This window comes from Vipera berus, assembly GCF_964194415.1.
Source record: "Vipera berus genome assembly, chromosome: 1".
In the NCBI taxonomy this organism is placed as follows: Eukaryota; Metazoa; Chordata; class Lepidosauria; order Squamata; family Viperidae; genus Vipera; species Vipera berus.
In genome coordinates this window covers 344,453,973-344,984,663 of record NC_138202.1, presented here as the reverse complement: position 1 = coordinate 344,984,663, position 530,691 = coordinate 344,453,973, and the positions used below count along the sequence as shown (strand labels likewise).

General features: G+C 40.8%; 3 protein-coding genes and 1 long non-coding RNA gene across 9 annotated transcripts; 1 reads left to right on the top strand and 3 right to left on the bottom strand.

Annotated features, from left to right (window-relative positions):
• Positions 1-1,128: 1,128 nt before the first annotated feature.
• Positions 1,129-14,204, bottom strand: PRKRIP1 (PRKR interacting protein 1). 4 transcript variants are annotated; one of them, XM_081313624.1, is made up of 7 exons: positions 14,045-14,204; positions 12,815-12,893; positions 11,202-11,302; positions 10,237-10,322; positions 6,223-6,301; positions 4,504-4,567; positions 1,129-2,309 (listed from the first exon to the last, which is right to left on the bottom strand). In XM_081313624.1, the coding sequence occupies exons 1-7, from the start codon at positions 14,159-14,161 to the stop codon at positions 2,203-2,205; spliced, it is 633 nt and encodes a 210-aa protein (XP_081169750.1). In that variant the 5' UTR covers positions 14,162-14,204; the 3' UTR covers positions 1,129-2,202. The 4 variants fall into 4 exon arrangements, 3 of the variants coding, with proteins under 3 accessions (XP_081169750.1, XP_081169752.1, XP_081169751.1); XM_081313626.1 differs by having other exon boundaries at positions 4,504-4,571; positions 6,244-6,301; XR_014024589.1 differs by having other exon boundaries at positions 2,272-2,309; positions 6,219-6,301.
• Positions 14,205-24,307: 10,103 nt separating this feature from the next.
• SH2B2 (SH2B adaptor protein 2) lies at positions 24,308-97,988 on the bottom strand. Of its 2 annotated transcripts, none has more exons than XM_081319379.1 (10): positions 97,799-97,988; positions 88,247-88,392; positions 67,075-67,948; positions 53,373-53,474; positions 48,690-48,781; positions 43,162-43,334; positions 42,585-42,764; positions 38,022-38,215; positions 30,096-30,267; positions 24,308-27,514 (listed from the first exon to the last, which is right to left on the bottom strand). In XM_081319379.1, the coding sequence occupies exons 3-10, from the start codon at positions 67,930-67,932 to the stop codon at positions 27,198-27,200; spliced, it is 2,088 nt and encodes a 695-aa protein (XP_081175505.1). In that variant the 5' UTR covers positions 67,933-67,948; positions 88,247-88,392; positions 97,799-97,988; the 3' UTR covers positions 24,308-27,197. The 2 variants fall into 2 exon arrangements, with proteins under 2 accessions (XP_081175505.1, XP_081175506.1); XM_081319380.1 differs by having other exon boundaries at positions 43,162-43,256.
• A 17,278-nt stretch (positions 97,989-115,266) lies between these two features.
• On the top strand, positions 115,267-116,825 carry LOC308660611. The gene is made up of 3 exons (XR_014024759.1): positions 115,267-115,330; positions 115,758-115,890; positions 116,725-116,825. It is a non-coding gene; the product is annotated as an uncharacterized lncRNA (long non-coding RNA).
• Positions 116,826-133,621: 16,796 nt separating this feature from the next.
• On the bottom strand, positions 133,622-480,609 carry CUX1 (cut like homeobox 1). Of its 2 annotated transcripts, XM_081318569.1 has the most exons (24): positions 480,096-480,609; positions 402,598-402,708; positions 332,403-332,450; positions 319,780-319,858; positions 300,025-300,162; positions 298,059-298,182; positions 296,275-296,351; positions 294,433-294,499; positions 266,682-266,730; positions 262,346-262,450; positions 259,513-259,701; positions 257,002-257,060; positions 251,499-251,547; positions 249,460-249,559; positions 247,636-248,307; positions 243,190-243,255; positions 236,289-236,390; positions 233,740-234,566; positions 230,596-230,761; positions 228,181-228,237; positions 196,130-196,432; positions 185,141-185,329; positions 178,497-178,761; positions 172,701-175,183 (listed from the first exon to the last, which is right to left on the bottom strand). In XM_081318569.1, exons 1-24 carry the CDS (start codon positions 480,156-480,158, stop codon positions 174,475-174,477), a joined length of 4,614 nt encoding a protein of 1,537 aa, XP_081174695.1. In that variant the 5' UTR covers positions 480,159-480,609; the 3' UTR covers positions 172,701-174,474. The 2 variants fall into 2 exon arrangements, with proteins under 2 accessions (XP_081174694.1, XP_081174695.1); XM_081318568.1 differs by lacking the exons at positions 172,701-175,183; positions 178,497-178,761; positions 185,141-185,329; ... (5 more) ...; positions 243,190-243,255; positions 247,636-248,307 and adding exons at positions 133,622-134,699; positions 135,443-135,507; positions 139,961-140,041; ... (4 more) ...; positions 147,183-147,249; positions 147,651-147,787 and having other exon boundaries at positions 480,096-480,608.
• Between the last annotated feature and the right edge of the window lie 50,082 nt (positions 480,610-530,691).

Below are 530,691 nucleotides of genomic sequence, written 5' to 3'. Positions count from 1 at the left end.
GCCAAGCCTCACTTTTTGCATCGTGGCGGACAGAGTCTACCATCCGCTCTTACCTATTTTTTTATGCATTTATGAATATGCGAATATGCAAAGTAGGCACCCACCTCCACCAGCCCTCCCGCCGACTTACCCCATGGACGATGGGCGGCGGCGGCGGCGGCAGCTGCAGGAACGCCAGTGCCGTCGCCTGCGGTGCTGCCAAGGCAACGCCAAGGCCTTGTCACGTGACCTCACGATAGTAGCAAACATGTGACGAAGGGACCGCTGGCTTTTCTTTCTCCGTCTGACTTTCTCCCGCTGGACCGTTTCGGGGGACTGAGATGGCGGAGGTGCCCCCACGCTCTGCTGCATTGCAAATATTTCCTTTTAACTGGGAAAGGAGTTCGTTTTGAGCCGGTTCTTTTTCCCAGCTGGACCTGAATATTTTGAGTTTTTCAGAAATATTTTATTAGCTTATAGTATAAAATGCAAAAGCAAGCATTTTGAGTTTTTCGAGTATCTGTCCCTTTTCTCAGTGAACAGACTGGCACTTCCTCACTGCCTTAACCAGCAGATCCTCCATCCCTTTTTCTCAGAAAAGTAGGGGTTTGCCACTTGCTTTCTAAGGAAATGTGCTTATATTAATCTGAGTATGTGGAGAATGCGTCTCCTTTTGAATTTAGAATATTTTTTTTTACTATCTAAAATTAGCCATGGAATAATAACTCTCCCCTAACTAATCAGTCAAGATTTATTTAATCCAGTTTCAACAACACCAAGTCTTATTTTTCTGGAGCTTGGCACAGCTATTCTAAAATTGGCATGAATTGGTCCCCAAAGATCTCTGGTCCCAAGTAATACCATTTATTTTGCTTTTCCCCAGAACCTGTCCCTAAAGGTTTATAGCTTATTCTGTCTCTAAGGAACCCATTTCTGGCTTGAACAGATTTATTTACATACAAACTATATTCAATATTCATCTTCGGCATGGTTGGCTTATAAACTGAGGGCTGCAGAAAGGCATTTGATTTCTCTCTTCATAGAGCTGAAAGGATTAACTTCCTGGTAACCAGTTTCTACATCAACACCCTTCTATATTTGAGTCACAAAATAATTTCATCAGACAGGAATCAGTTATATACTAGGATGTGCTGTGTTGCAAAGTTAAAGTCTTTATTATAAATTATCAGTATCACTTTTTATATTACAATTTTGTAGATGAATCAAGTAAAATGGGAATCACAGAGAAGCGCCTATTTTTGCATAGGCCTCAGCTGCAAAACTCACACATTAGGTGAAAACATCATTTTTTATTTTGGCAGACCATGTATGTAAACACATCTCTCTTCTCAGGAAAACAGAAGAAAGCCGATTGTACCACTCTGTAGGAATGTGGCAACTGTATTTCAAGACGGAAGACCCACTTAAAAGATTATACCAAAATTAAAAACTGAGAATGAAATATTTTATTGAGTATCTTGTTTCCCACACTGATTAGTCAGATAACCCTAGGATACTCATGAATTGGTATTTCCTAACAGTAGGTGCTCAAATGTGTAGTGCAGTGAATATGGAAGATCTATTTATCTTAAATGGCTACATGTTTTTGGCAGGCAAATTCATGGATGAAAAGTCCATATAAAATGCACAGTGTTTATCCTTCAGAGGCAGGAAAACAAAAACACTTGGATATCCTCTTTTTATTCAGAAATGTTTATAATAAAAATGAACCACACACTTCTGAAGTGAAACACTAGATCTTCTTAGTTGTTGGAAAATCTTATCTTGCAGCAGAAATGCAAGGAATAAAGGATAATTTAGTAGAGACTCAAGAAATTATTTTTTCCCCTGCAGGAAATAAGAAACTATTTTCTGCCTCAAAGTCAAGTCCATTTTTCAGTCACATAACTCCATTTTGTATATTTAAGTCTCTCAGGAGATCTACTTTAAAGACGTAAGCTGCTAAAGAAATGTCACTTTGGAGCAATAGCAGAGGAACTAGAGTTACATGATGCTGATGCTTTTCCCTGAAACTCTGCACAGCAGTTATACAAGAAAGTCTGAAATCAACTTTCATTTGATTTGGATCCAGCAAGATATTCTACAGGACTGTCATGGCCATATCAATGCCACAGTCAAGTCCAAAAGAGCAGAAAAACCCTCTTGTTCGATTCAGTTCCTTGATGCTGGCTGGCTATCGACTACAGTAGAGCAGCAAGACCATCATCTCTTCATTACAAAGCTGGGTTCCTTCACATCATCTTTCTCTTCTTCCTCAGAAGTCTCCTCTTCACTGGTCTGCTGTTTAGGGGAATGATCAGAATCTGCAGCTGCAAAACACAAATATAAAAAGGTCTGGTTAAAGTAATGAAAGTTTAGTATACTGGCATTCATTATCATCAGAAGCAAGCCCAATTTTACATTCAGAAGCAGACTGCATCTGAATGAAGAAAAGAAGACTATTCTACCAGTTACCATGGGGGTCTAAGATTATGATGCCACCCTGCGGATGGCAGTGGCTTGAGCGTACTTCCACTACCTCTGAATTTTTTAACTTTAATTTTTAGTTTTAACTTGTAAGTTTTTACTTGTTCTTAACTTTGTTTTTAATCTGTATTTTTATCCACTTGTTTACATAGTTTTACTATGTTGCTGTAAACCATCAAGAATCACTTGAGATGGGAAGGGTAGAAACTGAATAAATAATAATGTAAAAATACTGGAAACCTCTGCAGACGTCTTAGATTTGGTCCCCAGTCTTTATCAAATGGGATTAGTTTTTCTTCCTCAAGTTGGCAGAAATGGATGTAGTCAACTTCTCTCCCCCCATCTGGCAGCCAGAGTTCTGGGAGTTAGTCCCAGCTCTTCCAAGGGCATCAGGTTAGGGAAGGATGAGTTAATAAAGAACTGTTATTTTCCCCCTTGCTATACCCGCAGAAGGACGAAACTATCCTATCTCCCCAGCTCCACCACTGTACAACATTATGTAAGGTATGCTCTTCTTGTGTGAATGAACAGCCTACTTTTCATATTATGGAAAATCTTTTCCTTCCACTGTTTCAAGCCTGTTTACTACTGCTAAGCTTGTAAGCCGCCCTGAGTCTTCGGAGAAGGGCGGGATATAAATGTAATAAAAAAATAAAAAATAAAAATAAATAAAAAATACAAACATGAACTGCACTTCTTACAACCTTAATGGAACTATATTTCCACGATCAATTTGCCTTCTTTCCTTCATTGAGAGAAATGGAAGCAGCTACCATTGTCTGAGAGGCCATTTTGAAAATAGAGGCTTGTTAGGCATATGGTGATAGCCTACATAGTTGGGTTGAAAATATATAAACTATGATGTTGTGACTTTAAGATGTTAATTGGCTGATGGGTAAGTGTTCTCATGGCCATAAGAGGGAGCTAGGAACGTAGCTTCTCTCTCTCTCTGAATTCACTGCTCTCTCTACTATTACTGTTTTGTTGTACTGTTGGTTTACTACTGTGATAAACCTGAACTGTGTATTGACCTCTGGACCGGTATGAAGACTTTGTATTTGGAATACTCCTTGGACTGTTACTATTGTGTATGAGCTGGACTGTTTTCTTTTTGACCGTGCATTTTTGTTTTTACACCACCTCAAAAGTAAAGTACTTTCTGCTTTCACAACTCAGTGAACTCTTGTGGTTACTGTGTGACTCTTACTGCTCTCAGTACCCTTCCTTGTCTGTGCAACTCCTTGGTAGCACAAGGAGACCTCTGCGCAACAATTCCTAACAAAGCTGTTTCCAGAGGTGTACCATGCAGCCTAGTAAGAGAATGTCTTTCACATTACCAAAGCAAAGCAAGCGGTTTTGTTGCTAGGCCGTGGGGTTCAATTCCAGAAGTGGCCCCATTTTCTGAATAGCCACAATTCAGTGCAGTCTCTTGGAAAATGGCAGCTGCTTCTAGGATCACACCATGTGGCTCAACAACATAAAGGCCTGCCCATCTTTCCTTAACCCAATCTCCTGAGCTCAGATCTACAAAAGGCAAGCAAGGAGGAGGATTTGGGACCCAGTGGAGTAGGAAGCAGACCCAAGGCCTGCAGGGACCCAGTGAGGGAGGGGGAGCAGGCTCATGGGCTGTGGAAGAATTGGATCATAGGGTGTCAGGAAGTGGATGAGGCCTTGGGAGCCCCAGACATGCAGACGTGGACCTGTGCTAAGCCTCCCAGCCTCACTCACCCCTGCTCCATTTAGTAACCACATCAGGGAGAGAAGTGCATGGAGTATTAAATGAGGCAATCTTGCTTAACAACTGTCACCACTTGCAACTGTATTGGGCAAGCTCCATTACAATCATGTTGAAGACTATCTGAACAGGGAACCTGGCTGCGGAAGGTCACTCTGAAAGACATCCACACTAATGTATGTGGCACATGTTGTTCCTGCAGACATACACTTTTGTTGAATTGGAAAAGAAATGGAACTTCTGGGATTGAGAAAATATATTTTCTTCTAGGCTGACCTCAAGATTACAATTTTTTGACTTACCTGCATGTTCATTCTTTTGTTCAAGTTTATTTTTCTTTGCCAGCAATTTCTTTTCTTTTAATTTCTGTCTGCAAAGAAAGCAAAGGAGATATTAGTACTGATTAAACAAACAACTCCTCTTTTCAAACTTTGCAGTTTTTAACTCCAATCTTACTAAAGATGTAAACTTTTATACTTCAAACAAATTTATATTTAACAGAAGTAGATGAAAATAGCTCTTAAATGTTTTCTCTTCCATCTCTTTTACTCTTTAGTAATTAGAAAAGCCTTCTCCACCCACTGGTCCAAAATCCAACATAATCGGTTTATCTTATTCATCTTATTCTGTACATGATGCTGGAGTGGGAAAGCTGGGCTATAAATAAACTGCAGTTAGGGAACTGTTTCCAGCAGCTTGCAAAGACCTGTGGCCACCTACAGATAAATATATAAATTGCATCACAGAATTTGTATCACCTCTTTTAAATGACAGTATAATGTGAATTTCAGTCCTTTCAGCCACATATTTTCCCATTGTTCCATCAGTATATTATATCCAAAGTTTTTAGCTCATTTCATCATACATGTTCACTTCTTCCATTTCAATTACATGATCATCTGTACCTACTTCAAATTAAAATTCTGTCTTGTGCTGTTCCAATTCTAAACATCCTTATCTACCTTAAATTTTTCTCTTTAACCGTATATAAAACCATTGAAAAATAAATCCCTCTGTAGTCAATTGATCTTGATTTCATCTTATTTTCACCTTATTCTTGTAACTATTCTTTAGCTCAGATGGCAGGGCCTGGAATGGCTGCGGCTGCATTGGCTCTTGAAGGCGAATAGTTTTGGGAGGGATAGTAAGGACTATAGGCCACATGATCAGGAAGATTTTAATGTGTTTGAGCAACATGGTGGAACTAAGGTAACATACGGTACGACATACGACCGACAATCTTTGCTGGCCTGGCAAGTTTCTAGTTGTTTTGGAACTGTTGGTGAGACTGTTAAAAGTCGTTGGCGCTGTTTGAATTTGTTCTACCAGCAGCAAAATCTGACTCCTGGCCCAGTGATGGATTCTATTGCAAATCAGGGCTGTTTCCAGAGAAGGCAGAGGAGGAGAGGACCTGGAGCTTATGGAGCGAAGGAACTGGATGAGGCTGCCGGCAGGCCCAGAGGAAGAGAGAGAGGCTTTTGGAGGAGTTGGTGGCGGCGGCAGCGTGCTCCAGGGGCGAAAAGAAGCAAGGCCTCTTTAAGGAAAAGGTGGAAGAGTCAGGATCAGAAAAAGGAAAGAAGGCGAGGTTGTCAGAATACAAGCGAATTTGAGGGCTAATCCACATGGAGCCCCATTTCCATCTGTCCTGATTGCCATCGTTCACTCCCTAGAGACTAAAATGAATAATGTGAAATTTGAGCGGGCCACGAACAAGGAGTATACTGTATATCGGAGGTGGTGACCCTTTGAGAGTTGTATGCAACGAAATTTCATTTTGATGTATGCCGATTGGTGTACATTCAAAGTGACAATAAAGTTATCATCATTTAACAACTCTCAGTAGGTTAACTATCTCACTTTGTCAGCTGTTTCCTATAAAATGCTTCTTAGACTGAGACTGATGAAGGCATTTTTGGGCACAATTTAGATTTATATCCAAATTTATATTCTCAACAAGGCACCTCTATTATAGTGATTTTTAAAAACAACATTGAACTTTATTGTATCATAGAAATACATGCCATCAAAACTTTCAGCCATGCCTTTCTCTTTCTCTTTATTCTCTCTTTTTTCTCAGCAGCATCCACTCCTTTATCCAAACTAGGAGAAAGTTTCAAAATACAGTTTCAAATCAGTTCCAATCCTCCTTGTGCCTTTGCATTTTAGAGCACTTTCTATTTAATCCTTGCCTTTTCCCCTTGCCATACAAAGATGTATCTTTCTGCCATTGCTTAAATGGCATATCATTTGTCCAATAGGTATTGTTTAAAACAAATATATCATTCTAAACCATACTCATTTTATCATAGAAATTCTCCACAATTATAACAGTAATTTCTCTCGTTAGCATATCCTTAATTTGACTTTATGTTTTAACATAATTGTTTTGAAATAACATACAATTCATCTTAAACATAATACCCAAATATAGTATTTATAATCCCCTTCATGGATTACTGCCTTGTCGTGGCGAAGGGGCTTGCGTAATTCAATGAAGCTATGAGCTATGCCGTGCAGGGCCACCCAAGACGGAAAGGTCATAGCAGAGAGTTCTGACAAAACGTGATCCACTGGAGAAGGAAATGGCAAACCACTCCAGTATCTTTGCCATGAAAACCCTATGGACAGTACCAAAAGGCAAAACGATATGACGCTGGAAGATGAGCCCCTCAGGTCGGAAGGCGTCCAATATGCTACTGGGGAAGAGCAGAGGGCTAGTACTAGTAGCGCCAGAAAGAATGAAGCGACTGGGCCAAAGCCGAAAGGACGCTCAGCTGTGGATGTGTCTGGTGGTGAAAGGAAAGCCCGATGCTGTAAAGATTTTTTCTCCATAGGAACCTGGAATGTAAGATCCATGAATCAAGGAAAGCTGGACATGGTCAAACAAGAGATGACAAGACTAAACAACGACATCTTAGGTATCAGCGAACTAAAATGGACAGGAATGGGCGAATTTAATTCAGATGACTATCAGGTATACTACTGCGGGCAAGAATCCCTCAGAAGAAATGGAGTAGCCTTCATAGTCAATAAAAAAGTAGGAAAAGCAATACTGGGATACAACCCTCAAAATGACAGAATGATCTCAGTTCGAATCCAAGGCAAACCATTCAACATCACAGTAGTCCAAGTCTATGCCCCAACCACCAGTGCTGAAGAGGATGAAATTGATCAGTTCTATGAAGCCCTACAGCACCTTATAGAACTAACACCCAAAAATGTTGTCCTTATCATCATGGGAGATTGGAATGCTAAAGTAGGAAGCCAAAAGATAACTGGAATAACAGGCAAGTTTGGCCTTGGAGTACAAAATGAAGCAAGGCACAGGCTGATAGAATTTTGTCAAGAGAATACGATGGTCATAGCAAACACTCTTTACCAACAACCCAAGAGACGGCTTTACACATGGACATCACCAGACGGTCAAAACAGAAATCAGATTGACTATATGCTCTGCAGCCAAAGATGGAGAAGCTCTATACAGTCAGTAAAAACAAGACCAGGAGCTGACTGTGGCTCAGACCATGAGCTTCTTGTTGCAAAGTTTAGGCTTAAATTAAAGAAAGTAGGGAAAAGCGCTAGGCCAGTCAGGTATGAATTAAATCATATCCCTGTTCAATATACAGTAGAGGTGACAAATAGATTTAAGGAATTAGATCTGATAGACAGAGTGCCTGAAGAACTATGGACAGAGGTTCGCAACATTGTACAACAGGTAGCAACCAAAACCATCCCAAAGAAAAAGAAATGCAAGAAAACAAAATGGCTGTCTGAGGAAGCTTTGCAAATAGCTGAGGAAAGGAGGGAAGCGAAAGGCAAGGGAGAAAAAGAAAGATATGCCCAATTGAATGCAGAATTCCAGAGAATAGCTAGAAGAGATAAGAATGCCTTCTTAAATGAACAATGCAAAGAAATAGAAAAAAACAATAGAATAGGGAGGACCAGAGATCTTTTCAAGAAAATTGGAGAGATGAAGGGAACATTTCATGCAAAAATGGGCATGATAAAGGACCAAAATGGCAGGGACCTAACAGAGGCAGAAGAGATTAAGAAGAGGTGGCAAAATTACACAGAAGAACTATACAAGAATGAGCTTAATGTCCCTGATAATCACAATGAGTTGGTCACTGACCTCGAGCCAGACATCCTAGAATGTGAAGTGAAGTGGACCTTAGAAAAGCTGAGCAACAACAAAGCTAGTGGAGGTGACAGTATTCCAGCTGAGCTATTCAAAATCTTAAAAGACGATGCAGTAAAAGTGCTACACTCAATTTGCCAGCAAATTTAGAAAACTCAACAGTGGCCACAGGATTGGAAAAGATCAGTTTACATTCCAATTCCAAAGAAAGGCAGTGCCAAAGAATGTTCAAACTATCGCACCATTGCACTCATTTCTCATGCTAGTAAAGTTATGCTTAAAATTCTACAAGCTAGACTCCAGCAGTATGTGGATCGAGAACTACCAGAAGTACAGGCAGGATTTCGAAGAGGCAGAGGAACTAGAGATCAAATTGCTAACATACGCTGGATCATGGAGAAAGCTAGGGAGTTCCAGAAAAACATCTACTTCTGCTTCATTGACTATGCTAAAGCCTTTGATTGTGTGGATAATAACAAACTGTGGCAAGTCCTTAAAGAGATGGGCATACCAGACCATCTTATTTGTCTCTTGAGAAACCTATATGCAGGCCAAGAAGCAACAGTGAGAACTGGACACGGAACCACTGATTGGTTCAAAATTGGGGAAGGAATCCAGCAAGGCTGTATACTGTCGCCTTGCCTATTTAACTTATATGCAGAGCACATCATGAGAAAGGCAGGGCTAGATGAATTAAAAGTTGGAATTAAGATTGCCGGAAGAAACATCAACAACCTAAGATATGCAGATGATACCACTCTAATGGCAGAAAGTGAAGAGGAACTAAAGAGCCTCTTGTTGCGAGTGAAGAAGGAGAGTGCAAAACTTGGGTTGAAACTAAACATTAAGAAAACCAAGATCATGGCATCTGGCCCTCTCAATTCCTGGCAAATAGATGGGGAAGAAATGGAGGTAGTGACAGATTTTATTTTCCTGGGCTCCAAGATCACTGCAGATGGGGACTGTAGCCAAGAAATTAAAAGACGCTTGCTCCTGGGGAGGAAAGCCATGGCAAATCTAGACAGCACACTAAAAAGCAGAGACATCACCCTGTCAACAAAAGTGGGTATAGTCAAGGCTATGGTCTTCCCAGTTGCAATGTATGGCAGTGAAAGCTGGACCATAAGAAAGGCTGAGCGCCAAAGAATTGAAGCCTTTGAACTATGGTGCTGGAGAAGACTCCTGCGAGTCCCTTGGACTGCAAGGCGATCAAACCGGTCAGTCCTAGAGGAGATCAACCCTGACTGCTCTTTAGAAGGCCAGATCCTGAAGCTAAAACTCAAATACTTTGGCCCCCTAATGAGGAGGAAGGACTCACTGGAGAAGAGCCTAATGCTGGGAAAGATTGAGGGCAATAGAAGAAGGGGACGACAGAGAATGAGGTGGCTGGATGGAGTCACTGAAGCAGTAGGCGTGAGCTTAGATGGACTCCAGAAGATGGTAGAGGACAGGAAGGCCTGGAGGAACGTTGTCCATAGGGTCGCGATGGGTCGGACACGACTTCGCAACTAACAACAAATAGTATTTACCTTTTCACAATTTTAAAAACAGTATTTTGATCAATTTTTTTGTTCTCACATTCTCATGGTTTTGTTTTGTTTTTTCCTAACATTTTCATTTTCATTACTAATTTTAAATGAAGGAGATGAGCAATGATTTATTTGGAACTTAAGAAACTCATACCCCTGGTCAAAAATAAAGAAAAGACAAGCATGAAATAAGGCATCTCCCTCAAATTAGGGCAATGCAGAAACTAATGAGAGTACGTGAGATCAAATTTAGTTATTAAATTTATTAAAGGGGAAAATTAAACTGGATTAAAAAATAGTTCTGCTATGGCTAATATAGAAGCCCTTTACAGTTTCTGTATTGGCCACCAAGAACAGCTTGATCTTACCGCTTCTTTCTACGTTTGGCTGTCTGTTCTTCTGCAACCATCTTGTTCTTCTCAAGCTTCTTCTGATATTCTTCATCTAATTTTTGCTAGAAACAAAAGAAATAGATGCAATAAATTAAATCTAAAATTGTAAAAATATATTATTCAGACTACTACTTCATTCTTTTTCTCATTTTTTCTGTCTCTTGCGCTGAAGACAGTCTGTCAGCTACTGCAACAGAGCCAAGAACAGGAGGATGTTATTGATTCATGTCCTGGTTCTGGACTTCCCAGACACATAGCTGGATGCATTGGGAACAGAAGGCCGCACGTGTTATATAACATGGTCATCAAAAAAATAAGGAACTGTATTTTTCTGCACACTCAGAAGATATTGTTGTTGTTGCTGTTAGCTGCGAAGTCATGTCCGACCCATCGCAGCCCTATAGACCATGTTCCTCCAGGCCTTCCTGTCCTCTACCATCTTCTGGAGTCCATCTAAGCTCACGCCTACTGCTTCAGTGACTCCATCCAGCCACCTCATTCTCTGTCGTCCCCTTCTTCTATTGCCCTCAATCTTTCCCAGCATTAGGCTCTTCTTCAGTGAGTCCTTCCTTCTCATTAGGTGGCCAAAGTATTTGAGTTTCAACTTCAGGATCTGGCCTTCTAAAGAGCAGTCAGGGTTGATCTCCTCTAGGACTGACCGGTTTGATCGCCCTGCAGTCAGAAGATGAGTATCCAGGAAATAATTAGTTTATAAGTTTAATACATGAAAAGGAAAAAAAATTAGTTAATATGATGGGAAGAAAAGAGCAAACAAAGGAAAATGAAGGAGAAAGAAAGGTACAAGTACCTGCCTGAGCATTGGAGAAGATCAAAGAGGGAAGGGGAGAGATGGGAGAAAGTAGATCTCTTTGTAGTTTTACAGAACAGCAAGGTTTCTCAAGGTAATCAATATCAAAGCTTTTGAGGGAAAGTCACTTTACCTTCTCAGCCATGGCATCCATAAAATCTTGCCTCTGATATTCCCGCCGCCGAAGATGTCGATAGACATGAAATTCCCCACTTCCAGCCCCAGCACTGGAACCTGTCAAAAAAGGAGAGGCAAAAATATATGGGGCTGAAGCATCTCAATCTCCAACTGTTTAAGGGTCCCAAATAGCAGATTTGGGTAAAGTCTATCTTTAAATTTTTGGAAAGTTGTTACCATTTAGAAGAAACAACAAGTAAAGATTTTATTTCAATCCACATAGCTTACCCCAAATCTAACTGCCAAGAAGCAGTGATGCGGTTTAACACCATTTTGACACAGGAAAAATATGAAAATTTCAATATAACCCCAGTATAATAGACCAAATATAATCAAAACTATGAAAGAGCTCAAAATTCAGGAGGAAAAAAAATAAAATCCTGCCTAGGATCACTTGTATGATCACTCTGCTTGCTAGGTCCCACTACCCAATGGTAAATGTTCCCATGTTCAGTACCACCTACAGTAATCCCCATGGCAACTTAAAAAAATAAATTTATTACATTTCATGAATTTGAAATTAGAGACTGAATAAAACAGTCATGTGAATCTTATGACCTTTACACACAAGAGCTTCTATGAAGCATATGCTACTTTATCAAAAATTACAAATGCAAATGCAAATATAAGAGTGATTTTTCATTTTGCTAATACCAGCTCAGTATGAACTTCTGTGCACATTTAGAAAAAACTATTCCCTCCCTTCTCTGCTCTACCCTTCCTATCCCCCTTCTAGCTAGAAAGGGCAAATGTGATCAGTTATGTTCCTTAGTTTGTTATAATAATACTCTTTGCCTTGACAAAAGCTGTCAATATTCCCTAGGACCAATGGAAAACGTTTTAAGTTTTGTCACAAGTAAGAGGACTGTGCATTAAATAATGTAAACTCACACATTTCATAAATTATTTTGATAACTTATCCTACATTTGTTAGGTATGAAGATCAATTACGCGAAGCATTGAAGTAAATCATGCAAAGCAAAGCCCCAGTCACAAAGCCCCAGTCATTTTATTCAGCAAATATCTTTGGTTGTGCAGGCAGCAATGGGGAAAAAGTCCCGATACATTGCACGACATCAGGTGACATCGCAAGTTTGACATGCCTGATCTATGCCATAAAAATTACTTTACCTTTGTTTTAAATAAAGAGCAAGATTTTGAGAAAGCAGCTCCTTGTTAAAACCATACTATAAATTGACATCCCTGGCCACCAAAATCTCAGATTCTCTCTATAATTTCTCACAACACACAGAGGTATAAGTAATTCTTCAAAATTTCTCCATTTATAGTTATAAAATTGAAACATTATTTAAGAATCAGGAGATGCAGAGTTGTAAGTATCTCACTACAATAACATCCATGGATCAGAGAAATTTAGTGAGTCTGAGTTTGTTAAGGCTAATAACAAAGTGCAAAATGGGGCCAAAAACTGCCTCTGAAACAAGTTTCAAACTTTTCCTTGACACCATCAATTTTGCTCTTCAAAACTCCAGTCTGTTTTTCCCCCCTTTTCTCTCAAAGTAATGAAGAAAAACCAAGAAACTACTTTAAAAAACCCCCACAACTTACCCATAACATCTCTGACAAATTCTGGAGGTGGGCGGGGTGCCCATTCATTCAGCTTTTCAGGAATTGGAACCGTCTTATCCTACAGTGAAACATAAGCAACACTCTGATACTTCCGGAGGGAGTAATTATTTAGAGCTATTAAAATGCACAGAGATTTTAACAGTGGAGAGAAATCACGACTAATTTGAACCCATGCAGATATTCCATGCTTAACTAAGCAGGACAAGAAGCAACGGATGGAAACTAGTCAAGGAGAGAAGCAACCTAGAACTAAGGAGAAACTTCCTGACAGAACAATTAACCAGTGGAACAACCTGCCTCCAGAAGTGGTGAATGCTCCAACACTGGAAGTCTTTAAGAAGAGACTGGACAGCCATTTGTCTGAAATGGTATGGTTTCCTGCCTGAGCAGGGGGTTGGACTAGATGACCTCCAAGGTCACTTCCAACTTTATTATTATTATTAATAATAATAATAATAATAATAATAATAATTATTATTATTAATTACACACTTGCGGATCCAAAATATCATAATACTGAGTGTATAAACATCAGACTGCCTGATGGATGGATAAATTATATTCAAAACAAATATGGGACTAAAAAGTTACATTTAGCCTATGAGTAGATTTTAGTGGGATATTGTTATTGGTACGTTGTTTGTAGTTATGTTAAAAGAGAGTTAAAGCGCATTATGAATTTGGTTAATTGTATATTATGCAATTCTTATTTAGAATATGATTATTGTAACTATAATCCTGTATTTAGCTCTGGGAAGTGGGGGGGGGGGAAGTGGGGGAGTTTGGGGTGGGAGGGATTTGGGGATATATTGTAAAATTTTGTTTTTGTAAAACTCTTTAATAAAAAAAAATCAAGACTGCCTTGATAGACCCAATCCTATATTCCACCAACCAGCCGCGAAATGGGCAGAATGTAGTGACACTAATCCTCATGCTGAGGAAGGGAAAGCATTTAACCCTCCCACGCAGGGACCTAACAGAAGTATCTAAAGGAGAGCATACCAAGTCAGAAACTTGAGGAAAAAACCGGGACCGATCAGGATAACGTGGGAGGGAAATCTGGCTCTTCAGCACATGCAGTTCGATGATTATAACAGGGAACCAAGCGCCCTCAGCCGCGGGATTAGAGCAGCCGGGTCTCATTTCTCAACCTGGGGAGAGCCAAGGGGCAGATAGCCACGCCCACCAACACATACCCCGCCCCCTCACCGGATTCCTCATTAGTCTCTCTAGCTTGAGGCGCTGCTCGTCTGCTGCACTCCGGGGAATGACCAGCGGCTGCGGCTCCTTCCGGGGCCGAGGGGGCCGCGTCGGCCCCGCCGCCATCCTACTCCCAAGTTTCAACTCCCCTTGTGCAAAAGGCCGCGGCCCCGACCGATGACGTCACGGAGGGCGACGGTCCCACAGGTTTGGCGTGTGGAGGCGGAAGAGGGCGGGGATAGTAACGTCCCCTCCTCTTCCCCCTACTATACTCTTGCTCCAATAGGAAGAGGGAGTCACGAGGCGTCTTTAATATTAATGAGGGCGGGAAACCTGAAGAGGCCGTGTCTCGCCTGGGGCGAATGGAAAGCGGTGCCGTCGGGAGGGGTTTCCCAGGGTTCCTCACGGCTGCGCTGGTTTCTTGTAATTCTGTTTATTCTGAGCGTCTCATCTTATTTATAGGTGTGACAACGAGAACGCTAATAATTGCATGTTGGGATAATCCAACCAGCTTCTAAACCAGGGGTCTTCAAACTCGGCCCTTTTATGACTCGTGGACTTCAACTCCCAGAATTCCTCAGCCAGCATGCCTGGCTGAGGAATTCTGGGAGTTGAAGTCCACGAGTCATAAAAGGGCCGAGTTTGAAGACCCCTGTTCTAAACATTACCCTGTCTAGTAAACACACTTGTCCACATAGAATTAAGTTATATTTACCGCGCGTCTAATATATATTTTATTCGTGTATTTACTTACTGAATTTGTTCACTTGATAGGAGCTTTGAAATTGGTAAGACAGGATCCTGTAGTTTACAGATATAAGAGAATCATGTTAACATACGTAGCTGCCTACCACAAGGACTGTTGACTTAGAAAAACAGGCGGAAAAAGATTTGGGATTTAAAGTTTAAATCTCTCGAATGAGTGCCTGTGCGTATGCTTTGATTATGGTGAACTGCAGTAGGCAAATATGTGATATCATACTGTCTATGATTTCATTTTTGCCTGCAATAAATTGATTTTTGTGCAGAATAAACCAAACCAATTGTGTAATGTGCAAACTTTGCCACAGAAGTTTTTTTAAAGCTATTTTAGAGTGCTTGTTCCACAATTTGTGTCCAAATAAGCATTCAAAAAGATGTTCTATTCAATTTGTCAGATATTTGGGTGTGAGCCTATCTGTCCCTGTTTATTTTGTTTACAAGTATGGGAATAATGGGAAATTAATAAATACCTGTTTATAAGGAAACTAAATTGGCTATTGTTGCATATGCATCTCTAGAATAAATTGATCAGTGATGGGAAACAATCATTGGAATCTGTCACTTGAATTATCTATGCTGAAATCAGGGCAAGTTCTACTGTATCAATAAATCATTTGCTATTTTGTGCAACTGTCTGTACATTATAGCCAAATCCACAAATCTGTCACATCGTCAGTGTCAAACTGCCGGCCCACGGGCCATATCCTTCACACCAAAACTGCACCCACCCCATGGCCGGCAATGGGAAAAAAGTCACGATACATCATGACACATCATGTTACATCGTGAGTTTGATACCTGTGAAGTAGAGCAACAGTGCATCATACAATTTGCACAATCCAAGAGCTGTTACGTTAATATCAGTTTAGCCCTGAAGGAGAGAATGAATGAAAAAGATGAGGCTGCCTCACTTTGCTTCTCTTGTATAAGAGGAGAGAAAATTTTTGTCAGACCTTCAGATTCTGTTGTTATGCCCTGTAAAGTCCATTTCTGATGTCTGCTTCCTGACCTGGCTCATCTTGAAGGGATGGCATACAAAACAGAAATGTCTAGAACTTACACAGAGTTTAATCTGGTCCTGGTTTGCCTTTGCCTGGTAATGCATTGACTGAGGTAGATGCCAAGGTAGATGTCCTTGTTCCTTTTTGATTTTATCTTAGGATCCCCTTGCCAAACTGTAGAAACTGAAGTTCTGAAAACCACACTAGATTTCCAGTAGGGAGAAAGAGGAACAGATTCTCCTGCAATCCTTTGTAGCCCTCATTATACATCAAATTAGATCTTGTTTTACTTGTGTGGCTTGCATGACTGAGGAATTCTGGAAGTTGAGGTTCATTGCCAAGCTTGCCTGCTATCTTGATGTCTGCTATCTTGCTAAAAACAGGAGTGATTCCACTGTATTGTAAAAGGGGACAGACAGACAGACAGACAGAACAGCTTGCATTATGTCTTTTTATTACAAGCATTAAGGACTGAAAGTACATAATTTATAATCCCATATTCCACCATGAGATGGCACTAGTGCAGTTCTACAATAGTCAGCAGTTAATTATTTTAATTTGGTTGAATATATGTTCTAAAAACTTTCCCTTTATTTTGTGACCATTTAGATCTGAAGAAAAAACATGTGTAAGGCAATCCATTTCTTAATGCAAATGACCCCTTTGCGATAAATGAGTAAAGTGACAGAAAAATCAGGAGTCTGTTAGCAATTTTTCTGATTAACAAATTTTTATTTAAAAACATAAGCTAATTTGTGAATTATCAAAAGAACTACCAGACCCCTTGTGACTTTTTGTTGTCATAGACATCTCCTCCTATAGTAGATAATAAAAGATAGGCTAACTAGAGTAAGTTAAGTCCCACATCAATTTCAGTGCTGACAATGGAGAAACTTTCTTCTCTTAATTTTAGTTAATGAGAAATTATTGTAATATTTTTCCAGTTTTATTAGTTATTGCTTATAAAAACATCTGGAGAAGATGGTAGAATGTGCACAAGTTACGCTGACAATAGCTGCCTTCCTAAATATTTCTAATAATTTCAAAGAAAATTTCATGAAAATTCTGTAACAAATTTACAAAGTTTAATAAGGGTTGTTGTGAATGTGTTCATAGTGTACTGATAATTGTACAATGTTTTTTACCTTCCTAGTATTATAATTACTATTATTCTAAATTAAGCAATGATTAGCTTAGTTTTATAAGTTGTACATTTTTGTAAGAGAATATATTCGCAGTTTAGGGAATTGTGTAGGTTTTATGCCTATGTGTCAATTTTTTCAGAAGACAAGATATTTTTCTTTTTGTGAATAGTAAATTTTAAATATTCTATATTTAGAATATTTAAATACATAAATAACTAATTTAATACAGAATAAATTTAGATATTTTCACCTAAGTTTGCTTTTTAATTCTTAATTTAATTCTTTCTGCATTGATGATATTTCAGTCAGAATCAAGTAAATAAAACTAGGGTTTTAATTTACTACTGTATCTATAAAGTCTACTTTGCTAGGAACCGGAGTTTATATTTCAAAGGCACACTTCTGCTTTTCTATAAATAAATAATCAAAGGCTTACATGAGTGCCTTTCAAAAATTCTGAAAGTAAAACTTTATGCAGTGAAATAATCTCGGATTATAATATATCTGGCTACTTCACCAACCTTGCTCTCAGCACTGTGCAATTTCATGGTTAATTGAACTCTCCAGGCATATACTTTCCCAATTTATACTATTAGCTAGAATAGTATAGAATAGCCCCAGAAAATAAGACACTTTTTTTTCACTTCTCTGTCCATTTTTCTGCCTGCTAACTGCTTTATCTAATGAAGTTTCTTTTGTTGCTGTAGCCATATCAATATGTTGATTCATATTTGATTTGCAATTAACTATTACTCCAGCTGTCTTTCACAAATAATGTTGCTCTATCAATGTTCCCAATTTATACTTGAGCAAATTTGATTTCTGAGCTCTAACTGAAATATATTCAATTATATTCAAAATTGTTATTGCTGTTCTCTTGTGTGTTGTGCAATTAGCTCACAGGGTGTAACAAGATGGTTTGTTGTCACTGTGAGTTGTGGGGACGGGCACGAAGGAAGGCTCAGCCAATCTCAATGTATACATGGTTGTACTTTGACAATAAAGGTTCATTCATTCATTCATATTACTGGTTTCCCCTATTTTCCTCATCTACAAATTTGATTAGCATTTACTCCATCTGCATATATAATTCATTAATAGGCAATACTGAACCCTGGGTGAGCTCTGGCAGACCCTACCTATATCACATTATGGTGTGATGAGACAAGTGTTCATGAAAATTCTGAGTATGATCTTTAAAAATAATATATAATCATTTACTAGATCACTAATTGCATCATGATGCAGCATTTTGTTAAATGTTTTATTAAAGATATATCAGGAATATTTCCATAATATACTACCAGAATTACCTAATAAAAAATATGTGATTAGTTTACCAAGACTTGCTTTTCACAATTTATCTTTAAATCCGATTAGCACCACGTTTCAGTGGTTGCAAAGCAATTGATTTATGAATTCCTCTAGATATTCCTCTAGGCCAGTCAGGTATGAATTAAATCATATCCCTGTTGAATATACAATAGAGGTGACAAATAGATTTAAGGAATTAGATCTGATAGACAGAGTGCCTGAAGAACTATGGACAGAGGTTCGCAACATTGTACAACAGGTAGCAACCAAAACCATCCCAAAGAAAAAGAAATGCAAGAAAGCAAAATGGCTGTCTGAGGAAGCTTTGCAAATAGCTGAGAAAAGGAGGGAAGCGAAAGGCAAGGGAGAAAAAGAAAGATATGCCCAATTAAATGCAGAATTCCAAAGAATAGCTAGAAGAGATAAGAATGCCTTCTTAAATGAACAATGCAAAGAAATAGAAGAAAACAATAGAATAGGGAGGACCAGAGACCTTTTCAAGAAAATTGGAGAGATGAAAGGAACGTTTAATGCAAAAATGGGCATGATAAAGGACCAAAATGGCAGGGACCTAACAGAGGCAGAAGAGATTAAGAAGAGGTGGCAAAATTACACAGAAGAACTATACAAGAATGAGCTTAACGTCCCTGATAATCACAATGAGGTGGTCACTGACCTCGAGCCAGACATCCTAGAATGTGAAGTGAAGTGGGCCTTAGAAAAGCTGAGCAACAACAAAGCTAGTGGAGGTGACAGTATTCCAGCTGAGCTATTCAAAATCTTAAAAGACGATGCAGTAAAAGTGCTACACTCAATTTGCCAGCAAATTTGGAAACAGTGGCCACAGGATTGGAAAAGATCAGTTTACATTCCAATTCCAAAGAAAGGCAGTGCCAAAGAATGTTCAAACTATCGCACCATTGCACTCATTTCTCATGCTAGTAAAGTTATGCTTAAAATTCTACAAGCTAGACTCCAGCAGTATGTGGATCGAGAACTACCAGAAGTACAGGCAGGATTTCGAAGAGGCAGAGGAACTAGAGATCAAATTGCCAACATACGCTGGATCATGGAGAAAGCTAGAGAGTTCCAGAAAAACATCTACTTCTGCTTCATTGACTATGCTAAAGCCTTTGATTGTGTGGATCATAACAAACTCTGGCAAGTCCTTAAAGAGATGGGCATACCAGACCATCTTATTTGTCTCTTGAGAAACCTATATGCGGGCCAAGAAGCAACAGTGAGAACTGGACACGGAACCACTGATTGGTTCAAAATTGGGAAAGGAGTCCGGCAAGGCTGTATACTGTCGCCTTTCCTATTTAACTTATATGCAGAGCACATCATGAGAAAGGCAGGGCTAGATGAATCAAAAGTTGGAATTAAGATTGCCGGAAGAAACATCAACAACCTAAGATATGCAGATGATACCACTCTAATGGCAGAAAGTGAAGAGGAACTAAAGAGCCTCTTGTTGCGAGTGAAGAAGGAGAGTGCAAAACTTGGGTTGAAACTAAACATTAAGAAAACCAAGATCATGGCATCCGGCCCTCTCAATTCCTGGCAAATAGATGGGGAAGAAATGGAGGTAGTGACAGATTTTATTTTCCTGGGCTCCAAGATCACTGCAGATGGGGACTGTAGCCAAGAAATTAAAAGACGCTTGCTCCTTGGGAGGAAAGCCATGGCAAATCTAGACAGCACACTAAAAAGCAGAGACATCACCCTGTCAACAAAAGTGCGTATAGTCAAGGCTATGGTCTTCCCAGTTGCAATGTATGGCAGTGAAAGCTGGACCATAAGAAAGGCTGAGCGCCAAAGAATTGAAGCCTTTGAACTATGGTGCTGGAGAAGACTCCTGCGAGTTCCTTGGACTGCAAGGCGATCAAACCGGTCAGTCCTAGAGGAGATCAACCCTGACTGCTCTTTAGAAGGCAAGATCCTGAAGCTAAAACTCAAATACTTTAGCCACCTAATGAGAAGGAAGGACTCACTGGAGAAGAGCCTAATGCTGGGAAAGATTGAGGGCAATAGAAGAAGGGGACGACAGAGAATGAGGTGGCTGGATGGAGTCACTGAAGCAGTAGGTGTGAGCTTAAATGGACTCCAGAAGATGGTAGAGGACAGGAAGGCCTGGAGGAACATTGTCCATAGGGTCGCGATGGGTCGGACACGACTTCGCAACTAACAACAACAACAACTAGATATTGGCATGGACTGTAGTTCAACATTGGCCATTCTTACATTCCTCTAATCATTTGCTATTCATCACCTCATGGAACACTTTTTAGAGAAGACACGAGATAAAATAGGTGCCAACACTTCTATTTGGAAGAGTTTGCAATTATACTATTGGTTTTTCCTATTTTTAGAAATTCCAACCTAATTCTGAGCTCCTTTTCCTTTTAGATTCTCTTACCGTATGCTCCGAGATATGAGTTATGAAAATCTGCTTTCTTGAAGTCCAGAATATATGTTCAATTGCACTCAGCTTTGGTTTCTCTTAAAATCATGAATTCCAGCACTACTAGATATCTTTCCCCAGTGTTCCTATTATTTCCATTCCTATTCCTTTAATCAATTTTTCTTTTTTGGTTAATGTTAAGTCAAGAATAGCCGATGTTCTTATAATTCCATCTTCTAAAGGAGAAAATGGTAAGCAACACAAGAAAAATTCTGGAATAAATCCTTGGCAGAGTTTGTTATCTAACAGATTTTGAGATGAAATTTCCCAATACCACTTACCGTACCTTATATCTTTTTGAAGGAACTAGAGTTTGCTTTTGCAATATATTAACATTTTCTCTTTGGTGAAGTGGTTGCCCACAAACATCAACACAGTAATATTATCTGTCTTTTTTTAAAATTCATGATTTTTCTTCAGTTTATTGGAGACTTGCCTGATTATTAGGCAGCTACTTCAAGTGATGGATGAAGTGCAGAGCCACATCCTCTTTTTGAGCTAGGAAGTACCGTTTATCATAGATTGAACAATTGCTAATGTGTAAAGAGACAGGCTGTTACCTTCCCACCGTAGTGGTCCCTATTTTTCTACTTGCATTTTTACGTGCTTTCGAACTGCTAGGTTGGCAGAAGCTGGGACGAGTAACAGTCATGCCGGCCACATGACCACGGAGACGTCCTCGGACAAGCGCTGGCTCTTCGGCTTTGAAACGGAGATGAGCACCGGCCCCTAGAGTCGGAAACGACTAGCATGCATGTGCGGGGGAACCTTTACCTTTTTAAAGAGACAGGCAACAAGCATAGTACATACCGTATATACTTGAGTATAAGCCGACTCGAGTATAAGCCGAGACCCCCAATTTCACCCCCAAAAACTGGAAAAAGTTATTGACTCGAGTATAAGCCGATCCGCCGTTCTGCAACCCTCTGCCGCCAGCAGAGGCTCGATCCGCCATTTTGCAAGCCTGAATACACAGGAATACCCTGTGTGTCTCCGTTCCTCCTGCCGACGTTTGGGGAGGTTTGGGCGCCTCCCCAAACCTCGGCAGGTCTCCGTTCCTGCTGCCGACCTTTGGGGAGGTTTGGGCGCCTCCCCAAACCTCCCCAAACCTCGGCAGGTCTCCGTTCCTCCGCACAGACCTGCCGACCTTTGGGGAGGTTTGGGCGCCTCCCCAAACCTCGGCAGGTCTCCGTTCCTCCTGCCGACCTTTGGGGAGGTTTGGGCACCTCCCCAAACCTCGGCAGGTCTCCGTTCCTCCTGCCGACCTTTGGGGAGGTTTGGGCGCCTCCCCAAACCTCCCCAAACCTCGGCAGGTCTCCGTTCCTCCGCGCAGACCTGCCGACCTTTGGGGAGGTTTGGGCGCCTCCCCAAACCTCCCCAAACCTCGGCAGGTCTCCGTTCCTCCTGCCGACCTTTGGGGAGGTTTGGGCGCCTCCCCAAACCTCCCCAAACCTCGGCAGGTCTCCGTTCCTCCGCGCAGACCTGCCGACCTTTGGGGAGGTTTAGGCGCCTCCCCAAACCTCGGCAGGTCTCCGTTCCTCCTGCCGACCTTTGGGGAGGTTTGGGCGCCTCCCCAAACCTCCCCAAACCTCGGCAGGTCTCCATTCCTCCTGCCGACCTTTGGGGAGGTTTGGGCGCCTCCCCAAACCTCGGCAGGTCTCCGTTCCTCCTGCCGACCTTTGGGGAGGTTTGGGCACCTCCCCAAACCTCCCCAAACCTCGGCAGGTCTCCGTTCCTCCTGCCGACCTTTGGGGAGGTTTGGGCGCCTCCCCAAACCTCCCCAAACCTCGGCAGGTCTCCGTTCCTCCTGCCGACCTTTGGGGAGGTTTGGGCGCCTCCCCAAACCTCCCCAAACCTCGGCAGGTCTCCATTCCTCCTGCCGACCTTTGGGGAGGTTTGGGCGCCTCCCCAAACCTCGGCAGGTCTCCGTTCCTCCTGCCGACCTTTGGGGAGGTTTGGGCACCTCCCCAAACCTCCCCAAACCTCGGCAGGTCTCCGTTCCTCCTGCCGACCTTTGGGGAGGTTTGGGCGCCTCCCCAAACCTCCCCAAACCTCGGCAGGTCTCCGTTCCTCCGCACAGACCTGCCGACCTTTGGGGAGGTTTGGGCGCCTCCCCAAACCTCGGCAGGTCTCCGTTCCTCCTGCCGACCTTTGGGGAGGTTTGGGCACCTCCCCAAACCTCGGCAGGTCTCCGTTCCTCCTGCCGACCTTTGGGGAGGTTTGGGCGCCTCCCCAAACCTCCCCAAACCTCGGCAGGTCTCCGTTCCTCCGCGCAGACCTGCCGACCTTTGGGGAGGTTTGGGCGCCTCCCCAAACCTCCCCAAACCTCGGCAGGTCTCCGTTCCTCCTGCCGACCTTTGGGGAGGTTCCTCCTCGGAGGAACGGAGACCTGGGGAGGTTTGGGGAGGCGCGCAGACCTGCCGACGTTTGGGGAGGTTTGGGGAGGCGCCCAAACCTCCCCAAAGGTCGGCAGGAGGAACGGAGACCTGCCGAGGTTTGGGGAGGCGCCCAAACCTCCCCAAACGTCGGCAGGTCTGCGCGGAGGAACGGAGACCTGCCGAGGTTTGGGGAGGTTTGGGGAGGTGCGCGCGCACCTCCCCAAACCTCCCCAAACTTCGGCAGGTCTCCGGATGGTGGTGGCTTGGGAGAGGTGCGCGCGATCCCGGAAGCACCAAAGCCTCGGCCGCGCACAAGTCCTCGGTAAGTTTTTTTGTTGACTGGAGTATAAGCCGAAGTGGAATTTTTCAGCCCAAAAAGTGGGCTGAAAAATTCGGCTTATACTCAAGTATATACGGTACTTCTTAAAGCATTGTGTAAATTATTACACTGGTGTACTCTGATTCATATTGATGCCACTAATGTTTTATTTGAGCATCCAGTTCAATGGGGCAAGAAACAGTCACCAGACCTGGTTATTTGCAAGCAAGCATGATATCCTCAAGTACAATGAAGGACAGCATCCAGTTTAAAGAATCAGATGCTAATGATTGAGATACAGATTTTGTTCCCACAAATTTGCTACTCAAAATTAAATAAAGGTTTACTCAATATTCCCAATGGACAATAGTCTTTCCTACTGTTTTATAGGTTTAATTTGCAAAATGTGCTTATTAGATTAGCTTTATGGCTTAGTGAGTCACAGATATTATCTTGGCCTGTTTCAAGTAGCAAATAATCTTGGCATAGTGCTGCATAAGGTTTTGGATCTGACTCACCTATTTATGCCTAAACTATGGACCACACTTTCATCATTGCCATTAGACATGCTGTGTGAGAATGAGTGTTATTAAACTTGACTTCACAATTCAAAAGAATGTAATAAAACTTTATCAGACTTTTAAAATATTTAAATTTTACAAATAATTTTTCAAAATAGTAAAACTACATTTTTCAAGTAACCATTTTTCAACATATTCTTCAGATCTCAATACTCAATGAACGCATCCTTACCATTGCCTCTCTTGTTCCTACCTACCTACTACTACTGGATTAGTTCCCAAGATTACTGTGTGTCCTGTAATGTCCATTTACATTTTTTAATTGTATCTTTAAAGCATGTGTTTAAAGCCTTTATTTCCAACTCCCAATCCAAAAGGAAAAAAGCCGAACCATTGTTTTTCCAGATCCTTTGCAAGTTTATAAATAAAATTTATTCTACTGCACATTAAAACTTTTTCACAGTTTTTAAAAAATTGTATTTACAAATTAACATTCAGTTTGCAGCTTTTGGAGGTCTTTCCCCCCATTGTTTTCAATTGGCACAGAAAAAATTAAAATCCATAACATTTTTTGTTACCTGGTTAGTACCACCAAATGATTCTTCATTATGGAGAACATAGGTGATTGATACAAGCCTCAATAACATCATTTGTCATGAGATAATTACACAAATGACATGAATTATGAAGTCATGGTATCTAGCAACCATTGATTCTTTTAGTACATATTTATTTAATTAAAAAAGAATCTGAAAATTAAGTCTGCATTCAAAAACTTCCCTTGTGTTATATCATATTCCATGTATGAGTATTTTATACGTTTATAGAGAAAAATATGGATTTTGCTCTAAAAACCATGACAGTATTTTTTCAGTATTGTGATGTTCATGAAACTATTAAGTTTTTTAAAGACACATACACTTAGCCATCTATGCATTCCAACTGCTTTTAGCAAATCATTTTTCCAAATTTTCCTATGAAGGCAAAGACTAAGAAATACAGTAGTGTCAAAAATCAAATAAATTTGGTTTATTTTAGGCCAAAGTTGCAGAACCTGTAGCCTTCCAGATGTTATTGAATTAAAATTCCCAACATCCCTCACTGATTTCATGCCAGGTCCAACAATAAATCTCACTTCTCCAAATAGTTAACTCCATTCTCAGGAACTCGTTTACAACTGAAACTCACAGGGAGAGTGTGCAGTATTAAACCAATATTCAAAAACCCACAACATACATTTTCAGGGCATAAAGTTACTAGCTTTGCAATTAGGTTTGGCAGCCTCAGGCAGTATCTCTTGAATCATAAATCTGTGAACTAACAGTGGCTTAGTCTGCAGTCCAAAAAATATACCATGTTGAATATAGTGCTTAATCAAAATAGACAACATTGCACTAGTTGCGTTCTGAATCGAATAGAGTACTATAATTAGAATTTCAGTGTTAAGCACAAGTCTTAGGGAAGCACAGTGATTTCATTCCCTTTTACCAATTTCTATTCTTTTGCAATTCAAATGGTTGCACAATTTATATGTTGCAACTCAAGTTTTCTGATTTATATATATTTTATAAAGTAACTCCTATTGCATATTAGATTTTGCCTTTCAGCTTTCTCTTCTAGTACCTTAGTGACTTTGACATGGAAATATTATCTTAATACAGAACTGTGTAATCATTTTCATGTAAATCAATCAGGAAAATTCTGTAAAATAGCCAAATACAGATTTATTGGAAAATAGCTACATTTTTCCATCTCTTTGTTACAAGCAAATTTCATTTTGTTAGATTAAGTGATGGAATACATCGGATGTTTCCAAGGTATCTAAAATATCAAATTGGTTTTTTCCTATGGCTTCATAGAATTTCAGAGCTCCATGCCATTACTTATTTTGAGGAATATATTTCAAAATTTTTCATGTAAACTCAGATTTTTTTCCAGTTCAAAAGATATTTAGGGATTCTTCTTTAATTGAAACAATTGCCATGTCATTGAGGAACGAATGATAATGCCACACTAAAATTAAAAGGCAGTATTATGCACTTACTAACATTGCATTTTTTTCAAATCACATGGAAAATACAATAATGAAAGTTATTCAAATTAAGATGGAACTAAATGCTTTCAAAAGCTACAGAGAGGATTTACTAAAGGGAAGTTACATGCCACAAAAGAGAAGCTGCCCATTTTCAATATGATTATAATGAACATTCATTCTTGTAAATCATATTTAATGCAAATGCTAGATTGTTATCAGCAAACAGAAACTTATAAACAACTGTAAGCAACATGTGGCTTTGATCTGTGATCCTCTAATAGACTGTTATTTGTCCAGAAATAACATCTAAACCAATTGTAGAAATAGAAGCCTTCAGATCCTCTTTCTACCAATCAATATTAATTGGAATTAGTTTGGTGGAAAAAGAATTGTGACATGTCTTGTGAAGTACAGTAATGCAAAATAAGAACAGTAAACTATCTGAAGTGGAATCAAGATATTAACTGTTGTCCATCAACCCTGGAAGGCAATAGTGGTGCTGATTTTTGGAAAGGTGTTACTTTGCATATACCCTTGACCTAGAATGGACCTGTGTTCTTACAGCAGGTTAGGCAGCTTCCTATGTATGCAATCTAAATAACTGCATTCCAGACACTTAACATTTTGTTTGCAAAAATGTAAAATATGGAGTGAGTGTACAGTTAAAAAAATGAACAAAGCAAACAATTTACAGGATGTATACAAGAAAATCACTTTTGCTAGTCATTCCAGCATTGGCCTCAAAGTACACACCTTGACATTGCTGATTATGGGGCAATATGAAGTCTTAGCAACAATTAGCTACAAGTGCCCAGCTTCAGTTCACTTTAAATCATGATTTCATGATTCTAATTTTCTGATTTCATCCAAATCAGGTAGCCTAAATAGTAAAAAACAAGTGAAATAACCTGACTTCATGCAGATGTAGATTTTTTTCCATAATTCTGGATTGTGGTCCTGGACCCAAAAAAGTTAAGTAAAAGAGAAAGATTGTGTTTCACTCTGAAGTTTTGTAGCACTGTACCTCCTTGGAAATAGGAAAGACTATCTTTCTATTATGAAAGAATGCAAGAAGGTATTGTACACATATTCACAGGCCTGGAGAAAAGCAATAATAAATGCAATACAGAAGTAGTCAACAAGGAGATGAAGACCTCAACAAGCTTGTCAATTCTTTTCTCCAAAATGAGAGGGATGCACTGAAAACCACTCAATCAGCAAAGTCAGTAGAAAGAATATTGGTTTTCAACTGCTCTGGTTCTGTTGCGTGAACCTTCGCTTTCATGGTAATCTTCTGTGCCAACAGCAGCCGAGTCAAACAACCGCTCTGTGCTGTTACTTTGGCTTCGGGCATTCAGAGTTCCTTCCATCCTATGGTAAAGTGAATGGCTGGCTGAGGAAGAAGAGGAAGAAGTCGTGCCCTCTGATGGAGATGCTGGCTGGAAAGTGACTGGAACAAAGCTGGAAAAGTAATGTTGAGACTGGAGGTCATTTCTGCAAGCAGGCTGCTGGGAAGCCACTGCTGGAGATGGGGTGAGCTCTGAATGGAAGAAGAAAAAGGCTAATGAGTCTAGTCAAAACACCAGCTTTTCTGTTCTATGAATTTTCCAACTACTACATACTTTCCCAACATTTACAAGCTGCTACATTTTCATATGAATTGTTTCATTTATGCGAGATCCAATTTGGGTCGGTCACCGGGACACATATATTTGCCTTCATTCGTGTTTCATTTATTTCTATTAGTTTTGATACTGGTATTATGGTTCCTTTTCTAATGTCACCTTGAATTTATTTATTTACACAGGACTCAATAAATTCCCTACTTCTTAAACTCAATAATCTAATATCAAGTTTAATATAAATTCAACTTAAATTTAAGTGCACTAGCATTCTTTAAACAAGAACACAATTACTTGCTGGCAAAAATTCAAGTAAATAAAGGATGCTATATTAAAAATGATTGCTACTGTTTCTTTGCATCTACAGTCGGATTTCATTATAATATTAAAACTACAAATGAAATAATACATTTGAATTAGATGCTAATAAAAAGTAAAATAGAATTAAATACCAATGAAATACAAAACAATAATCAAGTTCATTAAATTTGGGATAAATTGCCATTGTGTTTTGAGTTTCAGTAGTTTATTATGCTGTAGTATGCAAAATTACTTATCAAGGCTTTTAATGCCTATCAACTTCCCTTTTGCCACTATTTGTAGTAAAACAAATTAAAATTAGTTTTTAAATTGGCCTAGCAGTTAAGATGTTGGGCTGTCAACTGGAAATCTGGCAATTCGAGACCTAAGTACTACAACAGAGTGAGTTCCTGTTCCTGCCCCAGCTCCTGCCAACCTAGCAGTTCAAAAGCATGCAAATGTGAATAGTGAATAGCATGGGAAGGTAGTCATGCCAGCCACATACAAAACACAAAGAAAATAATAAACAATACAATAAATAGATGGCCTTAGGTGCCCATAATGTAATGCACACTGTGGAGCAGTAGAGCTATAAGAGCCTTGCAAAATTCAGACAAGGAAGCTGCCAAAGGATGTCAAGTGAAGAAGCTGCCAAACATACCTGCTGCCTATCCATCCACACTGTACTTCATGCCTTAGCTGGCTGCAGATGTTGGACGGGCAGAATTAATCCTGGCAAAGTGGTGCCTGATATAAAGGTAAAGGTTTCCTCTGTCCAATCGTATCCGACTCTAAGGAGGCGGTGTTGATCTCCATTTCTTTGCTGAGGGAGCCAGCATCGTCTGAAGACACTTCCTTGATCATGTGGCTAACATAACTATACACTGAGGTGCACAGAACACTGTTACCTACCCACCGAAGTGGTACCTATTTACCTACTTGCATTTGCATGCTTTTGAATTACTAGGGGGGCAGGAGGTGGGGCAAGTAATGGGAGCTCACCCCATCATGCATTGCTTGGATCTCGAATCTGGGCTGTCAACTTTCCATCTGACAAGCTCAGTGTCTTTAACTGCTGAGCCATCATGCCCTGATATACTCTGATACTATACTGTAATGTACAGGGTTTTATAGGTGGTAATCAGTAGTTTGAACCAGGCCTAGAAAATAACTAACAACCAATGCAATGACCTTCAAGTTAGCATATTCTGCAATGGAAGAGTTGTTTCACCAGGAGTCAGAAAGCCCCATTCTCTATCAGCTGCAGTTTCCACATTATCTCCAAAGGCAATCCCACAGAGAGTATGTTACAGTAAACCAACCAAGGAGTTATCACAGCGTGTTGATCTTAACTATAAAAATGTTAAAATATGGATGTAGTCTGCTTACAAAGTAATTACATGACTCGTTTAATACATATGTGAAAACTGCATCTGTCCCTGATGATTGAAAGAAGGCAATTATGGTTTTCATTACAAAGGAGAAATGACAAGAGAAATTGCACGTAATTGCAATATGGCATTTGGCAATCAGCTCACATTTATGATCAGGTTCAGCTTCCTGCAGTCATGTAGTTGTGGCTTGTGACCCTTCTGGTCCCAAATCTGGTTATTTTCATCAAGCAATTTCAATTGGGGAAGCCAGATTTGCTTAACAACCATGTGATTCACTTAATAAAAATGATTGTAAAAATGAGTCTGGGCTTTTGATGACATGCTTAATGACTGCATCGTTCAGCAACCAAGATTCCAGTTCCAACTGTGGTTCTAAGTCAAGGACTACATGTATATAAATTGTGTATGAGCATAGAAGATGCAACAATGGTTTGCAAGGACTAAAAGAGTAAAGAGTGAATGATATAGGTTTAGTTTCTTTGTCTCTTATGTTCTGCATTAACTTTTTTTGCCAGATACTTTTCAAGTTTTTTTCTGAATTTTGCATAATGTTTTTTATCCTGAAAGTGAATACTATACTGAATATGAATAGGTGTGTGTATGCATGCATGCTGTGAAATAATTTCAAATAATGGGTAACTCCTTTTGAATATTTCTTAATTCAGTAAAACTTCTATTTTCATCCACTGATCAAGTTTTTATTTTTTACACAAGAATATAAATAAGCCTCAAGTATTTGAGAAGTTTTTATTCTTTCTTTTGCCCAATTACAAGATAAAACTGCAAGTATGAGAACTTGACTCACCCGGCAAAGTGCTCTGGGCCATTACATAGCTGCGGAGGGTTATGTCAGCAGAACCACCTGACTCCAGTGGGATGGGATGCATATGAAAATGCCGCAGCATATCAAAAATACTCTGGAACCAAAGATGTTGGACATGGCACTGACCATTTTCATTTAAGGACAAACGCAGGTGCTGAAAAGAGAATTAATTGTTTTTATTGACTGGTTACCACTGTCCCTGTTTTAAGCATTTGAGAACTATTTTAACACATGAAATACCAGAGATGGATGCCCCCAAATAATCTTTGCAGCAGTTTGATCTGTTTTTTGCCTTACCATTTCCTTTATAATCCTATTTGTATAATAATCATAAAGTTGGACTATTTAGGCAATCAAATTCAACTCCTACTCAGTGCAGGAGTAAAACACTCCACACAGATGGCTATGCAGCCTCTGCTTGAATGTATCCTGAAAAAGGGATACTTCCTCTGTCTCAATAAGTAATTTACTCTTACTTATATGCCCCCCATGGGCAGGGGGGGTGCCCAAGCACAGCTCTCTTTCCTTTCTTGCATTTATTTAGAAATGCAGCATGGCCACACCATAAGTAGAACCCCAAATGCAGTTTAAGTTTTGTTTGGTGATGGTGTTACTGGTAAAACAACATTTGTGAAATGCCACTTGACTGGTGAATTTGAGGAAAAGTATTTAGCTGCTTTGAGAACTGAAGTTTATCCTCTGTGTTCCACACTAATAGAGGCCCAATTACATTTAACGTATGGGACACCGCTGGAGAAAAAATGCTTGGAGGTCTACTGGATGGTTACTACATTCAAGCTCAATGTAACATCATAACGTTCAGTGTAACATCAAGGGTTACATACAAGAACGTACTCCTCTTCTTATTGTTAAAAAATTTAAATGTTAAATAGGAATCTGCCTGCCTATACATTAATGCTTATATTCCATGTTTTGCACTTGGAATGTTAGAGAAGAGATCATGGACTATTCAAGCTATCATATCCCTTTTAACCCTATTTTCTCAAAGCTAGAAATAAACTGAATAGGCTCAATCTCTTACTGTACAATTTAGTTTCCAGTCCTCTGATCACTAGTCTGAATTATTATTAGTACTATGGACACAAATGAGCATAATACAGAAGGTTGCATACGACTAATGGAGCATAAAGTGGCATTATTTATTTGCATGATTAGGAAACAATATCTCTGTTGGTGCAATTTAACTTGCCTTTGTCTTTTTAGTAATCATATCATACTACCAGGGTGGATAATAATCAATTATCTTTTTTTAAAAAAATAAAAGATTTTATTTAAATTGGATTTTTTTGTTTAAATCAGACTTTTTTATTTTTATCAAATTTATTTTAATAAAATGCTTTTGGAGTAAAAAATCTATCTAAAGACAGTTTTCTATTTAAGATACATTAATAATTTAGTTTATTCATCATGAAATGGAGCTTAGTTATGTAGCATGAGACTGTGTATTCTGCAATATATACATTTTTGGCAAACTCATTCAATGAATCCAAGCTCTGCAAGGTGAGATAACATGCACTGTTCAGGAATATTCCTTTATCCCATTGTTTTGCAAATCTATGTACACTACAGACTGTATGATTGTTTGAAGAGAAATGCATCTGTTCCAGGCTGTGTTTTAATTAAATAATTTGAGTAGTTCTCCAACTATGTGTGATTAACCTATTAACCTAAAATCGGTTTTGATATCGCTGTTTTATTAGCCTGACAGTTTATTATTCTAAATAGGAAACCTTCATTTTGTTTGCAAATAATAATATTAAAGATTCTAACTACCAGCCAGAATGAGTCCTTACATTTAAAGAGCACCTGTCATTTCAGATGCATCATGGCAGCACCTGTTAGTGGGCATCCATTCACCTGCTGCCCGCCATGTCCCTCACCTTGTTGTGTCACTGCCGCATCACCAGTCGTCCCATTAAAGTGAATGGGACTGTCGATAAGTCAACGGCGGGTCAGAGGAGGAGCCACTGCGGGACAGAGATGGCAGTTGCTCTTTAAAAATTATGAATAAAATCGAGTTGATTTAAATCAAGTCTTTTTACGAGTGATTTAAATCGACTTGATTTAAATCAAATCCACCCTGCATACTATTGACTTGTATTCAGTTTATCATCAGCTACTAGTCCAGTATCTTTTTTACAAGTATTGCTAAGGCAGATATTCTTTATTCTATACTTGGATTTTGATGGGCATTAGAGGAGGATCTGGAGGCACTACTGTTTGTATAATGTATGTATCTGCACCAACTGCAGATAAGAAGTACCGTATATACTTGAGTATAAGCCGAATTTTTCAGCCCACTTTTTGGGCTGAAAAACTCCACTTCGGCTTATACTCCAGTCAACAAAAAAAAAAGAACTGTCCCTTCGTTCGGAACAGGCTGCTGAGAGAAGCTGCCTCGCCTGCTGCGCCCCAACAACCGCCGCTGCCGCTTTCCCCCCCCATCGCTCACCCGCTGCCCCCGAAAATGCTGCTGCCGCTTTCCCCCCCCATCGCTCACCCGCTGCCCCCAAAAATGCTGCTGCCGCTTTTCCCCCCCCATCGCTCACCCGCTGCTCCCGAAAATGCCGCTGCCGCTTCCCCCCCCCATCGCTCACCCTCTGCTCCCGAAAATGCCGCTGCCGCTTTTCCCCCCCATCGCTCACCCGTGCTTTCCCCCCCCATCGCTCACCCGTGCTTTCCCCCCCCATCGCTCACCCGTGCTTTCTCTCCCCATCGCTCACCCGTGCTTTCTCTCCCCATCGCTCACCCGTGCTTTCCCCCCCCATCGCTCACCCGTGCTTTCCCCCCCCATCGCTCACCCGTGCTTTCCCCCCCCATCGCTCACCCGTGCTTTCTCTCCCCATCGCTCACCCGTGCTTTCTCTCCCCATCGCTCACCCGTGCTTTCCCCCCCCATCGCTCACCCGTGCTTTCTCTCCCCATCGCTCACCCGTGCTTTCTCTCCCCATCGCTCACCCGTGCTTTCCCCCCCCATCGCTCACCCGTGCTTTCTCTCCCCATCGCTCACCCGTGCTTTCCCCCCCAATCGCTCACCCGTGCTTTCTCTCCCCATCGCTCACCCGTGCTTTCCCCCCCCATCGCTCACCCGTGCTTTCTCTCCCCATCGCTCACCCGTGCTTTCCCCCCCATCGCTCACCCGTGCTTTCTCTCCCCATCGCTCACCCGTGCTTTCCCCCCCCATCGCTCACCCGTGCTTTCTCTCCCCATCGCTCACCCGTGCTTTCTCTCCCCATCGCTCACCCGTGCTTTCCCCCCCATCGCTCACCCGTGCTTTCTCTCCCCATCGCTCACCCGTGCTTTCCCCCCCCATCGCTCACCCGTGCTTTCTCTCCCCATCGCTCACCCGTGCTTTCCCCCCCCATCGCTCACCCGTGCTTTCTCTCCCCATCGCTCACCCGTGCTTTCTCTCCCCATCGCTCACCCGTGCTTTCCCCCCAATCGCTCACCCGTGCTTTCTCTCCCCATCGCTCACCCGTGCTTTCCCCCCCCATCGCTCACCCGTGCTTTCTCTCCCCATCGCTCACCCGTGCTTTCTCTCCCCATCGCTCACCCGTGCTTTCCCCCCCCATCGCTCACCCGTGCTTTCTCTCCCCATCGCTCACCCGTGCTTTCTCTCCCCATCGCTCACCCGTGCTTTCCCCCCCCATCGCTCACCCGTGCTTTCTCTCCCCATCGCTCACCCGTGCTTTCTCTCCCCATCGCTCACCCGTGCTTTCTCTCCCCATCGCTCACCCGTGCTTTCTCTCCCCATCGCTCACCCGTGCCGCCCCAAAAATGCCGCTGCCGCTCGCCCGCTTGCTCGCTTCCTCGCCCGGGGACCAGCACCAGCCAGCCAGCCCGCCGGCGAGAAGCCCGGCCCGGAGGTGAGGTGAGGGAGCGGAGTCGCTCACCCGTGCTTTCCCCCCCATCGCTCACCCGTGCTTTCTCTCCCCATCGCTCACCCGTGCTTTCTCTCCCCATTGCTCACCCGTGCTTTCTCTCCCCATCGCTCACCCGTGCTTTCTCTCCCCATCAAAGATCCTTGGAAGTAATGGTTGGAAAAGTTTGCAAGTCTTTGGGAAAGTTCAAGAAGTGAAAGGAATACCCTCCTCTTGAAAGACCAGATAAGGCAGACAGGGAGATGAAAAGTTCAACCGAGTTTCCTCTTTTGTTCAGGCATCTGCACCCGCTGCTTTTAAACTCGCCGGGCGCTGCAACGGCACCCGTTTTCCCCGGCGAGTTTTCCCTACCTGGCCCCTGCAGAATCGCGGCGGCGCCCCCGGAGAAGCCTACCCCGAGGCTGCAGCCGATTTTTCTTTCTCCAAGACTCTGCCGCCCAGAGCGTTGTTTCTCCCCCTCGTGCGTGCGTGGGATGAGGCGAGAAACCAACAGCCTGCGTCCGTCTCTCTTTATGTATATTTCTGTATATATCTTATCTCGGGATCTAGACCTTTCGAAGGAGAAGGGGCGGCTGGAGTTCATGAGTTGCTGTGGGACCCAAGGGTTGGGGGAAGAGAGATGGGAGGGAAAAGGGGAGAAACCTGCCGCTGGCTAGTTCTTTGTCTGATCGGGGGAGCCTGAACAAAAGAGGAAACTCGGTTGAACTCTTCATCTCCCTGTCTGCCTTATCTGGCTTTTTGAAACGCACCACCGGCTGCTCCGTCCAGAAGCCCAGATTCGGGAGGGCTGCTTGGCTTCCACTTGAGCCCATCTATGTCCGCGGGCCCCCCCCCACTACCCCTAGACCTCCGCCGCCGGCGGAGGCTGGATCCGCGCTCCGCAGTGGCAGGGCGCGGATCCAGCCGGCGGCAGAGGCTTGTGGAGCACGGATCCAGCCTCCGCCGGCATGCAGGCAAATCCTGCTAAAGGGCTTTCCCCCCCCACTGGATCCGCGCTCCTTTCTGCAGCGGAAAGAAGCAGGCAGGCAAGGCACGGAGATCCGGAGACCTGCCGACGTTTGGGGAGGTTTGGGGAGGTGCCCAAACCTCCCCAATCATCAGCAGGTCTCCGGATCTCCGTGCCTTGCCTGCCTGCTTCTTTCTGCAGCGGAAATTAGCAGGCAGGCAAGGCACGGAGATCCGGAGACCTGCCGACGTTTGGGGAGGTTTGGGGAGGTGCCCAAACCTCCCCAATCATCAGCAGGTCTCCGGATCTCCGTGCCTTGCCTGCCTGCTTCTTTCTGCAGCGGAAATTAGCAGGCAGGCAAGGCACGGAGATCCGGAGACCTGCCGACGTTTGGGGAGGTTTGGGGAGGTGCCCAAACCTCCCCAATCATCAGCAGGTCTCCGGATCTCCGTGCCTTGCCTGCCTGCTTCTTTCTGCAGCGGAAATTAGCAGGCAGGCAAGGCACGGAGATCCGGAGACCTGCCGACGTTTGGGGAGGTTTGGGGGGGTGCCCAAACCTCCCCAATCATCAGCAGGTCTCCGGATCTCCGTGCCTTGCCTGCCTGCTTCTTTCTGCAGCGGAAATTAGCAGGCAGGCAAGGCACGGAGATCCGGAGACCTGCCGACGTTTGGGGAGGTTTGGGGAGGTGCCCAAACCTCCCCAATCATCAGCAGGTCTCCGGATCTCCGTGCCTTGCCTGCCTGCTTCTTTCTGCAGCGGAAAGAAGCAGGCAGGCAAGGCACGGAGATCCGGAGACCTGCCGACGTTTGGGGAGGTTTGGGGAGGTGCCCAAACCTCCCCAATCATCAGCAGGTCTCCGGATCTCCGTGCCTTGCCTGCCTGCTTCTTTCTGCAGCGGAAATTAGCAGGCAGGCAAGGCACGGAGATCCGGAGACCTGCCGACGTTTGGGGAGGTTTGGGGAGGTGCCCAAACCTCCCCAATCATCAGCAGGTCTCCGGATCTCCGTGCCTTGCCTGCCTGCTTCTTTCTGCAGCGGAAAGAAGCAGGCAGGCAAGGCACGGAGATCCGGAGACCTGCCGACGTTTGGGGAGGTTCCCAAACCTCCCCAATCATCAGCAGGTCTCCGGATCTCCGTGCCTTGCCTGCCTGCTTCTTTCTGCAGCGGAAAGAAGCAGGCAGGCAAGGCACGGAGATCCGGAGACCTGCCGACGTTTGGGGAGGTTTGGGGAGGTGCCCAAACCTCCCCAATCATCAGCAGGTCTCCGGATCTCCGTGCCTTGCCTGCCTGCTTCTTTCTGCAGCGGAAATTAGCAGGCAGGCAAGGCACGGAGATCCGGAGACCTGCTGACGTTTGGGGAGGTTTGGGGAGGTGCGCGCGCACCTCCCCAAATCTCCCCAAACGTCGGCAGGTCTCCAGACGGCGGCGGCTTGGGAGAGGTGCGCGCGATCCTGGAAGCACCGAAGCCTCGGCCGCGCGCAAGTCCTCGGTAAGCTCCGGGCGGTCACTTGCTTCCGTCTCCTGAGGGAAGGGGGGGCGACTGGAGCGGGCGTGTTTCCTCGCCTGCTGGGCGCCGCGATTTGCCCGGGGAACGCGCGGGCCCCGAATGGCAGCGTGGAGCGAGGAAGCGGACAGCCAGGGCTTCCCCGAGAGCCGCGGCCACACAGGGTATTCCTGTGTATTCAGGCTTGCAAAATGGCGGATCGAGCCTCTGCTGGCGGCGGAGGCTTGCAGAACGGCGGATCGGCTTATATTCGAGTCACGAACTTTTTCCAGTTTTTGGGGGTGAAAATGGGGGTCTCGGCTTATACTCGAGTCGGCTTATACTCAAGTATATACGGTAATACTGTTTACTTTCTTCCAATTAGCTCCTATAGGCAAGTGCAACAGGTAAAGATAATTTCTTTTGCTTCTTTGTATTGTACCCAGTTGTGTCAGCACCTTCCAGTCCAGAGATGTGAACAGAATAATGTAGCTATCTGTTGCATCTCTCTGTGCGGTGCACTCAGAGTTGTGACTCAGGTAGTTACAGAGGGGGCAATGATAATTATAAGCTGAAAGTAATTTTTTATAGCATGACAACAGCTTGTTTCCAGTTTTAGCTGGGAGAAATAAAAGGTTTCACAGGAAGCATAAGATTGGCAGATATATATCCAATATGCTGGATTAGAAGAATGAATCTGTTTACAAGCACCAATCAAAGAACAGACACCAAATGTATAAAGGGCTGCTATTTTAAAACATTTTTTAAAATTCCAGATGGCAGCAAAAGAAAAGAACAAGAGAACGCTCTGTCTGTGTTGATCTACTTATCTCATATTTATGGCATATGGATACAAAAATCCAGCACTATATGTTTTGTGCACGCACAAATATACAATCACAAAGAGTTGTTGCCAGAGCACAAACACAAACTCCACTGTGTTTTAAGCCAAATTCTGTCTTTCCTAACATCCCCCCCTTTCCTGTAGAAATGAATAAACCACACACACCTGGTTCCCAGATTAAACTTTTGGCTGGGTTTATAGAGTATCTTAAGCTAAAATCAAACAAACCTTGATATGTGAGCTTAGTATCTTGCCAATTTTCTTTCAATTGGCAATCAGGGAACATTGCACCCAGGTCAAAGTAGTTGGTAGTTTCTAAGGTTTTTTTTTATTGAAAAGTTTTACAGTACATTTTTGAATACAAAACCCCTCCCCTCCCCCTCCCCTCTCCCCAAACCTCCCCAACTCTCCCCTCCCCCCTCCCCGACTTCCCAGAGCTAAATACAGGGTATAAAAATATGAACAAACATAATCTAAAATATGCAAACAACAATAAGATATTAAATTCTATCGCACTTTAACTCTTAATAAAATAACTACAAGGTTTTTTTACTTCTTATTTTATAACTGTATTCAAGCTTGCTGCTATGTTCCACTAAAGTCCTTTGAACAGATGGTTTAATTTTCAAGGTAGTTTAAAAACTAAGGGAAACATGCCCCCATATTTCTTGTGGTTTCACTTTAATTACTAAAAGAAAATATGAATTATCCATTCATAAATAAAGATCACTTGCCTTGGCTTTTCCCTGGAAGTTAAAGGTCAGCACATATTCACCAGGCCGTGTTTCACTCTGCCGAATGACAAATAAGCCATGGCTTTTGACTCCACCAAAGAGTACTAGCTGGGCTGCTTTAACCCGCGATAATGTCCCATGGAACCAAGGAAACTCCAAGAGATTGATTTCTGCTTCCAGCTCATTTTCATCTCCTGTCACAGTAAGGAAACAGGAACAATAAAATACAAAACCTGAATGCCTGACATTCAACACAGCATTACATCCATTGCAGTGCTGTCTGGAGGGAGTACGAGTAGAGCAGGGGTGTCAAACTCAATTTCATTGAGGGCCGCATCAGCATTGTGGTTGCCCTCAGGGGGCCGGGTGGGTATGGCCAGGGTGGGTATGGCCAGGGTGGGCATGGCCTACTGGGTGGGCGTGACTAGAGTGCGTATGGCCTACTGGGTGAGCGTGGCCAGCTCTACATCATTCACATCAAGGGTGCCTATGGGGGCCTGGGCAGGAGTGGGACAGATCTGAGGGTCTCTGGCAGAAGGAGGGTCTCTGGGCCAGGGCCAGGGCAGTGGGGGCCGTTCCCTCACTGTTTCCAGGATGGCTTTGTGGGCCACATGAAACCACTTCGCGGGCCAGATCCGGCCCCCGGGCCTTGTGTTTGACATGTCTGGAGTAGAGGATGCAGGAGAAATTATTGTAGATTTTCCCACTTACGAAGACCAATATATGTTTATACCTGAATGCTCTTTCAGCAAAGAGAGTGCATACCGGTCTTTACTACTTTGCAGATCAAATTATTTAGGGGTACACATAACAACTCTGGAGTATAAATCAGTGCACTATATATCTGGAAGAGCTTGGTTGTGGAATTCAGCAGGAGGAAAGGGGGAAAGCAATAAAAAAAGAACTGCTTTCTTAGGGTATGTGTGTTGCGCTGTGTGGAATGAAAAGATTATCTCCTGCATAATTGGTAATGGCAAAGGTATGTTCAGAGAACTGTTGATACTCATGGTGGATGACTGTGTGAATGCTTCCCGCAAGTCACTCAACAAGTGGAGGCTGCTGCTGCTGCAAGAATATAAGGCAGCTCATTTTTAAATAATGAACAAACAGAAAGCTAGCAGGAATTTGGCCGGGGAGCTTAATAGGGATTTTCCTAACATATTTTTCTTCTAAGTGCTCAGTAGGTATTCAACTAACCGGGGCCTGGAGCAAGAGGAAATAAAGGCCTTTTGTCAAGCACAAGAAAATCAGGAACTCCAGGCCGTTTGAAATGAACATAAAAGTTTATTGCAAGCTCATGCTCTCTACAAGAATCTTAACTACTAACAGTCAAAGTAAATTGGTAATAGATAAGAGTCAAAGGAATTGCAAGGTGGGCTGGACTTAGATCTCTTGTGGACACGAAGGGACTTGACACTGATGATGTGTTTGACCCCTCCCTTGGGCTCAGCTTGGTCATCTACATCTTTCTACCTGTAGACTTTAAAAAACAGAAATGAAGAGAATGGACACACTTCACAATTATGACCTTCATGCCTGAAATGTGTGCCTAAAAACAATGTGTTATACATATGCAGCAAGTATAAACTTGCAGCTGTGCAGAAATAAAAAGGGCAGGGATTGCAGCAGGTAATGGCAACACTTCAGCTCATAAGAAAGGATAAAAATTTATTACAATAAGAATTGACAGAGGAAACATCCCTTTATAAAGAAAAACTGAACAAAGCAGCAAAATGGGAGTAATAATTGGAAATACATAGAAGATATTATGCACCATAAATAACTTGGGAGGTCTTTGCAGAAAACAAACAGGTTTGGAGTCTTCAATACAGAAAAGGTGATGCTATTGATGTTCAGTGTATCTGTGTAACTAGCTTGCAAGAAGACACTGAGAAAAGTCTTTGTACTTGGTAACTTACAACTACATGGAACAAATATGCTGACTGATTTTATAGCTCAAAGAAGGAACTGTCTGTCAGAACCAGAGATTAACTATTATAGAATTATCTTTTAAGTCTTATCAATTCCACTGACAATTATCTTCTCCTGTAACTTGACTCACGAGTTTTCTGAACAAAAAACTACTGGCAGGAGATGGTTATGCCTCATGACGGCTGGGCAGATGGTGTTGGCCAAAGCACATTAAACTTGATTAAGAGGGATTTAAACTGATTCTTGTGGGGATTGAAGATAAAACTCCTGAAATAAGGAACTTGGATAATGATTCTGGCGCTGTAAAAAGAAGTGAGAATATTCCCTATTAGCCCATTTAGTGAAAAATCTCAAGAAGCATTGCATTGGCTTATAAATGTAATCACTTTCAGGGTCTACATACACTGTTACCATATGGGAAATAAACAAGATGAGACTAAACTCATAGCACAGGAAGTCAAAATGATTTAACGTAGATCATTTGTTGCAATGGAATGTGTGGATGACCTTGGGGAATGAGGGGAAGAGATGCTGCCTAGAAAACCATCAGACAAGAGATGCAGGAGCCCCCAGTGGCTTAACGATCAGAGAATGAAATTTAGGAAGGGCCTGCCCTAATGGATCAAGCAGTTAAAAGTAGCAGTGATTTGCAAGATTCTGATAATGTAGATTTACAATAAAGTAGAATTAGATCATCTAATCCTGTTTCCTTTGTAGTGTACCTGGGAGGGCTAATTTTTGTTGATGCAGCAATTGAAGAACAGAGTTATTTAAAAGCAAACAGTATTCTAACTCCCAGTACTAAAAAAACTGCAAATAGATTAGAAAGATGAAACTACTAAACTTGTATTGGAGCTCAGCTTTCTACAGCCTACGGTTATGAAAAATTGTGAGGAGCAGGATCAAAAACTGAGACGGATAAACCTTTGCACATTCTCTCTGAAAAATTATGGAGAATGAGTGAAATGCCAAATGAATAGAGAAGGGCAAATTTTCTATAATTAAAAAGAGAGGGGGAAAAAAAAGAATCCAGGAAACTACAGAGCCCTCAGAAACCTAGGGAAGCACTAGACCAAATACAGGTAGTCCTTGACTTACAACAGTTCATTTAGTGATCAAAGTTATAACATCACTGAAAAAGTGACATGACCATTTTTCACACGACTGTTGCAGCATCCCCATCGTGATCAAAATACAGATGCCTGGCAATTGACTCATGTTTATGACGACTAGTGTCCCACGGTCATCTGATCACCTTTTGCAACCTTTTGACAAGTCAAGAGGGAAGCCAGATTCACTTAACAACCGTGCTACTAATTTAATTGCAGTGATTCACTTAACAACTGTGACAAGAAATGTCATAAAATGGGGCAAAACATGCTTAACAAATGTCTCACTTAGCAACAGAAATTTTGGGCTCAATTGTGGTCGTATGTTGAGGACTACCTGTAATAAAGAATTAAATTCTGAGCACCTATAGAAACAAAGAGGTGCTTACAGAAGACAGCATGGACTTATAAAAAACAAGTCTTATTAAGTTATCTGTATCTTATATTTGCTTAATATACTTGCTTAATATCTCCTACAGGAATGCTATGGACAAAACCTTGATTTCAGGAAGGCACCTGACAATGATATTCAGTTCAATATGGAATGGATGGTATGTCTATAAGATATTTTTGCAGCCAGTTCAAAAACTACAAAGTATCATCAAACTGCCCCAATAGAGTGCCACAAAATTCACTTCTGCAGTTTGTACTCTTCAACATTTTTATTAACGACTAGAATGAAAAGATGGAGAGAATGCTTATCAAATTTGAAAATGACAAAATTGGGTAAGATAAATAATATAACAGAAGACAAAAATAATATTCAAATAAACTTTCTAGCAAATATGAGAAGTTCAATTGTGCCTGAGAGATGATGAAATTCTCTTCGCAGGTTATCATCATATGGACGCTACACAGTTGTCAGGCTTCATGCTGGTATGAAGTTAAATTCCAGGTATTTAACTATATAAGCTACATAAGGATTTACACTCCACGATTTACACACTTGACTTTTTTCCTCCTAATTTCTTGGCTGTTCTCTTGAAAGCCTCGATAGGCACCTAGTCTATGTTGCAAAGTTTCTCTCTAGCCTGAGAATCGTAGTCTACATTACCAACTTTACTCATTACAAAAGCCAATTTGTCAATATGTTTTTATTTCATTTTATATTTCTTTACTGTACAAAGCTGAAGTTGGACTTGAAGGTTTAAATAAGCCTGTCCTACTCTTATGAATATGCCATTCTAGACTATTTGCCTATCTAGGTCATTATTACAACCTACTGTCACTTAGCAGCCACTTCAGGATTTCAAGCTGCTCCTAATCTGTCATACATAATTGGAACAACATTGAAATTGCTAAGAATTTGAGAAAATAATGGGCATTAATAACAAAACATAACTTTAGCAAAATTGTTAATTGTTGACATGCATGATTCAATACTGTGTAACGTACACATTGTTATCAATATATCTACAAAGAAGCAGAAACATACTTTTTGGATGGGAGAATGTACAGCTGATCTTTTCTAAACTATGAAAAACATAAGCTCCAGATCATCTGAGGAACAGAACTACTATACCTGCTGCGTGACTCCTGTTGGCTGGAGACTCCAGTGTCTGCAGGAAATTCTCTAATGGCACATGTGCTCTATATTCCCCTGCAGAGATCCTACCATGTGGTGCTGTTACAATTGTGGTAGCATTTGATATGCTATCTGAGGCAGCTGAGCCAGCACACCTATCCTGGCACCGGGTCACATCTGGAAGATAATTTTATTTTCTTTTTTAAAAAACGGATGCTATTTTTCCAAACCACATTTTCCTATGACAGTGGACTTATAGACTCAAGGCTGCCAATTGCTTCAAATCATCATTTCCTTCACTACATTTTTTTCAAGGTATTCTTTCAGATCCTTGAGATACCTGTTGAACCAGGGATCATAAGACAAAAGAAAAGTTCATGAATGCCCCAGGCTCTTTCATATCACTTGTCTTCTGCTACAGTAAAAATTAATGCCTCCAGTTGGAGACTGGCAAAATTCAGGTATATGAATTCAGGTACCTGAAAATTAAACTTTAAACAAAAGCAGTGTTTAAACAGAATAACAGAGGTCTGAACCAATTTTTAAGACCACCCTTTAAAAAAAATCTTATTACCATCAGCCAGGAACTCACAGCTACAAGATGACACTCTGCTCGGCAGGCAAGCTCCTTGAGTACAGGACGAAAGTTCAATGTCATCCCCACTGTCCCTGGAAAGAAGAGAAGAGTGGGCGTTTGGACAGTGGATGGTGCTGCACCAGTGAGTTTCTGCAGCTGTGTGCTGAACACTGGAAGGAAGGGTAAAGCAGAGGAGGGGGTGCAAAGTTATCATTCACCAACTGGAGAGGATTCCCATAAAACATGTATTTTGTAATCTTACTAAAGGGCCAGAACCTTTTGAATGCTGCTACATCTGTTCAGAGCTGCATATGGGAAAACTCTCCACTCTCTACTTAGTCGTTCACTAACTCACTTTCACCCCATAAATCAGGACTGTGAGAGGGAAGGCTAACCCTTCCCAAATCTGGAGGAATATTATCTTGGTTCATATATATGGTGATGGTTATAATGGCAGGAGGAGTTATAGCTTAACCCGTCTGTGGGGAGACCTGAGCACATAAAAAAGAAGGCAGCAGAGCAATTAAAAAGGTGTTTGTCACTTTTTTACTTCCCTTGCTGACTCTTACAAAAAGTTAAAATATCAAAGCACTCTTCTCCCCTTTGGGAGAAATAGGTCACATGTAGTCATAGGTACAGAGGTTTTATCCTATACTCTGACCCTAACAGTTGGCAACCCAGGACACTGAACTTCTAATCCTTACTATGATGGCTAATAACACTCCTGCCAAATTGGAATAAGTTTGTCATTCTCTCAGAATATTCAATCACATGGCTCCAGGAAAAAAATAGCTTTTACGTCAAGGATGGCCCCCCGAAATTTACTGAATTTTAACTTTTACTGCAGTCTCCTCTGACAATAACTACTGAAAACCAGTGCCACAATTCCCCACTAACTCTGAGACAGCAAACTAAGGAATACTATAGCATGCAGGTACATTTTAAAAGATAGCGTAACTGTGACAAAGAAAACTCCCAATGGGTGCAGACAGAAGGAAAAATATACTATCAGTGTGTTTCCTTTTCCAGTATTTGTTGTTAGCTGCGAAGTCGTGTCCGACCCATCGCGACCCTATGGACAACGTTCCTCCAGGCCTTCCTGTCCTCTACCCTCTTCTGGAGTCCATTTAAGCTCACGCCTACTGCTTCAGTGACTCCATCCAGCCACCTCATTGTCTGTCGTCCCCTTCTTCTATTGCCCTCAATCTTTCTCAGCATTAGGCTCTTCTCCAGTCAGTCCTTCCTTCTCATTAGGTGGCCAAAGTATTTGAGTTTTAGCTTCAGGATCTGGCCTTCTAAAGAGCAGTCGGGGTCGATGTCCTCTAGGACTGACTGGTTTGATCGCCTTGCAGTCCAAGGGACTCGCAGGAATCTTCTCCAGCACCAGAGTTCAAAGGCCTCAATTCTTTGGCGCTCAGCCTTTCTTATGGTCCAACTTTCACTGCCATACATTGCAACTGGGAAGACCACAGCCTTGACTATACGCACTTTTGTTGACAGGGTGATGTCTCTGCTTCTTAGTGTACTGTCTAGATTTGCCATGGCTTTCCTCCCCAGGAGCAAGCGTCTTTTAATTTCTTGGCTACAGTCCCCATCTGCAGTAATCTTGGAGCCCAGGAAAATAAAATCTGTCACTACCTCCATTTCTTCCCCATCTATTTGCCAGGAATTGAGAGGGCCGGATGCCATCATCTTGGTTTTCTTAATGTTAAGTTTCAACCCAAGTTTTGCACACTCCTTCACCCACAACAAGAGGCTCTTTAGTTCTTCTTCACATTAGAGTGGTATCATCTGCATATCATAGGTTGTTGATATTTCTTCCGGCAATCTTAATTCCAACTTTTGATTCATCTAGCCCTGCCTTTCTCATGATGTGCTCTGCATATAAGTTAAATAGGCAGGGCGACAGTATACAGCCTTGCCGGACTCCTTTCCCAATTTTGAACCAATCAGTGGTTCTGTGTCCAGTTCTCACTGTTGCTTCTTGGCTCACATATAGGTTTCTCAAGAGACAAATAAGATGGTCTGGTATGCCCATCTCTTTAAGAACTTGCCACAGTTTGTTATGATCCACACAATCAAAGGCTTTAGCATAGTCAATGAAGCAGAAGTAGATGTTTTTCTGGAACTCTCTAGCTTTCTCCATGATCCAGCGTATGTTGGCAATTTGATCTCTAGTTCCTCTGCCTCTTCGAAATCCTGCCTGTACTTCTGGTAGTTCTCGATCCACATACTGCTGGAGTCTAGCTTGTAGGATTTTAAGCATAACTTTACTAGCATGAGAAATGAGTGCAACGGTGCGATAGTTTGAACATTCTTTGGCATTGCCTTTCTTTGGAATTGGAATGTAAACTGATCTTTTCCAATCCTGTGGCCACTGTTGAGTTTTCCAAATTTGCTGGCAAATTGAGTGTAGCACTTTTACTGCATCGTCTTTTAAGATTTTGAATAGCTCAGCTGGAATACTGTCACCTCCACTAGCTTTGTTGTTGCTCAGCTTTTCTAAGGCCCACTTCACTTCACATTCTACGATGTCTGGCTCGAGGTCAGTGACCACCTCATTGTGATTATCAGGGACGTTAAGCTCATTCTTGTATAGTTCTTCTGTGTAATTTTGCCACCTCTTCTTAATCTCTTCTGCCTCTGTTAGGTCCCTGCCGTTTTGGTCCTTTATCATGCCCATTTTTGAATTAAACGTTCCCTTCGTCTCTCCAATTTTGTTGAAAAGATCTCTGGCCCTCCCTATTCTATTGTTTTCTTCTATTTCTTTGCACTGTTCATTTAAGAAGGCATTCTTATCTCTTCTAGCTATTCTCTGGAATTCTGCATTCAATTGGGCGTATCTTTCTTTTTCTCCCTTGCCTTTCGCTTTCCTCCTTTCCTCAGCTATTTGCAAAGCTTCCTCATACAGCCATTTTGCTTTCTTGCATTTCTTTTTATTTGGGATGGTTTTGGTTGCTACCTGTTGTACAATGTTGCGAACCTATGTCCATAGTTCTTCAGGCACTCTGTCTATCAGATCTAATTCCTTAAATCTATTTGTCACCTCTACTGTATATTCAACCGGGATATGATTTAATTCATACCTGAGTGGCCTAGTGCTTTTCCCTACTTTCTTCATTTTAAGCCTAAACTTTGCAATGAGAAGCTCATGGTCTGAGCTACAGTCAGCTCCTGGTCTTGTTTTTACTGACTGTATAGAGGTTCTCCATCTTTGGCTGCAGAGCACATAGTCAATCTGATTTCTGTGTTGACCGTCTGGTGATGTCCATGTGTAGAGCCGTCTCTTGGGTTGTTGGAAAAGAGTGTTTGCTATGACCATCGTATTCTCTTGACAAAATTCTATCAGCCTGTGCCCTGCTTCATTTTGTACTCCAAGGCCAAACTTGCCTGTTATTCCAGTTATCTTTTGGCTTCCTACTTTAGCATTCTAATCCCCCATGATGATATGGGCATCATTTTTTGGTGTTAGTTCTATAAGGTGCTGTAGGGCTTCATAGAACCGGTCAATTTCATCCTCTTCAGCACCGGTGGTTGGGGCATACACTTGGACTACTGTGATATTGAATGGTTCGCCTTGGATTCGAACTGAGATCATTCTGTCATTTTGAGGATTGTATCCCAGTATTGCTTTTCCTACTCTTTTATTGACTATGAAGGCTACTCCATTTCTTCTGAGGGATTCTTGCCCGCATTAGTATACCTGATGGTCATCTGAATTAAATTCACCCATTCCTGTCCATTTTAGTTCGCTGATACCTAAGATGTTGATGTTCAGTCTTGTCATCTCTTGTTTGACCGTCCAGCTTTCCTTGATTCATGCATCTTACATTCCAGGTTCCTATGGAGAAAAAATCTTTACAGCATTGGACTTTCCTTTCACCACCAGACACATCCACAGCTGAGTGTCCTTTCGGCTTTGGCCCAGTCGCTTCATTCTTTCTGGCGCTACTAGTACTAGCCCTCTGCTCTTCCCCAGTAGCATATTGGACGCCTTCCGACCTGAGTGCCTGTTACTCATCCCAGCGTTCCGTGCGCCTTTGGCATCTAGTCATGCTGGCCACATGACCACGGAGATGTCCTCGGACAAGCGCTGGCTCTTCGGCTTTGAAACGGAGATGAGCACTGGCCCCTAGAGTCGGAAACGACTAGCACGCATGTGCGGGGGAACCTTTACCTTTACCAGATCTAAACTGCAAATTTGGACAATGGCTAAATGGCTGAGAAGTAGTTCTCTGCTGCCTTCTAATGATGGTGCAATTTTTTTCAACAGATACAGTAGCCCTAGTATACCTAACTAGTCCAGAACTGTAGAATTCGCAAAAGGCAGGAGCTTACCAAAAGCCAATCACCCCAACTTTACATAGTTGAAGGAAGCAATAAGTAGTATTCTACTTGCAAAATACAAATTTTGCTGCGGTGATCCTTGTATTTTTGGATTCAATTTTTTTTAAAAATAAATGGGTCTATTTAATTTTTTAAAAGTTAAATGGGTAGCTGGCCAAATAGCCAAGCCAAGTGTCATTGTTTATATAATAATAATAATAATAATAATAATAATAATAATAATAATAATAATAATAATAATAATGATGATGATGATGATGATGATGATGATGATGTTGGAAGGGACCTTGGAGGTCATCTAGTCAAACCCCCTGTTCAGGCAGGAAACCCTATACAATTTCAGACAAATGGCTGTCCATATTTCAAGGAAGTTTCTGAACCTCATAAAGTCTGACAAATCAAAAATTCTAGCTAGCCTTAGCCTAGAGCTTTGTTTCAAAAGCTATCCACCTGCCCGGAGAAAAAGACAAAAATAATATGGCAATGGCAAAAAAGCATAATGGGAGCTAATAAGAATCCTGAGAAGATACCTCAATAAGTTTGCTTTCTCATAAATGAGCATTTTGTGATTGCTACACCCACCAGTGTTCCTTCTTCAAATAAGTAGGTCCTTTCTGAAAGCCATTTTTGATCATACCCATTGCACTCTCAATATTTTAAAATGTGCCTAAATGGCCCAAAATGGTTTCTACTCTTGTTCTGCACATTTACCTTTCCAAAAAGAGCTTTACAAAAGAGAATAAATATTTAAATATTCCCAGCATAATGCAAAATAACACCCATTTAAAACAGTTATCAAAGGGATTGTTTCCTAAATATTCAACCATCACCAAAAGTAAGGTTTTTTCAATCTGGGAGAAAAGTTTACAAAGAAGGAGTTAGAAAAGTCTATTCAACTGAATAAATCCATCAACAGTGACAGCAATGCACAAACAAGACTCAGTCTTTTTTTGATGAATTGGCACTCACTTGCCACATCTTCCAAGGTAATAAACTAAGAGCAATGGCTCTGACGTAGTTCTTAAAATCCAGATAAATGTTAGTAATACAGAAGATAACTTGATAAGTCCTTGGAAAGCAGGCTATTGCTGATCGCTGTAATATTCTCTTTCCCACACAGAGCTATTCTAGCAACACTTGTTAAGTTTGCTCAATATCAGGTCACCATGACGTCTTACCCAGGATCTATGCAGTCTTGTATATCCGCCACCCAGGAATGTTTCTGCAACGAATCTATCGTTTCAAGGATATATTCAGCGCCATTTTCTACCTAGATGGAAAATGTAAATATTTATGAACATGCTGACCTTATAGAAAGCGAATGTTTTAGATAACTTTTAATGCAAAACGCACCATTTCCCCACAATACAACAGCCCAGCTGCAGAAAGATTTGGAGCAGGTCACTGAATTCACACCTATTCCTAAACTAGAAATAAGCAAACCACATTATGTCTAATTATGAAGTGTGAGCCTTTCATAGAAAAAATTGACCTTAAGGAGGTGCAAACAGGAAATTCTGCTACAGAAAGAGTATTTGACAGCTGCTTGGGTGAGGGGAATTTCTGCTGGATTGTGCAGACATCTTGATGGAAAGTAAGAGCACTATTTGTGTGTATTAAAGAGTTGGAGTAGACAAGCAAGCAGCAGAAAGGTAGCATAAAACCAGAATCCTAGCTCCAACTTTTGATCCTGTATCAAAAGTGATTTTTAATGTAGTACCTCCTTTCCATCTAGTCAGGTATAAAATCTATTACCAACTCAACGCTGATAAGAGAACAGGTATAAAATCTGTGCTGAATGGTTCCTGACAATCCTTGGATAACAATAAAGAAGTATTCCAGTATTTCAGGGGCTGCCACAAGAGGGGGTCAAACTATTTTCCAAAGCACCAGAGGGCAGGACAAGAAATAATGGTTGGAAACTGATCAAAGAGAGAAGCAAACTGGAATTAAGGAGAAACTTCCTAACAGGGGACAATTAACTGGTGGAACAACCTGCCTCCGGAAGCTGTGAATGCTCCATCACTGGAGGTTTTTAAGAAGAGACTGGAATGGTCTGAAATGGTATAGTTCTCCTGCTTGAGCAGGGGACTGGACTAGAAGACCTCCAAGGTTCTGTTCTATTCTATTCTATTCTATTCTATTCTATTCTATTCTATTCTATTCTATTCTATTCTATTCTATTCTATTCTATTCTATTCTATGAAATGAAATGAAATGAAATGAAATGAAATGAAATGAAATGAAATAATGAAATGAAATGAAATGAAATAAAATAATGAAATAATGAAATGAAATGAAATGCAGAAAACAGGTAGAAAATTGTCTACTTATTTCCAAAACTTTGTTTTTCACTTCAGAAGCTCTCACTCTCTTTTCAAGAGCACAACAATTGTTTTGCTGGTTGGCCCAATCTTAGCTCAAATACAGAGTCATAGAGGAGATGGGTGGCATAAAATGTAATAAACAAACAAATATAATAAAATAACAATCACATTTCTATTCAGATTTTATTCAAAGTAACACATAACTATCCATGTTCATTGCAAAATGACACTGTGAGGGGGCTGAATTATGAGGTAGGTTACTTATCCTGGATTATTCAATGAGCTTTATTGGATTTGAATCTGGGCTGTCTTTAACAACCACTGTATCTGCCACCTTTTATCCATAGAACAGTATTTCTCAACCTCAGCAACTCAGATGAAGTCTACACATCTTAAAATGGCTGAGATTGAGAAACACTGAGCCATAAGAGATGATAAAATAGCATGTACCATTTTGGATTGCAAATGGAAGAGCACTTGTGAAATCTCCCTGATGCTAGAAATTCTTTGCAAACAGAAAGACAATTAGCAGGCAAAGAAGTATGTTAAATACATGTAGTGCTAACTTTCTTTTTACAAGGTGCTTTTCTATAGACACTTAGAGGATTTACAACTGTACCTGGAAATTTCAGCATAAATAATGTATGGCTAATAGATACAGGCTGCAAAAATACAATCACCAGATGGCAAGAATGGTTATAATTTTAGATACCACTTTGCTTTCTTGCAATGGTCAGATTTTTGCAGCCAGATATGGTAACCAAAGCTAAGAAAAACTAGGAACTATCTATTAACATCTCCATTCAGCATTCTTCTCTTACAGACTTAATCCATTCCTTTCTATTTTATAAACATGCTGTATAAGTGGACAAAACAAAAGATATGAAAAATATTCAGTAGCAATGATGTCCTCAAGTTAATTAATGCATCAGCTCCAGAAGAACTGTTTGCTTGGATCAGTGTCAATGTTAATTAACACTGAGGGCTGAATTAACTGATACTGTTGTCCTTTACAACTCTGCAGAATTAAAAACAAATAAATTGCCAGCACAGGAACTGGATGTGCAGTGAAATCAATGCCTCTTTTCCTACAGTTTGGTTTCCACTCGACTATTTTATGATAATAATACAAACAACTATGTTATGTTTTACTTTGAATTTTAGCAGGCTCAAATTAATCGATAAAAGGAGCACAGGAGGAAAGACTGACTTTTCAGACACCAAAGACTAGTTAGGCTGGTAGGAATTAGGATGGATAGATGTGAAAGATGAAATAAAAATATAATAATAATTTCATTTTCTGCTAGATTAGCCTTTTCTAACCTAATGCACGCTATGTTGCACAACTGTTCCTAAAATTCCTGGCCAGCAAGAAACATGGATTGGGAATTATGGAAAATAAAATTCCAACATATTTGGAGGGCACCAGCTTGGGGAAGGGCTCTGCTTTTTATTCTATGAATTCCAGACAATTCAGACAGACAGCATAACATGTTTTTTTCAGAAGCTCCCAAAACAGAAAATGAAATTAAATCCAGTGCCCAGAGATTTCTGAAGACAAAGCAAACACCAAGGATCTTGATCCTCACAAAAGCCCCTTTTATTTTCCCTGAATTGGGAACTGGAGCTCGGATGGAAGTTTGTTGATTTGTCAGAAAACTGCTCAGGCAGCAGCTAGGCCAGTTGCTATGGCAACAGCCAAGGCCACAGGGCATCCTTTCAGTCCTGTTAGTTCGGGGCTTATAAGGCAATGCTGCAATTTTAATGAAAAGAGAAAAGGAAAGCTCATTAAAATGCATAAACTAGAAGGGCGAGAGCTGGGCAAATGATTGAAAACAGCTCTGCATTTCCTGTTTTTGAAGTTAAGTAGTATTGTGATCTAGGCATAGAGGCTCACAGCCTGAATACATCTCTCTCTCTTACACATGCACACATTCACAGAGGGAGGGAGAGAGACTTTAGTAATAAAAGCCAAGAGTCTTCTGGCAAGTTACGATTGACAAATTTATCACAGCCTATATGCTTTTTGGGGGATACAGTCAACTTCATTCTAAGCATTGTGGATTGGGACACATGGGAAAATTTTCTTTTGTTTTCATAGGCAACCAATAGCACTTCCCCTTCCCAAAGCCATAGCCTTGGAAACTGTTGCAAAGATAAGATGCTCTGAGTTCCTTTGAGTAGAAGTAGCAGAAAACAAAACAAAACAAAATAAAAAATAAAATAAATAAAATAAATGTCCAGAAAAAAGGAAAAATCATCAGACTACATTACACTTGGGAGCCATCTATAGTTTTTCCATATAGAAGCTTATGAACTCTGTGATGTATTCAGTAATTCCATGCAAGTGCAAAAAAGTAGACAATACAAGTGACAAAGACAATCCAGAAACCTCAGAATTCTTTCTAATCCTGTGGTTGAGAAGCATAGGCAATTTTTTCTTTAGGGAGGGGGCTGAAGAGAAGTTCTTATAAGAAGGACATTCCTAAATTAGATTTTTATGCTGAAAGTGGACTACAGTGCCTATTATATATCCATCTTCTGATACACACAGAGCACCCACTCTGAAGAAAACTACTTTTTTCCCCCTCCTTCCATGGGAAAGAAACCTCTTCACAAAAGAAAGTTTGGGGATATTCAAATGTACTTAAATATTCAACCTGAAATGCCAATTGCCAAGATCCATCCAGGGATCTGGGTTTAGGTTCTGCTGAATCATGGCTGATATGAAACAGTTGGGCAGAACTTCCAGAAACCAATGATGTCTTATAGACTCTACATTCTCACATTTCTTCCTCTTTCTTGCAGCCCTTTGGTTTGCTGGAATTGCATATTCAGAATGTCTTTAATTTATAGCCACAATTGGAACCAGAATTTCCTTGGCTAAGGAAATCTGTTGTTAAATGAGTTTTACCCAATCTTACAACTATTTTTGCTGTGGCTGTTAAGCGAATCACTGCAGTTGTTAAATGAATCATGTGGTCGTTAAGCAAATCCAGATCCCCCATTGACTTTGCTTATTGGAAGCTGTTTGGGAAGGTCACAAATAGTGATCATGTGACCCTAGGATGTGCAAATGTAATAAATACATATCGGTTGCTAAGTACCCAAATTTTGATCATGTGACCACAGGGATACTGTGACAGTCGTAAATGCAAGTTGTAAGTCACTAGTCACATTTTTCAGTGCTATTGTAATTTTTAATGGTCACTAAATGAATGATTGTAAGTCGGGGGTTACCTATATTCAGACTCTGTCCAAATCTTGGTGGTTATCAATCCACTCTGCAGGAAGTTGAAAAGCCCATAACTGAAAATCAGCCACCATAGCATTTCCTACGTGAATCATCGGATCTACAGCAACATTATTGCAGTTTATGAAGCTTTTGCAGCTTTTGCACAATACGTTTTAATCCCAACACACCCAAGTCAAACAGGATCTGCATGATGCTCTTAGTATTAATTTGTAGAATGTGTCATTTATAATACATGGAACACACTCATCCGGGATGTTTTTCAGGCCATGCTGCCTTACCTTCAGCACAAAGGTGTTATCCTTGTCTGGCATCTCCAATGGCATAGTTGTGCGCACTTCAATAATAGCTGAGAGAGGGATGCTGACCTTTGCTTTGGAAGCCTGAAAGGCCAAATGGATAGAAAGAGATTTAAAGAAAACCTAATGACAAAAACTAACATTTTGCTCTGAAGCATACCAAAGCAGTTAAAAAGAATGCAAATGTTATACTAGCCTGTGCCATTATTCAAACACATCACTTCCCTTCTGCTTTTCAGTAATTCCAAGTGCTTTTAATTAAAAACATGGTATCCAGTGGGAAATAGAAGTTAATAAATTTAATTTTCATATCTCTGCACCGCGCTGTATTATCAACTTCTTTCTTTCAAAAATAAAAAGAATTTTGATGTGGATAAACCGAATGCAATAACTTTCCATTTCTATTTTAATAATTAAAGCCAGGCAAGCTAAGTAAGAGTCAAAGAAAGCTAAAGTAAATGGGTTTGATAAAAACAAAAAAGCCCGTTATAAATAAAGTGAACCTGACTGCTCAGATGGTATACTTCCCGTTAGAGTATAAGCACAAATGAATTCCACGTCAAGCTCTTCGAATAATATGCTTTTTAAAACAAAAGAAATGTAAATTGCAAGTCCGAGGCACAAAAGGTTGAAGAGATTGGAGCCAAAGAGCCTCAGAAGACACAACCAATTCTTTTATTCTGGCAGAGATTTTCTTAATGGGAAGTCTCCAAAGAGGTACAAATAAAGGCAAAATATTTATCCGGTGTAAAAAGGAAGCAATATTGCCATATTATTCAATATCATAGCGGTAAATTGTAGCCATTAATAATTGTTTATAACAGTTACAATTGCTCACTTAATTGTTTTTCTCTTCTCATGCCCCAAATAATTATGTTTCTTAATGCTGGAAATTGCCAGTTAAGTCAAATCAGCATATCAGTTAACTAGGCCAGAGGTTAAGGCCTAAGGAAAAGGGGACAGCATTCACTAAATGTTATTCTAGTTCAATAATTTCCACCCTTTTGTGCTTTTTAGCTTGAATGAGAAATTCCATAATCCATTATGGCAGAACTGGTACAAGAACTCTGCAAGAACATGAAACTCTAAAATATACCAACACTTCTAAAATGTTGAATTTTTCTCTGTTGTTCCTATTGGAATATGGGGTCTACTACATCATACCTCATGCTATTTCCCCACAGGAAGAATACAACACATCCCATTTCCCAGAAACAAGTGCAGGATCAGATCTTAATCCAGAAACGAGTATGAAGGTAGGTGGCAGCTGCTAGGAAAACAAATTTAACCCAGGAAAACAGTGTGAAGAGAAACTCAAGATTGTCCCTCCTTGATACTCTTTTGTATGAGACAGAGGGAGGGGAAACATGAACAGATTTCAAGATTCTGTTGTTTTTGCCTACATCAGTGTTTCTCAACCTCGGTGACTTGAAGATGTGCTGTCTTCAACTCCCAGAATTCCCCAGCCAGCGTTAATATCAATAAATAATCAATAAAACAGATTTCTAGTACTCCTTGTAATGTTGATTTCTTATCACGGTCTACCTCAAAGGACTGATATAATCTGTGCTAAGTCTTAAATCCTTGAGAGCTAGTGTACTTTTTCGTTAAATATATTCAATCAGTACAATTTGACCATGTATTTTAAACAGGGTCATGCTGCCTTCTTACTAGAGTTACTAGAGAAAAAGTCCCCACATCTTACAAGGGAGAGGTGAGAACTTTTTTGTGGGCAGGAATGATTTTATATTTGACATTGTGTTCAGGACCACAGTGTCCAGCTGTAATGTAATGATATCCCTTTAGTAGGCAAAGACAGGAACTGTTGCCTCCCAACTATTTTCGGCGAATTAAGTCTAATGGAAGCTTAGTATACCTACTGTATTGATTTCCTAGCCAAAAGTGGCAGGAAATTGTGCGCCTTGAATAATAAAATGTAGAGATCAGTTGGCAAGGGTAAGGACAGTGCATCAGAAGAAAAGATTATATGTAATGACAGTTGTTTGTTAGGGAAGAATTTTTGATGGAGTAACTCCTCTGTGATGGTGCCTGTCAGGCACAAGAAATCAGGAGCCAAGATAGAGCTCAAAAACACTACGAGTTTATTCCATGGTACCTCTATCCAAGAATCTGATCTACTAATGGTCAAGTCAAATTGGAGCCAGTAAAGTCAATGGACTTCAGGAAGGGGCTTGACTTACAGTAGCTTTGTTTTGGGGGGGGCTATAGGGACTCCGGTTGAGGGACGGGGTGGCTCAGTGGGTTAGGACGCTGAGCTTGTCGATCAGAAGGTCGGCAGTTTGGCAGGTCAAATCCCGAGTGCCATGTAACAGAGTGAGCGCCTGTTACTCGTCCCAGCTTCTGCCAACCTAGCAGTTCGAAAGCACGTAAAAATGCAAGTAGAAAAATAGGGACCACTACAGTGGGAAGGTAACAGCGTTCCGTGCACCTTTGGCATCTAGTCATGCCAGCCACATGACCACGGAGACGTCCTCGGACAAGCGCTGGCTCTTCGGCTTTGAAACGGAGATGAGCACCGGCCCCTAGAGTTGGAAACAACTAGCACATATGTGTGGGGGAACCTTTACCTTTACTTATAGGGACTCCAGATTATTGATGCATTTGACCCTGCGCTCGGGCTCCGCTTGGTCATCTACAGTGCCCCAGCTTTCAGATTCTCTCCTGAGAGAGAATAGAAATGGCATTGACCTCCTAATCTTTGTGGGAACACTGTTACTTATATATTCACGCATGAAAGCTTGGTTGCTTTCTTGTAGACGTATCATTACTCAAACTAGGTAAAACCCTCAAGTGCTAATAGCCTGCACTAGCACTGATGATGTTTACCTAGTTTAGGTAATGAAATGTCTGCAAGAAAACAACCAAGCTCAGAGAGGAGCTACAAATATTCTCCTTTATTGATTTTCAAAGCAATTTCTTCCTCTTGTTCTGCTGGTTTTAAATTGTCAACTGATCATTGACTTTATTCATGTTTACTATATAATTCTCTAGTATCCATGAAAATGCAGGGCAATGTAAGAACATATTTAAACAGACTTATTTTCTAGGCCAAATTAAAAATTATCCTAAATCTGCCTGAAGAAAACAATCTTTCCAACTACAACTTGGCTTTCCTTGGGGAGTAAGGAAAGACTCAGAAGGGGAGGAATGGAAACAAGATCTCTCGCTTGTTTGGCGCCATAAAAGGAGTTCACCTGAATGGGATTTTCCATGCACTCTTGTCCGGTATGCTCACACTAGCAAATTCCCCTTGGCTCAATTTTCAGAGATCACCACAGCATGATGAAGGCGCTCATGTAAGATTGTTGAGCACAGCATTTCTATCCACTCACCCAGGCTGCAACCCTCAAACTGCTTACGGCCAAGGGTATGTTTTACACTCAGCTGCTCGGACAGCTGGCCTAGCAAGAGTCTTGCAAATCCAAAAAGGAAGCACACTTCACAGCTCAGTGGCATCAAAGCCCTCCAGTTGTAGGGTTGGTTCTTCCTCTACACCCACAGTTGACAAGCACAGGGCAGAAAAGGAACAGAAACAACTCTGGGACATAGGAAATTCTTTCGATCTAGTCATGCTAGCAAGTCAACATTTACTGTCTCCTTTTAACAGCTGCCCTTATAACACTTACGTAACTCAACATTCATTCTAAATCAACTGGCAATATGAGCCTTTCTTGACCTTCCAAGGGCCTTGACCTTGGAAACTGCTTGCATGCAACATTCTGGGTTTCACACTTGTTCATTTGCTTCTAAACAAGAAACACAATCTGATGTGAGACAGTGGTTTATTTGCAGTAAAATTCATGTAGATTTCCAAAAACTCTAGATCAGTGATGGCGAACCTATGGCACGTGTGCCAGAGGTGGCACTCAGAGCCCTCTCTGTGGGCATGTGTGCTGTTGCCCCAGCCCCGCCTCCCCCCGCGCCTCCCTCCTCACCAGCAGTCCCCCTGGAGAGTCACCACTGAGCACGGCCCAGGGAAGGTCCTAGATTCCTGTAAGGCCGATTGAATCCAAGGCTTTTTAAAAATAATGTGATTCCTAATTGTTTAAAGCTCTACATACTAGACCCACATCATTAAGCTATTCTAGTAGTTCAGGGCTTTTCAACCTTTTCACCCATTGTACCACTTTTAGGATAAGGCAATGTCCGAGTACCACCAGTCGCCCAGCAAGATGTCAAAAACCTGACACCCCCACCCCCCAAAAAGGAAAAAAATGATGAAGTACAGGTAGTCCTCGACTTATAACAATTCATTTAGTGACTGTTCAAAGTTACGACGGCACTGAAAAAAGTGACTTATGACCATTTTCACACTTATGACCGTTGCAGCATTCCCAGGGTCATGTGATTTACATTCGGATGCTTGGCAACTGATTCATATTTATGATGGTCACATTGTTCCAGGGTCATGTGATCGCTTTTTGCAACCTTCTGACAAGCAAAGTTAGTGGGGAAACCAGATTCACTTAACAACCATGTTACTAATTTAATTTCTCTCTCCCTCTCTTTCTCTCCCTCTCTCTCTCTTTCTTTCTCTCTCCCCCTCCCTCTCTCCTTCTCTTTTCCTCTTTCTTTCTTTCTCTCCCTCTCTATTTCTCTCTTTCCCTCTCTTTCTCCCTTTTTCTCTCTCTCTTTCTCCCTTTCTCTCTCCCTCTCTCTATTTACCTCCATTTCTTTCTCCTTCTCTCTCCCTTTCTCTCCCTCTCTATTTCTCTCTCTCTCCCTCTGTATTTCTTTTTCTCTCCCTCCCTATTTCTTTCTCCTTCTCTCTCTCCCTCTATTTCTCTTTTCCTCTATTTCTCCCTCTCTCTCCCTCTCTATTACCCTCCCTTTTTCTCCTTCTCTTTTTCTCTCCCTCTCTCTATTTCTCTCTCCCTCTGTATTTTTTCTCTCTCCCTCCATTTCTTTCTCCTTCTCTCTCTCCCTCTATTTCTCTCTCTCCCTCCCTCTCTCCCATTGTTCCTTCCTTCCTTCTTTCCTTCCTTTCTTCCTTCCTTCCCTCTTTGTCCTTTCCTCCTTCCCTCCCATTGTCATTTCCTTCCTTCCTTCCAAATCCATTTTTACCAAGCAACCTGATGCCCACTTAACTCTTTATGAAGCACCAGAGGAAAGTTGGGGAAGATCTATCAATGATACTCGGAGGTTGCCAGGTCATTTAATAAGCTTTATTCCAGCAACAGAAACACGTCGGAGCAGTTGACCGTCCCAGATCACAGCTGCGCTTCCACCTTTCCCAGGGCAGTTCCTGCAGACGGAGCGCAGCGCAGGGCACCAGCATGCCCCACTGCCACAAAAGCAGCCTGCCGGAGCAGCTCCAACTCCTTCCTCCAGACAAGGAACGATTTGGGCAAGTCAACGTCACTCCCAAGGCAACAGGGCGCATGCGCCTCGAGGTCTAGCAATTTAAAAGGTGGTAGAACACGAGCCGGTTTGCGATTGTGTCCACACATAATTCACTGCTCATGGGGCAGAAGGGGAGATGCAGCTTCTCTTTGAGAAGGCGAATGAGCTGCTGAGTCTCCAGGCACTTCAGCAACACGTGCACTAGTGTTTACGAGCCCCACCCCTTTCTGGAGACAAAAGCCTAAGATTTTCCAAGAGCCGAGATCAAGCAAAATAACTTTATGGTAGTGCGCTTGCGGTATCTCAAATGGAGCGAGCACTGCTAACAATGTCCCATTCTAAAATACTGAGCCGGCTCTTCCCACTTGTCCCCGACACAACCACCCACGCTCCTCCACAGCAGCCACCGGAGGAGGAGGGAGAAGGCACTGGGGACACCGGGCTCCCCAGATCCTCCACGCAGACCTGCCTGAGCCGAGAAGAGGTGCCGGCCTCTCAGGGAAAGCCGTCAGAGCGCTGGGATTCTTTTAACGATTCACCTTCCGAGGCGCCAAGCGACTGCAAAGCCGGATGAAGCCAAAGGAGGAGAGGCTCTTTCCAGTAAGGGAAAGCGGCCCCGACTCTCCAGGAGATGCCCAGGTTTCTGCTTCTTGGTTTCTGCTTGCTTACCGTCTCTTTCAAAGGCCTGTTGCTCGCTTGCTCACTTACTTACTGCCCTGTCGCTTCCAAATGCTTCCAAACACCACTTGCTCGTGACCAAGAGGCATTTGGAAGCAACGGGGCAGTAAGTGAGCGAGCGAGCAAGAGGGGGCTAGCCCCAGAGATAGGGGGAAAAATGCAGGCGGAGGCGCTAAACTGGACAAAAGCAGAGCGGGCGGGAAGAAAGTTCACCCTATCCTGCTCGGGACGAGGGGGTGGTGGAAGGAACTGGCTGCAACACCCCCCCAAAACACCCACGATCCTCCCCCCAGGTGCGGCAGGGGCAGTAGGAAATTGCAGAGCCCAGATTGCACGCGCACGTGGCAACCCCCCCCCCTCAGTTGCCTCCTTTGCATTCTGTTTTTGACCCTTTTGGGGGGGGTCGAGAGAGCCCGCTCCGGCTGCGTGCTCTGCGTGGCATCCTGGCTTTGTGCTGCCTAGCCCGCCGAGGCCCTGCTGGCTGGGCGCCTCCGGCCGCGACCACTCATCCATTGCAAGAATTTGATGAAGCCAATTGGCTCCTTGGCGGGCCACAGATCCAAACTAAACATTTTCAGCAGGGAGCGAGCAGAGCGCAAAGGGAGGTCTCTTTCTGTTTCTCGGGGCAGGGCAGGGCAGGGGGAAGGGGCGGTTATGGCCGAAGGGGCTGCCTGCCTCCTACCTGATTCACTCGCTCCGGCCTGGTGTGGCCTCGTGGCTGCTGGCGCTCCACCCCACAGCAGGATTGGTGGCTGCAAGGCATCACCCCCGCAGCTGGTGGCAGTCATCCTTGGAACTGTGGGGGGAGTGCACTGGCTCGGTTGGAAGCCTCCATCCGGCCAGGCCCTCTCTAGTAGCGGGCAGCGCTGGAAGTCAATCCGGTTGCTGCACAGTGACTCCCTGGGGAGGGCGGGGCCTCACTCTGCACCTGCGCTCTTCGTGCAGCCTCGGTAGGGTTCCTGCAGGCCGCCACCAAGCAGCATGTTTTCCGCAAGCGATTTGGGAAGGAGCGAAGTGGGGGGGAGGCGGGGGGAAGGCAATGCCGCGTACCACCAGCCACGTGCTCGCGTACCACCAGTGGTACACGTACCACCAGTTGAAAAGCCCTGATCTAGTTAATAGACTGGCAACCAGGGCAGAATTTTTTTTCACACAAATGCAAGAGATGTAGAGTAAGGTGCTCCAGAAAACAACTTAGCCACAACATTCTGCACCAGTTGTACTTTTTGGCAAAAGCTCAAAAGCAGTACATTAAATAATTTGATCTTGAGGTTACACCAGTGCAGGAATGGCCAAACTAACCATATCCATAAAAAGGCACTGCAGCCTACTTTGAAAGTAAGTGCTTGTGACCACAGGTGATCTGAGCACTCAATAACAATGATGGATCTTGAAGCACCTCCAAACTGAGGGTCTGTTTCTTTAAAGGCAGTGCAGTCTCATGCAGAACAGGCAATTCCTCCAGTTCCTCAATCCAGATACACTACAGATAGTCCTTGACTTATGACAGTTTATTTAGTGACCGTTCAAAGTTACAATGGCACTGAAAAAGTGGCTTGTGACCATTTTTCACACTTACAACCGCTGTAGCATTCCCCCTGGTCACATGATCAAAATTCAGATGCTTGGCAACTGGTATGTATTAACGACGGTTGCAGTGTCCAGGGTCCTATGATCCCCTTTTGTGACCTGACAAGCAGAGTTAATGGGGAAGCCAGATTCACTTAACAACTATGTTACTAACTTATCAACTGCAGGGATTCATTTAACAATTGTGGCAAGAAAGGTTGTAAAATCGGGCAAAACTCATTTAACAACTGTCTCACTTAGCAACAGAAATTTTGGCCTAAATGGGGCTGTACGTTGAGGACCATCTGTACTGGGATTCAGCTTCAGCTTATTCACCATCATCCACTCTACCCCTATATTACTTTAGGTTAGCCCATAGGTCGGCAACCCGCGGCTCCGGAGCCGCATGCGGCTCTTTAAGCCGTCTCCTGCGGCTCCCGGTCGCCCAGTGCGCGCGCACCTCTCCGAACGGGGGGAGGTGCACGCGCACCACTCCAAATGGGAGGAGGTGTGCGCGCACCACTCCAAAGGATTGGAGAGCTGCGCATGCACCTCTCGGAACAGGCGGAGGTGCATGCGCACCACTCCGAATGGGAGGAGGTGCACACGCACCACTCCAAAGGTTTGGAGAGCTGCGTGCGCACCTCTCGGAACGGGCAGCGGCGGTACCTGTTTGGAGACCTGCTGGTGCCGGTTTGGAAAGCTGCCACGGCCCGTTTACAGAGCTACTGCCTTCAGTAGCTCTGTAAACGGGCTGCGGCAGCTTTCTAAACCGGCACGAGCAGGTCTCCAAACCGCACCTCAGCTCGAACACCAGCAGGTCTCGAAAGGTTTGGAGAGCTGAGCGCGCAGGTCTCCAAACGGGTACCGCCGCTGCCCGTTCCGAGAGGTGCGCGCGCAACCTTTGGAGAGGTGCGCGCGCACCTCCAAACGGGTGTTCGGGTGGCAGTTTGGAGGTCCCGGGGGTGGCTCCGGCGGCGCCCGGGCTGAAGGCGGCGCCGCAACCCAGCGCCCGTCACCAGGGAGACCCGTCACCGCTGGCGTACAGGTGCGTCCACATAAAAAAACTGGAACCGCGCGCGTGTATCCACGCACGCACATATGCAAAAAACAAAACATTTTGTGCATGCGCAAAACCAAAACATTTTGCGCATGCGCAAAACATTTTGTTTTATGCGCATGCGTGTGCGTGGATGCACGCGCGGCTCCCACTTTTTTTATGTGTGATGGAACCAGTTCCCAGTGGCTCTTTTGCTTTTTCAGGTTGCCGACCCCTGGGTTAGCCTCTCTTGCTTCAAATATTGGGTGGGCTTTATTGAGAATCATAATTTCTTTTCAGTTGAAATTTTGAATTCATACTGTGTTGTCCATGGCTCCTTTATTTATATTTTTTCTGGAGTGTGGAGTATTTATTAACAGGTTTTTAAATGATATAGTATATATGGTTTATTCAGTTGCCTTCATATATGCACTGAAACATGTATCATCCTTATAAATCCCTTCCTTATACATCTGATTTTTTTCTTTTTTGGGAAGCAGTGGTCCCCTTCCAGTTTTATATACACATATCAAAAAGGTTTAACAAAAATATATCAGAAAAAGAAGCATGGCAGTATTTTAAGTCATTACTTTTTGTAATTCACTAACTTTAGGTTCCCAGGAACCTTCAATCCCAATTTGCTTAGTATCAACTTAAATTGCTAGAACAGGGGTGTCAAACTCAATTTCATTGAGGGCCGCATCAGCATTGCGGTTGCCCTCAGGAGGCCGGGTGGGTATGGCCAGGGTGGGCGTGGCCTACTGGACGGGCGTGTCTAGAGTGTGTATGGCGTACTGGGTAGGCGTGGCCAGCTCTACATCGTTCGCATCAAGGGTGCCTATGGGGGCCTGGGCAGGAGTGGGACAGATCTGAGGGTCTCTGGCAGAAGGAGGGTCTCTGGGCCAGGGCCAAGGCAGTGGGGACCATTCCCTCACTGTTTCCAGGATGGCTTCGTGGGCCACATGAAACCACTTCGCAGGCCGGATTCAGCCCCCGGGCCTTGTGTTTGACATGTCTGTGCCAGAATATATTGTATTTTTTTCCAAGTCTCAGAGCAATACTTGGAGAAAGGGAAAAGTGCCATATATGGTGTATAAAAGAGAACAAATATGAGAGATGCCACAAGCTGAAAAGTGAAGAATAAACAAGCTACTTCATCAATCACTTCCCAAATCTTTAAAAAGAAACAATTCATTAAGAGGGGGGAGTATGTACACAGACATATTGCTATGCAAGAATATAATCATTCATGCCCCCGTCATCTCACAACTGAACTATTGCAATTTGATGTATATAGGGATGTCCCTGAAGGCCTATTAGAAGTTGCAGCCTGGCTCAAAATACAACAGCATGAGCAATAATAGGAACTTCACACTATGGTTATTTGGCACCACAACTATGCAAGCTGTATTGGCTGCCAGTTAACTTCTGGGTGCAATTCAAAGTGCTGGTTGTTACCTATAAAGCTCTTTATGGTGGGGGTCCTCAACCTTGGCAACTTTAAGACTTGTGGACTTCAACTCCCAGAATTCCTCAGCCAGCTGGCTGAGGAATTCTGGGAGTTGAAGTCCACAAGTCTTAAAGTTGCCAAGGTTGAGGGCCCCTGCTTTATGGCATAGAGCTAGGTTATCTGAGGGATCATCCACCTCCAACTGTTTCTGCCCACCTGTATATTTGGACAGAGTCAGTGCATCCCAGGTCACTCAACTGAAGTCTGTCATTCTATGGGACCAAGGAGCATGTATTTACTGTCACAGTATCATCCCAGAGATATGGATGGTGCCCACTTTTTTGGGATTCCAGAAAACACTTAAGACCTGACTCTTTTCCGAAGTCTGACATTAATGTACTTGTGGGGGGCCCTGTGATATTTTTATTGTTAAGGTTGTTTTTGGTCAGGGCTGTCAGATTCTGTTTTATTGTTTATGCTTTTAGCTGTTTAAATGGTGTATTATGATTTCGTAAGCTGCCCAGAGTCAACTGGAGGGGACAGCCATAACAAATTCAAGTTCATTCATAAACAAGGAATGCAAGGAATGCAAACAACAAAATAAGAAAAAAATTCAATAGAAGCACCGCTGAAAGCCAATTTGGTCTAGCGGTTAAGGCACCAGGTTAGAAACCAGGAGATTGTGAATTCTAGTCCTGCCTTAGCATGAGAGCCAGCTGGATGTCTTTGTGTCAATTACTCTCTTGCAACCCAACCCAACTCACAGGGCTATTGTTGTGGGGAAAATAAAAGGAAGGAGTACTGTATGTGTTTTCTGCCTTGAGTTATTTATAAAAATAATAAAGGTGGGATATAAATAAATAAATGATATGCGTAAATCTGGGAAATGGCTGGAATATTTTGCTTTCCTCTACCAGTAGCCACTGCGTAATGAAAAAGGGTCATATTCCACAGGAGAGTTCTTGCTTTGCACATTTAGCTTAATGCTCCTACAGTAAGGATTTCAAGTAGCAAAGCTTAAGAAAATATCTGCTTTATACTTTGGAGTCCTACTAGTATTGCAACAGATATCACTGGGCTGAATGCATCAAATAGTCTGTTCACAAATACATTATCTCAGGTTATTGTAACAAGTGGGAAAGTCCAGGTTTTACATGCAGAAGATCCCAGGTGGCCCACACTAGATATGCCAATGGAAATTATTTAGCTCTGCAATGTTTGTAATTCACTTTTGCCAGAAATAGTCTGGAGAGCACCTAGTCAATATTGCACTTGATGGATCCATAATCTGATTCAGTATATATAATTACATAGATACAAGGAAGATGTATTTGAAAGTAATCAACAATTATTTGATCATCATAGGAATGAGTCAGGGGGAGCCCTGAGCTCGTATATTCTCTAGTCTCCTTTCCTCCTTCCATGTCGCTGCAAAGGAGGTGACCGAACAATTTTGCTTGCAACTTAGGAATTTGCTTTGCTTCGTTTCATTTTGCTCTTGAGAGCTACAGTCATCTTTTCTCCCAACAGATAGCAGACTGTTTAATCTTTTCCAACCTGATGACTTCCGGATGGATTAGTACTACAGCCCCAGAATTTCTAGCAAGCATGATCAAATGCTAATGGGAAATTCCAGATGTTGTCTGGAAAGTACCTGGATGGAGAAGGCTTGTATATACTGGAGTCTCTGTGCTTTTCTGAAAAAAGCTAGCCTTATCAACCAGGTTAAGATTCGGATTCAACATTAAATTATTAATAAGGGAGGCTATCCTATCTGAGCCATATATTTCAAACAAGCTATATAAAGGTAGTCCTCGACTTACAACAGTTACAAAGTTACAACGGCAATGAAAAATGTAACTTATGACCGTTTTTTTCACAGTTTTGATCTTTGCAATATCCCCTGATCATGTGATCAAAATTCAGGTGCTTGGCAATTGATTCATGTTTATGACCACTGCTGTATCCCAAGGTCATGTGTTCACTTTTGCGACCTGACAAACAAAGTCAATGGGGAAGGCAAATTCACTTAACAACCACGTTACTAACTTAACAATTGCAGTGATTCACTTAAAACAACTATGGCAAGAAAGGTCATAAAATGGGGCAAAATTCATTTAACAAATGAGTTACAACAACAGAAATTTTGGGCTCAATTGTGGTGGTAAGCCACCTGTACAACTGTGGTGAAGAATGAGAATAAAGCAGATTCAGAACTGCTACAGAGAAACCGAGGGGGGGGAAAAATAACCACCCCTCCATTTTATCATGAAAGAAGTATTCAGCCATCGTCCACAATCTGCACAAAGTGTCCATATGGCTCACAAAAAAGAAAAAAAAGTCAACATTAATCATCTCATGAAGCTCAAGACCTCTCAGGTTGCACTCTGCACTATTTTTGAACATTGACATCTGGAAGAGCTGCACGCCAAAGCAGCTTGAGAAGGAAGCATCTGACACAGTGCTTGCTAATTTCACCGACAACAAACTGGAAGCTGCCAAGACTATATGGGGCTCCAAAAAGCAAAGTCTGGCATTATCTATCCCAGAATAGTCAAGTCATCCAAGAATCTTACAGGTGCTGAAATAATGAACAACTCAATTATGAGTGCTCAGATGGAGATATAAGATATAGAGTTACTGAAATGGGAGTAGCTACCATATCATCTGACCACATATATCAGGACCTACTTAATTTTAAATATGGAAATAGCAAAACATTTCCCCACAATCTATTTTTTTTAAGCATGGAAGGAAGAAAAACAAGTAGCCAACGTTGCGCCCACATGTTAATATTATATTACAACTCTTATTTTGTAATTTTGTACTTAACTTAGCAGGTGGTTCTCAACTTACAATCATTCGTTTAATGACAGCTTGAAGTTAAAACAGCTATGAAAAAAATGACTTATGATTGTTTTTCACATTTACGACTGTTGCAGCATCCCCATGGTCATGTGATCATAATTCAGACCTTTAGCAACTGGGTCATATTTATGACGGTTACAGTATCCTGGTGTCATGGTAAAATTGTAAAGATTCACATTACTAAGTTAACAGCTGCAGTGATTCACTGTACAGGAAAGGTGATAACATGGAGCAAAACTCACTTAACTGTCTTGCTTAGCAATGGAAAATCTGGGCTCGGTTGTGGTTGTAAGTCAAGGACTGCCTATATTAGGTAGCAGGAACATACTGGATGTTGGGATGCTTTCGAAAAGTTATCCAAAGGGATAAACAATTCGGAACATGTCCCCCAGATGTCGAGCCAGTGTCTCTAAGGTCATAAATGTCATGTAACAGTATATGTCACATCTGTATAACCATAATGTGAGATTCTTTGCCACAGTTCTCAATTTAGGTATGAACAAGTCCTACAAATGCTGAAACAGTAATTTATATTCCTGCAAACACCAGATAAAAAGGAGCACCTGAATTTCACTTGTAAACGGAACTTGACCACATGAAGCAGAGTTTGAATCTCCTCTACCTTTTAATCTGCAGGCTTCTCTATGGCTACCAGCAAACAAATGAATTATTAGGAAAAACTGCATGCAAAAACATCAGTAATGAAGTCTGGTTACCTTGGGAGGAACGTAGAACTCTAGAAGGAACCTTTCCCCCTCTATCTTTACTGCTTTCCTTAGCAGCAAACGGCATTTTTGCCACTGAGAGCTGCCCACACAGTTTGTGTCATCAGCAACCATGTAGCGAAGAGTTCCCTCTCTCTGAATGTCCAATAAATCCACTTTAGAAGATTGCCCCTTTGAAAGCCAGAGTTTGTGGGTCCATTTCTCTCTGGATTCGCTGTGTTCTTTGCTACCAGGAGGACAATGTTCCCGCTCAGACTGTTTGCTTTGCATGGCTTCCGCACCTGGCTCTGGAGAAGACCGCCGATGCCACATCTCCTTCATGCCATCCACCACGCACAAGCTCATGTTCCTCAGAGAAAAACCTTTCTTGAATTTTGTCTTAGAAGAACTGTGCACAGAGACATCTTCTGAGCTTCGGGACTGGCCATAGGAAGAGACTTTTCTTGCCTGAGCCTGTTGGGTTTGGCTTAAGTACCTGCTGGAGGTAAGCGTGTGGTCCATGCTATCTAGAGACTCCACGGAAGTCTGCTCTTTCCTTGGCAAGAGATCCCGTCCATAAGGCATGTGGCAGTTCTGAAGGCCCACAAATGGGACAATGTTATATTTCGTAGGGGAATTGGACACAAACACCCTGTTGACCTCCAGACTGAAGATGTCCAAGAAATTTGCTGCAAAATGATGAGAGAAGGAAGTCTCGGCTCCAGGGGTGTCGTAGTGGGGATTTTCCTTCAGGAACTGGCAGAATTTCTGAGCAAAGTCCACTGCAGCAGCCTGGGCATGGAGCTCGCAGAATTCCCGCCAGTCAGGAAGCTGGGAGGGAGGTTCTTGACAAAGAGCATCACCATTCATGACTGTTCCATTCCACCTACAATCAAGAGAAAGATGGTGAGAGAGAGAGAGAGAGAGAGAGAGAGAGAGAGAGAGAGAGAGAGAGAGAGAGAGAGAGAGAGAGAGAGGCTCTAACTACCTAACTGTTCTCAAATACAATTATGGTAGTCCTTGACTTACAACCATTTATTTAGTGACCATTTAAAATTAAAACAGCACTGAGAAAGTGACTTATGACTGTTTTTCACACTTATGACTGTTGCAGCATCCTCACCGTCACATGATTAAAATTTGGGTGCTTGGCAACTGGCATGTATGAGGGCAATTCGGAAATAAACCTCCATTTGGTTATCAATGACAGACACTCACAGATACAGATCTTTTATTATACACACTAGAAAACTACTACATTACATTACTTTTCGACATAATCGCCATTCAAATTGAGGCATTTGTCATAAAGTCTTACAAGGTTTGAAATTCCTTAGTAGTAGTCGCTCAGCGCCAAATCTGGGCTATGGGGAGCGATCAAAAATATCCCAACGGAACTGCTTCAAAAGTTCTTGGGTGTGTCTAGCGGTGTGCGGGCGAGCATTATCATGAACCAACACCACACCGGAATGGTGCCATAGAAAATCCCACCAAATGTGAAGATGCTAAAGGAGTACTGCTAGTGAAGTTCATGGAGTGTGGTTTGACCATCAGTTCAGAAGTCTACTGTGAAATGTTATGAAAACTTAAGACAAGCCATCCACAACAAGCGTCAGGGCATGCTGACTTCTGATGTGGTGTTGGTTCACAATAATGCTCGCCCGCACACTGCGAGATGCACCCAAGAACTTTTGAAGCAGTTCCGTTGGGATGTTTTGGTTCACCTCCCATAGCCCAGATTTGGCACCGAGTGACTACTAAGGAATTTCAAACCTTGTAAGACCTTATGACAAGTGCCTCAATTTGAATGGCGATTATGTCAAAAAGCAATGTAATGTTCTAGTTTTTTAATATGCATAATAAAGGTTCTGTATCTGCGAGTGTCTGCCATTGATAACCAAATGGAGGTTTGTTTCCGAATTGCCCTCATATTTATGACAGTTGCAGAGTCCCGGGGACATGTGATCACCATTTGTAACCTTTCCAGCCGGCTTCTGACAAGCAAAGTCAATGGGGGAAGCCAGATTCGCTTAATGATCATATGATTCACTTAATAACTACAGTGATTCGCTTAACAACTGTGACAAAAAGATCATAAAATGGGACAAAACTCACTTAACTGTCTTGCTTAGCAATGGAAATTTTGGGCTCAATTAGGGTCGTAAGTCAAGGATTGATTTGCTTGAACTGGACTAATTCAGAAGAGGTGGGACCTGAAGGAGAAAGAGGAGCCCTAACATTCGTAGTGATTAAACCTCTCAACAAATTCAGAAAAAAGTTGCTTTCATGATGTCTAAGATCCATTGCACGGCAAACACCCCCATTCTCTCACAATTTTTAAAATGATATTGGGTTTCAAAATCTTACCTTTTCAGTTTATTTATCCAACCGCAATTGCAAATTGATATAACCAAAGGAAAGGGATGGGGAGATGCATCTCACTGCTCATGTATGTTGGGAGACGTAGGGTCTGCAAAATGGCACTTATCTTACAATTTGTGTCCTCCAAGATCACACTGCTAAAACCTAACCACAAACTCCTGTACTCAACTGCCCAATTTAAAACAGGAAATCAAATAGGTAATAGGTAAACAGCTGCACAGACCTACAAATATTAAAAATATTACTCCCAACTTCTGGGGGGAAAAAGCATGAAAATCTAAGACAAGCATTCTGATCTGTTGCCATGGCAATATTGCTACCTTGTCTCCACGTACGTCTTTCACATAAAAAAGTGATTTTAAAAAGGGTGCCCGAACACTGCCTGCCTTTGATGCATGCACAGAATAATGCACTGACATGAACATTAGATCACCAACTATGCTTTCCTAATGTGGCTTTTATAACCGAAGCACAATGTTGAAAGAGAAGAAAACCTTCTCATCCTTTCAAAGACATTCACACCTAAATTCCCCTCCCTTTCCTGGCTCTGGGGTGGCCTATTTCCTGTGTATTCCTGGAGTACGTGTGCTTCACATAGAGCTTCTATCGCACGGCCTGCCGGTTGCCAAGGCAGGCTGAAGCTGGATCGAGATGACCAATTTCTGCCAAGGCTGTTGGGACAAAACACAACGTCTCCTGGAAGCCTTTTCTCCTTAGATCATGGAAATATTGTGTGAAACACAAGTCCATCTTCCCATAGGAAACCCCCTTGCCTTCTCCACTTCATTATTCTGCCTGCCCATCAGTCTTTCTCCCTTCCACTAATGCGGAAATCAAACATAGGTAGTCCTTGATTTATGACCACAACTGAGTCCAAAATTTCTGTTGCTAAGCAAGACAGTTGTTAAGTGAGTTTTGCCCCATTTTACAGCCTTTCTTGCCATAGTTGTTAAGTGAATCACTATGGCTGTTAAATTAGTAACAAGATTGTTAAGTGAATCTGGCTTCCCCATTGACTTTTCTTGTCAGAAGGTCGCAAAAGGTGATGCTGCAAAGGTCGTAAGTGTGAATAATGGTCATAAGTCACTTTCTTCAGTCCTGCTGTAACTGTCACTAAATGGTTGTAAGTCGAGGACTACCTGTAGGGCCCCTTCCATTTTGGAGGAAGACAGAACATCCTTGGGGCTGTGTATATTCACCAATCATTTGTTTATTTATTTAACAAATAAAGCCACCCATCTCACGTACTTGACTGGGTGACTAAAAATTAAAAACAGAGTAAAAATGGTACAAAAACACAACCAAAATTGTAAATAACATAAAACTGCAGCCAAAAACACCCACAACATCCCATAATCATTATAACCAAGTTTGCTAGCAGCTTGGCAGATCTTAACACAGGTCATAATGATTAGACCAATGACAAAACAGTATCAACAGAGAAAGGGGCTAGTGATGCAACTTCATGTCAAACGTACAGAGCTCTTCTTTGCTTCAAGAAGGAAGAAAGCTCTGAAGGTCACACAGCCCTCATTTCTGGGAATGGAATGGTAGTTTTAGAGAAATGCAATTTCCCCTTTTCCTTCCATGGATTCATGGGCATGGGGCCTCTGGGTGTTTCATTGACGTGGATGAATGTGCTAATATTTGCCTTTAGGAATGAGACTTAACTGTTTGGCAGATTCAAACTCTGCCTGTCATTTGCCTGGTTGGGGTTAGCACAGGGGTTGTTAACTATGGCAACTTTACAATTTGTGGACTTCAACTCCCAGAATTCCTTAGCCAGCCATGCTAAGAAATTGAAGTTGAAGTCCACATGGTGTAAATTTGCCATTGTTGCCCACTTCTGTATTAGTAAGCGGGATTGTGGTTTATTGCCCCTGGTTTATTTGCACTCCATGCAAACCATGGATGAAGTCAGCCAATCTCGAAGCAAGCATTAAACGGACACAGAAGTCATTAAGCAAGCCCATTTTAGCTAATGGGTGGTTTTTGCTGGAAATCAGAAATAAATGCCGGTTTCTAGCAAAAAAAATCACAAATTATAATCACATATCAACTTGGAAGATGAACTCGTTCCAGGCATGTCTGGAGGGGAGTTAATGGCGCCAAACAGCTGTCTGACAGGGATTTGGTTCAAGCACAGCTGCAGCAGGACAGCCTTAGGCTTCAGGTGAAGAAAGCATGCAGCTGCAGCCAGTCAGTGATGAGGAAGAGGAACTGCCTTCTGCACTTGATCCAAGAACAAGTAGGGCAGAGCAAAGGCAGGAGCAGAGAAGGTCAGCCAGATTACTCACAAGGAGAAAGCCTCACCCTTCTTGATGGGCTGCACTGGAATCTGGCTATTTAGCACAACAGACAGATGGAAGCGATGCTGGAAAATGTGCTCGTTTCCTAGCTGTGTGTTTTCTGGTCATTGTGATTCTTCCTTGCTTTGAACTGACACCGTGCCTTGATTTGGATTGTGCCTTGTGAACTCTGGACTTTTCTTGCCTTGTGAACCCTCTTGTACTGTGGATTTAATTTGCCTGGTGGGTTTATTTTATTTATTTATTTTATTTATTTATTTTATTACATTTATATACCGCAATTTTGATTGGGAAACCTTCAAGTGCCTTGTAGACTCACTGGCCATTGTTCCGTGGACTAGCATTGGCCTGGTGTGTGTGTGTGTGTGTGTGTGTGTGTGTGTGTGTGTGTGTGTGTGTGTACGGGACAGCACATGTGTTCAATAAACCATTGTTTAAAAAATTTAGCTCTATCACTGTGAATGTCTCCAATCGCATCTTATTTTTATGTCTACATGTGTAATATATGTTGATAGACTATTATCTACATCCCAAGAATTTGTATTATTCACACAAACTATTGAATATAATTCCTATAGAAATACAATCATTCAAGCTAAAGTTTGGAGAAAAAGTTGGCCAAGAATTTCTGAAGAACTTTTTTTTAAAAATTTTTAATTTTTTGTAGTTGATATGACACCCATTTCAGTGTTGGAGTGACTGGGAGACTTACAGAATGATAAAAGCATAATAAAAACAAAATTAGCAAGAATTAAATAGAGACTAATAAGAAGGTGAATGGTATGGGGGTGGAGCCCTCTCTCTTACCCCATCAATAATTATGGATTCTCATTACCGAGCAGGAGATAAATTAACTGATATACATGCATGATTGTATTACAGAGAGGGACAATCAATCTTCCACTCGCCAGCATTTGTCGTATTTGCATATTTATTGCTGGGCTCTAAATTTTAGCTTCTCTTTTTTTTAAAAAAAAAGCCACTGCCGCTTTGCCTATTACATGGAACAAAAGTTGTGAACAGAATAACATTTAAGGTGTCGACTGTTTTGATGAATTATAGGGGTAGCAGGACCAACCAAATGCCAAGCTTGCAACCGAGAATTGAATTTGGACAAGGTTTGACTACTTTAATTGAAATGAAATTGGGCTTATTAGCATTACTATACTTGCTATTTTACACATAGTACATAGTTTAACGTGGTTTAAACTTTGCATTCTCCCCCCCTCCCCCTCCCCCAACCCAACAAGCAGAAATGACCCTTTCGTGTCAGATATGAAAGTAAGATTCAGAAGGAAGGGAGGAGATGATCAGCTACTGGCGGTTGAAGGGAGATCTGCATACTCCCTCTTTCTTTTGGGGACAATGCTACCTCAAGCATTACAACAACCTACTTTCAGTAGCAGCTTTTTATTGCATGGAATTGTTCAGAAACCTTTTAAACTGCAAAGCTCAACAGGGTCCGGGTGCCAGAGAAGTATTTGTGCTCTGACCGAGGATAACCTTCCAAGCTGACAAGGCATAAAGGTTTATAGAGAAGCTACAAGATGTAAACTGAGGTTAGAGGATGCAGCAGGAAGAGGAGGAGGAGGAGGAGGAGGAGGAGGGGAAAGAGGGAAAGCTTCCATTTAGAGCTTAAGAGGCCCAGCCAAATAGTGGAATCCACCAATATATTGCTGGCACAAGCAACAATCGAGAAGCCGTCGCTACCTTTTTTTAGCTGGCTGGCTCCACCACTCAGACATGTTTGTCAAGTTGCCCAGCCACATTTACGCAGCTGTGAAAAAAGGATCCTGGCTTTGACTAGCTCAGACAAGCCACAGATTTCTATCTGTTTAATTTTTGGATTTCAGTGGGATCCCACAACCCTGCCTGCTGTTGGGCTTCCAGACTGGTATCCAGAGCAGAGCTACCTCCCAGGCAGCCCGGCCCTCTATTTCACTATGATGACTGATTTGCCCATCTCCAGTCCTTGCTGGCCTAGCCAATTATTCAAAGGCCCTTTTGTTTTACTGCTTATTGGATGACATTATTCTCATCTTCTGTCTTTGTGTTCTTTCTTCTCTAACTCTAGCAGCCGTTATGAAGTTAGAACACAAAAGGGGACCTTTATAACTTGGGTTCTCACTGTGCTTTCCTTCGGCACCTGTCACCCACTGGATATTTTTTTATTAAAACAAAAGTCTCTAATGCAAAAAATAAGGGTGTAAAAAGTGCTAGCCTTTCAATTTGATTATCTCCAAGAATGGAAACTGAACGGCTCTTGTAAGCTCTTTTTAAGAAAGTAAATATGAATTCCTCTCCCCTACTGCTTCCTTTAGAAGTATGCTTTCCTAGCAAGAAAAAGAATAAAAGCAAGCAGAGCTAGCAGAGAAACCTTCAGATGAAGTGAGGTATTGGTATTCAGGTAAAATGAATGTTTTACAACAGATGGAGGCCTCATGATAACCATTCTGTGAAGAGATTTTCCCATAAGCCATTTTGCACAACTCCCTACAGTCCCGTATACCCCGCAACAGTCTACAAGCATGCATACCAGCTCATCAAATTTGGGGACCAATGAATCCGTCTGCCGAATAAATGCATGAAGCATCAAAACATCAGCCTCTTCCTGAATCTATCCAGGGACCAGAACTTTTCTAGGTAATCAGAACACCCTGACAACTAAATTCAGCTAGGATCTCCCTTCCAAAAACACAAAATCTCTGTTTCGTGTTCCACTGATCATCAATGAGAAAACCAGTAATGGCAGAAGATCTCCATCCTGATTACATACATCCACAGCTCCAAGCATACTCAAGGATAATGGAATCCAGTCACGTGGTCTGCAGCACATCCATGGACACGTTCCAAAGTCTTCACTTTCAATGGGTGATAAATTTTATTCCTGAGATGCTGGGGTCTGAATAGAGGACCTTTTGCATGCCAAGCATATTCAGTTCCATCACGCTATGGCATCTGACATCTATTCCAGAATACAGTTACAGCTATGACTGGAAATACCTACAACGGAGATGCATACTGCTTATTTCTGTAGTGAACCACAGAGTTGACCTTGAAGAAGGAATGCAAAGACCACCAGCAAAACATGAATTAGCCCCAGAACACAAGACAGCAGGAGAAAGAAACTTAAGACTGCCCCACCCTGGCCCTCTTTGGTTTAAGAGGGAAGGAAGGGGACACACTATCAGCTTTCAAAATTGTTATTATAGCCTATATCAGGGGTAGGCAACCTTGGCTCTTTTATGACTCGTGGACTTCAACTCCCAGAATTCCTGAGCCAGCATGGCTCAGCATGGAAATCTCTCCCTTTCTCCTCAGCATGGCTGGCTCAGGAATTCTGGGAGTTGAAGTCCACGAGTCATAAAAAAGCCAAGGTTGCCTACCTCTGGCCTATATCAATAAAGTTCCAACAATGAGTCCTGGTGGCGCAATGGTTAGAATGCAGTGTTGCGGGTGAACTCTGCCCACAACCTGGAGTTCGATCGTAATGCGGCTCAAGGTTGACTCAGTCTTCCATCCTTCCGAGGTCGGTAAAATGAGGAGCCAGATAGTTGGGGGCAATATGCTAACTCTGTAAACCGCTTAGAGACGGCTGTAAAGCCCTGTGAAGTGATATATAAACTCTTTAAGTTCTATTGCTGTTGCTATTTCATATGGAGTCTGTTGCCTGACATGGCCTTCCTCAAAGGACTGACATCGGTTTTGAATGTCTCGCTAACAACCTTGCCTTTGGTTGTAGTGATGCCAGTTCCCTTCCTTCTCCAAAATAGTCTCAGTGGATTCTTTACCATTTTCTTTCTTTGATACAATGAACGATTAATCAGACTTTTTGGGCGTTGTTTTCTTTTAAAAAAAAAATCTTTAGGACGCTACGTGTGAATCCTGCTTGTTTACTTACAGTCTGACATTTTGGGAAAACATAGAAAATAGGTGAACTCAATGACTCCAAGTAGTCCTTGACTTATGACCGTAATGGAGTTTGCTCACCATAAGACAGGTCGGTGATGATTAAAGCAGCACAGGATTACAAAATAGGGCATAAATAAATTATTACATCCATAGTCTGCCCTCTCTCTGAGATAGCACAGGACTTTCCTAACTCTATGAGATTGGTTGAGCTAAGAGACAGAGTTACTTCATGAGTGTGTAGCCTACACGAGTCTTCCCCCCGCCATAATAATAAAAATAGACACAGCTTCCATCACTGAGTCCATAAGTATATACTTCATCTTCCATTGCTGAACTACCTGCCTCACATGCTCCTATCTTTTATTCCCCCTCCCCCTCCCACGTTTGCCGGAACTAAATAAGAATGACAGCCAAACTCTTCCTTGTCATATTTATTCTCCATCAGATAAGACACAGCTAACTGACCGGGTCATAGGGCTTTGGAAATCCACTGCCTCTTCCAGTGTAATATTGAATATCTTTCCATCCTTCACTGGGTTTTCCCTTCATATCATACAAGAGGAACAGGTTTCCTTGACGGATGGCTTCATCTACTTGAAACTCATCACTCGGATGACTGATCATAGAGCCATGGACTGAAGCATTAAACATATTGTATAGCCATCCACTTCCTGCATGTAAAGAACCAATGCTTTTAGCAAGTCACTATTCCTGCAGGCCGCTTTTAAATAGAACTCTAATAAAGGAGAATATTTGTAGCTGAGAGTTGACATGAGGAGGTCCTTGGTGCTCTCCGAGCTTGCTTGTTTTCTTGCAGAGGTTTCATTACCCAAACTAGGTAACATCACCAGTGCTGGTAAGGAGTCCAGTTAGCTGTCAAGTTTACATTCTGGTGGCTTGCTCTGTCGGTTTTGGTGGGGATGGTCTTAAGAGATTTTTTGGTTGGGCTGTTTACTGTTGGCTTCTGTGGCAGTTTCTTGATTGGGGTGTTGTTTACTTGACTGTTGCTCTGATGTTAATCTTGGAGTTAATCTATGCTGATCTGTGGGCTGATTGTTGGTGGAGAGGTGCTTGGGTCGTTTTGTTCCTTTTTGGGTTGGGCGATTGTCTCTTTTGCATTGTCTATAGCTGTTGTTGATGTCTATGTGTCTATCAATGGCTAATTTGGCGGAGTGCCAGACTTCTAGAAATCCCCTGGCATTTTTGGACTTGGCTTGGTCTAGGATGGTCACATTTTCCCAATTCAAACTATGGTTAAATCTGTCTATATGTTGTGAAATTAAAATAAAATTAAATAGAACTGTGTTTTTTGAGGGTGGGGCAATATAAACAAGAATCAACATTTCTTATCGAGAAAATACACCAGGGTGTGCAGGGAAAGCAGCCTCCTGTGGAAGAGGCAAACTAGTATAGGTAGTTCACAACTTATGGCTGTTATGGAACCTGCCCATTTCAGTCGTAAATCATTATGGTTGCAAAGCAGGTCACCACATGACCAGACCTGATTCAACAGGTCGCTGTTAAGGACATGCGGCAGCCATTAAATATATCCATTGTTTGCGATGGGGTATTTCCCACCAAAATCAGTAGCAAACACCTATTTTGAGCAAAAATTTATAAATTCATGGTCATGTAACTATGGGACCACGCAAACAGCAGTAAATGCAGGCCGGCTTCTGAGCACCCAAAATGCTCAGCTGTCGGAACTTAGGAACCAGGTTGAAAGTAACATTTGTGGGGATCCATCATAACCTGAACCGGTTGTTAGCAACCGGTCGCTATATTGCCAATGAGAATTTTTGCTGACTCAGCTTTTGAGATTTTCCCCATGTATTTTTATTCCAGTCAAGAACCATAAGGACTAGAATTCAGTTTAGGAAGTTTTGATTTATTTTGCTTTGAACGACAAATTCACAAAAGTTGAACCTGACTACAAATTCCTGAAGAGTTAGCATGTCTGGGAGATGGATAGAAAAATTATCTCAAGGGGGAAATGGACGCACATAAGAGTTTTTTTAATTGATCAAAGCAGTGAGTGAACTTCCACATTTTATTAAAAATATGAAAATAATTTAAGATCTGCACTTGCATATTAGTGTTCTTCCCTCAAGCTCTGGTGTGCTAATATCCTGCAAAAAATCACAACTGATTATAGTGGGATACACCATCCAACTCCATCTCCAAAAACTTAAACTGGGAAGAGGAAACACAGATCACAGGTAATATGTGAGACACCCCTGATCCAAACAAACATGAATCCTAACCAGCAACCCATTTTTGGCTAGGAAAATTACAAAGAGAGCAAGTTCATGAGAAGCAAGAATTGCCAGGAGAAAGGTTTTTCAATTTTCAAGAACATCATTTAATTGAGATAATGACATATCTCTTCCCCCAAAGGAAGAAGATTTCAGTTTTTACATAAAAATGGAAGAATGACAAGCAATGAAGAGTCACAATTGGGTTGCTTTTCATTCATGAGTAAGTCAAGGTTTTGTTTCTTTTGAAAGCCAATAAAAGGGAATTGTTGAGACTCAGAGCCTGCCAGTTTACAACTCAGCATTCAGGGAATTTCACAAGAGTTTCAACTATTAAACAGCAGAGAGATACAAGGCGGCACCAAATGGCACCACAAGAAGGTTAGCTCGCCCGCTTCGGTGCAAAGCAGTGCCAGAGAGAAAACTCTAGTGTGAATTTTGTCATTTTTTCCAGCAGTTCCTCAAATACACACCAAGACTGTAGACAATCCATTTCAATAAAAGTCAGAACGCAAGGACTAGCTAAAAGCTTAGCCTTATTTCCTTTTCATTCTGTGGAGTATAAATGTTGCAAAAATTCAGGGCTAAAGTCTCTCTTTCTTCAGGTATAGTTTGGACATTTAGACGAGCAGAATTCTGCTATCTCTGGCTAAATCCCACCTCAGTTTAAGCTTCTGCTTCTGTGTGGACAACTAAAGGGGAAAATGAAGCCTAATTCACCACTCTGCAGTCTCGACTAGCAAGACTGATAAAGGAGAATTTTTGTACCTCAGGTTGTGTGAAAGGTGCTTTTTCAAAAGACAAATGGACTATGTTTTTCCCTCCAGGAAAGAGAAGACGTTTCGCTTCTCATCCAAGAAGCTTCATCAATTCTGGTTGAATGGTGGTGCTGGTGATGGGAATGAAAGAATTAATTCTGAGCTGTCAGAACTAACCCTTCCATCCCTCTCACCATAAGGCAGGGGTAGGCAACCTTGGCTCTTTTATGACTCGTGGACTTCAACTCCCAGAATTCCTAAGCCAGTCGGCTCAGGAATACTGGTAGTTGAAGTCCACGAGTCATAAAAGAGCCAAGTTTGCCTACCCCTGCCATAAGGCAAAAACAAAGCACAGGGGTCATGCTCAGTAGCTTTTTTGTTCATCTGTATTATAAATACTTGCTTTTTATTTTGTTCTGCATGGTTACAAGAAGTCAAAAATGACTCAATAGTACATACAATAATCATCATTACTTTCTTCTTTTGCTGTATCAAATCCCAGAACTAATTCAATAGCCACAGTATTGAAAGACTTCTTGCATGCCAGGTGAAAATTTAGCTGGAAAAATCAAAAGTAAAAAGCCATCAATGAAAAATCAAGTCGTCCTATTTGAACCCATGCCTGTAATTTTGCACTTTGCAAGACATCAGAATGTATTCACAATGCGTCTAGAACTCTCTCAGAATCTAGAAAGAACAATTCTCAGAGAGTACAGGTTTTTAAGCAAACGTACTTGAGAAACATAGAGCATCATGTCTTAGTCCATTTAAAAGACTCAACCACTCTCAATGTTTCCAAAACTATTTTGGCACAACCTGTGGCATTGGATTTCCCAGATTGTCATGGAAAAAAAATTGTTTTTCTGTGTTCAAATCTGCTAATTTTAACAGATGACTCAGACCATAATGAGAGAGGAAGTAAATCTTTTTTCAATCAAATGTTGATACCAAACATCACTGTGTGAATTCTTAGCATGTCTCGTACTTTTCTTTGCCTTTTCTCTAAAATAAATTGAAATATAGAAAAATGGTGGCAGAAAAAAACCTAGTGGTCCATCACATCTGCCCTTTGAGTAGGTTGATTGCTTTCTTTTTAATTTATTCATTATATTTAATTATTATTTTTATATTTTATTTATTTTAATTTTAATTTTTGTTGGATGAGGGACATGAGTTTATTCCAAGCATATTTAAACTCACTTACTGAAGATTGACCACTACTTTCACTGAAAGTTAGTTTGAAGCTTCCATTACTTTTTCTGTGAAGTCATACTTTCTAACATTACTTTTGAACTTCCTGCTTGCCAGATGAGGTTATTTATTTATTTATTTATTTATTTTATTTGTTGAATTTATATACCGCCCTATTCCCGAAGGACTCAGGGCGGTTCACAGGGCAATTAAAAACAGTACAAAAAGAATAAAATAGAATTAAATTAGTAAAGCCCACAATTCCTAATAACAATAAAATTAAAATTTTAAAATTAATTTAATATAATTTAATTAAATACTTTAAAATTTAAAATCCCTCAGTCCAGGCCAGACAGTTCGAACAACCAGGTTTTTAAGTCCCGGCGAAAAGAGCGAAGGTCGGGGGCAGTCCGAAGCTCCATCGGCAGCTCGTTCCAAAGGCCAGGCGCACTCAACAGAGAACGCCCTCCCCCTGGGAATCACCCGCCGGCAATCTCTAACTGGCGGAACCCTAAGGAGGCCCTCCCTGTGGGCGCGCACAGGACGATGGGAAACTGATGCTGGTAGCAGGTGCTCCCTAAGATATGCCCCCCTGTTCTTGATTTTTGCTTAATATTGAAATAGCCTTTCCGTATTGCAATTTTGCCTTCTGTGGAGATCCCAATCCGTAGATGGTTGTGTGTTCCTTTATTTAATCATCTGCTTGCCAAGTTAAGGAAGAAAAACAACTGAAGAGTGAAAAAGAAAACAGAGACAGCAGTGAAGAATTGGGCAAAAAGAATATGAGCTACTAGTGCCTTTCTTAGTAGCCATTTTGGCTGAAGTAAGGGTGGTTACATTATATTTACATTAGTTTTCAAAGAAATTTGCAATATCTGTCTTTTTCCACTTCAGTCTTCTTCTAGACTATCTCTTTACCAAACTGGCATTTCACTTATTAAGTAGATGGGCAGTACCTTTACTGTAATACTTCTCAATGTGGCCTCCTAAAAGAATGATGGCCTTCTGTCACAAAAAGATCCATCAAACTCAATGGGGAGAGCAGATTCATTTAAAAACCATGTTACTAACTTAACAACTGCAGTGATTCACTTAAGTCTGGCAAGAAAGGTCATAAAATGAGGCAAAACTCACTTAACAACCGTCTTGCTTAGCAATGGAAATTTTGGGCTCAATTATGGTTGTAAGTCAAGGACTACTTGTATTGGTTTGATTTAAACTAGCATTTGGATTACAGAAACTGTTCTCTCTGATGCATTCTTTTTAACCTCAAGATTGTTTTTAACATCACTGTGCACATGAGAAGATATATAATCTTCAGAGAAAAAGACAATTAAACAAAATAAAGCCTATATAGATGGAAGGGGAGCGGGAACCATATATATAAAGGTAAATTCAGAGGGGAGAACATTTATCATAATACTGAATAGGGGATTAAAATCACTAAACATTCAGTGTAATAATATAGTCCAATGTTTCTCAACCTTGGCTACTTGGAAGATGAGTGGACTTCAACTCACAGAATTCTGGGAGTTGAAGTCCACACATCTTCAAGTGGCCAAGATTGAGAAACACTGATCTAGTTTATTGCCTATCTCAAACATAGTAAGATATGGCAATAAACAAATAATAATAAAAGGTAACACAGGTTTGTTTGATAAGCCTATAATATTAATGCTACCTATATATTGTGGATTTTATTGTCAAAAGCTGCACCAGGTATTGCTGGTATAAATACTTTAAGTGAACCCTTAATATCTGTTCTAATTTTTAATAGTAATAATTACTCTTCATAGAATGCAGTTTCTAGTTCTTTGAATGTCCTCACTGGCCACCCCTTCATTTAATCCAATTTTTCTGAATCTTTATTCAAGTATGGTAACCAGAACTGGATATAAAAATCAGACTAGGAAATGTTATTAAAAAGAAATTGAAATAGGGTTTAAATTGCATCTTGGGGCAAAAGAAGTGAAGATAGCATTTGACTTTTAATTTAAAAAAATGTTAGTCTCAACCTGGCTCAGAAACAGTAACTTAAGAGTCCTAGTGGATGATCATTTACACATGAGCTAGCAGTGTGCAGCAGCAGCCAAAAAAGCTAATACAATCCTTGGTTGTATAAACAGAGGCATAGAATCAAGATCACATGAAGTATTAGTACTGCTTTATAAAACCCTAGTAAGAACACATCTACAGCCAATTTGGGTCACCATATCACAAAAAAGATGTTGAGAGTTTGAAAAAAATTCAGAGAAGAGCAACTAAGATAATCAAAGGCCTGGAGACTAAAACATATGAAGAACAGCTACGGGACTTGGGTTTGGCTAGTCCAGGGGTAGGCAACCCCTGGACTAGCTATGCTGACAAGCTATGCTGACTCAGGAATTCTGGGAGTTGAAGTCCATGAATCATAAAAGAGCCAAGGTTGCCTACCCCTGGGCTAGTCTAAAGAAAAGAAGAAATAGGAGAGATATGATAGCAATGTTCCAATATCTGAGGGGCTGCCACAAATCAGAGGGGGCCAGGTTGTTCACCAGAGCACCAGAGGGAAGGACGAGAAACAATGGTTGGAAACTGGTCAAGGAGAGAAACAACCTGGAATTAAGGAGAAACTTCCTGACAGTGAGGACAATTAACATTCACAAGCTGTGAATGCTCCATCACTGGAGGTTTTTAAAGAAGAGACTGGAATGGTCTGAAATGGTATAGGTTCTCCTGCTTGAGCAGGGGGCTGGACTAGAAGTCCTCCAAGGTCCCTTCCACCTCTGTTCTATTCTAATCAAGGAGAAAAGCAACCTGGAATTAAGGGGAAACTTCCAAACAGTGAGGACAATTAATCAGTGGAATAGCTTGCCTTCAGAAGTTGTGGGTGCTTCAAAACTAGAGACTGGACAGCCACCTATCTGAAATAGAAGACCTCCAAGCTCCTGTCCTGTCCTGTTCTATCTTATCCTACCCTACCCTATTCTAAACAGGAGCTACCAGATACTTCAGATTTTCTTCCTTTGCTGGAGATCAGTAACAAAATTCTTCCCATTGCCAGGCACAGGAACAGTCTTCAGGCATAATTGTAGGTGTACAGCTACTACTTTACCAAATCACATCACTTAAACTTGTCTCTTTTTATACCATCCTCACCTTCAAATTTACTATTTTTCAACATTTCATAATAGAGGTAGTCCTCGACTTATGATCACAATTGAGCTCAAAATTTCTGTTGCTAAGTGAGAGATTAGGTGAATTTTGCCCCATTTTCCGACCTTGCCACATTTGTTAAGTGAATCACTGCATTTGTTAAGTTAGGAACATGGTTGTTAAGTGAATCTGGCTTCCCCATTGACTTTGCTTGTCACAAGGTCGCAAAAAGGAGATCACATGGCCCCAGGATTAACTGTAACTATCATAAATATGCATCAGTTGCCAAGCATTTGAATATTGATAACATGACCATGGGGATTTTGCAATGGTTATAAGTGTGAAAAATCGTCATCACTTTTTTTAGTGCCACTGTAAGTTCAAATGGTCACTAAACAAACTGTTGTAAGTTGAGGACTAACTGTATTTATGGCTTTCTTTTTATACACTTTGTCAGCATTAACATATATATTGTTCCATTCAATTCCACTCTCTCACATCTTGTTTCCTTAAAAATTATGCCTCCCAGCATTCTCTCACTTATTTCATTATTTTCATTCCATTTGCTCTGCTAGAGGTTTTTTGTTTATTGTCTTCACCCACTTCCCAAATTATCTCTTGTTGCTATGAAAATCACTCTCTATTTTCTATCTTTTAATCTTAATTATGCCTTATTCTTTGACTACATTGTTTGCCAATCTATTTTTCCATACACACATTGTACATCAACTTCCCTTCATTTTCATTTTTTTCAACCAATTATTCTTCAATGTACAATTTATTCCCCCCCCCCACCATCGTCAGCTTCTTTCATTTCACAATTAGATGAGGTGCACATTTGCATGCCTCCTACTACAATTCCAAATATTTCTGTGGGCTCTGTAACATAATGCATTCCACTCTATTCCAAGCAACTTCCACATCCTCCTCCTTCACCTCCACTTTCTGCTCATTTTGTTAAGTGAGGAATCAATTTTCCAACATTCTTTTCTAGGACTCATACCATCTCTTCCTACAGTTGTTCTACTCTCAATATAGTTTAACCACCAAATCAGATTTGTTAGTATGATCAAGGATTAATGTAAGAAGATCAAACCAGAATGATAAAATAAAATGAACCCAGATTGGCAAATTTGTTACATTTGCACGAATTGTTGCCATGTTTTCACTGCAGCCACCCAGGATAATAAATAACAATAGCAGCAGCAGCAGCAACAACAGCAATAATAATAATGTTGGAAGGGACCTTGGAGGTCATCTAGTCCAAACCCCTCCTCAGGTAGGAAACCCTATACCATTTCAGACAAATGGCTCTTCTTAAAAATTTCCAGAGCATTTACAGCTACAGGAGGCAAGTTGTTCTACTGATTAATTGTTCTGTCAGGAAATTTCTCCTTAGTAGGATTTGAGTCCTGGGTTGGTGGTGATAGTATATATGGCTAAATTATAAAAGGAAGATTAATGTAATGCATCTTCCTTAGGAGATGTGCAGCTTTCCCTATAAAATATGTAACAAAATAATGCTTGTTGAATCATTTCTTTTTTCACAAAGTCTCATGAGGAGATGCATTCTGTTAGTGGGGTTTACGTAAAGTAGTAATGTTAACGGAAGCACAATGTGCCTGGCTCTAAAAAAAATCCTTCCCCAACCAGGGGAAGGATAATAGGTAGACAATTTACAAATTGCCAAGTGCCTTTCACTATGAAACACTCTGCTGTGTCATGAGAGGGCACCAAAGTTAATTTGATAGTCTTCACTTATTGACAGCCTCATTTAATGGCCATTCTAATTTACAATGATGTAAAAAAATAATCCAGTTGTATGGCCAATCCTCGTATTTACAGCCACCACCGTGTCTGATGGTCAGATAATCGCCACGGGCACTTCATAATTGACTTCTGACAAGCAGAGACAATAGAGAAGCCAGCAATAAAATTGTTAAGTTGTGGTCACATGATGTCTCGCTTAATGACATGATTTGCTTAATGATCAAATGGGAAGTGATGTTGTATGCCAATCAGACAATCAATCAGAATAGAGCTGGAAGGGACCTCTTCTAGTCCAGCCCCCTACTCAAGCGGGAGATCCTGTACCATCGTGTTCATGTGATTCTCCACTTAGTAACTATAGAGTTTAATGATCCACTTGCCAGTCTCTTTTTCTTTTTTTCATGTCTATATCTTTCCAGGATCCACTCTGTGAAATTTCACGTTCAGAATTTCTCATTAGCCTCCTATCAATCCTAAATTCTTTCTGCCTTTCATTATAAACAATCAGATCAATCACACTTTTCAATTAATTCCTTTTCCATGCAGATATACCAGAAATAAACCATTTTTTTCTGAGAGTTATTCATCAAACCATCACTATTTAGGAAGTCCTACTGTAGGCATTTTTTAAAAAAAATAATAATTTTCATGCACTTTCTTAACACTGTACATTAATATAGAAATTAGACAAAATGGATGAAAAGTGAAGTGGTCAGAAGTTGAAAATACTGTAAGAGAGATGGAACTAGGGACTCGATCTCGATAACCATCGGAAAATAAGAAAGATTTCTTTTGATTTTCTTTGTTTCCATCTAATGGTCATCCAGATTTTTATCATGCAGATGTGGTAAACCTAGACCAGGGTTCCCAACTGGGGGTGCGAGACGATATTCCAGACGGTGCAAAAACTTGCATTTTTAAAATTATAGTGTATATGCATAATTCGTTGCTGTTATTTCAAACTTTTGTAACTTCTGCAAGAATATATCAGAAGCGTTGGGAGCCACTGGCCTAGACACTGTAAAGGTAAAGGTTCCCCCGCACATGCATGCTAGTCGTTTCCGACTCTAGGGGCCGGTGCTCATCTCCGTTTCAAAGCTGAAGAGCCAGCGCTTGTCCGAGGACGTCTCCGTGGTCATGTGGCCGGCATGACTAGACGCCAAAGGCGCACGGAACGCTGTTACCTTCCCACCGTGGTGGTCCCTATTTTTCTACTTGCATTTTTACGTGCTTTCGAACTGCTAGGTTGGAAGAATCTGGGACGAGTAACAGGCGCTCACTCTGTTACGTGGCACTCGGGATTCGACCCACCAAACTGCCGACCTTCTGATCGACAAGCTCAGCGTCCTAACCCACTGAGCCACCGCGTCCCTACAGACACTGTAAGAAGCCATAATTATTTAATAAACCAACATCGCTTGAACTAGAATAGTATATCGTAAGGCAGATCTGGGCAACCCATAGTCTGCTTTCTCCTCTCCACCACCTCCTTTTTAGCCTGCTGATCACCTTTAGATATGGCAGATTCTGGGTGGGGGAGGGGGAATTAGTATATATAAGAGGATTAAAGGGCAAAGTGCATGGCTTAAAACATGCATTTCATCGCACGGAAAATCCCAACTTACAAAAAGAGGGGTAAGTTCTTGTATATTGTGCTTAGGATTTTAACAGAAAAGCAGTGCTTTAAATTTCAACCGCAGATAGGAAATTCTTCTCTGCCATTTGAGGGGTAACTAAGCCCAGGCCCCCAGAAGATGCTGGGTGGCCAAAAAAAATCAAAATGTGATCCCTGAGTACAAAAAAAATCTACCTATACCTGCCCTACTTAATACAGGTAGTCCTCGACTTACAACCACAATTGAGCCCAAAATTTCTGCTGCTAAGCGAGACAGTTGAGTTTTGCTCCATTTTACGACCTTCGTCATAGTTAAGTGACTCACTGCAGTTGTTAAGAACATGGTTGTTAAATGAATCTGGCTTCCCCACTGACTTTGCTTGTCAGAAAGTTGCAAAAGGGGATTACACGACCCAGGACAGTGCAACTGTCATAAATATGAGTCAGCATCTGAATTCTGACCACGCAACCATAGGGATGCCGCAACAGTCACAAGGGTGAATAATGGTCATAAGTCATTTTTTTCAGTGCCCTTGTAACTGAGACCAGTCACTCAATGAACTATTGTTCTAAGATGGCGGCGCCTGGAATGGCTGCGGCTGCATTGGCTCTTGAAGGCGAATAGTTTTGGGAGGGATAGTAAGGGCTATAGGCCACATGATCAGGAAGATTTTAATGTGTTTGAGCAACATGGTGGAACTAAGGTAACATACGACATACGACCGACAATCTTTGCTGGCATGGCGAGTTTCTAGTTGTTTTGGAACTGTTGGTGAGACCGTTAAAAGTCGTTGGTGCTGTTTGAATTTGTTCTACCAGCAACAAGATCTGACTGCTGGCCCAGTGATGGATTGTATTGCAAATCAGGGCTGTTTCCAGAGGAGGCAGAGGAGGAGAGGACCTGGAGCTTATGGAGCGAAGGAACTGGATGAGGCTGTCGGCAGGCCCAGAGGAAGAGAGAGAGGCTTTTGGAGGAGTTGGTGGCGGCAGCAGTGTGCTCCAGGGGCGAAAAGAAGCAAGGCCTCTTTAAGGAAAAGGTGGAAGAGTCGGGATCAGAAAAAGGAAAGAAGACGAGGTTGTCAGAATACAAGCTAACTTGAGCGCTAATCCACATGGAGCCCCATTTCCATCTGTCCTGTTTGCCATTGTTCACTCCCTAGAGACTAAAATGGACAATGTGAAATTTGAGCGGGCCATGAACAAGGAGTATATATCGGAGGTGGTGACCCTTTGAGAGCTGTATGCAACGAAATTTCATTTTGATGTATGCCGATTGGTGTACATTCAAAGTGACAATAAAGTTATCATCATCATCATCATCATTGTAAGTCAAGGACTACCTGTACCCAAACTGCATCAAATATGGAGAAGTATTCTCTATTATCCTGTATGGTCTCTGGAATTTTCTTCATTCTAGTATCCATATGGTGCCTGTTCGTACAACTGTGGGACTCATCCTAAGATTTAGCCATTTAACCATGTCTGCTCTCTGTAAATATTATGGGCCTTTCCCCTTCTCTTCCCCTTCTAATGCATGGGTGTTTACAGTATATTTGTCATTTGACATTTATTTTAATGCCATTGTTGTACTTTGTTTTCATTTTGTAATCAGCTTTGAAACAATTACCTGGAAAGTATCACAACAATATATGAAATGAATAAACCATAACCTGCAAACCACAAAGGCAGTCCATACAACCACTCAGCCCAAACCACATTACTTCAACCTTCCTAACTTGTGTGAGATCAGCCCCAAGCACTGGACTACAGGTCCAGCCTCCCAATTTGTGCTTAGTCTCAGCTTATGTTGTAAAAAACACCAAGCATGCTAAGTGATCTTTATTAATAGCCACTTACTTGGATGGTCACCAGCCTTACTACAGCAGGTTTGATTTCCAAGCATTTATGCTTTGAACTTCAGGTTGAGCAGAATTAAAAATACAAGCGACATTTATCTCTGGCCATGCCATGCCGGATCCTCACATCTCCTTGTTGAGACATAGCTTTAGAAAGAAAAACAAGAAATATGCCTAAGAAACAATTCATAGAATGTAACATAAGCAGGGCATCAGCCTGTTCATATTTATTTGCGTTAAAGGCAGTTAGTTGTTAAGCTCCTGATTTTTCATTCTAGCTTCTTTCACCAAATACACCCCACTGCTTAATGCGAGTATTATGACTTCCCATTCAATTGCTTGCTCCCCCATCTACCCATTAAAATCAAGTTTTGACTTCCTGCCCAGACTGGCTAAAAGGTCCGTCTGTCATTCAAGGTTTAGAAAACATTTGTCCAGAGAAGCAATAAAACCTTCTCAGATTGTTTCTCCACTGCCCTATTAGGAATGGGTCCAGCCACCTAGTAAATAATAATGGTCCCCAAACCAGATAATTTTCTCCTCTTCCTCCCCCCCCAATTAATTTTCCCCCTAGCAGGAGAAAAACGAAAAGCAGCAAAAACTGGAAATTTGCATCCAGCACACACCATCAAACACAATCTGACTTCTGAACAAGAGTATGCAAATTTATTTATAGATGACCATGTTGTTAATGGACTTTCACAGGGCCTAGAAATGTGAAATTTGATACAAAAGAAGCTACAGTGAGATCACCAAACCACGCTAAAAATAAGACCATTTCCCATTTTTGTTCTCCTGGGCTTTTCAAGTCTTCGTTTTTATCCCACTGTTGCCTTTCCGGTGCATTTTAGTTTATTTATGTTGATGCTACAGCTATTTATTTTATCAGAGTGAGCTGTTCAGAAAATAGGTTCCTCTGGATGTCCAATATAAATGCTGTGAAGAAATGTCTAATTTTGTTAGAGAAAAGAGAAGATGTAAACACTCAAACAGATTTTACACTCTCAGCCCACCAAAATGCTAAAGATCACAACATGCATAGACTGAAAATCAATTACTAGAAACAGGCAGACGTTAAGCATGACATTTATCTTCTAACAGGACTGGACTCAGCAGAACAAATTACAACAAAGTCCTTTGTAGGAGGACTGCAGATCTTTTAGGGCTTTGGGAACATTTCATGCAGAAGGGACAGTCTGATTCAACCAATAGAGAGGAACAGGTAATGAATGTTTTACTTCCTGGCAGCTAATATTGTTACATTTAAAAAAAAAAGTTGATAAACTTTCTAAAGTTCCACTCCCTTATAACTACATCAACTATTGCTAAGCACATTGGTTTGTGCTTAAATTGTAAGCCGCCCTGAGTCTTCGGAGAAGGGCGGGATATAAATGGGATTAAAATAAAAATAAAATTAAAATAAACTATAACACTACCTGGTAGTCCTTGACTTACTTGAGCAATTGAGTCTGGAATTACAGTCGTAAGTCATGTTTGTCATTAAGCGGGCCATCACGTGATTGCGCCTGATTTTATGACAATTTTGTGGTAGTCGTTAAGTGAACATGGTAGTTACTAAGTGAACCCATTGTCCACAATGGGTGTTTTTTGCAGGAAACCAGAAGTAAACTGATGGTTTTTGACAAAGTCATAAATCATGATCACATGACTATGGGACGCTGCAAACAGCTGTAAATGCAGGCCGGTGGCTGAGTGTCCGAAATGCAATCGTTTGACCGTGGAGGTAAGGGGCAGCCATTGCAACTTTGAATCCAGGTTGTGAGTAGCCATGGGGAGGTCCACCCAATCTTTGAATGGTTGCTAAGTGACCAGTTGTAAATTGAGGATTACCTGTAATTTAGTTGCATCAGTGCTTGAGGAATTGAATCCATTTGCCCTTTCCTTCAAAACTTAAGGGATAGCCTTACAAAGCCCTGGGTGGGAATACTAGAGATATTTCACCAACACATCTTTCTGAGATAAATGCATCATTTTTGCACAAAACCAGCTTTGCAAGACAGCTTGCAAGGGGGTTTTCTCAGGAACTAGCTACTCTTCAAATTTGAATTGCGTTACCTTGTTGTTTCACAAAGTCTACATATCTTGTAAGATCAATGAAGTACATTTTTTATTCAAATCAGCTTTAGACCCAAGAGAATGTACAGGTGTCTATGGAAGTTGATCCAATTAAATCCACAATAAGGCTAGACCTCCAGTCAAAGAAGTCTAACACATAAAACCAGTATTTAGCAGCACAGCAAATGTAAGTCTATCACCCTGCAGAAAGCATGGCTGGTATCTCCTATTCAGTCCCCACTGTGGGCAGAAACACAAGGGAGAAAGGATCTATGCAACAATGAGAAACTTTAGGCAAATATAATCCTGCTGTTGCATCATGTTACGGCACTGCCTTAATGTAGGAAATTCAGTTACATTAAGCATATAAGAAGCAAGATTGCCATCATTAGTAGCAATATAACAAACAGCAAATTAAACAAGCACATTGTAGGACTTTGAAATATCTCACAGAGCATGCATTTCCAGGGGTATCCCTATTGCAACAATTCACCGATTTAACGCCAACACTGCTCTCCAGTTTGGAAGCTCTTGCAGTAGTTTCTGAAGCATCGTCCCCTTGTGTTATCTTGTCCCTGTTATGAGCTACAAGGCAACCAATAAGATTTTGTTTTCTGAGTGTTCAAAGCAAGGGTGCAAACCTTTGCTCCCTCCAGTAGCTTGCAGATGTTGTCTCTTTGAGGTATTGCTTAATGAGCTGGCAGAGGGAAATTACGAGGTGTATTTAAGTCCCTGGTATTTAATTTTAATTACATGCATACTTCAATTTTTGCACTGCTGACTTCAGACCTCAGCACGTCAATCAAAGTGTGGCTTTGGGTCCCACTGAAGGCTGTTCCAAGATTAAAGGATTCAACATGACATTTAGAATTGATAAATGCATGTGGGTAGTTTGCATCAGTGGTGGGATCCAGCCGGTTTGCACCACTTCGGCAGAATTGGTAGCTAATATTTTGTTGCCCAGGCCCAGAAGGGACATCCGGAAGCAGCATCCACACAGAGAACCGGTTGTTCACATATTTGAATCCCACCACTGGTTTGCATGCATTTCCCCCAGATTCATTTTTGCACCCCCCTTAAATCCTCCAGTATTGTGCTGCTGAAATCTAGGGACATAAGTGTCCCTATTTGGGGTTAGTCTCCTGCTATAACCATACTACTGCCCCATATGCCGTAACTGTTACAGGGTCAGTTTTTAAAATGCTGCTGTACAAAGTTGCATCTAAATGTACTATAATTTTATGACATAATTTTAATAATTTTATAATTTTATGGTTTTTAAACCATAGGTTTTAATAGGTTTGAATAAGGTTCAGAGGGCTGGTTGACAGATACCATTAAGCTTTAATGGGAAGTATTCATATATCATATCATATCATACTAAGCCCATCACATTATGGCTTAGTGTAATAAGCCAATTAGAAATAATCTGCAGTTCAAAGGATATCCTACCAAAGGATAGGATTTTTTTCATGTACTAAGAGGTGGTCTCCCACAGAAGAGATCACCTTTTGCTACTAGTGGTTGTCAGTATCTTCATAGGACTCCAAAAAAACATTATCTGCGTTCACAAAGGAAAATAATCCATGCTAATCAGTTCCTATCAAACAATTGCTATTAGTGCCTCCAATGTAGTCTGGACCACCAGCTCAAAAAAGACCATTGTGCAGCACGAGCAGCATTGATGTATTTCAGAAGACCTTAGCCTTATTTGGCTTAACACAAAAAGTGACCTCTGAATGAATGATATCAAATCATGGTTAGCCTGTGATTCTGTGTTACGTAGTGCTATCTCCAGATCTTTAAGAAATTTGCACATTTTGGATCCCTTCCCTATCACCAATGGAAGCACTCTGTTTCCTACTTGATAGAACCTACTACTAAATTAATAACCCATTCTGAATTACAACCCAAGGTAAGGTTGGTGACTCAGCCTATGCCTGTACGACCTGAGCTGCATAAATCCTTTGAAAATGGGGGGCTTCAGAATGTCAGGAAATGTATCTCTCTTGGGACTTCATGGCTGCTCCAGAAGTGATTTCTTGATGTCCGCACAGGTGATCTGCATACCATGAAGCAGCTACTGAAATAGTTTTAATTATTTTATTAAACAAGTTAGTTTAGTTTTAATTATTTTATTAAACCTTTAAAACTATTATGCTTTAATTATTTGAAAGCAGGTGCTTAAATGCACTTTTAAACAAGCTAAAATTGACAAGTGGTACACATATGTGTCTTAGAAAATGCCTTGGAAGCTAGTTACTCTCCTAAAAATCTTGTGAGGTGCAACTGTCTTGTCTTTAAGCAGTTGATGGAAAGACCAGATCTCACAGAGGTCCAGGGAATTGCTTTGTAATAAATGGCATATAAATTTAATAAATAAAATAATAATTTCAACAGTTAAAGTCGCTGATGACAAAACTAAGTCTGTGTTCAGTTTGATCTTGTTTTTAAAAATGAAATTGACCATTTCTGACTTCCCTCTTCTAGAGCATATTTTGGACCAAAACAAATAGTTAAGAGGTCAGGCTAAGATTCAGGGGATCCTGATTAAAATCCCCATATAGTGATCAGATTCTGACACCATTACTGTCATCCTTCCCTAAAGGCATAATAGGAATTACCCACCCTCTCCAAGCTTCTTGGAAGGAGGAATCACAGATGGGTAACAACATTAAAATGAGTATCAGAAGAATCCTGACACAGAAGTACATAGAATTAAGATCCTTATATTCATGCAGTCATGAAGAGATCTAGTTAGTTGAGGACTATGACTATGTTGTTTCTTCTGTTATTTTTTTCTTTCTTCTGAATGTTCCCCAATGTAATCTAAAATTCTAGACCACTTAACTATCTCTGCTTTTGTTGCTGGCACTGCCAAATCATTAGACTGGTCTAGTATTAATTTAGTGGAAGATTCTATCAAGTAGGAAACAGAAGTCTGCTTCCAGCAATGGTAGGGAAGGGATCCAAATGAGCAAATTTCTTAAAAGTTCTGGAGAGAGCCAGTTTGGTCTAGAGCAGGGGTATCAAACTGCTGGCCCACAGGCTGGACGCGTCACGTGGAAGCCACCCCCACCCCATTACAGTCAATGGCAAAATAGTCCCGATACGTCGCGTGATGTCACATGATGTCACGAGTTTGACATGTCTGGTCCGGAGGTTAAGGCACCAGGCTAAAAAGTGGGAGACTGTGAGTTCAAATCCCACGTTAGCTACGAAAGCCAGCAGGGTGACTTTGGGCCTGTCACTGTCTCTTAGCCCAACCCACCTCCCAGGACTGTTGTGAACAAAATAAGAGAAAGGAGTTGTGTTAGATATGCATATTGCATGTGTTCGCTGCCTTCAAAGGTTGCTTTTTACAAATAAAGGTGGGATACCAAATAAATAAACAAACATAAAATCATCTACTCATTATATGAAGGTAGAAAAAGGGATTTGCCTGATCTGCATTACAGTACCAATGTTTATCCGAGGATGTAGGAACTCTTCCAGCTGCATCAACCTGACACAATGTACAGCAGCCAGGCAGACTCAAGTCCCAAGGAAGTAGCCAGCGATGGCTAACCCTAGCGTCACCCATAGTGGTTCAGGAATTCTGGGGATTGCAGTCTTAATATATGGGGGGAGGGCAGTCTGTGGGGGAAGACTGTGTGGTCTTTTCAATGGTGACACCCTAATTGAGAAATTGGGACAACTAGGGTAAATATTTATGGGGATTCTCGATCATTCCGGTCACGGTTGTCCCAAAGGTGCTTTTTCTAAGAGGCAACTGGACTTTCTTGGCTTTTTCTCTGAAAATGTTTTGCTTCTCATCCAAGAAGCTTCTTCAGTTCTAGTAGGCTTTCAAAGGAAAAAGAAAAAATCCAAGGAAGTCCAGTTGCCTTTTGGAAAAAGCAGCTTTGGGACAACTACACTGTGCATGTTGCAGACCAAGTGAAAACTATTATTGGATTACTGCATTATCCAGTTCAGGGGTAGGCAACCTTGGCTCTTTTATGACTCGTGGACTTCAACTCCCAGAATTCCTGAGCCAGCCATGCTGGCTCAGGAATTCTGGGAGTTGAAGTCCACGAGTCATAAAAGAGCCAAGGTTGCCTACCCCTGATCTAGTTAGTTATAAAGCCTACATTAGCTCTCTTTGTTGCTGCAGGAAATCTAAAGCAAGTTAAGCCCTCAAGTTTTTAGAAAACGGGTTTTCTTGCGTGCTGCTATATCCTTTTTTGTTTCTCACTTTAAGAACGGATGTCATATATAATGTAACTGTTTAATTGATTTATTAAACAAATTTATATAGCCACCCAACTCACATGTAGGTGACTTTATGAGTTTACTGCCATTCTATGAATCACTTTGAGTGTTTTGGCATTACAGACATGCAATTACAGATAATCCTCAACTTACAACCATTCATTTAGTGACTGTTCAAAATGACAAAGGCACTGAAAAAAGTAACTTATGGCCAGTTTTTCACACTTACAACCGTTCCAGCTTCCCTGTGGTGACGTGATGAAAATTCAAGCACCTGGCATGTATTTGTAATAGTTGCCCTGTTCTGGGGTCACATGATCACCACTTATCACCTTTCCAGACAGCTTCCAACAAGCAAAGTCAAATGGGAGGGAAGTCAGGTTCACTTAATGACCAAACGATTCACTTAACTGTGGTGTGGCAAGAAAGGTCATAAAACAGGGCAAAAATAACTTATCTTGCTTAGCACCTGAAATTAGGGCTCGAGTTTAGTCTTTTAAGTTGAGGATTACCTGTAACATATTAATAGAACGCGCACACATCTTTTCCAAATTCTGTTTGGCCCTTTTCTTCCTTTTAAATGTAATACAAAAGGCAAAACCGCTTGCCAACAGGAGTCAATATTTTCTCAAATGATGATCGATGATTCATCCACAATATGCAACATTGATCCAGAAGTCCAATTTTTTTTCCCACCAGGCAATCCCTAGGCTACTATAATTCAGAAAGAGGAGGGCAAGCTGCCCATTCTTAACTTCCCATTGCTGACCCACTGTCTCTCCAGGTTTAAGGGATGGAAAATCCTGGTTTTCTTTCTTTTTTTACACAGAGCAATAAGCGTCTTTCCCTTGAGCAAAAAGGAATTCCCAAATGAAGGATTTATTAATATATCATATTTAGAAATCACCATCTCCCTCACGGAGTGAATACTGTACTTATACCCCACCTCAAGGCAATGAACATACCTAATATTCCTTCCTCCTCCTACTTTTCCTGACAACAACAACCCTGTGAGGTACGTTGGGCTGAGAGAGAGTGACTGGCTCAAGTTCACCCAGCCAGTGTTCATGCCTAAGACAGAACTAGAACTCACGGTCCCAAAAGACAACAGATCTGGGAATCCATCAACAAGATCTAACTCAGTTCTTAAAGCATCTAATTTTACCCCATCCAAGCAGAATCCCTAAATGTTCCTTTTTGTCCTTTAAAAGGGAATCAATATTCATGATTCCTTACTGAGGAGGAAAAGAAATTTCTGTGCACGGACTCAGGATTCCAGCAAAAAGCCAGTGACTTCTACCTTTCATGGGGGATGTTTGCATGCAGAGCACAAAGGAGACACACACAGACACAGACACAGACACACACACAAGGTCTCTATGTACAATGCACCGTCTTGCATAGATCAGCCCATGATATTGACGGCCCTTTTGCTAGTAAATAAATAATGCAGCAAGATGTGGGTTGAAAAGCAGGGAGGTGGGAAGACGAAGCAAAAGATCAGGGGATGCTGTAGTCTCTGAATAAAGGGGTTCCCTGCATCAGATCAGAGCGTAAAACACTCCCCGCACAGCATTTACCGTGTACAATGAGAGGGCCAAGCCATTTTGCTGTTTCAGGCAGAGAAATGAATATTGTCTGTTCCGTAGACAAGATGCAAGGGAAATTATTTTAGCCCCTGAGGCAGAAAAATCCCAGAAGCAACTCCCCGGCAATTAAAATAATCCAATAAAATCAGATAATCCACAGTCTGGTGTCCCTTCGTGACACCCATTACCAGTTGTCTGAAGCAGCCAGCTCACTCCATCTAACCACACCAGCCACAATGTCAGCAGCACAGCACGTGGCTTCGGCGAGTCATTAATAAGGAAGCCCATTGATTAAAAACCTAAGGCGGGTGGAAATGTGGCAGCCCATCCGGAACCATTTACAACCTTCACGCAGCCAAAACAATCATCAAATCAAGTCAGGCAGCCACCCACCGGGATGGGACAAATGCAATTCCTGAAGCCTGGTTCGCATCCAATGCCAGCCCTTGGCACAGGTGTAAGGCAGAGAGAAAGGTCGAAGGGAGATTCCCCCCCCCCCGCCTCCCCGCTCCCTCGAATCTTCGGATATAATTGTGAATGGATAAAGGTATCGCAGGGATCCCTGGTATCATCAAGACAGAGCTTCTCTTGGGAATTGCCCGATTTACAGAACATGGAAAATTATTGGTCTTCTCACCAGGCTCAAGGTTGACTTAGCCTTCCATCCTTCCGAGGTAGGTAAAATGAGGACCCAGATTGTTAGGGGCAATTAAGCTGACTTTGTAATAATGCCGCTTGGGGGGTGTGTGTGTGAAAGCCCTAATAAGCAGGCATATACATAGAATGAAGGCTACTGCTAAGCTTGTAAGCCGCCCTGAGTCTTCGGAGAAGGGCGGGATATAAATGGAATAAAAATAAAAATAAAAATAAAGATGGGAAAAGATTGATCCAGCTCACTGTTCACGCATCCCCAGGTCTGCGCAAGGAATCCTGACGCTGCACGAAAAGGAGGGGGTGCGCATCTTTCTCTCCCCCCCCCTCACGGAGGTAGACACTTGCTATCCAAAAGCATAAAGGGAGGGGGGGGAGGAACTAGCAACAAATCAAAATATGAAAGACCGTATCTTCTCCTCCCCCCCCTCCCCTCCCCTCCCCAATATCCGGCTTAACTGCCACCTACACTCACCAGATCCTTAAGAAAGGAAGAGAAGAAGGCAAATTGGGTAAACCGAAAGGAGGGGAGGAACGTGGAGGCTGTGTGTTTGTGGGGGGGGGGGGAGAGCGTGGGACGCACCCCCCGCTTCAATAGCTCCACAAACCAGCCACGCAACAAACCCCCCCCCCAACTGCCATGTGTGTCGGGGAAGGAAGGCTACGAGGTTTAAAGCCAGGGCGGGAGCGATGCCCCGTCAGCTCTTCCTCGGGCGGAAAGCTTTCACTACGGACGTCGCAATTGAAAAACAGCTCAGCGGGGAAAAAGACAGACCGGGGGGGGGGAAACCCGCTGCTTTCCCAAGTCCGGACACGCGCCCTCGACCACCCGCCCCCCCCTTTTGCAAAACGCGAACTCGAGGCAAAAGCAGAGCGGGATCCTGTCGCTGCACCGAAGGACGGTGTGTGTGTGTGTGTGTGTGTAGGGGGGGCGCGGGTTGGAGAGAGAAAGCGTGGGGCTGGAGAGGACGGGGCGCAGCGCTTACCAGGCTCCGAGAGGCATGGAGCGTGGGCTGGCTGGGGGGTGGGCTCCCGGCTCGGTCCTCCCCCAGCGGAGTCAGGAACGGAATGAACGGAGGAGAGGCGGCCGGAGAGACTGGCGGAGCAGCCGCGCAAAAGGGCTCCGAGCGCCCGGCAGCGCAAAAAGGGAGCACCCCGGCCGCCTTCCAGCCTCCCCTCCGTCTCCTCCCACTCGCTCGGGAGAAAGAGGGTTTAAAAGGGACCGGCGGGCGTGCGAAAGAGAAAGAGATCACGTGACGAGGCCGCCGCAGCTCCCGTTCGGGCCGCCGCGTGCCTCCTCCGTGCAAGCGGGTCCTGTGAACGTCTACACTCAGGCAGAGGGTCTTCAAACTTGGCCCTTTTATGACTTGTGGACTTCAACTCCCAGAATTCCTCAGCCAGCTTTGCTGGCTGAGGAATTCTGGGAGTTGAAGTCCACAAGTCATAAAAGGGCCAAGTTTGAAGACCCCCCTGAGTGCCGGCTCCGTTTAGCCACGTGAGGCCAAGTTCCCATTTTTTTTAAAAAAACAACAACAACAACAACGGCTGGCAACACTTAAGAGGCTTCCTCGCCAGGATTTAAGGCAGGGGTCTTCAAACTTGGCCCTTTTATGACTTGTGGACTTCAACTCCCAGAATTCCTCAGCCAGCTTTGCTGGCTGAGGAATTCTGGGAGTTGAAGTCCACAAGTCATAAAAGGGCCAAGTTTGAAGACCCCTGAATTTTAAGGGGATGGAGGTGCTGCACTAAATCTTGGCGACGCAGACCGCTGTATCTTCCCCCCCTCTGTGTTGTATTTTCCCCCCCCCCTTGCCCTCTGGTGGTTGTCCGGATTTTTGCAGCCTCGATCCGGTAACTTTTATGCCTCAAAAATCCTGGAGGAAGGGTTTATATAGGAGTCTTGACAAATAAATGCGTGTACGATTGCAGGCAAATGGTTTGATTGCCCCCGTGTGAATTGGAGCGATTTTTTTTTCCGGAGGCAACGTGAAAGTTTTAACTCAACCCTCTTAACTGCTTTAGGCCGCAACGGTTGTCTTGGCTTCTTGGAAATGGGCCGGTGCTGCTGTTTCGGGACATCAAGAAGACTCTCCATTGATCCAGAGGATCCTCGGTTTCGCCTCTCTGTTTCACATTTATCGTCATTTCTGACGATTCCTTCCAGCGCCCTTGCTGAGAACTCGAGGAAACCTGATCTACTCTGTTTTAGGAGGCGGAAGTGACCGAGAAAAGCCAAGCTTGTCCAACAGATGGTTTGCTTCCTACACCCACACGTAGGTCGATATTCCATTTTTTGTGACACGGAGATAATTCCCGAAGACATAATAAAGAGGACTGCCAACGGTTGGCCGCGCATCGGCCAACAAATTAAATGTGAAACCAAACTAGCTTAGTACCATACGTGAGTGCAGATGCAAATGTCATGGACCTGGTTGAGCAAACCTGTGTGAACACAGGTGTTAGCTCTCTCCCAGGAACTTAGGTGTGTTGGTTGTACAGCCTTGGGAAGAAATGTGTTGTAGCTTCTTGTTTTGTGATTCACGCTCATGATGCGGACCCTGCTTGGCCAACCTAGTTTGTCCCAAATGTATTGGATGTCAATTCCTAACAGCAAAACTGACCATGATGGCTAGATATTGGGGCAGTTAAATCTAATACAGATAGTCCTTGATTTTGGGACCACGGTTGGGACCAGAATTTCCATTGCTAAGCAATGCACTTGTTAAGTGAGTTGTGCCTAATTTTGCAACCTTTTTCCTACAATTGTTAAAGCAAATGGCTGCAGTTAAGTCAACTACACAATCGTTATATGGATCCAACTTTCCCCATTGACTTTGCTTATTGGATGTTGGCTGGGAGCCCAGGATGCTGCAACCATCATTGTGGTCATATGACTGGGGACGGTGCAATGGTTGTAAGTACAAGGAGTGGTCATATGTAATTTTTTCAATGCCATTGTAACTTCAAATGGTTGCTAAATGAATGGTTGTAAGTCAAGGGCTGCCTGTACATTTGGAGAGCACCATATTTTGGAAGACTGGTTTAGAGGTTCCCAACCCTGTCCCAAAGGATAATAGTGGAATAATAGGATAGACCGGCATAACTGTATGTAAAATAAAAGAATAGATAACTCCAAATTACTTGTAAAAACAATTTTTTCCTAAAATTTAAATGCATAATTACAATTTTAACAGTTGCAACTTCTTTAGCAGGACTGCAACAGCAAAGAGTAGCTGATCATAGTGTAGAAGGGTAGCAATCAGGACAGGGATGGGAGACTGCATTAAAAGCTCTGGTGTAGGATGAAACCTGGGCACTAAAGAGGAATGGACAAGGCAGGCCTTTTGAAAATATCTGGGAGGACCACAGCAGGTTAAGTTAATGGACTAGTGAGGTTATACAAGTGGAGTGCAATACTCAAGGGAAACATTTTGAGAAAGTGGGGGTTGGATTTCCTCTCATTAAAAGCATTGAGTTTTGACAGCACAATGTTGGGGTCAAGGGTTACAATATAATGGTTTGTTGTCCATATTCATCTGATGAGCTCTGGCTTGTTCTACCCCAGGAGCATCCAACCTTAGCCAATTGTTAAGACCTATGCTATGCTGGCTGGGGAATTCTGGAAGTTGAAGTCTACAAGTCTTGAGGTTGCCAAGATAGAATAGAATAGAGCTGGAAGGGACCTTGGAGGTCTTCTAGTCCAGCCCCCCGCTTAAGCAGGAGAACCTATACCATCTCAGACAAGCAACTGTTTAGCCTCTTCTTAAAGATCTCCAGTGATGGAGCGCCCATGATTTCTGGAGGCCAGCTGTTCCACTGGTTAATTGTCCTCACTGTCAGGAAGTTTCTCCTTAATTCTAGGTTGCTTCTTTCTGTGTTCAGTTTCCAACCATTGCTTCTTGTCCTGCCCTCTGGTGCTTTGGAGAATAACGTGATACCCTCATCTTTGTGGCAGCCCCTCAAATACTGGAATACTGCTATCATGTCTCCCCTGTTTCTTCTTTTCTTTAAACGTACTAGCCAAACCCAAGTCCTGCATCCATTCTTCGTATGTTTTAGTCTCCAGGCCTTTGATCATCTTAGTTGCTCTTCTATGATTTTTTTCCACTCTCAACATCTGTTTTGTGATGTGTTGACCAAAACTGGCTGCAGTATTCCATGTTGGACACCCATGCTCTACCCTCTACCCTACACATTGGCTGTGTTCAAGCGATATGCTTAACAAGGTGAGGGTGATCTGAGGCTTCAGATTGTTATTCCTATCGGCCACCCAGGCTGCAATCAAAAACCTACATGCTGAGATTGCCTCTGCCTCTTTAGGATTTTATTAGCATATATTTAGTGCTAAACTTCTATTCCAAACAAGCAAGGAACACTTTAATTGGAAATCAGGAGGCAGAGAAATCAGGAGACATTTTTATATCTGAATCACTTTACAGGTTTTTTTTAATGTCTGAAGAACATGCTACCTTTCTGGAAGAGATATAAATTAGACTTTTTTTGCCAAAAGGAATCATGATATTGTCTCTGCAGAAAACAAACATTTGTCATGTTTTATCCTGCATATTTTGGACCACTTAATCCAAGAGAATCTGGAATTGCTTCCATTTTATGGAAATGCTAGTAATGTAATCTAATGCAGGGCTTTTCAACCTTTTCACCCATTGTACCACTTTTAGGATATGGCAACATTCGAGTACCACCTGTCACCTAGCAAGGTGTCAAAAACTTGATGACCAAAAAAAAAAGGAAAAAAGTGATGAAGTACAGGTAGTCCTCGACTTACAACAGTTTGCTTGGTGACTGTTCGAGGTTACAATGGCACTGAAAAAAGTGCCCCCCGAGCCACAGCCGAGCAAGACACCTGCCTACCTGCCCGGCAGCGCTCTTCTTCCTGTCCGAGGTTTTCATTCTTGTGAGCATTTCTTTTGAGGATTGGCAGCGGGGGTGGTGTGTGTGTGTGTGTTTGGTTTTTATTCCCCCCCATCTTCTGGATGGGTGCAGCAGGTTTTGGTCACTTCACATGACCCTGGGACACTGTGACCGTCATAAATATGAATCAGTTGCCAAGCATCTGAATGTAAATCACAAGACCCTGGAGATGCTGCAACATTCCAGCTGATTGGTGCTTCTTCTGGGCTCAGGTGAAGCTCCAGGATCAGCGCCAAGCTCCAGCTGGAGCCTGGCGCTGATCCTGGCACTTCCGCCAAGCCCTGACAGCCTTGAAGCTCTGATCCTGGCGCTTCCGCTGAGCCCTGACAGCCCTGCAGCTCCAGCCATTTCCTGCTCAGGCTTGTGCGGTGCTGCCACCGGTTCAGCTCATTCCCCTCCCCCGCTACCACTTTTCTAGGATGGCCGCGTACCACCTGCCAGATGCCAATGTACCACAGGTGGTACCTGTACCACTGGTTGAAAAGCCCTGATCTAATGTAATCTAGTTTTGTCTGTTCTGACCTTTCTGCAGAATCTAAAGCAGAGCATTTTCTCTTTTTGATTCCTGTTTCTTTTAACTTGGAGGAACCAAGGATTAGAAGCCAGATCATCCTTACAAATTAGGGATATTGCCAGGGCTTTTTTTCTCATAGAACGCCCAGAATGGAGTTCTGGCACCTTTTTTGGATGGAACCTTGTAGGGTAGGCAAAGCAGGTTGTATGACGTGTGTGAGTTCTGGCACCTTTTTTTTTTCTTTCCAAAAAAAGCACTGGATATGAGTATAGTTAGTCCTCCCTTAACAGTGGAAATTGGGATCAGGAGCTCCATTGCTAAGCGATGTGGTCATCAAAAGCAATATATAATAATAAATAAAAATAAAAATGTAATATAATATAATATATATATAATATAATATAAATAAAATATAATAATAAAATATAATAATAAATAAAAATAAAAATAAAATAAAATAAAATATTATGTGAACACACTGACTTAACAACGGCAGTTGCATCAGCTTCAGTTGCCATTGTTAAGCAAATCTCGTCTGGTTGCAGTGTCCCACACTTAGGTGATAATCTTTTGTGACCTCTTATGGGTTTCCTCAGGGACTTCTCATTTAAGCCCCCAGTGCAGATTGTAAATGATGATCACGTGACCGCAAGGCCTGTGACATCATGACTGCGCGCCAGTTGCCAAACTGCAACTACTGTATGAGGAATGGGTCATAAGCCACCTTGTTCTGGACCGTTGCAGTTTTGAATGATCACTGAACAAGTGGTTGCTAAACCAGGATTACCTGTCCCTTGAACCTGAATGCTGGACCCTAAGCCCTAAATTTGCTTTTCAGAGTTCATAGTCTGATGGTTAGAATTGGTTAGGCAAGAATGTAGATAACCTGGAACAGGTGCTGGTTGTGAATTGTGAGAACTAACCCTAACCCTAACTTTTCTAATTGTTGTAATAGATAAATAGTCATCACCTGAACCAATCAAATCCTTTGTGTAGGTAGTTCTAGACTTACGATCACAATCAAATCCTTTGTATAGGTATTCCTCAATTTACAACCATAATTCAATTAACTTAGTCGTTAAGTGAAGTAGCTGCTAACTGAAACATCATGATTTTATGATCTTACTTCAGCTTTCCTTTGCTTTACCAAACCACAAAGGTCATAGATGTAGGCAGTTGCTAAATGAAGCAGTCGCTAAGTGAGGATTATCTGTATTTCGTGTTGTTATTTCAGAGATATATTTTAGGGATACTCCCACAAATACAATTGTTAGTCTTCTGGGGAATATATTGTTAAAAATTTGCAATATTTGGCATATCAATCCTATATGTCACTTTTTCCGTGCCCTTGTAAGTATTAACGGTTGCTAAATGAATGGATGTAAGTTGAGGACTACGTGTATATTACTTTCAATAAGATTCACCATGGGAGTAAAAAATCAAGGTAGCAGTCATGATTGTGAGATCAAAGCCCTGCCTTTTTTGAACACACAAAAGAATAGGAACTTTGATTGTACAGTTGTTGGGTGCCATCTTTACTTTTTTGACCCATTCTGCCCATTCCCCAATTATTTTCCAAAATTGTTGAGTTTTTTCACATAATCACGTGATAAAAAGTTCCAGTTCTCATTTATATGCAGCAGAAAATGGAGGAAGGATCCTAAGATAAACTGGTGCAAAGAGCAAGCAAATGTGGGCTGCAGAATATTAGCTTCCTGAATTTATCAGACTTCAGTGCTTTCCACGGCCCCACAGAAAGGCAATCAATACAAGGGCAGAAAAATCCTTAATGAAATCTCAGGCTAAGAGCCTATTGATCGCTCAGCTCTTCTCTTTAAAAATGTATATGAATGGGAAAGGAATTCTTGCATGTGGAGGGAGGGAGAAGAGGGCGGTAACTGAGCAGGGAAATTTTGATCAATGGCTCAGCGCAGACAGTACTTTGCTGAGAGGAAGACGCATGATTCAGCAAAATGCGCTCTGTAATAAGGAAAAGCAAAAGCAAAAAGCCATCTAGAATTGTTGCAATAGGCAAACGTGCAAATGTTGGCAAATGAATAAATACAGCCGTGGAATTCCATCACCTTGAACTGTTGTCCTTTTGCAGCAGTTTGAGGTAACTGAAAACGTGAGTATTGGATGTCAGTCATTTGGAAGTGCATTTGATAGACAGAGTGAGCAAGTGCTGCAACCCGTGTTTGCCTTCTAACAGGGCTATTCCTTGTCTAGACTTTGAGGTATCCTGTAGGTACTAATCATGTTTAGACATCCCTCATAAGCTTTGCTAATATATAGGTAAAACCTCCAATAATGTGGAGCACCCACAAATTCTGGAGGCAAGCCGTTCCACTGATTAGTTGTTCTCACTAGCAGGAAATTTCTCCTTAGTTCTAGTTTGGACCTCTCTTTAATGATCTTCCACCTGCTACTTCTTGTCCTGCCCTCTGGTGCTTTGGCAAATAGGTTGACCTTCTCTTCTCTGTGACATATTAAATATATTGTTATCTTTGCAGCAGGAAGATAGTGAATTGATGTCTTTGATGTTAAAATGGGGCCATGGGTCAGTTCAGTATTTCAATACTTGCCTCCAGAAGTTGTGAATGCTCCAACACTGGAAGTTTTTAAGAAGAAATTAGACAACCATTTGTCTGAAATGGTATAGGGTTTCCTGCCTGAGCAGGGGGTTGGACTAGAAAACTCTACTCTACTCTACTCTACTCTACTCTACTCTACTCTACTCTACTCTACTCTACTCTACTTTACTCTACACTACTCTATTCTAAATATGTCTCCTTTGGTTACAGAGCTGGACTACCAATTCCTAGAAGCTGGAGTACTACTTGGAGGTATTTTCTGCTCTCCAAAAATTTACAAATTGGTCACCCTCTCCACCAAGGATACTAGCTGAATATTTCAGGAACCTAGTAGCCACGAGGCTCTAAATTGTTGTTTTAATGCCAACAGATTCACACAGATACCTTCTGACTCACCCATTTTTGGGGGTGGGGGAGAGAACAGGCACACAGAGAGTAATGGTTGCAGGAATCAGGAGAAACGGGGAAGCAAGGTTTTGCGTCAGTGGGGGGGAAAAGCCACCCACAAATGCAGTAGAGTTGCAGCAGAGAACAACTTTGTTCAGTTTCAGATGACCTGCCAGTGACTAAAAGAAAAAAAAGTTATGAAAACTAGATGAAGTCATAAGATCATATCAATCTGGAGCTGGTTCTGGATCAGAATGAAACACTCCAGCTTCTGTTTCTAAGAGTTGAAACTTCTATGAATGAACAAATTTGTTTCTAAGTGGATGAAGCTAATTTCATTCCACACTGAAAGAGTTAACTAAAAAAAAGGGAAGATCTAAAAGGGAAGAACATACTTTCAACATCTATGCAGGATAGTTTTAAAATTACCAAAATCTCACAAAAGAGCCAGCAGACTTTTGAATGCTCTCAAATCAGTTAAGGTGTTTAAAAAGGCTGAGGCTGTCCAGATGTTTTTGACTATGATGATTGCCTTTTAAAGTCAGTCCTACATGGGACAAATAAAATAATGGCTGACCTCTCTCCATTTCTGAAAAAAAAAACAAAAGCTGCTTGTCCTTAACGATTTCTCTCCTCCTATGAGAAAAACCTACAGACTCGCTTACTTGTTTACTAGTTTATGTGCTTTAACCCAGGGGTGTCAAACTCAATTTCATTGAGGGCCGCATCAGCATTGCGGTTGCCCTCAAGGGGCTGGGTGGGTATGGCCAGAGTGGGCGTGGCCTACTGGGTGGGCATGGCTAGAGTGCGTATGGCCTACTGGGTGGGCATGGCCAGCTCTACAACGTTCGCATGAAGGGGGCCTATGGGGGCCTGGGCAGAAGTGGGACATGTTAAGGAATTTGTTGTGCAGAGGTCTCCTTGTGCTACCAAAGAGTTGCACAGACAAGGAAGGGCACTGAGAGCAGTAAAAGTCACACACAGAAATACACTGAGTTCTAAAAGCAAAAAGTATTTTACTTTGAGGTGGTGTAAAAACAAAAATGCACAGTCAAAAATAAACAGTCCAAGTCATACACAATAGCAACAGTCCAAAGAGTAATCCAAACTACAAAGTCTTCTTACCGGTCCAGAGGTCAATACACAGTTCAGGTTACAACAGTAGTAAACCAACAGCAGAGCAAAAACAGTAATAGTAGAGATCAGTGAATTCAGAGAGAGAGAGAAGCTACTTTCCTAGCTTCCTCTTATGGCCATGAGAACACTTACACACCCATTGGCCAATTAACAACTTAAAGACATAGCATTATGGTTAATATATTTTCAACCCAACATTGTAGGCTAACACCATATGCCTAACATTCTCCCCTTTGGGTAGAATAATATATAACTCTTACAATCTTATGCACATTCTTTCACAATTAGCATTGTGTTTCACAGCACTTTGTACCTTCGTAAAATGGTCTGCAATATTTACATCAGATGGACAATACTCTAACTGTATTAATTTATCTTTGACACATTGTCTGACATTTAAATAACGAAGATCAGTATGTTTAGATCTTGTTCTTACTGCAGCATTATTAGCCATCTTTATCGCAGCTTGATTGTCCTCATACACAATAAATGGATCATTTACATTTAAACCCATATCTAACAATAATTGTTTGTACACTAGCAGTTCTGTACATAACACTGATAGACATGAAAATTCAGCCTCCATTGTAGATAAGCTTATGTGTTTTTGTCTAATAGACTTCCATCCAATTAAAGAATCACCCAACATTACAGCCAACCCTGAGGTAGATTTACGACTGTTTGAATCAGAGGCAAAACTCGCATCTGCATATGCAGTAAGGATTAACTCACGATTTGGCTCTAAATATAACGAGTAGTGAATAGTCTGCTTCAAATACCTTAATACTCGTTTAGCTGATTGCCAGTGTCTAACAGTTGGATTATTGTTGTACCTAGCTAATTGATTTACACAGTAAGAAATATCAGGTCTAGTCCAATTACTCAGATACATAAGACTTCCTATCAAAGATTGGTACATAGTCTTATCAAATACAGGACTCTCAACATTAGTGTCCTTAAAATCCATAGCCATCGGAGTTTTTGCTGGTTTACACATTTCCATGTTGTATCTCTTTAATAACTGAGATATTTTACTGGCTTGTGACATCTTAAAACCCCTATTTGTTTTCACAATATCTAACCCCAAATAGTGGCTAATTTCTCCAAGATTTCTAATTGTGAATTTATTTTGCAATCTTGAAATGATAGTTTGTGCTTCTAACTCAGTTTTTGTTATTATTGCAATATCATCTGTGAATAATAAGAGAAAAGATAATGCTCCGTTGTGTTCTCTTCTAAACAAACAAGGATCAGCATTACTGGCTACAAAACCTATTGCACTTAACTCATTAACTAAACATGTATTACACTCATAGCCTGATTGTTTCAATCCATAGAGGCTTTTCTTTAATTCCCAACAATCATGGTCTCTATCACTGGTCAATCCTGGTGGTATTCTTAAATAAATAGTATGTTGCAATGGAGCATGTAAATATGCAGTTTCAACATCTACATGATTAACCATATATTGGTTTTTAGCCGCCCATACTAAAGCTGCTCTTAAAGTAGTTGCCCTTAGACTGGGTGCAAACACTTCGTCATAATCCTCAGTAGTTTGGGCAAAACCTTGTGCAACCAAACGTGCCTTATGGGTTATAGTTCCATCTACACCCTTCTTTATTTTATATATCCATTTACAACCTATAGCTTGCTCACCAGGTGGCAGTTTTGCTTTCTGATAAACCTTAAGATCCCGCAAAGACTTCAACTCCCTGTTCATTGCAGCTTTCCATGATGCCTGTTCCTTTTCAGGATACATCCTGATCTCATCATAGTTAGAAGGCTCTACATTAACTTGACATACTATACTTGCTTCATAGCGATCAGGTGGATGTCTGATACGCGTTGAACGCCAAGGAATTACAGGGCTTTGAATTTCTGACTCCTCTCCTTCTTCTGATTCCTCTTTTATCTCCCCTATCTCCTCTTCATCTTTTATATTTACAGGAGATGTATTATTATTACTAGTTACGTTATCAGAGGAGTCCTCAAACACTAGAGGATCAGTATTAACAGTTACTTGCTCTAACCTATCCCAACCAATGTGCTCAAGGAATTTTGCACTAGCACTGTTATATACATTAGTTGTGCCTCGTTCCCAGAAACGATAGGATCTATGGTTAGCTTCGTAACCTACGAAGTATAATTGCCTAGCCCTATGTTGGCCTTTACTCCTGAGTTGTGCAGGAATGTGGACCCAAGCTGGGGTGCCAAACGTGTGCAGGTAATCAAGGTTTGGTCTTCTACCATGCCATATAGTATATGGTATTTTACCAGTAGAAGTATTAACAACTATATTCAGAACATGGTTTGCACATTTTGCTGCCTCCCCCCACAGTCTATCTGTTAAGCCAGAATCTCTTAACATGGTTCTAATCATGGCTTGTAACGTTTGCCCACGTCTCTCAACAAATGCATTATGTTGAGGCCTATAAGGGGCTGAACGTTTATGCTCAATGCCAGCTGATTGTAGCATATCAACAAAACGCTTGTTTGTAAATTCAGTACCATTATCAGTAATTATGCACTGAACCTTTCTCTTTGTTTTTCTCTCCACGAACTTCAGCCAGTTTGCAAATTGTTGGAAAGTATCTGCCTTTGACTTAAGCAGATAACAAAAACCATATCTAGAGTAGTGGTCCAATATACTTAAAACATAACATGACCCTCCTAAACTTGGTTTCATGGGTCCAATTAAATCAGCAAACACAACTTCCAAAGGTACAGTTGTTTTGAAGCTGTTTATCCTGTTTGCCGGACTTGCCTTACTCTTTTCCTGATTACAGGCATTGCAATTCAAATACTTACTACATGGCTTCAGTTTAACTCCCTCTACTAATTCCACTGTTTTACGTAGTGAGTTAAAGTTTACATGCCCTAACCGCCTATGCAATAAATGTATACATTCATCATGTGGCTTCTTGTTCTCACATATTGAGTTAGCTTTAACTGTACTAACCTGGTTACTTGTGAGAACGAATAAACCATTTTTCAAATTTGCAGTTACACAGGTTCCATTCCTCTCAATAGTGCATTGCTCCCCTCTGAATGTTACCACAAACCCAACCTTAACCAATTCCCTTACAGATAACAAGTTGAATCTTAGCTTAGGTATATATAACATAGGTAACTGTTCATCAATGCATGGACAATAGGAATTACCTTCACCAGAGGCCTTCATCCTCCAACCGTTTGCTAGTGAAACATATTGGTTGCTGTTTTTCATATTAACAAACCTCTTTTTCACTTTAGTAATGCATTGTGAAGCCCCACTATCAACAACCCACAATTCATTATTTCTGGATGTTGATTCACCAGAAATAGCCAAACCAATGCCCTTCTTAGCCTTCCCACTGCTATTCACATTCTGTTTTTTACCCTTTCTACAGAATTTGGCTATATGCCCTCTAGCCCCACAAGAATAACATTTCTTGACGTTGTAAGCAGTGGTGAATTGCTGCTTCTCTCGTGGCTGTGTCTCTCTCAGCTGGTCTCTGTCACGCCTCCTTCTGGACTCTTCCAGCAGTCTCCCAGTAATGTTAGTCAATGTCAGTTCCTCTCTGGTCAGGACTTCCAAAGAAGAAACATATCCATCATAACTCTCATCCAAAGATGACAGAATAATGTAGACCTGATGCAACTCTGAAAAAATCAGCTCCTTTTCATGAAGCTCTTGAAAAGTTGCCTTCATGTAATTTAAATGGGTCAGCATATCTCCATTCTTCTGCAGACGAGCCCTAAACAGCTTACGTGTAAGGTGTATATGTGCACCCACACTGTCACGAACATAAAGCCTTCGCAAAACATCCCAACACCTTGCAGCAGACTCCTCACCACGAATATGGACAAGCTGCTGGTCATTCAGTGTTAGTCCAATAATGCAAAGAGCTTTCTCATTGCTTCTTTTAAAGTCGTCTAACTTCTTTGCATCCTCTTCATCATCTGGATCCCAAGCAGTAGTATCTGGTGGGTTATTTACAACAGCCCATAGTCCTTCCTTGCGCAAAAGCAAGCAGCATTTTGTGGACCAGGAAACATAGTTTGTCCCATCCAACCGGGTTATCCAGGAGATGCCTGACAACAGTTCTTGTGCCATTTTACACCAAATAGCTAACACAAACTCAGCTAGGAATACTGTGTGTACTTACTCTCAGTACAGGCCTGGGCCCATAACCAGTGTTATGGAATTTATTTGCGGAGGTCTCCTTGTGCTACCAAAGAGTTGCACAGACAAGGAAGGGCACTGAGAGCAGTAAAAGTCACACACAGAAATACACTGAGTTCTAAAAGCAAAAAGTATTTTACTTTGAGGTGGTGTAAAAACAAAAATGCACAGTCAAAAATAAACAGTCCAAGTCATACACAATAGCAACAGTCCAAAGAGTAATCCAAACTACAAAGTCTTCTTACCGGTCCAGAGGTCAATACACAGTTCAGGTTACAACAGTAGTAAACCAACAGCAGAGCAAAAACAGTAATAGTAGAGATCAGTGAATTCAGAGAGAGAGAGAAGCTACTTTCCTAGCTTCCTCTTATGGCCATGAGAACACTTACACACCCATTGGCCAATTAACAACTTAAAGACATAGCATTATGGTTAATATATTTTCAACCCAACATTGTAGGCTAACACCATATGCCTAACAGGACAGATCTGAGGGTCTCTGGCAGAAAGAGGGTCTCTGGGCCAGGGCCAAGGCAGCGGGGGCCGTTCCCTCACTGTTTCCAGGATGGCTTCGCGGGCCACATGAAACCACTTTGCGGGCCGGATCCGGCCCCCGGGTCTTGTGTTTGACATGTCTGCTTTAACCCATTTTTTTTCCTAATTTCCTTCCTGTTTCTCTGGCCAGGAAACTTTCATGATGGACTAGTAATAGTTTCAGCCTCAAGCACCTTTCTGCTTTCCTCCAAATTGCAATTTGCTAAACCAAATTGTCAGGCATATTATTGTAAGCAATCTTATGCAAACTGTCCTGCATTTGTAAAATTGAAACAGCAAATGCTCCAGTTTGCTTGTCTAAAATGGGTAGGGAACCTTGGATCTTTTAAGACTTGTGGACTTCAATACCCAGAATTCCTGAATCAGCCAGGCTGGTTCAGGAATTCTGGGAGTTGAAGTCCACAAAGCATAAAAGAGCCAAGGTACCCCTGGTCTAAAACACGTTTTTTTTCCTTTCCTTTTCTTTTGTTTTTTTGGCATAATGCATTCTAATACCTTAGAAATACCAAAAGATAGAGTTCAACAACTCTACAACAGGAGTTGTAGTCAATCTAACTGGAGAACATCAAGGCTAGAAACACCAGCTAGTCCTTGACTTACAACCAGTCATTTTTGTGGCTATTCGAAGTTATGATGGACACACACACACCCAAAGCCTACTTATGGTCTGAACGTTGGATGGCTGGACCACTCCCACAGTCACATAATCACATTTTGAGCGCTTAGCAACTGGCCTGCATTTATGGCCATTTGCAGTTTCCCATGATCGTGATTTACAACATTTTTGTGGGAAAATGGCGTTTACTTCCAGTTTCCAAGAAAAAAAATGCCCGTAGCTAACAATGATTTTAAAATGTTTTTTAATTTTTAACTCCAATTTTAATTTATTCTATTGGGGCTGTTAATTTAATTCTTTTTAACTTTTGTATTGTTGTTAGCCGCCCTGAGTCCTTCGGGAGATAGGGCGGCATATAAGTCCCAATAATAAATAAATAAATAAATGAGTGTGCTTTATGACCACTGCAAAAAAGGTAATAAAAATGGGTCTGATCATGTGGTGACCTGTTTTACAACCATCCCAACTTACAGCCATAATTGCCAGGCTCAATTACAGTCATAAGTCATACCTGTACTCTGAGGAAGCAGCTGAATGCTGAACACAATGTTAGGTAAACATAGGATCAAAACTCCAAAAGGAAAATATAGGGACCAAACCAAGGGTGGAGAGTAGACAGGAGAATCCTTTATAAATTGGTACAGATGCCTGTATCAGAATTTGCCAATATACTGACTCCAAACAAGGAGCCCTTTGCAGGCCTGCTCACTGCAAAGCTCAGTGGTGTCTGATAATCAAGGCTGAACTGTAGATAATTATGGTTTAGTGCGTTACCAGACTGGGAGGAAAGAGCTTTTGCCAAATGTACCCAAATGTCTCACACTCGCCAAGCAGCACAAAGCATGAGGTATATGAGGTATTTCTCAATTTCCGCTTACAAAAGTAAACAGTTTGACATGATCTCGCTGCTCTTTTTTCCCCTTTCCTTTCTTCTTCCTTTTTTTTTTGGCAAACACACAAGATTTAGATTTCAGCTGGGTCACTGTCCCACCCATGATTGTCCTAGGGCAGGGGTAGGCAACCTCAGCTCTTTTATGACTCATGGACTTCTGGGAGTTGAAGTCCATGAGTCATAAAAGAGCCGAGGTTGCCTACCCCTGTCCTAGGGAAAGTTTAGCCACTAGCCAGCTTCTTGCCTAAAATCTGCACTAGATGGGCATTTAACCCTTAACAGCAAAGCCATCACCTCATGTAGATAAAGGCAAAGAAAGGAAGATGAAAGCTGGGACTGAATTACTGGTGGATCTGTGTGCGTTATTGTAGAAGCAGACTTACTCCTTTTTCCTTCCTGATAGAGATGGTGCTTAGTTTTCTGAAACAATCCTCTCTCCTCCCGTAATTTGAACAAAGAGGCAGAGACCAGTCATTTTGATCCAATAGTCCTCAGGTTACAACAGCAATTGGGGCTGGAATTTTCATCATTAAGCAATATGATCATAAAGTACAACATCATGGGACCATGTTGTTTGGCAGTGGAAATTCCAGCAGCGCCAGTTGCTGTCATTAAGCAAGGACTGTGTTAGTTGTTAAAGGAGGAGCTCACATGATCTTGCCAGCTTCTCCCTTGACTTTGCTTGTGGGAAGGCTACAGGGCATGTCTGCAGTTGTGATCCTGTGATTGTGGGGATGTTGTGAGGAGCCATCATAAGTAGCTTTTGTTCAGTGCAGTTGTAACTTTGAACAGTCACTGAACGAATGGTGTAAATCTAGGACTACCTATATACATTTTTGTAGATAATCTTTTTATATTTGGAGAAGAACTAGATGTAGTAGACCACTACATATACCTTGGCCAATGGATCTCAATGGAAGGTGACACAATAAAGGAAATTGAACAGGGTGTTAAACGTGGTTGGCAAGCATTCGGCAAGCTAAGCATATTTTTCAAGAACAACCTCTTCCTATAACTGAAGAGAAAAGTTTTCAATCAGTGTGTGCTACCTCCTCTTAACGTATGACGGTGAAACATGGACACTAGCCTCACAATCGATACAAAAGGTACGGGTGGCGCAAAGAAGCAGGGAAAGATACGTGCTTGGTATTACGAGACCAGATGGAAAAACCTGCATGTGGATTAGAGACCAAAAGAAAGTATATAATATCATCAAGAGAGTAAAAGAATGGAAATGGAAATGGGCTGGTTACGTAGCAAGAGGATCTGATGGCAGGTGGACCAAGGCAGTCAGAATAGATCCCACTTGATAAAAAGCATCCACGAAAGAGATCTAAAACAAGATGGCTCAATTACATCAGCAAGTATTGCGGGCCCAATTGGCAAACGAAAGCTCAGGACCGTATTATTATCATCATGCGGAAGAGGGCCTCATCCTGCAGTGGGTAGGCAATGGCTAAAATGCTGATGATGAGATAATCTAGAGAGAATTACAACAAAAAAGTGCAACACTGAGAGAAATATGGCAAAAGAAAGGCACTCAAAATCCTACAGAGGCCTACATATGTTGTCAACTGGCCCAATAAAAGAAGAAGAAGCAGTTTGGGAAATATTTTTATCTGCTAAAATTGATTAGTAGAGATATTTTAGGCACCGTAACTGTTTCCAGGAGTCTAACTTACTTTAAGGGGACTTAATTTTATTACAGCTTGATAATGATGATTTATTTCTGCCCAGAAAACTGAAGTTAAGGGTGAAAGAACAAGGTCCATTTGCAAACTTGGCTAGCCTGGATATTGATTTCAATGTGATTTATCTGAATCACTTCTTTCAGCTGGACCAGTTTCAGCAGGCTTAGTAAACTGCCACCTAACATAACTATAGTGAAGAAAAACAGACTTTGTAATGATTCTCATCCTAGTGTCTTCCTGATGTCTTTGGCTGACAGTTGCAAATAATGTTATAGGCTTTGCTAAGACAATGTTTAGCATGATAGACGTTAGAATACAGGTCAAGTTTTATTTCTGGCTCCATTCATTCAAGCCAACCACAGCTTTTCCTGCAGATTTTTGCTTGGACAAATAAGCTTAACTCAATTGTAATTGTTATCAGAAAGCAGCTCAATTGTAATTGTTATCAGAAAGCAGGTCCAAAATGGTAGTGTTTCCTTCCTGAGCAGGGGGTTGGACTAGAAGACCTCCAAGGTCCCTTCCAACTCCTATTATTATTATTATTATTATTATTATTATTATTATTATTATTATTATTATTATTATTATTATTATTATTATTATCATCATCATCATCATCATCATCATCATCATCATCATCATCTTTCAAATAATTTAGATACAAGCTTACAATGGGCATTATTTCATTTTTCATTTTCTAAGTCTATACAATTGAAACTCTCAGACTGAACTTTAACTGCATTGAATATCTGCCTTTTTAAAAGATCCAGGCTTTATTACAGTTATTTGTTCTCTTTTCCTTGTTCCTTTTGCCTATGTCCTGTGCAATTTTTTTTTACTTCTTTGCTTGTTCACTGTCTTGCTTTCTGCGTTACAGTAACAGCAGACAGACCTCTATGCTTTTGACACCAAATCAATCAAAACAAATCTGATTTGGAAGGTGTCTCCTTAAGACTGCAATGTGCAGAAGTGATTGCTTTGGAGCTGAGTATCAGCATAATAGAGGCGTGCAGAGTTTGGAAACAGAATGAAAAGGTAATGGCTCAACCGCCAGTTGGCTATAACTATAACTCCAATGGAACAAATGAATAGAAAGTTGCCCAAGGATCTACTTGAGTATGTGGAACATGGGACCTACTAGATGTCTTGACCTACAATTGCTATCATCCCCAACCCCCAATAGTAGTTATAGTCCAATATGTACAGCAGATCTACTGACTTTGGAGCTCCTTATAATGAGGCATAGTTTGTACTCTACACTTTTCTTCAAGTGAGGAGCAGGATAATCAGATGGCAAAACTTTTATTGGATTCTTCCATGCAACTGGAGGAATTATTTACATATTCCCCAGTAGAGAAACACACACGCTTACAGACACATACCACTGCAGGAAAGTTCCTTCTGTAACTAGGGGAAAATGCAGCATCTCTTCTTTTTCTGTTACGAACATTATTTTTTTCAGGAAACCCAGAGCAAGCCCCAAAGATGTGGAATTACCAACAGAAATGTAGAAAGCTGCTTTATAACCCATCATCATGTTTCATCACTGATTTCAGGATTGTCTCTTCGATTATCAATGATGCTCCAAAATCTAGGTACAGTAGATAGCATCCTTCCTACCATCTTAGATTTATTATCTGAGATCGTTTCATCTGATATCCCAGTACTAAAGGTAGTCTTCCACTTATGACCACAATTGAGCCCAAGATTTCTGTTGCTAAACGAGACAGTTATTAAATGAGTTTTGCCCATTTTTACGACTTTTCTTGCCATAGTTAAGTGAATTATAATTAAGTTAAGTGAAATAATAATATGGTGCTTTAGTGAATCTGGCTTCCTCGTTGACTTTGCTTGTCAGAAGGTCGTAAAACGGGATCACATGACCCCAGGACTCTGCAACCGTCATAAAAGTGAGCCAGTTGCTAAGTATCTGAATTTTGATTATTTGACTGTGAGGGTGCTGAAACGTTCATAAGTGTGAAAAAAATGGTCAAGTCACTTTTTTTCAGTGACTAACTTTGGTCACTAAACGAATGATTGTAAGTCGAGGACTACCTGTACCGTGAAGTGTTGTGACTCAGCTGTGTATTTGAAGCCTACAACCTTTGGATTCTCTAAAGACCAAAAAGGCAAGTAGGTCAGCCTTGTGCAACCTTTATTCCTACCCACGATACATACATTGAAAGTCTGATTAACCCTTTTTCTGCTAGGATCAGGGTCGTATTCTTGTTCTTTTGCCATCTCCACTGCATCAGCTGATCGATTTGTGACAATTCTTTAACTGCCATAGGATCATTGTTGTGACCCAGGCTGTTCCCCATGGTCTAAAAAGCCCCTCATGCTGATTTCTGATACCCAATTGTGATGAAGTTTTAGATCACTCTTTTTTACCTCATAAAGCAGTGTTTCTTTAACTTTTTTCCCCTCAGGAACCCTTCCCTCTTTTAAAAAGTATGGAGGACCACAAGAGAGCTTTTGTCTGTATGGGCTATGTTTATCAACCGTTGCCGTATCAAAAATTAAAATGGACATATTCACTGCTGCTACTTCCTTTCATGATCATTCCATGGAATTTTAGTATTGTATAATTTTTAAACATAGTTTGGCAAATAATTTGGATTTCTCAGATCCCTAAGAGGGTCTTGGGAGACCCCTCAGGGGTCCTGAGACGACACTCGGAAACCCGATTATAAAGCACCAAGCTTTGTTGCTCTTTTAGGAGAGTAACAAAGCAGTTTCCTACACTCAGGCTTGTCATCCAGGCCGCAACAATGTAGACTGGGAGGTGTAAAACTCCACTGAGAATTATTCCCAGGGCCAATCTGGATGTCTTCCCTTAATTAAAAGGGTCACTTGTATGGCAAATGACAGTTGCATATAATTGGCTGGCAGTGTTAATGGGAAGCTGGCAAAACAGCCCCCTCCAGTCTGGGAGGGAGAATCAGAAAGAAGGGGGAAAAGACAAATGCACAACAACCCCCAATAGGGAAATATGAGCCGCTGGAACAGTCTACAGATCAATAGCTGCAAATTCTCCCCAATGATACCACCAGATAATTTCGCCTGCTAGCCCTCTTTCAGCAACTGAATAACCAAGACAGCTGATTCTTGCCTGTTATTGTCTGAGCAAGTAAAACACATGGCAAGCTGGTAGAGGGGATAGGGTTCAAGCAGCCTCCTTCCCCCTCCCAAGCAGCAAGACTTTTCAGAAGTGCTTCGCCATTTGCCTCCTTCCTAGGATTGAGAGAAAGTGGCTGACCATAGTTCACCCAGGTAGCTTTGTGCCCAAGGTGGAACTAGAACTCACAGTCTCCCAGCTTCTAGCCTGATGCCTTAACTTCTACATCAGACTGCCTCTCTGAACAGCGACCTCAAGCAAAAAGTCAGCTGTTCACCACCAAGTTACAATTTATGCAGACTTTCCCTGGCCCTTTTTGTTGTCGGTTGTCAAGCACCTGCCATTGCGGCTCCTCCTTGCCACAACTGCACTGAGGTCTCCTACTGTCATGCCGCCATCTTTCTGCGGCCTGTGTGTGGTTTGCTCTGGCTGGCAGGAGTGTGTTTATGGGAACGTAAGAGTTCCAGTTTCCACACTATGTGGTTCGTTTACTCTTAACCGCCTTTACTAGAACAGATTTTTGGGAGCAGCGAAGGAGCTGGGAGAATTGTTCAGTCCTCGCCAAGTTGAAAAATCTGCCAGATCCATCTCCAGGGAAACCTAGTAAATAACAAGCAGAGAAAAACGGTTCCATATGGCAAGGCAGCTTTGACTTTCTGCTTGCCATCCAATGTCAAACCCAACAGGGAAGATGTTATTTTTATGCAGGGAATGCCAGTGGGTGCTTTCCAGGACAGTAGCACATCCTTCCAATTGCAGGCCAAACACAATTTGTTGTGAGGGAATTTTTCCAGACTTTTATTTTTCCTCTTCACAGTTGAGAAGCAGTCCAGAAATCCTATAATTTGAAGTAACTGAGCAAAATTCCCACTTGATATATTCTGTTACGGGCCAGTTGTATGCACACGCTTGTGACAAATTACTGCACTGCAGAAAGTCCTGGGGCCAGCCAAGGTATTCTTTCTGTTTGCCTGTCTTTGGTCCCCTCTCACTCACCATTAGTCAGCAGATCATACCATTGTGTAAAATCCATTGGTTGTTAGTTCAGCCTAATTCGTTTTTTGCAGCAAGAGATTAACATGACTATCCTTTTGAAACCTGGAGGCTTCAGGCATCCCATTCTTTAAATCTGGGGAAAACCTTCTGCAAACTTTGGGGACTTTTATCACCCTTCTTTTACTTGTCTTGCGCATGGCAGTAAGTAGTTTCTTAGACTAGGGAAATTGAAAAAGAATGAGATCCTGATATTCATAGAAATTATAGTCAGTCCAAATTTTTCTAAGCAAGTGATGAACCATGGAACTGTTAAGTCATCATTCAACCGTAGCCTTTCTGGAACCAGCTGAGTTGCTCCTTACATCCTGCATCTGGGAATACTTCACCACCATTTTGATACCATTCTGAGAGCTGAACGCCACCATCTTATTTCATCCCTGAGGATTCCTTTCACTCAGTGCTTACATGTAGTCCCCGATTCACAATGGTAATGGAGCCTGCCTATTATGGTCACAAATTATGATAGTTGTTAAGTGAAGCATCTACATGATTGCCTCCTTTAATGACCCCCACCTTTGCTCTTCCCGATGTGGTCTTTAAGCAATGTGCAGAGCATTAAGTGGACTATGGGATGCCTCAGAGGTGGGGGAGGCCATGAGAGGCCTAGTGCAGGCTCAGGCCTGCCTGACCCAGGTCTCCCAAGTCCTGCTCCACCCCCTTCTTTTTCTGAAAGATTTGCAGCCTCTCCTTATATAAAATAAAAGATTATTTCTCAACCTTGGCAAGTTTAAGACGTGTGGACTTCACCTTGAATTCAAGTTGAATTCTGGGAGTTGAAGTCTACATGTCTTAACTTTGCCAAGGCTGAGAAACTGCATTATAATCATTATATAGGAGGGAGAAGGAGAAAAGTTTTTTTTTCCTTCTTTCCCCTTGACGTCTATTCCATACTATGATTGTGTCAATAGTAATTGCAATTGACAAGAAAAACTGTCTATATATGTAGTTGCTAAGAGTCAACCTCGACTTGATGGCACATAATCAAAACAAAAAAATTCAGTTGAACTATAATCAAATTTGGAAACAGGACCTTTTAGGATTTCCCCAAATCTCATTAACAAAATTAACTGTCTACAGCAGGGATCTTCAAACTTGGACTGTTTATGACTTGTGGGCTTCAACTCCCAGAATTCCTCAGCCAGCGTGCCTGAGGAAGTCCACAAGTCATAAAAGGGCCAAGTTTGAAGACCCCTGGTCTACAGGCCATTGCCCTTTCTCTTCCCTGCTCCTCAAGCGATGCTGGCTAACATAGTCAGCTAAACGGCATTTGGAACACCATAAGTCCCCTAATGATTAATCCAGGGTTTTTCAACCTTTTCACCCATTGTACCACTTTTAGGATATGGCAATATCCGAGTACCACCAGTCTCCTAACAAGGTGTCAAAAACTTGATGACCAAAAAAAGAGGAAAAAAGTGATAAAGTATGAAGTGATCATGGTTTAGCCTCAGTTATGCTGTATTTTTGTTGCTGTTTTTATGTTTGTTGGTTCCTTTTGTTTTTTTTGTTTTAAGTCTATGTTAACTGCCTAGAGTCAGAATTTGGTATCTATGGAAATTGCACAAATAGATAAATATATACATTCTTTTCTAGGGGCATCATGGTGCTAGTGGTTTAAAATTAAGCTGGGTCTTTAACACTTTGCCCCAAAGGTAAAAGGAATCTTCCAATAAACAGAAGAAAAGGGGCAGTCAGTTTTAAAGTTTTAAAAACCTCTTACTGTTCTTCTTGGAATCTAAATGAGATTAATCTGTTAATTCATTAATCTAGTTCATTGCCTTCCAATGAAGGACTCTTCAGTCTTAGCTGTGCAGAGAGGAAGATCTGGAGGTGAGGAACAGCCCTTCCCCGTTGAATTGTCCATTTTGAGTTGTCCTGCAACAACATTGTGGCAGTGAGTTGGCAGAGGCTAGGGGGCTGCCTCCAGCTAGCTGCACCAAACTTGTCCCGTTCCAGGCCCTTCCTGAGGTCCCCTGTTTCCTTTGGACAACAACCAATTCCAGGGTGCCTTAGCTAGACAAGAGAAGAAACAGCACAGACCCCCTTAATGCAAATGAATTAGGTCCAGTAAAGAACCAACAAGAAACCTGAAATGAAATAATTCAACACTGCTAAACCATTCTCTGGTATGCCTGCTTGTGATTTAGGTTTTGTATAATTCTACCCAACTATGTTTCCTTCAGTAAAAGTTGGTTAAAGAGCCATTGAGATATCTGGGTGCATTTTGTCAGCCTTCTAATATTGAACTATATCTCCTAACATCCCTCTCTATTGACCTTTCTAGCTAGGGTACTGGGAGTTGTAGTTCAGCAACAATTGGAATGTAGATGAAGCGCACACAGCCTTCGTCTGGCTCTTTTCTGGCAGGCACAGTGAGACAAAAAGAGTTAAATTCAAGGGCAAAGAATTGACTGAACCATTACTGCCACTTGTGCTTGACCAAAGCTAGAAGTCAGAAAATGGGAAGCTGTTCCTTCATGGAGAAATAAGTAAATCCAAGGAAGTCAGAGGCAAGCTATGTCCATTCAATGAGAATAAATTATTAGATATGATGTCAATGGAAGAAACATATAAGTTGTGCTCTTTTACGGGTGAAAAGCAAGGAAATGGGAAAGAAAAAACAGCTATTAAAGAATTTCATTCTGAGCTGACCAAGGATGGATTTCTAGAAACCAAATATGCTATACTCAGATATAGTTCACCCAACACATGAAATTATAATATGATTTCTTTGGTTTTAATAAAATATTGTATAAATCCCAACAATTCAGGTTTAGAAACCCTGAGTAAATTAGAAAAACTTGAGAAACTAGCTAGTTATAGTTTTTGGTCTTAAACCATGATGAAGCAAACCACAATTTATTACCTTATGTCAGTGGTGGGATTCAGCTGGTTCACACCACTTCGGCAGAAATTGTAGCTAATTTTTTGTTACCCTGGCCCGGAATGGACTTCTGGAAGCGGCATCCACACCGAGAACTGGTCGTTCACATATTTGAATCCTACCATTGCCTTATGTGACCCTAGTCCCATTCTCCCCATATGGGACTTGGTAACTTGTGGGCTGCTTCGGAGTGGAATAAAGGTAACTTTTTTTTGGCTGATAACAAGAACAAAATGATGTCTTAAACGAGTGTATTGAATATGCATGGTGATATCACATTCTTGGAAGAAAACATTAGAACAACCTTATCAGGTCTGATTGGAGAACAATTTCATCTAGCACTTTGTTTCTATGTGACTGTCCAGAACGACCACTCTCTCCTACAGACTGCCCTTACATATTCAGACAGTTTGCTAAAACACACTACATCATATTAAGCTCTGGATCATGATTTATAATGGATATAAACATTATATGATTTAGAATACATCTAAATAATTTTCAAATTGCACTTGTAAGTTTATATAATACATTATGCCTTCATACCTTCCCATGACTGAACCCAGTTTTTCAGCATTTCTGGCTGCCGTTGTTAAGCAAATGCTGTGATCCTTAAGCCAATCAATTTTACCCAATGGACATTTTTGCTGGAAAACCGAAAGTAAACACCGGAAAGCAGCCAAAAAAGTCAAGACTCAGCGTTATGTCACTACAGGGATGCTGCAAATGGCCATAGAGTTGAGCCAGTTGCCAAGCACCCAAAATACGATAATGTGACTGCAGGTATGTGTGTATGTGTGTGGCTATAAAAACTTCAAAATCAGATCATAAATAGCTTTCGGTGGGTCTGTCATAACTCTGAATGGTTGCTTAGTGACTGGTAAGTTGAGGACTATATCTCAAAAGGATGATGATGATGATGTTTAAACAATGTGAAGAAGGATGAACTTAGGGTTAGACCAGACCTGGGCATTTTGCAGCCCACAGGCACATTTGACCCTTTGATGTCCCTGTCTGGCCAGCAGTTGTGTTGGTGTTGGCGGCAACAGATGGGCAGTGGCCCTCAACAAGAGTCCCAGTTTCTCATCTGGCACCTTGGGAAAATTAATTGACCACTCCTGGGTTAGACAGAGCAGCCTTCTTTCACTTGTGAAGCTTGGAAAGCATGGATTGTGCTTCTCCCAGACCCATCAGAAAAACCTCAGACTTTGGTGTCAAAAGACAAGAGGACACACCAAAAAAAAAGGGTTCATTGCTCCTGGGGGATTTTGAAGGAACTCTTCCCCACCCTCAACCTACAATGAGCACCGGAGTGGTGCCATGATTAAAATAGCCCCAGGGCTGGCTGAATGTACAGGCTTCCTCTCCCCACCCCTCCCTCCTCTGAAAAAATGCAGCACAAGTCAGAGTTTTAAATGGGCTCCTAAAGCCACAAATGGATCCACCTGCCAGTCCCAAGGAACTGGAGCGATCAATGGCATTCAACCATAGCTGAATGATACCAGGAGAAGCACTTAAAAAGAGGAGGGCAAAGTCACTTCCACACTGCTGACACTTGCCCGGAAAGACTCTCGACATAAATAGCAGCATCCCAATTGCCAAGGGGGAACAAAAGTCCACCTTTTGAAAGAGATTTATTTGGAGCATCAGGTTGCCTCTTGCTGGTTTGCAGGAACATATTTCTGCAAACCTGAAGCATTTGAGAAGCTGTTTTCCTCCTGTCATCTCTTCCCCTTTTTTTATTTTATTTGCAACTCGCTCTGGGTGTCTGACACTGAATTAAAACTGAAGAACAGCAAAACAAATCAAATTAATTAAAAGAAGAAGAAATGGCAACTGGAATCAATATAACATCTGCCAAGGTCCAGATTAATCCTCCCATCTTACAATCAATAATGAACACCAAATAGACAAATCATCCAATAAAGCTCACCTAATCTCTCTCCTCCCCCACCCTCTTGACCAAAATGCCCATCTAGGTCTTTAGCACTTTGCAAAGGGCCAGCAGGATCAAAGCCATCTGGATCTTTGCCACAGGACAAGGGCTGCAACGTACAACACAGAGCAAGGCTCTGGATCTTACATGCACGCTCAAGGTGACACTTAAAATAGATGCATGCAGCACAAGTGGCATTTCTTTTCTATCCAGGTAATATGAGCTGACACCTGCAGTCTTGTTTTTATGGTCAGTGAAAACAGTGCCTCACTGAGCTTCCAAACAGGAGGGCAGAGGCAATTCTTCTGGTTACAGGAGAGCACTGACCAAAGTTTTTGTCATTTAAAATTAACCCGGTGAATTAGATCAGTTCACTCAGATTGCCGAGTGTTCATTTGACGCATCACTCTGTTGGGTTTTGGAGGCCATCTATGACCTCAAGTCACTCTTTGAGGAACACTTTGTCCAGAGTCACATCTGAAATTTGGTTGATAGCCATCCTGCTGGTAGCTGGAATTAGTCCCACGGAGCATCAAATTGTGCCTGGGCCTGACCCACTGTCAGAAGCGGTAGTTTCTCAACTTCGGCAGCTTTAAGATGTGTGGACTTCAACTACCAGAATTCCCCAGCCAGCATGGGAACATTGATTTGAATATTGGAAAATGAAGCATGGTAGCTAGAATACTTTCCTGCCAGTTGATGGGACTAGTCTGGGGAACCGTGGTATTTGTTAACCCATCTGAAGCAGCTATTCTTGCTGAAAGTTTGGATGAGGCTGATTGGAAAATGTCTGGCCGTAACCAGTCTGATATTGGTTGTGTTGCTTTGGAGTTTCTGGCTTACTGACAGGAGGAACAGGTGAATTCATATTCAATACCACCTGCATAGCCTGGACTGGAGGTGCGTTAACATTAATTTTGCTGCTATGCGAGATCCCAAAGTATCTGAGGCTGAGATGCAGCTGGAAGTGGCAATAATGTTCATCCTTGAACATCGCTTACCCTATGGTTATTGAAGCCTGTGAAACTTACATGTCCTTTGCCTTCTGTGGGCTGATATGTGTCTTATTTGACTATTGCATAACAGCTGCTGCGTTAACAACCACAGTGTTTGCTTCATAATTAACACAAAATGAGGTCTGGTCACAGGGTGACTCGCTTTACAACATGTAACTGTAGTTGCGGGCTAAATTACGGTTGTAACTTGAGGATTACCTATACAATATCCTCTTCCAATTATGTCCTTTGTTAACTAAGAAGTCCTTCCAATGAGGAACTTTTCTGTGATTATTCAAGAGCAAATCCTTCATTACATTGACATTTAATGCCAGACCCCAATCAGCAAGACGAATTTATTTACATTTTCAAGACAGCATAGAATTGAGAATGGGTACACTCCACAATTCAACATGAGATGGGAGGGAGGGAGGGAGGGAGGAAGGGAGCTTTCTAATGCTCCATGCCAGCTTCCCATAAGGAAACTCAGTGGGGAAATCAGCAGAAAGTCCGAAGACCCACTGCTTTCTTGCCAACCCATCTGGGGCATAGATTGTCTAGGTAAAAATAAAAAGGCAGGGAGTGATCTGAAACAGCTTCATTGTGGTCTTCAAGTAAAATAGGAGACAAACAATAGATGTTTTGTAGGAAAACATCAGGATCAGGAGTCTCCATCAGTTTTATAGTTTTAATAAAAAAATAAAATGTAAATAAAAAATAAAAAATAAATAAAATATAAATAAAAAAATAAAAAATAAAAATAAAAATTGCTGTGACAATTTCTTGAACTGGAAGACGGGAAGTAAATTTATTTAGTTACAGAGTTCATTTTGCTCTTTTGCCAGCTTTGACTGTCCTTTGTTTTTAAGACCAATGTTTGTACGCTTTAATTCTGCTGGTTTTATTAGAGTGCCCATCTTTGCACCTGCAATTTATTTCATATGGTTTCTTGGCTCTTCACTTTGCAACCTTATTAAAAGACAGAACTACTAAACCTCTGGCTGAACACAGGACAGTCCAGGGATTCAAGTTCCATCCTTTGAGAAGGGCAAATCCCTTTTTCAGAATTTTGTTTTTCAATCCTTAAGGACTAAATAACCATAAACATCATAATCACCTGCACAGGAATAATATCACTGAAAAAAGATCATTTTTGCTTGGTAAAAATGGAAAGTCAGCTCCAAGTTCCCAATCAATACGTTTATCAAAAAGTTAGAAATGCTAGTTGCAGTTTAAATCTTCCTAAGGCAAAGTGCCTAATTAAAGCGTAACAACCCTAGCTAGCTAAACGTATCAGAACTTTAATCTTTTATTTGTCCTTACTGAGGTTTTCTTGGGGCCGCCCAGCGTGCTCCTATCTTTACTCTTTGTATCCTTCTGAAGACAAAGCAGGTTAGTGGGGTTTCTGGGTGTGAATGTAAGCTTCCAAGAAGGAACATTTAAACTCAGAGAGCACCAAGGACCCCAGATTTCAACCCTGAGCTACAAATATTCTTCATTGGTAACATTTAAACTGACCAGCCAATCTCTTCGATGTGATAGGTCAGGGGTCTTCAAACTTGGCTCTTTTATGACTTGTGGACTTAAACTCCCAGAATTCCTCAGCCAGGCACACTGGCTGAGGAATTCTGGGAGTTCAAATCCACAAGTTATAAAAGGGCCAAGTTTGAAGACCCCTGTGATAGGTGCTGATTTGCTTAGCATAAAACTGAGTCGTTGGAATATCAGCTTTGAATGTATGTAGATTCAAATAGGATGCGGTGTAAACATGATTAGATATGGCTGACTAGGTCAGTTGTCCAGATGTTTAGCCTAACACAGTGTTCCTTAACCTTGACAACTTTAAGATGTGTAGGCTGGAAGTTGAAATCCACATGTCTTAAAGTTGGCAGGGTTGCGAAACACTGGTCCAACAAGTATAGTGTGGTTTCTGGATCTGTCACTGAGGCATAGGAGGCTCCAGTAGCAGGAGATAAATAGTGAGGGCTGGAGAATCCATAAATCTGGCTCTGTCACGTAAATAGATCTAAGGACACTCCTGATCTGCTGATTCATCACAGCTGGAGATATCGCAATAAGGTTTTGCTATTTGGAGTGTAGGTTCCAGGACTGTAAAATGTACTTGGGGAATAAGAATTCCAGTTTCAAGGGCAGCATCTACCCAAAAGGCTGGTTCCAGATGAGGTTGTATTTGGTGTGGGAAGATTTGCTTAGTAGTTTGAAAGTTTAAGATAAGACCAACTGTTATCAAAAATCAACTATAATACCAAGGATGCAAAAAGCATTTATCAGTGAATTTGGAGATGGGCTTCTAGTCTTATTCAGTGCTTTTTTTTGTCATAGAATGCGCCGGAACAGAGTTCTGGCACCTTTTTTCGACAGATTTTTCAAGTTGTAAAAGTAGCTTTTGAAAAAATTGATATTTGGTCCACGTGGACTTGAATCGCCCTGTCGAGCATAGCAGGTCGGCAGCAAAATCATTAAAATGGTGCATGCGGGCTGCTTGTGTGTTGAGTCCGATGCGTGCGTACTTCATCCGCGCTGGTAGTGATGGTGCTGCTCGGCTTGTGATTGGGCGTGTGGTCGCATGCTGAGTGCTTACTGGAGGCAGTGGCCGTTACATTTCATTACACAACTGACGTGTGTGGGTCTGTATACAGTGACTATGTGCGAAAGGTAAATAATTTATTTTAAAAAATCGTTGGTGAATTGAAAATCTTTTTTTAATTTTTAGTGTAAAAGTGTGACCCCCAAATTTAAAAATGAAAAGAAATTACTAATTACTTCTCAACCACCGGTCCTAAGAACTGAATATATAATTTTTTAAATAAAAGATTAACAAGATGTGAGTTCCCCCACCATTTTTCTTACAAAAAAAGCAGTGGTCTTATTTATATAGGATGGCTGGGCATTCTGAGTATGAAGAGCAGCACTTGGAAGGCCCTAGGTTGGAAAAAAAACTGGTCTACATAATTTGGGGTTCAGGTAAATATACAGAAATTTCATAAGCACTACTAGACTGTAGGTGTAGGGCAGGGGTCTTCAAACTTGGCCCTTTTGTGACTTGTGGACTTCAACTCCCAGAATTCCTCGGCCAGCGTGCCTGGCTGAGGAATTCTGGGAGTTGACGTCCACAAGTCATAAAAGGGCCAAGTTTGAAGACCCCTGGTGTAGGAAATGCCAGAAGTTGCAAATAATAACGATTTGCATGATTTCCTCTCCTCTTCAAGTATCTTTTAGAGATGGTATCCATCTAATTTCCTGGCTGGCAACAAAATGTTGCTTCTGAAAACAATGGAAGGTTTTGTGCATGGCATCAGACCATGGGGACCAGAAGGACTAAAATTAGCTTTCATGTTTATCTTAAGACTAGCCACTTCCTGAAGATTACAAAAAGAAGCTCCTGCAAAGACAGCTGACTTCCTATGATGTTGATAGGATCCCAGATTTGGTCTCCAACACTGAACTGTCAGTTGAACTCCTAACTAATGCAAACGTTGCAGCACTAACTTCTCCAAATAAATTGTGCATACTGTGTGTTGGATTTCCCCCCAATTCTGACCGGCTGGTAATTTAGAAGAATAATCATATACATTCTTTTGTTTTGTTTTAGGCTGGGTAAGAGCGTTGCAGCTTTTGAACAATAATCCTTTCCTTGAAATTACTCTTCTTTAGTCATTCATTTGTTGACGATGTTGCAAACTCACTATAGCTGGTCCTTGATGTACGACCACAATTGGGATCCATTGCTAAGCAAGGTGGTGATTAAGGGACTCACGCCTGATTTCACAACTTTTTTTTGCCACAAGTGTTAAGCAAGTCACTTCAGTTGTTAAGTGAATCATGTTGCTGTTAAGCAAATCTGGCTTCACTTATCAGAGGCCAGCTGGTGATCAGAGGACCCTGGAATGCTAAACCATCATAAATACATGCTGGTTCCCAAGTGCCCAAATTTTGATCAAGTGATTGTGAAGATGGTCCATAGTTGTGATGAAGGTCATGTGAGTGTTGGTCATAATGAAAGCAGGACAAGAAGCAACGGATGGAAACTTAAAAAGAGCCTTGGTGGAGCAGTGGGCTAATGCCTCCTTAAGTAACACCAGCTGCCTGCAATTAGTGCAGGTTCGCATCCCACCAGGCTCAAGGTTGACTCAGCCTTCCATCCTTCCGAGGTAGGTAAAATGAGGACCCAGATTGTTGGGGGCAATTAAGCTGACTTTGTAATAATGCCGCTTGGGGTGTGTGTGAAAGCCCTAATAAGCAGGCATATACATAGAATGAAGGCTACTGCTAAGCTTGTAAGCCGCCCTGAGTCTTCGGAGAAGGGCGGGATATAAATGGAATTAAAATAAATAAATAAATAAAATAATCAAGGAGAGAAGCAACCTAGAACTAAGGAGAAACTTCCTGACAGTTAGAACAATTAACCAGTGGAACAACCTGCCTCCAGAGGTGGTGAATGCTCCAACACTGGAGGTTTTTAAGAAGAGACTGGACAGCCATTTGCCTGAAATGGTATAAGGTTTCCTGCCTGAGCAGGGGGTTGGACTAGATGACCTCCAAGGTCCCTTCCAACTTCTTCTTCTTCTTCTTCTTCTTCTTCTTCTTCTTCTTCTTCTTCTTCTTCTTCTTCTTCTTCTTCTTCTTCTTCTTCTTCTTCTTCTTCTTCTTCTTCTTCTTCTTCTTCTTCTTCTTCTTCTTCTTCTTATTATTATTATTATTATTATTATTATTATTATTATTATTATTCATTTTTTTCAATGCGACTGAGCTTTGAACAGTTGCTAAATGAATGTAAGTTGAGGACTACCTGTATATTTTATTATATGCAATCCCACTTTTGGAGACATGTTGGAGTAGAAGAAAGTGGCAGAATGAAATAAGGGAGACAGAGAGAGAGAGAGAGAGAGAGAGAGAGAGAGAGAGAGAGAGAGAGAGAGAGAGAGAGAGAGAGAGAGAGAGAGAACAAAGAAAAGGGTGTCAACAATAAAAGCAGTATTGGAATGGGAAGAAAAGTTTCAACCCATTGTTTTCATGCACCTCACTTGTTCTTTGCTTAGTCTCTGTCCGTTCAATGTCCAATTTGAGAGGCATAAACTATTGGATGCAGACTAATTACCAGCACATCAATTTTATTAATTCCTTCTTATTTTGAGTAGAGAATCACCTATATATTGCTATTTTTAAAAATGCTCAGGAAAAAAAGGCATGGAAAACCACAATCAAACCAGCCTCCAGTAAGAATCATCAAGATTATAATACCAGACTTGCAAAATAGGATTATTGTTTTTAAAAAAATAATCTTAGAAAGGATGGCTTTTACAGTACTGAGCAGATCTACAATAACAGTTGCTGGATAATTTTGAGCAGTTGGAATTTAGCTTCCAGCTGTTGGAGAAAAGCCACAGAAATGAGTTACAGTGTGTGGCAGTCAGAGGTCAGCTTCATAAAATTCATTTTATAGTAGCAAAACGTATATATGCCATTGAGTTCACTCTAGCTGGCCATTATCAGAAGTCCAGTTTGCTAAAAGTCATTTCATTTTTCTCCAAAATCTTGTTAACACTTTTGGGCCAGTTTAACGTCACTGAAGATGTTTAAGAAGTGGTATGGACAGTCATTTGTCCAGAATGGTATAGGCAGGGGTAGGCAACCTTGGCTCTTTTATGACTCGTGGACTTCAACTCCCAGAATTCCTGAGCCAGCATGGCTCAGCTTGGAAACCACTCTCTTTCCCCTCAGCATGGCTGGCTCAGGAATTCTGGGAGTTGAAGTCCTTGACTCATAAAAAAAACCAAGGTTGCCCACCCCTGGTATAGGATCTCCTGCTCAAGCAGAGGGTTGGTCTAGAAGACCTCCAAGTCCCTTCCAATGATGTTATTCTGTATTCTGTAATGCTTAAAGGCTTGGAGAATCCCTCGTGGTTAAGAGACAGGACTTGGATCAGGATAGCAGAGCTGAAGACCCCCCCCCAATTTGGAGTTCACAAGATGACTTTCAGCTAGTCACTCCTTTTAGCCTAGCTTACCTTCAGGGTCATTATTGGGAGGATAAAATTAGACCCTTCTTCCCTTGAAGCTGCTTTGTGCTCTCAAGACAGAAAAAAACAACCCCAGGATATAAACACAATAAATATAATAACAAGTTAATAAAACAGAAAGCCACAGCTCAGACGCTTATTTCCGATAGCCATCTAACGGCTGAGAGACTTGTTGAAAGATTATGCAGAAAGAGGAAACGGGAGGATAAGATGTTTCAGTTAAGAGGAAGATCTTCCCTGGCAATCAATAGCCTGCCTTCTGCTCTGGCATCATCAAGTTTCCAGTCCTGCAGAGACCAGCGCCATTCCTGGGACTGTTTTGCGTCAGTGTAGCTGCTCAAATACGTAATTCCATTTCAAGCAGCTCTTCCAAACCGTGCTAACTTTTGGCTTGCAAGCGGAAGAGCCACAGAGAATTCCCTGTCATTTTTTTTTAAAAAAGGTTTATTTTGGAGGCTGGCCCAAAGTTTGATTTTTGCAGGAGGAGAAGGCACCAGGAGGTGTAAGGAGGGTTTTGCAGTGCAGCCTCCTCATAGTGCGAGTAGTCCTCAACTTACAACAGTCATCTAGTGACCACTCAAAGTTACACTGAAAAAAGCGACTTATGATCAGATTTCACACTTATGACAGTTGGAGCATTGCTAAGGTCACGTGATAAAAATTCGGGCGCTTGGCAACTGGCACGTATATATGACAGTTGCCTTGACCCAAGGTCATGTGATCATCCTTTGTAACCTTCCCAGCCGGCTTCCAACAACTCAGTGGGGGAAGCCAGACTCAATAACTGCATGATTCACCTAACAGCAGCAGTGATTCGCTTAACAACTGTGGCAAAACAGGTTGTAAAATGGAGCACCACTCATTTAACACTTAAATGGGTGTCTGTCTGTTTCTCTCTCACACTCAAACTATATTGCTGCTTCCTAATCTGTGCAATTCTGAGCAGCAAACAAAACATAAAACCAGACTAGAGGTAGAACTCAACGTTATGAGTACAGAATTATGGTGGTGAGTTGTGCTAGTCATTAAATGTATCACCATGTGACCACACCCGACTTTATGACCCTTTTTGGGCAGCAGTTGCCAAGCAAACCCATTGTCTGCATTGTCTGGTCCTAGCCCAGAAGGACATCATGACTGGTATTAAAAGCTGCTGAAAGATTAAGCAGCTTGATTACTTTGTCATCTCCAAGCTTAAGCAATGCTGTCTCAGTTTTATAACCCAGCCTTTATATCTGTTTTTCTATTGCCATGAAGAAGCGGGTTTTTTTGCTTCAAAGTTAATTTCCCCAGCGGTAAATAATATCTGCTTAGATCAGGGGTGGGGAACCTTGGCTCTTTTACGACTTGAGGACTTCATCTCCCAGAATTCTTGAGCCAGCCATGGCTGCCTGAGGAATTCTGGGAGTTGAAGTCCTCAAGTCATAAAAGAGCCAAGGTTCCCCACCCCCGACCTAGATTTATGAATGGAACGAGATCCAAGCTGCAAGCCTTCAGATGACTGATTGATGGCAGTTAGGAGTTTAAAATATCAGCCTCTCATTCCTGCCATCTTCTGGAATGGTGTTTTCCAGGCTTAGCAACTTTAAGCTGGATGGACTTCAACTCCCAGAATTCCCCAACCAGGCATGGAAGAAATTCTGGGAACTGAAGTCCATCTTAAAGTTGCTGAGATTTAGAAACATTGTTCTCAAGGCATCACTTGCTGGAGCAAAAAAATAAAAGTATGCCAGGTTGTTTAACCAGTCCTGTCAATGTTTTGTTTCAATTCTGTCCAAAATGTGGCTGGATTTACACCACCCATTTGAATCTAACCTGGGGATAAAATCTTAACTGCTTCAGCCACAGGCTTACCTATCAATCCAGCTTCTTTACATTGCCTGGCATTCATAAATGATTCAGATATTACAAACCACAGACAAAAAAAAATCAATTTTTCTTTTCAGTTTTTTTCTTTCTTTTGGGGACTGGAAAGAGATTTGCTCTGGAGGAAAAAAAAATCACATTGCATTAAATGCAGGTGAAGCAGTTTATTCATCATTGGAAGAGAAGAGAAAATCAGAGTCTTTTCCAATCAGCACTAAACCCGTCCCCCTTCCCCTTGATTGCAAAATTATTAAACACTAACTGTGAACATTCAGAAATCCCTGGATATTTTTTTTTAGAAGACCAAACATTCGGTGCATCTGGAAACAGACGGCATATCTTAATTCTGCCCAGTGCATTGCTACATTGCCCCACCCTACTGAGTAAGGAAGAGGAAAAGCATTCTGCAACAGAAATTTCCTGCCTCCAAGCAAAAGGAAGAATATTTACTATACCACTTCCAAAGCTGATAAGCCGTCTTTTCTCAATGTTTGTTTTTCCACTTCAGCTGGAGCCTTAAACAAAATGAGTTGTTGTTTTACAGACGCCGCCAGTAGCGTGCGGTGGAGTCACCCAGCTTAGCCCCTTCCTTTTTCTGCGGGTGATTAATGGTTGCATTATTCAGTCCCAAACCGGCCAGAGAGACTGGCTGGGGCTTCCCTAATTGTTCACAATGCGGGGAATCTATAAATCACAACAGAATTAACAAAGAATTGACATGAAGGTTGTATGCTTTTCTGGAGAGCGTTTTCTTCTCTGGTTAAGCAGAAAGCACCTCCACTGTGGCTCCTTTCATTAGAAGAGATTTCTTTATTTAGCTATGCTGGTCGTGGGTGAGGATATTTATTTCAGAATGGCAGAATTTTACACCGGCGGTCAAAGCCGGGAGGAAGCTGTGAAATCTGTTGGAAGAAACTTAGCATACAACAGTGGCCCTGTGTTTTCTGATCTGCTATGCCATCATGAGAAGATGGGGGAAAAAGAGCTGTTCCGAGGCATCCACAGGGGGTCAAATAAGTCAAGATGGAGGCTATGACCTCGCGATCAAAGTCCTGCATCTTGAAATAGGGAGAGGGTTTGATCATGCCGTCTTGACTTTTTCAACACATCCCTGGAGCCCTGCGCACATGCAATTTTTCTTCTCATGTCATATGTCTGGATGATTACAAGATTTCCTTGCTGGATAAAATCCTTTTTTAAAAAAAAAAGGCAGACAGGATGATTTGCACAATAAGCACAAAGCTGGCTATACTCCAGAAGCTTGCCTGGTTCAGAGAAGTCATGCAAACCATGATTTATTTGGGCGCCACAGGGATGGGATTTTAGAAACAGAAACCTGTTCCTTCAAACTGGAAGATCAGGGAGAAGAGAAATGGCAAGAATATTCACAGGTACAATTTGTTCCTACCTTTGAAATAATGATTTAAAGCAGTGTTTCTCAATCTTGGCAACTTTAAGGCGTGTGGACTTCAACTCCCAGAATTCCCCAGCCAGCTGGCTGAGGAATTCTGGGAGTTGAAGTCCACATGTCTTAAAGCTGTCAAGATTGAGAAACACTGAGTGAAAGAATTAGAAATCAAGTTGAATCAATGACATTGCAGGAGATTTGATTCTTTTGACAATCTTAGGAAAAATGCCCTGATGGACAAGTTTTAAGAGATAATTCAGCTTCCCCATTTGAGACAAGCCAAACTCCAACCCCCTGGGTTTTACTCCAATTAGTCACCCTCACAAGTAATTATAATAAGTCTCCCAGGTGATCTAGATACCATTTTCCTCAAGGAGCGCCTGCAGCTGTTCATGTGGGCAATCTGGAAGGTCACAGTTGTAATTGCCGGGTGAAACAAATGTAGTCTCCGAGGCTGAGGTAAAAATCTACCGGGATGTGTGAATCTGTCAGTTGCCCCCCTCTCTCTAAATTATGGGTGGGCAGCTTTATCAGCCAAATATCATGATCCACCCCTAGAGAACAGCAGGGAATGCGGGGGCAACATTGCTAAAAATGGGTGCATTTAACATTTTCTTCATTCAAATGTATGTCCTCAGTTGGCCAGATATTTAATGCTGTTTTGGCTAGGCTAGTGTTTCTCAGCCTTGGTGACTTTAAGATCTGTGGACTGTGCTGGCTGGGGAATTCTGGGAGTTTAGATCCACAGATCTTAAAGTCACCAAGGTTGAGAAACACTGGCCGGGAGGACAAAACATGTGACCACTGAAAAATGAGCAATGTTCTGTCAAACGTTGGTGGTGCCTGCTTGGAAAATACTCGGAGGAAGGGGGCAAGCATGGATTTAGGGGCCATGGGAAGCGAAGGATTTAGCTCTAGTTATTCAATAGTTTTGATTCTATCAACATTTTTGCAGGGGAAGAAGAAGAGGAGGACGAGGGTGAAAGCAGAGCAGCTCTGGGATGGGAACAGGCTTGGTCCAGTCGTGCATGGCTCCATCTTCACTTCCAGATGTTCCCGTTGTCTCCATTCTCATGGAACTTGTGCAGGTGGTCGGCGTACCTGGAAGACACAGGTTCAAATTTGCATCAGCACATTTAGTCCATCGTGTCAGTAAGATTTACAGCATGTTTTCATGGATCCAAGGGAATTAATTCACCCAACTAAGTAACTACGGAGAAGACGGCAAACATGATGCTAACTTGGTACTGCCTTGGGTCCATGGTTCAGGGTTGCTCCGGGGGTGGGGGTGGGGGTTGTCATGACCTCCCTGCACCCTGAGATCCCATAGATCCAAAGCAGAACCCAAGAATAAAGCAGTCTAAGCTTCTGATATTTAGGCTTTATGCCATAAAGGAGGAAACGTAAAAATAAAGAAATTAAGAATGAGAAAGCATCATGCCTGTTAACGGGTCAAGGCTGTGTAGGAAAATAGCAATAGCACTTAGACATATACTACCTCATAGTGCTTTACAGCCCCTCTCTAAGCAGTTTACTGAGTCAGCATACTGCCCCCAACAATCTGGGCCCTCATTTTCTTGACTTTGGAAGGATGGAAGGCTGAGTCAACCTTGAGCTCCTTCAAGATCAAGGAGCAGCCTGCGTGGCTGGCCGACTCAGTGAGGTGCAAGATTGTGGGGAGTTCAGAAAAGCAATTGGGGCATTTGCTCCTTACAAAGTGCCCAGTTAAACTGTGGCACCCCCTTTTTCAAAAGAAAAAGCAGCTTTGGTCAAAGCGGCTGGCTTTAAAAATGTACGCTGTGTGCAGGCTCCAGTTTGCCTGGGACGATTCTTCTGGCACCTACTTTTTAGCACAGTAGGCCGAACAGTCTCTTTCCATGCTCTCGCTCCAAGCTATCTTGTAGAGAACCTGGAGAAGCAAAGGCAGTCCATTAATTGTTTTTGTGATGACTGGGCGTTTTGTGGTTTTCCTACTGGGTCTTCTGATTGGTGCTAATTTAAATGCTGAATTCACTGGGTCTGCATTGCCATGTTAGAACAATATGCCTTTTGTGTCCTCGGCGGCCTTTCCTGGTTGCTGGAGAGAACCTTGTACTTCAGTACTTGGATTAGGAAAAAATAAAAGCAAACTAGTCAAGAATGAAGAAGCAGCATGCACACTTGGACAGCAGCCTTTTAGAAAATGAACCAATTTGGGTATTGTAGATTGCACATCTGTCTACATTTCTTAAATATATAATCTGTCTTTCCTTTGTAACACTTTCTCCCATATAGTCCTCAACTTATAATTTAATTGTAATTTGCAGTTGCAGTAGCACCGGAAAAACTAACTTCATGTTTAGAATTCAGGATTAGATGAGCAGAGGTCTTATAACTCGTCATTGCACTTACAACTGTCACATCATCCACACCATCCACATGATCAAAATTAGGTTGCTTGGCAACTGTCCATGCATTTATGATGGCTGCAGCGTCCCAAGGTCATGTGATCGCCATTTGCAAGCTTCCCAGCCAGTTTCCAACAAGCAAAGTGAATGGCGGAACCAGATAGGTTTAATGACTGCATGATTCGCTTAACAACTTCAGTGATTCATTTAACAACTGTGGCAAAAAAAAATCACATGTGACTCATTTAACAACTACCTTGCTAGCAATGGAGTCAAGGACTACCTGTAGTTCTCTCTCGGTAATGGTCTTGTGAGATAGGTTGTGCTGAGAGCCTGCCTACCTAAGGGTAGACCCAAGCATTTCATCGCTGCAGCACATGGCTTTAACTGGTTGTCTATAAATGGGCAAACAGGAATGTCTCAGGTTTAATGTCCCACATTAAAAAGAAATACCCTCTGCAACAGTTCTTCTAGTAGGCTCATATTTTCCAGAATGGCAGTTTATGTCGCACATCAACCACTCTAGACAACCCATGGGGTGAATTTCCTCTGGCTTGTGCCCTTCATGTGCTAGGTAGGAATGGGAGGTGTAGTCTGGCTGGGATAAAAGAGCTTGACAGCTGGGAGGATGGGAGGCCTCACTTTAGTGTAAAGAAAGATGAAATAAAAGAAGAGAGGGTCAACCCTGGCCTTCAAAATCAGTACAAACAGGTGGTAAAACTGGGTGTAACGTAGCCAGAAAGCCAAATCTCATAATCTCTGTGTCTGCACATGAGATTTTGGCCACGTTTGTTTCTTCAGTTTTATAATATTTCTAATTTTTATAAAAAATACTTTTGGGTGCTCAGAATGTAATATTTATTTGACTTTTTCCCCCTCTAGGAGCTGAAGGGGGCTTAATGAAGATTTTCCTTCATTTTGAGTTGAGCTGAGAGTGCCTAGTCCAAAAGGTTTCGTGGCTAGGGATGGTCCTGAATCTGTCCTAGATGAACTTCATAATTGCTAGACTTCCTGGATCCTTCTATCAAGTGGTTTGCCCCAGAGAGACTGTACTGCACTACTTTAAGACCAGCAGGACCACATTCAAAGGTGGCCAAATATTTTGAACCAGCAGTCACTGCCTTTCACTGAATTGTTGGGAGGATAAAGTTGAGGGGAAGGGAGAGGAGAAGGGGAAGAAAATCAAGTACAGTACCCTGAATTCCTATTTGAAGAAGAAAAAGATAAAAGTGAAAAGACAACAACATTAATACAGAATCAGCAATAAAAAGAAAAATAACCGAGACCAAATCAAACTCAAACAAACTCTTGCAAAGGAGGTCTCATGCCTTATAAGATCCAATGCAACCCTAGGCTGCATTAACGGAGGGATAGAATCAAGATCACGTGAAGTGTTAATACCACTTTACTATGCCTTGATAAGGCCACACTTGAAATATTGCATTCAATTTTGGTTGCCATAAGTTTAAAAAAAAAGATGTTGAGACTAGAAAGAGTGCAGAGAAGAGCAACCAAGTTGATTAGGGGATTGGAGGATAAAACATACAAAGAACAGTCGCAGGAATTGGGTATGCCTAGCTTAATGAAAAGAAGAACTAGGAGTGATACCGTAGCAGTGTTCCAATATATAGGGGGCTGCCACAAAGAAGAGGGGGGTCCAGAGCATCTGAAGGCAGGACAAGAAGCAATGGATGGAAACTAATCAAGGAGTGAACCAACCTAGAACTAAGGAGAAATATCCCAACAGAACAATCCATCAGCGGAACAGCTTGCCTTCAGAAATTGGTGTGCTCTAGTACTGGAGTTTTTTAAGAAGAGGTTGGGCAACCACTTGTCTGAAATGGTAAAGGTCTATAGGATTTCCTGCTTGAGCAGGGGGTTGGACTAGAAGAGCTCCAAGGTCCCTTCCAACTCTGTTATTCTATTAACGTTTCATGATCCTTTTACACTTTGGACTCTGGCCCGTAAACTGTCTGGATCACTTAAGAAGACTGTAATATTCAGGGACATCCACCACGTGGCTGAAGAAGACTCTGTCCAAAGTGATGGCAAGTGGTAGAAAGCCAGCTCTTTGAACTGAACTCTGAAACTGGCCAGCTGCCCACCTGCGCATGGGAAGTGATCTGTTCAACCGTTCAGTCATTTTCACTGAGCAGTCTGGTTCCTGTTATTTAGCCTCAAGGAATGTTTCTATCTTGTAGGGAAGCTCAGCCTTTTCTGGACTGCAAAACAGGGAGAAGGGTCGATTCCTGCAAAATTTGAGGGGCTCTACAAAGATGAGGGAGGTCAAAGTATTTTCCAAAGCACAAAAGGCAAGACAAGAAGCCATGATTGGAGAGAAGCAACCTAAGAACTAAGGAGAAATTTCCTAACAGTGAGAGCAATTAACCCGTGGGAATAGCTTGCCTTCAGAAGTTGTGGGTGCCCCATCATCACTGGAGGCTTTCAAAAAGAGACTGGACAACCATTTGTCTGAAATTACATGGGGTCTCCTGCTTGAGCAGGGGTTTGGACTAGGTGACTACCAAGGTGCCCTCCATCTCTCTTGTTCTATGCTCTCGGTTCTAAATCAGGCATGACCACAAATGACTCTGTGTGGCATGCAGTCTCTTAAAAGAGGTATTCCTCCTCTTCTAAGACAGAAGCTGTTGCAAAGCAAATATACTCCTAAAAACAAATGGAAGAATGCTTCTTGTGTCTGCAGTTGGAATAGGAGAAGGAAGCTCAAGGGAAGCCGGTGGAGACAACAGTATTTTGTTCAACAGCCAAAAACAGAACAGCTCAGGAGAGACGGTGTCTGATATTTTTATCAAGTTACCACTTTGGCAATTGCAGGGATTGATACTGTGCAAATCTTAAAGCCTGGGAGTTTATAGCAGCATTTCTCAACCTCAGCAATTTAAAGATGTATGGACTTCAACCCCCAGAATTTGGCAGGTAGCACACTGGCTGGGGAATTCTGGAGGCTGAAGTCCACAAATCTTAAAGTTGCCAAGATTGAAAAACACTGAATGAAACAGCCCTTTGAGGCCCAGGGCTGTCTGATTCCTATAATTCTGCCTCCTTTTCCAGATCTGACAGAGCAGGCAGGTTCCCAGTCCCCTCCATCAATAATGCCAGCTGACAGCCCTTCTTTGGGTGGGCGGAACAAAAATCTAGATAGCCCCAACCTTCTCCAACCCAGCCTGTTGCCTGAGGAATTCTGGGAGTTGAAATCCACAGATCTTAAAGTGGTTGTGGTTCAGAAATATTGGTTTAGATCGGGTAGGCAACCTTGGCTCTTTTATGACTCATGGACTTCAACTCCCAGAATTCCTGAGCCAGCATGGCTCAGCTTGGAAACCTCTTCCTTTCCCCTCAGCATGGCTGGCTCAGGAATTCTGGGCGTTGAAGTCCAGGAGTCATAAAAGAGCCAAGGTTGCCTACCCCTGGTTTAGAGGACCAGGTATCCCCCTTAAGTAAACCCCAACATTAGTTCCTTTCCTATTGTTAAATATGGTGCCCTTGGAGCAGCAGGAGCAGCTGTGGGGGCGGTAGCCACTATGGTTAATCCTCAACTTACAACCGCTTACTTAGTAACCATTCAGTTCAGTTCTGAAGTTACTTCGGAGCTCACATGATTGCATTCTGGGCACTTGACAAACGGCCTACATTTATGGCTGTTTGCAATATGCTGTGGTCTCATGACCACAATTTACAACTTTTTTTTTCCAGAAACCATCATACACATCTGGTCTCGGGGGGGGGGGGAAACAAACCCATAGTCAACAATTGGTTTGCCTAACAACTGCTGCAAAAAAAGTCATAAAATCAGGTCTGGTCACCCAAAGACTGATTTTACAACTCTCAAAACTTATGATCGTAATTGCCAGGCTCAATTACAGTCATAAGTCAAGAACTACCTGTACCTCAAAAAGGCACTGTTAATGTGTGCGTTTTGTCAAGATTGATCACTGGAGGAAGAGACACACTTACCAGAAAAACAAGGCAATGCAAAAAGAGTGTGTAGAAGAAAGCAATAGTACGAGCCATCTTGTTGGAAAGGACAAGTCTTCCCTGCAGGGACAATAAAAAACATGACAGGAGATTTTAGGGTTATGAATGTCTAGGACCTTTGGAAAAAAACACAAATTCTGCACCAGTTCACTTCCCCATCAATTTATGATGCCCTTGTTAAATCTGGGATTTGTTCTAAGTTTGCTAATGGAGAGAAGTCCTGAATCTTGACTGCCAGTTATTGGGGGGAAAAAAATCTTCCTCTAACCCTTCTGAGATTTCTGGAGATATGAAAGCTTCATAACAACAACAACAACATGTGGATCACCACTTGACACCCTGGTTGTTGACAAAATGACTATCGGTCAATTGCAAAAGGCAGTTTCACTTAGAAAGCTTAAAACCTGTGATACCTTTCACAGTATCAAACAGGTGTTTGGGAAGTACTAGATAGGTGAACATAAATGCCAAATCCAGTTTAACATTTGACTGACTCTGGGGTCAACCGTAATAATTTATTAAATGCATAGGCCATTCAACTCCCAGCAACTGGCATTTTACAATTGTAAAAAAAAATTAATAAAGAACAATACAGAAAGCACAAAAACAGCACAAGACAAAGGGACAACAAAGGGACAACAATGACAGAGGCAATCTGATATGCAAAGTGGATTTAGTGAATTAATGATGGGGATCGGATGCAGGAGGATCTGGCTGAAAGACCAGGGATCCAATTCTAGCAAAGACAGCCATAGAAAAGGTGTACTCGCTGACACTTAGTCCAAACTTCCTGGAGCATCTCTTTCTCCCTTCATCTTTCTTGCTCAGAAAGGGATCCTGCTTTGGGGATCTATGAGGCAAGATCTCCCTGAGAAGCATATTTGATCTGCTGGTCCCCTACACTGTGTGCATACTTGCTCTCCTTCACATGCCTGTGAGCACTGCAACTGCTAAGATGCTAACCAGGACCTTCCAGTCTTGACTGGGTGAGACTGGACAGGTTTTCCCTTTTGTGTGATGAATTTATGGTTGCTTGCAGCCACTACTGGATGCCCTTGTATGCATCCATAGGTGGGACTAAAATAGATCAAACCTTGGCTGCCCTTTTTCAAAAGGTATGAAGGAGATTCACCCAAGCAACCAAGTAAAGAAAGCTTTCCTTGTGGAAAAGGTTGAACTGGGAGTACACACAATGGCAAATTATTATTGCTCTTTAAATGCATTCTACCAAATAGTTCTGAATGGATTTGGTATTTTTGACCACTGAATTCTTCCCAAGGATGTAACAAAGCTAAAGATGTTGCAATATATGCACTGTTCCAAGCAAGGTAACTGCAGCTCCCACTGTGAAGATTGACTAATTGCAGCAACTAGATTTCAGCAGTTGGATTTACCAGGCTAAGGGTGGCTTTATCCCATGGACTGAGACTTTGGTACTTCCTTTGACGTTCCTGAAAATGAAATAAAAAAGTCACATAGCAGAGATAAGACCACTGGTTCTCCCAACGGAGGAGCAGAAAAATCAACAACCCCCAGCTAGTGAATTAATTCTAGTTTTATTCTCTTTAGTGCTGAAATGCAAAAAGATGCCAGTTCAATTCCCTACTAGGCCTATTTCTTTAAATTAATTAATTAAATTAAAAGAGACTCCATCTAGTTGCAATGAAATGCAGGATATCTCAGCCTAAAATACCCATGTAGGTAGTAACATTTCATTTTAAAAATATAAATCATCTTTGTACTTAGTGGCACTAGATCATATCTACAGTCTCAGTTTGCCAACGGTAAAACGAGAAAGTTATTGCCTTCTTTCACAGGATTACTAGTGAAGGCAATAAAGATTATTTTATCAAAGGGACCAAGTCCCACTGAAGAAACAGCTCAAATAAAACACCATGCCATGAAAAATGCTAAAATTATCATTTTAATATGTAGGCCTGCTAGAAGCCATGTTTGGCAATTTCTGGCTGAATCTGGCAGAACCATTTGAGAACAGTGAAGATAAGTCTTTGCTACTACATAAAGCTGGAGAATTATTATTATGATTTTCATCCTACTAAAAATGTCCCTCCCCCCCCCTTTGAAAAGGTCTCCAGAGATCCCTACCTTTCGACTGAAAGAGGTGAATGGATCCAGGCGTTCCTCATATTGGGAAGAGTAACGCGACTCGGTGTCATCACTGCCAGATCCCTGGAAGAGAAACCGTTGGGTTTGTAAGTGATGCTCAGTCTCTGATGACTTGCACAGATGAAAATAGTTCAGAAGTAACACCAAAGTGATTGTCTCCCTTCAAACGTGCTATAAAAGTAACAGTGGAGGGAAGATTAAGGTGTAATGAAGGAGGGGCTAATAAAAAGATTCAGCAAGGCAGCCAACTTCTTCCCCTTAACTCTGTGCCCTTTCTGGAAAAGCAAACCACAAATTAGGGAGAGTTGAGCCTGCATGAAAAAAGAATGAAAGGACCCTCAAAGAGCACCTGTGAAGATACCAGGCCAAAGAAAGAACAAAACTGTTGTACTGAATCACAAAATTCACGACAAAACCGTTGGGTTTGTAAGTGATGCTCAGTCTCCGATGACTTGCACAGATGAAAATAGTCAGTTCAGAAGTAACACCAAAGTGATTGTCCCCCTTCAAACGTGAAAGTTCAGCACGGGAGAAGTGGCGTTGCTTATGTCGCCAAAATGGACTAAATGGATGTCAAGATGAAGCTGAGACTCAACAATGGAATCCATAGAGCTCATTTTGGTTATTGAGTCTAAGCTCCTTTGCATTACAGGAATCCAAATGAAGCATCCCTCACAGGTTGACTATTTAGCCTGGATACGGCCGGTGAAGGTAAGTCCATCACTTCTGTGGACAGTTGGCTGCACCTCTGAATTTATCTCTGGAAGCACTCACTCTCCCAGCAGCAGCAGCATGGGCTCGATTACCATCCTGACCTGTTGGATAGGACACAAGTCAGATTGGCATAAGGAAAACCCCGGTGGGAGTTCTAAGTGGATGATTGGACAAGTAAAAGGTGCTGTGGGACAAGTAGGTAATAAAAGACTTCTCCAGGAACAGCCTTGCAGAAAAAAAAAATAGGAAGGAGCTACTTAATCTTTTTCAATTTAATTGGTCTGTGTGCGCAGAGAGAAGTGATACCGTATAACTGGACTGAATAGGATCAAATTAGTGCTAGTTGGTCAAACCTTTTGCAGACTGAATGTACTCATCAAACATTCCCCCTGGGGGAAAAAACCCCAGCCAATTTTGCACCTTAGAGGTTGCACAAATCATTTCCCCCTGTCTTCTCCAAGGGACATGAAAACTGAGAGTGGCCTTGGTCCATTACTTTGACCAAGGGACACTGACACTCATTCCTGAAACCAACTATCCCAGTATGTCATTCAGAAGATACTTCTCTTCAAAAAAATATATTGGGGGAAAAGCAGATCAAAGCAGATCAGCAAGCTGTTGATATAATGCAGGTAATTCCAGAGGAAAGCATTTTGCTCTCTTCTTTCTTTCTCAGCTGCTCTCTTGACAAGAGATTCTTGGATTTTTACAGCCCACCAGAGTACTTGGGAAGGAGAAGAGCTCTCTCTTCTGGAGGCAAGGGGGACATACAGGAGAGAAGGGAGGTCAAAGACACAGCAGGAGAGTCGGGCTTTATGGGAAATCAAGCTTGCTTTTTGAGACAAATGAATGATTTTGATTCAGACTTACACACCGTCTTCTCTCAGAGGTCCAGGGTTAAATAACAGATCAAAAATGAAATCAGTGTCAAAGAAAATGCTTCCAAGTTGCCTTAATCTACTGATCTCCAGATATATTCTGATTGGGAGATTCTAAGGCCAACACATCTGGAGGGACTTGATGGGAGGAGAATGTGTGTATGGATGTACATATAGCTTTTGGAAATGGGATTTCACTAGATCCTCTTCACTGGAAGTCTTCAAAGAGAGGTTGGCTGTCCAAAGTGTTTATAGAGAGTTTGGATTAGATGATTTACGAAGTTATCTTCCAGTTCTACAGCTTTTTGAATCTAGTGGTCAGGCCAATGTTCAAATGAAAGGAAAAATTATCCCGTACTGAATATTTCTGGAAAACACAGAAACAGGATGTGAAGGCCAAACGCCAACCTTCCATATGATGGTTGACTTTCAGACGTATGATTTGAAAGCCCTTATATCTAGAGGGTACCAAAAACATGGAAGGCTATTAAGTGTATAGATGGCCCACATGGTTTGTCCCCAATAACTGTATTCAGAATTGTACAACCTTTAAATTGGGAAGTTCTCTTTGTAATGGCAGTTAACAATTGTTCAAGATAGAAGAGAAAAGGGTGATTGCCTTTCTCTCACTCTCATTTTGCAAAGCATTTAAACAATACATTGAGCAATGTCAAAAACACATTCCCATAAATGATGGGGAGAAGGGAAAGAAAACGACTCTAAACCAAACTATCCATCCAGCAACTACCGTATTTTCTGGCACATAAGACGACTTTTTAACCCATGAAAATCATCTCAAAAGTTGGGGGGGTCGTCTTATACGCCCAGTCGTCTTATACGCCGGAAAATAGTACATAAATCAATCGAGCGCCCCCGTTCTTGCAAAGCAACTTCAAGCCTCCTTAGTCCAGTTCCCCCCTCCAATGTGACTCTCCCTTCCCACCCCCAAGAGCCTCTCAGCCCCTTCCCCTCCCCCTTGCAAACGCCAGACCCCGGGAGCTCTTGCGTCTATTCCAAAGGGTGGGTGGAAGGAAAAGCCCCTTTCGGCTCTGGCGTGGCTGCAAGTCGATGAGCCCGGGAAGGCACGCCCTCCCCTCTCACTGTGGAGGAAGCAGGGCAGGCTGGCATCTGGCGGGAGCTGGCAGGGCAGTCCTGCACATGCGCGCGCTCCCCGGCTCCTAAGGAGTCCTCGGGGAGCCGTGGCAGGCGCCTCACGCTCTTCCCTCTTGAGGCGGCATCGGCGGAGCCGTCCGGCGTCGGGCGGGAGCCGGCAGGGCAGTCCTGCACACGCGCGCACTCCCCGGCTGCTAAGGAGTGCTTTCATCACTTGAGTGATGAAAGAGAGAACTTCAGCGGGGATTCTAAAGCAGTGCTTCTCAACCACAGCAACTTTAAGATGCGTGACTTCAACTCCCAGAATTCCCCAATCAGCACAGGTCTAAAGGGAGTCACAGCAGGATGCTTGCAAATTTCAAGAGGGAGCGAACTCCAGAGCATGAATTCCACCCCAGAGAAGGCCTCCCCATTGCTAATCCCCAGATGGCACTCTGCCAACCCTGGAACAGGAACAAGTCCACCCTGGTATCACATCCATAACAGCAAAAGTGGCTCAACAGGCACTGTGGCCATGGTTAGGCCTTTCTTTGCCAAAAGTAAGAGATGAGGGACAGCCAGGCAGCTGCTTCAACAGAGACATGTTCAGCAACCGATGACTGCACGCTGCAAGGCCTGCCTCCATAGAAAACAGTAGCTAATCTTCTTTATTCTATCAAAACAGGTCATGGGGATGGAGAGGCAAATCGAAATAGAAGCATAAACCTACCAAAGTGGACTAAACGTATCACATTTTATAGCACATGGAATAATACACAGTGTTCTATAGGTAGTCCACCATTTATGGTGGAACCCCCCCTCCCAAAAAAAAGGTACTTATGACCCAGATTTGAAGTGCTGATGGCCACCCCTACCCCATCGTTATATGTAAAATTGGTCATGTGATGACCTGCTTAATGACTGGCACCATTTTCAACTATAATTCAGGACTCAATTATGCTCATAAGTCGAACTGAACATGGCAAAAAATGAAGGTGGACTGGATCGTTTTGCAAACACAGACCCAGGTTTCTGCTACCAGGTCTTGAAATGGGCAGCCTGCTGTGCTGTCCTTCGGCCTTGTAGACTCACCCGGCCTGGGTAGCTTTGCAAAAACTTAATTTTTTCATAAAGTTTAATGTTGTCGGCTCGCAGGTTGTCCAGCTCGCTCTGCAGTGCTTGCATTGTGTGCTGCATCAGACGGTTCTCCTGATGTAAAAGAGGATAAAGGGATAAAATCAAAGCTGGATGCTCAAAACAGGGCACAGAGGCAGAGCTCCTAATCAAAACATAGGCATTCCATAAAAATCATAGGGAAGAAAAGAAATTACAGCAGTAATTTATATAAGGTTTCTTAATGTTCACTCTGCCTAAATGTTTACAGCCCAACTATCTCGTTTGAAGGCATTTGGCAAGTTCATAGCAACGTTTAGATTTGAATTAAGAACTTTCTTAGCCATTTCACCCTACAAACTTCATTTATGGTCTTCTCCAATTTAAAGGGGGGAAGGTAGCAGGACTTCGAGGCAGATTCAGTGGCCTCTAATTGATAAACCAGTACTGATCTGTCTCAAGTTAAGAGGGCCTCTCTTATTCATTTTACAGATGAGTAGAATCCAGGATGAAGACAAAATTAAAAGGAAGAACTGGGGCTGGCTTATATCAAGGAAGGTACAAGAGAGATTCCTAGCTTATGACAAGTTGCTGCTTGTATGTGGTATCTAATAAAATTGAATCTTTGACCATCTTAATGTTACTATGAATGAATGAACCTTGATTGCCAAAGTACAACCATTGTATACATTGAGATTGGCTGAGCCTCTAGTTTAATATATTACAGTTGACATCTGCAGTTTATTAAGGAAATTTTAACTATAGCTAAATACTATAACTTAGTACACGAATGAACAGGCCAGCATGTTTGTATGAAAAATGACATATAAAAAAAGAATGAATTTGTTGATTCTGGCTTCTGGCGCTTGGATGGGCATCTTATCAAATCTCCCCATCCAGATTTAGGTGGGAGAAAACTCCACTGTGTCTTACCGTTTCCAGATCACGGTTCCGGGCCCGGAAACGCTCCCTCTGGCTAGACATGATAGACAGCAGAGAATCTACTTGACCTTCTGGAAGCTGGGTGCTTGCTGAGGATGGCTGGCCTGGGAAATAGACTGTGGTTAGAGATGGAGAAGATGGAGGTGGAAAAGAAGGGCAGAACCATGGAGTGCTGTAAAAAAATGTTCTCCCTGCAAGATGTATTACAAACCCCGTGGGGTTCAGAGAAGGACCCGCGGCAGATGAAGGTGGATGCTGCCACTTCTCTTTCTGATATTAAATGGTTAAATGTTCTCCAACAATGTGCTTGAGAAGAATTGGAAATAGACGTTTACCATAGAAAAGTGCTGATGCTTCTTTTATGGGCTGAGGAACAGTCTCCAAGTTTTGAATGGCAGCACCCTTTGGAAAACAGAAGAAGGAAAAAAAATGAAGGAGCAGGTAAAGCATTCCTTCTTTGCGGTAAGCTCTCATCACTGCATTGGTGACCAGAAGTTGCAGCTAGTTATCTTTTTCGTTCCTGACTCCTCCGCTAAGCTTTTCTTTTCCCTCTGGCTTTGAAGTGGGTATGACCATCTGCTAGGTCCATCAAGGGAAAGGCTGACGTTCTTGCCAAAGTCTTTCCCCCAGACAAAAATGAAAGGTATTCTGATAATGGGGCAAACCAAGCAGCGAATTTGGATCATTATAGATTATTTCGAAAAAAGCCACTCCCACGCCATTTTACAGATGGCGTCTCATCTACATGGTCCCTTGCTGACTGTCTTTGCTGTCAACCAGCAGGATTTCCTTCAGGGACTCACCTCAGCATCTGGGCGATGCATTGCAGACAGGGACTGGATGGTGCTGAGATCGTGCTCCAGCTTGGCAATCAGATCTTTCTGCTCGGCAACTGCAGAGACGGCTTCAGTGAACTGGATCTGCAAATCGGTACAGCGGCCTGTCGGGGAAGAATGAAATACTTTTATTGTTGCAAATCACCCCAGAGAAGTATTGAGAACATTCCATCTTTTGTTGGCATTTCTGGGCTTCCAAGGGGTAAAACCAGATAAGGCAAGAAGAGGAAGAAAAGTTAAACAAACCTGATAAAATTGACCTCTTGAGACATTACCTTGCTTCCCCCAAAATGGGCAGAGAACCAGAAGTGCTGAATAACCTGACCAACAAACTATTTGTATATATAAACATACTATAGAGTAAGAATGCAAGGGAAGGGACTGGTCCTTTCAAAATGTTCTCTCTGCAATGTAAACTTGTTTTAAAATTTGAAGAGAGCATTAAAAAAACATGTAATTCCTCACCGCAGCAGGAACTGGTATTATCCAGGAGTTGTCTACTCTGACTTCAGTGCTATTACAATTTTGTGTATATACCCTCAACTCAGTCTTGACTCTTGCCAACTGCCTTGAGCTACAGCGACCGACGGGGGTTTCCTTTTGGCAAGATTTCAGAAGTGATTAACCTTTATCTTCTTTCTAGGGCCGAGAGAGAATGACTGGAATTGGGTATGTCTAGTTTAATGAAAAGAAGGACTAGGAGTGACATGATAGCAGTCCAATCTCAGGGGCTGCCACAAGAAGAGGGGGTCAACCTTTTCTCCAAAGCACCTGAAGGCAGGACAAGAAGCAATGGATGGAAACTAATCAAGGAGAGAAACAACCTAGAACTAAGGAGAAATTTCCTGACAGTTAGAACCAGGGCTTTTTTTCTCATAGAACGCTCAGAACGGAGTTTCGGCACCTTTTTTGGATGGAACCTTGTAGGGTAGGCAAGGCGGGTTGTATGACATGTGTGAGTTCCGGCACCTTTTTCTTTTACAAAAAAGCACTGGTTAGAACAATAAATCAGTGGAACAACCTGCCTCCAGAAGTTGTGGATGCTCTAACACTGGAAGTTTTTAAGAAGAGATTGGACAACCATTTGTTTGAAATGGTATAGGGTTTCCTGCATAAGGAGGGGGTTGGACTAGAAGACCTCCAAGGTCCCTTCCAAGTCTGTTATTGTGTTAGTCTGGCTCAAGGTCATCCAGTTGGCTTCATGCCTAAGGCAGGACTAGAACTCACGGTGTCCCAGTTGTTAACCTAGACTTAACCTCTACACTAAGCTGGCTCTCATTATTAGGAAACAGATACATGCATAACAATGATCTGGATTTTTCATAATCTTATTTAACAGCAAGCATTCTGCTGGAATCTTATTTTTATCTATTGCTTATCTTTATTCATTGCTATCATGTCCCTGATACAATCAGAAGTGAGAAGTCTACTCTAAAATATGCTATAAAAGTAACAGTGGAGGGAAGATTAAGGGGTAATGAAGGAGGGGCTAATGAAAAGATTTAGCAAGGCAGCCAACTTCTGCGCCCTTTCTGGAAAAGCAAACAACAAATTAGGGAGAGTTGAGCCTGCATGAAAACAGAATGAAAGGATCCTAAGCACATCCTCAAAGAGCACCTGTGAAGATACCAGGCCAAAGAAAGAACAAAACTGTTGTATTGAATCACAAAATTCACGACAAAACTTAAACGCAAAGCATCACACAAAAAACATATGAATAGATCAGAAATACATGCAAGCAGTATATGACTGGAAATTTTCCAGACTTACAACCCAGGATTGGCCAAGATGGGTCTTAAAATCAAGAGACAATTAGACTCTTCATGTTATTAAGATGATGTTTATTCATGGGAAAAACATATTTAAGAAAAAGCTGAGGAAAATTCTGGTGAGTGTTGCATGATGCACGTCTGCAGAGGTTGCCACCAACCCTGGTTAGGGAAGCACGAGCCTAACAGACAGAGGGGTTCTCTGTCTGAGCACATGCGCAGTACCTTCCCTTTAAGACTGAGCAATTTCAAATGAACTTCAGATTGCATGGCTTTCAGATGATCAGAGATGCAATACAGGTAGTCCTCAACTTACAACCATTCTTTTAGTAATGGTTTTTACGGCGGCACTGAAAAATTGACTTATGACCTTCCTTGTACTTAAACCATTGCAGCAATCCCAGCTGATCAGAATTCAGATGCTTGGTAACTGGCACGTACTCAACAATGGTTGCAGCATCATAAGGTCATGTGATGACCATTTGCAACCTTCCCAGTTGACTTCTAACAAGCAATATTAATGGGGGAAGCTGGATTTTCTTAACAGTCATGTGATTGACTTAACAAATGCAAAATTGTGGCTTCCGGTTCCGGATTTTTGGTGCTCCCAGACACGCGAGGGAATCGCTCCTCGTGTCGCCTGGATTTCTTCATCGGGGGGGCCCTGTAAAGGGGTCGAAAGTCGCCCTCAAAGAGCGATGAGTGGGGGAGAGGTCTCTCCAGTCGGCGGTAGAAGGGCGGTGGCCCTCCCATCAGCTTGGAGCTACTCTCCAAACTGAAGAAGAAAGGATTTGCCACTCCCATGGCCCATCATTTAGCCATTTCCTGCCGAAGCCAAAAGCACAACAAAGCACTTGAAAACTGGGTGAGAATTGCCTTCTTGTTTTCCTAATTGTCTACTTTCCCTGCCAAAAGCTTCTCGAATTTGCTCCCCCCTGTGAGGAGAGAGGGAAGGGATTTTTTTCCCCCACCCTCCTTAAGAGCGGCCTTTGTCTACATTGGGAGAGAAAAGAAAAAGCTTTGTATTAAATTATACTGATTTATTGGACTTACTGCCTTTCTACTTTTGGCCCAAAGTTCCTATATTTACAGAAATGGACTATTCTACTTAGTAGTCTAAAAAGGGGACAAAAAAAGAAATAAATAAAAAGATACTGTCTGAAAAGGTTTTGAAGTACTCTGGGGATATCTAGTGAATACTATTGGCAAACAAGCTTGCTTACATTTTGGACTGACCTTGGCATTAAGATAAAAACCTGAAACAGCTGGAGATGAATTTGGCTTAGACTTGTGGAGATGGACTCTTACTGATTTCTGTTTGAAAAATAGCCTCCACCAAGGATTATTTATAATTATTACAAAATGGAGAAGGATCAGCCACAAACCTCGCTTGACTATAACCTTATACTTGAAACAATCTACAGAGTCACTGAGATGTCTATCTCCAGATTTAATAATTTACATGCCAACCTTAAGTCACAAATTGAAATCCAGATTGCAACTAAAGAATCTACACTTCAGAATATAACAAAATTGGAAGATATCATTATTGAGACAGAGGAATATAAGCAACAACTATACAAAGAACTGACAACTTTAAAAGTACAAGGAACTATCACTATGGCAAATAACCTTAAGGACCAACAACAAACTATGGGAAAATTTAATACTCAACTTTTGACTCCATCAAAAGAGCCTATAACTTTAGAAGTATACTATGTGCAAGATAGTGATGCTAACATAGAGGACGTGGAAGATCAACAAAGACAGTTTCCTGAAACCCTGGATAGCCAAGCATTAATTACAAAATTGGATAAGACTCTCTATTTAAAGCAGATGAACCCAGACGGAAGAGGAATCCAGACCGAACTGAAGATAAAGTTTTTAGAGCAAATACAGAGACTAGAACTAACAGGGCAACAAAATAATGATTACAAATGGTTTGGTTTTTCTGGACCACTGATGGCTAGATGGCCTCCTTCGATTCAAATAATATGTATTGGAGCGAAGGGAGACCTATCTGGCAATTCAAAGGCCTTGGTCTGGAAACCTGTTTGGTTAAAAAAAAAAAGCCAGAGTTAGATTTAAAAAGTGAGTTCTTAGAGAACCATTAAAGGCTATCCTTTTAGTAATCAGTGACCTAGCAGGATCTAAAATAGAAAATGTTTATGAGATAGAACTAGAATGTGTTTATGTATCTATTAGGCTTATTTTAGACATTATAATTTGTGCACTGACATAATGGAAATTTGGTTTATAGATCCCACGTTTGATGTTAAAAGGCGTTTGATTATTCTACTTAAGAATTAAGAATTAGCTAAAATTTAAAACAGAATCTGGTTGTATATAAATAGTTGTAGATTAATAAACGTAGGCTATGGTCCTGTCAGTAACATGTGATGTATTAGGATGTGAAACAGACAATGTTTATTAGGTAGAACATAGCTACTCAGCCACTGTGTACATATTAGATGCTATAGTTTTTGCTGAAATAAGGGAAATTTGGGTTGTGAATATTATTTGGGATGTTAAAGGCTAAATTTGAATAATAAAATTACAATTAAAATTAGGTAAAATTAGGGAGGGCCTTCTTAGGGTGCTGCCGGTAAAAGATTGCTGGCGGATAACACCCAGGGGGAGGGCCTTCTCTGTGGGTGCGCCTGCCCTCTAGAACCAGCTGCCCATGGAGCTTAAGACTGCCCCCAACCTTCGTTCATTTCGCCGGGACCTGAAGACCTGGCTCTTCGAGCTTTCCGGCCCAGGCTGAGGGTTTTAATTGGGGTTTTTATATTTCTTCAGGGATTTAATTTAATCTTTTTTAATTGTTTTAATTTTTGTATTGTTGTTTTAAGTACCCTGTAAACCGCCCTGAGTCCTACGGGAAAGGGCGGTATATAAATTCAATAAAATTCAAATTCAAATTCAAAATAACAGGACATAGATATATCTCAATGAAATTGAATTGACAAATTTTTCAACTGAGCATGCTAATTCTAGAAATTTATTAGTTTAAACTGGTTGTATGAAATGTTAAGGGAAATTGAGAAGGATGTTTTGATAATGTAACCTGAATTATGTACTGAAAACTCTGTTACTGAATCTCTGATTACCTAGTCATCATGATGCTTTCTAAATATGTAGATTTTAACTGAAAAACCAATACAACTTTTTAAAAAAAAACAATTGCAAAATTGTAATTGACTTAAGGTGGCAAAAAATGTGAAATTGGGTTTGACTTACTTTGCAATGGAAATTCTGGTTCCAGCTGTGGTTGTATATTGAAGGCTACCTGTATTCATTTCTCTCTTACTCAGCTTTTCCAGAATTTAAGCAATGCCTCTATGCAAAACACATGGAGAACTGAATTTGCAGCTGTGATCCTTCGGACAGCTAAAACTTCTTCCCCACTACCACATTCCCGAGAGTCCAAGACACAATCTGAGGCCTTGTAGTATTCATGTGGAAGAAATGGCAATGAGATACAGTGGCGTGATCCACTTTTCTCTGGTACCTTAAAAAGTCTTATTCTATACCATCCCATATTGTATTATTTGATTTCCTTTGCATTCCATATTTCTTTTTATTATCCTCTAATAGCCTTGTCTCCTACTGACCTTGATGCTCAGGCACCTGCTGTCCTAGACTTACATTGTTTATCTCAACTTTATTGGTGTAATGAATAGATGTATAACTGTCAAAAGGGAGGATGAGTTGACAGATGCCAAAAAAGACACCTCCTCTGGAATGTTCTTAGCAAGCATGTCTAGATGTTAAATTAGATCACCCTCCTCCGCTTATGAAAAACTATTTAAGCCAAGAGAAGTCTGAGTGAGATTGGATGCCATATTCCAGCTGGCACAAGATAGTGGTTTGTCCGTAGTTTCTTTGGAGTTCCTGACCACCGAAAAGGCATTTGGTATACTTTTCTCTGGTAATTAATATCAGCTCAAAGAACATTTGGGCTCTTTATTCTATGAGTGTGTTTATTGTCCTTAATCCTACTGGCACCCAACTAGCTCTTTCAGTGACAGAACAAGTTTACATATAAGTGTGTGGTTCAGTATAGAATCAAACCACTAGTGGCCTCTGGTTTATAAAAAATACAACGATGACTGTGGGCTTTTGTTCATGGGACCCTTTCTAGAGCATCTTAACCACTGATTTTCCAACCTACATTATCATTTGATACAGGACATTAGTCAGACTTATAGGTTTTCCCTGCGAGCCTTGAAATGTATGTTGTAGGTCTTCCCCTATTGTGACAGTGCGTTACAGGGATAACTTGAGCCCAGGGGTCTCTTGGCCTGCTGCTCTTCTCTCCTTCTTGGTACAGAGTAGTCATCTCTCTTCTAGTTTTCAACTCATGGAAAGAATAGTTCCATTCGGTATTCTACCTTAAGCGCTGCATTTTCTTCTGGTACTCCATATTAAAAAAATAAAATAAGAGAAACTGGGACAGATCAAAAGAAGCGCAAGGACAATGGAATCTAACTCTTATGAGAGAAGACTGGGAAACTGCATGTCATCAGACAGAAAGAACAAGTACAATGTGGAGTTATATTTGAGTAGTACCTTTATTGTTAGTTGCCTACAAACAGAATCTTGCCAGACTAAGCAATTATCTGCAATAACTATAGGTATACTCTGTGAATTATTAGGGAGGGTCCAACTTTGCTCTCTTCCTGCCTCTCAGACATTCCAAGCTTCACTGTCTCTTTGTCCTCTGGGAACCTGTGCCAGACTACATTCTACCACAATGTTTAATAATTACCATAAACAGAAAAAAACCATGGAGGAACCTGATGGCACTTTTCAAATCCATGAAGGGTTGTTACAAAGAAAAGAGTAAAGGCGTGTTTTTCTATAGTCCTAGATAGCATGGCAATAAAGAATATTCTTCAGTTTACAGGAAGGTTTTAAACTGAACGTTATAGGAAAACACAAATTGAAAGTAAGAACTGAGGGAGATAGTGAGCTTCATGGGATGTTTTCACAACTGGATTTGTCATCTATCTTTCAAAGATGCTTTAATTTGGATTCTTGCTCTGCTCTTCGTGGCCTAGGACTGGTAGCCCTTTCCATCTCTAGGATTCTATGATGCGAGCAGGGACCAAAATGAGAGAGACAGCAGTGCCTTGCCTTTGCCCTCCACAAGCCCTCCACGGATTGATTGGGTTTATAGTAGAAGGTCTACTCAACCAGGGACTCCAAGGCCACCTGTAGCTCCTAAAAGTGTCCTGTAGGAAACTCCAAAGTTGTTGCAATCAAAATGGTCATATTTAATGTGAAGAAAGACAGAAATAATTAAATGCATGACCAAAGCATTCCATGTTAATGTACAGTATTCAATGCTTTTTATTTGTTTTTAATTTGAATTACATTTAAAATATAATAGAAGTCAAATCAGTTTTTTTGTCCCTGCCCTGCTTTGAAGCACACCTTGTGTGACATGCTAGGAGTGGAGGAGAGGAGGTCTCAGCCAGGAAAACACTCAGTCCTGTCCTAGAGGAAGAAGGCAAGGGGACAAGCAGGGAGCCTTAGAAGAAATGATAATAGCCCAGGGGTCTTCAAACCTGGCCCTTTTATGACTGGTGGACTTCAACTCCCAGAATTCCTCAGCTAGTGTGCTTGGCTGAGGAATTCTGGGAGTTGAAGTCCACCAGTCATAAAAGGGCCAAGTTTGAAGACCCCTGGGCTAGCCTGAGGGCTCCTGAACCTGCACTTGTCCCATGGAGACATTTCTGAACAGCTTCAAGCTGTGGCAAGTTCTTTTGAGATGGAGCTTGAAAGCAAGCGAGCTAGGAAAAGACTCAAATGGCAGTCCAGTGCCACCCACTCTTTGTTGCCTTGAGATGCTTCAGCCTTGAAATGCCTTCTCCCCTCTCACTTTGGGGAAGATTGTTGAGTAAGGGGAAGGGGGGGGGAACTTAACCACACTGGTTGAGATGGGGATGGGGTGAGGGGAACTCATTGCACCATTTGCTGAGGTGGATGGCTTCTAGCCATATGAGGTTGTCACCACAATGGAAGGGTTAAACCTTTTGGTCTGGGTTTTGTTTTTTTTAAATATATACTTCCAATTTTCGAAGGTAATTTATTGCACATGTTTTGCTCTTCTGTAAGAATTCATGGCATTTTGCTGCTAGATTTTAATGGCATAGTCTGGAAATGTTCTGGACTGCAAAAATAAGGCCAGGAAGACATGTGATACCCATAGCTTGCTTAACCCAATCCTACCATTTCCCCCTTCTTTTTCTATGTGACCCACTCTATTTGAAGAATAGTCTGGTCTAAACCTGATTAAAAAAAAATCAACCATAAGAAGAGAAGCAATGAAGATCATTAAAATTGCCTTCTGTTCTACAATGGCGACACGTATTATAATTCCATTTTACTTGCAGCCATTGTTCCTTCATTTGTATCTTTGCACCTAAATTGCAACTTTTAGGAAAATCGTCTTTTTAACAACAACTGAGCAGCTATAAAATCAGCCCTATTGTCAGCATTTAGCAACAGATGTGAGATTTTGCAAAAGGACTGCTAATCTTTTACAGGCTAGGAAGGGAACATTACTGTATGTTTTGTTTCAGTTATTCAAATAGGTACCAACATTATAATTTGGGAGAGTGACAAGCCGCGAGGTACTGGGGAGCATCCTGTCAATGTAGCCTATGTTAGTATTGCATTTGGGGGCTTTCCCTTGGATAACTTGGACATCCATCTTATTGACTATCTACCACATTTATACATCTTACAGACAAGCAACTGCCCTTAGCATGTGTCAGGCCTCAAGAACAACATGTGAAGTTACTTCTGGGTAATTTCCTTTATTGTTCTTCACATATAGACAGAATCTTTCCAGACTAAAGCAACAATTTGCATAACTGCAGAAATACTCAGGCAACTGCTAAGGAGGAGCCATTCTAATCCTCTTTCTGCTGACCAGACTTTCAAGCTTTGCCACTTCTTGGCCCTCTGGAAAGCAGCCCCTCCCTCCTAGGAATTCAGACTGCATTCCACCACAACATCTGTGGACAGGGCAGTCTATGATAATGCTACAGTGGTCGTGATGGGTTGTCAGATAATGGGCCAAAGCTAGGATTCTCCCCATTTTCCCAACTTAGATATGTATGATGGTGGCCATTTCTTATGAAACTTATGATTTTTCGGTTTCCTACTCAAAATTGCTAAGCACATTGAGTTGTGCTTTAGATTGTAAGCCGCCCTGAGTCTTCGGAGAAGGGTGGGATATAAATGGGATTTTTTTTTAAAAAAATGGCAGGTACGTGAGCTCTCAAAGTTCAACAGTTATGGTAAGGATTGTGCAGCAAAAGAGGTTTGGGGCTTTGAGACTCAAGTTGCCCACCCCTTCCTGAAGTTCCCTCCTATCAAGTCTCAAGGGAGGGGGACTTCCTCTTGTCTGATCAAACTGCCAGATGTTCAGCTCTGTGGTGCAACTTCCCTGCTTCTCTTCCAGATAACATACATGAAGTGCATGAGTTTTGAGGCAGGGCGCGATGCCAAAAAGCGAAGTGGCCTTGCAATGGCCTTACAATCCAGACATCTTTTCTGTTTGCTTTCAAGACATTCCTGAATATTAATATTAATTTAAGGTTTTATAAGATTGGGCTGCATTTTCACCTATTTTTTAACCCAACTGCTGCTTTTAAATCTCTGTGTGTGAGTGCGTGTGTGTCATATTTTGAATTATACTGTTAGGAAGAGACAGGAATGGTGTAGAGTCTCTTGCTTGAGCAAGGGGTTGGACTAAAAGATTTCCAAGGTCCCTTCCAACTCTGTTGTTCTGTTATTCTATTAAATTTGATGGCTACACACGGTCTGGCACTGTAACATAAAAGTGTTTCTATATTTTTAAAAATAGAAAGATGGAATGCCACTTAAATAAACAATTTCCGTTTTGCAGGTCTTGGAAGTTGGAAAATAAGGGTGATAAGAAAATATGTATATTTCCCATCCTGGTTTACATATTTAATTCTGTTCTTTGGTGGATTACCCTTTCCTGAATGACGTAGACATGATAAACCTGGCCAATCCTTGTAATAAAGAATAACGGCTGCTTTAGACAAGCAACAAAGGAATGCTATTGTTTTCACAGCCTTCTCGTGATCTCATGGAGACATTTGGAAGGTGTGGCTCAGTACAGAAGAATGAATGAAATGAAATCTAGTTAAATTTAACAAGATCTTTTGAGCAGGTAGGGTGTGGAAGAGCTTTTCTCAGATATAGCTCTGGTTATGATCCCTATAAATAAATAAAGGGTTTTGCTTCATTTGTGTCTATGGATTTTATTATACTAATGGACCAGAAAGGAAGAAATAATAGGAATTCCGAGAGAACTGTCTCCCCAATCCAGAAGAAAGTTAGTAGGGCATGGGTTCCCTAAGGAAAAAAAATGCAGGGGAACATGAGTCCTTCTTTGGATTAGCTGATCACATAGGCATCATCTTGAGCAAAGTCTGGTCTAGAAAAGCGATTTTTAGGTTTTTATTAGCACTCCCACTGAATTAAAATAAAGATTAGTTTATTGTAAGATACACAGCAAAACCAGCCATTCTGAAGGGAAAAACACTTACGGTTTTCTGATGTATCTCTTGCATATCATCAGTTATCATCTTATAAATGCTCACAGCAGTAATTCTCTTAGGAAAAAGACACACTCTTTACTTCAAACCTAGAAATTAATTTGTATCATGGGTTTAAGTCCATGAGAAGGAAAGAGGGGCTAGGCAGCACTTCAGAGAACCCAGGAGTGGGCAGGCAGTGATACTCAGCAATTTCCAGATCAAATGGGTCCTGGAAGGGCCTCCCTGTGCACTGCAAAAGCAGCTTTTCCCTGTTTAATCCAAAGTGCTATCCGGTCCTACAAATATACAGGTAGTCCTTGATTTACAATCATTCGTTTTAGTGACAGTTTGAAGTTACAATGGCGCTGAAAAAAGTGACTTATGACCAATTCTCACAGTGATTGTCGTCACAGCTTTCCCAAGATCACATGATCAAAATGCACATGATCAAAATGATCACATGATCACATGATCAAAATTGAAGATCACATGTATTTACAATGGGTGCAGCGACCCAGGGTCATGCAATTGCCGTTTGTAAGCTCCCGAGCCAAGCAAAGTCAGTGGGGGAAACTGACTTAACAATCATATGATTCATAAACCAATGCAGTGATTGGCTGAACAACTGGGGTGAACCAGGTCGTAAAATCAGCGATTCTAAACAACCACCTTGCTTAGCAACAGAAATTCTGGTCCCAACTGTGATTGTAAGTCGAGAGCTCCTTGTATTGAGTCAATAGTTTGTCAGGCATCTGCACAGGTAATGAAATTACAGTTAGGGGCTATTTTGGGAAGTTGTCATCTACAGTATTTTCTTTGCAATCATGGCAAATCCTTGGGAAAAACTAGTAGAAAAGATGGACTGCATGCAGTGAGAAATCTTTGGGATTTATTGGGACACAGATTGAGTTTGATCATGAGACTCATAAATATTTAGTTCTTTTGAAAAATTCCTCTTTAAGAATTGGTGTTGAATTGTTCTACTACAAGTTTGACCGGAAGTTGTGATCAGGACTTTAAATCAAGTGTTATGTAAGTGATGGCGGCTTCCAGGATTTCTCCCGATTTCAAACTGAATTTGGTCTTCACAATGGAGCTTCAATTTAAGCAGGTGGCAATGTGTCATGGAGAACACGCTTTTGGTCACCTCAGGCAGCCAAATTGCTCTCTTACCTGATGGAATCCGTGACAGAATTAAAACATATAAAATATCTCTTATCAAAAGTCTAAGAACATTTTTAAAGTAGACATTTCTGGGATATTTCAAACAAGGACTAAAGCACTTGAATGAAGCTTCATCAGTGGTTCATGTCCTTAACAATACTAAAATTGTATCAACAGACCCAAGATTAAAGTTGGTTCTTGAAAATTAAATTAAATTAATAAATTAAAATTCTATTTAGGATGTGCAGAGCTCCCCAGATACGGTATTTAAAAAGACGGACTTTTTATATTGAAGATGAAAAAAAAGTTGAGGATTCACTGATCCATATGATGTGGTCAGATGAACATTGTATTTATTCATACCCTGCCTTCATTATTTTTATAAATAACTCAAGGCAGAGAACATATCTAATACTTCTTCCTCCTCCTTTTCCCCCCACAACAGCAGCCCTGTGAGGTGGGTTGGGGTGATAGAGTAACTGGCCCAAAGTCATCCAGTCAGCTTTCATAACTAAGGCGGGACTAGAACTCACAGTTTCCGGGTTTCTAGCGTGGTGCCTTAAACACTAGACTATCCTGGCTCTCTAGTGTCTTTTTGAGATACTGTATTAATGTATACAGATAATCTTTGATTTATGACAACTGGGACCAGAATTTCTATTGCTTTGCTTAGCAAGGTGATTGTTAATGAAGCCAGGCCTGATTTTACAACCTTTTTTTGTCAGAGTTAAATGAATCACAGCAGTTGTTAAGTGCATCATGCAGTCATTGAGTGAGTCTGGCTTCTCCCATTGACCTTGCTTGTTGAAAGCCAGCAGGAAAAGTCACAAATGTTGATCACAGGACCCCATAATGTGCTGCAACTATTGTAAATGCCTGCCAGTTGCCAAGTGCCTGAATTTTGATCATGTGACCATGGGGATGTTGTGACGATTCGTTAAGTGTGAAGATCACTCATAAATCACTTTAGTTCTGTTGTAACTGTGAACAATGGTTAAATGAATGGTTATAAGTTGAGGACTACCTATATAAGCAGTTTAATAGGAAAATCTTTAAATGAGGAAGACGTTAATGTGATTTTAAACTATATACTAATGCTTTCAAATCTGTTTATCAGGAATTATGACTGTATTGAATATGCATGACAGCTAAAAGAATAATATTGTGAAATTGGAAATGTGATATTATTCCAGAGGTCAAGGAATGGTTGTTGGGAATGTGTAATCTGTTTTGGAAAAGGGAGCATCTTCTACTGCTGCAAAGCAACAGAATGAAGATACCACAAAACGTGTTATTATGGCACAGATTTTGTGACATTTTCCAGTAATATTTGATACTGTAATTATATTACAGTAGTGCATTTATTAGTCAACCAGTGACTATTGGTAAGGATAAAATACAAGGCAATTTTTTCTTTCTTTTCTTTCTTATTTTGCATTTTAGTTGGCTTGGGGTTGTCTCTGTTCTAATCTTTGTTTTTGTTTACAGATGTTTTTGTGGATTGTGTGTATGATGTACACACACACACATATTAGAAAAAAAAGAAAATAAATATTATCTTCATATATATATATATACAATAAAGCCAATTAATTTAACATCCAAACATGTTGATGTTCCAAATATTGCACACCAAAGTTCCCATGAAGAGCATTAGGCAGCGCACAGCATCAAACATCTGAATTAGACTGCAAAACTCTACAAAATTATGAAATCATGGAATTACAATGCGAGCCAGCCCACTGAAGAAATGTTTGCTGCTTTTGAATTCAGCCTGTCCCAAGGAAGACAACCCAGACATCACTGTGTTTGTATAAAAGATATTTACTTCAATTATCACACCTAGGGTGCTAGTGAATAATAATAATAATAATAATTATAATAATACATCATGTGAGTTTCGTACAGTGATATTGCTTCTCCATATCATATAGGGACTGTTGTACAGTGCTGAGAACATACATTGGCTAACCCAGGTTGGGAAGAAAATACCCCGTCCCACCAAGGGAAGGAGTCTCCTCCTGCTCTGTCACTGCCAGCCATATAAAACTTTTCTCTCTCTCTCTTTTTTTTAATAAACTTTTGAACAAGAAATAAAATGTTACAAAATATGAAATCACAGCAACACAACAGGGCAGCTTCTCTCAAAGCTACGTGTACAAAAAAAAGAAAAGAAAGAAAAGAAAGAAGAAAAAAAAAGGCTTTTTTTGGTCAACTGGGTCTTTGTGAGGGTATTTCATTAAAATTGGTGATTCTGAATATAAGAAACGAGCTTCTAAAAACACCTAAGACTTAGTGCGTTACAGGAAAAAAATAATATATATATCTATTTATATATTTATATATATATTTATAAAATACTGCTAAAAATGTTGGACACCACAAGTACACGCGGATAAAATGGAGCTTATCAATATCTTTTTTTTTAAAAGAAAATATTCTCAGGAAAAAAAATACACCTTTTTTGTGTTTCGAAGTTCATTTTTGTGCTGTGTTAGTAGTCAGGGCAAGTCCAAAGATTAGCCCAGTAAAATGGCAAGTAGTTATTGCACAAATGCAAAATAAAAAATAAAAAATAAAATAAAATAAAAACAAATTCTTCAGAGCATAACTAAGTGGCAAAATCTTAGGCACCACCCTCCCCCAATTCAATAGGGTTGGAATATGCAAGACCTTCCAACTGGATTGTGTGTGTGTCTATGTGTCAAAAAAAAATAATGAGCAAGGCTGCCATTTACTTTGGAATTAAAGGTCCAAATCTGCAGATACGACATTCCTCAGAGGTTTGTTCAGAATAGATTACACAGTGCCTGAATTTTTTGGGGGGGAGGACGGGGGAGACGGGAGTTGGGGGGAAAGATCAGCAGAAAACGGCTTTTAAAATTGGAAATGCATAGACTATTCAGAGAGAAATTTAAAAAAACCTTTCACCATAAAATCTTTCTTTCGTAAAAAGCTTCTTTCCTCCATCCCTCATCATTTTCTCCAGGTTCCAACTGCCGGACAGGATGTGGGTGGGGATGATGGGTGAGTGGGTGAGTTTTCCTGTTGGAGAAATGGGAGTGCCAGCATGCCAGAAAGGGCGGCCTAGAGCAGAAGCTCCAGGGCGATCTTGTCCCGAAGACCGAGCACCATTTTATATCTCACTTTCAGAGCCCTGCCCCCTCAGAGCATGGTGGCATCTTAAACAGATCTTTATTATTTATTTATTTTTTAAAAAAAAACCAAGGACTTTTCAACTTTTGTCTTCTATTTTTCCATAAGCTGCTGCCTCTCTTCAGTACATATAGTCCTCGACTTAACAACCACAATTGAGACCAAAATTTCTGTGGCTAAGTGAGAACGTGTTAAGTGAATTTTGCCACCACTCTACGACTTTCCTTGCCACAGTTGTTAGGTAAATCATTGCAATTGTTAAGTTAATGATAAGGTCGTTAAGTGGCTTCTCCATTGACTTGGCTTATCAGAAGGTTGCCAAAAATAATCACATGACCCCAGGATACTGCAAGCGTCATAAATGTGAGTCAGTTGCCAAGCATTTGAATTTTGACCACATGATCATGGGGATGCTGCAAGGGTCGTAAACCGTCAGTTACTTTTTTCGGTGCTGTTGTAACCAGTCACTAAACAAACTGTTGTAAGTAGAGGACTATCTGTATTACCCTCACGCAAAAGAGTTCCACACTGTTCCTTTTCCCCATATGCTGATCAACAATTCATTCTCTTTTCCTTCCAAAAAGTTCTCACCTTCCTCAAACACATCACTGTAAGTGTGCAAAGGATCTTTATGGCCAGCTAATCATTAGGCAGACTGGTGTACCTAATAACCATTAAAGTGTGAAGCATGAAGCTACCATGGTGGGAAGAAAGACATACAAATGGTTGCTTTGAGATCCATTATTATGTCTATTTTTGCTTCTAAGGTTTAAGTCCCGCTACCCTCTCTGACTGCCCCTTTTCTAACAAATCCCAAAACAGGTTGAGATGCAGCTTTGAAGAACATTCAGTCGGCACCTCAGGCCACCTTGGGGACTACGTTGAACATTGCCATGCACAAGGATAGGCAACCACATGCCCTCCTGATGCTCTGGATTTCGATACTCATCAGCCCCGATAGCATAAGCAATGGCAAGCTCCTGTGGGAACTGTAAACTCCAACCCTGGAGAACCCTAGATGGCTTGCCATTGCTGTACCACAGAATCCAGCTCAGCGTCAACTAACAGTGAATGCACTACTCTTAAAACAAAGAGAAGAAAACCAGTAGGAGAGGTCACTCAATGAACACCACTAATGTACGGTAGTATGGTCCATGCTGCCAAGACAACCCCATAGTTAGCATCATGGGGATTCTCAAAAGTCATGCAAAAAAAGACAACTCGCAAACTCAGGGTGGAAACCACACAGAGGTTTAAGAGTAATCTTGGTAGAGGAAAGCTGTCTTTCAGAGGGGAAGGGTTTTTTTTCTTTTCTTCCCAATCTCAATACATTTTGGGAAAGGGGAAAATGCCTGTTCATGGATTCACTCCCTAGGCTCAAGGAGGCTGAGAGCCCTTCAAATGTCTCATAAGTCTGCCTTGGATTCTCATGTGTTCGTGCTTCCATTTTCTTATCCTTTGAAACTCTTCAGCTCAAAATATCTTTAAATAATTTTTGTTTTTAAAAATACATATTTACAAACAACCCAGATATACAAGAGTCTATGGGTCTTGACTGAAGCTCATATCCATAGTTCATTTGTGATTTATGCAGATGAACTCATTCAGATGAGAGTGTCTGCAGACGGTCTGCAGCCAAGAATATTATGGCAAAACAACTTCATGGTCATTATGCTTTACATAGACACATGCTTGTGAGACAGCTGAATAAAAATCAAACCACTTGTAAGTGCTAAATGGGACAAGAAATCCGAGGCATTTGTTTTATTTGAAGAAGTCCCAGTTAAACTGGAATGAGCTTCTCTTGAGTGCTCCAATATGAAAGACCCAGGAGTTGAAGTTAATGCTTTGGTAGACAGAGGTTACTCTCTGGATGTGGATGATTATTAGATTGCTGCCATTGTGTTTTTCTAGCAATACTATTGCAGGATTATCAGGAAAAGGAATTCTGCAATGAGGTACTCCAAAGTGTTTATGTGAGTGGATGAGGGCTAGCAAATTATAATTTGATCACCACCACTCTAAGTGCCTCTCTTGTTTATTGATTGGAGCTCTGTGAAGAGCTTTTCATCCAGAAGTGAAAGAGAATGGATAAAGGTGATTTAGGGAGTGGAAATGAAGTTCTGAGGGGAAAGTAAGCAAGAAGAAAACCCTTCTGGTTTTGTCAAGAATGTCTAACAAAAAAATGTAACATGGAACAGAATGAAACTTGAGGAAGATGTGACAAGCTGAAGGGACAAAAGGAGAAGAGCATAAGAGGGAAACTTTGTGGCAATTGTAAAGCAAAGCATCCTTGCCTCAGAGGTGGACTTGGACATGTGCCCTGACCCAGGTTTTTAATTGTACAGGGCCATATTACACCCTGATGGAAATCAATGCCCAATTTCTAGGAAGCAAAGTCTAAAGCAAAGACCTATGAACACATCATTTTCTCTTAAGGAAACCAATGCTAAGTGGTTATGGCACAATCCTTCTTTTGGCCACCATGTGCCAAACAACAGATGGTTTACACTTTAGCACGCTCAGAATTAACAGTTATTCTCCCTTACTTTTGAAGAACAAGGGGACAAGTTCATTCAATTAACATTTATTCACTTTATAGGCATTTCTATCATTTAAAGTTTTGCAGGTATGAAAACAAGGGATGCTGATTCCAGCTCAGCTCTTCTCGAGTTACACAGAGGACGTAGGATGTATCTTGGCTCTTAATGCTCAATTTAGCCAAAGCAAGCCTTTGATCTCTGGAAAATACAGATTCTTTTCTTTTGAGAGAGAAAGGGATGATCTAGGCCCCCGGTTGCATTACTCTTTTACAAGCAATAAAAGGATAGATGATCTGAGGAATAGGAACAGCTCTTTGGACTCCAATCTTCGTCAAGCCCAAAGAACATGACTGAGATAGAATGCTGAATGATGATGGGCAGCGAGGTACAATATCTGAACAAGGTTCAATTAATATTCCTGCAGTTTTTCTACTGATTATCTAGTATGTCGAATCACCAATAAGTTGCAAGTGTAATTAGAATTATCTAGAACAGCCGTCCAATATCTTTCTGGTTGAAGACTATGGGTGCTCAGCAGAGCAATAGGCTGCTAACATAAGGGAGGTCTAGGAACCAGCAAGACAAACTCACAAAAACATGTGGCTACTTTAAGGGATTACAGAGTGGTCCTGTACTGTGCCCGGAATACATTTCTGCTTTTGAATTCAAGAGCTGCACAGTCAAAAAGAACATTAAAGATTGTCATTGTTCTATCAGATCCTTGAAGGTGTTTTTTTAAGGATAAAGGAAGAGTAGTATCTTTTGATTTAGTCAATATATTAATTTATTACTTAGCACAAGTTATCAATTTATCACATTCTGCCTAAAGTATTAGCTACGTTCAGTGCATTTGGGGAGTTTTTTTTTTTTAAGATTCCAGAACACTTTTGTGGACTACTAGGCTCACTGAGGGCTGAAGAATCAATGCTTTGCCAGGTGCTCTGATCACAAGCTTTCAAATGAACATTTTTGCAGTCTTAAGGTTGATATTGCTGTCTTATTTATGGTTACTTATTAGTTAGCCCTTCTGGTTTCAATGGGGTTTACTCTTGGATAAGTGACACAGCATGATACCTTTAGGTTCCCTTATCCAGATTCTCACCATGGCCAACCAGGTGTGTCCATCCACATGCTAAATGGATCTGCAGTTTATAGGTCTTTACAGCATAGCAAGACCAATAAAGATGTCATGCAAACAAGTAATATACAAAAATCATCTATGATGCAAACAAAAAAACCAAAAATAAATTGCTGTATTAAGACACCCACACCTAGTCCTTTTATATTGTATAAACCAAACCTATTTCCACTGGAGTGAAAATCAAGCTATTGATAAATCTTTTGAAGCTAATTTGCATCCTATTTACAGAGAGACCTCCTGATGCTGTAGATACCATTCCCCCCACCCACCCCAAAAAAAATGAGGCCACAGTCAACCTGTGTCGAGGACCTTATTTTCCCTGGACCTTCTTTGCATTTTGCTTGTGACAAAGAATTGTGGGTTCTCAGAAGAGAGGCAATTTTCAGATGGTTTATTAATTAATCACCAATTAACTGCATGAAAGAGCCTTAGTACCCGGGAATTGTCTCAAAAAGCTTATTGTCATTAAAAAAAAGTGGGTGAGATTTTCAAAATTCACTCTGCCTTACTTCAGGAGATTGTTCCACGCATCTTTTTTTTTTAATTTAAAAAAAAAGAAAACAGAACAAGGGATTAGTGATGGATGCACTACAAAGCAGCAGAAAGAGAGGAAATTGTGAAAAAGAAGAGAAAAACTAATAATAGAAAGAGTTACACTATTCTGCTAGTATAGCAGATAAGAGAGGTAGTCCAAGGAAGCAATCTGCTCCTGATTGGGGCAATTGCTACAATCCAGCTCTGCCAGATATTCAATGCACCTGAGCTTGGGCAACCTCTCACATCCTGAAGCCCTTCAACTTGTGCTGGGATGATCCCTCCTGATGCTTAGAATTGTAGTCCTCAGGCACCATACAGGAACTGCAGGAACGCCAAGTTGGAAAAGGCTGATCTAGGAGCATTCAATAAAGCCTAATGGAACAGAGGGCTCATTTCACAGTCTGAGAAAGTGAAGAGGAAGAAAAAGAATAGCATCTATCTAAAAATGCCTACACTTCAATAATTCAAAGGTTGTAACAGATTTCATGTCCTTGCTTGTTGGAGATTGCTTCTATAAACATTTCACTTTTGAATTTTTCTATTTATAGTGCTCTGTTGTAAAATACAGAATATCTGTTTTGTTAATGGAAGACACCTTTCTACATGGCTCCAACTTAATATGGTTGGCTTTGCTATCTGGAGGAATAGGGCTGAAATATATTCTAGTTTAAAAGATAATTCTCATACCTGGAAGTGTACAATTGAGGAAGGTGGATTCAGACTAAAACAAGTAGGCATGTACAGTGGTACCTTGGTACTCAACAGCTTTTAAATTTGGTACTCGATGCATTTTGACATGATTCCCCCCCCAGTACTCCGTTTGCTTGGTACTCAACACACAAGCTAGAATGTTGTTGGTGTCAGCTGCCTTGTGATTCACTATATAATTCCTTATGGGAAAAATTTGTTTGGTACTCATTGTTTTTGGTACACATACCTCCCAGAATCAATTAACAATGAGTACCGAAGTACCACTGTATGTGTGGAAATCCCATTTTGAAAAAAAAGATGCTTCCATGGCAATGTTTCATAAAGAACCTGAACACAAACAGTCCAGTCCTGAATGAATCTGGCCCCTCCCCCACAGAAGTGACCCTAGATTGTAATCCAACATTACTCATCATTGCCCGCAGCAGGAGCCAAATGTTTAAAACAAGTCTTTAAAAACTTAAACAACTTCAAGAGTTTTTGTAAGGATTTAAGACCCATCTCTCTGATTTTGAAAATGACTGGTACATAAGGGAAAGCAAAACCTACTCATTTTAAGCAGCCTTCTCCAAAGTGGTATCTTCCAGATAGGTTGGAATTGCAGTTATCAGTCCTAACACATCTGGAAGACGCCAAGTTGGGAAATGCTGATCTTAAGTAGCCGAGGCACTTTAACTATGGTATCTGAATTTCTGTTCCTAGAACTGTTTTTCTATGTGGCTTTCTCAGTTCTTATTTGGAGCTGCCCATTTAAGGATTAATTTTAAACTATTCTTACATCCACACACACCACAATGTTTAAAATAACAGTGCTCTGCTACCTGTCAAAACCACAAATTATTGCTTTATTTTAAATGGCAGCATTTCTACATACTGAAATAGCAAACTGAAATTTAATATCAGTAGTTTCTTTTGTAAAAGTTCTTTAACTTGGATGACACTGTGGCATCATTGGCTTTTCAGTCACAGACTAGAAAAGCATAGTTAACTGGACATTTTATACTAAGGCTTCCACACATGGACCACAAAAATCCAGATGACCTCCAGATGGCAGCAGAGATACAAAAGTTCTTATTTATTTTCTAAAGTCACCAATGGCTTCTGTTGTTATCTAGTGGTTGTCTGGAGATTTTGCAGCCAGATTTAATAGTCATAGCTTGTAAGTGAGAATTCCCAACTTAATTTATTTGGATAATTCTGTACAAATAAGATTCCAGCTTTCCAACACTATCCTTCTAGTTCTCCATGATCAAAAATAGGCTGTGCCTGCCCAACATTTACCATAATGTGTGTTTTACAGGATTAATTCAGTTTTGGAGGGTTGCATAACACAGAGAACTATAAATCAAATCCATGGAGTGTTTTCATCAAAATGTGGTTGGCAACTTTCTGCTTCAATGTATCATGAGAACAAAGTCATTGTACGTAATTGTTCTCCTCTGCTAAGCTTAATGATTAAAAGAACAAGCTGAAGTGTCTCCTTGTGAGTCAGTAAGTCAGTCTGGCTTCTCAAGACTGCAAGCTAATTTCCTTCCCTCTTCAGATAAATGCATTTACGTCAACTACTCTCTGACACCAGACTATAGGAAGAACTCAAATGATCCCAAGAGGGGCGCTGATACTCCTGTGCCAATTTAATTGTAACTTCAATTCAATGCAGGTTGCAATTTTCCTATTTCAAATAAACTCTAAGAAATCCAAAGCTGCTGCTGCTGCCTCTGTTGGTTGGAAGGCTGCATTACAATAATCCCTCCTTAAAGGGAAACAGAGCAATGTGGAAATAAAGGAGTTCCTTTCCACAGTACCTATCTCGCTGACAGTGTTGAGAGGAAGGTTGCTCAGTCATTCTCCTTGTTACTTGAAGGCTGAAAGGCAGCTGAAAAAAAATCTCTTTGGAAGAGAAAAGCTGGGGTCCCCTGGCTACTCCGACTGGTGACTGCTCTTCCCCTTGCAGGCAAATTGAAAGATGTACCATCTACTCACAACTGACTGAAACCTTGTGGCTAAATGGGGCTTCAAAAGAGGGCTGTGAAATTAATATAAATCTCTAAAGTGAAATGCGATGAGCAAAGCTCACGAGAAGCAGTTTCCAAACTATCTGTGGCAGAAATACTACTGCATGTCAACCAGCCATGGAATGACAGCATGTTGCTGAGGATTTTGGCTATTTTCTTGGACAGAGCACTGGTTTAAGCTGGGGTGCTAGGCAGGGCTACAGCTTCTACTGAATGGAGCATATATGCACTGAAGGAGAGGTAGATGGGATGAGCTGCTTTTTCAAAAAAAACTGCCTAGCGTTACAGATATTCTCATCACAGTCCTCAGTAAAAGAACAGTTTTCTGGATCAATCTGAAAAACCCTATTTCTTGAGTGTCTGGAAGATAGATGGATACACACCAAGAGCCTTCAAAAATACAGAAAGAGATTGTACATTATGCTGTGCTGTGGGGTGTTTCAAAATGGTTTAACCAACCATCACTGGCTGGGTCTGCACAAAATAAGTCCAAAACAAACAAACAACCCTGTCCCAACTAACCAATCAACATCATAACTTGTGATCCAGGCTGCAGAAAGTCTAGTTAGAAATGCAGTCACCCTATCCACTAGTTGCAAAAGTGTGTATACATGTGGAAGTGAGGAGTGATTTAACTTACAAGTGGACTAACGTGTCAGTGTTCACAGTGGACTGTGGACCAAATGGGCAGTGGGGCTGCAGCGGGCAACAGAGCATGCACCCAAGCCCAAATCCTTCTAACAAGAGAAGACTGAGAAGGGTCTGGCTGATTGCTTTAGGTGGAGTAAATCTTCACCCAATTATTTTAACTGTACTTGTACAATTTCAGGGACAGAATTAGAAAATATACATTTATAGAATGTTGCTCTCTTCTTCATTATAGTTCTCTTGTTCTAGGCATCAAATAGCCTCCCACCATCCAGTGTACTTCAAGAACTCACAGAATTGCCAGCCAATAGCTGAAGACCACCAGGATCAGGAGCTAAATCTTTTCCGAGAGACTCAAAGAAAACTCCCAAATGGCACCCTCCTCCTAAACCTCAGGCAAGCTACCACAACTCGTTGTTCACTCTGTAGGGCAGAAATCTCCAATAGAGCTAAATCTACCCATAGAAAGTAGAGTCCTACCATACTAGGCCTAGAGGGTAGTCAAACTATTAAGACCAACACTGGGATAACTAACGGCATCCTCGTTTATAAGATAATGGATTTTTGAGAAACGTTGGCCCCCCTGATTCTCTCAATTACCGCCTCTCCTTTCAAAACTGAGAACAGAAATGATCAAGAGAACCCAAATATTATTAAAGTGCCAAATTAATTAAATCTCCAGAAACTTCCTGAATCGAATGTGCAGCTATGGGCAGAGCAGTGCCACCTTTTCACTGATCTAGCTGGCTTAAACTCTGCAACCATTACTGGTTGCTATAAGCTGCACGTTCTAGAGCAGGCTTTTCCCTTGGGGAAGAATGAAACGACGCCCCTCTGCTTTTGGCAGGAAGTACTGCCCCAAATTGAAAAGAAAGGGTAAATCTGAATTTGTCATTTCTTTGCTAAAATCCAAGCATATCTGGTTGGGAAATCACATGAAAGACAGGAGAATATTTCTTTTTCCCAAGGCACTTAAATATTGCTTATTAGGGCAAATGGCAGAACCTCAAGTGCTAGGCTGCCCTGTGTCACATTAGTGATAGCTCTCCATGGGTTATGGAGAAGAGGCACCCAGTATATTGATAGAATGAAACTGAGGGAAGAGGGAGGTCTTCACTTCAATGGCTAACTGAACTGAACACACTGAAAGGTACTGAAGAGGAAGACAATAAACCAGAATGGGATAGTGCTCCGTTGCCTAAAGAAATATACAGACACTGGAAGGCTAAAAACAAATCCTTTGCCTGCTGGGAAGCTAAAGTCTAATGGAAGTGAAGAAAGGCAAGTGTTTTTTTAAATGTTGTCAGAGAATGAAGAGCTGCTTCCGGTTTTGCAAAGGGAGTGGGAATTTCTCATTGTACGTGGAAGGCAGGCCTTTAGTTGGAAGCCATGTCACATGCTCTAACTGACTGTACTGGGACCTGATGGGTGGCAGCTATCGCAAGCATTCCAAAGTCCATTTTCTAGGAAGATCCTGCCAAAGCCCAAATGAAACACCCTCAGCAGCAGGCCTTAAGATCTCAAGGTGCTCCAAAACAGTGTTTGTTTCTCAAGCTTGGCGACCTGCAGATGTGTGGACTTCAACTCCCAGAATTCCTTAGCCAGTATGCTGACTGGAGAATTCTGGGAGCTGAAGTCCACGTGTCCTCAAGTTGCCAAGCTTGAGACAAACTGTTCTTAAAGGGAAAGTGTGGCTGTCCCATTATTGATTCTCAAGCCAGAATCTGTCCCTAATCTTGCTTATATTTGTGCAGATTTGCACCTTCAAGTCATAATAAGAGCTCTTTGTGCATCTTAAAGATAATATTTCATATCCCCCAAACAGCCAAGAAACTATAAAATTAATAGCAAAAATTGGGGAAAAACGAACCTGCCTTCCAGCCTCCTGGAGCTTTTGTTCTGGACCATGAAAAGGCATTTTTTTGTTGTTGCTGTTGTTAAAGCTACCGAACTCTTAATTTTGTGAAGACTTGAACTAAGTGCTGCTGTTGCATATTGAAGACATGGTAAAAACCTAATTTGTTTTTTTTTTAAATAAAGAAAAAGAATACACAGGGAAGGTGATTTCACATTTTACAGCACTGTCCCCTCCCCAAAACAGACTTAGTGACCAATTAATACAACTACATTGAGGTGTAATATTGGGAATATATCTTTTAAAGTCAGAATGTCTCTTCCCCATCCCCTCCCACAATATCATAAAAGTAAATATTAATTAGAACATAAGTCATGAATGCACCATTAAAGTGTCATCAAAAGATGTTGACCTAAGCAGTTTTCCATGATACACAATACGGCCCTCCAAAAAAAAATAATAATCTGTCAATAATATACAGTTTGACAACTACATCTTGTAAATTAAACCCAATACTGCCGGCAGTCTATCCCTCTAAAGAATATTTGCCCCTTTCGGCCTTTCCTAGTAATCAGATAATAAAATACAGCACCTATAAATAAGCCAAAAATAATATAATTATATGCATGTATGAGTGTGTGTATGTGTGTGTGTGTATATATATATACACACACATATACACACACATGCATATTCATACCCATACATACACACCAAAATCATCTATTGTTAGTTTTAAAGATATGGCAATAAAGGAATCTAAATCAGCGAATTTGTAGAAGCCATAACTGATAAAACAGCTTATTGAAAAAAGGTGGCAGTAATGCACTCTAAGCGTGCACAAGTACGTAAGAAAATACCAACGTATAAAATTGCACACATGCACACACACACACGCACACTCATTCCTCCATACACTTCTATGCTCACGCATATACACATAGACAACAGGAGGAGCTGGAGACAATTTGGAAAATCGATGCTGTACTTTGATCGGCTCTGTGGCTGTCATAAAACAACAGGAAGAGCTAAATTTTGGGAGAGGAGAACAGTTCCTGTTGTGTGCTTTGGTGAGCCATTCTGTAGTTTGACACTGTGATAATCGAGGGCTACGTACCCTTCCTCTAGGCCCGCTACTCTCTTTTACTAACCAGTATATGCCATGGGACCATGGATAATCATTTAGGAGTGCTTAACGGTACTCCAAAGAGGCTGAAACGGTTACCCTTATTCTCTGGAGTAAGTGAGACCAGAATAGCAGAATGGCTGATGAAATACCAGGCAAGCCCCAGATCGTAATCAGCCCCAGTAATGTTGTCCTGTGAACTATTGCCAGCTCTGGAGGATGGAAACTCATCTGGTTGGGTAAGGCTTCTCAATGCACCACCACACTCTTTTTGAAACCGATGCCAGGTGAACACATTCATCTTTCTTGCCAACCAATCCCCTCTCCGTCAAAAAACCCCCACACAGTGTATTTTGTTTAGCACATTATCCTTATTTCACCCACCTGATTGCCTGGGGTGTGTTAAGGACTGCTTCCAGATGCCCATGTAATTTATTTTTTCTTTCAAAAAGCTGGTGGTTTTTTCCCCCACTTCCAGATCACATAGGTCAATGATTAATGTGGCATGTGCAATCAGATGGGTTGAGGACTAGTAACTTATATGAACTTGTTGGCAAGGCTGGCATAATGCAAATTAATCTGAACCGATCAAGTACATCCCTCTTCCAAGCTGTCTCCCACACCTCCCAGAATGAGGTCTGATCCGCGTGCTCTGTGGTTAGAGGTTAAAAAGCAGATTATAAAATACCTAGATTTCAGAATTTTTCTTCTTTTTTCTGTCCTGATTTGGCCTAAAATGGAGTGTATTAAACAAATTCCAGCCAACAAAGAGACTAGAATCAGTTAAAGCTATGAAACAATGTGCACTACAAGTCAATTTTCTATTCCACTTAACAAGAAAAACACTGAAGTCAGCTACCACAAATTAAGATGTTTTCCTGATGTGTCTATTTTTTTGTCTGTTTAAAAAATACATGGAGTAAATGCGTTTTCTTTTAAACCCCAAGTTTCGAACAATACTCTTTCTTGAAAATATTTAGGAATTCAAACTAGTGTGTTTAGAGTCGGGTTGACTGTGCAATCTCTTAGTGGCAACTGAAGAGCTACAAAACAACTTTTTTTTTAATCTCAAAAATCTCCCCTCCCATCTTTTTGTTTTCCTGGTTAAAGAAGATAATAGTGTATTATTATCGCTCTGTTTAGCCATTAGATGGCTGATAAAAAGCCCCCCTTTTAAATATGTGGGTTTAATTTTTTTTTCTTGTTTGTATATATATTTTTGTTTTAAAGCCCACACCAAAGAGGAGGGCAGAAGGCAAAAGCTGTATGAGTTTTTTTTCTTCCTCAGAAACTGTGGAAATCACTTTAGGGCAATTAATAGAAACACTTCAGGGTACAAAAAGCTGGACAAGTTTCAGTTTTCTTCCTTGAAAACACAAACATAAAACTGGGCTTAAACACTCCTTTTGTTCTCTATATGCACCTTGGCCTATGGCATTTTTTGCCCCGTGGCCTGCAGGGCGGTAAGTGCGGGACACAATAGAAACCGACAAGAGGTCCAAGTTTTAACTTCCCCAGCCCTGTGGAGCTGGGTGAGCTTAATCTCAAAACTCCCATTCAACGGGCTCCTCTCGACTTGCAGCCTTCTCCAAACGGTGGATTATACTGTTCAAATTTGCTGCCTTCTTTTTCCTCAAGGTGTTGTCCCGTGTGTTCTTGGAGCACGCTGCCTCAGAAAAACTGAACAAGCTCTTGAGTGAGTTGGATTTCTGAGAGCTGGCGGTGGCCAGCGTGGAACTGGTACTTGGCACAATGGGCACTTTCTCCACACTTTCTCCCCTGGGCTTGCAGGAGCTCTGCCCTGCAAGGACTGAGGTAGAGGCATCCTCTTCTGGAGCACAGTTGGGCCTGGCCTCCAGAGTTTCTCCTGAATGTTGAGAGCTCAGGGGAGAACCCCGACGTGGTGCTTTGAGCCTTCCCTCGTCATCTGTGTCTTCCAAGCTCTCCATTCCCAACTGGAATGTCTCCGTTTTCTCCGAAGATCCGGCGTCTCGCAGTGCCTCTTCCCTTGCTTCGAAAGCTGACGCTGCTCGCCCTCCCTGAGACTTCATGGTTGCATTGCTGTACTCATCTGCTTCCAGGCTGCCTTGTTTTGTATCAGATGGGCCTTCTGTGTCCACCCCATCACAACTGTCTCCTTCAGAGCTGTGAACTGCCCGGCTGCTTCTAGCTGAAGGAGAGTCACTCGACCCAGCCTGGCTCTGGCCTCCAGCTTGGATTTCTTCAATAAACAGCTCTCGACGAATACGTGACCTGAAAGAAACAGGTGAGAAAGGAGTGTCACCCACTGGTTGCACCTGGCACTTCCCCCAAGGACATCAAATGGGTGTATCTTTGACGATTCCACCATCAGGCTGAGAGGAAGACAGGCAACCTTTCTGGGTGAGGGGGACACAAAAGCTTTTGGGGTAAAGTCAGGATAAAAGCGAAATTGGAATTAACTGGAACTGAATTTATTTAATACAGTTAATAATGTATCTTCTCCGTGTATTTAGTAACTCCCTGATTCTGCCATATTAACATTTACAGTTCAACAGGGGCTACCCGTGCAATCTTGAGGGCAACAAGGCTGTATAGGTAGTCCTCGACGTACGACTACAATTGAGCCCAAAACGTCTTTTGCTAATTGAGACATTTTTAAGTGAGTTTTGCCTCATTTTACAACCTTGCTTACCACAGTTGTTAAGTGAATCTGGCTTCCCCACTGACTCTGCTTGTCAGAAGGTCACAAAACGTGATCACAGGACTCTGGGACGCTGCAACCATCATAAATATGAGACAGTTGCCAAGCGTCTGAATTTTGATCACCTGACTGTGGGGATGCTGCAACGGTCATTGAGTGTGAAAAATAGTTATAAGTCACTTTCTTTAAGTGTCATTGTAACTTTGAATGGTCACTAAACAAACTGTTATAAGTTGGGGACTACCTGTACATCCTGAAGGCAAGAGACTGAATTAAGCAAGACTCCATCCTTGGAGATTCATGCCTTAGTAGAGAATCTGAAATAAAATTTCACTAAGGAAACTTTAGTCCAGAGTTAAATTAATACAGATCATTTATAGAGCAATTTGCCATTCACCTTGGAACATCCAATGTAAGATGTTACAAGGCTATGAAAAATTCAGCATCCTATTCCCTATTCCAAGAATAGGAAAGACATGCTTCAGAGTAGCTTAAGAGAGCACAACGAGCAGTCATTAAGCAGCACAGTCAATAAATGAGGTATCATGCGACTGTACCTGATTTTACCACCTTTTTTACTATGGTTATTAAATGAACTGCTGCAGTCATTAAGTGAGACATCACATGACCACAACCTGTGACCTTCCTTGCCGGCTTCCCCGTTGATTTGGCTTGTCAGAAGCCAGCTGGAAAGGTTGAAATGGGCATCAGGTGATGTTGGGACTATCATAAATGTGCAACAAGCACCCAAATCGTGATCGTGTTAATTGTTGGGACGCTGCAGCGGTCCTATCCGTGCAGGCCGGTCATAAGTCACTTTTTTCAGCACCGTCATAACTTTTGGCTGCTAAATGCAGGGCTTTTTTTCTCATAGAACGCTCAGAACGGAGTTCCGGCACCTTTTTTGAATGGAACCTTGTAGGGTAGGCAAGGAGGGTTGTATGACCTGTGTGAGTTCCGGCACCTTTTTCTTTTACAAAAAAAAGCACTGGCTAAATGAGTAATCATCAGTCAAGGGCTACCTGTATTCACTGTCTCTCCTGGAATATGTCTATCCTCCTTCTACCTAATCATTATTCCCCTTTTCCGAGGGTCTCTTGTTGGAAAAACGTGCCTAGAAGTTTGGTTGGAGGGAAAGAAGAGGATTTCCTGTGATCAGTTTTTCCCCTCCAAAGTCCAATCTTGCTCTCCTTCTGATCGCAGAAGGAGACTTCCAAACTGTCCTATCGTCTTGGCGAGAGCGTCCCAAATACCTGAGTTTTCTGCAGCCTAAGTAAGCATGTTGAGATTTAAATTGCATTTTCTCAGATACAGTCTACCTAATTCATAAATGGCGTATGAGAAAAAAGACCACCTTCTTCAAAGAGGAAATGGTATATAGGGTTTCCTGCCTGAGCAGGAGGTTGGACCCAAAGACCTCCAAGGTCTCTTTCTGTTACTCTTAAACTTTATTTTGGTGATTTCAGCTGCAGTGCAATTAGTTAGAAAGAGATGTTTCTTTCTAACTCGGCAGGACATGCCTCTTCTAGAGGAAGCATTTGCTAGTTGTAGATTTTATAAGTATGCTTTTTCAAACTAAACCTTATTAACTGGGTGCACAAAGCGATTAAGACATTAATTTGATACAGCTATCTAACAGTGAAGTCCTATTATGTACATCGCTACACAGGTAATCCCTGACTTACAATAGCAATTGGGACCAGAATTTCCATCACTAAGCGATGCAGCTGTAAAGCAAAACTGCATCACTTGGTGACAGCAACCCTGCAGTCCCATTTGCCATCATTAACTGAATCTCACGGTCGTTAGGCGAGGCACTTTGCTGCTGGCTTCCCACGACCGGTCAGTTGGGATGCAGCAAGTTGCAAGTCCCAGGCCCAAAGGAAGGGAAGTGGGTGGGGGACGTGAGAGGCACAGCAAGGGTCAGGTGCACGAGGGTGCGTTAAAGGCACGGTGTGTGTTGTGTGTGTGGTGATAGGTGTGGTGTGGATTGGGTGCCTGAGAGGCTTGGAGTAGGTCACAGAGGGCGCAAGGGGATGATCCAAGAGGTGTGATGCGGTATCGATTGGGTGTATGAGGTTGTGCACAAGAGGCACTAGGCAGGTCAGGGAGGGTATACAAGGGAGTGCCTGAGGTGTGGCACAGGGACAATCAGGGAGAGCCTCCAAGCAGTCAGTATAGGTCAGGGGTAGGCAACCTTGGCTCTTTTATGACTCGTGGACTTCAACTCCCAGAATTCCTGAGCTAGCATGGCTCAGCTTGGAAACCTCTCCCTTCCCCCTTAGCATGGCTGGCTCAGGAATTCTGGGAGTTGAAGTCCATGAGTCATAAAAGAGCCAAGGTTGCCTACCCCGACCTATACTGACTGCTTGCAGGCCCTCCCTGATCCTCCCTGTGCCACACCTCAACTGGGCTCAATTGTGGTCGTAAGTCAAGGACTCCCTGTAAAGGGTGATGTCAGAGGAGCTGGGGGAAGAGTGTGAGGGTGGAGGAGAGTTACCCCAGCAAGCTGCAACCTTCCCTGCCATTTTCCTCACTCATTTTTCTGGGTAAGCTGGCAGAGAAGGTTACAAATGGTGATTACGTGATTGTGGGATGCTTGGCAAATGGTTGTAAGTGTGAATGGGTTGCCACAATCACATGACCATGGGAATGCTGTGTTGGTCTGAACTCTGAGGACTGATTATAATCACCATTCATTCTTGGGATGGTCTCTGACTGAATGGTCATAAACTGAGGACGACCTGTACACTGCTTCTCTTGGACACAGGTCGAACTACAAAGCTGAAACTGGTCTGTAATAAAGCAATTGTGAGGAAAAGGGCACAAAGACTGCCGGTTCTGCAGTAGAACAGAAACCTGGAAAAACTTGGAGCTACCTACCTATAATTGTGGAACCAATTAATGACTGTGCTGGTCTTCAAGTTGAGCTGTGTGGCAAGTTCCTCGATAGTTTTTGGTGATGGGTATGGCTTTTGCTGATAGGCTCGTTTCAGAGCTTCTTTCTCTTCTGGAGCCAAGACAACCCGTGGCTTCTTGAGCTGATGCTGTGGTTGTGGGCTGGCCCCCTGGCTGTAATCTATTCCAGTGGAAGATGATTCTGAAGGCTGGCTGTCACTGACTGAGCTGTGCCGCCGTTTCATGTATGCTGGAAAACAAAGGAAGCCATGCTGTCAGCTAGAGACAAAAGCAACGAATGGGAAAGCTGGTTCTTAATGAGAAGGTGCTGCAACTCTGTGGGGCATATGAAATCTACTTAAAATTGCTTTACTTAGCCAAGACATATCTATTAAGATTGACAGTCTCTTCTCATGTTTCATGCACAAGATGTTTCTAGCCATCCTGTAGGGTACTGTGTGGAGTCGGAAATGCGCTCAGAAGCTGATAAACGGGATTGTATCTCATAGATCAAATCAGATGGTAGGTGAGGACCTCCAGGAAAATCTTTTGGTGAATGGCAAAAGACAGCTGTCCCCTAACAGTTTAACATTTGCATTAATACTCCTCTCTTTCCGCATTTAAGTATTGAAACACTGCTTGGCTTAATCAATCCGTACAAAGGGGCTTTGTTTGATTTTTGTTTTAATTAAGGTAAAGGTAAAGGTTCCCCCGCACATGCGTGCTAGTTGTTTCCGACTCTAGGGGCCGGTGCTCATCTCCGTTTCAAAGCCGAAGAGCCAGCGCTTGTCCGAGGACGTCTCCGTGGTCATGTGGCCGGCATGACTAGACGCCAAAGGCGCACGGAACGCTGTTACCTTCCCACCGTAGTGGTCCCTATTTTTCTACTTGCATTTTTACGTGCTTTCGAACTGCTAGGTTGGCAGAAGCTGGGACGAGTAACAGGCGCTCACTCTGCTACGCGGCACTCGGGATTCGACCCACCAAACTGCCGACCTTCTGATCGACAAGCTCAGCGTCCTAACCCACTGAGCCACCGCGTCCCTTTGTTTTAATTACAAACCTTAAAATAAATTTTTGAGTTTAGAATTTGGTACCTATAAGTGCTTATCTTTTGCCTAAGTTTTCAGCAGGGACATATTCCATATTCAGTAATAATATTAACAATCAGTGAACCACCTAGTTAATTGCTGAAAGAAGACTGCACAGACTGAGTTACAAACAATAGTATAACAAAATAGCCACAATAGTACAATGGAATATCTGCAAGAAATATCATTGCCGGCAAATAAGAACTGGTGGGACCACAAAATAGACAAAATAATAGAGAATGAAAACCTAAGGGGCTCTGGGACTTTTATTTATTTAAAACATTTATACAGTATAGCTGCCCATCTTATAACCAGCCCTGGGCAGCTTCTAATCTTCAGAATTCAAACAAACACCTGCCACTAACATCCCAGACTTAAGAACTGATGAAAAGAAAGACAAAAAAAAAATGTCTGGAGAGTGGACACTGGAGTACTTAAAGTCAGCAGAATAGAAGAGAAAGAACTGGGAGAAAATTACAAAATACTAAGATCTGAAAACAGAAGTAGCAAAAGTGGCAAAAGAAAGCAAAGACAGCGCCAATAGTAATAGGCGCCTTTGGTTCCAAAATATCTGGAGTGCCACCTGAACGCCATTGGCACCTACAAAATCACCATCGGACAATTGTAAAAGGCAGCTTTACCTGGAACAGCCTGCATCCTGTGACAATACCTTTAACGCCATCAAAGAACAATATCTCAGGGGCTGCCACAAGGAAGAGGGAGTCAAGCTATTCTCCAAAGCGCCCGAAGGCAGGACAAGATGCAACGCATGGAAACTAATCAAGGAGAGAAGAAACCTAGAACTAAGGAGAAACTTCCTGACAGAACAATTAATCAGTGAAACAACCTGCCTCCAGATGTGGTGAATGCTCCAACACTGGAAGTTTTTAAGAAGAGACTGGACAGCTATTTGTCTGAAATGGTATAGGCCGGTTTCCTGCCGAAGCAGGGGGTTGGACTAGATGACCTCCTCCTCCCCCTCCCCATCATCATCATCATCATTAATAACATCTGCCTATTCCAGGACTCTATAGGCGGATAAAAATACCAAATCCAGTCTAAACAACGGTGTGATGAACTACAATACAAATTTCACCATTCTGAAGTCTGCCTATCTCTGGCTTAGCTCCACAGCAGGCCAGGCAAGTTAACGTTTGACATTTAATGTCTTGACTACTGTGTGAGTTACTGTGTAAGTGATTTCTATACTGAGATTCCAGTCTGAGAGAGCCAACAGCTCATCTGGCATGTCTTAACAGAAATCAGGACACACCAGCCTCCATGAAAATCTTTGTAACTGAACCAGACTTATCTACCTAATGCTTCTGTTTCCTGATTGATGCTTCAGCTTGCAATCCGTAGAGATGCCTCTATCTTTTAATGTCTGCTCCTACCTCTTTCAGTCCTGTTTTGTTACTTTGGAGCTCAGCCTTCACTTGATGTAAATATGGGGTTGGCTCCTGGACCTTTTTCTGCTGATTCAGATGCCTGATTTGCAGGCCATCTCAGGCCACATTTATTGGTCCTGCAGCTAGCCCAAGGTCCTATCTATCCAACCTGAGAAGCTGGAGGTCACACTGGAGGATTTCTGCTGGCAAAGCATCTATTTCTTAATTATAGCTCTCCCTGTAAACATGAGTATCCTTGAACTGCCATTTCTGCCAACCACAAGGAATCTACCTCCTTTCTCTAGCGAGAGAACGGTGGGCCTGCATTTCATTTATATTTACTGTTAAAGACTGAAAAACTCTTTTACAATAGCAGTCATGTCCTGCATAACTATACCTCAAGTAATTTTATATTTCTTAAATTAATTAAAAAGTTAAATCAAATAGCCTAATGATACAAATAATTTAATATCTGTTACCTTTACTAAGGATGGCTACAAACTACACATACTATATCACATACGTACATGAGGCTACCTTGAAGACCACTTAAAAGCTTCAAATTTGTATATATACTTTAGCTTTTAATTTATGTATCTTTTATATCTATTAGCTTTTTGTAATTCTTTATAGATTTTATATATACACATATACACTTACATACCTTGATTTTTTATGCTTCTTTGTAATGGCTGTACCCCATCCCCATACAGGTCTATGATTGTAACAGGCCAATTTGATAAATTGGTTTTGGGTGAATCAGATTATTCCACACTACCCTGGTTGTTCTGCTTGTTCAATATTTTGAACAAGTTGTTTGAAGAGTTATCAGCATTTCAGAGCACAAGAGGGCGCTTGGAGCCTGTGGAATTTGTGATTCTGCTTTCCTGAATTAGTTGGGAGATGACTTTTGATGACTTACAACAATCGGAAACTTATATTCCTGTAGCTGTTATTAATTTCCAATAGTGGTGAAATCATTTATGAAAACTCTATGGCCATCTATTACAGCCTGACCTAATCTAGTATCCTAACATTGGAGACATGATAACCATGAAAAGTGATAAAAATGAGTTTTTCTACTGCTGTATTTTGGTCTTCTCTGGAAATAAAATATTATAAAACGAAGACAATAAAAGATGACAGTTCAGATATGGTGGCCAGATAGCTTTAATTAAGAGAAGAATGAACTAATTCAAAGATGATTAGGTTATTAGTGGCTATTAGTCTTGATGGCTGTTTTCTCTCTTCTGAATCAGAAGCAATATTGGGCAGAGGCCAATCTGGGCTACAAATTCAAATTCAGAATAGAGCTGGAAAGGGACCTTGGAGGTCTTCTAGTCCAACCCCCTGATCAAGCAGGAAATATTTCAGACAAGTGACTGTCCAGTCTCTTCTTAAAAATCTCCAGTGATTGAGCACCCAAAACTTCTGGAGGCAAGTAGTTCCACTGGTTAATTGTCCTCACTCTTAGGAAGTTCCTCCGTAATTCCAGGTTGCTTCTCTCTTTGATTAGTTTCCATCCATTGTTTCTTGTCCTGCCCTCTGCTGCTTTGGAAAATAAGCTGACCCCCTCCCCCTCTTTGTGGCAGCCCCTCAAATACTGGAACACTGCTATCGTGTCACCCCTAGTCCTTATTTTCTCTAAACTAGCCAAACCCGAATCCCGCAACCGTTCTTCTTATGTTTTAGTCTCTAGGCCTTTAATCATCTTAGTTGCTTTTCTTTGCACTTTTCCCAAAGTCTCGACATCTTTTTTTTAAGTAATGTGGTGACCAAAACTGGATGCAGTATTCTAGGTCTGGCCTTGCTAAGGTTGTATAAAGCGGTAGAACTTGATAGGTTATCTGGAACTCATTTTTGACTTGTGAAATCGGAATAAGTGGATAGGGTGCTCTCTTTGGTATGTTTATAGCTGTTTGTGGGATGCATCCATGCCTCCTCAGCTCCTATGTGTAGCTGTGGCGGTAGTGGATGGTAAATAATGAACTGGATCCAGGAAGTTTGCCAGTGCTTATTTGGGAAGAGTTGTGCCTATATATCCTTAAAAGAGGCTGTGGTGCAACATTCCTTAAGAGCCCCTTTATCTATTCTTGACAACCACCTGGTCTCTAACCTTTCCTTTTTAAGGGAGATTATTAACACAATGGTCTACGAGGAACAAATAATATGGAGCTTTTTTCAGTAAGGGTTCAAGGCCTGGACACGTGACAGAGATGAAAGTGGTTTTTATTTATTTATTTGAATTTATTTATTAGCCATACAACTTCAAAGAAATCTTGTTGATGACCCTAGTCAGGATCTTGATCTTCTGAGACCTCTTGGCAGTCTTTTTTCCTTCTGATGGAGGCCCACTGAACATTTCTCCTGCATGGCCTACGAGGATTGGGAATTGAAAGCCCTGCTTTACACTGTTTCTGCTCCTTCCTTAACAGTCAGTTCCAGCTGAGGTACCTCAATAGCTAGATAAACTGACTGTGAGTTCTTTCCTTAGTCTGGCATACAATATCCTCTGTATATTGATCATATCCAATTACGGATCACTACCCCAGATTGCATAGGAGATGCTGTTTGATGCCTTGTCCTAGTACATAAGGCTATTGAGGGTGGATGAGACAAAGTAGGCCGAAGCTATAGTAAAACATAGCAAGGTGAAGTTGCTTCTACATCAAGGCTCTCAGAAGAGTTATTACTATTGGACAATGGGAACACCCGCTGGGTGGGGGTGAGGGAGTCTTATCATTTAACTAAGCACATTTCCGAGCAGCAATCCCAGAGCTGGTTTCGCTTTCTTATGTGCCAAATGTGAATTTTTCAATAAAGTATAATACTCTTGGTAAAATAATGTCCTAGGAGTTTCTTTTTCTGGAAATGCCTACTGGAACAGTTGACATTACTTCAGTACTGTTTCTTAATATGTGTTCTGGCTCTAAAGCAATATGTAAGTAACTCATAGCTATTGCTGCACGGATAAGTGGGGGCCATAGCTACCAGACAGAAGGATATTTCCCCAGTTCTGGCTGGTTTATTAGTTACTGCCCTACTAGAATGGGAAGACATTGTGATAATGACCCCATCACTGTAGGTAGTCCTCAGCTTATGACCATTGGTTTAATGACCATTCAAAGTTATGATGGCATTGAAAAAAGTGACTTATGATCAGTCCTCACACTTATAACCATCATACTCTCCCTGCAATCACATGATCAAAATTTGGGTGCTTGTTAACTGGCATGAATTTACGACAGTTGCAGTGTCCAGGGATTGTGTGATTGCCCATTTGCAATCCACCCGGGGGACCCCTGACGGCAAAATTAATGGAGGAAGCTGGATTCACTTAATGACCATGTGATTTGCTTAACAGCCACAGCAAAAATGTCATAAAATCAAGCATAACTCACTTAATGACCAAATGGCTTAGTGATAGATGTTCTGGTCCCAATTGTGGTTGTAAATTGAGGACTACCTGTATGTGCTTGGATTACTGCATATGGTCTATGTGGGATTACAGTTAAAACAAATTCTGAGCCAGCTAAGTAAACCTGTGGTCACTAAGTGCAATTCAAATGGCAGCTTTAATCTACAAAACCCCTATATAGGTTGGCTGTGAGATATCTACAGAACCATCTTCTCCAACTGGAATTGAAATATCCACTTCGGGCATCCTCCAAACAATCTGAAAGGTGAGGTAAGGCTTGCAAGTTTGGCTTTTTAGTGGATTATTTTTTTCCCCATTTGATTATCAGAATGACATCCCCTCTTTTGCTCAGGAGGGGATCGAACATCTAACTCAGCTTAGATGTTTCTACTATATCACTGGCTGCTGGGTTAGTTTAATTGTATCTACCAATGTGCGTGCTTTTGTCTAATTTTAACCTTCCTAGATCATATTAAACACTTCTTCCCACACGCTAACCTTTTCGGTGCTTTATTTATTTATTTATTTATTTATTTAGGATATCTAAGGCAACCCAACCGAAAACACCAACTCTGGGTGGCCCACAAGCTGTGGGAACTGCATGACTCAGAAGGTTACGCTCTTGGCCAGTGATATTTGAAACATACTGAAAACATTTTCAATTAAATGGAAGAGTCATCCTGGGCTGGATGTCAATCCCCTCCCTTTGACTGCAGAAGGGACAGAAGTTACCTTTCTTCTCCATGCGCTTCATGTCCATCAGCTTTTCCACATTGTTTGGGTCATTGAGCCACAGCTGCATGCGCACAAATGGCTCCCGGCCCTTCAAGCTTAGTTTGTGCCAGGGCTTTGGGCGAGCAAGTAGGTCTGAGACGGAGCCTTGTGTCAGCCCCAGTATCGTTTCCCCAAACAAACGCTGACCTGAAAAAGAAAGGCAAACATCAGATTATTTGTGCTAAACAAAAAAAAGAAAAAAAATACCCAAGTACAAGAGAAACAAGACTTTATAGATCTGGATGCAAATGAAGGAAAAAACGATACACTTGAAAAAAAATCAAAAGATGCTCGATTGTTTGGGCTTTTCTTAACAGGAAGGATACACAATCCCTAAGAACCAGCAAGCAGTTTATAGGGAGATGGCTAATTCTTTTGGCCCTAGAGAGCTACCTGGTGTCTGCACTGAAGAGGAAGACTGATCACAGTCAGTCCCTTAAATGCTTTTCATTTCAAAGGCCTGGAATTTGGCACACAAATCCATTCACAGAGTGGGGTTACAATAAAATGCTTCTGTTTTCTGTGGTGAAAAAAAATTGCTTGCTCCTTAGGTCACGATACAAGGAACACACTTTGATTCAGAAGCTCTTACTCTTGGGAAAATCATTTCGGATTCTGAGTCAGTTCTAGAACACACGAAACAAAGAGGAGGCACTCTAGCAAAGGGTATCGGAATGGTAAACATCTTGCAATAACCAAGAATGTCACGGGGCTACACCTCCAACAGGTAGTCACCCAAACAGGTGACCAGCTCAAACCTTTCTACTTTCCCCTATTAGCCTTCCTGTATTTGAAATTCTGTACAGCGAGAGCCAGCCTGGTGTTAAGGTACCAGACTAGAAACCAGGAGACTGTGAGTTGTTAGGTATAAAACCAAGCTGGGTGACTTACTGTCTCTCAGCCCAAGGAAGCAAGCAGTGGCAAGCCACATCTGAAATCTTTCCAAGGAAATCTTTCCAAGGAACTGCAAGGAAAACGTCCAGGCAGTCACAAGGAGTCAAAACTGACTTGAAGGCATTAAAAAAAAAGTCCCTCTCTAAGGAAGATGGGCAATTTCTAAACATGATAAACAAACAAACAAACAAACAAACAAACAAACAAAACCAAATCCAACAATGATCTAGCATTAGACAGTTACTTTCATACATTTTCTCCTAAAATCTCTTTTATTTAATAAAGTCAAGTGATGATTAACGCTTTTCATTAAAGAGGGCTTGTAAAGTGATCTCATGAAAGCAGACATGCAAATAACAGTAGAAAGTGGGATAGGCTAGCATTATACTGTAATCCAAATTAGATATGATTAAAATCAGAATTAATGACGTGCTTTAAAGACTCCAGCAGCGAAGTGGGATATAAATTCACAATAGATTTTTTTTTTAAAAACAAACAAACACCCAACAACTTTTGATTCTGGAGTTCCCGAAATGATTTATGGAAAAATGAAGCTGAGGGAAGAAATGCATAATGCCTTTTGAGGGTAGAAAGGCCTGTTCTACAATAATTTATGATTGTGCTGTAATAGTTAAGGCCTGGACTGGAACCACAGAGTCCCAGATTTTACTCCTGGAAGCTCCTGTGATGACATGATATGGGGCCAGCCTCTCTCCCTCTCTCTCCCCCCTCCGTCCAACCTCCTTCAAAGGGTTGCTGTTCTGGGGACAGACATGGAGTGCCATGTTTGCAGCCTCCACTGAAAGAAAGGAGGGATGTCAATCTAGTAAGCAGATAAAAACATGTTCATATTTCCTGCCAGTCATAGGAGCTGATGCAGCAGCACATGTGTTTATTTTTATTTTTTATTTTAATTCCATTTATATCCCGCCCTTCTCCGAAGACTCAGGGCGGCTTACAAGCTTAGCAGTAGCTTAGCAGGGCATCTCCTCACGTAATCCCTACCAATCGATTATGGTTATGACCAGTGGCGTAGCGTGGGTTGTCAGCACCCGGGGCAAGCACCCGGCCGCTGCACTGTCCCTCCCCCAGATAGTCCCTCGCTCTCTCTCCGCACCGCACGCCTGGCACCCCCCCCTCTACAGTGGGTGGCGACCCGGCAGCTCGGATCGGATTCGCACAGCCAGCACTGCAGTGAGAGAGAGTGAGTGAGCCAGGCAGGGGCAGAGAGCTGCGAGTGCGAGCGCGCCCCCCCAGATGTTGCGCCCGGTGCGGCCGGCCCCCCCTGCACCCCCCACGCTACGCCACTGGTTATGACAGCTGCAAGACTTCAAGACTGCAGCTTCAAACCAAACGAATCACACTCAAATGCAGGCCCATGAGGGAATGTAAAAGAACTCTTCCCCCCCCCCTCTAATTTCTTTGAAGGTCTCATTATCTGGATAACTTTGTCCTTCCCCCTAGGGTTGCTGTTTTCATGGGCAAAAGGACAAGACTGATTCTCCTAGCTGGGAGGACCTTCCTGCAGTTCAAGGTTGAGGACCTTACAAGGGAGATAATGAAAACAAAGAATAGCAACGGACTGAAACAATTTCCAACCTGTATTTCCTTAGTCAGCTCCTGCCATTCAGGGCGCCAGATGCTCAAACCGTACTGTGGTCAGGCTTCATAAGAGTGCCATTCCATTAAGCTCATCAAAACCATTCAAACAATCAGCCTGGCACACCCTTGCTCCCTACTCAGCCGCTGGCATGCCAAAGCCTTCTGGAGGGCAAGCTGTGGTGTCTTTTTTAAATCCCAAGACCAAATGAACCTTAACTATCAGGACGGGAAGTTTTCGCTTTATCTATTTTTGCCTTCACAGAAACTTTCTTAGTGAATGATTCTGTTCTAAGTCTAATGCTCAGTTCAAATACAATTGCTAAGCACATTGATTTGTGCTTTAAATTGTAAGCCACCCTGAGCCTTCGGAGAAGGGCGGGATATAAATGGGATTTTTTTTAAAAAAAATACACACCTGAATCTGTGGAAACTTAAAAGGACTACAGTACTTCTCCTTCCAATTTGATGTTAATTATACAAATTTGAAATTATACAAATTTCTTAGAATGTTCTGGTTCATCTTTGCAGCAGTGCCTAAAAGGATGGGTGCGAAAATATGTCTGTCTTCCCTGTTCTTCTTCCATCCCGTAAGTGTAATTTATGCAACTTTTTTTGAAACAGAAAATAATTTCCTTGGATTGATTTCATTTTAGCAAGCATTGCCTTACTGGAAACATTTACTAGATAAGACACTGACCAACTCATCATCCTCCAGATACGTTGAGACTATAATTGGGTAAGCATTCTGGAAGTCTAATCCATCTGTAAGGTAAAGGTAAAGGTTCCCCCCGCACATGTGTGCTAGTTGTTTCCGACTCTAGGGGCCGGTGCTCATCTCCGTTTCAAAGCCGAAGAGCCAGCGCTTGTCCGAAGACGTCTCCGTGGTCATGTGGCCGGCATGACTAGACGCCAAAGGCGCACGGAACGCTGTTACCTTCCCACCGTAGTGGTCCCTATTTTTCTACTAGCATTTTTATGTGCTTTCGAACTGCTAGGTTGGCAGAAGCTGGGACGAGTAACAGGCGCTCACTCTGTTACGCGGCACTCGGGATTCGACCCACCAAACTGCCGACCTTCTGATCGACAAGCTCAGCGTCCTAACCCACTCAGGCACCGTGTCCCTATAATCCATCTGGAAGGTGCCAAAATGGGAAGGCAATGTAAACTACTCACCAAAACTCCATTAGAACAACCGAAGCAGAGAACTGAAAGAAGAGGTTAAAGGTCTTAGGCTTTAACCTTTTCTTTAACCAGGAGACTGACCAACTTAAGGCCATTCACTCTGTCTCAACCTTAATGAAGGAGACAATGGGAAACCACTTCCAAGAGTCCATGTAGTTACAAAGAGTCAAGATGGACCTGAAGGCGTAGACACAAAACAAACTCTGGGAGGATTTAAGCTAGCAAGTCCAACCTCCTGCTATCTGCAGGGATCCAAGCCAAACTATCGCCAGTAAGGTGGTTTGATGGTGGGATGGGTAGCACATAAATTTAATAAATAACCTGGCTGTCTAGCCCCTGCTTGAACACATGCAGGAAAGAGAAATCTACTATCTGTGGGTAATTGGCTCCACTTATTTATCTGTTGCATCTAAAAACTATCTCCTATGAAAACCAATCTCAAATCATTTTCCAAAATATAAAATACAATAATAAAATAAGAAATGAAAACAGTACAAACTAGAATTAATTGAAAATGTCCTGCTGGAGAAGAAAATAGAAGCAAAAGACCTTTCCACGCACCATTTATAACAGTGGCCTGTCCTAGGCGGAACAATAAGTCGCCCCCAAAACCGTAAAGGATATAATAAGTGCTGCCACAATAATTTCAGAAAGGTTCAGGGTGTAGGTAATACCATGAAGAAGGCCCTCCTTGGCTAACAAGGCATCGCTGTGTAGTTCTGGTGTCTAGCCACTGACACAAACTATTTACATGCCAAAAGCCAACTCCTGAACTTGGCTCAAAGAGTGATGGGTAAGTGGGATGGTCACTTCATTAGCAAACAAAGTAATATGTGCATGACTGATGCCCAATCCAGTGAGGTGGTTATCACATTCTGGACCGCTAATACAGTTATCAAAAACTTTTCTTGCTACTGGATCTCTGCAACCCGTATTCATTAGCATTCCCTTCTTCCATCTGTGGTCTGGTCCCTGGTTTTAAAACAGATGCTTACCTGCTGTTGGCATTGCTTGGTTTCAATATTTTATATTGGATTTGTATTTATGTATTTATCAATTTACTTTTTATTTAGTCATTAATTTATATTGAATAAAACATTCAATATGCTGTTGCTTCCTACTGTTTAACAGAGGCTCTCACTTTCTTGTTTAAAAGTTTTACTATATAGTTGATTATCATATTGATTGTCTTTATTTTTGTGGCTGGGGAACACTTAAAAATATTCCAAAATCTATTAATTAATCAAGAGAAGCGTATCAACAGATTGATAGAATTAAGCAATATTGATTGTGGGGAAGAAGCCATGATGGTTCAAGAAGAACCTTTCGCTTGGAGGTCCTTTCATCAATGGGTTTTCCCATCCCTTCGTCCTGTGCGCTCCCACAGGGAGGGTCTTCTCAGAGTACCGCCGGTAAAAGATTGCCGGCGGACAATACCCAGGGGGAGGGCCTTCTCTGTGGGTGCGCCTGCCCTTTGGAACCAGCTGCCTGTAGAGCTTAGGACTGCCCCTGACCTTCGCTCATTCTGCCGGGACCTGAAGACCTGGCTCTTTGAGCTTTCTGGCCTGGACTGAGAGTATTAACTGGGGTTTTAATTGTATTTTAATTGTAATAGGGGTTTTTAGTTCAAGGTTAGTGTAATCATTTTAATTGTTTTTAATTTTTGTTAACTTGTATTGTTTTTAAAAAACCTTGCGAACCGCCCTGAGTCCTACAGGAGAAGGGCGGTATATAAATCGAATAAATAAATAAATAAAATCTTGGATACGTAGCAAAAGGAGTTTTCACTGCCAGCTTTCAAACAGTCTCCATAGGGACTGATCTCTCTTCAGACATTTTTTTTTCCAGCTGGCACAGACCTTTCCATTTTGCTAAGCCTTCTGACTTTAGATAAACTGCTTATTCTGGCTAATGCTGCTTTTACAGAAGTGTAATTTTTTTTTAAAAAAGTACAGTATTTTGATGTATTCAGTCTTGTTCTTGAGCTGAACTCTTTTATGTCAGAGTTAAACTTACAATAAGATATATATTGAACAGAAAAGTGGGGGAGTGGGATTATATCAAATATTTCTCTTCATTTTCAAGAGGTTTCTCAGCTTTCTAGGCATCCTTCCTCTTAACCTTGAACTATTTCTTGGATGAAAAGGTCCCTGGACAAAGAAGATGGATGAGGATGAAGGGTGTGAGAGGAAACTTTCTATTTGTCCTATGGAGCTTACGGCATTTTTTTCTTCTACATCTGGGCAGTGGAATGAATACAGAGGGGAATTCAGTGGAGTTTTCTCTAGCTGCAACTGAAGCACAGAGGAGGAGAATTGTCTCAGTGAAGGAAAACAAGAGCTACGGCAAAAGGCTTTAAATTCAAGCAGAGGAATTACATCTCAACATAGAGATTACTATTGCCATAGATCTATAAATGAAATTGAGCATGTGACAAGCCCCCTCCCCCACCCCAAATTTCATGCAAAAATAGGATCTGGAGGTGAATATTTCACCATGGATAACTGCTTGTGTTCAGTCATCTACACAATACACACAATCCAAAGGGACCGTTATTAGCAACTTTTATAGTTGTTTGTGGCTGCAGTTATCTAAAACTATGTCTTCTATTTTTTGTCTTGTCAGAGTACTTTATTCTAACAGGGAGGTCAGCAACCCAGTTCCTGAAGATGCCGGTGTGCACCTTTAGACTTTGACAATCGCCAGGGCTTTTTTTCCTCATAGAACGCTCAGAACGGAGTTCCGGCACCTTTTTTGGATGGAAACTTGTAGGGTAGGCATGGCGGGTTGTATGACATGTGTGAGTTCCGGCACCTTTTTCTTTTACAAAAAAAGCACTGGCAATCGCTATGTAATTTTCTCTTCACACAAGTGATATTTCTGTTGACCTCCATACAGGAAAGAACACCTTCCTCCTCCTCCAAAGTCCTATTACTTCAGGAGTCCTTCTGGTGGAGGTCTTTAGTTCTCCCTCCAGTTGATCCTCAACAAGAGTCTTTTTTCCCCTAAATTCAAGCTGATGGAAAATTTCTCTTGTATTACAGAAGGGAGACTTCTGGCCAGAAAGTGTCCGAAGGGAAGATGGAAACTCATCTCCTTTCAAGACTCCATTGTTACTAAAAGTTATTGAGTTGTTAACACTGGAACTACTTACAGTAGTCACTTTGTTACAGAAAACTTATTAAAAACATGAAATGTACCTTACAATTTTCAGAGGAAATCGAAATGTCTTAGTGACATTAGCCAACCTGTGTACCAGATTTTGTAAAACAATTATACTGTACAAGTTTGACTATTACTGTATTTTTTGTAGTTTAAATAACCACATGTAGCTTTTGGAACCAACATGACAGCTTTTTCTATGTAGGACTGAATTTGGCCGGCTTGGATTTATTAATCATCTTCACTGCTTTTTGTATATCTACCCTCTTACTGTGGACTTAAAACAATTATTGGCATGATCCTAAGCAGAGAAATGGGAAGGTCTGGTGGTTAAGGCACCAGGTTAGAAACTCTGAGACTGTGAATTCTAGTTCTGCCTTATGCATGAAAGCCAACCTGGTGACTTTAGGCCAGTCACTCTCTCTCAGCCCAACCCACCTCACAGGGTTGTTATTGTGGGGAAAATACGAGGAGGAAAGAGTATTAGGTATGCCCATCACCTTGAGTTACTTATAAAATACAGTAAAGGTGAACAGAATGGCATACAAATGTGTGAACCATTACGCTTATTTCAGGATGCAACAAAAAAAGAATGAGGAAAAGAAATTGAGTAGTGTCACTAATCCTTCATGTACACGTGAGGCATCTGAGTGTAAGAAGGCATCTCATCTTGAGCAGGCCCACTGGTCACCAGCTCTGTGGCTGGCAAGGACTGGTAGGGATTCAGCAAAACTACAGCAGCCTTTTGTATCATCACCAGCCTTTGATGTGGAACCTCTGACATAATTTAATATTTTATATTCTGCAGGAATCTCAGCATGGGCCAAATTTGTACTGTGCACACAACAATGGAACAACTATTATTTTTGGGGGGTGGTGGTTGAATCTGATTATTGATGGGAGAACAGGATGCAAATGTCACACAAAGGCTAGAGGAATGAGAGAAAAGGGGAAGGGGGGATTTTGCTACTCAGTGTTACTTAGCATGTAACAAGCTTGCAATTATTTTCATGCTAAAATTCGAAATGCTGGTGACATTGGCTAAGATAGAAACAACCAGAGGCCATGAAAGAGGTTAATTCCACCTCTAGAAAATCTAGAGATTTTGCAAACAGAGAGCATGAAGGAAATGCTGATATATATTGTATAGTTCTACACCTAATGAAAGCTTTGGATACCTTCATTAATGCCAGCCACCTAAAAACAAAAAACATGGCAGGGGCACTAAAGGTTTATGTAAAGCACAGGTGTCAAACTTGCGACATCACGTGACGTGTCACGACGTATCGTGAGTTTTTTCCCATTGCCAGCAATGGGGTGGGCGTGGTTTTGGTGTGACGCATCTGGCCTGCAGGCCGGCAGTTTGACACCCCTGACACAGTGACATTAAGAACAAGTGTCAGTCATAGCACCTATTCATGGTCTTCTTGAACCACAAAAGAAAAAAAAAAGAATCAGGGACCTTGGTTTTTCTGTACATTCTGAAACACACAGAGAAATGTGGCTTCTGTGGGATTTTGGGGAAGCCAAAGATTAATTTTCATTACAAATAAATAATTCTATATTGTAACTTTTTTTTTACAAAATATTATTTAAACATTTCTAGCCTACGTGGACAGAAAGAAAATAAAACCGGAGAAAAAAAAAGAATTACTACAATTGGAAAGATTCTGGACAGTGAAAGGGGAGGGCAGAAATGACCTGTTTTACAACTCCCAGGCACTATCTGTTTGCCCATCAACACTTAAGAGTTCCGCTTTTGTGAATTTCATTTCCTGTAATTTACAATTTGGAGTGCTGTATCTCTTCTACTGTAGATGGCACTGTCTTAAATTGCTATCATACCACCAAATGTTTTAATGACTGCAGCTTAATGACCGTGCAGCTTCAGTCAATTGGATGTAGAGATAGTCTTCGACTTGCAACAGTTCATTCAGTGACCATTCAGAGTTACAATGGCACCTAAAAAGTGACTTATGACCGTTTTTCACACTTATGACCGTTGCAGCATTCCTGTGGTCATATGATCAAAATTCAGATGCTTGGCAAGTGGTTCATATTTATGACGGTTGCAGTGTCTCGGGATCATGTGATCAGCTTTTGCGACCATCTGACAAGCAAAGTCAATGAGGAAGCCAGATTCGCTTAACAAACCATGTTACTAAACAAATGCAATGATTTCACTTAACAACTGTGGCATGAAAAGTCATAAAATGGGACAAACTCACTGAAACAAATGTTTCACTTAGCAACATCAATTTTGGGCTCAACTGTGGTCATAACTCAAGGACTACCCTTATTTGTATAGTTTACTCTGCTGTGACTTTTGGCTTTTCTGATTTCAGAAAAATATACAATAAACTGTGATTGTTCATGAAGTGACAATGCAAGGAAAACTTACAGTCTTTTGTCTATAAGAACGTCTTTTAACTAGGGACCACACAATTTTGCCTACGACATTATGGGAAGCTCAATCAGGTACTAAAAGCAAGCAGTTCTGCCATTCTAGCAGCTTTCCTTGTGCATGCATATTTACACACACACACACACACACACACACACACACACACACACACACACAATTATATTAAAAATGTATGCTGGAAATCAGAAAGCAAAATCTTTGGAGTCAAACTATAAAAGCATTTCACTGTGGAGGAGAAGGCAAGCTTCTAAAATAACCAAACCAAAAAAAAAGGTATCTAAAAAAAGCCCAATTTCTGCATCTAGTCTGGAACAATTGTGAATGATAATGAATTCATTGGACCCAATTTACACCTGCATTTGGCACTCTCTCACCTTATGTTAACAGAATATCTATAAGTAATACGGGTTGGTTAAACAGAGCCTGATATATTCAGAAACACTTAAACACAATTTGTGGAGAGAAAAAATAAATAAATTTAATAGATATAAATTTACTTTGAAACAATTCATACCAAGTTTGTTCCTATCTCTTTGATCTCAGGAACTATATGAATCATGGGGCAGATAACATTAACTGGGAAATTCCCACATTCAGGTTTATTTGCCTTCGAGATGTTTTATTCATGTTTTATTCCTTCTTAATAAATAATGGGAAAATGTTACAGGTCTCTAACTGTTACTGTTTTTCTCTTCATCCTAATGACCCCAACACTGAGGTAGGTTTAATCAGTATGAATTAATCATGATAAATAATGATTTTGTCAAGGAATATTACGTGTTTTCCTAATATCTAATGTTCAGGTTTTAGGATAATATGGTTTGCTTTCTAGAATATTACCAGTTAGAAATCCATTCTGAAGCAATAAGCAATCCATTAATAAGTAAATTATCCTCAGGACCAGAGAAGTTTAATGTATTTATGAATGTTGTTTGTTTATTCTGCACAATAACTTAATATTAGGCTATTCCAATAAAATATGTATGACTGAACAACATGCAATTGCTACTGTAAGAATCTGCTAACATATGAAGGCGTGCCATACACCAGGGGTGTCAAACTGCCAGCCCGTGGGCTGGATGCGTCATGCGGAAGCCACACCCATCCCATTGCCGGCAATGTCAAAACCGTCCCGATACGTTGTGCGATGTCACGTGACATCACGAGTTTGACATGTCTGCCATACACATACCGTACCAATCTAGAGTGCACTGACTGGAAGAAGCAGTGATGAAGCTTGAGAAGCTATAACATCATTTAGTTATCTAATTTTAATGCTGTAACTATTACTAACTGAACAATTGCAATGATTCACTTAACAACTGTGGCAAGAAAAGTCATGAAATGAGGCAAAATTCAACCACTGTCTTACTTAGCAATGGAAATTTTGGACTCAATTGTTGTCATAAGTCGAGGGCTGCTGTATTGTACTCTTGAACATTTCATAATTTTATATTGCTAGGATTGCTCAAATTATTACTTACTATTACTGTCCGTCCGTCCATCCATCCATCCATGCATCCACAAGTAGCCCTTGACATACAACCATTTATTCAGTGGCCATATGAAGTTATGGCCTATTAAGCAGCCCAAGAGGAAAAATGAACATTTAAAAACCCTTTACTGTAACAATAATCAGAAATACACACACACACACACACACAAACACTTTTTTTTTTTACCAAGGTTGTTGTCCGTGAGCACCTCTTTAACCCGCTTGGTGATGCCATAGGTATCGAGTTCTGGTGACATGGCAACCAGTTCCTGAATGCTGAGTGATGAATGGCCGGAGAGAGGCAATGGGGTTGTGCAGTGGGAATCTGAAGTTGATGCTTCGCTTGACTCCTGCAGCTTGCCTTCCTTACTGGTTTCAATGGCCGGACAGGGCTGCTGGACCAGTTCCGTCAAGCTTTTCACAGAGTCGCTGGAACTCATTGGGGAATCAGGAGCAGGACTGCAACTGGCAGACGTCTTTGGGGTGCTTTCTGAAAAATCAGCAGAGGGAAAGAGAAAGGAGAAACGTACTTTTAACAAAACAGTCCCGTATCCGGGTCTTGCTCCCCAGACTCCTTGTTATTTACGTCAAACCAAAAAATTGCTGATGTTTGAAATATACTCTTAATCTCTTCCCCTCTGTCAGAAGCTCGTTCCCTCTTTCTTAAAACAGTCCTCACGTGCTATAATTTATTGTAAGACCTTCTCTTTGAGGTGTTTGAGGTGTATAGCAATAGCAACAAAATTAAACTTTTAAAAAAGACACATGCGGCAATTCATATACAAAAGATTCTTTTTTCAGAGTGAAAAAAAACCCATTTGTCTAGCTAAGGCAGGGGTGTCAAACTCAATTTCATTGAGGGCCGCATCAGCATTGCAGTTGCCCTCAGGGGGCCTGGTGGGTATGGCCAGGGTGGGTGTGGCCTACTGGGTGGGCGTGGCTATAGTGCGTATGGCCTACTGGGTGGGCGTGGCCAGCTCTACATCGTTCACATCAAGGGTGCCTATGGGGGCCTGGGCAGGAGTGGGACAGATCTGAGGGTCTCTGGCAGAAGGAGGGTCTCTGGGCCAGGGCCAAGGCAGTGGGGGCCGTTCCCTCACTTTTTCCAGGATGGCTTCGCGGGCCGCATGAAACCACTTTGCGGGCCGCATCCAGCCCCCGGGCCTTGTGTTTGACATGTCTGAGCTAAGGGCTGCCTATCTGGTCTCAACTTAAAAGTTCCAATATAGACTAGATCTAGAATGCTTTGCATACAAAATTTATAGGCCCATCCCAATAATTTTCCCATGGAAAATATTTCAGGATTGTTCTTTGGTTGAATACAATAGACCCCCAAAGAATACAGGTGGTCCTCGACTTACAACAGTTCATTTAGGGACTGTTCGAAGTTACAACAGCACTGAAAAAAGTTAATCATTTTTCACACAACTACCGCAGCATTCCCGAGGTTACATGATCAAACTTCAGGCACTTGGCAACTGGTTCATATTTAACATGGCTGCGGTGTCCCAGGATCATGTGATCACCTTTTGTGACTTTCTGATAAGCATAGTCAATGGGGAAACCATGTTCACTAAACAACTGTGTTACCAACTTAACAACTGAAGTGATTCACTTAACTGTGGCAAGAAAGGTCATAAAATGGGGCAAAATTCACTTAACACCTCTCTCACTTAGCAACAGAAACTTTGGGCTCCGTTGTGGCTGTAAGGTTTCATATTATCTATGTACCAGATGATCTATAATCTTCTACCACAACAGAAAATGAACGTTCTGCTTTTTTATTCAATAACTTTGATTTAATCTGTTGAAAATATTTTAATATATAACATAAAGGGAAAAACCACGCTGTATTTCATTTTCAGAGATGAAGATGAAAGCCTTTCCAGAGGCCCTCACCAAACAAAGCAAAAGAGTAACTAAAAAAGGGACTTTTTAGTAAGTACCAATGCCCTATTTATGGAAGGGTTCACATGCTCTGCACTTGGTGAAAATTTAATAATAGCCCAGAATATTATTTTGTTGATTTTAGTTGCTGTATATGGCAATTATGATTTCTGAAATGTAGAAAAAAGGTAGTCCTAAACTTACAATCATTTCTTTAGTGACCGTTTGAGGTTACAACAGAACTGAAAAAAGTGACTTATGACCAGTTCTCATACTTACGACTACTGCAGCATCCCCATGGTCATGTGATTAAAATTTAGCCACATGGCAATGGGCATGTATTTATAAAGGCTGCACTGTCCCAAGATCGTGTGATCACCATCTGCGACCTTCCCAGCTGGCTTCTGACAAGCAAAGTCAATGGGGGGAAGCCAGATTTGCTGACTGTAATAACCACGATTCACTTAACAACTGCGGTGATATGCTTGACAATTGTGGCAAAAAGGTCATAAAATAGGGCACGACTCACTAACAACTGTTTTGTTTAGCAACAGAAATGTCGGGCTCAATTGTGGTTGTGAGTCAAAGACTACCTGTATATTGGTTTATATTTTTATAGAGGTTTGTACATTTCCAGGGAATACTAATTGTTGGAACAATTTAGAACAGGGGTCCCCAGCCCTTGGGTCGCAGCCCACTATGGAGCTGTGGCCTATTCGGAATTGGGCCATGTGAGATGTCAAATGTAATTCTCATCAGTTCCAGCCATCATGGTTTCTGGCCACAAACATCTGAAGGGATTTTGGTGAAGGATCCTTGCCTAATATCTAAAGACTGACAGGAAAGGTGCACAAATGTTTCTAGTCTAATTCTGGCTGCATCTTTACTGAAAAAAAGAACAGAGTGTTCATCCACTCCTTTTCTATGCATTGATTTCCTATTGTGCTAACAGGGCTGAGAATATAATTTGTGAGTGGCTTTTGATTCCTTGGTGTTGCAGATTGTAAGTAAAGCTGATAGGAGTGGAGACTGGAGAAAAGACTCTGGATTTCCTTCATATTTCCTATTATTTATTATCCCTCTTACTGGAATGAATGAGCTCCAATAGCAGAGATGCTGCTCTACCTTCTCTATTCTCAGCAGCATATGATGGGATGTGGGCAGGTAACATACCGCAATAAATGACTAAACCTCTGCTTAAGTGTTTGCTTAAACAAAAACTTCTCATAATGGTGCCAAAAGACATAAAGAGTTATTTTGCTAGGGTTTTCTTCTCATTCTTTACCCAACATGTGGAATAATATTTACTTTGGGGAAAATAAATGTGAATGGAGCAGAAACTCCAGATGTAAACTTCAGGAAATTGATGCACATGCCAAGCAAAGTATTGGCCACTAAATACTGACAAGTTAGCTTTGTGCTAACTGCTGGAATTAAAAATCAAAACTGGCTATGTTAATGTTCTATTCTTAAGAGTTGTAGATATGAAACTCCAAAATAGAACCACATATGCACACATATGTATATTCTGGAGTCTCCACATGTGGCAACTGACTTGTGAATTTCACTCTAGTTTTTGAGTTCCATAGAACTTCAATCACAGGATGAACTTTTGAAACCAATGCCTTCAAAATGTGTTGCATGAGCTGACCCTTAGAAAGCTTGCCCATATGTTACTTTTCCAACGAGGAATATGTCTGAACCTCATATTATTTTTAAAGCTGTCTAAAAATAGTGACTATATGGGACAGATGGCTCCCCTCTCCTCATTCTTGGAATTGTAGGTGCAGCAGTAGTTTTTAATGCAGCAGGCAATCAACAGCACTTTCCTCCAATTTGGCACTGTCCTGGTTCTGAGATTTGTGAACCAATACATTAGGCAGCTACAGTCCATGGAAGGTTAGGATACATCCTGAGCAGAAATTGATAAATTGAGTCTCAAGAGTGATGTGGTTTTCAAAATGTTGGTTTACAGCCTTAGAGTTCAGTGGCATAAATATAGTCAAGGAAGGAGTAGAAGCCAACTTGGGCTCCCACCTAGATCTTCAACTTTTTTTTTAACCAAACAAACTTGACTGTGGTCTGGTTGAGGGATGACATTTTCTTATGGGGGGACCTAGTTATCTGCTCTAAAGTGGCACTATCAGTAGGAGATAGACAGTAGGCAAAAAGGGGGCAGACTAGGATGGCCATTAGATGAGAACAAAGAAATTCAGAACATTTCAACTCTTTGCTGCCATCTAGTAGTTATCTGACTCTTCCACCCCAATTATAGTAGGACTAGTATTTAAGCAACTTCCTTCTGCTTTGATATCCTTCTTCTCAAAAGCAGCTTGAATGTGGAACAGAACAACTTTGTTCTCTCAACTGTAGTCACACATTTCAAGTAATGGTGGGCTGGAGGTCCATCTCAGAGCTTTCCCTTGGCACCTAGAGAATGCAACTTACACCCTTGCTAAAATTCCTCCCTGAACTGTCTCCAAGCTAATTTTTAATGTGACTGAATGGGGAAATGATTGAAAATCAGAAATATTCTTAAAACATGTGTTTTGTGCATAGGAAAAAAACATTTTTCCATGGGAATTTGGCTGGACTGATTCTGAGCAGGTCATAGTTAATCAAACTGAAACCTAGAAGCTCTGAATTGCTCTAGGTTTCAGCCTAGATAATTTTTTGCCCAGTCCCTTCTTTTCCTTTCCCTTCCAATTCAAACATGGCATAACATTGCCTGAAAAGCTTGGAACATACATGCTCTGGGTCATGTTTGGAGGAAACGTACAGTTTGGATTGAGCACAATGTTTTGGTCTGGGTACATGGCATGCATACCTTGGCCATTCTGTGCATGGATCGGGTAAAGCACAGAAAGTCTGTATGTTCTTATTAAATAGGCAGAAGGTAATTCCATTTAATCACTTTAATATAATTGTATCTACATTTAATTTAAACTGAGTCCAATTTAATTTTTATCCTGGGAACGCGTTATTTTTGTCCTGGCAGCCTTGCAATATTTTTTTTCCACAGGATGGATGCCTACCACTCTATCCAAAGCTCAATGTTGTCTCTGAAAAAACATTAAGACATTCCAGGTACTTGCAGGTGATGAGGCCAGCCTCAAAACTGGGAGACCAAGCAGGCCAGATCTGCTCTTCCTTTGAGAAAACCCAAAGACTTTTTGTTTTGCCAAAAAGCTGTCCTGTGTTAAAACTAATCATTTATGCTGTATATTGCTGCTATTGCCAAATCTACATAACAGTACTTGCACTGGGGGGAAAAAACCCAATATAAAACATATAACAGCAAAATAAATCAAGAGGAGGAAACCGGCTCCTTTCCTCCCACTTATTACTCCCCTCTAAATTCATGCACAATATCCTTTCATTAGGGAAGGGATGCATGATTTGAGCTTAAAAATGGAATATGCACAACTAACATGATGTGTTAAACATTTTAGAGATGCAACCTATATTTTGGCAAAAACAAAAGGTACCTAGATAAAATTATTCCTGACTCTATTACGAGGTTGACCTCTATGGAGCCCAGCAACCTAACTGAATTTTCAACCTTCAGGAACCCTTCCATCTAAGGATATTTGGTGAGGAACACTTACAAAAGTGCTACTGAACCCAAAAGACCCATGGTGAATATCCTGAAGGAAATAGAGTAATTGTTGACCTACAACCACAACTGAGACCAGAATCTCGGTCACTGAGTGAAATGGTTGTTAAGCGAGGCAGCCATGTGACTGCTTTGCTCAACGACTGCAATCCTGGCTCTCCCAGCTGTAGCTGTTAAGCGGAGAGAGCAAAAGAGCTTCCTGACAAAGGAGGGCCGGGAGCTCCCTTCTGTGCGCTGGAGAAACAAAATGGGGATCATGAGGTTCCAAGTTTCATTTCTCCAGCTGGCTAAGGATCCCCCCTCTCGCGTGTATGGAGGGAGGGGAAATCCTTTGGCAGGTGGCAGCAGCTTGCAACCTTGCCTTTCAGTTTCTCCAAGGACTTTCCTCGGAAGCTGGCAGAGAAGACTCCAAATGGCAATCACATGTTCAAGGGGCGCTTGACCACCTGACCTGGGGGAGGAGAGGTTTACAATGTTTTATGATAGCCAGAGGTGCTTTACAGACCAGGAAGCACCATTTCTGAGCTGTTATAACTTTTAAATGGTCATTAAAAAACCAGTCATAAATCCAGGACTACCTATAAAAAGACTAGAATACATTGCTTCCAGCAGCCAACACTCAGATAAGCAGGGATCAACACCAGACAAACAATCAGGCAGACAACAGTACTCTAGCTGTAAGGTAAAGGTTCCCCCGCACATGCCTGCTAGTTGTTTCCGACTCTAGGGGCCGGTGCTCATCTCCGTTTCAAAGCCGAAGAGCCAGCGCTTGTCCGAGGATGTCTCCGTGTTCATGTGGCCGGCATGACTAGACGCCAATGGTGCACGGAACGCTGTTCCCTTCCCACTGTAGTGGTCCCTATTTTTCTACTTGCATTTTTACGTGCATTCGAACTGCTAGGTTGGCAGAAGCTGGGACGAGTAACAGCCGCTCACTCTGTTATGTGGCACTCGGGATTCGACCTGCCAAACTGCCGACCTTCTGATTAACAAGCTCAGCGTCCTAATCCACTGAGCCTTTTACTCTAGCTGAGGAACCACCAAAGAAACCACATCCCTACCAAAATTGGCAGAGCAAGCTATTATATATAAATAGGCAGCAAAGCCTACAATCATTCACGGTAACCTTCACACTTGGTACTGACCAGACTGCTGACCTTACTCCATGTTCCAGTATCAGAGTTATTGTATTACAAAGGTTGTTGGATAGTGACATCTCTACTGTAAGAGAATTTCAGTACATTTTTCCATCTTCATTTGATCTTCTCTGAATCAGTTACTATCTGTCCACCGATCTCCTTTACAATACCAATTAGAGTTAAAACCTCCTTCTAAGATCTTTTGGAGCACTATCTTTTTTTTCTGAGTCTATTTCCATTCTTAGTGTTTTTACGGATATTGTTATAATACCATGCCTTGTCTCTTCTAAAAGCTCTCTGAAATACTTGTTCAATTCCTTCCTGAAATCTTTCTCTTACACTTCTCTTCTTGGTAATTACTACCATTTGTTCTGACATCCAATTAGTTTTCTTCTCTTCTCTTTTTGGCAGTCCCCCTTCACATTTATTCTTTACATCATTTTTCATTTTGTTCTATAGTTCCTCTGCTTAGCCATCAGCGAGGTTCTCAATGTTATACTGAATATTCTCCTTTAAAATGGAACACATTTTGAGGCTGCACTCAAGATCCTATACGATTTTCTATGTGTTTCACCTGGTTCCATCTGATATTCACATAAATGCAGGCTTTGTTAGGTTGTTTGAATGATGTGTTAAGAACGAAGAAAACAACTGTTTGTCAGAAACTGCTAAGTATTTTTCTGCTTCATTTCTGTTTCCTAGGCCTAGTTAATCTGTACTAATCCCAATTTTGGCATTCCAGTCTCCAATATAAGCAGCACATCCTGCTTGCTTGCATTTTTTGTCTAAAACAGCATAACTGTAACACACATCAGGAGAACTTCAAGAGAAGGAGGATTTAACAGAATAACTCAGTTGAAAGGGACCTTGGAGGTCTTCTAGCCCAACTCCTTATACTATTTCAGACAAATGGTTGACTATCGACTATTTAGATTATATGTGGAGTGAAGAATCTTCTTGCATCTCCAGTGAACCTCTTACTAATCAGCATCATGTTTTGCAATTCCTAGTATTATGAGGAAGGGCAGTGGAGCATAGGGGGGACAGTTACTTCTCTTTAACCATTTTTTTCTAGCATATATACCAAGGTCCAACTTTATTATTTTGTTTCTAAGAGGGTAAGGTTCTTTGCAAATAGTGGGATTAAGACTGTGGTAGGTGAAAAGAGCTGAAAAGTATGGTAATAAATTAAAGCTACTAAAACATTTGCACTAGTCTGAAAATAGAAAATTATATTTAGAAAAGGTGTCTTGACATTCCTGTAAAGGTTATTCTTAACTTTAAAAAAATTGCATTTTTCCTCTACTTTAAATAGCTTATGGAAGATGCAAAAGAGATGCCCCCTTTTTCCCCCCTCAAAGCCACCAAGTCCATATGTAATCTGCAAGACAATAAGAAAGCTACAGATCTAATTTCTTTTCTCTGCTTAGCTTCAATTCACTGGGCAGCTGCATCCAAAGCCCAACAAATGTTATTTCCGATTGGAAGCAGTGAACCAGTGGTACTGTAAATTTGCCTTGATGCACCCATGCGAAGGACCAACTTGGCAGATCATCTATCTTGTTCACTGTACACTGTCAGGGACGGCATGAATTCCATACATGATAAACAGATTTTTTCTTCAGAACCTTGTCCTTTAACCCACTGCAAGGTCAGAACGATGGCTGCCTGGTAAATAAAGCTGCCTGGTTCTGGTTCAGATGTTTCCCATAGTTCCATCCTGTAGTCACAGTTATTTTATACACATATACAGCTGCTATGAATCTTCCCTACTCTTGCCATTACTGAACAGAACCCAAGGAGCAAACAATACTACTAATGATGCTACAGAAATACGAGGAGGAGGACTGGGACATGGAGGAGAGACAGATAAGGAAGATCACAAAGAAAACATCCACCATAATTGCCACTTTTCACTTTGTGTTTGGAACATCCACAGGCAATCCAACCTATTGCTGATTTATTTGCTATAACATTACTTGGGCTTTATTTCATAAAGTCCCTGGATCAGGATGGAATGTCTACATAAAAAAAACCCTTTTTTCCCCTAAAGCAGACATGTCAAACACAAGGCCCGGGGGCCGGATCCGGCCCGCGAAGTGGTCTCATGTGGCCCGCAAAGCCATCCTGGAAACAGTGAGGGAACGGCCCCCACTGCCTTGGCCCTGGCCCAGAGACCCTCCTTCTGCCAGAGACCCTCAGATCTGTCCCACTCCTGCCCAGGCCCCCATAGGCACCCTTGATGCGAACGATGTAGAGCTGGCCACGCCCACCCAGTAGGCCATACGCACTCTAGCCACGCCCACCCAGTAGGCCACGCCCACCCTGGCCATACCCACCCGGCCCCCTGAGGGCAACCGCAATGCTGATGCGGCCCTCAATGAAATTGAGGTTGACATCCCTGCCCTAAAGAATGTAAACATGTTATCTGTTTGGGTAAATACTTATGGACTTTATCCTCTGGGTCAGGGGTAGGCAACCTTGGCTCTTTTATGACTCGTGGACTACAACTCTCAGAATTTCTGAGCCAGCCATGCTGGGAGTTGAAGTCCACGAGTCATAAAAGAGCCAAGGTTGCCTACCCCTGCTCTGGGTGAAGAAAGCGATTGTGAGTTTCAAAGAAGTGGGGGGTGGGGGGACAACTAGAAGCTGAGAACAGTCGCAGGAGCAAACAGAGAAAAAAACATAGTTCAGTCCTAGGCAAGTGAAAAGTCTACTGGAATAAACAAATACCTCTAAGTGATGCTGGAATAACACTGAAGAAAGGAGATGACAGAGCTTGTAAGACCCAGTCAATGAGATGCCAAAGCTCAGGCCTGCAAAAATGTTAACACACTCCATGCTCATTTCACACAATAATAATTATAATAATAAATGGTGCACTGAATCTCAAATCTGAGTGGCAACGTTTCTTACAGGTTTTGATATGGCCAGGTGTTCACAGAAGATGCAGTCTTGAGCTGTGGTGGCGCAGTGGTTAGAATGCAGTATTGCAGGCTAACTTTGTATTCCACTGCCAAGAGTTTGATCCTGACCGGCTCAAGGTTGACTCAGCCTTCCATCCTTCTGAGGTCGGTAAAACGAGGACCCAGATTGTTGGGGGCCATATGCTGACTCTGTAAACTGCTTAGAGAGGGTTGTAAAGCACTATGAAGTGGTATTATAAGTTTAAGTGCTGTTGCTATTGCTATATTTGAAAAGCTCTATTTTGATATAATCCAGGTTCTAACAACAAAGGAAAAATCTATAGGTCTAGTTGGAAAATTTGGTGACCATCCACAGTAGTTACTGGGGAAGGTGGGGTCCTCTGAAGTTCCACAGATGTGAGTTCTTTTTCCCCAGAATCCTTATCTAGAAAGAACGTGGTGAGCACTTTACTGCATATTGAGAAGAGCATATTGGAGCTGTGACTAGGGGGGCCTTTGCCCAGGTTCGCCTGGTGCGCTAGTTGCGACCCTATCTGGACCGGGATGCCTTGTGTACAGACACTCATGCGCTCGTGACCTCTCGTCTAGACTACTGTAATGCTCTCTACATGGGGCTGCCCTTGAAGTCCACTCGGAGGCTTCAACTGGTGCAGAATGCAGCCGCGCGAGTTGTATTGGGAGTTTCCCGATACTCCCATGTTACACCCTTGCTCCGCGAGCTGCATTGGCTGCCGGTTGCCCTCCAGGTGAAATTCAAGGTGTTGGTAATGACTTACAAAGCCCTACATGGCATGGGTCCGGATTACCTATGGCAACACCTGCGGCCGGCGTCAACTTCTCTCCGTCCAGTGCGCTCCCACAGAGAGGGCCTCCTCAGGGTGCCTCCGATCAAAGAATGTCGATTGGTGGCCCCCAGGGGGAGGGCGTTCTCTGTGGGCGCGCCAGACCTGTGGAACCGCTTGCCGGTTGAGCTCCGGATGGCCCCCGACCTTCGCTCCTTCCAGCGCGATCTAAAAACGTATTTATTTGAGCAATCTGACCTGGTCTGATGGGTTAGGGTTGGGGTTTTAAACATGTTCTTAATTATTGTTTTAAATTTTAAATTTGGGCTTTATATTTAATTGTATTTTAACTTTTATATTCTGTTTTTTATATTTATTGCCCTGTACACCGCCCTGAGTCCTTCGGGAGAAGGGCGGTATAAAAATATAATAAATAAATAAATAAATACATACACAGATCAGAACTAAGATCAAGCAAAAAGCAAATTAGATAGATAGATAACCTTTATTGTCATTTTTTACTATAGGCACAATGGCACACATTAAAAATGAAATTTAGTTGCTTGTTCTCAAAGCGTACACATACACAACACACATTTAAACATACTATATGCAACATATGTGTAGACCAACACCCTTACATATAAGTAATTCCCACCCAAATGGTGCTGCAATGTTTAAGATGATGTTTGGATGTATTGGTTCAATCTCTTTAGGGAGCAGTGCCCTAAAAGGATTATTCAAATAAGAAGGCAATCTTTTCTATTATTATCTTTGGAAAATTCTAAGAGATATTTTATTTCCTTGCAAAATCTATCTACTCTGTTGTGGACTTAAATTTGCAGAATTCCTTATCTCCTTTTGGAGATATAATACAGGTCGAATATTTTTTAAAAGCCAGAGTGGTAAGAATTGATTTGCTGCCACTGCATGCTCCCATTCTTGCCATATTCTCTCCGTCCCCCATATCAACTGAACCGTCTTTGCAACCTATTTTCTATAATTTGCCATCTATGAATGCTACAAAAGATATGCAACCATTGTCCCAGCAATTCTAAGTACTTGTTTTACCGACTTCTTGCTTCTCTGTGTTCTACTATGGTTAATTACATAAGAAAAACAAATCAGCTATATTAAGTGACCTGAATCAGTCCAGTTTGCCCTCTCAGGGTCATAAGTAAGATTGCTTAGTGAAATGATCAATAGTTATTTGTTCAGGTTAAAGGCTGCTACAAAAAAGGCAGTACATGAAATGATAAACTATAAATCAAACAAAGCAAAGCAGAGGAAAAACAACAACACCTTGAACATTAAAGACTTGACTGGTTCATTTGAAAGACTACACATAGTCCTCGACTTACGACCACCATTGAGCCCAAAGTTTATGTTAAGTGAAACATTTGTTAAGTGAGTTTGCCCCATGTTACGACTTTTCTTGCCACTGTTAAGTGAATCACTGCAATTGTTTAGTAACACGGTTGTTAAGTGAATCTCCCTTCCCCACTGACTTTGCTTCTCAGAAGGTTGGCAAAAGCTGATCACGTGGCCCCAGGACCCTGCAACCGTCATACATATGAACCAATTGCCAAGCATCTCAATTTTGATATATGTGACCATGGGGATGCTGCAACGGCTGTATGAGAAAAAGTTGCAAGTCATTTTTTTCAGTGCTGTTGTAACTATGAATGGTCACTAAACGAACTGTTGTAAGTCGAGGACTACCTGTATGTGAATTCTGTCCTTACTACTTTCTAGCAATCTGTCTGGGTTTTCTAACAACTCAATTCTGCCAACTTGGCTCCTTGGTTCAGGGACATCCTGGTTCCTAAGAAAGCCCTCCTCTCCTTTGCTTCTATCTATGTTTCTCTTTCCTTCCACCAAGCCAATTTAACTGTTGTCCTTTGAAACATTTCCTAAACTGCCCACTGGATGCAAGAAATAGTAGCTCTGTAGGCCAATCTCCAAAACAACTTGCTTTGTTCATGAGTACTTGAATGCTAAATTAAAATTCTCTAGCAGAATGGATGCTGGATGTTGTTGCATCCCTCTGACATTTTTCAAGTATTCTGGGATACAAAACCATCTGGAGGCAATGCCTAATCTCTAGTTTTAAAGCAATCAATAATTGCTTGATGAAGAGGGCTTCTTTAGATCACCTACCTTCTTCACTTAAATTGTACTGCTAATAATAGATCAGCTTACTCCCACGTACATACAGCTGTTTTACAACATATCTTTATTCTATTTTCATATTTTGTTAATACAAATACACACACACACACACACACCCCTTGCCAATGACATATAGAACCCATGATGGTTATCGGCAGCTTTACGTTGAAAAGTACAGGCAGTCCTTGACTTACAACACTTCATTTAGTGACCGTTCAAAGTTACAACGGCACTGAAAAAAGTGACTTTTCACATTTAAGACCGTTGCAGTACCCCCACGATCATATCATCAAAATTCAGATCCTTTGTAACTGGTTCATTTTTATGACAGGTGCAATGTCCCAGAGACATGTGATCAGCTTTTTCATCCAGAGAACTATTTGTTTTTTAAATAAATCTTAGAACAATTAAAGTGTGATGCATACATCCTCATTACAGGTAGTCCTCAACTTACCCACCACAACTGAGCCCAAAATTTATTTCACTGTGAAACATTGGTTAAGTGAGTTTTGCCCTATTTTATGCTATAGTTATTAAGTGAATCACTGCAGTTAAGTTAGTAACATGGTTGTTAAGTGAATCTGGCTTACCAATAGACTATACTTGTCAGAAGGTGGAAGATATTGCTCATACAGTAATGTATGTATGTATGTATATATGTATGTATGTATTATGTATGTATGTCTTGTGATTCAGGGTCAGCCTGTGGGTTCGGCAGTTGGGTCGGACGACTCAGAGGAGGAGGAGGGGGGTGTTGAAGACCTTGCTGAGGGGGTTGAAGATCTTGCTGATGATAGCCCTCAGGCAGGCCCCTCCCACTTGGTCACCATGGAGACCCAGCTGTGTGAGCCTGACAGTGTGGATGAAGATGACCCACAGCTGGCCCTGTTCAAGGACGCCCGACGCAGGAGGCAGTCAAGTAGGAGTAAACATAGGAAGGCTGTGGGGCTTCTCGGAAGGAGGCAGAGAGAGGCCACGCCCTGAACTCTTTATAAAGGGAATGTGTGGGGAGGGCTGGTTTGCTGAAAGCAACCGCTCAGATAGTGTTTCAAAGCTCCTGTATCTTGTTTGTTTTTTGTAGTAATAAATTTGGCAGACGTAATTCCAGCCTCTTGCCGTTTATAAAGGGGTTGCCTTTTCTGCAGGGCCGGTAGCAGGCTGGTACAGAACAGTATGTATGCATTTTCTATACTCTCCATTTCACTCATACAGCAACTTTGGGCAACCGTATGCAAAGTTATGATTGTTTCATTTAGAAAATCTTGAATACATGTAGGGCGCCATCCACCTCCGAAAACCACAAAAGTCTTTTAAGTATCAAAGAAACATGACCATGTATACATGGGTTGCATGTTCCTCAATTTCAGTTTTGGTTAAACCTCAGCGTTCTCAAAATTCTCTGCTAACAGAGGTGGGAATCTGAAGACAAGACTTGATAACCATGTTCCACCTTCAGAACGTAACAGTTTCAATTACTAGTGCATGTGTCAATATCTTCCTGTAGTTGAGCACATGATAAATAGGTAGAAACTCACTCAACGCAGGCAATTTCCAGTTTAAAAATGGATTAGGGAGATATCTATATAAAAGTTTGGTGCTGTGATATCTCATTCACTCTTGATGTAATCAACAGCATCCCCAAATTATCTTCCTGAGGTTATTTCATTTTCTCTAAGAGTGATTTTAATGAAGGCTCTTTTGGAAACTGTAGCTTGTGTGAGCTGCTGAGAAAGGTATGCTTTAATTTGTTGTGTTACACTCCTTATTTGTGAGATGATTCCAATTCCAGCTACATGGATAGTCATGGGAATAGAATATGAACTAAGTCAGTAGTAGTTCCACCTCTGCTGAAGGCAATGGAAGAGTATAGCTGTGAGATATGCTTCCACCCAGTGGGAAAGGTGATATTAAGGCTTAATTTTAAAGAGTTGCCAAGAAGACAGATGTTTTGCTCTAAACTGTCTTTGGGAAGGGATCTGTAGCCAAGAAAGTAGAGATGTGTTTTATTATGTATTTACCGGAGTTATTTCCCCATTGTGCACCAATGAAGCAAAGCTGTAGACAATCATAAATGTGGCGGATAGCGTGTAGTTATGGACTTAGAAAAAGTCCATAACTGCACGCTAACCTTCACATTAATGATTGTCTACTTTGTCTGCTTTTTTTAAAAAAAATGAAACTATTTCAGGCAATGGCAGTCAAATTGTGCTGCAGTTTAGGCAAAATATATTTCCTTTCCAAGAAGGGATGCCTGAGAATTTTGTCTGTATTTATAAATGAACACAACTAAGCAACATTTTGCTGACTATATGGAAATTAGGACATACAGTAATTATCTTTTTGAGCTTTTTTTTCCTGTCTCAAATCCAGTTCTGGATTCAAAAAGAAAAATATATATAAAGGAAACATGTCTGCAATAACGGGGATGTCAAGAAATTCTGCACCTAAAAATAAATGTGCTATAGTACAATTCTAGCTTTCAGTCCCAGAATATAGCATGCCTGCCGCTCCCCGCCTACTGCCAATAGGAGATAGTTTTTCTCCCCTCTTAATAGAACGGGAATGGGACAACTTGCCACAGCCAACTCACAGGGGCCAATTCGCAACGGGATAACTTGCTGTGGGACAATTTAACAATTTTATTTATTTAAAACAGAGGTGTCAAACTGTGGATGCGTCACGCCAAAACCGCGCCCACCCCATTGCCAGCAATGAAGTTGCGATACGTCGCGACACGTCACATGACATTGCGAGTTTGACACCCGTGATTTAAAATAAATAAAAATTATTTTATTTTTTGCCATTCACATTTGATTTTGTTCCTCCTTTGGCATCCTTTCTTTAATACTTTTATTCTATCCTTTCTTTGATATCCGTTTAACTCTTGTCCTGCAGCGAGTTGTCCTGTGGCGAGATGACTGTGGCGAATTCTCATAGACCCCCACAGAACAGTGTAGAATAAAGTATTCCTAAGTATTTCAAATATAAAATGCTGAGAGAAAAAAGTCTACAAAACCTAGCTCCTCATTCTTCCTTCAAGACAATACAGATAACTGCTATATTCTCTGTGAACTAAAGGAATAAAAGGCAGAGCTACTGTAATTTATCCAAAACCGTCTACAGCTGATACCATCCACTATTTAAATTCTAGTGAACAACACTCGATTTCCAGTAATAACAACCTAAATTCCATTTAGTGTTCATTTGAGCAGTCAGGATAAAGTCATTTCTTATTATCTTCCCACTGTGTAAAAAATAGCTTGAAGGTAGGAAGTCAGCAAGCATTTTCACCAAAAAGTAATTATCAGGAGTGACATTTTTACTGCTGGCGTGCCATAAGGCGAGCCGTGCATTCGGAGGGACAACTTGCTGAAGCAAAATGACAGGCCGTGCCGTGACATTCCAGCAAGCCCCAGACAATATTTTCCTGGCGGTTGGGTCTGACGGACCACTTCTCATTAAGTCCAGGGTCTAGGCTTCAGGTTCATGCCAAACTAGTCAAATCCAAAAATAATGTATAAATTAATACCAGGGGCTGGGAAAGGACCGACTGGAAAGGACAAGCAGATGTTCAGAACTGTACCAGAAAGTTTCTATACCCTGGCTATTGCTTGAGAAAATAAATAAATAAATTGACATATGGGATTGGGCAGTGGTAGCTATCTTGGGTTTGATTGACTCATGGATGCCCCTGACTAAGAAACCAAAGCCAGGCAGGCCAATACTACCTTTAGTATAATAAGGTTATGGTAACAGAATCTTGCAAATCTGAGTATGTCCCCCCTTCCCTCCTTCCCTTTAATTTTGGGAGAAATGGTGTGTGTGTGTGTGTGTGTGTGTGTGTGTGTCTTGTATGAGATGCTTTCTCAGGTTACAGGTCTACTGTATTCAAATTCCTTTGCTCTGACCAGGAAGTAGCTTTTCCTTCTATTCCGCAATGTTATTTCTTCTTCCCATTACAATATCTTAAAGGTAGGGAGAGAAATCTAATCGGCATAGCAATGCTTTGCTGATGTTTTCCTATTTCCCTAGAACTGGAACTCCACTGTATTTGCAAAAATGCGCATGGCATATCCTAACTAGCATATACTCTTTAGAATCCAGGCTTATTACTGTCATATATAATATTGGAGAGTGGAGTCCTAACCTTATCCAATGTGGATGTGTGTGGTAAGGGAAAGACAACAGTGGCAGGTAAGAAAAAGAGTTCCTGCCATTGTTTTGGAAAGTTAAATGAGACAAGGTATGGGAGGGTGAGGGAAGATGGAGAACAAAAATGTGCTATTGTACGTCTGTTTATAAGCATGGAGGGGGAGAGGAAAAGATGATCTATGGGGAAGAATCCAGGACTGTACCCCCATGCTATGTTTTTAAGAATTACTTAACGCGGTGGCTCAGTGGGTTAGGACTCTGAGTTTGTTGATCAGAAGGTTGGCAGTTTGGCGGGTCGAATCCCGAGTGCCGCGTAAGAGTGAGCGCTTGTTACTCGTCCCAGCTTCTGCCAACCTAGCAGTTCGAAAGCATGTAAAAATGCAAGTAGAAAAATAGGGACCACTACGGTGGGAAGGTAACAGCGTTCCGTGCACCTTTGGCGTCTAGTCATGCCGGCCACATGACCACGGAGACGTCCTCGGACAAGTGCTGGCTCTTCGGCTTTGAAACGGAGATGAGCACTGGCCCCTAGAGTTGGAAACGACTAGCACCCATGTGCGGGGGAACCTTTACCTTTAATGCAAAACAACTGGCAGGTATAGTCTCTTGAGTAGAAATGAGAGCTATTCCATCTATTAGGATCTGTTCCATTCACAGATGTTTGACTATTTTCTGAAAATTTCTCTTTCTTTGACTTAAGCTCAGCCAGATAACTAATCTTAGCCTACCTTTACCTCATTGGTTGTTTTGAGAATACAGTATTCAGTCAGCATACAGGCTCATGAAAGAATGGAAAAGACGGTATCACAGAATTGCAGAATTAAAATTCAAAAAGACCCTAGAAATGATGTAGTCCATCCCTTTCGTGTATAAGAAAATCAAATGAACCATCCTTGAGAGGCAACTGCCCAAGCCCTTCTTACAGACCACGAGCTGCATATGGCCCTGGACTGCTAGTCCTGTGGCTCCATAAGATAGTAAACCTATAACATGATTATGTTATTCATATACATTAACTATATTATATATATTTATATGAGGCCCACGACAGTTCCTTTTTGTTCAATGCAGCCCAGGCAAGTCAAAAGGTTGGACACCGATGTTGTAGACTGTTCCAATGCTATACAGATCTTGCTGTAAGGAGGCTTTTCCTTACATTTTAAACAAAATCTAGGTAGCTGCAACTTGTACTCACTATTTTCGGTCCTAGTTTTGGTGCCAAGGGAAAATTATTCCTGATAATCTTCACTTATGTAACCTTCTTTATGTAACTGAACATGGATATTCTTTCTCCCCTCAATATTCAAGGCTGAACATCCTAAGTTCCTTCAACTTATCATCACAGGGCATGTCCTCAAGACCCTCTTATTCTAATCCCTCAATATTCTTCTGAAAATGTGGTGCTCAAAATGGTACATAATTAAACAGGTTTAAAAAAAAAGAAAAAGACCCTTATTCTGACACATTACACTCAGTGTGCATGACGTTAAACATTCATTTTAAAGACCATTTTGGTAGGTAATGACCAGAAACATAATTTTTTCTGTAATTGGGCCAACCTTCTGAAATGTTTGATTGGCTCCAACTTTAGTTGCCTTTGGAAGCAGCTGAAAATGATGCACTTTCAGGGGATTGAAGCCAGACACTGTTTTGATTGTTTTGTATTCTTGATTTTTATTATTAATTATAATGTTCTGTCATAAACTGTGAGCCAAAAGTCTATTCATATGCGGGATATAAATGTGATCAATCAATCAATAAATTTTCCGGTTGCATGTCTTAAGTCAAGTAGAGTATCCCAGCAGTGTTACTCTCATATCTTGCCACACTTTCCATCAAAATAGGCAACACAAACTAGAGAAGAACTTTCTGGCAGGGCTCTATGAATTGGAAAGAGCCACCCAAGGCAACTAGACTAGCACCTGCTTGATAAAAGATCCTAGATTCAGCGTTAGAGATAGGAATGGGACAACTTGCCGTAGCCAACTAGCCTTGAGACAATTCACCACGGTCAATTGGCTGCGGAACAACTTGTTGAGGGACAATTTAACAATTCTTTTTAATTATTTAAAACAAATAAAGATTATTTTATTTTTTTCCATTCACATTTCATTCTGTCTCTCCTTTTGCTTCCTTTCTTTAATGATTCTATTCTACCATTTCTTCGATATTAGTGTAAATCTTGTTCTGCAGCGAGTTGTCCTGCGGCAAGTTGGCCGTGGTGAGTTGGCCACGGCAAACTGTCATAGACAGATGTTTTCAAAGATGGCTGCCTTGTTTCTACTTGGAAAAAAAATCTTTACTAGGCTACTGATTAATTGGTTTCATTATAAAACCATTAAGACATTTCTCTAAAGTTCATCCCAAAACTACTTTCAGGAACTTACACCCATGAAATATAGTCCTTCTCCAGAATGAGTTAGAACAAGATTATACTGCCTTTAGGGTAGAAGCCTATGAGTGGTTAAGTGTAGCTTCTCCCATCCAATTCAATATTCAGATATAAGATCACCCAATAACATTCATAGCTTCCTCTGAACATAGATTTGTCTACTTTCTTTCTAAGGGCATTAATACCAACCAAAGTATTTCTTCAGATTTCAGATTTCTATTCTGCTAAAATCCCATTACTAACTTAGTTATAACTATTGATTTATCTAGTCTAGCATAGTATAATGCCAAAATCTCTCTTACCTATCCATCAGAGAAGTGACTTTAAAATGAAAGGCATTCTCATAAACCTCTTGGTCATCTCAAAACCAAGTAAGTGCAGAACATGGCATGGGAATTTTCCCTTGAGAATTTCCCCCAAATTCTCTTCTTTTCTCAAAAATATAAAGCAGGTTCACCTTATTTAAATGGAGTGAAAACTGTTAAAACTGCACAGTGTAGAGTCTAGCATTCTTTCTTTCTTTCTTTTTTTAAAAAATGCTTTCAAGTTCTTAAGCAGAATCCTTATACCGGGGTCCCCAACCCCCTATTTGCAGCCCAGTGTGGGGCCGCAGCCTGTTTGGAACCGGGGCTGTGGAAGTGGTGGGCGAAGGCATGCACATGAGTGCACAAAGCTGCATTTATGAAAGTGGCACATGCGTGCAGGAAACCATCTCCTCCCGCTGCTACCTCTGCCAATCCACTAAGCCAGAAAGGTTGGAGACCGCTGCTTTATCCAGTCCTGCAATTTGGGATTATTTAACTGGAGATGTTGGGGACTGAATTTGGAATCTGCTGCATTCAAAACAAATGCTCAGCCAGCACAGATACCATTCCTCTCACTTCTGGCTTCATACCCATTTTAGCTGAACTTCTAACACTTCACCGTAGGATGCTGGAGTTAGCTGTCTTTTATAACATTCAATGTTATAAACTTGCCTTCCAGCTTCTGAAACACAGTGTTACTTCCACAGTCCTCCCAACAGCCTAACAGATATATTAAGAGACATTATTTTACACATCCTTAAAGACCCACTAGCCTTGCTTCCCTGAAATTGTAAAAATTGTGATTAAAAAAAATCTGTTAAGAGAGGGTACTTATATGTAGGACAATCAGTAAAAAGTAATTTATCATTTCCCTGCATCAGTAGGCACACTACCAGCCAACTCTCTTTCCACATTCATCATGCAATCACCCTATTATTTGCATATTAATCAGGCAGTGGTCCATGAATGAACAGCATCCCAACCAACTGCTGCACTGTCTCAGGAGGAAGGCTCAGTAATTATCATAGATCAGTGTTATGATGTGGTAATTGATTATAACATCTTTCAGTTTTCCCTGGGGAGTCCCAGTGCTAGCCTAGCTCAGGGCCCAAATTTCTGCATGAATATTCTCTTCTCTCTCTCTCTCCTGCTAAGAATTAGAAAGAAAATTGTTCTTCCTTTGCTTTCCCCTTGCCACTACATTGCCCCCCCTCCCCAACACTGGTAATTAGTGCACATTTTAAACTTTATTTTAAATAAATAAAGGTTGAGAGTGTGGCAGAAAATTTATTTATTTATTTATTTATTTATTTATTTATTTATTTGATTTGTATACCGCCCTTCTCCCCAAGGACTCAGGGCGGTGAACAGTGACATAAATTAATTCTCTCAGAACAGATTATCAAAACATAAAGAGAAATTCTCTATGGAAGATCTGCGCAAATTGCATTGAAACAAATGAGAGGCCAGGCAAGCTGGTTTACATCAGATAACTGTCTGGTAAATCACTGTTTAAAGCTGCTATTTATTATTTAGTAAAGGTAAAGGTTCCCCCGCACATGCGTACTAGTCGTTTCCAACTCTAGGGGACGGTGCTCATCTCCGTTTCAAAGCCAAAGAGCCAGCGCTTGTCCGAGGACGTCTCCGTGGTCATGTGGACGGTATAACTAGACGCCAAAGGCGCACGGAACGCTGTTACCTTCCCACCGTAGTGGTCCCTATTTTTCTACTTGCATTTTTACGTGCTTTCGAACTGCTAGGTTGGCAGAAGCTGGGACGAGTAACAGGCACTCACTCTGTTACGCGGCACTTGGGATTCGACCCGCCAAACTGCCGACCATCAGATCAACAAGCTCAGCGTCCTAACCCACTGAGCCACTGCGTCCCTTATTTATTATTTACATAGTACCTAAAGTTTCCAGGCACCCCAAACAGGTTTGTTGTTTTTTTGGAAAAAAAATTGCTGGCAATTTTATAATCTAATTACAGGTATGAAAGGAAGGGGTGATGGTAGGGGAAGGCAAGACATTAGTGGAGAATATAGAAAGAAATGATATAGGTAGGCCTTTTAGTCTGGATTCCTGTTTCCTATAATAGCTATACCTCCTATGGGACTGTATTTAACACAAAAGTACACAACCCTGAATTTAAGACAGGTCCATCTGCACCCCCCACCCCACAAAACAAGCAAACAAACAAAAAAATTAAGCAGAATTCCTCACCTCTTTACCTTACTATATTCTTACTAACTTTTAAGACAACCTTCTCATTTTAATGTGGGGGGAAATCTATTTTTTTTTTTTTATTAAAAAGTTTTAAAATACAATTGTATTTTTAAATAGTCAATAAACCTTAAAAATGTAACCATTTTGCCAATAGTTTTATCAGCTATTATTTATATTATTGTAATATAAATTATTAAATTATAACATATATGATTATAATGTAAATGATTGTATTATTTATGGCTTTATAAACCTGATATAAACCTATTTATGAATTGATGAAAAATGTTCTTTCAGGGGATCTGATTGTGGATCATCATGTCACATTTTTTTATTTTATTTTATTTATTTATTTTAATTCCATTTATATCCCGCCCTTCTCCGAAGACTCAGGGTGGCTTTACAAACTTAGCAGGAGCCTTCATTCTATGTATATGCCTGCTTATTAGGGCTTTCACACACACCCCTCCCAAGCGGCATTATTACAAAGTCAGCTTAATTGCCCCCAACAATCTGGGTCCTCATTTTACCTACCTCGGAAGGATGGAAGGCTGAGTCAACCTTGAGCCTGGTGGGATGCGAACCTGCACTAATTGCAGGCAGCTGGTGTTACTTAAGGAGGCATTAGCCCACTGCTCCACCAAGGCTCAGGAAGCTCCACCATTTATCACTGTATTGGACAAAGAACTCTTTCATTGGTTTTGATATAATGAGACAGACAATAAGAGTTGTATAATGCAGCAATTGTTTTAACAATAAACCACATATTTTTTTGAGACAATCACTATTTTTAAGGGAACTGATTAGAGCTACCATATCTAATTTAGAAAAAAAAATCATTGGATGGCAGCAAACAGCTGGAAATGTCTGTATCTTTGCTGCCATCTAATGGTCTTTGCTGGGGATGTGGTGGCTCAGTGGGTTAGGACGCTGAGCTTGTCGATCAGAAGGTCGGCAATTTGGCGGGTCAAATCCCAAGTGCCGCGTAACAGAGTGAGCGCCTGTTACTCGTCCCAGCTTCTGCCAAACTAGCAGTTCGAAAGCACCTAAAAATGCAAGTAGAAAAACAGGGACCACTACAGTGGGAAGGTAACAGCATTCCGAGCGCCTTTGGCATCTAGTCATGCCGGCCACATGACCATGGAGACGTCCTTGGACAAGTGCTGGCTCTTTGGCTTTGAAACGGAGATGAGCACCGGCCCCTAGAGTTGGAAACGACTAGCATGCATGTGCGGGGGAACCTTTACCTTTACCTTTAATGGTCATCGAAATTTCTGCAGAACAGATGTGACAGTCCTGTAAAGAGGAAAACTTTCATCCATGAAATTCGACCATTACAGTTTGTTTTTCTAAAAGTAAAAAACCCCAGAAATATTTAATTCATTCTTTTTTTTAGTGTTGTGCAGGCATGTTGATTGGGAATTATGACAGATTTAGTCCAGCACTTTTCAAAATCATCAGGATGAGCAAGGCTAGTTCTAACTGCTGCTTTCCAATTTTTAACAATTTTAAATCCCTTTTTCATTTACATGATGCTTTTGTGGAAACAGATTGATACAATAGCATACCTCACAATTTATATGAAAGAATTGTGTTAATAGTCTTGGCAACCAATAACATGTCAGGTGTTCTTATCTACGGTCTCAATGAAATCAGTGATGATCTTCTACTGGATGTTCATATCTGATTATTCTCCACGTCTCTACATTTGATTACCAAATTTCCCTTTCCTGTCTCTCATAAACCACTACAAGCTCTGAGAATAGTAATTGCAAAGTTTTCGTACAAAAGACAGTTTTCACTGCTTTATTTAGGTACCCAGTGACAGACTAATTCTTGTCCCTTCAGCAAAAGGGCAAATGCAACATCTGCCAGTTGATTGGCACTATTTTTAGGATCCAAGTTCCAAATAGGAAGATGTGGGGGAAGAAGGGGCAGGGGGAGGGGAAAGGGAGGAGAATCAGATATGGAGAAAAAAAAACCAGTCTATAATGATTTACACTGGGAAGAACAATGGTAGGGGGTGAAGAGTAAAGGAATGATAACTTTGCCTTCTTAATATGACCTCCCTCCCTTTTTTTCTTGTCTTTTTTAATATGATCTTTTTTTTCAGAAAGCAGATGTTATTACAGGGGAATAAGCAGGATAAGATACAAATGTAAAGTATATCGCAGCTGCATCTCTTCAGATCCCTGAAAGCAGTTCCCTGCATCAGAAACTACCGTGTTTTCCCCCAAAATAAGATCCAACTGGAAAATAAGCCCTAGCATGATTTTTCAGGCTGCTCGTAATATAAGCCCTACCTCAAAAATAAGCCCCCGTTAAGATGGTCAGCCAGACGGACACATTGAGTACCATATTTTCCCGAAAATAAGATCTAACTAGAAAATAAGCCCTAATGTGTCCTTTGGAGCAAAAATTAATGTAAGACCCAGTCTTATTTTCGGGGAAACACGGTAGGAGGGAGGACAGTAGGCAAATAGTTTCCCCTTAACTTGCTAGTTTTCCACATTACCTGAATAGAAAGAATACTAAGATAATACTAGTGACAAGAGCTCAGTATATATGAAGTGTCATGGTCTGAACCAGTGTTTCTCAACTTCAGTACATCTGGGGAATTGTGGGAGTTGAAGTGCACACAAAGTTGCTGAGCTGGAGAAATATTAGTCTAAACCAGGGGTAGGCAACCTCGGCTCTTTTATGACTCATGGACTTCAACTCCCAGAATTCAGGAATTCTGGGACTTGAAGTCCATGAGTCATAAAAGAGCCGAGGTTGCCTACCCCTGGTTTAGACTGATAATTTCAGTGAGATCTCTTCTGTAAGGGTAGATCATTTTCAATGAAATAAATGGTTAAGTTGTTACCATGTATTTCCTCTCCAGGTTGCGCTCTCTCTCTCTCTCTCTCTCTCTCTCTGTGTGTGTGTGTGTGTGAGAGAGAGAGAGAGAGGGGGGGGGGAGAGGGAGAGAGAAACCTGCCTCCTAAATAGAGTGTTCCTCTGGAAATCGATCCCCCAACAGGGCCAGAAGAAAGGTTTACTCAAGAGTTCTTTCTCCCTGTATAATGAATCCCTAAAACGGAAGATTCAAATATATAGAAAACATGTAAGTTTCTATTTTTTTTGCCTCAAATGGAAAGGACCAGCTTTCCTGCATGATTCTGCTATATTTAAATGGGTCAGAAGAAAGTTGTAGCATGCTAGATTTTATGCTGCTCTTTTGCATCTTATTCCCTTCAAGTCATAGAGCTGTAGCAAGAAAGGTTTAGTAGTATGGCCACTTGCTCTGCATACAACAATCCATAACCTTTTTACACAGAGGCACACCTGAAGGCACCGATATTGATGGCTGTAATAGTCATGAAGGGAAATCAAGTGAAACGGTTTTGTGAATAATTCTTGCACGCTTCTAAATTCAGGCAGAGGAAATAGGGCAGTGATGGCGAACCTTTTAGAGACTGAGTGCCCAAACGGCAACCCAAAAGTCACTTATTTGTCGCAAAGTGTCCAGGGCTGCATCAGCATTGTGGTGCCCTCAGGGGCGGCGGGGGTGTGTGTGGCCCACTGGGTGGACATGGCTGCAGTGGTCAGGGCAGATTGGGTGAGCCTGGCTGGGGCCAGTCCAGTCCCTCGCCATCTCCGGGGCATCCCCGGGTGGGCAACGCCGCTTGCTTGCTCACTTCCTGCCCTGTCACTTTCAAACACCACATGCTCAGTACTCTGGCGAACTCTGCTGGGGCAACGGCGCGCATGCCCACAGAGAGGGCTCTAAGTGCCGCCCCTGGCACGCGTGCCATAGGTTTGCCACCACTGGAATAGGGAATTACCTTGAAGGCAACAATCAGGTAAGAGGGGCTTGAGCCTGGTCTAAAAAAATTAAGTCTGAATAAATTGTCTCAGGACAATGCATTCTTCCCTAGCACACACAAAGAGGAAATGAGTCACAGGGAAGCCTATTGCAAGATTCTGCTACTATAGATGTTACAGTGAAAATAGTCCTCACCTATACGGCACTGGTTTCTTAGTCTGATCTGCTTTGTTGGATCGACAGCTCTATAGCTTCTGCTTTGAAATGGTACAGCTCTGATTGTCCCTCTTCACTGTAATACATTAAGTCAGGAGTCCTCAATCTTGGCAACTGGTAGACTTGTGGACTTCAACTTCCAGAATTCCTCAGCCAGCAAAGCTGGCTGAGGAATTCTGGCAGTTGTAGTCCACAAGTCTTAAAGTTGCCAAGGTTGAGGACTCCTGCATTAAGTTGTTTTGAAGGCCTAATGCTGAAATGCTTCGAGTTCCCTCCCCCCCACTAGTATCCACATGGCTCACTCTGTTCACTTCCTCATTTAATTTCAATAGCCACCAACTTTGATGGATTACTCTGGTGGGAGCTCTATACCGCTCAGTCTCTAAATCCTTTATTTTCCAGGACATAGAGGTAAAATTGCTTTGTGGTGAGGGAGACTCAAAGCAAATTTGTAAGAAAACCAAATTCCTGACCTTAGATTATGTTCATGCTCTGAAACAGCAGGATTTAAATATACCCCCTCTGTTATTTATCTACCCATACGTAATGTTTATATATTGAAGGGACTTGATTATTACTAGTCAGCTGAGAGCATAAGGGCATTTCCACACAGTTTCCACTTCCCAATGCCTCACAATGTAGCTTTAAGATAATTTGTAATCATCTCCTTTTCTGCTTTTCTCAAATCAGTGCTGACCAGTAGGATTGTGTCAAAAATATCAATTCATCTACTTTAGACACTGGAATTATTTCTAGCCAAAGCTCTGAAATGATGGGTCTTTTTGTGTGTTTTAGCTATACTACACAGTGCTAGAAACAAATGGCTTCAAAGTGTGTCCATAGAGGGATGCAGAGCTTATTTCCAGAACAAAGAAAACCCCTATGTGAAAATATTCTAAGCTGGTCTGGTTACCAAAGAAATTACAGATGACAAACCATATACACCTCTCTACTAAGAACTCATTTTTCATCCAGATCATCCACCGTCTGGCACATCTACATTAGAGAAGAAGATAATATTCAGGCAATGGAGTCTACTCAATCTTGAAAGTCAGTAGGGGATGGGATAGTTCTTTCCTGTCTACAACTATTTACAAAGCCAAAATTCAGCAGACCTGAAGCCAAAACACTTCACAGACTCAGAAGCAGTATAGAGGGTTCACTAATATGTTATAGAATACAACTTATTTTATTAATTCATTACTTAATTAATTAAATAACTCTAACTTGATCCATTGCATGATTAAAAGGTAAAGGTTCCCCCGCACATGCGTGCTAGTCGTTTCTGACTCTAGGGGCTGGTGCTCATCTCCATTTCAAAGCCGAAGAGCCAGCGCTTGTCCGAGGACGTCTCCGTGGTCATGTGGCCAGCATGACTAGACACAAAAGGCGCACAGAACGCTGTTACCTTCCCACTGTAGTGGTCCCTATTTTTCTACTTGCATTTTTACATGCTTTCGAACTGCTAGGTTGGCAGAAGCTGGGACAAGTAACAAGCGCTCACTCTGTTACGCGGCACTCGGGATTCGACCCGCCAAACTGCTGACCATCTGATCGACAAGCTCAGCGTCCTAACTCACTGAGCCACCGCATCCCTTTTGCATGATTAGATCTGCACAAACTGCTTATGAGAAAAGCAATGGTTTTAACACAGAAACATACTCTGTTTTTGCAAGAGGGCATAAGAAAAATTATTCCCCTTTCTTATTTATACAGAAGGGAATGTTTCACCTAAGATAGTATTTGACATTTTTAAATTGAGAAGATGGCTAATTTCTATTCAGTGAACATGACAGAAATGTCTAGCTTTTCATGATTTCAAATGCTCTTAAATCCATCAGTCACAGAGCATGGTCCCTTAAAGCAGGGCTGAAGAAATATGGTCACCCAGATATTAATTCCCACACAGTGCAATCAATACTAGCCAGTAAGGGATGATGGCAATTGTGTCTAATAACATCTAAAGTCTGCAAGTTTTCCATAACCATTTTTTCCCCATTATGAAGTCTTGGCTGTCTAAAGCATGGGGGTCAAACTCACCATGTCACGTGACGCATCGTGATGTTTTTTGCATTGCCAGAGCTGGGGTGGGCGAAGCCTCCATATGATGCCACCGGCCTGCGGGCAGTTTGACACCCCTGGTCTAAACATGCAACTCCTATTTTTTCCAGAGCACTGTTTTAAGTCCTTCCCTTCTTTTCTACTTATAATTCTCATGTGAAGTTGGGCTAAGCGGTAGACTTGATCAAAATCACTGAAGGAAAGAGAATTGGAACCTTGCTCTCTCAGCAAAAATCTACTACATCATGCATTTGTGTTTCATCCAATGTTTACATATGCTTGGAAACTATTATGTACATTTAAGGAAGTATAGAACATGTGCACTACAGGCAGTTTTCTTATGTGTGAAAAAACACATGTGCTATTATTTGTATTTAGCCAAAGCACTTTTCTCCGGCCTATTGCTCACAAAGGTGAGCTGGAACTCAACTTGCAGTATTCCTAGGAAGCATGGTCAACTGACTTAGGAAAAAACCCCATTACCTGTTTTTATTATGTTGCAATTTTAGGCACAATAAAATATAAATGTACTGTAACGTTGTTAACAAAATTGGAAGCCACTTTATAACTTCTGTCTTTTCTATTTCTTTCTTTGCACCTTTCCTCTTACTGCTTTTCTTTACTTCTTTCAAAATTTATATTGTTTTTATTCTCTTAATTTATCTTAAATCCTGCTGACTTCAATTTCATGTTTTACTACATGAAAGAGCTGTGGTGGCACAGTGGTTAGAACGCCATATGGCAGGCTGACTGCCCACGGCCAGGAGTTCAATCTCGACTGGCTTAAGGCCTAAAAGGACAATGATTAAACGCACAAATATTAATTATGTTTAATTAGTTTCATTAATTGTAATGTCATTTTAATGTACTTTTTGTCCTGGTCCATCCCAGTTTCTATAGAATAGCCCCAGCATGCCATTAGAAGGCCAAGTATGGCCTTCAGGTTTCAAAAGATTGCACGCCCCTACCTGCAATCATGCATTTGCTATGACCAATTATACTCCTACATTTATGTGTAACACAGAATTTTCATATGTAAAGGATTTTTAACATCCTTTGTCTTATAGAAGCCTTGTGGGAAAGGATTTCACAGCTTTTGGTCTGCCAAACAACAAATGGAGAAGCAAAGGCCTTCACCAGGCTATGTGGGAAAGGGAAGATAGGCCTCCTGGGCCCAGAGTTAACAGAAAAACTGTTGGATGAACTACCGTTCCCCAAATAAATGGGGTTTTTTTTGGAGTAAGAATTTTTTCTTTACAACATTTGTGGCTTAAATGTATTATATGAAGTGACTACAAGCTTGCAGCCAGTAATCTAGCCAGTTACTTAAAATCAAATCTGTGGTTTCTTGCCTGTAGAGGTCTTGGCCACGTGCCTCCTCTTTCTTTCTGACCTAAGCATATCGTATTTGCCTTCTTGTTTCCATTCGCCTTCCTGCAAATTCCTCTCCCTATCTGTGCTTTCCTGCTGTCTACTTCCTTAGTCGGGCATTTCTTTTCCCTTTAGTCCTTGCCAGAAACGGAGCAATCCAGCCAGTGGCAGCCAATGACCTTGCCACCTGACCCCTCTTCCCCCCCCCCGTGATATTAGAGGAGTTCAATTAATCACCAGAAGAGGCCATATGCAATTGTGCAGTACAAACGATCTCACAGGTGATTTTAATTTTAAAATCTCTTTTAATTAGATTCTCCAGCCCCTTCCCTTGACAATTACACAATTCTAAGCACCACAAAGCCTGAAATGATAAATGATACCCAGGAAGAAATATAAGCATTTGCAAGTCTCATGAGGTGCCCCGATCTGTAGCCACGGATGAAGAGTTCCGATTTCAAACACAGGGAAATCCTTATTGATAATACTCCTAGGCAATGGGTTTGTATACGCACCCCATCAGAAAGTGCACAGAGACAGGAGAGCCAGGCTACTCCCAGCTTTTGAATCCCACAGGCATAATAAAAGATCTTTCTCTCCCTCTATCAACACATGAAAACCAAATCAGGCATTCCCTCCCTCCCACAGAGTGAGAAATAATTTTGAAGTAAAAATAAGTATTTGAGGTTGCTATTTGAGGGACAGCCACACGTCTCCCTCTAGGACCGTGGTGGTGAACCTATGGCATGCGTGCCACAGGTGGCGCGCAGAGCCCTCTCTGTGGGCACACGCACCATCCTGGGCCTTCAGCTGGGTTTTTAAAATCCGTTTTGCTTTAGGCCTCCGCCGCCATGTGCAAAAAAAATAATATTCAAGCTTCTCGCAGGAAAAAAAAAGATCTCGCAAAGTTGGAATTGATCGATTGAACTTTTTAGTCCCACTCAGTCTGCTGTTACCACCGCAGCCACGCCCACCCAATGGGCCAGGCCTACCCAATTGGCCACGCCCACCCGGCACCTGACGATACACAAGTGAGTTTTGGGTTGCAGTTTGGGCACTCGGTCTCTAAAAGGTTCGCCATCACTGTTCTAGGAGATGTAGCTGGTAATTTCAATTTTCAGGCATACATTAGTCTACTCTACCATCAGCCTGCTTTCCAATATGCATGTTAAAACATGAGAGGGAATGATTAAAGATTACCTTTGATGGCTGAGTTCATCTACCAGGCTAGTCTAGACTAGGTACAATGTGGTTGGGCAGACTGTGGTTCAGCATACAGTGGGAATCCAACGACTGTCTTATATGTTGTTGAAGCAGGACGTACTGTTAAGCCACAGGATGTTATTTGTTTGGGCACAGCATGTTATGTGAGCCTAGCAGTTTCATGAACTCAAACGGAGAACAAGTTTAATCAACACATTTGAAAAAAAAAACCTCAAGATCAGTCCAAAATACTTCAGCTTTTAAAAACTGACTCATATGGGCTACTTATTTTAAGCACTCCTGGTTTTCATTGCAGTAACTGATATTGGTGTTTGTTACGATTTGTTTCACATATAACAAATACAAGGACCTGAGTTCTGAATCTGTGGCTTGTTAAATAATCAGTCCTAAAACATGCTTTACAAAACGTCATTACAGTATTCAGTTGAGTTAATGGACAGTCCAGGAAATCCTGTTCTCACCGTGGCCATCCAGATGCCTCCGAGTGCTTCTCATCAAAAGACGGAAGAATACCGATCTCCCATCTTTTGAAATAGTTATGGAAGAAAAAGGCAGCTTTGGCTGCATTCATCAAAGGAGCAACAGCAATTGCCAAGAAACCGCTTCTTCCCTCTCTATCAAAATGAACACTTGTTTCTAATCAACAGTTGTCTTGAGCCTGCAGAGAAGCAGATTTTGCACTCATCTCCGAGTCTGGAGGCAGCTGCTCTTTCTGCCTCCCAGTAGACCTTCTTGGCAAGGAGTCTCTCTGGCTGTTGGATGCTGCAGAGAATTTTCCTCAAATGCAACTCTATCCCAGCAAGGCCACCAACAAAGTTTGGCTGGTCATAAGAAGTAAAGCCACTTTACTATTAAATGTTTTACTCTGACCTTTACAAACTGGTTTCTTGCTTTTCCCTCCCCCTCTGCACCACTACCCTCGAGCCTTTTTGCCTTTTTACTAACTTAAAAGTTTCTCTCAGGTTTCTCAGTTCATGCAAGTTAGTGGCACAGCTGTTCCCTAAAAGGGACTAAAACTGAGAATTCAGGGCTTCCATCACTGCCCCATGCTCCTATTTATTTTCCACAGCAACTTGCAAGGTAGCGAAATCTAGATTAGTCAGCAATATACGAATAAGATTGCAGCCTAACAACCCGATAACCTTTTGCGTTTACTATAAACCAAACGTATTGGAGCCTTTTCTCCATTGCCGGCAATGGGGTGGGCGCGGTTTCGTTGTGATGCGTCCGGCAGTTTGACACCCCTGCTATAAACGATCTGGAAATTCATCAATGTTTAAAATAAATACTGTTGGCACTCACATCTATAAAACACTCCCTTTTCTTGCAATGACTCTTCCAGTTAATTTGGCTGGAAACATCACAAGCTCAGTTTAATGAATCTATGATAAAACCCCAAAAGTTGAATTCCAATAATTTGGAGGATAAGGAAGGACAGATATACAAAACTGTTGGAAGTGTAAGAAATCAGAAGGGAATCAATATGTAAACTGCATGGAAAACTAAAAACGAGGAAGAAATTTTTAAAAAATCACATTTTTTTCTAGCTAAACAACTACCTTATTTATTTGGTGTCCCAAATGCCCCATAAACATCTTTAGAAATCTTACAGTGCTCTTCTAGAGACTGTCTGTAGATTTTTAATTTATAAAAATGTTTCGTGAAGTTTTAGATATTGTGGCAGGTCACACTATGGTTCTTCCCCTTCCACCTATATCATATTGCTCTTTTCTATGATTTAGGCACTGGAAAACAAGCTAGACAACAAGAAAAGGGGGAAGAATTAAATCTGGTAATTTAAATAAGTACAAATAATTCCCGTAAAAGGAAGGCAGCTTTCTAACACATCAGAAATAAATAGAAGTTTACCCACCACCATCACAGGTACACACCTGTTCAATTAGAAAGAAAAACAGGTAGCATAATAAAGCAACAGATTTCATAATGAAGCAGCTGATTACCTGAGCTTGCACATCCCTGCTGAAGAGAGTCTTGCAGTGATGACACAGAGTGAAGGACTGGAGAAAGAAAAGGAGGATGATAAGAAAGAGATAATGAGAGAAGATACAATTTGCCAGCGAAGCAAGTCCCAGTAAATAGATCAGGCTGATCAAAGCAAAGCAGCATAGTAAAACTACCTGGTCTCCATTTCCTTTATACCAGGAGTGGCTAATCTCTGGTGCTCCAGATTAGCCAGATTGCAAGTCCTCATACCCTTAATTGTTGGCCAAAATGGCTGTGACTGATGGGATTTTGGTTAACTACGGAAACCTAGTAATTCCCAGCTGAACATTACATTTGGGTCTATCCAGATTTTCTATCTATTAGTCTGGTTCAGATGATAACCTTCTGTGTTTGCTCTTTACAATGAAGCAAAGAGGCAGGATTGAGTCCATGCATAGCTCTCTGCTGATTTTTCCAAGGTTTAGATATGCCCATGACAGTCGTGGACAAACTATGGCTAAGGGACTCTAGGGAGCCCCAACTCCCCTGTTTGTTTTTGCCCTAGTTGCCCAGTTTCCCACAGTTGCATTATGTAAACTCTCATGTCTCTGGAGGCTATGTAATATTAAGGGCAAGAATACAGGTTTCTTAGTTTCATGTACAAATGTAAGGATTTTAGGCAACCAGATACTTTACACTAATGGTTACTTCAAGGCCTCTTTAAGCATTCATACACAAATACAGATTCTCCAATTTTGGCAAAAGTGGGAGAATGTAGCTTTGGATAAGGATAGCCTGCAAAATAATATCTAGGCCTTCTCTATTTATTTTTCATGATGTTACTGGAAACGTAACAGTAGAGTTCTGACTTAATCAGGGCTGATCCAAATTAAAATCACATCAATTTTGAGCGCCTGAGAAAAGCCTTCTTATACAGATATACAGGGGTCTGTTTGGGGAGGGAAGGAGAATCAAGCTATTTTAAGTTAGTTCTTAATTAAATAACTATCTTAATTAAAGGCTTCCACAGCCTAATTCATTATTTGTTATTATTTAACAAACACCAAAGTTTCACTTTGCAGGTTGAAAAAAAAGGGAAAAGATGGGGGGAGAAGTGTTGCGACCTGAGTTCCCAGCAAGCTTTAAGGTTCCCAAGAAGTCCCAGCATTGGGAAGCAGGATAAAGAAGAATGCAACCATAAGTGTTTTCAGAATGTAAGCTATTTTCATCTGTCCCGAAATCTTCCGGAACTTCGCTGTGAAGCCTCCTTTGCATTTTTAAGTACTTTAAGCACCTCCTACCTTAATGTAATTTTTAGAGACGCACCAACTATTGCCTGTTTTGGGATACAGTGGATTCAAATAAAGATCAACTGGGATAAAAGCCCATTCCAATGTCTGATCCAACTGATATCCATAATTTCCAGTGTGGTAGCTGTGTCGATGTTTTACAACAGCAACAGTTGTTGGTACCTTAGTGGGCTATGATTCATGAGTCCTTACTGTGTTGTGATTCAGCGTCAGCCTGTGATACCGGCAGCTGAGTCTGATGATTCTGAAGAGGAGGAGGAGGGGGGGTTTGGAGAGCCTTTGGTGTCAGAGGGAGGCTCTGATGCACTGCAGGACTCTCAGCCTGGCCCCTCCCATCATGTTCCTCATCAGACTCAGCCCTGTGAGCACGAGGTATTGGACGTAGATGATTCACAGCTGGATGTATTCAGGGATGCTAGGAGCAGGAGGCAATCCAGCAGAGCAGAACAGAGAAAGGCAATGAGGCAACTCGGTGAGAAGAGGAGAAGGCAATGAGAAGCCACGCCTTGGGACTGCTGATAAAAGGGGAAGGTGTGGGAGGTGCTGGTTGCTGAAGGCAACCGTTTGAAGATCTTCTGCTAGAGACCTGGTCTATTATTCCTGTTTAACTCTTGTTTGAACTTTTGGTTAACTCGTTTGAACTTTTCATTTCTTTGTAAATTGGCTGGGTTTTTCCAGCCTGTTGACTATAAAAAGGGGTTGTCCCTGGCATTCAAACAGCACTGGTCATAGGCTGGAACAGAACATACTGGAGAGATGGGTAGCATATAAATTTATTAAATAAATAATAAAAACGCTTATGTGATCATAAGTTTATGGGGTTCACAAACCCCATGCCACTTTTAGTCCTGCATTCCACACATCCTTGTCATCCACCCCCACCCCAAAATGCAATTGCCTTGTATGTGTAAGGAGTTGGGAAGTCTAACCCTTAAAGTACAGGCTAGGGACAAACTGATCCTCTAAATCAAGATTAAGATGTGTGGACTCCCACAATTCCTCAGTCAGTCCACACATCTTAAAATAGTTGAGGTTGAGAAACAGTGCTCTAAATGAAAGGTTAAACAAAAAATCAAGGAGAACACGATGTGATCTGAAGACCAGTGCAGTTTGTTCCTTTACCTTGGCCTTGGGGCTGCCCTTGAGATGGCAAGACTCCCTGTCCGAGTTCGCCATTTAGCCACAGCTGCATACGAATGAATGGCTCACGCCCCTTCTGTGTCAACTTGCTCCATGGCTTTGGCCGAGACAGCATGTCGCTGACGCTGCCTTGGGAAAGACCCAGCACCTAGAAGGAAACCACCACCGAGGAAGTAGAATTAGCCTCAAGTTTGGATTACAATGGGAAAATCAGTTGATTGATTAATTATACTGGTCTTTACCCAATTTCAGGAAAGCTCTTATGCAATGACACTTTATCAGAGACATTAAACAGCAACGACAAGAAAAAGATCTATAAGGATTTGCTCAGACCTGGAATTCTAGATCGACTGAATTGGCCTTCTCAGTTCTAGAGCCAAAGTTTCGTAGCTTCTTTCCTCAATAAATTCATGCTTGTTCTCCTCGCCCAAGTTTTCTTTTCCAATTAACTTTCCAAGAGCATTTTAGTATTTCCTACTGTTGAATGATCTGAAGAAAGATGTGGAGTCTAGCACGAATCATTGCAGCTCATTTCTGCCTACTTCCGTTTGAGCATATTATAGGATAGCAGAATTGCTTGTTGATGTTTCTTTATTGGCGCATCTTAATTTTTTTTAACTAAAACTTTTTAGTTTGAGTTTCTCTAAGCCAGGGGTGTCAAACTCAATTTCATTGAGGGCTGCATTAGCATTGCGGTTGCCCTCAAGAGGCCGGGTGGGTATGGCCAGGGTGGGCGTGGCCTACTGGGTGGGTGTGGCTAGACTGCGTATGGCCTACTGGGTGGGCATGGCCAGCTCTACATCGTTCGCATCAAGGGTGCCTATGGGGGCCTGGGCAGGAGTGGGACAGATCTGAGGGTCTCTGGCAGGAGGAGGGTCTCTGGGCCAGGGCCAAGGCAGTGGGGGCAGTTCCCTCACTGTTTCCAGGATGGCTTCGCAGGCCACATGAAACCACTTTGCGGGCTGGATCTGGCCCCCGGGCCTTGTGTTTGACATGTCTGCTCTAAGCCCTTTTCTTTACTGGAAACAAATGTAAGGCTGGAAATGAGATGAAATGGCCTTTCCATGACACTCAGACTATTTCCATCATATGCTTACTCATATGTGATTTTACTTCATTTCATACACAAGAATACCAAAGAAAGGAAGCATACCAAAAAGGACAGGGGGAATGCCAAGGAGTTAACTTTGGTAGGATGCAAACAGGTGGACAATGAAAGAAGCTTCACATTAATCCATCATCTCCAGCTAGTAAGGTAAAGGTAAAGGTTCCCCCGCACATGTGTGCTAGTCGTTTCTGACTCTAGGGGCCGGTGCTCATCTCCGTTTCAAAGCTGAAGAGCCAGCGCTTGTCCGAGGACGTCTCCATGGTCATGTGGCCGGCATGACTAGACACCAAAGGCGCACGGAACGCTGTTACCTTCCCACCGTAGTGGTCCCTATTTTTCTAGTTGCATTTTTACGTGCTTTCGAACTGCTAGGTTGGCAGAAGCTGGGACGAGTAACAGGCGCTCACTCTGTTACGCGGCACTAGGGATTCAACCCTCCAAACTGCCGACCTTCTGATCGACAAGTTCAGCGTCCTAACCCACTGAGCCACCATGTCCATCTCCAGCCAATGTTAGGTTAAATAACACCAATTTACCAGACTGAGTTTCTTGCTGTACCTCTGCTGTTTTAAAAGCAATGGACATATTTATGCACCCCAAACTGCCAGATGATACCATTCAGGGCTACCTAAGTTTGGACTGGTATTCTATTCCTGCAAGCACTCTAGGTGGCAACTTATGTAAGTCTTTCATCTGTCTCCAATACCCCATACAGCAAGGGTGTCAAACTGCCGGCCTGCGGGCCGGATGCCTGATGGCGAAACCGCACCCACCCTATTGCTGGCAATGGAAAAAAAGTTGTGTGATGCTGCGAGTTTGACACTCCTGCCATACAGGAACCTAGTCTTTTATTTTTTTTGCAAAATGTTATGATCTAAGAATTGGCTGCTTTTCTTTCCTTTCCTTTTCAAAACCACATTCTTGATCGTACAGCAAAATATTAAAAACGTGTGACAAGTGTCTGGTAACATTCAGTTATTCCAGTAATTTGGATGTAAGGATAAAATAAAATCAGTCTGAGAAGGAGACATGGGCATTCCATAGAAGAAAAGTAGAAGACAGTAGCTTTTGGTTTACAGCATGGGCATCTCGGTCATTATCTAGACACTTCCTGTTGCAACAAACAGCAGAGCGAAGCGACTGGCATCAGTGTTTTTCAATGTCAAAAACTTACTAGTCAGCTCATCAGAGTAACCATATACTTAAGTGGATAGGACTCCCCCATCCTGCTTAGCTCTGTAGAAGGAATCTCAGCAGGTTTTGCTTATTGTGCAAAAATGCAAGATGTGTAACAAACTCCTCCCTCTAAAGAGACATTCAAGATGTGACAGCTCCATCCACTTTTCTATTTGTCTATTCTGATCTGCAGGCATGTAAGCATAAGGAATTTTGAGTACTGCTTGAGTGATGGTGGGAAGAATAACGCTAATAACTTAAGTCTTGAATCTGGATTGCCTAAAACATGTCTGCTTCTAGTTTGCTTCTTTAAAAAAAACAACTCCCAAGCTTTCCTGGGTCTTGAAGGGTGATGACTGAATTATTCTAATTAAGAAATACAGGTAATCCTTGACATACAACAGTTTGTTTCGTGACCAAAGTTATAACAGCACTGAAAAAAAAGTGACGTATGACCATTTTTCCTATTTACAACCACTGCAGCATCCCTGTGTCACGTGAACAAAATTCAGGCACTTGGCAACTGATCCACATTTATGACGGTTGCAGTCTCCTGGGATCACGTGATCCCCTTTTGAAATCTTCTGACAAGCAAAGTCAATGGGGAAGCCAGGCTCACTTTAACAACCGTGTTACTACGTTGACAGCTACAGTGATTCACTTAGCAACTGTGGCAAGAAAGGTTGTAAAACGGGGTAAAACTCAGTTAACAAATGTCTCATTTAGCAACAGAAATTTTGGGCTCAGCTGTTGTCGTATGTCGAGGACTACCTGTAGAGATAAAATTAGCTATTGACCCACTGCTACGGAAACCACTGGAATATTCCATTTGAGAGCCTTACCTTTTCCCCAAATATCCTTTGGCAGATGCCGTTTTTTGCTAGCTTCTCTTTGACCTGACGGGTTAGATCTATCGTATCCACTTCTTGGTACATGTAAATCTCATACTGCTCAGGGGTCAATGGAGGAACGGAAGGCTTAGATGGCTTTGATAAAGAAACGATGGGGGAAGAAGGAAGGGGGCTGTTTTGGGGCGTCTCACTGCGACTTGCCCCTGTCACACTCAGTTCAGAGCTCTGAGAATAGGGAGATTCTGCGTTGGGCCACTCTTTCCAATATTCCGAGGAGGGCCCTTGGACTTGCTGGTTACGGTCTGAACGAGCTTGGTTGCTGGCCTTCTCTTTCCCACTGGTGCTTTCCTCCATTTTGGGGTCTTCAGGAGGAGCCGTGTTCCTTCTGTCAGTTTGCACAGTATTCCACCAATGGTCCTTCCATACCCCGCTGCGTCCCAGTTCATTTTTAACATGCCTCAGCACACCTTGTGCTGAGTCAGGCATCCCATGGAGGTCTAGAAGGGAGGCCTCTTGGGCTTCCTTCTTGAGACCAGGGACAGTCGGTAGGGAAGACACGGTGGAATCCACAGAGGACGAGTGCTTCTTCAAGGACAGAGGCAGGGGAGAGTAACTAGAGACCGAAGAAACTGCAGGTGTAGGGATCAGTTTTGAGGACAAGATGGACATTTCAGCTTGGGATAGAGGGGTGGCTTTTAAGGCAGGTTCAAGGGCAGCCTGCTGGGCTTCCATCTCTCGGCGAGCCTGTTGCAAAATGGAGCGGATAGCATCGTCGGAACTGCTGCTGGTTGATGTGGAAGGTGGCTGAGCCGGCTCAGCTGCAAGAATAAGAAAACAACGACTGATGAGAGACAGTAAGGTAAAGGTAAAGGTTCCCCTGCACATGCGTGCTGGTCGTTTCCAACTCTAGGGGCCGGTGCTCATCTCCGTTTCAAAGCCAAAGAGCCAGCGCTTGTCCGAGGACATCTCTGTGGTCATGTGGACGGCATGACTAGACGCCAAAGGCGCACGGAACGCTGTTACCTTCCCACCTTAGTGGTCCCTATTTTTCTACTTGCATTTTTACATGCTTTCGAACTGCTAGGTTGGCAGAAGCTGGGACGAGTAACAGGCGCTCACTCTGTTGCGCGGCACTCGGGATTCGACCCGCCAAACTGCCGACCATCTGATCGACAAGCTCAGCGTCCTAACCCACTGAGCCACCACACCATTCATTTCCCCAAACATCAGTTAAAAGCTCTTCTTACAATCACCACTCAGGGTCCAATAGAGATCTGTGCCAGATGTATGGTTTATTATTACTGGTTCAGAAGTTTTGTTTTCTTTTGTTTTCTTTTCTTTTTTTTTAAAACCCACATTAATGTGACTGCTATTATAAAGACCCTGAAAAATAACAAGGGTGAAAACTCCTCCTTATCAAAATACTTATTAGAATCCTGAAATTTACCAGGCAAAGCATATTTTCTCACATTTTTATGCCTCAATAAGCATCAAATATTATTAAATGTAAATATTTATTGCCCAAGAAAATGAAAAAAAATTCTCATAAAAATAAAAAGCATTACAACAGTAAAACAAAGTGAAACAGAAAACAAAACACAAGTTCCAATCTATCCGCAAACCAGTGCCTCCTTAATAAAATGAGATATAGTGAATCAAATGATCGAATACATTTCTTACTTGCAATTGTGCCAATTTAGTAGAAAATAGAAAAAACAACATTCCTTGATTCTGAAACAGTTTGTTACTAAGTCAGTAAGCAGGTGGATACTTATTGTGATGTCATCCTCATCACAAGCTATTATAGGAGAACATTTGTGAGTCAGATGTAGGCCACAAAGAAAAAGGAAAAATGCTCAATAAACTGACATTTCCAGCACATCCATTCAGTATATACATCCTTTCAGCACATTAGGGCACATCTTTCTTTTTAATGCATATTTCTAATCTGGACCAATCTGTTTTACCCCATCTCTTCTGCCCACTGGATCTGGGCCTTGGCTACCTTTTTTTTGTTATTATCTGCTCTCTTGACCACTGTGATGGAAATTTTTCATCCTACTTCATTTCCCTGTATATTTAGGATTGTTTTGGCCACCCTTGCCAGTATTTTCTATATAATATAATAGTAAGTTTGAGTTTAAGTGTCCACATATTCTTTCTTATTGTAGCTTCTACATAAGTAGCTTCTACCCTGCCCACCCCCAACCCCCCACCTTGGGAAGATGTGCAAATTTCCCAATCGAGACTCCCCCAATAAGAAGGAAAATGTTTTGGGGAGAGCTTCACATTTTAGAAGTATCCACAACATTTGCCTGTTACAGATGTTTTTGTATTATTACATTTCATCCTTAAATGATCTGTTTGGGAGACCGTAACATACAGCATTTTCTTGAGATAAAGAAAGACCCAACACTCTTTAAGCCATAAACCTTCAGCAATGGAATCTACTGAAGTAAACAATGCCCCCTAGTTCATTTGCTTTCTCATAAGCATTTACTACTGTTTCCACATTAACCTGAACTTCAAAGTTCTCCTACCTGTTTTCTGTACCTGCAGCTCCCTTTTTGCTTGCTCCAGAATGGATTTGATAGCTTCATCAGAGCCAACATCTGTAGCTCGGATTCTTGTGGTAATGTTACCTGAAGAGAGGAGAAATGATCAACTGTTGAGCAACCTTTTGAGAATTGATTTTCTCAGCCACATACTGGTGGCTTGACTCAGTGAATTACTCCACAAAAACTACAATAAGATGAATCAATGAATAAAATCAACAACGGCAGCTCTATTTTATCTGCCTTCTACTACTTTTGCAGCTATTTAGAATTTCAAACTTCTGCTCTTTTAACTTGTCCCTGTTTCTGTCCTCCGTCACATCTCACAAATGGGTTCCTTTCCTTCACAATCACAATTATTTCAAAAAGAATACAAAAGACATGTGAATTGCTTGTCTGGATACTGGACCAACAAAGAGTTCATACATCTAACTGACACACTGCTTCCGTATGCTGAGCTGTAGATTCTCAGCCACCCAGGTCATGGTTGTCCCAAAGGTGCTTTTTCAAAAGGCAACTGGACTTTCTGTGTTTTTCTCTTGAAGATGTTTGCCTTTTTTCCCCAACAAACTTCTTTAGTTTGCTTCTTATTGAATGAGAAGCGAAATGTCTTCAAGGAAAAACAAAGAAATTCAGTTGGCCTTTCGAAAAAGCAACTTTGGGACTAAACTTTAAGTATAGATACTTGGACTGCATGAACCAAGTATCATGATTTGTGTATCATGATTTGCACATCATGGTTCACAAGAGGGTGTCAGGCATAAGTCACTGATTTGGCTTATCTAGACTGATTGTATCTCCTCTAAGCAGCAGAAGTTTTTTTCTGGATCCCCATGCAGAGAATCTGCCCCACTTGCTTCTTTTCTGTGGATTTTTGGGGCACAGGAACCAGGACCTGGTGCTTTAGGTACTCCGCTAATGTGTTTTGCCTCATCAAACTCACTGCAAATTTAAGATAACATGACAACATTTGTTAGCCACAAACTTTTACAACAACGATATCAAACAATATTTTATATAGCCTGCTCTTGAAAGTCGATGGACCAGTTCCATCCAAAGCACGGACAGTTCCTGAATACAACTTGCAAGGCTTTTTCCTTTTCCATATTTTTTTTTTAAAAAAATCTGCTAAACATTAAAAAAGCAAAATATATCCAAATGTGACCAAGTTTTGTAGACAGGAATAAAAAACAACAACAGACATAAGGCAGTGCATTTGAATTATTTTGGTCATCTTCCAAATTGGCAATATGCCTAAATAGCATTCAAATCTTCCTTTAAACAAGATATAGCTCAATGCTTGCTTTTAAAAGACTAAAAGTTCAATGGAAGAAGACCAAATGCACTTTAATTGGGGGGGGGGGCTGCCTAAAGTCCTCAATTATCAAGCGCCTTCAATCTTCCAAATGCAGTAGATGGGAAAATCCAACTGGCTCCTTCCCCCACCCACTCAATTAATAGCAGCATCATTCATCAGAATTTTCAGCTTTGTGCACATCATTGAAAAGGATTGAAATATTAGAATAATGAAATCTATCTGGCTCATGTTGTCCTGGCATCCATCTGTGATTTCAGGACTTTTACATATGGAGGCTATTTAGGATGACTGGTGTGGAACATGAGCCAAAGATGCAGGTGAGTGAAGAGTCTTTCAAATTCCCAATTCTCCTATCAAAGATCCTAAGGCTACGCTTGAACATCACTTTCCTTAAAATCAATTTTTCAAGAACGAAACGATGGAACAGTTTCTGTAAGAAATCCATGTCAGTTGAGCTAAAGTAACATGTTGGAAGGAACCGTTCTTCTCTGTGCAGGTTAGTGTAATTCTACTATGGCTCTGAGTTCAAAATACGATCAATCCAAGTATAGAAACCAATTAAAATAATCCTGCAAAATCACTGTGATTCAGAATGCATGGTACTCAGCAAGAATAAACAACTTGAAACTATTAAAAACTCATATTCACAAATATGTGGGCTGCCACAAAGAAGGAGGGAGAGGGAATAGTTACACACGAGCACGCGCGTCCGCCACTCGCACAAACGGAGGTGCGCATGCGCCCTCACCCACCATTTCCGTGTCCCAATTCCAAATAGGCCGCAACCTGGCAGTGGCCCGCACACACACTGTGCTTTTTTTTAAAAAAGCACACATTAAAAGTAAATGCATCAATGCACCCAAGCCCGCACACGCATACTTTATGTGGTCCGGTGCCCCGCTGATGCTTTTCCTTTTTTTTTTTTTTGCAATTTGTGCTCTATCCTTTAAGTAGCCCGCCGTATTATCACTCTTATATTACTTATTTTTATTATTAATCTTTCAGTTTTGTGGAAAGTACATCCAAAATGGCCTATGAGGAAGGGCCTCTTTGGAGACCATCAGTTGACGGGGCCCAGAAGGAAAATCTTTTCTGCCCTTCAGAATATCATTCCCCTCAGAGATTAGATTGGCCCTGTCTCTACTGGCTTTTTGGCAGGCCCTGAAAAGTCTTTGTGTTTGAGCCTGGTGCCCTGGACAAAGCCCATCTTCTGGTTGTATGAATGATGCCTAACCACTAGGTCTTTTATGTTTATTTTATATTTTGTGTATGTATGTATGTATGTATGTATGTATGTATGTATGTATGTATTTTTCTGGGACTTATATGCCGCCCTATCTCCCGAAGGACTCAGGGCGGCTAACAACAATAAAAACAACAATACAAAAGTTTAAAGAAATTAAATAAACAGCCCCAATAAATAAGTTAAACTAAACAATTAAAATTAAAAAACATTTTTAAAAACCCTGTCATCAGTCCAGGTCAGCCTGATGAAAAAGGGAAGTTTTGAGGTTGCGGCGAAAGGACCGGAGATCCGGGGCCATCCAGAGCTCAAGGGGGAGTTGGTTCCACAGGGCAGGCGCTCCCACAGAGAAGGCCCTCCCCCTGGGGGTTGCCAGCCGACATTGTCTAGCCGACGGCACCCTGAGGAGGCCCTCTCTGTGTGAGCGCACTGGGCAATGGGAAGTTGTGCCCGGCAGCAGACGGTCCTGCAAATATCCCGGGTCTAGGCCATGTAGGGCTTTAAAGGTAAGTACCAGCACCTTAAATCTGTTGTTTTATTGTAAGCCGCCTAGAGTCACACAGAAGTCAGAGGGGGCAGCAATATAAATTGAGTGAGTAAAATAAAATAAGGCATTCACTACAGAAAATCAAACAGCTGGAAAATGTTAAATGCTGAATATAGAAAGCAGTTCTGCTAAAAGCTGAATTTAAAAGCTGCAGATTAAAAATGTCAAACCTGCTGAATTTTAAAATAAAAAATGTAATGGAATAACATCTGGGGAGTCTCCTTTATCCCTAACCTAAATACCCATGTCAGCTCATGTACGAGAAAGAGGGTGTATAAAATACAGATCTTGTTCGCATACCAAGCGAATTACCTGGGTGGCAAATATTTACTTAATATTCAGCGATCAGGTGTTGTTAATGAGCCATCAATGGCTTCTTCGGCCAAACCTCTCTGTGCTGTGCAAAATAAGGATTTTTAGTATTGTTCAGCCTTGAAACAAGCTAGAGAAAGAAATGTAACATTGTAGCATGTTTTCTTGATTCATGCCAAGAAAGGAAGATGGTTGCAAAAAGGCATGGATGGGTCATCAGTAGATATATGCAGTATTCCAATCCAAAGTGGGGAACGATGGTTTGGTCTTTTGGATTTGATGTTGTGTAGTCAATGTATCTGTAGATACATAGTCAAAGTCATGCTTTGGGGGGAGTTTGTGCATGGTAGGTGCACATTCTTAGGAAAACTGGTGTTAATGTGTTAACTCCTTAACACGAGTTAAGAAAGCATTAAGAAGAAAGTGGTATGGTGTGACTGTGTGTTGTTCTACCTGCTGCTGCCTCCTTAACTCAGATGGCTACCATGCAAGCCCCATGATAAATGCAGCTTCTTTAAAGATCCATGGAAGGACAAGGATGAAAATTCCTATCTGAAAAAATGGACTTTGAGCGGTAGTTCATTTCATTTCATATTTGTAGATGGATCATCGGCTTTTTGACAGATAGGAAGCAGCAGGTGAAGCTAGGGAAAATTGCATCTGGTACCTAGGCAATTAGCACAGGCGCCCCTCAAGGCTGTGTGATCTCTCTCCCTTGCTCTTCTCTTCATGTGCCAAAGATTGCACCCCAAGAGAAACCTCTGTTGAAGTACTGAAATTTGCAGATGATACAAAGGCAATTGGCCTCATTTGACAAGGTGGTAACTCTGCATATAGATGGGATTTTACCACGCCTACTATATTCGACAGCAGAGTATCAGCAGTAGCGTACTTCAAGTTTTTTGGATCTATAATCCCCCAGCACCTGAAATGGACACCTAACGTTAGAACCATCATTAAAAAGGCACAACAAAGAATGTTCATCCTGTGTCAACTCAGGAAGTTCAAATAGCTCCAGGAGCTGTTGATACAATTTTACAGAGGAATTACTGAGTCTATCATTTGTACTCTATAACTGTCTGGTTTGGTATACCAAGCACAGAGGACAGGTACATAACTCCAATGGATAATTAAGCCTGCAGAAAGAACAAGTGCAGCCTGCTCTCCAGAGAAGTCCTGTATATTGCGCAGGTCAGAAGGAGGGCTGAGATGTTATCTGCAGACTCCTAAACATCCTGGACATAGATTGTTTCAACTTCTCTCCTTGGGATGGTGCTATAGGGCAGTGATGGCAAACCTTTTAGAGACCGAGTGCCCAAACTGCAACCCAAAACACACTTACGTATCGTTGGGTGCTGGGTGGGTGTGGCCCATTGGGTGGGTGTGGTCAATTGTGTGGGCATGGCTGTGGTGGTAACGGCAGACTGGGTGGGACTAAAAAGTTCAATCAATCAATTCCAACTTTGCGAGATCTTCCCCCCCCCCCCGCGAGAAGTTGAAATTGATTGATTGAACCTTTTAATTTTTGGCACATGGCAGCGGAGGCCTAAAGCGAAAAGGTTTTATAAAACCCAGCTAAAGACCTAGGACTGGGGCAATGGTGCGTGTGCCCACAGAGAGGGCTCTGCGTGCCACCTGTGGCACACATGCTATAGGTTCACCACCACGGCAATAGGGCATTTCAGGACAAAGCAACTAGACACCGGGAGAGTTTTTTCCCCTCACTCTTCTGAACTTAATTCTCACAGTCCTGTCTAATGTCTATGTGTATTTACTCATGCAGTATGATTGTAGTATTATTATTTATCTTCCTTGTTAACTTTTTTACTTCTCCTTCTTACTGACATTATGATTATTATTATTCTGTTGCTTTGCATGTACACTGAGAACGTCTGCACCAGAGACAAATTCACTTTATGTCTAATCACACTTGGCCAAAATAATGTATTCTAATTCTAGTTCCAGTTCTAATTCTATTCATTTTAGCCCAGATCCTGAAGCAGAATTGTACAATGCAATGTGAAACAGATTTGCTCAGAAGTTTAACTGAACTTGCAAAATAGATGGAATCATGATTATAGTTTTATTTCCCTCCTTTAAAGAATCCACCCCACAGCCAACCAAATAAAGTTTTCTACATTATTAGTGAAGTGATTCTACACATGCAAAACTCGGTTATAGGCCATTCTGAATATAGAGAAGAGATCTAAATCTCTGAGCACAAACAACTTCCTTAAAGCCACCAATGGGAGTTAATTGCAGAGCTATGAACCATACTTGGTTCAAAACTAGCCACATTCTGCCCACTTTACGCTACATTGTTTGAATGCTGAATTAGGTCCTATTTCATTCAGGTGGTTTTTGAGCAGGAAAAGCATTTTCAGCATAGAGAAAGAATATTCTACTTCATTCTTTCTTACTGTCTCAAGTTCTCAAAACTTTGATGGTATTTTAGAATCGCTTGGTATCAAATAACATGATATCCAGCTGAAATGGCCTTGCACCTCTCTATGCGCTTCTATAGAAGAAAAAAAACATAACTTGCATTGCTTAAGATTCATAGCGGAGTCAATTCTACACACATACCACACAAACACTTTTCACACCAATATCGCTTTTGACTGTGAACCTCAAACACCGAGAAGAAACAAAGGCTACAAAAGCCAGTATGATATGATGGGCCACACGTCAGACTTGAACCAATGGTTCTGCCACGAAACTTACCACGTGGCCACTTGGTCACTTATACTCTTATAAAATGGGATTGTTCCCAAGGGTGTTGATCCCGAGCTCCTTGGAGAAAGCACACAGAAAACTAGTGGGATTAACAGTAGGGGAGTCCAGCTTTGCCTGAGTGAGACACGGCTTTCTTGGAAGGAGCCAGGTTAGTACAGCAATAGACTTAGAAGGAGAGAAAAGAGGGGACGAGTGACCTTGATGCTAACCCATGGTTTGTTTTATACTTACTGCACCAGTACAGATATAGCATTGACTCTTTGCCAAGCATTATTTATCATTCCTCTTCCTCTTTTCCTTATCCAGCATCAAGCTGATTTTATATTATCTGTGCACTGGCACCATGTAGATGCTAATCAGGGTTGACCTCAGAAAGAGTGTTTGTAGACCCATAATTGCTCCAAGCACTGATTCTCAGGATAACTTTGGTTAGCACAAAGCACGGTTTGGTCGACTCGTACGACGTGAAACCCTGCTAAGGCAGGGAACAACGGGCTATGGAACTAATCTGGAGAGGAATAGGAGGGAGGAAGTGATTTCAAACATAGCTTGCATGGAGTCCATGTTACAGCTGCACAGGGCCCACGGTCTGTTTTTCTCTCAGATTCCAGGCCAGAATCAAACTGCATCCCTTTGTGTTTATAGCAACAACAGTTAAGACGACACACAACTAAGCATACTTCACTTCCCAAAGATCAACCGCAAAGAGAAACACCTGCCTGTGACGTACCTTCTGACCCATTTCTTCGTTTCGGTACTTCCTGAAATAGCCTGCTCAGGTTCTGGCCTGGATTCTCTGTTGAAAAACAAGTTGGGTAAGAACAAAACAATCAGGGGATGGTTCTTCTTATAACTTTGGGCTGTGAGATGACACAAGAACTGCCTAATGTTTATAGGGGCTGGGGAGGGAGGGAAGGAGGGGGGGGGGAAGGAGGGAGTGGATGGTGAGAAAGGGCAGCAGTGAAATCAAGCAGCTCATAAACCTTTTAGGCCTGGCTACTTTGAAAAAGGAAGCAAGGCAGACTACTGATTAATAAAAGATTATAGCTATGCATCAAAAGAAGATTAGAAAGATATAAATAAACATCTGAAAGGTATAAAAAGACAGAGATGGGCCGGTAATTCATACAAGAGTGGATGACCCCAAGGAAAGGAACATGCTGCAAGATGCTAGAAACACTTCTTAGCAATCTAGGGAAGTTCTGCTTCAAAAAAGCACACAAGAACCTCCTCAAATTCCTATTCTCTTTAAAGCTTCTCTTCCAAATGAAATCATACTGCTTAGAAAGACAAGCAATTCTGCTTCAGGAATTGGGAATGGGAAATTTCCATTTGCAATATTATTTCATGTAAACACTGGCAAGGAGGTTTGTTCCAAAGTGAATATCCAAAGCTCCATGTAATATAATAAGAAGAAGGAACAAGCCAACCATACCAGTTAGCATCTTATGAAAATAAAAAGTGGGCGGAAATGGTTGACTATCATGATCTTTATTCTATACATCGTGGGTCCCCAATCCCCAGGCTGTGGCCCACTACCAGACCATGGTCTATTTGCAATCAGGCCAAGCAAACGGCGGGGTGGCATGCATGCGCATGGACAGCTCAGCTCGCATGCGCATGGACAGCTCAGCTCGTGGTGGGTCGGCGCGCATGTGTGTGCTCTCAGCTTGCATGGCTGGGGGGAGAGGGGAACCGGGCCATGTGAGTGGCAGGCTGGTGTAGGTGCAGCTCAATTAGTTGAGCTGCGTGTGCATGCACATGCATGCTGGCCCGCTGCTTGCGTAAGTCGAGCTGCACGTGTGCACGGGCCTCCGCTCAAGCAGCCAGTTCCCCATTCCTCCCAGCCAGGCCACCAAGCCACAAAGTTTGGGGACCACTGCTATACATAGTGATATTTAAAAAAAACTACAATGTGGTATATTGTTACCTTATTTTAAATTACGAGTATCAGAATTTTGGACATATCACATATTCTGACAGGGAGCTAAGCAGGGACTCCAGTCCCCCAGGCCCCATACAAGAATGAGAGGATAGAGAATACAGTGAATGCCCTTTGCACAGAGGCACTCACATATTATTGTAAGTACTAGACAATTGTGCATAACTTTCGTGTGCTCAGGTGCATGTAACTGGGCTCTCATTGGCTACTGTGTTAACAGTGCATTGTATGAGAAAATGTATATGGCTAAAAATTCATGTTTTTAGTTCTCACAGTTACAGAGAAAAGATAACAGCTACAGTTGAGTGTTGCCTGCCTGTTTGCCTCTACAGGGACCAAGGAGAACGTTTTAATGGAGAAAGAAGCAGCTCTCCTACTTTCTCCATGGAATGTATTTCCAGCATTTCCCATCCTTGGATGAGGTCTTACGCCATATCAAACTTCAGAGGTTGTTAAAAAAAATACAGCCATTTTATATTCCTTAATAAAACAAGAATGCTCCAGTTTGCAGCATGTACAGACCAGCATTCTTTCTGTCCCTCTGCAAACCCCATCCTTGAATAGCAACCTGGCAAATTCCTGCTTATGAACTCTTCTGCCCTTCAGAATTATGTAGTTTGATCTTAAATGTTATCTTATAAGACAGTGTGAAACTTGACCAGTTTCAACCTTGTGCTATGTTTAACATTTACTGCAGAACCTCTGAGCCATGTAAGTGGTTACTGCTAAAGAGGACATCTCTGAATCCAAGGAAAACCCACAAGATTTGATGCCCTAGTAATATTTATGAAGGTATGATTGAGACATCATGCAATTCTTCTGTAAAGGAACACTAATTTTACGAGTGGAATGGAGCTGACATCTCACTCTCTTCTCTCTCCTCTTTCTATGATCGTGCAGCAAATAAATGGTGCTGCTGCTGCATTCACATCCGGTCTGTGTTTCTAAGCCCAGTCCCATCTGTTCCATTGCTACATACACTTCATAGCTACTGAATCTCAAAAGCTGTGTTTTTAAGTCTTTACATTACAGGTATAAAGCAACCACAGCTGGGGCGGTCAACTCAGTTGTTAAGTGAAGTGGTTGCTAAGTGTAACTATGATCTTACTTCAAGCTTTCCTTTCCTTTACAGATCTGCAAAGGTAGTACCGGCAAACGTGAGGACTGCTTGCACAGTTACTTGTTCATCCCTACTGTAACTACAAATGGTTGCTGTACCAGGCAGTCGCTAAACGAGGACTATCTATGCACTTTTCTTCTATTGTCAGCTAATGCTGGTTTCACTGTGCCTATCAAACTGATATACTGCCAGAATCTATTTCACAATTTGCGTCTTGTACCTTCCTGAGGTATCATTTTGTTTTCTGTTTTACTGCAAATTGTCAGACAAGACTGATAACTGGACAGGATATAGAGTTAATATTTTAAAGTAAACAAAGCATATGGCAAATAATTCTAATAAAGGGCATCTCCCAAATGTACATCTGGAGTATAGGTGAACTTTTGATCTTAAAAGATGAAGAAGATTCACAGAAGGCCTCCCAACTTTTTCTCCCAACTGTTTACCTAAGCTACTTTCAACTGAGGATTTGGGGACCTTCTGCCTTCCTTTGCTTTATGTATATATGCTGAGATTACAAAAAAGTTTGCAATCTCACAAGAGCCTTGGTGGAGCAGTGGGCTGATGCCTCCTTAAGTAACACCAGCTGCCTGCAATTAGTGCAGGTTCGAGTCCCACCAGGCTCAAGGTTGACTCAGCCTTCCATCCTTCCCAGGTAGGTAAAATGAGGACCCAGATTGTTGGGGGCAATTAAGCTGACTTTGTAATAATGCCGCTTGGCGGTGTGTGTGAAAGCCCTAATAAGCAGGCATATACATAGAATGAAGGCTACTGCTAAGTTTGTAAGCCGCCCTGAGTCTTCGGAGAAGGGCGGGATATAAATGGAAATTAAAATAAAAAAATAAAAAAAAATTGATTTTGGGTGAAAAAAATGCAAATAAAAATTTACTTAAATCTATGGACATTATTTTGAGGGATCGTGCTTTCAGTGATGGTGGCCTGATTAAAAGAAAAGGCTGGAAACTCCTTCCATCCTAGGATACTTAAAAGCAGTTAAATTATGCTCCTTGGAGAAGTTTTGTTTCTGCAAAAGTTTTGTTTCAAAAGAATGGGGCTGGAGTGAGTAAAGAGAAATAATGCTTGGACAGAATACATCCCTATTTCATCTCTGTATTCCATGGGCAACCTCTAATTCCATTAAAAACACCCAATGAGCCTTTTTAGCTGTCCTGCTTCTTCCTTGTACTGTTATACCCATCTCCCCAGCCAGCCAGACTGCCCACTAGCTGCTTTTGTCATATATGAATTTGCATGGCCCCAATAACAAGGGACGATAATAAGTTATTCTGAGTCTAGCAGCCCAATGGACCTGATGGCTTATTGGCAAGAGGGCTAAATTTACAAATGCTCAGGAGAACCCTTGTAGCTAAGACGGTGAAATTTACTTCTTAAAAACTCTCCTGTAATGTATGCTTAACAAACCAAAATTAAGAGGGATCATGTAATGAAAAAACCTGCCCTACTATGGTTTGATCAGGCAAGGTAGATAAAGTTTCCTACAAAGGTAAACTTTAAAAAAAATCAGCTCTCCTTTCATTGCTGCCCAATGCATGAGAGATAGTTTAAGACAGGGGTCCCCAACCCTCGGTCTGTGGATCGGTACCGGGCCGTGGCATGCCTGCAACTGGTCCGCATATACAAGCAAAGCCCCATCCACGGGATGCAGACAGCATACAAAACCACGCACTCTCCAGTCTGTGGAAAAACTTCTCTCCACAGAAATGGCCCCTGGTGCCCAAAAGGTTGGGGACCTCTGGTTTAAGAGGTATGCTCTCAATCAGCGTACACGGATCGCAGCCCATTGGAATCCATCTCCAAGGTCAGCCGCACAGAAATGAACACAAGCTGCACGGTGGTACTTTTGTCTTTTTGCAGTTCACATTCCATTCCCATGGAGATGGAGCACAATCCTTAGATACCTATCTTTTTACTCTGCTATTTCAGCTTGTTTCCTAGCAAGGTGTTCTCTATTCTTTCCACAACTTAAACACACACACACACACACACACACACACACACACACACACACACACCATTCTCTTTTGACAGTGTCTCCTATCTAGACGAACATAGATGCCAAAAGAGAAGATGGAGGCCACTGCCTCCTCACTCACCTCTCTGCCTGCCTTGGATGCTGCGCAAAGCCAGGATGTTCTGCTCATCAGAAAGGAACTGCTTCATTTTATGGAATGGCTCCTTGCCTCTCACGGTCAGCTTGTTCCATGGTTTAGGTCGAGCCAGAATCTCACTCACAGATCCTTGAGAAAGTCCCAAGACGTAGTGTCCAAAGATCCGCTGTCCGATATTGTGCTTGATCAATTGCTCTTTGACCTGACGTGCAATTTCAGCTGTGTCTATCTCCTCACCTTCTGAGGTGCTGCCGGTGCTTTCTGATTGGTTGGGTGACGGGGCCATGCCATTGACGTCTGGGCTTTGTTGCAAGGGGCTTTGGGAAGATATGGAGTTTGTGCTGTAGGGACCTACTGAAAAAATCATGCTTGTGCTTCCCGCTTCCTGCATGGCCTTGGTGTAGAAGGACTGCATAAGTTGGCGCTGGAGGAGAGAGTTTAGTGCAAATTTTCCCGTAGAAGCCAGGGGTAAGCTGGAGCTTGCCAAGGATGAGCTGAAAAAGTCTTGACTTAAACCCGTTGGTGAGAACTGGTGTGTACCATTAGTATTGGAAGCCTGCTCCCCTGCATTGCGGGGCAACTGAGGAGGAGGGGAGGCCGGCAAGGTTGCAGGACGCTGACTCTCAGGCTGGTCTTTCCCTTTTCTCCTGGCTGACCCTACAAGGAAGGTCAAACATAATGCATTATGGGGGATCAAAAAGAAGGGGGGAAACCAAGACCAAAATGCAGAGCTTGCCCCACAAAAGGGAAAAATAGTGCAGGTTGCGTTTTGTTTCGTTCTTGAAATAAGGGCCAATGAAGAAAGTGGTTTGGGTTTTTGTTTTTGTTTTGTTTTGTTTGTTTCTTTTAATTTTAATCAGCCAAACAAGGCCCCCAAGACAAACAACATGCATTTCATGTTTGCACCTTTCTTGTATGTTGCAGCCTGGAGAATTCCCCCTTCCAAATATTAGCAGTAGAACAATGACATGAAGTGCAGTTACATCATTCTTTCGTTTTAGTTTAAAATTCATTGACGCACACACAAATATTACTCTGGTTCCTTGCACATTTGAGTTGTTCCGATACCCCGCCAACCCCCCACATAAGAACAGACCTTGTTGAGCCCAAATGCAGCAAACATTCATCGAGGCTAAATGAAACACACGCAAGACATAGAAACCACTGCTCAAAGGAAGCCACAGAATAACACAGAAATTACACACAAGGCAGCAATCACCCAACTGCCCACTGACAAATTAGGCACCAGCTCTAGAAACCTTAATTGAAAAAAAAGATAAAAACTCCAGGAAATTCTATCTATTTGGAGACCCCAGTTGTATTGTTCATTTACGGCATGCAAAGCATCCCTTACAAAACAAAACACATACGCAGCCAAATGAAGCCAATATTCACCGCTAATGGAAATAAAGGAGGTCAGGGATTCGAGTGAATGAATCAGCTATGAAAACAAGACAGGGTCTCTTTGAAACGCCAATCTATGTTTTGGGAGAAGTGTGCATGGGAAAATAATGTCACGGTGAGACTAAACAATTGAAAGGGAAGGCAGGCTCCAATGCTGCTCGTCACCACATATGAGAACATTTCTCCTCCTTCACCTTTACCATTTTTCTAAGGGCTCCGAGTCTTAGTCTATTATCTATAAGTATAAGCAGGGACTCCAACATAAGACAAGATCCTTGCTCACCATTCATCTTTCTGTCATTGCTCTGGCCTTGGTTTCACATCCCCTTCCCTTTCCCCATCCTCATCTCCTGAGAGCAAGCACAACCTAAATGATAATTACCTATTTTTCTCCCATCCACTTACCGCTCAGGTCACTGTTCGTGATCCGCAGCGTGGCATTTTCTGACTGTAGCAGGCGGTTTTTCTCCAGCAATAAGACCTCCAGTGGTTTTGATGCAGCATCCTATGGAGGTGTAGAGAGAACAAAGAGAAAACATAGGAACTGGTTCAGGTTGTTGTCCCGGGACGATAGGGTGGGAATTCAAAAGAGTGCAGATTCGAGCCTATGGCACTTCACTGCTTTGCTTAGTGGCTGTAGAGACTGTTTAAATGCCTCACTAAATCATTTTTTTACACCTGCTTGTCTTTAGACACAGCAATATCAGGGATTATCTTCCTTGCAACATTATGTTTCAGGTTGTATGAAAGAGATAGCTTGAGTGAAAGAGATAACTGAAAGTAGTAACCAAAGCCATTCCTTTCTCCTTCCTTCCTCTCAACCATCAAAACCACTAAGTGTGCACTGAAGATTCTGGAATCCAATTTGTAACCTATGATTCAATGAAAGAAATACACAGCAAGGAACGCTGGGGATACTTCACTTTTGCACAAGATTTAATTTCGTTCACTTGTGCATTTAGGATTTAAACTTAGAACAACATACTAGTAACGAGCTCCGGATGGCACCTGACCTTCGCTCCTTCCGATGCGGTCTGAAGACCTACCTATTTGAACAAGCCGGCCTGGCCTGATGGGGGATGTGTTGGGGTTTTTTATTGTGGATTATTATATTATTCTATTGTTTTTAGCTCGGGCTCTTATTTAATTCTTTTTTTAATTTTTGTATTCTGTATTTTTATATGTGCCCTGTTCACCGCCCTGAGTCCTTCGGGAGAAGGGCGGTATACAAATATAATAAATGAAATGAAATGAAATGAGAATGAAGTCAATGTGGAAAATCTAACACCCTTGAAGTGTGTTGAGATGAATTTGTGGAACTTTCAATGTAATGAGATAATTCTGGGAGTTGTAATGTGAGCAGAATGAGATGCCACGCCAGGAAAACTGTTGTACTGTTCAGATCAGGGAGATGGTTCAAATTGCCAATCCCTATTTCTCTCTGAAACTGATATTTAAGAGAAACTGGAGTCAACCCCCTTCACGGTGTTTATATTGTAAATCAGACATGTCAAACTCGCAACATCACGTGACGTTGTGCAACATATCGGGAGTTTTGCCATTGCCAGCAATGGGTGGGCACGGCTTCTGGATGATGCGACCGGCCCGTGGGCCGACAGTTTGACACCCCTGTTGTAAATGGTTTGGGTTTGTTAATTATTATTCATATAATTATCAGCTCAATGCTCATACAACAGTGGAAATAATTGTGTTAGTGGACGAAATAGAAAAGTACAGCTCATTTGTCATCTGCATTAATATCTTAAGACTCGCGAAAGTTCATCTTCATCACAACTTTTCAAACAGTTATCTTTTGGGGTCATTCTAATCATCCTCATACATCTTGCATGGTTTGCAAGTCACAATAAACTAGGTTCAGATAGGCAGGTGCCTGTTGAATCCTTCCACAAAAAGTGTGTGATGATGATCAAATCCTCACCAGTTGGTGTACTACTGTTCTACTCATGGGAGAAGCCAGTCAGCCCAAGTTTCATAAGTTGGAAGTACATGGGACAATTGAATTATTATTGTGTCTGATCATCTTATAAACCCATGGTCGTTGAAGGAACTTGTGGTTTAGGTTAGACCACAAGTTCTAGACTACAAGTTCCCACTTCAATTCTTGTATTTATTTCTGTATTATTTTCCTCTGTAACCTTTATTTATTAAATTTATTAGCTGCCCATCTCATTTCAAAGCAATGCAGGGCAGTTTAAACACCAATAGCCAACACCAGGAAAAATTAAAAAAAAACCCAGCAGCCACACTGTGAATACCAGCTAACAGAGAATGTAAGATTTTTCTGTAAAAGAAGAAGAACAATAGCTGTGACCACTCACAATTCCTACAAGCTCTTGCTACATTTGAATAGCAAGTTCTCAATCCAAGTGAACATTCAAAAAAATTTATCCAGCTTTGCTCTACCAGAAAATTGAATGAATTACCTGGATGCTTGAGCCGTCAGATGGCGCAAACTCCATGGACTTCAGGATGCTGCAAAGTGGAAAAAGAGTAGAGTTATTTTCCGCTCCATCCTTTCTTAACAGCTTTACTAAAGGGCATTAACACTGTAATTTTCGGCTCTCCAGGAACACCCTAAGTGATAACTTTAACAACTTTTCTTTGGAATCATATAATCTGATAATGAATATAGAATAACTACTAATGCTAGTTATCAGAGAAAAGCATCCTCTCAAATGTCCCCTAAATAACTGCACAGTGAGATTCCGCCAGGCTCATTTGCAACATAAATTTAAAGGTTAATAAGGATATAACATTTTAAGCTGTCAGAAACAATATAAACGTATATGTATGTTGCTTGAAGGGAAAGAGGGAACACAGTCATAATAAAATGGCAAAATACCAACACAGACAAGGAAATCACAACCACCATCATTGTAAATGAATGTTAAATGTGAAGTATATGTAAAATATACTAGCTCACTTATCAAGAAATCTACAGTACATACAAATTATTTCCACAGCCCAGGGGTAGGCAACCTTGGCTCTTTTATGATGCATGGACTTCAACTTCCAGAATTCCTGAGTCATAAAAGAGCCAAGGTTGCCTACCCCTGCCATAGCCCAATACATTGCAGGCTTTTCAAAGGAGGGTTTTTTTTTCATTTAAATAACCAGTTGCTCCAAGGTGACAGGACAAAATAATTGCTTGATATTTCTTATGAAACCTAGAAGAGTCATTAAACATTAAACTCATTTCTAGAAACATTAAAATCATTTCTGGAATAGCAACTGTATTAATTCTTGATGCAGCAAAACCAAGTGGCACCATAAAGACTCACACACTTACATGCAAAAGCGTTTGTGAACAATCTTGTGACACATGAATATATATGCCTTTGTGTGCACTGTATGAATATATACAGAAACAAGTGGCTGGGGTTGTGGGATTGCATCTTCACTCACAGCTACAATATAGTCTATATGGATCCAGTCATTCCTATTTTAGTCACTTTGGATTTGCTTAATCTACAAAGAGAAAATTCTTTTGTAGCAAGATAAAGACCCCTCTTGGTGAATGTATCATTTTTCTGGATTAAAATAATACAAAAAGACTTTAAGATGTTAACAATTCAAAATTTTGGGGCAAAAAACCATCAGATGATTGAAGAAAGTTTAAAATGGACAAAGCACACAGTAACATTTTATTTTCATTATTTTTATTTTTGGTGAAGGTACTTTTATATAAACTTGAATTAAACCTTTGTGGGAATGCTTTCTTTTCACATCTAAATAATGCAAGAAATTGGTGGATGTTACCAAACAAAAGGTAAGGTAATATGATCCAGACTCTGATATTTTTGTTGCTATGGAAATGTGGAATGTGATGTGGTTGAAGTTGTGGAATGTGTCATCAGAGATGAAAGCGTTAAAGACATAGAAAGAGAAAAGAGAAAAAAAGAGAGGTTTGTTTCTTTCCTCTGCCAGAGTTACTTTTATCTTTAGACTATAATATCAAATTGGCAACAATGAGAAAAGCTGCAAGGATAGAAGGAAGGAGAGGTTTGGTAGAGCAATCTGCAGAGAAGAGAATGACGCCAAATTTGTCAGATAATATGAAGTAAGTTGGATAATCTTTGCATAATACATTGAAGCATTTCAAAAAAGAATGTATGAAAAATTTGCAAAGATGAGGAAAGAGGTTAAAGAAAAAGTTAGGAAAATGGAAAGTTTTGCAAAACAAATGTTCGGAAAAATAAAACATATTAATGGGAAAATGGAAATTTTAAAAAGCAAGATGACGTTATGTATAGAGAGTTAGAAAGAGAATTGAATAATGGAAATATGGAAATCGAGAGGAGGAATTCTACTTGAGATTTAGAGCAATTCCAGAAAACTCAGATGAAGATATTAGATAAAGGATTATTAAAGCTTTAGAAAACTTTTTGGATTGAGAAGAGGAGGATACTGAGACAGAGATTGATAAAGTTTATAGAATAAATTCTAGATTTGCCAGAACAAGAAATGTGTCAAAGAAAATTTTGTTAAGAAAAAGCAAGTGATCACATTTTGCAGCAGCATTTTAATACAAGATTGAAAATGGATAATACAGATGCTTCTTTAGAAGTAAGAAATTGCTATTAGCATTTTATTGAACAGAAAGTGGGGGTTTTTTGACTGAAAGATTAAATACACACAAAAAAATCTCATTTAGATAGGACAACCTATCTAATATTTTCTTTCAAAAAGCAGAGATTTTGAATGAATTCTATTCAGAAGGTGAGACAGCTTTTAGAAAGATTTAAAGATGATTTGGAAGAGAGTCAAATGGAGGTGTCAGAAGGGACACAAAAACCACAACATACAATTAAAGGATTTATTTTGGGGATTGATAGACAAACAACTAGAAAAGAGTCATGGAATTTTGTTTTTATATATGACAAATACAGCAAAATTATAATATTCACAAAAGTGAAAAGACGTATCCACAAGGGAGGAACGGTTGGTGAAGATGCAGAAATTTGCAGAGATGGCTAAATTAAGGAACAAAATATTTGAAAAAAGAAAAAAAACACACTATGTACATTCATTGCTGACTGGAAGTTTATGAACTTTTTGCATTAAACAAAAAACTTACGATCTACATATTGAATTAGGAAAAAAAGATAATAAAAAAGGAGAAATTATTTTTGTAATAATGGAGTAAGAGGTAATATAGTATATTTGTAATTGGGATTTATACTGTCAAGCAGGGATGTCCAACCTTGGCAACTTTCAGACCTATGGACCTCAACTCCCAAAATTCCCCAGCCAGTTAGCTGGGGAATTTTGGGAGTTGAAGTCCACAGATCTTAGAATTGTTGTTGTTCTTAGTTTTTTTTCTTCTGTTTAAAATTCTTAATAAAAATTATATATTAAAATATACACAAAGATTAAATGGGTGGAACTGCATGCAGTATGGTCAGCAGAAAACACGAAGTAGATGGTATAGACAGTGATAATTACATTCTTGACAATGGACATTCACAGTTATTAGGTGTGACACATTATAGCACCAGTGAGCCATTTAACACATGCAGTGTGATGCAGAATGGTCTCCATGTAATCCTTGAAAAATAGTGCTAAATCTTCAAATGAATAAATTTCAACTCAGTTGTTTCATATAAAATCAGTCTTTGGCATTTCTTTTCTCAAGGACAACCATCTTGAGATATTAGCCCAGAGAGTTTAAGTGTTCCCTTCTTTGCATTTGAACATGGCTCATTTTTCACATCAAAAAAGAATCCATTTATTTTTTTTAGCCTAGCCTGACTACTCTTGTCATACATACAGTTTAGAGGGCTTCTGCTGACAAATGGCCATTATTTCATGCTGGAATATAAGCCAGTATATGAAAAGGGTATTGCAAGTGGGCAATATGAAAGAATAGATAGGGGAACAGAGATAGTACGAGGACCTTAGGGGTAAAATAGTAGGATTTTATATTTATTTATAGGGACGCGGTGGCTCAGTGCGTTAGGACGCTGAGCTTGTTGATCAGAAGGTCGGCAGTTTGGCGGGTCGCATCCCAAGTGCCGCGTAACAGAGTGAGCGCCTGTTACTCGTCCCAGCTTCTGCCAACCTAGCAGTTCAAAAGCACGTAAAAATGCAAGTAGAAAAATAGGGACCACTAGGGTGGGAAGGTAACAGCGCTCTGTGCGCCTTTGGCGTCTAGTCATGCCGGCCACATGACCATGGAGACGTCCTCGAACAAGCGCTGGCTCTTCGGCTTTGAAACGGAGATTAGCACCGGCCCCTAGAGTTGGAAATGACTAGCACGCATGTGCGGGGGAACCTTTACTTTTACCTATATTTATTTATAATAATTAAAGTCAGTAAATCTGGGTCTCCTTAAACTACTTTTAGAGGCCTGCTAGGAAAGATTCATTCTTTATTTCACGCTGCTTACTTCACAAGGAAATATTTCTGCTTTCTTCTGTCTGTGGTAGAATCCCTACAATTTTTAGAGTATCTGTGCTTTCCTTTTCTACTTGGCAGACCAGCAATAATGGATCTTTCTACAGTGCCTAGGTGAAGTTTAAGCAAGTCCACAAGGTGCCTTACAAAACTGGTAAGCTCAAGTGGGACCTATAACAAAAAAAATTATGGCAGGGAATTGCCCTCTTTTAACGTTCTAGCCAGGCTACAGGTTTGCTTTGCTTCCAGGTTTCCCCAGTCTGTTCTGGCTCCCCTCCACCATCTTTTTAAATTTCACTCATTTGTCAGCCTTTTATGATAACTGGGCCTATCCAATCCTTATTCAATTACCTGGAGAGTTACTTTCTCATTTTAGAGTTGCCCCTTTTTTGGAGTCTGTCTGTAAACTTTTGAGTCTCTACAAATCTAGACCAGGTTTGGCAGTATTTTATTATTATTTATTACACTTACATGCCATCCGTTGGTGACTCTAGGTCAGGGGTAGGCAACCTCGGCTCTTTTATGACTCATGGACTTCAACTCCCAGAACTCCTGAGTCAGCATAGCTAGTTAGCTATGCTGACTCATAGCATAGTTAGCTATGCTGACTCAGGAATTCTGGGAGTTGAAGTCCATGAGTCATAAAAGAGCCGAGGTTGCCTACCCCTGCTCTAGGTGGTTCACAATCATTTAATCAAAATGCCAATAGGAAACAATAAAACAACAGAGATCTTAAAATTTAAAATTCAAGTTAAATTTTGGTTGTTTAACTGGTGTCTGGAGACAAGTGTTTTTTCACAAATGAAGGCGAATATATGTGTCCCAGGATAATGTTGCGGGGTCCAATCTGGATCGGTCACTGGGATCAGAGGTTTTGTCTTCCGAGCTTTTGGACTTGTGCTGGATCCCCATCCTCAGGGAACTTCTCTCTAGGCTAGTGGACCCTAACCTTTTGGACACCAGGGACCGGTTCCATGGAGAGAGGTTTTTCTGCAGACAGGAGGAGGCGTGGTTTTGTGTGCTGCCTGCATCTCATGGATGGGGCTTTGCTTGTTTGTGCGGACTGGTTGCTGGCATGCCGTGGTCTGGTACCTGTCCATGGCCCGGGGGTTGGGGATCCCTGCTCTAGGCTAAAGATGGGCTCTAGCACAAGTCCAAAAGCTCGGAAGACAAAACCTCTGATCCCAGTGACCGATCCAGATTGGACCCTGCACTATGTTCTCTATTTGAATACAGGGCACCTTAAAATTAAGAACTCAAAGAAGCCCTCTTATATTTTCACAAAACCAATTATTCCATTAAGCAACTGAAGACTATAAACAATGTTCAAGACACATTTCTCAAAATTTCTTTGTATATGTGATGTGTATGGTTTCCATAATGCTTAACATTTTCAGTAGGACAGATTGATAGCCCTAAATGACAAACATTTCTTTTTCTTTTGCTTGGTGACTACAAATTGAGCCTTAGCTCAAAACCATTTCATTTATATAGGAAAAAGTGCTGCAACTCAATGGTGGATACACTTACTTCAATTCTTTCTTAACCTCATCATAGTCAGCTTGCACCTTCAACTTTTCTTCCAGTTGCTTATAGGCAATAAAGAAATGAAAAATAATTTTGATTAGTCTTATTGCACAATTTGGCCTTCCTACCAAGTTAATAAATATAGTTGTTGCTGTTGTTATTTATAGTCTGATATGAACAAATTGATTTCCTGTGGTTTATCACCCAAAATCAATGACATCAGCTCCACTTCTCTATATCACTGAGACTGTGTGTCTAGATGAAATGAGGGACTGAATGAAGACTAAGAAATCCTGAACACAAGACCACTTTTTGGGTTTGTGGATAGTTCCCAAACAGAGGATGTGGACAGTCTGCCTATTCTAAATGAGACTTTGCTGCCTTAGAAAAAATAAGCAAAGATTTTGTCGTGTGTTCTAATTTACACTTATGGCCCAAAATGACTCTTGTGTTCGGGAGTGCCTATTTTCTTGTTTAATTAATAAACCAATGATGCCCTTTTCTGGAGAGGTACAGATTAACAAATGTTATTTACATACTGGTAGAATCAGGCATGGACTATTGTTATGTCTATGATTATGCTTGATCTGAAAACTGTGGATGATCTTGAATGAAGCCAGGTTGCTGAATGGGATGCCTGGTGGTGCACACATTACATCTGTGTTGAAGCAACTGCATTGGTTGCAATTAGATATCAAATAAGATTTTAAATTCAGATTTCAACCTACAAAGCTTTAAGCAATATAGAACTTTCACTGGTAGATATTTCTTGAATTCATCAATAGGGATTGAGGGGGGGGGGTTGTACAATATTGTAACGTCTGATCTATTGACCTCTCCTCAAGCTAACTTCCATCTATGTCTTTTTTTGAAATTGATGGTTATTCCCCCCACTTTGAACATGCAGATGCCTATCATCATAGGAAGAAGAGAAATTGGAAAAACTAACTTAGTATGGCCTTTGACAAATGTGAAACTGTGCACTCCAGCCATTTAGACCCCGAGTGCTTCCACAGCCCACAACAGTTGTGGAAAAAGATTAGCATAATAATTGTCTGGAAGAACCCAGTGAAACACAGAGTGGAACAAAAAGTTCAAGCTGTGAGACAATCTGGCTCTAACTATCAACTTGCTTCTTTTTCAGACAAAATAAAAGGCATGATTCTAATGCTGTGCAAGGTCTAAAAATACTCCTCCACGAGCTTGCAGATGATGCATTAACAGAGGGGTGGGTGGGTGGGTGGGTGAGAGAAATTCCTATGCAGCAGTTAAGAAAAGTTTATCAAGAAGCCCATCCGATGTAGTAGCCTAAACAGTGGGCACAACTAATAAATGAGGAAGATCAGTGTAGTAAGTCTTCCAGATTTTAGTTTGTCTCGTATTCGTAATCCCTCGTAATCACTCAATCTGCATCAAATTTAATCTCTTCCTCCAATGGGGAGGAAATCACACAGCTCTGAACCAGGATTTTATATTAATATTACCCAACCAAATATTGGAGGTAGAGTATTGGGCTGTGTTGTCTTTTCTCCAACTAAGGAACATATATCTATGCATATAGCAACCAGACTTCACCCAATTTCAAATCAAGAAATAGGGCTTACAAAGTATGGTGTGTTGTTGTTGTTGTTGTTTTAAAAAAACTTCTGTTCAACCCTCTCAGAGCCTTGACAAGTCTCTGCAGTTTTCTTGGCAAGGTTTTTCAGAAGTGGTTTGCCACTGCCTGCTTCCTAAGGCTGAGAGAAAGTAACTGGCCAAGGCCATTCAGTCGGCTTTGTGCCTAAGACAGGACTAGAGCTCATAATCTCTGTGTTTCTAGCCTGATGCCTTAACCTCTATACCAAACTGGCTTTCATGAAATATGTAATATGTTATCACTCAAAATCTCTGCTTCCCAAATAGCAAACTCCCCAAAGACAGTGTCCTCCTGTAAACTCTCATAGACGGCTTGTTTCCTGGGCAAATGAGAGTATCTCAAGATTCTGGCCTGCGAATGGCAGTCAAATTTCCTGATGCAGAACAAATGGACTGTATCTGCCTACTTACTGACAGTCCAGGTTTGAGGCCCAGGCACTGTGCAAGGGGTGAGCTCCTGTTACTTGTACCAGCTCAAACTGCCCATCTAGCAGTTTGAAAGCACCCAAATATGAGTAGACAGATACCACTTCGGTGGCAAAGTAACAGCGTTCTGTGTGCCTCGGCATATAGTCATTCTGGCCACATGACCATGGAAGTGTCTTCAGATAACTTGGCTCCCTCGGCTAGGAAATGGAGATGAGCACTGCCTCCTAAGTCAGATATAACTGGTTAAAGGGAAAATCTTTACCTTTACCTTTCTCTTGGATGCTTTTTTTTTCCTGACAGAACCAATCTGAATTCTAAATTAACTGGTTGAAAGGCCCTATAACAGCAGTAAGAATAACGTCAAAATAGTATTAGAGGGTCAAATATGCCATTTACCTTCCTCCCAGATTCCTATCTAAAGCCACGGAGGAAACCAAACTGCTTGCTTACTTTGAGAGTGCTGTTCTTGGCAGTCAGCTGCTGCTCGAGCTGGGAGATTTGGCTGGTGGAATTTTCCCGAAGTTTGGTAAGGTTGCCTTGAAGTCTCTGAACATCTTCAACCAGCTGAGCAATTTCTCGTTCTTTGGAGGCCAGTTCTACTTCCAGGCTGGATCGTGTTAACACTTCAATGGCCTGCTCCTAAGAGATAAAGGAAATTGGAGAGAGAGGAGACAGAAAAGATCACACAGTGGCAAAGCAACATGCCAAAGATTACCTGCGGCGCATTAAAAATGTTGGAGAACAAAAATGAAAAGCTAGTATGAGGATATAGAGAATGGACAGGTCAACCTAAAATTCCCAGCATCAAATGTACTATTTTTTTCTGGGAAGTATTAAAACATGCTAGAGAAAAAAAAAGGTTGACAAAATCTTGCTTAAACTGATTACATCATTGTTTCAATACATAATCTGATTTATTCCATATGACATTTTATGGTGTTTATCACACAGGGCTGTTTTCGACCTAAAATAGAGATTCCTAAATATATAACCTATCCAATGATTCCTGGTGCCATAAAACTCTCTTTAGAGCCCCTTTTCCATTCCCTAATTTCAGTGTCAATTAGGAGGTGAACTCAAGGTATGGAAAGTGGGATCTGGACTATGAGTTCTCCTTCTTAGTGTTTTGCCAGATTTCCTCATTATCATTGTTTTCAGCTTGATTACTAACATCTTTCTCCAACAAATAATTTGTGCAGCTGAATTTACAGAACTGCCAAAGAATAAAACACATCTGAAGCCAGTCATGATTAACAAAAACATGTAGCATCAATCACCTCAATAATATTTGCATACATGTAACAAAGACTCAACTCTTGGCAAATTAAGAAACAGTTTTAATAGAAAATGCATATGTTCCAGATTTTAGTGTGAGAGAAGAAATGTCTCCTTTTTGTTCTCTGCATTTTAAAATACAAATAATTTTGTATTTACAAATACAGAGTTGCTGTCTGATGGGGGCCATTTTAGAACTTTTTACAAGGATATTTAATTTGAATTAAAGTCAATTAACATAACTGCGTTTTAAGTCAGAGCTATTAATCGGTGTAGTTATAGTTTACAAATCTGATAAATAAGTCTGCTTTTTGGATTAAGTCAGAATTTATTATGCAGTCTAATTTTTATTTCCACACCATTTCTTATTTTATGCAATGGAATTTTTACCCAGAAAATCTACTTTCAAGGCCAACAGCTAATAAAGCCTTCCCCAGCCTGGCTGTTTCTAGATGCATTGGACTTGTACCTCCCACCGTCCCACCCAAGGATAGCAATTTGGGAGAAAGCTGGGCTTGTAAAATAATCCTAATTATCTTGTACTGCTATTGTTAGCACATTTTGTTTACCTGAATCATAGGGCTGGAAGGGACCTCTGAAGTTTGTGCTGTATTTGCTTCAATCATAGTTCAATACACAATGTTCTGTTAATTAATCACTATTATTTTGAATAATAAACATTCTTGAATGTTTTAGTAGTGCCACTCTTGAGCCTTCTGGAGACTGTTTCCATAGCTCTCATGAAACTTTTAACTAAGGCAGCATTTCATCATCCCCCAGCCTCACAGAAGTTACCTATGCATTACTTCAACTTTGGAACTGGTCATTTAGGTGAACTTTCAGGATTGGGTTTTAATTACATACAAACTAGAAATCAATGTTTTTAGACCAACTCTAATTCAGTAAATAAGCTACCCAAATAATCCAGGATCTGTAGCTTGCTTAGCACTTACCTGGAACCGAACACTTAAAAACTAGAAATTGCCTTGATAATAATAACAACAATAACAACAATAATAATAGAGTTGGAAGGGACCTTTGAGGTCTTCTAGTCCAACCCCCTGCTCAGGTAGGAAACCCTATACCATTTCAGACAAAGGATTGTCCAGTCTCTTCTTAAAAACGTCCAGTGTTGGAGCATTCACAACTTCTGATTTATTGTTCTAACTGTTAGGGGCAAAGTGATGTTTTCCCTGGTTTTTGAAGAATGTCAACCCACAAACAGAAGATACAATGAAACCATTATTACATAAATTTGTAAAGCCCAAGGATTCACTCAGGCTTACAGCATCTTGCTTGTGTAACGATGATAAATTCTATCTATGCCTATATCTAATTCTACCTAAGACTACATAAGATTTGGGCCAATGTATTCTTCCTTCAGGGAAATATCACATGTAGAGCTCTCTCTATAAAAACTAATCAAATTAAGTGCCTAGATCCATCTTTTGTCTTGCAGTGTGTGTGCGTGTGCGTGTGAACACAGACACAGGTAGTTCCTCAACTTACAACCACAATTGAGCCCAACATTTCTGTTGCTAAGCGAGACATTCAACAATACTTCTTTGCCACAATTAAGTCAATCATTGCAATTGTTTAGTTAGTAACACGGTCGTTAAGTGAATCTGTCTTCCCCCTTGACTTTGCTTGTCAGGAAGGTCGCAAAAGGGGATCACATGACCCTGGGCCATTGCAACGGTCATAAACGGCCCTGAGTCTTCGGAGAAGGGCGGGATATAAATGGGATTTTTAAAAAAAATACATGCCAGTTGCTAACTGTTTGAATTTTGATTTTGTGACCATAGGGATGTTGCCATGTGTGAAAAGAAGGCCATAGGTGACACTATAACTTCAAACAGTCACTATTTAAAGGTAGTAGAGGAGAATGAGATTTCCAGGGTAGAAGATTCTGGCTAAATAATTTAGCTTTACACAGGAGGAAAGTTTAAGAAGTTTGATGGCAGGCATTCCAGAAAGGGGATTATTGGAAATAGGTGCTGCCTCTTACCACATCTGGTGCTTTCTGAATCTGGTTAGCCAGCTGGAGAGATTTGTTTGCAGATGAGAGTTGCTCCTTCAAGGACTCTGCTTCTCTTTGGGCTACCTCTGCCCTCTGAAAAAGGGGAGGGGGGAATCAGGAAGTGAGGATGGGGGAAGAGGGAGAGAATGTACATTTGATTTAACAACTGGCAATTATTGCACGAACATTCATCAATTCATGCCCGACTGAGTATAATTGATTTTCCTAAACACTCAACCTAATAAATGATGGGGGGGGGGGAGAAGGGAGAACCTCAGAATGTGATGGATTTTTATTTTAAACAGTACAAGGAAGAAATAATTGAGCGATTATGACAGTAATTTAACGCTAGGAGCAAGGAATCCCCTGCTGACACAAATGCTGCGGCCCACTGAATTTCCCAGGCTGGATGAATGCGAGTGGAAATGGATTCCTTTGATTCAATTGCCTTCTGTATTCTGAGCCAAAGCAGGCAGAGTTGCATGATTCCTTGTGGGAATCATTCTCATGAGTAAATGCTGAATTAAGTGATCCTCAGTCTGCTTTGCCTGAAACAATCACAATGGCCTTTTGTTGAGTCTTTTTCTTCCATAACCATGTCTCTCCTTTGCATACACGCACACGTTGAAGCATACAAGGTAGGGAGAACAGGTACAGGCTTAATCCACATTACAGTTTTATCCTGCCTTTAAAACAAAAACAAAAACACATGAGGCAATAGCTTCCGATATGCCAGAGATTGCTGAACATGTTTCTCATCAGCCCAAACCAGGATAGTCAATTATCAAGATAATGGGAATTGTACTTTCAATAGCTAAAAAACCACTTTTTCCCACCCTGCTCCAAGGGACAGACTGTACCATGAGGTCTCTCTCAGCCTTACAAAAACCAGGATAAGGAAATAGAAGGAGAGGCCCTCCAATCTACAAAATCCCAAGTGTATGCACGGCGCTTACAAGCACTGGGCTCGTCTATGCCTAAATGCAGCACATTTATGAGATCTGTTCCTATCAGCAGCTTGAGGACTGGATCAAGGCTGCCCAGCGAACTTTCTGGCTCCGAGAAGAGGTGCTGGATCAAGTTCTCCTTAGTTGAAATTTGACACAGCAACTGTTTCACATTTGTTTTTAATGAATACACGACACAAAAACAGTAGCTCTGGAAGGAAAAGAAGCGCATGAAAATATTGAATTATAAATGTCCTTGTTGGAGCATCCTCTTTTGAACGCTTTAAAGCAGAAATAATTCATCCTATATGGTGCTTACTACCCATAGTTTATTCAAGAGGGGGGGGGGGGAAAGGGAAGGGTGTTTGTTCTTCCTACAGCTCTCCAAACTAGCTAAAGTGGTCAAAATAGGACCACAATTCGTAGGTCTCTCCAAATCCAGTTCCAGAAAAACTGCAACCTTGGGTGCCTCCCTACTCCAGCATCTCAAATTTCAGGGCTTCCCGTTGATGTCTCTCTCTCTCCAAATGGTCTCAAGAGTTGGAAGCATGATATATTTTCAGTGGCTTGATTAAAGTCATTTATTTACTACCTTTCGGAACAATATACTGAAAAGAATTTATAATCTATATAAATATCTGCAAATATAAACCCAATTATTAATGGAAAAGCAGGCAAGAGATCTGTCACATAAGTCTTGCTAGCGTTGTTGCTGACTTCCTCCCTCCTCCTTGAGCAGACCTGGGCATTTTACATTCCATGGGCCTCATCTGGCCCACAACATCGGGCACTGTCAGTGACGGGGGGGGGGCGCCTGCCCTCCACAACAGTCCCAGTTTCTTATGTGGCCCCAGCCCTGCTCTTGAGGAATATTTCCTGGGACGGAGCTAGTAGTGGCTTGAGATAGATGAAGGAGATCGTCCAGCTAATTAGGCTTCTGCAGGGTTGTAGCCTGCTTTCCTCCTTGTTTTCAGGGATCATTTCCATAAGGCAGTTACTCCTGCAATCCATCATCAAGCCCTGTGGAAGGAGTGATCTTGTCATCCACAAGAGCATTTAACCTCCCGCCGAAGCACTGGCACAGATAACCCATCCCCATAATCAGCCTCCAAAGCTGCTGCAAGGATGGGTTTTCAGCTAAGGAAGAAATGGAGAGGGTGGGGAGGCATGAGCGGGCTTCCTTTCCACTTCCAGCATAAGACTCCTCTAAATTACAAGAGGATAGTCAGGATGTAAAAGACCACACATAGAAAATAAACTTAAAGAACCACGTTTCTCCCCAACCTCTCCAATTGAAGGAATACCAGAGTTTCCTTTCAACTTGCTTACGGTTGACCACTGTTAAATTACTCTTGATATCTGATAGAAGCTATAAAAAAGTTGCATGGAGCATTTGCATCATTTGCACAGTGACAGTACAATGCCATGATGTCCCCTGTCCCCCTGTAGATGCCTGGGCTTTCAACTCACATGCAAGGATGGGAAAAGGAGGAGCAACTGTTTCCCCCCCCCCCCGCAAGATGATAATAGTGACCTAAATCATTGCTATAATCATAATTTTCCTGCAGGACACAGGTATCTATCACCCCATCTTAGGAGACAAGATCCTACCTTTCTCCTTCACTACTGGAATGTTAACACGAGATACACCCGAGGTAGGAGATAAGGATTCCTATCAAAATATGAGACTCAGCATATGTAACACTGGTTTAACAGGTATGGCCTTAATGCCATGTTTAGCCACATTCCTTCACCAATCCTACATCTTAAATCTCATCCAAGGCTTTGACTTCCTTCATTTTTTCATTAAAAGAGAATACTTCACTGAAGAACTCAGTCTTCAAGATTTTATTCCTATTTTGCAGAGAATTTCCCCCTAAGAAGTTTGTCTATGGAGCTTCTCAGTTATCTGGGACATGCTTTTTCCAAAGGTAACTGGACTTTGGTTTTCCTCAAAGACATTTCACTTCTCATCCAAGAAGCTTTATCGGTTCAACCAATGAAGCTTCTTGGATGTGAAACATCTTCAAAGAAAAACAAAGGAAGTCCAGTTGCCTTTTGAAAAGCATGTCTGAGACAATCCCAGGGAATTTCTTTACTTGTCTCTTCAAGTAAATAGTTTTTACTAGAGAAGATATCTTTGCATGGTGTATTGATGGAATAGGGAATCGAAAATAATCCTTCTCTCCCATCTGGTGCATGCAGTTTAACTTTGATTAACCTTAAAAATTGGATCAGGTCTACAACCAAGTCTATTTTCTAATTGAAGTTTAAAAATACAAAGATAAGAAACTAAATAAAACTAGCTTCCTTCCTCCTTCCGTTATGTATTCAAGATGGACAGTGATTAATATTTATACATTATTGTTATTGTTATTAATAATAATAATAATAATAATAATAATAATAATAATAATAATAATAATAATAATAAGTTGGAAGGGACCTTGGAGGTCATCTAGTCCAACCCCCTGCTCAGGCAGGAAACCCTATACCATTTCGGACGAATGGCTGTCCAGTCTCTTCTTAAAAACTTCCAGTGTTGGAGCATTCACAGCTTCTGGAGGCAGGTTGTTCCACTGGTTAATTGTTCTAATTGTCAGGGAGTTTCTCCTTAGTTCTAGGTTGCTTCTCTCCTTGATTAGTTTCCATCCGTTGCTTCTTGTTCTGCCTTCAGGCACTTTGGAGAATAGCTTGACTCCCTCTTCTTTGTGGCAGCCCCTGAGATGTTGGAACACTGCTATCATGTCACCCCTCACCCTTCTCTTCATTAAACTAGACATACCTAATTCCAGCAACCGTTCCCTATATGTTTTAGTCTCCATTCCTAAAGGTGTAGGACTTTACACATATGTTGTATATAGTATGTTTAAATGTGTGTAATGTATGTGTACACTTTGAGAGCAGGAAATTAAATTTCATTTTTAATGTGTGCTATTGTGTCCACAGTAAAAATGACAATAAAGGTTATCTATCTATCTATGTAATACAAACGAAATATGAAAAAGACAAGGTAAAAGTGCATTATTTTTTTTACGTCTTTTCTTCCCTCTGTTTTCCCCTACACCCAAGATAACAGAAGAAAAAAGTGGATCAATGATTGGATAATTAGGTACAAAGAATATCAATGGCTGCTCCATCTGTCATTCCCACTTAACCAAGAATCGAAACAGGGTTACCAAAACTGGAGGTAAAATCAATAGTGATAATTTATACTTCAAAAGCAAGAATGCATGGAGACAAGTGTACAGGCTGCTCTTAGGTCCTTAACTATGACATGGTCATCTTGATATCTTCAAGGGCGATGACAGTGAAGGGGAAAAAAAGCTTTCTCTTCAAATCTGAATAGAAGACATTATCCAACTTTAAATTCTTACTTGATTTGCTCTTTCAAGGTCTGTCATGATCATCTCAATTTCATCCGACCTAAAAACAGACAGGAGAAAGGTCTATTAAGCTCTGAAGAACAAGTAAAAACATATCAGAGACCAATCATCTGGACTTTTCTTTATGTCTATAACATTTGTGCAGAGCAATATTTTCTTCAAAAATCTTAACAAGTGATTGTCTTATTTCATATCAAAACATGATAAAATTAAGAATTTAAGCCAGAACTTTCATAGTTCTAAAAATAACATCTGGGTCATCAAAACAATTAGCCAGAGTAACTGGCATATTATTTAATTGTTGAAGTGAAAAATAAAATAAATGCCACAATATATAATAGTGAGTTTGGGAACTGGAGGCTCACATGGGGTCAGTGAGACCAAAGAAAATAATACAGACCTGTAAGAATGCCAAATTCCATGAGATTTGGGTAAAAAATACCAAAATCTCATTGATGAAGGTATCAAAGCTTCATGAAATTACAACCACTTCTACATTTAAAAAATCGTTGGAGGCTGGGGCTGAATCATCACATAAGAGCCAAAGATTCCACTGTTACATTGTCCAACTTGTAGTATACAGAGCACATGCAATTGCTTCATAGGCTGCACTTACAGAAGAAAAACTCACTATGAAATTAGAAGGGACCGTTTATGCCAGCGTTTTTCAAACTACTTCAAGATGTGTGGATGAACTTGACACTGTGCTCCACATAGAAATCTAAACTAAAGCATCACAAACATATGATATTGCTTGGACATATCCAAGAAAGGGGGATTCACTACTTTCATTGGCAATTAGTTCCACTGTCCAACTGCTCTTACTTTTTGGAAACTTTACTAGATCAATCAGAATCTGCACCATGAACTCCTCACTCTTCCCAGAAACTGATCCCAAGAGATCATGATTAAAATCTCTGTATGGCAATCATTGGGAATTTCAACACTCATCCAGAGATGTGACCTAAGAGCTCAGTCAGGTATGCCACTAAGCACCCCAATTTCATGTCAAAGGATTCACACTCTATCTTCTCCAGCAGGTCACATCAAGATAATCAGTGTCATTGCTACCCTACCTTACCATAACATTAAAGCTGCTCTAAAATCTAGTTCCCAGAGACCAGATCTCTGGAAAAAAATCTTATCTCTACCCCCCACAAGAAGTTTCAATAATGCACACCAGATCCAGCCGTGAATATTAATGAGCATGTCTTATTACAAAAATTATAAATTTACCAATAGCAGATTAAGGCCAAGGTCATGAGTTAACTGGCCAGCAAGATCATGGGACAAGGCAGGTGGAGCAGAACCAAAATGTAGACACCCATGATCATCAGCTCAACATTTCTCATTATGTCACCCCTCCCATCATAACCCACAATCCACTCCTCCTTCCCACTCCCATGTTACACTTCCAGATATATGGAAGGCCAATAGTCCCTCACAGGTCACTGTTGCCCCAACTGCAATGAAACTTTGCAAACCTAGCACAATTGAGCAACAACCTGTCATAAGTTACTCCAACTATACACAACTATCCTTACCTATTGCCTTCTTTCCACTTCTTCACTTTCTCTAAAACCTTCTTAAAATATAAGAAAATATAGTATTCAGAATTGAATTCAGTACTTGAGGTAGGGACCTGAGCTACATAGAATATAATTTAACTATTATTCCATGCCTGGAGATGATACTTCTAATAAAATGCATTCTAAAACTGAATTTGCCTTTTTACTGGTTACAGTATATCATCCTGCTGATTGCTTTTCAGCTTATGGTCAACTATAATTCCAAGTTCTTTTCCAAAAGTATGATTAGCATGCTCGGTATCCCCATTCTTTATACATAAGTATTTGACTTTTTTCCCCCCTAATTGACTCTGCCCTTGTTTTTATTAAAATTTCATTCCATTTTCAGCCCATTTTCTTTATCTACTCTGACTTCTGCAAAGCTGATAAATATTGCATCCCACCATTTATCCAAGGCATTAATAAAAACTCTGAAGAATATCAGGCCAAGACTGAACCTCACAGCACTGCCAACTGATAACCCCAGGCAGCTTATAGAGTCACTTATAAAGGTAAAGGTTCCCCCGCACATGCGTGCTAGTCGTTTCCAACTCTAGGGGCTGGTGCTCATCTCCGTTTCAAAGCCGAAGAGCCAGCGCTTGTCTGAGGACATTTCCATGGTCATGTGGCCGGCATGACTAGACGCCAAAGGTGCACGGAACGCTGTTACCTTCCCACCGTAGTGGTCCCTATTTTTCTACTTGCATTTTTACATGCTTTCGAACTGCTAGGTTGGCAGAAGCTGGGAGGAGTAACAGGCGCTCACTCTGCTACGCGGCACTCGGGATTCGACCCGCCGAACTGCCGACCATCTGATCTACAAGCTCAGTGTCCTAACCCACTGAGCCACCACGTCCCTTAGAGTCACTTATACCACACTTCAAATAATAAAAGATCCAATATAACCTTCAAAGACTAAAGAAGTTAAGTGGTAAATAAAATCAGATTAAGCAAAGCAACAAGTTGCATGAATCTGCTTATTTTCAAAACCTAGCTTAAAAAGGTAGGTAACAGAAGAATCAGATGTTCATAGAGATTGTGTAAATTTGAGGGGGGGGGGGAAACACAAGAAATCAGAAGCAGAACCGCTTATTGTTTTATGTACAACATTTCTGCAAGTCTTTCCTCCAAAATGGTTAACAATAGATTAAAATCAATAAAATAATTTTTTTAAAAAAATAAGCAGGTAGAGGGAAAGCTTTGTTTTAATCTGCCCTATAAGCTACATGGATTGTGGGGGGTCTGGTACAGTTTTAATCTTATCAGTTTTTCTGCACAGAGGCTACATCCAGGATGATCCCTAGACAGATTCATGGATTCCCCCCCACCCTTATCCCAGTACAGTTTCTCTTCTGTAAAACACTCCCTTTGAACCTCACAAAGCACTGCAAACTTGCCAGTAGCTTTTAAAGAGATCCACATGTAACAAGCTGAACATCAATGAAGTCATTAATGTTTTAGCCATAAATAATAAAAAAGCAAAGAAATGAATTGGTACAATGTTCCCTCCTTAGGCAAGATTGAACAAAAATGAGGAAAATCTTCAAAAAGTAGGTTCTTTTCATTGCAAAAGCTGAAATGCTACCTCAGGAGCTGACATTTGGCACCTGAAATCATTTATTCCACAAAATCTCTAGGAACTATATTCACTGACTGGCAAACTTTAATATAAGTTCTAGTTCATTTTTACAAGATTCGGTTCATTCCAGTTCTCAATCATTCTAGTTCTTAGTGATTATTAACAGACAGGACTAGCTGGTTTTCCCAGGCTTCACATCTTTGATTAAATTCCCTTTCGAAAGAGAAGAGAAATATCTACATTTAGCAGGCAAACCCCATTTGTTTCAGCTTAATCCTGAGAGTGCACTGTAACTGCCTTCAAATAGATCAGGGGTCTCCTATACAGTATGCACAATTTTAAAGTTGCTACCACCTGACCAGATGAGTAAGAGGACATGAACAAAATCAGGAATCTGAATACTCCCAATTGAAGGATTTTACATTTGCAAGATTTTAAGAAATACATAGTTCCCCACTACTATCTCACAAATGAGAGAGTAATTTTTCATTATGTGCTAATTTATATCATACTATACCCAATTGTATTTTCCCAAAGGGAGTAGAGGAATTTTTGAGTTGCTAAAAGATAGTAAAAGATAGTAAGGCAGAGTACTTAATTTTATAAATAATTCCCAGTGCATTTTCATTGATCTTTGTCAAGGGTATATGTTCAGCCCTTAAGACACTGCATTTCCTCCAGATGAGTCAGTATCAAGACAAGCTGGATTCAGACATATTTGCTTTTCTATCAGAATGTGACTGAATGGATTTCTTTAAACTGTTGAATAAATTCCCCTGATGAAGATCAGTGAATTAGGCCAGGCAATTCTTTATTAATATCTGAGGCTTATTGTCTTTGCAGCGTTTCTTCTGATCTGTAATCCACAATTATCCTCTACTGAAATATACTGTATGATGCATTTTGTATCTCTGCCTGAAATATACTGAAGGGCCATTACAATTTCTCAATTTCTTGGTTAAAAGCAAAAGTTATTTTGTATGAACTTGGAAATCTTAAATCTTTTCAGTTGTGCTTACTTACAGGTAAAGGTGTCTGTCATATTGCAGCCTGAATTTCTAAGTGCTTCTTATATAATGTAACAATATTATTGAAATTGAACTGCTAGGAAACAGGGATTAAGAAGAGGGGAAAAAATCAGGGGAGGTGGGTAGAAGGGGAAAATCCTAAAGGCAAATGTACAATAGGAACACTAGAATATATGAAATGTTGTGGTTGACTATGGAATAACAGATTTTCTTTTGAAGATTCTGCTTATTTGACTCATTACAAAAGTCAACATCTGCTGTTATCAACAAAAGTGTAGCAAAAATCTTGATTTCTTTCATCTGAGTGACTGGTTTGCATATTTCAAAAGTTATTACTGGCAATTAATATCATATATATATATTCAGACTGAGACCCAGTTTGGTATAATGGTTAAAGTATCAGATTACTTTAGCTTTGTCTTAGGCACAAAGCTAGCTGCGTGACCTTGGCCAGTCACTTTGCCTCAGCCCTAGGAAGGCAGCAATGGCAAACCACTTCTTAAAAAACTCACCAAGAAAACTACAGGGACTTCGTCCAGGCAGTCTCAGAGAATCAGAATGAAAGAAAAACAAATACTCAGACTGGGGGTGGAGTGAAGGAAAACTGTGTGTACATATGCCAAGAGGAATGATTCTTACATTTTTGGTTTAGCAACATCTGGAAGGCCACTGACGCTTCTAATTCCTGATATTTACCAACAGAATTAGGCCTTTCTTTCTATGAAATGTAGGTTGATGTGTCCTTGTTTTTTTTAGTCTTTTTAAGAATAGATACAGCAATATGTTCCAAAAGAAATACCTCTTAATCCTCCTAATTCATTCTGGGGCATTTTAAGTAAAATACCGAGTGGATAGAAAGTATGCCGCGGAGTTGGCTCTAAACTTGGAAGTGAAATTTAGATATTATGATGAGTAATCCAACTGACTCCCCCCCTTCTTAAATATATATAATGTGGAATTCATTGTCACAAAATAAAAGATGTCTGTTACTCTGAGAGACTTTAAACATGTTTATTAGTCATAATGGCTAAATAAATTAAAAAAATTTTTGGAAACAATTATCAAGAGTACAGTACATTAAGCCTTTTATGCTTGCTTTTGGAGTTGCTAAAGATGAAAGATTCCTATCGACAGACTTCTGGTTTGATCAAAGAGGTCTTCTTAGGTCATTTTATTTTAAAGGCATCTTAGAACAATGAGTTTTATGAGTTAGTTACAGTATGTGTGATCTGAAGAAGTGATATGCTTTTGATCAACCAGAATCAAATGCAGAATAAAGTGATCACCTACAGCAGTGAAAATGTCTCACCGTGCTGTTTAGTAAAGATAGAAAAGGTGTAAACTAGGTTACCTATCTTAAGTACAACTGTGCCAGATACAGCACTGGTTGCTATGGATAAAAATAGTAGCAGTTAGTTCTGGCCTGTTTTTGCCAGTATGGCACAAGTACCATTCAAAGCTCACGTTTTGCCCCAGGCATGTTGATATTCTTCTATGCAAGCCAGCATCTCTAAACTGGAGACTATATTGTAAACCAACTACTGTTGCCCACAATCCACCAATTTGGAGATACATGCTGTATACTTGCAAATAGCTGTTTCTTTTTAACTCCCCCCCCCCGCATACTATTTCTTAATCCTTTCCTGCGCTCTGCATAGCTTTGCTTATTGTAAGAAAAAATAGTGTGATGCATACACATGTATGTATATTGAAACATCAACTAAAACACCAGGGTCTCGAATTCTTGCTATGATACTTTCTCAACACACATTTGTTGCTCCTTCCAAAAAAGAAGGGACCCTGAATTCTTTACATATAGAAGATCTGAAACTTAAAGTGAATTTATCTGAAATACATTCAGAGTCAACAAATCTGTTAAAGGATAACATTTTGGTGAGTTGGGAAAAAAACATGTAATATTTTCCTTTTATTGTTCTGTTCTTTTTATCTGTTCTTTGTAAATGAAGCCACAAGTGCTTATAAAATTGAACTACCAACAGTTTCCTTACTATGTTTTGTGAATAAAATCTACCTGTTTGATACTGGAAAGCTATACAAGTCACTTAAAAAATAAAAGCATTGCACTGCATCACAGACTTCCATGGGTAGTCAGAACAAAAAAGGCAAAAGAAAATTTTAAAGAGATGAACAGCTTTTTTTTCTTTTTAAATCTGGAGTGCATCATTTCAGTGATATAGAAACAAGCAACATGAACCAAAGATTGGAACAGCTGATTCTGTGTTCCCACAAATTTATTTTATTTTACAGTTGATTGCAGCATTGGTACGACCACTTAATAATAGTCCTGTTATTGAAGTAAAAATTTTGTAAATTGCTGTCCCACAATGCTGCTAGAATCAAGCTGCTTCTATAATAATGAGAAGTTTCAAAAGTTGTTTTTGAACAAAATGTCAAGAGACTCAAGAGACAAAGAATGTGTGTAAAATTAGCAAAATTTTAAAATTAAAAGTTAACGTGACATCAATGGAATAACCAAACAACCACTCATTATTTAATGTCCATTATAGTATTGGCTCAATTCATACATTAAGTAATAAGATGACCTGATTGTTTTGCTTTTGGTGTGTGAATCCAGCTACTGTGGTTTGTATGCCATGATTTTAATTTAATTTAATTTAATTTAATAATTTGATTTCTATACCGCCCTTCTCCCGAAGGACTCAGGGCGGTGAACAGGGCAATACACAATAAAAAACCAGATACAAAAATTAAAAAACCATTAAAAACCAATTAAACATCATGCCCATAAAATCAATACATAATTAAGTTAAAAACTAATTTTAAAAACCCAACCCCATCCCGTCAGACCAGGCCAGCTTGTTCGAAAAAGAATGTTTTAAGATCGCGCCGGAAGGAGCGAAGGTCGGGGGCCGTCCGGAGCTCAACCGGTAAGCTGTTCCAGAGGTCTGGCACGCCCACAGAGAACGCTCTCCCCCTGGGGGTCACCAATCGGCATTCTTTGATCGGCGGCACCCTGAGGAGGCCCTCTCTGTGGGAGCGCACTGGACGGAGGGACGTTGACGCCGGTCGCAGGTGTTGCCGTAGGTAATCCGGACCCATGCCATGAAGGGCTTTGTACGTCATAACTAACACCTTGAACCTCACCCGGAGAGCAACCGGTAGCCAATGCAGCTCGCGGAGCAGAGGTGTAACATGGGAGTATCGGGAAACTCCCAAGACGACTCGCGCGGCTGCATTCTGCACCAGCTGGAGTCTCCGGGTGGACCTCAAGGGCAGCCCCATGTAGAGAGCATTACAGTAGTCTAGACGAGAGGTCACGAGCGCATGAGTGACTGTGCGCAAGGCATCCCGGTCTAGATAGGGCCGCAACTGGCGCACCAGGCGAACCTGGGCAAAGGCCCCCCTAGTCACAGCTCCAATATGCTCTTCCAAGGAGAGCTGTGAATCTAGAAGGACCCCCAAATTTTATAGCTCAGCAACACCCTAGTCATTCTAACATATTCAGCAAACCACAATTAAAACAATAATGGTCTTTTCTGGAGCACTGAATCAAGGAAATAAGTCTATAACCAGAGTACAGTTAAATTCTTCCCCAGTTTAGGAGCAACTACATTTGGCCTCATCAAAACTTAAAGGTGGGGATTTATTTGAAAAAATAACATACACCTCAAAAAATACATAAGATAAGAACCCAATATACTTAGTATCAGAGCTTAGCAGTCTCCCTCAGTTCACAGATTTCATTATAGTGACAACTGTTTGAAGAGAAAGAAGTAAAACATCACTTTCTGTAACAAAGAATAAATTTTGCCTTTTACTGATTTTTTTTTCTAAGCTATACACTTTCTTTTTAAACTGTTGAATAGCAGCTCTGGTGTCTACATATGCTTTTTTTGTATTTCAAACAGATGGTACAATATTACACTGCTTAATTTGTTTGATTCTGAAAACGAACAACCCTCGACTTTGCTCCTTTTTTTTCCAATACTGCTGCCTGATGTGATATAATAACAAGTTTTCTGCTTTCAAAATAGAATTCCCAAGTTTGTATTTATCAGAAACCAAAGAACTGTATTGGTGAGAAGATGAATATGACCATTCAGAGTTCCTGGAAAATATTAACTTCATCTAACTGTCATTTCTTTTTAATATGTATATGGAATTATTCATTTGAATAAATGCTTTGAGGGTGTCTGACTCCAAAGACAGTTAATGACAAATCTGTCATTTCCTGTTTTACCTGTTTAATAAAATGTTCAGCAAACATATATGCAAGAGGTATTTATGAATGTATTTAAAGTGTAATATTGTTTCTTAAACAAAATAGCAAGCTTCACCTGAGCATATTCTGAAATTATAATTCTGCTTATACCACAGGCTTTATTAACCTTAAATAATGAAGAATGAGATATCAGGAAATAATCTAGCACAAAACAATTTCAGTGTACAGAAGAAAGTGTACTCCCCTAGGAAAGGATTAGTGGAATATTAAACATCTACTAAATTAAATTCAGACACGTAATCTTGCAAAGCATTATGAAACCAAGAATAAATTTGGAAGGTGGAATATTATGATTTTAAAAGTGATTCAGAGTTTGACTGATATTACTAATATGTGATCTATGGACATCTTTTATTGCTAAAAATACTTAAGTATTTCTGTGACTGGGTGATACAGTTCCCTGCTTATGCTTACTAGAGTCAGCCATATGGGAACATTTGAGAAAAGTCAAATTTGGTCAGTCCTGTACAAATTGTAAGAGAGAAGAAATGGTGAACAGGCTTCCATAAATACTTCCCCCCCACTTCTAACTTTGCTCTGAGAATTAAACATCCTTAATTAAACACCTCCTTAATTTTCCTGGGGTGACCTTAAGGGACTGGCCTGGTAGTCTTGATTGTTCGGGAAACGAGCTTATGCCTGCAAATGGACATAGGTTTCCCAAGAGACACTGCTATTTCCTATTGTTTTAAAAGAAATTCTTGTGATCCACAGCTATTGCCTACTGGTATTCAATATTAATATTAAAAACGGAAGGTGACTATCATTTAATTTTACATCTCCCCACTCCACCTTTGTCGCTGTATGTATCCAAATGAAACCACTTTCCGCAGGAAAATACTGAATTACTACCTTCAGTTTGGCCTCAGGCAGCATAGCACAGTATTACTTTTCCAAATGAAGTATAAGAAACAATAGAGGAGAGCAAAACAAATGCAAGAAATGGTCTTCCATGTGTCCTAGAAACAAACACATATCATAATGTAATATGTGACCTTAAAAAAAAAATCAGAGGTTGTTCAAGGCGCATTCACCTTCAAGGGGGGGGGGGAAGTGCAAGAATCTATTCTAAAATTGCAGCTTGGAGAATTAAGCTGTATGCTGGAGAGCTTAATATCTGCTGTGTTAACATGCCAAAAAATAAAGGGCTTTATATTATTTAGCTGACTACTACATATGCAATTTGGACAGTGATTTAAAACAAAATAAGGGGAGTCAGAAATTCTGAGAAAGAACGCAGTCTTCATAAACACCAGTTTTAAATGAGTTACACTTGAATGAGCTTATTTGTTGTCTCAAAGGACTTCTGAGACACACAGGCAGGGTTTAAGCCAAGAAACAAAGGAGATATTATGCTAACTAGGATGATCATCCAATTAAAGGCACCATCCTCATCATCAAGTTGGAAGGGATCTTGGAGGTCATCTAGTCCAACCCCCTGCTCAGGCCATAATCAATGGTCTAAAATTCATCTGATTAATTTAGATAACATATGCTGGATGTTTAGCAGGCATTATTTTAGAACGTGCATGAGAGAATATTAATGCTCTTCAAACCTTTCTCGCTTTTTGCTCCATACCACACTTTAACATTAGACATCTTGACTACAGAACTGAAGGGCTTCTGACCACAAGACGACCGAGATCCTATGGTGGTGGTGGTATCCATACCATTTTAGAAGAGTACCCGACCAGCCATCCAAGACTTATTTCTTTGTAACAGAAGATATCTGGAATGCTTTTTGGATGCCTGGAGTACTCTCTGGATAGAAAGGAAGGGTGCAAATAAAGAACTAATCCAATAGTCTTGGGATTTCATAACTGAAAGGAAACCCCTTCCAATACTCAAGGGACAAAGGAGTACTAATGATAATGCGTATGTGTGTGTCATTACACGATCTTGAGTGAGAATCATCTTACACAAAATATTAATTTACAAATATTACAGTGTAGTTCAGGGGCCACTTAGGAATGATGTCATCATGTGTGGGCTGCTTCCACACATGAATGCATAGACAAGCAATCCAGTACTCTCCAAATGTTTTGGGCTACAACTTCCATGTTCTCTGACCACTGCCATCTGGCTGGAGACCAACCCATGGAGTACTTCCCAATTATTAGCCTGAAAGGTGTCAACAAAGTCCCTGGGATCATATTGTTATTTCCTTTTGTCAACAGAATCCAGTTAGGATGACTCCTGAATGCAACGTAGAGGACTGTAAAAAAGCCTTATGGAAAAACACTAGGTCAACTTGTGATGATCCAAAAACCTAAGGTCCCAGGAAGTATTGAAGGCTTTAATGCTGCTTACTCACTCATCTTCTAATTTCAACTCCCTCTCAATATATTTCAGCCAATACCTTTAACCTGGCTCTCCACTGAAATAAAATTTGAAGTTGGTAAAGAATTCTGGTTCAGCAGAAAATATACTTCGTACTCTTCAGATGGCAACTTGCATAGTTCTAAGAAATGGACTGCTATTGCAGGATATATGAATGTCCATTCTGCATCTGTACAATAAAAACTGAGGTGGGAACTTTCCAAGCAAATCAGCACCTTCTCTTCACTGGAATACTAACAAAAATCATTGGGATTGTTCCCACCACAGAGTTGCATATCAGCAACATACACAGTAGATCACCACAAAATAAAACTACACAGCAGCTTGTTGAATATCTCGTGTCCATGCCAAAATCATGATTAAAGATACGATGAGTACTAGGGTTTGAGAAAAGTAGGGAGATATACAGTTTTGTGCAGCCTGTTCCTACTCTCCCCTCTGAAGTAATGACATCCACTGTGTCTGCTCCAACTCCCAACAACAACTAGTCTGCCAGAGGAATGCTTGCAATTTTTATGATCGGCCACAAACCTGCTGAAATAACAGGCATAGTTCCTGTAATTAAACAGTGACCTTCTATGAAAAATTAAGAAGCTGCTAATTTAATGTTTGTTAACTTCCCCCCCCCCCAAAAAAAAACACCCTTGCCATTCCTTGAGAGTCCTCCCCCAGCTTCCAGTAGTCACAGTTCTAGGAACTGTGGAAGGTTACCTCCTACCAAAAGAAGAAAGCCGTGATTTGCTTCCTTCCTAATGTTTGCTGAAATAGGAGATATCTGTAACTTGCATGAACTTTCAGCACACTGACAGCAGACACTAAAGTTACCTTTGGTGAAAGGTGGTTGTGAAAACTTTATAAATGCTTTAATTTGTGTCTGCTTTTTTCATTGCAGTCTGATATTACTATCTCTCTTCTGAACTGTTGAAATAGCACTGGGGAACAGGATGAGACAGTGTAGAGCCATGGCTTGTATTAAACCATTTTTGTTGTTACCTATCCTTTAGAAAGACGGAGGAGGAGGAGACGGAAGCAGCAGTGTCACGGCGCAACTACCCTTTTTATTCCTTTAATTCAATTTAGAGGCTGCCCAATTCCAGGATGACTCAGTGCAACCTAAGATTTTAAAAAGTAAGAACAAGAGAAGGAGAACGACAATAACAACAGAAGTCCCCAGAAGAAGGTATGTTCTATGTAACAAAAATGCTACGTAGGCCAACCAGCACTCTGCCCCAAGATCTGGGATAACAGCAAAGTTTTGAGTAACTTTCTGAATGTCATTAGGGTGGGAGCCATATAGATCTTTGAGGCTGATACCATCCCAAAAGACAGTTTGACAGCATCTCAGAAATCCAATATATCCCTAAATCAAATGTTTGACTAATTATTCTTAGGAGTAATTTGGTGGACCCATTTAGCGACTAAGTCAGAGGTACAATTTTTTTTTTAAGACAGACCAGTTGATCTGAACTGGTGGCATATGGCTGACCAGAATAGGTGTAAAACAGACTTGACAGGCCTGATCTGATCCACCAAAACACACACTTCTTAGAAAGATTTGCCTCTTTGACTACAAAAAGTCATAGCAAATGATGCTGGATTGTGAAGACTTAACAAGTTGTCACTAATTTATATTTATTTATTTTGATTTATATACCACCCTTTTCCTGAGGGACTCAGGGCGGTTTACAGGGCAAATTAAAACAGTACAATATTTTGTTGTTGTTGTTAGTTGCGAAGTCGTGTCCGACCCATCGCGACCCTATGGACAATGTTCCTCCAGGCCTTCCTGTCCTCTACCATCTTCTGGAGTCCATTTAAGCTCACGCCTACTGCTTCAGTGACTCCATCCAGCCACCTCATTCTCTGTCGTCCCCTTCTTCTCTTGCCCTCAATCTTTCCCAGCATTAGGCTCTTCTCCAGTGAGTCCTTCCTTCTCATTAAGTGGCCAAAGTATTTGAGTTTTAGCTTCAGGATCTGGCCTTCTAAAGAGCAGTCAGGGTTGATCTCCTCTAGGACTGACTGGTTTGATCGCCTTGCAGTCCAAGGGACTCGCAGGAGTCTTCTCCAGCACCATAATTCAAAGGCATCAATTCTTTGGCGCTCAGCCTTTCGTATGGTCCAGCTTTCACTGCCATACATTGCAACTGGGAAGACCATAGCCTTGACTATACGCACTTTTGTTGACAGGGTGATGTCTCTGCTTTTTAGTGTGCTGTCTAGATTTGCCATGGCTTTCCTCCCCAGGAGCAAGCGTCTTTTAATTTCTTGGCTACAGTCCCCATCTGCAGTGATCTTTGAGCCCAGGAAAATAAAATCTGTCACTACCTCCATTTCTTCCCCATCTATTTGCCAGGAATTGAGAGGGCCGAATGCCATGATCTTGGTTTTCTTAATGTTTAGTTTCAGCCCAAGTTTTGCACTCTCCTTCTTCACTCGCAACAAGAGGCTCTTTAGTTCCTCTTCACTTTCTGCCATTAGAGTGGTATCATCTGCATATCTTAGGTTGTTGATGTTTCTTCCGGCAATCTTAATTCCAACTTTTGATTCATCTAGCCCTGCCTTTCTCATGATGTGCTCTGCATATAAGTTAAATAGGCAAGGCGACAGTATACAGCCTTGCCGGACTCCTTTCCCAATTTTGAACCAATCAGTGGTTCCGTGTCCAGTTCTCACTGTTGCTTCTTGGCCCACATATAGGTTTCTCAAGAGACAAATAAGATGGTCTGGTATGCCCATCTCTTTAAGGACTTGCCACAGTTTGTTATGATCCACACAATCAAAGGCTTTAGCATAGTCAATGAAGCAGAAGTAGATGTTTTTCTGGAACTCTCTAGCTTTCTCCATGATCCAGCGTATGTTAGCAATTTGATCTCTAGTTCCTCTGCCTCTTCGAAATCCTGCCTGTACTTCTGGTAGTTCTCGATCCACATACTGCTGGAGTCTAGCTTGTAGAATTTTAAGCATAACTTTACTAGCATGAGAAATGAGTGCAATGGTGCGATAGTTTGAACATTCTTTGGCACTGCCTTTCTTTGGAATTGGAATGTAAACTGATCTTTTCCAGTCCTGTGGCCACTGTTGAGTTTTCCAAATTTGCTGGCAAATTGAGTGTAGCACTTTTACTGCATCGTCTTTTAAGATTTTGAATAGCTCAGCTGGAATACTGTCACCTCCACTAGCTTTGTTGTTGCTCAGCTTTTCTAAGGCCCACTTCACTTCACATTCTAGGATGTCTGGCTCGAGGTCAGTGACCACCTCATTGTGATTATCAGGGACGTTAAGCTCATTCTTGTATAGTTCTTCTGTGTAATTTTGCCACCTCTTCTTAATCTCTTCTGCCTCTGTTAGGTCCCTGCCATTTTGGTCCTTTATCATGCCCATTTTTGCATGAAACGTTCCCTTCATCTCTCCAATTTTCTTGAAAAGATCTCTGGTCCTCCCTATTCTATTGTTTTCTTCTATTTCTTTGCATTGTTCATTTAAGAAGGCATCCTTATCTCTTCTAGCTATTCTTTGGAATTCTGCATTTAATTGGGCATATCTTTCTTTTTCTCCCTTGCCTTTTGCTTCCCTCCTTTCCTCAGCTATTTGCAAAGCTTCCTCAGACAGCCATTTTGCTTTCTTGCATTTCTTTTTCTTTGGGATGGTTTTGGTTGCTACCTGTTGTACAATGTCGCGAACCTCTGTCCATAGTTCTTCAGGCACTCTGTCTATCAGATCTAATTCTTTAAATCTATTTGTCACCTCTACTGTATATTCAACAGGGATATGATTTAATTCATACCTGACTGGCCTAGCGCTTTTCCCTACTTTCTTTAATTTAAGCCTAAACTTTGCAACAAGAAGCTCATGGTCTGAGCCACAGTCAGCTCCTGGTCTTGTTTTTACTGACTGTATAGAGCTTCTCCATCTTTGGCTGCAGAGCATATAGTCAATCTGATTTCTGTGTTGACCGTCTGGTGATGTCCATGTGTAAAGCCGTCTCTTGGGTTGTTGGAAAAGAGTGTTTGCTATGACCATCGTATTCTCTTGACAAAATTCTATCAGCCTGTGCCCTGCTTCATTTTGTACTCCAAGGCCAAACTTGCCTGTTATTCCAGTTATCTTTTGGCTTCCTACTTTAGCATTCCAATCTCCCATGATGATAAGGACATCATTTTTGGGTGTTAGTTCTATAAGGTGCTGTAGGGTTTCATAGAACCGGTCAATTTCATCCTCTTCAGCACTGGTGGTTGGGGCATAGACTTGGACTACTGTGATACTGAATGGTTTGCCTTGGATTCGAACTGAGATCATTCTGTCATTTTGAGGATTGTATCCCAGTATTGCTTTTCCTACTTTTCTATTGACTATGAAGGCTACTCCATTTCTTCTGAGGGATTCTTGCCCGCAGTAGTATACCTGATGGTTATCTGAATTAAATTCACCCATTCCTGTCCATTTTAGTTCGCTGATACCTAAGATGTCGATGTCTAGTCTTGTCATCTCTTGTTTGACCACGTCCAGCTTTCCTTGATTCATGGATCTTACATTCCAGGTTCCTAAGGAGAAAGAATCTTTACAGCATCGGACTTTCCTTTCACCACCAGACATATCCACAGCTGAGCGTCCTTTCGGCTTTGGCCCAGTCGCTTCATTCTTTCTGGCGCTACTAGTACTAGCCCTCTGCTCTTCCCCAGTAGCATATTGGACGCCTTCCGACCTGAGGGGCTCATCTTCCAGCGTCATATCGTTTTGCCTTTTGGTACTGTCCATAGGGTTTTCATGGCAAAGATACTGGAGTGGTTTGCCATTTCCTTCTCCAGTGGATCACGTTTTGTCAGAACTCTCTGCTATGACCTTTCTGTCTTGGGTGGCCCTGCACAGCATAGCTCATAGCTTCATTGAATTACGCAAGCCCCTTCGCCACGACAAGGCAGTAATCCATGAAGGGGCAGTACAATATATACAGGTTAAAATAAAATAAAATTAAATAGCCCCAAAATAATAAAAAATTAAAACCTTAACCCAAAACCCTCAGTCCAGGCCGGCAAGCTCGAATAGCCAAGTTTTTAGGTCCCGGCGAAATGAGCGAAGGTCGGGGGCCATCCGGAGTTCCACAGGCAGCTGATTCCAAAGGGCAGGCGTGCCCACTGAGAATGCTCTCCCCCTGGGGGCCGCCAGCCGGCACTCCCTGACCTGTGGGAGTGCACAGGACGATGGGAAGTTGATGCTGGCAGCAGGTGCTCCCGAAGATAGTCCGGACCCATGCCATTTAGGGCTCTATAGGTCATCACCAGCACCTTGAATCTCACCTGGAGGGCAACTGGAAGCCAATGCAGCTCGCGGAGAAGAGGCGTTACATGGGAGTATCGGGAAAGCCCCATCACAACTCGTGCGGCCGCATTCTGCACCAGCTGAAACCTCCGAGTGGTCCTCAAGGGTAGCCCCATGTAGACAGCATTGCAGTAGTCTATCCGGGAGGTCACAAGCGCATGAGTGACTGTACGTAGGGCGTCTCGGTCCAGATAGGGCCGCAACTGGTGCACCAGGCGAACCTGGGCAAAAGCCCCCCTGGCCACGGCTCCTATATGATCTTCCAAACTGAGCCGTGAGTACAGGAGGATGCCCAAGTTGTGGGGCCTATCTATGGGGAGGTAACCCCTCACCCCCCATAATTAACAATGGAATAGACTGGTTAATCTGAGATGCCGGTATGCACAGCCACTCAGTCTTGGCGGGATTAAGTCGCAGCCTGTTTCTCCCCATCCAGACCGGGACCGCCTCCAGGCAACGGGACATCACGTCGAGGGCATCACTGGGTTGGTTCCGGGTGGAGAGAAAAAGCTGAGTATCATCAGCGTACTGATGATACCCCACCCCAAAACCACGAATGATCTCACCCAGCGGCTTCATATAGATGTTGAACAAGAGGGGAGAGAGGACCAACCCCTGAGGAACTCCACAAACGAGAGGCCTCGGGGCCGACCTCTGCCCTCCTGCCAACACCGACTGTGAGCGGCCCAGGAGGTAGGAGGAGAACCACTGTAGAACAGTGCCCCCCACTCCCAACCCCCTGAGATGCTGCAGCAAGATACCATGGTTGATGGTATCGAAAGCCGCTGAGAGGTCTAATAGGACTAGGACAGAGGAACAACCCCTGTCCCGAGCCCGCCAGAGATCATTCACCAGCACGACCAATGCCGTCTCTGTGCTGTACCTGGGCCTGAAGCCCGATTGGTACGGGTCCAGATAGTCAGTTTCCTCCAGGAACAGAGGGAGCTGACGTGCCACCATGCTCTCAACAACCTTCGCTACAAAGCAAAGGTTGGAGACAGGATGATAGTTGTTCAAAACAGCTGGATCCAGGACAGGCTTCTTGAGGAGGGGCCTCACCACCACCTCCTTCAAGGCGGCAGGGAAGCTACCCTCCCTCAAGGAAGCAGTTATTACTGCATGGATCCAGCCTCTTGTCCCTTCCCGAGCTGCATACACCAGCCAGGAGGGGCATGGGTCCAACAAACACGTGGTGGAACTCAGCCTCCCCATGATCCTGTCCACCTCTTCCGGAGTCACAGGACTGAATTCATCCCCGATAGTATCTCCAAGACCGCTTGTCTCCCCCCTGTCCGACTCTGCCCAGTTGGAGTCCAGACCGGCCCGGATCTGAGCGATTTTATCCGTCAGATGCTGACTAAACTCCTTGGCCCGCTCCTGCAAGGGCTCCTCCCTCACCTCCTGATTAAGGAGGGAGCGAGTGACCCTAAACAGGGCGGCCGGGCGATTATCTGCGGAAGCGATGAGGGCAGCGAAGTAGTTAGACTTCGCCGCCTCCATCGTGGCGAGATAAGACCTCGTTGAGGTTCTTAACCGCAATCGATCAGATTCGGACCGGCTGGATCTCCAACAGCTCTCCAGACCCCGTCTCCGGCGCTTCATCTCCCGGAGCTCCACAGAAAACTATGGAGCCCAACAGGATCTGTGCCGGGTCAGGGGTCGCAAGGGTACAACATGGTCGAGCGCCTCGGTGGCTGCCCTTTCCCAGGCATCCACCAAGGCGTCAGCCGGGCTGTGAGTGAGGGAGATAGGTATAGACCCAAGTGCTGTCTGGAACCGTTCCGGATCCATTAGGTACCTGGGGTGGAACCACCTGGTGGGCTCCGCGGCCCAGCGGCAAGGGGTGGCAAAGCGGAAGACCAAACGCAAATGATCGGTCCTTTCTCATATGATCAAAACAACAAAAGCAAGTCAGAAAGACCTGCTTGTCCTTCCCTCCTTTTCCTTTTTGTTTCAATTTACCCAAGCTATAGGGAATAAAGACTCTCTTGTGTCAATTCAATGGCAGGATTGCACCTTTTTCATGCTTTTAGAGCTGAAAGAGGCCTCTCTCATGCCCCTTCTTCACGGCTTCCTAGGTATGTGCTTAAAGTACAATTAAGAATATTTCTTTAGCATTTTATGAACACAGACCAAATTGTGATGGTAGAATATGATGGCTCAATGTTTTCTAAGCTCACAATAAAGAGCCTGCTGCACCCCAGAATGTAGTGTGATTGTAGTAGCACAATACTTAGTTCTGGGTGCCCCAGCACATGGGGCAGACTTTACAAGAATGTAGTTCCTCTTGGCTTTCAACTTAAGAATGAGGCTTGCTCTCCACCTACAGAAGACACAGTGCAATTTTTAACAACACCAAGCGCAAGATTTTCCTCCATACTAACCTCCTTTTATGGGTCTTCCTCATAAATTGGCTGGCTGGGCCATTTCTCTTGCTGCTTGTGAAGTGTTATGAAAACAATGGCGATAGGAACAGACAATCTGGCCCCTTGTGTGTGTACACATTCTACCCACCCCTCCTCCTGCCAAAGCCACTTTGCTCAGGCTGCCTTACTTTTGATATCTGTATTAGAACCGTCAGTGGACCGAATCAAGGGATGGAGCTGACCTGGCATGTAATAGAAGAAAACCAAGCGGACTAGAAGTTTATGATGTACTGAGAAAAGTAAAACATTCTCCATCTGACTCAGATATTAAACCTATTGGTTGAGTTTGCACAACAAGCTAGACTAGGTTAAAAGGAGTTAAACAGTTTGTGATTCAGTATGTTATGGAAACCCAGTCATTATCTAGGCATTATGTGTGACACAGACCACCAGCTTAAACCAGAAAATGGCATTGATGTAACATATTAGGTGAAATCAGTAACTGTTTTGATTGGATTTAGACTCACTGTATACTTTTAATATACAGCTCACAGTCAAGAATTATGGACCATATTAATGTATTTACAAACAAGCCTCCCTAGATGAGTTTCTAGTGGCTCTATGGATGCCTTGAGGACAAAATAGGCATGCTATGAGAGCAACATTGCCTCGGCTCCTGGGTGATATCTTTGAAATATAACTAAATCTATTCCTGTGCCAATCTTTCCAGCTTTGCAGACTGGCGGGGGAAGAGAGGGGGGGATGGTTTAGTGTGAGGGGCAGACAAGTGTGCATGAGCACAGCTCCATTTGCACGAGCGGCGGGCAAGCACAACCACCGCTTGCGCAAACAGAGCGCACGCACATGTACTTGTCCCCTGCTCAAGTGAGTGGGGATATGTGTGCACACACCCTCGTCCAGTACTTCCGCAGCCTGGTTCTTAAGGGCTCAAGGCCCGGTAGTGGGGACCCCAGCTCTAACATACTAGCATTAAAAATTAAATCTGAAATTGGGATATGTAGATGAATGAGCAACGGTTTACAATGTTATATAAAGAGGTGAGTCCCATGAGCAGAAAGTGAATCCTGTCTTCGTCTGGTTGTATTTTCAATTTTCCAGCTTTATGCTATTCACTATTTAAAAATGCTGCAAATGGCACCAAATAATTTCTAGTCTTCACTGACAATGATATCTCCTTAATCCGCTGCCCTGTGTTAACACAACCTTCACACAATTCTGTCTTGCTGTTCTCCAGATGTGTTGGGCTAAAGGTCTCCACAACATTTCTCAGCCATTATGGTCAGGCAAGGAAAGTTACACTGGCCCATCAGTTGATAGAGTTAAGTTGAAGATCAAATCTGGCTTAAAAGACTTCTTGCCGGACCCTTTATTTTCTTCTAAAGGGTTAAAGCTGCTTTTAAAATTAAGTCAGATTTTGATCAGCCCGGGGTTGGTAAAATGTTCTTCCCCTTCACATTCTCCCACATATGATCTGTGGCCAAAACTTCCATTAGAACATGGACTTGTTTTTCCTTCCACTTAAGCTAACAGGAGGTATGGGCATATTACGTGTAGCCCTATACTCAGAAAAAAGCAGAAAGGTTTCGGTCAGGAAATGACACAGCAAAAAAGGATTGACCTCCCTCCCAATAATTTGATTCAAATCAGAGCACCTTCCTGTTGCAAAAACAGAATTCCTGAGCTCAGTGATGTCAGGAAGAATTTTATGATCCAACTTGGAAACAACTGCAACTGGGGTCAGGAAACAGGGCAAAACTCCTGCCAATTCCTTTATGAAGAAAACTAAACTTCTCAGGCCTTTCTAAGGGCTGATTGTAACCCAGTAACTGAGCTTCTGAAGGAGTTTTCCTGTCCAGACAATTTTTTTTTGGCCTGGCCTTTTTTTAACAGTCTTTTTAAAATTATTATTACTATACTAGTATTTTTCTCCTTGTCCTGCTGGTCTCATGGGAAAACGTTTTGGCTGGAACGCAAGCCCTTGCTCTGATTTAAGCAGCAGCACAGATGTATTTCTGGGATATCACTTGAAAATGTGAGTGTGATTTAAAAGGGCTCAAGGCAAACACTTTAAACACTGCTCAAGAATAAATCCTTCGTGAGTGCCATTAACACCTCTGCCTGCTTTGTACCCAGTCTGACTCTCTGAAGTTAACATCTCTCACTATCACGTTTTTAAATGCACAAAACTCCTTTTACCATTATGGATGGGAACTCTATAGATGTATCTTTCCTCTCTTTGTCTTTTGTCTTATGCAGTTGTTCACATATTAGCTATGTGGCAGAAAAGGCAACACCCAGAACTATTTCTGGAGATGCCTTGCACTATTTCCAGAGATTGCTATATGCAGGTGACTGCATATAGCAATATCTGAAGTAAAGATTTGTCCCTACAAAGGCACAGTGCAAAGTAGCTGGAATTGTAAACTAATTTTTGAGTTATCAACCCAAAAGTATAATAAGAAATTTGCTGATGCTATAAATGTAATATTTACAGGTAGTCCTTGATTTATGCCCGCAACTGTGTCCAAAATTTCTGGGTTGAAGTCCACCCGACATAAAATTACTGAGGTTAAGTAACACTGATTTATAGGAATAATGAAATCTGGAATTTGAAACAAATTTTTACGGAAAGTAGTTTTGCAATGGGGATGCAAAAAAAACCTTTATGCTGACTAATTCCTACCAAGATGGGAAATTTTCCATGTGCAGGTAAGAGCCATTAGGTGCAATTCTATGTTTGTCCCACATTCCCATTGACTGGAAAGACTGATGAAGAATATATCTTTTTTTGTGAATCTAATTTGGGACTGGTGTAGATATTTGTACATCTTTGGAAATGCTGCTGTAAAGAAATCTTGTCCCAATTAACCCCAAAAGATGTTTCATACAAACTTTCAAGCACTTTAATGTAGCGGAGAAGACAAGGATGAAGATATGTTAAATGCAGCAAAGATGCACTCGAAAAGCCAAGGTTGCAATAATGATGGTCATCAGGACAATTTACTAAGTCTTTAAGGTGTCATCTGACTACCTGTTGACCTTGCTGTGACACACTAAGGCAGCTACACCTCTAAAAATGTCTATAGTTTGTAATTCTCATTCTTCAGTAGATACACAAATAAAAGTACAGCAAAGGAAGGAAGGGCGGGGAGAACTCTAAAAGGTTGTTATTATGACATTCTTAAAGTAACATCCCCAAGGAAACATCCAGTACTGGATCTTGTTATAGGAGTAGACTAGTGTCAACTTAAGGAGAATCCAAATTGTTTGAAGAGATGTGGAAACTCAGTGGAAAAAGACACCATTGGTTTGATTCACTAGAAGACCCTTGTATACATTCAGCCCTCCGTAAGTCCTATACTTCCTTTTTAAAAAAAGTGGGGAAGGAATCTAGCAATTCAAAAGGAAGGAAATGTTCTAAAATACCAAAAGAATATAACAGTTGATGGAGGTATCAATGCAATCAATTTTGCATTGCTGAAAAGTAAGCATTCAACACACAAACCACTGGAAATGTTCTCCTGCCCTTTTTTGCAAGGAAATTTACTGTTCTATGTCGTGGAGGCACAAGGGTTAATGTTGGCTCATGCGGACTATCCTGAGCTTGGGCTTTGTTCATCCAAGCCTTAAATCTTAAAAGCTCCAGAGAGGGCTGCACAACTGCTATGCTCCAAGACCAGGGTATAAAGTTCCACATTAAAAATGCATGTCTTGGGCTTGCCACGGTCCTCAGCTATGGCTGAAAAGGAGCACTGGTGGGGAAGGATATGATGCCTCACCATCTCACTGGCAAATGGAGATATTTCTTAACAAACAGCAGCTGAGGAAAGGACAAGGAAACCATGAAACAAGTCACAACTGCTTTGAAACTCATCTGATGCATTTTGATGCAAATTTTTTTGTCTCAGTACTCATGATTTGTTTGGTACTCAATGTGCAAGCTACAATTTTTCAACGTTGGTTGCTGGATGACCTAATACATCATTTCATATGGGAAAAATCTGTTTGGTACTTGTTATTTTTGGTACTCATTGTGCCTCCCGGAACTAATTAACGATGAGTACTGAGGTACCACTGTAAAAGCACTACAAGAAAGAGAATTTATTTCATACAAAATCCATGAAAAAGATTCATGGTTAAGATAAATGCTCCAAATATTGAGCTGTCTTCTCTAGAATAAGTGCAGATAGGGGTACTGAACAGTTTATGCAAATGCTGATCATACTTAATCTGCAGGGTTTGTAACTGAATGGCAGCCATTCACAAAACTTTGAACTGAAAATTTTAGCCATTTGTTGAAAAGGTTGCCGATCCCTGATTCATGACGTTTTGCCTGGAAATCAGATCATGCATCCCTGCCCTCACTGATGCATATTGTCTAATCTGACCAAGTAAAATGTTGCAGTCTGAGCCAAAGAATAACTTTTCTTGATTACTTCTTGAGATGCCAAGATTAAACCTGTATTCTCCTGCCTGCAAAATTCATTGCTACTTGGGCAGCTCTGCCCCTTCTCTGCTCATTGCCTGTAAATCAAATCAGCCATATCTCTCCCTCTCTGGTCCACCCTTCCAATCAATTTGGTGCCAACTCTCCTTCTCATTCTTGGTTGCTCTAAGCCATGGTTTCTCAACCTTGGCCCTTTGGCCACTTGAAGATGTGTAGACTTCTACTCCCAGAATTTCCCAATCAGGATTCTGAGAGTTGAAGTCCACACATCTTCAACTGGTCACGGTTGGGAAACATTGCTCTACACCAGGCACGACGTCGCGTGACGTATTGCGATTTTTCCCCATTGCCGGCAATGGGGTGGGCACTGTTTCGGGATGACGCATCCGGCCCGCAGGCCGGCAGTTTGACATGCCTGCTCACCCTTTCTGCTAACTCTCTCTCCTGCTCAGCTTGCCTCTAATATGGAAACGTGCAGCTCCACATCATCCAATTTTTTTAACTCAGAAACAGCCGCAATTTAAAAACCTTGAAATTTTCTTACACAACTATTTTGGCAAGCCCCTCCATGTTCCAACAAACATTAAACTATGCTTGCCATTTGTCTCAGGAATCCTGCATTAATAAACATGAAGAGGACCACTTTTTTTTTACCTCCCACACTCAGTGACAGAAGAAAACAAAGACCAGCTGTAGTCATCAATGGACCCTTGTTCTGCACATAAAGCCCTAATTACATTTTATTTCAAGCCTACACATGGAAAACTTTACTGATGGTGTCTTGTCGATTTCAGCTTCTGAGAACCCAGCTGACATGCTAGAAAGCGATTTTTATTTTGGCCATTAACACCTTCATTTCAAGAGATGGAAGGAAGGGTTGCAAGATTTTGTTTGCCGGTATTTATAATAATAACAAAATAACGAAGAATTAACCATCACCATAAAGAGCAGAAGGATATATTTTCCATTAAGTAGTTAATACGCATATTTAGGCCATAAATCGTTTTACCGAATAAGAGATAAAAAATATGTTCAACATAATTGGGAATTAAAAAGGTCAAAGGCCTAGCACAGCAGTGAAAATCTTAATTGCTAGCATATATCAACAAAGATATCAAAAATATTATTACTGGTCAGTTGCACAGTCAGCCAGATCTTTAGACTGGATTGGGCATTTTTATCTAGCTATGGAGTCCTTCCCAAGGACCCGAGATAGGCAGATATTGTTGTTGAGAGTGTTAAAAGTATTGTCATAGGATGTAAGTTATCCTGAGTAAAGCTGCCTTTTGCAATTGACTAATGGTGATTTTATCAAAGCCAATGGTGCTCCAGTTGTTTTGGGACTGCACCCAAGGAGCCTATTACTACTGGTGCTACCTTTGCTTCCCCCCCCCCCCACAGCCGTTCTATTTGCAGGTCTTTGTATTTTGTTATCTTCTGCAGTTCTTTCTCTTCTGCTTCTCCCAGTATTGCCACATCCACTATCCAGACATTTTTTTCTCTTTCTTATTAACATTTGTTAAGGCTGGGGTATTATGTGGCAGGTGTCTGTCTGTTTCAATTCTAATGTTCCAGAGCTATTTAGCTTCTTCATTATTATTATTATTATTATTATTATTATTATTATTATTATTATTATTATTATTATTATTATTATTATTATTGTTCTTTGAAATGATCATCTACTATTTTTGTGACTTGCTACTAAGTTACATGGACAATGAAAACTTGTCCCAGCCCTCACACAACCTGAAAATTAAAACAGGGAAAGAGTGTAGGCTAATGCCATCATATGTGCTTAAAACAGCATGCCATAGCCTGGTAGTGATCCAGAACTGTTGTGACTATACCTTTCTGAATTCCCAACCAAAGTTTATGCTGGGTGAGAACTCAAGGAGCTACAATCTACAGAGCATCAGACAATGAGAAGTTGACTTAGCCTTATGCTTTTTTTACATATACATTTATATATAAAAACACGCACATGGAACCATTTTTAAGCCAAGAGCTGCTTGGGATCAGGGACCAAGTGCTACAAGTGGGTGAATGAGCCCAGAATGTAAAAAATAAATATGGATTAATATTACTTATTAATTATTCACACAGAGCACATTAAAATTACTAGTCAGCAGCTTAGGGTTCTTGGAACCATATCCAGGTTTTGGGGGCTGTAAATTGTGTTTAAGAAAACTGTTGTGTTTAACAACAGTTTAAGAAAACAGCCCAGCCCCTTGCCATTGTATCTTCTCTACTTTTTAATTTTTTTGGTTTAAATTTCAAATCTCAAAATGGAGGATGGATTGACCTGAAACTGTTCTGAATACCAATTCCAAAACTGGAACTGATCCTGTAAAGAACATTTTTAAAAAGTGGAGTGGGGATAAAGTTACCCTCAGCTTCTCATAAAGAAGGGATAAAGTCTAAAGCAAGAAAATATTGTACAGTCTTGGTTTCAGTATACTCAATTGTTAGCTAGGTGGAAGTTAGATCAAAAGGTTGGTATTACATTAATGGATGAGAATTTGGTAAAACAGATTAAAGATCAAAATCGAGCGCATATAAAGAGAATTTAATAGAATTGGATTCGGAAATGGAATTAGTTAAAGATTGTATGGTAAAGTGGGCCCAAAATATTCAAGAACCGATTCCATTGGATATATGGGAGGTAATTTGGGTTAGAAATGTAAAATTTACCCAGGCCCAAAATTTAAGAGAAAATTTTTATAAAATGTTTTATAGATGGCATCTGGATCCTAAAAAGTTGTCTTGTATGTATCCTAATTTACAGCCCAAATGTTGGAGATGTGGCAGTTTGGATGCTACTTATTTTCATATCTGGTGGACTTGTAGAAATATAAAAGCTTTTTGGATTAAGTTTTGGTGGAACATTCAAAAGATTTTCAAGAGAAAGTTTATTCCACAATTATTTTTATTGGGTGTTATTACAGATTGTGATACTAAAGAAATTAACTTGATGTTGAATTTGATAACAGCTGCAAGGTTATTGGTAGGGCAATATTGGAAGAAGGATTACTTGCCTACTATAGAAGAATGGACGCTTAAAGTGTCAAATTTAGCAGAAATGGCTAAGATTTCTGCTTATTTGAAGGATCATTCACAAGAAAGATACATTTCGGTCTGGAGAAGATGGATAGATTATATTCAGAATAAATATGAGACTAAAAAGTTCCATTTAGCCTATGAGTAAATTTTAGAGTATTATTATTATTAATAGTTTATTATAGTGGAATTTTTATTAGTTTTAATTATATGATATTATTATTTTTAGTATTAGTATTGTTTAACAACTTGGATATTGTATTGTTTAATAATTAGGATATTAATTTGTTTATGTTTTTATTATTATTATGTTTACTTTTAATCTGTTTATATTTATGTTAAAGGGGAGTTAAAGCGCATTATGGACTTGGTTATTTATATAGTTGGTTAATGTTAGTTAGATTATGATTATTATATTTGTAACCCTGTACTCAGCTCTGGGAAGTGGGGGAGGGAGAGGGGGGGTTTAGGGGGGGGTTGGTTTTGGGGTTTATATTGTAACTTTTATAAAACTTTTCAATAAAAAAAAGAAGGGATAAAGTCACTATCAGCTTCTCATTCCTGCAGCCGACAAAAGGCCAATGTACAATTTCTCACTTGCAACATTTCCAAGAATACTTTCCAAATACTTATATACTGCAAAGGATTCTTAGAAGAGTTTAACATTGGCCTGGTGTCATTTCCCTGCCTGGGCTCCATAGAAATTAGGCATTTTGCTGCAGCAGCTGTCCTGTTGGGAAGATAGCTGCTTCTTTTATTCCTCTCGTTGAAGAACCTGTCTGCTCAATTTCTGACAAAAAAACTGAAAGGGAACAGCATCCTTCAAAACACTGATGCTTCTAATACACTCTCCCATTATGCAAGTCCACCCCGAAACACAGTTTTACCTCGGATTCATTATGCACTCAAGAATTAAAACCACAATCAATTTTTCTTTTATTGAAGGCTGGCAGATGGAGAGACACAGTGGCTACAAATGGTGCAAACCTCCAGATGTGCCAGAGAATAGGCCTCATCACTCACTCTCTCATACGTGCGTAGCCAATGATTTGAGTCGTCATCCAGCGCATTGGGAAAGGCTGCTCTCAACAAGCAAATCAGCAAGCAAATATAGAGCCACACTGAATTGCTTTCCTGAGGGAATTGTTAACTCAAAGATCAGGGCAAAATGAAATGGGGCCAGGAAATGGCCCAACTGGGTAAGCTGTTTTGGCTGCCACCTGTTTTACAGAAACTGTAAAGGTTCTCTGAGTGGTTCCCACTTTTTCTTTACTACAGCATGACTTACGTCATCACACAGCTTCCAATTCAAGAGAGGTTCTGGGCGAAAAACATTTCAGTGGCCTTATCCATGTTTTTTCCTCAGACAATCGATCAGGAGAAGGTTGTACATAGATCACTTTTTCTCAACCCTGGCAGTTTTAAAATAGGTGGACTTTTAACTCCCAGAATAGGAAGAACTGAGGTTTGGGGCTCGGATGGACCAAGCCTGGAATGGCTTCGATTGGGATGGGTCCTTGGCAAACAACAAGTGGAATTTGGTTAATGGCAGCAACGGAGAGTGCCAGGATTGATGTTGCTAAACAACGCAATCACATAAAATCATGCTGTATGACTACATCATTTAGTGACAGAAATTCCGGGTCCGATTACTATTGTAACTCAAGGACTATCTGTATTTACCGTTGCCCTCAGAGATAGCAGTAGGTTAACACAAGTCATTTGTGCTGAAGGAAGATTTGAAAGTTCTTACTTTGCTGTCATTTCCTCATCGTATTTTGTCTTCAGGTCAAATAATTCTGTCTGTGTTTTTTCCAAGGCTGAAGGATGGAAAAGAAAAAAGAAAAAGGTTTTTTTTTTTAAAAGTAACAGCAGCTACTCAATTACTACTGAGCTATGAACTGTGCTCTTTCTGAAAAATCATCTTACATTAAGCCTTCTCCCTGACCAAACAAAATCGCATTGCAGAAAAACAATGCTTAAAAGCATTTTTGAATTCTTTCCTTTAGAAAATACACAGAGACACACAAAGAGTTCAAAGCCAACCGCCATTCTTTTTCAGGAACGGTGAAAGTTTCTAGATCTTTTTTCTGCTTCATCTCGTGAAGCTGTATGCCATTTATAGAGGGGTTCTTGTGACTTGAACCCCTTGTTCACAGTTATCTAGGGACCTGTTTCAGCTTTGAGTGGGAAGGTAATGGGGACAGAAGCGCAGCTCTAGTAGGTGAGCATAAGGTGATAAGCTAGAGACCAGCTCTGGTAGAAAAGAGATGAGCAGGAGAAAGGGCATTCATTTCTTTTGTGAATGAAAAATCAGCCTCCTGCATCTAGTTAGGGCAAAGTCAGAGAACTTCTCCACCTCACTCCAAGCTTCTCTGTGATCCTGAGATGAGACAGATGTTATATAGCATCTCTCTCCATCTTAAGCCATTAATTTTTTTTAATTTTTTTTAATTTTAATTCCATTTATATCCCGCCCTTCTCCGAAGACTCAGGGCGGCTTACAAGCTTAGCAGTAGCCTTCATTCTATGTATATGCCTGCTTATTAGGGCTTTCACACACACCCCAAGCGGCATTATTACAAAGTCAGCTTAATTGCCCCCAACAATCTGGGTCCTCATTTTACCTACCTCGGAAGGATGGAAGGCTGAGTCAACCTTGAGCCTGGTGGGACTCGAACCTGCACTAATTGCGGGCAGCTGGTGTTACTTAAGGAGGCATTAGCCCACTGCTCCACCAATGGCTCCAAGGATCCCAAGTGCTTACTTACCTAAGACCACAACTTTCGGCTGTCAGTCCTGACCACCATTACATGACTAAGAAATTTATATTTGCTGCTACTGAATGGACATTCACACATATTTTTGCTGATGTGGGAATAATTTTCTTATATTCTTTCCATATATAGGATGCAACACACACACACACACACACACACACACAAAACTGTAACACATCCATCTTTGGCCCCAAAAGCATCCACAAATCAGCATAAAGATTTCATTTGGGAATGCAGAAGAGAGAATGACTCCCACTCTGCAAAAACATAGGTCAAGTTGTTTCAATGACATTTAAGGCCTAGACCTTTGAACCACTTTAGATCCATCAAATCAGTGGTCTCCATCAGCTGCTTAAAAGGTTTAGCTGTTCATATGGAGTGGCTAGAAATGTTGATGAGCATCCCTGCTAAAGTCTACAGCAGTGTCTTCTCAAGCTTGGCAACTTGAAGGTGAGCAGACTTCAATTCCCAGAATTCCCCAGCCAGTATGCTGGGGAATGGTTCTTAATAGTTCTTAAGTCACGCCTAAAAGATAAGCAGTGTGCTGTGGATCCAAATGCTCTCATCCACAATTCTCCTTCCTCATTTGAATTCTTTTTAGGTTTTAATAGGAATGATTGTAGAACACGATTTTTACCTCATTTTTAATGAACACCGATCAACCAGCTTCTATACCAGTTTCAAAATGTATTAGTATTACAGATGCTCCAGGCTGAAAAGTTGAAGCAACCCTTGCATGGATGAACTTCCAAGCCTACCCACTCCCTTATTTTTCTCCATCATTATCAGTCAATAGAAGGTGGAGACCAGCCAACCTGTTTGTAACGTCTGCAGTTTGTGTTCGGTTTCCTCCAGCTTTGAGGCTGTTGATATCTGCGTCTCTTGCAACATTCTGCAAACAGAGAATTACATTAGCACCAAGAAACTGAAGACGTGATCAATTCTTGTAGGATACATTGGTATGTGTGTGTGTGTGTGTGTGTGTGTGTGTGTGTGTGTGTGTGTTTAGAATAAACAATAAACACAGTTTCACACATAGAGGTACACCAAAGGAGTCCTCCTACTGGGTGAACATGAATCTCTTAGTTAGAAGAAGATAACATTTGGATGGAACTTATGAATTAGGAGTGCATGAGGTGACACAATTTTTGGCTTTCTGATAACAAGCTATCTTCTCTGAGTACATTTACAATGTTCTCTTGGAGCAGTGATGAGCTTTTAGGCTGAATAGATGCAGTCTAGGAAAATAGGCCATGGCCTTTCAACGCATATAGTCATCACTGCTTCATAGATGCCATCATGAAAGCCTACACCCGCATATTTTCTCACAGCTTCTGCAAAAGGCTCTCATGGTAAATCCTTGTGGAAAAGGTTAACCAAAGGGACAAAAACTCCATAGAAATGGCCCATGGGTAATAGAGGAAGGATGCACAACTCTCCCAGAGCACCTCTTTAAAATTTTAATTTTTAATAAGGCAGAAGGGGAAAATTGCAACCTTGATGTACTTATATTAAGTTGTATTTCATTAATTGTGTTCAGCCAAAAGTTTAACTAAGTAATGTTAAGTTTTTGTCCCCATTCTGCCCACTTCTTTGTTCTGGTATTGGGCATTCAGCCTTCAGCATGCCAGTCAGTGCAATGAGCCCGACATCTGAAAAAGTTGCACTGATCTATACTGGAGAGTTCTTCTCTTTTTAAAATTGGGTTGCTCTGAACAATCAAAACTAGAGCCAGTTCAAAGTCATTGTTCGCACTTTAGCTCAAGCTTTCAAAATGTTCCACCAGATTTACTGTGTACAAATTCCACATCGTTTGGCATTTATTATGAGGCCATCTCAATGTGCCACCCACCTCTCACGGGAGTTCAACACGAAGCCCTAATGGCCAAGCAATTAAGTGGGAGAGGCTGGTTGCCCGGATAGGGAAAGAGGCCATCACATAAAAGTATGTGCCACAATGGTTCAGCCTACTTGTAGCTCAGGGTAACAGAGTTAATTTTACAAACATTTATGCCGTGATACTGAGCTACAGCCAGCTGATTTACAAATTTTAAAACCAAAGATCCTGGATCCTCGCTCAGGACATGAAGATCAAACAGGGACAGGGAGAGATTTAGAACATATTTCCATAAAATTATATTTCCCAACATATTCAAATTTAATTTTTAGAAATGTGCTAATTTACCAAGCTTTTCAAATGTAATATAATTGTTTGCTGGTTGATTATTTACTTATGTATTAGACTTATGGGTTGGCTGATTCCATCACAACTCTAGCATTTTGCTGCCTTGTCAAATTTTCTGTTTTATTCATATTTAGGGGAGTTTCTATAAAATGCTCAGGATATTCAAAAGACGTCAAATATGCTACAAATAGTAATTCTAATTGTCACATTAGCACAATAATACTAATTGGGGATATACATACTGATTTCACATTCTATTTGAGATGCTAAAGTCAGAGTCAGACTTTTAAAAAGAATAGGGGGAAAGAGTGGAAAGGACCAGAGTGGGTGGGTGTATTTTAATCGATTGCCAGCTGGTGCCAAGCCACCAAGCAACAGCCACTGTTATTTGTATGCACACGTATGTTAACCTACCTTTCTTTCTCAGCAAAGTCATTTTGCAACTTTTGTTCTTTTTCAAGAGCTATGTTCTCTGCTTGATTCTTCAGGGTCTGCTCATATTCCCGAATTTTCTCTTTAAGTGCTTTTATTGTCACCTCTTTTTTTTTGGGGGGGGGGGGGGAGAGAGGGGGAGAGGGAGAAAAAAACAAGCCAACAAGAGAAAGAAAATGAGTAACAAGCCACCGGACCTGATTGTACAGCAGAGTTCTTCCTGCCTTGCAGTACAACAGCAAGAACAGCAGCAGCAGCATGACTTAAAACTTTAGCTCTTCAACTCTGACACAAAATCAATGGCTATGAGTCCCTTTGGAGATTTTTATTCCCTAAATGCTAAATTGAACTTTAAATGTTTGAGGTTTGAGCAGGATCAATGGACTTTTGTCAGGAAGCATAGCACACATTTGTCTAATGTGTGTGCACAGAAAAATGAAACGGCAAGAGATACCGTGTAATATTATCAATGACTGTATAAACGGGACTGGATTTTTCTGTCGTAAGCTGCTACCGTTGTAAGTCAAGGCACCCACATGACCAGATTCTGTTTTATGACATTTTTTGTGGTGGTGAAGTGAATCACCGTGGTCATTAAGTGAATGCCACAGTCCTGTGAACCTATTCTTCCAAATGGGTGTCATTTGTCAGAATGGGTGTAAGAATGGTTGATAGGTTCTCTCCCCCCCCCCCGCCCTTTCTTTTTTTAGGGGAAAATCCACCAGACAGCAGAGCAGGCTTTCTTGTTCCAGGGGATCCATTATATTATTCCCTTTACTCTACCTAGCTTTTATTAGCAACTGAAGAATTCTTTACTTGGACAGGCAGTTACAAATCTACACTGTTCAAACTACTGCTTTTTTCAGCTGAACCGTTGCTAATTATTATGTGTGATGGAAAGGAAGTGAAATGTTAAAACACAAACACACATAAATTATTGGGAAGGGGTTACTCCCATTATCTCTGATGTTACAAAGCTGCATTCCTTGTGAAAAAAATGAATTAAGGTAATGCTTTGAAGTAGACTCTCTATTCTTGATATTATCTGATCACAGATCTAAATGTTTAAAATTGTTACTCAACTTTGCAACTGAACACTCTCAAGCCTCATAATGACCAGAATTGGACACTTTTCGAGAAAGTCCCCCCCAGAATGCATTCTCTTCTCATTGCTGCTTCAGGATATGGCTTACTGCAAAGGCACATATCCTGCACGTATGTGCTCATCGGTTCCCCTTCAGCCCCCTCCTCCAACAAAACCCGGAGCAATTTGGGGAGATGAGTGCTTACTCCACAAGATAATGGCCTTTCCATGTACAACAGACACCTTCAACAGTTTGCCCATCCACTTAAATAAGTAACCTACATTACTTCACTATCTGCATTCTGCCCTAGGGATAAACAAACTGTGACTACAGTTAAGGTTGCAAGAGGTAGCATCACAAGATTATTCTGGAGAGAAAATGGTGCATCACTTAGCTTTTGTTGTGAACAACACATATTTTGTACTTAAGGAAGTTGCTGGAATCATAAGGTACAAATTAATGCACTGAGTTTGTCTTAATATTGGCTTTCAGGATGTTAAAAAAAAGCAGAACAAATGATCAGCTAATTTAAACAAAACAAAACAATTTGATTCTGACTATGAAACAGATTTAAACTGAAGTCATACTTTGAATCTAAACTAAAGGGGGCCTAAAGCATTACCAAGCTGGAATCTCAACTTCACCCAAAAACTAAGCCTGCCCCTACTTTCCACCCCTCTGACAAACTCCTTTTGTTTCTTGGTCATGATCCTTGAGAATTTTGAGTTTTAGTTGTTCTTCACTAAATATCAACTTAGTTAAAACTGGTTAATGGATAGAACATTTAAGAGCCACATGCTCTTGAAGTGGAGGAAAGCTTTTGGGCTTGCACATAATCTTCCCTGATGCACATCTCAGCTTACCTTGATTCTTCACTTCCGTAAATTCTTTGTTGTATTCCTCAAGGGTTTCCCTAAGTTTCTGGTTCTCAGTTTCAATATCGTGCATGCGCTGGACTTTCAATTGGAGCTGCTGCCCCAGATCTAGAGCTGAAACAGGATCTAAGGGAGAGAAACGCAAAGTTGGAATTGATTTTATTTTCCATGAAAGCAAGCTTACTGGTGAAGCTGCACTTGTTAAAAGCCAACAGTAAGTGCTTTGGCAAACACAAACACACAAACACAGAAATGCACACAAATGAAAACATAGTTATGTGCATATGTTGTCAGACCAGATTTCCTTCAGCAAAGCCAATCCTTTGAAATACAGTGGCAAATCTTCTATACTTTTTAACAAAAACAGAACAGCACAAATTCTTCCAAAACTGGTAGTAATGCACTAAGAACTCGAAATGTTACACTTTCATAACTGGCTGTGTAGTTCTGTGGAACAGAAGCAGATAAATGGTTACCCTTCAAACCTCAAATGGCATGCCTTCAAATTCAGGGATTCTGGGAGCTGCAATTCAACAATGCCTGGAGGACCACAGATACCTCAGTCCAGTCTTATTGTGTGGTACCTGAACTTATTTTTTCTTCTTTTTGTCTTTTGGAAGTTGATGGTTGAAGTTGAAGTTGCCTGCCATTCTTCAATATTCATGCACTACTCCCAAGCTTCTCTAAGAAATGTTTCAGAGTAGAAACATTGAAGCTCTACATTGAGAAAGCTGATTTTCAGAGCCTAACAGCTATTTCCAAAATAGCTCTACCTATTTTGGTATTTTTGTACATTTTGTATGAAATTGAGGCTCTACCTCAACTTCATACAGCCTGATCCCTTTACATAGAAAGCATGCAGGAAAAAGAAGCAGAACATTCCAGTCCTAATTTACCCATATGTTAACTTAATGAAGCTTACTAATCAGAAATTAGAGATTTGTTTTGGGGAATCTTTTCCAATCTAGGCCGCTACCAGGAAAATGACCTATACAACTTGTGAGTTCTCTAATGCCAATGGCAGCTGCTGATAATTTGCCATAGATCAGCTTTCCCTAAATTATACTCTAATATGTAGCCATCCCAGACGAAATAGCTAGTGATCAGAATTCTGGTAGAGGGAAACTTACTGGTAACATGAATGGTTGTGAGAAGGCCTTGGGAAACAAGATTTAATATGAGAATACGGTGAGGCAGATACAAATTGGCCTCTATTATTTTCCATGCACGGATTGCTGCAAGGCACGCAGCTCTCTGTACATGGTGGAGATCTGCAGTGATTACCAGACCCTCAGTAGCAGTACAGGTAAGCCCTTGACTTATTGAGACCCAAATTTCTGTTGCTAAGTAACACAGTTATTAAGTAAGTTTTGCCCCATTTTTACAACCTTCCTCATCAGAGTTATTAAATGAATCACTGCAGTTGTTAAGTTAGTGACCTCTCGGTTAGACTACTGCAATGCTTTCTACATGGGGCTGCCCTTGAGGACCACTCGGAGGCTTCAACTGGTGCAGAATGCAGCAGCGCGAGTTGTGTTGGGGGGGTCTCCCGATACTCCCATGTTACACCTCTGCTCCGTGAGCTTCATTGGCTTCCAGTTGCCCTCCGGGTGAGATTCAAGGTGCTGGTGATGACCTATAAAGCCCTACATGGCATGGGTCCGGAGTACCTAAGGGAGCACCTGCGTCCGGTGTCAACTTCCCTCCGCCCAGTGCGCTCCCACAGAGAGGGCCTCCTCAGGGTGCCACCGGTCAGAGAATGCCGACTGATGGCCCCCAGGGGGAGGGCGTTCTCTGTGGGCGTGCCAGACCTTTGGAACCGTTTACCGGTTGAGCTCCGGATGGCTCCTGACCTTCGCTCCTTCCGACGTGATCTAAAAACTTATTTATTTGAACAAGCCGGCCTGGTCTGATGGGTTTGGGGTTTTAATTACTGTTTTTAATTAATTTATTGTATTCGGGCACAATTGTTTAATTTGTTTTTAATTTTTGTATTTTGTACTTTTGGTATTTATTGCCCTGTATACCGCCCTGAGTCCTTCGGTAGAAGGGCGGTATATAAATAAAATAAAATAAATAAATAAATAAAATAGTAGCACGGCTGTTAGTGAATCTGGCTTCCCCGTTGACTTTGCTTGTCAGAAGGCTGCAAAAGGTGATCACGGGACCCCAGGACACTGCAACCGTCATAAATACATGCCAGCTGCTTCCAAGCATCTGAATTTTGATTGCATGACCAGAGGGAAGTTGCAACAGTCATAAGCATGAAAAGCGGTGATAAGTCCTTTTTTCCAGTGCCACTGTAACTTCAAACAAATGGTTAAACAAATGGTCGTAAGTCGAGGTACATCCAAACAGTCTAACGTGTGAAGGAACCTAAAGAAGTTCCGCGATGCACCTGCCACATAAAGCTACAGAACATTTAACAGAGATGCTGAGTTGGTTATGAAATTGCCAATCAAAGCAGGAAAATCCTGGTATCCAAGGAGGTCTCATAAAACAGACCTGCGTACATTACTGCAGTGGGCGCCAGCATCACTTGGGAAATGGCTATGAAGATTTAGTCTCCCACCAAGGAATTTTAAACACACTGATCTTGGTGGATCAACAACAGTACATATTAGGGAGCTCACTTAATTTGCAGCTGCCACAATCATTAATTTTACAGACCACCCTCAGTTGCTGGAAACACATAATAAGCCCATTGTACCTCTCTTAACACAGTAAATGCAAGCCTGGGCACTTTGTAACATGTCAGTCCAGTGCCAGAGTTTACAGAAGAACAGCACTGGGTTATGTTGAGGAGAGAAAGGCAGGGTGTGCTGCATTGTGTTACTTTGCTCACCGAGGGCTTCCTACATTATTGCCTCCATCAAAAAAAAAAAGAAAAAAGAAAAAGCAGATCTGCTTATTGTTTGTCCTCATAGCGCATGCATAGTTTATAACTACACTGCTTTCTCATTTGTGGCTTTTAGGCTAGACTTGCAGTCTTCCACCTCCCCTCTTCATTATTAGCACTATTAAAATATTAATCTTACATTAGATTTAATTTTTTAAGATACAGTTTAACTCAAGAAAGAATTTGGAACGCAATTAAAAAGTGGCAAATTGGGGAGGCCAGAGACCCTAAATTAACACTTTCCATACCATATACTCTAGAGATATGGTTGGCTAAAATAGATCAGTTTGTGTCAGGCTAATACAAGGCCCAAATCATAAAACATCTGGAATAAGACAGGGAAGGGTCTCTAAAACAATGCAAATGACCAGCTGTCTGCAAGCAATATAAACCCTTCCCCTCCCCACCAACCACTCTGAGCTAAAGAAGCTTCTTGGATGAGAAGCGAAACGTCTTCAAAGAAAAAACAAGAAAGTCCAGTTGCCTCATGAAAAAGCACCTTTGGGACAGGGAAGGATGTTTTCCAAACCAATGTTCCTATTATCCAAGTTAGAGGCATGAATGCTCTAAGAAGTACAGATAAGGAGAGTTTGGTGATATTCAGGTTAAAGACAGAAGCCTGATATTAAACAACCAGAATATTGAACAAAGATTTACTCTACTCATGTGAGCTTAGAATCAGCGCAATTGGACAGATGGAGTCAGAGGTATGCAAACTTTGATCCTCTTTCGGGCCTTAAATCCTTCCTATGTCTGTTCAGCAGTATCCCAACGTGTAACAGCACTGGAAAAAAGTGATTTACGACAGTTTTTCACACTTATGACCGTTGCAGCATCCCCACGGTTACATGATCAAAATTCAGCTCCTTAGCTACTGACTCATATTTATGACCGTTGTAGGGTCCTGGGTCATGTGACCTTTTGAGAAGCAAAGTCAATGGGGAAGCCAGATTTACTTAAGAACCATGTTACTCAATTAACAACTGTAGTGATTCAGTTAACAACGGTGGCAAGAAAGGTTGTAAAAAAATGGGGCAAAATTCAATTGACAACTATCTCACTTAGCAGCAGAAATTTTGGGCTCAATTGTGGTTGTAAGTCGAGAACTACCTGTATTCATAGCCTTCACCTTGCAGGCCGTGCAGTAAAGGCCTTCTACAATCCACACCTAAATTCCATTCACAAATATGTCCACAATGTGCTCTAATGCTGGACTGTGGGATGAAATCCAGGAATCCTTGGTCAGCTGGGCGAACGGACTGCCCAGCTGCAACTAAATCAAATCATTTAGTAGAGTGAGAAGTTCCAAGAAGTAACTGAGGAATTTGCCTTTCAGGAAACTCATCTTAACCCTAATATGTTTGGACAAGTCAGAACAAACAAAAAAAAGTGGAGGAGGCCAATCAGGACACCAATTCTAACTCTGCTCAGTGCAGAAATCCAAATCAAAGCATGACTCTCCAGTCTCTAATCAAACATAGTCAGCTAAGGGGAGCTCTTCATTTTCTTCAATAATTAGTTGCACTGCAGATCTGCTCTTGCTATTTTTCCATCAGAACCTCCCTTCTATTAATGTTGTGAAACTATTTGAATGTTAGTTGCCGTATCGTATTTGGGTCTGCTTTTAAATGGTGACAAGCAAGATAGCAATGCAATTAATTATGCCACTCTGTACTCATAACAGTCATCTGATACTTGTCAGTCTTGTTTCAGGCCTGCTTAGATTCAGGCAGACCTGCAGAGTGCTCTGCCAGAGGACAGGATAGGTAGGGATAGCAAGCTTAATTCTGTGGGACTGTTCAGCAACTTCTGATGTAACCGGACAGCCACTTGTCAGTGATGCTTTAATTCAGATTCCTGAAGTAAGCGGGTAGTTTGACCTCTTCCCACTCTACATTTCTATATCTTTCCAGACAGGCTGATTCTCTGATCTGAGAATGAGAAGCACATTATTTCTGGTGGCTCAGCTCCTTTCTAAAAGCTTGTTTCCAGAAATGTGTTGGGAGAATTCTGCTCGTGCCTCAGCCTCCATGCCACTAGGTCCTGCAAGGCTCTTAGGGTGTTTGCTCGTGCATTGATCATCTGCACGAAATGGTTAGGTGAGGCTGCAACATGTTCTTAAACTCAGGGAAGCCTAACCTTAGACTATGTTATCAAGTACACTGGAGGGTTGAGATGGTGATGATTTGGACAAAATTCAAGGGCCAACCCTGCAGCTTTTAAAAATATGATTTACTTCTTTGCTTAAGTAATATAAGAAAGAGGATTTACTTCTCATTCACGTTGTAGCTATGCACTCCTGTGGGAAAGCAATAATTGCAATCATGAGAAAACAATACTACAACTTGTGGGTTTTTAGAGGAATGTAAGCCTGTGATCGCAAAACGAACCAGGATGCTTGAAACACACCTTAACTGCTCACAAACAGGTAACGGTGCAAACTGTTAGGCCACAATCAATCTTCTCATCTTTAAAGTATTACAATTGTATTTGGCATTTTTATTAATGGACAATTGATCAATCTATGGAAGGAGGGATCAATGTGATCAGGATGCCTGTTCTTGAAACATCCTCAAAATCATCACTCCAGTGGGCCAGTACATTGTCCCAACTGATTTATAAGCACATCTAACCGTTAGTAATCCATGCAAACTTCCCTGAACTTTGATAAGCAGTGCTTTAAAAGGTATTCCAAAATATAGATATTGTCCAGAACATACGCTTATTTCTTAAGGCATACTGGAAGAACAGTTTTGAGAATGCCAAGGTTAATTACATCTTTTCATATCATTCAACTTTATGGTTGCCATTTATGTACAGTGAAGCATTTCCAAACCAAAACTGAATACCAGGAAGAGACACAGAGGCAAGAGCTTGCATTTAATTCAATTATGAGAACAGGAATAGAGCAGATATAGGAACAAAGATGGTGTATCAAAGATGCATGCATACTGTATGCAGATCCAGTATATTCACTTGAAAGGTTCACACACTATATAAATCAGCACGACTTTCCTAGTCTACAATTAACCAGGAAATTTCTATCAACCACCAGCTCCCTCCCTCCCTCCCTCCCTTCCAACAACTACATTATAAAATGAATAATGACTAAACCTTTAGTCAATAAATTTTCAAATCCCTGGAAAGCATTATATCGTAAGTAAAAATGTTGGCACTCTCATAATTATTCATCAGGATATGTATATTTAATTTAGCTCTATTAAAGGTTACTGTCAAAGAAGCAAAACAGTCACAGAATAAAGTATGAGCAGAATGTTAAAACCATCTCCTTGTATTAAGCTCCAAACTTTGCTTAAGCTGAGATGAATGATTAAAATGTCAGCAGCTTTGAATATTGTTTTGGGATATGTTAAAGAGGCTATGCTGAACTAGACTTCTCCACTTTAATTTGTATAGTTTCTCTTAAAGAAAACTTAATTAAGCACAGTTATAATGACTATGGCATGATTTCATTTCCATGCAACCCTAATGATTCTGATGCTTCAAGATTCAAAAGGGAAGAAATATTGAAAATATTGAATATTGAAAATAAGATATGGGGGGTATCTATTTATGCATAAAATGGGCTTTTGATGTGCAGTTATATAAGCATGGCTATGCTAATTGAGTAAATGCAAACCAACCCAAGTTAGAACAATGAGTTTTCTTACATGTATAAAACATTGGGACCTAAATATACCAATGCTCCCAGAGAATGTTCTGAAGTTGTAAGCCATTATAAAAATGTGTAAATTACAACCTTTAAAAGTTGTTCTGCAGCAATTACATAAAAACCAGAGGAACTGAGAGAGAAAAGGAATATCCCATTCCCCCCCCCCTCAGGGATACTACACATAAAAAAACTTGAGGGGGGCAGGGGCGGGTTTAAACTTGTAATATAAATATTATTGTGAAGAACATGGTTCTGATATGTGCAAGAGAGACTGCCTACCTCCAATAGTTCTTGCTTGTCCTAAACAATTGGCACAATGAGCATGCTCCAGGTCCCTTTCATTAAACACTCCATTTCTGAGATCCAGGAAGGGTGTCTTTTGTCTTCTGGAACAGCATCCCTCCAGAGATTCTTACAGCTCCTATCTCAAGGATGGCCAAGAAGTATTTGAAAAATGTGGCTATTCTCTCAGGTTTTGAATTATGATGCATATTGAGTCCTTAAAGGGTCTTATTTGTTTATGACATTGTCTTCTCCAAGTGCATTTTTTTTGTTGTTCTTATTGCTTTATTGGTTGACTACTTTTTAACGTTGTAAGCTGCCCAGAGTGTTATGCACTGGGGAAGTCTTGAAATTTAATACACAACTTCAACAACAATAACAATAATAATAATAATAAGTCTTAATTATTCCACTTCTAGTGTGATGGAGGATGTGAGAGTGAATACCAAGCTGAATTACAAATTGGAGAGATCCACATAATTTATTATATTTTACATGTTAACAAAATGTATTAATATTTTAATTATTTATTTTTTAATTATATATGTACAGACATACTTTTATGACTGTAAGCCATAGGGGTCTGCCAATAAATTTTATAATTTTATAAATTGAATGAATGAATGAACGAACGAATATGCAAGTAGTAACCTAAAGTACAAGTAGTCCCGAACTTACAACTGGTTGCTTAGCAAGCATTCAAAATTACAATAATAACTTACAACTCTGATTCTAAGTTCTGAGAGCTGAGCACCCCACCATCACATTATGAAAACTCAGATACTGGCCCAAATTTAGTCTGCAGCATCCTGCAATCACATAACCATTATTTACAACATTTTTTGTCCAAAAATCAGCATTTACTTGCAGCAACCCCCCCCACCCACCCATTGCAAAAAATGGATTCACTTAATGACTGTAGCATTCGCTTAATAACTGCCATAAAAAAGTAGTAACATTGGATCAGTTATGTGGGTGATGGACTTATGACCATCATAACAAACGATGGAAATTCTGCATTCTATTGTGCTGTGGTGGCACAATGGCTCAAATGCAGTATTGCCAGCTAACTCTACCCTCTGCCAGGGGTTCAATCCTGACTAGCTAAAGATTGACTTAGCCTTCCATCTTTCCGAGGTCGGTAAAATGAGGACCCAGATTGTTGGGGGCAATATGCTGACTTTGTAAACCGCTTAGAGAGGGCTGTAATCTATGAAGTGGTATATAAGTCTAAGTGCTGCAAATCTAAATGCTATAAGTTGAGGACTATCTGTATTTAAACACATCGCTCTTATTTGGAGTCTGGGCACAACATGCACAACTAACTTAAGAACTCTCAAACCCAAAAGTATGTCCCAAATAAGCATCAGTTAAAACTCGGGTTGAGTCATCTGACATGCACTGCTACTGCGATCAAACAAAGAGCATGGGGGGTGGGGGGTACGACTCTAGACAAATTGGGGAAATCCCCGATTATATAAAATTAGCATGCCAGAGAAAAGCCTAGAATTAAAATATTTTCTATGTGCAGAGGGATTTTCATCAATTTTCCCCAAATGTGGAAGTGCCTTTTACCACGTTAACTAGCATATGCCACCCAGACAGAGCATTACCATCTCACAGAAAACAAGACCTTGGAGGGACGGTCATACATATTAAGCAGATTTTTGGGTGGGTGCCTCAAAGGTAGGGCATCCTGAACTAGTCCCAAAATTCTACCTATGCTGTTGAATGAGTTCCTTTCATTTGTTTTGAACACTTTGGCACAAAATCTGGTACAGTTAATCAGGTTTCTTAAGTTTAATTTTAACAAGCCAAAAGTTCTAGTAAGCACAATTAGCTCAATCACTTTGCCAAATGCTGTGCCTCCTGAAACATCTCTTCAACTTGGGCTTTAGAAGAGCAGTCCTGAAGTTCTGCGCCAAGGTAAAAAGGTAAAGGTAAAGGTTCCCCCGCACATGCGTGCTAGTCGTTTCCGACTCTAGGGGCCGGTGCTCATCTCCGTTTCATAGCCGAAGAGCCAGCGTTTGTCCGAGGACGACTCCGTGGTCATGTGGCTGGCATGACTAGACGCCAAAGGCGCACAGAACGCTGTTACCTTCCCACCATAGTGGTCCCTATTTTTCTACTTGCATTTTTACGTGCTTTCGAACTGCTAGGTGGGCAGAAGCTGGGACGAGTAACAGGCGCTCACTCTGTTACGCGGCACTTGGGATTTGACCCGCCAAATAGCCGACCTTCTGATCGACAAGCTCAGCGTCCTAACCCACTGAGCCACCGCGTCCCCCCTGCGCCAAGTTAAGAGCAAATCCCTTTTCTGTGCCTTGAATGGGAGGCTTTGGTATCCCAGAGGATGGATAAACTGGTACCCTCAGCCAGCATCATAAGAGAAATAACTGGAATAGAACCAATCTTAAACTACAAACAAAGACAGCAAGTTAAGTGGTTTGCTCACCTGGAGACAATGTCTTGGGATTCTATACCATGCAAGCAATACACAAAAAGAGAAGGCCAAAGAACATGAGGCAGACTCAAAAGAAGATGGAGAGACAATATCAAAGGCACACTATAACTGCATCAAATAACAATGATTGAGGCTGCCAAAAATACAAGAACCAGAACTTTTTATCTCCCTTTTCAGAGGAGAAGGAAGAGAAGGAGGAGGAAGAAGAGGCATCTTAAAATCCACACATCTTAAAATTGCCATGTTTGAAAACATTGCTCCAGTAAAAGCATGCAGGGATGCCCAAAACAAAACATTACTCTCCATAAAGCAGTTCCATTTCCAAATGCTGCTGCCTGAATAGATAACAAGGAGGCCAATAAGTCAGATAGGAGATATTCCTTGAACTTTCCTGTCAGGTTTTATATATGTTTTAATTTTTTGTTTTGTTATATGGTGCCCAGAATCATGTTGGATGAGATGGGCAGTTATATAATTTCAGTAAATAAATAAAAGTGGTTTTGCAGTGTGTTGGATAATCTTCTTCCAAATAATTGATTGCTGGGTTTTACAATTGTATATGGGTATCTTGTGCCCTACTTTTTTTTTTATTATTGACATGTATCATCTTCATAAACTGCCTTGAACTCTGTAAGGAAACACGGGTCATCAACTCCCACCCCAAAATTAAAACACGAGATTTACCATTTTACGCTACTTAGCATCTGGGCTGAAGCATGCCATTAATTTTAATCTATGAATGCAATCCAGCATGCAAAAAAGTTTACAAAATTGGTAAAAGCTGATTTGGGGCTTCTTCTATACTCATGGCCCATGCCCAAAATTAGCTTTTCCCTGGTCTGGACTCTTTCAGCTATATTAGAGCTGCAACTCCCAGAATGTCTATAGAGTTAGGTTCCTGGGAATTCTGGAAGCAGCCGCCCAATAACTGGAGGGCTCCAGGCTGGAGACGGGCATAGCAATGCCGTAAACTGTTTAAAAAGAAAACAAAGCTTAGCTCTTCTCTCCTGCTTTCCCCTGCCTGTGCTACTAGGTGAAGTGTTCAATGTGCCTCTTGTGAGTCTTGCTTCCTCAGTGATGTCACACGCCCACGTGGGCTCCTTTGCACTGGGGCACTTTAGGCGAATGTAATCATATGATTACATAATTAACCCAGCTGTCTCATTAAGAAAATCAACTGAAATTCAGGCCATAATTAGTCATACAGCAATTAACATGCTGATGAGCAAAAATGATGACAATCCCTCAGGATGGGGAGGATGCTGGGACCACCCATGTCATTGCCAAAAAAAAAAAAAAAAGAGAGAGCAATCCTATTCCAGCTCACTTAATCTAACAGGAGGAAGAAAAGCCCAGCTCAAGACTTAAATAGCAGGCATAGTTCATACATTAATAAGACCCCTCTGTCCCAGTTAGGCTGCTGTTCAAAAAGACAGTTAAAACAGGCTGGGGCAATTGGGAGACCAATTCTGAATCCAAAACTCCAGTCCACATTTTACAGCTGAGCCAACAGTATTCAAAAGCAAGAATGAGCTGCATACAATGGTGATATATTGGGGGGGGGGGGGAGAGAGAAACGGGACAGAGGGAGGTGGCAACAAGTAGAACCAGTTGTTTGTGTGGGGAGGGGGGAAAGGAGGGAGGGAGGGAGGGAGGAAGTCGGTTCCAGAGAAGCAGAAAAGAAATAAGCAGGTCTTGGCTGAAGGAGCTGGTTTGTAGCAAGAGGAACCTGTTTCTTCTAAGCAAAATGCTCTAACCCTTATCCTCAGTTATTTATTTATTTATTTATTTTATTGGATTTGTATACCGCCCTATTCCCATAGGACTCAGGGCGGTTTACAGGGCAGTTAAAACCATGAGTACAAAAAATTAAAAACAAATTAAACAATTAAATTAAATTCAAGCCCCAAGAGTAAATCTAAAACCCAGTTAAATTAACAACCCCACAGTCTGGACCAAACAGATCGAAGAGCCAAGTTTTCAGGTCCCGGCGAAATGAGCGAAGGTTATCCTGGCCAATCTGCCCAGCATTGCCTCCTCTCATTGCTAATAGCTCTGTAGGTGTTTCTGCAGAGTAGAAATCTTCCTAACATCAATAACCCAGACCTGGTCTTTCCAGGGACTGAATACGAGGACTTCTCCAGACAAAGTGTATGCTGTATTGCCCACAGCCACCTAGATATTGGTGGATAGTCATATAATTGAGGGCCTTTCTGTTCTAAATAAGTCCCTGCAGGCAGACAGGTAAGCAAGTCACAGAGAAGGCTTTAAACTTATTCACTGCTTGATGCTCCCATGACTTGATGGGAAATAACAAGCTCTTCTTCTGATGTTGGAAATTGCTCCATCGATATATACAGTTGTGCTGCCTCATTTCTGGTTTCTGAGAACATGGCTCAGGTCTACTAACGGGAAGGAGACAGGAATCAATCACAGTGGAAAATGCTTGAGTCAAGCCAGAGAGATCTATAACTATGTAAAGAATCCCAATGGTTCAAGCAATTGTTCAGAATTATGCCCTGCTCACCCTCCTCACTGATACTTGTTTGTCTGCCCTGAGCAAGGGAGAGCAATTGTTAGGGGCGAGATGAAGTTGTAAACCCTGATCACTTCCTTCTCTGTCCCTGGGAACTGGTGAAATCTATGTTCAGAGAAACAGACCAAGTGCAGGAGAACCTTATCCACATTCTTCTAAAATCCAAAGGTGGGAGGAGAGAAGAGGTAGGTCGGCCAGAGTGATGGACTAAAGCAGCCAAATTTAAGAGGCCTTTCTCTTTTCTTTCTTTTTTTTCCTGTTTGCTTAGAATGGTGCAGCATTCCCAAAAGTGCAAGGGAAAACATACTTGATCGTCCTCATTTCAGTACAACAGCCGGAGTACAGCAGGTGAGAGCATTCCAAGGCCTTTTCTAGAAGACCCCACCACTTTATTGCCTTGGGCTGAGACGGCATTTTTTCCATTGGCTGATTGGATGTTTTGGCATTCCAAGCCCACCACGTGCTTTCTGGACTCTAGCATGTAGCCTGTCTTCCTGCATAGCCAAGGGAGTGAATTGAAAAGTAAAAGGACTGGAGTTTGTTCGGCAGAACCAGAAGACTGTTTAAAGTTTATTTATTTCCTATGGATTTTCATTAAAGCAGAGCTGTTTTTTTCTCGGTTTGTTTTAAAAAAACACAAAAACTTCTCTCCCATTTGTACAGAATCCTTGAAAGTTCCAGGATCTACACAAAAATTGTGGATCTGCAGTTGTTATCAATAGGGCAAATACTGCTATGCCAACCCACAACCAACCGAGCTGTATTATTTTTCCCTACCTGAAACACATGCTAGATGCACACGGCTCTAATACAACAAGGCTGGCAATCTCTATTTATCTTGCTAAATTCCAATTTGCCGAACGGTAACTCATTCATCTCCTGGGGTTGGATGGGGGGTGCGGGGAGGGGGTGTGTATCGAATGGTAAAACAAAAGGACTTCATTACAGGCCCCTGTAACACTGACAACAGTCAGACAGACCGTTATGAAACATGAGCAGAACCACACAGGCAATTAATATTTTATACAGCTGGTAATGGCTTCCAAAGGGCTGGCTCTAAAAATAATTCATTCTCTGCGCTTCAAATCCTTTCAGAGAGGTTGTATCTGCTTTTCCAAAACCAGGTCTTCAAGCAAAAGTGCCTCAGCGCCTGCTTTCTTTCGAGAAATCTCCCTCCCACACAACTTCTAAGAAGGGGTGTGTAAGGCTGGGGAAGGAAGAGCTGGGGAAAAGAGTGTCCTCGAGCAAGTCCTTTCAAATGCACAAATCAGCAGCACTAAGAGGCATAAAGGAGGTCTTAAGTGACCCTTTATTCTGCCCTTGGGAATTCTCAACAATATCCATAACTATGACACACACAGACGCACACATATACATACACACGTACACACAGAGAAAGAGACAATATGCCAGAGATAAGCAAAGAAATGCATTCCCAGAGATGATGCAGAGCAGAAGATACAGTTAGACCTGGGACACCAGTTTGGCCCACTGACAATTGTTCTGCTTTATTTACTTGACATAACCATCACGAGGAACGGAGAGGCAGGCATGGAAATCCGTAAATACTATCATAATACGTACGCTCTTATACACCCTTCCACAAATAAAAATGCATCGCAGACCAAGTAGCGTAATGGCTTCCAAATATTCAAATGCATCCTGATGTAATTGATACATTATTTCCCAGAAAATTAATGAATCTGCATTGCCCGGAGGGTCTTTTGTGGAGAAGGTGTGCTTTCACTGTTTGGCAGTGCCAGATTAGAGAGACAAAATTATCCATGATGAAGGAACTGCCAAACCTAGCAGACAACTTTCTCTCCCAAAAAGTAGAGAAGGGAACCAGTGGATTAGCCATATTGGATTTAATCCTCACTAACAGAGATGAAATGATAGAAGGTGTCGAAGCCACAGGAACCTTGGGGGGAAGTGATCATGCAATATTGGAATTCAACATTCTGGAAGCACAAGCAATAGAACACAGTCAAACTAGAGTCTTGGACTTTAAAAGAGCTAATTTCAATAAACCTAGAGAGAGCTTGGGAAGGATTCCATGGATGAGAGTCCTCAAGGGGAAAACAACTCAAGAAGCTTGGGAAATTTTGAAAAGTGAGATAATAAAAGCCCAGTCTAGCACAATACCAACAAAGAAGAAAAATAACAGCTCTCAAAAGAAAACAGCATGGCTGCATAAAGAACTCTCTGATAAATTGAAAGATAAAAAGGATAAGTATAAAAAGGGGAACATAACTAAGGCAGAATATCAACAAATAGCCCGTGCCTGCAAAGATGAAGTGAGGAAAGCTAAGGCTCAAAATGAACTAAGACTTGTGACCAAAGTAAAAAATAACAAAAAAGCTTCTTTCAACATGTAAAAAACAAGAAAAAAGTTAAGGAAATGATTGGTCCATTAGTGGGGGAAAGTGGCAAGAAGGTGACAAGCAACAGGGCGAAAGCAGAACTATTTAACTCATTTTTTGCAAGAAAAACCAAATGTACGGGTATAGTATAGGTCCGTGGTGGCAAACCTATGGCATGGGTGCCACAGGTGGCACTCAGAGCCCTCTCTGTGGGCACGCGTGCCATCGACCCAGTCCTAAGCCTTCAGCTGGGTTTTTATAAAACCTCTTCGCTTTAGGCCTCCGCCACCATGTACAAAAAATAAAATAAAATTCAATCAATCAATTTCAACTTCTCCGGGGGGAAAAAAAGTTCTTGCAAAGTTGGAATTGATTGCTTGAACTTTTTAGCTGCACCCAGTCTGCCATTACCACTGCAGCCATGCCCTCCAATGGGCCATGACCACAAAATTGGCCACACCCACCCAAAGGGCCACACCCATCCAGCACCTGATGATACGTAAGTGGGTTTTGGGTTGCAGTTTGGGCACTTGGTCTCTAAAAGGTTCGCCATCACTGGTATAGGTGGTACCTTGCTCAATAGCAGTAACTGTGAGAGGGATCTTAGAGTCCTAGTGGACAATCACTTAAATATGAGCCAGCAGTGTGCTGCAGCTGCCAAAAAAGCCAACACAGTGCTAGGCTGCATTAACAGAGGAATAGAATCAAGATCACGTGAAGTATTAATAACCACTTTACAATGCCTTGGTAAGGTCACACTTGGAATACTGCATCCAGTTTTGGTCACCACGATGTAAAAAAGATGTTGAGACTCTAGAAAGAGTACAGAGAATAGCAACAAAGATGATTAGGGGACTGGAGACTAAAACATATAAAGAACGGTTGCTGGAATCGGGTAAGTCTAGTTTAATGAAGAGAAGGGTGAGGGGTGACATGATAGCAGTGTTCCAATATCTCAGGGGCTGCCACAAACAAGAGGGAAGCACCTGAAGGCAGGACAACAAGCAATGGATGGAAACTAATCAAGGAGAGAAGCAATCTAGAACTAAGGAGAAATTTCCTGACAGTTAGAACAATTAACCAGTGGAACAACCTGCCTCCAGAAGTGGTGAATGCTCCAACACTGGAAGTGTTTAAGAAGAGACTGGACAGCCATTTGTCTGAAATAGTATAGGGTTTCCTGCTTGAGCAGGGGGTTGTTTTTCCGAGATATCTTGTCTTTTTTTTATGTTCAATCAGGTTTGATTCTCAGAAACTGCAAGGTTTTTTGCAACCTTTTTCAGAGCTGGTTTGCCATCTAGGCCTCAGAGAAAGTGACTGATCCAAGGACATTCTAGAGCAGGGGTCCCCAACCCCTGGTCTGTGAACCAGTACTGGGCCGCAGCATGCCAGCAACCGGTCCGCACAAACAAGCCAAGCCCCATCCGTGAGTTGCAGGCAACACACAAAACCACGCACTCTCCGGTCTATGGAGAAACCTCCCTCCACAGAACTGGTCTCTGGCGCCCAAAAGTTTCGGGACCTCTGTTCTAGAGACAGTTTTGATTTTGTTTAGTCTCATCCCTGTATCTTTCTGGAGTGGAAACCAGCAAAGAGCATTTATTTAACAGTGGAAATTTTCTAAAAACAGAAATGCTGTTACTCTTTAAATTATTAAACTCTTTGGTTATAAACGCTGCCTAAAACTGATAGTTTGTGGTAACGGATGTTCAGAACCATGCTTGCCCACAACAAAAAAGGAGTCCTTGAATTAAACGGAACACATCATCAATATTATCAGCTGCTTAATTTCTATATTATTTAGAAATGTCTATTATAACTGAACAGAGGCAACTGAAAATGCAGAATAACAGAATAACATAGCTGGAAGGGACCTGGAGATCTTCTAGTCCAACCCTCTGCTCAAGCAGGAAACCCTATACCATTTCAGATAAAAGGTTTTCCAATCTCTTTCTTAAAAACCTCCAGTGTCGGAGTACCCACAACTTCTGCAGCACAAACCAAATTATAATAGTTTCTTATCTATTGTCAAACAGATATTTCTCAGGGATGTTTTGTCCTCAACAGCCACCTTTTTATCCTTGCAGTGATGGCATTGTCAGAAAATAAGAGCTCAAGGGGATAAGGAAGAAAAAAAAATTATTAGGAACAACAATAACAAAAATAAAAATCAGATCGGGGATGAATAGAAACAGCAAATCAGCTAAAAATACTAAACTGGAGCTCTGGCCTCGTGACTTACTAAAATTTATCATACAAGCATCTAACAGGACACACGTGGTTTGTTAAGGTGTCCAAAATCTTAAAACCAGAGACCTGGGTAGCCTTATCTGGACCCCTTATTCCTTTTGTCACAATACTTGGCAACAGCTTGCATTATATTAATTTGTTGCACTACTGGTTTATTTTATGAAATCATGAAATTGATAAGAGTGCCAGATATTAAGTGCTCCTTTAGCAGATCAGCAGGCTATTGGGTGAATGTAACAGGCGGGGTCAAGAGATGCTTCCAGTCCACTGGTATATGTATTTATTTAAGTATGCCATATCAATGGCTTCTCAGAAGGGGAAAAACTTAAGGAATGTATACAATATTCAGAAATAATCTCCCCTGCCTACTACAGGCATAAAATGAATACGCTCAATCAGTCATTAGAATCCACAGAATGTGCCACAGACTCTGCCACAAGAGTGCCAATCAATTTTTACAGCAATGACAATTTGTGGGGTAAGGGGAGAGAGAAATGTTAAGCTTTTAAACTGTTGAGAAATGGTACAATATCATGTGCATGTTAGAGCCTAACATGACTAAGAAATATACCCAATTTCCAGTTCCAAACTGATTTGCCGGTAGGTGAATGGGCTTTTTCCTCCATTTATTATTACAGGTAGTCCTTGACTTAGGACTACAATTTGGGCTGGAACGTCCATCACTAAGCTGCTTGGTCATTAAGTGAGTCATCATGTGACCACATCTGATTTTAGACTCTCCTTTTTTTGCCACTTTTGTTAAGCAAATCTGGCTTCCCTCATTGATACTGCTTGTTGGAAGCTAGCTGGGAGATCACAAATGGCAGTCAAATAATCCCAGGGCACTGAAACTGTCGTAAATACAGGTGGCCATGGAATATCACAACCAACCTTAAAGGTGAGCTGGTTGCCAAGTACCCGAAATGCGGTCACGTGACGTACGTGTGTGTGTGTGTGTGTGTGTGTGTGTGTGTGTGTGTGCCCCCTCCATCCAAACTGGGTTATAAGTAGCTTTTGGGAAGGGTGTCCATCATAACTTTAAGCAACCAGTCATTAAATGATTACGTGTAATTAATATCAATCATGAAGTATTCTCCTTAAAAAGTCACTTCTTTCCATTTCAGCATACCTAGTGTCTGAAAGCATGTTTTGGCAGCCAGCCAGCATACCTATAAACTAGCAATTGCCAGGTATATGCAAAGCTCAGGCTTTATATTAGGAAGTCCTTGGTTCAAATCTCAAGCATCTCTAAACTAGATAGGAAAAGACTTAGTATTTTACTTTGCTTTACTAATTTACTCTAAAAGATCAAAGAAAAAAAATCTATTAATTAAAATTACTGGGCTATAGAAACCGAAAAAGTTTGAGTTAGTTTTAAGACAGCTTTTTATTATCCTATTTTTTTAGAGGTATAGTTCTATAAAACCCAATACACATAAGCCAGATTTTAAGTAGGATGATTACAGCATAGTCTGAGCCTGTTCATATCTGTTGTACATATATGCCCTGGTCAAATATTTCCCCCTCTATGAAGGCAGGATAGTACATTGGATAAGTACAGGCTACCCCATCACACCAATTAGAAGGGTTGGATCCAGACAAATCATGTCTGGCCATCTGCATTTTCAAACATTCTGATTTGATTTGATTTGATTTTGATTTTATTAAATTTATATGCCGCCCTTCTCCCTGAGGACTCAGGGCGGCTCACCACCATAAAAATTAAAAAACATAAAGTAAAAAAATTAAAAAAGAATTAAACAATAAATGCAATAAATACAAGACAATTTAACCCAGTAAAAAGCCTAATTAAAAGCCGTAGTCAGTCCAGGCCCGCTTGTTGGAACAACCAGGTTGGTTGGCGGAAGGACCGAAGGTCAGGGGCCGTCCGCAGCTCCGGGGGTTGTTCATTCCAGAGGGTCGGTGCGCCCACAGAGAAAGCTCTCCCCCTGGGGGTCGCCAGCTGGCATTGCCTGGCCGACGGCACCCTGAGGAGGCCGACTCTGTGGGAGCGAACCGGGCGAGGGGAGGTTGACAATGGCAGCAGGTGGTCTCACAAGTACCCCGGGCCTAAGCCATGTAGGGCTTTAAAGGTTATTACCAGCACCTTGACTTGCACTCGGAGGGTAACCAGAAGCCAAAGCAACTTGTGCAGGAGTGGTGTAACATGGGAGTACCGAGATACTCCCATAAGCACCCGCGCGGCCGCATTTTGCACCAGTTGAAGCCTCCGGGTGCTCTTCAAGGGCAGCCCCATGTAAAGAGCATTGCAGTAATCCAGGCGAGAAGTGACAAGGGCATGGGTAACGGTGCATAGGGCATCTCGGTCCAAAAAGGGGCGCAACTGGCGCACTAGGCGAACCTGTGCGAAGGCCCCCCTGGTCACGGCCATTAGATGATCTTCCAAATTAAGCCGTGAATCCAGGACACCCAAGTTGCGAGCCCTTTCTGAGGGGGGCAATACCTCCCCCCCCATCAAAAGAGATGGAAGTTGTTGGACAATACGAGATGCCGGTATCCACAGCCACTCGGTCTTGGAGGGGTTAAGCCTGAGCCTGTTCCTTCCCATCCAGACCCGAACTCAAATTAAATTCTAGCAGCAAAAGGCACAGTAGAATACTCCAAATAGGGTTTCAATGCTTGCATTATAGATTCCTTTTATCTCAATATGGATACAAGTAGAATTTATAAGTAGCAGCTATGCTGAGTGGTCTAAGAACATTCCATACATGAATTATACGCAGAGAAAGAGAGAAGAGCCTGGAATGTAGAATGCTAGGAATAAAGGCCAAACACCCACAGGAAAACATCTTGCTTTATAATTATAATAAGCCACATCAGGGAATCAAGGCTCATTATTTCAAGATACATTTCCTGATCATGTCAATCGTAAGACTTAAGAACAAACTGGAAGGAGGCATATGAAAGTGCGCATTGTTAAATAAACTTTCCAGTGTGTTTTATATCTTCAAAGGCTATGCAGCCATCCATGCTCACAGCAGATCCTAGAAAAATCTGACCTTGAAAGAACTGAACACGAACAGAAAAACTGGCAGAGTTAAAGAATCAGTTAATAACTCAGCTAGCTAGCATCTCCTGCTTCTCTTTCACTTTTTCTCTCTCTTGCATCACAGAGTGTTTCAGGCCAGGCAACAGCCGAGGGGAAATACCTCTTAATCCTGCAGCCAAACACACCAGGCAAAGGTGAAAATGTCCAATGGAACTTAAGCCTATAAACATGCTTGCTTTTTAGAACAGCACAGTAAGTCAGTGTACCTGGAACATCAATTAATCTCTTGTAGACATTCAAGAATGCCGCTTCTGCTTCCTTGCTTCTTTTGCCTAATGCATCAATCTGTGAAAAAAGAAAGAAAAAGAAAGAAAGAGAATAAATCTTGGATCAGTTCCCACATCATACATCAATACAGTATATGTGACTGAATATATGACTGCATGAACATTAATGATGTTCATTTAAGATTAAAGTGAGGAATTGAGACCTTCACAATAAGTTCAGTTCTTTCCAGTTGGAAGACCTTTCATCTACTTGGTGCAAGCACCCAATTTTAGGATACCAATAAATCTTTCATTGCTGTAGCAGACTCCTGTCATTAAGAGGAGAAAGAAACAAGGGGCAATGATGGGACCAACCAGAAAGAATTGCTGTAGATAAGTTTCTGAAATGCCCAAGCCAAGGCATTTTATTGAGATTAGAATACTGGAAAGACCTAAAATACCTTGGATTCCCAGTTCAACAACCATATGGCTTAACTTACGACATTCTCGTGGCTGAATGTATTTTAAATTTCTAAGTATAAATGCAATTAACACCCATTCTTCCCCATTCACATCCATCTTCATCTGTAACAAGGTAATGTATTGTCTTCCAATTGTTTTGGATTCTAACTGTTCTGTACCAGCCTACTACCGGCCTTGCAGAAAGGCAACCCCTGTACAAACGGTAGAGACTGGAAAACAACTGAGGCTGGAAGGCGTCTGCCAAGTTTAATTCACAAGCAAAACAACAGAACAAGAAACAAAATACCGGAACTTTGATCCTCAAACGGAGCGGTTGCTTTCAGCAACCAGCCCTTCCCCAAACACTCCCTTTATTAGAGTTCAGGGCGTGGCCTCCCTGTGCCTCCTTCCGAGGAGTCCCACAGCCTTTCTCTGCTTGTTCCTGCTTGACTGCCTCCTGCGTCGGGCGTCCTTGAACAGGGCCAGCTGTGGGTCATCATCATCCGCACTGTCGGGCTCGCGCAGCTGAGAAGAGGGCCCTGGCTGGGGGCTCTGCGAAGCCTCCAAGCCATCATCAGCACGTTCGTCTTCAACACCCTCCTCCTCCCCCTCGTCTGAGTCATCCGAGACATCCGAGCCGGCTGCCGGACCCACAGGCTGGCCCTGAATCACAACACTAACTCCTACAGGGCCCCAGTCAGCTTGTTCTCAATAATTTAAACAGCCCAACAACTCTGATGAGCTACTTAGCATCAGACACCTGCCTCTCCAGCTATCATTTAGTAATAGTTTCAGTTAGTCATCCAGCAACAGTTGCAACAGCAGGGATTATTTCTATCTCCAGAAGGAAACCTAGAATTACTGGCCATAGTGAATCTAGATTTGATGAGGTCACCCCAAACAACTGCTAGGAAGTCCTGTACCAGGTAGCCTTCGGGTTTTGGAATGCTACTGTGAAAATCTACAGATCAGGAGTTTCTAACATTGAATTCCTGAGAAAACCTCTGGGGTGCATATATTTGTACACCAGTTGGCCACCTAATGAGAAGGAAGGACTCACTGGAGAAGAGCCTAATGCTGGGAAAGATTGAGGGCAATAGAAGAAGGGGACGACAGAGAATGAGGTGGCTGGATGGAGTCACTGAAGCAGTAGGCGTGAGCTTAAATGGACTCCAGAAGATGGTAGAGGACAGGAAGGCCTGGAGGAACGTTGTCCATAGGGTCGCGATGAGTCAGACACGACTTCGCAGCTAACAACAACATGGTGTACATCCCTGTAAGACCCCTTTTCTAAAAGATAGTGTAAAATTAAGTCAAAAAGCTTCATACACACCAATGGTGGAGAGTATCATTACAGACCTCAAATGCTTTAGAAAGAGCTGCTGGGTTGTGCTTTTTTTTTTCCTTCTTAGAAAAAGAAAAAGAAGAGTTTTGCTGAACTTCCAATGCCTATTCCAGCTTTCTATCACCATAAGGCTAAAACAAATGCCTCTTGGTGAATTCACTTTTGTATTTCTAGCACCAGACACTGAGAGTCCCAAAGGTGCTTTTCCAAAAGGCAACTGGACTTTCTTGGGGTTTTTTCCCTTGAGAAATGTTTCACTTCTCATCCAAGAAGTTTCTTTGGTTCAAAACAGAAGAAGCTTCTTAGATGAGAAGTGATACGTTTTCAAGGGGAGAAAAAATCAAGAAAGTCCAGTTGCCTTTTGGAAAAGTATCTTTGGGACAACCATGACTTGGAAGATTGAGAATCTCCATAGACATTCAAACATTGAGAGGCATGCTGCCTCTAATTGTTGCCATCACATTTAACAGTTATTGGGAAATTTTATCTCCATACATTTGCCCAATCTCCTTTTATACCCACCTAAATTGGATGCTAACACAATATTTTGTGGCAATGATTTCCATAACTTATAGTTTGATGCAGGATGCCTAAACTGCGAACAACTGTTGCTGGGCCTTCTATGAAGGACAAAGGCAACATCAACATTTAGACTTCAGAACTCAGAAAAGGCTATTCAGACTATTGGATCCAGCCTCCAATGTAATGCACAAATCCAAATTAAAGCATCTTTGACCAAGAGGACATCTAGCCTTCATTTGAGCAGATCAACTTCATTAGGTAATTGATTCCATTGTTGAACTGGTCTCACTGTTAGAAGCTTTTATTTACTTACTTACTTATTTATTAAATGTGTTTGCTGCGCATCTCGCCACAAGGCATTCAACCTTCAACTGGAACCTGCCTTCCTCAATTCCTAGTTCAGTTCCATTAATTCGTGAAACTACTCTGAAAAATGCTAAAAAACTTGAAATCATCATTTCACCCACCTTTTTCAAGCATCACCACTGATACACCAAGCATAAAAGAAGCAGCAAGAAGTGTTATTAATGCTGAACACCAAAACAGCTTATACTTTGGAATCAGGTGTCTCTCACTCCAGCCATTAACATGCAAGCCTGAGAAGTAATACAACCTAGCAGCTCCATGATAAACAATCCATGCTGTAACGCATTATATACCACTTACTTACTGGACAGTTACAATATCAGCTGTGCTACAATCAATAAATACACCTTTTTGCTTTTAATGCCAACAGCGAAAGCTACATCTCAGACTGTTAGGCCACAATGCATCCTTTATTTATATCAGGATTTATTTATTTTTTAAAAAAGCAGACAGCACCTTTCTATTGATTCACCTTTTCTGAATGAATCAGAAATGAAACCCAAAGACTTGGCACTACTTTTCCAGCATTTTCAGGTTTTTAAGGGCTAGATGAAACCTGACAATTGGGCAACACAACAGGAAATGCTGTTGTCTTTCTTGCGAGACTGATGTCAGAGTCACATGGGTAAACCAGACTGAAGTGGCAACTGGATGAGCTAATGCTACTTTACTGTAAAGCGACACTGACAGTATCTTGCAGGTCTGAAAATAGAATCCTTGTCCTCCCTTTATAGCCTGACAAAATAGGGAGGGTCCCTTCTGAGCCTTTTGCCCCCCTCACTATCCATTGTCCAGCTGTCACCTATGCTGTCTCTTATCTGACTGTCTCCTAACCATTCTCCCAAAGTCTTTCTCATGTACAATCACACAATTGAGACTCATTCCCTAAGTCAAAATGGTCGTCTAAAAACTGAAGTTCCTCCTTAATCTTCAGATTTTGCAATGATTTCATAACATGCTGTAATACTGTAAATAAGCATATCCTCAAAAATATTTTATACAACAAATAATTGTTGTAATGAATAGAGCACTCTTTGATCTTGGGAGTAATTTATAATGAGAAAATTATAAGCCTTGGTGTAACGCTTTCATATTTATTAAATGGAACCTCCTAAATCAGGGGTAGGCAACCTTGGCTCTTTTATGACTCGTGGACTTCAGCTCCCAGAATTCTTGAGCCAGCCATGCTGAGGGAAAAGGGAGAGGTTTCCAAGCTGAGCCATGCTGGCTCAGGAATTCTGGGAGTTGAAGTCCACGAGTCATAAAAGAGCCAAGGTTGCCTACCCCTGTCCTAAATCATTGAAACTTTGGGATTTGGTCATAACCCAGTAACTTTCAACTTACCACCACAATAGAGGCCAAAAGTAATGTTGCTAAGTGAGACATTTATTAAGTGAATTTTGCCTCATTTTATTATCTTTCCTGCTACAGATGTTAAGTGAATCACTGCAGATGTTAACTTAGTGCCATGGTTGTTAAATGAACCTGGCTTCTCCAGTGACTTTGCTTGTCAGAAGGTCACAAAAGGTGATCACACAACCCAGGGACACTGTAACCATCATAAATATGAGTCAGTTGGCCAAGCATCTGAATTTTGATCATGTGACCGTGGGGATGCCGCAATGGTCGTAAATGTGAAAAAGGTCACAACTCATTTTTTCCAGTGTCATTGTAACTTTGAACAGTCACTAAATGAAGTGTTGTAAGTTGAGTATTACCTATATTTGGTGCAGTTTGTAATCACTGAGCTCAGCAAGTGCTTCTCAGAACTGCCCCTCCTGCTCTAACATTTATTAGTTATTATTTATTAAAATTCAGAATGTTCCCGATTGCCACTCTATATTTAATCCACAGCAAATGCAGCTTTGTGGCTTGAAGAGGTTAAATTCTGGAGTTCTTGGCTGCTTTCCAGACCCTTTACACAAAATCGGGCTAATGCAACAGCACAAGAAGTGCCCAGACTGGCCATGATTAATAGACTGCCAAAGACAGTGCTTTCCACAAAACACACACTTCTCTTTCCCTTGCTTCCATAGATCATGGACTTATCCTCAAAATATCTGACTGAAATTGAATTTGGCTTCTCTCTCAACCGTTCATTTCCTATGTTATGCAAAGTTATATCCTTTTTCTGCCTGAGCTGAACCAAACCAGCTGCAGCCCTTCAGAAGGAAAATCTGGTTCCAATTACAAAAGCTGGCCTAGATACTGAACCACAGTTCTGATGCTGCTCTAATTGAGCCATCATGGAGCAAATGTAAAGTAACAGAATTGGATTAATTAGGTTTGCAAAGTTCAATACAAGAAATCTTGGCAATGGGAAGATGGGGAATAGGTACTTAATAATGAAGGATGTGCTACACAACAGAACAAGATTTAAGTTATCTTAGTCCTGCAGCATCCTATAGCCAGTAACTTTTCTGGTTACACTGGTATATGTGTTAAAAAAAGAACAATACAACGCAAAAGCCAGTTTGATCTAGTGACTAAGGCACCAGGCTAGAAACCGAGAAATCATCCATGCTATTTTCATAGCATGAGAACTGACTGAGTGGCTTTGGGCCAGCCACGCTCTCTTAGCCCAGCTCACTTCACAGGGCTGTTGTGGGGAAAACAGGAAGAGGAAAAAGTATTAGATGTGTTCACTGCCTTGAGTTATTTATAAAAATAGTAAAGGTGGGATTTAAACAAATCTTTTTTTAAAAAACCTTATGTTTACTATGCAATCCAATCTGGTCGCATATAAGCAAACTTGTATATAATATCCAGAAATTGGAGTAAGCTGGGAATTCCAAGGCATTTAAAACACAATTTTAAATTTCTTTTAGAATTTTACTGCTTCTTTGTTATTGTATGGGAGTCCTTAATGGTACTATTGATTATGTTGATTATTAATCTTGCTTATGCTGCTTCCTATGTTACTGTTAATACTGTTCTCTTTTTTATTAATAATTTATTAAGTTCTGCACCATTCAGGGAACTGCAGTTCGTAGATTATATGAAAGTATCCAAAATCATTAAAATAAAGGACCGTATTCATTAATGCTTAGTGCTGTAATGAAGGTATACTTTAGGATTTCAGAAACTGTGGAGTAGGTTTAGGGAGAAAAAGTTAGGTAAAGCAACCATTCTCCTATCTCCGGTTGAAACAGATAAGAGGAATTCCCCAGACCACCCTTCTACAACTTAACCATCACTACCACAAAATCACAATATTTGTAAGAACAAATAAATTTATTTTATGATCTAGCTTTCATCGATGAAGATTGTAGTTTTTTTGTATCCCTCCCCCCTCATAACCATATGAAACCCAGACTGAGAAAGCTATGCGCATCCTCTCTCCTGCACAAATACAGTGTTAATCACCCAATTCAACACCCCTCTTGCAAAATTACTGGGTTTCAACCATCAATGTTGCAATAAGCTTCCTTATTCAAAGTAGTAGAAGAGTTTAGTCTGACAACCCCTTGCCTTGTGCCAAATGCAAACTGAAGAATGTTAGGCACTGCTAGTCACATTTTTTTTCCAGAGTCTCTGCCCTCTGGCCAGCTCCAAATTAGCAACTTCTCTGTTGCTCTTGGACAGCCCTACTATGCCACATGAAAAGAATACTGATGACCTCAGGAAATCCCTACCCAGTTTTAAAAATAGCTGCTTCGTGACATCACAAAGACAAGTTCAGACACTCCATTTCCTAATATTCACTTTTCCTTAACAATAGCCCAGGTTTTTTTTTTAAAGCCATGACCAACTTTGGTTTACTCGGTATATTTTCAAAACCATATCCCAGCCCTGTTTAGAAGATTTAATTCCTTTTGAACTATGGGAGTCCACAGCACTATTTCTAGACCCAGTTTAAATAACTGTTTTTAATAGTTACAGTTCTAGAAGGCATTGCATGTATCTGAAATTACACCTTTTCATAGCTGATCCTACATAAACCACAAATCCTCTTCAGAAACATTGCCTCAACATCCTGATGTATAAACGAAGAGGATGCTGTAGACACTCTGGGACAAATTCTCAGTGTCTGAAGGGCTAAGGGTAAAACCTCCATCTATTGCCCTTCCGGAAGGCTGTAAGCAGCAACCCAGTAACTGCTGGAAAAGGGAGCAAGCAGGGGCAAACATTTGTGGCCCATTGCTTTTTCTGTTCTGGGATTTTAAAGATAAAAATGGAAGTGGGAGATCTCCAGGAAAAACAAGACCATTCATTCCTACTATTGAAATCCCTCAACTGCACTGGCAAAAAAAGCAACTTAAAGGTTTTGTGTGAGGTGGTGTCAGCTAAGCCCACAAAACGACGAAGAACAATCCAGCCAGAGTTCAGTTCTTTTATATCTGTTTCCACACAACAGACAGAATCTTGCCAGACTAAACGCTTACTACTTTCACCCTAACAGATATACCTTAGGAGACTCTAGTGAGTGGCTATTCTTACTCTCTGCCTACCGGTATTGTCTCCTATCCAGTTCCAGGCTGTGCTGCCTCCTGTCTCACCTCCTTTCCTGGAATGTGCTTCTTCTTTTCGGGGAAACTGCAGCTCTACTGTGGTCCATCATAGGTGGGGCAGATTTTGGACCATTTTTCAAGATTATGGGGAATTAAGGATAGGAATCAGAGAACTGGTTGCCTCCCATTTGCAACTTTAATTGGCAAAAGAGGAGGGCAGACACACGTACAAAAGCCAGTCATCGTGCTGCCAGAACTGAATGGCACAATCTCGGGGTACACACAGATCTTGGAACTTTGGACTGCCCATCATAGTAGTGCTGAAAATAAAACTTTTTGCAGCTGAGGGCCTCAATTTTTCTTTTTTTTCTATCTATCCATCTTCTATCTCAAAGGTCATAGGAGACATAGCCGCTGACATTGTGATGTAACTGGAAGCTAGGCTGAATTTTTCTTCCAGGCTTCTGCAGTAGCTGATTTAAACTAAGAATATTAGCAATATATTAATTTTGAAATTTGTTCGGACTTAATGTTACACACTCGACCGTTGAAAAACAATTGTCCCCCCCCCCCCCCGTGGAATCTTGGCAGCACTGTTTGAAGTGTTGGGAGGGAAGGGTATGGGTGAGGGGAAAAAATTACCATTTGGGTAATAATGCCAGTTGTGGAAAAAAAATTTCAGAGAGGCTAACCTAAAGTATTTTTAAGACAGTTCCAAAGCTTTTAGCACTTAGGTCTTTGAAATAATAATCTCAGCCTCTCAATAATATATTAATTAGGTTTTAGTTTACTGTGTTCCTTTTTATTCTTGGTACACACAGTTCTACTTCTAACAAATTTAATTTTATTCTGATCCATCCCTTCACTTTGAAGGGGCATTCCTTTCCGAAATTAGCAAGTGGCTTCAAAGATTAAGCTTTCTCACAATGATCTCACTGTCATCTCCAGATGACAATACATTCGCCCACCTTTCCTTCTGTCTCCTACACACAATGTTTGGGAAGCAACTTCCTATTCAAGCAGGTATTGAACACATGTACCTCCCCCACAAAAGTTGAAGCAGAACAGACAAATGAAGGAGTATGTATATACAGGCATTTCTAGTTAATCTAAGATTATTTAAAACAGAAATTATTATCTTCCTTTCAAGTAAATTCCAGTAGCTCTGGGAGAATTTGTTAATTTTGCTACGATAAACTGCTCTTTCAAGGTTGTGTAGTCTTAATACTTCTTGTACTCTGTATGCTTTTAATTTTCTTTAGGATATCTCGAGGACTCATGTTTGGGTTGCAGCCTGACTCCAGGCCAAAACTGTGTGGCTCACAACATATGTGCACAAACACAATATATACTTACACAAAGAAAGAAAGAGGTCACCTATTCAGAAACTGAAGCAGTCAGAACTATAGAGTTTAGTCTAATTTTGTACTGAATCAAGGTCAGTTGTTATGGAAGCAAATCTACCATTTTTTTTTTAAAAAAAAGCTTATTCAGGAGTACAGATTAGCGAGTGTTAGCCCGATATCTCAAGAGCAGGGAAGTCTTCTCAATCCCTCACTAAAGAAACCTTGGATAATTGCTATCTCTCACTGCACCGTAACATTAGGATGCAAACTTAAGTGTGTATTCAACACCTGTCTGCAGGTCGTCAGATTTAAGGGGCGGATAAGTGCTGCTTACACAGGGGGCACATGATGCTCAGATCTTTTTGCTTCTTCCCTAACCCTCTGAACAGCAAACCTTAACTGCAGAGGGGGAACCTAAGGCTCCAGATCTTTTTATGGCAATTCTTTCATCCCACCTCATCCCATTTCAGCCCCAACTGCTAAATAACAACAGCATGATGTTCTACTGCTTTTAAGGCAAGAAAACATGAAAGGCTTTTGCTGCTTATTCCACTAAGGAATGCTCATACTCTCATGTGTGGGAACAGGGACATCTAAGCTCCTTCTTGCAGCAATTAACATTTGCTACTAAGGAAGCTCACCCCAAACTGGTCTCTTTAAAATAGCAGATCTATCTATCTATCTATCTATCTATCTATCTATCTATCTATCTATCTATCTATCTATCTATCTATCTATCTATCTACCTACCTACCTATCATCTAAAAGGATTTTTCCTAAACTCACTGGATAAGATTTAATATTTTAATATTGTATTCCACTTTGTGAGCTGTAACACTGAAAGCTGATCTATATATAGAAAGAAGTGAATAATGAATTAATGAATTAATTACATTGGCCTGGATCCAGAGAAACATGACGGAATCAATTGGTTCATTCCAATGACCCAGAGCCAATTACCCAAAGAAGGTGATAGCCTCTCCTTCACTGGATGCATTCAACCAGATAGCCATCTGTTAGGGATGCTTTAATTTGGATTCCTGAACTGAGCGGGAGGTTGGACTCAGTGGCCTAAATTGTTCCTTCCAACCCTGTGATTCTATAAAAAGGAATAATATTTTCTTTGTACAATGAGCTACAGCAGTCCCTTGTGCAAACGAGACAGCAGTTCTATAAGAAAAAGAGCAAATGACATTGTAGTGAATGAACTCTTGTGGGTCACCGAAGAAATGTTCTGGATCAGGGGTGTCAAACTGCGGGCTGGATGCATCATGCGGAAGCCGCACCCATCGCAGCTCCGGCAAGGGGGGGAAAAGTCATGTGACGTGGCAAGTCTGACACCCCTGTTGTAGATCCAAGAGTCACTTTTATCACATTTATCACCTGCCCCTCTTCTGTATGTTAAAACTCTTTCCTTACACAAGGGATAAGAGAAAATCTACCGCTAGTAGTTGTGGATAGAAATTAAGCTTATTTGATTTTTTTTAATTGCCATCTGAACAGAGAAGTATACTGCTGCAGGGGTAGGATGAGGGAAAATGCACTCCCTACCCATGCAACATTTTATATCTTATTCCAAATTTTGAAGTGCCAGAAGTGGATAAAGCAACCTGGGCCAATAAATGAGCCAATCTACAAAGAAGAGGGGGTCAATCTATTCTTCAAATCACCTTGAAGGCAGATCAAGAAGCAATGGATGCGAACTAATCAAGAAGAGAGCCAACCTAGAAATAAGGAGAAATTTCCTGATAGAACAATTTATCAGGTGAATGACTTTCTTCCAGGAGTTGTGAGTGCTCCATCACTGGAGGCTTTTAAGAAGAGATTGGCCCACCATTTGTCTGAAATAGTATAGGGTCTCCTGCTTGAGCAGGGAGTTGGACTAGAAGACCTCCAAGGTCCCTTCCAAGTCTGTTTTCTGTTATTCTGAATGTGGGTGGGCACTAGAGATGACGCAGGGGTGTCATATTTAAAGTTCAGACACCTCCAAGACTTCTACTATTTTGATATTTCCTGTTTCAGCTATGAAATGTCCAGCCAACATCTTTTGAAAGCCTTCCTAAACTTCAAAAGTCATGTGCCAAACAACTTGGGAACGATAACTCCTTGGTGGTAGAACATGCACCCTCAGATAGTATCTGCCCAACTAATTTAATTGTGATAGGGTTGGCACAGTCTGGGTTCCACTGACTGCCACCTATCAATGCCCCGGAAGTACACCATCTTTGTAGCAGCACCTGGCCTCTCAAATGAAGTCCCCTCCCCTCAAGAGTCAAACAGGTCCCATTCTACTGGTGTTTTGTAAGGGCGTTAAAGACCTAACTCTTTACCCAGGTTTTTGGAGAGGACAACTGATATTCTTTCATTCCCTCCCTTCCTTTCTGAGTTTACCTTGTTTGCTAACCTTGTTCTTCTATCCTGTATTATTTGTGTGTTTCCTATTGTTCTTTGTTTTTAAATGTTTCAACAACTGTAAGCTGCCCAGATATGCTGGGAGTGGGGCAACATATAAATTGAATAAATTATGGTCCGCCGCACAGTCAGCCAGATGTTTAGAATAAAGTTGGCATTTTTATCCACCTACAGAGTCCTTACAAGGACCTGAGATAAGCAGATATTGCTTGATGGTGTTAAATGTATTGTTGCGGTATTATTGTACCAACTAATTCCATCTGGAGCAAGCAAAACAATTTTGGACATGACATTTTAACATAAGTAATGGGCAAAAAAGGAGTAAGAGCCTAGAGGCATCATGGAGCTTCCTTGCAGGGAATAAAGCCTAACAATCTACTCAAGGAGTAGCCCAGCATGCCTAGGGAATCTTGCAGCCACATTATAGTTAACAAGCAGGGCTACGTTATGGCAGCTAACTAAATACATCTGGATAGCCTTGTAGAAAGAACAGGCTTAATGAATGCCAGCTGAATAAGAGCACGCTAGCTACAACCTCTCCTATGAAGCTGTGTGTTTGAGAGTAACTCAATAGTAGCTGAAACTGGTTATTCTCATGCTCTAGCAGAGAGTATTCAGATTCATGGATTCTTTGCTGCCTGAATTCTAATCTTTGTTCTCTTATCTTTGCCTCCTGGAACCTTGCCCAGAAGTAGAATGCTTTGACTTCTGACTTCTGGACTAATTTACTAACTAATTTTCTCTATGTCCCCTTGCCCATGACTAACCCTTTTTGGAATTTGACCTTGGATTATATGTGGACTTGGTAGCAGGCAGCTTTCTGTGTGCTTTTGCTTGGATTAAAGCATGCAGTTTGCAAGATCAATCCTAAACCTACTTGAGGGATCTGAACCAGCTACATGCTGGGTGGATGTGCAAAATATATCAATCTGGGAACAGAATGTTCTGTTTTCCTCTGTTTCTGGTACAAGCCATGGGGGTGGGGGTGAGCCTACCACCGAAATAGGACATTCTAGAGGGAAACCAAGTTCCGTTCACAGAGTCACACATTTTGCACACTTCAAATACTTAGCCATTCTAGATCACAAAATCTCAATTATTCTAGGCCAAAGTCATATTCAAAATTTTCTAAATGGTGCCATGTTCTAAAGCAGGGGTGTCAAACTGGTGGCCTGTTGGACAGATGTATCACGTACAGGCCACGCCCAGCCCGGCACCGCAAAGGCAAAAGACGTTGTGACACATCACAATACGTCACATGATGCGATCGAGTTTGATACCCGTGCGCTAAAGGATCATGGGGTAGTCAAAACTTTTAGGGATCATCCTGTTTTCTGACTGTGAGACTCCTCTGAGTTTTCTTTCTCTTAGCTTTCAAGTGCTGTATATTGCTTTTTGTCCCCAATGGCAATGGTGATATCTTACAAAATTCCAGAGCGGCAACAAAATTTTGAGCTGCAAAATGTCATATGATAAGTTATCATATCATCACTCTTTGCAGCCTGGCAGGAATGCCATGGAATAACAAATGTGTAGATGACAAAAAAAAATTGTCACATTTTTGGGAGTGCCATTTGAATTGACTCAAAAAGTAAAAACTAATGACTAGTCAAAATTACACTAATAACAGTAAAAGGAATGACGGATGGCCGTCCCAGGCCCCAAAGAGTCTTTCAGGCAACCTACTAGCCTTAAAAGAAATGAGAAATAAGAGCTTACCTCTCCCTGGAAACTCTTCAACAGTGGAGCTACCTGTTTGCGTAAGTCCTGGAAGATAAAAAGCAAACACATAGATCAAGAAGTGGGTCGTGCAAGAAAGATGGCTAAAAATGCAACTGTTTGAATAAGCTGAAGGATTTACATCAGCTATTCCTATCTCCTTTTTTTAACCAATTCTATCATATTAGCTGAAGGCTGATTACGTTTTTAATCAAAACATTGCTATGAGCATGGAATGTGGCAAAAATCCATTTTAACTGGCTCGTGAATCTCGCCTGATATACAATTATGGTTGTCCCAGAGGAGGGGAATTAGTTAACAAAAGCCTCTAGTAATATTGAATAATCAGTGAACTCCTTCTGTCTAACAACTCAACTGAAACAGAGCAGTGAATGACTAATGGAATGTAAAACATGTGAAGCCACATGGAAAGGGATCAAGCTAGACCTCAGTTTGAAGCATAGCCTTCTTTTGATGTGCAAGGAATTGGACATTATTTATTTAATGCGCATGTAAATCTCAATATAACAGAAACAGATGGTTTTAGCAGTTTACTGGCTTTTTTCCAGTATATTTATCTTCGAAAACTAATTTTTGAACAAGTTTAATACTCCTGTGCGAAAAATTGGTATCACTGTATTTATTTAATTACTGGAACAGAAATGATAATTTGCCTTTCAAAAGACTTTTTTTCCAAAATAGGAAATAAAAAAATAAAGCCATCCAAGGGAATGGCAACCAAGGGGGAGATTAAAGATGACAACTTATAAAGGGAAATAAAATGATGTGATAATTATAAAACCTGATCATGGGTAGACTGATCCTTTAAAGCAGGGGTGTCCAAGCTTGGCAACTTTAAGACCTTTGAACTTCATGCTGGCTAGGGAATTCTGGGAGTTGAAGTCCACAAATCAGAGTTGACAAAGTTGGACATCCCTGATTTAAAGATTCTTAAAATCTTAGAATTAGCAAGGCAGCAAGTTCTATAATCTGGGGATTCTCACCAAAATCATTGGTCAGTGATGAAATCATCAGTGGGTTCTCTGACTTGCATTTTAAAGAAACATTACTTCTTTTTGCTAAATGTTCCAAATATGAATGCCAAATGAATAGCAATTAATTAAACTGGACGTTTTGGAAAACCAGTGCAAACCCATACCTTGGACTCTGTAGGAAATCAATGATTACACATTACTGCTCTGTAATATATACATATGTCTATATATGTACATATATATAGGTATTTGCTTCCCAGAGAAGGGTGAATGGAAAGAATTTCACTCCTGCTATTGTTCATCCCACCGCCAATCTGCTGGCAACCATATATCCACGTTGGTTCCCAGCAAGATTCATGGTACAATTATCTCTACGCTAAATATTTGAACAAGTGCTAGTTAACACAAATGACTGGAATCATTCAAGAGTATCATAAATTAGATTAGTAGCATCATTCTTCAAAATATGTATTAGTGTTTATCAGAAGGAAACAAATAAAAAATCAAGGTTGATAGAACGGGAAGCTTGCTGGTAAGTGAATAATAAAACAAGTAATAAGAGGAATATGCTTGTTCATAAACAGATACCCTTCTGTGCAAAAAACAAGACAAAAAAAACCCTATCCTAAATTACAGTGACAAGTTTTAAGGACAAAGTAAATGTAATACATTTTAACATGCATTGATTTTAAAAGCCGTTGCTTCCACAGCACAAAAGCAGGACTAAAATGGGGGTGAAAGACTTCAAAATTTAGATCCTTTAATAATAACCCCAATATGTAACAATTCCAATAATATTTTAATAATCCCAAATAATAATAGTGACAGTAAAATGAGGAAGACTTACAGAGTCTAAAAGAACTGCAAGAGCAAAACAGACCCTCTATAGCAAACTAGCATAAAAACTTCTTTCTTCATTATTTTTATTACATATCACAATTCAAAATGTGAGAATATGTAGTTTTTCTATAACTATTTCTAGAATTTTACAACACTTTTAAAAATAATTTTTATCACTTTGTATATTTAATTTTCCCCAACTGAAAATATTTAAAGATATGCAAAACATTTTTGTTTGAATCATGATTAAACCATGGCTGTAATTTTTTATTTATTTTTTATTTTAATTCCATTTATATCCCGCCCTTCTCCGAAGACTCAGGGCGGCTTACAAGCTTAGCAGTAGCCTTCATTCTATGTATATGTCTGCTTATTAGGGCTTTCGCCCCGCCCCCAAGCGGCATTATTACAAAGTCAGCTTAATTGCCTCGTTTCAGCCTGCTTTCTCTTGTAGCAAGGGAAGCTGAAACCGAGCGAGGGAGTTTGCAGGAGTGCGAGATCGGCCGATTCGCATTTCTGGCAATCTCCCTCACTCCGTTTCAGCTTGCTTTCTGCCTCCGCGGGTACTGCTCTAATGCAGAGAGGGAAGGACAAAGAGGGAGGGAGGGAGGGAGGGAGGGAAGGAAGGAAGGGAGGGAGGGAGGGAGGGAGGGAGGGACAATGGGAGAGGGAGGGAGAGAAAGAGAGAGAGAGAGAAAGAGAGGGAGAGAGAGAGAAGGAGAAAGAATTTTTTTTCTTGTTTTCCTGCTCTAAAAACTGGGTGCGTCTTATGGTCCGGTGCGTCTTATGGTCCGAAAAATACGGTAGGGATCAAATTTTCAGGCAGCAAGCAGGAAAAAAAAATATGGACAGTCTTCACAACAAATATAAATTGTTTAGATTCAGCACACTATGGGGCTATTTATAACACCTTATGTTCAGGCAAGGGTTGCAACTATTTGAGATTTGTACCACACAGTTTTTTCTGCCAAGATTATAGGAGGAATAGAGCACCAGAATCTGACTTCAGAGACCCATTTCCCTGTGTCCCCACATGATGCCTTAAAGCAGAGGTAAATAACCTGTTCTTCTATTGATATCTTGCAATTCCTATAAGGTCTGGTTAATAGGACTCATGTCTGGAACTTATGGCACTTATAATCCAAAACATCTGGCAAGTATCTTATACTTGCCCATAACCTAAAGACTTCTAACCTTGCAAGGGAAATGATTTCCTGTCTCCCTCTCCTGGAATTGACACATAATAGAGCTTCTGAGGACCCAACTTTTCCTTTCAAAGGAAAACAAGACTGATGGGATGTAGTAATAAAAGATTGACTGCTCTCATGAGAAACTGCACATTCTAGTGATATGGCCACCTGTACACCTATTCTAAGTGACCAAGCAGCTAGGCTGGTGCATGAGAAAGATGACTTTTTGGGGTGTGTTTAGCATCCCCCCCCCAGCTCCTGCTTCTTCATTCAGATCAATCCATCTGCAAATGCTGCTGATCCGTCAAGCCCTTGGCTACAACCATGTTATCTCTAGGGCTTTGTGGGCTGAACATACTGATTTGCTTCTTAATTATAATCTGTATTTATCTTTGCTGCTTCAAGCGTTTAGGGATATATTTTACTTTAAGGTTCAAAGTAGCATTAGAAGAAGAATATATTTATTCTTGTGGGGGTGCGCAAGAATAAATAAAAATGAAAATCCGGAGAGCTGTGAGAAAGAAGAAATATTTATTCCTAAAAACAAACAATTTGCCTTTAGGGGAGCTGCCGAGAAATGGGGTACAGCAGCAGACTTTTATAAGGAGAGCTTGTCCAGGGTATGCTGATTCTAGGATGACACTGGATGTGTGTGTGTGTGTGTGTGTGTGCGCGCGCGCGCATGTGCGTGTGTATTCTTGTTAACATGCAGTTCCCTTGGGAGACCTAACTTAATGAATTCTATTTGTATTTGCAGACCTTATCCTTTGATATGTGGATTAGGTCTGGGTAACTTATTTGGGAGTTTGAGGAAGTTTGGGTAAAGGACTTTCCCCCGTTTGCTATAAGAATAAGGAGGAGGAGGAGGAGGAGGAGGAGGAGGAGGAGGAGGAGGAGGAGGAGGAGGAGGAAGGGACCTTGGAGGTCATCTAGTCCAACCCCCTGCTAAGGCAGGAAACCCTATACCATTTCAGACAAATGGCTGGCCAGTCTCTTCTTAAAAACTTCCAGTGTTGGAGCAGTCACCACTTCTGGAGGCAGGTTGTTCCACTGGTTAGTTCTAACTGTCAGGAAGTTTCTCCTTAGTTCTAGGTTGTTTCTCTCCTTGACTAGTTTCCATCCGTTGCTTCTTGTCCTGCTTTCAGGTGCTTTGGAGAATACTTGGCTCCCTCTTCTTTGTGGCAGCCCCTGAGATATTGGAACACTGCTATCATGTCACCCCTCACCCTTCTCTTCATTAAAGTACACATACCCAATTCCAACAACTGTTCCCTATATGTTTTAGCCTCCAGTCCCCCAATCATCTTTGTTGCTCTTCTCTGTACTCTTTCTAGAGTCTTGACATCTTTTTTACATCATGGTGACCAAAACTGGATGCAGTAGTCCAGGTGTGGCCTTACCAAGGCATTGTAAAGTGGTATTAGTACTTCACGTGATCTTGATTCTATTCCTCTGTTAATGCAGCCTAGCACTGTGTTGGCTTTTTTGGCAGCTGCAGCACACTGCTGGCTCATATTTAAGTGATTGTCCACTAGGACTCCGAGATCCCTCTCACAGTTACTACTATTGAGCAAGGTACCACCTATACTATACCTGTGCATTTGATTTTTCCTGCCTAAATGCAGAACCTTACTTTTTTCACAATTGAATTTCATTTTGTTAGATAGTGCCCAGTGTTCGAGTCTGTCCAGATCCTCCTGTATCTTAAGCCTATCTTCTGGAGTATTGGCTATTCCTGCCAGCTTGGTGTCGTCTGCAAATTTGATGAGTTCCCCATCTATCCCCTCATCCAAATCGTTGATGAAGATGTTGAAGAGCACTGGGCTCAGAACAGAGCCCTGGGGCACCCCACTACACACTTCCTTCCATGTAGATGCAGTTCCATTGAGGACCACACGCTGAGTATGGCCTGTCAGCCAGCTACGAATCCATCTGGTGGTGATGCTATCTAACCCACATTCTTCTATCTTATCAAGTAGTAGGTTGTGATCTACTTTATCAAATGCCTTACTGAAATCCAAGTAAATTAAATCTACAGCATTCCTCTGGTCCACTAGTTTTGTCACTTGGTCAAAGAATGCAATAAGGTTTGTCTGGCATGATCTGTTTTTGACAAACCCATGTTGGCTTTTAGTGATAACTTTGTTCTCATCAAGGTGTTCGCTGATTTGTTGTTTGATTATCTTTTCCAGAATCTTCCCAGGTATTGAGGTCAGGCTGATAGGTCTGTAGTTTCCTGGATCTGTTTTTTTCCCTTTTTTGAAGATGGGAACTACATCAGCTCTCTTCCAGTCCTCTGGTAGTTCCCCAGTGCTCCAGGATCTTTGAAAAATATAGTTCAGTGGTTCTGAGATCACGTCTCCCAGTTCCTTGAGAACCTTGGGGTGTAATCCATCTGGTCCTGGTGATTTGAACTCGTCTAGGCTGGACAGGTGCTCACTTACCATTTTCTTGCCTATCTTAACTTGCGTTTCTATTCTGTTTTTTATGGCACTGGTTTGGGTAGGTTGGACTGTTTTTTCCCTTTGTGTAAAGACAGATGCAAAAAACGAGTTAAATAGTTCTGCTTTCTCCCTGTTGCTTGTCACCTTCTTGCCACTTTCCCCCACTAATGGACCAATCATTTCCTTAACTTTTTTCTTGTTTCTTATATGTTGAAAGAAGCTTTTTTTGTTATTTTTGACTTTGGTCGCAAGCATTAGTTCATTCTGAGCCTTAGCTTCCCTCACTGATTCTCAGACCATTGTGGATTCTGTTAATGTTTTAAGGGAAAATGGAAACAGCATAAAGAACAACATATATTTGAATATGAAACTTCTCACAGCAGGAAAAGAGAAAAATAGAACTGCTCCAAAACAGAGTGGATGGAGGTCTAGCAGCACCTACCTCCTTCCCCCAAAGAAAGCCAAATACTTCCCTTTTTCTATAGGCAGCAACTAAGTATAATGCTAGCAATAGCCAGAAGGTACTTAACAGTAAATGTTCATTAATATTAAAACATGTGCTAAAAGATACTGTTTTGCTGCTTGTAAATGGAATAGCCTTCAATGAAGAATGCACCTTGGGAGAATTATTCAGACTTCCTAAGTGTCTATTTGCATATTTACAGGTCACAAAGAAATAGGCAGGGCAGAAGGAACCATTCTGCCATTCATTCGTATCATTTATTAAATGCCCAAACCTCTGATCAATGCATTTCCTCTGAAGCTTTTTATTTCCATGAAGAACAGCTCACCCTAGAAATCCACAATGATGTTACCATACAATACCCTATTTTTCAATTAAGTTTAGGAGAAATGTTCCTAGGTATTCCTTCTGATAAGTAAAAAAATAATGACCTTGATTTTACAGTAGCAGGGGGAAAAACATACTGGAGCATTAAGAATGACTTCGGCTCAGAGATCTTGTGAAAATTCCATTAACTTTAATTATTTATCAGAAGAAAGGTTGGAAGACTGTTCATGACCTATTTTTTCCTATCCTGTTGGCTAACCCAATAAGCAAGGCCAAGAATGGCGTTTACAGAGGAGGAGGATTTACTTTGGCTGGGCAAATCTGGTAGGAATAAATCAAACAATCATGTGTCAGGATGCTACATGTTCCCTCTGAAAGGCATCAGAAATTCCATCCTCATCCTCACATTTGAACACCGAAATGCCATAACTGCATTTGCTCAGAGACAATGTGGCAATCTCCCTCTTTTGCTCCTGATCTACAAACCTTTAGACTTAGTTAAAAGTCAAAGTGGTTCAATTATATCTAGATTCTCGTGAAATATCAGGGTAAGATGTGGGTCCATACAGCTGGAGAAATCAAGAAGCACGTGATGACAGTAGACCAGGCCTTCCATTCATCTGTGGTCTGGGATGAAGAAACAGAGGGAAATGTGTCTGTATTGCTTAAGCTGTTCCTCATTCCTACTTCCTTCCATTTAATGGGAAAACGGTAGGGGGACATTGCCAAGAATGCTATCAAATACATGGTGTCCAAGGATATCGCAGGATATTGACGGAGCCAAAGTGTATTTTCCATTTTGCTTTACAGACCCAGAAACTTGTGGGGAGAGAAGAAGCTAAGTTTCACATGCTGTTCCACTTGCTGGAAAGAACTTTAAACAAGGGTTCCAAAGAGTCTGAGAGGCAGCAAAAAGATCCAGAAACAGAAGGTAAATGTACAAATGAACAATTCAACAGGCCTTCTTAAAAGATATGGTGATAACAGAGAAGCCTCCCACAATATAGGTAAAGGTAAAGGTTCCCCCACACATGCGTGCTAGTCAATTTTGACTCTAGGGGCCGGTGCTCATCTCCGTTTCAAAGCCGAAGAACCAGCGCTTGTCCGAGGACGTCTCCGTGGTCATGTGGCTGGCATGACTAGATGCCAAAGGCGCACAGAATGCTGTTACCTTCCCACCATAGTGGTCCCTATTTTTCTACTTGCATTTTTACGTGCTTTCGAACTGCTAGGTTGGCAGAAGCTGGGACGAGTAACAGGCACTCACTCTGTTATGCAGCATTCGGGATTCGACCCGCCAAACTGCCGACCTTCTGATTGACAAGCTCAGAGTCCTAACCAACTGAGCCACCGCGTCCAACAATATAGGCTGCCAAAAAAGAAGATCCTGGCTTGTGGGAAACAACTTGAACTTCTAAGTTCTCATTCAGTACCTGAAAACCTTAGAAATACAACCCACAATCCCCCACAAATTATTTTTTTTTAATTCACTCAATTCATAGAAGGAAGAAAATGTTAATTACCAGGGAAGTAGCCTTATTACACTATAATTAAATTTTAATTCAATTGAATTTACCTTTTGTCTCTTCCTACTAGCACTTCTGATGTGGTCCTTCCTTCCTTTTGAAGTGTGGCCCCAATGGTTTCTTGAAGACCAGGCTTTAAGCCTGAAAATGTTATTGTACCCTGAACTAGACTCTGAAAGAAATCTGATAGGCTTCTATGTCGAACAAAATGCCACAAGAAACTTTGGATGGTGCAGGCAACAGACAACATTAAAGATCCTACAGGAGAAAATAATTTCTGCAATGCTAATTTTGCAGGTTTGGGGTTTGCTTGCTGTTTGTTTTAAACGAGGTATGGCCACGGATAGTTTTATAGGAAAGAGTGCAAATTAATCACAATCGCCAAGATTTCTCCCTTAGGAAAATGAGACCCATTAACTTCTTTTGAAATGTATCTACTCTTTCCATTTCCTTTTGCATATATTCTTATGGCAGACCTTTTATTTGAAAAATGTTCGCTGGCGTGTAAATATTAATAGACTGCCTTCACAACTGTTTACAGAACAGACTGCACGTGGAAAATGCTGTTGCATTCAGTCACATCAGAATCAATTCTCTTCGTATAAGTACAAGTCAATTCTTTTCAAACCCCACACTTTTCCGAACACGCTAATATTGTGCCATCAGTTATGAAACAGCAAGTTAACAATTTCAAGAAACAACAGAAAGGGAAACTTTTTTTTTCTGTTCAATCATTTACTGAAAATGTCAGGGGAGAGCTTGCTTTTAAGAGAGACTACTCAAACCTGATCAATAAACACATTTTTTTTCAACTGAGTAAGAGACTAAATTCTCCCTGTGTTCCATCTTCATATTGCTGTCCTTCCTTCATGCCTATTTTTAACAAAGAGAGGGGAAAATTAGAACTTGGACAAAGCAAGACCCCTTTTCTACTTAATGAAAAGCAGCCTTGGGAAGTTAATTTTGAATGGAAGAGAATGAAAGAAGAAAGACCATCACACTTAATCCCTTTTGACTATTCATCCCAAAATCCATTCCCCCACTCGAGCATTTTACTGTATATGCAACCAACTCCTTATTTTGTAACCAATAGAGAGTGATCCCCAACTCCCTATTTTGAAACCAAGTTAACAATCTGTGTATCAAATAATAACAGAATTCCTAAACAAGCAAATGAAAGTATTACTAAATATACAAAATATATATGAGTATATGAGTACCACGGAAATATGCAAAAGCTCACTTGCAAGAAAGCTATATGGAAAAGATACATAGTGGATGGTACTTTGATCTTCTTACTCTCAGATGGTTTTCTAGAAACCTCTTACACCCAAATGGGGGCTATATTCTAAGAATAATAAAGATAATGGTGATGGTGATGATAATAATAATAGGAGGAGGAGGAGGAGGAGGAGAACTACTTCTCGTGGGATATGGTGATTGATCATTCTGTCCTCCATCATTGTGGCCCATGTACTTAAAAACATTTGTAGCTCACTAATTTCTTAGCCAATGCTTTTGCATGGACAACGTAAGGTATTCAAGACTGAGATTACACACATAATAGGATAAGCAAAACTTGCAATGACAAATTTAACTCTGATAGGACATATCTCCCACCCCACCCCAAACACAATACCTTCTAAATCCAGAGCAAATAAATCTATCCACAAATTTTAGTTTACATTGGGCACTATCTAACAAAATGAAATTCATTTGTGAAAAAAGTAAGGTTCTACATTTAGGCAGGAAAAATCAAATGCACAGGTATAGTATAGGTGGTACCTTGCTCAATAGTAGTAACTGTGAGAGAGATCTCGGAGTCCTAGTGGACAATCACTTAAATATGAGCCAGCAGTGTGCTGCAGCTGCCAAAAAAGCCAACACAGTGCTAGGCTGCATTAACAGAGGAATAGAATCAAGATCACGTGAAGTACTAATACCACTTTACAATGCCTTGGTAAGGCCACACCTGGAATACTGCATCCAGTTTTGGTCACCACGATGTAAAAAAGATGTTGAGACTCTAGAAAGAGTACAGAGAAGAGCAACAAAGATGATTGGGGGACTGGAGGCTAAAACATATAGGGAACGGTTGCTGGAATTGGGTATGTGTAGTTTAATGAAGAGAAGGGTGAGGGGTGACATGATAGCCGTGTTCCAATATCTCAGGGGCTGCCACAAAGAAGAGGGAGTCAAGCTATTCTCCAAAGCACCTGAAAGCAGGACAAGAAGCAATGGATGGAAACTAGTCAAGGAGAGAAGCAATCTAGAACTAAGGAGAAACTTCCTGACAGTTAGAACAATTAACCACTGGAACAACCTGCCTCCAGAAGTGGTGAATGCTCCAACACTGGAGGTTTTTAAGAAGAGACTGACTGGCCAGCCATTTGTCTGAAATGGTATAGGGTTTTCTGCCTTAGCAGGGGGTTGGACTATATGACCTCCAAGGTCCCTTCCAACTTATTATTATTATTATTATTAACACTATAAAAATCCCTGCTCTGGAGAGTTAGGCTTATTCACATTAATAGCACATTTGAATATACATTTTATACTTTTTTTTAATCCCATTTATATCCTGCCCTTCTCCGAAGACTCAGGGCGGCTTACAATTTAAAGCACAAATCAATGTGCTTAGCAATAGCCTTCATTCTATGTATATGCCTGCTTATTGGGGCTTTCGCCCCCCCCCCAAGCGGCATTATTACAAAGTCAGCTTATTGCCCCCAACAATCTGGGTCCTCATTTTACCTACCTAGGAAGGATGAAAGGCTGAGTCAACCTTGAGGCTGGTGGGATGCGAACCTGCACTAATTGCAGGCAGCTGGTGTTACTTAAGGAGGCATTAGCCCACTGCTCCACCAAGGCTCTCTTGTATAAATACTATGTAGGGACCAGCTTAGTTAGGGTCTTCCTCTGTGTCATGTATGAACACACCTTGAGAAAAGATTGTGCTTGGAACAGCCTCTCCTGCCTCTAGCATTGTAACTCAGCAACCTGAGAGAAGATAAAATGTAGAGAAGGAATCTAGAACTCAAGCTGTGTGATTTCCCAGTTATAATTCATAAGGGTTTCAAAAGATATTGTAGGAAAATACCAAAAAAGGAAATACTTTTGCAAGTCCTGTGCTTACTTTCCTCCTGTCACTGGAGCATGCATATTGAGCCATCAATCACACAATTTTCCAGTGCAAAATAAAACAAGTTGTGTTTGCCTACACAAAGAGGATGCATAAAAACTCAATCCTTACCAACTTAAAAATAGAAAAAACGGTGTATTCCTGCAATGTGCATGTACATGTCTGCACACAAATGCAGAAAACAAATTTATTGTCGTCCAAGCACATTCTGTTCCCAAGGGTCATCAATGCCAGTTATGAATAAGTGTTGATACAATTTACAGTTTTTGGTTACAATGAAAATATTCAAAGCCCTTAGTGGCTTGCATGGTTTTCAGATTTCAATGAACTATTTTTGCAAGCATATTTTTTTAAAAAAACATCCCTCCTTTTTGCTTGGCTCCACAGCAATTCAGAAACTGAGCACAGTCAAACAAACACTCTGTCTTGGCCACAATTCCTGGCTCAAGCAGATGAATCAGCAAAGTCCATAAATGTCTAGCCAACTTGGACAGACATTCTGAAGACAGCCATATAGGGAAAGCAGAGATAACAGTACCTGCAGTCTTGAATATATGCTAATGATGTTTCTTAATTAGTGAAGCTGCTGGCCAGTTTTGCCAAGTGTCTATGTTTTTATGAAGAAAGTTATGTGGAACATGGATATAATGTTACCTGGAGGGAGTTCATCACAAAGATGACTTTACCTATTTACTATCCTTACAACCCAAAAGGCTGCCTTTGCTACGCAAGCCACTGATTCATTTTCAAGCATAACATCAAAGGTGTTGATATTACCTTTGAAAACCACAAGATTGTTAGTAAAATGTGGTCCCATAAAAACTTAGGGAAGTTTTATTTTGTCAGCTCTGCACTAGAATTTACCATCTAAATAATAAAAAAGCATTATAAGCCAGTAGGATCAGCTTTTATTCTTTTCCTATTGAGATATTTTTAGGAGCCCTTTGCTGTACAGGTGAAATGTACACTGTACACTGCAAAGCTATGGAAGAACCTTAATTACTAGCCCTACTAACCAACAGTCCCATAATGCAACACAAAATTGGACAGCTACCTACACAATTGCATTCAGGGATTAATGGAACATCTAATGTTATGTGGCAATGATGCGATCAGAGGCTAACTGATAATATCTGACAAGCCAATTGATCACCTTGACAAAGCTAGTTTCTGTTTTATTCCTTTTACACTTAAATTAAAATCTATGTCTTCTTTTGCACTGAATTTATCAAAATTAAATTGATCAAAAATGTAAAATACATTATCAATTTCAGTGAACAAAGCATAAAATGTTTGTGTGTGATGTAAGGAGTTGCAGCCCTTTTTGTTCATGGGCTGCAGTGAAAAATGACCGTCTACTCCCATTATTTAGAATTCAGAGATTTGGGGAAAGGCAATACTTATGGGATATATAAGCAATACTTTGCCAAGGGCAAGAAGCAGAAACAAGGAGATGAAAAGAGAACCCGTGCAAGATATAGGTACTGGATAGTTGTACCCTTTCCATAATATTAATCCTACTTTGCAGCGTCCAATTGTACTAAACTGGTCCTTTTCAAGTACGCAATTATACATGCTAAAGTTTTCCACTCTGATGAAGCATCACCTCCTGCCCACAAGAGCCAGGAGGAACTGGAGTCAATTTAACAGTCGGATGGAGCAATCAAGGCAGACAATAGAGCTTAAGATATAGCTCTAACCGTAACAGCAGCCAAATCTCAAACATTTTCATCCCTTGCCTCAAGAAGCTTGCGTGTATAACAGATAAATGGAAAACATGATTCAGAGTTCCTGCGTAAACAAATGCCAGGTAACCATCTGAAGGGATATAGTACAAATTTAGTCACAGCCATTAAATTTGCAAAACGTATGCTGAATACATGCTTAAATTTAATTGTAGTGTTTAGGACAATATGTGTGCTTAGAAAAAAAAAGTAGAGTGAATTGCTTCAAAATTCCAATTCATACTTTTCATGCATATTAATATATTGTGTAGAAGAAATCAATATTTGAACTTACAGTAACCAAAGAAGACCATGTCCATATCTTTAACGTGAATCTTTGAACTGAACAATTCTGAAATGTCATAATGGAAATGACACAAGTAATAAAAGCATAACTATCTGACAAATTTGACAAATAAAGAAGTTAATTCATCCATCCATCCATCCATTCTAGCCACTGTCTATCCACTGCAGGATGAAGGCCTCTTTTGCATGTTTCCAACCAATATGGTCCTGAAATTTCTTTTGCCATTTGGGCTGCAATACTTGCTGATATCGTTGATCAATTTTGTTTTCGGTCTCTTTCATGGACACTTCTTTTTAAGAGACTAATATTAAATAAGAAAGGAAAACCGTATTCTCCAATAATATGATTTACTGTTTTCAAAAGTGTTTGGCAAACCAGAGTCAAAAGTGAAGATGCTGGTCCTAGGAAAGTTTAGACTCTCCTACCAGCAGTTAGGCAAAAATGTTTCCCCAAAGACAATGAGTTGGTATTTCTTTCAACACATAGCAAAAGGAAAGGCAGACTACTAATGTTTAGAACATTATTTGCTAGGCTACTTTACAATGATGCAGATCTCCTCCAGCCTCTAGGTTAAGTTGACAAGAAAAGCAAGTTTCTAAATTAATGTTACAGACTAATCAAGAGATACAATGGTGCCATTCAGGCAACGTATCTTATCAGTCATAAATCAGGTTGGACCCAATCTTATAATTTTTATGACATTAAGGGAATCACACAGCCATTAAGCAAATACATGGTTCTTAAGCAAATCACAAAGTTGTTAAGTGAACCTAACATCCCCAATGGACAGTTTTGCCAGAAATCAGCCAAAAAGATAGCAAATTGTGATCATATCATCATAGGATGCTGCTGCAATGACTTATGATAGAAATTCTGGCTGCAATATATATATATATATATATATATATATATATATATATATATATATATATATATATATATATATATATATATATGTATGTATGTATGTATGTATGTATGTATGTGTATGTATGTATGTATGTATGTATGTATATATGTATGTATGTATGTATGTATGTATGTATGTATACGTGTGTGTGTGTGTATACACACACACATATATACATATAACCAATTAATTGAGGTTGACAGTAATATTTTGTTTTTTTCATAATAAGTAAAGTAAAGCAAAGCAAAGAGCTCTAAAAATGCATCCCCAAATATACAATCTCACAATCTTGGTAGATGCTGCAGCTACTTAAGAATTTACAGCCGGTTCTACTTGTTCCACTCTCTCCATTTTCCAAAGCATTTTTTACTTACTTACTTATTCATTTACTTATTGAATAGATTTATATAGCTGCCCATCCATCCAAGTAATTTTTTGCCTCTGAGACAAAAGTGGTGCGAAGCCCGAATGACTAATACCAGCCAATGAAACAGTGAGGAATATGGCCATGCCACAGCTCAATATGGAATACAAAAGAACATGTTTGCTATATAATTGGCCATGCTTCAGTCAGTAATACAACAATGGGGAAAAAACCCTGCATAATTTGCATTTTGATTTGGCAAGTTATAAAAGCAATTAATAAATAGTTTAAATAAAAGGAATAACATTTTAATGTGGCTTGGACAAAGACTACACTAAACTTCCTGTGGTATGTGCAGCAATTTATCAGTTGTTTGGTAGAATGCTTTGCCATTATTTGACATATTGAATACTCAAGTTTGCATATTTGAGTATTCAGGAGATGAAAATATTTCTCAAACTGAAAGATACCCAGACAGGACATCATTATCTTACAGGTACTGTGGAAGAACTGGAAATGAAAGGAAGAAAAATTATTCTGCTTCTTTGTATATTTAATGGAAATAGAATTTGTAACACAGGCTTCACTATGAGATCTTAAAATAACATAGGACCGGGCTTGCAAGTCACATGGTATTTCCCTTCTCCTAAAATATTCAGTGTTCCTCAGAGGAAAAAAATGACAGATACTTATCTGCACCTAATGCATCTGGAACATTAAAAAAACTTTTACAGGACTTCTAGATCAAACATTAATTTTTAAAAAGTTCTATGAATTAGCAATGCCTATTTCCATGTCATTGATTCTGAAATATGCCAATGCCTCTCACCAAGTTGGCAGAACTGCAAATATAAAGTTACATTATAGCTATGGGAGCCCACAAAGAAGCCACCGTGCCCAATAGAAAGTTCTGATGCAACAAGTCAGAAAAACAGAGGGATTCCTATGGATCCTAAAAAGCAGTTTTCCCCCACCCTTTCGGCATCTTCAGCAGGCTGGGAGACGCTGCTGCCAACTAGCAACCTCATAGCTGAAGATTAGCAGAGACCCCGGGTTCAATTTTCCTTGCTAAATCTGAGAGCAGTGCTCTGCAAACCACAAAGACATTCACGTGCTAATAAAGCAGATGGAGATTTGCTTTATTTCAATATTCCAAATAAATGATTTCCACAAAAGCTCTTACTATTTCCAATGTCCTACTGCTTATTCTGAAAATATCTGTTCTCAATACCAAGCCAGTTCTGCTTAGACACAGACAGGAGCTCATTTAAAAGGAAACAAAACCACTATCTTAACTCAGCCTACTTGAGATGAGGCCAACCAGGCCATGGACATTTTCCTATAGACACAACTAAGAAAAATCTAAAATAGTTTTGCCTCAGACACGCATGTTTTCCAAAGCAACTGCACTAACCAGCTCTCTTGCTCCAGAAGAATGCATCATAAACTGTCACCCAGATTTTGAACACCATTTGTCACCCAATGACAATGCAGAAGAGCTCTTTCTCTTTTTCATGCATGTTTGACTAGTGGCTGCACCAAGTCTTCTTTCGGGATATCGCATGCATAAATCAAACAAGAGAAACCTTCTTCATTATGAACTCTACTCACTCAGTGTTTTGGGATTGTAAGTAATCGTCTGCAACAAGGAGTCAATAAAGTTCACAAGTACTTTGGCAAGGACAAGTCAAGCTGACAAAAGCAGTGTTGCAACAATGTGCAGGCAGGAGGCTGTAAATGGCAATATCTCAGCATAAGAGCACATTTAAAAAAGAAAACTCTTTTGGCAAATTCAAGTTCTATGAATTTCCTGGAACCAATAAAAACTGTATCTGGCTGCCTGATTGTCCCAGCTAAGTCCTCCTTGTACTATTATTTTAAACCTTGTTCTTAGGTCCCCCCCCACTCCAGTCACATAATCACATTTTGGTTGCTCAGCAACCAGTCCACATTTACAACAGCTTGCAGCATCCAACAGTCATGTGACTGTGATTTAGGTTTTTTTCTTCTAGAAATTGACATTTACTTCCGGTTTCTGGGGGGGGGGGGAATCTCCCAAAGCAAACAATGGGTTTACTTATTGACCACAGCATTTGCTTAACAATCACCACGTTTACGTCATGACTGTACAAAAAAGATGAGAAAATTGGATGTGATGGGATGACCCACTTTACGACTGTCAAGACTTATGGCCGAAATTGTAGGCTCAATATGGTTGTAAGCTGAGGACTCCCTGTAGGGGAATACTGCAAAAAAAAGGGGTTGCTAGTGCTGCAGTTGCCCTTGCAGAGCACAGACTGGATGGAAGTTTAGCTGCTATAAGCAGCTTGTAGCACAGTGTATCGTGGACACTATCCATTTGCCAAAATTCAGGGGGGAAGCACAAGCTCTTTAGGGGAGCCTTGGAAGTCCAGAAGTAAATGTTGGTCCTGCTGAGCTAGTAATTACACTGTCCAGGAAAAAGTGAGGGCACAACATTCATGTTCAGGACTAATCAATATTTCTAATATTGTTGAGTAGTTGGGAAATAGTAAGCAAGTTGGTATTTTGATTAAAATGGAAAGAAGGGAATACCCTGGAACAAGAACTACCTTGTCCCTAGGAAAAATTAACAAATTGATCTTTTGTAAAACTAACAGTTCTCCAGCTCAATTACCTGATGTCATGGCAACAGAAAAGTTATATTCCATGAGAGGAGCTGTGGTCTCAAAGAACTTCAATATTAAAATAGACAACAATAAGGGGGGGGGGGGAAGTTCCAGGCCAGAATGGGTAAGCGAGCATGTTAGAGATGTAGTAGGCCTTTTATAAAATTCTTCATTTCACCGATAGGTTAGATAAAAAGTACCGTTGACAAAGGGAAAAGAAAGATGTATGGAAAAATCTACTTTTAATGAAGAGCCAGACTGTTTCAGATGAAAGGGAAAACATGACGGAGATGGCATTATATGGGAGTAAACTGTGTTCTCCATATGAAGTCCTCAAGATATTTCTGTTAAGATACAGAGAAGGAACTGTAGAGAATGAGAGACATGACCTCAAGGGAAATTGTCAAAAACCATTATATAAGCAAAAAGGGCTAAAGCATTCCTTAAGTGCTGGGAAAGAAAACAGTATTTCAAATAGGCTTGGCTAGGCTCCTTCAGGATTGAGATTTATGAGAAAGGTAAGGTAAAGCACAATCAAGCTTGCATGAGTATGTCATTACAGACTATTTCAACAGTCTGTTTCGTGTTCTTGTTTACCTCAAAGGACCATTTTATAAACCATCTCTAGGTGGCTATAACACTGAAGTCAGAAAACTGTTACTACCAAGAAGTAGAAGAAAAAAAGCACAGGGTTTTAATACCTTAATCTTTATAAAAGCCGGTCTTCCTCGTTACTGCATCTGAAATAAACTTTACTATTCTATCCATACCTCATCTTTGGTTTCACATGAAAGCTTCAGAGAAGACACTAGAAGAACGTTGATTGCAGCGACCTGTTTTAAGGCCTGAAGCTTCTCTGTCTTCTTCCAGAGGGGTTGTGAAATCAAATACATTAGACTGCAAGGTGGAGAGAATCAAGATCTGGATGGAGGACATCTCTCTTGGAGGGACAGATAAACAGCTTGGAAGATAGAAGTGTTTCCAATAGGACAAACTGCAATTGCCAAGACCTCCACCAAGGTGTGATAAGAATGCAGATAAGATGCAGACTTCTCCAGAAGTCTGCTCAACCAGAGGATCATCTCCTCATTCCCAACATCGTGTCAACTATTGATTTAGATGGTGCCACCACTGCAGCTCTAATCGTTTTCTTTATCTGAAAGGAAGACAAGAGTCCCGCCCCCCAAATACTGGACTTTCATACGGGAGCATCATTTAAGGTTTATTTGAACTTTTGTAAGGAAGTATCATTTAAGGTTTACTAAGTACGCGAACGTTCTTTTTTTGTTCTCCATGTTTCTCAGCCATATCTTCTCAGGCAAATTTAGCCTCCAATTTAATTGTTCATTATCCTTTCACTCTGATCTTCAGTATCATTAAATCCCTGTGTTTTAGGTTTCACCGATGATCCTGAACTCCATATGAACTCGCTGCTTCCAATCTGGGACACAAGCTCCATCACATACTGTAACGTTAACTATAATTAGGAGAAATTTTGAGACATATTATGATAGTTTTGGAAAAATGAATCTATAGTCCCCACTGCATATTAGGTACCATTCCCACAGAGGGAAAAGTCAACTTTCCTTCATGGTACTGGACAAGTGGGGTAGAATGTCCAGTACTTTATTTATCCATCAGGATTAGATTCTCTAAATTTGCCTTTCACAATGATTTTTTTAAGCAATGATTTTTCAAAAATGTAGATAAATTTCTTCATAGACCCCAATCTATGTTATTAGAGAAGAAATGAAGGAATTTCTCCATTTCAATTGTTCAGATGACCATTCTTATCCTTTCTTCATCAATAGAAATAGCATATTGCTCCCAACAATCTGGGTCCTCATTTTACCGGTCTTGGAAGGATGGAATGCTGAGTCGATCTTGAGCCCCATCCAGATCGAACTCCAGGCTATGGGCAGAATTTGCCTGCAATACTGCATTCTAACCAGTATGCCACCAGGGCTCCTAGTATATTTATTTTATAATATTTATTTCTTAATGTAGATTTTTATATTTTTTGTATTTCTTGATTTTATAGCTGAGATTTTTATCTGATTGTTGTGTGCTGCTCAGACTAGATTTTGATGAGATGGATGATTATACAAATCTGACTAACAAATAAATGATAAATAAATAAATATAACAGCTGTGTGTGACTAATGAGTTGCAGCACTTCCCAACTTACTATTGTTAATGAACAATTGTACTGTAAACAGCCACTTGCCTATTTATTTGCAATGAGCACAACATTATAGATGAACAAGTAGCAAAGCTATTCTACTAAAATGAAAGGGAATTTCTCCTTCCCCCACATCTGAGATCATCAAGTTTCACAATTATGAAATGAAACATGGACAGAGGTTAACAATTTGCCTTGACTTCATCCTCACTCACCAAGAAAGTCTTTTTAAAAATCTTATTTCAATTTTTCTACAGAAAGCTGTGCTTTCTTTTTATGTGGAATGAGAAAGTGCTATAGAACAGAATCAATGCAAATTTTCTTTTACGAAACAAAAACAGTATCTGAGAAGCAAATACAAACTGTAGATTTTCTATCCTATAGGTACTACCATTCAACACAGTCTGTATTTTCGTGAGAAAAAAATACTGCTGCTTGTGTTTCCTTTTGTTAACAATTTTGCAAAATGGCCACAAAAGATTACAGGCCACGTGACAAGCGATGAGGCTGTTTTCACAATTCCAAATAAAATGGGAAATTGTTCCACAGATGAAGGCAAATGGATGTCCTCTTCTAGTATCCTATAAATACCAGGAAATGCTTTGAACATACCAGGGAGGGGAAAGAAGCCAAATGAAACTAGACAGCTGCTAGCAAACTTCCTACACACAAGACCTTTGACCTCTGGGCTTGTTGGGTTCTTTTATCAGATGACAAACAATCAACAGTGAAACTGGCTCCTTTTGTACAGCAACGCACAGGCTGAAAGCAGCAGGACTATACTGGTTCCTTACCAAAGGCTGCTAGGAAGTGGAAAACAAGAGAAATTTAGGAGACATTGAAAAAATTAATTTAAGAAAAGGAGAAGAGTGGAAGTGTATTTGACAATTAAGAAATAATGAGATTTAAAGAAGAATAAATCTTAGCCAATGAAAAGAGCCACAACTTGGCTCAAGGGCAGCTCATTTAGTTACTATGTCCACTGATCAGATAGCTGCACTTCATTCAGTGCAACAGGACTTTTTGTCTGTTATACCAGGCATGATCAACCTGCCTGGCCCTCGACAGCTAGTAATGTGGCCCACAAGATTGTAAACGTTTAATATCATTGTGTGATTTTTACCACTGTTTATATATTGTCCAAGGGATGCGGTGGCTCAGTGGGTTAGGACGCTGAGCCTGTTGATCAGAAGGTCGGCAGTTTGGCGGGTCGAATCCTGAGTGCTGCGTAACAGAGTGAGCGCTTGTTACTCGTCCCAGCTTCTGCCAACCTAGCAGTTCGAAAGCACGTAAAAATGCAAGTAGAAAAATAGGGACCACTACGGTGGGAAGGTAACAGCATTCCGTGCGCCTTTGGTGTCCAGTCATGCCAGCCACATGACCACGGAGACATCCTCAGACAAGCGCTGGCTCTTCGGCTTTGAAACGGAGATGAGCACTGGCCCCTAGAGTCAGAAATGACTAGCAAGCATGTGCGGGGGAACCTTTACCTTTACTTTACCTTATATGTTGTCCACTCGCTGTGTCCCACTGTGACCTTATGGACCACAACACATCAGGTCCCCCTGTCCTCCACTGTCTCCCGGACTCTGCCCAAACTCATGCCCATCCTCTGCCATCCCCTTCTCCTTTTGCCTTCAATCTTTCCAAACATCAAAGTCTTTTCTAATGAGTCCTCTCTTATCATTCGGTAGCCAAAAGTATTTGAGCTTCAGCTTCTGTATCTGTCCTTTCAAAGAACAGTCAGGGTTTGATTTCCTTCAGGACTGACTTGATTTGATCACCTTGCAGAGTCTTCTCCAACACCCTAATTCAAAAGCATCAGTTCTTCAGAGTTCAGCCTTCCTTATCATCGAGCTCTCACAGCCATACATTACTACTGGGAAAACCATAGCTTTGAGCGTACAAACGTTTGTCAGCAAGGCGATGTCTCTGCTTTTTAATATGCTGTCTAGGTTTGCCACAGCTTTCCTCCCAAGGAGCAAGCGTCTTTTCATTTCATGGCTGCATCTGCTGTCTGCAGTGATCTTGCAGTCCAAGAAAATAAAATCTGTCACTGCTTCCGTTTCTTCCCCTTCTATTTGCCAGGAGGAGATTTATATACATTAACTATATTATATATTGTATACGTGGCCCAAGATAACTCCTCTTCACAGTGTGGCTCAGGCAAGCCAAAAGGCTGGACACCCATGGTTTAAACCAGAGGTCCCCAGCCCTTTTGGCTCCACGGATCAGCAGTGGTACTGGCACTAGTGATGGAGGGAGGGGATGCTTTTGCCCATGCAACCTAATACTGCACATGCACAAATAAAAGCTTCATGCACTTGCCTGCCGTCTGCCCGGCCCAGTTCCCAATGGGCCGCAGACCGGTACCAGGCTACAGCCCAAGTGTTGTGATTCAGGGTCAGCCTGTGGGTTCGGCAGTTGGGTCGGACGATTCAAAGGAGGAGGAGGGGGGTGTTGGAGAGCTTGCTGAGGATAGTATTGAGGCTCCACAGAGCCCTCAGCCAGGCCCCTCCCATCTGGTTACGACCCATACCCAGCTGTGTGAGCCTGACAGCGTGGATGAAGATGACCCACAGCTGGCCCTGTTCAAGGACGCCCGACGCAGGAGGCAGTCAAGCAGGAGTAAACAGAGGAAGGCAATGGGGCACCTCAGAAGGAGGCAGAGAGAAGCCACGCCCTGAACTGTTTAAAAGGGGAATGTGTGGGAGGGCTGGTTTGCTGAAGGCAACCGTTTGAATAGCTCCTGTTTCATGGTTCGTGTCTTGTTTTGCTCTGTTTGCTTTTGTGTCCATAAATTTGGCAGGCTTAGTTCCAGCCTCTTGCCTTCTTGTAAAGGGGTTGTCCCTGCCTTATCTGCAGGGCCGGTAGTAGGCTGGTACAGAACACCAAGGGCTGGGGACCCCTGGTTTAAACGAAGTGTATACAGTCTGTTTCCCTCTGTGAAAATAACTGTCCTCTGTCTGTTTCCCTATAAGATTTGTTTTCCTCTGTGAAAACAACAATTGTAGGGTCACACATCATTCTGAAACACTGCATTTTTTAAACATAATTTCCAAAAACACAAGCAGTAAAGATATCAACAAAATACTGACCATTAAAATTATTTCTGGGAGATTCTACAAGGATTAGAACAGAGATGATTAAAAGTCACTACATAAAACTAAAATGTAAATTACTGGAAGTTTTTAAATGCCTATATTTAGATGACTGCTATATATATATATATATATAAATTTTGAGAAACTGTGGAAAAAAATCTGAATGTTGCTGAAGGTTTGAAAATTCAACTGGTAGAAAAGACTTGTCTTCTAATAAGACAAGTAGTAAAACTCTTAGAACTAAGAAGATTCTGGACTTCTTTCAATCCCCTGGTTCTCTTTTTCCTCCCCCTCGTCCTCCTCCTCTTCCTCCATCATCACCAAATGATAACCTTCAAAAACTGACTTGACATTTGAGGACAAGACGGACTCTTAATAGAACTGATATTTGGAGGCTCTGGACTTTTCACATTATTGTTTTGGGAAAATATGTCTTTGGCACTCTGGAAGTCAACCCTGAAGAATCAATTTCCTGCTCTCATCAAGGCAACCAGATAAACGCACAGCAGGCAAAGACCAATGTGTCATTTTATGCAAAAGCAACAGGCAGAATTCATTATTTGGGACACAGAGTTAAGAAACTGAAAAATCCAATTCAGCAAGAGACTATTTTCAACTGACACCTCAGGGAGAAGAGCTATTGATTGATCAGTTGAAAACTGCTTCCACAGCACTGCAAGAATAACCATGCTACACACCACTTCTCAAAGGGCAAACCGTTTCACAGTTGAATCCTTCTGATCTAATCCAAGCACACACAAAATGGTTTTCATTTAAATCAATCTAAAGTACTCATAAACTCATTATCATGGTATCAAAATAGCTGCATAATTAAGCTCACTTTCTGCTTGAGATCTTTTTTTTTCCCTATTTATGCTTCCAGGGACTAAACCTGGGATCTTGTTTAAACAAAAAACACATTCCGCCCTGAGAAATTATCCTTCCCTCAAAATTATCACAAACAGAAAAGAAACACAAAATGTGCAATAAAATCTAATATATAAAAATGGACCAATGTTAAACAGGAACATTATTTTGCGTTTTGCCTCAGTACTTTGTGGTCTGAGCTATTCATCACTAAATGGGTCAGAGAAAATGGGAGAGTAATAGGCTAGTGCAGGGGTAGGCAACCTCGGCTCTTTTATGACTCATGGACTTCAACTCCCAGAATTCCTGAGCCAGCTACGCTGGCTCAGGAATTCTGGGAGTTGAAGTCCATGAGTCATAAAAGAGCCGAGGTTGCCTACCCCTGGGGTAGTGCCATTCGGAGCACCAGGCCAAAAGGCTGCATTATTGACTCGCAGCTGTCCTATTTGGATATTTTGATCTCTTAAACATTCCGATCGGGAAGTCCTTTTTTTTTAAAAAAAAAAAGTTCCAGCTGCTGGTCCATCAGCTCAGATTTTTGGCAAAACAAAACCATAAGTGGGCCACACAATACAAAGCAGTACAAAATATGCTCAATAAATTTATTGAACTTGCTGAAGAAGGTCTGAAATGAAAAACGAAGCTAGAGAACAACCTAAATTGTCGCTTCCATTTGCTCAGTTTCTTCAGCACTTTACTTTTTCCATTCTGAATGTGGCTTATCAGATTAAAAAGGTGCGAACAATGTTAATTATAGAGTAAATTCTACATACAGGAAAATATAGGATAAAATATTATGCACATCTGCTGCAGGAATGTGGACTTCTATTGCTTTGACTTTCTACTCTAGCTTAAGCTCTGGCGTACCTGATACTCTCCCATTCAAGAACTAACCCAGACCCAAACCCACTGGGAATCCAGAGAAGACCGTGAAGAAATAAGGCCTTTAATTTCCTGACTGCTGTCAGAACATGGAGATTCTCCTGTTTTCTATTTGTTTTTTTACATGTAGACCTTGATTAACAACCACAATTGGGACTGGAACTTTGGTCATTAAATGATGTAGTTGTTAACGAGTTGCATCCAATTTTATGTCATTTTTGCTGAGGTTATTAACCAAATTATGAGATAGTTAAGTGAATCTGACCACCCCTATTGACTTTGCTTGTCAGAAGTCCCCTGGGAAGGTTGCAAATGGCAATCACACGACCCTGGGATACCTCAACCATTATAATTACATGCCTCTTACCAAGTGCCCAAATTTGGATTGCGTGACCGTGAGGATGCCGTGACAGTTGTAAATGCGAGGAGTTTTTTTCACTCACCACTGTCGTATCTTTGAACAGCTGTTAAATGAATCAGCATAAGTTGAGGGGTACCTGTATTTCTGTTGCTGCTGGATTCACTGTATGGTACCTGACTTTGAAATTCCATTTCAAAAAAACAACTTCCTTTCAGAAACTAAGTTGGCTCCTTTTAAATACTATTTCAAAATTGCAGCAATGCAAAGCGAGGGGCTTTATTTGAGGTGCCAATGTCGTGAGGTTCACTGATAGCCATTCTTTTTAGACCTTATCTTAGAATTGTTGCATTTCATTGGTGAGTACTTTATAAATTACACTGATTAATCATGGCTTTCTATTTTCAATCTACAAGCACTTTTATTCTTTATTAATTCAAACAGCATTCCAAAGAAAATAAATCCTGTTAACTGTTAGACAAAAATGAAAACAATCAAGTTTTAAATTTAAAAAGTTTTTTTTAAAAAAAATAATCCAGAATATTTTGACCAAACAATTCTAAAATAGGATGTCTGCGGGGGTACTCTGTTTCTCTTTCCAAATGAACCCGCTTTGGAATAAACCTTTCTGTAAAGCCCCACAAAGTGTGTGATTATAAATAGACATGCATTTTAAACAGCTATTCCAATACAGTCACTCAGTGTACATTGTAAGCCTGGTTTTATGTTGACATCTTCAGATATCAACATTACATCTCCATGTTTATACAAAACAGTGATCAAACTCATTAATATATAAATGCAGCCAAAAAGGCAGAATCTGAATCAAACAAATGAGCCAAATAAATAATCACCATAGAGATTTTTTTTTAATGGCAGTTTTTATCCTTCCATTTCAAAAGGTTTTACTGGGGTAGATTTAGGCATGTACTTAATCACTTCACAGCATTGTTTTCCTTCTCTATGTGCTACATACTGCACATCAGTGTGATATTATTATTTATTTTATTTATCCTTTATTTATAACGGCTACTGGCAACAACATTAAAAGTCTGCAAACAACAAACTTTAGAACCATCTTGGCATGGGAGATTAGTAGCCTTGAAATGTGACTCTCAAGAATAAATTTAACCAGTGCAGAGTCATTACAGAAAATCAAATCAAATGCCAGGTCCCTTGTTTTTTGAAGGTGTCCAATCAATAGCCAACAAATACGCTTAGTGGTTTTTACTCTTTGCTCCAAAATGCTAGAGTGGTTTGTGTGAGTATGTGTGTTAAAAGGACCTTTCCTTCATTCTTATATTTTTGTTTGGCCCTTCGCATCTCCAGAAGATTACTGATTTTATTTTAAACTGTATTAGATCAACGGATCAAGACAAATTTATGTTTTATCACGAATAAAGCAAAGGCATTTTTGAATCAAGGTCAACTCCTGCTGGTCTTACAGGGACTCATCCACACACATTCATGACACAATACAAGAAGGGAAATTCCACTGTTTTTTCCAATGCATTTTCCTACCCAGACTACTCTGCTAGTGGACTTCCCAAGTGATCTCCCATTCAAGTACTAAGCAGACCTGACCCTGATTAGATTTGTACATCAGCCAGGGCTGATGAGATGAGAAATAGCAAAAGCCTCCAAAGAAAAGCTTTTGTTCTTCAGAAATAAAGGATTATAGTAGCTTGATGGGAACTGTAGTCTAACATACCTGGAAAGCACCAAACAGAGCTTGTTTTCTTAAAGCAGATAAAGTACATCAGAAGACAAGAAGGGAAAAGTGCCACAGTAAATAGTCTAGTTGGGAAGTTCACGTAGAACTTATTTTAATAACTATAAAAATGGGAATATGTTTGATGTTACAATAAAAAAAAACAATCATCTTAACTTTAGGTTGTGGGGAAAATTCTTAAGAAGTGTCCAAAGCATTAAGTACCTGTGTAGTAAATGTTTAGAAACCAGACACAAGTCTAGCTGAGCTTCCTCTATGAATCCTAGTCTTTCCCCATAAAAACTTCCTGATCCCTTGACTCTATGTGACAAAAAAGCCAATGTGTCAAGTGCAATAATTCCTTCCCCTAAAAGCCTGTCAAAATAATGCCTCAACTATGAGGACCAAAATCTTAGGGATATAAGATCTGGATTCCTCTCTCCCTCCTTGCAAAACCCAATCTCTTTATGAAAGACTTGGGATTTTCCTTATAACCCACATAAATGCACACAGAATACAGAATTATGAACAATTAATGCTAATTTTAGAGACATTTCTTATTACACACAAATATACTCATTACTCTTAAATTGATAGAGCAGGGGTGTCAAACTCAATTTCATTGAGGGGCGCATCAGCACTGCGGTTGCCCTCAGGGGCCCGGGTGGGTATGGCCCGGGTGGGCGTGGCTTACTGGGTGGGCGTGGCTAGAGTGCGTATGGCCTACTGGGTGGGCGTGGCCAGCTCTACATCGTTCGCATCAAGGGTGCCTATGGAGGCCTGGGCAGGAGTGGGACAGATCTGAGGGTCTCTGGCAGAAGGAGGGTCTCTGGGCCAGGGCCAAGGCAGTGGGGGACGTTCCCTCACTGTTTCCAGGATGGCTTCGCAGGCCACATGAAACCACTTCGCTGGCCGGATCCGGCCCCCGGGCCTTGTGTTTGACATGTCTGTGATAGAGCAATTAAGAATCAGAGGGCTGCAAACACAATCTAAAATGAGGTGGTGAAAAGATGGGTCTGCATTTGATTGGGAGGTAAGGGTAAGCCTATCCTGAAGGACTCCCAGCCAGCCATATGTTGCAAGCAGAATTCATGGTTCATGTTTCAACAAAACATTTTTCAGCTTAATGCAGTAGCAGCCCTTGCCCCTCCTAAAATTAAAATGTAAAAGGGGGGGGGGGGAAGGAGATGTTCTGTATTGATTTATCTTCCGATTATCCAGCCTCTCTTCTCTCTTCCAAAGCTAAGACATTTCCTTTATTTTTCCTGTGGTTTGATTCAAGACTGTTTTGTGTGGAAGGCAAAAGGGTCTGAAAGCCAGCTCTATATACACAGCAATTTGTTACTGTGAAAAACCATCTGTTTCTTGGTATTACAATCCTCAGAGGGCAAATTATAGCCAGCGTTCAACATAAAACATCAATTTAAACCATCAACTATTCATAATTTCAATTCTTTATTGGAAACCAAGGACATAAATGTCAGGGAATAAAGCAATATTTCTTTTATTAACTGTTCCATTCATCTGGCTATTAAATAAAACCAGGACTCTAATAAATAGCATTACCCTCTGCTCTGACAGCCACCTCAACCAGCTCCACAATTTCTCAAATTCCATCCTCCCTCCACCACCCATTATCTCACTAAAAACATGTGATTCTCTTTACAAAAGGTACTGCAGAAAAAAAATGTTTTGGCAATAGGCATTTCAAGTATTTATGACATTTCCATCATACTTCAACTACTCAACATTTTAACCAAACTTCAGATTAAGCTAACAGATTAAAAAAAAATCCCATTCTACTAGCCAACACCACCTGAGCCAAAATTCAAACATTTGTGTAATCTGGAAGAACAGAGATCTTGTGTTGCTCAGTAGCGCTAAATGGGATGGTCTCTGCAAATTGATGAATTTACCAGCTCAACCTCTCTCTGCCTTACCTGGCAACTTGATATTTTTCATCTTACGGCTTGTGGGAAAAGAGCAATATGGAAGGCTTTGTAGCACCCTTAAAATTTTACACATGAAACTAAGGCCGACATGATTTCGGCTGTAGTACAATAGTTCTTCTTATGAAGTAGAAAGAAAGAAGGTGGTTCTGGAAAACTAATACATCTTCCCCATGACTGGTACAGCAGAATCTTGCAATGGATTCTTCCTGTAAAATCATTATCTCAACTCCTATCTTTAACTAGACAACTAACTGGGTCAACATTTTAGAGATGTTTCCTTATGTAAACAGAGAAAGACCAAGGGGTGGGCAAAAAGCAGTGGGAGTGACTTCCAACTTTCTGTTGGCTTCCCCATCAAGTTTTCTTGTAGGAAGCTAGCAGGGAGCATCAGAAACCAACCTCCCTCCCTCCCTCCAAGGGGGAAAAGTGGGTTTGACTTAACCCTAGCAAGACAAAGTAGTTGTGGATTTTGAGCCTTTCAAGATCCATATATATGGAGATTTTCTAGATCTCTGATTCTAGCTGGGGCTGCACCCTCCCACTCAGAGGTTGTGTATAATTTGGGAGTATCCTGGATTTATGACCCTTGCTTGATGAGCATGTGGTAGCCATTGTCAGGAGGATATCTGTACAACTCTATCTTGCGTACCAATTTTTATGACCATTTCTGGATCAAGAGAGGCTCTGTTCAGTCATTTGTGCTTTGGTCTTCTAGTTATAGTTGCTGCTGTATATGGGGCAGTCCTTGAAGATCATCCAGAAGCTGCAACCTGTCCAGAATGCAGTGGCACAGATAGTAATGGATATGCCTCCAAACACCTATGTAACAGCATTATTGTATGAAATGCATTAGCACCAGCTAGGATTCTGAGTGCAACCCAAAGTTCTGGCTATTATCTATAAAACCCTATATTGCAAAGGCCCATCTACCTTTAACTATTTCTGCACGTCTGACTAGATCATACAGAGTTGGTAGGCTCCAGGTACCCTCTCTGTGGGAGGATCATCTCATGGGACTTAGGATAAATACTCTTTTCCCTTTGAGATTCAGGTAACCCTGATCCTATCAGTCTTTTGCAGAACCATGAAGAACTGTCTCTCCCATGCATTGGGCCAGCATGCTATTTGAGCCCATTCATGTCTCTGTGTGTGATCATGCTTTTCTCGTGCTGTTTTTTTGAGTTCATTGTTTAGAGCTGTCCTGAAGTATACCACTCAGAGTCACAGATTATGAACTGGCTGGCCTTATGAGTCATAAGCAAGATTCACAAAAAGGACTCATAAGTCTGTACATCCTATTTAGAAATTAACACAGCTTCCCCAATCTGGTGCCCTCCGAGAATCCTAGCTATAAGTTATAGACTTTGTAGTCCAACATGATCAGAGAATATTGGATAAACAAAGACTGTGTTACCTTATAGTTTGACCTATAAAGCCCTAAATGGCTTGGTTATCTGAGGGAACACCTGCTGCCGGCATCAAGCTCCCTTCGTCCTGTGCGCTCCCACAGGGAGGGCCTTCTCAGGATACCGCCGGTTAAGGAATGCCGGTGGGTTATTCCCAGGGAAAGAGCGTTCTCTGTGGGCACGCCGGCCCTATGGAACCAACTCCCAATGGAACTTAGGACTGCCCCCGACCTTCGTTCATTTCGCCGGGACCTGAAAACTTGGCTCTTCGAGCTGTCTGGCCCAGGCTGAAGGGTTTTAATTTTATTGGGTTTTAGTTTAAATTGGGGACTTGATCTAATTAATTTTAATCTGATTTTAACTTTTGTATGTTTTGTTTTTAACTCTCCCTGTAAACCGCCCTGAGTCCTACGGGAATAGGGCGGTATATAAATTTAATAAATAAATAAATACATCTTAATGCACTGATTTAATCAGTATTCTGCTGCAATCTTCCAGATAACCATATCTTCCCAAGAAACATATATTTCCCATTTATTTGGCTGCCTGTCATTCATATTGCACTTCCTTTAAATTTACCAGCATGGGGTTTTTAAGATCATCACAATGAAACATCTCCCCCCCCCACAAACCAATTTTCATCACATCGCTTTAATCACAGAAACAGAACTAAATTTAAGAAAACTGCAGAGCAGAAGTGAGAAATTAATCTTCCCCGTGGAGATTAAGAAACCATAACTTTTAATATGTGGGGGGAGGGGGGATTATACTGTTATCTCCTCCTCCATCCAACATGGGTTGGTGCACAAATTCCAAACAGCTTTTCGCATTTCAATTAATGCATCAGTAATCATTGTTTTGATTATGAATGCACTTCCTTCCGCCCATAACAGTGCTTTTAAAGACCTCATGCTGGAAATTTCAAAGGAAGAAAAATCTTCTTAAGAAGAGATAATGGATAGAATATATGCAGCAGGGGAAATAATGTGTATATCATGGGTTTCAGCCACAGCCATGTAGCTGAACATTTTTAAAAAAAAATATAAAAATTTCCATGTAATAATTGCAATTATATGTAATTTGCTTGAGCCAAATCTGCTTCAACTCCCATAAAGCATAAATCTTAACCAGGGTCCAAAGTAACAGCTTGGGAAAAAAAAGGAATTCAAGGAAAAAATAAAAAAAAGAGGAAACACAAGAATGCCATCATCTTTCTGCCGACTATAGAAGAATGGACTTTAAAAGTTTCTGACCTGGCGGAAATGGCAAAGATATTGCCTTATTTGAAAGACCATTCGCAACGTTATATTACGGAGTGGAAAAAGTGGATTGATTACATCCAGAACAAATATGGGACCAAAAAGTTTCATTTAGCATTTGTATAAGTTTTGATGTGATAATAGTATTGCTTGTAGTCATTTTATATGAGCTAGAGTGCGATAGACTTAATAGCTTATTGTTGTTAGCATATGGTTGTTTATGATTGCTTTTACTTTTATACCTTGTATTTAGCTCTGGGAAGTCGGGGATGGGGAGGGGGAAGGGGAGGGGGGAGGGTTAGGAAGGGTTGGGTAGGGGGTGGGGGGGAGGGGTTGTTAAAGATAAAATGTATTGAAAAACTTTTCAATAAAAAAAAGAATGCCATCATCTTTCAAACAGAAATAATATTCAAACATGCAAAAGTTAACATGATTTTTTGTGCCCCTGTATCCTAGTACCTTGGGGGTCTTAATGCTTTGGAGTGCTAGTAAGATTCAATCACCTGCAGTAATTACAAATTTGTTTTTTATTTATTTACTGAATTTATATATATCATATTCCACATGTGTTCATAATACAAATAAAAATCCCAACAACTGTAAAAATACAAAAACAATCACCTTTAAATTGCTAAACCCGTTCACAAATTAGTGCAATCAAAACAGCAGTAGCAGTTGTTAAATAATGAACAAGAGTATTTCTTTACTACAGGGGTGTCAAACTCAATTTCATTGAGGGACGCATCAGCATTGCGGTTGCCCTCAGGGGGCCGGGTGGGTGTGGCCTGGGTGGGCGTGGCCTACTGGGTGGGCGTGGTCAGCTCTACATCGTTCGCATCAAGGGTGCCTATGGGGCCTGGGCAGGAGTGGGACAGATCTGAGCGTCTCTGGCAGGAGGAGGGTCTCTGGGCCAGGGCCAAGGCAGTGGGGGGCCGTTCCCTCACTGTTTCCAGGATGGCTTCGTGGGCCGCATGAAACCACTTCGCGGGCCGGATCTGGCCCCCGGGCTTTGTGTTTGACATGTCTGCTTTACTAGGTTTCTTACACCCATAAAATCTATTTCAATTCACCTCAAGGAATTACATCACAGAGGTAAGAATATTACAAGGTGAAAACAAACTTGTTTCCTAGCATTTCTGATACATAATCAATCTGAAAAGTAAATTACTTTTCAGAGCATGGATATTCTGAGCAGGAACAAAATCTTTAGAAGAATGATGGTATAGATAGAACCACTGTTGACAGTAATACAGATACTCTATCTTTTTACTTTTCTGGGCAAATTGGTTTTGTAAGGGGAAAAATGAAATTGTGTAACTATTATATCACCCTAAAATCTCTAAAAGATTATCAGTCATAAAAGAAGTAGAGAATTATAAATTTCTCTTCTGTGCTTTTACTTTCCTTTTGGCCTTGAATTTTTACCTACAAATTTTCAAATGGGAAAGATATCTAAAGCTACCTTTAATTTGGCCACACTTCTCTTTTTCCTAACTATACAGTCATTAGGAGTCGAAAAATTATTTGATGGCATATAATCAGTCCATCAATCTGTTCTTCCACCTTCCCTTCCCCTGTGGTCTCATGGAATTTTTGACACCTCCTCTTATCTCTATCAAGAACAATCAAGAGTATAAATTTAGAGGCAGAGTAACCCAAATTTGGTACTTAAAAGAAATAATGCACATCAAGGTCTCAGCTTACAACTGGGCTGCTCAGCCTTGTTATATAACTAGAATTCAAGGAGCTCCAACAGCTAATCTAGTCACTGTTTTTAAGCTGCTTTACAAAACATCCTTGAAGGTGTATTGCAGTTATTCTAACAAGATCAATTTTCCCCAAAAGATGGTTATCAATGGTTATCTTTCCCTACCAAGTAGAGAAGGTGGGTGTAATCTCACTTTGCAAGGTCCCAAAAGACATGCATTATACATGTTCTGCTCTGCATAAAGAAAAAGTACACCTTAAAACATCCTAAAATTTATGAAAGGCCCAGGAATGATTTGTGTTATAATGTAATATGTTTAGAAAATGCCTAGTTGTGAAAAGATAGCCTAGAAACTGCCTAAGCAGCTTTTCCATAGGCATAGGTTCTGTGGCAAGCATGTCTGTATGGAATCAATATGTTTTAAATCATCAGTTGTCTCTGTCAATAATAATAATAATAATAATAATAATAATAATAATAATAATAATAATAATAATAATAATAATAATAATAATAATAATAATAATAATAATAATAATAATGTTATTTATATACCGCCCTTCTCCTGAAGGACTCAGGGCGGTGAACAGGGCAAATGTATAAAATACAAAAGTACAAAAGTTAAAAGGAATTAAACATAATGCCCAAGGTAAAAACAATAAATACAAATATTAAGAACAATAAAAAAAAACCACCACCACCTTGCATACTTAAATCTAAGTTTTCAAAATCACATACTGGTATAACCCTTACAAATGCTAGCCTGCCGTTTTTCCCCCAGCTGATTTATTCCATTGTCCAAATTGTCACATCCTTTTTCTGGTATAGTCCTATAGTTTGGCAGGAACCTCTGAAGCAACTTGAAAAATTCTGATACCATCATGCCAAATAAACACAAAACAAGTGGAAGAACATCTTACTGAGAGCCAAAAAGGGAAATGTTAATCTGTGTTCTGTGGGAAAACTAGGATTCCTCTGCGACTGGCTATCTGTGGCTTCAAAATCACTTTAATACTGCCAATCTTGTTTCTTATCACAATTCTATTTTCTGCGCTTTTTGCTGGAGGCACAAAGGAAAGGAATAAAGAAGTGTTTCTGTTGGCCAATTGCAATCTAGACATTTAAAGACAACATGATAGTTATCTCATCAAGGAATCGGCCCAAACATCTCCACCAAAGAAAAGTACAATGGGTGTGTTAATGCAAAATTATTAAAAAAAAATTTTGGGGGGGAGTTTCAGTTTAGTATCCCTTAAATAGCTTCAAAGAAGTCTGTGAAACAGCAGGTTTGTCAATCATCGAAACTTAAATGTAATTTTGTCTTTTTTTTTATTAAAAAGTTTTACAAATACATTATAAACATAAGACCCACCCCTCCCCCACCCCCACCCAATTCCCCCTCCCTCCCCCTCCCCCCCAACTTCCCAGGGCGTAATATAGGGTATTAACCCTAACAATCTTAAACTATAATATGCTAACTAACTATAATAACACTTTAAATCCTATCGAACTTTAACTCTCCTTAAAAATAACTAAATAATAATAAATCTTATAAATCTACTACTTATTCAAATGCTAAATGAAACTTTTTGGTCCCATATTTATTCTGAATAAAATCAATCCATCTTCTCCATTCCAAGATATATCTTTGTTGTGAATGGTCTTTCAAATATGCTGAAATTTTTGCCATTTCTGCCAGGTTCAAAACTTTTAAAGTCCATTCTTCTATAGTAGGCATATCCTCCTTCTTCCAATATTGCGCTACCAAAAGTCTTGCTGCCGTTATTAAATACAACATCAATTTAGTACAGTCTATAGTAATACCCAGCAAAAATAATTGTGGAGAAAACTTTATCTTTTTCTTAAATATCTTCTGCATATTCCACCAAATTTTAATCCAAAAAGCTTTAACTTTTTTACAAGTCCACCATATATGATAATACGTTGCATCATCACAACCACACCTCCAGCATTTAGGCTGATAATTTGGATACATACATGCCAATTTCTTAGGATCTAAATGCCATCTATAAAACATCTTATAAAAATTCTCTCTTAAATTTTGTGCCTGTGTAAATTGTACATTTCTGACCCAGATTGTTTCCCAAGTATCCATCGCTATAGGTTCTTGAATATTCTGGGCCCATTTTATCATACAATCTTTAACAAGTTCCGTTTCTGAATCTATTTCTATCAATGCATTATATATCCTTCTTATATGTGCAGGACTTTGATCTCTAATTTGTTTAACCAAATTTTCATCTACTATGGAAATACCAATTTTCTGATCCTGTTTCCATCTAGCTTGTAACTGCCCATACTGAAACCAAGTTTGTACTATCTTTTCTTCTTTTAAAATATTAAATGGCTTTAATTGCCATACATTTCTTTCCAATCTAAGAATTTCTTTATAACTAATCACATCATACTTAAATCCCACATTTATATTTTCTATCGCATGTTTAGGTATAGCCCAAATTGGAATTTTAAAATTCAACTTATAACGATATTTTTTCCAAACTCACAACAGGGCATATCTTAATATACGTGTCTTAAAAACATTATCCACCTTTTTGTCTTACAATAAATAAGCATGCCAACCATATAGCAAATCATATCCTTCAATATTCAATAATCTCCCTTGTGTTAAGTTAAACCAATTACTAATTGATGATAATGCTGCAGCCATAATTTTGTCTTCTGTATTCCAAGCTTCCAAATTGACCTGGAATTTTAATAACGTTCATGGTGTTCAGAAGGTGTCATAACTGTGCTCATAATAAGATGACTGAGAATAGAGACAACTTTTCAGATTTAAAGGTTGGGATTATTTCTGGAAAAAACAGCAACAACAAAGAAACTGAAAGCTCAGTCCACAGAAGAGGAGAGGAAAAGAAAGAAAAAGAGAAATGGAGGGAAAACTTGATTCATTCAACAAGAAAAAAAGAGACATATAGATATATCTTTCAGCACCAAATAAAGAGGAATGGCGCCCAATAATTTTTTAAAAAATCTGAAACCATGTAAGTAGATGCAGGCTTCATTGCAATTTAGTTGTGGATCAACTACTGGATGGTAATTTTAGAAAAGCAGAATTGCTGTGTTTATTGTTAGTTTTTTTTTTCATTTTGCACTTCCTCCCTCTTTGCAAGAACTCTCAAAATCTCATCCCTACCCCTCCACCCTAGTTTCAGTCTCCTCAAAAGAAGACAGCCTTATGAATTTCAGATCAAAATATGGCAAGAGTAAGCAAACATTATTGTTCTGATTCTTCAATGGTATCTTTAACACAAAGTAATTATAATCAACCAGTATTGACATTCTGAAAATTTCAAACAGTATGCTAACCACTTTTTCAGATCAAAAGAAACTGGCTTTGTTGTTTTTTATTGCTGAAACTGCCATTATTGTGCAACAATATAGTGTTTCATACACGCTGACTAAGTTATGAAAATGGACTTTTTTGGTGTGTGTGGAATTTACTCTTATAGGAAGAAAATCTTGAGTCATGTTTTAATTATCATTAAAAATTATCATTTTTACAACTCAATGACTCTATTACCAGCTTTTAAATTTATTTTAAAGAGTACATTTGTTTTATTATTTAAAGTATAGCATTTTAGTCTAATCTCTAAAGTGGATCTTGTTAAGTTTCAAACGCCAGTTTACAGTATATAGACTGTAGTCCCGTTTTGCTGTTGCGCTCCCCAGATACTTAACTGGCCTTGGCACCTCAGCGACAAAAACCTTAATCTTCTTTACCATTCCTGGAAAAGACAACTACAACCTAATACTGCCAAGCCAATCTAAATAGTATAATTGCCCAGCAATATGTTTTGAACTAGATGGAAATTATGGATCATTCTTGTTTTTTAATTTGGTGGCAGCTGTCTCAAAACCCAGCACTGTTGTTGGAATGATTTGAAGTAGAGAATGTGCCTCCAGTCTTGTATAAATGAAAATATGGGATATCAGCAAAAGCAGGTGATGAAAAAAAAATAAGTTAACTATTGCTAGCTACAATAGCACTGGTATATAACATCAGTCTAAGGGAAAACTTACATTTAAACAATTTTCGTACAGAAGGAGCAATAAGCTATACATTAAATTGGGCAGTCCATAATATACCTTAGGACATTCTCAAGATGAAGAAAGAATATTGAGTATTGTTTCTTTTACAAGTGCTCTCACCCAAGTACAAACATCAACAAGAGAAACAGAGCATGTAATAACTCTGGCCTTCATGTGCATATTACCAAATCATAAATAAATGATACAAAATTTTTGTATGCTATAATTTACAAAAAAAAACCCTTAAAATCCAAACAAAGCACAGCACTTAGAAAAATGGATGATTCCTTAAGGCTTAATGGGCTCCTAGCATCGGACAAATATGCTAAACTTTGAAGTTGGGCTGCAATAATAAATTTAAGCAAATACTTTTACTTCTCGGCTCTAGGTATTTCTTTTGCAGATTGCTGTGCATCTCATGAGGGTAAAGGGCAATTTGTCTGCTTATTTTAGAAATGCCTTGCTGATTTTTCCGTCCTTGAAATGTACCCTGACCTCAAATGCTGTGGATTTAAAAACTACTGCTACATTTTGGGAGATCCAAAAACAAAATTTCTTTAATCCCCTTAGAATGCATTTGAATTCATGTGTATGAAGCAATTAATCATTTGGAAGCAAATCCAAATGGATGTCATCACGGCTTACACAAATGTTTATCACATTAGAGAGACCTTGCTGACAAGTTAAAAATTCACAATCACCAAGTTTAGGTGATATTGACCCAAGAGTTTTAATCAGTTCTCAAGTGTAGAAATCTTCTTCTAAATATGTAACACATTCCTAGGTTAGACTCTGCACCAAAACTGGAAAGCAGCCAACACGTCTCCTTTTGGGGTGGGGTGGGGGAGAAGGATTGGGAACAATTTCAGGAAGTTAAAAGCTGGTGTCTAGACCAGAAAAAGTGATGGTAAGCACTATTAAATAACAAATGTAAGAGTTTGTTTGATTTCAGGCAACAGGTCAAGGGCACAAACAAGCAAACAAATGACAACCTGTTTAATTTTATTAATATTACTGTGAACTGCCTGGAGTCATTGAGTGTCAGGTGGCATACAAATTTAATTTATTACTAGACAACCTGTGATCCATTGGGTCATTCTTTCAGAGATTATTTCCATACCAGATTCCTCCATAGCTTCAACAATAAGAGAACTTCTAGTAGATTGCCTGGGATACATTGTATTTGACTTGAAAACAGCCCATGTTTCTACATTGTGTTTTTATTATTTGTAAGGCGCCTAGGGTAGCTGTGAGCGAGCAGACGGCTATATAAATTATCTAAAACAAACAAATAAATGGCATCTTTCAGAATCTCCCTTCAGTAACAGCTGTTGGGAGGGCGTTGAATGTGGCCATGGATAAGGCCTTTCTAAATTCAGGAATTGTTATGTGACTAAACTTTCTGGCTGGCTGGCAAAGATGTGTAGAGTGACTCAGGAAAATGTTTCTAGGCAGAACTGGTAAATCTGCTTGTAGCTCTAAAATCAATAGCCTATTATTTGAGATCAGCTAGTGCGCTTCCATAGCCTATCAGGGTGGTGGCTGACCATGAAAAGCTACAAAGCTGCAATTTGCAATGTATTGCCTGGCACCAGGAAGACTGAAAGCTATTGGTCATAATTAAAGAAGCCAAGCTTACTGGAGGAAAAAAAAAAGAGTATTATTTTGTTTATGTTGTAGTCCCGCCAATTCTTGTTTGCAAGTACTTCTTGCAGATATTCCAAGGCACCATTGTCGCTACTTTATCACGTTGATGTTTGTAATCAGTCTGTGCAAGCTTTAGAGAATTATGATTAGTATATTATATTAATAGAATACAATTTATTATTTTACTTTTATTATAACTACTATTTCCAGCAGCCATGGAATAAGAGAGTAGGCCCTTTTATGGATGTGTAACTAATTAAAGAACAGGAAGCAGTAAGGAGGAATAATGGGTGGGAATCCTTGGAATCTTACCAAGAAAAGTATAGGAACCAGTCCAGGCAATCTCCAAGAGTCAACACTGACTCAAAGGCACCACACACACACACACACACACACACACACACAGAGAGAGAGAGAGAGAGAGAGAGAGAGAGAGAGAGAGAGAGAGAGAGAGAGACAGACAGACAGACAGACAGACAGAGACAGAGACAGACAGACAGACAGACAGACAGACAGACAGACACCATAAGAAATGAGGGTTTCTCAGAGATGTTACTGCAACCATTATTTAACTTGTTCCTAAATAATCAAGAGGTAAGTATGAGTTTCAAGATGGTAAAAATTTGCCAATGATAGTTAGAACAAAAATACTGTGACCTCTAAAAACCTTTCTAAAATAGACAAATGAGCAATAAAATCTTAATGCAAGTAAACATAAATAGTATAAAATGGCATTTTAAAGAAAGCATCTTGCAGCCTTGTTCAATGAAAAGTTTAATCCAAAACACAACAGCTGTGGAGGCAAAAAAACAACAACAACAACCTAGGCTGAGAATCATTAGAAAAAGACTGAAATAAAACTGCCAGTGCCTTTACGCAAATCTATGGTAAGACCACACTTGGAGTACAATTCTGATCATTGCATTTCAAAAAGTTAATTACAGAGCTAGAGAAGGGACAGAAAAGGGCAAACCAAATGATCAAGGAGTTGTGCAAGGAAGGTGATTTTCAGCTTTACAAAGGCAACTAATAGCAGAAAAGCTACAAATATATAAATTATGCATGAGACAAAAATGACAGGGAGTTTTTAAGATAAATTTGGAACTATTATACTAAGACCTAAAAGGACAGATAAAAGCCAGCCCCTTTCTCTGCATATTGCACAGTTAAAGAACCCTTCTGGGGCCTTTGGGAATTCTGGAGATTTTGAAAAAGTGTTGAAGCTCTTCCGGTTTCTAGGAATGCCTATTTATGTCATGGTTACTGGGCAGAGAATAGTTAATCAAGCTCCCACTTTTCAGAAAGGAAAATTCGGACACCTTTACCTCCCATTCCAAGTCAACAGCAGTGGGACCTATCCTGGAATACCTCCTCTAGTGGTTGACTTCATTTTCCTCACGTGTTTGGATTTTACAGAGTCCAGATGTATTCAGTGGAACAAAGCAAGCAAGCAGCTGGGGGTCAACTCTATAGGCTGTGGAACTTTTGGCTATCCAATTTACTATTTTATTTTTGAAATAAATATAATACAATTATAAACATGAAAACAGTACTTCACACACACAGCAGACTTCAAGAATTCTATGGTGTTGGTTTTCCCCCATTCTGTTTCTATAACCAATGAATGACCAATGACCGATGAATATTAGAGAAATTCCTGGAGAAGTATAAGCGTCTGATATTTATAGAAATAATGATTACATTTAATCCTATATTAACTAGCTATCCTTAAAACACATAACATTGCTAAGCACATAGTGCTTTAGATCAGCGGTCTTCAAACTTGGCCCTTTTATGATTTGTGGACTTCAACTCCCAGAATTCCTCAGCCAGCAATTGAATTCTGGGAGTTGAAGTCCATTAACCTTAAAAAAGATGGGAAACACTGCTCTAAACCAGGGGTCTTCAAACTTGGCCCCTTTATGACTTGTGGACTTCAACTCCCAGAATTCCTCAGCCAGGCACAGAATTCTGGGAGTTGAAGTCCACAAGTCATAAAAGGGCCAAGTTTGAAGACCCCTGCTTTAGACTGTAAGCCGCCCTGAGTCTTCGGAGAAGGGCGGGATATAAAAGGGATTTTTAAAAAAAAACATTACCTGATCCATTAGCTGTCACAAATCTATTTAGAAACCTGGGCTAATAGAAGCAGAGAGATCTGTGTGCAAGAAGTGCAAACAAGTTAAAAACCTCCTATGCATTTTTCATGGAAAGATTGATGCATATACTGTATGTAATATACTATGATACAAGGGACCATTGGGAAATCCAGACTGTAATCTAAACTGGTGTGTTTAAAAAAAATTGAGAAGGCAGTTGTTAAATCACTTATATATTACTGCAAAGAAAATTATATGAAGGTGTCTACATAAACATCAGACTAAAACTTCTGATTCTCTTTCAGTGCTCTTTTTCAGATTCTTTCCTGAAATCCTTCCAAAATGGATAAATGCTTGATAAAATCCATCACTTGAGGCTTTGTTGATGGTTATTTTATGATGCTTGTCTGTAATGTGTTTTTATTTTATATTATGAATATCTTTAATTTTATCTATTTTATTGTCCACCACGTATTATAAAGTTACCTTTGTGTGATGGTAGATAGATAGATAGATAGATAGATAGATAGGTAGGTAGGTAGGTAGGTAGGTAGGTAGGCAGGCAGGCAGGCAGGCAGGCAGGCAGGCAGGCAGGCAGGCAGGCAGAACCCCATGGCCAAACTGTGCCCTAAAAAATGTAATCTGTATAGACCTTGCAAATAGTTCTACACCCAAACCCCAAAGTAAACCCAACAAACCAACAGTAGATACTTGTCTAATATTACCATAAATCTAGGATAAACATTAATTACATAAATAATTTTAAACCTGCTTTTCAGTTAGTAAAAAGGCTCCCAGAAAAGCTTGTAGAAATTGGAAATAAGACAACAAAACTAACAAGCAGAATTGTGATTTGTGCTACAAAAAAATTACAGTTAAATAATAACTCTTTTCAAGTTAATGCCAGGACAGATGATGATTAATGAATTATATCAATGCCCAGATACCTGTTTTCTGAAAATTTCTGAAACTTGAAATAATGTCATAATGTTTTATAGATGCTTTTTAAAAATAGGATAACTATATGTTCCAGTTCCTATGATTAGGACAATTACAAACTATCCCTAAGTACACCTTATTATTAAAATGTTATTGGTATGGGAGAGGGATTAACCATTAGTGAACTCCTATAATTATATATTGTTAGCAACAGTAATAAAGACTACTGCTTGGGGTTCAAGAGATTCTGATTACATGGACCAGTCAAGTAAACAAAGATAGAAACAGGATGCTTTCTTTACATATACAAAACAGCCTATGCTCAAACCCCAGGAATCCCAGTTGAAGTAATCAGATAGCAACAGCAAGGGCAATATCTTCGCCTGAGGAACAGATCAGCCTTTTCCAAATATAGATGTATTGCTGGTATGGGACTACAACTCCCATCAACAACTAGCCAACAAGTTAAGTGGTCTGCTATGAGGAAAACATAATCTAACAACTCACAATTAGCAGTATAAGTGCATAAATAAAACTGGAACTTCAAAGTCAGGAAAAGAAACACTGAGCTAGTCAGACTAATAATCACTTGCTATATAATCTTAGTCCATGTATTTAACATGCCAAACTGATGCATCCACAGTAATTCAAAATAAATGTATCATGGTGTGGTTTGGTGTAGTAATGAAAGTGAGGGTTAAGGTTAACCTATAAACCAGAAGGACGCAGTGGCTCAGTAGGTTAGGATGCTGAGCTTGTCGATCAGAAGGTTGGCAGTTTGGCGGGTCGAATCCTGAATGCCGTGTAATAGAGTGAGCACCTATTACTTGTCCCAGCTTCTGCCAAACTAGCAGTTCGAAAGCATGTAAAAATGCAAGTAAAAAAATAGGGACCACTACGGTGGGAAGGTAACAGTGTTCCATGCGCCTTTGGCATCTAGTCATGCCGGCCACATGACCACGGAGACGTCCTCGGACAAGCGCTGGCTCTTTGGCTTTGAAACGGAGATAGGCCCCTAGAGTCGGAAACGACTAGCACGCATGTGCGGGGGAACCTTTACCTTTATAAACCAGAAAACCTAGGCATGAAAAACCAGCTGAGCAACTTTGGGCCAATCACTTTCTTTCAGCTGAACCCACCTCACATGGTTTTTATTTCGGGGAAATAGGAGGAGGAAGGAGTATTAAGTATGTTCACCACCTTGAGTTACCTATAAAGTAATAAAGATGGGATAAAAGTATAATAATAAATAATCTCATGAGGGGAGTTCCACACGAACGAAACCTAAATTCCCTATGCATGTAATTCATGCTATTTTACGACGCAAGGAGGAGGAAGCAGCTGTTACAGATATGGAGCCCAGCTAAAAAAAAGATGGATTCCAAGGCAAATCTGCAAAACTGGCATGTAAGGGAGAAAAACTTGTTGTACCATTGGCAGATCAAGGAACTAGCATTAAATTGTTTCGTTAATCAGCCCTACAAAATATCAAGGCTACAGTTGCACTAAAAATGGCACACGCGTCACCTTTTTTTTGGAAATACTGTATCTAATTTGCTTGTGATGAAATGCCAATGGTGACAATTTTCATTCCCACTTTTAATCAGTAGAAACAGGAGCCTCCCCAAAAGTCAAACAGAAACAACACAGGGAATGAGGAGGATACACAGAGAGAGAGAAAAGTACAATCCAGGTGCATAAAAAAGGGTGTGTGAGTGGGAGGGGTCATGAAATCATATAATATAGTGTTTTTAGTATTGGATTAGGGACTCCCTACTTGAAATCCATTCTCAGCATGAAACCTACGAAGCAATTGTGAGCCAGTCAATCTCTTCATGCACAATGCTGGGTGGTTGTGGAGAAGTGTGGATGACATAATAATAATAATAATAATAATAATAATAATAATAATAATAATAATAATAATAATAATAATAATAATAAGAAGAAGAAGAAGAAGAAGAAGAAGAAGAAGAAGAAGAAGAAAAGAAGAAGAAGAAGAAGAAGAAGAAGAAGAAGAAGAAGAAGAAGAAGAAGAAGAAGAAGAAGAAGAAGAAGTAGTAGTGGTGGTAGTAGTAGTAGTAGTTGGAAGGGACCTTGGAGGTCATCTAGTCCAACCCCCTGCTCAGGCAGGAAACCCTATACCATTTCAGACAAATGGCTGTCCAGTCTCTTCTTAAAGACTTCCAATGTTGGAGCATTCACCACCTCTGGAGGCAGGTTGTTCCACTGGTTAATTGTTCTAACTGTCAGGAAGATTCTCCTTAGTTCTAGGTTGCTTCTCTCCTTGACTAGTTTCCATCCGTTGCTTCTTGTCCTGCTTTAAGGTGCTTTGGAGAATAGCTTGACTCCCTCTTCTTTGTGGCAGCCCCTGAGATATTGGAACACGGCTATCATGTCACCCCTCACCCTTCTCTTCGTTAAACTACACATACCCAATTCCAGCAACCGTTCCCTATATGTTTTAGCCTCCAGTCCCCCATCTTTGTTGCTCTTCTCTGTACCCTTTCTAGAGGCTCAACATCTTTTTACATCGTGGTGACCAAAACTGGATGCAGTATTCCAGGTCTCGCCTTACCAAAGCATTGTAAAGTGGTATTAGTACTTCACTTGATCTTGATTCTATCCCTCTGTTAACGCAACCTAGCACTGTGTTGGCTTTTTTGGCAGCTGCAGGATGATGATGATGATGATGATGATGATGATGATGATGATGATAATAATAATAATAATAATAATAATAATAATAATAATAATAATAATAATAATAATAATAATAATGGCAGCATTGGAGTCTGCCTCTTTGTCGTACGGAGGTATTGCTCGACTTGCAAATTTGTTCAGTGACTGTTTGAAGATACAATGGAACTGTGAAAAAAAAATGACTTACGACTGATTCTCACATTTATGACTGCTGAAGCATCCCCACGGTTCACGTAATCCAAATTCAGGCACTTGGCAACCAGCTTGTATTCAAGATGGTTGCAGTGCCCTGGGGTCCTGTGATCACCATCTGCGACCTTCCCAGCCAGCTTCCAACAAGCAAAGTCAATAGGGGAAGTGGTATTCACTTAAGGACTGTGTGATTCACTTAACAACTATAGTGATTCATTTAACAATCATGGCAGAAAAGGTCGTAAAGTGGGTTGGGCGTGACTCACTTAACAATCACCTTCCTTAGCAATGGAAACTTTGGTCCCAATTATGGTTATAAGTCAAGGACTACCTGTATTTCATTTCACAAGGAAAAAACTGGTTGCCTTACATGGTCCTATATCTTAATTGATTGCTTGATTCAGGGGACAGCACACCCTTGCCAGTAGCCCAGCTTGACTCATTATTTAACAGAATTTAACAGGATTGGAAGGGTCCTTGGAGGTCTTCTAGTCCAACTCCCTGCTCAAGCAACATTACCCTCATCATTACCATCATCAGCAGTTGTGCTTCAATGCATCATCCCAGGTGATATTTCAGTGCAAATAAAACAGAACTGACCAAAAAAAATTCTGACACCTAAGTGGGTTAAAGTTACTTTAAAGAGCAACAGGGACTAGAGAATTGAATCTTTTATTTCCTTGTTAAGTGGGAGAAGGCTCAACTTTTTATCATTTCTATCACCCCATCATGTTTTAGTCATGTTACTCAGTGTCTAGGACTATGTTGGGAGATAATGGATGATTTAAAAAAGGGGGGGGGGTGGAGAAGAATCAGCAGTATTGAAGTATATAGCCAGATTGGCTGTTCTTAACCTGAGTGTTCTATTGGTAAACATTATATGAAGAATTCCAGTTTCATTTGTCTCTTTGACCCTGCATAGTACAGCATCTTCTATTTCCATCTGCCTTTTCTTACAACAAAAATAATTAAAAACTGTTTCTTCCTCCTTATGTTAAACTTTGTTTTGCAATTTTGCGTCAAACAAATTCAATCTTTTAACTTAAAAAAATTAACCACAACTGTTCAGTTTAATTACTATATGATATACTGTGATGAAGTATATATGCTGCCAATTCCCATAATACAGGCAGCAGTCACTTGTGACCACAACTGAGCCCAGGTTTCTGTTGCTAAGCTTTGCCCCATTTTATGACCTTCCTTGCCATGGTTGTTAAGTGAATCACTGCAGGTGTTAAGTTAATAACATGGTTGTAAAGCGAATCTGGCTTCCCCATGGACTTTGCTGCTTGGAAGGAGACAAAAGGTGATCACATGACCCTGGGACACTGCAACCGTCATAAATATGAGCCAGTTGCCAAGCATCTGAATTTTGATCACATGACCATGGGGATGCTGCAAGACTCATGTGAAAAATGGTCATTAAGTCACTTTTTTCAGTGCCATTGTAACTTTGAATGGTCACTAAATGAAAGGTTGTATGGCGAGGGCTACCTGTACTTCTGTAGAAGGAAATGTAGCTTTGCCTTTTCAGCAATTGCTCCCTGGAGGATGTTTGAGCACTTCTTTTGTGTAGGATCATACATTCTCCCCTTTGTTAGCTGGGGTATCACACTATGTCATTAGAAACCACAATTCTATCAATGGATAACATTTTGGAAACAGTGTTTATAACCTTCTATAATACTCCCTTCCAATGCAAGTAGCTTTCCATGGACTATTACTATGTTGCTCTTCCATTGTACAGGATTTTATTATGTCACTAACTGGAACAGCCTTTCTATTCTTTATATATATAATCGATATAAAGCTTCTTTATAGAACTCTGCACCTGATTGGGGATTTCTTGGCCACGAAGACTGCACAATATAGGAGTTGAAGTTGAATGAATACAAAATGTTCCACTTTGGAGAGAATTTAACTAGCAAGGGCACAGTGCAATGCTATTTAACAAGCAACGGCAACTTTGCAAAGAGGAAAAAAAATTGCAGGCAATTCTGGCAAAATGAAAAGATTTTTAGTAACTCTGGCAGTACAGCAATGGTAGTTTTTCAGAGCCAGCAACCCTGAACTTTAACAACAAAGCTAGAGGATAGCAAACATTCACAAATGAATTAGCTTTGAAGGCATCAGATGGCACCATCTGCAGACTTTTAGCAATTACAAATGAAGGCTGAGGTGCACAAAACAGAAATGAAAAAAATTTAAAGTGATGCTGTTAAGCTCCTGCTCAAACAGCAAGGAAAAGTTAATCTAGATCAGTCTGACAATATATTAAAGACAACAACACTAACCATCTTGGCAGCTAGGTTCCCTGTTTAATCTTCCAGAACATGAAGAATAATTATCTGAGCACATTTCGAAACTTTTCAAAAGAACAGGGTGTCCATTTTAAAAGCAGATTAAGGAATCTTAAAGGTCTGATGGGAAACGGGGCTTCACAAGGAATCTTAAAAGTCCCATAATGAACAGTCACAAGTTCAAAAGTTCTTAAAAGTCCCATAATGAATAATCACAAGTTCAAAATAAGTAAAACTGGTGCCGATCATGCAGCGGTGTCAAACTGCCAGCCCAAGGGCCGGACGCAGCACGCGGAAGCCGTGCCCACCCCATTGCCGGCAATGGCAAAACAGTCCCGAGACGTCACGCAACGTCACGTGACGTCGCGAGTTTGATACATCTGTGCGGATCAGGTATAAAAAACAGCATTCAAATAACTTTTGCACTGAACAATAACCAATGGCAATCCACGTGTTTCCCTAAAATTTGGGAACAAAACAAGAACCAGACAGCTGATGCCCATGCATTTTATGAGCTTCTAGCTGCTCACTGTCTGGATTTTTATATAATTTCCTCACTACTCATAACGGACCCATTTTAAAAATGTGGAAGATGAGGGGAGGGAGACAGGCTAAAATGACCATTATCTTGTATGCAGGGAATCTGAGGGGATAATATCAGGGAAATTATCATATAGTCCATTCTTTTCAATTCCCAGAATTTCAGCTTGGTCATTGAACAAGCTAAGGAATTCTGGGATATGAAGTGGCACATCTGAAGGGCACCAAGGATGATGATGACTGATCATAATCCAAGCTATGACCCAGTTTGTTCAAGAACTCACTAGATAATCTTCCTCGGTGTCCTCCAGATGTTTGAATTACAACTGGTCATACTAGCTGGGGACTGTAGTTTCAATAAAACTGGAAGATACAGTGTTAGAGTAGACTGTTTTAGCTAAGACAATATCTATTCCCATATGCAAAAGGAAGTTGTCAATATTGGTCTATCTTATATTACTATTGCCATTTTAAGGATAATAATATATCCTTAAAATGGCAATAGTAGAATATAACAGAATATTCAGATACCACTGTTTCAAATATAAGATTTAAATGTGAGAGAATCAACAACCACTTTAGAGGTTTAATTTATCACTGGCTCATTTTCATTTTTCAAAAAAATCTTCTCCAAGTCTGCTGCCATGCCTGTTTGTCACAGATACATAAATATATTTTTAGCTCCAGAGCCTGCAAATAGGGGGTAGTAGGTGGAGAGCACAATGGGAGGAGGGCGAGAATATAAAGAATGATTGAGAGCCATGCATCTTGATGCATATTTTACTGAAGCCAGTATAGAAAAAAAAAGTTTCACCGTACAATATTTATGAAAGGAAGGGAGAGTACAATATCTATCATTCACTTGAACCAAATGAAAATTTCACCAGTAAATATAGATTGTTACAAGAGGAGAATCAAGTCCTTCCTAGGAGCAGAATAAAATCTCAAACATAATTTCTAGAATGTAGTTGATTTTCATACACAGCAAAATACAGTAACATGTTTACTTAATACAGTGTTCTTGTTTTTGTTAGCAATCTATGATCACTTTTTGAAATAAGAATATTTGACTTTACATTTGTTTAAAATATCCTAGCATCCAGCCCATATTCCTAACACCACCATCCCCAAATATGGAACTATCCTTTATACTGGAGTCTATAACCATGGCGGCGAACCTACGGCACGGGTGTCACAGGTGGCACGCAGAGCCCTCTCTGTGGGAACGCACACCCTTGCCCCAGTCCTAGGCCTTCCACTGGGTTTTATAAAACCTTTTCGCCTTAGGCCTCCGCCTCCATGTGCAAAAAAAAAAAGGCTCAATCAATCAATTTCAACTTCTCACAGAAAAAAAAAGATCTTGCAAAGTTGGAATTGATTGAACCTTTTAGTCCCACCCAGTCTGCCGTTACTACCGCAGCCACGCCCACCCAATGGGCCACATCCACCCAGTGGCTACTACCGCAGCCACGCCCACCCGGCACCCGACGAAACGTAAGTGGGTTTTGGGTTGTAGTTTGGGTACTCGGTCTCTAAAAGGTTCACCATCACTGGCCTATAACATCGTGGCCAAACTGGACCTACTTCTCATTTGCCAGTGCTTGTGGCAATTCTCTGTAAACCCCACCGTGGATCCTTTCAACATGAATGTTAAGATTCTTGCCTTTACCGAGGCTATCCATAAGCTTTGCCACCACCCACTCTTATTTCTAACAATGTTCTGGTCCTTGGCACTAGGCATTCATTCTTTAAGCACTGGCAACCTCAGACATATCAAAGTCTCTTTGCATTTTTAAATTCTGCCATTTGGGTTTCTTGTCTCCCCCACAATTAAATCTGGAGCTTTCTTAAATAAATAAATGTGATGGGCAGTTGCAGACCAGGGCTTACTTTGGAAGCATGCCAGCTGTCCAGAAAAAGGACAAAAAGTAAGCAGGAATATCATACTGAGGGAGGGAGTTTAGAAAATAATATGGAGGGGCCATTCTAGTAAATTGGTGTTGTGGTTAGATCCCTCATAGCATTCACTTTATGAATGAGCAAGCTCCCCACCAGCACCCACAGTATGTATGTATGTATGTATGTATGTATGTATGTATGTATGTATGTATTTATTTATTTATTCATTCCGATTTATATACTGCCCTTTTCCCGAGGGACTCAGGGCGGTTTACAGGGCAGATTAAAACAATACAATATATACAAGTTAAAATAAAAATTAAATTAGATAGCCCCAAAAAATAAAAAATAAAACCTTAAAAACCCTCAGTCCAGGCCAGCAAGCTTCAATAGCCAAGTCTTTCGGTCCCGGCGAAATGAGTGAAGGTCGGGGGCCATCCAGAGTTCCACCGGCAGCTGATTCCAAAGGGCAGGCACGCCCACCGAGAATGCTCTCCCCCTGGGGGCCACCAGCCGGCACTCCCTGACCGGCGGCACCCTGAGGAGACCCTCCCTGTGGGAGCGCACAGGACGATGGGAAGTTGATGCTGGCTGCAGGAGCTCCCGAAGATAGTCCGGACCCATGCCATTTAGGGCTTTATAGGTCATCACCAGCACTCTCAACATTTCAAATATGCTCACTTGGGTCCTTTTTCTTCTGTTTCTTCTTTTGATTTTTTTTTTCTTTTTGGTGATAGTTCCACCCCTATCGATATGGAGACTTCAAACTCCTGGGGGCAGACGGCGACCTGTGTTTTCCTCCTCAGATTACTCTGTCAAGGGTCATAGATAGTGTCAATTCTATATGAATATAATAATACCCACTGAACTAAGTCTAAATACCCTTTCAGTTACTGCGACACAGCACAAGCCGTAATAAGAGAGAACAGCATGTGTGTCAATCTCAAAATTAGAGATGAAAAAGAGCAGCATAACCTCGGGGTCTCTAGTGCTTCTCTCTGAATCACTACAATTACCAACCATTTTCAGAAAATTCTCATCAACCAATTTCATGTAGCCAAAATAATGGGAGCAAATATCACAAATAGAATAGGGCACAAATGGTAATTTTACTTACGGGATGTTGGGGCTTGCCATTTCCAATTAGCAGGAACTGTGAAGTGGGCATTACTGGCAATGTGAATATAGTAATTGGGGTTGATTTCATGGCGCCTGGCCAAATCTGGCTGACTAGCGCCTTGGCGAGTTAATTATAGCTCTCATCACAGAGCGGGGATACTTTGCTGTGAAGCTGAACATAACTGAACAGCAAGACTATAACAAAACAACCTTGATGTGTCATGGTGGCAAGTAGTGTGTGTGTGTGTGTGTGTGTGTGTGTGTGTGTGTGTGTGTGCGCGCACACACACACATTTTGTTCAAAAGTTGCAAAAGGAAGAGCACTCTTGACAAAGTCTGCCAGTTTCCATTGCTACATAGATTAGCAAGTACCTTCTCCCCAAATGACATTTGAAATAATCAAGAAGCTATTAAACTCATAATTTAATACTTATAACCAAGATGCTTGGACAAAAGTTAACATTTGTGATGAATAATGCTCAATGTATTGACCTTAAGTCTCAAGATTTACTGTACTGTTCCAGTTCACTACATGGTACAGTCCAATTCTACTCTTCTTTTTACTTAGTGGAAGATTTACTTGGAAGTAAGACTCATTAATATACACAGCATGCTTAATGGATTTGTTGATTACAACTTTCTGCTAATGTTTTTCTTCCAAGAGAAAAGGTGCACAGATGTAGTCAAATATGTAACTTTGGAAATATTTAAATACCATGAGGACAGAATAAAAGCATGACACAATATCTGACATACAATAATGTACAAATTACACAGATTGCCTAAAATATTTATAGCCATTATTTTTGGTGTAAATTTTCAATACCTCATCACACTTTTAACAGCTACATTTATTAAGTATATAAATGTTTCCATGGGCACAATATATGTATATGATATATGTACATTTATTAAAGCTGACAAGAATTACATGAAATTAAAACTAAAGAAATACACAGAGCTAGCTTTTGTAGATTAATTTGTTTTGTTATTAAAAATGTTGTTAATTAAAAATTTAAATTTTGTAAAAGAAAGTTTCTTTATCTGGAATATTTTTGCTGTTTTTAAATTGTCCTAATACATAGAATTTTATTCCATTGGTGTTGGTTCTCTCACACACATTCCGCACATGGTACAGAATCATTATCTGTAAGCCATGCACTTTTCTTACTGTTCATTCTCCTTGCTCCTAGCTAGAGGCTATCAGAAGCTCTGGGTAGGGACAGTGGGCACCAAAGAGTTAAACCCAAATTGCATTGGGGAATGGCCCCCATTTTTAAAAAATTCATTTAGCTTGCCTGGGGGAACATTTTTACTCCAAAAGCTATTGTTCATAACATGGGATGATTGTCATACTTACAAAGATTCTCTCTCTCTCTCTCTCTCTCTCTCTCTCTCTCTCTCTCTCTCTCTCTCTCTCTGTGTGTGTGTGTGTGTGTGTGTGTGTGTGTGTGTGTGTACACATGGACACATTATGTAGGGGAAAGAGGAAGGGAGAGAAAGAGAATAGTTATACATGAAAGGTGAGGGTATTCAAATGAAAGAGGCAGTTTTTAATTCTGGGAATGTGACAGTGTCAGTCTTGAGGCATCAATCTTTTTAAAAAATCTGTCTTGATCATTACAAAGATTTTTAGGATCAGCTATCAACAATGGAGCTGGCAGTCCAGAAATATGCTGCAGATTAGAATTTGGTAAAGGAAGTCACAAGGCCCTAGAAAAGGGTATTTAGATACTCTGATGTATCTACGCCTACAAAATCAGAATTGTTCAGGGGTTAGGGTTTTCCTGCGATACTCTGTGACAGTGAACTTTGAAGGAGCAGGACAGGGGGAAAAACAATGAATTGATGCTTTTGAGGTTTAGTGTTGGACTACACTATTTCATGGATAAGCAAGTAAACAAAGAATGGGTCACAGAACCAATCACCAGTTCTCATGAAACATACAAACAAATAAGCAGGTTGAAATTATCATGTTTTTGACAATTAGGCAAAGACCCAGTTCCCTTTAGAAGTCCATACCGCTGAGAAAGGTGGAAGGAAAGAAAAGAAGATGACAACCAGCAGCAACATGGATGATAGACTCAATTGCAGTAGAGATGGGTGCAACAACGCTGGAAAAACTGAAGGGGCAGATTGGGGATAGATCATGCTGGAGAAGGCTTATTTATGTGGCTACTAGGAGTTAAAGTTGACTTGATGGCACATAAAAATAAAATACATTAGAGCAGGGGTAGGCAACCTCGGCTCTTTTATGACTCATGGACTTCAACTCCCAGAATTCCTGAGCCAGCATAGCTGACTCAGGAATTCTGGGAGTTGAAGTCCATGAGTCATAAAAGAGCCGAGGTTGCCTACCCCTGCACTAGAGAGATAGATATATTCTCTCTCTCCCTCTCCCCCCACTCTCTCTCTGACACACACACACACACACACACACACAAAAAAAACCTGTTACCATTTACAATCAACTCCAAAACTTAGCCTTCCAAATGGTAAGATTTGCATTCGCTGTACCCCGAAGTTTAATGTGAATGATTTCCAAAAAAATAGAACATTTCAAAACCCTGAACTCACAGAGACACAAAGTCTCGAGTGTTATCATTTAATAATGAGTCAACAGATTTAGCATTTAGCGTCTTTGAGGTTTTAATTCACTACATTGTTAAGCTATATTCCCTGGAATAAAAGTAAAATGACTAATTCAGAGATACTCAGGGTAGCCATCTATTTCCTCTGAATTAGTTATATTAAGTACATTCTACTCAAATACTGGATTATCAAAAATTATAGTTTGAAAACTTGCAAATTAAAAAAATTAATAACCTGTGTTTGCTGATGCTAACAGCCATGCTGCCACATTCTGTGCCACCTACAGTATTTCAGTTGCCAAGAGAAAAAACTAAATGGAAGGCTAGAATGGAGAGGACACACCATCCCTTTCCAGGAATAGTCACAACTGCCAGACAAAGCACAGCTGGAGAATGTACTCTGCATCACTAAGACTCAGTACAGAAATTAATCCCAGATTTCATGAAGCCTGTTCCCTTGTTCCTTCAGGGGAAATGCAACTCCATCCAGAATCAAAAACCTAATTCTGAATTTCTATGTTGTCAGTCCACAGTACCTCTAATCCACTGGCCCTCATCAAGCCCATTAAAGCCCTGGTTCAAAATCCTCACAGAACTCTGATGATAAAGCTCCTTATCATCTGCATACAGAGGCAACCAACTCTAAACTTTCTAATGTCGTTTCACAGCAGCTTTATATGCAGATATTAAAAAACAAGGGTGGCAGAAAAGGTTCCTGCAGCTACGGGAATGAATAGAAATCCCCAGAGCTCAAGTTTGCAATTGACCATGGAAATACAGTAGGACTATAACCATAGAGCCCAAGGTAATATGACACTGTGGTCAATGCTATCAAAAGCCACCAAGAGATCGAGGAGAACCAGCAGAGTTGTGGTCTCTCGGTCATCCCCTCAGAGCAGATAATCTGTCAGAATGACTAAGAAAGTTTCAGTGCCTAAGTAACTCTGAAATCTGACTGGGATATGTCCAGACAATCCATTCCCTCAAAGAAGACAGAAAGCTGATCAGCCTTCATCCTCTCCAGTCCAAGAAGGAGATAGACGAAAGAGATGGTGTTAGACTTCCGGAGAAAAAAGGAGGAACCTGCCCCACTTTACATCGGGGAGGACTGTGTAGAGTTTCCTTTTTTAAATTTCTGGGAGTCTACCTCTGTGAAGATCTGACCTGGAAAGTTAACACAACCCAGGTGGTTAGAAAGGCCCAACAGAGGCTTCACTTTCTTAGGGTCTTGCGGAAGAACAGGGTAGAACAACAGCTAATGACCCTCTTTTACCGGTCTACTATAGAGAGCGTCCTCTCGTATGGTATTGTGGTTTGGTATGCTGGTCTGACAGCCGCGGATAGGAAAGTATTACAGAGGGTAGTGAGCACAGCACAAGACATTGTGGGCTGTTCCCTGACACCACTGGATGACATCGCCAGGGCTCGTTGCCTTGGAAGAGTGAGGAAGATTCTCAGGGATGACTCACACCCTGGACGGTATCTCTTTACTCTCCTACCATCCGGTAGGAGATATAGGAATATAGCCAGCCGTACCAACAGGCTGAAAAATAGCTTTTATCCGTGGGCTGTTAGGCTTTTAAATGGGACATAATCTTATGCAGAATTGACTTGGGAGGCCGGTGTGTGGTGTAGTTGGTTCACATGGTGTGGTGGGATGGAGGGTTTGTTGTCACTGTGTGTTGGGGGGAGAGAGCACGGGGGGAGGCTCAGCTAATCTCAATGTACACATGTTGTACTTTGACAATAAAGGTTTATTATTATTATTATTTGCAGTTCAGCAATAGTTTCCAAGTATCTCCAGGTCCAGTAAGTCATCTTTAGAAGAAGGTCCATGTACCATCATTTTACGTCAGACAAGAATCCTCCTGCCCTGAATGAGATCTTGTCCATCCCTGAACCACCCCATTAGTGCCCTTCTGCTAGGCCATAATAGCATAGACAGGCAACAATCAAGTTACATGCCACAGGCATTCATCAAATAATGCACAACTCATTCTAGTAGTGTTAACAACCAGTAAAGAGATTGATATAGACCTTATTTCACAGTACTACTTGTTTACTGCAGAATTCAAGATCAAATATCCAACCCCAAAATACACATTAATTCTAAAACTACCAGCTTAGAATAGAGTTGTTTAACATTGCTAGTTAAGAGGTGATCTTTCAAGCATGTGTCCTTATATTTGCAGCACTGTGTACTTTCTTTTAATAGCACTGATAAATTCAGAGTGCTCTAGGCACCTCTATTCTGTTTACAGTAGGGTGGGAAATTTTAGATGTTTATTATATTCAAAAAGGGATTTGCTTGAGGGCTGCAATGTTCTAGTGTGTACTGCAGACTGTCAAATAGGTCAAATTTTCACATACCTGATATAGTTACTAATTCATCATATTTTAGCCTCCCCTTGATGACTTCCCTTTACACCCTGCTGTCAACAAACTGGGTAGGAAGGGGGGGGGGTTTGTTCAATATTGCATGCAAAATGTTCCAAGACTTTCAAAACTAGCTTACTGAGTCAAAATATTACTTAATCATATAAGAAAATTGTCCAGTTCTACTCTACATTCATGGCATGTAGTGTCTCTTTAAAAGCTGTTCAAATTTTTCCCCAGAATATATTCTTAAAGATAAAAATGCTGTGAATAATTGGATTTTCTAAATTGGAAATACAGGTTGTTTAGTACTCTAATTTATTAGTTTACATCAATAATTTTCTACGTTCAAATTAAGTTACCAGGATTAACAATTAGTAAGAAACAGAACTATAAAAGAAATAAAAAGTAAAATGAAAAGATCAAACAAGTCAATTCAATCATACAATAAAATCAAAGATATTCTGAAGCTCAATAATTAACATTAGCAGTAATTAAAAACCTGGGAAAACAAAAATATTTTTGCATGCTGTCTAAATAAAAAAACTAATTGAGATTGACAACCTGGGAAGGAGCCATTCCTGAAAAGATTTTTATCTACTACACTTAAGTAGGATTAAAGATGCATGTAAGATCAATTAATATGTCTACATTAAATCCAATAATTTTATTATAGCCATAAGGCCAGACAAGAGGGACATAAAACATACAAAAATGTCAATTTACATGTAGTAAGTATAACTATAGGATATACTGTATAAAAAGAAATAAGAATGAAAGGTAAAATATAAAAGTACAAAAATAAAAATACTATAGTGACAGGATAAAGTAACATAAAATGAAATTAAGTAGATGAAAATCAAAATCTTTTAAGTACAAGTAATGTGAATAGCACATACTGAGGCACAAAAGTGAGGAACCTGGGTAGATATTCTTATCAGATAAAAGGAGCAAAAAATAAAAGTTGAGCTCTCTCTACAGAAATGTCTTGAGGATGGGATAGATGTGACTCATCCTGGAGTTCCTATAAAAGGAACAAAGGATCAAATGGCTCAAAGACTCTATTGATCTATGCCCACATGTGCACAGGCACTTAGAATCTAAAGAGGACTGCCGGAAGACAACGTGTCAAGCTTAACTAATGTAAAAGCCCTACAAAATTTCAATATTGATAATAGATAACAAATTATAGGGTTAGGGTTAAATTAAATTGAAAGCCCATGTCCCCATATTCTTGTTCGAGTGTATTTATAAGGAGCAGAAGCTTTCCAGTGAAAAACCCAGTAACTGGACTTTGTCAATAGTTTTCTTAAGCCACCTTCATTTAAAGCAGTGCCTTATAAAGAAGAAGATTCATTTAAGGTTGACTCAGCCTTCCATCCTTCCGAGGTAGGTAAAATGAGGACCCAGATTGTTGGGGGCAATTAAGCTGACTTTGTAATAATGCCGCTTGGGGTGTGTGTGAAAGCCCTAATAAGCAGGCATATACATAGAATGAAGGCTACTGCTAAGCTTGTAAGCCGCCCTGAGTCTTCCAAGAAGGGCGGGATATAAATGGAATTAAAATTAAAAAAAAAATTTACCCCAAAATTTGTTGACTAAAAACCAAAGTTTAGCTTCCAAAGAAACCAAACCATTTCCAAACATAAAAAGGCATTCTTAATACATTTTGGAGCTGCATGAATGGGTCTAACAAAGAGTATTGAATTAAATAAGAGAGCAGATTTGAGTACCATAGTGAAGATAAGGAATAGCGTTGGCCAGGGCTTTTTTTCTCATAGAACGCTCAGAACGGAGTTCCAGCACCTTTTTTTGGGTGGAACCTTGTAGGGTAGGCAAGGCGGGTTGTATGACATGTGTGAGTTCCGGCACCTTTTTCTTTTACAAAAAAAGCACTGGCGTTGGCCAAGAAAACTTTACCGGTTACCGGGATACGAGTTCTCTTTGATTAAAAAAACATTGAGAACTGCTATGAAGCTACAGTCTTGTTTATTTATCAAATTTATATAGCCACCCATCTCACAAGAAATGTGCACTGGGCCGTGTACAACAATCAACAAAAACTATGCATAAATAAAGAAACAAATATAAAAAGCAACATTAAAACAGTCACCTTGAAGTGCGAGATGGGCAACATATAAATTTAATAAAATAATAAAACTGAGATGAATTAAAGCTAAAATACATACAAATCTCAAGCAAAGAGAGAATGAGTGCATCTAACCTCAAAAGCAGAACCATCTAAACAAATTTCCTGGGGCTTCCAGGCCTGATAACAGAACGTGGACTTCAAAGAAGCTGAAGCTTCCAAATATTCTTCAAGGTCATGAGTGACTGTGAGCAGAGTCTCCTGATCTGGGAATAGGTGCAACTGGAACACAACCCAAAGCTGTGCAAAGGCCCTCCTTAGGCACAAACTGCCACCAGCTCCTTCGAGCAGGAGTCATGAGTTTAAGAGGACTCCCAAATTGTGGACTGGGTCTGTCTGGGGCAGGGCAAGCCCATCCAGCACCAAAGATAGCATAGTCCTAGAATCAGAAGACCCCCCACAATTCAAAGCCACTCAGTCTTTCCAGGGTTCAGCAGAAGCCTGTTGTATCCCATCAGGTCTTCAGCATCTCCAGACATCAGGATAAGATAATCATGGCATCACTTAGTTTGCCTTGTGTTGAGATATGTAACTGGATATCATTGCACAAGATGTGACAGGTCTTATTCAGCCCATCTACATTAGCCCAGCAAGAAATATGTGCGCTCTAAAACAGACAGATGTGGAACAGTATTCCAAGATTTATAAGTACCACCTATTATATGTCTAAACTGAACCTGGATATACTTTAATCTACTCCAAGAATCGCTCTGCATACTATAACAAAACAATGTCTCTCCACTTTGCACTGACTGCATTTATCCTCTATTTAAAATATTAATAGACCGATTTTGAAGAAAGCTTTGCCATCATGTTGGTAATAATAAAATATCTGTAGAAGTCAAAATGTTTAATAAACAAAGTGTTTTCAAAGCTTGTTAAATTTAAGATGTGTGGATTTTGACTCCCAGAATTCCCTAGCCAGCAATGCCAAGTTTAAAAACACTAACATGATAATTATCCTAATTTCCTATAAACTTGGAGGTCAAGGAAATAGTTTGGCTTCAGTGTATAGAAAGTTGCATGTGTCCTATTCATGGTCACTTTTAAAAACACAGGCACCACTAAACTTAGTACAAAATATCTATCTAGGGAGATTAATTGAATGAGAAGAAGAGTTTATTAGGTAACTATTTGTAGTTAACAATGTATTTGCCTAGATGTCTATTGCCCTATCCCAGTGGTAGGCAACCTTGGCTCTTTTATGACTCGTGGACTTCAACTCCCAGAATTCCTGAGCGGCTCAGGAATTCTGGGATTTGAAGTCCACGAGTCATAAAAGAGCCAAGGTTGCCTACCCCTGCCCTATCCCAAGCAAGAATGTTCTTGCTACGGACAATATTCAGGCTTCTTCTTAGCCCCAGGCCTAACAGAAGGTTCCTGGAGTGTTGTAAAACTACCTCAGCATATTCACAGGAAGCAAAAGCATCCTTCCATTCAGTTAAGTATAGGCCATCTATTTTAAGCAGTCTAAATGGGTGTTTACAACAGGAAGCACATCCATTCTTCTAATTGGTTGCAGAATCAACTAAAGCTTTACTTTCTTTCCTCCTTTTATTTTTAAAAGCATGGTTATTTCTTCACAGGAATACTAAATATTCCAAACGCTGCAGAGGTGAGGTGGGGGACCTAGACCACACAAACATCAGAGATCCCCTTCTGTATTGGCTAACGTGTGTGTGTGTGTGTGTGTGTGTGTGTGTGAGTGTGTGTGTGTGTGTGTGTGTGTGTGTGTGTGTGTGAGAGAGAGAGAGAGAGAGAGAGAGAGAGAGAGAGAGAGAGAGAGAGAGAGAGAGAGAACACATGCATATTTTTTTCCTCTGCAATATATATGTAAGACAAGGATTGTCGTAAGTTTCAAACTGCATAGTCAAAATACAGCTTATCCTTTGTAATTCTTAAAAGAGATATGTTTCAGGATGTGTATTCTTATTCAAACAGAATAATAAATACAGGTTTGCACTTACTGGTGCTTGCTGTTAGCTCTTTTTTTGCCCCAAATTTCTGTTCATAGAGCTAGTATGGTATAATGGATGGGTGGATGGAGGATGTAGAGATCTAAGTTTAAAACTCTTTTCCACTACATAATTTTTTTGCCCCAAATTTCTGTTCATAGAGCTAGTATGGTATAATGGATGGGTGGATGGAGGATGTAGAGATCTAAGTTTAAAACTCTTTTCCACTACATAATTCATTTCAGAAGACCACACTTTAGCAGCGAAGCAACTGACTTAGTCTCCATTATATCTGTTGGTGAAGAAGTCCTGGAGAGCCACTGCTATTTCCACATAGTTTCCTATATTCCTGTTACTGGATTTTTGCACCTCTCCTTAAGGAGACCTTCTGAACTGTACTAAGATGGAAAAGACTTTTTGAGGGGAAAAGATGGATGAATGAACTGAGATTGTATGACAATCTGTAGTCCTAAACCTAAACAAATAACCAATTCATAAAAAGTCACGAATCTCTGAATCATCAATACAATGATGTCCATCACAGATAATTCCAAATTTGAGCAGGGTAGGGTAGAAAACAAAATGTCTACTATTCAGAAACAGAAAAGAATTCATCAGTGTGCAGACTGATGTTTAAAATGAAATACTGGGATTTCCGCCCCCCCCCCAACTACACATAATTATTGGAGCATTCCAAAAGTGTTTCAGTTTCACCCACTTCCAACAGAGAGAGTTAAAAATATTACCTATTCCACCTTCCCCAAAGGCTCATGGCTGATTACAATGCAACATTATAACCATAGATATGCATGCATAGGCAACACCCATGCTTGTTTTTGAAGCCCATGAAAAAAATAGGTAATTTATCTATTTTACTTCTTGATCAAAACAGTTTGCCATCTATCTTGTCACATGGTGACTTTTAGGCAGCTTACAACATTTATATACAAGTTGTAACTAAAGATGAGGAGGAAAGAATATAAGGGTTGGGGAGTGGGAATTGCTGTTAGTGGATCAACCACCTCTCCTGTGAAATTTCCCCATTGGGGCTGCAAACCAACTGGCAGAGCCAAGGTCTTCAGGCTCTTATGGAAACTCTAGAGCAGGGGTAGGCAACCTCGGCTCTTTTATGACTCGTGGACTTCAACTTCCAGAATTCCTGAGTCAGCATAGCTGACTCAGGAATTCTGGGAGTTGAAGTCCACAAGTCATAAAAGAGCCGAGGTTGCCTACCCCTGGTCTAGAAGATAGGAGCCAATCTCACTTCAAGAGGCAAGACGTTCCAAAGGGTTGGGGACAGGGCAATGAAGGCTCTCCTCCTGGATCTATCCCCAGCCAGGATTCCTTGACTGATGAGATCTGCAGCATCCCTCCTCTGCCAGCACAGGTGGGTCTGGCCTGTCCCATAGGGCTGAGACGGTTCCTCAAGCAACTTGGACCCATGCCATGCAGGGCTTTATAGGTAGTAACCAATACCTTGAATTGCATCCGGAAGCCAACTGGCAGCTAGCGCAGCTCTCGGAACAGTGGGGTAACATGGGCCACTCTGGGGGACCAAGAGATCGCCTGCGTTGCCGCACTCTGCACCACTTGGCAGCTTCCAAACGCTCTTCTGGGGTAGCCCCACGCGGAGCACAATATGGAATTGTTACCTCTGGTGATGTTACTCCAAAGCTGCAGGGAAATGTTGTGAGGGTCCTCTTCCCTGATGACTACATAAGCATGCATCCTTGATCAATGAAGGGAATATGCAGTGTCCTTTCGATATTGTTCTTAGCAAATGGGTAGGTTTATAACAGTCGCGTTTGTTCTTGTCTGCTCAGTAAAATAAGGTGGAAATGCACAATTCTTCTGGACTAAAAACTGCATTTGCAGGACAAGGTAAGTGGGCAGCCTGCTGGCTGAGAGAAAAATCTCACGAAGCAAATCTATTCCACATTTAGTTTCAACAATATTAAAGAGAACTGACCCTGAATCATCAGAAATAACAAAGTACAGATATTCCTTGATTTACAACCATTCACTTAGTGCAGGGGTAGGCAACCTTGGCTCTTTTATGACTCATGGAATGGTATAGTGTTTCCTGCCTGAGCAGGGGGTTAGACTAGAAGACCTCTAAGGTCCCTTCCAACTCTGTTATTCTGTTCTATTCTTTTTTTAAAAAAAAAATCATTCAGTATATCGGAGGATAATACTTTGGCATCTGCTAAGCTCATGCAAACTATTTTAAATTTATACAATTGCTTCTGACAAAGACACAAATTTGCTCCAGGCCCTGACTAGAAAATTGGATGATGTCTTCTCATCATTGAGGCTACATAGCCTATGCTAGAAGTACACAGAAAAATCAGCTGCATGTTTTAGGTAGGGAGACCAGATGTTCAGGCCCAACAATAAATTCAGTTTTAACCATGACTGCGTAAATTCTTCACTGCTATAAAATATAGGTCTTGTTTTAAATGTCTTCAGGTTTAACAAAATACCAAAGCCATGATGCTACCTAATTTAAGTTATTTATTGTTTAAAATGGTCTATGCAGACGCATTTCTGCAAAAGAAAACAGATATCAAATGATTTTTTGTGATTCGTAAAAATACATATACGTTTTTCCACACCTAATTATGGTCAAGAACAAAAGCACAGTATTTTTAAAAAGCCCCTTAATCCCTGAAATGATGCTTGCCAACTAAAACACCTATTATGAATTTATTAAAGGCCTATGCAAACATAAATTATGGAACCAGGCATTTTAAAAAGAGGAAAAGTGATTTATTGTCACTCTGGAGACATAGAAGGATAGCAGTGCCGTTTTATTTTTCCATATATTCAACACTAAAAATGTGTTAATTCAAAAAAGAATTCCACATTAAAATATTTTGTTTCTCTACTTCTCCCATACATTTTAATTTGATTGTAAATCGTTCTCAAGGGGCAGATGTCATATAATATAGAACTAGGGTCATTTGGGGTAGAGTCTCTGAGTATAGTCTCTGTTTAGATGGTGGTTTTCTGCTTGCTTTAAACACTTTTGTTTTTTTTAATGCCCCACCAAATTCTCTTTTATTTCTCTAGCAGTGTCATCGTTCTTCTTGATACTACTACGAACTCATTGTTATATGCCATCTTAGTCAAATTGCTATCTTAGCACACAGTAAAATATCTTGAGGGCTTCAAACTCAGATTTTATGTTTCCGCCATGCAAATGAATTCATCAGGTCTCTTTTATCTGCAAATACATATATAAATTCATAGTTCCCTATAACATCAGGCATGGAGAACCTCCAACCCATGAGAAGTTCAAGGCTCTGATTCTCCTATCTGGCCCAGCAACAAGAGAGAAGAAAAGGGCTTACTTTTCAGCTATATAGTTAGTACGCAACTTACAACCACAATTAAGACCAGAACTTCCACTGCTAAGTGAAGGGGGAAATAAGTGAGTTGTAGGAGATTTTACAGCCTTTTCTGATGTGGTCATTAAACAAATCATATGGTTGTTTAGTAAATATGGCTTCCCCCATTGAGTCTCAGTTGTAAGTGCCATAATTCTGAATGACTGTTAAATGGAATGGTCTTAAATCAAGGACCACCTGTATACCTATAATGTCACCCTTTTCTCTTGGAATGCCAAGCAAAAAAAATTACTCATCCCTCCCTGCTAATCTGCATGGGTCAAAACTGATGTGAATGGGAAAGATGTATCCAAAACTAGGGATCTGTATGAAAATGGCTGGTGGTGCATACATTGCTTTGTTCATACTCCTGGAGAAAATGTCTTCTTCTAGATGGAGATGATTAGAAGTTACATATCACATGCTGTACTTAGAGGCTGTTCATCTCCTTCAAGTGTGAAATGGTCACTGACCCAAAGATTAGAAAATCACTTTACCTTGATGCTCATTCCTCCCTCCCCCAATCTCTTAGCAGGAAGAGTGCAAAATAATGTTTCTGCATTCAAACAGTCTTAGGGTCCCATGAAATTAAATCTGTGAGTATGGGCTCTTGTAATTTCTGTAATGAAAAATTGAAGCATGAATAAAACCTGATATGAATAAGCACTTTCTAACTAAAGTTAAAGGAATGTGGTGGCTCAGAGGGTTAGGACGCTGAGCCTGTCGATCAGAAGGTCGGCAGTTTGGCGGGTCGAACCCCAAGTGCCGCGTAACAGAGTGAGCACCTGTTACTCGTCCCAGCTTCTGCCAACCTAGTAGTTCGAAAGCACGTAAAAATGCAAGTAGAAAAATAGGGACCACTACGGTGGGAAGGTAACAGCGTTCCGTGCGCCTTTGGCGTCTAGTCATGCCAGCCAGATGACCACGGAGACGTCCTCGGACAAGCGCTGGCTCTTCGGCTTTGAAACGGACATGAGCACCAGACCCTAGAGTGGAAATGACTAGCACGCATGTGCGGGGGAACTTTTACCTTTACTTTTAGAAGAGGCAGATTAAGAGACATAATAAGAACAGCCACTCACACAGATCACAGTGACATCTTTCCCTGGAGGTAGGTCCTTGAACTCTCAGGGGAACTGTTTATTATTTAAAACTTCTCAAAAAGCCAAGTCTAAAAATTGTCAGGCTGAAGAATTTTCATACCTGAATTCTGCATCCAGATAAAGCCTTAAAACAGCGATTGCCGTGAGTGTTCTATTTAACTGGTTAACATTTTCATTACTTATTTTTAGTTACAATGTAAATCTGCTTTGAACACAAAGTACTATATATCCTGAGAAAAATTCAACTCGGTTTCCACCTCCAAAAAAATAAAAAGAAAAGAAAAAGTTTTAGCTTCTTGTTTACCCCTCCAAGTTCTCATTTCTGATGTTTTCAATGGCAGACAGAACAAAGTGCCTTATTGTTATTTACAAAAGCAGTTCTTCTAATAGCATCTCTATGGCCAATTTCAGCTCTTCAGAATGCTTGCGTCACTCTAAATTATCAGAATCAACTACATTTTCAAAATTAATAAAGAATGCTTAGATGCAGATCTACAGGAACTGCACAGCTGGGAAAGCAAAATGCCTTATTTTAATTAAAGCTACACACACAAACACTTCTTTAGATTTCTGGCAGCTTAATCCTGTAAAGGCCAGAACACTCAGTAATTAACTATTATATTAAAGCTACTAACTGCAGACAATTCAAATGCAGGCTATCATCATTATGTAACAGAACCTACTATACAGGCTTAGCAAAGCCTTGTTTAGAAATACCATCTTTTGCCAGTTCTACTGAAAGACTAACAAGGCAACTCATAAAATTTCCCTTAAAAGTTGGCAATTTATTTACAGTGGATCAAAGATTTGCCAAAGAATCTACTGCAGCAAGGCTCTTTTTTAAACTCTAAAGAACAGTGGCATTTCCCTAACAAGGACGTAAATGAGAATCTGGGGAAAGGTAATCTAAATTCTATGTCAGGTTTTGTGAAAAACAAAGTGAACAAGTATTTTGCTTGTGCCAAAGCCATTAGTTGGCTTTTAATTTGAGTCAGATTTAAACACAGAGAATTGGACATTTCCTGCCTATCCAGACTTCCCCTTTCCTCAAACATGTGAGGACTCCTCATATAAGTAGTAAGTTTTAGAACACATGTTTGTGTTAATTGGGATTTACCGAACTGTATTAAAGGGGGACAAAACACATAGATCTTTAAATAATTTGATCCATTTGCTTTCTTAGTGAGGAACCCAAAGGCAAGTGGATTTGAGCAACAATGTCTTCTTTTCTAGGATAACTCTGGTATTCCATAGTTGTTAATTACTGTTTAAGAGGGATTGATTAGTCTACGAAACACTGGGGACGTGTTATTATACTCAAGTTTGCTCATACCCTGGGACATGTTGTTATACCCATTATTCATATTATAAAACTTGAAGTGAAACAAGGACTTTAGTCAGTTGAGGCAATTCTAACATAAAATTTACAACTGATTATTTTAAATGCTCCCAAGATCTACTCTTCACATACTGTACATCAGCCGAAAACATACTTAACAAATCTGGGGTGCAAGTTTCAGTATTGCCTTTGACAAGGTCTATTAAAGCAACCAGAGCACGCTTATGGTAGCAATAATTACTTTACTTCAGGGTTAAATTATTGAGGGAGGTGTCCTCTGGCTTCTGCAACTGACATCACAGCTACATTGGTCCTTGAACAGAATAGGGTAACAGATGTTTTCCAAAATAAGGGGAGGGGGAGAGAGACATGGAGGAGAAGGATAAGCAGAAGAAAATTTAAAGACACAGAAACCATTCTTTTATCCTCAACAGTAGCAATGTCTGCATCAGCTTTTCATATCATAAGTGTAATGTTTATATGGTCAAAGTAAGGCCAAAACATATGAGTAAATCATCACTGTCGAACTGTGCCATATTTCTCTAGCAAGAACTTAGCTTCAAGAAACATTGGCTCTCTTGCTGGAGCCGTTGTCCCAATTACAAACCCAGAGGTGGCCAGAATTGCTGCTTCTCTTTCCAAAGCTGGTAGGATTACAAGCTAGAAGATATGATAGGAATTTACTAGGAGGACTACTAAGAGAATTTGCCTAATGGACTCCTCTATTTTGCTTATCTCTTAAGCAGTTTAACACCCTAGTCTACGAACACATTTCAGGCCTGTAACTGCTACTGACAGTTGAGTAAGGTAGAGGCTCTGCTCTAGGGTTCTTCTAAATATCAATTTACTTGCACTAGATTTTAAGATGGTTCTTTGGCATATTGGTCAGTAACAGGCAGAAAGCTGGGGGCCAAGGGACACTTAATTTCTAACCTATGGCAAAATCCATACAAAGGAATGAAAATAATTCTAGAGACCTCCAACACTAGATGCCTGCTGCATAGAGAACCTCAAGGAAGCTGAAGACAGACACATTTTCACTGCTACCCATGGGAAAATATGTTCCAACCGCTAACAGGGATGTGCAAGACTAACCTGATGACTTGATTAAATTAAGAAATTCAACTACAACATTGTACATTTTATAAAATACTATGAAGAATTTGTGTACGGTGGCAGCTACAAAAAAGTAGAATCTAAACGATCTCTTTTACTTCTCTTGGGCATTGAGTAACTTTTCTGTTTAGAAGTTCAGAGAGGCTTACTGACAATCTTTTAAAATAGCAATGACTACAGTATTTTTTTTAAAAAAAAAACTTTAATATCTTTGCTCTAAAGCTGGAGATATTGCCAGAGTACAACTAATTTTATTAAACGTTTGGCACATTTGCAGGCATCGAAGAACAAAAATACGTCATCAATGGCCATGTTTACTAGGATAACCCATACATATCTCACTTTCTAACAGAACCGGGATAAATAAAAACCACTTCTCATTTTTTTCCCATATAACTGGGGATAGTTTCTTCTTGGGGAGGAGAGGGACTATTGTTATATTATTCCATTAAAAATGTGTTATAACTTTAGACTGACTTTGCCAGGACAGAAGTAAAAAAGAAAAGCTGTTCCCCTAAAACCTCTGGGGAGCTGCTGCCAGTCTGAGCAGGCAATACCATTCTGTCATCTTCAGCCCTGCTGTAGTATAATTTATTAAAAGTGCTGCAGCCACCCTCATCATTACACTCTGTGTAATATAAATAACTAAAACAAGTAAACAGTCGTTGATACTTTGCTCTGGTACTACTTCTATTTTCATAGAACTTTCCAATGTTTTACTTTATCTTACTTTTTTTCTTTTTGCATTTTTTTTAGAACGTTAAAGATTGGGTATGTTTTTAACACGGTTTCCTAAAGGAGGAGGACACACAGCTGTTAAATATAGGAAAGTCCTCCCCAAGTACAGTTCGTTCAACGTATGGACTAAAATATTAAGAGAAATTATTAAAAGTTCTTTGCAGGACCGGCAGTTTTTGTGATAGCGAGAGGCCAGACTTTGCAAATATTTCAGGTGAACTAATCTTTTCTTTGGTTATGTCAATAAAAAAATTCTTGCTGATGCCTGTAATCACCTGAGAGAGCACAAGATGGCCCTGTCGGTTCTTGCTCCTGGAGTGATGGCCTTAATCTTTGCAAGGCATGCAGTAACTACATTTTCAAGCAAACAGTAGTTGTTTTAAATCATTCCCATTTCTTTATTTTTATTTTTAGTTCCTAAATGAATCCCCCACATCACCAACACAGATGGAAGCATTCTCTCTCTCTCTCTCTCTGTGTGTGTGTGTGTGTGTGTGTGTGTACCTGCGCATGTGTATAATTCAAATTATATAGTGCAATCTTTCTTAGCTGCCCAAGGTCACATTAGTCAGATGGATAGCCATATCAATCAAATTAAATACATAAATAAATGGCAAAACTTATGAAGCAAAAAAATGTGAATTCCAGAAGTTGACAAGATTTTTTTTGGAAGATGATCAAATGAAAAGGACAAGATTTACAATGAGCTGGACTCTAGATACCTTGAAAAGGGAGGCGGGGTTGGAAAGTAGAGGTTGTTTGTCTTAAGCCTTCTGAATCATAATACCATCAGCCCAGCCCAAGAACCATAGGAAGATGGTTGTGAAACCATGACATATTAAGCATTAAAAACTCGATTGAAACTCTCCAAAAAGAAGCTTGTATGGATGTACTGTATTTGTGTGGGAGCGTTACTGAAGAAGAGATCTAAATACCTCAATCATTTCTACAGTCTTATGTCAAAAGTTAGCTCTCACAACAGGCAAAACAAAGAATGATACATTGGAACTTCTAAAAGATCCCACCTTCATAGAGTAAGAACAGAATTTGAATACCAGTATAATTTTTTTAAATATTATTTAAAGAAGTATATGTTATTTTTCTTCCGTTCTTCTTACCAGTGCCAGATTCCTGACATAATGCTCGGTAATTTCCCTGTAAAACATCCGGTGGCTCTTGCCAGGCTCCATTTTAATAGTGAGGTGGCCAAAGTCAAGTATATGAGATGGGGAGCCTACATGCACAAATGTATTTGCATACTAAATAAATAACATGCCACAACAATCTATCCATCAACAATCACTTTCATTCTCAAAAGAAAAATGCTTCTGATCCACAAAGAAGCATATCTAACAAACATCTGTTTCATACAACCAAGAATTAAGGGGGGGGGGGAGAGAGAGAGAACCCTTACTGATGGCAAGCTACGCACTTGAGCAAAGGCCATCATTTTGAAGCATTCCAGGTTCCAGAATCTGTGTCAAACCCCAGAATACACATCTGCAATCAAACATTTTGCCAGATAAACAGATATTTTAGCACGTGAAGATGCCTTATATCAAATCAAAACATCTAGACTACAGCAAGCAAATCCAAATAACAGTAACTCTCCAAAGAATCAAGTCAGTCACTGAAAAAAGTGGCTCTTGAACAGTCTTTGCACATACAAATATGAGAGCATTCCCACAGTCAAGTGTTCCAAAGTTGGGCACTTGGCACCCGGCATGTATTTAAGATGGCTACAGTGTCATGTGATTGCCATTTGTGACCTTCCCGGCAGTCTTCTGATAGGCAAAATCAATGGGGGAATCCAGATTTGGTTAACAATCATGTGATTCACACTTAACAACTGCAGTGATTCACTTAACAATAGCAAAAAAAAGTTGTGAAATCATGTATGACTCACTAACAATCGCCTTGCTTAGCAACAGAAATTCTGCTCCCAACTGAGGTTGTAAGTTGAGAACTACCTATAAACTATTTCCAGTCCTCATTACTTTAGACCGGGGTGTCAAACGACAAAACCGCACCCACCCCATTGCCGGCAATGGAAAAAAGCTCTGATATGTCACGCGACATCACATGACATTGCGAGTTTGTCATGTCTGCTTTAGACTACTTTAAGTGAAAAGAGGGGGGGAAAGAAGCAAGAATCTTATACTACCAAATTATACTATCGATCTCACACCTTAAAAATGCTTATGTGGGTGTGTATGAGTGAATGAGAGACAGAGAGCTCACACAGAGGAACATATATTCACTAGCCATCTGGCCATAACACAACGCTATCTTATTTCATTTATTTATTTATTTATTTATTTATTTATTTCATGCTATTAATAGCAGTAGCAATCGCACTTAGACTTATGTACCGCTTCACAGTGCTTTGCAGCTCTCTCTAAGCAGTTTACAGAGCCAGAATATTGCCCCCAACAATCTGGGTCCTCACTTTACCAACCTCAGAAGGATGGAAGGCTGAGTCAACCTTGAGCCAGTCAGGATAGAACTCCTAGTGAGTAGTGAGTTAGCCAGCAATACTGCATTCTAGCCACTGTGCCACCATGGCTCTTCTCATTAAGAAGATGAAAGAAAGTTAACTTTCCCATGGTGCTTTTCCTGGTACAATTCTTACAGGTCACAGCTCCTTGTGTTGGGCACAGGATCTGAGAAGTAGCTAATTATTCTAGACATCCACTGCATTAAATGCTCTCTTTTTAACAGCAGCAAATGAACTGAATGTCAAATGGATATAAGTACTCTGAATATGGAGAAATCATTCAGAGAAACAGAAATAAGATTTTCAGAATTGGAATTATTTTTCTGACATCATAAACTAAATAGGATATTATCTATGATAAGTGGAATGGATGGAAACCAATATATGAGGAAGCGCAGTGTGGGAGGCTCATTTAGTATGTTAAATGGTCTATGTTTAAATAAGGAACACTAAAAAGTATGCCTACTTAGCTTTATATAATGTATTAAATAAAGATCCTGACAGCTTTCCAATAGCCAAAACCACTTAAATTAACATTTAAGAAAAAATAATTACACAGCACATTTAAATATGGTATAAATGCTTCTTTCAAAACATAATGTTTCTGGGATTCTTCCACAAAATGTTGAGATATTTCCATGCAGCAGCATAATCTCTTTTACATTTTAGAAGTCTTAATTGAAAAATTATGACATTGAAAATTATTGACATATTCATTTCAGCATGCCCAGAGTTTTCTTACATACACATATATTTAATAGTTACAGTAATCTGAAGTAGTTCATTAACATTATGAACTGCCAAATTTACAGGGTATTTATTCTATTTTATTGTGCTCCTAATTAAGTTTGATGAAATGATAGTTCTTTTTAAAAATTCTGCACAATAAATCATGCTATGCAATCTTTTTGGGAAATCCTAACGCATCCAGGGTACAAAGCCAGATATTTAAAGATTCTCACATAGAAAGTAAAAGAGAGAAAGAAAACGAGAGATTTCATTTGCCAGACGAAGTCCGAGAAATAACCTGGAAGAACAGGCCACATTGCAGATAATTTAAACAGATTAAAATAGTCAATTTCATGCTATAGAAAACAGCTCAAAATCTGTGTTGTATTGCAACTTACTTCTGGAGTGTTTTTCTTGAATTCACGGCTTTGTTCAATAAGTTTCTTTCTTGATTGTTCACTTTCATCTTGTCGGTTAGCCAACACTGTCGCTGTTGCATCAAGTTCTCGCTATCAGAAAAAAGAAAGACAAAGCATACATTTAACTGTGAGCAAAAAGCAATTAATGAAAGTATTTTATATCCCCCATTAAAGTCATTATTTCTTTTAAATATCTCGTTACCAATCCCTCACCAAATGTTACAACTAGCCTCTGTAAAGTTCCTTTTTTGTTGTTGTTTTAAAGAAAGGAAATTGAGATGCTGAAAATGAGAAATTACATCTGCTGCAAACATTTCCCTGCAGTGCAGTGGAACGACTTTATTTAGTCTTTTAACTATCATGAATGATTGTTAAATACAAAGGTATTATGTTCCTTGGTTTTTCAGGGTTTCCAAGAATTTGAAATAAGACACAATTAGTGTTTCCTTCCCAATACACTCCTACCATAAAGCCTTTTTTCCTAATCTAGACAATCTATTCTTAGAACTTGTAACATCTCTGTGACTACATTAATTTTATTTTTTACTGAATGAATGATAATATCTATTGGTACTGTCTGGCAGCCCCACTATGAAAAAAAGGTTAGATCAGAAAGGAAGTTACAGAGCACAACTGCATGGCAAGCAGCATCGAAAGGAAGCCATGGGCTGTGCACCTCTGAGCCAGAGAATGGCATTTTCCATTTCACATCTCATCTACATTTTCCTGACTATTGCACTTTAGGCTCTGGGATAAGCAACTTAAAGCGGAGTATCTACAATAACCATCGTGCTTTTGCTACATTTGGCTGATTTTATTTTTGCTCCTGACCTAGCCAACTCTTACTTCCATAAAACAAAGTAAGGAGCATGTTCTTAGATGGCCTTTTCTACAGTGCAAGGAACATTCATTCCCGATCACAGACTACATCGTACTCCTATATTTCTATTAGCAGTTATACTTCTTTAAACTTGCAATTCTTTTACTATGCAAGTACGTCCTTGACTTACAACAGTTCATTTAGTGAACATTCAGTTACAACGGCACCGAAAAAAGTGACTTATGACCATTTTTCACACTTGTGACCATTGCAGCATCCCCACGGTCACGTGATCAAAATTTGGATGCTTGGCAATTAACCCATATTTATGATGTCCCGGGGTCGTGTGATCCCCTTTTGTGACCTTTTGACAAGCAAAGTCATGGGAAAGTCAGATTCACTTAACTGTGTTATTCACTTTAACAAGTATAATAATTTACTTAACAACTGTGGCAAGACAAGATGTAAAATGGGGAAAAATTCACTTAATAAATATCTCACTTAGCAATAAAAATTTTGAGCTCAATTGTGGTCATAAATCAAGGACTACCTGTACTTTCCCTAGAGCACAAGATATAACTATACCAAATCTGGGTTCCTACTTTCATACAATTACCCAGATGACACCATTCCATTCCTCAGTTTTGAGCCCTTTCATTCACAATTATGTCTATATTTTATTTTTCTGCATACATCATCAACAATTCCATTCAGATGAGGTCATCTTCATTCAGATCTATTACATCTTTTCCCTTCATCCAGTTTTATATGTTAAGTTTCAGAGACACACATCCATTTGTCTTTCATTTCATTTCTTTCATTTCATCCACTAACTCAAACTCTTTATCAGAGTTACATCTCTTCCATTACATTACAATTTTCCATATGTCATTGTTATCTCCGGATGGAGATAATAACATTTTTTATTGCTATCTCCAGATGGCCCAAAGCTCCATTGCCAACCGTGATTTTGGTCAAGTGAAGTTTTCACATAGTGCTTTTTAAGGAGACATGAAAGGTGTGCACTGGCTTAACTGCCTTAGTCATGCCCATGCCACATCCGGTATCCCTGCTAACTGTGAGGAGAATCAATTGTGGCACACTTTGGCTTCTAACTGCCACAACCAAAACTCATGGTTTTTTCCACATGCATGATGCTTCCACTTTTCCTTTGCATATTCCCACCAAGCACTACTACCCCAAAAGTATTAAGTATGTTTGTTGCCCACCAAACGACTGCCTGCCATTGTCTTTGGCTTTAAAACGTCTGACACCTTTGTAACTCTAGATGCGTTCTGATAAAGAGATAGCAATATCTTCCTGGCACTATATACTGTATTATAATATGCAGCATCCCTTCTGACCAAGCATTATTTACCTTCCATATGCTTTCTATATCAATATCCATATATGCCAAACCAGAAATTAGGTGTTATGATTTTTCAATTTCATTATGTTGAACAAAGTCATAAAATTATACATAGCTAATGAAATAATCTTTTCATAATTATCAAAATCAAATGTTATGATTTCAGCATCAAGCTAAAGAAGCCTATTTTGTATCTAAATTATGGGTTCTCACTCGCCAGTCCAGATTAAAAAAAAAAAGGCAAGAACAAAACTTCTCAAGAGAAATCCGTGTATCCTTCAGTGGTTATATTAACGAATCTGCCATTTTATCCCCCGTATGCTTGGTTTACGCACCAAAAAAAGCAGATCTGAAAACACATTTGAGAGAATGTCATCATCATGTCTTCCACATGTACTCAATGGATGACGCTACCTTTTATACAGAACAGGTATTGGCATTCCAGTTCTGCTTCTATTTCTGCATCGCTATACAATGCTTTTCTCATATCGCTGTTCGCTCTATTTAAGTACTAAATTGAAGTATGTGCACTGCATCTCCATGAAGTCAATAGAAGTTGTGTTATGTACCTTGGGGGAGGATTGGCCCGTAGATTTTTCTTTACCTGTGATCGATTTCCTTTCAACGTGAATAAATCTGACGTGCATGAGAAGTGAGAAAAACAGCTCACTACTGAGAGAGAATGCAAGCAAGCTGCTGAGGCCATTTGCTCCAACAAGACACTTCTGATCTTTCCATTCCAAAAAGAAATTAACAAAATTAAAAGCTCTCAAATGAACCAAACTAAAGAGACAAGAGATTTCAGATGAAATTATACAATGGTTAAGGTCCCAAACCTGGCAGAATTTCCTTTGCTCCAGGGTTTCATATATAAGTCACACATCATACAATATTTATAAGGATACAAAAAAAGAGCAAATACTGAAGAGACTAGATTTCATGCATGCTCTTCCCACAACATTCCTCCTTCCCACTACTTCACTATTTGCAACATTAATTACAATCAAAGCTGAAAAGGTTCCTTGCCTACCCAAGTTCCTTAACCAAATTCTTACTACAAATCCATAATAAACAAAGAATCAAGTACATTTTAACAATAGTTAATAGAAGTGAAAGGCACATGATAGGAATAGAGAGGGCACTAACAATGAATCTCTTGATTAAAATTGAGATCAATTCTTCCTGGTTTGGATGTGTGCATTCCTAACCCTTGCAGAACACCTTACATCACATTTTTGCAATGGTCGGTAAATAAATCCATTTAGCTATTCAGAAAAAGAAATATCCGAACGGCATTTGTAAGTTTTGAAGAGTTGCATGAAATAGAGGGTAATAAAATAAGTAGTCTTACAGAGAATTAACTGAAACAATTAGATCCTTGGAGATTTTATTTTTTAGTACACACAGAGCTATAGATTGCTTTCAAACGTGTACATTAATGCAATGTTTCTGTTCTTCTGCAGCTTCTCACAAATCCAGAGGAGAAGTAAGTGGTCAGAGGCTATGTCTTCTGGTTCAATTAAAGATGGATGTTACAACTGAATGAATATTGGGCGGATCTGAAGACATCCAAACTCAAGAAGACACTCACAGGACATAGAAAACTATGCTATTTTATAGTTGCATGCAATTAATTTGATCTGTAATTTGATGAACTTTCGGTAACGATCTATTGGTGTGTAACATACAGTTGCAATCTTATCCCTAATTACAGTAAGTTGATTCAAAACTTCCCTGTTACTATAAAAAGTTTAGTACATTTACCCTTGTTCCCACACTTACTTTTACCATTCAAGCTTTGGTTAACTAGCCCAAAGATTAGGAGGAATCTAACAAAACCCTGCAGGTTGTATAAAATGATGGCACTGGAATATAGGTTTTCTGCTTCAAGATGATAGTAAGAGAAATCTTGAACATTTTTTTCTGAAATCTTTCATTTAAATTCATTCTACATTTTTAGCTTATAATCCTGTTTCTACATACAGTACTTCATGAATAAGCCCTGTGAAGTAGGGCAGAAACAGGCAATCTGATTGCCTCTTGACACACAAAATACTCATAAAATTCTACGATTCTGCTGAATATACAAAGGAAAGAAATCAGGCCAGCTGATTCTAATACAATGCATTCAGAAAGTATTTATTAAATTTCTTTAAAAAATTATTAAAAATAAAAAAACACATTGGCATAAGTATTCAGACCCTTCACTCAGTACTTTGTTGAAGCACCTCAATTACAGCCTTGAGTCTTTTTTTGGGGGTATGATACAACAAGCTTTGCACACCTGGATTGGGGGATTTTCTGCCATTCTTCCTTGCAAATCCTCTTAAGCTGAATCAGGTTGGATGGCGACTGTCAGTAGACAGCTATTTTGTTTCCTCCAGAGATGTTTAACAGGGTTCAAGTTAGGGCTCTGGCTGGGCCAATCTTAGGACATTCACAGAGTTGTCCCTAAGCCACTCCTGTGTTGTCTTGGCTGCGTGCTCAGGATCGTTGTCATGTTGGAAAGTGAACCTTCGGCCCAGTCTGAGGTCCTGATTGCTGTGGAAGAGGTTTCCACTAAGGATATCCCTGTATTTGCTCCATTCAGCTTTCCCTCAATCCTGACCAGTCTCCCAGTCCCTAGTGCTCAAAAACTCCTCCACAGCATGTTGCTACCACCACTCTTCACTGCTGGGATGATGAGTGGTGTCCTCCAGACAGCACATTTAGAATTGAGGCCAAACAGTTCAATCTTGGTTTCATCAGACCAGAGAATCTTGTTCCTCACAGTCTGAGAGTCCTTCAGGTGCTTTTTTTGCAAACTCCATGTGGGCTTTTCATGTGCTTTCCAGTGAGGAGAGGCTTCTGTGTAGCCATTCTGCCATAAAGCCCAGATCGGTGAAGGGCTGCAGTGATGGCTGTCCTTCTGGAACTCTGTCCCATCTCCACACAGGATCTCTGGAGTTCACTCAGTGACCATTGGGTTCTTGGTCACCTCTCTTACTAAGGCCCTTCTCCCCCAATTGCTCAGTTGGCCAGGTGACCAGCTCTTGGAAGAGTCCTGGTTGTGCCAAGCTTCTTCCATTTGAGAATTATGGAGGCCACTGTGCTCTTAGGAACCTTCAATGGAGCAAAACTTTTATTGTAGCCTTCCCGAGATCTGAGCCTTGTAATGATCCTGACTCTGAACTCTGCAGGCAGTTCCTTTGACCTCATGTGTGTGCCTTTCCAAATCATGTCCAATCAATTTAATTTACCACAGGTTGACTCCAATCAAGGTGTAGAAACATGTCAGCAACGATCAAGAAAAATGGGGGCCGTCCGAGCTAAATTTCAAGTGTTGTTGCAAAGGATCTGAATACTTACGCCGATGTGATATCAGGTTTTTTTTTCCTTTTTAATAAATTTACAGACATTTCTAAAATTCTGTTTTCACTTTGTCATTATGGGATGTAGATTAATGAGGAAAAAAGTGAATTTCAACAACTGTTGAATCAGGGTGCAGCATAACAAATTTGACAAAAATGAAGGTGGTCTGAATACTTTTGGAAGGACTGTAGTTGAAACAGAAAACTAAAGGAAAAAGAACAAAATGCTTAACAGTTGGAAAAACGAATCTTGAAATTCATCCCAGAGTCAAGCAGCCAAAAAGAAAATGTGCATGTGTGTGTCTGTCTGTACATACTTATCAGAAACCAATATGGCTGATACCTAGGCCTAAGGCCTTGAACAACACATTGTCAAGCAATCTGTTAGAAAGCACAAGACCAAAATATACAGCTCCCACCAATCACACTTTAAAATACGGGAGGATTTTTTATGAAGAAAACCAACTGAAAAGCACTAAAACTGATTTAAAAAAAAATCAAGAGAGGAACTATACTTAGAAGCCTGTGCAGCTCAAGTGTAGCTGGAATCAAATCGGATTGATTATTGGTGGTTTAACCATTAGACTTCCATTGCTCTCAAAGGTTCTGGGGTGAAACTAATAATGAAGGAACCCAGTAGAAACGAATCCTTTCACACAGATCTATAGTTCAATTTGAGCTACAGTTTTTTCTCTTTTCCTTTCTCTTGCCAGATGGGAGATTTTTGCCTGCAATCTTATGCACTTATGGTTGACAGAATGGAACAACTTGTCACAGGACAATTCAATTTAATTATTTCAAATAATTTTAAAAATATTTATTTTCTGTCATTCAAATTTCATTTTGCCCACCTTTTTTCATTCCTTTCCTTAATTATTCTATTCCACCCTTCCTTCGATATTAGTGTTAACTCTTGCCCAAAACAAGTTGTCCCTCGCCGTGGCAAATTGTCATAAACCTTATGGGTTGGACAATGGATTTTGAATTTTTCCTTCCTAATTAGCATGGCTTCTTTAGGTTTACTTTAAAAAAAAACCAAATGGATAAACTCAAAAAAGATGAAAATCTCATTTCCAGTGTAGAGTTTTTACAACAGATTCATACTACCCACCCTGTTGCCAGCCAAACAGCCTCCTAACCAAGATGATCTCAAGTCTGATTGTGCAGTATTCAAGACTCATTCTGAAACTGTTCTACCAGGGCCCACCAGTTCAATGAAAGTGATGGGTCCATCTCAAATTGCACTGGGCAAACACACAAAGGTCAGGACACACCTTCAGTTCAGTTCTGTTTTACGATGTGAGGATTTGAATGGGAGAGGAAGCACTGTTGCTCCACTGTCTATTAAGATTAGTAACAAGGTAAACATATGGAAGATATTTGAAGTCTGTTTAATGCTTCAGTGTTCTGGAAGAAATTCCAGAAGTCAGAACTAGAGAACCTGTTATGGGGTTCTTGTTCGTCTCTAGGAAATAAAAAAAAGCCAATCAGGAACAATGATAAGATCAAATCCAAGTGCCTGTCCAACACACTGAAGCCTATGGGTCTCCTTGGTTTTCTCAGAAGCTCTAAAGTTCAAGTGTTGTAGGGCACCAATCAGACATATTACTGCTCACACTGATGCTCCGGTACTGAAGTGAAGGCCACAAGAATATTTATATTCCCTGCTGCATTTTCAACAGAGCTCTCTGGAGCAGTGAAGGGCTTATTGTGATCCGTTCTTTTTTTAAAGTAAGATTTATTTATTTATTTATTTATTTATTTATTTATTAAATTTTTATACCGCCCTTCTCCCAAAGGACTCAGGGCGGTGTACAGGGCAATAAATATCAAAATATAAATACAAAAGTTAAAAAGAAGTTAAAAAGGATTAAATAATTATGCCCAATATAATACAATAATAAAACTGTGTTAAAACTAAATCCAACCCCAAACCCATCAGACCAGGCCAGATTGTTCAAATAGATAGATTTTTAAATTGCGCCGGAAGGAGCGAAGGTCGGGGGCCATCCGGAGCTCAACTGGCAAGCGGTTCCATAGGTCTGGCACGCCCACAGAGAACGCCCTCCCCCTGGGGGCCACCAATCGACATTCTCTGATCGGAGGCACCCTGAGGAGGCCCTCTCTGTGGGAGCGCACTGGACGGAGGGAGGTTGATGCCGGCAGCAGGTGCTGCCGTAGGTAATCCGGACCCATGCCATGTAGGGCTTTATAGGTCATTACCAGCACCTTGAATCTCACCTGGAGGGCAACTGGCAGCCAATGCAGCTCATGGAGCAGAGGTGTAACATGGGAGTATCGGGAGACAACTCACACGGCTGCATTCTGCACCAGTTGAAGCCTCCGAGTGGTCCTCAAGGGCAGCCCCATGTAGAGACCGTTGCAGTAGTCCAAACGAGAGGTCACAAGTGCATGAGTGACTGTACGCAAGGCATCCCGGTCTAGATAGGGCCGCAACTGGCGCACCAGGCGAACCTGGGCGAAGGCCCCCCTAGCCACAGCTCCTATATGATCTTCTAAGGAGAGCTGTGAGTCTAGAAGGACCCCCAAGTCGCGAGCCCGATCTAGGGGGGGTAATAACTCACCCCCCATATTAAGAGATGGAAAATTCTGCGTTTCCCAAGATGCCAACACGCACAGCCACTCAGTCTTGTCAGGGTTGAGCTGAAGCCTGTTCCTCCCCATCCAGACCCGGACCGCCTCCAGGCAACGGGACATCACGTCGAGGGCATCATTGGGGTGGTTTGGGGTTGAAATAAAAAGCTGGGTATCATCAGCGTACTGATGATAACCAACTCCAAAACCATGAATGATCTCACCCAGAGGCTTCATGTAGATGTTGAACAGGAGAGGCGAGAGGACCGATCCCTGAGGAACTCCACAAACAAGGGGCCTCAAGGTCGACCTCTGCCCTCCTGCCAACACCGACTGCGAACGCCCCAGAAGGTAGGAGGAGAACCACTGAAGAACTGTGCCTCCCACTCCCAACCCCGAGGCGCCGCAGCAGGATACCATGGTCGATGGTATCGAAAGCCGCTGAGAGGTCTAATAGGACTAGGACAGATGTATCCCACTTGCTCTTTTTGATCCAGAGGATTTCACTAAATGCTACCCTGTTGCAAACACCTCTTTCTGGGGGTAGGATGATTACATTCCTGTTGCTTAGCATAAATTTGTTTGTTTGTTTGTTTGTTTACTTACTTACTTAACATGGCTGCCCCTCTCAAGTTAATGACTCCAGATGGCTAACAGAAAGACCAAGAAACTCAAACCCACACATAGAAGAGTAGCCAGGGGGAAAAACAGATCTAAACCCTGCCTCCTCACACACACACACACACACACACACACACACACACACACACACACACACACACACACAAACACCAGATCTGGTGACAAAATTTTTAGATAACACTGGTTAGCTCACCTCTCTTCAAAGAAAGTTCAGATTTGATTTTTAGGACAGGATCAGACATAGACACCCTAACTGCTGGCTTCTTACAGCAGACAGATAAACAGACAGGAAAACTAAGAACCTCAAGTTTAGCTTGCTATAATATATTGTAAATGAGGCTATCCTGGCACTCAGCCTGGAAGTTGCATTTAAGTGGGATATGTGGCAACCAAGTTGTCAGCTGGACACCGGTTGTGCACATTTTACATCTCCGCTGAAGTAAGATATTGTTAGGAAGCTACTAACTCAGGTTCAGTTCAACTTTTTATATATAAAACTCTAAACAAGGGGTCCCCAACCCCCCGGTCTGTGGACTGGCACTGGCACCAGGCCACGGCATGCCAGAAACCGGGCCGTGCAAACAAGCAAAGCAGGATGCAGGCAGCACGTGAAAACTACGTCCTCTCCAGTCTGCCGAAAAAACCTCTTTCCATGGAACTGGTCCCTGATGCCCAATAGGTTGGGGGCCACTGTTCTAAACAGCTTTGGGAATGATATACTGAAAGACAGCCTTTGCTGTTACAGCCCTGGTTGATGCTAAGATTATCAGAGGTGGCCCTGCCATGTTTTCTGAGAACCACAAAGTGTCATCCTACGATTACTCATAAGAAGATCTTCCCTCTGATGACTGCTGCATTTTGGAATGCTCTCCTCCCTTAAATTTGTGAGGCACCTCCATTAGAATTTTTAGGCACCTGCTGAAAACCTCTTTGTTTACCCCAGGCCTTCCCTGTATGAAATCAGATGAATAGTCTCTGTTTTGTTCTTACTTCCTTCCCCTTCCCAGGGGTGATTCCACTGTTTTATATTATTTGAATATATTGTTTTTATTATGGTACATTACGTTCTTTCGGGCTCAGTTGTAATGGGACCAGTATAAAAATACTGGGACAAAATAAATCACTATTTAGATGAAATATATAATAAGTACAGAAATGTTCAACAGAGAAAAGGCTACTTGAGCACAGTTTGTGCAGGGCTAGAGGATTCGCTACAGTTAAGCTGATGCAAAAGTTGTTTCCCAGCGGATTGCATACACCTTGCATACACCGGGGCACTCAGGAGACATAAGACATCTGTTCTTCGATTACTCTAGTACTGGCTTAGATTCAAATATCCAAAAAAATAAAAACAAATCACCATCTCCTACACTGTAATCTTCCTCAGAAGACTCTCTTTAAGTCCTTCCCCAACCTCCCCTGCATACACACTTCAGAAATCAAGAAGGCAATAATGGAAGACAGAGGAATTCTGTTACGTTTCCATGTTCACCCTTTTTCATGATGTTCACCTGGCATCAAATTCAGTACCTACTCAGCACCAGGATAATAACTATCCTCTGGGCTTCTAGTGTTTTGCTTTTGGGATTGTGATACATTTGTGGATCCACGTTGCAGAAAGAAGTGGTCCCACACAGAATTCCACTGAGTCGTATCACCTTCTACAATTCTCCATTGCTTCTCATTTCAACCTCCCATCTTATTTCATCCTATTTTTCCATATACAGGTAAGTCTCCTACTAAGCATCCATTACTGTCATATATACTTAGCATTTTGAGAAATTACTGGCAAGCTTGTTTGACTTCTATAGGAATAGACTTAGGTAGAACCTGAGCCATCCTGCCAAGAACGTAAGAATTGTCTTGCTGGATTGGACCTCTGACCCATTAGGCCCGCAGTTTGCCCTCATAGTGGCCAACCAACTGTCCAAGGAAGATCACTAGTCTCCTAACAGATGGCTTTTAGGAGCAGTCACATTGCCGTTAGGAGGAATAGCCGTTGATTCCCATGGGAAAGTAAAGGGTAGGTGACCAACCAGATCCATCTAGATTACTGCAATGTCCTCTACATAGGGCTGCTCTTGAAGACCACCCAGAAACTTAAAACTGATCCAGAAGGCAGTTGCACAGACAGTAATGGTGGTCCCTAGGTTTGTTAACCCGTGTAACAACTCTGTTGCACAAGTTGCAGTGGCTTCCAGTTTCTTTTGAATTGCAATTCAAGGCGCTAGTCATCACTTTTAAAGCCCTATACAGCACAGGCTAGCTACGGGACTGCCTTTCCCTAATGACATACCTGTCCGTTCAGGTCAAGTAGGGTGGGCACACTCCTAGTCCCTTCCCCTAAATATTGCCCTCTGATAGGAAGAGATAGGAAGCATGCCCTCCCCGTGGTACCCTCTGCCCTATGGAACACTCCTCCCCCCCTGAAGTTCAGGGGGGTTCTACTCTTTTAGCCTTAGTGACTGCTTGAAATTACAGTGGCTTTGAAAACTTAGCTTTCCCCCCCCCCCAAGAGCTTGGAGAAAACTAGATAATTGCACATTAGAAGTTTGATGCAGTGCCAGGTTTTCGTTGTTTTAATGTTTTAATTAATTTAGTGTTATAGTTTTAATATCATTTTGTATGCCTTTTAATCTTTGACTGGGAGCCGCCCAGAGTTGGTTGAAAGATGTGCAGCTATATAAACGTTTTAAATAAGTAAATAAAACCAGCACATTTAAAATGTGAGCAAAAAATAACCTGGAATGTTGGACTTAATGACCGCTTGAGGTTTTACTGCTCATTTTAGAAGCTACTGGATAAATCTGTTTATGCTTGCTCTAGCCTTTAAAAAAAAGGTCCCTTTTCCTCTACCTTCATCTGTGCACACACAGACACACACACACACACACAGAGATTTATAATTATGGGTAAACAGAAGACATGCAGCAACTGGACTCTACAGACCAGACGAATTTCTTATTTTATGTCCATAGAGATGTACAGAAGTTCTCCATAAACACAGCCAGTAAGCAGGTTTTCAAATGCTGGCTGGACGTATCAGCTGCATAAAACTCCCAGGCCATTCAGAAGCCTCCAATCCAGGCAAGCAAGGCTTGCAGTTTCAGAGCCTTGCCCTGAGAGCAATAAACAATAGTTCTGCAAAGATGTGTGTTCCCAATCGCTCCCCAGAGCATGCAGCTGTCTCAATCAATGCTGATTGTCTGTTAATTAGTTCAGTGTTACAAGCTGATGGAACAGATGACTTCATCCCCCCTCCCAGGCAGAATAATTTCTTTTACCAGATGCAGCCACCTACCATATGCGGAGCGCTGGGCTGCGGCAGGAGCAGTAAGGGCAAAGTGAATCGCTTCACAAAGGGCTCCTTTTCATCTCATTCTCTTGGGGCTCTGTCAGGTCATGTTCTCATGAAAATGCCCCAACTCCCAAGGGCTAGTTGGCCATGAAAGGGGGCACACGTGCTTCTTCTCTAGCTTGTGTGAAAGGTTGTGTGAACAATTCTGCGTGCACACGGTTAAACGGCATCTTTATTTTCAAGAATTTGGTGGATTGTTTCATATTATTTTCTTTTTTTAAAAAAAAAACAACAACCCACATGTTGTTCAATTCCAAACAGTAAAAATACATCTCGAAATATATCAATTTTTATTTTTTTTTATTTTTTTTTTAAAACTACCCTTCAATCTTATAACCCGAAAAGTTCAACTAGAACTGAACTGGAATGTTCAGAAGGCAAACAAACGTTCAAAGAAGCCCACTGTATATAATTTACAGTTCTGGGAAGGCTTGATCAGCCTTAGGACTCCTGCAGAGATGCAACAGGCAGCTTCTTTGCATGAACTGCTTTGGACTAGTTACTACATCCAGCTAAGTATTAAGCCTTGGGATGAAACAGCACGGACTGCTTACTTTCCTTGAGCAGCTCAGTTCACACAACGTGGTAAAACTTCAAAACACAATTGCTACGTTAACATAATTTATGTGCCCCCCAAAATGAATCATATTATGATTTAACAGCCTGATCTTGGCAACACAGTAAGACAATGGCCAAGTTCTCACTTACTGAGCCATAAGCCACAATAGGATGGTACTCTAATCTAATGAGAATCAACTATGTGATTGTGTGATATTTCCCCTCCCAAATCTTAACTGCTCCTCATAGCAAGCGTATTACATGCCTGAATATTACAAAAGGATGCCTTTCTGACATCCTTTTAGTGATATCTACATGCCACTTGTAAATGAGAGCATTAGATCAGTAAAACATATGTAATAATACTAGACAACCTATAATTCATTGGATCACTCTTTCAATTGTATCATTGTTTCAGAGAGGTATACTTACTTAAACCAGGGGTAGGCAACCTTGGCTCTTTTATGACTTATGGACTTCAACTCCCAGAATTCCTGAGCCAGCTGAATTCTGGGAGTTGAAGTCCATGAGTCATAAAAGAGCCGAGGTTGCCTACCCCTGACCTAAACAGATCAACAGAATGACCACAGGCAAGCACAAAAGCAGTGGGGCAGGAATGAGCTCTGACCTCCTGCCAGCTTCCCCATTGACTGTGGCCAGCTAACAGGGAGAAAGTCAATGGGGAAGCCAACTGAAAAGATTGCAAGTTGCTTGGGTAAAGCTTCCACATCCAGTGTATCCTCCTCCAGTCCCTCTGTGCTTGTGCCACGATGGCCACTTGCACACCCTGACATACCCTCAACTCACACTGTACGATTCCTGACTCTCAACACACCTCATGGGTACACCCTCACATCCTAGTGCAGCGATCCCCAACTTTCCGGCTTGGCAGCTCCGCGGGAAGAGGGGAACTAAGCTGTGCGAGTGGTTCTGAATACGCCAAAGCCTGGTAGTAATAGTAAAGTTGGAAGGGACCTTGGAGATCGTCTAGTCCAGGGGTCGGCAACCTCGGCTCTTTTATGACTCGTGGACTTCAACTCCCAGAATTCCTGAGCCAGCTATGCTGGCTCAGGAATTCTGGGAGTTGAAGTCCACGAGTCATAAAAGAGCCGAGGTTGCCGACCCCTGGTCTAGTCCAACCCCCTGGTCAGGCAGGAAACCCTATACTATTTCGGACAAATGGCTGTCCAGTCTCTTCTTAAAAACTTCCAGTGTTGGAGCATTCACAGCTTCTGGAGGCAGGTTGTTCCCACTGGTTAATTGTTCTAACTGTCAGGAAGTTTCTCCTTAGTTCTAGGTTGTTTCTCTCCTTGATTAGTTTCCATCCGTTGCTTCTTGTCCTGCCTTCAGGTGCTTTGGAGAATAGTGGTAGTGGGCCACAGCCCAGGAGTCTTGGATCCCTGCCCTAGTGCACCTTCCCTGACCCATGCTGTGTCTCTTGTGCACACCTTTGTTCCCACCCCCACCTGGTAGCAGCGACTTGGCTATCTGCTGGCCTTGGACTTACAACTTCCTGCCAGCTTCTCCATTGACTTTGCTTGTGGGAAGCTGGCAGGGTATGTTGGCAATCATTATCAAGTTCAGACTTCCTGCCAGCTTCCCCTTGACTTGTGAAAAATTGCCCGGGAGCATTGGAAATGACAATCACACGACCACAGCTGACCACGGCAGCACAGCAGTGCTGAAGCAGCCACAACTCAAGAGACATGAATAGTAGTATATAAATTATGAGGTGGTTCAAGGCCATCTTATTACATTAAAAAGTATGATTTATTTTTAAAGAAAAGATACAGATTTTATTATAGCTCTCTCAAAAAAAGGTATTTCAGAGACAGCAGTCCAAGAACCATATATTCATACAATTCAATATGGAAGCACTATTTGTATAAACTGATTTTGTTTTGCATAATGAGTTTGCTAAAATGGCTCAACTTCTATATTTCAGAAAATTATGCTTTAAAATTAGACTGATGGAAAGATAGAAATATGAAGAGAAATATTGGCTGTGGAGGCAAAGAGAAAAGAACAAGGTGATAACCAGAAAATTTAAACACTAGTAGATATATCAGGTTTTACTGCCAAAGTGACGAGGCTCAAATTTAATTATGGGGAAGGAAAGAAACTTGTCCACCATAATCAGAATCTTTTAAAAAGAGAGCCAGAATAAGCAAGTGTACTGAAGGAAACAGGAGAAAAAAAACGGATGTATGATATTGCATTCAAATACTAAAACTGATTCTTTCAATATCACCCACCCACCCCATTTATCTCCCCCCCCCCAGTTCATAGGGAAAATGAAACATCTGCCATTGATTTTGAAGCTGTCAAGATATATATAATAAAAACATCCACTATTTTGGCCCTTCTGAAGATAGCATTCACAGTTTCTGAAGACAGTATTCACAAGAAAGGTGTGAAAAATTCCCACTCTAACACGATGTTTACATTGCCAAAAAAAGGAGCAAAAATATTAAAGCATTCACAACAAATCAAAGCCATACATTTTATAGCATCACATCAACATATGTTCTGCACCTGGTCTGTGTAATACCATTCTGGACTTTCAATGCAAGAGAGAGAAAATTAAGCTTGTCGAAGATCACATTTGCCCTACTCTTTCAAACCATCTACAGTGAACTCTGCCAAGAACTCCTTTGTACTGTGTCCAGGATGGAGGAAGAATAAAACAATTGAAAATGATTTTTGTTTTTATGTCCCTCCATTTAATATGCCAAAATTTCTTCTGGATCTCCCAAATAGAAGTCACAGTAAAGTTTTCAAAAATCGCAGTAAAACTGATATTGTTACGTTGTCAAACATTATACTAAAACTGTAAAATGCAGGGAAGGCAGAGGCAAGAACAGCTTCAACAAAATTAGTATCAAGGCAAAATGACTTTTGAAGAAGATATTTTATTTCTACCCCAAAAATAAAACTGGGACATAAACCTCAAGTTTTATGTTGCTATATTCCACTTACACTGCATAACAAGTATGGGTTAGGCAAAAACATTTTAGAAGGAAAGGAGAAATCAAGCCATCATTTTAAATGGCAAATTTCCATCTCTTCTTTCACACAGGAGGAAATACCTCTAAGAAGCTGCTTGGACCGCAAAGTGTTTGTTATATATGTGACCTTTTTTAAAAAAAAAAAGTGAAGATGCTGCCTGATCAAGCGGGGGTGGTGGTGGGGTGGTGGTGCTTTTCTATTATTCAAATAAAGAACTGACTGAACATAAATAATGCAGCTTGACTAACTATAGATCACTTGCCTACTTTATTTACATGCTCAGAATATCGATACCAGCATCACCTATTAGATAAAGGCTTCTGGAGGTTTTTTTTCCCCTCCAAATCCTTAATAACAACCCTGCTCTGGGTCACGTGACTGAGAGGGAGGGGGCTTAGAATAGAGAAGGCTCAGCATTCAAACTCTCTACCCCAGACATGTCAAACACAAGGCCCGGGGGCCACATCCGGCCCGCGAAGTGGTTTCATGCGGCCCGCGAAGCCATCCTGGAAACAGTGAGGGAACAGCCCCCACTGCCTTGGCCCTGGCCCAGAGACCCTCCTCCTGCCAGAGACCCTCAGATCTGTCCCACTCCTGCCCGGGCCCCCATAGGCACCCTTCATGCGAACGATGTAGAGCTGGCCATGCCCACCCAGTAGGCCATACGCACTCTGGCCACGCCCACCCAGTAGGCCACGCCCACCCAGGCCATACTCACCCGGCCCCCTGAGGGCAACCGCAATGCTGATGCGGCCCTCAGTGAAATTGAGTTTGACACCCCTGCTCTACCCAACTGCCTCTCCCATAGGGGTGGATTGGGTTAATATCTTCTGAAATACTTTTCTCTACAATCACCAGCCAAATCTGGGGCATTTGTTGCTGGTTTCACTCTCCCTCCCACAAATCTGGTCCTGTTCTGTCCAGTTTTGAGATATGCTGTACTGAAAGACAAACATGCACATATGTTTACATAATTTCTTTCCAGTATTAGGTGGGGTTGGGCAGTATAACCAGCTAGGGAAAGTATGCACATATTGGATTCTGGAACTCTTTCCAAACCATTAGTTAGTTGTATTCTGGGTCACGTAAGTGGGAGGAAAGAGCCTCTACAGTGGATGAGGCGGCAACATCCTGCAGCACTACCATACTGCTTCTCTCGTAGGGATGCATTAGGGACATATTTAGGCTTTTTTTTTTCTCCACAGTCCCTGATCTGATCTATCTTCAAACACAATGTTTCTTTTGGTGGCTTCTCCCAAACACTAAATTTTGCCCCATTCCGTTCAGGCCATGCCTTATATCAGCTGGGCAGGCCTGTCATTGCTGCAAAAATGCAAATATAGGTGGAATAATTTATGTGTGCTTCTGGGCCTGTAATTGATCAAGGCCTCTTAGATGTGGTGGGTCAGGGAGAAGACCTGGGCCCCCTGGGCATGGTGAAGTGGCGAGCAGGTCCAGGCCTCCCGGACCATGGAGGTTTTCCACATGCTGATGGGGCTTTTAGCTAGCTGAGGCCTCCCGGGTCTGGGAAGTTGGGGAACAGACCGAAGTCCTCCAGCCTGCAGCAAATTTTCCTACACCAGTGGACCCTGTAGCACAACCAGAACTGGGAGAACCGGTATTGCAGTCACTGAATGAAGCAATCATGTAACATCTCACTCAACTGCTTTACTCACCAACCAAAGATTCCAGTCTGAACTGTGATTGTAAATTGAGGACTATCTTTAATTGTAGCAACATGAAAAAAATGCCCATCTAGCAATTTTTTTTTAATCCCATTTATATTCTCCGAAGACTCAGGGCGGCTTACAATCTAAAGCACAAATCAATGTGCTTAGCAATAGCCTTCATTCTATGTATATGCCTGCTTATTAGGGCTTTCGCCCCCCCCCCAAGCGGCATTATTACAAAGTCAGCTTATTGCCCCCAACAATCTGGGTCCTCATTTTACCTACCTCAGAAGGATGGAAGGCTGAGTCAACCTTGAGCCTGGTGGGACTCGAACCTGCACTAATTGCAGGCAGCTGGTGTTACTTAAGGAGGTATTAGCCCACTGCTCCACCAAGGCTCTTTTGAAAGCATGCAAATGTGAGCAGATACATAGGTACCACTTCAGTAGGAAGGTAACAGCATTCCGTGCGCCTTGGCGTATATAGTAATAAGAAATGGAGAAGAGCACTGTCCCCTAAAGTCTGAAACAACTGGATAGGGGAAAGGTTTACCTTGTTTAAAAAAAAATCTTAGCACATCTGTTCTGAGTAATAAAGAATAAAGAAGTATTTTCCGTGTAAGTTTGGTGGATATGGAAGTAACACCCTCAAAGATGTACTAGGATCTATTTGCAAAGAAGAAACTCAGGAAAAGACATCTGGACTTAGGAAAAGATACAGTGATGGAAGGAAGTGCCAAGATGCACACTGAAACACTCCCCCCCCTTTGAATCCAGCTGGTTGCGATGCCTCAATTAAAAGGTTTCTTATAATGTAATCAACTATAGATACACACTGCATTAGATAGGAATATTCCTCACTAGTAACTGTACTCTTAACTACCAGATAGATGCACTAATATCTTTGGCTTTCATTTCAGACCTTTTGTGAGGCTTCCATATTTTCTATCTCCTAAAGCACAGAATGAACACAATATAAATAAAAAAAATTACTATAGTTTGCTAAAGGTCATATACAAACAAGCTTGCCATATTGAAATATAACTAAGACACATGCCTTAAAATCAGGTTTTGCAAGCAGTGATAACCTTGACCATTTCTAGATGTAATTAAACCTTCCCCCAATTTATAACATCAATTTAGAACATAATGTATCTACTCTAGACACCAAAACCATATCAAGAACAGGAAGCATAATCAATCTCCACATAACTGCTTGAAATCTCATAATGAGGAATATCTTCTTAAGGAGAAACCAAGAGTATTAAGATATAATACAGGAGAGGGCAAAATGTTCTGATCCTAGCATGGGCATATCTTAATATTTTTTACAAATAGATGCAATGTAACCTATGTTTAAACTGTGCACTGCGACCCCATTTCTCAACTATAATCACATCATTCATCATAACTAGTGGCATTGCAGTACACTAGGAAATAATTGGCTTTACATAGAGTATGGACAAGCCATAAAATTCCCTGGAGAAGATGAATGGATAAAAACTGCCCTCTGTAAACTTAACATTAGCTTTGTCTTGAACATAATGATCTCAGCAGTTGCTTATATCAAGAGACACCATCTTTACAAAATTTGCTAGAAAGAAGCCACAGCATTCCCCACCTTTTTCATCCATACAAGTACCAAGGTCAGCCTGCCAAGCGACTTTGACATTCAAGTCAGGAAGTTCTGGACAGTACAAATCCAAGGTAACACTGCTCTGCTATTTATTTACAGCATTTCTGCAAAACACTGCAAGCTTCTAACTTGAATATACAACTTGCACAGCAACAAAACTTCTGAATATCCATAGGAAGAATTTCATTTTTATGGGCAATAAACATTAATTCTAAGGGACTGGAACATAAAATATATTTTAATGCCACATAAATCATTTTTCCCTAGACAAAGTAAACTATCTGACAGTTTTAAAGACTGCGATATAAATTTTATGGCAAATTATCTGCATAGAAATAATCTTTCCAAGATGCGGTTTTAGTATCCATGTCTCATTTTCATAATGCTACCAATCTTTGCAATTGTCAGCTGCAAGCCACTCCAAACACATTAGTGGTCTGGTTATGCTTTTCTTGAGTTGGGAACTGGCTGGTTAATTTTGATCCACTTCAAAAGATTGGCTATGGACTTGACCCTAAAATTTTGCCAGTAGAGAGACAAAAGAGAGTAAATGTCATCTTATTTTTAAAAGCTGGTTTTGTTTTCGCCATAAGCTTTGTCATCAATATCAACAATACACTTATTTTTATGACACCTTCTTTGTCATGTTTTTGTTTTTATTTTATTTTATTTTATTTTATTTTTCAACTCTGTAGTCCCTTAATTCAGGGCAGCTGGGTGGAGCTGATGTTTACTGGCCAAATGCCCTTCCTGATGCCTATGTGGAGTTTGCAGCAAATATTTTTTTCCTTGTGCCCCAAGAGAGAGAAACATCTGCTGCTGTGTAGGATCAAACTCTCATTCTTCCGAGTTTTAATCTAATATTTGTGGGAAAATTAAACTGAAAGTGTATACAGGTAATCCTTAGTTAGCAACAGTAACTGAGACCAGGAACTCCATCACTAAGTGACACAATCATAAAAGTTGACAATGCCATCTTACAATGGCAGTTCCAGTTGCAATTGTTAGGCAAATCTCATGCAGTCATCTTGCAAGATTGCCATTTGCAACTTCCCCATTGACTTGCTTTTCAGGAACAGGCAGTGAGTGCTGCAAAGGTGATCACATGACCACAGGACTGTTACTATCATAGTTGAGAGCTGATTCCAAGTGCCTGAATCGTGATGACATGATCACAAGGATATTGTGATGGTCACAACATTTGAAGACCAGCTGTAAGTCTGAATGAATAGGTATAAACCAAGGATTACACGTATATGGTGTTCAGGGGAAAACTGGTTGTCTAAGGAAATAAGTATCTAGATTGTAAACTACTCAACAAATTGTTGGTGTACTTTGCTCTTTGGAGTTGGTCTTATAAGTAGACCAAGTGAAGAAACCAATGCCATCTATATACTAATAAAACTCTTGTTTGTAACCTTCAATTAGCGCAAGCAATGTATCATAGCGTAAAAACAATGTGAATCAAGGTGCCTCAAATGTGCTAACTTAAAGAATGCATTCAAAATCCAGGACAATTACTCTTGCAGAATTGAAATTTCATGGATCCTCATATTAATTGTATTCACAAAGTTGTGGCCATTGGATGTCACCACAGATAGACACGATCACATTGTGATTTCCAATATTCCCTGCCAGCAAAGTCAATTAGGAAGTCAAAGGAAATTGGAAGCTGTTCACATTCTCGCTGCTTTTTTTTGCTTGACCATCGTCATTCTGTTCCTCTGTTTAGGTAAGGAAATATCTCAGAAAGGATGAGCCAACAGGTCTTGGGTTGTCTATTGTAGTCTAAAACTTCTGTACTGGAACAGAATCTTGCAAGTCTAAATATGCTTCTTGCCTTTCTCACATTACTTTCGTGTGAAAAGGGGGAGAGACTTTTCTGAGATAATTTCTCCAAATTGTTTCTTAGAACAGACTCAAGCCCTCCTTGTCTGAGTGTTGCCTTCGTAGAGTTGTCTTGGTAGCAGCTCTTCATCCCTGTCCTTCAAGGCCATTGCATGTGCCCTTTACAGGAATAACCATTCCTAGTGATACAGTTTGGATGTTAACACCACTTAAATAATAGCTTGGAATATCCTATATTGCAAGAGTACTCCATACCCTATTCAACTAGTATTCATACATAAGCATCCAAATGAGGCAAAGTAATTTGTAATGGGCAGTGCTGTGACCACTCTCAAAAACACATTACTACTGATCTTAGCACTAGTAAGCATGGCTATAAGTGATGAATGTTGAAAGTTGCAGCCCAATTATGTCTGGAAGGCCACTGTGCTTCTCTTGATATATATCAACCAGCACTATCCACAAAACAAATATCTCAAACACCAAAACATCAATTAAATCTTCATTCACACAAAAATCATAATTAATCTCATCCAGATAAATTGAACAATTACAATTTGGCATTAACTAAGAGCAGAAACATCAGCCTCCCCTCCTACAAAAAAAATGGAAAGAGAGAATGGATTGCATGAATCCAAGTGCATTATTACATATACTCAACATTATTATAGTTAAGTAAAAGAATAGACTGGAATGAAATATAAAGTTATACAAGTTACCCCTTGTCTTCACTGCGAGAAGACAACCAAATATATGAATATATTTATATAATGTGTGTCAACAGCTCATTGAAATACATATTTCAAAACTGGACATTTGATTACTGCAAATAACCTGTAATCTTTAGGCAAAAGATCTCCGAATCATATTGGAAACTCAAGCTCTGTCTTCAGGAACTACTACTATGAGCATTAATTATTCAAACATTAAGGGTATACATTATCATGGTGCCAAGAAATGTTTTAATGAGAATAAGAGGGAGGTAAGTGCTACTTAAATCTGATTAAAACTTATATAGATATATGTATTTGCTGTGATGAAAAAAATTGCAGCTAAGAAGCATTGATTGCTCTGAAGCATGCTCACACCTTCAAAATACTGTACTATAAAAGTTTGTCTTTTATAGAAATTGTCATGTTTCTTCAAACTAGTAGCAAAGCCAGGGAATTCAGGGAGACATAAGGACAAATATCTATCTATCTAGCAACAAACTGGCATGAAGATTTTATCATAAACTTATAGAAGTAACTCTTCTATAAATCGTTGATGTGTACTGGTTGAGAACTCATTATGGCATTAGACTTCATGAAAATGCTGACTAAAATTATGGGTCCATTTCACAATGGATGGATTTACCACCAATCCTGCTGCATACATTGCTGTTACCTTCAATCACTGAGAATGAATCAAATACATACTTAAAATTATTCCATAGAATCAATTACATAAATTACTCAATTTCTAAAGGAAATCAGTGGCAAATGGATGGCACAGAAAGGTATAGCAACAATGTATTAATTTCCAAAAAAAATGGGACCAGAATGTAGGATTAGCCAGTTGTTTGTCCATGCTGGCAGAAGAGACAGAATCTTATAGCGAGAACAGATGGCTGCTACCTCAATTAATGGATAGTTGCTACCCTAGGTGGTACTACAGATGATAATTATTTACTCTGATTAATTACTCTCAATTTATAAGCTTATAGAACTTCAGCATCTGAAGTTTTTACCCCTTGGCATCAGAGGCACATCAAATTAAAAATGGACTGCTTTGCACGCTTGTCTTAATTTCAAAAGAAATCCGTCTTGGTATCTCTTTTGTTTAGAATTGATAATGAGGATATCAAAGTGTACATAGCTTCTGCCTTTTAAGATCAACCATCAACAGTAAAGGAACAAGCAGACAAGAATATGTTACAGACTAGTACTTGGTAGAGTAGCAATGGAAAAGCTATTTGGATGCCATGAAGTGCGTTTGTACCCACAAAGATCAGAATACTAAGCAATGGTATTTCTCTGTGACACTTGGTGGAAGCAAAAGTTGAAGAAACAGGATAGGAAGCGTACTGGCACTTTTGAACTTAGGTGTTGAGAGAAAATTCTTGAGAATATCATGGACAGTCAAGAGGACAAACAAATGGACAATCAAAGAAATCAAACCAGAGTTCCCAATTGAGAGACAAACGACCAGGCTCAAATTATCCTACTTTGGACACATCATGTGAAGACCTAGGTTTTTTTAGAAAAGGCTCTAATGCTAGGAATAATGGAAGGAAAGAGAAGAGACTGGCTAGCAGCAAGATGGATGGAGTCAGTTACAGTGGCAATGGGTACACCACTGGAAGACATGAACGACAAAGTTAAGGATAAGATTGCCATGGAAAAAATCTATATAGTTGCTAAGATTTGATACTGACTTAATGGCACATAATCAATCTCTTTCCTACTCTGCCCTAGCAATGCCCTTCAACCTTCTAGATTAACCATTCTTCCAGATATCTCTAGCTGACTTCTGAGTTTATTTCTAAGAACTGTAATTAGAAAAATAAAGTCAACCCTGCAGGTCTGTCTCATCTCTATGGTTTTCTTCTTTTATTACAGATAAGCAGTTAGTCCATGGAATAAGACATGACAGAAATCATGAGTGCTAGCTATGGTTTAAGATTGTCAAAAGATTGTGCTAGTAATAATAAAAAATGTAAGCAAAACTTTCAATTAATATTCTAAAATGATCGCTTGAAATTTCCTCAGGTTCTTTTAATACTAGCTTAGTAATAATAGTACCAGAGTAGATTATGTTTATTTTTCAAAGTAAACAATATTTTAAATGGAATCATCAATAAAATATTAGTCTAAAATGGATTCAATTAAATCGTACCATGAACATAAAAAAAATTACATTTATAGTCCCATAAAGTGATTGAAAGACTAGCCTAAATATCAGATGCAGTAAAATCAGCACATGTAAAGACAGAGACAACTTAACTGAAGAGTACAGTACAGAGATAATAGAACAAAAAGAGCCAAATCCTCCTATAGAAATTTTAAAATTAATAATGACTTCTTTTCCTGGAGTTTAATATTTTTTAAAAAAATGGTAAGGGCTTTGCTTAAATGAGAAAAAATAAATAATAATACAATATTTAAGGTTTAACTATATAAAAATACCATTTTATCACGTGCATGATTTAGTTCTTACTGTTCCTAATGCACTGCTCTATCTGCAACTCAGTGTAGTTAACAGATCACGATGCACTACTTTCTAAAAATCAAGTTAAGAATTATATAGTGTACCATCCTCAAGGATAAAAATTGCTATTTTGTCTCATACATTTTTATCTTTTAGATTTTCATCATTGTTTTAGAAATATATAAAATAGTAAAGTTCACTTAAAAATAATTTAAACCATGTATCTCTCTTGATGATTTAATCAGTAACTTGAATCTCTATAATTTAAATCAATCCACCCAGGTTGGTGTAAATCAGAATCTACATTGAGGGGTGAGGAATGTGCATTCCAAAATGTTCTTTCCTTGCTAGTTTCAGTTCACAGAAAACTATTAGTCCCCACCCTGTTATTACTTCCAAATCTGGATGCAATTTTATATGCAATTTCAAAAAAAACCCTGTCTACATGCCAGATAGATTAAATATTATTTCAGAGATTTTCAATTTGTACTCAGTATTGAATAGAAAAGGACTGAATAAAGTACACAGTCTGTAATTTTCTTAAAGTTAACCCATGCAATGTTACATAAAACGTGTGATTGCTCAATGAAAAATGAGCAAGTTTCTATTTTTAATAACTTTATTAAAATATGTCTTTTGCTTGATGATAAAACATTCTTCCCAGCTAATTTAATCTTCAGACTTTGTCCACACTTTTTTTCAAGACCATACTTTTTCCTGTTTTAGTAGGAAACAAGTAATTTGTTGGATCAAAGGCTTTTGAAAAGGGCTGCTTCTTAAAATTTTCCATTTGGTACCCACCACTGTCAAGAATAAGAACAGATTATGAAACCTTAACAGAAAGATAATAATCTTGTACTGTGTGCTCAATGACAGCACAGATTTTGGCTTCCTAATTAGCTGGCAAAATAATGCTAACCCTTTTCCCCCATCAGGTTTCTCTTTTATTCTTTTTTCCCCCCAGAATTCATTGAAAGAAGTTCAGATTTTTCTAGGTGGATTAATAATAAGCCACACTCACAAAACTATTTTTTCACTCGAAAGTCTTCACGTTTAACTTGATTTTGTATGTGGAGGAACTTTATTTTGTTTACTAAGGAACAACCTATTTGGTATGTCCTCTCCTATGCAAACGATTAATGAACTAAAGGGTTTTTAGTGACAATAATTCCTTCTTTACATGGCTGCACCTGTTCCTTTAACCATCTACAGAGATTCTTGAAAACCCAAGAAAGGCATTGCTAAACTTTTAACTTTTTGTTTTTTCACAGGAACATGTATATTAACAAGCCGGCAGTGTTAATGAAAACAATCCAGTGGAAACTAGAATTTTCAAACAACGGAGAAGTAAAGGGAAAAGAAAAAAAAATATGGGGAAGCCAAGGATTTGCTTTTGATGCTGGAAAGGCTCCAGTAAAAACTGGTTTGTACATGGGAACATGGTGTCAGACTAAAAAAGAATCAGCTTGTCTGACTTGTGGTTTATTTGACAGCATTCATCTTCTCTTGGCCCGATACAGAGCAATTAGTGCTCGTCAGTTGAATCATGTGTTAAGATCATCCAAGCATTTTTTAATTAGGGTTAGCTAAACAGACAGCAAACGAAAACTTGGGCAACTTAACTTCATACTTCCTTTTCCAGGAGAGCTCTCTATATCTTTGGCCCCTCTGTTGTTCCTTTATTGTTCTTTCTACAAGCAGATACATGTACCTTTGCGGCATGTTCCTCTTTCCAATTTTAGACTGTCTCAAGTTCTTTCAATTCTCCCTACTTTATTATGTCAATCCACTGAGAGGCAGAGAAATTTTTCAAACATTCCCAAGCAGAATCTTGCTCAAAAGTAATGTCCCCAAAGTTGCAAGGTACTGTTATTTCAAGTGACACCCTGAGAATGATGTCAAAATCTAACCAATTTTGCTCAGATTGTTCTTTCACACTGAGATGTACAAAAAGAAATACTGTACTTCTTCAACCCATGCATTACTCAAACTGTGGAACTCACATGTTCAAGATGTCACGGGGCTATTTTATCTACGTGGCTCTTCTAAGCAGTTAAAAAATTTGTGGATATGGCTCAGACAATTAACAAGCAATAGAATACAAGCTCCATGTGCAGAGGCAGTCTATCTCTTGACACTTGTTGCTGATCAGCAAATAAACAACAATCAGAAAATATTTCTTTGGTTCTGTCTTGAATCCATCTGGGTAGCCCCTCTATAAAGCACTAGACTGACAGAACTTCAGCTCAACCTATCCAAGTAGTCTTTATTTATAATAATTTCCAGCAGGAAGTTTTTCAAGCACCTTCTATTGTGAAAATATTCAGTATCTGACAGAAAACTAATGAGGAATGCAGAATGCTTGGACCTTAGTCGGAATTCCAGATTTAAAGTCTACACTAGATAAGAGAATTGGAATACATTCCTAAAAGGTTGGTTATTAGTTGAAATGTATTTTTTCCTTTTCCAAATTTCCCTTCCAAATCCCTGCATCCATAGAATGATAAAACAAACAGGCCGTTGTTGTATAAGATAATTTCCTTTTTAGGAACAAGGAGAAGAAAATACTCTCTCTTAAATTAAAAATCAGGAAGCATTCCTGCAAAGACTAGTACAGGTCCATAGCAAATCCTGAAACATTCAAAGCATTTCAAAACCCCAGAAAAAAAATTAACAAGCTTATCTGTTTGGAGAGAAATCATATATATGAATTCCCATAAAGCCAAGTCTGAAATATATTTCAGACAAATTGTGACAAATTCCTCTATGAATATATGTATATAGCAAAGAAAGCTCAAAGAATTTTGTCTTATGAATGCTATTTGAATATAGATTCTTAGCAGTGAATTGAAGAAACAATGTTTTCCTGTCAGCTTAAATTTTCCATCATAATCCAGGTTAGTAAGGATAAAACCAGGAAATATTTAGGCCTACACAGTGGAACTGGTTTTGTAATGTTGAATCCAGGCAATGATTCAGTGACTGATTCATTAAGGAAGACTGAAATGGAAGCTTTTTTGGCAACCAGCTCTGACATGGAAGATTCACTAATTATTCACCCTGATGGTAGCAAGCCAAAGATGAATTCAGTAAAACTGCACACCACCAAAATGTCAGTGAACTGCTCTTTTAGACTATGTTTAGATGAATGCAAACAACAAAAGCAAAATACAGAGAGAAGGACTTGTAAATGAACTTCTGACATATACAAATTATCAGTGTTTAGTAAATCAGTTGTTTCCAATACTACAAGCATGCCTCTTCTTCAGGAACAAGAATAGACTGATCTTTCAGGAAAGGTCAGGAGAAGTGGTTTTGGGACAATCTGAATTGGAAGCATTTGGGGCAACTTTGGCTAGAGTTTCCCAATTCAACATACCTGCTTCCACCAGCTTTTCTGCTTGGCAATATGGCAGCCTTATTCACTGTCAAGAAAATGTATACATATATACATCAGTCACAGCCACTTAGCTTTGCCAAAAAGACCAGTAAAAATTATACAACCCAAGTGTACAATCAGATTTTAATGTCCTACGTTTGCAGCGGCCCTTTAAAAAGATCCTTACATTCTCCTTCCGTTTCTTAAAGATGAGAATGCAATGAATAACCATCTTTTTAAATTAATTATGATATTTACTATGGTTACTGATACATTGTCAGTCCAGAGAACTTTGCTGAGTAGCTTAGGCCAACTACTGACTGTATAGTTCATATTTAGAAGTACCTAGCAGACACATGTCACACTAACCAGTGGAACAACCTGCCTCCAGAAGTGGTGAATGCTCCAACACTGGAAGTTTTTAAGAAGAGACTGGACAGCCATTTGTCTGAAATGGTATAGGGTTTCCTGCCTGAGCAGGGGGTTGGACTAGATGACCTCCAAGGTCCCTTCCTTTTTCTTCTTCTCCTTCTTCTTCTTCTTCTTCTTCTTCTTCTTCTTCTTCTTCTTCTTCTTCTTATTATTATTATTATTATTATTATTATTATTATTATTATTATTATTATTATTATTATTATTATTATTTAACATGCATGTTTTTGTACGCTTAGAAATTAGACTTGCCATCTGTATGTGGAATTCTGTCAAGCTTCCCAAATTTCAAAAGGATGTTCCAGGTCAAATAAACCATGAATACTAGATATATACTTGAGAGTTTGATATACTTGGGAGGTTAATTTAACTAACCTTAGAAAGTGAGAAATGACAACATGCACTTTTCCCTACATCTCTCACAAGAGGTGTTCTCTCAGTGTGACCATCTCCATTTGGATGTCCAAGCAAGAACATCCGATGTTCGAAGTTCTTTTAAAGAGTTTCATCTGTCGGAACCATGACATTGGAATTTTGTGTTGACACTCCAGTAAATATTTCACTCATAAGCATCTTTGTTCACTGACACAACAATGTTGAACACTGGCCTACAGACCCAGAACATAACAATATGTTGAGGAAGCTATAAAGACAGACAAAGTTCATTTGTAATATAAAAGAAAACTCTACAACAATAAAGTTCACCTGCCCTGCAGGAGGAAGAGGAACAAGGAGATGCTGCCAACTTGCTCCTATCCTTCAAATCACGTTTCAGTTGACCTTGAGAGATTTCCTGCAGGAGGCAAGATGGGACTACTGAAATCTTTCCCCATGTCTATACATCTTCTTTGAAGTAATTAGTAGATAGAAGCATTGTTGGGGAACATTTTAAACCTTTGAGAGTCCTGGGGGGAAAAAATTCAGCCTTCTGATGCTTCAAGATGAAAAGGAATAAAACCTGAACTATTTTTTTCTTAAACCCTAACAAAATTAACCAAAATAAAAAAAAGATTCAACATTCAAAACTACATACTTCATGCAGAGGAAAAACTGTGCACAAAGACTGGTTTTAAAAAGCCTTTCATATAGCAATTTAGTGTATTCTTTTTCTTCTAAAAAATATCATAGCTATTTAATATATTATTATGCTGGTTATAGGAATTCAAGACTGTTCTCTTATTCTGGTTACAGGAATTCAAAGCAGTTTCCTTAAAACAAATTGTTCAACTTAAAAGTAACAAAATACAAATAGGGAACATGTAGTTGAAAATTTGTTGTTGTTAGCTGCGAAGTCGTGTCCGACCCATCGCAACCCTATGGACAACGTTCCTCTAGGCCAGGGGTCAGCAACCTGAAACAGTGAAAGAGCCACTCGGAACCGGTTCCCTCACAAAAGGAAAAACTGGGAGCCGCAAAAAATGTGTGCACATGCACGCATGTGCAGAACAGGGTTTGACTGAAGAGTGGAACCAAGGTGAGATATGCACCTACCCTGCATATTTGAATTGATTGAACTTTTTTAGTCCCTTTTTTTTTGGACTGCACATGGCAGAGGACTGGGAGCCGCAGGAGACGGCTGAAAGAGCCGCATGTGGCTCCGGAGCCGCGGGTTGCAGACCTGTGCTCTAGGCCTTCCTGTCCTCTACCATCTTCTGGAGTCCATTTAAGCTCAGTAGTTGAAAATACCATGCTAAAATCGCACAAGGTGAAATACAATAAAAGTAAATGTGTATCTAAGGACGGGGGAACACGAGATAAAAATCTATCCTAATGCAGTAGACATTACAGGACAATGAACATCAGTGTACTCGCTGGGATCTACACAGCTACTTTATAACTAACCTGATTTTTGATCCACTTGATCCAACCTTGCTCACAAAACACATTTTCCAAAAATCCACAACAGAGATTTTTAGCTAAAGATTTCAGTGATCTTCTGTGTCAGCTTTACAAGGGAGACCAGAGCAGGAAATCAATCCTCCAAGAATGCTAAAACCACTTTGACTGAGAGTGTCTATAATAACAGAAACTTGCCAGACTGATAGTATTGTTCCTCCTCTCCTTTCTTATACTCATATGAATTACCGAAGTCTCTGTCTGAGCTTCTTCTGTATATTTTCTGTCTGTTGTGGACTTATGGCCTGTTTCACCCCTCCTTCCTTTGGTAACACATCTAGCATAGCACCATCAAGGTAATTTTGCTTAATCTCTACTACCGGACTTGGGATATCTATAGGTAATGTAGTTTTTTCATAGAATGCATAGTGTCAAACCTGTGCTGATGCACAGAAAATCAAGCCATCCATTGCTGTTAACCAGATGATTTAAATAAAGCTCCTGCATTGAATATATCTTTTGATACAATTTATAGAGCAGGCTTTATGAAGAAAATCATATTGTAGATGTTTTCTGCACTGTTTTCAAAACAGTGCAGAAAATGAAGCTGATCTAAAACAGATTACTAATTTGTCCATGCTTCATCTGTGCTTCATCTGTACTTCATCAAAAAAATTATAAACTGCCACTGCTTTGAAGTTCAATATATGATCCTGGCGTTAATTCTTATAGCCTTCAATAGCTCTGAATCAGCTTACTTCAAATACTGTAGTACCTTCCCCCATATGTGCCTACGCAAGATCTTCAGAGATCTCTGCTTAGAGTTCCTCTGCCAAATGAAATAAGGTATTTAAATTTAATGAAATTATCAGGAAGGGGACTTTTTGACAATAATATCTAATTATAGAACAGTCTTCTTCAGAAAAAATTGCCAGACAACATCCCTGTAGTCTTTTTAACAGTAGATGAAAACCTCTCTGTTCATATGGGTCTTTCAAAAAATTAGCACAAGCTTCTCACTTTTAAAACCCATGTGCTTAATCTGGAGATATTGTGAATTTATTTTGTGACTATATTTTATATTATGTCTGACTGTGTGATCTTACGTCCCATTTTGCAGTTAAACATATTACAAAGTGCAAAAGCATTCTGAATTGAGAAGCATCCAAACGTAACTGAATACATAAAGCATAACGTGCAGTAACGCCAAACTTTCCCAATTAACACAAAAAATGGGATATCACACTTCTATAGAACAATCTGAGGCCCGCAATTTTCTGGAAAGGCCCTTGATTCAAAAGGGGCGTTGTCTTACCTGAATGCCTTTTCTCAGCATGATGATGGAGAATCCACGAATGGGTTAACTCTGTCTTCCAGCCCAATTAGACTAAGTCAGTCAAACTTGCCACGCCTCTCCTGGGCCAGGACACCTCCCAGTCACAACGAAGGTGAAGCAAATGACGACAGTTCGACGTGTTGGCTCCCATACCCCTGACACAGGACCTGACGGACACTAAGGGGTGGGTGTGGATTCTCCATCATCATGCTGAGAAAAGGCGTTCAGGTAAGACAACGCCCCTTCTCCAGCGAATGGAGAATCCACGAATGGGGCATACCAAAGCTGCCCTGTCCCTATGGGAGGGAATCAGTCTGGGCCTGTGTCCCACCCTGTGGCACTACCTGTTGCAGCACTCAAATGAGGCGTCTGCAGAGGCAAACCTATCCAGTTTATAATGCCTCATGAAAGGGGAAGGCGAGGACCATGTCGCCGCCCTACAAATGTCCTCAATGGAGGCCTGTGTCGCCCAAGCCGCAGAAGTTGCAGCACTACGAGTGGAGTGAGCAGTGATACGCCTGGGAACTGACAGAGAATGAGATTGGCACGCCCCTGCAATACAAGCCCTGATCCACCTGCCTATAGCGGAGGCAGAAACCTTCCGCCCCATAGTAGAAGGTTGAAAGGAAACAAAGAGGGCTTCCAACTTGCGAAAAGACGCTGTCCGCTTAATATAGTGGCACAAAGCCCTGTGGACATCCAGATTGTGCCACTGCCGTTCCAAGGCATGAGATGGATGAGGACAAAAATCCGGCAAAATGACTTCCTGCGCTCTATAAAACAAGGTATTGACCTTAGGAATAAAGGAGGGATCCAATCAAAGGACCACCCTGTCAGTCCTGTCTGACAGAGAGAGCTGTCAATTCAGAAATGCGTCTAGCCGTGATGGCTATCAAGAAGGCCACCTTAATTGTCAAGAACTGCAGAGTACAAGTCCTGATGGGTTCAAATGGAGGAGAGGTAAGGGCCTGCAAAACCCATGACAAATCCCAAGAGGGATACCGGTGAACCACTGGAGGCTTGGTGTTGGTTGCTCCTTTGAAAAATGAGAGTACCATAGGATGTTGAGCCAATGCCTCTGAATTCCCCCATGTAAATACGGTGGAGAGAGCTGCTACTTGTCAGTGGATGGTATTGGGCGCCAAGCCCTTGTTGAGCCCCTTCAATAAATAGTCCAAGATCCTTGTGATAGTAACAGCCAAAAGATCTAACTGGTTATTTGCACACCAACTACAAAAACTCTTCCAAGTGGAGTCATAGATCCTGTTTGTTGTAGGCCGCCTGGAGGCCTGAATCATCGTAATTACCTGATGAATAAGACTCATGTGTCAAGAACCACCACTCAAGTACCAGGCGGTCAAGTAGAGCCACTGGGGTTCTAGATGATGCGGAGCTCCCTGGCTGAGTGAAACGCGATCTGGAGGAATCCTCCATGGGGGAGAGATTGAAAGACTCACAAGGTCAGCAAACCATGGTCGTCTTGGTCAGTGTGGTGCACTGATGGTATCACCTCTGCCCAGTGTGGTATCACCTCTGCCCGCTCTTGCAGTAACTTGCAGATGACTGCTGGGATCAGAGGGAGAGGCAGAAAGGCATACAGCAAGCCCCTGGGCCAAGGGCTGCGGAGGGCATCCTTCCCTCTGCCCCCAGAGAGGAGAACCGGGAGAAAAACCTCGGAAGCTGGGAATTCGTCGGAGAAGTGAACAGATCCAGTACCGGACGACCGAACCTCTCCGATATCTCCTCGAAGAGACCGGGATACAGGGGCCATTTGGAATGATCCACTGTCGACCTGCTGAGAAAGTCTGCCTGCTGATTTGCCTCCCCCAAGATGTGCTCGGCCCTGAGTGATGAGAGGTTGGTCTTTGCCCAAGAGCCCAACAGTTGGGCCTTGGACATAAGGGACCTGGAACGGGTACCCCCTTGCCGGTTCACATGGGCTTTTGCTGCCACGTTGTCCGTGAGGACTAGGACATGTTGTCTTGCCACCCTGTTGTGGAAGTGGCGTAGGGCCAGATGTATGGCTCTGAGCTCCAACCAATTTATGTTGTGCTGTAGGTCGGACCGGGACCACCGGCCCTGAGCCAACCGAGACCCTAGATGCACCCCTCAGCCAAACAGCCTGGCGTCCATAGTCAGTGTGATCCAAACAGGCTCCTGGAACAAAGAGCCCCTGGCTACCACTGGCGAGGTCTACCACTGGAGGGAGTTTAGGGTCTGAGATGGAAACCTTACCCTTTGGTTGGAGGAGCTGGTGCCCAGTCTCTGAAACGGGAACAAGAACCATTGCAGGTCCCTGGAATGTAGTCTGGCCCATGGGACTATTCCCATGCAGGAAACCAACTTCCCTAACAGTTGGGAAAGAACGGCCAAGGTGACTACACGCTCCCTCTGTACCTGAAGGACCAGGGCTCTGATGCTGTCCTGACGTTCCTGAGATACATAGACCCTGCATAGTTCGGTGTCTATGACTGCGCCCAAATGAAGAAGGCGGGTTGAGGGAACTGTCTGGCTCTTTTGAAAGTTCACCGAGAACTCGTGGTCCTGGAGAGTCTTGATAGACAAAGCCAGGTCCGATTGAGCTGCCTGGACCGATAGGGACTGGATGAGAATGTCGTCCAGATAGCACAGGATGCATACGAGGACACACCTCAAATGTGTGGTCAGCGCCGCCAAGATCTTGGTAAACACTCCTAGGGCCAACGAAAGGCCAAACGGTGAGGCTCTGTATTGGAAATGGTGATTCTTGTAGCAAAACCTGAGGAACCTCCGGTGGCCGGGAAGGATGAGAATGTGAAGATATGCTTCCGTGAGGTCAATGGACGTCAGGAAGTCTCCCCTCCTGATGCTGGCCAAGATGGACTGTAGTGTTTGCATCTTAAACTTCTTGTATGCAAGATGAGCATTCAGCCCCTTTAGATCGAGTATTGCCCTCCATCCTCCAGATGTCTTCGAAACGACAAAGAGGATGGAATTGAACCCAGTTCCTAGCTGCCCATCTGGGACTGATTCTATGGCCCTTATTTCTAAGAGGTGCTGAATAGCCTCTGACATGAGAGCCTGCCTGACCGCATCTTTTGATAGTGGACAAGGAATGAAGCACTCTGGGGGGACGGACATGAATTCTAGGGACAGACTGCTCCTGATAGTGTTGAGGACCCAAGCATTTGTGGTGGTGGTCTCCCAGTTTTGAACAATGTCAGTTTGCCACCAATTGGGAAGACCGCCCTGAAGGGACGGGCCCTCCGTGCCTCGAAAGGGCCGCTTTGCTTGGAATTGCGACCTGAGTCTGGCTCTGGTCCCCGGTCAATCAAATTGACGGTCAGACCTGGGAGGGCTGAGCAAACTCCGATCCTGACCCTGACCGGAAAAACTGTCTGTGGACGTACGGGGTATGGCATCTATCTGCCTGTCTAAGAAGATGAGACATCACCTTACACTTGTCCTTGTTTTCCATCAAATAAGGTGTCAAGGCCTCCCCAAAAAGCTGACCACCACGGTAAGGAGCAGCCACCAAGCGCCACTTGGATTTAACCTTGCGTCTTGGCTGGTGGACGGACCAGGATAGGGAACATGGTCAGGACCAATCTTAGCAGTAGCGCTGGCCTTATGAAGCAGAGATTTAAAGAGCACCAGATTGAATAGACCAACAAAGGGAGGAGGGTCGGGAGTAAGATCCTCACCCTCCGAGTGCGGCATTTCCATCGGGTTGTACACCTCAGAAAAAGATACTCCGCTGCAAGGAGACCGGGTGGGAGAAATAGGGTCAGAATATCCTGATGCTCCCAAATGGGGGAGATAAGGCGGTGTCATTGAGGCCACCGATTTGGGTGCATACTTTTGTTGACGTTGTAAGGCCAATCTCTGGGTGAGTGCCTGGGAGATCAGAGCCTGAAACTGCTCCGGTGACCACACTCCCTGCACCTATGAGGGCCGAAGACCGGCTGCTGTGGGTGTAAAGGTGGCCTCGAGCCTGGACTGCGTTGCTCTGGGGACTGGAGGCGTCAGTTGGATACCTGGTCCCTGGGTAAAGGAAACCATCTCCTCTTGCTCAGCCCTGGGAAGATAAGGTTGGTCATCATCATCATCCACCTCCGGAGACCAGACCCTCTGGGAAGATGATGGATGAGCAAGCTGTGGCCCAAATACAGTCCTCTGCCAGAGGAGAAGAGAGCTGTTCAGCGCCCATCGTGCCCTGTTTCTGGGCCTTAGCAAACTGTCTTTCTAAGGCCTGGTGCCTCCTGCTGTCCTCTTTCTCTGCCGCCTTGGAGGACCTTTTGCCAGAGATGGCCTTGGCTTTGGCCTTGAGCTTTCCAGCAGCCTCCATTTTGGAGGACTTATGCTTTGATTGTGCAGGAGTGGTAGGGGCACCGTGTGAAGCCTGAGGTGCAGTGTTGTCTACCATCACAATTGGGAGTTATCTCAGTTGAATGCTGAGAGGGTTCTCAAACAGAGGAGAAGAGTACTGATCTGAGGCTGTGTGCCACTCCCAGGGATCAACAAGTAGTCTATGGCAATGGTGGCTGCAGGACCAACTTAATGGACAACTGGCACACCTGCAAAGCTCCTGATGGACTTAAAGACTAGTTGAAGCACCTTTGGAGCACAGGCCAAATCTACTGTGGCGGCAGATCACCTCATTGATAACAGCCAGCTCACATGTAGAAACCTAGTGGCGACAGATCACCTCAGTGATAACAGCCAGCTCACTAGTCCTAGTTGGTGGTGGCGAGGCCAAGAATGGCACGGCCAGCAGACTTCTGTTGAAATGGACAATGAGACAGCTAGGTTGAGGCCTACAGCTACAGTTGAAACCTCCTGTACTTGACCATCCACTTTGAAAGGTTTCGGGCAAGGCAAACAATGATTGTGCTACAGTCAGAAGGGAACTGAACTCAGAATCCTCTGCAATGATTTATTTATTTATTTATTTATTTGTATACCGCCCTTCTCCCGAAGGACTCAGGGCGGTGAACAGGGACATAAATATCAAAATACCCAAAATACAGAAATTAAAAACAAATTAAACCCTAGTTTGCCTAGGGCGGGACTAAAACTCACCGTTCTCCCGGTGATTGGCCCAAACACACTCGGCCGGCTTTCCTTCCTAAGGCAGGACTAGAACTCACCGTCTCCCACTTTCTAGCTTACTGCCTTTGCCACCAGACCCAATTGGCTAATATTGAGAAACAATACCGGGAAACCAAAAGCTCCAACCATCCTGTCTCAGAGAGGCTCATGAAGCTGGCACCAAGATGTTTCTCTGAGGTGGACCATCATGAAGAACAGCTTGAGAAGAGCTCGGTCTTGAGAAGGTTGGCAAGAGAAGGCCACTGAAGCATGAAATGGTCCACTGGAAAGAATGCCCGGCTTCCACCATCCGCGTTCATTGTGGTCGCCAAGGGGAACGTTTGGGTCATATCCACGGGCCTTCTGATTTCGACAGTTAATGAGAGAAGCTGGATGTGCTTTTAGGGCTCAAGCTGGCTGCTTTTCTTTCATTGAATGACTTTTCCGTCCCTTCTTGGCAAATGAAGGATTGGAGAAAACAGAAGAGGATCTCACTCAGGGGGTAGTTATCCCGGCATTAAGCTTCTGGAGAGTCCCGTGAGACAAAACAGAGACGTCGGAGGGGGCTGGATGCCTTTGTCCGCCCAACCTAATCTGGTTTTTTGTCCCGGAGATCCAGATAATTGGAATTTAGAAGCCTCCACCTCAATGCTTTTCCAACAGTCACCGAGAAACTCCCTGCCGTTCTAGTTATAAAGCTATGCAACATTTCGGATGAACTTTGGGGAGTTTCTTGAGCGGGCAGGGACCACCCAGCTTTGCTCCAAACAAAGATGGGTCTACCACAAGCTGAGAAGGTTAGGGAATGACCAGCCTGGATCCTTGTCCTGGATCCTTGTCCTCTCCTTGGGAGAGGAGGAGCCTGAAAAAGGACCCCTGCGACTGACCAGAGGCTCAGGGACCAACTTCTCTGAGCTAGAAGGCAAGGTAAGCCCCTTTGAAATCTGTGGGGTTTTTTGGGGGTGTGGCTGAAATCTACCCCCCCTTCTCAGAAGCTAGCAAAGAAGGCTGCACAAGCCTTTTCAGAGTAAAAGCAATGCGATCGTGCACCCAAAATGGCGGCCGCTACTGCTGGTAATGAAAAAAGAAGCAACCTGTCCTTCCCCCTTAATTCAGGAAAGTAGGCAGGCAGTTCTGAGAGTCTTTGCGTGCCTCCAATGCTATCAGCATGCTTGAAAAGGCAGCGGAGGCTTTCTGACGAAGAGCCTCCTTTTAGCCAACTGCTGGTAAGCTGGAATTCAAAATGGCGGCCGCAACTAGAGTGCCGCAAAAGAACAGCCTGGGGCTTCTGAGAGAAAGATAAGGCCAAACTCCGATCCTGAAAAGAACTACAGCGAAAGCTATCTAATTGAGAAACTTTCCCCACGGACTTGCAACAGTGAAACAGTTGTATTCTGGGCACAGACTAAGTCGTGACTGGGAGGTATCCTGGCCCAGGAGAGGCAAGTTTGACTGACTTAGTCTAATTGGGCAGGAAGACAGAGTTAACTCATTCGTGGATTCTCCATCTATCATGCTGCAGAACATTGCACTTTCTATTGGATGGCTCTGTGACAAGATATGGACCAAACAAGCAGCTACTAAGAATAGCTTAGAATCAACAAAAAACTTTGTTTGACTCAGTTCTGTTATTACTGGTTAGGTGTAATTGTTGTAAAGGTAAAGTTTTCAACTTTTGACATTGTATTTTATTAACCTTTCACTGAAGTGTATGAAAAGAGGCAACCCTCCAGCCACAAAAGAATATACACACACCCCTGTATGTATAACTTGCAAAGTGAGTTGTCTAAGTCAAAGGTCTCCAACCTTTCCAGGCTCGCAGTCTGGAGGGAAGGAGAGCAGGTTCAAAATTGGTGCGCGTGCACAGACAAACGCAAACAGGGCCATGCACACTGGCATGGCACTAGCAGCCCCTTTTGCGCATGCAGCATGCGCTGGCACTGTTTGCATGCATGAATGGCCGTGCACCTCCTGCGGTGGAAAGTGGCCCCATTCACGCACGTGCAAACAGGGACGCAGGCGCTAGTGCGACTGGGGGAGGGGAATGCGCACCCACATGTGCATGCACCAGCCAGCCCGTGGTTGGAAGCCCCTGGTCTAAGTGCTTTCTTCAGTGGTTTCTTCAGATTGAGGAGAGACCTCATATAGCTGACACCTCATATAGCTTTCCCCAAGATCAGGCAACTGTGTCCTGGAAGAAACTGAAGAACTGAATCACAATTCTGATTGACTGGACCACCAATTAAGAGCACCAATTCAGACAGAGCCACAGCCGATGCCTCTTCCCAGCTATGATTCTACATGGTTTTTTAAAATATGGTTTGTTCCTTGAAAATTCTCTTTATAGCACCCAACTGGGGAATTACAAGTTAGGCAGAAGAGGCTTCACTTGCAAACTTAAGAAGTTTTGAGCTCCCTTAATGAGCAACAGCCACTGAACCCATCACTTCTTCTACATAACCACAAGCTGTCATAGATCTTGCAGTCATAACTCTTAGTTCAAACAGGACCCTCACATAAAGCGAGTTCACTTCAAGTAAGACACTGTGGAAAAAAGGAAAGCTGCAGAATATGGTGCCGAATTTTGTTAACTTAAAATATATTTTGAGATTCATTCTTAAATTACTTAAAAGTATTTACTTCCTTGTCTTGTTTTCTATATACAGTGAAAACATTTTCTCCATCTTTTCTACTGCTGAATTTCTAATTAGCATGGCACACAAAGAGGTAGAATGAGTCACAGCATTATAAGTACTATTAGCAATTTTCATTAAGTTGCACAGAGTAGATTCACCCAGATGAAAAGCTTCAGCACAATTTTGTTACTAGTATTAAAGAGGTGCTTTCCCTTTTTCTTTAAGGTAAGGGTATTCTACAAGATTTTGATTGCCATTTTGACCCCATAGTAAGTTTTGCAGGTTTGAAAGTAACTGGGAGACAGGATGGGCAATGAGAATAAATGAATGACATGACAATAAATCCTTGAATGGGAGCAGAAAAAGAGTTTGGCGGGAAAATCTTCCAGCAGTTTTGGCAGGAAGAAGTCCTAGATGTTTCCAGACCTTTGGGGCAAATTGACTATGCTGGCACAAATAGTGTAATATTTTTTTTCACATAAAGTGAATACTTGGATGAAAATAATTGGTAGCATAAGGCAGAGTAAACCTGTATATGGAAAACTCCAAAAAAACAAAACCAAAACAGCTTTGAAATAAATCCATCAATTATGCAAGAGCTCCTAAAACAGGAAGTACAAAGTTGAAATAAATACAGATGGGTTTCCACAATGGAAGGACTGGAGTGCTTATTAATTTTCTGTAACTTAATTGAACTTATGGACAAATCACTCTATTACTGAAATAAATTTGGATATCATTTGCCAAGCATCAGAAGAAACTGATATGAACATTTCCATGTGATAGTTAAATTGTATACATGAGTACTAAGTGTCCCCCAATATATATACAGATGTATGTATGATTAAATGCACACATATAATGTATATGTGCATATGAATCATCTCTTTTTCCCCAAAATCACCATTCACCAACATCTTTTTCCTGTACCAGGAACAGCAGCAAGCAAGTTAAATAGACCATTTAGTATGCAAATTATGAAGCAGAATCTTAAGCAAGTCAAAAAAGCCCAAGGAAAGATCTAAAGGAGGGTCAAGAAAAGATGAGCAAACTGCAAGTGCATGTCTAAACCAAATGCTGAATCTGAAATGAATATGTTGCAACTAACAAAACAAGTATACCCTTTACGCATTTTCACATGAAAGAACCTCAGATAGAAATGCTGGGAAAAGCCAATGAAAAGCTGTTGCCAATCAGAATAGACAAACCACAGATCTGATTCAATGCATGACTGTTTCATATGTGGGACTGAGGAGTTAACAGGAGATCACAACTAACAAGTGACTAAGTAAGTTAATGAAGTATGAAGGAAGTCGGGAAAACGCTTTCAGGAACAAACTTGCAAGGAAAGACCTTGATTTCAAATGATATGGGAAGATTTATTTATTTTTTTAAAAAAAGTCTGGCCCAAACAGCAGATTATATGGGGTGAAGAACCCCACCAAGCAATATTACTCTTTTTTCTTCCATTCTTAATGTAGAGAACTATCCTACATATACAAAACAAATCTCAATTTCAAGACAAGTGTTCATTCTAATCTACAAAAGTAAGTAAGACATTGTCAGAAAGAATTGGCCAGGCTATTATTAGAAGACCTCTGACCCTTTCCATGAAGCAAAAGCAATGCAACATCTACTGCAAATAACATCATTGAAATGTTTCAGGGAAAAATCTTTGCCAATCTGATAGTGGCGGGAATATAAATCATTTTTAACAATTGTACTTTTAATTGGCTGGTAATTCACAAGGATAATTTCCCAATTTTTTGTCTGTAATCCCACTTTTCACTTCTCCAGGTTAAAAAAAAAAGTTGACAAGGAGAGACATAGAGACTTTCCTATTTAAAGGCTTCACATTTAAAGGCATCTTGTCCTTTACATTTTAGGAAGCACCTCAGCTAATCAATCAGAATGCTTTCTTCTTCCAGCAAAGTTTTTCTAATTTATACCTTTGGTCACAAGAATTAAAACTGTAGACCAAATACAATTCTGCAACATATGAATATGAAGGGTTATTTACCTATATTTCTTTATATATTTTAGACCTCAAATGTTTAATGTATCTTTTTGACTACTTAAAATTTAAAACTGCTGGTCAGGAACAACAGAACAAAAGTACCTCAGATTAAGCGGGCAGACGGGTTTGTTTCAAAACGTTCTTATCCAAATGTATTCGGTTTTCATCAACTAAATAACTGGTTAAAATATGTATGACTGCATACGTTTTTAATTTGCAAATGAAATTTTTAGATTTATATCCCACCTTTGTTTGTACAACTCAAACTATATGCCTAATGCTCCCTACTTTTTTCCCACAGCAACAACTCTGGAAGGAAGATCAACCTGACACTGGCCAGCTTCCATGCCCAAAGGAGAACTCACAATCTCCTACTTAAGCACCTTACCTTTACACTAAATTGGCTCCCAATTAGGAAAGAACTCTGCTTATTTTGCAATATTCTGCATGTATACCATGGAAATGGGGCAACAAGCCACATCAGATACAACAAAGCGGTTCTCTTGGGAACCCAACCCTTCTTCATCTGACATCAGAAAAATTGTAAGAACCTTCTACACCTTTTTTTAAGGTTAAAGCCCTCATTCTTCTAAACTGTGTTCTAGTGTAACATTACTATCATGCAACACGACATACCAAAACTCTATAAATGGTCTCAGGAGTTGATCACTTTTTAATTATTAAGCGTAGAAGGGGGAAATAAAATAATTCACTGAAATGGTTGCAGTGTCACAGACTAAATTATAGCGGATGCCTGGCTCATGATGTCACTGTCCATTTATGGATTAAACTGGGCATTATGAAGACACCTAACCAAAGGCAAAAATGGCTTCAGTTTTTCCCTATTCTACCACTTACGGTAAAAGCCTTGCCTTTCTTTCTTTGTAGCTTTGATTTGCTTAATGTTCTCAAATGCTAAAGGAGGAACACTGTACTCACAAATATGTAATATTTTGAGTTCTCTGCTCTCTATGTTTTAACAAATACATGGAGTTGGAGGCCAAAATAAACACTGAAAAGTAATATCACTTTATTTGCTTGTCTTCTTATTTCTTTTCCACTAGTATAACCTTGACCATACTAGCGCCCTTGTTTCCCTGGTTCAAAATACTGTCCATTTCTATCCACTGGGGGGCATACTGGACATGGATGACTAAGAATACCAGTCTGGGAAAGACTGCCCTCAAAAGGTGAGAGCCATAACTTCATTTGATTTAAACATATACACAGACAGAAAAAGCACTTGACGAATGATTATAACATAAGTATATTAACTGTACAAAAATTGCCTTCAGGGCAATAGCCATACAGTAGCACACCTGTGGTTTGGAGATGAAAGAGAAATGAGATTAATTGAATGCATCAAAATAACACTAAGAACCAACCCTGCCAACTATATTACTGGACCTCTAAATAGCTTTCAGTTTATATCAGGAAGCAGAATATACAAGTTTTTATTGCAGATTTTCTTGGATTTCCAGTAGCTATGCAAAAATATTCAATATGCATCAGCATTTAAAATGTGATTTACAAAATCCACTGGGGTACTAACTATTCCCTCTGCTCCTGCCATTAATTGCATTGTACTATGAAACCCATTTCATTTTATTAAATCCATGAAGTGACCCTGGATATAAACTAATGAAACATTTACTCGTATTTTTTTAAAAAGCTGTGCAATCACAAACATGCTCCTTGGCATGCATAGATTTTATAGAATGAACTGATTTTTTTAAAAAACTAGTTTATGATACGATTTAATCAGCAAGAAAACAGGGAAAATTTACCCCATCAATTTAAATGTCTATCCATTTACTGGATAAATGCTTCTTAAATAAAGCGCTCAAGAACCGGATACACTTAACAGAGCAACCTTTATGCAACCTCCAATTATGTAGTATTTTTCAGAAAATGCACACATATGAGAAACACCAAGTTCCATAAAACAGTACTAGATTCTTTCGGCTTTCCTAAAATTTTGCATATCTTTGATTATGGCTTCGTACTTGGTTAGGGCTTTTTGTGTGGTGCCTTTAAGTTGTTTTTTAACATGAATTTCTGCTTTCAGATCCAGCCAAAATTTTCTATAAGGCTAGTATGGATTTTGATTTGGCCATTCCAGAACAATAGACCTTCATCCATTTTCTTGTAGATTTGCTTGCATGTTTGTGATCACTTGTCTTGCACTTCATTGAGTATTCACCTGATACAAGGCAGAATTTATACATGATAGCAAGTTGTCCACTACCAAGTTGTCCACAAATACACAACAAAGTATTTTCAAGTATGACACTACCACCTTCCTGTTTTACAACTTAATTATGGAGTAGTGTTTTCTTTCCACTAGATATGACACCTACAGAGTCCCAAACAGTCCACTTGAGATTTACACCTGTCTGAAAGGCCATAAAGGTACATTCTGACAACCTAGAAAGAAGCATCAAGTTTCTTTGTGAGGCATGACTTTTTCCACGCATTCAATGTTTCCCTAAATTTTTTCTGATGTTCGAGATATGACAAGACAAAATTGGCCAACAGTGTTGTGATTCCTTGCCAGCTAGTGGATCCGGCAGCTGAGTCTGAGGACTCAGATGAGGAGGAGGGGTCTGGAGTGACATTGAAGTCAGAGGAAGGCTCTGAGGAGCACCAAGACTCACAGTCAGATGAGGAGGCCGACCCCTCTACTCACACTCAGGCAGACACAGCTGTTTTGGGATCCTGAGTTGGGCGACGAAGAGGAAGAGCTGAAGCCAATCCCAGATGCGCAGAAAAGAGAGGCGGGCAAGACAGAGGAATGCAGTGGGGCAGCTCAAGAGGCAAAGGGAAAGCCATTAAGAAGCCATGCCCCAGCTGGATCATAAAAGGGGAAGGTGTGGGAGGTGCTGGTTGCCAAAGGCAACCGTTCCTGCTGAGGATTGTGTTTTTGTGGATTGTGTTGCTTGCCTCTGAAGTCTTGGACATTGAGTCAGGTGTGTAAAAATAAAAGGGGTTTGTTTTTTCTTGCAGGACCTGCCTGGTTCCATGAAGAGGGGTTTCTTCTTGTGAGTAAAGCAGTTGAGCAAGTACTCATGTAGGCTGGGACAGAACAAACAGTTCCTAATGTCCTGCCCCAGTTCCTGTTCTGAGTTTCTTTGTGACTTCCTGGATAATTCTATGCTGTGACTTTGGAGTGATAGGGACAAGATGGAGATTCTTGGGAAGATTCACTACTGTCCCAAATCTCCTCCAATTCAAGGCTGTATCTTTGATTGTGGACTAATGGATACACTTAACAGAGCAACAGAATCATGTTTTAGAAATGATTCACTAATCTTTTCCAAACTGATGGGCATCCATTATTTTTCTATGGAAATTTTCAGGAATTTCTTCTGAGATGGGCATGATGTGGCTCTAGAATCTGTAGGGTGAGAACTTCATCATGAGGAGAAAAGCCAAAATTCAGGACATTTACACAGGGCACAATCAGTTCAACTCAGTTTTGTTTACTTAATGATGTATTCACACAAAAGGCCTTAGTTTACTTTGTATTTTTCATATTTGCACAATGCATATTGGATGACTTCATTTATTAAAGAAATGAAACAAACACCAAATGTTGATGTTATTTGTTTGCAGATTCCTTTTGCACACTAGTGGAATACACAAAAAGCACTACTAAAAGTCAATAGCAAAGATATGCAAACTTGAAAGGGGCAAAAAATAAATAAATCACAGCCTTCTCTCTAAATTCATTCTGTTGCTTTTTCCCCAGTAAATGTTAACATAAACCTAACAAATAGACCAAAATTACAATAACATATATATTATATCACAAGAATGGGCTAGAGACTATTATGTTAATCATGACTTAATTGGATTTTTTTTACTTTCGCTGCCAGTTGTTGGCTGTGTTTAAACTATTGTTAGTCACCATAGTGAGATGGGTGTCCATATAAATTGAATAAAATAAATAAAATATAACTTCAACACTAAGAATCAAATTAAAACTATGAAAATACAAAAAAAATCAGATTCCTTGATTAAAGAAGGTTCATAAGAGCTACCACAAGATTATACACTGGAGGAAAATAACTCCTTTCAGGATTATTGTTATTATTTTATCTAGTTCTGAGAGCAGGAGAAAAACATGAAGGCAAAATGATTTTTAAACCTATATTCACCAAGAATGAACAGAAAAAATAAAACATTGCTACAACACTTTAGGACCGTGGTGGTAAACCTGTGGCACGCAGAGCCCTCTCTGTGGGCATGCGTGCCGTTGCCCCAGTCCTAGGCCTTCAGCTGGGTTTTATAAAACCTTTTCGCTTTAGGCCTCCGCCGTGTGCAAAAAAAAAAGGGGGGATTAATCAATCAATTTCAACTTCTCAGGGGGAAAAAAGATCTCGCAAAGTTGGAATTGATTGAACTTTTTAGTCCCACCCAGTCTGCCGTTACCACTGCAGCCACGCCCACCCATTGGGCCACATCCACCTGGCACCCGACAATACATAAGTGGGTTTTGGGTTGCAGTTTGGACACTCGGTCTCTAAAAGGTTCGCCATCACTGCTTTAGGATCTTCCAAAATGCTTGATCCCTCTTTCATGTGCTAGAAAGCCCAATACACTTTAGGGAAGAACAGAAATCTACACGAGCCGAAAAATCCCTATTCCATTTATGGAAAAAGAAGCCTCTTATTTCCAAACCTTGAGATGCTGGTTACAAATTTTCCTCAGAACTGTGAGACTAAAACTTGGTGAGGCTGATTTGCAAGCTAAAATTCACTGTATGTTAAATCCTGCACTACCCATACAGGAAGCAGATCTCACAGCTTTTGCTCCCAGGACTGCCAACAAGCAAGCATTATCACAGCCTACACACAAGAGACAATCCAGCACCTATGAATTTTAGCTGGCAACCAATCAACAGGCTCCGATAAATGCTGCACAAGGTACTTGGCCACATACCAAAGCATTTCCCTCCCACTCCAAACTAAGTCAGTCAGTCATTAGATCCTTTAGGAAGAGAAAGAAAGCCATTTCAAATAGGGTTCTATTACTGACAGCTGCAGTGTCATTACAATTTCTGCCCAAGGGTGCTATCCACCGCAGTTAAGTTCTGCTGCTTTCAATAGAAATTCAGGTGATTATGCTGGATTTTCAACATCAATCTCAGCACCTTCAATCTCATCTAAAAGACATTTGGATGTATTCAAAACTTCAGCCTTTTCAAATCCAGGGCTGAGCCCTAAGCTGCTGATTGCAATATTATTTATCTATCTATTTGTTTACATACCTGCATATATCTATATAAACTGTTTATTCTGACTATTCCAGAAACTCTCATTTTACAGCCAGCCTAAAGAGATGGAATTGGCGGTGTTAATGTATGAGCAGGGCTCTCAGGTGGCTACCAGGCTTGAACACTAAGCTGAAATTATTAAGTTAAATTTATTATGTTAAAATGAGAGACAATTTGGTCTAATTGTTAAGGCACTAGGCTAGATACTGGGAGACCATGAGTTCATGAAAGCCAGCTGGGTGAGTTTGGGCCAGCCACTCTCTCTCGGCCCAACTCATCTCACAGGGTCTTTGTTGTGGAGAAAACAGGACGAGGAACATTCTGCCTTAAGATAGGAAAAATGAAAGGCACAGCAATAGGATGGAGGAGGCCTGGTGTGGCAGTATGACATGTGAAAAGGGTCTGGGTGTCCTTGTTAAATACAAGTTAAATCTTATCCAGCAGTGTGATATAGCTGCTAAAAAGACAAAGGCTATCATCAAGTACATTAACAGTAACAGAAGAGTCCAGGTCATAAGAAGTAATTGTTCCAATCTTCAGTCAAGACTTTGGAGTAATGCGTTCAACCCTGGATAACGCAGTTTCAAAAAGATGGTGTTCAGTCTGAAAATTAAGTCACAGCAGGGATCATAAAAAGAACTGGGTATACGTTACCTAAAGAGATGACTTGAGAGAAGATAGAACAGAATTTTAAAAAAATATTTTGAAGAGTTGTCCTTTTCAACTCTTACGATTCTATACATTTGGGGGGGTGCCGTTGTAACAGACCTTTGTATATTGTACTCAACCCTAAAATGATCTGTTTACATTTGCCTTAGCACAAAGTGTGAATCTATCTATTGTGGTATATGAGCACAGTCACTGAGATAAATACTAGCCATAGTCATGTAAAATCCTATTGGGATTGCTAGACAATCTGGTTTACCAATAACAAGCAATGTGCTGGAGCACTGCTTAATTGCTCCTGTTTGGCTCTCATTGTAAACTGGAACAGCTAAAGGAACAAGAAGCTTACAGTGCCAGAAAATGTTGGTAGTAGGCTTGAAGCTGGATTTTTCTTTAGAGGTCTGAAGCCTTTAAAAGCCTGAAGTCAGACTTATTAGAAGAATTATGAACTATGGTCCAGGTCTGGCTGTAAACTAAGCTTTTCCACTTTTGACAAGTTCTTATTCAGACCCCGTTTTTCTCTTTTCTCTGTCTGTTGGGGCAGGCTAATTTCCCCCTCCTTATGATAGCAGGTTACGAATGACAGGAAATGACTCTCAATTCCGGAGATCCCGAAGGTCTGCTAGGCTATTTGGTGAACAATTATCTCCCTCAGTATCAGGGAATTTATTAATCTCTAAAGGAAGGCACAATCAAGTTTGACTTTTACTGATTTCATGAGCATCTCTATGTAGTTTCTTTGGCAGCAATACAGAAGGAGTTTGCTAGCTGTAATTTTTTTCACTTTCCTAGTAGAGCCAAAAGCTGTGGAATTTCCTAGTAGCCTTCCAATCAATGAAGTGCTAACCAAACCTGACCCTGCTTAGGTTTTTGAGATCATCCCAGTGCAGCCAGATACTGTCTTAAAGAGAGGCTAACAAAAGCAAAAAGCAACCAGGATAATTCCTCTAAACTCTTACGAATCATTCATTACCAATGAGTCCAAAGAAACAATCCTGATGACCCCACTGAATGCAAAATATTACTTTCCTCTGCATGCAAATATCTATTATGACAGTCTCTCTTATTAGTGTTTGTGGAGTAATGTAGTAAATTATCCATATCACCATGATTTATCAGTTATACATCTATGACCGCTCATATTTACCAGTTTGGGGTTTGTTTGTTCCTTGGAATAAAGTAAGTGAAATGCAGACTCAAATTCCAATCTTATACACACAGTCTTATTCAATACATTCTCTCCTGATGTCTGTCTTTTAGTATATTAGTGGCCTTAATTACTAGTCCACTGTAAAAGTTAATAAAAGTTCAGTAGCACTAAAATTTTCAATTTTCTGAATTTAAGTAGAAATCTTCAGTAAACATTCCGTGTATGAATACAACATACATTCCATTTCTCCCAAATATATCTACAATCTCTACCTCTTATAAAATGTCACTGAACTCAAGGAGACTTACTTCAGAGTAAACATGCTTAGAATTTTATTATAGCTTTGGAACTATCAGAGCTACAACTGTTTCCATACAGAACATTTAAATAAGTACACTTTATTGGAGAGGGGGAATAAAATCTGAAGCAACTTCAGAAATCAGGTAAACAGTAATAGCTCCCTTTCATTAATTACATGATCCAATCCATCTAAACCCAGGCATGTCAAACTCGTGACGTCGCGCGACGTATCACAACTTTTCCCCCATTGCCGGCAATGGGGTGGACGTAGTTTCGGTGTGACGCATCCGGCCCGTGGGCTGGCAGTTTGACATGCCTGATCTAACCTGTATTCCAGATTCTGTTTGCATTTCCTACTGATGGAGGGGGAGCTGTTACAACTTCAAATCTTAAATCCTGTAATACTAATTGACTCTGGCATTGAGAGGTTACCAGGCAGGGTGGGGTTGGGGACAGGGGGAGAGGGTGCCTGCCAGTACAGCACATAATGTTTCAAAATACTTGTCTCTTATCATCATTATACGCCAACAGGCAACAGTAACCAGAAATACAACTGTTGTTCCTCCAGCACACATCTCCAAATGTATCCTTCGCAATCTCTCAGACGAAGGCCTTGGAGCGATGGGAGCTCAGCCAGGGAAAGAAGAAGTCAGAAGAGAATGAGCATGTACTAACCTCAGTATACATGTTCGTTCCTCACCGCATCTCTCTCCCCCTTTCTCGTCTCACCTTTTACTGTCTCCAGCTTTCTGTTCCTTTTCCCCAGCCCTGACTCCAGAATAAATTTTCTCTGCCTGGGAGATGTCTCCACATTTTCCCTTCTAACCATATTTTGCCAATACAGAGCCAAACTTTCATGTTCCTTAAAGCCTTAATCATCAGTCTCTTTCTCTCATTTACATACATATGTGCCCATCTGCTTAGCTTTGTTCTTAAAAGATGCCAATTTCTGATAAACTGAAGAGACCAAATATCGGCCTGGGGAGAGAAAAAGTTGAAGCGCGCGGCCTGGGGAGAGAAAAAGTTGAAGCGCGCACACACACACACACACACACCCCTTTCATTTCCTATGACGACCATTCTTAGCCTAAGTATCTCATTCGCATATTGAAGATGCCACGTTGTAGGTAAGGAAATCTGGGTCCCATCAGTGCTTCAATGAAGATGATCAAAGAATCCCTTGAACACTAATTCAAACTGAAATTGCAGCATAATAATTTAAAAGGGTAAATAGCTGACTCTGTACTGATTTAATTATTGCATCTATAGTAGCAATGCCAGTTTAGAATTAAGCAGGAACAACAAGGAAATCAAGAACCACAGCACTGGGGAGCCAGCTTAAGAAAAACACAGACGACTGACCGACAGACAGACAGACAAGCCCTGCTGGAACACCCATCTAAGGCCAGTTTCTCACAGTAACAAACAAAGCAGACCTAACCGTCTTCTGCCATTGTATTCTTTTAAGTGCTGTTCAGAGGCATGATCTTTCCAATGCAAAGATAACATGAGTCCGAAGATTACTTGTTCTCTTCTCCACTGGTTTATCTATTCCCCTTTAAAGCAATTCAAGTTAGCATCCATTACCATTGACTTGTTGAAATAAATTCCACAAGCTGATTGCATGCTGCCTGAAAAACTTTGTTTTGTCTGTTCTATACCTCCTTCTAACTTTATGTGATGGCCCCTTGTCCTATCACTCTGAGTGGAAAATGCTTCTCCTTACACTCTTTCTCCATGTCATGCACAATCATATCCACAGTAAATATATCCATTTTTTGTTGCTTTTTTTTCCTAACAGGTTAAACATTTCCAATATTTTTTGGTTAGGATGGAACCTGAACCCCCTAATCATTTGGTTGCCCTCTTCTGCACTTTTTTTTAGCTCCATTACATCTTCAATCTTGGCAACCAGAACTACACACAAAACCCATGCAGAGGTATTTTTTGTTAGGTGTTTTGGCAATAATCTGTGACAATTTACAATTTCTTAAAATGAACTGCATTTGTCAACTAGTCAGCCATTCACTTTAATCCCCTTTGCAATGTAACTTGCAGTCTAGGACAGGGATAGGTAACCTATAGTCCTAAAGATGTATTTTTGGTGGTCCCTTTTTCATATCAACTGAAAAATTAGGCTACTGCTTTTCAACATTTTTTGTTGGGCAACAGATACACTGTAGTGTAAACTCTTAAAAGGTTTAAAAAAAACACACATCCCAAATTCCTTTTAAAACACCAGCCTCAGTCAGTCATATGATGCCATCCCACAAATATTGTGGCCTTTAGTCTCCTCAGAATATTAAATGCAACCTTAGTTATCAAACATTTGTCCTCTACTGATCTGCGGAGAAGGGATTTGCAAATCTAGCAGATCAGCCACCTTCAAAAAAACCATTAGATATGGAGGAATGGGGCTGTTGTTGTTGACTGCCTTAGCTTCAATTGTCATCCATACTCCGCTTGGACTATGATCTGTGGCCACTGCTGATAAATATATATAATATATTTAGAAAATGGAATATCATGAATGCTACCTTTTCAGAAACTCACTTAACTATCGTACATTTTCACTGTGAATTCTTGAATATGTTAAATTCTCTTCAGTCATTAATAAGGTCACCATTCACAACAGGTGCCACTTTAACAACTCAGCACAATAGCTCTGTTCTACAACTGCCATCCTTCCTTGTGATTCAACAGCAACAGCAATGGCTTTCCACTGCAGGTTTGCATGCAAGCTAATAAGGTACCAGAATTCCTATTTGCCTATATACGTCTCTGTTAGTCACTGGGGCCTGTAAAGGAGCAGAAAGAATTAGAGCCATCGTGGTCTGCTTGTTTAATTTTTTCTAAAATATTCTATGTAATACAGAGCATTATTCTCTTCATGTACCCCATCACCTGGAAAATATGAGTATGGAACAGACGTACCCTTTTAAAAAATAAACATGATTACTGTGGGAAAAGAAAAACTATCTGAGCGACAGATCAAGTGTAACTCTCAATAATACGAGAAGCACAAGTCAGGCAGATACACAGTCACTTCCACATTTTGTTGATCTCATTCTTTGTAATTTCCTAGAGCTTGCACATAAGCATTCAAGTGTGCACATTTCCAGCACAGAAATGTTATCGGTTTCTACTGTAGGCATATGTGCATAACTTCATTTTTATGAAGCACATGAAACTCCCCAAATGAAGAGTATGTGAATTTGGTTGATAGTGTTTCTTACCACTCATATAGAGAAGCAAGCTTTTCTGAATTACCAAGCAGAGAAATATTCAATGTGAATTATTGTACAGTAGGGGAGGCAGGCATGGCTAAGATAGTTAACTAACGTTTATGCACCAGTTGCTTTATCTGTCTTTGAATACTGGGTGCTTTTTAGATGGGTAAGTTTCTGTGAGGAACAGGTAGAGGTTTGTTATATTTCAAAAACTAAAAACTGTTCTACAAATATTTCCTGAGTATGACCAATGTACAACACCTGTCAGCACTGCTCTGTTTATTCAAATCTTTTATTATACATTTAACTACAACAGGACTGACCTAATTACTTAACATTTTACAATACAGTACAAACTACTAAAGACATGCAGTTGGCGAAAGAGCTTGTAAAATAAAATGTGCTCACAGTTATATGTTTAACTCTTTAAACATCATCTTTCCCTCAAAATCTTCCAACTGTTTTTCTTTTCCTTATTCTCTTTACCACACCCAAATCTTCCCATTCCATATTCTTTACAGATTAAATCTAATTTCTATATAGTTCTACAGAGAGATAGCAGCTTATGAATAATCATGTTGTAACTGTGTGTGTAAACTAGAGAGGGCCAGTCATTCTCTCTCACCCCAACACTACTCACAGGATGGTTGTGGAGGGGGAAATGAAGAAAGATTATGTATGTTTGCCACCTTGAGTTACTTATAAAAATAATACAGGTGGGATATAAATAAACTATTACCAATCATCTCTAAAAAAATCAAAATTATCATGTTCCAATTAATTTATACAAATTATGAGTTCAGATGTATTTCTGTAGCCATATGGGTATGCAGACTTCATTTTATAATTGTTAAAGTATGTATAATTTGCTTTACAAGTTTAGGATTCAGGCACTTAAAAATAAAATTCTGTAAGAAAAATATCCCTTTCCCCAAACATACACACGTTATTTACAGCGGTGGGCATTCTACAGTTTTGAGAAACTGAAGTAAGCAGTGCCACAAAATGCTGCTTGATAATTTGCACATTTACAAAATGGAGGCCATGGAGAAATAATTAGCTTTAAAACAGATTTATCAGAATGCTATCTGTCTTCCTCAGTAGCTTCCCCTCTCATTGGATGTTCCCTACTATGTCTGCTTACTGTTTTATTCTTTTTCTAAATTGGTGGACACATTTCCAAATGAGAAGCCAACTTGCAAATGCCCACTGCAAACACCCATCAGGTCAGAGAAGCTCATGAGCCTGATTTAGGATTCCAATGAACTGAGATATCCCAGACTTATTATTTATTTGCCAGAGGCTCTATTGGGTAATTTAAGATGAACAGCCTGGTGATAATACCAGTTTTCTGGCATCAAGCCATATGGAGATTGCAAAGTCATTCTACTATATCACATCAAAATGCCAAGATACCACGAAGAACACACAATCCTGCCTGATCCAAAACAATAGGAACAGAGCCCTTCTAAAGGTGAACCACCTCCATTCAAATGTGTTTTAATCTGAGCAGTAATCCTTGGTCAAAAAGTCTTTGCCTTAGGCTTGGCTGTCTGTCAAGATGATATAATCATTCCACAACCTGAGGGCTGAATGAAAAAGGAAGGTGCCTGAAACATAAGAACTTGGTAGGATGACTTGTGCTTTAGAGGCAACTTTGATCTTTCTGCCTTGAAACTACAATGGGTTGCTGCAGGGAAAAGGGGCACTTTTGCCAAGTTTTCTTAAAATTCCCACTGAGGATCCAGATTTTTTTTGTTGTCACCACATTTCTTCAGGAGGCAGGTAGAAGATAGCAAGAACCACATGCTAAGAACAACAGTGAATTAAAGGTAAAGGTTCCCCCACACATGTGTGCTAGTCGTTTCCAACTCTAGGGGCCGGTGCTCATCTCCGTTTCAAAGCCGAAGAGCCAGCGCTTGTCCGAGGACGTCTCCGTGGTCATGTGGCCGGCATGACTAGACGCCAAAGGCACACGGAACGCTGTTACCTTCCCACCGGAGTGGTCCCTATTTTTCTACTTGCATTTTTACGTGCTTTCAAACTGCTAGGTTGGCAGAAGCTGGGACGAGTAACAGGCGCTCACTCTGTTACGCGGCATTCGGGATTCGACCCGCCAAACTGCCGACCTTCTGATCGACAAGCTCGGCGTCTTAACCCACTGAGCCACCGCGTCAGCAATGAATTATAGCCTTGCTATTACTAAAAAAGCTATTTTAGAGACAAAAGATTATATGCTGGGAAACTGCAGGTGAAATTTCCCCTCAGCTAACACACTAGCTTTTGCAGCAAATTAAATGTTGCTGGTAGAACAAAACCAAAACTTTGTGATTAGGAACATTCTAGGCCAGCCTAAATGATGCATCAAAATGTAGTTTGCCATTACACGTTATTTGCATTTTTTGACATATATTTTATTTCTGCATTCTAAATTGTTCTCTCAGTTGTATTGCAGGGATAAATTATACTTTCTTATTGCATCTAAGGTAGGCAAAATTGTGATTTTTATAAAATTTTAAAAATATATAAAAATAAAAAGGAAATAGCGGAGTGCCAATTCCCAAAGTTTGATATTTTGTCTTACCAGACCCTCATGTGCCCCTCTTTTCCTGCTAAGACCACACTTAGAATACTGCAGCCAATTTTGGTCACCATATCACAAAAAAGATGTTGAGAGTTTAGAAAAAAATCAGAGAAAAACAACTCAGAAGATGATCAAAGGCCTGGAGACTAAAACATACAAAGAATGGCTGCAGGACTTGGATTGGGCTAGTATAAAGAAAGGAAGAAATAGGGAAGAGATGATAGCAGTATTCCAGTATTTGTGGGGCTGCCACATAGAAGATGGGGTCACCTTATTCACCAAAGCACCAGAGGGCAAGACAAGAAACAATGGTTGGAAACTGATCAAAGAGAGAAGCAACCTGGAATTAAGGAGAAACTTCTTAAGAGTGAGGACAATTAACCAGTGGAACTGCTTGCCCTTCAGAAATCGTGGGTGCTCCATCACTGGAGGTTTTTAAGAAGAGACTAGACAGTCACTTGTCTGAGATGGTATAGGTTCATCTGCTTAAGCGGGGGGCTGGACTAGAAGACCTCCAAGGTCCCTTCCAGCTCTATTCTGTTCTAGATTCTAGATTCTTTTTCAGAGGTAAATATGGCTAGTTTCATATGATTTTGTAGCTAAGTGCAGCATGTTCTAAGATGTGGCTTGGTGTTTTCGTTAGCAAAAGAAGCTTCAACATGGATATTACATAGTTCTGAAGAAAATGTAGCCTTGCATAAGCAGAGAGAAACCTTGCAGAACATTCCTGATTGCTAAACTTTGGCACACGACACTCACACTGAGCCTAGGTAATCTCCAGCAACCTGGTATTTCTCAGCTTCAGCTGTACTACAAATAATACCAGTCTACTTCTTCACTGAGGTAGGGGTTTTAAGATGATATATGGGAACCACTTCAAAACATTTAAAGGGTGCTATACAAATGCTATGTATTATTTGGTATTATTTAACACAAGCTTCTGTCAAAGCACAATCCCTTAACTGCACAGTTATATGTTGAACCTCCAAGTGATATATTCTAGCCAGTAACAGAACCTCTGGTGTTTATTTTCCAGGACAGCAATAAGTGATCCTGGAAACACTACCTAGCTTATTCAAACTTCTGTAGTGCTCATGCAAAGGGACAAAACCTGGTTTCCATTGGTATACTGTAAATTCATTTCTCAGCATATTTCCTTCTGAGCTCCCACCTGCCATTCACAAGGGCAGAAAAATATCATGCTTCAGCAGCACCAATATCTAAGCAGGTTTTCCCATATCAGCCATTCTCTAGGTGTATCAACTTCAATGTTTGGATTCCTCATCAATGGGCCACAATGCATACAGAATTCTGGGAGTTGAAGATCTGGCTACCCAGGTTGCAAAAAGGTGAACTAAGATAGCATATGATGGGTAGAGTGAGAAGACAGATTCATTCTGTCATTTGTCTTTTCTTTGACAAAATGTCCTGCAAAATTGCTGCTACGAATCTATACCTTTTTTTAAACATACATATTCCACACTGGTGGTGCTCAACTTATGACCACAATTGGGAGAGGTATTTCTGCTGTAAGTTGAAGCAGTCGTAAGTTGAGTTGGACCTGACTTTATAACAATTTTTGCAACGGTCATTGGGCAAATCATATAGTTGTTAAGTGAACCCAGCTTCCACAATGCATGGTCCCTTTTGCTGGTTTTTGCAGGAAATCAACAAAAATGATCGCAATCATGCAACTGCAGGAGGCTGCAACCAGTCATAAATGTGAGCCAGTCAAGCACCCAAATTGTGATCATGTGACCATGAGGGTGATGTGATGGGCCTAAGTGTAAGTGCAGGTCATAAGCCACTTTTTCCGAGGCTGTCGTAATTTTGGACCATTGTTAAATGTACAGTTGTAAATCAAGGACTACCTGCATGAACAAAGTCTATCCTTTAAAGCAAAGTACAAAGTAGCCAACCAAGGGAACATGTCCCTCTGCTAAGTGAAACGTAAGCTCTAACACAATACAACCCCAAATATTACAGAACACTAAGATTGCTTCAGGTGGCATGCAACAGAAAAGGCAATTCTGGGGAAGCAGCTTAAACTGAGGGCCAGACTAAAACATTTAGGATTTTCTCAGTTGCCACCATTTCCTACAATGCTTTCTTAACCGATATTAATCATTCCTGAATTTTTTTTTCAGAAGAAAATGTTTTTTCATGTACAAAATCCAAACCAATTTCTCAAGCTTTCAGTCTGAGACCAGAAAGCTGGGGCAAAAACAGAGAAGACCTGGTTGATAAACAGTGTTAAGTCACGGTTGGTTTAATTTATTGAATAAATTAATAGTGTGGGAAAGTTCATATGCCACACTAAGTCATAAACAAAGATTTGCAAACTAAAACAGCTCACTTTGCATGAATACACCACTGAGGATGTGAAAAATATTGCATGCATGGGATGGCAGTGCAGGGGTTCTAGGCCTAAATCAAAACACACCTGAGCTTGGAACCAGAAAACATATACTGTACTTAAGTCTAGACCACAGGTCTGCAACCCGCGGCTCGGGAGCCGCATGCGGCTCTTTCAGCCGTCTCCTGCGGCTCCCAGTCCTCTGCCATGTGCAGTCCAAAAAAAAAGTGGGACTAAAAAAGTTTAACCAATCAATTCAAATATGCAGGGTAGGTGCATATCTCGCCTTGGCTCCACTCTTCAGTCAAACCCTGTTCTGCTCATTCGCGCATGTACACACATGCACACACATTTTTTGCGGCTCTCAGTTTTTCCTTTTGTGAGGGAACCGGTTCCGAGTGGCTCTTTCACTGTTTCAGGTTGCTGACCCCTGGACTAGACAGACCCAGAATATATCTGTTACGGGTAAAGACTTTCTACAGTGGGAAAGCAGGGGGAAAAGTAAAGTCACTGTAGGAAGACGGTAAGGGAAAAGAAAGTGAAAACATCAGGGAGTGAAATAGGCAAAATATTAGGCCTGTGCATCAGGTACCACATTAAATGACAACTAAAGGAAGGTAAGGGAAAAGAAGACGCAGGAAGATGAAGATAGAAGTAGGCACCCAGGCCATGAGGACATAAGAGAGATGTATCAGTCTTGCCCTACTCACCCCACATGACCCCTACAGATTTGTCTCAGCCCAAACCCAAACCAACCCAAAATTATCCAGATATCCATTCAGACATACCACAACCCTTCCCTCCATCAGAATGGTCCAGGTTCTGTGGATGAAATAAAGAATATGTTTAAGCCATGCCCTTAAAACTACAGTACAAACCAGCTGTAATTGTAGTTTCAAGTGAGTATGACTCATAAGCTTTAACAAAAAAACTGTTGAGGCTCAGATGACTTTTGAATCTGACCCTGAGACCTACTCCAGAATAGCTCCACAACGGTCTTGAACCACTATTAAACAGCAGAAAGAAGAAACCCAGCAAAGAATGTGGAAGTAACTGTTTATAAATCTGAACAAAAAATATGTACATTATCATATTTTAGCACACGGTGCATTAACTAAGCTAGATACGGCCATACACAGAACAGCTCAGTTCTATTTTTCCACGAAAACCCGTGAGTGAATAAATGCAATGAGTAAATGCCTTAATACAATAGAAGTAATTTTCTTTTAAGATACGCTTCCTATCTTACCAGCTTCCATTTAATGTAGTCATAAAATAAACACTGTTCACATATGCAATGAAAAATGGGCATAATAAATAGTTACTTGCGGTCATATCCCAAAAAGATGTATATTCAAAGAGGGCCTTGTACTATTTCTCAGTCCAAGAGATTCCTATTAGATGCAGAACTATTACTAAAGTAATGTTTTTTTAGGTTCATAAAAGGGACAGCAGAGAAGGAAAGAGTGCCTGGAGAAATGTAATATTTCATCTTTGCATGACACTTTACAGGGTTTGAGTGCATCATATACATTTTCTTAGTAATTGTTACATAATCCTGTTAAGATCATAAGAAAATACTGAATCATACCATAATTCAGTACTGTCTATGCTTGCCTATCACTCCCCCCACCCCCAGTACTGGCCAGAAATAATTAAATGGGATGCTGGCATCCTGACAGCCTCCAGCATTATCTTTATTTACAGGAATACCTCTGAGCCACACATATATTCCATAAGCCCAGAACAGAAATATGGAGTATCTGATGCAGTGGCTAAGGCACCAGGCTAGAGACCAGAAGACTGAGTTCTGGTCCTGCCTTAGACATGGAAGCCGACAGAGCAACATTGGGCCACTCAATTTTCTCTCAGCCCAACTCACCTCACAAGGTTGCTGTTGGGGGGAAAATAGGAGGACTAAAAGAGTATTAGGTATGTTTGCTTCCCTTGAGTTATTTACAAAACAATAAAGGCAAAATTAAAACAAATCTAAACCTTGCGTTTGTCTGGAAAATAGGGAAATTGGGATATTTGGAATCACAGAAACTTTACCGGAACATTATTTGGTGAACAAATAATCCCTCCTTGAGAGCCATTTTTGGGAGAACTCTCTAAAAATTCCACTTGAACCCACTGGCCTATACCAACTACCTGAAACTTCCTGCCATTTCTGACAGTAAAGGTTAAGGTATGGACATAAAATTGTCTATATAAAAATACATTTCCTATCTATGCACCACTAAATTTTCTTCTTTAAATAGCATTAGCATTCCCATTTTGCAACAAGACCAACTTGCCCTTTTTTCCCTAAGAGCTTAACCAAACTACAGAGAGGCCTGATGCCAACTCAGTGAAGCTCCACAAACCGTGTAGCAACATTATGGCTAAACTTAGCCTTGAAGCAGTAGACTCTTGGCTCACAACTCAACTCTCACCAGTATACAGGTAGTCCTCCACTTACAACAGCTCATTTAGGGACCGGTCAAAGTTTACAACAGCACTGAAAAAAGTGACTTATAACCATTTTTCACACTTACGACCATTGCAGCATACCCATGATCAAAATTCAGACGCTTGGCAACTGACTCACATTTATGATGGTTGCAAGTGTCCCAGAATCATGTTATCCCCTTCTGCGACCTTTGCAAAATCAATCAGGAAACCAGATTCATTTAGCAACCATGTTACTAATTTAAGAACTGAAGTGATTCACGTAACGAACGTGGCGAGAAAAATTGTAAAATGGGGTACAGGCATATACATAGAATGAAGACTAATGCTAAGCTTGTAAGCCGCCCTGAGTCTTCGGAGAAGGGCGGGATATAAATGGAATTAAAATAAATAAAATAAATAAAATAAAACTCAAGTTAACAAATTTCTCACTTAGCAACATAAATTTTGGACTCAACTGTGGTCCTAAACTGCCTGTATTACCTCAGCTCAAAATTTGTGATGAAATCCTTGAAAGTTACTCAATTTCCATGAACACATTTTTCTCACTTTTCAAAGGTACACAATTGCCACAAATAAATGAAATGCCTGCGAATGTACAAATATATTCAAAAGGGACTTCACTGTGCTGTTTCCCCTTACCAAATCTTAAAAGCTTTCATTTTTAACTGGATGGTTGGTTGATTATATATTTGGCGAGACTACAGTTTAAATGGGTACTTTTATAGTTCTTACTTTAACTGTCTTACCTCAATTACACTACCGGGGGGGGGGGGGCAGGGGGGGAGGCAACTAGAAATCTTAACAAAGATTTGATCTGTTTTAAGACATGATAGTTTATGGTACAACCAATCTTCCAAAGGTAGGTTGCAACTCATCTTAATAGGCAATAGATACTTGGCCATTATCTATCTGCTTGCCAGATACAATCTACTGAAAAACGTACATCCTTCAGTTTATGAACTGCCTGCACTTATTCCATAATAAAAGAAACCAGAAAACCCACTCATTTAAAACAAAATTTATACAGTACACAAAAGAGAGCATTCTATAGAGTAATTACTATACATATTAATTTCAAACTACCGTATATACTTGAGTATAAGCCGAATTTTTCAGCCCACTTTTTGGGCTGAAAAATTCCACTTCGGCTTATACTCCAGTCAACAAAAAAACTTACCGAGGACTTGTGCGCGGCCGAGGCTTTGGTGCTTCCGGGATCGCCCGCACCTCTCCCAAGCCACCGCCGTCCGAGACCTGCCGAAGTTTGGGGAGGTTTGGGGAGGTGCGCGCGCACCTCCCCAAACTCCGCGCCTTGCCTGCCTGCTTCTTTCCGCAGCGGAAAGAAGCAGGCAGGCAGGGCGCGGAGGAACGGAGACTTGCCGACGTTTGGGGAGGTTTGGGCGCCTCCCCAAACCTCGGCAGGTCTCCGTTCCTCCGCGCAGACCTGCCGACGTTTGGGGAGGTTTGGGCGCCTCCCCAAACCTCCCCAAACCTCGGCAGGTCTCCGTTCCTCCTGCCGACCTTTGGGGAGGTTTGGGCGCCTCCCCAAACCTCGGCAGGTCTCCGTTCCTCCTGCCGACCTTTGGGGAGGTTTGGGCGCCTCCCCAAACCTCCCCAAACCTCGGCAGGTCTCCGTTCCTCCTGCCGACCTTTGGGGAGGTTTGGGCGCCTCCCCAAACCTCGGCAGGTCTCCGTTCCTCCGCGCAGACCTGCCGACGTTTGGGGAGGTTTGGGCGCCTCCCCAAACCTCCCCAAACCTCGGCAGGTCTCCGTTCCTGTTTGGGGAGGTTTGGGCGCCTCCCCAAACCTCCCCAAACCTCGGCAGGTCTCCGTTCTTCCTGCCGACGTTTGGGGAGGTTTGGGCGCCTCCCCAAACCTCCCCAAACCTCGGCAGGTCTCCGTTCCTGTTTGGGGAGGTTTGGGCGCCTCCCCAAACCTCGGCAGGTCTCCGTTCCTCCGCGCAGACCTGCCGACCTTTGGGGAGGTTTGGGCGCCTCCCCAAACATCCCCAAACCTCGGCAGGTCTCCGTTCCTGTTTGGGGAGGTTTGGGCGCCTCCCCAAACCTCCCCAAACCTCGGCAGGTCTCCGTTCCTCCGCGCAGACCTGCCGACGTTTGGGGAGGTTTGGGCGCCTCCCCAAACCTCCCCAAACCTCGGCAGGTCTCCGTTCCTGTTTGGGGAGGTTTGGGCGCCTCCCCAAACCTCCCCAAATCTCGGCAGGTCTCCGTTCCTCCGCGCAGACCTGCCGACGTTTGGGGAGGTTTGGGCGCCTCCCCAAACCTCCCCAAACCTCGGCAGGTCTCCGTTCCTGTTTGGGGAGGTTTGGGCGCCTCCCCAAACCTCCCCAAACCTCGGCAGGTCTCCGTTCCTCCGCGCAGACCTGCCGACCTTTGGGGAGGTTTGGGCGCCTCCCCAAACCTCCCCAAACCTCGGCAGGTCTCCGTTCCTGTTTGGGGAGGTTTGGGCGCCTCCCCAAACCTCCCCAAACCTCGGCAGGTCTCCGTTCCTCCGCGCAGACCTGCCGACCTTTGGGGAGGTTTGGGCGCCTCCCCAAACGTCCCCAAACCTCGGCAGGTCTCCGTTCCTGTTTGGGGAGGTTTGGGCGCCTCCCCAAACCTCCCCAAACCTCGGCAGGTCTCCGTTCCTCCGCGCAGACCTGCCGACCTTTGGGGAGGTTTGGGCGCCTCCCCAAACGTCCCCAAACCTCGGCAGGTCTCCGTTCCTCCTGCCGACCTTTGGGGAGGTTTGGGCGCCTCCCCAAACCTCCCCAAACCTCGGCAGGTCTCCGTTCCTCCGCGCAGACCTGCCGACCTTTGGGGAGGTTTGGGCGCCTCCCCAAACCTTCCCAAACGTCGGCAGGTCTGCGCGGAGGAACGGAGACCTGCCGAGGTTTGGGGAGGCGCCCAAACCTCCCCAAAGGTCGGCAGGAAGAACGGAGACCTGCCGAGGTTTGGGGAGGTTTGGGGAGGCGCCCAAACCTCCCCAAAGGTCGGCAGGAGGAACGGAGACCTGCCGAGGTTTGGGGACGTTTGGGGAGGCGCCCAAACCTCCCCAAAGGTCGGCAGGTCTGCGCGGAGGAACGGAGACCTGCCGAGGTTTGGGGAGGTTTGGGGAGGCGCCCAAACCTCCCCAAACAGGAACGGAGACCTGCCGAGGTTTGGGGACGTTTGGGGAGGCACCCAAACCTCCCCAAAGGTCGGCAGGTCTGCGCGGAGGAACGGAGACCTGCAGAGGTTTGGGGAGGTTTGGGGAGGCGCCCAAACCTCCCCAAAGGTCGGCAGGAGGAACGGAGACCTGCCGAGGTTTGGGGAGGTTTGGGGAGGCGCCCAAACCTCCCCAAAGGTCGGCAGGAGGAACGGAGACCTGCCGAGGTTTGGGGAGGCGCCCAAACCTCCCCAAAGGTCGGCAGGTCTGCGCGGAGGAACGGAGACCTGCCGAGGTTTGGGGAGGTTTGGGGAGGCGCCCAAACCTCCCCAAAGGTCGGCAGGAGGAACGGAGACCTGCCGAGGTTTGGGGAGGTTTGGGGAGGCGCCCAAACCTCCCCAAAGGTCGGCAGGAGGAACGGAGACCTGCCGAGGTTTGGGGAGGCGCCCAAACCTCCCCAAAGGTCGGCAGGAGGAACGGAGACCTGCCGAGGTTTGGGGAGGCGCCCAAACCTCCCCAAAGGTCGGCAGGAGGAACGGAGACCTGCCGAGGTTTGGGGAGGCGCCCAAACCTCCCCAAAGGTCGGCAGGTCTGCGCGGAGGAACGGAGACCTGCAGAGGTTTGGGGAGGCGCCCAAACCTCCCCAAAGGTCGGCAGGAGGAACGGAGACCTGCCGAGGTTTGGGGAGGCGCCCAAACCTCCCCAAAGGTCGGCAGGAGGAACGGAGACCTGCCGAGGTTTGGGGAGGTTTGGGGAGGCGCCCAAACCTCCCCAAAGGTCGGCAGGAGGAACGGAGACCTGCCGAGGTTTGGGGAGGTTTGGGGAGGCGCCCAAACCTCCCCAAAGGTCGGCAGGAGGAACGGAGACCTGCCGACGAGCCGCGGCCACACAGGGTATTCCTGTGTATTCAGGCTTGCAAAATGGCGGATCGAGCCTCTGCTGGCGGCAGAGGCTTGCAGAACGGCGGATCGGCTTATACTCGAGTCAATAACTTTTTCCAGTTTTTGGGGGTGAAATTGGGGGTCTCGGCTTATACTCGAGTCGGCTTATACTCAAGTATATACGGTAATTAAGGAATAGAAGTATGGAAACTTGACAGCAAATTATTGAATTTACTAAAGCAGGGCTTTTCAACCTTTTCACCCATTGTATCACTTTTAGGATATGGCAACATCCGAGTACCACCAGTCGCCTAGCAAGATGTCAAAAACTTGATCAAAAAAAAAAAGGAAAAAAGTGATAAAAGTACAGGTAGTCCTCGACTTACAACAGTTCGCTTAGTGACTGTTCAAGTTACAATGGCACTGAAAAAGTGCCCCCCCCCAAGCCACAGCCGAGCAAGACACCTGCCTGCCACCACCCCCGGCGGCGCTCTTCCTCCTGTCCGAGGTTTTCATTGTTGTGAGCATTTCTGTTGAGGATTGGCAGTGGGGGTGGGGTGGGGGTGTGTTTGGTTATTATTCCCCCCATCTGCTGGGTGTTTGCAGCAGGTTTTGGTAGCTTCACATCACCCTGGGACACTGTGACCGTCATAAATATGAATCAGTTGCCAAGCATCTGAATGTAAATCACAAGACCCTGGAGATGCTGCAACATTCCAGCTGATCGGCGCCTCTTCTGGGCTCAGAGGTGCCAGGATCAGCGCCGAGCTCCAGCTGGAGCTGATCCTGGCGTGTCCACTGAGCCCTGACAGCCCCGAAGAAGCTCTGATCCTGGCGCTTCCGCTGAGCCCTGACAGCCCTGCAGCTCCAGCCATCTCTCGCACAGGCTTGTGTGGTGCTGCCACCGGTTCAGCTCATTCCCCTCCCCCACTACCACTTTTCTAGGATGGTCGCATACCACCTGCCAGGTGCCAATGTACCACAGGTGGTATCCGTACCACTGATTGAGAAGCCCTGTACTAAAGCACTGTGTGTACTGTGGCAAGCAGAAGTGCTGTATTTATACTCATGTTCATAGATCAAAGATCCATGCTCCTGACCTAAACAGATTATAATAAACATTTTAAAAGGCTGTGTAAACATTATAGTAGCAGGAAAGTATTTCCCAATACAAATGATATATTAGTCAATTGCTAAGCCCAATGATTGGCCTTGTTTAATAATGTCAAATACTTCATTAAGCCATTTTTCTCCATTAAGATGGAGAAAAAACAGGACCATCTGGTGGCAAGTTAAAATATGAGAAGATCTACTATGAAGTGCACCACATCGTCTCTTTACACATCTTTTGAAGAGAGCTCTAACTTACAAAAATATGTTTATCATAATAAACCTTTTAAGTGCCATACTTCAAGCATAGCTATCCCTCTTGAATCATTGTACATTGATACTTTAACCTATATAATGGTCTCAAAAGCACAGCCCTTCTATATAGCTTTCTCACCCAATTTTAAATGACTCAGTTGCAAAAGTTTGCTAGGAAACGGGCTGCAAAAATTTGAAATAACTTGCAGCCTCAAGAGCCTAAAGTCCAAGCATAACATTATATATGTCATAAAATTATTATTTTATTGTGGAGCTTTTAACACAGAGGAAGTGATCTCCAAAGTACCAGAGCAAAAACTTTTCAGAGACACTAGGTTCAAAAGCATTTCTCCATCTAAACTGAAAATCTATCCTGTTTCAAATGATCTGAAACATTCTAAGCTCTTTTAGGTAAAGGTAAAGGTTCCCCCGCACATGCGTGCTAGCTGTTTCCAACTCTAGAGGCCGGTGCTCATCTTCGTTTCAAAGCCGAAGAGCCAGCACTTGTCCGAGGACGTCTCCGTGGTCATGTGGCCGGCATGACTAGACGCCAAAGGCGCACGGAACGCTGTTACCTTCCCACCGGAGTGGTCCCTATTTTTCTACTTGCATTTTTACGTGCTTTCGAACTGCTAGGTTGGCAGAAGCTGGGACGAGTAACAGGCGCTCACTCTGTTACGCGGCACTCGGGATTCGAACTGCCAAACTGCCAATCTTCTGATTGACAAGCTCAGCGTCCTAAGCCACTGAGCCACCGCGTCCCTCTAAGCTCTTTTAGATAACTACAATTAAACTGTAACAAACAGGCCCTGGTCACATGATATGTTGAATACAGGGTCATGGGCTGTGTGGGTTGTTGTTAGCTTATAAGAAGAACAATAGTTCTAGCAAAGAAAATAAAGGGGCTTAGAGCACAACAGGATAAAACACAAGTCCTATTTAGGTATGAGAACTTCAAACCAGGTAAACTTTATATTGTAGAAGGCAGAGAGAATTAGGGTTGCAACTTTCCACATTCATGCATCCCACCCATCTTGCCTCTTAATCTCACTAACTGACCAGAAATTGAAGACTGAAGGGGGAGAGGCACTTACGTTTAATTGTTCACTGAACTACTTAACTGCATTAATTATTTACAATCTGGCATTCTGCTTTATTAGGCTTCTGGACAACACAGAGAACTGGATCTTGGAAGGAATTTTCCAAATCTGCATGTATTTAAAAAGATGATTAAATAGGACTACAGATGAACTAGGGATAAAAAACAACAACCCCTAAACCTACCCCAACTGAAGATCAGGACTATGCTACTAGACCTAGTGGGCCAAATGGATCAGAGAATATTAGGAGCAAGTGATGATTATGCATGCAAAATGGCAGAGGATCTCGCCTCCCCATAGCACGCCCATAATCTGAATAGAGAAATCACCCACATCACTTCTATTTTTAGTCTAGTTTGTTTTTGGAAATTGGAAAGTTCATAATATCCATTTATATTCGTGACTGGAGTTTAGGCAGCAAACAATATAATTTGCTTATATCCTTTATAAGTTGTGCCCTTTAATATCACTGAGGATTTAAACAGTTTGTATAGCCTGTTACCCTAATGAAGGCTGATAGAGGGGGAGGACTGAAAAGAGAAATGCAAGCTTCATTTTACATGCTGTACTGTGAAAGAGCAGATCAGAGAAAATCACCTGATTTTTAGTCATAATGCTTCAGCGTCAACACTGATAAGTTGCTTGCAACATCTTCTAGCACTTATTTGTTAACAACTTGGAAACTATTGGCAGTAATTACAAAGAAACTCTTTTTCTATCTAAGGTATTCTCTTTTCCCATGCTTCCTCTGGAGTGGTGAAGATGGCCAAGTATAACTACAGGCCAGCTGTAAAATTAATGTTAAGGTGACATGGAAGTAATCCATCTCTTGAAGCATTGATTGATTGGCCTATTCTGTGTGCTTAGTGTCCTTTTAAGCTCCATATTTGGAGAACAGACATGATACTTTTCACATTAGGTCACTCACAATTTATAACATTTTAATCTTGATTTCAAAAACAAGTACCAGAAAGTAATCTGAAATTGTCTTAAGTCATAGAAAACCATAGTGATCCAGGATTATTCTACCATGCCTTGTTATTAACACATTTGGAATAATCTGTTAAGTTTTCAAAACACTTTAGCTCATATTTACTTGTAATAAGTAAATGCAGAATAGTGGGGAAGTGCATGTGTGCATCTACTCCTATAGTCTGTTCACCAAAATAAGTAATCCTTAAGAAGCTTGAGAGGACACATAAGAATCTTTTTTAAAAGAATTTTGAAAATATGTAGAAACACAACTATGTGTCAAAAGTTGCCTATGAAACTGAACTGAAACTTAACATTTATTCTTGTGTCATTCTGAGCTAATTCACAATTTCTTTTTCTGGAATACAAACTTGAGACATGAATGTTTAATGTGTGAACTGGTAATTGATTTTGCAACAATTCTTTACTGTGTTGGAAATCACGCAAAAAAAACAACACCTGACACTGTACACTTTGGACACATCTGCGCATAATACTGACCCAAACTTGCCACCTACAGCTGACTTTCTGAAAACCTAAGCAAAGCCTTAGATCAGGCCTTCCTCCTGCATAGACCGAAGAACTTATGCTTTTTGTATGATTCATAACTTGATTCACAGTTCAAAATAAACTCTGGTTAAATCATCTGAATCAACTGTGAACCATAGTTTGTATAGCAAAAGTCAGGGGTCACGGTATCACCGAGGAGCACATCTTCCACAGGTATCTATGCTACAAATATATAAAATATAAAATTGATTTTTCCCCCCAAGGAATCCTAGAAACTATAGTTATGAGGATGCAAATATTAATGTTACTACCTGAGCTAATTACGATTATCTTGGTATTCTTATGCAATTGACAAATGGACCATTGGACCAGTTATATTTTATTATTTATCTCAACCATAGTCTCATTATTCAGTGTATTCTCATTGTTCTCATGATCAGCATAAAACAATACTCGAACAACATAATTTGAACAAATAAGATGACATTCTTTCATACCTAATATTTATTTTGCATGTCACTATGTTTTGTTATTACATAGGTAAAATTGTCAGCCTGCTTCTTTGTTTTCTTGTCAGCTTCAAACATATCATTTTTTAGATTTGGCAATATTTCTTATTTTCCATATGGCCTCCATTTTTTTTCACCTCTCTCTGAATGAGCTATGAATCTGTTTCCCCACAAAGGCAGTCTTTACTAGAAGCAGTCTTGTTCACTTAACCACCCATTTTACATTGTGAACACAATAGATAACTGTCCTATATACTTACACCAGTGGTTATTGCTGTAACGTGTGAATAAGGGGCAAGATTCTTAAATGCCACCAGATGTCTCCATTCCACAGTCATTGTCATTAAGAACTCTTATTAAGCTTTTTAATAAAAGTGTATCAGTAAGGATATTAATTTTATATAAAACAAAAGTGAAACAAGTAAACAACTAAATCTTTAACACAAGTACTGCAAAAACAACCCCATACCTTCAAGTGTGGTGTCAGCAACTATGTATTTGTTATACCAAACCAAATATACATATATCCTACATATAATGTATCAAGCATTCAAGCACACATTTCTGGTAAAAAAAGAGCCACTCAAGTTTACCAAACAGTTTATAATTATTTTTTCAGTGCTCTCCATTCACTGTGAGAAAAACCTATTGGAATTTCTTGATCAGTCAAAATTTGTAAAGCTACCCTTAGTAAGTTGACAAAAAAATGAGCCTTTTAATAACTATCTAGAATAGGAAAAAATTAACAATTTTAGCTTGCACAGGAATCTGGAGCTGTCTTCCAAGAGGGGAGAAGAGAAGGAAAGATTTGGAAGTCAGGAGCTTTACTATAATTGGTCATCATTATTAGTATTTTCTGATCCTCTTTCCCTTCCTTGACTCTACATTACAGAGGAAATAGCACTGGGCTACCAGAAGGATTATCAAAATGGCAATTGAAAGATTCGGAGAAAGCATTATATAAATGTTAATCATTATTATTCCAGTCCTTGTCAAAAACATCTATTAAAAAAATCCACAAGAAAAATATCAAAGCATTCTTTGCTTCCAGATATGGACTATCCTACTTTATCAAGACAAGATAAGAATAACCAGAATTTGGGGATTCTGAGACCTTTCCTCCCAATTCCTACCCATTAATTACATTCCATAAAGTCTGATTCAGATCCCACCAAGTATTTATTTGCAAGTATAAATATATACAGGTAATCCTTGATTTACAACCATAAGACAGTCTGCCATCACAATCATAAATCATGATTATTCTAAAATGAAAGTGGTCATGTGACTGTCCCAATTTTATGACTTTTTGCAGCAGTTGTGCTGGGTTTAGGTAAAAATCATAAAATGCAGTCACATGTCAATGGCACACAGCAAATGTCCATAAATGTGGCCCGGTTGCCAAGTGCCCAAAGTTTGGTCATGTGAGACCATCACAGGTAAAGGAAGAAAATATTTTAATACACCGAAGAGCCATTTTACTGGGCTAGATTGACACATTGCCTGACTTAATATGAGAGGAAGCTTCCTTATTCAAATGAACTCATAAGATCTCACAAATGGAAAACAAATTCAGATTTGCCATGCCAGCATGCCTAATACTTGATGTTTCAGATAGACTGGCAGCAAGTCAAAAGAATAATGGCAAAGAACCCTAGACAAAGCTTTCAAAAGCAGACTGCTATTTTCATGGAACAAAAATAAAAAATGGATTGCCTTCTACACTGATTCACTCATAAGCAAGATGATAGATCAGAACAGACATGAGTATCTCACAGTCCTTCCATGCCAGTTTTCGTACCAATGCAAACCATTACTGTGCTGCTATGTAAAGTTGCCATGTTGTGCAGAACCACAAAAAGGATTATTTCTATGCATTATTTGAATTCTTACATTGAATAAACTACTAGACAAAAATGGTTCCTAGCAATAGTTCTCACATTCCTAATGTAATAAATATGCAGTGTAATCTAGCCGTGAGTGTAGTAACACCAGGATCAGTTCATGTTCTTTGGTGCTATAGCCCAACACTTTAACTCTTCACTTAGGTATTAAAAGCCAAGCTCATCATGATAGCATTTGAGTGTCTCCAGGGTTTTGTCTGCACTACAAAGTTTATTATTAATCCAATGACTACCCTTTCAGCCATTATTAAATATGATTTGGCAACTAGTTACTGCATCAGCAGTGTTCAATGCCCAATTTAGAAACTATAATTGCCTTACAACAGGCCTGTCCATGCTGCAGGGTTCATATCTGGTTTCCATAAGCAGGGGGGCCTCATATTCTACCTAGAAAAATATTGATTTGTAAAACAAGGGACCATATTTTCACTTATTTTTCCCCAATAACTTAAATGTAATGGAGAGACATTTTAATATGTAACTCAGCCTTGACCTATTTTCTCTTCTCTTCCTCTCAAACCATGGAACATATTGTAGTGAAGCCTCAATTTAGCAGATCTCAATGCGACAGATGAAATTCCTATGGCATTTACATCATCGGCAAAATAATGTGATTGTCATTTTTAAATTAAAATCAATGACATAAAAAGGTGCAAATGAAGTAAATGCACAAAGATGACATCACAGTGTATGCTCTCTAATTTAATGGACAATCTGGAGTAATGGGGTAAATTTTACTAATATTCTGAAATAGGTTATTATTATTATGTTCTGGGTGGAAAACAAACTGCACTGAAACGTAATTAATTTAGACACATGGCACCCAAGTTATAAATTCTCAGTGATCCATGAAGGTTATTGAGCAGACCTTGGTCAAGTCCCTGATCTGATCTGCCCATCATAGTAAGCCATATTTTGTTTAACCAAGGTTTACCTAATAAAAAACTGGCTGGGTTGAAAGCCAAGCAAGCCATATATTCCATATGAGGTTGAGAGAATATGTGAACTCAGAGTCACACTGGTAAAGAATAAACTCCCAGAAATACAATATACTTGGATAATCTCTGGAAAAAGGCAAAGGCACCCTCATCAGATATGGAACACTCAAGTTAAACTTGGGTTTAACTCAACTTCAAATTAGCCAGTTTCTGAGGCAAAACATGGTAGTGCCAAGTGCAAACTATCCATATCCAGAAGACCCTTCTGTAATACAGGGAATAGAAGGCAAAATAGGGTGGTGGTGGTCAAAACAGGTCTTAAATAAAACTGGAGGCCAATACAAAATCTCCACTGGTGGGTCATCCATGAAATAAGTCTGAAACTTACCTGCACCTATCAACATATGATACAGGACTGGTTATCTAACGTAAGTAAACTTTGTTGGTACTTTAGATCCCTGTCTGCTGTTCCAAGAAGAGAACAAAGAAAAGCATATAAAAAACAAAGCTGGTGGGCTCGAATTGGTTTCCAGAATCGTGACTTGTATGAACCAAGCAAAAGTGAACCAAGAAGTGATAGAACCAAAAGTATCAATGAAGCAACCCAGCATAGGCTCCCAGTCTCAGAGAGGCAGCATTTGATAGTAAGCTAAAGTATTTGTGAAGCACAATTTTGGCTAGCTGCCTCATGAGTAAGCCTCTGCAGTTAACAGCCCCAGCCATCAAGACTCTCCCATAACAGTGAGTTCATAAAGCAGAGAGCAAAGAAGGATGTGTCAACCCCACACTATGTTCTTGGCTTTTTAAAGATTCACGCTGATATGATCTCAAGTGTAAGACTGTGGAGCCTGGAGCTGTATATTATGATGTAGAAGAAGCTGGAGCCAGAAATCTGCCTTTCACTGTCAGGCATCTAAAGGGGCAGTTACCAGCAGACAGGCTGCCTACCTGTCTTAGTTTCTTATCTCCCAGCAGCAGAAAAGTTTCTTTTGACCTCCTTATAGGTTCTGGGGGGGGGGGGAGAAGAAGAGGAATGAAACAGCAGTGTGGAACAGATATGGTCTTAGATCTATCTTCAAGCAACCAATGAAGCCTCTGGAATTTCTTCTACCTGACAAAGCACAAATGATAGTCAAGTATTTATAAACTATGTAACCTTCCACAATCAAGGGACGGTGGCTCAGTGGGTTAGGACGCTGAGCTTGTCGATCAGAAGGTCGGCAGTTTGGCGGGTCGAATCCCGAGTGCCGCGTAAGAGTGAGCGCCTGTTACTCGTCCCAGCTTCTGCCAACCTAGCAGTTCGAAAGCACGTAAAAATGCAAGCAGAAAAATAGGGACCACTACGGTGGGAAGGGAACAGCGTTCCGTACGCCTTTGGCGTCTAGTCATGCCAGCCACATGACCACGGAGACGTCCTCGGACAAGCGCTGGCTCTTTGGCTTTGAAACGGAGATGAGCACCGGCCCCTAGAGTCGGAAACGACTAGCACGCATGTGCGGGGGAACCTTTACCTTAACCTTCCACAAATGCGGCAGAAAAAAACAGAAGGGTCTGATAGATTGATAGAGATCCTTTTCACTTTATGCCCAGGGCACTCACAGAAGAATTCCATTGCATAAAATAACTGAGATCGGAATCAGATTTCCCAATAACCAGTTAGCACCAGATACTTTCTGCCCTATTAGTTCTTTCAGCCCATAAAAGGAAATCTGACATAAATTCAAAGGACAGGACAACTCAAACTGACAGGTTTTCACTTTAGTGGGACTGTCCTAGAGTAGGGGCTACAAATGCAATTCTGTTATATAGTTAACTTTTTAAATAAAGTACACATTCTAAGACCTGCACGTGTGTTAGTCATCGCTGGTTCTAACTCTTCAGATACTGCCTTCTTTCCAAACACCCCAGCAAGGTGAGACCCTTTATCAGACACATTCTTAATAGCCAAGGAGAGAGGGAGAGAGGAAAAAACTACAAAGCCAAAGAACAGCTAATGTAGAGAGTGAAGTGTTTGGCATCACTGACATTCTTTTCCGCTTCTCAACAAAAATGTGTGGCACTGTACAGAAGAGGGCAATGATAGCTGCTCTTCCTTAAAAGACACAACAAGAAGAGTACTGCGTAGTAGCTTGTCAGCCACAACTCTTTTAGTATTCATCACAGACAACAGCATGTACAAGTTCATGAAGATTTCTGAGAATATCTTGCCTTGGGAAGAGACTGGCAATTATTATATCAGTATTACACTATATACTGCATCTCTATGATAGATGAACTGTTGCAGTATTATTATCTTCCTAGCAAGACAGCCAATTAACACAAAGCCTGGCTATACACAGCATAAAGAAATTTTGTGTAAAAAAAAATTATTAATCAAATAGAACTCTCCGCCAATATTGCCAGAAGGTTTCAACGAGAAATCTAGCACTACTGAGAAGAGGGTCACATTTAGTTTGACAAAAACAAGATTGAAGTTTATATAAATGTGCCAAATCAAGTTTTACAGTAGGCACAGGAATTAAACTGAACTATTTTTACAAAGCGGTAACAGAAAAGATTATCAAACTGCCATTTGGCTGCATTCTTTGCTATTAAATTTACATATGTTTACACTTTTGAAATGTTCGGTTTTAATCAATATAGCTAGCTTTATTTTCACAAACACAGTATTTATAGAAGTACCCATGCAGTAGCAACTAAAACGTTTTGGGATTATTCTCATGGGATGTGCAAATTTTTCCATTCAAAGCAATTACAATACATAGGCAAAAGTGAAGTCAGCTACAATTAGAGTTGTCAGATCATGTTTAACTACATCTTAATCTAATCCATACAATTCCACATCTGGGTCTCATTTCCTGAATTCCTGTAGGTATTTTAGCCACTTTTAAGAACTCTTTTAAGTACAGAAAGTTCAAACAAGCCTACCTTAATCTAAAGATCTTTTTTTTTTAAAAAAAAACAGCAAATAAATAATTTGCCTTATCTTTTAATCTTTTTCCAAGGCAAAGACCAGCAGCCCCTACCCTCATGAGGAAAACAGTTGAACGGCATTTTATATTCATGAGCCAGGTTTCCAACAGTTAAACTCCCAATTGACAAAAAAGTTGGGACAGTACAAACGTCATTCCACTCCACAACTTGGGCATACACGAGCACACGCAAACACACGCAAACACACACACACACAAACAATCCAAAACCAGGGTGTCTTACTATCACTTTCAATCTCAGGACAGGAGAGGAATACACACCCCAGTTTAGCCACCAGTCTCTGATGCAAGCACACACAGAGTCCTCACCTTTACTTCCTCTTCAGCTGTGCCAAACATCTATGTATGCACAACTTCCAGCTCTTTCTATGCTGAACTATCCTCACACCAACAGGGGCACTGGCTGAACAGACTACTTCATCAGGGGAGAAAGGAAAGAGAGGGAGGGGGAAAGAGCAGTTCTCCAGCCAAATTCATTTACATGTCAGGCATTTATAGAGACTGGACGGTATCCTGCCCCAGATCAACCAATCTATGCCACAAAAACACTGATCGAACAAGGAAAGCTCCTACTGGTCTTTTGTGTTCTTCCTATTTGTCCTTCATATTTATTTACACACCGCACGCACACACCCCTGAGCAACATTATTAAGTAGTAGCACTGCAATCAGATCAAGGAACACCCACCCACATACATAAGGCAATCTTTATCTTGTCCACTTGCTCCCCTCCACAAACTTCTTTAAATATGACTTCTAAACATAAAACTTACATTAAAAATAGAGAGAAGCATGTGTCAAAATACTTGATATAGAAATTGTTCCGGCAGAGACCTCTCCCAGGCAGAGGCCTTGTCCCTGCCAATAATGAGAACCATGAGATAAGGAAGTGAGATAAACAATGACAACCCCCTCCTCACCAGCCATGAGAGAAAAAAGCAACAAAGAGGGATCTCCCTTCTCTCCCACCATCTAAATACTGTACACTAAGACAGCTGATCCAGAGAATGGGGGGTAGGTGTTCCTACAAGGTCCTAGGGGGGCTTGCAGTTCTATAGCTCTCTCCCCTTCCATTAAAGAAATAACATCTTTGAAGTTTCTGGAAGCTCTCATTAGGGGCAGTTATTAATTAGAGATTTGTATCCAATACCCACACTTTTTCCAAATTATTCCCACAAAGTCAAAGTATAACACATCTCTCCAGGATCACTGATATCAACATTACAGTGACACCTCATGTAGGACTTCTCTAGCCCCCAAATTTGCAGAAACACAGGCGCATGAAGCAACAGCTGGAAAATGTGTGAAAGGAAGAGGAGGGAGGTTAGTGAAACATGTTGACTGAGAAGAGGGCACAGAACCTTCTCCTCCAAGCTGCATGCAACCCAGCCTCTTAAAATGCAGAAAGGACAATCTGCGAAGTTAAACAGGTGAATGTAAGCACACAGTTCCAGAGAAGAGACCTACACACATATATCTCAATTTAAGGGGAAAATGACATAAGTGGAAAAAGAAACAGGTCCTGCTATTGAGTAGCCTCCCTCCATTCTCAAAAGCGCTTCTAAAGATTCAATTAAAACTTTGAAACGAGGAGTTTTCGTAAATGAGAGAATACCCCTTCTTTCCACAAAAGTCCAGATGATACAGAAGACAAACAGGGTTGGGGAGGGTCAGTTCCAGCCTTAAGATTTCTTGGCTGGAGCTCAGGGAGCCATCCCATTTTTTTAGGGAAAAAGCACATGCGGGTGCAGGAAAGAGGTCCTTTCAAAAGAGGAGATTTCCCCCCCACCTCCACACTTCCTTTAAAGGATGGTGAAGAGAACCAGCAAAAAGTTCTCCTTTCGCCTATTACCCAAACACCCAGCATCGCATGTAAGCAGAACAGAAGACCATCTCTCAGATTAACCTGAAGCTGCAATCTTAAGCATGACATTTACTAAGAGCAAACACAGAACAGTAAGATTTATTTCTTTACTCCTCTTCCAATCTACCAAAAGAATTGGGGGTTTTCATGGGAGGAAAACAGACATGTAAGACTTGCCTTGTCCTCCCCCATTACAAGATCTGTCTCCCGCTCCGTTCTCTCTCGCACACAACATCAAAGGCGAACAGTGGACCCCATAACATACAACAGGATTAGACAAGTCCTCCCCTGACCTTGCACATTCTCTCTTCCTTCCCACACTATGAAAGAAGAATCAACTAATTCGACCCCTCCCCCTTTTAACTCTTCTGGGGAAATTGGGAAAGGAAGAAGTGGGAGGAAACGCTTCCTCCCCAAATACTGGAGTGGTGGTGGGGGGGGAAATTTAGAGAAAATTGATATTATTTCACAAAGAGACTGAAATGCCCTTTCTAATAAAAATAGGAGTGGGGGGCAAATGCAAGTGTAGGACTTACCTAAATGCACTCATTATCAATTAGTACTAGCCAAAGCTTACCCCCAAAGGGGGGAAAAAACCCTAAACCTTAATAATGCATTATATAGTAAGGTCTCTTCAAAAAAGAAAGGCAATACAACCCCCCCCCAAAAAAAAAAAGATTTGGCTGAGTGGAGAGAAATGGGATATCTTGCCATTCATTAAATAAGCCAGCAAAGAAGGGGAGAGTTCAAAAGTCACTGTGAAAGGACCCCTCTCCATAAAATAATGCCAGAATCTTAAAGAAGCTAAATCCAGTATTAAGGCAGCTCACATTTTTTCCAGCTATTCACATTAGTTTACCATGGGGGGGGGGGAGGGGAGGCATATTTGGAAAGGGGAGAGGGTGCAAAAAAGTTGCCGGCAGTGCTTCAATGACAGAGGAGGGAGAAAAATTGGGGGTTCCCCTGTGGGCCTCATAAGGCAGCTTTTGATACTGGGGAGGCAGGAAAGCTTTTTTCCCCCTTCCCTGGTCAGTGTATAAACTCCTTGCAAAGTTTCCCACGAGCTTCAAAGAGGGGGTGTAAGTACAGAAGCAAAAAATGTTTTTTGAAGGGCCAGAGCAGAAAGAAACATATTACAAGATCTGCACATAAAAACACATCTACAGCATTTTCTTTTAGCACTTCTTCCCGCATCTCATGAAATTTAGTCCCTGTTAAGAAGGGACTCATTCTAGTAGGGAGGGGGGTTTGAAATGAGTGAAAGAAACAGGTCAGGCTCCCTCTGTTACAGGTTATTTTAATATTCCTTTCTCTGCATAAAAAAGAAGGGTTTCTTGAGGATGACAGAGTCAGAGAAAGGAAGCAACCCCAGAACATTCCCCCCCCCTTTAACAGACAGCTTTGGAAGGGGAAATCAACCTAGAAAATAGAAAAAGCAGAGCTCCACATGCATCTGTTTTTTAAAAAAATATATATTATGATGATTTTAGTTCCATATTCTTTCACTTTGTAAAACTGGAGGACTGTTACAGAAAAAGAAGAAAGATGGGTATCCAATGGAGGGAGGAAAAAAAGAAAAATAAGACAGCCCCCCCCCTTCTCAAGTTAAATTTCCTTAACTCTATCCCCCTTCCCAAACTATGGGACTGTTTAAAAGATACCAATTGTGGGGCTGTTAATAAATGAAAGTGTTGTTAAAGTAGGGTCTGTTTTAGATGGGGGGAGTGCAAAAATAAGTAGAAATCGGGAAGGGGGGGGAAACAATCTCTCCGGTTATTAATATAACCCTTCACTCTTTTCCCTCCCTTTTAAAAAAAAGGGACTAGTCGGAAAGGGGGGGGGAGGTTTAAAGAAAAGTGCTGTGGAAGAATTAAATGCGTCTGGGTTTGGAGGAAGGGGCTGCACAAATAATCAAGACTCAAGGAAGAGAGGGCAAACCCGCTCCCCGTTATTGTTATTAGTATTATTATTAACCCCCCCGAGGACTCTCTGTCCTCCCTATTTATAAAACTAAGGCTGCGGGGGGGGAGGCTTAAAGGAAACCCGGGTTCCCGGAGTGATGCTGTTTTGGGGAAGGGGCGCTTCGGCGCGGGAGGGGGGAGGGAAGGTGGCGAAGCGGCTCCTCCATCCCGGGACAAGCCACCTCGGCGGCGGCGGCGCCATCTTGTTGGGATCGATGAATTGAACAAAGAGGATCAATTTCTGATCGCGGCGGCGGCGCCGGGTTATCGATGGGAGGGAGAGCGGAAAGAGGCGAGGGGAGGCGGGCAGGGCTGGCGGCCGCCACCGCCGGGTCTCAGCCAGGCTTGGAGGGAGCGGGGGGGGGGACCCGCAGGAGGGGGGGCGCTGCTTCTGCCGAGACTTTTTTTTTTCTTGGCGGGGGGGGTGGGAGCTTTTCTTAAGGGGGAAGACAAGGGGGAGCCCCCCCCAGGGCAGCTCCGGGGGGAGAGAGAAGGGGAGGGCGAAGGAGAGGGAAAGGGGGGTCCCGTGGAGAGGGGGAGACCCACGCGCCAGCGGACCCCGAGCCTGACCTGCAGCTGCTGTAAATCAAAGCGCTTCCAATATTGAAACATCGATCCCACATTGGCCGCCATCTTGAGACATATTGAGACAGAAGTGAGCGGCGGATCGAGCGAGAGAGAGAGAGGGGCTGGAGAGTGCACGGGGAGGGAGGGAGGGAGGAGGAGGAGGAGGAGGAAAGGGGGAAGAGAGAGAGAGAGAGGGAGGGAGCGAGCGAGCGGGCGGCGGGCGAGACGCTCAGAGAGAGAGAGAGAGAGAGAGAGAGAGAGGCCGGCAGCAAAGCCAGGCAAGTCGAGGAGGGCGCGCGGAAAACCCGGACCGGCGAAACAGGGAGCTCTCGGAATGGCGGGCTGGACTGCCAGCCCAGGGAGGAAACATTACTGTGGGTTCAGACATTTTATCTCTGCGAAACGGGCATTCTTCCTTTGTGTCCACAAGAAGAAGACGCACTTTATGCTGTTCTCTTTTGGACTTGGAACCCAAGTTTTTCTTTTTTTTTCTTTTTTTCCTCTTGCGCTGCGTGCACGCTTTTGCTGTATGTAATGGATCTGTATTTTAAAAAAAAAAGACGCGGACTAACGCACGCACATACATGCAAACCCAGGGTCATTGAACAAGAGGCGTAATATCTTGGAGGGAAAACAAAATATTGGAATGAAAAGGGATCTGAATTCATTTTAAAAAGTCGCCTGAAATGTTTACGTCCCTACTTTTTGGATAACTTTTAACAGCGATGGTTTTCTTTGGCTTTTCTTATGGATACGGATCTGCGTACAAATTTAAGAGTCATTTATTTGTGCATTTTATAAAATACAGCGATACGTGGAATAGCTGTGGTGTAAAACTATCTGTAAAACTATTTTTATTATTGGAATATCAATAATAAAAATAAAATAAATTTTTAGGCAAAAAATAGTACTGTTCTTAAAAGAGCTAGTTTAAACTTAAATCTATGGTATAAAGAACATCCCACCTGAATACAACATGTATTTTAATAATAGTGGAAGTACAGTAAATCCTCATAAGGTGGCATGTACCTGTGTAAAATATAGAAAAGTGTTCAAGGGTAGTCCAACAGTATTCATCCCCAGAGCCCCTCTTTGGGGGGGGGAGGTTAGAAACATGAAATATAATTAATTAAAATTCATCTGGGCTTCACTTTCCTAACTTGTATTTAAAAGATTGCAGTATTAAATATATTTATCTTAAAACAGGAGATTTACTCTTTTGCAAACCTACATGTTTATAAATGTGCAGAAATACAGTTCAACAATCAAATGCACGACCTCAGCACTGCCTCCTCCCCTCCCCCCATCCAAAGTCTTGTGTGGCCACTGTGTCTTACTATCAAACAGAAAATGTTAAGGTGAAAGAAAAGAAATGTTAGATCAATGGGAAGTCATCCCATTAACTATTTTGAATTAATGGAATTTGATCGAAATTGAACTGAATCCTTCTCCTGGCCTTGCCTTCCTTTTTAGAAGTTGTGCGTCTGCATAGGGTATAACTCCAAAGTCAAGCAGACTTCTTGAACCTTCCCCCAGCCTTGACAATAATAAATGAAATTACGCATTTCTTTGCTTCCTTCTAATGCTTGTGTGGATTTTTGCAGCCCAGAGCTATAGCCCTAAATGAGATGGGATGGGAGTATTCTTTTCTGTCTCCAATATGCGGAGGCATACTTATTCCTATTAATGTCTCACAGGTCACACACATAGAAGCTTTCTGCTGAAACTGGAACCCGAAATCAACTTCGTTTTGAATTGCAGTCTAGTTCTTTTTCAGCAGCAGCAAATGCGCATGAGATGACTTTGGTAGAAATAACGCTGCTTGAATACGTTTGCACAGGCATACAACTTAAGCTGAGGTCATATAACTACAGTAAGCCTCTTGAGCTGCAAGTGCTAATGAGTTTGATGGGGCAGGTACACAAGTCTGTGCATGTTTATTCAGACATGTCCCAGTAGTTCCATGAACCTTACTTTCTAGTAAGGCTGTGTAGGATGTCAGTCTGAGTTTCCTTCAGGCACTCTGAAAGAGTTTGCATATCTTTCTTGCCCGCAGCCTGCACTACTAGCAAACTGCAATTAATGGGAACATTAGTTGTTATGTAAATGGCAGCTTCGGTACAGGCAAGGCATATTCTAAACCTTGAATGGATTGGAGCGAGAGTTAAAACCCTTTCATTTTACAACAGTCTGGATAAAAAAGTTCTCTTTTAAAGCTGCTATTTGCATTTCAAGAGAATTTTCCGGTGACCCCAAGAAGATTTTACTTGAATTGGAAACAGCTAACCTCTGCCCAAAGTAGAATCTCAAACTCAAACTAATGAGCATTGCAGGAGGACTACTAGTTTATTAGCCCAAAAGCTAGAACACAGAAGCTTTTTCTATATTTGTGGAGTCCTATATACTCTCTGAGCTTGGTGGTTTCCTTGTAGATGTTTCACTATCTGACTAGGTAACATTATCACTTCTTTTCAACTTTGTGTGTGTGTGTCTTTGAATCAATTTTGGCTATGTCCCTGCCATTTTCCTGGCAAGATTTTCAAAAGTAATTGCCTGTGCCATCTTCTACCTAGGGCTGAGACAGTGTGACTGGCCAAGTCACTGGTCCAGTTGGCTTTGTGTCTAAAGCAGGACTAGAACTCACAATATCCTGGTTTCTAGCCATATGCCTTAACCCACACTGTACACTAAATTAGCTCAAAAATGTCTCCTAGGGGTTGGGAAAATGAAGAAAATTAAGACTTCCACAGTATGCCATTAAACATTTTTTTTCAAAAAGTAAAAACTACAAACGACAGCTACTTGCAAAACAGGGCCATTTTTCTTTGGTCACTTAGCAGGCAGCATTTTTTATTAAACAAAACACTAATATTTCATTTATCACTGGGTTATATGTAATATTTTTCCAAGAATGTGCATAAAAGAATTATAAATTAGGAAACCTATCCCATTAAGAACTGCACAAATTCTGCCGCTTCTTCTCTCTTCTTAGCTGAGTGGTGGAGGATGTGTGTGTTTGTTCTTTCTTTATTTTGCTTTCCTTTTTTCACCTCCTTACCTAGCAAAGCTCTTTGAAACGCGAACCCTTGTTTGCCCGCTGACTTTCCATCATTGCCCAGCAGAGAGACACTCCTGGCTGGGTGGTCAAACCCAGATCTCCTCCCTTGGAAAACTCCAGTACCCATGTAGGCATATGGTGTTAGCCTACAATGTTGGGTTGAAAATATATTAACCATAATGCTATGTCTTTAAGAAGTTAATTGGCCAATGGGTGTGTAAGTGTTCTCATGGCCATAAGAGGAAGCTAGTAACGTAGCTTCTCTCTCTCTCTGAATTCACTGATCTCTACTGTTACTGTTTTTGCTCTGCTGTTGGTTTACTACTGTTGTAAACCTGAACTGTGTATTGACCTCTGGACCGGTAAGAAGACTTTGTAGTTTGGATTACTCCTTGGACTGTTGCTATTGTGTATGACTTGGACTGTTTATTTTTGACTGTGCATTTTTGTTTTTACACCACCTCAAAGTAAAATACTTTTTGCTTTTAGAACTCAGTGTATTTCTGTGTGTGATTTTTACTGCTCTCAGTGCCCTTCCTTGTCTGTGCAACTCTTTGGTAGCACAAGGAGACCTCTGCACAATAAATTCCATAACACTGGTTATGGGCCCAGGCCTGTACTGAGAGTTAGTACACACAGTATTCCTAGCTGAGTTTGTGTTAGCTATTTGGTGTAAAATGGCACAAGAACGGTTGTCAGGCATCTCCTGGATAACCCGGTTGGATGGGACAAACTATGTTTCCTGGTCCACAAAATGCTGCTTGCTTTTGCGCAAGGAAGGACTATGGGCTGTTGTAAATAACCCACCAGATACTACTGCTTGGGATCCAGATGACGAAGAGGATGCAAAGAAGTTAGACGACTTTAAACGTAGCAACGAGAAAGCTCTTTGCATTATTGGACTAACACTGAATGACCAGCAGCTTGTCCATATTCGTGGTGAGGAGTCTGCTGCTAGGTGTTGGGGCATTTTGCGAAGGCTTTATGTTCGAGACAGTGTGGGTGCACATATACACCTTACACGTAAGCTGTTTAGGGCTCGTTTGCAGAAGAATGGAGATATGCTGACCCATTTAAATTACATGAAGGCAACTTTTCAAGAGCTTCATGAAAAGGAGCTGATTTTTTCAGAGTTGCATCAGGTCTACATTATTCTGTCATCTTTGGATGAGAGTTATGATGGGTATGTTTCTTCTTTGGAAGTCCTGACCAGAGAGGAACTGACATTGACTAACATTACTGGGAGACTGCTGGAAGAGTCCAGAAGAAGGCGTGACAGAGACCAGCTGAGAGAGACACAGCCACAAGAGGAGCAGCAATTTACTACTGCTTACAACATCAAGAAATGTTATTCTTGTGGGGCTAAAGGGCATATAGCCAAATTCTGTAGAAAGGGTAAAAAACAGAATGTAAATAGCAGTGGGAAGGCTAAGAAGAGCATTGGTTTGACTGTTTCTGATGAATCAACATCCAGAAATAATGAATTGTGGGTTGTTGATAGTGGGGCTTCACAATGCATAACTAAAGTGAAAAAGAGGTTTATTAATATGAAAAACAGCAACCAATATGTTTCACTAGCAAACGGTTGGAGGATGAAGGCCTCTGGTGAAGGTAATTCCTATTGTCCATGCATTGATGAACAGTTACCTATGTTATATATACCTAAGCTAAGATTCAACCTGTTATCTGTAAGGGAATTGGTTAAAGTTGGGTTTGTGGTAACATTCAGAGGGGAGCAATGCACTATTGAGAGGAATGGAACCTGTGTAACTGCTAATTTGAAAAATGGTTTATTCGTTCTCACAAGTAACCAGGTTAGTACAGTTAAAGCTAACTCAATATGTGAGAACAAGAAGCCACATGATGAATGTATACATTTATTGCATAGGCGGTTAGGGCATGTAAACTTTAACTCACTACGTAAAACAGTGGAATTAGTAGAGGGAGTTAAACTGAAGCCATGTAGTAAGTATTTGAATTGCAATGCCTGTAATCAGGAAAAGAGTAAGGCAAGTCCGGCAAACAGGATAAACAGCTTCAAAACAACTGTTCCTTTGGAAGTTGTGTTTGCTGATTTAATTGGACCCATGAAACCAAGTTTAGGAGGGTCATGTTATATTTTAAGTATCCTGGACCACTACTCTCGTTATGGTTTTTGTTATCTGCTTAAGTCAAAGGCAGATACTTTCCAACAATTTGCAAACTGGCTGAAGTTCGTGGAGAGAAAAACAAAGAGAAAGGTTCAGTGCATAATTACTGATAATGGTACTGAATTTACAAATAAGCATTTTGTTGATATGCTACAATCAGCTGGCATTGAGCATAAACGTTTAGCCCCTTATAGACCTCAACATAATGCATTTGTTGAGAGACGTGGGCAAACGTTACAAGCCATGATGAGAACCATGTTACAAGATTCTGGCTTAACAGATAGACTGTGGGGGGAGGCAGCAAAATGTGCAAACCATGTTCTGAATATAGTTGTTAATACTTCTACTGGTAAAATACCATATACAATATGGCATGGTAGAAAACCAAACCTTGATTACCTGCACACGTTTGGCACCCCAGCTTGGGTCCACATTCCTGCACAACTCAGGAGTAAAGGCCAACATAGGGCTAGGCAATTATACTTCGTAGGTTACGAAGCTAACCACAGATCCTATCGTTTCTGGGAACAGGGCACAACTAATGTATATAACAGTGCTAGTGCAAAATTCCTTGAGCACGTTGGTTGGGATAGGTTAGAGCAAGAAACTGTTAATACTGATCCTCTAGTGTTTGAGGACTCCTCTGATAACGTAACTAGTAATGATAATACATCTCCTGTAAATATAAAAGATGAAGAGGAGATAGGGGAGATAATAGATGAATCAGAGGAAGGAAAGGAGACAGAAATTCAAAGCCCTGTAATTCCTTGGCGTTCAACGCGCATCAGACATCCACCTGATCGCTATGAAGCTAGTATAGTATGTCAAGTTAGTGTAGAGCCATCTAACTATGATGAGATCAGGATGTATCCTGAAAAGGAACAGGCATCATGGAAAGCTGCAATGAACAGGGAGTTGAAGTCTTTGCAGAATCTTAAGGTTTATCAGAAAGCAAAACTGCCACCTGGTGAGCAAGCTATAGGTTGTAAATGGATATATAAAATAAAGAAGGGAGTAGACGGGACTGTAACCCATAAGGCACGTTTGGTTGCACAAGGTTTTGCCCAAACTACTGAGGATTATGACGAAGTGTTTGCACCCAGTCTAAGGGCAACTACTTTAAGAGCAGCTTTAGTATGGGCGGCTAAGAACCAATATATGGTTACCCATGTAGATGTTGAAACTGCATATTTACATGCTCCATTGCAACATACTATTTATTTAAGAATACCACCAGGATTGACCAGTGATAGAGACCATGATTGTTGGGAATTAAAGAAAAGCCTCTATGGATTGAAACAATCAGGCTATGAGTGTAATAAATGTTTAGTTAATGAGTTAAGTGCAATAGGTTTTGTAGCCAGTAATGCTGATCCTTGTTTGTTTAGAAGGGAACACAACGGAGCATTATCTTTTATTTTATTATTCACAGATGATATTGCAATAATAACAAAAACTGAGTTAGAAGCACAAACCATCATTTCAAGATTGCAAAATAAATTCACAATTAGAAATCTTGGAGAAATAAGCCACTATTTGGGGTTAGATATTGTTAAAACGAATAGGGGTTTTAAGGTGTCGCAAGCCAGTAAGATATCTCAGTTATTAAAGAGATACAATATGGAAATGTGTAAACCAGCAAAAACTCCGATGGCTATGGATATTAAGGACACTAATGTTGAGAGTCCTGTATTTGATAAGACTATGTACCAATCTTTGATAGGAAGTCTTATGTATCTGAGTAATTGGACTAGACCTGATATTTCTTACTGTGTAAATCAATTGGCTAGGTACAACAATAATCCAACTGTTAGACACTGGCAATCAGCTAAGCGAGTATTAAGGTATTTGAAGCAAACTATTCACTACTCGTTATATTTAGAGCCAAATCGTGAGTTAATCCTTACTGCATATGCAGATGCGAGTTTTGCCTCTGATTCAAACAGTCGTAAATCTACCTCAGGGTTGGCTATAATGTTGGGTGATTCTTTGATTGGATGGAAGTCTATTAGACAAAAACACATAAGCTTGTCTACAATGGAGGCTGAATTTTCATGTCTATCAGTGTTATGTACAGAACTGCTAGTGTACAAACAATTATTGTTAGATATGAGTTTAAATGTAAATGATCCATTCATTGTGTATGAGGACAATCAAGCTGCAATAAAGATGGCTAATAATGCTGCAGTAAGAACAAGATCTAAACATACTGATCTTCGTTATTTGAATGTCAGACAATGTATCAAAGCTAAATTAATACAGCTAGAGTACAGTATTGTTCATCTGATGTAAATATTGCAAACCATTTTACGAAGGTACAAAGTGCTGTGAAACACAATGCTAATTGTGAAAGAATGTGCATAAGATTGTAAGAGTTATATATTATTCTACCCAAAGGGGAGAATGTTAGGCATATGGTGTTAGCCTACAATGTTGGGTTGAAAATATATTAACCATAATGCTATGTCTTTAAGAAGTTAATTGGCCAATGGGTGTGTAAGTGTTCTCATGGCCATAAGAGGAAGCTAGTAACGTAGCTTCTCTCTCTCTCTGAATTCACTGATCTCTACTGTTACTGTTTTTGCTCTGCTGTTGGTTTACTACTGTTGTAAACCTGAACTGTGTATAAACAAAACACTAATATTTCATTTATCACTGGGTTATATGTAATATTTTTCCAAGAATGTGCATAAAAGAATTATAAATTAGGAAACCTATCCCATTAAGAACTGCACAAATTCTGCCGCTTCTTCTCTCTTCTTAGCTGAGTGGTGGAGGATGTGTGTGTTTGTTCTTTCTTTATTTTGCTTTCCTTTTTTCACCTCCTTACCTAGCAAAGCTCTTTGAAACGCGAACCCTTGTTTGCCCGCTGACTTTCCATCATTGCCCAGCAGAGAGACACTCCTGGCTGGGTGGTCAAACCCAGATCTCCTCCCTTGGAAAACTCCAGTACCCCTAGCCTGTCCTTCCTATTCAAACCTCACTTTTCTGCCATCTCTGGAGAGAGAATTCAGCATCACCTCAGAAGCAGTGCCCACCATGGGCATAAGGGTAGGCAGGGACCCAGGGCTGCTGGGAAAAGGCCTCAGGGCAGCAACTGCCTAACAAAGCCAACTGGGCCCTACAGATGCCCAGAACAAGGTGAATGCTAAGCCACCTCCCATCAGGATGGCCCTTTTCCTGGAGAGCTCCTCATGGCCTCTTTAACTACTTTTGCATATTGCTGACAATGATTTGGAATTCACAATTTGGAAAATGCTGCCATCAGCCCTACATGACTGCTACCAGTTGGGACATACAGAGCAACAAGCTAGTCAGTCACATCTGGGGCTAGTAGTTTGAATGAGCACACCCATGTGGTTAATATATTATCTTTATCTTTATCTTTATCTTTATTAGACTTATATACCGCCCTTCTCCCATAGGACTCAGGGCGGTTCACAAGGTTTTTAAAATAACAATACAACAATTACAAAAATTAAGAACAGTTAAAATGATTACATTTAAACCTTGAATAAATATAAAACCCCAATTAAAATCCAATTAAAACCCCAATTAATACTCTCAGTCCAGGCCAGAAAGCTCAAAGAGCCAAGTCTTCAGGTCCCGGCGGAATGAGCGAAGGTCATTTACCTTATAACTTCATTCCATACCTTAATATTATTATTTTGAAATAACATACAGTTCATGTTTGTCATATTAACAACAAAGAATTTTATCTTCTTGATCTTAAAACCCATTTTATCCATCAATTTTGTTTGGTCTTATATCTTTATATTTTTGGTTAAGATCTTCTTTTGAAAACTGCTAATGCATTAAATTCTTTTGGTTTTCCCATTAATATTTCAGTTCCCTTTAAAGGATCTTCAGAAACCAGCACCAAATCAAAGCTCTTATCTTGTCTCATTTTTAATTTTTACTCCCACAATGTCGCTATTCAAAATTTCAGGAACCCAAATAAAGAGAAGAGAAACTTTTTAGTCCACTGAATTCAATTGCACAGTGATTGGGGGCTTGTAGGGAATTTTGAAATATTGAAATAAGTCTTCCCATTATGGTAGGTGGTTGTGAGAAAGCAGAGAACTGGCTTGAGTAAACCTTGGTTAAAGGAAGCAGCAGGAAGCACATCATGTGAACACATCCACTGTACAGGTAGTTCTTGTTTACCAAGCATAGTTGGGACCGGGAACTCAGTCGTTAAGCAAAGTGGCCACTAAGTGAAACCACAACTGTACTTATAATCATACTTCAGCTTTCCTTTGCTTTGTAGACCTGTGAAAGTCCCAAGTGCAAAGATTGGTTGCAAATTGCATCAAATTGCATCAAATTCCTGGGTGTGCAGCTAACGAGTAGGCTGGCTTGGTCGCTCAACAGTGAGAAACTGGTGAAGCGGGCACAGCAGCGCCTACACTTTCTGCGTCACATCAGAAAAGCTCATCTTCCTTCCCCTGTTCTGACCACTTTCTACAGGGGGACGATGGAGAGCATCCTGTCATACAGCATCACCGTCTGGTTTGGAAGCCTCACTGCTTCAGACAGGAAGGCGGTGCAGAGAGTGGTGAGGATGGCCGAAAAGATCATTGGCAGTTCCCTCCCTCTCATCCAGGACATAGCACAGAAGCGTTGTTTGAACAGGGTCCGTAAGACTATCTGGGACACTACACATCCTCTTCACAACCTGTTTTCCTTGTTCCCTTCTGGGAGGAGGCTTCCTGGTATCCGTAGCAGAACATCCAGATTCAGCCGTAGTTTCATTCCATACGGCGTTAACCTTGTGAACTCTCAGGCTTCCTCCTCCCGTTATATATTCAAGATGAACAGTATTTAATATTTTATTGTTATATATATATATATATATATATATATATATATATATATATATATATATATATATATATATATGGGACGCGGTGGCTCAGTGGGTTAGGACGCTGAGCTTGTCGATCGGAAGGTCGGCAGTTTGGCGGGTCGAATCCCGAGTGCCGCGTAACAGAGTGAGCGCCTGTTACTCGTCCCAGCTTCTGCCAACCTAGCAGTTCGAAAGCACGTAAAAATGCAAGTAGAAAAATAGGGACCACTACGGTGGGAAGGTAACAGCGTTCCGTGCGCCCTTGGCGTCTAGTCATGCTGGCCACATGACCACGGAGACGTCCTTGGACAAACGCTGGCTCTTCGGCTTTGAAACGGAGATGAGCACCGGCCCCTAGAGTCGGAAACGACTAGCACGCATGTGCGGGGGAACCTTTACCTTTACCTTTATATATATATATATATATATATATATATATATATATATATATATATATATATATATATATATATATATTTTCGTAGATTCTCGCGGGTGTCTGTATGTGTAGGTCTAGAGTCTTGGGTTTCTTCTTCTTATTATAGCAGAATAATCAGAGAAGCCATTGAAATAGAAAAACACCCAGACAGTATGAACAAGCGAGACGACACCTCCCGCCTACATGCCATTTGGAAACCAGCATTGATAGACAAACAAATTTCAGCAAACAAGGATTTAAAAAACCAACAAACAACCCCAAATGCCACCAGCCCCAGCAAGACTCATCCACACCCAGAACAAAAACTCTCCCACACAGAAGATAGAACAAGTCAAGCAAAAGTGCTATCACCCAAGCAGAAGAACGCACACACGAACCTGACTGACCCATACCAGAGATGCATGGCGGGTCCTCGAACTCGGAGCCAAGCCAAAGCTCTGGAGGCCACTACACAGCCCACTCCTCAAGACACCAAATCACAACACTCAGGATATTACGACACAACAAAAAACCCCACCCATTCAGAACACACCCCACCCAATCAGAAGACAGCCACGCCTCCAACCAATCGGAAGACAACCACACATCCACCCAATCAGAAGACAGCCACGCCTCCACTCAATCAGAAGACAACCACGCCTCCACCCAGTCGGAAGACACCCCCACCCAATCAGAAAGCAGCCACGCCTCCACCCAGTCGGAACACAGCCCCACCGGCAGTTAGAAGGAAAGGAACAGACAGACCACGCATTGCTCCTGAAAGCAGCAGGAGGAATACTCCGGCCTGATGATGACGGATGGGATTTCGTCGAAACGTCGCCACAACTTTCTGAAGATGAAAGGAACGCGGGAAGAAACCCGAGATTCTAGACCTACACATACAGACACCCGCGAGAATCTACGAAAACAAATATATATATATATATATATATATATATATATATATATATATATATATATATATATATATATATATATATATATATATATATATATATATATATATATATATATATATATATATATATATATATATATATATATATATATATATATATGTATATGTAGGGGTGTCTATACGTATGTTGTATATAGTATGTTTTAGGTGTGTGTCATGAATGTGTTTCACTTTGAGTGTGGGCAACTAAATTTCATTTTTAATGTGTGCCATTATGCCCACAGTAAAAAAATGACAATAAAGATTATCTTATCTTATCTTAAGTTATGTTTTCATCACCACTGTAAGCGATCTGAGGCAGTTACTAAGCAAGGACTACATCTATAGGTCTGATGGGTCAACAGCCCCTCTATTGGATTATCTTCCTCTGCAAGGCAATTCCAGCTTGCATGGATAGAGAGCTATTTTCAGGCTTGACTCAGGGAGGATGGGGGGGGGAAGGATGTCAAAAAAGTCACAATGGCAGTACTGTAGTGATTGTGTAATCAAATCACTGCTTCTTTTTTTTACATTTGACACAAGCTACAGAGTCCCAAGAGATGAAGAAAAGAAAGGGTACAGCCAGAGAGAAAAGTAAAAGACCCTCCCACGTGTCCCCCCCCCTTTCAGCTTTCTTTCCCCTTGCCGACTGCAGAGAAAAGGCTGAGGGGTCTTCCCCTAGCCTAGATCTTAAATGATTCCTTACAAAGAGATTTGGAATTAGCACAAGGGCTGCTCATTGTCCAGCATCTACTCTATTTGCAAAATGCAGGTTTACTACAGGTCTGCAAGTACTGCCTTTCCCACACATGTGCCCTTTCCCATTCACACATCTGCATCACAACTAGTAGAATTAAACAGCTGCAAGGGTACAGCAAGGTTAAGCCCATGCTCATGTAGCCCCCCCCAGATCAAAAGCAGTTCAGATAGTGTCTGCCCTTAACCAAGCAGCAATCTTTGGGCCAAGCATGCACCCCATCATTGCTGTCATGTAATAAGTGTTCCTAAGTATTTCTTTTATTTTGCGTATCTCAGTTTCACACACACACCCCTCCTCCCCACTCTTTACCATGCAAAACCTTCCCTCCTTCTACTGCCTGGGCCGACTCTGTTTTATTGCAAGGACCAGATCCAGATGATTAGTTAGTTTTCAGAATTGGGAGGAAACAGGAAAGTAGGGATACGGGGGAGCAGGGGATAAACCTAAACTGATGAAAAATAAAATGGAATAGAATAGAACGCTGATTATTAGGATCCAGGTCACTGCTGTACACTGAAATAATGGGTTGTATATGCGTTATCTTTGAGTGCCGTGGTGGCCTAATGGTGAAGACACTTGCCTCCCACTCAGAAGATTGAGAGTTCAATCCTAGATAGCGGCAGATATTTCCCTCCTAGGGCATGAAGGAAAAAAAAAATATATATTCTGTGAATTCCCCTGGTGTCAGGAAGGGCATCTGGCCAGTAAAGAGTCAGCTCCATTCAGTCACCCTGACTTTATCCCATACTAAGGATCATTAAAAAGGAATTTTTACATACATTGTCTTTCCTGATTTTTCCTCACTGTGTTTCTAGTTTTACTGATGTCACTGTTTTTATTTGTTCGTGAAAAGGGGCTAACTGAAAAAAAAAATGCTTAGTGTTCCACTCACTTCTTAACTCCCTCAAAGATACTCACATATTTAAATACATCAGATAAATACGGTAAGACATATAACAAGTAAGTTAAATGTAAAAGGGGATGCAGTAAGAGCTGTAAAAGGATCTTACTCTAATTTGGGGAGTTGATGACAAAAAGCACTGCCCTTCACCTATTTAAATCTCTAATTGAGTGGTCCCAAGTTCTAGTATTTGTGCATTTTTTAAAATGCTATTATTTTTTTTTGTTTCTATCGCTATTAACTGTCTTTTTTTGGAATTAAAACAATCCTGTTGTAACATTGCAGGATACTATCTGAGTCAGTCACCGGCTGTGTGTGCACACACAGAGAAGTTCCCGGAGGATGGGCTCCAGCAGGAGTCTGAAAGCTTGGAAGACTAAATCTCTGTTCCCGGTGACGGACTCAGATTGGATCCTGCAACCTTATCCTGGCACGTGTATATTTGCCTTCATTCGTGAGGCAACTTTATCTTTTGATTCAGTTCTGTAGCCTCCTGATAATTCTGTGTGCCCTGTTTGTTGATACCTTCTATTTAAATCTGCATTGTGATGCCTGAAATGTAAAATTGGAGAGCATTTGTTTCTGCAGTTGCATGTTCAGCCTGACTCAACGGCATCTAATAACTTTTTTTTATTATTGTTTTAAATTTTACTGTAAGATAAAAATACAAAGGGAAACAAAAGTGAGAGAAAGTGAGAGAAAGGAGTAGAAAGGTGCAAAGAAAGAAAGAAAAGTACTGACTTCCAACTATTTTTTCACTGCAGTAAAATACCCCAAAAAATTACGTCAACCTTTTTGCTTTACATTTTACAACATGTCAAGACATTTCTATAATAAAATCATTCTAATCATCAAAACCCAAAGTCAGAGTTTCATATTTTTTTCACTTTTGAGCAAAAACCCAGAAATGGTCTGTAAATAGAACAAAAATTAGACAAATTCTTCTCTTCAATTAAAACAGTCACTTTTGCATTTTTGCCAGCTCCATCACCTTTATCATCCACTCCTCCACTGTGGGAATTACAGCAATGTGTCTTTCCATTTTCATGTATAGCAGTCCTCAACTTACGACCACAATTCATAAGTCACTTTTTTCAGTGCTGTTGTAACTTTGAATGGTTCCTAAATGAACTATTATTGTAAGTTGAGGACTACCTGTATAAGATTCTCAGGCACCTAACTAATAACTCATTGAGCATTGGGCAATCCCATGATGATTTCAAGACCACTTGCTGTAGCTTAATTATATGGTTTCTCCATTTTTATTGTTTGATTTTATAGGATATAATGTTGTCATATTAATTCTTTTTGTCATCTGCCTTCTGCAGCCCAGTAAATATTGTGGAACAATATAATATTGTTGAAATAAGACTTCCCCAATCTGGAACTCCTGGCTAGGAATCATGAAAGTTGAAGTCCGGCGTATTTGGATGGCATCAAGCTGTAGAAGTCTGGCTTACATAAAATCAAACTGAGCAGGGCATAAGGCAGTAATGCTCAAAACTTTTAAAGGTTGTCAGCAAAAAAAATGAAAATAAACTGTTTACCTAGGTTACAGCAAGAATGACAAATAATGGAGTCTAGGGGCAAAATGCATGTTTAGAGGTAGTAAGTGGTTCAGCCTGGTAGAATTTTACCATTTCAGGAGATTGCTCACATTTCTTCTCCCAACCAATGCAAAAATGTAGCATCAGACTGAAAGCTAAACCAAACCTTGGATATGGGTAACTTTTTTGGTTATGCTAATTCCACCATGCCATCATCCCATCATTTTCATGAGTAATCAAAGAAAACTAGGTCATTTGAGTGTTCTGAAGGTATACCTCAACCTTAAGGATAAGCAGCATCAGGACTGGCCTTATGATTGAACAAATTGAGATGTTTGCCTCAAGGAGAAGATTCTATGGGACAGACAGCTGGGATAAACACTTCAATCCTTCCCCATCCCATTTTCCAGGCTATTATATATAGATGCAATGGAAGCTTTGGCATCCTACCACCATGGTTTAATCAATCCACTGACTGATTAGTTTCTCTTCCTGAGATAGGAGAGAAGGATATCTTGTTTAAGGCAGCATGATGTCTTGGGCCATGCCCAAAGATTATGGATCCATGACCAATACTGGGAAATTTTTCTGGTTATTGAACAATAGAAGTCATCCAGGGAAAGCCGCAAGATCTCTTTTCCTGGAGGCTCTTTACTCAATTCTGGGAATTGTCTGATAGCAAGAGGGTTGGCTGAAAGAGTCCTAGACTCTCTTCAGATATGCTGCTGTGTTTCAGACATGGAAAAACATGATGAAGAAAAGCAAGTTAAGGATAGAGAAGAGAGGCAAATACATCAGTGTAAAATTGTTAGATAATCACAATATAGAGAAATAATGCAAATAAAGAAGGAATAGGGTTTATTTTTTAGCAAAGCTGAGAAAATAGTTACAGGCTCAGAGGCAACTTGGAAAAGCACCAGAGAATCCTGTTTTGTTTATTCTTACTAAATCATGCACTTTTCTAAGAATAACTTGTTTGGTTTTCGTTTAGAGTATTGTGTGGACCCAACCATTCCAGTCTGTAAACCAGAGCTAATGTTACAGAACACAAATGAGCCACTGGAGCAATCATTAATGTGATGGAAAATTTTAAATACATAGGGAGCAATCCTTTTTGCAGAATTTAATCAATGCAACTGGATATTAATTAAGCTTAGATTTAAATGAAATGAAACCATATGTAATTTTTGCCCTAAGGATTTTCTTGGCATAATATATTTTTTTAATGAATGCCCTGATATTACACTCATATGGTAGTGAAATGTCAAACTCAGAAAAAAGTTGCAATTTATGGTGCAGTTTAGGAACCCAACCAATTGTTTATTGTTTTAATCTATGTAAGGACGGAACTGTCTTGGCGAAATCTCTGATTTCAAAGGGTGAGTAACACTGCAAAAGAGAATAAATGGTGGTGACATTGTAAGGAAAGCAATACGTACCACTCAAAATGCATCAGGGTATGCAGTGGGGCTAGTGACAAGTTCCTTCAAATAAAATTCATTTGATTTCTGCATTTTTTTAAAAAAAACACCTCCCCTATCAATAATGAAGATGTGTTATTTTTTCAAAATGAGGTGCTAAGGAAAGTAAATATTCTTCCAAGTTTCAAATTCTGCATAGTTAGAAACATTCTTGATCCCAGTATGTCTGCCTTTCTTTTCTAGATCTAAGATGCCTTTTTCAATGATTTTAATATGTTAGTAAGAAACTAAGATTGAGGAAAAAGTCATCCTAGAGAAAGTTGGAGTGTATGCTAAGAGTCTTATTAAGTGACTTCAGTACTTAATAAAAGAAGCTAAGAACTGGTGCATATAACCTGCTAAATCACAAGGTATGTTTGCTTGTTCCTGTCTTATAGTAATATACAAATGGCTATTATGGCCTTCTCTGCCAACTTGCTCATAAAAGATCCTGGTTTATTATTAGGCAAGTAAAGGTAAAGGTTTCCCCTTGTCCAGCTGTATCCAACTCTAGGGAATGGTGCTCATCTCCGTTTCTTAACAGAGGGAGCCAGCAGTGTCCAAAGACAATTCTGTGGTCATTTTGCCAGCATGACTATATGCCAAAGTGCACAAAGAATGCTGTTACCTTCCCATAAGGGTGGTACTTATTTATCTGCTCACATTTGCATGCTTTCAAACTGCTAGGTGGGCAGGAGCTGGGGCAAGTAGCGTGAGCTCATCCCGTCATGCAGCACTCAGGTCTTGAAACTGACCTGTCAGATTTTTCACCTGACAATCTCAGCATCTTTGACTGCTGAGCCATCATGCCCCCTATTAGTAGGCAAACCAGGGCTATATAAGTAAATACTGGTCTTCTCCAACACATAAGAATTCCCACAGAAAATTGCTTGACTCTGGATATACTTGTCCCTATTGATGATTCCCTGGACTGAATCCCCCTTTAATTTTACTCTCCGCTAGAAGGGGTCAGAGGGTTAAGTGTAAAATACCATACTATACTGATAAGTGACTGGGCAATAACCATATTACAAAGATTTTGAGATCACTGCATTGGAAGTAAACCAGTGGGGAGCTAGTGGGCAAATCCAAATGCTAGTCAACAGACTTCAGCTGACAGTATTGCTGCTATTGATGTATAGGTTTTAATTATTATTAGTTGACTTGAGCATTCCATGGAAAGGTGGGGCAGAAGTATTTTAAATAAATAAATAGTTATGTATAAATATGCCAGACTAGGTCTATGAACCAGCCTGAAGGCATTTTTGCGTCTTGGCCCCACTTCTGGATTTCACATTAATTCTAATTAAGAGGCTTGTGGCACCTTAAACACTAATGCTATTTGTATTACATAAACTTTTGTGGATCTCAGACCACTTCACTAGTTTATGTAACAAATCAGTTGCAAAAGATATATATATTTGTTGTTGTTCTTGCAAAAATTAGTATAACTTCCAGTCCGGAATCTCATTCATGGGAACCTTCCCAAAACTGCTTTCTATGACTTCTGGATCTTGTATATAACTTTTCTTTCTCTCATAATAGTTTGCAAATTTTAATTTGATATTATACGTGGGGGGGAGACTATATTTTGCTTGGATTGGGAGACTAAAAACAGATAAGATAAAATAACAATAAACATAAAAATCTTGAATATCTTATTGCAGCATTTCCGTATTCTACTTCTGCCACAACTCTCTTTGACTCCTCTGTATTTCTATGCCCTTTGAAGAAAGAAATCTGATGGCATTTTCTAGATTATGCAATCCCTTAGGAGTTGTTTTATATACAGATGGTATTATTATCAGCCTAAATCAATCCTCTGCAGGATGAAGGCATGTTCATTGAAGGATTTGTACTACAATCTATTATGCTGATTCAGTATAGTTTGAGAGGGAGTGACTGGTCCAAAGTCATCTAGCCAAGGTCCATGCCTAAGGGATGATTAGAACCTGAATCTCCCAGCTCCTGATCCAACATCTTAACACTACACCATCCTGTCTTTAGATGGTGATAGATAGATAGATAGATAGATAGATAGATAGATAGATAGATAGATAGATAGATAGATAGATAGGTAGGTAGGTAGATAGATAGATGATAGATAGATAGATAGATAGATAGATAGATAGATAGATAGATAGATAGATAGATAAATAGATAGATAGATAGAGATAGATAGATAGATAGATAGATAGATAGATAGATAGATAGATAGATAGATAGATAGATAGATGATAGATAGATGATAGATAAAATAAACACTTACTTGGGGCTGCTCGGGAATTAATTGTATACATCTGTACATATATATAAGTTTGTGTGCATGTCCATGTCAGAGAAATGTGACTAGTTACCCATTGATTTCAGAGATAAAATTTTAGAGGATTGAATTTTGAAAAAACAATCAGTTATTTTTCTAGTGTAAGACCTAGGAAAGTAAGTTCAGTTAGCATCAGTTTTATGAGGGGGGAAAAATCCACCGCTCCAACCTCAACCAGCCTTTGGTTTGAGTCATGCCTCAAAGATAATGTATAAATGGGACACTTTGACAAATTCAACTCTCGATTTTTTATTTATGTTTCTTTCAAAAAGAGATTATTCATACACTTTGCTTGTGAAATCAATACTGACCTTCCCACTGAAACTACTGCACTGAAAAATCATGGCAAAGGTTTCCATGGCTGTATTTCAAACTCTATTACTTGGGTTGTACTCTGTCTCCAGATTTGTCTTCATTCATATTAACTTGGCTAAGTGTGAATTTCTTCCAAAGGCATAGCATATTTGTTGGATGCAGGTTGTACATACGTATTGACCTGCAATAATCACAGTTTCCTAGCACTTGTCACTTGTACTTCACTATTCTAGGTACCAGATAAGAATTTTGGCAAAAAATGATCAGATAAGGATGAGCTGATAAGAACTTTGGCAAAAAAAAAGGCCAGGCAATAGGAAGTGAATCAGCACTTGGGGAAAACAATATTAAGCAATTTTTGTAATAATCCCTCTAGTTTAAAAGAAATTCTGCGTAACAGTCTTACTTTTGCAATAACCATGTGCAATAACAAACCTGTCAGCTGTTAGACGGGGACCAGGAAGAAGTCACATTGATTGAGCCAATCAACCCAGAGAAAGAAACAGTGATAAAAACAAAGGAGAGATATTATGCACAAAAGAATGGTTAACAATGAGAATGCTAAAGTTCTAAAAGTGTCAAAAAAGCCAGTCAGTCAGAAAACACCATCTTTACCAAAGTTACATGGTTAGAGTGCCATATTGCAGGCTGACTCTACCGACTGCAAGTAGTTCGTTCCTGATTGGCTCAAGGTTGACTCAACCTTCCATCCTTTTGAGGTTGGTAAATGAAGACCTAGATTGTTGGGGCAATATGCTGACTCTGCAAACCACTTGGAGGGCTATAAAGCATTGTGAAGTGACATACAACTCTTAAGTGCTATTGCTATTACTACATACAGAATATTTGGAAGCATATTTTCAGTGAGGCATAAAGCTACATGGAACTTTTAGGGAAAACTATTTATTCTCACTAATACAAAATTCCCAGTGTACTTTTAAGTATTCACCATCAATCAGGGTCCATAGGTATGCCTAGTAGCACTTTGAATGTAAAAGATCCCATAACACCTGATAGATCTGAATTGGATCTGGATTCCTGAGTCTTTGGTTTAATACATTACTGGCAAAATTCTTGCTTTGACAGTAATAGAATAGTGCAGTGAAGGGTGTTAGGGAGTCATACAGAAGTTCTTTCTAACATGAGCCAATTTGCTACAAAAACATCTGGTAAAAATTCAGGGCTTTAAATCTACAGTAATGTTTTCTGCAGTAATATTTTAGAAATACATTTGGTAAGTATTAAATTGCTGTGTTGTAGCTGATAATATTTATGATCGTAATGTGTTAAGCAGAGGTTTAGAGCTGTCAAGAGAAAGAAAATGATTGTCATATGGCCTAACAAATGAGATGAGGATGTAAATTACATTTTATTGTGTTTTTTAAGACTTTATTGTAATCTTGTTCAAAAGAACTATGTCTTTGTCAAGTCATTGACTGTTTTTTTTTTAAAAAAAAAGAATAGCAACCTCAAGTGGTACCTTAAGCTTGGGAATAAAACAGAAAGCTTTATTGTGGAACTGGTAAGTGCTAAGCAATTTCATCTCTGAAGGAAGATGGATCAGGCAATGTCAAAGCAGAAATTGAGAGGATGCTATGTTTCTAGATGATAATTCTGCCACTACCCGTTTCTAACTTGATAGCAAAATAGACCTATTTATATAGTTGGCCTTATCATTCTGATGCTAAAGACAAAATGGTTCTGTGAACAGTATCTGTGTCACTAACAGGCAATATCTGCACATATACTTAATTAGGCTTTGCAATTAACGAAGTTCTTGTATGGCTGAATTCGACCATGATTTTCCTGGTTTTAAACACCAGATTGGTTACCCAGGCTACTTTAACAAAATATCCCAACACCTAGGGCTGTGTAGGGAGTGGAGACCTAGCCATCTGTCTCAAGTTGCAACAGAGTTGTTTAAAGCAGTATTTCTCAACCTCAGCAACTTTGAGATCCCAGAATTCCCCAGCCAGGCCTTTATGACCTGACATCTACTTCACGTATAATTACGGTAATCCATCTTGTTTTGTTGAAATTGGTGCCCGCCTGAAAACTGGGAAATTGGGGCTAACTGCCTGGTCATCAAGGAGTGTAATGGGTTGTGAGAATAACCTTGAGGGACTGGAGGAAAAGCCCCAGCCTACACAATGGTCTAATAAGAAAAACCTGAGCTCATAGCTGGGATGGGGGTAGAGAAAGCATCTCAGAAGTGACCTCTCTAGTTCTCTGGAACATAAAGGCAGGGGAAAGGGGAATTGCTTTCAGAGTTGCAAGATTCTGTTGCTGTAACCTTACAATAAAGATAATATTAGTATTCTTGGTTTTGGTTTCCTGGTCTCAACTACCTTGAAGAGCTGACAAGGAGTCAGTGGTACAAAATGCTGAAATCAACCAATCAATAAACCCATTATCTAAATTCAGACAATATAGTGAACCATAGGTTGACACAGCCAAAAACTAACCTAGTTTATCCAAGTTAAGCATATTGCATACATACAGCCACTAGATCTTCCTGAGGACCTCTGCTATCCGTAAATATGACTACTTGGGTGGTATATCTAGCCCTGACCCCAGCACTTTGACACTGCTTCCAACCCCATTGTCTACCACCTCAACTGACCTATAGAAATCTAGAAGTCTCTCTCCTCCATGACCATAAGTTGTGCTTTACAAAAGATAGTACTGTACTTTAGGCTGTCAGGAAACTGTTTCCATTTGGTAGTTTCCCTTTGTACGGATGGCTTTCGCTCCAAATCTGATTGCAATTGTTAATAGAGAAAACTCCCGGGAACAGAAAAAGACCCTAAAGAGCAGTCTTCTCCTCTAATGTGTAAAGGGAAGCAATTATGTAAAATTTGCATGTCCAAGTAGTGCAGACAAACATCTGTTGTCTTAAAGAGAATGGTTTCCCCCTATTTCATGACACCAGCAGCTTTGTAGAGGCCCCTGAATTACTCCAACTGAAAACAAACTGTTGGAGGAGGTTGTCACTGGGGCTAAAATCTTAAGAGTTGGAAGAAACTATAGGTAAAAGGTAAAGGTTCCCCCGCTCATGCATGCTAGTCGTTTCCGACTCTAGGGGCCCGGTGCTCATCTCCGTTTCAAAGCCGAAGAGCCAGCGCTGGTCCGAGGACGTCTCCGTGGTCATGTGGCCGGCATGACTAGACGCCAAAGGTGCACGGAACGCTGTTAGCTTCCCACCATAGTGGTTCCTATTTTTCTACTTGCATTTTTACGTGCTTTCGAACTGCTAGGTTGGCAGAAGCTGGGATGAGTAACAGGCACTCACTCTGTTACACGGCACTCAGGATTTGACCCGCCAAACTGCCGATCTTCTGATCGACAAGTTCAGCATCCCAACACACTGAGCCACCGTGTCCCCAGGAAGAAACTATAGAAGACAACTAATCCAACCTCTTGCTTAATGCAGGACATCCAAATCGTTCCACCTAACTTCTATTTGAAGAGCTCTAGTGAAGGAGACCTCACTACATAATGTCACAACCTGTTACACTGGCTGATAACTTATATTGTCAGGAAGTTCTTCCTGAAGTCTAATCTGAACCGACTTCCTTATACTATAACCCATTGGTCCTATTCTTGGCAACAATACAGAATAAGTACACTCCCTCTTCTGTGTTACAACCTGTAGAGAATAAGGAAGATGATCTTGACAGGAATTTGCAAGAATCATTAATTAGGTAAAAGGGAATGAAACAATTTTTATGTCCCGAGAATCAAGATAGTATTATGAAGCAGATATCTTCCTGATTCAGTGAAGTACGGGAACAGCGAAGAGGTGCAGCACAGACTTGCAATGTCCTCTTATTCTAGCCAATCTCCATAAAAGTAATTCTAGCATTCCTGTGAAGTTGATTTCTTGGTGCGATCCACCTAGAGGAACTGACAACAACCCTTCATAAACTTGAAGACCACTATTATATATCCACTATGAATTTATGAGGCATTCCAGGACTCCTGTTACCAAGTTAAAAGAATCATTTATTAATAGTGCCAGTTTATTTGCTTAAAACTATTGCCATCTGGGAATTTTGGGAACTGAAGTCTCAAACTCATTGGCAGGATACCAGGTCTACAGGAGGTCTGAATTCACATATAACACCAACTCATGGTTTTGTATTATGTTGAACAAGCTGAACTAAATTAGATTGCATGTAACTCTAAACTAACACACACTTTGTGGATTATGATATATGGGAGCCAAGCCCAGTAGAGACAGATTTTTTTAAAAAATAAAATGGTAGAACAGAATAACTTCAGAGCAAACTAATGAATGTTCTGTCACAGATATAGCTGTGAGAGTTAAAAGGAAACTTTCTATGATCAAAGGCTGCTTTCAGGGTAACTAGGGAAAAAAAAACTTCTAACAGAGTTCTATAACTTCACAAGGAAAATGGACTTGGCACCAAATATGATAGCCTTCATCTATCCCTCCATAAAGAAAAGCAAAATGTATCCATGCCATATAATGTTGCTTTGTTATCCTGTCCTGGACTAGTGCTGGGCTATCAATAAGGCATAACTGGCCTGAATGGTTTCTGAATTTGTAAGGGAGGAGACACCCCCCCACACACACAAGCCATTCCTCGGGAATTGCCAACATTTTACAATTGAAATTAATTCAGAATGCTGTTTCAGAATGACTGCATTTTGGATAAATGTAGAGACTTATTTCACTCAATTCCTTTCTCATCTCAAAAGCTGCTTCCTAGTAGCTTGAATAATCAAATAGAAATGAGCACAAAATTCTTTTCCCAGCTTTCAAACTTCTGACTTCCTCCCTTTCTGCCTTCTGAAAAATTGTTTGTATTCAGATAGTATACTAAACTATAACATAGTATGATGAAAATATGCCATGGTTATCTTCAAGCATGCATACTCTTTTCTTAAAGTCAGATGCCTTCATTTCTGGGTTGAAGTAATCTGCAATCAAATATGTCAGAAACTCACATTTGAAGCTGACCCATTTCCATCAGAGTAAACATTAACCACAATTAGTTGGATTTAGGCAACAGGATACATTTTTACTTCAGTAATGAAATGGAGAGGAGGATGCAAAAGACAATAATAGTCATACAGGTAGTCCCCAACCTATGACCACAACTGAGCTCAAAATTTCACTTACTAAGTGAAACATTTGTTAAGTGAATTTTTCCGTTTTACGACCTTTCTTGCCACAGTTGTTAAGTAACTCACTTTAGCTAAGTTAGTAACGTGGTTGTTAAATGAATCTGGTTTCTCTATTGACTTTGCTTGTAAGAAGGTCGCAAAAGGGGATCACATGTCTCCAGGACTCTGCAACCATCATAAATATGACTCAATTGCCAAGCATTTGAATTTTGATCACGTGACCACAGAGATGCTGCAACAGTCGTAAGTGTGAAAAACCTCCTAAGTTATTTTTTCAGTGCTGTTATAACTTTGAACAGTCACTAAGTGAGCTGTTGTAAGTCAAGGACTACCTGTATTAGTCCAAAAGGAAAAGGAGTCCATAAAACATAGGTAATTCCTTTATTGGAACCAACAAACACAACACAAATTCCTTATCAGATAAATGTTTTCCAAAAACAAGGAATTGCCACGTTTAACTCTTGGTTTTGATCTAATGGTTTGGGGTATGTGCGTGAATCCTTTCAAAAGGCTATCCTGGTATGCTAGCATGGGAAAATTAGTTGTGAAAACCTAAGTGGGATCATTGAAAAGCCTGTGTGGCATCATGTCTGGGTTTCAGAGCCTCAACAGCCCATGCTTTATGAAGAACATGCCAACAAGCTCATTTTCAAAATCCTTGTCTTTCAGAATGGTGGGGACAAATGCAGAATGTTATTAAACAAAGGGAGTCAGTGAAGGACAGCTTTAAAGTATTCATACACAAACTATAGGAGATGGAAAGCTAATACCACGTCTGCTTCATTTCACAATGGTTTCATACAGAAAAATGATTAAGCAACACAGCCATCAGGGTGGCAAAAATTCCTTCTAAAGGTAAACAGACCACCCCACAGAAGCATAACTGAACTTCCCTATATATACTAACCAACAAAGGCAGTGCATTACAGTCATTAAAGGTAAAAAAAATGCTCTATAAAAATAAGTGTGAATGCGGAAGGAAGATCACATACATTGCATTAAAGATAGAGTGTCTATTGTATCGTGAAAACTGCCAGTACTGTAAATGATACATTCGGCTGTGGAAGTGGCATAAATCTAAATTCAAATTTTAAGGTTGTTGTTGTTAGTTGCAAAGTCATGTCTGACCCATCGCGACCCTATGGACAATGTTCTTCCAGGCCTTCCTGTCCTCTACCATCTTCTGGAGTCCATTTAAGCTCATGCCTACTGCTTCAGTGACTCCATCCTCATTCTTTGTCGTCCCCTTCTTCTATTGCCCTCAATCTTTCCCAGCATTAGGCTCTTCTCCAGTGAGTCCTTCCTTCTCATTAGGTGGCCAAAGTATTTGAGTTTCAACTTCATGATCTGGCCTTCTAAAAAGCAGTCAGGGTTGATCTCCTCTAGGATGGACTGGTTTGATCGCCTTGCAGTCCAAGGGACTCACAGGAGTCTTCTCCAGCACCATAGTTCAAAGGCCTCAATTCTTTGGCGCTCAGCCTTTTTTATGGTCCAACTTTCACTGCCATACATTGCAACTGGGAAGACCATAGCCTTGACTATACGCACTTTTGTTGGCAGGGTGATGTCTCTGCTTTTTAGTGTGTTGTCTAGATTTGCCATGGCTTTCCTCCCGAGGAGCAAGCGTCTTTTAATTTCTTGGCTACAATTTTAAGGTGGAATATTCCAAAGTGTTCTGTGAATATTATATGAGGGATTTCAGAGGCCATAGGAGATTAAATTGCCCAGCCTATGGGTCTAGAATTTTTATCTCTTCAGCACTGTGTGCTCAGACGGTGTTTCTTGAATTCCACATGTGTTGTCATCTCAGAAGGCAAGGATGTATGTAAAAAGGCTCTGAAGTTGATTTCAATGCACAGATGCATTCTTTGGGTAGAAGATGGTCCTTCAGATTTTACTGACTCATACTGTACATTGCTTTTAAGATAAGGACTGCTTTGAATACTGTACAGAAATAGACTGGAAACTGGTGCTGCTCTGCAGGTGAAAAACAATCCAAATTAAAACTTTGTTGTTGTTGTTGTTGTTAGCTGCGAAGTCGTGTCCGACCCATCGCGACCCTATGGACAACATTCCTCCAGGCCTTCCTGTCTTCTACCATCTTCTGGAGTCCATTTAAGCTCACGCCTAAATTAAAACTATTGCTATTGTATTTCAGAACTGCTGCTATTCTTGAGTAGATTTTAAAACCACAAACAATGCATTTGAAATATCTAACTGTGGAACAAGGATGCTGCATATATAAGTGTAGGTTTGGTTACTTTTTGATTATTACAGTGGTTTCCAAATTATATGCCAGAGAATTCTGAGTGATCAGAATATTGCCAGTGATTCCCCAGTGTTTTCAGCATCAAAAAAGTAAGAGCAGAAAGAATAACTTTTTGTTTAGATTGATATTTTACCAGCAGGATGGGAACCAAATCTTGTTTTAATTAGTGTAGTCATCAAAATCTTAAAATGAGGAAACATTTATTTGCTTGTTTATCACTCAGATTAGTATAGCCACCCATCTCACAAAAAGCAACTTGAGATGGAAATGCCCCACTCATCCTTAACATAATTACTGGGGAGATAAAACATTTCACATTGATTGGTTGGTTGATTATATCCATCAAGTTGGTACTGACTCTGTATCTATCTGTACTGTAACTAAGTCCGTATACCTTCTCTCCTTTTTCTTTTCTCCATTTTTCTCAGTGTTACTGATGTTTCTACAGAGCTAGGTGTTCATGTAATATATCCAAAGTATAGATCATTTGAGCCTGGTCAGTTGTGCCTCTGGATTGATTTGTTCAATGAATTTGTTTTCTTGTCTATCCATGGTATTCTCAGCAGACTTTTCCAACACCAAAAGCACCAATACTGTTTCTACCCTGCTACAGTTTTGGGATTACTATTGATTATAGAATAGAATAGAATGGAATGGAATGGAATGGAATGGAATGGAATGGAATGGAATAGAATAGAATAGAATAGAATAGAATAGAATAGAATAGAATAGAATAGAATAGAATAGAATAGAATAGAATAGAATAGAATAGAATAGAATAGAATAGAATAGAATGGAATGGAATGGAATGGAATGGAATGGAATGGAATGGAATGGAATGGAGTGGGGTGGGGTGGGGTGGGGTGGGGTGGGGTGGAGTAGAGTAGAGTAGAGTAGAGTAGAGTAGAGTGGAATGGAATGGGATGGGATGGGATGGGATGGGATGGGATGGGATGGAATAGAATAGACCTGGAAGGGACCTGGGAGGTCTTCTAGTCCAGCCCCCCGCTTAAGCAGATGAACCTATACCATTTCAGACAAGTGACTGTCTAGTCTTGTCTTAAAAACTTCCAGTGATAGAGCACCCACGATTTCTGAAGGCAAGCAAGTTCCACTGGTTAATTGTCCTCACTCTTAAGAAGTTTCTCCTTAATTCCAGGTTGCTTCTCTCTTTGGACAGTTTCCAACCATTGTTTCTTGTCTTGCCTTCTGGTGCTTTGGAGAATAGTTTGACTTCTTTGTGGCAACCCCTCAAATACTGGAATACTGCTATCATGTCGCCCCTGTTTCTCCTTTTCTTTAGACTAGCTAAACCCAAGTCCTGCAACCGTTCTTCATATGTTTTAGTCTCCAGGCCTTTGATCATTTCAGTTGCTCTTCTCTGAACTTTTGCCAAGGTCTCTACATCTTTTTTCTAGTATGGTGACCAAAATTGGTTGCAGTGTTCCAGGTGTGGTCTTACTAGGGTTTTATAAAGCAGTACTAATACTTCCCATGATCTTGGTTCTATTCCTCTGTTTATACAACCCAGGATTGTTTTAGCTTTTTTGGCTGCTGCTGCACACTGCTGGCTCATAGTCAAGTGATCATCCACTAGGACTCCAAGGTCCCTCTCACCGTTACTGTTTTTGAGCCAGGTCCCACCTAATCTGTACTTATAAGTTTGATTTTTCCTGCCTAAATGTAAAACCTTGCTTTTCTCCACATTAAAATTGGTGGAGCAGTGGGCTGATGCCTCCTTAATAACACCAGCTGCCTGCAATTAGTGCAGGTTCGCATCCCACCAGGCTCAAGGTTGACTCAGCCTTCCATCCTTCCGAGGTAGGTAAAATGAGGACCCAGATTGTTGGGGGCAATTAAGCTGACTTTGTAATAATGCCGCTTGGGGTGTGTGTGTGAAAGCCCTAACAAGCAGGCATATACATAGAATGAAGGCTACTGCTAAGCTTGTAAGCCGCCCTGAGTCTTCGGAGAAGGGCGGGATATAAATGTAATAAAAAATAAATAAAAAAAATTAAAAATTTTGTCGGATAGGGCCCATTGTTCAAGTTTGTCAAGATCTTTTTGGATCCTGAGTTTGTCTTCTGGGGTGTTGGCTACTCCTGCCAGTTTGGTGTCATCTGCAAATTTGATGAGTTCCCCTTCTATTCCCTCATCTTGGTGATTTAGAAAGATATTAGAGAGTACTGGGCCTAAGACGGAGCCTTGTGCTACCCCACTGCTTACTTCTCTCCATGTGGATGTAATACCAGATCCATCTGGTGATGATGTTGTCTATCCCACCTTTTTCTAGCTTACTAAGCCGCAGGTTAGTTCTTTGTCAAATGTCTTACTGAAATTTAAGTATACTATGTCCAGAGCATTTTGCTGGTCTACTAATTTAATCACTTTATCAAAGAATGAAATAAGATTGGTTTGGCATGATCTCTTTTTGACAAACCCGTGCTGGCTACTGGTTATAACTTTGTTTGCTTCTAGTTGTTCGCAGATCTGTTTTTTGATTATCTTTTCCAGGATCTTCCCTGGTATTGATGTTAGACTGATTGGTCTGCAGTTTCCTGGGTCTGTTTCCCCCCCCCCCTTTCTTGAAGATGGGAACCACATCAGCCCTTTTCCAATCATCAGGTACTTATCCTGTGCTCCGGGATTTTTGAAAGATATGGTGCAATGGTTCTGAGATAACATCTGTCATCTTCTTCAGAACTCTGGGATGTAATCTGTTGGGTCCCAGTGATTTATATTTGTCAAGGTCGGATAGGTGTTCTCTTACCATTTTCTTGCTTATTTTAATTTTTGTTTCTAATTTGTCTTTTGCAGTAGTTTTTTTTTGGTATGTTGGGCTATAATTTTAAGCAATTACATTGAAATTCTTGTATATCAAGAATGCTAGTTTGGTGTAGTGGTTAAGATGCCAGGTTAGAAACTTTAATGCCTCAATATTCCATGATTTGCACAGTCTCCTTTTAAAATAATCTCAGTTGGGGGCCATTGTCACACATGTGATTAACACAGTTTTCATAGTATATAAAGGTAAAGGTAAAGGTTCCCCCGCACATGCGTGCTAGTCGTTTCCAACTCTAGGGGCCGGTGCTCATCTCCGTTTCAAAGCCGAAGATCCAGCGCTTGTCCGAGGACGTCTCCATGGTCTTGGCCGGCATGACTAGACGCCAAAGGCGCACGGAACGCTGTTACCTTCCCACCGTAGTGGTCCCTATTTTTCTACTTGCATTTTTTACGTGCTTTCGAACTGCTAGGTTGGCAGAAGCTGGGATGAGTAACAGGCGCTCACTCTGTTACGTGGCACTCGGGATTCGACCCGCCAAACTGCCGACCATCTGATCGACAAGCTCAGCATCCTAACCCACTGAGCCACCGCGTCCCTTTTTCATAGTATAAGTATGCATTATACAAAGAAGTATTGCCTTTTCTGGGTTCTGTATCTTCCCTCCTTTATTGTTAGTGAATGTCCCCAAATTCTAACATTGTGAGATAGTGTGAAACTACCACGATTCATCATTTCACACACACACACACACACACACACACACACACACACACACAAACACACACACACACACACACGGACCTGTGATGTTTCTTCTTTTTTGGCCTTTACTCTAACTCAAATATGCCTAATCCTTAGGAAGCCAAGCTAATAATTTATTTGATCTTTTTTGGACTGTTCCATACTTAGAATATCATTTTGTAGAATGGTAGACAGAATTGTAAAGCCAGTTTGCTGCAGTGGTTAAAGCACCAGAGGCTAGGAACCTGGGAGACCGTGAATTCTAGTCCCACCTTAGACACAAAGCCAGATGGGTAACCTTGGGCCAGTCACTTTTCTCAGCCTTAGGAAGGAGGCTATGGCAAACCACTTCTGAAAAACCTTGTCAAGAAAACTGCAGGGACTAGTCCAGGCAGTCTCTGAGAACTGGACATGACTGAATGTAAGTCAAAAAAGAAAATCAGAACTGTGTACTATTGCAAGTACAGTCCTGCCATAGATTTACATGAAACATCACAAGATTGACATTTGTATCTTCATTTCAAATATTTTCCATTTGCCTTTGTCAGTGCAGCCACATACTCAGATATTTTCCATAAAATCTTTACTATGGTTCCAAGTTTCCTTTGCTGACCAATTACTGTTAACTGAAATGCACTTTACTGCCAGTTTTGGAAAAAAACCTTTTGGAGTCCTTTACAATCCCTGTTTGATTCATTAAACTGAACTGTTTAATATTATTAACAAATTGATCATTTCCTTACTCATAAAGTTGTTTAGAAATAAGATAAAATATATACATTTTAGGGTGGTTCCCAGGGCACATACTTTCTATAATTTCCACTGTGGAAATTGTCAATTTATTCTTAAAATTTTCAAATCAATTGAGTTTTCTTTGACTTTGGCTTAGAATGAAAGGTAAACATGGCCACTGTACCTAATTTCTTTCTTTTAAGTTAGCAAAATTATGAATTAGCAGAATAAGTAAGCTCAATATATGGAGAGAGAAATCAACCTTCCTAATCTGATATTCTCTAATGATTCTAATTGTTGGGAAATATGAAAGTTGTAGTATAACACATATGTAGAATCATAAAAGGATTGTAAAAATCACCTAGTCCTGACATGTCAAAAGTCCGTGGGCCAGATCTGGCTCATGATGTGTTTAGATCTGGGCCGCTGCAGACAAGTAGGAGGAGGTGATTATGTAGCGAAGGAGGTGGTGAGGTGAGCTGAAGTGGCTGCAGTGCCAGAGAGGCATGGGGAAGACTCAGCTGGAGCTGCAGTGTTGCCTGGGCTCTGCTGAGGCCCTGCAATTGGCGTGCATGGCTCCAGCTGATCGGGTGTCCGGCGGCCTTGGGGGTGGCCGGCTGCTGCACGCAGTCTTCAGGACAAGAATCAGCTGGAGCTGCAGGGCTTGGTGGGGACCCCAGAAACAGCACACACAGCTCCAGCTGATGAGCACTGCATGAAAAAGAGTGAGTGAACACATGGCAGAGGAGAGGATATAAAAAAGGGGGTTTTGGCGGGAAGGGGGAGGAGTGAGGGGACAAGAGAAAGCAATAGGAAGAAAAAAAGAGGCTTCGGTGGGGCAAGCCTGAGGGAGAGAAGGGGACAGCAACTGGCCCTTTGAGGACAACCATAATGCTGATTTGGCCCTCAATTAAATTGAGTTTCACACCCCTGATCTAGTCCAATCCTGTGTCCCATACAGGAACCAACAATTACTGAAAGAGCTTCTATTTAAACATCTTCAATGAATGAGATTCTAGTAAAAAGCCAGTTTGGTCTAATAGTTAAGACCCTAGGCTAGGAACCAGGAGATTGAGAGTTTTAGTTCTGCCTTAGGCATGAAAGCTGACTGGGTGGCCTTGGGCTGATCATTGTCTCTTAACCCATGATATCAGACTCAGGCAACAAACCAGTCAATCAATTCCTCTCACAACCAAATGGATCAATACCCAGTTGATCTGAAAAAAGTAGACCTTGCACTTGTGGGAAAAGCTAGGAAGAAAAAGAAGTAAAGGAGAATACAGCATCTTTCACAGTACTGCAATTTGTTTCACTGTTGAATTACTTCTTCATAATTTAAACCTAGTTTCTTGTTCTTTTTTCTGGAATGAGCCTAAATAATCTTGCCCTGTTATCTAGTAACAGGCCCTCAGTAATCTGAAGAGAGCTTTCATATTTCCCTGCAGGCTTTTTTCACTAGGTTAAATATATCCAGTGCTGCTAATCATTCTTTATAAGTTTTTCATTCAGGCTTGTCATTTTGGTAGCTATCTTCTGGACATGATCCCATTAGTCTAGACCTGCATGTTCCTAACATATAGTGTCTAGAACTGATTATATGAAAAACTGCCTATTTCTGCCTGCCCAGTAAAATTGGGCAGGATGGGCTAATTCCAAGTTGCCTCATGTCTTTCAACAATATCATTTATCAGGACCCAAGGAAGGTTGTCTTTTTTATCATGGTGCCTGCCCTCTTGAAGAGTATTTTCCAATCCTGGAGATATGTACGACTCCAACTCTTTAGTTGTTCAAAAAATGTTTGAAGACCAGGCATTATCCCCAAGCTTGGAGTGAGGGGTGGTTATTAAGCTCCTGATGATCCTTTTGTTGCTTTGGAAGAAGAGGTATTTTTTTTTCCTGGATATGTGTATTTCTTTTTTCTATTTTATTTTTTCTTGTCTTTGGATGTAATCTGCTCAAAGTTTTTTTTTTTAGTTGCATCACACTGGATTCATCTTGATGTTATGATCCCTAAAGACGCCAAGATCTCTTTTGTATGAAATGCTGCCCACTATGGTCCTAGCCACCTTCTACCTTTGATTTTTCTCCCTACTGAAATATAGGTCTTGCATTTTCCTCTATTGAAATTAATCTTGCTGGTTTCTATTCCTTGTTCCAGATTGTTAGGATCTTCTGTATCTCGTCACTTTGTTCTAAGATGTTTATTAAAATCTCTTTTTAGAGACAGGAATAATGTCTACACTCTTTCAATCCTCTAGAACTATGCCCCACCTTCATTTTGTTAATCTTCAGAGATTACCAAAATGCCCATGGAGATGACATATATAATGTAAGCTCCTTTAAGACTCTCAGATGCAATTGATGATGACCTGGAGAGGTAAATTTGTTCATGGTAGCCAGGTGTTCCTACAAAACTCTTTACTTGCTTTGGATTGCTACTTCCTCTTTTTTGTTTATTGTTCTGCTTAGGTCCATTTGAACACATTTCCCCTCTGGGGAGAAAACTGAAGCAAATATGTCCTCTGCTGATTACCTCTTATTAACTTAGGATATTCTCCTAGCAGTGGGCCCACCCCTTCCTTTTTCCTTCTTTACTACTGACAAAGCCAAAAAAGATATTTTAGCTGCTTTTAGCTTCCCTTGCAGGCCTAAGTTCCTTCTGCATTTTAGTCTTTCTTTCTGCAAACAGTTGCTACTTGTTTGACACACCTTCTTGATGATTATACCTATTTTTTATTTCCTGTACACATCCCTTTTAACTGTTAGCTCAGTCCCAGGTTTCCCAACTATGCATCCACAATAGTTCCTAAGTGCCACCTCATTAAAATGGGGTGCAGTTGTAGCTCCAGTATCTTATTTTGAAAAGTTCCCAACTCTTCTCCTATGGTCTCTTTGAACCAAAAATTTATCTCCATGGACCCATCTACTATGTCTCTAAAATTGTTGCAACAGACTGTCTTGAAATCTAGTGTCCATGTATGCCTATGCTTCAAATTCTCTTTTTCTGGTATTTTAAACCTTAAGATGATATGGCCAGATCCTCCCTCCAATCAGCTTTCCCTTATTGGTTAGATTTAGTTGACAAGACCCAATTCTCTTATCACTTCTTCAGCAGGTTGGAAAAGACAGAATGAAGATCCAATGCTGCATTAAAGAGCCCTCATAATGTAAATATTTTATGGATGTCAACAGAATTCCCAAAGAATTAAATAAGCATATTTCCAAGCAATTGTCCTATACTGTTTTATTAGTCAGATTCATGGATCACACAAGAAACAAGAAAAGGATTCACATTAAATTCATACATATTTTTTAAATGAAATGTGAGAAACACTTTTCCTTTTTATGGGAATCATATAAAACCTATGTCATAAAAACTGCCCTGTTCCTTCTGTATATTTTATTTTCCTTGGTGTGCGTGTAGACATTTCAGCATAAAACTGACATGGAAGCATTATTTCTTAGGAGAGATAGTAGGTTACTTGACTGTTTGGCCACTAATTAAAATTAATTGAGTAACTAATGAGAACTTGGCTACTGAGTATTTGAACTTCTGTTGGCTGTCCCTGCTTTTTATTTTGTCACATGCATGCTACAGATGTAAACTGATTTACCAGCAATCTTATCTACTTAGGAAAAAAGTGATTACGACCAGTCCCTGGACTTACAATATGTCATAGCATCTCCACAGTCATGTGATCAAAATTTGGGTGTTCGGCAATCAGCATGTATTTGCGATGGTTGCAGCGTCCTGCAGTCATGTGATCACCATCTGCCACCTTTCCTTATATATTTAAACTATGATTTCATCAATGAGAGTCCCACCTAGAGAAATAGTTCTCTCCTGCTCCCTCACAACTCCAACCCAGCCTTCTATCATTGCTTTGCATAAAGTATAATGGATTAATTACCCTCTCAAATATTTTGGACTGTTCTTTCCAATGGTGGGGGGCCTGCTGTCCTCAAAAGAACTGTGCAATAAAGATTTCCAAGCCAACTTAAGTTCAAACCTCAAATCATACAAAAGGGTTTTTTTATATACAAGGTACTTTAAAGATGGTGTCCAAAGCATGGAGCATTTGTGAGGTGGGTGAAAACATGAGGCTCAGAGGAGGAGGAAATTTTATGGGTGTCTGACCACATCGCCCATTTATCTGGAAGCAGAATGCAGCCTGGATGAGTGATGACAGAGGTAATGACAGTGGTAGGAGATGTTTGGCAGATAAGGAACCATCAAGGTTCAGACCGGCATGCAGCCTCCTCCAGCCCAGCGAACTCCATGGCCCAGCATATTTAGGCCCAGAACAGTCTGAAGATGATGCTAGTTACGTATGATGGATTTTTCCTTTGGACTTTACCAGCCTACTGGGCACTGTTTGGCTAATGATAGATGTCTATCTGTTGCCATGTGTTTGGTCTCAGCACATTTGACTAGTCCCTGGCTCCTGATAGCATAGACTGATCAGGGTGATGTGAAGACTGTTAAGATTTCTTCCTTTTATTCATCTGGGCAGACATGTCAGATTAGTAGGACAACAATGAGGGACTTCTGTTTCCCAAGGTGTTTCATTTCTCCAATGGGGAGCAGAGTAGAGTGGATACTTCATCTCACCTAATGTCCTAGAGTGGTTGTGGGAAATGAAAGGGATGGCAGCTAGAGATGGTCAGAAGGCTAGGGTAGGAAAAATGATAGGGCACAGCAGGCATTAGCAGTGGTCTTTGCCAGGGAATGATGGACCCCAGAATTGCTCAAGGATGCCAAAGTTTGGTGCCAAAGAGGATCTTGTCACAATAATTATCTTAGATCCAATTCAGTAGTCATTTACCTTTAGAGGTAATTCTTGGAAATTTAATGAAAGCAATAATCGTCTTCTTCTTCTTCTTCTTCTTCTTCTTCTTCTTCTTCTTCTTCTTCTTCTTCTTCTTCTTCTTCTCTTCAAAAGTCAGTCCTAGATGTTTCCCTCTCTACCATCTACAAATTGTGAAGGCTTCAAAAAAAGAGCCTTGGTGGAGCAGTGGGCTAATGCCTCCTTAAGTAACACCAGCTGCCTGCAATTAGTGCAGGTTCGCATCCCACCAGGCTCAAGGTTGACTCAGCCTTCCATCCTTCCGAGGTAGGTAAAATGAGGACCCAGATTGTTGGGGGCAATTAAGCTGACTTTGCAATAATGCCGCTTGGGGTGTGTGTGAAAGCCCTAATAAGCAGGCATATACATAGAATGAAGGCTACTGCTAAGCTTGTAAGCCACCCTGAGTCTTCGGAGAAGGGCGGGATATAAATGGAATTAAAATAAAAATAAATAAATAAATAAAAAATAATAACAACAATACAGTAAATTTAAAGTAGAACATTGAATAAGAACTGATCAGAAGATGGAAATGAACAATTAATGCTGACATACTTTGTTGAATGTTTATCCAACAATGATGAATTTCGGGTTTTGAGTCAAGTACGGCAACTGCGCCCTTCCCATAAATCTCTCATCTCTGAATCTCACAGTCATGTATTTACAATTTACAGTTTCACCCCAGATTTCAACATAGAGTCTTTCCAGGGTAATTTGGCTGGGGTTACCTTTTCCTTTCAAAGTTTGATGTAAAGAGTATTTGGGGTGTTGGACTAAGTCCCACAAGATCCATCTTCATGTCTGCCTTCACCCATGCAAAATCAGCAGATGACTTTAGTATAGCCACAAAGCACAACAAAACCTGTATGAGAAGAACCAACAGAAGGAAGAACTGGAAGAAGAACTTTGTTGAGATCTTGAAGGAAATGAGGAATCTTCTCTTAAAATATAAATAGATGTATTCTTTTAGATGTGCTGCCCTGCTATACACATGGTTTGTGGGCTGTCTTGGCACTTCTGCTGCTTCCAGGGGTGCATATATTAAAATAGGAATACCCTACTTCTTAGCACCATATGATTCGTGAGGAGTGTATAAATTTAGGATGTTCCAAGTAGAATCTGTAAATAAGAGTTACATTTTCCATCTGAGCCCCAAACAAGACATGCAATAAAAAGTAAAATGGAAGACTATTGTTTCACATTCAACTAATTAGTTATGCCACCTCTCAGAAGATAGCATTTCCTTCCCTCTTTTTCCTTCTTGAGTTTTCTGTTTATTTACCCCAAACAGAAAGTCAGCATACTTAGTCCTTACTCAGCCACTGCCGGGAGAGGAGAGCCCTATATGTTTTCTTAACCTGAAATGTTTTGACTAGAACTTCCTTCAAACATGTCCATATTTTATTCTTCTTTCTCAGTTGTTGATGGCATTTGCTTGTCAGCTTCTATATTAATTAAATCTGTTAAAAAAATTAACCATATTTCAGAGTTCATAGCCAAGAGTGTATATAAAGTGAGCTCTCCATGTTCAGTGTGGAGTGTTCTGTTCAAGATTTCAGTTAATCTGCCCCATCCTCCTTGCCCAATAGAACATTGTCTACCAGTCAGTCGATATTCAATGCATCTTCAACATATTCAGTTGCCACAGAACTGTTTTGGTTATGTAGCTGGGTCTCAGCTACAACAAAATCCTTGATTCCTCCAGTACATCTGGAAGGCATACGGTTGAAGAAAGGCTACAAGTAGTCCTTGACTTGCATCTATTCATTTAACAAGAGTGTAAAGTTACAATAGCCTTGCAAAAATGACTTATAACCTGTACTTACATGCATGATTGCAATTGGAGTTGCAACATCCTGCGGTCACATAGTTGTGATTTGCAACGTTTTTTGACAATTTCCAGCCCATTGGGGAACCTGGATTTGCTTAATGATCATGGGATTCACTTAATGGCCACATGCTTTGCTTAGTAACCAGAGTGATTTGTTCAACAACTACCATAATTTTTTTTTGTAAAATTGCGTTTGACTCAACTTTCAACTACAATGAGTTATGATAGTAATTCTGGTCCCAATTGTGATCATAAGTCAAGGACTACCTATATATAAAGCACATTAGAATTCCATCTATCACCTAAATCTGGTCCCTAATTAAATAGTCTTCCTCTGTCTATTTGTTCTCCATACATCATATTGTAAAGAAGCTTTTTTCTTATCTATGCCTCAGTTCCTCCTAAAGGGAAGCAGAAGATTGTTATGCTTCCTTCCACTTGCTTTTCTCCTCAAAGATGCTCATGGATTTTAAGCAAACGTTAAGAGAGACAAAGCTTAGCTCTAAGCAGTGACACCTGTCACTTGAAGGGAAAATATATATTGATTGTTATTAATGGTTCAGCATTTAACTGCTCGGCCCTAAACCAGCCAGAGACAGTGGAGCCAAGCTGTCTGGGACTCCTTGTGATGTTGTAAAATGACAGCCAGGCAAACCGCCTGGAGAAAAGGTGTAACCAGAATTTTAAACTTCATCCCCACCTCAAATGTTCCTATTTGGCATATCACAATAAAATGCTTGGGAATGATGTCAACTAAGAAGGGAGAAAGGATCCAGAAAGGGTGACTTGTTATTTTGCTAAATTTTAAGCTGGAAAAAAAATGCAATTTTCTCTTCCCTCTTGCGTCCTGTGAAAAGGTGGTACTTTGCAGTGTTAGTAATCAATAATGGGGCATTAGATCATTGGCTTCTATTATGGCAGGGGGCTTTGAGAAAGCTGCTTGCCCTCTCTTCGCTAAGCAGGTTTGCTCTGTCCTCCTTTTTGCCCCTCTCACTTCTCTTTGGGTCCGAGCTACACAAACTATATATAAAGAAAAAAAGCAAAGAATTCAATAGTTCAGTAGTTTCTTCTTCTCCTCGTCCTATTGTTCACTTGTTTAGAGATGACAAATGATAGGTAATGACCATAATTAGGATCTAGAGCAGGGGTGTCAAACTGCCGGTCCCGCAGGCCAGATGCATCATGAGGAAACTGCACCCACCCCATTGCCGGCAATGGGGAAAAAGTTCCGATATGTTGCACGACGTCACGTGACGTCGCGAGTTTGACATTTCTGATCTAGAGCAATCTTTTTCAATCCCAGCAACTTTAAGACATGTGGGCTTCAACTCCTAGAGTTCCCCAACCAGCATACTGGCTGAGGAATTCTGGGAGTTGAAGTCCACACATCTTACAATTGCCAGGGTTGAAAAACATTCACCTAGAGCGGGGGTGTCAAACTGCTGGCCCATGGGCTGGATGCGTCATGGCGAAACTGTGACCCCCCCATTGCCAGCAATGGCAAAAAAGTCATGATACATTGCGACATGTCACGTGATGTTGCGAGTTCAACACCCCTGACCTAGAAGCTTGAGGGTTTGGCAAGGGTCCCTTTTAGAGCAAGGGCTTTGGTAGGCGCCCAATGATACTTCTGAGATAAACTTTAGATTTGGAAAACAGCAACCTTCTCCAACCTGAAACCCTCCAGTGCTTTTGTGTGATAACTCCTTGGTCACAGAGGTTTATAACCAGATTGTGATTCAATAACCGCTGCAAAGACCAAGGTTAAGAAAGGCTGATAACGGGAAACAATTTGATTTCATCCAAAATAATTATGATGGTGCTGGAGAAGACTCCTGCGAGTCCCTTGGACTGCAAGGCGATCAAACCGGTCAGTCCTAGAGGAGATCAACCCTGACTGCTCTTTAGAAGGCCAGATCCTGAAGCTAAAACTCAAATACTTTGGCCACCTAATGAGAAGGAAGGACTCACTGGAGAAGAGCCTAATGCTGGGAAAGATTGAGGGCAATAGAAGAAGGGGACGACAGAGAATGAGGTGGCTGGATGGAGTTACTGAAGCAGTAGGCGCGAGCTTAAATGGACTCCAGAAGATGGTAGAGGACAGGAAGGCCTGGAGGAACGTTGTCCATAGGGTCGCGATGGGTTGGACACGACTTCGCAACTAACAACAACAACAACAAAATAATTATATTGATTGGTTAACTTCTGGTTGGTATGAAGGTTGGTAGCTAAGATAGTTCTTATTGATAGACTTCTAGGAGGCATTTTGTACATTGACAAATACAGTCCTTTATTTGAAAGGCTGTTGGAGGTGATGTCCTGTTTTAAATGTAGCTGAGGCCAAGTCTAATTTAAACTAAGCCTAGTTTAAAGAATCAGAAGATGGAAGAGAGCAGCAGAGGACATTAAAATTGCTCATCAGCAACAGTTCATACTTGAGTGGTAGACACCTATGTTCTCCAGCCACATTCTGCCCCACTATGATAAATTGTATTATATTTTATTTAAATTAGCATTTCATTCTAATAATAATAAATAACTCCCCCTAATCGAAAGATTGATTTAATAGATCCATGTTAGATATAATTGCAGTGCAAACTGGTGTATTAAAATTGATGAAAAAAGTATATTAGAAGTACTTTATGTTCCAAACTATTATTATGATCATAATGTTGAAAAGTATTCCAGAATGACCATCTAAATAAAGTGATGGGATTTCTAAATTCAAAGGGACCAACATCTAGAACTTAACATAATGCCAAACAACAGCGAAACTCAAGTAGAACTAGAAAAGAGTATAAAATACAGAATTTAAGAACTGAAATAATGTCTAAATGGTAATCATTTTTTTCTAAAATTCTTTTGCAATCATATCAAATATAAATTATTAAATAAACTGTGAAGACTATATGAATTTTACACTATTGAAATACACATAGACACAGATTGCATACTGTATAGTGACTCATTGTGTGCAGACCCTGAATGCCAAAACATATGCACGATGCATAATGAAAAAAATGTGGTTAATTCATCTATTTTGGCCACTTGACTATTGTGCTACTTGTAGGAAGAGACAAAATACTATTTAGTGCACTGAATATATATTAATGACTACTAATAATTATATATTAGTGACTACTAATAATTATATTTAGTATCTTACCCCAGCCATTCTCTCCAATTTTTAAGATTTCATTTAAGCACACTTTCACATATATTTTCAAAGCTATGACGGCTAAAAATTTTTAGATACCCCTGCCTCCTAAAAGCAACAAGGAAAAATAAAAATTGAAAAATCTCAGGAATTTGGATTTTGTGGCTAATAGATCATTCATTCAGTGATTTTTCTATTCTAAATAGGAAAGGTGAAAACTATACTTTAAAGGTTTCCAAAGAATCGAAATCCATGTTTACCCAATGAAACTCAGCTACACATAGACCACAGAAGATTACCTCACTTCCTCTTTCCTCTCCTTTAGGACTGGTTGACCTCCTGTTCAGCATTCTAATTGGCTGGGAGCTCTGGTTAGATGCAGCCAATACACCCCTTGATGGAAGTTGCTAGGGAAGGTAAACAGGATGGTGGTATTGCTTACATATCCTACGGCTACTGCTAAGCTTGTAAGCCGCCCTGAGTCTTCGGAGAAGGGCGGGATATAAATGGAATTAAAATAAATAAATAAATAAAAAATATCCTGATTGTAGGTTATTTGTTGACAACCGGTGGCAACTATAGAAAGAGAGTAGCCTCTTGGCTTGATCCATCGTGGTTCTTATATATAAATTGTGGCCTATTCGGTCTGGTTTCATCTGTAATCAACCTGCCAGCCTTTTTTCTGCCCAAACTTGTTGATTTTGCTATTCTAAATCTGACTTGCTTTTTTCTCCCCCTTTCACTCAAAATATTTCCCCCCTCAGTATTAACCCCAGCATTTTTCAAAACAACCAGTAGTTACCTCATCTATAAAAGTCTCTTGCAAATCTTTCCCCCCGAATTGACACAACCCATTATGATGTATGGGCCCACATCCTGGTGGGTGGCAGAGTTGGCCAGGATCCTAAGAGTGTTGAAAATGGCTTAAAGGTTGCTTGACTAAAGGTGCACAGAGAAATTTAATCATATTTAAAGAGGTAAGAGGCCACGATCTTAAAGGAGAGGGTTGTGTATCAGAATAAATAGTAAAGTCAATCTCAATTCTTGGTGACTATATGGACATAACAATGGTTCCTTCTTCCCAATCATGACAGCTTTAAACTTGCTGATTTCAATTGCTTAGATCAGTGTTTCTCAAAATGCTAGCTGGGGAATTGTGAAAATTGAAGTCCATATGTCTTAAAGTTTCCTAATTTGAGAAACACTGGCTTAGACTTTTTAAAATTAAATGAAGAATGGATTCACTCTTTCTTTTCATGCCAGAGCATCCTGGTTTAATACCCAGCATCTCCAAGTACGGCAAGAAAAAAATCCTTTCTAAAACTCTGCCTCTCTGCAGGCCAGGGTATAGCATTATTTTGATGATTAGCAGAACGTGGCTGCAAAAATCTGGATAATACATTGCAAGAAAGAAATAATGTTGCTCTGTCACCTTGCTGTATCACATGGCTGTTTTGACTATTGTACTCTGGGTCTGGTATCCCTATTATTGTCAATCAAAGGACTGCAAATAATTTTTAGGTCTAATGCCAGATCCCTTATTCCAGACTAAAGGCAGGCCAATGAATTGGTCCAGGACAAAATACAAATCAGTGATAATTTAATTAAAAGTAAAGTCATTAATTCACATGATTATTTAATGCATGGAACATAATCATCCTCTTTTGTGCAAAATTATAATTTGGTGGAGAATTACTGCCAGCCAGTAAAGACTTTGATGAATTCAGATTTGTTTTCTTGCAGAAGACCTAGCAAGGTTCAATATCTGGCATCTTCACGCAGGGTTGGGAAGGACTCCTGAAATTCCAGTCAGTATCAGAAATAATGAACTAGATGGACCAGAATTTTGACTCACTTGAAGACAGCTTTCTATACTTCACCTTTTTCCCCTTAGGTCTTGCTTTGGTTTCATTTATTTATTGCTCAGGCTTCAAGGCCACTTCAGTCATACCCTAAATGGTGTGCACTCCATTTCGGTATCCAGGATTGAAAGAACACAAACCATCAATACTAACAAAATTTTAATGTGCTGATAAAATGCTCTTCCAGTACAGTATATTAGCAATCACTATCTAAAGGGTGTCCATCTGCACTTCAATCTTCTGAAACAACTAGATCTTGACAGCTTTCCAGAATTTCAAAGGGTTCAGATTCATGATAGACCACAGGGAGAATGCTACTGCATAAGTCAGGACCACTTCCTATGCTTGTTCATATCCCCCCTGTGAATTTGCAAATGTGTCTCAAATTTTAGGATAGTCAGGTAAGTCTGGATACAGCATTAGCTCCAATTATGCAGTTCCAGAATCAACAACCCACTTTGGAACTGGCCAGTCCAACTCTTAACCTAGTGGACCATTAGCAATAGCGCTTAGACTTATATACCACTTCACAGTGCTTTACAGCCCGCTCTAAGTGGTTTACAGAGTCAGCATATTGCCCCCAACAATCTGCGTCATCATTTTACCGACCTCAGAAGGATGGAAGGCTGAGTCAACCTTGAGCCGGTGAGAACTGAACTGCTGGCAGTCTTCAGAATTATCCTGCAATACTTTCATTAGAGAATTGAAAGGCCTTCTCTTTCATCAGTTTCACAGGCACAACAAAATAAAATCAGGATAACTATCAGGCATAAGGTAGAACATAAGTGTCTGGTTTATGTGACTGGGTGGTTGTCCAAATTGGCATTCAGGTATCAATCTGGGTAATGCCCAGACATAAATTTTTGCATGGCTAAGTGCCTGACACTAGCAAATGAATGTCTTAGTGGAAAGACAACGATACCTTTAAAAAGTTTATATATATATATATATATATATATATATATATATATATATATATATATATATATATATATATATATATATATATATATATATATATATATATATATATATATATATATATATATATATATATATATATATATATATATATAATCTTAATGCATCAGGTCTCGTGTTGCTTGTCCTCTCTTGACTAAACCCTTGCTGTTTTCCGCAAGGCTTTCTTGAAAATCTGGAGATGTGTTAATGGTAGTTGAGTAGTATTGGGAAACTGCTGTATTTTCAGTGGCACCTCCTTAGATGCAAGATGCCTGAATCAATTCACTTCTAAGTTATAAAATAAAATAAAAACTTTTTTGAATTTTCATTTTAAAAAAATCATGGGAATGTTAAACAATAAGAACCTTTCTTCAAATAAACACATAACACTGAGAATAAGAGCTGCTAATAGATATGTGTCTTTACTATCTGATTTCCTCCAGGATATTTCTCTATGTGTATGTATGTATGAATATATGTATATAATTATTGTCTGTAATTATAGGTTGATAATTATATAATTCACACTATGTGTATCATAAGTGAAAGACTGGGCAAACTGGCAACTAGGAAGGGTGTAACCTGTATTATAAGTTAATAAAAGAGAAAATACAACTATTTTTCTTTTTGATGTAACTCTGATCTTCCCAGCCAAGATGGCATAGTAAAAAAAATAAAATGGTAGTTTTCATTAGATGAGATTAACCTGCAAGCAGGGTGGGTAAGTGGGATTATTGACATTCTTATAATCAGTGCTTTTTTTGTAAAAAAAAAAAGGTGCCGGAACTCACACACATTATACAACCTGCCTTTCCTACCCTACAAGGTTTACCTTTGTAGGAAAAAAAAAACCCTTCAATTTTTAGTGTAACTAAAAGACTAGGATTTTGTTCAAGGTAAGTTAATACTATTAATGTTACCATGCACTGTGTGGCTTTAAATTACAAGAAGGCATTTTATTATCTTTCGGGATATTTACCATTGGTGTACCCATTTAGTTTAATGAGTGGAAATGTCAGCTTTCTAGTGTGGAATGAAGTTGGTCCAATAAAAGAAAATTTGGTTGCTTGTAAAAGATTGAATTATTTTTAAGAAGTTGTCAAACAAGGTGGAAAAATTTGGAGTTTAATATGGATATTGACTTGAAAGAAATTAAAGTTGAAACTTTGTCAGTGAACAGATTGCTTTTAATTTGCCTTTAAGTTAAACCCAATTTAATAAATAGATCTGATTAAACCTCATACTGTAGGTCTACCTTTACATCTGACCAATACATAATTAATATATAGCATTATTAATAATAACACCTCCAAATCACAAGACATTGGCTTTATTCTTATTCTTCCCCTGTGCAATTTGAATATCAAGTATAAAAGACTAAAACGAGATTTTCGTAGACATTCCAGCCTTTGAACTACCCAAGGAACTGAAACAGCAAAGTTTTGCTGTCAGGCAAGCTTCCACGCCAGCCACCTTTCTTTCCTCTCGCTTCGTCTCTTTTTAACCCTCTCTTGAAAGATGGCCTCCATGTTTATGTATCTCTCACCACCACCATCGGCTTCCACACCACATGGTCCGAGCCAGCCAATCAAGCCACGCTCTGGCTGTGGTGCTCCGGCACCTCATGGCTCCTCCTAGAGGAGGGAGACAGCACCAGAGGGGAGCCCGCTCTCACCGTACTGTCAACGGGGCATTTTCAAAAACAAACGAGGATAGGAAGGGAAACAATAGGAAAAGAACACAACTCTGGAAAATCCATCGAAAAAAGGTGCTGGAACTCTGTTCCGGTACGTTCTATGACAAAAAAAGCCCTGCTTATAATACTGAAAATGGGGTGGATTGACAAAAAAATATCTTCCAGCTATTTCTCTTAAAACTTAAATTATAGCCTGCAAAATACCAGAATAACCCAATTAATTGAGAGAATAGGAAACAGGCCATTCACAACTCATAGGGTCATTGTTTCAGAGATATTTCCTTATCTAAACAGAGAAACAGTGATCAAGCGCAAAAAAGCAATAGGAGTGACTTGCGACTTCCTGCCAGCTTGACTACTTCTGGCAGTTGTTGGTGGGACTGGACCATTTAACTGAACAGGACCATTTAACTGAACACAGGACCATTTAACTGAACCTCCAAGCAGTGGCGCAATACTGAAATGACCACAAATTTGCAAAATTTCAATCCCAAGGGAGTCATGAATTTCTGATTTTGAATGAATTTTGTAAGTTAGGCCATTTAAAATACCTTAGTTCAAAAATTATTGCCTGATGTTTCACCCAGTTAAATGTTACAGACATGAGCGTATTACTAGTATATAGATAGTAAAAATAGATGATGATGATGATGATGAGGAGGAGGAGGAGGAGGAGGAGGAGGAGGAGAAGAAGAAGAAGAAGAAGAAGAAGAAGAAGAAGAAGAAGAAGAAGAAGAAGAAGAAGAAGAAGAAGAAGAAGACAGTGGACTACTTAGCTGCTGCAAGAAGTTCTCACAGACTGAGTACAATCAACTTAATGACAAAGTAGCAACAATGGTGCATTGGAAGATCTTCAAGAAACATCATTTGCTTGCAAGCAAGAACAGATAGGACCATAAAATAAATAAAGTATTAAAAAATGAAGAAACTGAAGTGCTTTGGGACTTTGGAATTCAAACACACAGGCACCTGCTGCACAACACCTCAGAAAACAATTTTCGATAAGAAAGACAGAAAAATCTGGATAGTGGATGTAGCAGTACTGGGAGATGACAGAATAGAAGAGAAAGAACTGAGGAGTAATATAATAATATATATTTTGTTGTTGTTGTTAGCTGCAAAGTCGTGTCCGACCCATCGCGACCCTATGGACAACATTCCTCCAGGCCTTCCTGTCCTCTACCATCTTCTGGAGTCCATTTAAGCTCACGCCTACTGCTTCAGTGACTCCATCCAGCCACCTCATTCTCTGTCGTCCCCTTCTTCTATTGCCCTCGATCTTTCCCAGCATTAGGCTCTTCTCCAGTGAGTCCTTCCTTCTCATTAGGTGGCCAAAGTATTTGAGTTTTAGCTTCAGGATCTGGCCTTCTAAAGAGCAGTCAGGATTGATCTCCTCTAGGACTGACCGGTTTGATCGCCTTGCAGTCCAAGGGACTCGCAGGAGTCTTCTCCAGCACCATAGTTCAAAGGCCTCAATTCTTTGGCACTCAGCCTTTCTTATGGTCCAACTTTCACAGCCATACATTGCAACTGGGAAGACCATAGCCTTGACTATACGCACTTTTGTTTAATATATATTATATTATCATAATATAATAATATAGTAGCATAATAATAATATTGTAGCATGATTTACTGAATTCAGTGGATCACCCAGGTTAGAGAATAACTGCAGTCCAGTATGTATTTCCCTAGGAGTAAAAGCAACCAGATTTAAATAACATGTTTCTGCATAAAAATACATTGCCTTGCACTGTGGAAAAAGTAAAAGTTTCAGCTTCAGACCTCCAACACTTTGGACAACCTTTTACTTATTTATAAGTTTAGCTACTTTACCTCTTGAAAAGCGCTCTGATCTGACAGATGCTGGGATCTCATGGAAGGTTTAGGTAGTACCACTGCAAAGCCATTACCCAAGAAGTCAATATGTACTTTGGCAGAGAAATCATCTCTCCTATAGATCTCTACTCAGAAATAGGTTAATTCAACCAGACATATTCTCAGGTAAGCAGGTATAACACTGCTGACTTACAAACTAATCTGTATTCTGTCAGTTGATAAAAGCATACTTTGCGATTTCTGCATCAGGGGAGTAAACCAAAGTGTGGGGTTTTTTTAGCTGTCTGGCTGGGCAAACTGGCATTCATCTGTCAAACTGGATAATAGAATAGAGAGGAAAAAATAAAAGAGAAAAAACCAATATACAGGGTGTATCAAAAGTCAGGCCTCATAGGCCAATCACAATGTTTATTAAATAACTTGTATTGTACTTAAGAATGTTCAAAGGCCATGCATCAAATGAGTAAGGAGATGTTTAGAAGAAATTGGCAAACGAATCAAACATTTAATGTAATAAATTGTCTATGGGGCCTTACTTTTGGTAAATCCTGTAATGAGGGTTTCTCATGTAAAAATTCATGCATGTACATGTGTGTGTGTGTGTGTGTGTGTATGAATAGTTATTTTATTTATTTTTTATTTATTTATTTTAATTCCATTTATATCCCGCCCTTCTCCGAAGACTCAGGGCGGCTTACAAACTTAGCAGTAGCCTTCATTCTATGTATATGCCTGCTTATTAGGGCTTTTTCACACACACCCAAGCGGCATTATTACAAAGTCAGCTTAATTGCCCCCAACAATCTGGGTCCTCATTTTACCTACCTCGGAAGGATGGAAGGCTGAGTCAACCTTGAGCCTGGTGGGATGCGAACCTGCACTGATTGCAGGCAGCTGGTGTTACTTAAGGAGGCATTAGCCCACTGCTCCACCAAGGCTGGTAGAAGATGATCATATTTCTTTATAATCTTCTATAAATAATATAACTCACATGTAACACCTGGTCTTCAATTCACTGGGCAATTGGGGCTATACATTTGCTTTTCCAGTTTTGAATAACTAATTTATTGGCAATAACAAGGGCATGGAGAAAAATCCATTTCCAGTATCTGGCTGGCAATTTTCCTGTAGAAGGTATGTCATTCAGAATAATGCGGGCATCTAAAAATATTAAAATTTGCTTCAAAGTTAAATTAATAAATGCAATTATTTCCTCCCTGGGTGATTTTAAGGCATTGCAAAAAAGATGTGTTTCATAGCAAGTAACTTTTCTTACAGAATCACTCCATTGTCAGGAAAAAAACGGGAAGATCATCTACAGCAACTTTCTGCAAAAATGGAAAATGGGACTACAATGCACAGGATGATTGCCATCCATTTGTTTCAGAATTTCCAGGAACAAAAGGGTTCACTCAGTCATGGCTGTGTTCCCATCACAGCTAACCCATTCTGCTGCTTATCCCAGGGAAAATAATTCATCCTTGTTAACAAAATGCAGACAGCCAAGAGAGGGGGAAAAGTCTGCAATGGTCCAGTCGGTGTTAAAGCCAGCAAGGAGACATTTACCTAACCCATTTTATTTGGTGTTTGATCCACCTTCCTAGAGCAACAGGATGGAGAGACAAGCTAATAAAAGGAAATAATCAGGGAGGTAAGACCAAGATTGCTTTGCTACAAGGCAGTTGTAAATCCTGGTCTTTGGGCCAGCAGTTTTGCAGAGCATGGCTGTCCACAGTTTTAACACCACACCCAAACTAGGGGTTGCTTAGATTAAAACTAACTCTAACTCAGCAGCTGTTGATATGATCTGCCCATGGCCCCATTACAAGTGCTGTGCAAAGGCAGTCAGTCTGCTCTCCTCTTAAATAGCTCTTACCATTAAAAGCTTTCTTTTTTTTTCTTTAGTCAAAATTTGCTGCAATTTCTTTGCATTGAATTTAGTAAGGCTGGTATATCTGTGCTGCAGAAATATGGATGAACACTAGGAGCAGTAAGAAATTACAGCCCAGATTAAATGGACCTAGATTGAACCTTGGCCACTAAAACAATAAAGAATAAGTTCTTCAGATCTTTGAAAGAGTTGCTACATTTAATAGTCTAGTCTCTGGGTTAAACATATATTCACTTCCTACAAATGAATCTCATGAGATCTGTCTACTCTTCTGGTCACTTTCCTCAAGACTATCTTAATTTAGCTGGTTCTAATGTTATGCGGTAGTTTGCAATATTTAATATATGTTAGCTGTCTTTAAGTAATATTGCATCATTTTGTATAGTAGCTGCTGAATATGGTGCAGTAATTAAAACCAACCCAGGCAAAAGGATTAAGCAGTTGTGGCTGATGATTCAACCAAAGCTAAAGCTCTTTTTCAGTTGGACTTTGACTAGGTAGCTTTTCAAACACTCATATAAAGTGATTGGCCAAGATGTAAGAAAAAAAAGTAAATTTTTATTTATTTTAATTATTTATTCAATTTCTGGAGCTGCCATCTTAGTCAATGACTCTGGATGGCTTACAATTAAAAAAAGAATATTTCAATTAAAAATACCAAGAACATTTTAAAGCAATAAAAACAAAAACATCCAGATTAAATATACACAGGAGCATGATATTTAGCCAGTTAGCAACACAGCCAGGAAGTGGGGCCCTTAACATATTCAGCACCCCAGGCACTGGAACATAGCCAGGTTTTTAGGGCCTTGTGAAAGGCTAATCATTAGAACATAGAGGGCTGGAAGAGACCTTGGAGATCTTCTAGTAATCTAATCCAATCCCACTGTTCATGCAGAAGATCCTATACCAGGGGTCAGCAACCTTGGCTCTTTTATGACTTGTGGATTTCAACTCAAAGAATTCCTGAGTCAGTATGGATGATTCAGGAATTCTGTATATTGAAGTCAAAAAAGAGGCAAGGTTGCCTAGCCCTGTCCTATACCATTCTGAACAAATGACTGTCCAATCTCTTCTTGAAAAGTTCAAAAGTTCGGGCCATTCTAATTTACAAGGGGAGGATGTTCCATAGAGCAGGAGTCAGTAAGGAAAAAGCCCATCTTTTGGTCCACTCTAGCCAACATTCTTTGGCTGGTGGATCTGCACTATGCCCATTCTGCTTGATCCAGTTGGATGGGTAGAGACTTGAAAAAGGTGATCTCTCAGGTACCCCAGTCCCAAGCAAATTGAGTGCATGATGTTTAGATGGGAATACAATATAACCTCATCTCAGACAGAATGTAGAAACCTGCAAACCATAAGGTTTCTATCTGGTCCAGTGCTTTGTGGGGATTAACACTATAACCCCCAATTCTTCCTTTGCTGTGTCATATTCTTCTCTAATCAGTAAGAAATGTTTGTCCAGGAAAAGCTAGTTCAAAACTGGCTCTGGTTTCACAAACTGATCTACAGATACATCAATGAGTACAATACTTACACGATAAAAGGTGGAGAAAGACATGCCTGTCCCTGGAGATTTTACAATGAAATGAAAGGAACAAGCAGGAAAATGGAGAAGTTGAAATGAGAGAAGCACAGAAAACACAGGTTAGGTTAATAAGTGAATTATGAGAAAAAAGGTGACACCCAATTATGAGGAAAAAAGGTGACACTCCAAAAAGGTCTTCTGGGCATTCATTTCACTGGACTTCCTTGATACAGAAGCTTAAAAACATATCTGACAACTAGGATCAAACCTGTTCACCAAATCTGTGGTACTACTTCTAAAGGTGAGAAGCAGCCGCTCATATGTGGACCAGGTGGATTCTTTTTGTCCAAACCCTCCTGTTCTGATAGCACTTTTGGTCAACCTGATATTTTATTGATGCCTTAATAAAAATCAAATAAATATTTCTGCTAGGCTTTCAAGTCATTCTGTACTCATGGAATGTTCACATCAAACATTTGAGAATTTGCTAGAACTTGCATTGTAGTAAAATTTCATTGTCACCTTTTTCTCAAAATTACTTGGGGGGGGGAAGACTTCTATGGAT

Bases quoted from the DNA above. Each gene is read 5' to 3' on its own strand.
- PRKRIP1 (XM_081313624.1), bottom strand. From the start codon at position 14,161: ATGGCGGCGGGGCCGACGCGGCCCCCTCGGCCCCGGAAGGAGCCGCAG. The intron at 6,302-10,236 runs GTAAGATCAAGC...ACTTTCTCCTAG, and splicing joins GCCAAACGTAGAAAGAAGCG to TTTGGATAAAGGAGTGGATG. The intron at 4,568-6,222 runs GCATGTATTTCT...CTTTGCAGACAG, and splicing joins CATGGCTGAAAGTTTTGATG to AAATTAAAAGAAAAGAAATT.
- SH2B2 (XM_081319379.1), bottom strand. From the start codon at position 67,932: ATGAATGGTGATGCTCTTTGTCAAGAACCTCCCTCCCAGCTTCCTGAC. The intron at 48,782-53,372 runs GTAAGGCAGCAT...TTTTCCATCTAG, and splicing joins ATAACACCTTTGTGCTGAAG to GTAGAAAATGGCGCTGAATA. The intron at 27,515-30,095 runs GTGAGTCAAGTT...TCTTCCATTCAG, and splicing joins GGCCCAGAGCACTTTGCCGG to AGCTCACCCCATCTCCAGCA.
- CUX1 (XM_081318569.1), bottom strand. From the start codon at position 480,158: ATGGCGGCCAATGTGGGATCGATGTTTCAATATTGGAAGCGCTTTGAT. The intron at 332,451-402,597 runs GTAAGTTGCAAT...TTTATCTTCCAG, and splicing joins TCAAGAAAAACACTCCAGAA to GACTTACGCAAACAGGTAGC. The intron at 294,500-296,274 runs GTTGGCTGGTCT...TCCATCCTTCAG, and splicing joins ACTGCAGACGTTACAAACAG to CCTTGGAAAAAACACAGACA.